The sequence below is a fragment of the Sitophilus oryzae genome, unplaced genomic scaffold (assembly GCF_002938485.1).
Source record: "Sitophilus oryzae breed Bouriz unplaced genomic scaffold, Soryzae_2.0 scaffold_1494_pilon_pilon, whole genome shotgun sequence".
Classification (NCBI taxonomy): Eukaryota; Metazoa; Arthropoda; class Insecta; order Coleoptera; family Curculionidae; genus Sitophilus; species Sitophilus oryzae.
In genome coordinates, this window is record NW_022146163.1 from 2,987,581 (window position 1) to 3,437,961 (window position 450,381).

Sequence of the window (450,381 nt, forward strand, 5' to 3'; positions counted from 1 at the left end):
CACTTCAAATAACCACGCTAACCAACCTGATTGGTCAAGCTTAAAAGTTGACTGCTAGGGCTAGACACTTCTAAATTTGCGGCCGTTTGATCGTGGCGCGTGGCGTCTCGTTCGGCACGCGTTCGGCTAGAAACCTATGAAAACTAAATCGGCGTGTTCAGGTTTGGGTAAGTACGTTTAGGTTAAAGTGATATGATAACTCAGATTCCCCAAAAATGAAGTGATGGAAGAGTAAAAAGTAAAAATTGGTATATTTTATATTTTGTTTTTATTAAAAATAATTGTATTACTTTTATCTGAATTATTTTAGAGGAAGCAATGCTTCCTTTGCTTCCGCTGACGAGCCGCCACTGAAATATACAGTTAAACAGTTTACACGCGCTCTTTGTTGGCGATTCTACAGTTGACAGAGAAGTCCCTGCATATTGACGTCATCGTTCTCAATTTTTACAAAGTCAGCCGCAAAATATGCACAGCCACATTGTTTTCAATGAGAAACATTTATTAAATTTGTTATTATTACAAATTGTACCGTAGTAAATAATACCATTTGCACGTTCTTATGTACTTACATTGTATAAAATTGTTTATTAAACCAGAATCGGACCTATGTTGATAGAAAAAATAAATCTAATTTTTACACAAGGAATTTCCTCACGAGAGATGGCACATGTTTTCGGTAACATCCTGTATAGGTGTTCTCCTTTTTTGTCACTCAATAAACAGGGCGAGTCTTAAATAAGTGCAAATATTTTTAGGGCTAGTATACCGTGTGGTGCGTCGGGAGTAGAGAATGCAATCCCGCAAATGCTGGATCCCGCAAATGCCCCTCTGAGATTCCGCAGGATCAAAGTTGCAGGATTTAATGCGCGGGATCCGCGGGATCGACACATTACCACTGGGTTCTATATCGATCTCGATCAAGGTCAAACCGCTTCGTTCTGGCACAAATTAACTACAACAGATGCGAAAGAACACCGAATTACGCGTTCAGGTTTCTGTGACCTTCAGAAAGAGTTCATAGACAATCCGCATCAATGTATAGTTTGGGTTATTATTTCTTTGGGTGAAAATAATCTGCACCAATATGTTATCGAGGCATACAAAAAGGTCCACAGACTTCGAGACATACGAAAAATCAAGTCCATTTAGCGTGTGTCGCAATTTTCACACCTTAAAAAATTAGTTTTTTATAGCTATAGCAACTGCAGCGACTATGAAAAAAGCTGTGTGATTTTCATTCAAAATAAGGGCACCTGTAATTCATTTGAGAATGTTATAAATCGCTAAAAGAGGTTTCAAATCCCTTGGATTTCTATTAATATTAAATAAATTTTATTAAAAATTGAACTAAAATTGTTAATATCATTAAAAACAATTCAAATTCAAAAATTGTATCAGTCAAATTCCCTCATTTAAGGTGAATATTAAAGTAAATATAAATACAGCCCATTCTAAGCTCTACTTATCTTTAAGAAAAATTTAAATCATTGTTGCAATTGGGCCTTAATGCCATTTCGAATGAACAATAGTATTAATAATGTACATTATAATAATAATAAATTTTATATCATAGTGTGTATTAAAACTACTAAAACACTTTTAAATTGGTATTGTATTAACAACTTTTGTTTTTTAATCCAAAAAAAGTTACCAATTTTCTCAATCAAAATATTTGTGGTCCTGAAAAGGACCTTCGTTTTCCCATGTTCGTCAAGGTAGGTAATGGGTAAACGGTAAAAAACAGGATAATGAAATTTAAAAAATTACAAAAATTGTTCATTAGTGCCTCCCTCTTGCATTAAACAATAACCCAAACGATCATAAAATCCCCTCCTCACATTGGATAACATATCAGGGGTGACAGTGTCAAAGGCATTAAATATTTTCTGCCTTAACTGCTCCAAGTTTTGAATTTCTTCATGGCCGTAAATTTTAGATTTTATGTACCCCCATAAAAAGAAATCATTCACCGAGAAGTCAGGTGAAATTAAACGTCAGTCTAAACAAAACTGTCATTTTTGAAAACTTGTCAAAATTTGGACACACGCTAAATGGACTTGATTTTCCTATGTCTCGAAGTCTGTGGACTTTTCTGTATAATCTCACAGTAATTTAATAGATTGCTCGTTATATTATATCAGCTCGTAGGAGATTAGGAAAAAAAAGATATTTATAGTATAAAAAATTAATTTATTTAACAAAATTTAATTAAAGATGTGACAAAATAGTTACATTTCTATTGGTTCTATCGGACTTTTTTCGACTATATAAATCTTTATTTTTTGTAAACTTTAATGCATAAAATATTTTCAATCTAATAAATAATTTGATGATGTAAATAAGAGGAAATTTCTCACATGGGTGGTCAAATTCTATAGTTTTCATTATATCAAACAGCCTCTGAATGTTTTCTTCAGTGCAAAACTCATCAAAATTTAATATAAGTAATTTTTCCTTTCATGATCAAAGGCTTTTAAATGGGTAAATAATTTCGAGTTATCCAGAGATTCGGATTCTTTTGCAAATTTTAGACAAATATCACATTAATGTATTTGAAGACCCTTTTTAATGATGTAGTCAAACATAATTAAAGGCATTTTGAGTTGAAAACATTTCTCAGAGGCTGTTTGATATAATGAAAACTATAAAATTTGACCACCCATATGAGAAATTTCCTCTTATTTACATCATTAAATTATTTATTAGATTGAAAATATTTTATTAAAAGTATTAAAGTATTAAAGTTTACAAATAAAGATTTATATAGTCGAAAAAAGTCCGATAGAACCAATAGAAAGGTAACTATTTTGTCACATTTTTAATTAAATTTTGTTAAATAAATTAATTTTTTATACTATAAATATATTTTTTTCCTTATAAATAAACACATTTGCATCCCATTTTAAATAAGATATACAAATTACCAAAACTTAGAAATAACAGTTCAAAAGTTCAACAAAAATCCTACACGCGTTTTAAAAAAAAATATAACCACGCACTATGTCATTCCAGCAAGCGAATACGACACAGCATAGGTTTCCGGACTAAACGACTGGTGTATTTACACCACTCAATAGGCGTGTCGGGTTTGCCGAGCGGTTTCCGATGCAGTCGCTTTCTTTCGCATCTGTTATAGGTAATTTGTGGTTCTGGGCCGATGCGTCGACTCTCGGTACCCGGGGGATTCCCCTTACGGCTTGGCCATTAAAAATAAGTGAAACAAACATTGTTAGATTTCTTTCTGGCGTATGTGCGTAAGTGAAGAAAAGCGTTTAACTAGTACTTGTGGACAATTTCGTCAAAAAACTGCCGGACATGATTATTGGGACAAGCAAAATTTTAGGGTAAATTTAAAGTTGAATATCTGTTGAACGAAAAAAGATTTTGGAATGCGGTTTAGACCAGGTTTTATATGTATATATTGTGATTAACATGCTATGTGGTTTTCGAAAATATATTTAGCGAATTCTCGTATACAGGGTGTCTTATAAGAGTGTGAAAATTTGGTCAAGAATCTTTTTTACCGGAAATTTACAATTTTTAAAAAATCGAAATTTTTACCAAGTACGACTAATCTGTATTGAAATTAGAAAAAACAATTTGATCATTTTTTTTTGTTTTAAGGAAAATATGACGTTTTTTCGAAAAATATGCATTTTTTAGTCATACGTCATACGTATGGTCCTAAATGGTACAAAATGGTTTGTACATTCTGCATATGCCAACAAATTATTGATATAGAGTGTATCTAAAAGCAGATAACTAATACAAGTTAAAAAAAAAACTTCAACATCAGTATAATATTTAATATTTTTATTTATAAAATAAGTAGATAAATTAGAATAAAATTTAAGTTTATTTCATATTAAATATATTTTTTGAACACCCTGTATACATCGGTCCAAATTTCTGTACAATTAGTTTAAGATACACGCTATATCAATATATTGTGGGCCTATGCAAAATGTACAATGCCTTTTGTACCATTTAGGACCAAATGTATGACTATTGTTTACAGTCCCGCAATTTTGCGGATCCGGGGGATTGATTGCTTTAATCCCGCAGGTTTGCGGGATTGAGATTTTGGTGCGGGATTGCATTCTCTAGTCGGGAGTGCCTATGTTAATTTTGAAAATGTTAAATACTTCCAGATAATTTTATGCAAAAGTTGTATTAGACTTTCTGAAGAGGCGTTAAAGTTATACTTTTGTGTAGATTTTTGTTTCATTTGGAATAGTAATTTAAAAGTTATTTGCAAAAATTTACTTTCAAATTTTTGTAAAATTTACAATACGGTTCAGAGAAAGTTACAATTTACAATTAAATTACCAGCAAAAATATGTATGCATTTTGTTTATAAAAATTTGAAGGTACCTACTAGACAGTAGTTTTGTATAAAATAATTATGAATTTTGCAACATCTGAAAAAGTTACGATGGTAACGACATTTTGCTGGAAATAGTATTCCCGCTGTGTTAGATAGCTCAGTCTCCGAAAAGCTTATACCGAATAAGTGCGAATAAGTCAACAGTATAAATAGATAAATCGTTAGTTTGAAAGTAAAGGCACTAAGGTGTTAAGCACATAGAAGTGTGAAGACAAAAATAATTGAACAGAAAAAAAATAACCAAGACTTGAACATTCTTCACGTTGAAGAAAATAAACACATTGACTCCCGTTTATTGGGGATACAGTAGGAAAATACCGTAGGATCTTTCGTCGAATGACTTCTTCTTGTGGATAGGGTTTCCATAAAGGTTTTTTGAAATTCTGGACAAGTGAACTCAGAAATCCGGACAAAGTTCGGACAAATGAACTTTGAAATTCGGACCAAATCCGGACGTCGCAAAAAATAAACTATGAATTTATTTATAAATTTTTATAGGACGCAAATAATAGCACTGGGATCAACAAAATAAAAACCAAAAAACATTCACTTTCCAGGAGGGCACCAAAAGCTAAAAATTTGAGCGCCAAAGTATAGAAATGGGTACTTTCGAACATGCGTCGGTTACGTAGAGCTGTAGCATCGTAGAGACTAAAATATTCAACAAAGTAACTGAGAAATTAATTCAACCTGTAACTGTAAAATATTTTACTAAGTTAAATTGGATGATGTTAAACGAAAAGGAACCAAGCGCCAAATTACGAAAACTGAGTAAAAGGCATCATCCAACAGAGTTGTTCAATATATATGTGGAAAAAGATCCACGTTACAATTAGGTGTTTTAATGACATCTATTGAACAGGGTCCTAAACACCACCACTGTGTAGGAATCTTTTGAATTTGTCTAAAAGGATCCAAGCGACAATTCCTTTTATATGTATGTCCGTTTTCTGTTGATTCTCTTTAAATGTTTGCTTAGCCGCATGCTTTTCATATTAAAACTACAAAATTATTATAAAAAAGAAAGATATTAGCCTAAAACAAGGGTAAACATAGGAATTAGTGAAAGATCTAGTAGTATTGTGTTGGCTGCTTGGGAAAATATAATTTTCGAAACAATGGATAAAGGAGACTTCTATTCTACAGAACAAACAGAGAAACAAATCTGCAATAGAAAACACCGTAAACCACGTTGTAGATTTTCTTTTTGGTTACAAGTAAGCAAGAACTTGGTTCTTTTTTAAAATTAATAACAGTACTCCGGTATTTCTTAAAAAAAGAATTATGCGCCAATGTTTATTAAAATGTGTAAAGTTTGAAGCTATGTTTTGTCAATTTGTTCTTCTACTCATCTTAAATCAATTTTGTCATAAATTGTGGATACATTTTTCTTGATAGCTCAACAAAGAGAGATAGAGCTCGCTCATACGTTAGAAGGCAATATCTCAAAATCACAGTTTGGCGCTTGGGTCCTTTTCGATAAGCATTATCCAATTGTTTTTGAGGTCAGGTTTCCCGGACGCTTTTCCAAATCCGGGCCGGATCACCCAGAACACTCCAAAAATCCGGACATGCCCGGGTAAATCCGGACGTATGGAAACCCTACCTGTGTATCACACTCAAAACACACACTCCGTCTTTATGGGCGTATTAAATACCCAAAATTTAGATGCACTGAAAACGACACCTCTGTGGAATGCTAAAGATTCTCCCCTTAACAGTTTTGTATTGTAAGGCATGAATTTCACAATCATTTGGGCTGTGATTTGGGGTATTGTTTGACTGTGAATGGAGAATTATGTAAACATTTTACTGAATAGTATAGTTTAATAAAGTTCCTTGTGTTACAAATATTTTGATTATCCCTTGAATTACACAAGTATACACGGTTTTGGACCTGAGCAACTAAAAGCAATTTCTAAGATAATTTTTGGTGCTGAATTCAAATCAGCAGTCCATTTATTAAGATTGGTTCTAGATTTCGAGATATTCAATAAATTCATTATTTTATTATTTTTCACCGTTACCGGTCATTTATCGAATTAAACAATATAAATCAGAAATGAACAGAGGTTGAACTGAGTCTTTTATGCTGCTTGGGATCTGTTTCACGGATTTGGGTCCAACAGTAATCGCTCATCATACCTTAGTGCCAAAATCCTTGGTATCGCCTTTCGATTTTTGCTATATCTTGGTGTCGCCGCTCTCCTTGCTCGTTGCTCGTGTCGCCCAAGTTTTGTGAAAAAAAAATCAAGATGTGAATGCAGAAAATGTATCTTGAGAGACATTCGAGATCCAATATTGTGGTAATTTTGCAACAAATTGTCGATTACTTGCTTGTAATCCGGTGATTTATGATTACCGAGAAAGTTGTGAACAACACTTTGAAACATTGCCCATGCTGCTGCCTCATCATGCGTTAACCATTTTGTAAATGTTGCATCAGCAATTCGTTTTCGAATATCAGGTCCGAAAAATATTCCTTCTTTGATTTTTGCGTTTGAGTTTTGGAAACAACTTGGTTAAGTACTGGAAAGCCGGTCCTTCGCGATTAAGCGCTTTGACAAAGTTGTTAATAAGGCCAAGTTTAATGTGAAGGCAGTAAAACGTCCTGTGGGTTTACAAGTGGTACAGAGGACACATTTTGTTGTCAGTGCTACTGCCATGCGCGAACTCGAAAACTAGAGCCAATCTTGACAAACGGATTGAAAATCTGAGTTCAGGGCATCAAATAACGTTAAGAATCGTTCTCATCTGCTCGGGTCCAAAAGTTGACCCGAATTTGTAAACTTGTGTTATTGTGGATGTACTGTTTGACCAGCGGATCTGAAGCTACGGAAGGAATGCGAGAAAAAAAAATCGACATTGCCACGTTTATCTATAAAATTGCAAAATTGCCAGACATGAACTGTAAATTTAATATATGTTAACATATGATAAAAATGACATCATGACACCAGGGTGGCCGAGCGAGATCAGCATGCGCAACGACACTCTAGATGGCTCTGGCTTACCACCGACGGGAGAGGCCTGGGCAAGGCCGAGCGAACGCGCCTGCTCTGCGACAGTACGAGCGCACCAGAGTACCAGTCAATATTAAAAATAGCACAAGCTGTACTGACGTAATAATAAAAGTGGTTTATCTGGTTGATTGTTTCATTTAAGGGTTAAAATAATCTAAAGTTATTATCAGAAATGGGATGTGTCCAGATATTAAGCCAGTGTGCCCCAAAATTAGTGAAAAGTGAAGTTTTTGAACGTTAAGACATTATTGCGCAACATGGCGAAATGTGATAAATGTGCCAATTTCTGACGATATCGATTTTGAACTATCAGAAGAATAATTTCTCCTGTGTATTAGTGATCGTTAAATGTCAAATAAACAATAAAACAATTTGTGAGTGCCTTCAATATGAAAACATTGCAATGAAGAGAAGACATTTTTCCGTCGGAGTGTGTAGGAGATTCAAATGAAAATGTTGTCAACAAATGCCTAGTCAAATTCTGAATATTCTAAAGGTACAGTACAGTCACAGTACAGTGAAAAGAAATTTTAATAACTTATTATCCAACCGACGACAAATTGCTGACATAGCGAAACAAACAAAGATGGCGATGATGTCATCGTCGTATTTGCAGCCAACGCCTCACCTATCCGTAACAGTAGCAGATGTATCTAGTGCGCAAGCTTCATTTTCTTTACGCAACCTGTAGACGAGCAATCTACGAAACTACGACCAAGACAACAGCATATACGCAATTCACGAATGGCTGAAAAACTACGAAGCGTGACGAAGTTCTACGAAATACAACGTAGTCAAAGACCGAGTCCAAAGTCAACGATAAGATGACGATTATTAAACAAGCAAGACTTTAAACACCTAGAGTAATCAATACTGTCACCGAACGCCGGACGTTTTATGATGACCTCATCACCGCTTTTTCCGAGAGAGATACGAGCAACTGTTATTGCTGAACAAAGAAAACCAACTTGGGCCAATTGCAATAGAAGATAAACATAATCCATTCGACATACCAAATGTGTTACGTCATGGAGTAGGTTCCAGATTATTGGTCTCTCAGCATTTTCTGGCTGACGGCGCACCGCCAACCGATGTCGTCGATCCGGACAAGGCCATACAGAAGCTGAAGGACGATTGGAAAATAGCCCGAGAAAGCGAGCTCAGCACTTTTATGTCTAGCACAGTCAAACTGATTTGTTTACCTCTGAACAAAAAAGTTGAGTATTAAAAAGTTTTAATAATGAGCATATTATTAATCAAGCTATTTTTATTTTTTATTTGTTTATGGTTGGAGACCTGGACATGACCATGGAAGATTCTCAGCTGACAGGCATGGAATGCAGTTGCAGTTCATTCCTCAACGCCAGATATGCGCTGCGTCAGCAAGATCGGCGGCGGCGGACAAATGTGACCGCACATAAACAACTCCAACCATGGCCTTCCACAGTATAAAAAAAAAATTAAGTATTAGACCATTTGACTTACAGTCTTACAAACGATTTAATTTAGTTCTTACTGGTAATGTAAGAATTGGTAATTTAATACGACTACCCGAATAAGTTACCCGACAAAACTTATTTGAATTAACTTACAGTCTTTTGAACGATTGAATTTAATTATTTGTTCTCATTTAATAAGCTGTCATTTAAAAACTTAAATCAATACGAGAATAATAATGCCATACTTAATTAGTTTTATATTTCAACGAAAATAGTGGCAGTCAGTTTCTTTCCTAGTTGTTGATACGCCAATATATTGCCAGAGTTTATTTCGACAATTTATACAGATTGTCCAATAGTACAATACCATAAGTTATGAAGTATATTGAAATCACTAAAATAATTTAAAGATACAATTGCAATAGTTTATTTCGGACAGTTAGAACCGAATACTAAAAATATTCTCACACTAAAACTCACTTTCTCTTTGTATAAAAAAAAGGAAGTAATATGTCTTCTGTTGACAGAAAACTTTATTCAAAACAAAAATCATTGACAACTTTACGCTTATTGACAAAATTATACAATTGTTACAGAAATTACATAATTTCAATCAAAAATAGCAAGAACTGCATTGAACTTACAAATACACTAAGGAATATCACCCCTTTAATCAGGGTTCAATTCTGGTTTCCTTCGACGTAACTAAGACTTGTTGTCTAATATGCCAAATAAAGATTATTATCAATAATTCAATCAATTTAAATATGATATTTAACATTAAGCAAAAATGTAAGATTAACATTATCGTTTGACATAAGTTTTTGGATCTTTCTGACGCTACGCATGAACTAGAATTGTTTTGTGTTAAAGACATTTTAATTGATAAACAAAAAAAAAAAATTATTTAGCTTTGGGTTCTCCCCTAAGTCCGTTACTTGCAGAAAGCTTTCTGTCTGAATTTACAGAAACACTTTTCAAAATTAGAACATTTTGATATTTTATTCTCTTGTATAAAAATGTAGATCCTCATAATTTTAAACATTCAATACAACATAAATTAGCAGCGTATAAATCAAAGGTTCATTGAACATTTGCTCTCGCACTAAGTCAAGCTATTAGAACTAAAGAAGAAGAAACAATACAATAGATTTAATATAAACAATAAATAACATAATAATAAGAAATTAAATAATATAATAGTAAACCGTCTCAAACCATATTTTAAAAAGTAAAACAAAAAACCCTAAACACTATCAGGCAATTTATAAGTTAAACTGTTCAGAATGCAATATCAGCTATATAGGCCAGACCCGTAGAAATGTTGAAAGTAGATTCAAAGTTCAAAAAAAAAAAAGAACATCTTTTATATAAAAAAAATGTCTAAGATTTCGTCTATAAGATAACACACTAACATAACACTAAGAGCACACAAATATTGTTTTAGAGCACAAAGTGTTTTTTCTTATTTTGTGGTAAATCTTTCTTTATTTTAAGCTAAAGTTTTTCGACAAAATGCAACTCAACAGTCTTGTGTTAATATTCGGTGACGCAGAGCTCGGAGCTTATCAGTTCGAGATGCATTTTATAAGACAAAGCATTTTTTGTTGTTGTTTATTTTAGAGAGGCGCAAGCTACGCGAGTTATTATAACTTTGATAATAAGTTGTGGTTCCACATATAACATGGCTAATATATTGTAGAATGTAAAGAATGGATAAAATGTTAAATGATATAGAACTAGTTTTCCAAAGTATAAGAGGCATTAACTGTTAGGAATGGGCTTGACTGACAAATTCATGATAAATTAAAACTAATCAGATCAGAAAAAAGAGTGCTTTTACTCTTAAAAAAAAAAAGAAATAGTGGCACTCCTGCCATAAATTAAAATAAATAATGGATTGTACTTTAATATTCAAAATTTATTTGAGTAGATACACCTATTCAAGGAGAATAATAATACTATAATAAAGTCTTATATAGTGAAAATAGTAGTAGTCTTACGATAAGATAAATTAAAAAAAATAAGAAAAAAAGGTCTTTACCACCGCATGAACTTGATACCAGCTCCACAAAGGACAACAAAGATCCTGAAAGTAGCTGCTCACACGATCAGTTGAGCCATGGTCATGGGAATAATTTAAAAAAAGGTGAGTGCTTAATCCCACTATATTATCTTTTAAAATTGTATTTTAGTTTGGCTTTGCCTTATCTTTAGGGTGGTGATTAATAAGGGGTGGCATCCCACCAACAATACACACAATTAAAATATAAAAGGGTGGCAATCCCACCAATAATACTAATTAAAAGTAAAGAGTGGCTTACTCCACCAAGCAGTAATAATAATTAGAATACTAGTGAAATATCCAGTGGCGGTGTCATTTTTGATCATTATTACTTTATTTCATTATTTACTGTACCGGTTATCCAAAACTTTGATCCTATATTTTTCGTATATTTGATAGTTAAGTTGGCGTTTATTGTTTTTATTATCTTGTTATAATGTTTTTCGTTCCTCAGATTTTTAGATTATTAATATCAAGCTTGATCGATAGTAGCGCCAATTTTAAAATGAATAAATTTGTTAAAGGTAAATTAGACGCTACATGTAGTCCAGACAAGAGAAATAATAGCTAATTTATATAGGTAAGTTAATAATAACGTGGATGAAATCTCATTTGGTTTATTTCCTTGTGTTCATAATAAGGTTTGCGATGAAGAAGCTACAGAGAGTTCGCTTAAGTTGCCGCTTAAACGTAAACTTGAGCGGATGTATTGGCTATAAAAAAATTCACACAGAAGATAAAAAAAGGCTGAAAACTAACCCCGATAAAATGATATCCAGCTCTGGAAAGAAACGACCACGTGAGACTGCTGTCGAAAAGCTCGACGACTTTTTCGAAGTGGTCAGGAATTTGATAAATAGATTTTATCTCGAATTCAAACTCGTCCCTGGAATTAGAAAGCTTTTGCAAAAATTGCAGGAAGAATCGAATTTTCGTTTTGAGAGAGATATAAATATATACGCGAAATTCGAAAATATAGCCAAGTATTATCTATTTGGATGAAACATATGGGTAGACAATGACCTAACCTTTAAAAACTGCTGGTGGAGCGATACCATATCTGGTGTAATAGGCAATATTGGATCTACTGGTGAGTAAAATTATGTTTTGTTTGCGTTTCCAAAGTTAACTATTTTCAAAGATTTTTTTTTTGCTGGAAATAGTTATATCTAATCTAATATGTATTATAGAAAAAAATATTGTTAGTACAGATATATAAATAAATATACCAAGACTCAGTCTTGATCATCTGCTGATGGCAGACATGGTTTTTGCGAAACGTGCGTCAGTGTAAAATTAAAAGTGTTTTGGTGTATTGTACTGATTTAGTGTTTTATTTTGCTGTGTAACACCAAAGGTTCCAACCCCCAGCTGTAATTATTTCTTCTATCCTATATTAACAACACAATAATAAGATGATTCAAAATATTTAAAGGGAGCTTTAATAAAAGCTTTTAGTGTTTATCTGCTAACTCAACAGTAACGATTCAAACAGCATAAAGTTTTTTGAAAAAAAATATTAATCTGAGTATTATATTTATGATACACATTATTTTCATATAACACCGTACGCCCATGCCTATTTTATGAATGAAATTGGGCGTGTTTTGTTTACAACTGCGTTCCCCTGCCGATACCCCGTAGCTACAGATCCGTTGGTTACACTATACATATGTGGTATGAGCGAGGCCTGCGAGTGATCGTAGTAATGAGCAGCAAACAAGTCATACACCGCGAATACTATTCTCAGTTCAACTAATTCTTTTGTAGACGATCATTCCAATTCAGAAGAAAATTAACTACCTTTTCAAACCACGGAAATTCTTGCAAACAATAAAAAAATTGACAATGTGAAAATCATATTTTTGCTGGTATTTTAATTGTAGCTTTCTCTGGGCCGTATTATAATTTTTTAATAATTTGAAGGTACATTTTTGCCTCGGTTTTTGCAAATAACTTTAAATCTTCATTCAGAACCTCGCAATTAATGGAATAAATTAGTGGTTCCAATTACACTTTATACTTTTTAGTTTACGATCATTCAAAATTTAAAAAAAAACAATTAAAATTAACAGAATATTCTAGCAACAGCTTGCGTTAGTCAGTTGTATCCATAGATAAAGCCTAATATTTAGCTTATAAAACAATCAACTTTTGATTTCTAACCACAATTTCTCTTGACGGAAGATAATCAAAGGCCAAAATGACATTTCTTTCAAATTTTGAAGTATAATTAGTGGAAAAATTAAAAGTTTGATAACTTTTTCTACTAATTGAAAATGTCTACCACTAATTTTGACGTTCTGAATGCATACATTAAAAAAAGGAACAAACTTTGACGGTAATTGAAACCACTAATTTATTCCACTAATTGCGAGGTTCTGAATGAAGCTTTAGATGCCTATTCCAAATAAAACGAAATTCTAGACGACATGCGACAGTACAACTTTAACGCGTCTTCAAAAAAGTCTAATACAATTTTTGCATAAAATTACCTGGGGAGATAATATTTAACCTTTTCAAAATTTACATGGAATTTCCTACTTCGACCCTAGAAACACGATTATGAAGTTTTTTTAGTAAAAAAAAAATTTGACATACCGTAATTTCTGAAGAAAATGTTTTTTGGAATTTTATTTTTAGTTTTTAGTAAAAAACATAATTTTTTGATAATATGGCAACATAGGTAGTAGCACAGATAACACATAATGAGATTATGTGTTATCTGTGGTAATAGATTAAATTTACAAGCAAGAAAACCCAGAAAAGATCCAGTGGTTCTCAAAATTTTAGGAATTTTTGGGAATTTTCAAAGTAAAATAATTCGGTTATTTTGAACTTATTTAAAAAACGGCAGATAGAAAATCTGTTTCTTTCATCGAGATCTACCGAGAATAGTGCGTCGGGCATCTGTAGTTCCTAGAATAAAAAACTTGAGAATTTTGTTTAAGTGCAAACCTAAAGTATGTATGAGGATGTATTTCCGGAAAATATTTTAACTTCTATAAGGTGGCTCAAAAAAGTGTGAGTGGATCGGGATGATTTTTTTTTAAATGGAACACCCTGTATATTATTGCATTTTTGGCTTCCTTTCGGATCACTTTACATAATCCTAAGATATGAGCAAATCTTTTTGGATAGTTTCAGAGATATTAAAAAATAAATAAAAAATATATGTTTTTCAACACTTCTTAAAAAAAAATATTAAAAATACAAGAACTCTTCTGAAATCAAAACTATATTAGATATTTACTTTAGAGGGTCTGTTCTTACTTTGCTATAAATATCTTCTTCTTCTTTATGTGCCCTGCCCGGTTCTCCGAACGTTGGCGATCACTGCAGAGAGCGCAACTCTATCTTCTGCCAGTCTGAAAAGCTCACCAGCCCCAGACACTCCCGTCCACTGTCTGATATTCCTCAGCCATGACATCTGCCTTCTGCCGACTCCTCGTTTGCCCTCTATTTTTCCTTTTAGAATAAGTTGTAAGAGATGTACTTTTCTCCCCGCAACACATGTCCTAGGTAGGAAATCTTGCGACATTTTATCGTTGTTAGCAGCTGTCGTTCTGTTCTTGCTCGCCGAAGGACTTCTTCGTTGGTCAGCATATCGGTCCAGGAGACTCGCAGCATTCTTCGATGAATCCACATCTCCAATGCCTCCAGTCTATTAAGCATGACAGCTTTCAAAGTCCAGCTCTCAACTCCATAGAGAAGGACGGACCAAACGTAACACCTGACCATACGTTGTCGCAGTTTGAGATTTAGGTCTTTGTTGCAGAATAGGGATCTCATCCTTTTAAACGTTGTTCTTGCTATTTCAATACGGGATTTGATTTCAATGTCGGGTTCCAGGCTCTCCGTGATTATGCTGCCCAGATACTTAAACTGATTTACTCGTTCAATCGCGGAACCGTTGAGGCTGAGTTGTGCATTTACATGTCGTTCTCTGCTGAACACCATAAATTTCGTCTTGCTGGTGTTTATGTTTAGTCCCAGATCTACTCCAGTTGAGCTTATTTTATCAATCAGATGTTGGAGCCCCTCCATACTATCGCAGATAATCAGAGTGTCATCTGCATATCTAATTGTATTCAAGAGAACACCGTTAACTTTTATTCCATGTTCGGTGCCCTCCAAGGCCTCTTTAAATATTTTATCCGAATATAGGTTGAATAAGAGGGGCGAGAGGACACAACCCTGGCGAACTCCTCTCTGGATTTCTAAGCTAGAAGTTTTTATTGATCCAGTACGAACCTCAGCTGTTTGACCCCAATAGAGGTTTTCAATCAATCTGATATCTTTGCTGTCTAGTTGGATTTGTCGCAGTATTTCCATTAGCTTTGAGTGGCGCACCCTGTCGAAGGCTTTTTCATAATCAATAAAGCATGCGAAGACATCTTTCCGTTGGTCGCGACATTTTTGAAGTAGGACATTGGCTCCAAAAAGGGCCTCTCGTGTTCCAAACGCATTTCTGAATCCCATCTGGGCGTCGTCCATATCGAATTCGCACTTCCGTCGTATCCTGGCATGAATAATACGTAGAAAGGTCTTCAGTAGGTGGCTCATGAGGCTAATTAGTCGATAGTCGCCGCATTTTTTAGGACGAGTTTTTTTAGGGATTGTCACAAATGTTGAGTTTAGCCAGTCTTTTGGTATCACTCCGGTGTTATATATTGTGTTAAATAAGTTTGTGATTAGTCCTATGTTGTTCCCCTCAATAAGCTTTAAGACCTCTATTGGAATCCCGTCGGGACCAGGAGCCCTTCTGGTCTGCGCCGTTGAAATAGCATGGATCACCTCCGCCTGGAGTATTTCTGGTCCGTCAACAATATCCTGGGCGTCGGGCAGGGGTGGTCTCTCGTCCCTGAAAAGATCATCTATATATTGCTCCCAGGTGGCTTTTACTTCATCTTCCTTAATGATAGGCTGATCTAATCCATCAAAAAGTGACAAGGAATGTTGTTTCCTGTTGATTCCAGCTATCTCTTTAATTTTTTTGTGCATTTGGTGGGTGTTGTGTCTGCTTTCAAGATCTTCCATTTCTCTGCATTTATCCCTCATCCAGCGTTCTTTTGCCTTCTTAATTTCTGCTTTTATGGTCCTGTTCATTTGGTTATATTCCTCCTTGTTATTCTTAACCAATCTTCGTCTCTCCATCAGGTTCAATATGTCATCAGTCATCCACCTGCTCTTCTTGAGTCTTTTGGCTGGTTGTAAGTTTTTGGAACATACCCCGGTAAGAATACACTTTAGCTCCTCCCAAAGGGGTTGCACTTGTGGGCAATTTTTGTGTGCCACTTTGGCCAATTCGCTGTTGAGTTCTTGTCGCAAGTGCTCTCTTACTCGTGGATCCTCTAATTTTGACATATCTAACAGGTTGTCTTTTGGATTACTTTTAGTAACCTTTAACTTTAACTTGAGGTTCGCCACCAACGGGACATGATCGGATTCCGCGTCAGATCCTGGGTAGGTTGTGACACTTTTTATACAGTTTCTAAAGCGTTTATTGATGAGAATATAATATATGGTAATCGTAAATCATACAAGGTGTTCAATATTTTACGCCAAACTTTCAAAAATATTAAATAATTTTTGTTCGTTTTTTTTTAATGGAACACCCTGTATGTTATTTTTTTATTTGATAGAGAATTAAAAAATGAAAATTTATGTATTTAAAGTATTTCAAAATTTTTAATAGTTTTCCGGATACACGCAGTATTATTTCATATGGCGCTTTCAATGGTAAAATACGAGAGAAAAATCATTGGGTGGCTTTGATAAAAATTTACTGTGGAAAATGCCATATGAAATACAAAACCGGGAATATCTGCAAAACTGTCAAAAATTTTGAAATACTCTAAATGCAAAAAATGTTCATTTTTTAATTCTCCATCTACTGAAAAAATAATATACAGGGTGTTCCATTTAAAAAAACAAAGAAAATTTTTTTTATATTGTAGAAAGTTTGGCGTAGAATTTTGAACATTCTGTATGATTTACGATTTGCATATTTTTATAGCAAAGTAAGTACAGACCATCTAAAGTAAATGGCTAATATAGTTTTGATTTCAGGACAGTTCTTGTATTATTAATAATTTTTTTAAGTCTTAGGATTATGTAGGATTATATAAGTTAATGTCTTAGGATTATGTAAAGTGATCTAAAAGGAAGCCAAAAATGCAATAATATACAGGGTGTTCCATTTAAAAAAAATCATCCCGATCCACTCACACTTTTTTGAGCCACCCTATAGAAGTTAAAATATTTTCCTGAAATACATCCTAGTACATATTTTAAGTTTGCACTTAAACAAAATTCCTAAGTTTTTTATTTTAGGAGCTACAGATGCCCGACGCACTATTGCCGGACCCTGTATATTTGCACTTATTTAAGACTCACCCTGTGTATGTTTTTAGTTATATGATTTATAAATATTATCGTTTTATGGTTACCCAAGGATTTAGTCTTGGTGAACGCCCATTCAATTTATAAATTTCCCTAATTTTGTGAGAAGGAAAAGAAATTAACTATAACGTTAACTAATCTATTCTAATCTCGGCGGCATATTGTTAGTAAAATTAATATATCCAGCTTGACACATGAATGGCAAGCAAAAACGACCTAGATTAAAATTTCTAAAGCTGTCTCCCCACTCGCTCATTCATCGTATGTAAATAGAACAAGATATTCACTGTCTGTCACTCATAAAATAAATGACGTGTACTGGACGATTCAACCCCCGTTTAAAAAGAAATAAGCGCGGTTTCATAACCCCATTCTCATTTATATCGAATATAAATTTTGACGAGTTGAATAAATGAATAAAATTTATTTAGAGTAATCAACCCCAATCGATATAAAAATCTAGACAAACAAATTTAAAATTAATGATATTCGTATATTTATTTTTCGATTTGGCTTTTTCCTTTCAAAAGTTGTTAAAGAGGGTGCACTAAAATTTTAATAAATAATGTCCATATCTTTGTGAAACAATAAATATGATCTCTCCAAAAAATCCTATATGGGTATTTCACCACTGCAAGAAAATTTGTCAGAAGTTAGGTTTACAGATATACAAATTTGCCTAACGAACAAAAAAATGCTTAACGTTTCGGAAAGTTTATCTCTTTCCGTTATCGGAAGCAAAAAAACATACAAAGAATTAGTTATTAATTTATTATACCCAAATTAGGATTTATTAACAATTTAAAATATATTTAACCAACATCAACACATTTAAACTATATCTAATAACAATAAAAATAAATAGCAAACCAAGACATGAGATTTTGTCTTCTGTTATGGACATACGGAGCAGTTTTTGAAATTTTCTCGCGGAATTCATTAACTCAGTAGGGGTGAAAGAATGAGTGAAGTGGGGGTGAATACCCCCTCATAACTGCGAAGTATTTCTAATTCTTGTCTAGATTATAAGGAAGAATAAGGAACCTTTTTGTAAATATATCCATAGGATTAGATCCATGGGCCCTAAGTCAGGCGGCCTCGACGGCCAACGGCTGGGATCTTGGTTAGCTATTCAATTATTTTTGAAATTGGCTGCAAAAATTTGCTGATAACTTCAGCGTTCAGAGGCGGTGCGTCGTCTTGCTGGAAAAATATGTTTTTCAGTTCCATTAAGGGCATATCAGGGCAATTCCATGATTACTCACGGGACATTTAGAATAACAACAAAATTTTAAGAAAGTGTATTTTGTCCCTCATATGGGCTAAGTAAAGTTTTAGGTTATTATTTTCACAGACAATGATTCGAATTACTGTTGTGATACAGAACAAGATATTGAAATGTATAGTAATTAAAACATTAATAAAAATCTATGATTACTCACGGGACATCAAAAAATTTGGATTTTTATATAGGATTTTTTGTAGATATTAATCCGCCACATAGGCATAGATATATATTTTTTAATAAATATGATATACAAAATACCATCTGAATGTGAAAGATTTCATATTGGTGAAATATCTAGATCTTTTAATATTTATTTGAATTACAGAATTTAAATATTTTATGAAAGCAGGATTTTTGCAAATCTAAGGTTTGCCTACTACTACTACTGCCATTACTCGCTGGCGAGTATTTGACACGTATCAGAAGATGGTCACGCAAGGCGTTTTCTTTCATGAGCTTTTCTGTGACTGAAAAGCCCGATACGTGATGTTATCTGTCTACCGCACTTCGGACATTCAAAAATCTCATTGCTTTGTTGCCTCTTTACTTTTTGATTGTCGCTGTTAACTGAGTTTACAATTCTTCTCCATTCCGTTCTATTGTGAGCTGCTTCTTCCCACTCATTCTGCTTGTTAATCCCCTTTAAGTTTTCGTGGAAAATATCCTTGTACCTTTTGAGTTGTCCACCCGGCCTCCTCTTACCGTAAGCAGAGACTTTGGTATGCGGTTTTCTTACATTCTGCATACGTGACCAGCCCATCTTAAGCGGGACTTTGTAATCATGACTTCAATACTCTCGCAGTTAGATTTTTCAAAGACCGATACGTTTGAGACATGATGGAACCATTTGATTCTTAAGAGTTGTCTAAGATGTCTCCGTTGCAACTTGTTTATTGCGTTCATGTCTCGGCGGTACGGTACCCAGGTACACTGCAAGTTTCGTTTTTGTGCTCAAGTCATGATTGTGCTGTGATGATTTTGTGTTCAAGTCTGTGCTGTGCTGAATTTCAGAGTCGATAATGGCCTTTTCCGAAATCAAACTGCCGAGGTAATTGAATTCCGCTACATATTCTAATAGTTCTTCTCCGATTTTTATAGCATTGTTGTGATCTTCCGGGGGAGTGCACATGATTTTAGTTTTGTCGATCTAAGGTTTGCCAACATTCATGGGACACAGGCCATTAAGTTGTCTTGCAATAAGATGGGTAGTCCATTTCAACTTCTACTACTTATTTATAGAGTAGAAAATATATTGATCGTGTGTTTTTAATGTTGTCGATTTTCGTTCTTAAGATAAAAAATAAAAACTTTATCCCGCCATTTTTGTACTGCAATTAGGGATGCGCAAATGCAAGATCAAGTCTAAGACTCCGTTTGTTTGGGTTGCAGTCCAATAAGTAGTATTGGTCATGCTCTTGCAGGGTCTAGTTTTGGTCTTGGTCTTACTACAAAGACTCTTGCAAGTCTTGCATTTTTTTAATAGATTTTTTACAAAAGGCACTTTCTACATAGGAAATCTTGAAATAAATAGTATTTTAAGTAATTTAATGCAAATAAAATAACAAACAAATGATATTTGTCTGATAAATTTTTTATTTTTAATATACAGGGTAGTTGAAAATCGACCATCACCAATGGAATCAAAATCTGCATTAATGTGCTTAATAATATATCGTTTAGAAACATTTCAAATTCCGAGTAGTTCCGGAGACATTCGAGAAAAATCTAAAATTGAAGATTTCGATTCTTTTTTTTTCGTTTTTGACAAGGTATCCCAAAACTAATTTGCCACTTTTTTCCAGCTACACAACAGTGTTTTCAGATTTGCTATCCGACGTTTCGTTTTTTGCGAGGGGTAAACCGCTGGTGTATTTTGGTCTACAAGATGTTGGTATTATTTGGTGTTAGTGGTATTAATCGTGGTATTAGTTGGCATTTTTGGCATTATACGTGGTATTAATGTACAGAAATTTGTCAGTGGCTTACCCCTCGGTATTTTGATCACCATCATCAACTTTATTTTTTCTTATAGGCGGCTTTGGTTGTTTGAAATAAAAAAAAAACATGAAAAAAATACAATATTGCAAGAGCTGGGTCCAAAACTATAATGCTGTAATTCTAACACTAATCTTGGTCTAATTTGCCTGTCTCCCTAATTTTTTGCACACATAAACAGAGATACACTTTGGGCAATTATGCAAAAGTTCGGAGTACCTAAATAGTTTCTTACAGTGCGCAATGACAACAAGTCGAGAGTGTCATATAATGGATCACTGAGCGATCCCTTCCTGATAAATACAGGAGTTAGGGATGTGTCTTAGCTCCTCTCCTATTCAACATATTCATGGCAGCGCTCTCTATTATAGTGGACACAAACTGCAGGAAAGAGAAACGGGTGTTAGTGTTAGATACAAGTATGACGGGGGTCTGTTCATAAAAAGACTCAGGACAAAAATATATATAAAATTTCAATAAGCTGATGACTGCGCTCTAGCTGCAAAAACGTTACAGCAATTACAAGAAATGCTGAACACATATACCTAAGCATACGAGGCTTTGGGCCTTAAGCTGAACATCGATAAAACTAAAATCATGTGCAGTGTCCCGGAAAATCATATCAGTGCTATAAAAATCGAAGAACTATTGGAATATGTAGCGGAATTCAATTACCTCGGCAGTTTGATTTCGGAAGAGACTAATATCGACTCTGAAATTCAGAACAGAATTAGCAGCGCCTCAGGAGCATAATGGAAATTAAAAGGCAGAGTTTTCTACAATCATGAGTTGAGTACAAAAATGAAACTTGCAAAATGTCGAGCAATAATAATTACCGAGCAATAATAATTCCCACCATGTTATATGGAAGTGAAACTTGGGTGCAGTACCGCCGCTACATGAACGCATTGTTAAGAATCAAATGGTACCACCATGTCTCAAACGTATCAGTCCTTGAAAAAGCAAGCTGCGAGAGCGCTGAAGTCATGATTACTAAATCCCGCTTCAGATGGACTGGCCACGTATGCAGGATGCAGGGAAAAACCGCCTACCAAAATCTCTTCTTTACGGTGAGCTTGTAGACGGTAAGAGGAAACCGGGTGGACAACTCAAAAGATACAAGGATATTTTACATGAAAACTTAAAGGGGATAATCATGCAGAATTAGTGGGAGGAAGCATTGCACAATAGAACGCAATGGAGAAGAATTATAAGCTCAGTTAACAACGACAACCAAAAAGTAAAAAGGCAACAAAGTAATGAGATTTTTGAATGTCCGGAGTGCGGAAGAGTGATAACATCAGGTATCGGGCTTTTCAGTCACAGAAAATCTCCTGAAAGAAAATCCCTTGCTTAACCATCTTCTGATGCGTGTCAAATAATCGTCAGCGGTTAATGGCAGTAAGTAAGTTGGGGAAACACATATGGGGAAATTAAAATAACTTTGGTTGCACATCATAATACGACCACCAGCAAACTCCATAAGACGACGCATGGTGTCATTGATGGCGTGCAACCAAAGTTAGGTATTTTAATTTCCCTTTATTTTTTATTATCAAAAGAAATCATAATTTAAAGTTTGTCTCATTTGTTTTGAAACACCCTGTATAGAATTTTTTGATAAATTTTTAAAAATTTTGTTTTTTGTTCATTTTACAATATGATTTTTACAATATGTTTTTGTTCATTTTACAATAATTGTTCAGTTTACAATATGGTGGCATTGTTTTCTTCGAATTTTCTAGTTTCCGTCTGCAATACATTAACCTCCTCATACATTAACCTCACGTCACCTTATGCACCGCAATTGTTTTTCAATTTGTCTCTCTTTCCATCTCTATTACCGGTCATTACCACACGCGATAAATAACATTAGAGACGCGCGTGGGCGCTGCCGACTTATTTTGACTTGTTTAAATTTTTCAGTATGATCTGCACGAAGCGCCCCTGCCCACGGTTTCGGCCGAAATTGTTGATGGGAAAATTCTTTGAATTAAACCGACGTTAGTCGCGTCGAGTCGCTCTAGAAAAACAACTTTTATTTCTCGTAATTTGAATAAATAGGGACGAAGACAGTCGTAATTCCAGTTGGGAAATTAATGAACCATATACAATTTCATCTTGCGTGTGTTTTTTTAAGAGAAAAGGATTTAATTATGTATGTGTTAACATAGTCTGTCCAGCGACAAGATCCTTGACAGTGACAGATGTGTCTGTCATTTTATTTTACAAAGAAAGAAGTTGGTACAACTGGAACGCATAGCAGGAAATTAATATATTTAAAATTTGACTGATAAGTGATTACTTCAAAATATTGTGAAAAAAACTGTATAAAAGTGAAAAAATATAATCGAGTTATTTTATTTAAAAAAAACCGTATGTATTGATACAAAACAAACAAGAACAAAACGCCACTTACCAAAAAAATATAATAGAGAACAGTGGCGTGTCGTATAGGGGGCCAGGGGGGGCGAACGCCTCTTCCGCCCCTAGGCGCTTAGCGCCTCTGGCGCCCTTTGAAAAGAAAATAGAAAAACTAAATTTAACGCAAAAAGAATGGCCGAGGACCGCGGTTCGGATTCCACGTAAACAAAGTAGGTCCCGTCCAGTTTAGCCATTGCAGAGACGTTAACTTGAACCTCACACAACTGTTTTGTATACTAACTTTTTTAATAAACAAATTTATAATTAAAAAAAATAAAAGCTTTCGTGTAGTCTTATTATTTAAAAAAAACTTTGTAATTTATTTGATCCTTTATTGATCATTACGCCCCTTAAGGTCTTCGCCCCCTCCGCCCTTTTATCCACGACACGCTACTGATAAAGAACTATTTCTTACTTTCAAGCTTCAAGAAACTTCCCGCATTTATTATTATATTGATCAATATAACTTATGTACAAATACAAATTTGTAATATTCCACAGGAATAAATAAAACAACATAAATAAAACAAACTATTTTATTAATAATAACACCAAATTTTATACCTTAAAGATTGATTAATTAACTTTAATCTTAATTTTTTTAAACCAGTGCCTTTTGATATTATTTTTCTGCAGTACTAAAATCCATTATTTACCTATCGTGTGATGTCGATATTTTACAGCTACTCCAGTAGCATATGTTTAGTACGATCCATGTAGCATATACGAGATGCACTTATCTACGACGAGATGGTATACAAACTTTATTGATGGTAACTTTATTGGTGTATAAGACTTTCTGCCTAGGGCACCGAGTATTAACTATAAACTGTGCTCTGGGTCTACAATTAATTTTCCCTCGATTTTTCCTACACTTGACTTTAAAAGACACAAAACACCACGTAATAACACCAATCAAATCATCATCTTCCAAAACGCCGATATTTGACATAGGTTGACACAAAATTATAACCTATAATTTGGCAAGACTTTGACAAGTCTCAAAAATCTAAAGGCGAGTTCATACGTATCGGCGTCCGGTTGTCGTTCATCGTTCCGTCAAACCAATAAAATTGAAATATGATCTGTCAGTTTTGAAATAAACCAATAAAACTGGTTAAAAACAACAAGAGACGACGCGTGACGGATTTATATTTAAACCCATCCATAGTTAACTTAAAAAATATTAGAAACTCTTTTTAGTAAAATAAATAGATTGGTATGGACCAAGGGTATGGACGTCATCTGCTTTTCTTCTGTCATCGTCTGTCGAAATCTTACCTGAGAAAAAAAAAACAGTATATGTTATATCTAGTATCAGTATGTGCACTTAATGACACATAGCACATTTACACCACTTATTCTTTATTTTTTATGTTTACATAAAACACCTTCGCAGACTAGGTGCTATTTGACTTTTGTTATTTAGTTCGGCCTTTGTAACATTAAAGCAATTAACTCTCATTGTTGAGGTAAAGTTCGTAAACAAAAAAAGGTCCCGAAAGGTCAAAACGTTAATACCTATTTCGCGACTGCAGACTAAAGACGCAGCTAAAAGGGTGAGTATGTTAATAAAATGTGAATAATTTTTAGTTGATCTCCAATTGCTCTGCAATTCATTGGTCAAACCTTTTGCTCTGGCACACTTTGTTCCCCGCAACACTGAAGCCATACGATGTATAAAAGAGGACACGCACTGGATCGACTTCGACCGGTCCACTTGACTAAGAGCTGCTGTTGGTTTCTGCTGCTTTCTCTAGTCCCTCCAAAAAATCGTGCCTTAAAGTTTTAAAGCGTCGGTATTCCAGTGCCGGACAGTGACACAGCAGATGCTCTATGCTATTTGGTTCCTCTCCACATTCTCTGCAGTAGTCGTCGTTGGAAATCTTCCATCTCAAGAAGTTTACCCTTGTGGTGCAGTTTCCGATGATGACACCTACAATTATGCGTACTAAGTTCTTTTTGTGCTCACTGAAAAAACAAATCTTTCGGCCCAAGGGCGAACACTCTTGAACCAATTTCGCCATGCTCTTGATATATGCCAAATGCGTGGTTCAATTGGGGTAATTTCAAGATGCATTTGGGATAAACACTTTAGAATCGCTGGTTGCAAAGACTACAGCCTTATCTTGAAAGCATTGCGATTTGCATGACTTTATACCAAAGTCTTCAAAGATCATTATCAAAACTCTGCGAATTTACGGCAGAACCACTTCAACTTTGTTATGAAGTACTGCGAATTTGCGATAAAAGCACTTCGAATTTGTTATAAAACACTGCGAATTTGTAACAACATAGTGGAAATTTGCAACAAAATCATTGCGAATTTGTAACAAAGGCGCTGTGGTTTTTGTAACTAAAGCACTGGGAATTTGTTACAAAAATTCACCTTAACCCGAATCATACACAGTCAATTTTTCTTTCAAATATATTTGCATATAAGTGTCATTTGAGTGTATGTGGCGTTAATTATACCTAATTAAGTAGACAACAATATCAATTATTTGCAGCAAATATATTTGAATTAAAAATTGACTTTGTATGGTTCGGGTTAGGGTAAATTTAAAAATAATACAAAATTTTGAAAATATTTTTATTGTTTATTTGGATGTATCTTTGTTTAACAAAAATAAACCTTTTTTTAAAGATAACTTATACTAAAAATAAAAGAACATTTTAAGTTTGATATTTGAAATAAAGAAAACTAATATATATCATTTATATCACTGTTTTCATCAAGTTGATGATGGCTGATGGATACTTCATTTATTACTTTCAGACTTTCAATAGCTTTGATTAATTTGATTTTGTCCCCCCAGAACATTATTTACTAGAATGCTCACTTTTTCTTGTGAAAGGCACTTTATTACATCGATTCCGTCGATATTTTGCTCTGCAAGAAAACAAAGCATATTTTACCAACAAGACATTCACAATACAAAATATAAACAAGAGCTGATAAAAAAAAATTGGCTCAATTGTAATGAAATATTTAGCATTTGCTACAAATGCTCGCGCATTTAACCTAAGGACACGAAGGATTTCAGGTGAAAAAAGATGGACGTCCATCACCAACTTATTTTTTGTAGTTCTTTCTGATGAAATCAGGAATTTTCCAAGATACTTTTATTATTTCGCTAAATAAATAAACTATAAACAACACAGTGCTATAATAATATTATTATACTGTGCTACCAAGGTGAATTTATGTAAAAGTAATCTATAACCCAATCGTAGGTCGCGGCTCTATATTGCATCATATTTTTTTAACATTCATGCCGTGATTGAATAGTCAAAAGTACAACAAACAATGGGTGAAATATGAAAAAAAAACAAAGTAAATAGTAAATGCTTCTTTGTACTCTCTTTGTTTGTTGTTTATAAACTGTGTATAAGTTTATTTCCAGAAATTAAAGCAAAACCTTTTACCACGTTATCTTTGATCATTCCACCTATTGTTTATTTGTTTTTATATAAATCCTCTTAGGAAATCATGCATAAACAAAATCAAACAACGCCTTATTGTTTCTACGTACCTTGAAATGTTGATAGCAAATGTTCTAGGCGCCACTTGGCCAAAAATTCTTCCACGCTGCTCATATTCGTCGACAAAACACGCACCACTTGCTGGTTGTTCAAAGGGACCGATGATACTAATACTAATACTAACACGCACGCAAAAGGTTGATCGCGTCACGATGTAAATATAGGCAACAATGACTACTTATGCCAAGAGCGCTGACTTGCTACCAAAAGCATGGCTTTCAGCTGAAAAGTTTGACATTGGAGATAAAAGCATATAATTCCAATGAAAGGAGTAAGTTGAATCCACGCAAAATTTGGCCCAAATGCAATAATTTTCTGCTAAAATCCAATTTGCCAAAAAAGCAGGGATTTTAATTTGAAACTCTTAAATTTGACGTGAAAGTAATTCATTTGCCTGAAAGGCACAAAAAGGCAAATGCATGGTGAATTTACCCCAATTGCAGTGGTTTTGTTTGGCACAAAAGCAGTGCTATTGAATTTAAGGAGTCTCCCTTGGCAAAAAAGCGAAAACGGCAAATGCGCGGAATCATTTGCCATTAAAGCAATAGTTCTCAAGCAACAGTGCTCTAGTAGTTGTTTGGTCTTTTTGCTACCTACCACTGGCCACAGTCTTTGAGCTGTAGTGCAGTCTTCACTGTATTGTCACGTCTCTTGCTGCTTGGCCTTGATGTTAGTTTCTATAGCTTCCTTCAGTGTGTTGATCGTCACAAGCGGTGTGTCATCTGCCATGGTATCTCCCCTGCCCTCCCCTTTGGCTGTCCGCTTCTTGGTTGCCCACCACATTGCTGTGTTGTGGCCTGGCACCCAGCACAGAGTGGCCCCGCCTTGATGCAGTCAGGACAGTGCTTCTCGGCAGTCCATCACAGTTTTCGATCCCACTGATTGCATAGTGATGCGTTCTTAAAGCGCCCAAGCTATCATAGTATATCATAGGGATGCACGATTCGAATCGATTTTATCGAAGATCGATCTTTTTGCCCAAAATATCGATTAAAATCGATCGATTTTTATCAAACGATCATTTGGTAGAATCGATCTTTTTTCAAAATCGAAGATCGATTTTATTTATACATTTTTACAGGTTTATTTATTTGTTAGAATAAAAAAAAAACACTTTAGTTTTGCTTGAATATTTGTTTACAGTGCATCTCTAATAAAACGCCAGCAACCAAACCTAGCAATGAATTGAAAAATTAAGTGTAAGTGCTCGCTACCGCATGCGCCCATGTCTGTTTATCACTTTGATATTAGGTGTCAGATTTTTGTCGGTGATTCCCATACTTTTATATTTTAGATAACAGAATATTTTTTGATTTTAGCTTCTTTCCAACCGACTGATATATCAAAATTACAGAATTTACCGGTACATATTCTGTGTCAAAATCACCAAAAGCATGCAAAAAGTCGAATAATTCTATTTTAACATTGTCATAGGTCGCGTTCATCAGGACAAGTTGATCAGTGAGCGATGTACCATCGATTAGTTGTCCTGCTGAACGTGCTTTTTAGATCAAAATCATAAGTAATGCATATTAAATTGTTTTCACCCATTTTTGGCACTAATCGAGGGGATTAGTCAACCGAGAACAATAAACAAAATGCTTTGTTTTCGTTTTCCAAAACATTTTGTGACATTTGGCGTATGTGACGTTTAATCCATCATGCATCGGTAGCGTAGCATATATCTGATGGAAAAAATGGCGACTGATCCCAGAGCGCTCACAACTAATCGGCGCGTTCAGCAGAAAATTAGTGATCGCTGCGGTAGCGCTACATCCTGATGAACGCGACAATAGTATTTTTAATTTTTACAAGTATGTCTCGGTTTGTGGGTGTTTCTGATTAAGTTTAGGATGACTCTTATTCAGTTTCAATTTTAAATGTGTTAACAAACGGTTTTACGATATTTTTATGTATCTAATTTTTTTTTATGATTATATCGTATTTTTATTATACCAGTACACAGTACACCAATACATTCAGAATCGAATATCGATATTTAATAAAATCGATCTTTTGATACCGATTTTTTTCTGGATCGATCTTGTTATGTCCGATCTTGAATCGATTCAAAATATCGATTTTTTTTATAGTATATCACGATATTTCCTATTCAGCGATTTTCTCTCGTATAAAACTGGCCGCTTCCTTTATAGGGTAAACGTCTGTTTGTAGAACATTACAGCCATACAATAGCCTTAAAGATCGTCGGATGTCTAGTTCCTCTGAGAAGACGCCTATACATGTGCCTCCTGAAGTTACGGAAGCATCTGTGCAGACTAGAGATGGGGACATTCCGGGAATCTTATTTTGAGGGAATATTCCTGGGAACGTTCCCAGGAATATTCCCTCAAAATAAGGAACCAACCAGGAACGTTCCCAAATCGGAATAGTGATGGGATTGAAAAAAAAATTAATGTTATGAAAAATTGGAAACTTTCCGGGAAGGTTCCCGGAAATATTCCCCAAAGCAGAAAAGTGATAAAGTTAAGAAAATATAACTTTCAAAATATATTTAATAACAACAAAATAATATATAAATAACAACAGAAGCAACACAAGTCGATAAAAGAAACAAATTTAGGTTATGTTTATAACCTAGTTTCTCTTCTTCTTTTTATTTGTGGCGTGGCCTGTTTACAACTTTTCCAATGTTTTGATTACTTTCTCTAAATTTAAGAAAAGTTCCCGAAAAGTTGGGAATGTTCCGAGGAATATTCCAACTCGCATCAAAATACAACTTTCCCGAATTTCAGGAACGAATTTCACTTTCCCGACCTTAGAGGAACGTTCTCGGAACATTCCCGGAACATGGGCACGTTCCCTGAGGCACGTTCCGACCTGCACATCACTAGTACAGACTGCTATCCCTTGAGTGTTCATTACTCGGTTGCTTTCCCATTCTTCTCTTGTCGGGATGCGAATCCTTATCTTTTCTCCAAAATCATGTTTGGTGAGGATATAGTCCGTTTTCTGGTCTAGCAGATGTGGACTCGTGTTCGCCATGATTTTCTCTGTCATTGGCACTATCCACGAGTGACCGTAGTTGGTCTTCTGGTTCAACAGATTTGATTTCCTTAATCTTAGGGCACCTTTAGCGGCCAGATCCTTCACGAGCCAGTCGATTGATTGCAAGTCCAGGATTACTTCTAGCGCAGCTTGCACTGCGTTGTTCCTTGCTCTACTTGTACCTATAATAGAGCTGTTAATCGCTGCTTTTTTGTGAGGCTTAATTAATAATTAGTATATTATATATAATAGTATATTACATACCGAGGAGGGAAGTGTTTCATTACTGTCGAGAGATTAACTAAATCTCGATACAATAATGAAAACTTATTCCCTCCGAGGTTTGTATACTATTTTATTTACAACCACATCATTAATTAAAAAATAGAGACAGTATTTTATTTTGAAAAAAAAATATATATGCGAAAATGTGTCGTTTTCTGTTTTGGCATTTCCATATCTATAGCAAATCTATAGTTACCGGTACCAGTGGTTGTTATGGCGCAAACCTTCAACAACAAAATAAACAACTAAGTGACAGTTTTGAATTTCTCGTTCGGTTTTTCGAATTTCTATAATATAGAAAGCCAGAATATTGTCGGAAAGTTGATAATCAAGACTACTTTAATATTCGTACTCCACCAGAACTTACAGAAGCATGCTAAAAGAGCAGAAGCCAGATTACTTCCAGAGAAAAGTAGGGGGCGATATGAAATAGCATTGAAAGTATACGAAAAATGGTGTGCCGAAAGAAATGCTAAGAATATTTCTTCGGAGACAGTCTTGATGGCATATTTTAGTAACATGGCAAGGCAGAAAGCCATTTACTCTTTGGGCTACGTACAGCATGATACGGAAAATGCTAGAATTAAGGGAAAAGACTGATATATCAAAATATCACAAACTCGTCGCTTTTTAAAAAGGCCAGAATGTAGGTTTTAAGCCAAAAAAGTCTTTTTACCTTCAAAAAATAAATGTATTAAGATCTTCAATTATTATTGTTAATCTGCTGCTTGTTTATTTCTGTTGATGTTAGTAAGACTTCGGTGAACAGGGTGAACTATCCTGACACACACTTTTTCTTAGAAAATGAAGTTTATGCTACCTTAAAATGAACTTCTTGGATTCTTTGACTAAAATCTGATGCGGAAGAACACGTTTCGCATAAAAAATATTCTTTAAAACCTTGTTATTTGAATTTTATAGCAAATTCCAGGGCAAATTCCATAACCGGATAATTTTATGGAGGGCTTTATTAATATTAGCGGAGGCTAAAAACTCGACCTTCACTATTGTCAGCGTAAACATAGAAACGGATTATGGAGATAATCCGTTTCTATGTTTACGCTGACAATAGCGAAGGTCGATTTTTGACATAAGAAAAACCGTTATATACATAAGAAAAACCGAGTGAGGGAAATGGATGAGGGAAATGGGGATGAGGGAAGAAATGTAGATAATTTGACACTTTCAAAATTTTCAAAAGTCAGTAATGTCAGTATCACATATTGTGGTTGTGAATAAAAAAATATACTTTACGTACTTTACAGAGCTAATAAAATACAAATGAGACCCTACTCTAAATTTTAGCATTTTCACCTGAAGCACTCTGTATAACATTTATCTGCAACTTGCTACCGTTTAAAAATAAAAATAAACAAAAAACATATTTATTGTTTATCAGAGTCGTAGATCGCCTCTGTTGTTTTGGCCAATAGCCCACTTAATTTTTTTGTTTATCTATAATGAATACTAAATGGAAGGTAAATGGATCACCTATGAAGATAGGTTTTATTAAAGGTCAGCGTTTAAATGGCGCGCCGAAACAAAAAATAAATCGATTAGAAAATTTGTGACCTTTTGCCAAACGAAATTTATTTGTCGGATGACCCCAAAAAGAAACAGAGCCGAGTCGAGTGTGAGAATTGTCGTGTGAATTAGAGATGGGCTTGTTTCTTTTACAACAATGAATGCGTTGTAATGACGGTTATAAGAAGACCAAGGGCATATTGCACGAGGAATTGCACCTTTCTATTACTTCAGATCGTAGTTAATCTTGAGATTTTCTATGGAAGTTGGTTTTATAGGTTGCGATAAACTGCAATATTTTAAGTGTAAAGTCATACTGATCTGGCATGGCATCAAAACTGCTTGAACTATCAAATGAAGTTAGAATTGCAGGTCTTAAGATCAATGTTAGAAAAATTAATGCGATAAGAGTCTGTACCATCATTGGGACAACACTTATAGAGGAGGTAAATAATTTTACTAACGTAGTGTAATCTCAACCAACTGAGGCACAGAGCCAGATATCATAAATACAATAAACAAGGCCATAATAACATTTGGAATGCAAAATAATTTTGTAGATCTACATAGACAATACTCTCAACTTGCCAAACTTACATATATTATATATGTTAATTTACAAACTCAAAACACAAATATTCATAAATCATAAACCGCTGCTGTTTGCAAAAAACTGTTGAAATATTCTGGCCAAACAGTATTAGAAAATTATAAAGAAGGAATTAAACGCAACAATGATTTTGAACGGGTAGATCTTGCCCTGATGCGGTCTTTGTTATAAGACAGATTGCAGAGAAATCGATTGAGTACAACAGACCAGCTTACATGTGTTTCATAGACCTGCAGAAAGCATTTGATCGGGTTTAATTAGATGTTGTACATTTACCTTATGATAGACAAATACCCCATAACTTAATTAAAGTCATAGAAAATATATACAGCGCTGACAAAATCCAGACTAATATCCACGGGGATCTTACTGAACCAATATCTGTAGAGAAAGGCATACGACAAGGCGATTCATTAAGCCTACTTCTTTTTCTTTTTAATATAATCATGGACGAAATAATCAAACAAGTGCGCCATTTAAATTGATACAAAATGGGAGACCGCAGTATGACAATTCCATGTTATGCCGACGACGCTGTGCTATTCGCAGAAAATAAAGACGACCTCCAAAGACTAGTATATCGTTTCAATCTAGTAGCAAAATCTTATAACATGATAATCTCTGCATCCAAAACAAAGAGCCTGACAACATCAAAAATACCTATCAGATGCAAGATTGTCGTGGATAGCACAATAATACAGCAAGAAATGAAATGTAAATATCTCGGTATAGAGTTATCCGGTTATGGCAATATCGAAACAGGTGTTAGACAACAAACAATAAAAGCAATGAGAGTGGCTGGATGTCTGAACGACACCATATGGAAAAATAAATACATAGATGTCGAGATCAAGTCAAGAATATACAAGGCTGTCGTCAGTCCCATAATGACCTACACAGCAGAAACCAGACCGGATACAGCAAAAACAAAAAAGACTTTTGGAAACAGGCGAGATGAAAATCCTCCGCAAAATCACAGGTAAAACGCTGCTAGATAGCATTAATGAATATGTATTGAGCCAGTGCCTTCTATTAAAAGATCAGCCTACGGGCGGACTTTTGTTTACTTCATCAGCTGTACATACTTAGATATTGGGTTAGATTCCGTTTCATATTTTGTCGGTTGATTTTTGGTTTTAACTCTTTGATTTTTGGTATTATTTATTATTGTAGTGCAAAAAACTAATTATTTTGGTGTTGAAGTGACATAAACTACTACCAGATATATAGTCACTCTCGGTTTCGCATAAAAAAATAGAAATTTTAAAAATTACACGTTGTGTAAGTGATTTAACCTAAAAGTGCCCATACATTTTTTACTTATCGTGATTTTTGTGTGTTTTTTAAGACTCTAACAATTCATCAATAAAGCTTAAGTGGAGTGTGTTTTTGGTGCTATGCCTCATCTTTGTTGTGTTCCTGGTGGAAAGGATAGTTACTAAGGATAGTTATTATACTAGGCAGCCTAAAGTGTCCGGAAGAGCAAGAAAAGTGGGTACGAGTTATAAATCAAGAGAATTTTATTGAAAATATCTTTAATAAATTTAAAAATAATATTCTCCCATGATGGTATTAATGAAAACTGGACAATTATGTTTATTTTATTCATATTGTGGAATCTCCACTCCAAGTTTTGCTGGTTCAGCTTCGATAGATTCAAACACGTAAGTAGGTATTATGATCTAGGGAAAAATAAAGAATATGTGTATTAGAGATCATGAAAAAGATTATTATTTTGAGTTCAAATTTTAAAAAAGATTTTTGTAAAGACAAGACTGATACAGTTTAAAAGAAGAATGTGTTTTTGTTTGATAATATATAATGTATGTTAAGCATAACATATATTTGTTCAGTAATTTTTAATGAATAGTATTGATTATTTATAATACCAAATTAATATTAAATATTTAAGTGATGAAAATAACAATAAAATTGGTATATTTGCATAATACAAAATTAAGTTTTAAGAATAAAGGTGTTACTAAAAATACTAAGAAATTCATATTTCTTTGTTTTAATTGGTCTAATGTTATTTACATTTTACGTAAGAATTATACCATATCATCGAAAAAAATCGGCGTCTAGTTGGCTTGGAAATGAACATCGATGACATTCCCTAAATAACTGTACACATAAAATAATTAACTAGAATTTTACAATCTTGGAAAATTTGATATTCTTGAACCTTGATTCTAAATATTCTAAATTTTTTGATTCCATCAGTGTTGTGTCATATGAAAAAAATAGTGTCGAATATAATCCAAAAAATTGCATATAAAATATTCACACCACGCACATAATGTTTACTGCGTACTCCATAGTCAATGTAGATAATTTTAGTGTTAAGAATAATAATTTTAAAAAATATGTGGTCATCTTTTGATAAGTTTATATTAGTTTATTAATTGCAGTAAACATTATGAGGTGTGAATTATATTGTATATGTAATTTTTTGGATTATATTCGACACTATTTTTCTCATATGACACAACACTGTGAAGGCTATAGTTAGCCGAAACGTTTTTTTAAACCAAATAAAAATAATGAAAACCCAAATGAAAACTTAATCAGCGTTTTTCCCGAACCTAAAAATCCCAAGAAAATCAAAAATTTTAGAATAATTTAACATATAAAATGCCAGCGATCTTCATTTCATAGCCATCGCTGACGCCTTTTTAGATAATATTGTATTATTTGTAAATATAATTTTTCGAACATTGATACTTGCAAAATATACATATAAATTTTGTGAATGCAAATAATAATACATCACTATTAGTAGATATTAAATGTTTTTGTTAAATTAGATCGATTTTCAAACCCCAAAATTTAAAATATATTTACATTTTACCCATTATCTTATGTACCTATACATTATTTTTACATTGTAAAACATTTGCTGCATTTGTATGGTTCATAGTTTATTTGCCAAAGTATTTATTACTATAAATAGGTATATATGTTGTAGTTATTAACTGTATATTATGTATATTTCATTTAAACTATATCATTTTTAAAATACAAACCAAAAATCTGAGGAATAATTATGTTTTCCATGTATTCTACAACATATTTATTAATCCGTTATATCTAACTAGCGTGACGTCATAAATCTCGCCCGTAGGCTGATCTTTTAATAGAAGGCACTGATTGAGCATTGTTCAAATGTCATATAATAATGGCGGTAGCTGTCATGGAATTGAGCGATAAAAAAATTATAATAAATAATTTTATGAGATAAAGTGAGATATATATGATATATTTATGAGATAAAGTGTTGTGTGTAATATCAAAATTCATAAAATTTTACAGAGAATTTAAATATGTAATAAAAAATGAGGGTACCCATTTAAAATAAGAAAGTTGCTGTGAACTTCCGGTATTTCCGTGGGTGAAAATATTTTTAATCGATAGATCTCGTTGTGAAACTATGATGTGCAAAAAATCTCCGATCTAGACGTTGTTGTTCTCTAAAAACTTCTAATGCACTCTTAGCCTGGGACACCCTGTATATGTGATCCCTAATTCGTTTTGTTTAGTTTATTTAAAAAATAAAGTATAATATCTCGAAATGTCCTTAACATCAGATTTGTATTTAAATGAAACCCGAAACAACGTTAAATAAAAAATCTTGTATATCTACTAATATCTCGCAAATTTTAACAGTTTTGTATTTTGTAAGTCTGTCTATTTAGATGTTTGGTAATGTCTGGGTTTCGATTTACGCGACACCACTTATTACCAATGTAAATACATTGTCGAAGCTGGTACTAAATCAAACGGATCGGCCTTCGTGTCAAATAACAAATATAAAACTATTTATTGGACAAGACGGTGGTTAATTTAAATCCCGAATTGGAGCGTATCATTGTTGGGCTCGATTTATTTTTCGGTCATATTTATATTTAGCCTGGCGAGACTAGGCCGGGCCGCACAAATGGCTAAATAAGGTAATAATTAAGCATAGTTCACAGAAACGACTGTATGATATGTAATACAAACCAGTGGCATATACAGGGTGGCACCTTTCATACGACGGCGACGCGGAGGCTCCAAGGAGAAGGACAGTGTGTACTGATTTGAAATTATGTGGGCGTGTCTAGGTTAATTGCGAGGCTAATTTAGAGCACTTTTTAAAAATATAGAAAGTTCTACAGGGTGCCCCAAAAAATGTTACACATCAAAGTTATTTTTTTCTGTATTGGAACAGCTTATATAATAATTGATTTTCAGATTTTAGGAGAAAAATGAAGGTGGAGTTTTATTACAGAAGTAGGTATATGACTAAAATGTATGGTTTTTGACATATTAAGGCATATGCTTCCTTAATAAAACTCACCTTTATTTTTTATCTAAAATCCGAAAATCAATTAATACATAGGGTTCAATTAAAAGAAAACATAACTTTGATGCGTAATTTTTTTGGGGGATATCCTGTAGAACTCTATATATTTTTATAAAATGTTTTCAATTAATCTACATATGCTCCCAAAATTCGAACAATTTAATGTTTGAAGTAGATTGCCACATGTCTTCTCTTTATGTCACAGTGGCTGTGGCAATTACTAAATTTGGTGTTTAGGCTACACAATTTTTTTCGACAGGCAGTTTTTTCCCCCAAAAATTTTAAATATTTTTTTTTCTCAAAACCGGTTACAGCACTTTCAGATGGAGCGGTCTCTCCGCGCGGACCGTCTGCGACTTCGAGCAAGTGCCATGAGTTAATATGAACAATTTCACATGGGTCGCGTATGCTCCGTTCGGATGTTGTTCATATAAACTCATGGTATTTGCTAAGTCGCGGACGATCCGCTCCATCTGAAAGCGCTGTTAATATTGGGTATAGAGTGTTTAATATCAAAATTCATAAAATTTTACAGAGAATTTAAGTATGTAATAAAAAAGGGGGCACCCATTTAAAATAAGAAAGTTGCTGGCAACTTCCGGTATTACCGGAAGTGCCGCCATATTAAAAATATTTTTAATCGATAGATCTTGTTGTGAGACAATGATGTGCAAAAAATCTCCCATCTAGATTTTGTAGTTGGTTTAAACTTCTAATGCACGCTCAGCCTGGAACGCCCTGTCTACAGGCTGGGAATGGAAGCTGGGATTGGAATTCAACTTTCATTTTTAATCACAACACATGGATGTTTCTGCTTTAACTGTCGAAAATAGAGGTATTGCTTCGAAGGTATTCTGTTTCTATTTTGCTTTATATTGACTTAATAACATCGTTGAAATCAACTCAAATTTTAAATTAGGCGACACATTGATGCGTATAAAGGATGCTTCACGCTACACCGTAACGGGTCCGAGCCGTGCGTCGGTGAAGACACGGCCAAACATTGTCAAGTGTTCTTTACACATATACATTCATGCCAGGCCGAGCACGATCCGAGCTTCGCCGGAACTCGTCCGTGCCCCGTCCCAGAAATGTCGGCGTACATTTTTTTCTCGGATCCGCTCCGTTCCCGCCACGTTGCGGAAAGCATGAATGTACTTTTTTTGGTGCCCCGATTGAAATCTGCAGTTATGGTATAAACAAAGTACACTTTTTATCATGTCTGTAGTAGGTAGTGAATCTTACAGCAGTATTTAATGACAGGGAATGCATAAAACTGGACAATGAAAGGATGTAATGAAAAAGATAGGTCCTTCATCTTGCCCTTTGAGCAGGTGTTGTTCTTTCTCCATCAACTGTAATTGGTACCAATTCCACTTGCGAGAACTTTGGCATTGTTCGTATTAAATCTTCGTGTGGCTATGGGGCTGTGTTTTATAATATACTCAGAACTAATACGAGCCCCGTTATCAACTCGGTGTAGCATAAACAGAAGGCCCGGACGTGGCTCGGTGTCTACTTCACGAAACGCGAAACGTGCCCGGCTTGGGTACGGTCCGGTGTACCGTGAATCATCCTTTATAAGTATACCCAACCCGTATACTAAGGGCTGGCAAAGATTAGTCTTGGGTCGAGATTTCCGTATGTAAGAAGAGTACAATGCGTTTATAATGTACTGAACAAAGAGAGGACAGTAAACACGTTGCCAAACGTATGAAATAAACCGAGAAACTGTGCACATCGCTAAGAGACGTGGAAGGGGATATAGCAGATTTGTCGCAGTTGACCGATCGACCCAATCAATACCTCTGTCAGTACTTAAAGTTCTAGGGAAAGGTGTACGTCATGCGTTCAGCTTCACGATTTAATTAAGTCTCGTGATACTTAATTTGTTTATTTATTAACGAGTCGTTGTAATTTTCCCTATAGCTTGAATTTTTCTAAGTGCAAGCTAGAAACACTTGCATTTTTGGTAAAAATAAATGGAACTGAGTGGGTATTCGATAGTGGTCGCGCTATTAGAACTCTGAACTCAAAAATCGATATCCCGAAATCTATTAGAAATAATAGATTGTAGTTTTTTCAAGAAGTTTGTTAATATTTCTGCTGTATCTTCTTTGTAGACAGTATGTTAAAATCTTTATCAATAAAAGAATTACACCATTGCTAAAAATTGCTATGCTCTAAAAGTAAATGGATGGATTGTTTACAATTTTTGAATGGAAAAAACAACCTTATCGAATTTTTCTTATGTAAACATATTGTAAAATATCCGATCTTGAAAATAAAAAAAAAGTTTCAATATCTAAAGTGGTTCTGGAGTTATGGCCTGTTATGTGTTAAAAAGTTGAGTTTTTAAATTATCGCGATTACTGACGTTTTCTAGTTATAAAAAAAATGACACCTTAACGATATCCTTATAATTCCATTTCAGATGCTCAGAAAGATGGTCTAATGATTTTATCTAGTTATCTCTTGAAAAAAAGTAATTTTAAAAATAAGCGGTTTACGATCGCGATTTTACTTTACTTGATAGGGAAAGGCGTATCGGCAACGCCGCAACAGCACACCGTCGCGTCGGTCGGTCGCATTTCTCTCACTCCGACTTAATAAGATCCCTATGCGATTTACTTCCACACATGTAAATGCCGACCCAAAAGTAACAGTTGCCAGCACGGTATAGTATATACTACGAGTATACGTATTTCCATATACTCGTGCTGTATTTGAGCATGACGAATTAGAAATTCTTCACCGACAATATACGTCTTCCGTTAATTGAAACTGAATGCACTTACTTATCGGTACTGAATGTATTATTTGCAACATTGTATTTCGCGTACCGTATTGTTCGAAGCTGTTTAACTGTTACATGATGCTTTTTTAATAGTGTCCTGCAATTTCTCTTTTGTTTCTTCAGTTGCTGCTTCATGATTTCTAGCTCTTGGTGGTCGTTAAACCCAATAACGTTGTTTACTATTGACGGACAATAGGTAGTAAAATCTTATATTCTTTTCCGTTTAGATTTTTTTCAAATGAAGGTAAAGATGGCGAGGAATATGTATGTATATGTTAATATAATTATTGTATTTACTGGAAGAGTTTCAAAATAAAAAAATCTTTCCATCTGAATGGAAATACCTAATACGTATAATATACTCAGATCAGTAGCGTGGCAAATTCTCGCGGCCCCCCCCCCTCCCCGCAGACCCTGTAAGGAGGCCTCCCTAAGTATACTCAAAAATTCCTTCAAATTCATCATTATTGTGATATATGCTTGAAACATATTTTTTAACAAGAGCCACAATGTGATATTTTTTTTATATTTTGATAATCGTTTCAACATTTATTTATTTATTATTATAGTACTCTTAAAATACTTAAACTAGAAAGCAAATATTTATGCTTCTAATTAATCAAAGCTTTATAAGAAAAAAAACTTAACATTTAACTACTAATAACTAGAACACAAATGTGAACAAGAAATTTTAAATATTTATGAAGTACCCTATGGCATATTAGAAAGTCTATTCCTTTTTCCTCGACCTTAACAAAAGGAACTTCTTTACGAGGCTGTCCAAATCTACCTCTTTTGCTCGATTATTCTCAACTGATATGGCCAGTGAGCTTAGGTGATTTTTTTTCAGCTTAGAAAAAGTTCTTTCTGATTCAGCGGATGTTACAGGGAAAACCAGAAACATCTGGAATACAGTGCAAAACTCAGGTATACTGCTAATCAGCAATTGGTTTTTTTCAAAAATAAAATCAGAAAACTCTCTTATACTGTGAAAGTTTTTGCTTTTTTCATAAAGTAATTTTTTTGCTTGAATTAGCTCCGATGCTAGATTTTGTGTTAGGTCGTTATATTATATTTGTCTACTAATACTTTGGCATTAACTACGATATCAGATTTCTGGGATTTTAACAATGTTTGTGGGTTTAAAATTTCAAATTTTAAACTGAGTTAAAAAGTTTAAACTGATTATTATATCCAAACAAGCATAAAAAATTGTGACTTTTAAACGACTTTTAGGATTTTCAATGGGCTCATCAGCTGCTATTTCATCAAAAAAAGGTTTAACTCTACGAACTCTTTGTTGTTTTTTATCAGCCTAATTATTGCTAAAAAAGGATTGTGTGCCTAAATGTAATTTCAGTTTTCGGTTTGTTTAATAATTGTTTTTGAAGGATGAGGTGCGGGGGCCCTCAATTTAGCCGGGGCTCCCCCGCTTCGCAGGGTGCGCGGGGGCGTTTGCCACGCGCCTGACTCAGATGCAAAAAACGCAACGGAGAAATTAATGGTCAAATTTAAAGTGTTATATTTTTGTTATTCTTAGCCGTATTTTTATGATTTTTTAGCAAGCTGTATATAATTATATCAACTTTAATATGTAAACTAAGTTTTTTATAAACTTTAGTATTTGGCATATTATACAGGGTTACCTCAGGGTTAAAACAACCCCTCGACGTTGTTTTTTTATCTTAACTTTAAAACACCCTGTGCAATAATTTCTTGTGTAAATTTTTCTAAAATATAATTTTACGGTCACAACCATGACTTCTGAGCATTTTGTTTTATGATTCATGTCAATATATGCTTTGGTTAATTTTTAAGAGCGAAATGAACTGATCAGGATCAATTTGCAATTTTTTCGATTATCATTACGTTTTGATGTAATTTTTAATATGACAAGATGGGTTTGGTGACTATTGTCGTAACGTCATATTACGCTGCATTGGATACTCTATATACTAAATAAAAAAATCGTTAAAGTCTAACGATACAGTCCTGGTTTTAATAAACATTAACAACAGATTGAACAGATTAAAACGGTAGTAGACCTAACTTAAGAACGGGGTTCGTTCGTTAAGAATCGTTACCCATCGTTAAGATCGTTAAGAACAGAGTCGTTATCAGTAAGCAGTTGAGTGATTTTATTAATTTTTTTATTGATTTTCTTAATTTTTATAAATATCAATTACATGGAAAAATATTGAAAAAAATAAAACTGATTTGCTATTTTTCAAATTTTTGCATAAGTATGGTTATTGAAAATATTTATAGGACGCCCATGAAATGTTGTTTCCCCCGTTACGGATACCCCGTAGCTTTGTCGTAGCTACAACACAGATCGACGTACTTTACTTACACTATCGGACAAAAGTAGAGAAACATTTTAAAGTTGTGACTTTTTTGTTAACGCAGGGACTGAGGCCATTTTATGCACTGTTAAAATTAAAGATATTTAAATATTTCTTATTTAAATGAAATAATCACATGTCTCACGAGACAGGCCTCTTTCAAAATTCTTATCAAAACTTTGTTATTGCTAATGTGATGTCTTCTTACCCCTTACCCGGCGATCTAGTTCCTCCCTACAGGTTTTCAATTAGTGTTGCACAAGAGTCTTGAAAAAGTCTTGCAAGACCAAGACTCTTGCAAGAAATTCAAGACAAGACTTTCAAAGACAAGACTTTAATATGCAAGAAATTTCAAGAGTCTTGCAAGATTTCTTGAAAATTAGAAATGATACATTTTTTTAAGTGATAATTAGGTATTTGCGCAAGTTATGCCGGGTTGATGCAATATTTACATAGCCGTAGTCACAATCATAGTCATAATCATAAAAGTTATACTATCCACTTCTTATAAACCTGTTGACATCTACCATGAACTTAGCCTTTAATTATGTTACCCAACTTCACTGATATAAAAATTATGATTATGAAAATGTTCTATAAACGCACATTAAAATTGCGTTGTGATTATGACGATGATTAAGACTGTGATTATGATTACGACTTATGCAAATGTTGTATAAACCCGGGATTAATATCATCACACATTAGGTATCCTATAAGTATACAGATAAAAATCTTGTCCCTAATTCGTGGTACGAAAATTGTTTTTTTATGACGAGTTTTTTTCCTGTGCGCATAAATAAACTCCCGTTTAAACAGCGTAATGACTGGGCCGGTCAGGCGCTGTGAACAATTTTAGAGGCCATAAGTGGGCGTGCTATGTGCGCAAACTAGTAACCTAACAAGTGCGCGACTCCGAAAATTGGAACCACGTAAAAGAATGCTTTTGACGATAAGTTTATAATCTGTATAATTTGTGTTAATATTGACCAGTGTTCATTGATTATTTTTTCGCGAAGATCTTCAGACAAATATTTTCCGTATGGCATATTTAGTAAAAATGTAAATCAGAATATCAACAGTTTTTACCTTAAGCAAATAACTACTAAGTATGGTCAATTTTCATCTTGGTTTCTTTATTTATGTCCCTTCAAAAATATTTGTGTCCATATTATAAATAAACACCTGATAAGATAAATTTGGATTGTGGCGGAAAATGATGGTACTGCCAAAAGGAAATATGTTTAAATCAAACATTATTTTAAATAGTAGAGGTTTTTGAAAGTTTCTCTACTTTTGTCTGATACACTGTAAAAAATCAGCCTGAGTGAACACATATTTCTCAGGGAGTGAATTTTTTGAGTGAAATAATTGAGTACATTTTTATCTAAAATAGAGTAAATTCATCATTTTACTCAAATATGATCTCTATTTAATCAATAGCTATTGAATAAGCTCATGTTCGAGTTATAACCCCTATCTTTGAGTAATGGAATAGAAAAATTCACTTAAAACTCATGTTATAGTTTTACACAATAAAATTTGAGTGAAATCACCCAGTTTAGAGTATTTTCGCTCATTACTAATCATACGTCATACGCGCTTCTTCGATACCGAATAAGCTATTTCCCTGTTCCTCAGTTTTTAATTATCTGTTCGAGTCGTAGGTTGTCTTGTTCCTTCGAAGGTGCCCAGGTTACAAGTCCATAGTGTATGTGTGTGTGATGTAAAGTGTGACAGTGGCCGCGTGGCGTGGTGAAGCGAATACGAACTCATAACTCCTAAATATGTTTTATGTTAAGAACATTTTTTTTCACATCGCAGAAATCCGCCTAACATATATTCAAATTCGACTGCGTCTACTGATTGCCGCAATGCTCGGATGTTTCCTGGACTAATTAGCGTAGCGAAAATCTAGGTACTTTCCCTCAATCTGGAACTGGGAACTGGAACATTTGGCAGAATAACATTTTTTTTTAATTTTCAGGAGGAAAAGTATCTGGATTTTCCGGAGGATTTTCGTTATTAAAAGTTAGTTTAGAAATTAGAAATATTCGAGAATGTTGGTAGCCGAGCTGACGAATGCTCTTAATAAAGCGGATTTTTGCGATGTGATGCAACTTTTCTAGACATCTAGCTTAAAAAGTTCCTGTATTTTTTCCAAAAAGAGTTGAAAACTTTTTAAAATGTTTTTGATATTATAATAATAGTGTTATATTTGGTTTTATTTGTTTTTTTGTCAAATAAAAATGACAAATAAAAATATTTTTGAAGGTTCTACAGTTTTTTATTTGGTTTGTTAAAAAAAACGAAATATTCTAAATGATTTTTTTAAAAGCTATGTAAGCTAACTTGTTATTTTATTACAAGTGACCAGATGCCTCCCAAAAGTGAATTTTAGGAAATGGACATGTTCGAGACCATGTCCTAAACTGAAACTTACCTTTGAAAGGCACCTGCCCACCTGTTATAAAATAACAAGTTAGCTTACATATAGCTTTTAAAAAAATAATTTAGAATATATTTCTCAATACTGAGTGAAATTAATACTCAGATATGAGTACTAATCGAGTTAAGTGTAACACAAATTTGAGTAAAAGTCACTCAATAAAAGGTGTCTTGAACTCAACACTTAGTGAGTTCACTCATTTTAAAGTGAATAAATTATCAAAATCGATCAAAATCCTACTCAAGGTAAACAATAATGAGTAAAAAAGGAGTCTTTCGTCTAATCTCGATTGAGTGAAAACACTCAGTGCTTTTCACTCTGAGAATTGAAGATTCACTCGGTTCTGTAGAGTGGAAATTTCACTCAATCGGGTGTGGACAGAAATTGAGAAAGTATTGAGTGAAATCTGAGTGAAATTTCACTCATTTTTTTTTTACAGTGTAGTGTATATTACCTTGGTTTCCAGAATTTCGCTAACTTCGATCTGGATAAATATTCTAGCTGTAGGACGTAGTACGTCGCGAAAATGTCTGGTATTTTACTATTGGAATACCACTATCAATTGGAAATAAATACGACAGTGCATTCCGACGGAATTTATCAATGAATATTTATCTAGCATAGTTTACGTTGTATTTCGGCAAAAAAACACGAATGAGTTGGCACGTTTCGAGCTGTTTGCGAAACAAACACAGATAAAGCGTCATCCATTTCCGCGTCCACTGTATTCACTTGTTTTTCTATCGAGTCGTTTTGTGGCTATTTTAGTCAATGAAACGAGTATATTGAAAACCTTATTGAAACAGATAAATTTAAAAAGTAAATTGACCAAGCAGCGCTGAATAAAAGATACCTAGAGACGGTCCAAATATCTCATACAGGGTGGCCCATCGAAAACGTTCCGCAAGGCATAACGGCCATGATATTTTTTTTTCTTCAAAAAATCCAAAAACACGTCAATTTTGTTTGTGAGGGGGACAACTTTTGCCCCAAAAATGATTGCAAAATCTTCAACCCTCTAAACGGGGGTGTCATACCCCAACTTTTTCAAATGGGAAGGGGGGTCAAGTGGTGCCGCAATGAAAAGAGCTTTCTATTCTCTATATTTCCCCGCTTCGTTTTTGAAAATCGGTCGATCATTGAGAAAATATGAAGGATTGAAATTTGAAAAGTTTATTTAAACATATTATCAGAGTAAATGATAAGAATAAATTCCTTCGACCAATTTGCTGTTTTTTCTTATTATTTCTAGATGTTTACGCATTTTTTACTTGCCACAAGGTTGAACGATCATGTGCGGTCTCAATATCGTTAAACTGACCTACAATAGAATTTCCAAAAATACCAGCCCCCGACAATCAAAATCGTCTTCGTTGAGTTCTTGTACCAACTGAATTTTGTACGGGTGGAACTTGTGTTTCATTTAATATCCTTTGGATACTTGTACGATTCACGCCGGTCTTATTGGTTAATTTTCTTGTTCAGCGTACTATCCATGGCAACTTGGCCCAATACGAATACCTCCATAGCTTCATTTACTACAGGATTTTCCCTCTGCCTCTTTTTATTCATAACGAAACCAGTTTTGCGAAATTTTGCTAGTAAGCAGTGCCGTAAATAGGGCAGTGCCACCGGTGCCCAGGCACAGGGTGTAGACTCTGGGGGGCGCAAGAATGGCAGAGCTAGATTTAAAAGAGATGTTTCCCAATATAGTAGTCGCTATAAAGATTTTTTTAACAATGCCAGTGACTGTAGCTTCCTGCAAAAGATCATTCAGTAAGCTCAAATTAATAAAATCTTACTTGCGCTCGATGATTGGCCAAGCAAGGTTACCGGCCTAGCGATTTTCTCAATTGAACGCGATATCGGACGGTGCCTGTCGTATGAAAAGGTTTTCAAAGATTTCGCAATGAAGAAAGCGCGAAAAGTAAATCTTTAAAAAAGTTTATGGCTTGCTTTAATAAATCTTTACTATCTGAACTCATTCATTTGTAGTCTTATTCATTTGTGTATTGTGTAGTTGTGAATAATCTTGCAAATATTTTCCAATAAAAGTTTTTTTACCAATTCATTCTTAAACGCAAGATTATGCTACGCAAGATTACGCTTATATTATGCTACCTTCCTTCCTTATTCAAAAATTCTACCATACCAAGTACTTAAAATTACATTAATTTACAGTTTACTGAAACTTCGCAGGGTGTTATTTTATTATAGAAGTATGAAGACCATAGTGGCCCAAAACTTAAATCTTAAACAGCATCTTTTAGTGAGTGTGACACAGTCGGTGGTATGATAGAATAGGCGAAGGGTCAACTTAAAATCAAATGGCTCGCGTTTGTCAAATGACATTGTTTGCCCCAAAGACATCTAAATAAAAGGAGACGAAACAATTTACATTTTACCGCGATCACGAACCGTGTTGCACAAAAATCGATGATGCCAATTTTAAGCGACCGGTGGTAGATTTCGGCTGATTACGGTTTGAGTTCTAAATGCTATTGTCATTACAAGGTCATTAGACTAAATATTTGTGTAGATATATAATTTTAATTATAATACATTAATTATGCTAGGATTATACCTTTGAAGTTATTATTAGTTTTCTAATTAAATTATATTAAAATTACGATTAAAATATATTAGGGAAATTACTAAGACAATCCGGCATCGCTACGGATTAATTTTTACTACGAATTGTCGGAATCTGTAGAAATTACGCTGACATTTGACGTATTCATTCAACTTTTGTCCAACGGAGCATTGTTGCGAGTTTTCTGCGACCGTTGGAAGTGTTTGTGGATTTCGGACAACTTTCGAATAATTATTAGTGTTTATTGCAAAGAAAACTATTTAAAGTAGTTTTTTAACTATCTACAATGGTTCACCAGTGCATAGTTTGTTAAAGGTGGACTATTCTAACTCCTGATTGATATTTGGACGGTAAGTGTTATTACATTTTTTTACCTTTAGCAATGCCTTTACAGTAGCGTATCTAAGTACTTTTAGTTATAAGTAGATTATTACAAAAATACGTATATTTTCTTATTTGCTGTCGTTTTTGATTGTGAAATTAGACTTATCCTCAGTTAGACCTCAGGCAAAACCTTGGCAAAACCGATCTACGTTTTAAGTCAATTATTTTAAGTATTTGTCCATTTCGCTGTTACAGTTGGTGGTAAAAAATGCTCAGAGGTAATACTGGCTGTTCTCAACTTAACATTTAAAAACCTTTTTTATATTATATCTAAGTACCAACTAACATTCGAAACCGCTATAAATATCTTAAAAATTGTGTATGTTATGGCTAATATCTGCTGAATAAAACAGCTGTTGCTGTTATAGGTAGTTAATACCTGAAATTTGAACACGATTTGAACATCAGAATTATTCAGTTATATTCTATATTAACTATGTACCTATATGTATGCTAAATTAGTATGACAAAGTTAGCTAATGTTCAATTAAAGACATTTAATTTTATAATTACTTCAGACTTTGGCTAGATAATTTCCACATTTCTCCCCCAATGTTGAAAGAAAACTGTTTTTGCAATCTAAATATTAATATTATTGAACTCTAGTTAACATTAGCAGGTTTTAGATATTAACCGTAACACATGATTGATCTATTATTTATTTATTATAAAAAATTCTATAAGTAATTATATAATAGGAAAGGTTTAGATATAGGTATTCAAAATTCAAATTAAAAAAGTTAATAAAATAAATAAAATTATAATGATGCTTCAGTACTTAAAAAATATGCACTGTTTTGAATAATAATGATAAGCCTTACTTATGATAATTCTTTACTCTTTCATTTATGATATTTTTTTTTTTAGTTTTGGAACCCTTTACACTTTTACCCACACTTACCTATACACCCATACACACGCACACAATTCACAGACGAGTACATAGCTGGTGTTTTAAATAGAGGAAAATAAACCTTGGAAAATTTTTCCTTTAGGTTAATTTTTCCTTTTTTTTACCGCATATTTTTATTATTTTACATATATTATTAAATAGATTTATAATACTTAATATGTATGTGTTGCATATGTAACCAATAGTACTTTTGTAGCGTTCCTATAATTACTGAGCTTAGACAATGATCGATTTCACTCTTGAATTTGAAAAATCAAACTAATGTGTGTCCAAATTTGTTCTGATGATTTTGATAAGAGCAATATTATGATCGCCGAATTAACTGATCGAAGGCAAATAAGACCAAATTCTGAGCCTCAAATAGATAGTACCATTTTTGCTGGGGCTTTATCATACAGGTAAAAAGCAGTCAAATACATTTTAACAGTTAATAAATAAGTATTATACTAATATTAGTATTTACTCTAGGTTTTCTTCTAGTTTGTACCGCCACCCAAGAAATGTTTTAGGTAAATGAACCTCCAGACCAGCTGAGGGACTAGAGAAGGTCCCTACCTAGTCCCGCGATTGGCAGTTTGGCTGGCCCCTCAAATTTGTAAGAACATTGATACATTTTATACATGTACTTTAATATTGATAATTAATTAAAATTTACAGGATTTTGCCTAAAGTCATACAAGATAAACTAGCCCTTCTCAAGAAGCCCTTCCCTCAAAACAACAGAAACGGCATTGGAAAAAGAAGTTGGAATTAACCAGTATGTGCTCTTTGTAAGTGTATTCTGGATGTTTGACTGACAAGGCTTAAAAGCTCTTGTATTTTTAACAGAATGGGAATATAGCTGTATGCATAACAAAGTAATATATATAATAATATAAAATGCTAATACTGAAGTAACGACTTGCTCTAGAAAGTTGCTTTTTTTACTAAAAGATAGCTAATTGGCTCTTCTAAAAACTGTCATCGCCGGATTTTTTGTTTTTCATTTAATTAAAAAAAAATAAAAAGTATTTTTTTTTCCTGATGTCGTGGCGGATGCGCCAGGCTTCAACTAGTATGTAATATATTTTAAATGAAATACTCTCATTATAACTATTATTGTCAAGTAGTGTACTGTGCCTTATTGAATACAGGTGTACACCCTCTTGCGAAGTATTTACTTTTTAACATACAGGGTGTCACAATAGTAAGTTTAATTTTGACAGGTATTTCTTTAAAAAAATAGAGACGCGAAATTTCGTAGACACAATTTTTGCGGTAAAAAATCTAAATACATTCTTAATCATACTTTTGACGTAACTATAGTAGACGGGATACTTTGACACATTGAGCTTTTTCAAAATAACATTTCTTCTGCTTCTGTTTGCCGTCTTAATTATTTAAAAATTGACATCTCTCTTTCTTGCAGAAAAGGGGACACTTTGTTTATGTCATTAGCAGTAATAGATTTCAAGGAAGCTGTTATAATATCTAACAGAACAATATAACGTAATATAACATTACTAATATCACTTTGTATCTTATTAATTAAGCACTTTATGGGTTTACTTCCCTATCTTAATTTTTATAAAAATACGAGACTTGTTGCTTCTCATTGTCAAGCTTTATCGGTCGAATATCCAGAAACCCTGTATAATTAGAATAGCTATCTTTTATTTTATATGTTTTGTCAAGGATATGTTATTTGGAATTATCTTCCACAGTATAAGATCATAAACTACATAATTTTTGCCATAGTGTTGGTTTTTGTTTACATATATTTTCTATGAGTGAGCTTTTATTTTGCACTAGAAAACATTCTCGCTTAATGATAAATTTAATACTATAGAAGGAAATTATTAGTATTTAGGAAAAAATTAAAAACGAAAATAGGTTTTATTGAAAAATTAATTATTAATGTTTTTTTGTTTGTTTACAGCATAGTAAGACAATCCTCATCTTCTGATCTCTCAATAGTTGGATATTTATTATCTCAAGAAAGTCGTCAAAGTATCAGAAAAAGGTAAAAATTACCTCTACATTATATACAAGGTGGTGCCTCTCCTACGACGCGGAGGCTCCAAAGAGAACGGTGGTTTTTATCGTTAATGTAATTTTGGGAGCATATGTAGGATAATGGAAAGCATTTTATAGAAATATCAAGAGTTCTGCGCGGTGTCCCCAAAGTTATGCATCAAAGTTTTTTTTTGTAATGGAACACCTATATATTAATTGATTTTCGGATTCTAGGAAAGAAATAAAAGTGAGTTTCGTTAAAGAAGCATATGTCTAAAATGTAAGGCTTGTCATATTTCACATTTGGTGAAAATAATGAATAAACTTTAAATTTCAATAACAGCTACCTAGATGGAAATTTACTCATTGTATATTTAACCAAATTAAAATTTGACCTTAAGCATTCTATTAATTGATGAATGCACACTGCAATTAAAAGATCGGAATAGTATTCTGGGTGTTCAAATAAAAGGGAACTTGCTGTGTTCATTTCAAATAAAAGGGAATAAAATTACATTTTAGTCCAATAATGAAATTCACCTTTATTTTTCTCATAGAATCCGAAAATCAAATAATATATAAGGTGTCCCATTCCAAAAAACAAAACTTTGTTGTGTAACTTTTTTGGCGACACCCTGTAGAACTCCATATTTTAAAAAAACACATATTTTATCACATTTATATGTTTAAATGCTCTAAATTAACCTACATATACTCCCAAAATTTAATTTCAATACAAACTCTTTCTCCTTGGTAGCATTTAAGAGGCGCCACCCTGTATCTTAAGTAAAATTGTGCATAAGTTATTTTAATTTCAGAAAGAAGTATGTTAATGAGGCATTATAATGATATTATGTAGAAATTTAAGTCTTGTAAAAATTTGGAAACAAAGAAAATGAAAAATACATACTTTACAAATAGGTCTTAGAAGATTGAAAAATAAAATAATATCAATGCATCAGTTAATTGATTACTTAAAAGAAAAATCTTTGATAAGTGAATGAACTGAATTGACCATTCAGGTATGAATATAGGTACGCAGGGTGACATTTTAAAAACATAATGGTTATAAGTCAAAGGTTATATGTGAGGATCCAAAAAAATATAAAAATCAAGTAAAAGTCGCTAAAAGCAATTTCTAATAATTGAAGCTCTATCTCTTACTGTTTCTGAGATCCCAGTGCTTGTAATTATTATCTTGGACACACTATTTTATGTATATATTTGAGTGGCGGGCGGAGGGGAACTATAATAATGTAAAGTTATCAGCCATTTAATAATTTAGTCCTACAGCCATTATGTCAAAATCTGTCCCCAAGATTCATTAACAAGTTTTAAATTTAGTTCTGGTCTAATTAATAATATATTCAATCAATGTAAAAATGAGAAGAGCATTGTGGGATTAAAAAACATGATGGTGATAGATTGTCTAAAACTAATAGGAGTACTGGTATTGTAAGTACTAACCTTTCATTGTGTTTTTGAATTTTTTATTACTTTTAAGAGAATTCAATATATTTAGATATTTTTTCAGTCTCAAAACAAAACTGATAGTTACAAAGAAACAGAAGAAAAGGGAAGATATTAATTTACTAGACAAAAGGCTGTTCTTTTGAAATATGGAGATGGGCAAAATTCAAAGTAGTAGTATTCAAAACAGAGAAGAACATAAGCTAAAGAAAAAAAGGGTTGTTAGACATTGAAATAAAAAAAGAACAGTAAAGTTCTCAAAGAGAACTTATTTAATAATTTTAATTAGTGTTTATATTGTAATGTAAAAAATGTAATGTATGTTATTTCTGAATAAAAGACATTTAATAATGATATTTTATAGAAATTAATACTCAAGAGATTTAATAACAACATAAAAACATGTTTAGAATAAGTTAAAAAAAATATTGCCCTAATCTTTCAAAATAATTTATTATTTCTCTTCTTATTAATTTGGTCCATATTTATTTCATCTAACGGCGGCAGCTCTTGTTCAGGCATCATTCTGGCTGTATTGTGTAGCACATTGAAACAACAAAATCTAAAAATTTAAGTACATACATTAAGTTTTTTAAATTTTGTTCTATAATTGAACAGATAATATTTTTCTTAACAAACTGTTGTGCAACAATAACTGACATTGCATTTTGTAATTTTGGTTTTATACCATAAAACACATATTGGAAAGTGGCGTTTCCATATAACGATAATTCTGAAACATTTCTTCAGCTGTATTTCTGCATATATCCCCTCAATGCATATGCAATCTCACCTTATAACAGATAATAAAATAATTTAATAGAGTATATGAACCCTTTGAATATTATCACATTAATTTTAAAAAATTTCTTTCAATTCATCTTATTCGTAATATATTTCTAAATTGAATACCTACTCAAATATTTAAGGAATATATTTTATATAAATGATCTAACAGTAAGTAAATATACGGACCACTAACCAAGCAGGATTTAATTTGAAAAGTCACCAGTCTCCATGCGGGTCCTTAATGTCCAAAAATGGTGGCTTTATGCACAGACCCATGCCAACAAGCAATCAAGTCTATAGTTTTAAGACTAGCATTTCCAGTAATTTAAATGTTGGGGAAAATAATGCTTTTCTATTTCTAATTACCTCTCCATCAATACCCCCTGTAAAGTATAAGAAACCTTGTACTGATAAATATTGAAGAAAATATATAGGTACTTACCAGGTGAATGTTTTCTTACATTGTGTTTCATCAACTATCCCTATAATCCCAGGAAACCTAAATATACTATAAAACTTGTTGTTGATTTAAGGCAGTTATGCTGTTGTTTCTGGAAATAGTAAAGAACAATGGTTCAAAGTATAAATATAATTAATTTATCTTACATTAGATTTACTAGCATTCCAACTTACCTCTCATTTTGATATTCTAGATTTTGTTCAATTAAACAAGGATTAAACCGAGGATATATATTACAGTGTCGTTTAAAAGTCTCTGTCCTAAAAACTTAAGGAGGTTCATTTCTTGGCAATATGATTTTTCCTTACATCCACTCTTGAGGAAATCCATTTTCAATGAATATACCTACTGATCGACGTCTAGGATATCAAAAGTAATCATCGAACTTACGTAGAGGTATCATAATACATTTTTTAGCTTTCTCAAAGGAATAACAATAATTCTTCCTCGTAAAACAATATTTTTGTGTCTAAGATAGGTTAAGTGACCACTAGCCTGGAAATTTGACCGCTTAATTTAAATATAAATTCAAGTTAGATTAAAGCATAGTGCAAGAAAATAAGCTAAACATAGTGTTAAGTTTTGCTTAAAAAACTTGGTGCAAACGCCCCTACATTGTATATTATCGATATTACTACGTATATTACAAATTAAAATTTAAATTAAAATACACAAAATAACTATTTTAAAATTTTTGATAAAAAAACACCACACCACCGTCACGCCACTGATGGAGTGAAATGACAGAAAGACAGACGAAACTCAACCGTGTTGTCATATTTATGTACCCATCTCTTTTTAACTCTCATAAAAGTGCCAAACCATGTATGATTCTAAAAAATTGAGTTTTATGAATGGAGTGTTCTGTCTACCTATATTTAGATGTCTTTGGTTTGCCCACATCATTTCTTTAAAAAAGTAGATATTTTTTTTTCCAAAATATTAGATAATTGGTCCACCAACCTCAAGTTCTTTGTGCTTTATTTTATCACCCTGAATGAAATAAAGTAGGCCTATACATAGCATTGCTCTAGGGTACCTATAATATCTAACAAAAACATGGGCGCAGTTATAGAAGCTCGCACAGGGCGCAGAAAAGTCAGTGTTTGTCAGGATGGCGTTCGTTGAATATCTGCGCAACCCTATTGCCACATTCATTATTTTTAAAATAAAGTTCGATTATTTCCACTTTTTCTGCAAGTGAGTACACCATAATTGTTAAAAAGTTTAACGATATTGAGAAGAACTTCGACGCACAAGTCACAGAACAGCTATCTAGCAACTACTGCACCTGATCGTTCAACCTTGTGGCATGTGAAAAAATGCGTAAACATCTAGAAATAATAAGAAAAAACAGCAAATTGGTCGAAGGAATTTATCCTTATCATTTACTCTGATAAATGTTTAAATAAAATTTTCAATTTCAATCCTTCATATTTTCTCAATGACTCGACCGATTTTCAAAAACGAAGCGGGAAAATATAGAGAATAGAAAGCTCTTTTTATTGCGGTGCCACTTGACCCCCCTTCCCATTTGAAAAAAGTTGGGGGATGACACCCCCGCTTAAAGGGTTGAAGATTTTGCAATCATTTTTGGGGCAAAAGTTGTCCCCCTCACAAACAAAATTGACGTGTTTTTGGATTTTCTGAAAAAAAAATACCCTGGCCGTTGTGCCTTTCGGAACGTTTTCGATGGGCCAACCTGTATATCTAGTATTAAGCGTCCACTAGTTCACTAGCCCGAAAAAGTAGAAAAATAAGCGTTCAGCATTTAACGTTTCATGTAAAACTGGCTAGGTATTTTTACACAAATGAAGAAGGTAATTAAAAATAAAGGATTATACAGTTCGTCTGTTGGATCTGTGTCTATGAAAGGAATGCGGACAAAAAACATTTAAATAAACAGCAATATATTTTATACGTCGACTTGACGAGTACGTAACCGCAAATCGCTCCGCCCACTCATTTTATTGGCTACTTGCAAATTTCTCGAATTTTTATTGATGGGACGCGTCGTCTATTTTTTACGAAAAACATCGAGAGAATATCGTTTCCCCTCTCACGGATACCCCGTAGCCTAAGAACGGACAGACGTACTGTACTACATCCGTATTGTAGCACATTTTTAGACAGCTTCTTTCAAATATCCCTTATGTTTGGACTAAATTTTTTCGAAAATAAAGACATAATTTAAAATTCCGTTACTATACGGAAATAGTTTCAAGTTTTGTGATTACAGTGATATATAATTTATATGGTTTTGTAATAAATTGCTCGCTATTTCATGGCAAATGCTGAAGCTCTGGATATCTTATGCAAGCCTTAATCAAAGCACGTGTGTTTGGAATTTTGGATGTGGCTTAACACCACAGAATCGGGCTAAGCCTTAGACAGATTTCTGAAATATAATATATATTTCTTTCGCCCACATACCCGCTTTACCCGACCCTGAGAGCGACCCGAAAATACAGCATAATAAACTATTGACTATTAAGCTTCATTGAGAACCTTTAAATTTAGTTGGTTCCATAGAGAACGCCTAATAATTATTAGCTTATAAAACAATAAACTTTTTATTTCTAACCACAGTTTCCCTTCACTTATATACTTTATTGTATTGTTTCGACTAAGAGTGTGTCCCGGGTGGGACCGTCCACTGCGGTCGCGAGGGCCTATTTCTACCAGTTTCTACAGCTAGAGCTACAGTTTCTACAAGCTACTTTAATATAAAAAGATCATTAAAGTTCACCCTCAAGACCCAGCCTTTTAACATAGGCCGTTATGTCCGAGGGTGATATGTCTCCTAGGTCTGATAGGTCTAGCGTGGGTTTGCCAAACACCTCAAACCTGGTCTTGCCCCTAACGGGGCAGGTACACATAAGGTGCTTCATTGTTTCGCCATCTTCCATACAGAGTCGGCATTCGGTATCTTCCACCAGTCCCATCCTTTGTAGGTGTGATCTCAGCTGGCAATGGCCCGTGTACACTGCAGTGAGCGTACGCGCTCCATTCCTATATACCAACCAGCCTTTAGGAGTTCACCTGTTCTACGTTTGGATGGCCTTGCTAGGATTGTCTTGGCATGTTCCATTCCGGGACTGTCATTCCAGTCCCGAAACGTCACGCCCCTAACCCATTCACAGAGCCTGTCGGTTCACAGAGAAGTGTCGGTTCTGGGCCCACGAATGGCGAGCCTGCACCAATTGTGGCGACGGAATCAGCACGTTAATTTGTCCCGGTATCCATATTAGCGACACTTTGTTCCTATCTCCTAAGTAGTTTCTTACAATGAAGAATCGTCATAGACGTGCTTTTCGTTGCCTCAAGTGCTTTCAACGCGGCTCGACTATCCGAAAATATGCTTATTGTTTTCCCGGTGTATTGCTGTTCTGTCAGCAGTTGCACACAGGTTTCAATAGCATATAGCTCAGCTTGGAAAATTGTGGTGTGTTTTCCAAGTTATTTTTTCCATGTACTCGTATATGTTATGCTAAAAAAACAATTAAATTCATTTAATCAGAGAATAGCTACATATTATGTCCTTCTATGATGTACCAAACAATATTTTATCTAGTTATAACCAGTAAAGCTCTAATATTCTAGTTTGTTGAGAGGAAATGCGTGTTTACACTAATTTTTAATAAGATAACAAGTTGAATAATTTTTTCACCAAACTGTGTGGTGCTTTTTGAAAGAACTCTCTAATAACATTAATAAATATTTTTCGGATAATCATATTTAGATAATCACTTTCAATTAGATCATAAGCGCGCTTCAAGAAAATTTTGCGTTTACTAAAAATTACAAATACTTTAGTGTACTTACTAAATTTACTTACTTTTAGTTAGTTTTCAGTTTTCCTTTAGTATATTTCCCTATTTTATAAATTATGAATTTAATTTTTGTTTGAATTTCAATACCTCAATAGTTTAAATTAAAAAGTCTTCGATGAAATTTTGAATTATTTAAAGTGTTAATAAAAATACAAATAAATCCAACATTTTATTTGTAGCACGCTTATGACTTAATCGAAAAGTTTTTGTCTAAATACGATTGTCTGAAAAATATTGATAAATGTTATTAGACCTGTATTTGAAAAAATTGACAACTAATTTGTTAATAAAAGTACCTATCACCTGAAAATGGATTGACCAATAAGATAATGTAAAATTTTAAGCTAAAAAGATATCACCAAATATTATTTCCTTCTTAATCCTATCAAAAACATAAAATGTAAAAAATGCATGTGACGACATTGTAGTCACTTACAGGATCCAGGATTCCATTCCATATTAGAGCACAGAATAAGTGTAGCACTTGACCACATAACTGGAATAATAAATTTAATATAAGTTAGACCTTTTGAAGATATCAATAATTAAATAATACATTTTTCGTATACTCGCTATTTAAACCCGTGTATTTGTATATGCTAGTTGTTTACGATATTCTCCGATGGTGGCAGCACTGGCGGAGAATGAACCAAGCCTATACTTTAGTCGGGCACTTCTAATTTCTGTCGTATCGAGCGCTGCTGTCGGAATTTTTAAAATCATCTGAAATGCACCAAACCTATAACACAAACAAGCTGTTCTCTTATCGTCTTAAAATATGTTGTTTATGTTGAAAAACAAGATTACTAACATGCTCACTAATATTTCACCGGATATATCAATATGTAATACATTTTAATAGTTCATTATTTTACCATTTATCGGCTTATACCCTTTTAAAAGTTTTATTCTACCATAAAAACCAGCACGTGTATGACGCTAACATTTTTATATGTTATTATGCTATTACATTACGCAATTTTTTTTTATAAAAACGCCCACGTGTCTTTCTATTTTTAATTTTCAAAACGACAAATTAAAAATAATTGGCCTTTATTTAAGTTCTAAAATAATTATCGATATTTAGCACTTTCCAAAAATCTGTTGTTTAAAATTGTTGTGTTTTCATGTTGTTATTGATAAACAAATTAAAAATCTCATGTTAGAAATGTCTAATGGAGTTTAATGATGATTAATTCATTTATAATAAAAATAATCAATTTTAATTAGTAGCATTCATATTTTTAAATTTTATTATTTGACACAATTAGTGTATAATAAATTAAATTGAGCAATAAATATTTTGTAATACACATCACGTAATTGCTAATTTATACATGTTAAAAATATTTTTTTTTATATTTTATAGTAAAATTAATGTTATTTTTTTCAAACATCAGAATAGTATTAATTTTTGCGACGTTATTGACAATACAAAAACGTGATTTTAATGCCTAGACATAAAGGTGAAGCACTTTTACGCCTAAGCATAAACTACGAAGATATACTAAAAGCTGGCAAAGGTTAGTCTTGGGTCGAGATTTGTGTATGTAAGAAAAGTACAATGCGTTTATAATGTACTGAACAAAGAGAGAACAGTAAACACGTTGCCAAACGTATGAAATAAACCGAGAAACTGAGCTTATTGCTAAGCGACGTGGAAGGGGATATAGGAGATATATCGCAGTCGACCGGTCGACCCTGCAACCCAATCAGTACCTCTGTCAGTACTTAAAGTTCTGACGGGAAAGGTGCACATCATGCGTTCAGCTTCACGATTTAATTACGTCTCACGATACTTTATTTGTTTATTTATTAACCAGTCGTTGTAATTTTCCCTATAGCTTCAATAATTTTAAGTGCAAGTTAGAAAAACTTGCATTTTTGGTAAAAATAAGTGGAATTGAGTTGGTGTTCGACAGTGGTCGCGCTATTAGAACTCTGAATTCAAAAATCGATATCTCGAAATCTTTCTTAACATTTCTGCTATATTTTCTTCGCAGACAGTATGTGAAAATCTTTATAAATAAATAGTTACATGGGTTGTTTAAAATTTTTGAATGGAAAAAAACAACCTTATCGATGTTTTCTTATTTAACATATTGTAAAAGATCCGATCTTCAAAATGAAAAAAAAGTTTCAATGTCTAAAGTGGTTCTTAAGTGATGGCGTGTTATGTGTTAAAAAGTTGAGTTTTTAAATTATCGCGCTTACTGACGTTTTATCGTTATAAAAATGGACCCCTATCAATATCCTTATAATTCCATTTCAGATGCTCAGAAACATATCTAATTGTTTTATATAGTTATCTTTTCGAAAAAATGAGTTTTAAAAATAAGCGGTTTGCTATCGTGATTTTACTTTACTTGTTAGGGAAAGGCAATAAGGCATACCGGCAACGCCGCAACAGCACACCGTCGCATTTCTCTCACTCCGACTTAGTAAAGTCCCTATGCGATTTTCTTCCACACAGGTAAATACCGACCCAAAAGTTACAGTTGCCAGCACGGTATTATTAAACTGCCATAAAGTGTCAAACTTAACGAGCGTAACCATAGTTTCTCTTTCTCTTCTTCTTTTTTTATTTGGAACGTTTGTTATAGCATGTCTATTCGGAGTAAAAATGACAGACTCGCCTCAATAAGTGTCATTTTTACTCCTGATAAAACAATATGCTATTATTTCATCGGAAATACAAATATTTAAAATATTTTTTCGTTAAACGCAAAACATATTTTGTGTGTGTTTTTCGTGACCGGAAAAAAAGGGAACGCTCTAAAATAATCCTTTGAGCGTTTTCACTCAAAAGGGAATTTGTTCCCCGCGCAAAAATATTTACGTTCGTATTAACCTCGTTTGCATTTTACTGGAAATTATTCACTTCAAAATTGCTTTTCCAGCTCGTCAAATGGCTTTTCAATCCATACTGATTCACTAGATTATATATTTATGAACGTTCCCTTAATTTTTTTAGACTTATTTTTTAACAAACATGGTTTGCAATAGAAGTTTATCATCTGCGTCATCCTGGTTTGTAAATTTAATTGAGACATCTTTCTTAGGTGATTTTTGAAGTCAAACTTTTTAAGCGCGATGGGAGTAAAAATTGAAGGCTATGACATACGTGAAGCGAGAGGAAAAGTGGTAACGATCTTAACTAAGCGTCTTAACTCGGGTCCAATGTCAGTTAGGAGGCTGAAACTCGGAATGTAGATGGTGTAGCCTCCATTTTCATGATATTTTGACGACGTTTCGTGCAAATCCCATCATCAATGAATCAAATCAAAAAAACGTCCAACTTCGTCAGGGTGGGACTAAGGATTTGATATTGAAGAAAAATGTGAGTCGATTTTGGCATAATTGGGGACGGGCTACAGGATGACGCCCTCGACGTTTCGAACCGATGCGATGCATCTAAATGGACGAAATCATCAGGATTTTCTTAATTTTGGGTCGATTGGAACCAAACTCGGCAAGTGGATAGAGGTACCCGAATGGAGTTCTTCAGACAGAGGGGCAGACGGATAGACAGACAGAAGGAAGTAAGAAGAAGTTTCACTTCAAAAATGCGCACATAGTAGACACACTATTTTTTTTTCTTGAATGTGGAGAAGCACAATAATGGATTGCCGTTATGTCCTGAAAAATTGTGACATCCTATCACCAGCTGTTCAATCATTCACTATCAAGACCTCATTGGAGACTGTGGAACTTGAGAGCATACTTTTGGTTTTCAATAAAATAAATAGTTATCTAATAATCATATCATCAGCGTGAAAAAAAAATGTCTATAACTTTGTATCGGGTTCATTCGTTGAATAAAGCCTGTGTTTTTTACTATTTGTAATGGAAGAGAAATATAGATACAAAATAAAATTCTCTTTATTAACAATTACTACCGGATCACAATCAATATTACCGTTGATTGAAGATAAAGAAGATGCGCAACCTTATGTGCGATTTAGTGGCACAACATCTGTCCGAGATATAGCTGGCGTTACCGTCAGCCTGTCCGAGAATTCCGAGATTTAGTTTAGCTCAGTGCCGCTGCGCGCTGATAGTCGTTTTCAGCGCAGCGGATAAAGAATACTGTAACGTAGTTCTGCTTTCAGTCGACAGAGTGAGTGGTTGCCGGAGACAGTGTTGTCAGAACTACTGATTAAACCGTAATTTTGGGTAAAGTACGTTAATAATACGGAAAACAATTTAATACAATTAAATATGATGAAGAACGGCGTCAGAGTTGGCTTGGAAATGAAGATCACTATTATTTCATATGTAAATATTATGGTAAATATCAATAATCGTCATTTCCATGCCAACTTAACGACTTTTTTCGATTATACGACATATTCAGTATTCAGTACCTATGAAAGAATTTTTATTTTTGTTCTATGTTTAACACGAATACATTTTCAATACATAAATGCGGATTTTTCATCCAAAGATATTTTCGTCAAGCATATTACATATTATGTATAATACACATTTTCATATGGCAACACTGTCGCTTTCATATCCACATCGTCTTCGATATAACTTCGCTGGCCGAATTAGAAAAAATAAGTGTTTTAGACGCTGACCGCATAACGATTGGTGTCTCCACCGTACATCACTTGAGACGTAAGGGGATATCAAATCAACCTTGCCATGAATTCGCCCATTAGGTTGCGTATCTTCCCAATTCTTTCAATCAACGTTATTACCTAATAAGGTAAAACCAAAAGGTTAAACTTACTGTATATGATTTTTTGTTTGTGTTTAATTTTTACTTATATGTGATGTTCTAGAAAAAATATCAGAATAATTAAATAAGCGATAGCCATATATTACTGACTTCTACAGATGCCTGAGCAATACATTTATGTATTTATTAGATTGGATTAGAAAAACGTCCTTTATTTTTCTTGAGTGGCTATCGGTTCTTTCATTATAATTTTTACATTGTTAAAAGCTACTCTGTGCCCTGCGTTCATGAATGCTGATCATGTTTCACCAATATAAAATTTCTCATGTTCACATGATAACAATGCCTGTAGTGTTTCCTAAAAATAACTTTTTTATTTTGAAGATTTTCCTTCGTGTAGCGAAAAGACAAGATTATTTTCAAGAAAAAATAAATAAAAACGCAAATAGCCGCAAAAGCGACACTGTCAAATCACATATAACTTCTAATTTAGTTAAAAAAAGCAATTCACAAAACTATATCTGTAAAATTATCAAACTTAATATATATACCGGGTGCGTCTCAAAAGTGGCTCAGCCCTATAACTTTTTAATTTTTTAATTTTTCAGGAAAAACAACGAGATTCGGTATGTTAGTTTATGACATATATAAATTAGGATTGATTGACTTATTCAATTGTTTTCGGTTTTCGGTCACTTCCGGTTTCACCGGAAATGACTACAACTTGTGATTTTTAAATGACACCCTCGGTATTTTTTTACTTTATGCGATAGAAAATAACACTCTGAATAGAATGATAGATCATATGTCAACTTTTGACATTTTCTTATTTGTAACATGCGGTCCATAACAACAATTTGACTCGAAATACCAAGTGTGTGGTATCAAATTATTCGTAAAAAAATGATTTTTCCAAATATGCTAATGAGCCACCCTCGTTCCATTTGAGAAAATTGAGATATGATTAAAAATACGATTTGGGCATCTTTTAATCGGCCAGGACAAGACACTAAAAACATTAGACGATCAAATCTATTTTTCCAAGGCTCCTAGATTTAAAATTAGTGTTTTTAACACAGCTATGGCACTCTAGATTGAAATTTAAAAAACAATTTGTTTTTGAGCCAATATGTCAAAAATTGACATATGATATGTCATTCGATTCAGAGTGTCATCTTCTATCGAATAAAGTAAAAAATACCGAGGGTGCCATTTAAAAATCAAAAGTTGTAGTCCTTTCCTGTGAAACAGGAAGTGACCGAAAATAACTGAATACGTCAATCAATCCTAATTTATGTCATATACTAATATACTAAATGTCGTTTTTTTATCTGAAAAAATAAAAAAGTTATAGGGGTGAGCCCCTTTTGAGACGCACCCGGTATAATCTTGTTGTCGGGATTTAATAGGATACCCCGTATAATATTAAATTTGTTTACCATAAATGCGCCCTAGGATATAGGTTAAGTTTGATACAGATCAAAATGTCAATCCAATTAGTTACGAATGCTAGAGAAGACAGAAGCAGCTGAGAAGCCGGACCTTATGTACCTGAATATCGTATAATTTATTACTTGATAAACGTATGTACTTAAAGTGCTAGTATGATAAAGTTATTTAACATTCGTCGTACCATAAATAGCGATAAATGTTAATTACCATAACCTAATAAACTAAATACTCATTAATGCTATAGTAATACGAATATAAACAGTATTTATAGTTTCCTGAAATAATTACAGAAACTGCGAAACAACATATATTGTTTTTATCTGGTTCTAATGTCATGTAAGGAAATTAAAAATGCATTTACTCGCGCCCGAACTACGGTCAGGACATTATGTTTATCGTTAAGGTACACTTTAATGCTATTAATTGTTTAGAAATGATAAAATTTACCATTAATCTTAATTAAACAGAAAAAAATTGTGCATTGTTGAATGCGATTTACGTTAATGAATATATTGTTGCGAAATCCGTGAGACTTTTTAATTATTAATAACCTGATAAAACTTTTTTTTGTGTCCTCTCGATGGCCCATCAAGCAGATGTTGATGTCCATTTTTAGCCGATTAAGATCGGCAAAAAAAAGTTTTTTTAATTTCACTCAAAATGAGTTATTTGGGTCATAAATGACCTAAATACAAAATATTTTCATGGTGTCTGTCTGTCTGTCTGTCCGTCTGTAACATGATAACTCAAAAACCGCTAAACCGATTCTAACCAAATTTTGCGGCTACACATGCCTCCCGGCACCAATTTTTCTATACCGGGTGCATCTCAAAAGTGGCTAACCCTTATGACATTTTTATTTTTTCAGATAAAAAAAGAGATTTTGTATGCTAGTATATGACATAAATTAGGATTGACGTATTCAATTGTTTTTGGTCACTTCTTGTTTCACCGGAAATGACTGCAACTTTTGATTTTTAAATGGCACCTTAGGTATTTTTCTACTTTATTCAATAGAAAATGACACTCTGAATAGAATGACATATCACATGTCACCTTTTCACATTTTCACATATGGTTTTTTTGAAATTGTAACATGCGGTTCATAACGACAATTTGACTCGAAATACCATGTGTGTGCTACAAAATTATTCATAAAAAGTGCTTTTTCAAATATGCTAATGAGCCACCCGCGTAAGCGTGTTTTGATTGCTTTGGTTTCATTCTCAGTTTTTCTCTGTTTGTGACAGAACAAATGTGCGTTAAACATTTGTTTTTTTTACAGTAATCATTCAGTTTCATGTTCAAATATATGCATTTTACAAATATGAATTTTTAAAATTAATATTCAAATTTGGCGCGTGGACGATAGTTCCTTAGCAAGGATAGATATAGTCTATAAAATGAATAACTTTGAATTTTGACCGTTATTTTTTACCAACATGGCAAATATAAAATCCCTCTGTCCAAAAAGTTACTGATATTCTTTAAAATGAGTGCCTGAACGAATCAGATAGGTAACTCTTTTTACTTTCGTGAAATAGAAAAGGAAAATAATAAAACAAGTGACAGTTCTTCCTCTTCTTGCAAAAATCAACGCGAAATGTCATAACTGGCAAAAGTAAAATGTCATCAGCCTTTGGCATTTCTAAATATCAGACCAATGCCGTCTCTAATAGAACAGCCTTGGAGCGAGATTTATGACGTCACGCTAGTTAGATACCACGGATTAATAAAAATATGTTGTAGAATACATGGAAAACATAATTATTCCTCGTATTTTTGGTTTGTACTTTAAAAATGATATAGTTTACATGAAATATACATAGTATACAGTTAATAAATACAATATACCTATTTATAGTAATAAATACTTTGGCTAATAAACTATGGACCATAAAAATCCAGCAAATGTTTTACAATATACAAATAATAAATAGGTACATAAGATAATGGGTAAATTAATATATTTTAAATTTTGGTGTTTGAAAATCGATCTATTTTTCATTATTTTTTTTTGGTTTAAAAAAACGTTATAACTAACGTTTAACTATTAATTTATAACTAACCTTCTATTAACTATTAATTTATAACTAACCTTCATCAGTGTTGTGTCATATGAAAAAAATAGTGTCGAATATAATCCAAAAAATTACATATACGAGGAATAATTATGTTTTCCATGTATTCTACAACATAATTAATCCGTATTATCTAACTAGCGTGACGTCATAAATTTTGCTCCGAGGCTGTTCTAGTAGAGACGGCATTGCATCAGCATGGCCGCAAGTTGCTAACCTAATAAAATTTACACTAGAAAAGCCCGCGGGAACTGTCAAAATCATAGTTATTCGTTTCACAGGCTATAGAGTAGAAGCACCACGTGCACCAAAGATAGAAGATAAATGTAAGTCGTTGATATGTTTGCGACAGTTTTCATAGTTATTTACGTATCCACTCAAGTATATATATGATCTAGAGGGTTGCTACACCACCGATTTTATTAATAATATAAATAAATTTCTCCAAAAAATCCTATATGGGTATTTCGCCACTGCAAGAAAATCTATATAGAAAATCTATATATAGTTATTTTTTGTAAACACTTCTGCGTTAATCCAAACGGAAACTGCTTGTCAGAAGTTACCTAGGTTTACAGATATACAAATTTGCCTAACGAACTAAAAAATGCTTAACGTTTCGGAAAGTTAATCTCTTTCCGTCGTCGGAAGCAAAAAAAAATACAAAGAATAAAGAAAAAAACTATTTAAATATTTAAATTCAACTATTCGAGAACACTTTAGTTTTTTTAAACAGATACGTCTACAAAAACCGTTGACGTTCGTCCGGTAAAGGTTTTAAAGTCACCTTTTCTGCAAATTAAACTAAGTAGATAGGCGCAAATTTGAGATGTGGCAATGTCGCCTTCTCTATCTCAGTTGGTTTTTACAGTACGTAGTCAACCTCCGAATGTTTGATCGGGTTAAAATGTCTAATGTGATATCTGTTCTTACTAAATCTATGGTAAAGACATTTTTTATAAATAAATTTAATTTTACCCAATGTTTCTTGAAATACACTGATTTTTTTTATTTAACCAATCAATCTGTCAGTTGCATTGTTAATTGTTATTTATTTTGTAATTACCTATTGAGACATATTGTTGGTCACGTATATTTTTTTAAGTCAGCAATTTATTATAATTATGATTCTATACTTATTCTCGATTCTCGGATAAACTCGTTAAATCTTTGAAGCTTCAGAATATCAAACAAAAGAAGCAAATTTCTAATTATTCGCTATTTCGAAATTGTTTACGTACAAAAACGCGAATAACATTTCGGGGAACTTGTTACCCAAACAAATTAAATACATGCAGGTTTACGACTTCATTGGCGTACTAACTTATTTTTTTTAATATTACCTACTAAAAAAATAATGTCATCTTTACCATAATTGAAAAATCAGAGTACGGTATTTTTCAATTAATTTTATCATAATTTTTGAAAAAAGTGAAAGTGTAATAATAAATAATAACAATTCATAATTCTACTAGGGAGCGATCAAAATGATTCAAATAGTTGCAGGCTATTTCATTTTGGTCGTTTGAGTGGCAATCAATTTAAGAAATTTGTCTTTGTCGGCTGTTGTCACTAGCGCCAAAACAAACCAAAAATTAAATAATATGAATTAAATAACATAATAATATTTTAATTGGTTTTCTATAAGAATATGAGGCTAATCAAAACGAGATGAGAAATAAATAGATTTAATGTGAAGGTTTTCTAATATAGTTATTGAAGAATTGAATGGAGATATGCATAAACAACACATGTTCATTTTTGCCTAATACATCTACACCATATCTATACGTTGGCCGAATTAGTGCAAAAAGTTAATGAGAGCGGGTGGATATTCCACCAGTGAACCAGAACACCAGAACCTCAAAATCAGTGGAATAAATTAGTAGTTTCAATTAGCGTAGAAGTTTGTTCACATAATTTTAATGTAAGCATTCAGAACGTCATAATTAGTGGTAGTAATTCTCAATTAGTGGAAAAAGTTAACAAACTTTTGACTTTTCCACTAATTATACTTCAAAATTTGCGAGGAATATCATTTTGGTCTTTGATTATCACCCATCAAGAAAAATTTTGGTTAGAAATCAAAAGTTTATTGTTGAATAAGCTAAATATTATGCTTTCTCTATGGATACAACAGATTACTGCAAGCTGTTGCTAAGTTGCTAAGTTGCTAGGAGGAATGATCGTAAACTAAAAAGTATAAAGTGTAATTGAAACCACTAATTTTTCCACTAATTGGGAGGTTCTGAATGAAGCTTAAGTTTGTTGTGTATCATATAGGTAATAATTGCCGTCTAAGCATTTTCTATGCAAATTTTGTGCGATAAATATAAAAATATAGGAACAAATGTATCTGTGACATTTATTTCTTTTCATTTAGTGCACTAAATTTACGGCTCGGATGATATTTTCTAAAATCGTAACTAACCTAACCTAACCCACTCCCTATTATTTGTTAACTTTTTGAAACATATTATTAAGAAGATATGCTTCCCTTGTGCTAGTTTATATATTTTTGAAGTCAGTTTGATCAAACTTGAAAATAATTAGTATATACTGCCCTATAAAGGGTTAATTTTATCATGCTACATAAGTATTAAACCCATCCATTGTACTATGCAAGAACCATGCACGTCCGATGGTCCAATGTTCAGTTTGTAGTTTGTTGTTTACAACCAAACCAATATATTTCAGAGATTACTTTGAATGATTCAGTATTGAAACTAAAAGAATTTCGGACTTCCATTGTCTATTTTGCTTACACATTGTTTCTGTCAAAAGTATCACTGACCGTTATCAAGTGTGATACTTCTGACCGAAACGTTGTGTAAGCACTTAAGCAGTAAGCAAAATAAATAAAGACAGTCCTGGATCCTTGTGGTTGTTGCTTGTGGCCTATTTATGCAACAATACTCCTATAGCCTACTACTACCAATAATTAGAGCATACGCATAATGATTTGTAAACTTTCTATAATAACTTTTTAGTAAATTTAGGGCAATACCTTAGAACAAGTCTACAAGTTCAAACATTTGGGTTCCTAGTTAACGCATGATACTCTAGATTGAAATTTAAAATACAATTTTTTTAAAGCAGAGAATGTCAAAAGTTATAGTTCAGATAAAACGAAATTTTGGTCAGATGACTTAAAGAGATTTAGGGGAAACTGGATCCAAGTGGCACAGGACCGAGAAGAATGGAAATATTTGAGGGAGGCCTACGTCCAGCAGTGGACACTTCAGGCTGGTTGATGATGATGATAGTTAACGCCTTGAACACCGACGTGGAAATAAAAAGCAGAATAGAACAAGAGAAATGCATTTTAAAAAATGAAGAACGCTTTCCAGAACCCCAGATTGGACCTTGAGTTGAGAACTATAGGCTCGTCGGGTGTTATGTTTGGTCAATCCTATTATACGGAGCTGAAACATGGACACTGAAAGTTCAGGAAATGACTTGCCTCGAATCGTTCGAAACATGGATATATTGAAGAATGCTTAAAATTCCATGGACAGCCAACATCACGAATACCGAAGTTTACAACAGAATAGGCAGAGAAAGAGAATTGCTCAATATAATAAAAATAAGAAAAACATACTTAGGGCATATATTGAGAAATGAAAAATACCACGTCTTACAATTAATAGTTAAGGATAAAATTGAAGGAAAAATAGGTCTCGGCAGGAAGAAACTATCTTGGTTGACATCAGAAATTGGACTCACCTAACTTTTGAAGAACTCATAAGGAAAGTCAAGAATCGTGAAGATTTTGCCAATGTGATCGCCAACCTACACGAAAGAGACGGCACGTAAAGAAGAACTTCAGTTTTCAAAAAAAAAATTGAAGAAAAATTACACATATCCTGTTGTAAGCTATTTCATTAATTATTGTTGATCGTTTCGTACTGTTACTTTCGTTTTAGAAAGAGAAAATGTTCGACGTTTTATTGATCTTTCACTTTGTAATAAACGAAAACAATTGGCTAATATATTAATTGGCAAATCACACGAATTACAAATTACATCACGGGCTATTAGAAAGGTGACGGTGAACTATTATAATTGAAGTTAAATTTAAATTAAATGACATTTCTGACGCGGCAATTACCAGGTGTATTTTTATCTGAGCGTGTACGAAAATAGAAACACTATTATGGGACTTACCAAATAATTCATTAAAATTTAGTATCCACCAGTGTATGCCATCTTCCGCAATTGACAGCTCACAAAATTGTGTTTACACACAATAAACACAATTTTCTCATTAAATATCGATTTTAGGTATAGCAAGTGCTTAATAAAACAAAAAAATTAAACAAAACCTTGTTCGATTATCATACAAAATACAGGGTGTTCCATTTAAAATAGTGGAGAAAAATACAACATTTAGTTTTGACTCGCCCTGTATACATATTAAATAAGATTGCAGATGTTGGTAAACCGAATTTTAAAGAGGACACTATTGTACAGTACTTCCTGTTAAAATAATTTAAAACCCTTCAAATTTAGGATTTTAAGAGAGCTTTAAATAACCAGTTAATTCGCCAGTTAATTTAGTTTAAAAAAGGTTAAATTTTGAAAAATCACTCGGTATAGTAAGTATATGCCATTATGGTATTTTTGTAATGGAAATTTAGTGGCAAATCCACTGAGCTAAAATATATAATATAATAGTTCTCTATTAGAAAAGTTTTTTCAAAAATCGTTGATAGGTAATATTTGGTAGGCTTAGTTGGCTGGAAACATCATTTCCTTGAATAAAAGCAGTTCAATTAATACAAATATTTATTATAATTTTTTAACTGTAAAAAAGTAAAAAAAGTACTTTTTTGTTGATACACAGTTTATTATTGATATACCGGGTGCGTCTCAAAAGTGGCTCACCCCGTTAGTATATGACATAAGTTAGGATTGACTGACGTATTCAGTTGTTTTTGTTCACCGCCTATTTCAACGGAAATGAGTGCACCACGGCTTTGGCACTCTAGTTTGAAATTTAACTACGATTTTTTTAAACGAAAATGTCAAAAGTTGACATATGATATGTCATTCTATTCAGAGTGTTATTTGCTATCGAGTAAAGTAGAAATATACCGAGGATGGCATTTAAAATTCAAAAGTTGTAGTGAACAGTTATAGTGAACCGGTGAAACAGGAAGTGACCAAAAACAATTTGAATCTATACTATATATAATCTATATAAAATCCTTAAGTGACTGACATACTGATTAATCACGATCCTGCTCAAACCACTCAACGTAAGAAGCTCAGTTTTGGCATACAGGTTGATTCTAGGGTGTAGAGGTTCGATAAGAAGGGATTTTTCGAAATTCCTGTTCCAAGAGGGTGAAACCACCCCTCAAATATTACAATATTTTTTTATTTAAAAAACGGTCAAGTTTCCGAAAAAACGCTTAAACACGTATATTTTATTTTGTTCTTTTACATATTTTGAGATTTTTTAAAAATGTATACAGGGTGTTTCGAAAAACCTGGTCAGTGATTAATCACGATCCTGCCTAAAGCGCTTGACGTAAAAAGCTGATTTTTGGAAAACAGATTGACTTTAGGGTGTAGAGGTTCGATAAGAAGGGATTTTTCGAATTCTAAGGGGGTGAAACTATCCCTCAAATATTAAAATATTTTTTATTTAAAAACCGGTGAGTTTTTCGGAAAATCTCTTAAGGTTGTCGCCCACTAGAACGCGGCGCGGCGCGGCGCTGGGAAGAGATTTTTTTCCGGCTGCGAAGGGACTGCGCCCACTATAGCGCGCTTTTGAAACGCGGAAACGCTATTTAGTTAGTCGAAGTGTTTTTTACTTACTGTAGTTTAGTTTTTAAAGCAATGAGTTCAAGTACGAACGAAAGCGTATTTTTTGTGCTCTTCTAACAGAGGAAGAGGAAGAGCAGGTGAAGAAGAAAAGGAAAGTTTGGACTCATAAGATTAACAAAAAAAGAAAGAAGTTTGGAGAATTTTACCATCTTTTTCCTGATTTAATAAAAGACAAGAGCATTTTTTTCAGTATTACAAAATGTAAAGGAAACATTTTACGAACTCCTCAATTAAGGGTTTTAGAAGCATAACACCGGGTATCTCTACTCATCATATTTTTTCAGAAGAGACAAATTACTAATGATGCAATAATGAATCGCTTATAGCTGACGACTTTTGATAATTCTGATTTATTCTGATGTGTATATTAGCCTTGTTTATATATTCTTATATTAGTTATGTGATGAAAAAACCCTAATCTTTTTTATATATTTAGGTAATTAGAATTTAAAAATTGGAGATTGTCACTTCTACACACCTCAATTATATTAAATCTTTGATAGAAAACATTTCGTCCATCTGTCTCTAGTGAGGGAAAACTAAAAAAAATATCATATTCCTTTTTAAAAATCTGTTTGCCTAATTTACCTTTCAAAATGCAATTCTACCATTAATACGTACCATTAGTTCCTAGTCAAAAAGCCAGTGAAGAGACTCGAGATGCAAAATTATTTCCGTTGTAAGTACGCACACTGCAGCGCGCCGAAACGCGGGAGACGGAAAAAAGTTGCTAGAGAAGTCTTCCGACTTCTTGACGGAAATTCCGCGGCGCGCTTCGACGCTGCGCCTTAATGTGCGTTGCTCCATTTAAATACATGGCAAGCAGACAAAAGAATTTCCCACATGGCGCCGCGCCGCGTCGCGCCGCGGTCTAGTGGGCGACAACCTTTAAACGCGTATATTTTATTTTGTTGTTTTACATATTTTAAGATTTTTTATAAATTTATACAGGGTGTTTCATAAAATATGACCATTGAGTAATCACGATTCTGCTTAAACTGCTTGACGTTTAAAGCTGATTTTTGGCAAACGGATTGACTGTGGGGTGTAGAGGTTCGATAAGGAGAGGTTTCTCGAATCTCAAATTCCAAGAGGGTGAAAACGCCCCTCAAATATTACAATATTTGTTATTTAAAAAACGGTTAGTCTTTCGGGAAAACGCTTGGACACGCATAATTTATTTTGTTTTTTTACATATTTTGAAATTTTTTAAAAAATCATACAGGGTGTTCCAAAAAGTTAGGTAATTGATTAACCACGATTCTGCTTAAACTGCTTGACGTAAAAAGCTTAGTTTTGGAAAACGGATTTTTCGAAAGTCAAATTCTAACGAGATGAAACTACCCCTCAAATATTACCAAGTTATTTAATAATATCGCCATATTGTTTTTTCTCATGCTGACATAAATGTGAGAAAATTTTATCCAGTTTGTATTTTAATGGAAATTGTTGCTTTGCTTTCTCATTACAAATGATTAATTCGACGCGAACGAAGTCGCTGGTACACGCTAGTACGTCTATAAATCCTAATTTATGTCGTATACTAACATACCAAATCTAGTTTCTTTTTATCTAAAAAAAAATAAAACATTTATTGGGGGTGAGCCACTTTCGAGACGCACCCGGTATAAATAAGAAAGTTAAAGTAATTATTATTTCAATTGAATTAATAACATAGTGTTACTTTGTTATTATTGCTTGACACGAAGGCGGTTATAGGTAACTTTCAATAGGCATCATTAATTGAAATATTACATTATTTGATTTGGTTAACTTGTTTATTCCCTTCCAGTCATGTAATACATCTAACCAAAACAAGTTTAAAGGTAAACTTTCCAATTATATACTTTATTGAGCATTTAACTATGTATCAAATTGTAGTTAGAATTGTGTAGTTAATTATGTAATATTACTCTAATTTGAATTATTACGGAATCCTTAATTTCGTTAAATAAATAGTTCACAACATTATAGCAAATAAATTAATTAAATTACAATAAAATAATAAATTTGTCTGTTTTATACATATACCGGGTCGTCTACACTACTACACTACTGCGTTATAGTACATCTACGGTTAGTGTCCCTGAAATGTATTTTTATAATTTAAAACTGTTTCGAATGAGTCAAAAGCCTAACGTTTGGAAAATACAATTAGACATTGACAAAATTATAGAATGAAAACTTAAGGTATGTTTGCATACCTTACAGTACAGTTTTAATTTAAAAATAGATGCATTTTTTTTTAATTAGTTATAATCGGTTTGTTCAAAATCGTTCACATGGCATGTATATTAAACATTCATAAAAAAACGGCGTCAGCGATGGCTGTAAAATTAAGATCGCTGTGTCATTTTACATGTAAAGTTAGGTATATGAGGTATATGGGGAATGTCATCGATCGGCATTTCCAAGCCAACTGGACGCCGTTTTTTTATCATGCAATCTTCTTACATAGTATAGCAAATAATACGTATCAAGTATCAAGGTGTTTTCATTTATAGATAAACCGTTTATCTTTTATCACCTGGTGAGTTTATAAACATTTAAACATAAATAAAAGGCGTCGTTTCATGTACCCATGTTGTGATATGATTAAATAAAAACATTTGCATTTAACACTTTGTTTATTTATTTATGATGTTTACACTGTTGGTACAGTGTATTTGGCTAGATATAAATAATAGCATCTGTTCTATATATTTTATTTCTGTATAGTTGTGTGTGTCAGAATCTATGTGGTTGAATTACATAAAAAATTAATTTTTACATTTATAATTATTTATTTTATTCAATAGTTAGTCAATATTTAATTTACAACGAACAGTTTTTAAATTGTAAAAAATAAACTTCAAATATTATTCTGATATCAATAGAAAGTGGAAAGGTCTAGATTATATTAATAATGGCTTATGATCTTTAAATTTTAATTTAAAAAAAAATGTGTTTGGCACTATGTATACTTCCGTTTGTCTGTCCGTCTGCCCGTCTGTCAGTTTGTTCGTCTGTTCGTCTGACAACTTCATTCGGGTACCTCTATCCACGTGACGAATTTGGTTCCAATCGACCAATAATTAAGAAAAATCCTGAAGATTTCGTCCATTTTGAGGCATCGGTTCAAAACGGGGACGTCATCCTGTAGCCCTTCCCCAATTATGCCGAAATTGACCCAAATTTTTCTTCAATATCAAATCTTTAGTCCCACCCTGATGAAGATATAAACGAAACGTCGTATCCAACTTTGCAGGATGAGACCGTGTGCACCGTCGCTCACATAGCCTACCTACTAAATTTGGTCGCGATCGGACGACTAGGGGTCGTCATTTTCTTGACAACTTCTTGATCTTGTCTTGATTTCAAGACGAGATCAAGACAAGAAATGATTTTTGGTTTTCAAGACAAGACAAGAAATCACTTTCCCAGATCAAGATTTCTTGACAAGAAATCACGAAAATCTTGAAATTTCTTGAAAATATAAAATACAAAAGGAATAGTAATTTACTTAGGTATTTGTATATTATATCCATTAATTGATGGATAAAAAAATTATTAAGCAAAAAATATTTGTACGAAGCGGCACTTTGTTTGATGTCCAATGTCCAAAGTTGATATAATATGTACGGTACTGTGGGCCAAATTAAATTGGAACCTTTTTTAATGCCTAATAATTTTTTATTCTTTAAATGTTTTTTTTTATAATTTTTTGGATATTTTGTGGCCTACGATATTAGAATAAAAAAAACTCTGCAAAGCGGGTCTACTTCAGTGGCATGCACACTTTTTGAATTAACGTAAAACTTTTAAAATAAAAAAAAAATAATACATTTTAATGTACGCCACTGAAGTAGAGTAACTTTTATCATTGTTGTTTTGATTTGGTTTGTCACCGTCACCAATTTTGTCACCGTCACTATACCGTCAAAGTGTCAAAGTCACTAATTAAACTTCTACGTCCAGGTGTCTGAGGTGGTAGGTATTCTGAACCACATTCAATTACGAATGGCTCAGATTTGCTGCTCAACCAACCATCACAAGCACCCATTTTATTAATAATAATAATTAACAAAATTATGTAAATCTGATGATTTTGGTTACTGTAGTATAATGAGCCCAAAGTTTTTGAATTTTTTGAAAATTAGATGCCTGACCCTCGATTTTACGAATAAAGCATAAACATCACATTAACCAATCTCACCGCGACTTTTAAACAGGGGGATCCCTTTAATAAAAAAAAATTTAAACGGGGGTTCCCCTTTTGTCAAGATATCAAGAAATTTCAAGATTTCTTGAATCAAGACAAGAAATCAACTTTCAAGAACTGGTCATGACAAGATTTTTTTTTAATTCTTGAAAATATTTCATGACAAGACAAGAAATTGCTTGTCAAGACAAGATTTCTTGTCTTGCCGATCCCTACGGACCAAGAACAGTTAACCTAATAGGACTGCTCATTCAGCCAAAAGTGTCCGCCAGGTGCATGCGAAAACTACTCGCTTTGTGACGTCATTGTAGCCCTTGTCATGGTTATTAGTCCTTATCCGGCAACCAATGATACACACACGTGCATTATTGGTTACCGAATGCAAAAGGTTCATTATTTAGTTTATTTATTTAAACACCTTATATGGATGCAGTATAGAAAATTAACTGTATAAATCGTATTAAATACTCGAATAATGCATTTTTAAGAACAGCAGTTCCCAGCATCACCTTTTGCAAGCATTCTTTTTAGAGTACTTCCATATTTTGCCTTAAAATAATTAATAAACAAAATCGTGGGCACTTAGTATGCACTTTGTCACAATCCACAACGCAAAATGAACGTATTTATACACTCTATAGCTCTAAAAATTTTAAAGACACCTTTTTCACATTTAAAATTGACAAAATAATTAACTCAAAATTTCTCAGCTGTTATTTTTATAAGTTTACCATAGGCAACTAATAATACACACTATCATGACAAGGCCACGAAGGCTTTGACAAGGGCTACAATGACGTCACAACTGTCAGCTGAAGCGCGGGAAGAGGCGAACGTACGTCTTATGAGGATGAGCAATCCTATTAGTTTACCGTTCTTGCCTACGGACGACATCAACTTTTGACGTTTCTTACGTCAAAACTAACTGTCAAAGTGATACGTGTCGTACACGGTCAAGTTGGCCTTGGTCCAATCTATTAACATACCAAATTTCATTTAAATGGGACGATTCACTGATGATGGGGTTTCGTAGTACACGAAACGTCAAAATATTATGAAAAGATGGGTCTCTTCAGCCACATCTACACCGAGTTGCAGCCTCCTAGCTCATGCATAGGGCATGAGTTACGACGCTCCAAAAAGCCATTTTAACTTCTTCATTGGCTTACCTACCACTTTTCCTGACACTAACTCGTGTGTCCCGGCTTTGAAATTTTACTCCCAGCGCGCGCAAAGAAGTTTCACAAAAATTGTTTCCTAATATAAAGAACATTATATTTCTAATGGTTAAAAAATAAGATTGACAAGCCCACATTTGAACTTTTGTATAAAATGTAGAATGTAGAATGAGCGGCTACCTTCAACTCTCTTTTATTTTATTTATTGGCTACTGGCTACCTCCGCAGCTGCTCTGGATAAAGCCTACAATTTTGGGCGACTCTGGTTCTGGGCCTGAATTCTGGAACTTCGACATAAAAACGTTACGCTTTCAAAGCGGTTTCTGGATACGCGTTAAGCACTTATTGGCAGCATCGTAATTTCTCAGGTATTTAATAGTCAAATGTGGATAAAACAATGAAAAATGCCAATGTTACGTGAATTTCGTAACCAATTCATAACCTACTGTTGAGTTATGTCAACCTATTTTTCTATGGATATGTCATTATCCTTATTATACGAGGGAAATGTTGAAGACACTTCTCAGCATTTTCGATGTTTTGAATAATATTTATAGCTGCCAAGTCGTAAATTATCAATTACTTATTGAGGAATTTATATAAGAAGTAGTTTTCACTAAAAAGCAAGAGAACGCACAAAATCACATTTTTTTAATTTTTACTGACAGTTCGACAAGCAAAACGATTCTTTAAGGGAGCCGTTTTCAAATCGCTAGCGCAATCAGAAATGCGGTTCACACACAAGCTACTTTTGTGGCTTTTTGGCAGCTAGCGAGTCGTCCGGGGACGCTCGTCGCCGAGATCAAAGCCGAGATCCAACTTGTTTGATTTTTGCGTCGAGTCAGCGGCCGGAAAGCCAACAAAACGCTTGTGTGTGTTCCGTAATGAGTAGTTTATTATTCAGTTCCTATTACTATTATTATTATGTAAGAATAGTATTTTTTATGTAGCTCAGAGAATGTATTATCCTTGTATATATATTTTTAAAGTAGATCAACCTAATACGTTTATGGGCTAAGACTACTAGATGGCAGGACCGGTTTCCCTGCAGAAAAATATTTTTTGTTACTCTGATTTTGAAACTACCAATAAAAACAGAGAAAATAAAAATCGATAATTTTCGGACTGTGCCAATTGGTTACTAATCGACCAGGTACTTTTTGTCTATTAGATATACTCTTAGATTAAGAATAAAAATAGATAGAGCAAGTCATTCATAAATTCACAAAATCGAGGTGCCTACATCGTTTTATCGGTGAGTGCCCCCACTACCATAGTTTATGGACAGCGGGGTAAAGAGGAAAGTGGTAGGGGAGTTTACAGCGGAAGAGCATCACAACAGAATTTAACCTTGAGATTCATTGATGATAGTAGAGTAAAAGCCAGAGATATAGAAGTAGGTGGTTAGAGGCAAAGATAAAATATTTTTTAATAATAAATTTTAAAAATATGTTCATGCAATAAAACTAATAAATTATTATAAATACATAATAGTATATGCTATAAAATATTTAACAAACACTATAAATAATTTGTTTATTAAATATTCAATAATTAAAAGTTAGATATAATTAAAAGATATTATACCTATTGTATATCGTATACTGATTGATAATTGATAAACTAAAATGTTAATGGATCTATTATATAAGATGTCTTGTTATTTAGATAGTATTAATTACAAAAGAAAAATAGATGCATGTGAATAACTATTTTTTATATTAAATATCAGTAGATATTATTTACAATAATAATATAATTAATATAATGTATAATTAAAAAGCACAAAATTCATCTTTTCCTACCTATACCATAAATATATTCGGTAATTTTAAGTGGAAATATTAGCACAAAAACTAAAAAAAAACAATGTTCTGTAGTTTTCAAATTCATATTAGTAAGAGAGTAATATTTTGACCAAACGAATTCTCAGTGTAAGGATATTTACATACCATATAATTTTACATTAATTAGGTATTAATCATAACACGATATTAATAAAAAACACAAGTGTTGTATTTTAATAATATATTTAGGGACTGAGTAAAAAATATAATATATGTATAATATTCTTACATTTACAGGTTCATATTAAATAAAATATTGTAACCTGAAAAAATATATATTTTGTTAAATGCCACTGTAAGGATCCAAGCAGAAACTAATTTCTCATTGGCTTTTTACTTGTTGACATATGTATTTGCATAACAGATAACATAGTTATAGCAAATAGTCTAAAAAAAACGGCGTCAAAGGCGGCTGAGGAATGACGATTGATAATTTAGCGAGGTCAATCTTAAACTACACCATTTAAAAATCATATTTACTTAATGTAAAAATAAATTACAACCTTAGAGCGCCTTTAAAAAATAGTACGAGCCAAGAAAATGACTTCTAGGGCTTGACCTCACTGAAATTATCATATTTTCATTCCCCAGTCGCCTTTGAAGCCGTTTTTTTCTCGATCGTATGGTTTCCTAACTTATTCAATCAATCAATCATTTATTTATTTCCATAAAACAATGTACAATTGTATAGGAATAGTCAATAAATTCTTAAAGCTAACACAAATATATAATACAAAATATAAAAAAACAAACACAACAGATCATAATAAAATTATCATATACGTAGGCCTCATATTATAATTTGCAGGTATTCCTCCACACTATAAAAGTTCATTCCGAACAAATCATTTTTTAAGTAAAAGTCTAGAATATGCGATTCTAATCACTATCATAATTTGTCTCTCAACAAAAGTAATTCTGTAGCTCTGCCTAGGGTTCACATCTCTCACTATTTTGCATAGTAGCATTACGTCAATTTTAAACATGATGTAAAGGACCAATTTCATATGCACTATGTAATTAAAGTAACGACTTCCACACCATGAATATCTTCACTTCCTAAAACAAAATATAAACATGAAGTTGGTGAATATAAATATCTACATTGAGTATACATTGTGAGCAAAATAAAATTGACGATCAATGACATTCACCACATAAATTTACATTTTATAAAATTACATAAATCTTGCTTTCAAAGCCAACCCTAACGCTGTTTTTTTTTCGATGGTGAGATCTTATACAACTATAGTATAATTTTAGTAAAATAATATTAATATAATATATATTATATATATATATATATATATATATATATATATATATATACAAATCTATATACATATAGGGTAACACCTCTCATAGGACGCGAAGGCTCCAAGGAAAATGAAGGTGAATTTGTATGACTTGATTGATTTCTAAACCCTCCATTTGTTCTTTCAATACAAACTTCCATCAACAAAAATCCTTGAAACCTTCATATCGTATGAAAGGCACCACCCTGTACACTTTGAATCTTTGTATACATATTAGTATATAGTAATATTTTATATTAAAAAATTAAACTGTAAATATATATGTACTTACATATTGTGACGGAATAGGTATCCTAACAAGATCATAGTTCTTATCTCGTTATATGCAGGATCCTGATATCTTAATGTTAATTTCCTAGGTGATGTTGACACAACTGAAAGACCACAAATCGCGACATAAATGGCTGTGAAAATCATCAGATTTTAAATATTTTCTTCAATTCCTTATAAAAAAAATCAGCTGTTCTTGAGTTCTCTTTTGCTCGACTAATTAATATTATGCTATGAATAAATCCTAACAGAGAAAACCATTTAATTTTTTCGCACTATCTTTTAGAAATCTGAAATAAAATATTTATCTTAGTAATAGAAAATTATAAATGTCGAAATTTTGAAAAGTAGTAAGCTAATTATATTATTATTTTCTTAAGATTTCCCCAAAGTATACGTATACAAAATTAAAAATAAACAAAAGCGGAGAAATACTGGGCAACATACCAAACAATAACAATAGGATGTTGGCATTCGCATAAAATGTAAACAGTTCCCCTGTGGATATACTATAAAAGCTGGCAATTATACAATTCGACCATTGTAAATACCAGACAAATTCTTCAAGGCCGATGTTTCTCACATGGTTCTCACTGATAAAAAATAAAAATGTTTGTTTAGATAATTTTCGAGGTATTTTTTCTTTCTGAATGCACATTTTAAAGTATTTCATATTCTTGACCTATTAACCTGGTCGCACGTATGGAAGTTGTGTTTCTTCTAGTTTTAGAAAATGTTCTTATTTCTTTTTTCTTTGTAGTTGTAGTGTAAAATTAGATTAATTTATTAAGTTTAATTATAGTGTTTAGTGTAGCATGTTAGTGTAGTCTACCAGAAATAGTTTAGTAGTGTTTTTATAGTTTATTTTGTAGTTAAGTAGTAGGCGAAGGGATAATTTTGTTATTTTTTCTTTTTGTTTGATAAATTAGTAAGTTTGATAATTTGTTCAGTGTAGAATACAAGAATAAGTAGTTGTGTAGTGTTTTTAAGAGATTATATTCGTTTTTTTGTAGTTGAGTAGTAGGTGAAGGGATATTTGGGTATTTCTTCTTTTTGTTTTTCTTGTAATAATTGTAGTAGTTTAATAGAAACCAAATCTTCCTTCAACTTCGTTGAAAGGTGCGTTATCATATAATCTTGGTTTTCTGGTAGCAGAATATACGAAAAAATATCTGATCAAATTTATTTGAAATTAAATTAATCTAGCCTTATTAATCAAATTAAACTAGTCAAATAATAATAGTTAGTTTCAAAATACTATACAGGGTGAGTTTCCTACGATGTTCTCTATGGGCATCTCGGAAACTACTGGAGATAGAGAGTCGGTTAATGGGGAAAGTTTATCGCTTACTAGATATTTCGAAAAAAAAAACAAATTTTGGCTATTTTAAAACTTGTCCCTAATTCCATTATAAACTATTTTAGACAAAAAGTTGTAGATAATCACATACCTAATGAGTTTGTGTTTTCTGATTTTTTCTAAAGCCTATAATTTTTGACCATAGTTGGCCATGACTTCATAAAAATCGCCATTTTTAAGCTTTTCGTCGATATTACAGTTAGATACAGAGTTATAGTTATAGCCAATTCTTTTCTGTCTCGGCTAATTTCACTTAGTTAGCATGGTATTCTTACTCTGTTATGATTTATAACATAAAAACATTGAATATATTATTAAACGGTTCTTTATGATTTACATTACGCAAACTAGAACTTAACCCCATAAACTTAAGTTATTTTAGAAAATGTTCTCCCGTAGGTACCGCCTCTACGAGGGGGCCCATGCAATTGGTCCACCTCTTCTGATCCCTGAGTTTGCATAATTCTGATATAAATAATTTCTTTCATTATGGGGGGGGGGTCATATTGAAAGTCATGTTGGAACCACCCTATTAATGCGCCACTATCTAAATTTAACTTTTCTAACATGTCTTGAAATCCGTTCTCTAAAAAACGAAAATAACGTTCACCAGTCAACGTATCCTGGAACATGTATGGCCAAGAAAAGTTGAACCAATAATCCTACACGCTTTTCTTCATTTAAAAAAATCATATAAAGCGAAAATTAACGTCATATACAGTGCCGTAAATAGCCTTTTCTGCGCCCTGTGCTTCTATAACTGCGCCCTTGTTTTTATTAGATATTATAGGTACCCTAGAACAATGCTATGTATAGGCCTACTTTATTTCATTCAGGGTCATAAAATAAAGCACAAAGAACTTGAGGTTGGTGGACCAATTATCTAATATTTTGGAAAAAAAATATCTACTTTTTTAAAGAAATGATGTGGGCAAACAATGTCATTTGACAAACGCGAGGCATTTGATTTTAAGTGGCCCTTTGCCTATTCTATCATACCACAATAAAATAACACCCTGCGAAGTTTCAGTAAACTGTAAATTAATTTAATTTTAGGTACTTGGTATGGTAGAATTTTTGAATAAGGAAGGAAGGTAGCATAATATAAATTGCGTTTAAGAATGAATTAGTGAAAAAACTTTTATTGGAAAATATTTACAAGATTATTCACTACAACTACACAATACACAAATGAATAAGACTACAAATGAATGAGTTCAGATAGTAAAGATTTATTAAAGCAAGCCATAAACTTTTTTAAAGATTTACTTTTCGCACTTTTTTCATTGCGAAATCTTTGAAAACCTTTTCATACCACGCAGCACAGAATATCTAGTTGCGTAGCTAGATATTCTGTGCACGCAGGCACCGTCCTATGTCGCGTTCAATGAGGAAAATGCATGTTTTTAAATAATGGTTTTAAAAAATAGTTCATATAATTACGAATTGAACAAAAAAAAAACGTTGATATCGGTTAAGAAATGCCTCTAATATAAAATAATTAAATATTGTTAATTTAAATGGCCGGGCAAACGCTATCTACCGCGCCTTGCCGCTGTGACGTCACCCGCCGTTCTTCTGGTTGAGTGGAGCCAGACTCGTGTTTATTTTACACAGTTTGCTTTTAAACGCTGTTGAATCCGAGTCAAAATTTTAGTTATTTGTGTTAATTAATACATAATTAGGGGCTTTAGGCTCGTTGTATTGTTCATTTTTTTCCATCTCCAAGGTTGCAAACGGTGCCTCGATTCTTTACTGTACGATGTGTGTGCACACTAGTGTAGTAGTTTACACTAGTATACACTGGTGCATACGGTTACGAGTTGTTGAGGGCTGCGCCGATTATTTTTTTCTTTTATTTATTTTCTTCTTTATTTTTATTTAAATTATGTATATTAAAAATATATTTCTTTACAGTTTAACGAATAAAATTACATTAAATTTCCCATGAAAAAGACCACATTTCAGTTAAAAGTATCGCTGCTGACAGAGTCGCCAATAAAAACCGTAATATCAGTTGTTTTAATGGAAGTAAGCGTTAACTCGAATATCCGTTTACACTTAATGGGAAGTTGGTGTAACTTCTTTAAGTAGATAAAACGGTAGGTTACGAAGACTGTTCTATAATTAAGATAATTAAACAAGAAGAAATTAGCAAGTCCTCGGCGGAAATCGCGGTTAGGTTTAAGCTAGGGTTGCCAACTTTCAATATAAAAAATAGAGGACGAGAAATTAAAAAAGAGGCACAGGCAAAACATGTTTTGAAACCTCGTCCAAATGTCTAGAATTTACGAAAAAGTTATGTCAATTATGTATGCGATTGGTGGTCTTTACTTTCTTAAATGTTTATACTCAAAACTTGTTAAAATAAAACAAACCATTTTCAACAAAACTTATTTTCAAAACATAAAGGCGGGTTCTCACTTGTCAGTTTCGCTGACGCAGTCTGACTGATTCAGTGATACTGAACAAACAATGAACGTCAGAACACATTTTCATGTTAAATGATCAGTACATTCGTACTTTCAGTTAAAGTGAAAACCAGTTCTACTTTTTTTCATTTTGACTGATCATTATCGAATAATGAATAGAAACTGAAGCGTGAGAACTACATTTTCGTGATTTGTGCAGTTTACAAGTTAAGTTAATTAATTCTTTTAATATAGTTTCACTAGCACCCCGTTTATTTCTTCGCAATATCCAGGACCTGACCACCTACGACGTTTTTTTTTTCTTTTCTGATTCACCAGAATATTCTGTAATTCATTTGCTAATTGTAAACAAACTTCGCGAACATCTGGTTTCAATTTTGTTTTAACCATTTTCATGTCTATACGAAATCACCACATTAGAATGTTTGGACCAACTGAATACTGAATGTAGCAAAACATGAAACGTGTGAACACAATCGTTGTTTTTTATTTTTCATTGATAATGAATCAGTCAGACTGCGTCAGCGAAACTGACAAGTGAGAACCCGCCTTAAGCTAACAGTAAGTAAACACAAAATAGTTAAACATGTTTATCGCTTCCACAAATATGTCTTGTACATAAATATTTCTTCATTTTCTTTCCTGTACAATCGAGTGGGAGTAGCGAAAGACACAGATTATAACAATTTTTTAAAGCATTGTGGGGATAGACGAATATTTTTTAGATTTTGAGTTTGGTATGTAATAAAGAGGATTTTTCCAATACGTGAGAGAAAAGAGGATAGTGAGATCAAAAAGAGTCCTCTGGAATAGAGAACTGTTGGCAATCCTAGTTTAAGCTCGAAGAAGGAAGTAAACCTAGAGGGTTTACATACTTTTTAATCTTTTGTCGCCATCGACTTTTTTCTAATACTTGAAAGGACTAATATTATCTTTATATGGTAGCGACCCTCTTTGGTTATTTGACTCTTTGAGGATTAAACTATAATGTAATTAAGGAGCGTTTACAGAAGTCCGGTCAATCGATCAAGTCATTTGAATTCATTTCATTCATGGATGTATGACAGTATAAACTCGACAAATCATATCAATTGATCAAACGAGTTGATTTATCTCCCAAATAAAACTTCTTTACGCGCGCTGAGAGTAAAATTTCAAAGCCGTAACACACGAGCAAACCAGATGACACGTGAGAAAAAAGTGGTAAAGATGAGTGCCGGACTTAGGTCTAGGCCAACTAGGCCCGGCCCTGGGGCGGCAGATTTTTAGGGGCGGCAAATTTTGAGCATACCAAAATATTTATCTTTTTTTTTAACTTTTATTTGTTCATAAAATATTTTCAATATAGCCTTAGCCGATTACATATTTATTTACTTAACTATTATTATTGTTTAAATATATAATTCGCTTGGGTTATTTTTTACTGCATTGTGCCATGCATCCAGTTAATAAATACATAAATACCTCGAATATAAAAAAATAAATTCAAAAACATTAAAAAAATGTATCAAAAACACGTTGGTCTGCGCGAAATGAAGCTTGCCAATCACTATCTTTGTCTTCTAATGAAATCAAATCCACGTTGGAGTCAATTTCTGAAGACGATACCGAAAAGCCTAAAATCCGATTAGATGCTTCTAGTCTGCTTAAACAATTCACAAAAGCCTAGAAATGGGTTTTATGGCGGTATTTTGGACAGACGTTTTAAATAGATTAGATGCGGTCAATAAAAAGCTTCAAATGGTGGATATTGATCTACAACTTGCTGCAGATTTGTATAGCTCATTGGAAATATATTTTTCTGAAATTAGAAATCTAGATAATACTAAACCATTTGAGGAATATGAAAGAAGGGCCATAGAATTGTTCGGTGAGAAAGAGTATGCGGCAGATAAGAAGAGAAAAGTGAAACGGAAACGACAATTTGATGAAACCAGTGATAATGAAACTCTATTTAACGCTAGGGACGATTTTAGGATAAATGATGAATGTTTAATGTTATTATTGATAAATTAATCCTTGAAATTTCCTATAGGAAAAGTGTCTACAACGACTTTTCAACCTAATTTGGTGTCTCTCTTTAGTGATTTATCTACTTTAAGTATTGACGACATTACCGATAAGTCCAGACATTTAATAACCTGTTATCCAAATGATATAGATGAGTCAATGCCTAATGAATTAATACATTTTCATGAATTTATAAAATGCATTAAGTCAGCAAAACCACCTGCTAGAGAGCTTCTTAAATTAATTTATCAAAAAAACGCTCAAGACCTGTTTCCAAATACTTTCATAGCATTAAGAATCTTCACATGTACTTTTATTACTAACTATTCTGCTGAACGCTCGATTTCTGCATTGAAACGTATTAAAACTTATTTACGGTCCACTATGGAAACAGAACGTCTAGATCATTTGGCAGTTTTACATATTGAGTCCGACCTTTTAAAAACTATCAATTACGATGAAGTAATTGATAATTTTGCGAACAAAAAAGTACGTAGGAAACCTTTATAGGCATATAAGCAAACCTTATAGTTTTGTTGTTCGTTTGTTGTCATTTTATATGAATATTTTAATATTTATTTTATGTTCTGTGTTGATTTGTTCTGTCGGTCTATTCTGTTGTTGGTCCTGTATTTAAATAAATGTTTTTTATATCCGTAATTTTTTAAATTAAAAAAAAATGTTAAGGGGCGGCAATTTTTTTTTGGCCTGGGGCAACGGCCTCGGCAACTTCGTTAAGTCCGGCCCTGGTAACGATCGAAAAAGTGCGTAAGGCAATGAGGAAGTTGAGATAGGTCTTCGGAGCGTAGTAACTCGGGCCCTATGTGAGCTAGAGGGCTGAAACTCGGAATGTAGATGGAGCTCGAAGAGCCTCATCGTTTCATGATATTTTGACGTTTCGTACACTATGAAACTACAGCATCAATGGCGAAAAAGTCGTCCAATTTAAATGGAATTCGGTATGTCGATAGATTGGACTATGGCCAACTTGACCGTGTACCAGGCGTGTCACTGTGACAGTTAGTTTTGACGTAAGAAATGTCAAAAGTTGATGTCGTCCGATCGCGACCAATTATGGTGGGTTGGCAAATTAGGATACAACTTTTCGTTTACATCTTTATCAGGGTGGGACTAAGGATTTGATATTGAAGAAAAATGTGGGTCGATTTCGGCATAATTGGGGACGGGCTACAGGATGACGAGCTCGACGTTTCGAACCGATGCCTCTATATGAACGAAATCATCAGGATTTTTCTTAATTATGAGTCGATTGGAATCAAACTCGGCACGTGGATATAGGTACCCGAGTAGAGTCCTCAGACGGACAGACGGCCATTTTAATACAAATTTTGGAATAGCTTTTAGTAAGAACATAGGACACACACAAATTTTTTTTCAAAAAATCTCATGGACGTGTTTCTGAAATTTAAATTTACTACCATACCAATACTTTGCAGTTATTTTAAAAATACTTTGTATATTTATTGTATAATTGGCACGGCTCGTCAACCAGCTCTATATGTATCTCCTTCATTTTTCTTGCTCTTTATAATTAGCCCATTTTTGTATAAAAATAAAAACAGCGTTATCATGTATTTTTATTTTTTTTTGTGGATAAAGGTATTTACTTAAGTTTTTTGGTTAATTTCTCTTGCGGCAGTGTTCCTTTTGTATTTAAAGGAGAAAAGAAAAATGACATTAAGCTTTTTTAATGAGACCAACGGTTTTATAAAAGGGAAAAAAATACCGCAACTAATCGCCTTTATTATTCTATGATAATTAAAAATTAGTAGAATTACCAGTGGCTAAATATCTTAAAATATAAAGATACTAGCGTGTACCAGCGACTTCGTTCGCGTCGAATTAATCATTTGTAATGGCGATGATAACGCAAAACTGGATAAAATTTTCTCACATTTATGTCAGCATGAGAAATGGCGATATTATTATATAACTTAGTAATATTTGAGGGGTAGTTTCATCTCGTTGGAATTTGACTTTCGAAAAATTCGTTTGCCAAAAATAAGCTTTTTACGTCAAGCAGTTTAAGCAGAATCGTGGTTAAGAAATTACCCAACTTTTTGGAACACCCTGTATGATTTTTTAAAAAATTTCAAAATATGTAAAAAAACCAAATAAATTATGCTTGTCCAAGCGGTTTCCCTAAAGACTAACAGTTTTTTAAATAAAAAATATTGCAATATTTGAGGGGCGTTTTCATCCTCTTGGAATTTGAGATTCGAGAAACCCCTCCTTATCGAACCTCTACACTCCACAGTCAATCCGTTTGCCAAAAAACAGCTTTAAACGTCAAGCAGTTTAAGCAGAATCGTGATTACTCAATGGTCATATTTTATGAAACACCCTATATAAATTTATAAAAAATCTTAAAATATGTAAACAACAAAATAAAATATACGTGTTTAAGAGTTTTTCCGAAATAAAAAATATAATAAATTTAAGTTTTTAAATAAAAAATATTTTAATATTTGAGGGGTGGTTTCACCCTCTTAGAACTGGAATTTCGAAAAATCCATTCTTATCGAACCTCTACACCCTAGAATCAACCTGTATGCCAAAATTGAGCTTCTTACGTTGAGTGGTTTGAGCAGGATCGTGATTAATCGGTATGTCACTCACTTAAGGATTTTATATATTGGTATAGATTTCTACTTAAAACAAGGCTTGATATACTTAAAGCAAATACACAGATCATTAGGTATTATTATCCAACAAAGTTGTAATAAAATTTGATAACTGTCATTACATTACTTTTAACAAAGTTAGCTACTGTGACATAAACTTTGCCATTAACTTCAACCTTCAACGTTTCAAATTTAGCTTTTAGTACATTTTTAGTTCTAATAACGATCTCATATAAGTATAATAACGTTAGTACTTAATTGCCTATAAAACAAAAATGTCTTTATGTTGAGAACATAAAAGGCCTTTCAGACCTGCTAAATTAAATGCTTGAAGTTTTACTGTTGTAAAGGAAAATGTCACTGCGGCAACTTGTCATTCCCTCGTCACAGTAATCAGACTTAGATTACCTAAATTTGTAGCCAAAATAAACTGTTAACGAGTAACGAATAACTAAGTCCGTATAATTACCCTCTAGGAATTCATTATTCATTAGTTATTATTATTTTCTCTTATTGTACTTATTGTACTTGTTCGCCATAACTCGAAAGAATAAATATATTTATTTCTTAACAACCCATGAACATAGATAAAGAAAATAAATTTAGATTGGAAAGCCAGTCGAAATAGATAATTGTTTTTGGTCGCGACCGTTGTACGCGATCTGGCGCTGCTATAGCGGTTGCTAAGAACAACCGCAAACAATAACAGAAATAATTTTCTCTTGTCAAAGTCAGAATCTTCAAAAATTATAAAATCTTTCGAAATTTAAACCCCCTCCATTGAAAAAATACCGAAAAGTTAAACACTTTCCAGCGTCCATTCTCAAAGTATATAATTATTGCTGTCTTTTGACTTTAATTTAAATTTTACTTACTCAGACACGTGATAGTTGTGAAAAAGTGGCATTAAAAACTGAAAAACTGTGTTGTGAACTGTGAACTGCAAAAATGATCGTGGATCGTGGCATAACGTCGGTTTGCAGTGTTTCATAAGTATTTCACATACCTACATGTCCTTATCCTTATATAAAATAAAGTTTCTGTATGCAACACACTGTATTTTATTTATAAAATTAAAAGAATATAAAAATAAATTTGAATAAATAATATTTGGCGACATAATTCCGGAAAAAGCCGAACCGATCCAAAATTATCAAAAGCTTTGGGTTGCGACCGTTGCAAGAATAGCGCCAAATAGTTTTTGCATTGTCCTTATGGGCACTTTCCAATCTAAACTTTTTTCATTTTCTATGCCCAGGAATAGCATCATTAAAATGACACCCCACACATTAGTTCATAGATTACTTAGTTTTCCACTTTCCAACGAAAGATATGAAATAGAAAGAGATTACATTAGGAATGTAGCTGAGTGTAATGGATATTCTCCTTCACTAGTTGATAAATTAATTAGAAAACGTAGGTATAGGTTAATGATTTCTGAAAATTCGACTTTTCAAGTGGAGAAAGATACGTCTAAATATTTTTCGATACCGTTTGATAGAGAGTTATCCCGTGGTCTAAAAGGAATTTTTAAGAATGCCAATTATAAACTTGTGTATAGTGCTAATAATAAATTACAACAATTATTAGGTAATCCAAAGGATAAAACACCTCCACTGGAAAGGTCGGGTATTTATGAAATTTCTTGTAAAGATTGTAATCAGAAATATGTTGGGCAAACTAGAAGATCAATATTAACTAGATTTAAAGAACATTTAGCTCAGATAAGATATGGTAGACCGGATAAATCTTGCGTTGCCGAACATATTGTTGATAAAGAACATTGTATAGATCTTAATAATTTAAAATTAATTAAACAAGTCTCAAATTACAGGCAGTTAGATGCATATGAAAGCATCAGAATTAATAAATGTAAAGATAGTATGAACAGAGACAACGGTCCAATTCCTTCAAGTTCTTTGTTCCTACTACTCTAGTGGCGGAAATCTAACTGTTACGCTCAGTGGGCTCTGACTCGGTTGGCTAGATTTTGCCACGCCCACTCGGTGCCCACTGAGCGAGTATATAAACGTTTAACTTGTAGATTGTACTTTAGTTTATAATCATCTGCTGATGATGCTAACATGGTTAGTGAAACGCGCGTCCAGTGTAAAATTAAAAGTGTTTTGGTATATTGTGGTGATTTACTGTTTTTATAATGAGAGTTTGCTTGCCAATGACCAGCTATAGTTTATATTAAATAAACTTTTAACCACGTGATTAAGCTTGACCAGCACAGCGTTGTCCACTTTTACATATTTTCTTTTAATCAAAATATTATAGGAAACAAAGATAAATTAATTTAAACAGTTATTATTTACATCAACAAAACTCACATCCTTAACAGCACTTATATAAAGGGCCATTACTAGCACTTTCCCGTTTAAGATATTCTAATAAAGTTGCGATGAGTTTTTTGCATTCGCTATTAAGCTATTTTGTACACTTCGCACTAAAAGAGGTTCCAAAAAGAACAATGTTCGACTGCAAGGGCTGCTAGTAAATATTTTTAAGCTTAAAGTATTACTACACAACACGTTTAAATCAAAAACTCGTAATACAAAACTTAAGTGTTAAAACAAATGATAATGTCAAGAGATAAATAAATAAATGCGGCAACTTGACATATTTTACAGCTGAACTATCACCTGAATCCCCAGCGAGAAATTTAAATTCCAGTTAGTGAGCCCGGCGCCCAATGTCCATGGCTGGCAACAATTAATTTAAAAATCGCGCCCTCGATTACGTAACTAAAAGTTTAATTGGTATCGAATATAAATGCATATTTGAGGTGAATTTGCATTGTTTGACCTGATGCTTGAATATACGAAAGCGTAGAGCTGCCATCGCAACAATGAAATATAATTTTAGCAAAATTTACACTTTTTCTGTAAATTTACAGATTTTCTGTTATATGTACGATGTAAATTTACACTTTTTCTGTATGTGTTAAATTTACACTTTTTCTGTAAATTTACACTTTTTCTGTAAATTTACAGATTTTCTGTAAATTTACACTTTTTCTGTAAATTGCATGCGAAATTTACTACCCAGCAGAATGACGTCTCGGCATCGACCTGCTCGTTACTCACGTTACAAGTGAGCATTGTTCTCCGCTGATTAAGTTGCTATTGTGCCTAAGTAGTACAGATATTCATCAGAGATTATGGACGAATACATTAAAACCTACTTTCATATCGGATTAAGTCATAAAGAAATTTTGACATGTCTGCTAGAGGATGGTTATGTTAAGTTTACATCATTTGCAGACGACAGTTTACGTCATCCCAGAGGTGGAGGCCATCAGATCCTCTTGCAAACAGTAATGCATCGGAAAGGGTGAAAATACTTTCCGGGTCGATTAAAAGCATATTAGAAAACATATTAAACAAAAAAATGCCATACTATTATATCACACACATTCGAAATTTAATACATAATCCCTAAAATAAGAGATCACCCGATTTTCTGTACTATGTTAGACCCAGGTTCAGTATAGACGATGAGGAATAATTCTTTAAGTATTTTTGAAGAGAGTGTGGTTTCAGAACAAAATATATCTTTGAATATACTGGGATATTGCTTAATCTTTTCATATAGTCCGCATGTCTTCAATCCTTCAATTAATTGCCGCAGTGGTTCCCTAATTCTGTCTTTACTAGTAAAGACTTTTGTGAATAAACTGGCGTAGAACAGAATTCGATGGGAACTACTCGTAGAATAACGCACCACTGTTGCCACTAACGCATAAATTAAAGAAAAAGTGTAAATTTACAGAACATCTGTAAATTTACAGGAAAAGTGTAAATTTACAGAAAATCTGTAAATTTACAGAAAATCTGTAAATTTACAGAAAAAGTGTAAATTTTGCTAAAAATATTTTTCAATGTTGCGATGGCAGCTCTACGCTTTCGTATGAATAAGATCCAGAAATATTCACTTTTACATAATGTTATTATAGCTCATCTTATTATATCTATTTTTCACTTATTCTGATTTACTGTGTTTTTTCGACACTTCCTTAAAACAATGACCTTACAACATTATAATAATCCGGTCCCAAAATGCCCACCGTCCAAAACAAATGAGTAACGTTCTTCTACGCCGCAGACTCACCTAGTTCGTGTCAACGACACCGGTCGTCGGCGTTCGATCCGCCGGCCGTCGCGATGCCGAGCGTCAGCCTTCGTCGCTTTACGTTCTTTTTTATTTATTTATTTACCTTCAGAGGCTTTGATTAAGTCACATGAATTCAATTCGCATGAATGCAATATGACCGTCTAAACTCGACAAATCATGTTAATTGATCAATTGAGTTGATTCAGGTTTCATTTGACTATTGTTTAACTTATGACGTTAGGCTAGGTTAGGTTGCTGGGGTTTAAGATCCTGTTTGATCCCTCATTCGGAGGCCTTGGGCCCATTGCGATACCCCTGTTATAGTTGTACCAAACCTTCCTCTCATTCTTTCTTTGCGTCGAAGCACTTGCAGCTCTTTGCAAAGTTCGATGTCGCTGACGTTTGCTTCTGCTGCTTCCTCTAGTCCCTCCAAAAAACCTGGCCCTAAAGCTTTAAAGTGTCGGTATTTCAGTGCCGGACAGTGGCACACTGTCCGGCACTGCTTCTTCGTGAGATGCTCCATGCTTCTCCTCTCCGCATGCTCTGCAATAGTCGGCGTTGGAAATCTTCCATCTCACGAGGTTTACCCCCGTGGGGCAGTTTCCAGTGATGACACCTACAATTTTGCGTACTAGGTTCTTTTTGTGCTTTAGTAGTTGTTTTGTCTTTTTGCTATCTACCACTGGCCACAGTCTTCGAGCTGTAGCGCAGTACTCACGGTGTTGCCACGTCTCTTCCTGCTTGGCTTTGTTGGTAGTTTCTATAGCTTCCTTCAGTGTGTTGATTGTCACAAGTGGTGGGTCATCTGCCACGGCCTTTCCCATGGCCCCCTCTTTGACAAGTCTGTCCGCTTCTTGGTTGCCCACCACATTGCTGATTGCTGTGGCCTGGCACCCAGCACATAGTGGGCCCCTCTTTGGACAGTGCTTCTCGGCAGTCCATCAGTTTTCGATCTCACTGATTGCATGGTGATGCTTCTTAAAGCGCCCAAGCTGTCAGAGTATATCACGATATCTCCTTTATTGGTCTATCAGCGATTTTTTCTCTTGTATACAACTGGCCGCTTCCTAACTTTTGACGTTCAATTGGTGGTTTTAAAACGGTTTAAAAGTACGTGGTCAAAAGAAATTTCTGTGAAGTTTATTAATATTTATGAAAAATATAAAACGTATATGGAACACACAGAAAGAATAGTTCTTTCCAGCTTAAACCGAGGAGATATAGCGCTATGCATTAATGTGTCTTGTTTTTTTAATTATGGGTGTAACCAAAGACATTATAAAGATAGACCGAACATCTCATTCATAAATACTCGTTAGTAGTGTATCAAACATTCCAATGTGTCAAACAAGGACAAAAGAGACAGAGAAGTCTAAAATTTCCGACCCCGGCAACTAGGCGCATTTGGGATTGTTCTAATGACCAGTGGCGTATCGTTTTTTGGAACGAATTTAATTATTAAAGTAAAAGTAAAGTAATTAGTAAAATTTTTACTCCATATTAATATACTACATTAACACTTTTTCGTCAGATGAGTTTTGTTATAAGGTCGAATATAATAATACAATTAATATCCCACATATACTTATGTTGAAACGTTAGTAGTTTTCGAAAATCACTCCAACGTCGATTTTCAATTTAAACTTTCAGTTACTTCTAGCACACATATCATACACTATTTTTTCTACAAACAAGTTTATGCTCGTATATATCAAGGCATTATTACTTTTTACGTTAATGACAAAGAATATACCTAGCTAGACAAAGAATGGACTCTGCCATACTGAAAAAAGGTCCTACAGAAGTGGCGCCATCTATTGAGTAGGGCTTGTTTTAAATGGATCGAAGCGCGGGCTTTTTAAATGAGCGTATTTATTGAATTTTACTCTAAAATAATTAAATTTGATTAATAAATAATATTTTTTACACAAATTCAACAATACTAATAACAAGTATCGTTGTGATGTGTAAAAAATAAGATTTAACAGTATAATTATACAATTATTAAATAAAATTAAAGCCAAACATGTGAAATATTATTTATTATTTAAAGTTCTTATTTATAAGTCAAATAATAAAACATCGTTTATTATAATAAAACAAGACCAACGTAATACGCTCAAAGTTTTGTAAATGGAGTAAATATAAATAGGTACTTTAAATGATGGCAAAAATAAAAGACTTACATTATATTTTTAGGGCCAGAAACACAAGGAATTGTCTAATTAAAACACATATAACAAATTATAGTTTGAAAAACGTTTTGAAAATCATTTATTTGATAATATTATGATTGGCGCTATGACAACGACAATATTTTTTGAGAATTTGACAATAATATGACAATGGCCGTTGGAAACTATGGAAACTACAAAAAAAATCTGATTTACCGCCATCTGGCAATAACTAGTAGCAACTTCTTAACCTAAAAATTAATTGCACTACCACCTAGTGGCTAGGGCTGGAACTAATTTATTTGAGATTTCCGTGGAAACGGTGGAACCGCTTTTGCTATTTCACTTTCCCGCCCCTGGTTAATGAATAATTCATAATATGTCATTCTGAAATCAAATAATTATGAAGTTTATGGTTGCTATGGTAATATTATCGCTTCAGTGTTACAAGTAAATCACGTGACTTACTTTTAGCACTAGTGCTATGCTAGTGCTAAAAGTAAAGGGCTTTTACCATCAGTGACATACTGTTACATTTTAGGCACTGACAGCATGTGTTAAAAATTACACTTTTAGTGATGTTTGTAGAAAAAAAAAATGTTCTCAATAAAAAAAAATAAATTAAAACCTTCTTAAGGCCAACTAACAGTAGGCGCCATTAAAAATAAAAAAGAGTACGGCCCAAGTAAATGACGTCTGGAGCTTGCGGCTTAACCTCGCTCAAATTATCATCAACTATCATTCTTCAGCCGTCTTTGACGCCGTTTTTTTTTTCGACCGTAAGATACTTGTGTTACATTTTAGTTACAGAACGGGAATGATTTTTGCTTGATCTTATTCGTAATGGTTTATTAAAATAATGTGCCATGCTGCAACCTGAGAAGTATACCTACTTCCTACTGCAATGTATATCTCTGCCCTCTGCCTTCAACACTCTATTTGGCGCGTAAAGTCTAGCCGCTCTAAAGAAATCTATAGTATACACTTGACAACGTCGCATTAATTCGGGTCTTTGAGCGCGGGCTTTAAGCGCCAGCTTTAAGGGGACGCGACGTTGTCATATTGATAATGCTTGGAAATAGAGTATTATTTTTTATATGTATGTTGAAATTAATCATTACTAAATTTTTGACGAAAAATTAGTTATGAGAACAAACATGCATCCAGAATTATTAAAAATATTATGAAAAAAGGTAGTAACAATAATAATTATAGTTTCTTGACATAATTTACTTACTGGAATTTATTCACTTAAAAAAGAAATTCCCAAACATTTTTTTAATTTATTCACTTAAAGTAGAAATTTCCAAACATTTTTTAGGGTTCCGTACCCAAAGTGTAAAAACGGGAACCCTATTACTAAGAATTCGCTGTCCGTCCGTCCGGTCCGTCCGTCACAAAGGTCTATCTTATGAACCGTTATAGCTAAACAGTTGAAATTTTGACAGATACTGTATTTATGTTGCCGCTATAAGAACAAATACTAATACAAATACAGAATTAAATAAATGTTTATAAATAAAAAGTACTTTCACTAAACATATCTTTTAAGTAAGAATTTTACATAGAATCTTTCAAGTCTTCGGTGGCCACGTGGTTTAAAGCGTTAGTACTTTACGCTGCTATGACGTTGGAGTCGTACTAAGGCAGGTTCGAATCCTAGCCAAGGCGACTATTTTTTAATGTTTTTTTTTTAATTTTTACATATTTTTACATATTTATTTTTACTTTTTACATATTTATTATTGATTAATACAATTTTTAGTGTGTTTCTTCATTTTTTTTTAAATTACTTATACGCGCATTCAAAATTTCAGCTAAATCACAAAAAAGTCTATAATAATATAGTGTCTAATGTTGTATAGATAATGAATGGTACGGAACCCTTCGTGCGCGTGTCCGACTCGCACTTGACCAATTTTTTTTTCTACTAGACCAATTTTACTAGTTTCGGTGGGCCCCCTGCTGCACCATTTCTACCATATTCCCAAAATTCATTGAAAAATTTTGAAGATTAGATTTAACGATGGAAATTTGCGTCGTACCGTGGTCCCTTGGTGGTCCACTTCGGGAATCACTGAGTTAAAGGACATTTACTTCAAATATTTTAGCCGCAAACATTTATTTTGTGATTACCTATAAAGACTATAATGTACCAATATCAAAACTATACACTTTTTTATAAATAGTTATAATCTACAGGGTTGTTCACCACATACGACACGGAGTATTGTAGCTAAACTATTAGATTTCTACAAGTAGTAAGTTTTGGGTTCGTTGAAGGACTATTAGAGCTACAATTTAAAAATATTTTTACAAGATACAGAGTGTCCCAAATAAGTAAAAGTTATAGTTGTATTTTTTTAAATGGAACACCATGTATATTATTCTATTTTTGGACTCTACGATTGAAATAAAGGTAAGTTTGATTAAGATTTATCATACTTAAACTTTACCGTTTTTGAAATATTTTCAATTTTATGAAATAGCAGTAAAAATTTTAAAGCTTCATTTCTCCAAGGGTACCTATCAAAGTTTTTAAAACTGAATATTTACTGAAGATTACTTATTGATCAGATATTGTGTTGCAATAATAAAAATTTTACTACCTTATACAGAGTGTCCAATAATTTATATTAAATAATTACTAGCTTTAAATGGCAATAACTTGTTTAATTTAAATGGAACACCCTGTATATTTTACGTGAATCATATGCACAATTTAATTGTCTATCAAATATTATTATACCATTTTTTACCTATCTCTTCAAGTTTTCGTAGAAAATTCATTTTCTTATAATTTAGACCCGATTTATCAGTATACCCATGGAATATTGACATTTCAGATTTTTTTAAAGCAACATATATGTACAAAATGTACAGCTAGTAAATATTGCAAGCCCATTGGTATACAAAAACAACTATTTAAATCTTTATAAAAGAGTATACCAATTAAATATACCACCATTATTTCCGACCAAAAATTAGTTAATTACATACTTTTAAATTGTTTTAATTAATAAAGTATTCTAAATAAATGTGGATTTGGCTCAGAAATCAATATAATAATAAGTTATGAAAATTAACGTCTCTGTTTTTATAAATAAGCATTCGGCAAAAAATGAAATAAAATTTATAAGGTGTTACTTTTTACCACACTGTTTAATACACACACAAAATTCAGTTTTTTAGTATTTGGAGCAATTATTATTAATCAACGTAAACAGTCAATTAATGTAGTTTGAATACTTAATATATTAATTGGTCCTCTTTAACAAAAAAATTAAACAGTTTGATTTATTTTTCATTGAAATAAGGTAACTATATCGACAATATTAGTATTTGTACTTTTTGAAAATTTGTTACATCTTTAGAAATAATCTAAAATGTCAATATTCCATGGGTATAGTGATAAATGAGGTCTAAATTATAATAAAATGCATTTTCTACGAAAATTTGAAGAGATGGGTAAAAAATGGTATAATACAATTTGATAGACAATTACATTGTGCATCTGATTCACGTAAAATATATAGGGTATTCCATTTAAATTAAACAAGTTATTGCCGTTTAAACCTAGGAATTATTTAATATAAATTTTTGGACACTCTGTATAAGGTAGTAAAATTTTTATTATTGCAACACAATATCTGATCAATAAATATTCTTCAGTAAATATTCAGTTTTAAAAACTTTGATACCCTTGGAGAAATGAAGCCTTAAAATTTGTAATGCGGTTTCATAAAATTGAAAATATTTCAAAAACGGTAAGGTTTAAGTATGATAAACCTTTAACAAATTTGCCTTTATTTATTTGCAAATTATTGAAGACCAGCAGCGGCGTGCATATAATGTAAGTAAAAAAGCGTAAAGGTAAGAAGAATTATCTTCGTGTATTGAAAAGCAGCGATGTGCAGATATAAAGCCGGCGACGGACGATGAGCGATAATATAATATATATTATAGCTCACATATTTTAAAAATATCGCTTTGCATTAAAAAGTGCAGGTCGCAGCGCATTGATGCTATAATATATATCTATATCCCGGCGATATCGGGCGATATATTTCATAAATGAACGAATATGCTTTCCGAGCGATTTTTAGGATATATATTTCCCCCCTCTTGCGTTGCGGTGCCCGCGAAGAAAGCAAATAGGTGCGTGGCGTGCGTTTAACGTGATTTGAAAAATAAATTTTGTAACTGCCAGTCGCTCTAACGAACTAATGCTTCCTCGCATACTGGTGTTTTGCTTTTCTATATCATTTTTTATTAGATCATGAAGTTCATAAAATTTAGTTCTGTCCATTCGAAAATAATTTGTAAATTTTTCGTCACTTAATTCGTTAAAAAGTGAAAATTCTCCTCGTTCTTTTCGGTATTTGATATGATTAGATAACCAGAATCTTGGTGCTTGTTTTTGGTTACTAACCATAATTGCTAATAAATTGTCGCTTTCAGCATCTGATTCATCTTCTGATGAGCTATCAATGGTATCAAGTAATAAAAAGTCTTTCGCCCTCGCCATTTTCTACACCATATAGTTCACTAAATCAGCCTACTATATTGAAAAATAAAAATATATATATTCTAGTGCACTGCAGTAATAATATAATATAATATTATAGCTTACTGCCGAGCTATAATATATATTATATTATCGCTCATCGTCCGTCGCCGGCTTAAGATACAAAATACATATTTTCATCTTATATTTGAAATATTTTTATATACATATAAAGCTTACCACTATTTGTAAATCTTGGAAGCTATCTTACAGGAACTTTTACAGGATATTCCTTTAGCTAATTTACGTGAAATATACCTTCAGCAAGATGGGGCTCCAGATTGCAAAATTTGCAAAAAGACCGTATGTAGCTCAGAAACGACTCGTTTCATAGCCCTCAAACAAATTTCTGTTTAAAGCATATTCCGTTTGAAAAAAAAACTGGGACAGGTCTGTGCAAACCATATCCTCCTATCTTCATTAATAACGTAGATACCGTCTGATTTCAACCAAAATGGGGGACACTCTGTACAATTCTGCCTTAATTTAACTTTTTTTCCGTTTTTTCAAAAAAAATTTTGTTATGCACTTGGCAACATGGGTGTTGTTCAAATAAAACATTCCCATGACATATAGGGTCAAAATTTAATTAGGTTATGCTTACCACCTAAATTTATCAATATCCACCACTTAAATTTATCAATATCCGAAACCGAAAGACACAGCTATAAAAATAAGCTATCGACTGGCGGACGTGTCGTTAAAAGAAGGTAATATTAGTCGAGTTCTTTGAAGCCGCTACGGTTCATAACCGAATGGGGGTATTAAATAACCATGAAATTCTCGAAAGAGAGAAACGAAGTTACGCGCCTCGAGTCACGCACACTGTCTCGCCAGTTTTACAACCCCTACGAATCGTAGACGATACGTTTTAGAAGTTTCAGGGGTTGTTTAGATTTTCAATATCTGTATATACTGTACCTTAGAACTCTTTGTTTTATTATAATTATTGTTAGTTCCCAGTAGTTAGTACGCAGAAAAAAAAAATCGTGGGTGTTTGGGAAGGCTCGAAAAGAAACAATGTTTTTGCGACGTTTCGCGACTTTATTGTCTTCAGGCACCAAAACATAATATATTAATCCATATGCTTACAAACATTCATGGCGATTCCAACGGCCAACACTAAGACACATACAGAAGAACGAACAGAAACTTAACGGGTATTTTTGCCCGATGTACACCGATGCTCGGTTTGAGTACGACACAAACCGAGCATCGGTGTACAAGTGTTTAGTGTTGGCGGTTGGAATCGCCATGCATGTTTGTAGGCATATGGATTAATACATGTTTTGGTGCCTGAAGAAGCGACAATAAAGTTGCGAAATGTCGCAAAAACATTGTTTCCTTTGGAACATTACATACACTTAGTCAGTGGCAAAAAATATTTCAGTGCCGGACACCAGCACCAAATTTGGCACACGCTTTCTAGAGATAATAAGGCTTCAAAAATTGCCCGGAGACAATCTCTCGCATCTCCGGTTCATCCTTTGATGACGTCTAGGGTTGCCAGATGGACAGTGTATAAAAGTAGGACAATTGTACAAAAAAGCCTGATTTTTGATAAAAAAGCCGGACATTTCTTTACTTATTAAGCATTTACACAAGCTTATAAAAGCTTTGTTCGGGTTCTTGTTGTTACAGATTCTGAACAGTCCTAGAACTGTGATGCATATGCGCAGAAGGAAATATGAAGACATTATTTCATTTGCGCATGCGCTGCAGAGTTCTAGGACGGTTCAGAATCGGTAATAACAAGAACCCGAACAAAGCTAAAATTTCAATAAAATTATTTTCTTTTTTATCTTATACACTAATGAACCGGTCTTGGTTTGATTTTTATGGTTGACCGGTTGCTGGTTTGCTGTTGCCACTTTGCACTTTTTAGTATTATAAAAATCGAAATTAATTAACAATTTTTCGTAAAATGGAAAAAAGCCGGACATAAAGAAAAGCCGGCCGGACATTAACAAATTGCCAAAAAAGGAGGACATGTCCGGCTTTAGCCGGACGTCTGGCAACCCTAGATGACGTCATCAAAATGGCGGACCAAATTTTTAGCATGAAATTGGATTATCACTTGTAACTTTGTTAATATTTAACCGATTTTAAGTTTTAATAGCTCATTTTAAAGCTAGAATCATTTGCTAAAAAAACCTTTATTCAGGTTTTTTGTAGAAGGGGTATTTTTCACGCATCCCTTAAAATTGGAATAAATAAAAGAAAAATGACGGTTTTATTCTAAAGAAATTGAAACGTTAAAACAACAATTACGTTTTAATATTTAACTAATTAAGTTATTACGTATACTACTCTTAATTTTAACTATTTTTGCCCCCCTCCTCCCCCATCGACACATCCCCCCCCTTGCCTTGTCTCTGAAATGTTATAAATTTGTTTTCATAAGCAAAATAATAAAACTTTTTTTTGAAGAAACAAAATGTACATAAAATAAATATTTTTTAAATATTTATTTTTTTTACTCTCCCCACTTAAGTCTTTTTTTTTTGTTCCTGTTCACCCCTCAAACCTATATACACCTAAAAATTTATCAATATGTATAATGTATACCCATATAAAGTATTTTCCTAAAAATGACTTCGGAAGATACATTTCTCAAGCTAAAAATAACTTTTGCAAAAACATATTTCTTAATCAATAAAAATAAATCTAAGATAAATATTAAAGTAATACCTTAACACTAATTTTATTACTAAAAAATAGTAACTCTATGTACAATATTCCCAAACAAAAAAAACTTCCCGGGTACATGACATTTACAGAGCATTGTCCACCCCTCAAAGTTCCTCTGAATCCTCCTAAAAAACGAATAAATATGTTCCTAAAAATAAATTGAGAGGATACATTTTTAAACTAACAACATCACAACATTAACTTAACTTCATATTAAATATAATTAAAAATAGTAACTAATAATAATATGTACAATATTCCCGGCTTAGGCCCATTTAGGCTTATTTATTAGGTTTAGGTATTTTTGAGATCCCGTGAGGTGAGGTGAGCGTGAAAGTGACTTTTGTCTTTGTCGTAATATTCAATAATAAACAAAGACAAAAGTCACTTTCACGCTCACCTGACGAGATCCCAATAACACGGGCCTAGGTGAGGTCAGGTCAGGTCTGATATTTTTTCAAATTTTTGACAAAATACTGTTAAATCATTTGTTATCAATTTTTGGGAGAAGTCAATGGAATTTTCGGGGCTCGAGGGGATAAAAAGGGTCAGCGCGGGCTGAGAAAATTTATTAGAGGGAAGGAGTGGGAACAGTGGAAAAAGGGTAGGACTATTTTTTAGTTTTCTAAAATTATTAACAAACATTTAATAAATCCCAAAAAATGTTTTTTATTTTGCATGCAATACAAGAAAATTATTAGAGTTCAGTCGAACGTGGGTGCAGGGGGTGTGTTAGTGAAGGGAGGGACAAACAATAATTAAAATTACAGAACTATTTTATACTTAATATTTAATATCATTTGTTTTTGTTTTCTTTTTTGTACATAATTTGTTGACAATAAAGCTGTTAGTTTTTACTAATTACCACAATTTTAAGGGATGCGTTAAAACAACCCCCCCGACAAAAAAATTAATTTAAGTTTTTTTTTAGCAAATTATTCATCAAGCTTTAAAATGAGCTATTAAAATTTAAAATCGGTTAAAAAATAACTAAATTACTGGTTATAATCTAATTAATCGATAAATTTTTAGGTGTATATAGGTTTGAGGGGTGGACAGAATCAAAAAAAGAAAAGACTTAAATGGGGAGGGTAGAAAAAATAAATATTTATTTTATGTATATTTTGTTTCTTCACAAAAAAGTTTTATTATTTTGCTTATGAAAACAAATTTGTAACATTCCAGAGACAAGGCAAGGGCGGGGGGGATGCGTCGATGGGGGAGGGGGGGGGCGCAAAAAATAGTTAAAATTAAGAGTAGTATACGTAATAACTTAGCGTCCAGTGTAAAAGTAAAAGTGTTTTGGTGTATTGTGGTGATTTAGTGTTTTTATTTTGACGTAATAACTTAATTAGTTAAATACCTAGTGAAACCTAATTGTTGTTTTAACGTTTCAATTTGTTTAGAATAAAACCGTCATTTTTCATTTATTTATTCCAATCTTAAGGGATGCGTGAAAACTACCCCTCCTACAAAAAAACTGAATATAGTTTTTTTTAGCAAATTATTCAAGCTTTAAAATGAGCTATTAAAACTTAAAATCGGTTAAATATTAACAAAGTTACAAGTGATAATCCAATTTCATGCTAAAAATTTTGTCCGCCATTTTGTTGACGTTATCAAAGGATGATCCGGACATGCCAGAGATTGTTTCCCGGCAATTTTTGAAGCCCTATTATGTGTAGAAGCTGTGTACCAAATTTGGTGCTGGTGTCCAGCACTGAAATATTTTGGTGCTTTTTAAGGTCAACGCCACTGACTACACACCGGGAATACTATTTCCAGGAAAATGCCGTTTAACCATCGTAACTTTTTCAGAAATTGCGAAAATCATAATTATTTTATACCAGATTACTCTATTTGGTATCTTCAAATTCATTTAAAGAAAATGTGACATCGAATTTGACAATGACACAATTACATTTTTGCTAGTATTTAAATTGTAGCTTCCTCTGGGCCGTATTATAAATTTTACTAATTTGCAGATAGATTTTTGCAAACAACTTTTAAATAGTAATTACTTATTTCAAATGAAAGGAAATTTTCTCAAAAGTACAACTTGAACGCCTCATCAAAAAAGTCTAATACAACTTTGGCATAAAATCATCTGGGCAGATAATATCTGACCATTTCAAAATTAACATGGAACTTCCCGGGTTTCGATGCACTACACGGTATATCTACCAGGACTGAAAATATTTGCACTTATTTAAGACTCACCTTGTATAAGGAAACAAATAAATTTCCGAGAAAATTTAAATATATATTTGTTAACAAATGAGCAAAGCAATATTTATTTAGATCATTCTGTTTAAATCACGCGAAAATATAATTTTTCAGTACAGGCATTACGGGAAAAATATTTTTCGTCATACTATATTGTTATATTATTATAACATAAGCAAAATCAGAATGGAAAAGATGCATATAACGTCCGCCGGACGTTATCATAACGGCCGGCGGCCGTTAAGTTTCTAAGGTAATCGTAACGTCTGTCACCTGCAACAATGACTATTTATTGTCAGTTGGACTTTTCAAAAATTGGGAAAATAGACCATAGCGAGATGTCGCGAGAAATTCCGTTGGAAATACAGGAGGAAGCGGCTGCGGCTACTCAAAATTTACTTCCGACTATAACCAGAGAGAGATATCAGCAGGAATATGACAATTTTTTGAAGTGGCGGCAGGATAGAAGTATAAACAGCGTAAATGAAGCGGTATTGCTGGCTTATGCTAAAAGAATGTCTGAAATGTATTCTCCTACATCACTGTGGACAAAGATATCCATGCTGAAGCTTGCGTTGAGAGTATATGAAAACATCGACATATCAAGGTAAAAAGCCATTATATTCTTCGATATTTAATCATACTCATCTAAATTATATTTGTTCATAGATTTGGTAAACTGTTCATGTTTCTGAGGCGCAAAACGAAGGTTATTCACCAAAAAGCCAAAGTTCTGTCGGAGAATGACATAAATAATTTTCTACTGGATGCCGATGATTACACCTGGTTACTCGAAAAATTGTATTGGTGCTTGGTATTCTTGGAGCTTGTAGGCGCAGCGAGCTTTGGTCACTCACAGTTGATGATTTCGAAGATTCGAAGAAAAATATTCTTGTCTCATTAAGAAATACTAAAAATAAGAAAGATAGGAAATTTCTTATTCCAAAACGGGCCTTCCGTTTGATGCCTATGGTTTATACAAAAATACATCAACCTGCGTCCTCGTAACTTTGACAATCCAAAATTTTTCATTGGTTACAAGAAAGGCAAGTGTGTTAAGCAAATCGTCGGTATACATACCATCGGGAGCGTACCGCAGAAAATTGCAAAATTTTTGAACTTGGAGAATCCAGAACGTTATACAGGGCATTCATTTCGTAGATCATCAGCAACCATGCTCGCCGAAAATGGTGGTGATTTACTATCGCTAAAGGAGCTAGGAGGATGGGAGTCTTCAACAGTGGCAGAAACTTACATAGAAAATCAGTTTCCAAAAGAATGAAAATAACAAATCAACTTTTTCATGATAGCTCCAAAATAATGTGTCTTTAGTGGATACAAATATTTGCCATTCTTCAGTAGCATCATCTTCTTCTATAAAATCTGTAAATCCCTGGGAAGGATTACAGATTTCTAAGAACAACAAGTGCACTTTTAATTTCCATGTTCATTATCATGAAAAATGAATTTTAGTATAAGACATTATGTATTTTTTATCCTTACTTGTGTTATTGTTCAATAAAATTTGTTATTAAATAGTAGTGTTTATTGCTCTAAAAAATCTGCAGTATGACGAAAAATCTAGAACGCAACACGGCCGATAACAAATAACGGCCTTGGCTGCTTATGATCCTCGGCTATCGCCTCGGATCACAAACTTCAGCCCGGCCGTTATTTGTTGTTTATCGGCCTTATTACGTTAATAACTATAACAATATTAATTTAAATTCTTCAATTCCTCTACAAATCGCCCAAGCGGGCAACGTCGCTCTTCAGCGATGTGCTCTTTTCGGTCGCGCCGGCACACGTAAACACGAACGACCCCACCGTCGAATCAGCGTCGGCGGCGTCGAGCGTCGATCAGTTTCGTTTTTGCTCGCTTGTGAATGGTGTGTTTGGGTGTCATTTACGCACGGATTCGAATATTACGTCGGCTCTTGTTTGTTTTTTTCCAATCGCTCCCAACCCGGATACGAGGACCGGTGTTGTTTTTGTATATTTGAATTTGACTGACGAGGACCGATAGAAAACGAGGAAATATCGATAGTTTGGTGCGTGAAAGATGAACGTTTTTTCGTGTCTTGTCGCCCTTCTTCTCACTACAAACCAGTGGCATCGTTGGGCCCTTAAAAACCCGGAATTCGACTAGTGCCGATCTTGTTTATACCTGTGCTTTTTTGTTTATATTTTTTAGTTTTTGTGACTTGTGGAATATAGTTACTGTGTGAGATATTATATTTTTACAATTATTGGATTAAAATTTCTCTTTTGCCTATGCCGGTAAGTAGATTTTGTTGTAAACCTTTGGGCATTGATTTTTTGAAGCAGATTGTTAGATTAAGAGCAACATAAAACACTAATACACCACGGACGCGCGTTTCGTTATGTTAGCATCATCAGCAGATCATTAAAACCGCTTGTACAATGATTAAACCAGTTTTAATGATAGCCAAACATAAGTAAAGTGTTTTGGTGTATTATGTTGAATTAGTGTTTTATTTTGCTGTTGTACCGCCCAACTGTAATATTGTTAGATTAGATCTGCTAGAGGGTTTTAAGGGTTCTACGAGAGGTTTCACTCACACAATATGGCAAGCAGGGGCGCAACTAGACACATCCTTTTAGGGGGGTATAGGTCATATTAATAATTTGAGGTTGAAACCAATTTTATACGACCGACCCCCTAGTTGCGCCATAGATGGCCAGTAAACCTCTCACACGAAATGGCAAGTACGAGTATATGCCAATAACAAAATGTTTTTCAAGTACACGAGTCGTGTGAGTCTGGTTTTATATATTAAGATGGATTCTGACGACTCGTGTACTTGGCAAACATAACAAACATTTATTGTGCCTGACATACAGGGTCCGGCGATAGTGCGCCTAGCTTCTAAAACCACAGTTTAAAGAATATATACATAATTATATATTATATTTATATTCTTTAAACTGTGCTAAAACTTTGAAACTAAAGGCGCATTCTCACGACTCGTGTACCTGGCAAGTATTTTTTATTGGCCTACAGGGTCTGGCGGGAGTGCGGCGTAACTCCTATAATAAATAACTTAGAAATTCTGCATAGATGCCCGACACACCGTAGGGCACCGTGTATACCAATTACAAATGTTTGTCAAGTACACGAGTCGTGAGAATGCGCAAGAAATAGAAAAGCTTAAAAAACTAGAAATTTTGTATACCTAGATGCCCGACGCACTGTGTGATTGGCAACCTGTATGCCAATCGCAATTATTGTTTGCCAAGTACACGTGTCGTCTGAGCATACCATTTTAAAGGTATGATTCCGAAGACGGCGACAACGACAAGCGACCGCGACAGACGACAACGACAACGACAGGCGACAGTGTCGCTTATCGCTGTCGTCATATAATTGTCGATGTCGGCAACAATATGAGCGAGATCTACGATGTAGCTGTCAGTGTTTAAATGACGTTCGCGAAGTAGTTATAATAATTAATAAATATGTCTGATTACGTAATTGATAAATCTGTGTTACTTGAATTACTGATGGAGGATGATGAAGAGGACGAAATATTATTGGTACTCGTTGAAAAGAAGAGAAGAAAACCCATTTTACCTCTGTTTAAAAACAGATCTAGGGAAGGAAGTTATCCCTTAAGGTATGATTCCGAAGACGGCGACAGCGAGAGGCGACCGCTACAGACGACAACGACAGGCGACAGTGTCGCTTATCGCTGTCGTCATATCATTGTCGATGTCGGCGACAATATGAGCAAGATCTACAATGAAGAGGACGAAATATTATTGTTACTTGTTGCAAAGAAAAGAAGAAAACCCATTTTACCTCTGTTTAAAAACAGACCTAGGGAAGGAAGTTATTCCTTACTCATAAAAAACATTTATTCAGCGATAAAACGACTTTTAGAAGCTATTGTCGGTTAAATAAAAAGCAATTCAACTTTGTACTTAGTTTAATTGGTAACGAACTCTTCAACCTAAAACTAGTATCATAGAGAGTAGAATATTTACATACTAAATTAATTAATTTGTCTTCTTCCTCCCCGGTAAAATCCATTTTTTTTTCGTCTTCGGAATCATACCTTAAGCTGGACTCTGACGACTTGTGTACTTGGCAAGTACGCCAATATTTGCGTACTTGGCAAGTATACCATCTTTGGAAACAACATTTTTTTCATTTGTAATCAACAACAATCTGAGTGACAAATAATTATTGTAACCCACTCCCACAACATGGTAAGTATATGCCAATAACAAATGTTTGTCAAGTACAGGAGTCATGAGAGTCCGGCTTTATATGTATATTATGGCGCGCTCAGACGACTCGTGTATACTTGACAAACATTTGTCATTGGTATACAGGGTGCGTCGGGCATCTATACAGAATTTATGAGTTATGTATTATAGGAGCTACGCCGCACTGTCGTCAGACCCTGTATGCCAATAAAAAATACTTGCCAAGTGTCAAATACTTGCCAAATCTTTCTAAACAAACTTTTTTTTTTCATTTGTAAACAACAAGCTTGGCGTTCACGCGGCGCGACGGGTGACAAATAATTGCACAAGTAAACCACTCACACAACATGGCAAGTATATGCAAAATGCCAATAACAAATGTTTGTCAAGTACACGAGTCGGCTTTAGAGTTAAGCCTAGGGTTGCCAAGTTTCAAAATAAAAAATAGAGGATGAGAGGGTAGAAAATAGGCACAGGTTAAACATTTTTTGAAACCTCGCCCAAATGTCTAGAATTTGCCAAAAAGTTATGTCAGCGGTATGCGATTGATGGTCTTTCTTACTTTCTTAAAAATATTTATTACTCAAAACTTATTAAAATAAAATAAACCATTTTTCAACAAAACCGTTTTTCAAAACATAAGGCAACAGTAAGTAAACATAAAATAGTTAAAAATATTTATTCTTGTAGGTACATAAATAGTTCTTTATTTTCTTTTCTGTGCAAACGAGTGGGAGTAGCCAAAGACAACAATTTTTTAAAGCATTGTGGCCATAGACGAATATTTTTTAGATTTTGAGTTTGGTATGTAAAAAAGAGGACTTTTTAAATACATAACAGAAAAGAGGACAAAGAGAAGTGTCCTCTGGGATAGAGGACGGTTGGCAACCCTAGTTAAGTCCCCGGTTAGCTCTATACTCACTATTCGCTGGTTTACGAACGAATCAATGAATCACATCGACGACCCAAATCAGGGGATAGTGAGTATTATAGAGCCTTTGAGGGCTTTATACTCGGAGTTTTATAAACAATTTAGAGATTATCTATATTATTTATATTATCGTATATTTATTATCATCTAGCGTCATAAATTCTAATATGTTAATTATAAAATATCTTCGAAAATACCCCCAAAACGAGGTTATTTAATGTATAATTTATACCAAAATATTAATAATCTTTACGGAATTTTAAGTAGAGAACACGGAAAATATTTTAAGGGAATTTTCCAGGAATTTTGAAAGAAACAAAAAGGATATCCAACTAAACCGTTTTGAATAATTTATTACTTGCTTTGTGAAAAAATTGAGTGCTTTTGTTTTTATACTTTATTGAAAATATATAAATAAAGCCTGAGATAATAATTCTATAATCTAAATATTGGAATTTAAAAAACGTCAACATTTGACCGTATTCGTTTTGGTATTCGTCTGGGTATTCGTATCCGATTTTTTTAGGAATCGATCCATACCGTGCTTTACCAAGCTAGTTAATCTGTTTTTTTTACTTCCATCATAACAATAATTAGAGAATATACTCGAATATACGAAAATATCGTATGATCGAATAAAAACGGCGTTAGCGATGGCTATGATATAAAGATCGCTGTCATTTTACATGCAAACTAGCGTGTACCCGCGACTTCGTTCGCGTCGAATTAATTATTTGTAATGGTGATGATAAAGCACAACAAGAATTTCCATTAACATACAAACTGGATAAAATTTTCTCACATTTATGTCAGCATGAGAAAAAACAATATGGCGATATTATTTGTATAATTTGGTAATATTTGAGGGGTAGTTTCATCTCGTTGGAATTTGACTTTCGAAAAATCCGTTTCCCAAAAATAAGCTTTTTACGTCAAGCAGTTTAAGCAGAATCGTGGTTAATCAATAACCCAACTTTTTGGAACACCCTGTATGATTTTAAAAAAATTTTAAAATATGTAAAAAATCAAAATAAATTATGCGTGTCCAAGCGTTTTCCCGAAAGACTAACCGTTTTTTAAATAACAAATATTGTAATATTTGAGGGGCGTTTTCACCCCTTTGGAATTTGAGATTCGAGAAACCCCTCCTTATCGAACTTCTACACCCCACAGTCAGTCCGTTTGCCAAAAATCAGCTTTAAACGTCAAGCAGTTTAAGCAAAATCGTGATTACTCATTATTTATGAAACCTGTACAAATTTTTAAAAAATCCCAAAATATGTAAAACAACAAAATAAAATATACGTGTTTAAGAGTTTTTCCGAAAAATTCACTGGTTGTTAAATAAAAGTATTCTAATATTTGAGGGGTGGTTTCACCTCCTTAGAATTCGAGTTTCGAAAAATCCCTTCTTATCGAACATCTACACCCTAAAGGCAATCTGTTTTCCAAAAATCAACTTTTTACGTCAAGCGCTTTAAGCAGGATCGTGATTAATCAATGACCAGATTTTTCGAAACACCCTGTATACATTTTAAAAAAATCTTAAAATATGTAAAAAAACAAAATAAAATATAGTTGTTTAAGCGTTTTTCGGAGACTTGACCGTTTTTTAAATAAAAAATATTGTAATATTTGAGGGGTGGTTTCACCCCCTTGGAACTGGAATTTCGAAAAATCCCTTTTTATCGAACCTCTATTCTACACCCTAGAATCAACCTGTATGCCAAAATTGAGCTTCTTACGTTGAGTGGTTTGAGCAGGATCGTGAATAATCAGTGAGTCAGTCACTAAGGATTTTATATACATATATTATAGTACGTCTGCCCGTTCTGTAGCTACGGGGTATACGTGAGAGGGGAAACGATATTCTCTCTATGTTTTTCGTAAAAAATTAGACGACGCGTCCCGTCAATAAAAATTCGACAAATTTGCAAGTAGCCAATAAAATGAGTGGGCGGAGCGATTTGCGGTGACGTACTCGTCAAGTCGACGTATAAAATATATTGCTGTTTATTTAAATGTTTTTGTCCGCATTCCTTTCATAGACACAGATCCAGCAGACGTATTGTAGTATAGATTTATATGGGAAATGTCATCGATTGTCATCGGATTCATAGCCATCGCTGACGCCGTTTTTATTCGATCATACGGTATAAAAAATTAATACAACTTATAGTTTACAGATTAGTAAGTAAACTTTGTCTATATGAGACGAGACGTTTTTTTTTCTGTCCTTGTAGCAATATTGCTTTTTAATAGGTAAGTACGTAAGGAATTTTAAAATAAATTCAATACTTTTTGTGTTACACGTGGATAAATATTATACTATATTGATAAATAGATAAGTTTTTATTTGTTGCCAAATATAATGATCCCTAGAAGCGTGCAAAAATGTCACAAGAAAAAGCAATAGAAATACATACCTCGAGAAATACTACTTAAAACGAGAGTTACTAATAAAAATTGGACTTGAATTGGATAATTTCTTGTCATAATTGCTTTACATTGTATTTTTCCTCGATTTTTGCACAATTCGTATTGAAACGTTTGAAATAAGGAATGTCGTCGACAACAGAAAAAATGTTCCATTCTCCATCGTTCGCTATTATTTGTTCTAGAGAAGGAAGCTATTCAGGGCCGACCCAGGCGGACGCTCGCAACGGCACGTTTTTCGAAGAAATGTGAAGAAAGTACCTGAGGTCTTAAATCAAAACACCTGCCTGGGCGGGAGAGAGGCCATAACTCTCTTTCTAACTGCATACTTAGCTAATTTTAGGTTTGAAAATGTGTGTTGTTTCTGTTGGAATTGTATTTGTTACAGTAAAAGTTGGAAATCAGTGATTGTTAAAAATTACTAGTAAAAAAGCTCACATTCACTGATTTACTAAGACTACGCCAGTAAAAATTCAACTGCAGTTTTTGAAACCAACTTTTACTAGTGAATGCTAACATTCCCTGGACGATGGCAGTGAGTTTGAAAGATTCAGTTAGCGCGGTTGCCATATGTTGTAAAATATAAGAATAAATAAGGATAAGTTGAATAATAGGGCAATATAAGGATAACATTAATTTGGGCTAAACGTTGGCAACGTTGACGGACATCTGGCGTAAATCCGCATTGTTTTTTGTGTGGTTATGTATAATAGTTTTGTTATCGTTGTAAAAAGTGCTGTGCGGTATTTTCCCTATGGAAGAAATTTTCTGTGAAAAAATAAGCCAAACTAAGCATTCGCAAAAATGTAATAATGCTTGTTTTTCATTTTTGCAATATAATGAAATCATAGTAAAAGTTAAGTGTGCAAGAGAAAAATATATTAAGGAACCTATTAAACGTTTTGATATGCTTAAAGTAGCGGGTTTGAAAAAACGAATAACTCCCGTTGAAGAAAATTCGAGCATACTGTATTTTGTCCACGGTGAAGAACTTTATTAAAAAAACACCTTGTACCAATAAGTAATCTTATGTTTATAAATGTTTTTATTTAATTGTTTTGTACACTTCAAAATATTTACTATGTTTTCTCTTTTGATATTTTTAGAAGGGTATCGTTATTTTCTATAATTTTTAATAAATATACTAAAGAAGTAAATTGTAATTTTGAGATATGTGGATCAGCTTGAATATCGAGTTGATCCAATATTCTTAAAAGTTTTATTTGTTCTAACTTCCAACAACAATCTTCCTCACGACAGTCGCCCTGTACAACAGAATAACTTTTACTGGCAACCTTTAGTAAATGTTACTTTCACTATATATAGTGAATGTTAGAAATTACTAGGAAAAGTCGACAAATCTCTTTAAAATACCACATTTACTGGTCCAATGCGTAATTGTTAGCATTTCCTAGTGAATGTTAACAATCACTGAATTTCCGACTTTCACTGTAACATATTCAACGAATAACAATAATGATAAATAATATTAATGCTCGATTTTTTCCTACCCGGCTTTGATTTGCACTGACCCCACTGAAATGTCACTACTGTACCAGAGATCATACAGATTATAAACTTTATTTTTTCTTTATAGTTTTTCGTGGTTCCAATTTTCGGAATCGGGTACTAGTTAGGTTACTAGTTTGCGCACATAGCACTCCCACTTATGGCCTCTAAAATTGTGCATAGCGCCTGACCGGCACAGTTATTAGAGAGATATCGGAAAACCGAATAGCGTCATGCAGTATTTACGCGTACCTTATCATGGTTACGATATGCGCGAGTCAATTTTTAACGGAACACCCGCTAATAACGTTACCGCCTGACGTAATTTGCGGATCAATTACACCAAGCGCTATTTCAAAATAACGTTTAAAAATTGCTTAAATGGGTATGTGCGGGTACATTTGACAACCGGGGCCGGCCGGCGAGCGGCGAGATCTTTTATTTTAGGTTATGTTTGAATTGCTTTGAATTATTACTTTAGTTTTATTAGGTAATTTGATATTTAAGTAGCTGGGATTAGTTTTAATTAAATAAATATGGTCCAAAATATGGATTCTACCTCTTCCAATATTAAAGAACCTATAAAGAGGCTTAGGTTTACAGCAGATGACGACTTAGCCCTTCTAAGAGAATTAGTTGCTTGTTGCCCTAAACCCACTGGTAGACGTTGAACAATGAAGCACTGGAAATAAGCACTTTAGCACTTTAGTTTTAAAATACCTAGTATACAAAACAATTTCAAAGTTTTAAATTCAAAGTTAGGTTAAGTTAAATAGCGGACGCGACGCGAACAGAATTCTTTCCGATCCGATAACTATAAATGAAGAGAGTTAATACCACCTCACGTAAAGGAAATAACATCTGGCCTTATTAACGTCCATGCACGCTATGCGGTTTAGCAATATCTCTCTATTACGCTGTTTATTGTTATTTTACGCGAGTTTATTTTTGCGCACAGGAAATTTTACTCGTTTGCACATCGTCATAAAAACAATTTTCGTACCACGAATTAGGGATAAGATTTTTATCTGTATACATAGAGTATACCTAATCTGTGGTTGTACCAACAAGTATTTAAAACTTTTCTAGGTTTAATTATTTCTCTGAAGTTAATATTGAAAGTTTATCGCGACATGTAATTATCCTGTTTCTTCGGCTTGTGATATTTGCAGACTTGCTCTGGTAAAGATGAAAATTTTAATTAAGTAGAATTGAATAATTCATCCTTTCCAGTTCTGAAATGTACACATAATTCTGTCAGGTTTGCCTTGTAAGGCTGTAATTATATTTCATACAGTCAAACAATTATCGAATTGTTATGGATCTCCGAGTGGATCTCCCTACAGATTAAGATGCATAATATTAATTCATTTTTCTCTGTAAATTACGTATTATAAAACTAGTCTTGGGCCACCTGAAATTTCTTAAATGAAGGATCCAGGGAAATAACTTGATAAACGCCAATTTCTTAATTTTAGGATATTACAATATTATAGTAGATCCGAGAGTAGATCTAACTGGTCCCTACAAAATGTATACCTATACTCTGCAGGGCAATAAGTTGTTTAATCCTGTGATATATGCCTAGTAAATATAAATATACAGAAAGAACCTGATAACCATCAGCTGTGCGGTGCTCTCCTGTAAAATTAGTAAAATGGCGCTTATCATGTTTTTCCGATGGACCCTTAAACTATTTTAAGGGTGGTAGATCTCGATAAAATAAATATAATTTTATTTTTTATTTTTCATTTTCCAAATAAATCAAAAGGAGTTAAGAGTAAGTTTAAGAGTTACTTCTCGAGTTACTTTTGAGTTTAAAAGTTAAAAAAAGATGTTCACCTCTCCGTTTGACTTTTGAAAGGAGGCTGTACACATGGTGTACACCAAGAACGGTAAATTAATAGGATTGCTCATCCTCATAAGACGTACGTTCGCCTCTTCCCGCGCTTCAGCTGACAGTTGTGACGTCATTGTAGTCCTTGTCATGATAGTGTGTATTATTAGTTGCCTATGGTAAACTTATAAAAATAACAGCTGAGAAATTTTGAGTTAATTATTTTGTCAATTTTAATTATGAAAAAGGTGTTTTTAAAGTTTTTAGAGCTATAGAGTGTATAAATACGTTCATTTTGTGTTGTGGATTGTCACAAAGTGCTTACTAAGTGCCTACGATATTGTTTATTAATTATTTTAAAGCAAAATATGGAAGTACTCTAAAAAGAATGCCTGCAAAAGATGATGCTGGGAACTGCTGTTCTTAAAAATGCATTATCCGAGTATTTAATACGATTTATACATTTAATTTTCTATACTGCATACATATAAGGTGTTTAAATAAATAAACAAAATAATGAACGTTTTGCATCCGGCAACCAATAATGCACGTGTGTGTATTATTGGTTGCCGAATAAGGACTAATAACAATGACAAGGACTACAATGACGTCACAAAGCGAGGAGTTTTCGCATGCACCTGGCAGACACTTTTGGCTGAATGAGCAGTCCTATGGTGTACGCTACAGGGTGAATCAAACTCACAATACTATCGACTTTCTCAAAAATAGTTTTTTGAGAAAGGAGTTTTTTTCGAGATTTGTGTGATGTCAAGCTGTTTCGGAGCGAAAAAGAACCCGAACTGGGCGTCGCTTTGTGTTGTGACAATTTCAAATGTTAATCAAATTGTCGAAAAAATGTTAACACGTAAAGGAGAGCGTAATTAGGGCGTTGTTGGGTGCAATAACATTCAATAACTCAACGTTCCCTGATATTCAAATCTCCCCAAACAACTTTTTATAGCTTCACAGCTTCTCACCGATTTGATCAAAAGCAAAAATGAATTCAAGCAGTTCGACAAAACAAGTCAGTAAACAAAGTGCCCATTACATAATCAAAAAATTAAATATAGGCATATACTATGAGAGGATAAATTATAATTTGCAATATTAACGGTATACTTGTTTTAATCAACTAGTGCTCAAATTTTTTATGAACATCTTCAGAAATTGTAATTATGTACCTTTAAAAAAATTCCGAAAAATTCTTTATAACCGAAATCGCCCCAGTTATGTCTCCGCTAGCAAAATCGGTGCTTAAAACTATGCTAACTACCGTAGTTGAACTCTTCTAAAAAGTTTTATTAGCTTGAATAATAAATTATAATACAAGTGAGACCTTCTGAACATATCAAAATATTTACTTCTTTATTTTTATTTTTAGAAATTTTCACAAATTATACTTTGTATTTAAACTCGTATACAGAGTGGTCCAAACTGTATTCCGGAAACTTCGGCAGCATATTCTGCAGATAAAAATAAGTAAAAAAGTTCGTATAAATGTCTGTCCTAAAATGCTTAGTTTCGGAGACACAAGGTGTAGAAGTTTCATTTTTATTTCGATTTTTTCCAAATAATTTCTGAAGTAACGTCAATATTTCAATGAAAATTGTTGTCTGGGAGTTTTGTGACACGAGAAATTTGATTTTGATGGCAAAATGACTCCTATTTGTAGGGGGCGCCACCTACATGTGTTTTAACTGTTTTGAAGAGTAATAACTTTTCGTCCGTACCGGTATAAAACTACCGACTGAAAAAATATACATTTCCATGAGTTTTTACGTAAAAATGTCTCTTGGTAAAAATCGATTCGAGTAACCGTTCTCAAGATATTTAGAATGGAAATAGTCAATACATGCCATTATTAACGAAAAATAAACACATTGAATAGATAGTTATTTCACTGAAATAATAAACTTGGGAAATTTTTATTTTTTTAAATTAATCATATTTTTTCTGCAAAAAAATGATGATAAAACAATTTTTGTTGAACTTTTGGTACAAAAACATTTCAAATTTATGAGCTCAGTCTAATAACTATTTAGTCAACATGTTTAATTTATGTCAATGATGACAGGTATAGATAATTTCGATTCCAAATATATCGAGAACCATTACTCTGAGCGATTTTTACCAAGATATTTTTACCCTTTTTATGTAATAAAAGTCGTAAATGAATTTTTTTTTACTCAGTAGTTTTATACAGGTAGGGACGAAAAGTTATTACTCTTCGAACCAGTTAAAAAATATGTAGGTGGCGCCCTCTACATAGTAGGAGTCATATTGACATGAAAATCCCCAAATTTCTTATGTCAAAAAACTCCCAGACACCAATTTTCATCCAAATATTGAAGTTACTTCATAAATTATTTGGAAAAAATCGAAATAAAAATGAAACTTCTACATCCTGTATCTCCGAAACTAAGCATTTTAGAACGTACATTTATACGAACTTTTTAACTTATTTTTATCTGCAGAATATGCTGCCGAAGTTTCCGGAATACAGTTCGAACCACCCTGTATATGCCGGTTGTTTACGATATTCTCCGATGGTGGCAGCACCGGCGGAGAATGCACGTGGAATGCACCAAGCTTATAGCACAGTCTATAGACAATTTATTTTCACTAATACCTACTTATTTTCACCTGCCGACTTTTTGTGGTCTATAGAAGCCCTACAAAATATGTTAAGTATAGTAATTTAATATCTACCTGACGCATTTAAATAAATCCTTACACGCAAAAACGTCATATTATATACTTACTCCATTTATTATTACTCTTTCGAAGCTTATTTATGTTACTTGAAAATTTTCCGTAAGTTCAATTAACAAAACAATACCCTCGGCACGTGTAAATTCTGTTCAAACAAAACACGTCAACTCTATAGATAAGCTCCTACACAATGTGATGTAACAATACACAACAATTTAGCTATTTTTTTTTGTTTATTATGGACAATATTTTGGTAATTATTTGATACAACAAACGATTTAAAACGAACGAAAATATACTGATGTGATTTGTGAAATAATAAAATCATAGTCTAGTAATTTGTATTCAAAAAAACCTCTTGGGGGAAAGTTTTGGGGTTTGGGGTAGTTCTAATTTTCCCTATTTGCTATATTTTTTTGGGGTACTGAATTCGAATCTGTGGCTTGCTAACAAAATTTCTTGACGGAGCTTGAAAAAAAACGTGAAAAATTTTCGTAAATAATCTTTCTTAAACGAAGTACATAGATAGTTCGGTAAGAATCGCTTGCAAACTTGACTTCTTATTTCTAAGCCAACAAACGCCGTTTTTATCGTATTTACTGTATATATTTATTATTATTAAAAGTACCCTCGTATAACAGTCGTACCCAATAATTCTATTATCTGTAACACGTAAATAATATGTGGTAATAACGCCGCATTTTTCTGAAATAGTAAGTAGGTTACCCGAATGAACCAAATGACTAATCACAACAGGCCAACAGAAAAATAATTATTGTTAATTATTGGAAAGTTAAGACAAATAACTAACTATTTCTTTGTTCGGTTAACCAGAAAGGTACATATCCTTAGTTTTATTGATTGTGTATAATAAAAAAGGGTAAAGCTAGTGGACTCTAAAATGAGTACATATTTAAGAATTGGAAAGAATTAATGACTAAAAACAGTTGGTTTCAGCTAGAGGTGGGAATTTTAGTTCCTTGAGAGGAACTAGTTTCTTAGTTCTAGTTCCTCTAGAGGAATAGTTCCTTTAACTAGGTCTTTAGTTCACAATAGTTCCCGACTAACATTGACATCCCCGTTGCTTTCTAATGGGTTTCGTTGTCAGCCAGAATTATTCACAGTATGATCTGTGTAATTTTTATAATGTACGGGGAAATATAACGAGACGTGTAGTTGCGGATAAAAAAAATAACTCAAATCAAAGTTTAAAAAACTATATCACAAATCAATTGGAGCAAATAATATGAAGTTTACGAAAAATTGCATTTTTCCTCACTTCAAGCTTTTTGTTTTTGTCTAAAAATTCAGAATATCTACTTCGTTTTATTAGATATTTCTTAATTTTAGGGACCTAAAGTGAAACATTCCCATAAAATATTTAAAGAACAAACTAAACATCAAACGCCGGCTGTAGCAATATACAAGGTCAAATCCATCGTAGTCGCCTTGTTTTATATCTCGGATCTGCTAACTGAATACATTCTCGTGAACTAGTCTTTTAATTAGTTCTCTTAGTTCCTTTCAGTTCTTTCAGCCCGGGACAGGTAACATACGGTTGACACTCTCCAGTCCCGCCTAGCATCGGGCTACGATCGCGCTGGCCGATCTGTGTGTAAACTAGTCTTTTATTTAGTTCCTATAGGTCTGGATCCGATAGCATACGGCTGGCATTCCCTACTCCTGCCTAGTATCTGGCTACTATCGCGCTGGCCGATCCGTCGCCGTCGCATATTATTATATATACACTCGATCCCGGAATAGGTCTTGAGGAACCAGTTCTTTGAGAAACCGGGAATTAGTTCCTTTCATTCCCGGGTCGGGAGTATAGTTCATTGAAACTAGTTCGTTCACGAACTACACACCTCTAGTTTGGGCTCAGTTAATTAATAAGCCACACGTAAATAAAAAAAAAATCGACAAAAAACGCAAATCTTTCATTCTGGGTCTTGATCTTGCGTAAGTCTTGCATTGGTCTTGGTCTTGGCCTTGGTCTTGCAGATCTAACGTTAGAAAAACTAAAGGTGTCCATTCACGTATAGTTCGCCGGCAATTCTAGGACTGTACGATCTGAACTGAAGATCTAAAGTTTGTCAGGCCACACACAATGCAGTTAGGTACGTCCAAAGACATTATAAAGATAGACCGAACATCTCATTCATAAATACTCGTTGGTAGTGTATCAAACATTCCAATGTATCAAACAAGGACAGAAGAGACAGAGAAGTCTAAAATTTCCGACCCCGGCAACTAGGAGCATTTCGATTGTTCTAATGGTCAGTGGCGTATCGTTTTTTGGAAAGCATTTAATTAGTAAAGTAAAAGTAAATTAATTAGTAAAATTTATACTCCATATTGATATACTACATTAACACTTTTTCGTCAGATGTGTTTGTTATAAGGTCTAATATAATAATATAATTAATATCCCACATATACCTATGTTGAAACGTTAGTAGGTGGTTTTCGAAAATCGCTCTAACGTCGATTTTCAATTTAAACTTTCAGTTACTTCTATATAAACTTTCAGTTACTTTTGAATATTCACAGGGTGACTCAGGCTTCCGAAACAGTTCTATATTAGGTTTGTGGTTGGTGACATTTCTTTCAATTTTTTTTCAGAATATGGAGGGAATGGTAAAGCACATTTTAGACATTTTTGTAAACATAGGTGGCCGGAACATATTTTCAAACTAAAGTTGTAGACTTTTTTTGACTTAAAAAGTCATTTTTATTTTCGTATTTTCCCTGAGAAAATTACCTACAGCAAACAGAAATATTCTTTGCTTCCAAATTTAATTAGAGATGTTATAAAACTTATAAATAAATTTTTCTTGTTTAGAATAGGCAACATTATTTAGAAATTCCCGTTTAATCTGAAATGATAGTTTAGGTTTTAGTTTTACCATTTTTGATCTTAAAAAGAAGTTCAAAATTAGTGATTAGTAACGATTTAGTTCGCAATCGATAGCTTCCTGCCAAGTACTGTGTAATAGTTGTTTAATCTTGTATTATTAATAACTTCCTATACCTAAAATCAATATTTAATGAGAAAATTGAAAATTGATTCATTAAAAGTATCACACATGTGTGCTACAGTATGGGATTTCTGTCGCATAATAATGAATTACGTTTGCTTCATCTACATTACCGTAGATGGAGCTCAAGGCTTGGTAGGGTATGTATAAATAAACAAAATACAAGAAGCAAAAAATTATTAAGGCCTAACCCCTACATATATGCTTATTCTCTGCATTAAGTTCAACAGACTTGTCTAAACAAGGCCGAAGGGGCAGATATAATAAAAATTTAGAATATCGTATATAATGACCAGAAATGACGCAATTTTAAGAAAAAAATGTCACTTTCTGGCTTATCATAAAATTTCAAATGCAACGTTTATATTCAAATTTGTTATGATCTACAACAGTTAGGTAGTCATTGGGACGAATTATAATTCAATTACTGGCTACTACGTTCTTGTTTAATAGATTAATTATTACAAATATAATTAGAAATTATTTTGATTGTGAGAGGCTCCCTTGTGGGACGCCTATGTACAATGACGAAAACAATACCCACCTGTGAAAAGACAAATTCGGGTAATTTGAGCTTATTTTTCCACACACTTGACACTGTCGTACCATACTGAATTCGCAGATTCAAAAGTACGTTAAACAAAAACAAAAACCACCGAAAAACACTAAAAGTTCACTTTCGTCTTGATTCCGACTTCAAACACACTGCAAGCTAAACGTAGTACGCTATAACGGACCAAGGGCCGTCGCGAGGGGTGGTGGGACGGACGGCTCATTTCATTCTGGAAGACTAGCAGCGACGTTGCCAATAGTTCTAGACGTTTCAGCACATTAAACAGTAAACATGTCCTTTAATAGTAACGCATATATCTTCTGGTTAATAACATATTATTACGCATGCTTCTTTAAAAATAAACTATTAATTTAATTAAGAAATTGAGATTTATTGATATCCGGTGAAGGTTTTAAAGTCACCTTTTCTGCAAATCAAACTGAGGAGAGCGCAAATTTGAGATGCGGCAATGTCGCCTTCTCTATCTCAGTTGATTTTTACAGTACGTAGTCAACCTCCGATTGTTTGATCGGGTTAAAATGTCTAATGTAATATCTGTTCTTACTAAATCTATGGGTACGTCGAACGATGCAATCTTTAGTTTTGGGACTGTCAGTTTTTGAACTGCAGGAAAACTGTGCTTTCGCCTCACACACAAACATATCGTCAGTTTTAATCCAATGATCTTTCTTCTCTGAAGTGAATTTTTTTTTAAATAATAACGCTAGGAAAAAAAGCTAGCGGTACAAATTTATCGTGCTTTTGTTATTACAAGAGCCAATTACAAAGACAAAAAAGCGTTTCTGGGTGAAAGATTGGATGTTACAACGTGATACATTATCTCGTATCAAGATCAAGTTAGTGCGAAAATTAAGAACTAGTGCGACAGATGACCTTAAAAACTACTTCAGAATGGATGACACATGTTTTAATGAACCTTTAAGCACTAAATATCTTAAGTACTATATAGCTTTGATTTTCGCACTTTTTTTAATTTTCGGAAAGCACTTCGGCAAATTGTTTATTTGTTTCTTCGATTTAATCGATTGTCAAACCTTAGCCGTCTTTGACACCGTTTTTTTTTCGATCATACGGTACCTATTACATTGTTCATTTATTTATCAATGTATTTAATGTATTGTCAACTTTGCAGTTTTGGTATTCTGCAATTTAATATGTTGTATTGTACTATAAATATGTTGTTGCATATCAAATATAAATAAATTACTTTTTAAATCTTTAATTTTATTAAATAAATTTAATTACACGTAAGATATTTTCTTAATTAAATTGCTTCTTCAATAATTGCTTTAATTATATTTATTTAAAAAAAAATCTGAGAAAGAGTTAAGAAATAGTTATTTTTAATTTCGTACTGATAAGTTTAAAACAAAATATTTTTCAATGTCGTACATCAAGCTCTTCATATCAAACTGAAATATTTATTTATTCCTGTCTCTCTTTACTACATTTATTAATATGCGACAAAATATGAACAACTTAAAATGTGTTCTAAAAGGAACATACTGATTACATTTCAGACTGATGATAAAACTGTTGTCTTATCTTTGTTTTTCACTTTTTTTCCTAAAAACAATTATACTTTACGAGCCTTTACAGTTGTATTAATTATTGTTTTTGCTTGTAATTGAGATTAATATTCTATTGAGGTAGCCGGGCGGTGGGTAGTCATCGTTAACATTAATCACAAAATCATTAATACTGTAGTTAATTTGACAAGCGATAAATATTTAAACAATTATGTTTTATATATTGGATATTCCCGAGGATATTCCGAATGCTTGGATCTCTGTGAACCTCTGTTATATTGTATAGTTGAAAACATTATTTTGTTATGTACAGGGTGAATCAATATAATAAATATTGGTAACGTTCATTTAGCTTATTTTTAGGGTTCCGTACCCAAAGGGTAAAAACGGGAACCCTATTACTAAGACTTCGCTGTCCGTCCGTCCATCTGTCACAAAGGTCTATCTTATGAACCGTTCTAGACAGTTGAAATGTTGACAGATAATGTGTCTGTTGCCGCTATAAAAACAAATACTAAAAACAGAATTAAATAAATGTTTATAAATAAAAAAGTACTTTCACTAAACATTATCTTTTAAGTAAGAATTTTACATAGAATCTTTCAAGTCCTCGGTGGCCGCGTGGTTTAAAGCGTAGGACTTTACGCTGCTATGACGTTGGAGCCGTAGTAAGGCAGGTTCGAATCCTAGTCAAGGCGACTTTTTTTTTAATCGTATTTTTTAATTTTTACATATTTATTTTTACATTTTACATATTTCTTATTGATTAATACAATTTTTAGTAATGTTTCTTCATTTTTCTTTAAATTACTTATACGCCCATTCAAAATTTCAGCTAAATCGGAAAAAAAGTTTATAATAATTTGACACTATAGTCTAATGTTGTATACAGGGGCGGATACAGGAATTCTAAATATGGTGTAGCCTCCCTCGCATATTTAGATAATTTCTTTATAACTGGACCATTGCTGTCTATTGTTGGCTCTTCTGGTCCAAGTTATCCCTGCTAATTTCCTAATATCATTCAGATTTGGTCTTCCTCTAGGTCTCTCAATTTCCTCGTGGATACCATCCTGTAATTTTTGTGGTCCATTTGTTGTCCGTCCTTGCCAGGTACCCTGTCCATTACCTTAAGGGTTTTAATTCTGTAGATGACATGTATAACCCGGATTTTTTGTCGTATCCACAATACTTTTACGGCCTTTCTTGGTTATTCCCAGTTCCCAGTATATTTCGTTTCATCGAGCGTTGTGCTACATGCAGATTTCTTATAATATCCGTTTTAAGTGTCCTGCCGTGGAATTCTGTAAGCTCCGTAGCAAGAAATTTCCTGTCTAGCCTGTACTATTTGTATACGATTGATGAGTCACTAGACAGGAAATATATTTACAGAATCGGGCCTCTGGTTTCGCATTCATATAGGTCATGACTGGTATAGTACCTACACATTGGGCGAATGTTTTCTTCTTCCGAAAAAGTTGCGTTCCAGATTTGGATATTACGATATAATATTGTTACGGATTCCGTGGGTACACTAATTTATGCTCTGCCAACAGATGTCGTCACACACCTTGACAATATTTAACATACACACAACCAAACTTATATGGAATCACTCTTTATTTGTGAGTAAATTTCTTGCAAGGATAAAAATTGGTATACAACTTTAAGATAAGGCTTTTTGTTGTAAATAAACATGATAATAAAGAATAAACGACTGCCGCGATTTATTTTCTTTTGAATTTTGTGTTCAGTAGTAAAAGCATGATTGTCCGGTAATTTTCATTCGATCCAAAATAATTAAAAAAATGCCTTATGTTGGATTAACAGATTATGTATAAAGGGGAAGAATTATTGCTCTCACCGAAGAATGAATGCTCCAAAGAGACGTAGCAGAGATAGTAGGCGTTACTCAGGGTGTTGTATCGAAAACATATGCAAGGTACTTGGAATTAGCAACACACAAGGATAGGCCCAGACAAAGCCGTCAGTGAGTCACAACTGAACAACAAGACGGCCGTGTGTCAAATTGCTAGAATAAATCCCAATGTTTCTCATCCAGAGCGACAAAGACAACTTCTGGCAGCTACAGGTGTGAACGTTTCAGTTGAAACCATAAGAAAAAGGCTTCGTGCTCGAGGGTTTTACAGTAGGAGAGAATTACGGATCTCACAGTTAACTCGGCAAAATAAAATTGACCGGCTAAATTGATCCCTTCAACATCAAAACTGGACAACTGAGAATTGGCAAAATGTTCTTTTTTCGGATGAGACCAGAATTGGCCTAAGATCAGATAACCATCGAATTCGGATTTTCAGAGTTCCAGGAAGACGAGCGAGACTTCAGGCTGCCGAGTCTACGTTTATTTTAACGCCAAGATATAGAGGAGGAACTGTAATGTTCTGGGGAGGTATTATACTGGGAGCAAAAACTCCATTGTTACCACTTCAACAAACTTTAACGGGTCGGAGATATGTTGATTTGGTGATAGAACCTATCGTTAGCTTTTGGAGAGCTGCAATTGGGAATAATTTTAACTGTTTGTACGATTGTGCACTTCCCCATACCAGCAAAGTGACTAGAGAATGTCTTGAAACGGAAGGTGTCATAGTTTTAGAGTGGCCTGCATGTTCACCAGATCTAAACCCTATCGAACACTTGTGGGACTAGCTCAAAAGAAGGGTTAGAGCTCGTCGAAACAATCCAGGAAATCTTGCACAGCTTATTGATGTAGCATTAGTAGAATGGGAAAACATACCCCAAGACAATATTGAAAATTTAATAAGAAACATGCCAGCGCGGATAGAAGCTTGCATAAGGGCTAGAGGAGGCAACAAAGAGTATTAAAATTATCAATTTTCTTTTTGTTTTTGCTTTTTGGCCATTAAAAATTTAAATCTTTATTTCGTTTTAGGAAACAAAAAAATACCATTTTGCTTATTTTGGGAACTGATTAATTTTTTTTATTGCTATATGGATTATTTTTCATTAAAAGTCATTGGTAAGGACTGAGTTTTATTCATAAACACAAGATTTTCATACGTCTCAATAATTATGAAAAATAATAGATGATTCCATATAAGTTTGGTTGTGTGTATATTTCTATATTAGTAATCGCAAAACTTTTTCCGATGCACGTCATCAATCAATATCGACATTGACACTAAAGTCTATAAACCTGACTAAATAAAATTTTGGCAAAAATGTTTAAATTTGTTGTATAATTTAAGATACCGAGCAGCTTTTCATTTTACTTTATAGAGCAAATGATTGGAACAGATATTTTATTTAGATTAAAGCTGCAAAAATTAGTTTAACCCGAACTTTATTATCGTTATGTTGGTTGCATTGCGCCTTTTTCAGCAAGGTTGTCGTTTATTATTTGACATTTATCCTAATGTCAGTCATTATTTTGTATAATATCGTGTTGTTGAATCTTTGTGAGCAATTCTCGTTTTTTTGCCTATTTTCGTAATTTTTTTTAAAAAATTGTACTTTTAAGCACAAACAGTTCTTTTAAGAACCAAATTTTCGAGTTTTTGTATTGCATTTCTTGAAATTGTGTGTTGAAAATATGCCGAAGCATTAAAACAGTCGAAGCAACGAGCTTGTAGCTTCACTGATAAAGTATTTTGAACGAGAACGTGACAATAAAGGTCCTTTATTACCTTTGACTGCAGTTAGAGAAGTAAGTTTGATTGATAAGCACATTATACCACTTTCAAAGTTATTTCTACGTTAGTTTTTATTTTTTATTAAATTGTGTTGATTATTAGTTTGTGCATTAATAGCACTCTCTTACTTGTTATTACTACTTATGGCGTTGTAAAATGTACATCAATAAATAAATAAATAACCCCATAATAACGCTTAGAATAATATTGATAATCGACTAGTTTTTGCCAATATTATGTCATATGTAAAATAAGCTATAAAAAAATAAATCAATAAACGTAAAAATCTTTAAAAAATTATATAAATAAATAATAAATAAATAACGTCTTTATTTTTTACTTGGCGAAATTCAGCAGAACTGTTAAGTTAACCGAGCATATAAAAAAAGTAAATAATATAGTACATTCTTAAAAAATAACATTCAAAGAAAAAAGAATTAGTAAGAAAAATGAAAATTAACAATATACTTTAGATAAAGAAAAATCAACAATTTAATAAGTTAAAGCAAAAACAGTAAAAAATGAAAATTGTTCCGTAAAGGATACAAAAATTAATAAATCAAATTATTGTGTAATTCTATATCCGCTCAACATATAAGTTTTTAATTTTGTTTTGAAAGTGAACGTCTTTAAATCAAGGGAGTGTAGATTCAAGTTGGAATTGTACATCTTGGTTGCCAGGTAGGAGAAAGAACGCTGATATAGCGCCGTGCGATGTTTGGGAATTTCCATATTATTACACTGCCTTATAGCATAGTTAGAGTATCGAAATTTAAGTTTATTAGTTAAATACTCAGGAAAACCATTCCGCAAAATTCTGTGTAAAAAACATGCAAAATGTAACTTTTGTCTGTTTTCAATATTTAGCCAATTCAACATATCTAGTTTATATGTAACATGGTCTCTCGATCTTAATCCGTATATTAATCGAATACATGAATTCTGTACTTTCTGTAACTGTCTCTTAGATTTTTGATCGAGACAAGGCCCGTAAACAAAATTACAATAATTGGACTGTGATAATACAAGAGCCTCACATAATTGCTTTTTTAATTTATAGTTTAGAAAATCTTTGTTTTTGTATAGGTTTCTTAAGGAGATGAATGATGCCCTGACCACTTTACTCACTTGAGATCTAAACCTCAACTGCGAGTCAAATATAAGTCCTAAATATTTTGATTCCCTTTCTACGGAGATAATCGAATCAGATATTTTTATTTTCATATTCTATAATAAATATATTGTTTGTCACTTTTAAATAAGATTCATCTTATAAATCCATCACAATCTGGCAGCGCTGTCGCCATCGCTTGTCGCTCAAAGTTGATCACGTGCAGCGGAAATTGTTTTGCGATTACCATATGTTGTTTTGTATTTTGTGGGTTCTGGGTGAGTCACTAATAGATCTAAGTGTATTTTAATTTAGGCCACTAAAAATAAAAACGGTTCTCCTATATGTTAACATTTTCCCACACATTTTCTAAATATTTGTACCACTGAAAATAACTTAACTTTTAAAGAGAACATATAACACAAAGTCCTAAATTTAACATTTTGTATTTATTTTTATTTTTAGTCATAGGATATTTTACTTAAATTTGATGGATAAAATTCTGGATATTCGATATAAATACACGCAAAAAACAGTTTTATTTTCGGATTTGTTTATTAGCCTAAAGCAAATATTTGATTTCGTAACTATTATTGTTTATATGATGCGCCTAGATGTTAAAACAGATATTTATATCCGTCACAACCGAAACTGAGAATATTGCAAAAAACGATATTATACAGTGTGGTGCATTGGCATTGGAAACATAGGAAATTCCATGCAAATTGTGAACTGGGGTTACAAAAATATTGGCTCCCCTATTGATTTTACAGCGAAGTCGTAAAGAGGTTTTTAATATACAGGGTGGCCTGAACTGTATTCCGGAAACTTCAGCAGCATATTCTGCAGATAAAAATAAGTAAAAAAGTTCGTATAAATATATGTCCTAAAATGCTTAGTTTCTGAGATACAGGGTGTAGAAGTTTCATTTCTATTTCGATTTTTTCCAAATAATTTCTGCAATAACGTTAATATTTGGATGAAAATTGGTGTCTGGGACTTTTTTGACATGAGAAATTTGATTTTGATGTCAATATGACTCCTACTAGTAGAGGGCGCCACCTACATATTTTTTAACTGGTTTGAAGAGTAATAACTTTTCGTCCGTACCTGTATAAAACTACTGAGTAAAAAAATATACATTTACGACAGTTTTTACGCAAAAAATGTCTCTTGGTAAAAGTCGATACGGGTATTGGTTTTCGAGATATTTGAAATCGAAATTATCAATACCTGTCATTATTGACATAAATTAAACATGATGACTAAATAGTTATTAGACTGAGATCACAAATTTGAAAGTTTTTGTGCCAAAAGTTCAACAGAAACTGTTTTATTAAAACTGTTATTTGTTTGTTAAACTGTTAAGAAAAAATTATGATTAATTTAAAAAAATAAAAATTTCCCAAATTTATTATTTCTGTGAAATAACTATCTACTCAAGGTGTTTATTTTTCGTCAATAATGACATGTATTGATTATTTCCATTCTAAATATCTTGAGAACGGTTGCTCGTAGCGATTTTTACAAAGAGATATTTTTTACGTAAAAAGTCATAGAGATGTATATTTTTTCCCTCGGTAGTTTTATACAGGTACGGACAAAAAGTTATTACGCTTCAAAACAGTTAAACACATGTAGGTGACGCCCTCTATCAGTAGGAGTCATATTGACATCAAAATTAAATTTCTCATGTCAAAAAACTCCTAAACACCAATTTTCATCCAAATATTGACGTTACTTCAGAAATTATTTGGAAAAAATCGAAATAAAAATGAAACTTCTACACCCTGTATCTCTGAAACTAAGCATTTTAGGACGTACATTTATACGAACTTTTTTACTTATTTTTATCTGCAGAATATGCTGCCGAAGTTTCCGGAATACAATTCTATAGGCTGAAAACACATGTCTAATTTGAACAATTTTGCGCCAGTCGTTTTTAACTAATAATCAAAATATAAAAATATCCATACATTTAGCGCAAAAATTTGAAAATTGGAGATATCTGGTTTGGCCATCTATAATAACTAAGAACCTGTGATGAATAGAATAAAGATTTGCTGCAAATAACTAAACGCGAAATGAAATTCGATGCCTTCAAATACAGTTGCGCAATATTTCAATTTATCTAATAAATGACGATCCCGTATCTGTTGTTACACAAGTTCGTGATTAATATTATATTGATACGATGTTTTTCTTTATTGGTATTAAGTGTTTGAAGGTTTCTTAAATAATGAAATTTGTTTTATGGGTCACTTTTATATCAATAAGGTGTCATCATCATGTTCGGCTTTATTCGGTACTACCATGGATTTTCGAAGAGGACAGTTAAATAGTACGGTCATAAAGACAGAAGTCATACCATTTCCAAGTTTTTGTGATAATCAGCTTTCTAAGGTGTCTAAAATTCCTAATATAAATTAAAATATATAATAAAATTATATAAGGATTCTTGTCACTTAACTGCTAATATAGAAATTTAATTCTACGCTGTGTTTGTCATAATGTGGATCAACCTGCTTTCACTACCGGTTTCGGAGCCCTACTCCATCATCAGGTGGGCTTGGACAGATCCACAAAATGACAACCACAGCGCAGAGTAGTTAATTCCGACTTGTCGGAAAGTATCGGTTAGAGATTAAGTCACGAACGGGAGATAGCGGCCTGCGTGCAATGGTAGTACTTTCGTACCACCGAGACGCAACTAACGATAGTAAAAGGATGGTAAAAGGCTTTTTTTCAGGCAAGCCTAAGTATAAAATAGAAAACAAATTTCTTGCAGTATAGGTATATAATAAAATTATATAAGGATTCTTGCCACTTAACTGCTGATATAGAAATTTAATTCTACGCTGTGTTTGTCATAATGTGGATCAACCTGCTCTCACTACCGGTTTCGGAGCGCTACTCCATCATCAGGTGAGCTTGGGCAGATCCACAAAATGACAACCACAGCGCAGAGTAGTTAATTCCGACTTGTCGGAAAGCTAACCGATACTAATCTAGCCGATCATAAAAATTAATGTCATCTTTTTGGTTGCACTATTAATTTTGATTTTTTTGTGGCTTGATTCATTACTGATTTTTCGTACATAATTAGCAGCAGTATTTACCAGTGTATTTACGTGTTTTTTATTGTTTAATTCCAACGTGATGGTTTGGCCTGACGCCAAACCTCATTCATAAATCGGCCTTACGCAAATAAAACGTAGGTATTCTGATAATTAGGATTTTACGTGTACGTGGACACGGTTGACTCGGTAATAAATTAATTAGTAGTTAGAAAATTTTGGAAACTCTAATTAATGCCGAACCGTATTCGTTGGATGAGTTCTGCAAATGTAATATTTAGTAATGTAAAACCTCTTACGAGGGGCAGGGGACTCAAAAAACTCACAATCTTTGATAATGTTAATATTTTCTTTGAGTTCCCTGCCCCTCGTCAGAGGTTTTACATTAATATTTACTCAAACTGGGTTGCAGAACGTTTAGTTAATATTTAGTAGTTTTTTTTTGTGAAAATTTTATATCTCTAACCGAGAGTACAAGGATATTTTCCATGAAAATTTAAAGGGGATAAGCATGCAGAATCAGTGGGAGGAAGCAGCGCACAATAGTGGAAAACTTTGTAGTTCATTGATATTGTAGTTCAACCCAGTGGAGAAGAATTTTATTGTAAACTCAGTTAACAACGACTACCAAAAAGTAAAGAGGCAACAAAGTAAGAGATTTTGAATGTCCGGAGTGCGGAAGAGAGATAACATCACGTATCGGGCTTCTTAGTCACAGAAAAGCTCATGAAAAAACATGCCTTGCGTAACCATCTGCTGATGCGTGCCAAATACTCGTCAGCGAGTAATGGCAGTAAATAAGTAAACGCCGAGGGGTAAACCCTTGACGAATTTCTGTACACTAATGCCAAAATACTAATACTGATAATACCACGAATAATGCCAAAAATGCCAACATCTTGTACATCAAAATACACCAGTGGTTTACCCCTCGGTAAACGCTATCTGAAATTTAGAATTTGATATTTGGAACTTGCCTTAGAATTCTGATGATCGGGGAGTGAGTTACTGTTGAAATTAACGAACTTTGACTAGCGATAATTCATAAACTGTAAGGTATATTTATTATAAAGGGTGAGTCTTAAATCAGTGCAAATATTTTCAGGGCTGGTAGAACTCGATAAGAGAAACATCTTTTTTCTTAACCGTTTTTCAAATAAATCCAAAATAACTACGTTACGAGTTATTTTACTTCGAAAATTTCATAATAAATGATTTTTTGTTTAAATTTTGAGAACCTTGTACGACTACAAACTAAAAAAAAACAAATTTTCAATTTCTTTTGCGAAAGAAACCTCATAATCGTGTTTTCTAGAGTCGAAATACTCCTAAAAATGTTTGCACTTATTTAAGACTCACCCTGTATATATTGGCAAGATAGTCTATTATAGTCCGTCTTCTTGATCATTAAAAATTATGATTCTTGCTTTATCCACAACGAAGTTACAGAGTGGTTAAAAGCCTTGGACTTGCCGGCAGATCATCATCTTAAATGATTTAATGAAATTATTTTTTAATTTTCAGGATTTAGGCGTTTGTTAGATAAATATTTTTCATTCTTGTATTATCCACCAAAATTTTTAAAGTTTAAAGATTTTTTTTAGTGGAGGAGTAAATTCCGAGGTAAAATCATGATTAGTTAGCTAAGTTGGCTGACAATGAACGTTGGGCGTCAACTACATCTTTCTAACTTTGTTTACGAGATTATTGTGGACCTGACGCTTTCTCATCCTGTTCAAAAACTATTTATAAGTCGTTCCAAATATCATTCTGTAAATAATACCTACACACATAAATCAGTTTACCTTGCCACGTCATAATACCGCGGTTTTAGAATGTCGTTTCGACACAACAGTAAAATGAATAATTAAAATTCCGAATAAATTTAGAATTTTGAATGCTTATTATTTTTTTTAATATCATGTAACTAAAAATATATACGATATTGTTACATTTAGGCGCAACAAAAACTGTTGATGACACATGCAAATTGATGTGATATTAGATTTTCAATCTGACATTTTGTTTGTTAGCAACCATTATAAACTTTATTTTTTTTAAATACAAACATGGGCCCGAATTCTCTCACTTAGAAAACGCTAAGCGCTTTTAGACGCTCAGCCTATATGACGTTAATTTTCGCTTAGCTCGCACTTGCCTACCGATTTGGGTATTCGCATTTGATGTGCTTAGCGTTTTTACCCATTGCGCTAAGCGATTCGAAAACGGCTACCTTAAATGATCGTTGAGCTGCTTCGAACTGTCTGTAATAATAGAAAAAATTGTGATAAGTCCAAGAAATCACAATCGGTTCAGCCGTTCTTGAGCTATAAATGGTGAAACTAACCCGACTTTGTCTTGTTTATTTAGATTGAAAAGATTTACAGTCTTGTTTTTCTTTCGTAATTATTAAAAAAAAACAATTTTTTATATATGGAGATGATCCAAGCAAGGTCACGGTTACCTAGGGACAATGACCGCCATTCCATACGCATGAGTGTGTGTATGTTTACACCTTTATTTTTTCTAGATAAACGCGATCGCTCGTGTGATGAGACGGCTCGACCAACTACTAACTATTCGGTATTGATATTTGAATAAATAATGTTAAGAAAACTGGTAGACGCACGACCACAAGGCAACTCTAAAAACTTGTTTGATTTTGATACTAAATACGTAGAAAAGAAACAAATTTATGTATAGGTATGTGATGAAATTGAGTAATTTATCAATCGCTTAGAGAGAGAAAAAGATCATGCATTCTTCATAACAATTTTTGCTTGTTCTAAAATGGTTATTCCCGTTTATCTTTTTCCAAATCTCCATACCGTTTTAGAGAAAATTGAAAAAAAACTGAAAATATGATTGCATTTTTTAGTCCTAAAATTCAAAAGGCGTTTCTATGGTAATAATATAATTTCGATTTCATTCTTTGATACATAGTTCTTATTAATTTTGATTAACGTCATATTTTTTTTATTTTTTGCTGATGTTAAACTGACCTCTTCCGTAGCCGTAGCATTGAACTAAATAAATTTTGTGCTGTTTTAATAATTTAAAATAGTAAAAAATATGACATTAATTAAAATTCTAACAATAACATTCTACCAAAGAATGAATTCGGAATGCTATTACTATAGAAACGCCTTTTAATTTATAGGTTTATGTTTAGCTCTATTTTCATGTTTTTTTCAATTTTCTCTAAAACGGTATGGAAATTTGGAAAAGTATAAACCAGATTAACCATTTTAGAACAAGCAAAAAATTTTATGTAAAAGTATGCATTTCTCGCGAAATGTCAATAGTAAAAAGTTTTTCTTCTTGTAAAAACAATCCGGAGACATACTGTATACTACCAGTAACATACAAGATATTTACTAAAATAATAAACAACAGGATACAAAATACGTTAGATGCTGCACAACCACGAGAAAAAGCAGTTTTTATTGGAAGCGGCTTCAGCACATGGCATTGATCACATACATACATTAAGAAAAACTAATCTAACTATCAGCCGAACGAAAGAATACGAACTTCCACTGGCCATAACCTTTATAGACTTTAAGATGGCTTTCGACTCAATATATCCTAAGGCAATAATAGAAGCCATAAATAATAATACATGGAACTCTCGCCAATATACCATACTATAGTGAAGTATAGTACAACGAAACCAAAGCAAGAGTAATATACAAAGCAACCCCAGAGTTCCCAACTGGCAAAAGAGTACGACAGGGAGACGCGATATTCCCAAAGCTAGAAGAAATCTTCCGTCGACTGGACTGGACCAACAAAGGATTAAAAATTGATAAGATTCGCTGATGACACAGTCCTAATTGCCAATAGTCCTGAAGAACTACAAGCCAAAATGAACGAATTCTCAATACAGTCAGCAATAAACTCTCTCAATACAGCCAGCAATAAAGTGGATCTCAAAATGAATTTAGAAAAAACTAAAGTAAAGTACAACGAACTAGTAGACAGAAAAGACCAAGGCTTCTTTAAATTAACGCTTTTTTCACTGAAATTTCTTGTTAGACAACCCATGCTTCCGACCACTTTATGTTGTGCTGCTTGGACCACATGGTCTGCAATACCTATAATAATTTTTTGATGCTCCTTAAGTCGTGCATTGAGGGAACACATAATCAGAGTTCATAATAACTCCATAATTGTCTTGTTAAAAGAAAATAAAACATTTTATCGTGTGCGACCAATAATATATATTGATATAGATACATAGTTTATAAATACAATCCCACTTCTTATCGTAATGGTTCTTGTTTCTGCTGACAGCGACAATTTTTTTATAACATAAATAAATAAGCTTGTAGTATGCATATGGCAATTACCTACATGTAGTTATCTATTATACATACATAAATATATGTAATAGTATTTTTAAACAGAAATTCTACTCTTCGATAGTTTATATTATAATTATACAGTTGCAAATCTAGTCTGGCTCATGTGGAACATCCCGAAAGCCTTGCCAGACTCGTCCAACGCTCGTCAAGCGCGCTAAATTCGGCATGTTCAATTATACAGATGATTATTTTCATCTCTACATGTTTTTACTTTTTATAATTTATGGTAAGAAAAGTATTGGTTTAGGGCGAAATTTGACTATGGCCATAAACACTTTTCTCGACGTTTTGACACCAGGAATGTGCCAGGAATACAAAAAACAAGGTTTTAGTGCGTTCGTCATCAAAAAAACCTCATTCGCCAATAACTTCGTAATTATCAGAGATATACGAAAGTTGTATTAATAAATGTAAAATATTTGTGGTAGGAAATTTAAGTCTCTACAAATCGATCTCCCTTAGTTTTTGAGTTATAGCAAATTATAGCAATAAAAAATCTTGTCAAGGTGACTTGTAAAAGATGATGATGACACAAACTTCTCATCATATGAATTGTATTTGGATTTAGAGCCATTTTTGAAATTAAGAGTATGTTTCTTGATTTTGCTATATTGAAAATGTCGAAATTGCAGAATGTCATATTTGTGAGTCTGGCGCGGTTTTCGTGATTGTAAATGACAGCCAGAGGTGTATTTTCTACGAAATTATAGTATTATTTATCGTGTGACAAATTTTCTATTCCGGGAAAATAAGAGCAAAAATTTTGTAATTTTTGAAACTTTCAAGAGGCCGCCAGACTCATTTGCCAATTTCGTCATCAGCCAGACTTGTTTTTGATTATAGTTTATGATAATATCAAATGATACGTTAAATTTCAAGCATGGGAAAATAAGGGCTATGGATTTAAAAAATCTGTCAAATTTTTGCATCCGCAAATTTTCAGCCAGACTGATTTTCCACCACTTGGGATGTGCCAGACTGTTATTTTCATTAATAAAATGATTCATTATTAATTGGGGAATGCACACTGCATTTAGTAACTAATAGAATCATATCAATTCTCTCTGATGCAGGATAAATTTGCATTTTCGGCAAATTTCTGAGAATTTTTTTTGTTTTAATTGACACAAAATGATAACTAGTTGTTAAAGTTGGACTCATTAGACAGCTATGTTGAAATAACGTCAAGCATATCAAAGCCACCTAGATTTTATCAAATAATAAAGATCTACACAGATCAAATCATGTAAATCAAAATATCTAGAAAAATCTTTGTTTGAGGGGTAGGCAACCTTAATAGTATTTTGAAGACATGAATTCTCCATTGAATATCGGAATAATATACTGGGCGTTCCATTTAAAATAAGAGAGTAACATGCTTTTAAAGGTGAGCAATGGTCAATATTAATTTTGTCTCACCCTGTATAACTTTTTGGATCAAGATTTAATTTGATTTAAATTACAATAGCTAATTTAACTACATATTAGGCTATACCGGGTAAATTCCAACTTAGGTAGCTTTTATTGTAATTTAAAAATTATTGTTCTTTATTTCTAGAAAATGTTAAATATGTTAAAAACCTTACATTTTAGTCATATACTTCTCTTATAAAACTCACCTTTATTTTTCTTCCAGAATTCGAAAAACAATTAATATATAGGGTGTTCCATTACAAAAAACACAACTTTGATATGTAACTTTTTTTGGGGACACCCTGTAGATTTTTTTTTAAAAAGTGCTCTGAATTAATCTACATATGCTCACAAAATTTCATTTCAATACAAACTATCGTTCCTCTTGGAGCCTCCGCGGCGTATGAGAGGCGCCACCCTGTATAGTCACCCTGGGAAAATAAGTACAAAAAATTTTACTACCTCCTGGACTGGTAGTATAAAAGCTCACTAGTTTTAGGAATTATATTAGTTTACACTTGATAACGTGATCCTTCTGACCGAAACGTTGTGTTAATCAAAATAAATAAAGACAATGGAAGTCCGAAATTCTTTGTTTTAATACTGAATCATTGTCTACCACATTCAAATGAACGTATTTTATATTACATTCAACCGTTTTTATTAAGAAAGATGTATCATAATCGTTATTTCAAATAATAAGTTATAAAGGGATTTTGTAGAAACTTTCACAGTACAAAGTCTGAAAACGTATGAAGAAGTAATGATAAATAATGTCTCATTCCCTTATTTTTACCCGATAAATTAAACTCGATTCGAGTAATTTTGTTTTGTAGGACTTTTTCAGACGTTTCACAATCAAGATATTGCTTATCTAATAGCGTTATATGGGGGGAATATGTTGTCTATACTCCTAAGTTTCTTACTAAATTGGCCTAGTTTTCTGCCCGATCTGATACTGGTAAAATACGGCTTGTTTACTTTTTGTTTGTCTCTTTGGAAGATTTATTTGCGGGAAAAGAAAACTTTCCCTAGACTTTTTCTGTTTCATCTGTAATTATTTCTGGCTTATCCTTAATATCCTGTTCAGATTAAAAGGGTTTTCTAATATAAATATAGAATACATTGTTTTAATGTAGAAATTGTTGATATACAGGGTGACTCAGTATTCGGAAAAAGCTTCATATCAGGTTTTATTATCATCATCATCATTCTCAGCTTATTCAACCATTTCCAATTATGGTGTAGCCTCCCTCACATGTTTAGATACTCTCTTTGTAGTTGGGCCTATTGTTGTTTATTGTTGGCTATGCGGCCATCTCAGGTTTGGTCTTCTTCTAGGTCTCTTAATTCCTCGTGGGTATCATGTTGTAATTTTTTTTGTATCCACGTCTTTCTTGGTTATTCCCAGCATATTTCGTTCCATTGAGCGTTGTGTTCCGTTGCGACCTGCAATTTTCTTATAATATCCGTTTTAAGAGTCCAGGTTTCGCATGCATAATTCGTGACTGCATGGTAGTACACATTGGTCGAATGTTTTCTTCTTTAAGCTACGTCCGCACCAAAGAAACACAGAGGAACATTTTGTTGCAGATTACCGTAACCTGTTTATGGAAACTGAAACAACAGCAAAAGTTCCGTAAACATTCTTTCCACACCAAGGTAACTCATTCGTGTGAATGTTTCGTTGTGTTGCTGCAACAAGAAACATGTGTCCACACCAGTGCAGTGTGTGTTTCTGTCTCTAATTTACAATGTGGTCCGACGAAGATTCGCAGCAGCTGCAATTGTAATTATTTTACAAAAAAGAAAAATACGAGTACGTAAATGTTGGACGAGACCAAGTCTTTTATAAGGAAAGTCACATGGTGTCATACGTCTTCTGAGTTCATTAAAAAAGATGATATAGTTTTAGATACAAGTTTCGGATTTTGGAAACAAGCAACAACCTGTCCACACTATAAAAATACCATCGAGGAACATAAAATGTTTACCAATGTTTCTATATTTCCTTTGATCTTTGCCGCTAAATATGGAAACAAGCAACTTAGAAAAACTTTTGTTGCTGCAACCGTAAACAATTAGGAACTTAAATATACTTTTGGCAACATTCATAAACAAGTTCCAGGAACAAGCAACATAAACATAATGTTCCTAGGTGTTGCTTTCGGTGTGGATATAGCTTTAGATAGAGTGGCATTCTAGGTTTGAATATGATTGAGTTTCTTCTATAAGTACAGGGTGTCCTATTAAGAATAGCTCTCGGCTGTATCTCGGAAAGTATTAGCCATAGGGCCTACGGAAAAAAATATTTGTAACTAAAGGGGCTATGAGATATTGATGGAAATTAATTTCAAGTTTGTAAAACGACCGCTAGAGGGCGCAACTGCTATGGAAAATAAGAAAATAGAATTTTTACAGAATTTTGCCTAGATAATGGGTACTATAAATAATAGCTTCATAATCTTCAGTAAATTTTGGATTTTTTTTGTAAGAACTATTTTCCCCTATCTGCTAAAATAAAGTGGTGGGGAAGGTTAGATCTGTTTTTATTTAAATGTTAATAACTCCGGACTGGATTATCAGAATCCAACCACCGAGGGCTCGTTTAAAAGAGCGTTCCTTACTCTATATTATACCATAAAAATAATAATAATAAGCTTTTGAACGTAGACGCTAGGGGGCGCTGTTTTACAATTTAACAAACATTGCGCGTTTTTTCAAAAAAAATGCGACAGTATCTGTAATTTTAGCTGATAATAAAGAGTAATAAAAGCTTAAAAATCAGCGAAAACCGCATCTTGATATCTTCTTTCAAACCGAAGATATTGGCAAAATTATAATAAATACCAAAAAATAAGCCCTTAATTACCTTATTTTTATAACACCGTATCAGTAGCCCTCTTGATTATGCTCATTCTAATAAAAAATAAGATAGGAACAATTAGTTTATTTTAAAATCGACGATATACCAGAATATCATAATACCAGATGTATTAATATCTAATAATTAAGATATTAATAACAGTGAACAAGAAACGATGCCTCAGTGAAGTCGTGGTAGGCTTTGGAAAAAAGTTGCTTTTGGCGTAATAGTATCAACGTCAAATTGTTATTAGATCCACATTTTGATAGTCTCAGCAACGTTTCTTTATCAAAAATAATTTCCAGCGATTTCTGATAGCCTCTTGAGTTATAAATATTTTTTCCCGCAGGCCCTACGGCTAATACTTCCCGAGATACAGCCGAGAGCTATTCTTAGTGGGACACCCTGTACTCCATGCTAACTCAATTCTTCGGTTAATTTCTGGTAGTAGAGATCCCGAGCTGGTGTATTAGTTATCCCAAATATATGCATTATTCTACTATTTCCAGTTTTGTGTTAATTACTAGAATGTTTTTTCTGTCTACTATTTTGTTGGACATTACTTTAGTTTTTATTAAATTCATTTTGGGATTTCTACTGTATTACTGGCTGCATTTAGTTCGTTAATTTGTGCTTGAAGTTCTTCAGTACTATCGGCAATTAGGACCATGTCATCAGCGAATCTTAGATGGTTGAGACATTCTCCATCTATTTTTATTTCTTTGTTGGTCCAGTTCAGTTGACGGAAGATTTCTTCTAGTGTTGCTGTAAACAGCTTTGGGGATATCGCGTCTATGTAAGGCCTGTCAATACCCTGTTTCGTTAGGGCTTCTATTATTGCCATAGGATTTATCGAGTCGAAAGCCTTCTCAAAGTCTATTTATCCTTTTTATTACAGCAAAAACGACTGAGAAAATATCTATCATTCCCATGAGAGAGACAAGGAGAACAAGGACGTGAACGTTAAAATAAAGGAAATAATTTCAGTCGCTGATGAAAGTTTACAAAGGGTCGTTGCCTACATATATCAAGAAAATTTAATGTCACGTCGTTAAAATGAAATAGCAACAGGGACGTTTATGATCGAATCGTAAACGGCATCGGAGACAGTTAAAGGTTTAAGTTGGCTCCGGTGGTGTGAGTCAAATGCGTTCCATTCAGATGTTAAAAAGTTATATTGACCTCACTCAGGCCATTAAAAATTATAAATATGACAAACGTATAAATGTGTCTCTTGGTACAGGCGAAATCTAGATTAGTTACATCTATTAATGTAGGTTTTAATATGGCTGGCATTATACTAAGGGCTGGCAAAGGTTAGTCTTGGGTCGAGATTTCCGTATGTAAGAAGAGTACAATGCGTTTATAATGTACTGAACAAAGAGAGAACAGTAAACACGATGCCAAACGTACGAAATGAATCGAGAAACTGTGCACATTGAGAGACGTGGAAAGGGATATAGCAGATTTGTCGCAGTTGACCGGTCGACCCAATCAGTACCTCTGTCAGGGCTTAAAGTTCTAGGGAGATGTGTACATCATGCGTTCAGCTTCACGATTTAATTACGTCTCGTGATACTTTATTTGTCTATTTATTAACGAGTCGTTGTAATTTTCTCTATAGCTTGAAAATTTTTAAGTGCGAGCTAGAAACACTTGCATTTTTGGTAAAAATAAGTGGAATTGAGTTGGTTTTGCGACAGTGGTCGGGCTATTAGAACTCTGAATTCAAAAATCGATATCTAGAAATTGATTAAAAATTGTTGATTGTAGTTTTTTCAATGACATTTTCTTCGTAGACAGTATGTGAAAATCTTTATGAATAAAAAAATTACACGACTGCTGAAAAATTGCTGTGCTCTAAAAGTAAATAGATGGGTTGTTTACAATTTTTGAATGGAAAAAACAACCTTATCGATTTTTTCTTATGTAAACATATTGTAAAAGATCCTATCTTCAAAATAAAAAAAAAGTTTCAATATCTAAAGTGTTTCTTGAGTTATGGCGTGTTATGTGTTAAAAAGTTGAATTTTTAAATTATCGCGATTACTGTCGTTTTCTCCTTATAAAAAAATGACACCCTAAAGATATCCTTATAATTCCATATCAGATGCTCAGAAACATTTCTAATGATTTTATCTAGTTATCTTTTCGAAAAAAAGTCTTTTAGAAATAAGCGGTTTGCGATCGTGATTTTACTTTACTTGATAGGGAAAAGCGTACTGGCAACGCCGCAACAGCACTCAAAACACTTAAAACACTCTGACTTAGTAAGATCCCTATGCGATTTACTTTCACACATGTAAATACCGACCCAAGAGAAACAGTTGCCAGCACGGTATGATTTTTGAAGTGGAAATCTTTACGCGTTCTGGGGGTAAAAATTTAAGGCCGTGATACATGAGCTAGCGAGACGACACGCGAGACGAAAAGTGGTAACGACGCGCGCAGGGATTAAAAATTCAGGGCCGTGTCTCACGAGCTAGCGAGACAGCCTACGGCTTAGAAATACGTAGTGACACGATGTGTATTTGTAAGCTGTCAACGTGTTTATCAAAAATATTGATATTTTAATACAAATTTTGTGATAGTTATTAGACTGAAATAATAAATATGGATTTTTTTGGCGCCAAGGGTGCAACAGAAACTGTTTTATCATAATTTTTTCTAGAAAAATTTATAATTCATTAAAAAAAAAGTTCCCAAATTTATCATTTCAGTCAAATAACTATCTAGTCTCAACATTTATTTTTTGACAGTGATGACATGTATTGATTGCATTACAAGTATCTTGTAAATGTTTGTTTTAGCGACTTTTACGAAGAGACGTTTTTTACGTAAAAAACGACGAAAATGTAAATTTCTTAGTTAATACACGTAGAGGTGAAAAGTTATTACTCTCAAAACAGTGTATAGGAGTCGTATTGACATCAAAATCAATTTTGTCATGTCAAAAAACACTCAAACCCCAATTATTATCCAAATATCGACCATAGTGCAGAAATAATTGGGAAAAAATCGAAATAAAAATGAAACTTCAAGACCCTATATCTCAGAAACTAAGCATTTAACGACATTAATTTATATGAACTTTTTTTTATTAATTTTTACCTGCAGAATATGTTGCCGGTAAAATGTAACTCGATATATCCTGAGTATCAAGTGTGGCATATCATTGCCACACTTGATACTTTTATTTTGTTTTGGGTACCTTAACAATAACAAAACTATTTAATTAATATTTAAAATAATTTCAAGTCCCACTCTGGTTTATTAATTTATTTAATTTTGGAGATACAGGATGTAGAAGTTTCATTTTTATTTCGATTTTTTCCTAATAATTTCTGAAGTAATGCTAATATTTGGATGAAAATTGGTGCCGGGGAGTTTTTTGACATGAGAAATTTGATTTCGATGTCAACATGGCTCCTACTTTTAGAGGGCGCCACCTACGTATTTTTTAACTGGCTTGAAAAGTAATAATTTTTTGTCCGTACCTGTATAAAACTAGCCAGTTACGAAATATACATTTACGACGTTTTTTACGTAAAAAGGTCTCTTGGTAAAAATCGCTACGAGTAATGGCTCTCGAGATATTTGGAATCGAAATTACCAATACCTGTCATCATTGACATAAATTAAACATGCTGACTAAATAGTTATTAGACTAAAATCATAAATTTGAAATGTTTTTGTGTCAAAAGTTCAACAGAAACTGTTTTATTATCATTTTTTCGAAGAAAAATTTATGATTAGTTTAAAAAAATAAAAAGTTCCCAAATTTCTCATTTCAATCAAATAACTATCTACTCAACATGTTTATTTTTAGTCAATAATGACATGTATTGACTATTTCTATTGTAAATATCGTGAGAACGGTTGCTCGTAGCGACCGTTCGTTTTAGATAGTTTTTAGATATCGTTTTTACCAAGAGACATTTTTTACGTAGAAAATCACGGATATGTATATTTCTTCACTCAGTAGTTTTATACAGGTACGGACAAAAAGTTATTACTCTTCAAAAGAATTAAAACACATGTAGGTGGCGCCCCCTACAAATAGGAGCTATATTGACACCAAAATCAAATTTCTCATGTCAAAGAACTCCCAGACACCAATTTTCATCCAAATATTGACGTTACTTCAGAAATTATTTGGGAAAAATCGAAATAAAAATGAAATTTCTACACCTTGTATCTCCGAAACTAAGCATTTTTAGGATATACATTTATATGAACTTTTTTACTTATTTTTATCAGTAAAATATGGTGCCGAAGTTTCCGGAATACAGTTCGGACCACCCTGTAGATTAAATATTTAAAAAAACAGCCGGACTTGAAATTAGTTTAAATAAATTGTGTTTAAATGTCCGAAACAAAAAAAATATTAAGTGTATGTATCATTGTACGCAGGAGACCGAGTTCTTTCAAAATTTGAAATAAAAAATGCAGCTCCGTATTTAAAAAAATTAAGTTGACAGAGGCCAACTTAATTTTTTTCTCTTAGTAGTAAAAATCTCACAAATTATCAGCTAATTTGAAAATCTAAATATACTATCAGATAGCCCTAATAAAGTGGCTATGAGAATGTGCAATTAGTTTTTTGATTTTCTAAAAAGTAACGACAGGAAAAAATAAAATTGATTTTCCAAAAAAACTCAGCAATCCTTAAAATTTTTAAAACTTTTTTGATGGCATATTGGTGACTGATGTGAACTTAGCAGCCAAAAGATAGCGGCCGATTTGCCGAACATAGCCGAAGGGCCAGTGGCGTCGGGCGACTTAACTTAATATGAAATAATCATACAATTTCTTGCAGGAGAATTTTATTAATATTTAAATAGTACTAAAACGAAGTATACTTCATTATGTTAATAAATTATTACCGATATTTTTATATCGGATTAATTATTATAATTTTAAATTGACACGCCTAGTGTAATTTTATAAAATATGTATACATTATACTAATGTAACCAAAATTAAAAAAAAAATAAAAAACTAATTCATTTATGATAGTACTAGTACTACTACCTTTATCAACAATTGGTTACTATCATATCGACAGAAACAACAAAAAAAAGGTCATGATTTATATCACTACTACTACAGTGGCGTGTTCTTGATCGATTTAGTTTTCGGTATTTTCGTCAGCAGCTAATTTGTTTATAACGTTTTTCCGATTTCCTCGAAAACTACGTATACTAACAAGATCAAAATTTCAGGGATTATAGGGGTCCACTAGACTAATAATAATCCCCCAGTGGCGTGTTCTTGATCGATTTAGTTTTCGGTATTTTTATCAGCAGCCAATTTGTTTATAACGTTTTTCCGATTTTCTCGAAAACTGCGTATACTAACAAGATCAAAATTTCAGGGATTATAGAGGCCCATCAGACTAATAATAATCTCCCAGTGGCGTGTTCTTGATCGATTTAGTTTTCTGTATTTTCGTCAGCAGCCAATTTGTTTATAACGTTTTTCCGATTTTCTCGAAAACTACGTATACTAACAAGATCAAAATTTCAGGGATTATAGAGGCCCACTAGACTAATAATAATCCCCCAGTGGCGTGTTCTTGATCGATTTAGTTTTCGGTATTTTCGTCAGCAGCTAATTTGTTTATACCGTTTTTCCGATTTTCTCGAAAACTGCGTATACTAACAAGATCAAAATTTCAGGGATTATAGGGGTCCACTAGACTAATAATAATCACCCAGTGGCGTGTTCTTGATCGATTTAGTTTTCGGTATTTTCGTTAGCAGCTAATTTGTTTATACCGTTTTTCCGATTTTCTCGAAAACTGCGTATACTAACAAGATCAAAATTTCAGGGATTATAGGGGTCCAGTAGACTAATAATAATCACCCAGTGGCGTGTTCTTGATCGATTTAGTTTTCGGTATTTTCGTTAGCAGCTAATTTGTTTATAACGTTTTTCCGATTTTCTCGAAAACTGCGTATACTAACAAGATCAAAATTTCAGGGATTATAGGGGTCCACTAGACTAATAATAATCACCCAGTGGCGTGTTCTTGATCGATTTAGTTTACGGTATTTTCATCAGCAGCTAATTCGTTTATACCGTTTTTCCGATTTTCTCGAAAACTACGTATACTAACAAGATCAAAATTTCAGGGATTATAGGGGTCCACTAGACTAATAATAATCACTCAGTGGCGTGTTCTTGATCGATTTAGTTTTCTGTATTTTCGTCAGCAGCTAATTTGTTTATACCGTTTTTCCGATTTTCTCGAAAACTACGTATACTAACAAGATCAAAATTTCAGGGAAAATAGGGGTCCACTAGACTAATAATAATCCCCCAGTGGCGTGTTCTTGATCGATTTAGTTTTCGGTATTTTCGTCAGCAGCCAATTTGTTTATAACGTTTTTCCGATTTTCTCGAAAACTACGTAAACTAACAAGATCAAAATTTCAAGGATTATAGGGGTCCACTAGACTAATAATAATCACCCAGTGGCGTGTTCTTGATCGATTTAGTTTTCGGTATTTTCGTCAGCAGCTAATTTGTTTATACCGTTTTTCCGATTTTCTCGAAAACTGCGTATACTAACAAGATCAAAATTTCAGGGATTATAGAGGCCCACTAGACTAATAATAATCCCCCAGTGGCGTGTTCTTGATAGATTTAGTTTTCGGTATTTTCGTCAGCAGCTAATTTGTTTATACCGTTTTGCCAATTTTCTCGAAAACTGCCTATACTAACAAGATCAAAATTTCAGGGATTATAGAGGCCCACTAGACTAATAATAACCCCCCAGTGGCGTGTTCTTGATCGACTTAGTTTTTGGTATTTTCGTCAGCAGCTAATTTGTTTATACCGTTTTTCCGATTTTCTCGAAAACTGCGTATACTAACAAGATCAAAATTTCAGGGATTATAGGGGTCCAGTAGACTAATAATAATCACCCAGTGGCGTGTTCTTGATCGATTTAGTTTTCGGTATTTTCGCTAGCAGCTAATTTGTTTATAACGTTTTTCCGATTTTCTCGAAAACTACGTATACTAACAAGATCAAAATTTCAGGGATTATAGGGGTCCACTAGACGAATAATAATCACCCAGTGGCGTGTTCTTGATCGATTTAGTTTTCGGTATTTTCGTTAGCAGCTAATTTGTTTATACCGTTTTTCCGATTTTCTCGAAAACTGCGTATACTAACAGGGTCAAAATTTCAGAGATTATAGGGGTCCAGTAGACTAATAATAATCACCCAGTGGCGTGTTCTTGATCGATTTAGTTTTCGGTATTTTCGTTAGCAGCTAATTTGTTTATAACGTTTTTCCGATTTTCTCGAAAACTACGTATACTAACAAGATCAAAATTTCAGGGATTATAGGGGTCCACTAGACTAATAATAATCACCCAGTGGCGTGTTCTTGATCGATTTAGTTTTCGGTATTTTCGTTAGCAGCTAATTTGTTTATACCGTTTTTCCGATTTTCTCGAAAACGGCGTATACTAACAAGATCAAAATTTCAGGGATTATAGAGGCCCACTAGACTAATAATAATCCCCCAGTGGCGTGTTCTTGGTCGATTTACTTTTCGGTATTTTCGTCAGCAGCCATTTTGTTTATAACGTTTTTCCGATTTTCTCAAATACTACGTATACTAACAAGATCAAAATTTCAGGAATTATAGGGGTCCACTAGACTAATAATAATCACCCAGTGGCGTGTTCTTGATCGATTTAGTTTTCGGTATTTTCGTCAGCAGCCAATTTGTTTATAACGTTTTTCCGATTTTCTCAAAAACTACGTATACTAACAAGATCAAAATTTCAGGGAAAATAGGGGTCCACTAGACTAATAATAATCCCCCAGTGGCGTGTTCTTGATCGATTTAGTTTTCGGTATTTTCGTCAGCAGCCAATTTGTTTATAACGTTTTTCCGATTTTCTCGAAACCTACGTATACTAACAAGATCAAAATTTCAGGGATTATAGGGGGCCACTAGACTAATAATAATCACCCAGTGGCGTGTTCTTGATCGATTTAGTTTTCGGTATTTTTGTTAGCAGCTAATTTGTTTATACCGTTTTTCCGATTTTCTCGAAAACGGCGTATACTAACAAGATCAAAATTTCAGGGATTATGGGGGTCCACTAGACTAATAATAATCACCCAGTGGTGTGTTCTTGATCGATTCAGTTTATGGTATTTTCGTCAGCAGCCAATTTGTTTATAACGTTTTTCCGATTTTCTCGAAAACTACGTATACTATCAAGATCAAAACTTCAGGGATTATAGAGGCCCACTAGGCTAATAATAACCGTTTTTCCGATTTTCGAGAAAACTACGTATACTAACAAGATCAAAATTTCAGGGATTATAGGGGTCCACTAGACTAATAATAATCACTCAGTGGCGTGTTCTTGATCGATTTAGTTTTCTGTATTTTCGTCAGCAGCTAATTTGTTTATACCGTTTTTCCGATTTTCTCGAAAACTACGTATACTAACAAGATCAAAATTTCAGGGAAAATAGGGGTTCACTAGACTAATAATAATCACCCGGTGGCGTGTTCTTGATCGATTTAGTTTTCTGTATTTTCGTCAGCAGCTAATTTGTTTATACCGTTTTTCCGATTTTCTCGAAAACACCGTATACTAACAAGATCAAAATTTCAGGGATAATAGGGGTCCACTAGACTAATAATAATCCCCCAGTGGCGTGTTCTTGATTGATTTGGTTTTCGGTATTTTCGTCAGCAGCCAATTTGTTTATAACGTTTTTCCTATTTTCTCGAAAACTACGTATACTAACAAGATAAAAATTTCAGGGATTATAGGGGTCCAGTAGACTAATAATAATCACCCAGTGGCGTGTTCTTTATCGATTTAGTTTTCGGTATTTTCGTCAGCAGCTAATTTGTTTATACCGTTTTTCCAATTTTCTCGAAAACTGCGTATACTAACAAGATCAAAATTTCAGGGATTATAGAGGCCCACTAGACTAATAATAATCCCCCAGTGGCGTGTTCTTGATCGATTTAGTTTTCGGTATTTTCGTCAGCAGCTAATTTGTTTATACCGTTTTTCCAATTTTATCGAAAACTGCGTATACTAACAAGATCAAAATTTCAGGGATTATAGAGGCCCACTAGACTAATAATAATCCCCCAGTGGCGTGTTCTTGATCGACTTAGTTTTCGGTATTTTCGTCAGCAGCTAATTTGTTTATACCGTTTTTCCGATTTTCTCGAAAACTGCGTATACTAACAAGATCAAAATTTCAGGGATTATAGAGGCCCATCAGACTAATAATAATCTCCCAGTGGCGTGTTCTTGAGTTTTCTGTATTTTCGTCAGCAGCCAATTTGTTTATAACGTTTTCCGATTTTCTCGAAAACGGCGTATACTAACAAGATCAAAATTTCAGGGATTATGGGGTCCACTAGACTAATAATAATCACCCAGTGGTGTGTTCTTGATCGATTCAGTTTATGGTATTTTCGTCAGCAGCCAATTTGTTTATAACGTTTTTCCGATTTTCTCGAAAACTACGTATACTATCAAGATCAAAACTTCAGGGATTATAGAGGCCCACTAGGCTAATAATAACCGTTTTTCCGATTTTCTCGAAAACTGCGTATACTAACAAGATCAAAATTTCAGGGATTATAGAGGCCCATCAGACTAATAATAATCTCCCAGTGGCGTGTTCTTGATCGATTTAGTTTTCTGTATTTTCGTCAGCAGCCAATTTGTTTATAACGTTTTTCCGATTTTCTCGAAAACTACGTATACTAACAAGATCAAAATTTCAGGGATTATAGAGGCCCACTAGACTAATAATAATCCCCAGTGGCGTGTTCTTGATCGATTTAGTTTTCGGTATTTTCGTCAGCAGCTAATTTGTTTATACCGTTTTCCGATTTTCTCGAAAACTGCGTATACTAACAAGATCAAAATTTCAGGGATTATAGGGGTCCACTAGACTAATAATAATCACCCAGTGGCGTGTTCTTGATCGATTTAGTTTTCGGTATTTTCGTCAGCAGCTAATTTGTTTATACCGTTTTTCCGATTTTCTCGAAAACTGCGTATACTAACAAGATCAAAATTTCAGGGATTATAGGGGTCCACTAGACTAATAATAATCAGCCAGTGGCGTGTTCTTGATCGATTTAGTTTTCGGTATTTTCGCCAGCAGCTAATTTGTTTATAACGTATTTCCGATTTTCTCGAAAACTGCGTATACTAACAAGATCAAAATTTCAGGGATTATAGGGGTCCACTAGACTAATAATAATTCCCCAGTGGCGTGTTCTTGATCGATTTAGTTTTCGGTATTTTCGTCAGCAGCTAATTTGTTTATACCGTTTTTCCGATTTTCTCGAAAACTGCGTATACTAACAAGATCAAAATTTCAGGGATTATAGAGGTCCACTAGACTAATAATAATCACCCAGTGGCGTGTTCTTGATCGATTTAGTTTTCGGTATTTTCGTTAGCAGCTAATTTGTTTATAACGTTTTTCCGATTTTCTCGAAAACTGCGTATACTAACAAGATCAAAATTTCAGGGATTATAGGGGTCCACTAGACTAATAATAATCCCCCAGTGGCGTGTTCTTGATCGATTTAGTTTTCGGTATTTTCGTCAGCAGCCAATTTGTTTATAACGTTTTTCCGATTTTCTCGAAAACTACGTATACTAACAAGATAAAAATTTCAGGGATTATAGGGGTCCACTAAACTAATAATAATCACCCAGTGGCGTGTTCTTGATCGATTTAGTTTTCGGTATTTTCGTCAGCAGCTAATTTGTTTATACCGTTTTTCCAATTTTCTCGAAAACTGCGTATACTAACAAGATCAAAATTTCAGGGATTATAGAGGCCCACTAGACTAATAATAATCCCCCAGTGGCGTGTTCTTGATCGATTTAGTTTTCGGTATTTTCGTCAGCAGCTAATTTGTTTATACCGTTTTTCCAATTTTTTCGAAAGCTGCGTATACTAACAAGATCAAAATTTCAGGGATTATAGAGGCCCACTAGACTAATAATAACCCCCCAGTGGCGTGTTCTTGATCGACTTAGTTTTCGGTATTTTCGTCAGCAGCTAATTTGTTTATACCGTTTTTCCGATTTTCTCGAAAACGGCGTATACTAACAAGATCAAAATTTCAGGGATTATGGGGGTCCACTAGACTAATAATAATCACCCAGTGGTGTGTTCTTGATCGATTCAGTTTATGGTATTTTCGTCAGCAGCCAATTTGTTTATAACGTTTTTCCGATTTTCTCGAAAACTACGTATACTATCAAGATCAAAACTTCAGCGGAAAAACGTTATAAACAAATTGGCTGCTGACGTAAATACCGAAAACTAAATCGATCAAGAACACGCCACTGGGGGATTATTATTAGTCTAGTGGGCCTCTATAATCCCTGAAATTTTGATCTTATTAGTATACGCCGTTTTCGAGAAAATCGGGAAAACGGTATAAACAAATTGGCTGCTGACGAAAATACCAAAAACTAAATCGATCAAGAACACGCCACTGGATGATTAGTATTAGTCTGATGGGCCTCTATAATCCCTGAAATTTTGATCTTGTTAGTATACGCCGTTTTCGAGAAAATCGGAAAAACGGTATAAACAAATTGGCTGCTGACGAAAATACCGAAAACTAAATCGATCAAGAACACGCCACTGGGTGATTATTATTAGTCTAGTGGACCCCTATAATCCCTGAAATTTTGATCTTGTTAGTTTACGTAGTTTTCGAGAAAATCGGAAAAACGTTATAAACAAATTGGCTGCTGACGAAAATACCGAAAACTAAATCGATCAAGAACACGCCACTGGGAGATTATTATTAGTCTGATGGGCCTCTATAATCCCTGAAATTTTGATCTTGTTAGTATACGCCGTTTTCGAGAAAATCGGAAAAACGGTATAAACAAATTAGCTGCTAACGAAAATACCGAAAACTCAATCGATCAAGAACACGCCACTGGGTGATTATTATTAGTCTAGTGGACCCCTATAATCCCTGAAATTTTGATCTTGTTAGTATACGTAGTTTTCGAGAAAATCGGAAAAACGTTATAAACAAATTGGCTGCTGACGAAAATACCGAAAACTAAATCGATCAAGAACACGCCACTGGGTGATTATTATTAGTCTAGTGGACCCCTATAATCCCTGAAATTTTGATCTTGTTAGTATACGTAGTTTTCGAGAAAATCGGAAAAACGTTATAAACAAATTGGCTGCTGACGAAAATACCGAAAACTAAATCGATCAAGAACACGCCACTGGGAGATTATTATTAGTCTGATGGGCCTCTATAATCCCTGAAATTTTGATCTTGTTAGTATACGCCGTTTTCGAGAAAATCGGAAAAACGGTATAAACAAATTGGCTGCTGACGAAAATACCGAAAACTAAATCGATCAAGAACACGCCACTGGGTGATTATTATTAGTCTAGTGGACCCCTATAATCCCTGAAATTTTGATCTTGTTAGTTTACGTAGTTTTCGAGAAAATCGGAAAAACGTTATAAACAAATTGGCTGCTGACGAAAATACCGAAACTAAATCGATCAAGAACACGCCACTGGGAGATTATTATTAGTCTGATGGGCCTCTATAATCCCTGAAATTTTGATCTTGTTAGTATACGCCGTTTTCGAGAAAATCGGAAAAACGGTATAAACAAATTAGCTGCTAACGAAAATACCGAAAACTCAATCGATCAAGAACACGCCACTGGGTGATTATTATTAGTCTAGTGGACCCCTATAATCCCTGAAATTTTGAAGAAAATCGGAAAACGTTATAAACAAATTGGCTGCTGACGAAAATACCGAAAACTAAATCGATCAAGAACACGCCACTGGGAGATTATTATTAGTCTGATGGGCCTCTATAATCCCTGAAATTTTGATCTTGTTAGTATACGCCGTTTTCGAGAAAATCGGAAAAACGTTATAAACAAATTGGCAGCTGACGTAAATACCGAAAACTAAATCGATCAAGAACACGCCACTGGGGGATTATTATTAGTCTAGTGGGCCTCTATAATCCCTGAAATTTTGATCTTATTAGTATACGCCGTTTTCGAGAAAATCGGAAAAACGGTATAAACAAATTGGCTGCTGACGAAAATACCGAAAACTAAATCGATCAAGAACACGCCACTGGATGATTAGTATTAGTCTGATGGGCCTCTATAATCCCTGAAATTTTGATCTTGTTAGTATACGCCGTTTTCGAGAAAATCGGAAAAACGGTATAAACAAATTGGCTGCTGACGAAAATACCGAAAACTAAATCGATCAAGAACACGCCACTGGGTGATTATTATTAGTCTAGTGGACCCCTATAATCCCTGAAATTTTGATCTTGTTAGTTTACGTAGTTTTCGAGAAAATCGAAAAAACGTTATAAACAAATTGGCTGCTGACGAAAATACCGAAAACTAAATCGATCAAGAACACGCCACTGGGTGATTATTATTAGTCTAGTGGACCCCTATAATCCCTGAAATTTTGATCTTGTTAGTTTACGTAGTTTTCGAGAAAATCGGAAAAACGTTATAAACAAATTGGCTGCTGACGAAAATATCGAAAACTAAATCGATCAAGAACACGCTACTGGGAGATTATTATTAGTCTGATGGGCCTCTATAATCCCTGAAATTTTGATCTTGTTAGTATACGCCGTTTTCGAGAAAATCGGAAAAACGGTATAAACAAATTAGCTGCTAACGAAAATACCGAAAACTAAATCGATCAAGAACACGCCACTGGGTGATTATTATTAGTCTAGTGGACCCCTATAATCCCTGAAATTTTGATCTTGTTAGTATACGTAGTTTTCGAGAAAATCGGAAAAACGTTATAAACAAATTGGCTGCTGACGAAAATATCGAAAACTAAATCGATCAAGAACACGCCACTGGGAGATTATTATTAGTCTGATGGGCCTCTATAATTCCTGAAATTTTGATCTTGTTAGTATACGCCGTTTTCGAGAAAATCGGAAAAACGGTATAAACAAATTAGCTGCTAACGAAAATACCGAAAACTAAATCGATCAAGAACACGCCACTGGGTGATTATTATTAGTCTAGTGGACCCCTATAATCCCTGAAATTTTGATCTTGTTAATATACGTAGTTTTCGAGAAAATCGGAAAAACGTTATAAACAAATTGGCTGCTGACGAAAATATCGAAAACTAAATCGATCAAGAACACGCCACTGGGAGATTATTATTAGTCTGATGGGCCTCTATAATCCCTGAAATTTTGATCTTGTTAGTATACGCCGTTTTCGAGAAAATCGGAAAAACGGTATAAACAAATTAGCTGCTAACGAAAATACCGAAAACTAAATCGATCTATAACACGAAACTGTGTGATTGTAGTTAGTAGTGATATAAATCATGACCTTTTTTTTGTTGTTTCTGTCGATATGATAGTAACCAATTGTGTGTTGATAAAGGTAGTAGTACTAGTACTATCATAAATGAATTAGTTTTTTTATTTTTTTTTTAATTTTGGTTACATTAGTATAATGTATACATATTTTATAAAATTACACTAGGCGGGTCAATTTGAAATTATAATAATTAATCCGATATAAAAATATCGGTAATAATATATTAACATAATGAAGCATACTTCGTTTTAGTACTATTTAAATATTAATAAAATTCTCCTGCAAGAAATTGTATGATTATTTCATATTAAGTTAAGTCGCCCGACGCCACTGGCCCTTCGGCTATGTTCGGCAAATCGGCCGCTATCTTTTGGCTGCTAAGTTCACATCAGTATATTGGTGAACATCCTAAAGCGCAACTTTGCCCCAATTTAACCATGTTCGTATATACAGGGTGGCCCATCGAAAACGTTCCGCAAGGCATAACGGCTAGGGTATTCTTTTTTTCAAAAAATCCAAAAACACGTCAATTTTGTTTCTGAAGGGGACAACTTTTGCCCCAAAAATGATTGCAAAATCTTCAACCCTCTGAGCGGGGGTGTCATCCCCCAGCTTTTTTCAAAATGGGAAGGGGGGTCAAGTGGCGGCGCAATGAAAAGAGCTTTCTATTCTCTATATTTCCCCGCCTCGTTTTTGAAAATCGGTCGAGTCATTGAGAAAATATGAAGGATTGAAATTTGAAAAGAGTTTATTTAAACATTTATTAGAGTAAATGATAAGGATAAATTCCTTCGACCAATTTGAGTTTTTTTTTATTATTTCTAGATGTTTACGCATTTTTTCACTTGCCACTAGGTTGAACGATCAGGTGCGGTAGTTGCTAGATAGCTGTTCTGTGACTTGTGCGTTGAAGTTCTCAATATCGTTAAACTGACCCACAATAGAATTTCCAAAAATACCAGCCTACATGTTCAATTTCTGAGGGTTTTGTGTGCGCCTCGTGAAAAACCCTGGGGTTGTCATCAGCCCAGTATCGACAGTTGTGCCGATTAACTACATCGTTCAAAAAGAAAGTACACTCATCCGAAAAACACACATTAAATAGGAAATTATTATCATTCGCCACTCGTTTACTCATAGTTTCACAAAATTGCAAGCGACGTTCTTGTACCAACTGAATTTTGTACGGGTGGAACTTTTAATATCCTTTGGACATTTGTACGATTCACGCAGGTCTCATTGGCTAATTTTCTTGTACTCAGGGGACTATTCATGACAACTTGGCCCAATACAAATACCTCCATAGCTTCATTTACTACAGGATTTTCCCTCTGCCTCTTTTCATTCATAACGGAACCAGTTTCGCGAAATTTTGCTACTAACTCGGGAACAATTTTGCCATAAAGGTGTTTGTCAGGATGGCGTTCATTGAATATCTGCGCAACCCGATTGCCACATTCATTATTTTTAAAATAAAGTTCGATTATTTCCACTTTTTCTGCAAGTGATGCTTATATAAGTCTATATTGCTTTTTCTGCACTAATTGTTAAAATTGTTAAAAAGGAATTTACCCTCATCATTTACTCTGATAAATGTTTAAATAAACTTTTCAAATTTCAATCCTTCATATTTTCTCAATGACTCGACCGATTTTCGAAAACGAAGCCGGAAAGTACAGAGAATAGAAAGCCCTTTTCATTGCGATACCACTTGACCCCCCTTTCCATTTGAAAAAAATTGGGGGATGACACCCCCGCTTAGAGGGTTGAAAATTTTGCAATCATTTTTGGGGCAAAAGTTGTCCCCCTCACAAACAAAATTGACGTGTTTTTGAATTTTGTGAAAAAAAAATACCCTGACCGTTATGCCTTATGCGGAACGTTTTCGATGGGCCACCCTGTATTACGGTTGCCGAGATACCAATACTCGTACCCCGAATTTGTAGCATCCTGTATAACCATCTTGATTAATTCAACTCAACCTATTTCGTTTTTCATCAAATTTGGAGTATAGAAATGCGAACTAAAAATAGCTTCTAGAATTAGAACTAAGGCGTAATTAATTATGCTGCAATTTCCCATCAACTTAAACCCCTCAATTAAGCTAGAACAAGTTCCTTTACTAATTACCCCATTCAGGCGAGTCTCAAGGCTAACATTAATGAAAACGCTCATCCCTTATAGCGCCTCTAACGACTATTCAATGGGATTTTTCTAAAAAACTTCGTTGCCAGGGAAGAACGACAAAAGAAACGGGAAATATTTAATTATATACTATTTTCTGATGAGTTTCTTTAACGATATACTGCATTATTCGTAAAACAATATTAATTAGTTTCGTTAGGAGTGGGTTATAGTTATAAAAAAGTTTTATCTTCTTGTTTTAATTATTTTTCCACGTACTGAAAGTAATAAAGTTTCTTCTAACTTCAGACGCATTTTGACTATATATTGGCTCATTATTTTTTTCTTTCTTCGGATTATGGCAGAAGTGATGCGTGAGAAGCAACACCAAAATATTTTTTTGAGATTTTTTTCAGTATTACTCCCTACAGTGTGTTTAGATTAGAGATGAGCAAAACTGGGATGCTCCAATCGCAATTGAAACGGCGATTGCGATTTTAATATTTAAAAAAGGACTAATAATAAAAAAAAGGATCTCTCAGTCGAAATGAATATGACTTTGACCCAAAAGATTGGCGCTTTTCAATAGGGCCAAGAACGACGTTTCTTTGCCCAAAGCATTAACTCTCTCTTCTTAAGCTTTAAAAAATTACTTTAGAGAATAGAAGAATCGATCTGTACAAAGTATTTCACTCTTGACCCAAAATTAATATGCAAAGAAGTTCTTCCTACACGAACAATAGTCTCTTTGATTTATGCAAAAATTCTTGATTGAAAAGGGACATTTCTTGATTAAAGAGACACTTTTCTTAAACCAATAGCGAATACCATTGACTCAACTAAAATTTATTTTGATCTAAGAGAAGTCTATACATCACACACAGGCATACAGGCATATTACGAGGTATATATATATTATTTTCTGATAAATTTAGGTTTTCCTAGTCTGTAGTAAGTAAAGTGATATTATTTTCCTCGATAGTAGGTAGTTATTTGTTATTTCTGCTTCTTCACTCCTTGGTATTTTTTGGGGTGGTTCACCACTCTACAAATTACAAAAAATGTTACATCACGATTAATCAAAGTAAAGCAAACAAATTATTAAAATTATAAGCTTTGGTCACATTTTGAATTTTTTAATACGACGACTTGAAATTCTGAAATTTTTGTAATTGTTTGCATAAAAAAATCGATACCTGTACACGCTAGTTATAATTATATTATTATAATATAATAAGTACCTAATTGCTGAGTTTCGAAAAACCAACCGTCAACGACAAATGATCCTCCACCAAGACAGTGCAAATCGCTACATAGCTCGATAAACAATTATTGAGTTTTTAAAGCAAGAAAACATCGAATTGTTGGACCATCCTCCATAAAGTCAAGTTCTAAACACCCGACCTAAATCTTACCGTCTTTTTTACTTTTTACCGAGCTTTTACCAAAAAATATGAATGAACTGCTTGGTTAAAGGTTCCAGTCCCCAAAAGATGCAGTCAGCGTCTTCAAAAACGCAATTTTACAGGTACCAATAAGTGAGTGGAACAACTACTTTCAGAATTTCAGAAAAACAATAGTGTTTAAAAGTTATCTTTATGCAAAATATAAAAAGACAACCCTCGTACCATATTTATATTTAATTTTCTTAACAGGAATCCCAAAAAGCCAGTTTCATATAATTTTTGTAATATTTTAAATATGTTTGTTACGATACAAGTTTTTTCCTGTAAACATGTTTTTTCTTTTATTCTGCCAATGTATTACTTTAACTTTTTGATTAGGACAAATTGGATCAATATATTTTTCCGCCTGGAAAATAATATTTGGTTTTCCTCCTCTTTCCGTACGCCTACGTAAATCTTTTATGTATTTTTCCAGTTCTAATTTTGGAAAAATATCCGGATTATTTCCCGAGCGGCATGAGATAAGTAGTTCCCTATTGACCTGGAATTAAATTCGATATGTTCGATTCGATATTCATAGTTTCATTTTTTTTCGTGTAGATATACAGGGTGTTCCAAGATGAGCGTGCATTAAAAGTTTCTAGAGAACTACAATATCTAGATCGGAGATAACTTTTTCACTAGTCTCTAACTAGTGAAATATTACTACTACTACTGCCATTACTCGCTGACGAGTATTTGACACGCATCAAAAGATGGTTATGCAAGACAGTGAAATATAAAAAGTGAGTGTTCATATGAAAAAAATGATTTATGATAATTTTAAAATCGCTCAATTCGATGAGAGCTACGACCAGTATTATAATATGACATTCGAACAATTTAATTTTTGAAATAGATAGCCACATATTTTCTCTTTATGTTACAGTGACTGTGGTAATCACTAAATTTGACGGTTAGGCTATGCACACTTTTTTGACAGGCAGTTTATTTCCACCAAAAATTTAAATATTTTTTTTTTCTCAAAAATGGTTAATGTTAGGTAGTAGAGTGTTTGATAGCAAAATTCATAAAATTTGACAGAGAATTCTAGTCTGTAATAACAACTGGGGCTACCCATTTAAAATAAGAAAGTTGGTGTCAAATGCCGCCATATTGAAAATATTTTTAATTGATAGATCTCATTGTGAAACAATGATGCGCAAAAAATCTCCGATGTAGATCTTGTAGTTCTTTAGAAACTTCTAATGCACGCTTAGCCTGGGATACCCTGTAGAGTAGTTTCTACAGTTAAAATATTTAACTTGACGTTAAATATTAGTAAGGCGTGATTTATATTAGTAAGGACATGTTTTAAATTATTTCAGTTAAATAAATGCTCTGATCTCGTTTCAGTATTTTAAAAATGCACATGTATTTATTAGTATTTATTACCACGGTATAGGGCAGACCTGATTTTGGACATTTCATAATCAGTCACCAGTGTTAACTAATGCTTTATAATATGTTTTCGACCAGTAATATATTTTCCACTTTAAAAATAATATATGGAAAATCACTGTGCTAATAACAGTACTGTATTTTTTCATCCACATGTCTGATATTTTAATCATTTACACTAATTGGTAAGTAAATAATGCCAAACAAAATTGGCTACTGTTATTCAGATTTTAACCGTCTTGACTTAGTCGAATATTTTTGAATTTAAATTATTGTAGTCAATAGAAATTTTCCAAAAAGACCACAGAAGAGTGCGAAAAAACAACTTAATAACAACACGCTTCAACTTCAATAGTTTTTTTCCTATTTCCTATAGTGATTTTTACGTTAAACAAATGTCATGGTAAAAATCGCTACAAACAACCGCTCTCAAGATATTTAGAATGGAAATAGTCAAAACATGTCATTATTGACAAAAATAAACATGTTGAGTAGATAGTTATTAGACTGAAATGATAAATTTGAAAACTTTTTATTTTTTTTAGATTAATCATAAATTTTTCTTCGAAAAAATAATGATAAAAAAGTTTCTGTGGAACTTTTGGCACAAAAACATTTCAAATTTATGATCAGTCTAATAATTATTTAGTCAACATGTTTATGTCAATGATGACAGGTATTGATAATTTAGGCTGTATTCCGTTGCAAAACCAGGCGAACCAGACCGATAAACTACGGTAAAGAGCGGTTCCTGAAAAACATCGGTTTGATAGGGTTTGATACGGAATGGTTTGGTAAAATACTGGAAATTCCAAATGTTGACGTTTTCTACATTTCAATACCTTTATTATAAAATTTATCTTTTATGCATATTTAGTGTACCTATTCTCTGCTTTTACGTTTGCTTCTTCTTTTCAATGGAGTTTAATATTGAAAAGTACTTTATTAATAAACTGTTAAACTCGTTAGATAGCTCAAGTGAAAATTTGCAGGTCCTATATTAAAACAGACCAATAATAAATAAACAAATCTATTCAATATTTATATTGTTATAGCTTACAAAACATTCACGATTACTTGTTGTCTTGTTTTTCATGTTTTCTTTAAATGTTCCTGACTTTAAGAGACAATGGCTGCATGATAAGTTTCTTCTTCTTCAAATGCCTTCTTCGTTGCGAAGGTTGGCAATCATCAGTGCTATACGTATTCGTGACACAGCCGACCGAAATAGTTGGTTTGTGGTGCACCCGAACCAGTCACGTAAGTTTCTCATCCATGAGTGGCGCCTTCTTCCTACACTTCTCTTTCCTTGAAATTTTCCTTGTAATATCAGTTGGAGTAGGTGGTACTTTTCTCCTCTCATGACGTGTCCAAGGTACTGAAGTTTACGCTTTTTTACCGTTATGATAATTTCTTTTTCCTTTTTTATTCTTTTCAGGATTTCCATGTTGGTCACTTTATCGGTCCATTTTACCCTAAGTATTCTACGGTACAACCATATTTCGAATGCCTCTAGTTTCATGTCAAGTTTCTTCAGAGTCCAAGCCTCTACACCATAATACAGCACCGACAAAACATAGCATCGCACCATTCTGATTTTTAAATCCAAGCTGAAATCGCTGCCACAGAGCACCCTTTTCATTTTCACAAATGTTGTTCTCGCCTGTCCTATTCTAGTTTTAATTTCTTCAGAACAGTCGTTATTTTTATTTACAATTATACCTAAGTATTTATAACTGTCAACTTTTTCTATGGTGTGGTTATTTATATGAATTTGTGAATTTTTTTTGTGTTGTTTTGGATATTATCATAAATTTTGTCTTTTTTACATTTAGTGACAGTCCGAGCTCTTCACTCGATGTATTAACTTTATCTACTAATATCTGTAAATCGTTTAGGTTGGCAGCCATCAGGATCGTATCATCCGCATATCTTATATTGTTGATAGGCACTCCGTTAATTTTTAGTCCTTTCGTCCATGATAAGTTTAAATGGTCCTAAAAAATCAGCTTATTTACCTTTGTTGCCTACCTCCATTGCTTTTGGATGTAAATATAAAATATTATAACAAATTTTAGAAATCAAATGAGAATTTCACTCGAACTTCCAATATTTGCTTGATTTCTGTCACATAAATGACATTGACAAACAAAACCAGAAAAACCAGCCTTCTCGCGCTGGTTAGTTTGGTGACAGTTATAACCGAATTTTTCAAGAACCGTGTTCCGTAATAAGAAAACTTTCAGGAAACCGATAGAAACGGAACATAAAACCATAACCAAGGTAAGCAACGGAATACACCCTAAGACACCTTTTTTACGTAAAAAAACGTCTTAATGTATATTTTTTACTCAGTAGTTTTATACAGGTACAGACGAAAAGTTATTACTCTTTAAACCAGTTAAAAAATATGTGGTTTGCGCCCCCTACAAGTAGGAGTCATATTGACATTAAAATCAAATTTCTTATGTCAAAAAACTCCAAGACACCTATTTTCATCCAAATTTTGACGTTACTTCAGAAATTATTTGGAAAAAATCGAAATAAAAACGAAACTTCTACATCCTGTCCCTCCGAAACTAAGCATTTTAGGACATACATTTTTTTATCCGCAGAATATGCTGCCGAAGTTTCCGGAATAAATTTGGACCACCCTGTATAATAGATTAACGGTAGAACAAAGCTGACTCTGATGATGATTGACTCCTGACTTGATTGATGAAATTGAAAAATTAATTGGATCTGACGAAATTTTAACAGAAAACTTCTTAAACTTCCTTTTGAATCAACTCTTTTATTTGAAACGACCTATGTCAAACTTTTTTTCCTATTCGTGCTTGTTATTCTTGTTTTCCTCCACGTCGAAAATGCGTAGAAGACACTCGATCTAATATGGAATAAATCAAACAACAGGTGTAAGTGACACGGGCGGCGAAACCAGTTTTACACAGTTCGCGTCGGTTCGTCGTTCGATATGTTTGGAAATATACGCAGCTTACGAGCGATAGGATTGATCGCTTTTGAAAAATAACATTATCTTAATTGGCCGTATTGAGTGTCTTTCGTTGTATATTGGCGGAGCTTTTTTTATGAAGAATCGGTAATCGGGGCCTTGTTCAGTTGATTAATTAATGTTTTTTTTTCTCAGCTAGCTTTGATAAATTGTTTTATGAAGAGAGTACTTAATCGATTGAATCTTCTTCCGTTTAATTGGTTAACTCGACAGATGGTCTGTCCAAGTTTATACAAATATGTTTGTGATTGTTGATTGTTTTGTGGACTCTTGTAAAGGGCCGTTTAGACTAGGGTTGCCAACCGTCCTCTATTCCAGAGGACAGTTCTCTTTTTGATCTCACTCCTCTTTTCTCTCACGTATTGAAAAAGTCCTCTTTTTCACATACCAAACTCGACATTTAAAAATTATTCGTCTATTGATACAATTCTTTAAAAAATTGTTAATCTTTGTCTTTCGCTACTCCCACTTAGTGATGTAAAATTTCCAAAAATATATTTTCGGAAATATTTCCTGAAACATTGGAAATATATGGAAATATTGGGAATATATTAAATATTTTAAAAAATAAGAAAAACTGAAATATTTATTTATAAAAATCATAACAAAACATCGCAAAACACAAAATGAGTTATTCTTCAAATTAAAAAATAAATTAAGGTTAAATTTGTACAAAAAAAAATATTTTTGACACACTAGTCGAGCAAGAGGCATATCTTCATCGCTGTCATCAGCATCACACTCAATAACATCTTCTTGCCAGTCTACTTCCTCAAAATCTTCAATAGTATCGGAAATAAATAATCGATATAATTGATCTATTGCCGTTTCCTATTTTCTTCAGCAAGTTTTCATTGTGGGATACATAGAGTAGCTTAGCGGTTCTATCATTAGTAAGCCTGTTTCTCTTTTTTGAATGAATATGACTATAAACGCTTAAACTGCGTTCCGTGGCAGCCGAATATGTTGGCATCATCAAAATTCGTGAAGCTATACTTGTGATAATGAAGATGAAGAACACAGTCCTTTCCAACAGGAGACTGGATTATCCAAACTACTTTTCCATATGAAGTTATTTCCAAACAACTTGCCACTTCTACAACGGCAATCTGCTATATCATCTATTATTTCTTGCTCCTTTATATTGAGTTTATTTTTTGATATATTAAGTATGCATTCTATGACAGAAAGAATTTGGGTTTCATCAAGTTCAGAACCTTTTGATTTTGGATTTAGTAATTCTGCAGCATAATGAATGGGTTTAATAGCAAATTTTTCTCTTTTGTCAACAAACTCCTACAATTCGGATTTTTCTTTGGCGTCAAGTGAGGATAATGCAAGATTATTCTGAATTACCCTTCTAATATCACAAAATGCTTTTCCAGCAAAATGAATGTCGATCAGGGACTCCCCTACGCTACGACCTACGAGCTCGGGACTTCCCTGTAGAAATGCGAGATTGCATATAGGTAGGTGAATCATTAAACTCGATATATTCACCATATTATATGTTTGTAAAACTGTTTTATAATAAGTTTAATGTTTATAGGGTTACAAAATATGAAAGATATATTAATAAACATCGGGTTTGAATCGTTAATGACAAGATTTAAGTATTTTTAAAAATATTTCCAATATTTCCAATATTCCCAATATTTCCAATATTTCCGAGACACGTTTGGAAATTTCCAATATTTCCATTTACAACACTACTCCCACTCGTTTTTACAGAAAAGAAAATGAAGAATTATTTATGTATAAGAAATATCTGGTGGAAGCGATAAACATGTTTAACTGTTTTATGTTTATTTACTACAAACTTATGTTTTGAAAAAAAAGTTTTGTTGAAAATTGTTTGTTTTATTTTAACAAGTTTTGAGTATAAAATTTTTAAGAAACTAAGAAAGACCATCAATCGCAAACCGTTATTGACATATCTTTTTGGTAAATTCTAGACATTTGGGCGAAATTTCAAAAAAGATTTCGCCTGTGCCTCTTTTTACCCTTTCGTCCTCTATTTTTTATTTTGAAAGTTGGCTACCCTAGTTTAGACTCTCGCAAATTGGTTTGGTTTCAAGATCACTTTACATAATCCTAAGAAATTAATAAATATATTTCGATAGGTTCAGAGATATTAATAAATAATTTATATATTTTATATACCGGGTGCGTCTCGAAAGTGGCTCACCCCTATAAATAAATAAATAGATAAATAAACAACGTTTTATTGTACAAAAAGCCAAAATAGCTTCATCGACAAAGCATTTACAAAACAAACAAAAGCACAAAAACAAATATACAAATAATAAAAAATGTCATACAATACAAATCAATTAAAAAAAAATTACGTCATTAAAATTACAAATAAAACATACATGGACATTGTAGAACACAGGCGCATCAAGAAAATTTTACAAAAGGAAAATTGTAAATGGATAAAATCATGTAATAGTTATAAAAAAAAGATGATCAAAATTTTAAAATTCAAAATTGTTCATGATTAAACATCAACAAAAAAGTCGTTTACCGCATATAGGGCTCTCTCCAGTAAGTATGATTTCAGAGCAGTGGCGGATACAGAGGGGGGGCCCATGGGGCCCGGGCCCCCCCTAAAAGCTGTAAATTGTGTTAAATATTAGGCTTTTGGGTTAAAAATGGCGCCCTAAAAGGCATATTCTACATTACTTTTTATTTTGAGCCCCCCCCCCCTAAAATAAACTCCTGTATCCGCCCCTGTTTCAGAGCTTTGTGAAATGCGGGAAAGAATGAAAGTGACTTGATATTCAAAGGCAAATGATTGTACATTAGTATTGAGCCCTTAAAGTACAAAAATACCGAGGGTGCCATTTAAACATCAAAGGTGTAGTCATTTCCGGTGAAACAGAAAGTGACGGAAAACAATTGAATACGTCAATGAATCCTAATTTATGTCACACACTAAAATGCCAAATCGAGCCACTTTTGAGACCCCCGTATATATTTTTCAGCCTTTCTTAAAAAATATTAAAAATACAAGAACTTTCCTGAAATCAAAACTATTTCAAGAATATTTTCCTGAAATACATTCTAGTACATACTTTAGGTTTGCACATAAACAAAATTCTCAAGTTATTTATCCTAGGAGCTACAGATACCCGACGCACTATTGTCGGACCCTGTATATTCGTAATATTTTATTAATATTTATTTGTTTCTGTATTAATTAGTTTATAATAAAATAACTAGGCATGCCAGTTTCAACTTCCAATAATTTGACAATCACAATTTTTTATTTACAAATTAGCGCTTTGGAGTTTTTGATTTTTTTTACAATTTCAACTGTTATTTTAAATTTATTTTGTTTTTTTTTATTTTGTGTTTCAAACATATTTTTAAAATATCTGCAAACTAAAAGTTGATTAGAAAAAGCCTTTTGTATGTAACTCGACAAACAAACAAACCAACAAACAACGCTTTATTGTACAAAAAGCCAAAACGGCTTCACCGACAAAGCACTCACAAAACAAACAAAAGCACAAAAAAAATTCAAACAACATAAAATACACAATACAAATAATACAATTCAAAAAAATTTAAGTCATTAAAATAGCAAAAAGAATATACATGGACAATTGCAGAACAGTACGCAGTAAATAGATATAATTTTAGAGTTAAAAATATTAAATTCTTGACCTTTGACCAGTGTGTGAGATGATCAAAATTTTAAAATTCAAAATTGTTCATAATTAAACATTAACAAAAAAGTCGTTTACCGTATATAGGGCTCTCTCCAGTAAGTATGATTTTAGAGCTTTGCGAAATGCGGGAAAGAATGAAAGCGACTTGATATTCAAAGGCAGATGATTGTACATTTTTTTGGCATTGTACAGTATTGAACCTTTAACTAGTTCTGAGCTCGGGGTTGGCAGATAAAGATCATGCTCCGCATTCCTAAGTGGAAAGTTATGAGATGGCCTTTCGGGAATAGCAGATATGTGCTTGCGGATTAAGCAAACGGATTCAAAAATGAATAAAGAAGGAAGAGTCAGTATTTTGAAATTGTTAAAGAAATTCTGGCAGTGAGTTCTACTGTTCAGTCCCAATAAATATCACATGATCACAAGCCATGATACAAAGTTTTTTGTATGTAACTCGAAGCGAGTTCCTCTTATTTTGAAACACGGTGTAGTGTGAACTTGTGGAACTTGACCTGTCGCGTAATGAAATTCATTCTGAAAGCAGCCATGCTACTATACTACTTTACGTTACCGATATTGTTTGTAGTAGTACTATTTCCGAGTAATTAAAGTGAAAATATGCGATAAGGGCAATCTCCGGGTCGACAACTTTTGCGCTTTCATTGTTGTTGCTGTTTTAAAAATAGAATTTTATATAAAAAAATATATGTTATTTATACGTCACACTTTTTTAGTTTAAGGTATTTATAAATTATTGTATTCTATTAAAAACGTTAAACCATTAATGTTTAATTTGAAAAAGGAACAAAAGTGTCTATGTCTATAATATACTTTGGTATACCGTATTATACAGGGTGTCCTAATACTCCGTCATTGTAGCACTACTGAGTATTTTTGGAATCAAAGTAAGTTCATTGCGGCTATAATTTGAAGGGCCCCGGGGAAACACATGATATGCGCCTTTTTACAAATTTTACAGGAGAGCACTGAACGGCTGGTGGTTTTCAGGTTCCTTCCCTGCATGTATATTTTTACTAGGTATACCGGGTGCGTCTCAAAAGTGGCTCACCCCTATAACTTTTTTATTTTTTCCGATAAAAAACGAGATTTGCTATGTTAGTATATGACATGAATTAGGATTGATTGAGGTATTCATTTGTTTTTGGTCACTTCCTCTTTCACCGGAAATGACTACAACTTTTCATTTTTAAATGGCACCCTTGGTATATTTTTACTTTATTCGATAGAAAATGACACACCATATATCATTTTTTGACATTTTCGCATATAGTTTATTTGAAATTGTAACAAATAAAAATGCTTTTTCCAAATATGCTAATGAGCCACCCTTGTTCCATTTGAAAAAAATGAGGTATAATTAAAAATACGATTTGGGCATCTTTTAACCGGCCAGGACAAGACACGAAAAACATTTGACGATCAAAACTATTTTCTCGGGGCTCCTTGATTAAAAATTAATATTTTTAACACAGATAATTTTTTTTTCAAAAGTTGACATAGTGTGATATGTCATTTTTTTCAGAGTGTCATTTTCTATTGAATAAAGTAAAAAAAAATACCGAAGGTGCCACTTAAAAATCAAAAGTTGTAATCATTGCCGGTGAAACAGGAAGTGGCCGAAAAGAATTGAATACGTCATTCAATCCTAATTTATGTCATATACTAACATACCAAATCTCGTTTTTTATCTGAAAAATAAAAAAGTTATAGGGGTGAGCCACTTTTGAGACGCACCCGGTATATCATAGGGCTTAATAGCTTATTGCCCTGCAGAGTTTATACATTTTGTATAGACCAGGTTAGACGTTATTGTAAAACCCTAAAATTAAGAATTGGCGCTTATCATGTTTTTTTCCATGGACCCTTCATTTACCTTTACATAAAAGTGCTTCGTTTGTCTGTTAGAGGGCATCAAACTTTAAAATAATTAACACATTTTTTCAGATACTTTAACAACCGCTAAAAAAACTTCATTATGCAATTCATAATACCTTAGAGCTAATAATTATGATTTATGTTGGTTGTGAGATTTTTAGATAATTAAAGAAATGAGATTGTCTCTATTGAAAAAAATCGTCTTCGGGTTGTTCAAAAAAAAATCTTAACAAAAACTGTGTTATCTTTAGTTTATTGTTGTTTATTTTAAAAACTGATGGCGCTGTAGTCATAAAAAGTCGTCTCCAGGTGTGCGTCGAACGTAATAAATCGTCAATTTACAGCTGGAATTTTATCCAGTCTATTCTAAAAATAAATTCACTGTTATGTCACCTGTTGCTCGCAGGATATCTTTAACCGATTAACAAATATTTTAATGTACCTGCATGCCCGAATAAAATACAATTACGTATGTAGATATATTTAAAAAATTAAAAAGAGTGACGTCGGCCAATTTAAATCTATTAGATGTTTTTATTTGATTGGCAATGTTATACAATAACACTATAATCATATCAACCATCCACAACACTTTTTCTACCCTCCCCTATTGCTGTCAGGTACGTTGTCCAATAGTCCAAACCACGTTCCTCACAAATCGACTCTTAGTGCTGATTTACACGCATCCAGTACGTGGCGCCAGCTTCACTGGCATGGTGTAGAACCGTTTAAGTACTTTTTAGTGCCAGTGATTGACAGAAAAATTTATTTACACGGTGACTCTATAATGCCAGTGCTAGCGTACCAGTGAAACTGAGGCCAGCTACTGGATACTTGTAAATCAGCATTTACTCAGACTTTTAGTAGACATTTACTACTACCTTGTAAAGCCTCTAACCGGCGCCGGCGCGGCGTCAATAAGCCGTCTCACTATATTTTTAAAGCCACTCTTGTCTCGGAACAACGATACCAGGGTACTACGGAGATTTCCATATATTTACAAAAATTGTAATTTAGATATTTTTGAAGTTATAAATGTCATACGTTTATCTACCAGGATTATACCATAGTCTGTTTTCTTTATTAATCGGATAGCGCATCACTTTAAACATACAGTTCATACCAAATAAACTTTTAAGTCACGTGGTTAAGCTTGACCGGCACAGCGTTGCCCACTTTTATATATTTTCTTTTAATCAAATTATTTTAGGAAACAAAAATAAATTAATAATAAATATATAAACAGTTATTATTTACATCAACAAAATTCACCTTCTTAACGGCACTAAGGGACATAAAGGGCCATTATAGTGTCACCAACGGATCTGTAGCTACGGGGTATCGGCAGGGGAACGCAGTTGTAAACAAAACACGCCCAATTTCATTCATAAAATAGGCATGGGCGTACGGTGTTATATGAAAATAATGTGTATCATAAATATAATACTCAGATTAATATTTTTTTTCAAAAAACTTTATGCTGTTTGAATCGTTACTGTTGAGTTAGCAGATAAACACTAAAAGCTTTTATTAAAGCTCCCTTTAAATATTTTGAATAATTTTATTATTGTGTTGTTAATATAATAGAAGAAATAATTACAGCTGGGGGTTGGAACCTTTGGTGTTACACAGCAAAATAAAACACTAAATCAGTACAATACACCAAAACACTTTTAATTTTACACTGGACGCACGTTTCGCTAACCATGTCTGCCATCAGCAGATGATCAAGACTGAGTCTTGAGGTATATTTATTTATATATCTATACTAACTATATTTTTTTCTATAATACATAATTTTAGATATAACTATTTCCAGCAAAAAAAAAATCTTGAAAATTGTTAACTTTGGAAGCGCAAACAAAACATAATTTTACTCACCAGTAGATCCAATATTGCCTATTACACCAGATATGGTATCGCTCCGCCAGCAGTTTTTAAAGCTTAGGTCATTGTCTACCCATATGTTTCATCCAAATAGATAATACTTGACTATATTTTCGAATTTCGCGTATATATTTATATCTCTCTCTGCAATATAATGGGCCGCTCCATTAATATTTATCCGTTATTTTGACATTTACGCCAAAAAAAAAAGCATTTGATTTTAATAACCCCCTAAGCGTTTCCCTGCAAAAGGAAAATTCGATTCTTCCTGCAATTTTTGCAAAAGCTTTCTAATTACGGGGACGAGTTTGAATTCGAGATAAAATCTATTTATCAAATTCCTGACCACTTCGAAAAAGTCGTCGAGCTTTTCGACAGCATTCTCACGTGGTCTTTTCTTTCCAGAGCTGGATATCATTTTATCGGGGTTAGTTTTCAGCCTTTTTTTATCTTCTGTGTGAATTTTTTTATAGCCGATACATCCGCTCAAGTTTACGTTTAAGCGGCAACTTAAGCGAACTCTCTGTAGCTTCTTCATCGCAAACCCTATTATGAACACAAGGAAATAAACCAAATGAGATTTCATCCACGTTATTATTAACTTACTTATATAAATTAGCTATTATTTCTCTTGTCTGACTATGTAGCGTCTTACCCTTAACAAATTTATTCATTTTAAAACACAAATAAACGATCAAACTTGATATTAATAATTAAAAACTATGAACGAAAAACATTATAACAAGATAACAAAACAATAAAACACAACTTAACTATCAAATATACGAAAAATATTGGAATAAAGTTTAGGATAACCGGTATAAAATAATGAAATAAAGTAATAATGATCAAAAAAATGACACCGCCACTGGATATTTCAATAGTATTCAATATTCCTACTCTTTTCAGAAGAGGCCGTGAAGTTGGGGATAAAGCAAGCGAATAGGGAAGGCGTAAAAGCCATGGCAACCGCGTGGTAACAAATCATGTGACGTACTCTCGCCAATCATGTTCGATGAATATGATGCCGGTTCGATGAAATGGGCGATGCCGGTTTGCCAATGATATCGCTGAAAAATCTTCAACTTTCATAATAAGCAGATTATACAGAATGAAAGAAATAAGTTATTAAATAAAACATATCGAACAATATGAACTACGTTAAAATTCCTTAGTAATATACGTCAGAATATATGCTAAACACATTATATATAATAAAAATATATTAAATTTATAGTTCATGTCTGGCAATTTTGCAATTTTATAGATAAACGTGGCAATATCGATTTGTTTTTCTCGCATTCCTTCCGTAGCTTCAGATCCACTGGTCAAACAGTACTATCGCTTTCACGTTCAAAATATTCTAATAAAGCTACAATGAGTTTTTTACAGTTATTAGTCTAATCTTGTACACTTCGCACTAAAAGAGGTTCTAAAAAGAACAATGTCAACTGCAAGGTCTGCTACTAAACATTTTTAAGCTTAAAGTATCACAACACTTTATTTAAACCAAAAACTTATAATAAAAAACTAAAGTGTCAAAACGAATGACAATGTCAGGAAATAAATAAATAAATGCGGCAACTTGACATTTTTTACAGCAGAGCTGCCGCCTGAATCCCCAGCGGGAAATTTAAATTCCACTTAGTCAGCACGGCGCCGAATATGTCCATGGTTGGCAACAATTAATTTTAAAATCGCACCCTCGACGACGTAACTAAAAGTTTATTGGATATGAACCGTATTATATTATTGTACAAGAACTTTAAATTTTACAAAATTAATGTAAACTTACTACTAATGAATTTATTTTGTTCCAGATGCCTTGGATATCATCAATGGATCGGCTGGCTCATATTTAATCTAGTTATTGCCTAGGTAAGTTATTCAAATTCAATTTCTTTTAATATTTTGCTCATAGTTTGTTTGCCTTTTTTCGGTTAATTCTTTTAGAAAATCCATACGGTAGGGTATTATTTTGATTTAGCTATCAGCAACATTTATATCAAATTACAGAATGTTTGTAATTACGTTAAAACAGACTCTGTCCTATATATTTTGTTTTCCCGTTTGTTTCCGTGAACTTGGCACCGTTACAGTCGCAAACAATCATTATTTCGTTTGCGCTTCAACGTTTACTTTTCAGGTAATACGTTACTAAGTTAATTTAATTGACTTGGTGTTAAATTTAGATACGGCCGTATCACCTGTTGCTTTTGGCAAGCTCCGTGTGACACTAGGTCCAAGACACTTAACAATTGAATTAAAAATATATTAAGGGATATCTAATAGAGTGAGATCTCGTCATTAAAGAGTTAGTAGTATTCATTCTTCATATTCGGATATAACGATATAACTTTAATAAATGAGATATATGTTTTAATAAATGCCAAATTTTGTATTTTATTGGATTTATTTACGGATTATTGTATTTATTTATTTTTTAATTAATACAAAATCACCTTTGACTAGGGTTCAAAACCGGGAAATCCCGGTACCGAATGTACCGGGAATTCCCGGTTCTTTTGAAATATCAAAGACCAGAACTAGAAATTATTAATTCCCGGTTCTTTCAGTACTTTCGGGACTCGGTAATAACACTTAAACATATATTTTTTGTTACGTGCGAAAGACTTTTCTTACTTTCTAGCGGTCGAAATCAAACTCTTCTAAATAAATAGTGATGCTATCTCTTACTGTTCTTACTTCTGAAGTTATTTTAAAGTTTCAAGTAAAATATTTATTAGCAATTATTGAAGTTTAAATATGTTATATTTTATTACTCAGTATAATATTGCTAAATGTATTACTTATATATTTTGTGTTATGCGTTTTTAATTGAAAATGTTACTTAAGTTTTTTTTTCAAATTTAGTTAATTTGGTTTCGAGTTTCGAGGTTGGTTTATGTTTGATGTAATTTTTAAGCTACCTATCTATAAATTTTCTTTTTTAGCCGACCATACCAATAGGTATGGTAGGCTATTAAGTTCGGCAAAAAAAAGTTTTTTTAATTTCACTCAAAATGAGTTATTTGGGTCATAAATGACCTAAATACAAAATATTTTCATGGTGTCTATCTGTCTGTCTGTCCGTCCGTCTGTAACACGATAACCCAAAAACCGCTGAACCGATTTTACCCAAATTTGGCACAAAAATACTGTGGCACCCGAGAATCTGGCCATTAGTTTTTGGTGGGGGTGGGAGGTTGGTGAGGGGGTATGGGAGGGGGTTAAAAATTTTAAATAATCGTAACTCCAAAATTACAGTAGCTAGTAAAACGCGGTTTTCTAATTAAGATTAGGAATAATATTTGCAATAACATCAAAATCAGTCAATGTCGCAGTTTTTGAGATATGTATTAACACATTTTTGTATGGGCGGCTATACGTGCCTCCCGGCGCCCGTTTTTCTTTTTTTTTTTCGCTTTGTGTTTATGTTTACTTTCTCATTACTTAATAATTTAATATTGTTTTCATTTGAAACTCAATTTTTTATGGGTTTTACTTTAAAGAACCATCTCTTGCTTGCTAATTGACGAACTCGACAATAATTGAACGAAAATATTTAATTACGGTTACGGAAACTCTTATTAATACTACCAATTAGGGTTCAGATCTTTTTGGCCATCACAGGAACCGGGCCTCGGTAACAGTAATTAAAAAAATATTTTTTTGTTACGTGCCAAAGACTTTTAATACTTTCTAGCGGTCGAAATCAAACTCTTCTAAATAAGTAATGATTATTTTATACTTATTGTTTTTCTCTTTTAAAGTTCCTATAATATTTATTATGTTAGGTTTTAATAGATATTTGCACTTTTAATTCAATATTTTAAGGCTTTTGCCTCAAATTCGGTTAAGTTGGTTTATGTTGCTTGATGTGAAATTTAAGTTACTTATACTTTTTTCATGACTCATTACTTAATAATTTGATATTATTTTCATTAATGATCTTAATTTTTTATCCATTTTACTTCGAAAAACCATCCCTTGCTTTCTGATTTATGAACTGCACCACCACTGAACAAAAATTAGTCAGTACCGAAAGTATCGAAAAAAACGGGAAATCCCGGTTCCTAAGAGGCGCGGTTCCGAAATTCCCGGTTCCGAAAAACAACTCCGGTTCCGGAAACCCTATAATAAGGACAGACATTTTACTTACACCTTCATCAGGGTGGGACGAATGATTTAATATTGAAGAAAAATGTGGGTAAATTTCGATATAATTGATGGGGACGGGCTACAGAATGACGTTTTTTACCTTTTCAATATTTCAAACTAAACTTGTCTTTCAAATCCTTCAATTTAATAGCTGTTATTAAGAAGTTTCACTTCAAATATGCGCTCATAGTGCACGCACTGTTTTTTTTTACTTGGACGTGTTTTTTTCTACGGTTGTGTACCCCGAAAATATTTAACCATGTTAACCTGTTCGCCGCTACTGGTTTCATCCCCAATTCCAAGAATTATCATAGTTAACTAAATCCTAGAATTCTAATATCAAGCCGCCGCGCCGCTGTCGCTGCATACATAATGACTCGTAAACCAAACTAAACTAAGCAAATAATATCAAAATCCACAACTATATCAGGCTGAAATGTAAATATTTAGTTGCGAGCTATCGATTGACACTTCCGGTGCCAGCTAATGACTCGAATATGTCTGTCTGTTGTTGGATCGTCAACCTCGATTTCAAAAATACTTTTGGAAATATTTTTAAGTCCATTTCCTTAGTTTAAAACTGGGTTAGTTAAAATATACCTACAGGGTAATTTAGAAAGAAAACAAATACCCTTTTATTTTTTATTAAAGAACAAATCAAAATTAACTTTTTTTAATAAAACTTAAACAATTAAAAAAGTTGTGTGTGCACTATGTGAAGCATATTTCGAGTAAAACTTCTTACTAACAGCTATTAAATTGAAGGATTTGAAGGATGTGCTTGAAAAAGTGTAGTTTGAAATGTTGAAAGAGTATTACATTAAAAATTAATAAATAATTTGATTCATTTTCACAAAATTTGTATTAAAATGACCGTCTGTCCGTCTAAGGACTCTATTCGGGTACCTCTATCCAAGTGCCGAGTTTGGTTCCAATCGACCCATAACTAAGAAAAATCCTGATGATTTCGTCCATTAGAGGCATCGCGGTTCGAAATTTTGAGGGTGTCGTTCTGTAGCCCGTCTCTAATTATGCCGAAATCGACCTACATTTTTCTTCAATACTAAATCCTTAGTCCCACCCTGGTGAAGATGTAAACGAAACGTCGTATCCAACTTTGCAGGGTGGGACTGTGTGCACCGTCGCTCACCTAGCCTACCCACCAAATTTGGTCGCGATCGGACGACATCAACTTTTGACGTTTCTTACGTCAAAACTAACTGTTACAGTGACACGTGTCGTACACGGTGAAGTTGGCCTTGTTTCGATCCTTAGTAGGCCTTGGTATCGACCCCGAGCAATATAGAGAAATTGAAGAATTCTTACAATACAATTTGTATCAAAAACTCGTCGGCGAATCTTTGAAAGTAAGGTTTCCGAAAGAGACTCTTGGAGTAGAGGTTAACGTTCAACAAACCACCCCTTCAACGTATAATTACTATTCCACTGAAAATATATATCCCCAAAATACTTTTGTACGTCCACAACAATCGAATATCTTTAACGAGAAATAATTTCTCGTTAAAGATATTCGATTGTTGTGGTATTTGTAACACAAATTATTGTGTAGAAATTAACCCAGGATTAGGAAACGACAATCAGCCTTTAGGTTACTCTTCAACTCAACTACTTTCCTTACAAGACAGATCAGTTTCAAACATTCCTTCTTTTTCATAAACATCAAATAGAGAAAGACAACCTTCTAATTCTCAACTAGCACAAGCTGAAGCTGAAACAGATCAGCTTATAAATTTTCTAAAAATCAGTCAGAATAAACAACCAGTTACACAGAGAACCAGCACCACTATAGCACAAACTCTTTACGAAAAAATTCCATACTTAGCTCCTAGTTCCCAAGATGTTTCAGCTCGAATACCTGACATAAGCTACCCAGAATATAAAAATGTAGTACAATTAGATGAAGAATTGCATGAATATATAGATACATTTATCAATAAACAAGTTCAGATTGCTAGGGATAATCGATTAACAGTTGAAGAAGCTTACCAAACAGTTCTTTTAACTTTGGGGGAAGAAATTCAAAGAAGTCTAGTAAGAGATACTTGGGTAGGAAGCAAGCCAGAGTCAACAGCTCCTAGAGTACTTGATAGTTCGCTTAAATGAATCTGTTCTCAACCCGGCTGTTTGGAAGAATGGTAACAGTTTGGTCTCGGGTGTTATTTGTCCTTGTATTCTTTAGTCATTGGGTTTTATAGTGCACGAAATGTCTTCAAAATATCATGAAAATACATTCCTACATTCCGAGTTTCAGCTCTCTAGCTCACGTAGGGCTCGAGTTACAACGCTATAAAGACCCATCTCAGCTTCTTCATTAGCTTATCACTTTTTCCATTGTTACCACTTTTTGTTCCGCGTGTCATCTCGCTAGCTCGTGTGTCACGGCCTTGAATTTTTACTCCCAGCGCGCGTAAAGATGTTTTCACTTCAAAAAAAACTGTTAAATTATTCGAAATAAATGAAATAAGTTTGATGTCGAAGTTGATCGTTGACACAACCTGTATATAGGGTGTTTCAAAAAGTGCCATCTCTTGTGGGGAGGTTCCTCGCGTACAAATAAGATTTATTTTTCATATCAACATAGGTCCAATTCTGCTGTGTTTCCTAGCTACAGGGTGTTAAAGTCTTAATGTTTTTTCTATTTATTATACTTTTCTTCCAAGTACTTTTAGCGTTTCGAATAAAATTTTGAGGATAAAAATTACTATAAATGCGACATATTTTAAGGCTAAAAAAGTGTCTCCATATTCATCAGGGACGTGCGATATGGGTTATCACTAGAATATTTTTCTAAAAAAAACATGTACGCCACTGACTTTTTTTCTTTTGTTAGCGAAATAGTTTAAGCAGTTTAACTCTGATTAAAAGTTTTCTCTTGATATTTTGTTGATTTCGGTCTCCTTTATGAGATAAACGAAATTTTATTAATTAGCCTTGATCCAAGTCTAATAGCAACCATTAAAAAAAATTAATATCATTAACTTGAGGAAGTTTTAAATAAGTACTCATTGATTCCTCATCACAAAATATAAAAAAAGTTCCTATAAACATGGATATGGAAATGCATACTTTTAGAGTTACAGGATGTTAATACTTTTTAAAATTCGGTTTTTTGTAATTATCTTAAATACCATAATTTTATTATTTCAAATTGGTGTATGTTGGACTAATAGTAATAATAACTAATAGTAATAATATTTAATAATAAATTAGGTAAAATATATAATTTATTAATTTCATTTTTATTTTAATTTTATTAATTGTGATTAATAAAATTGCCTTTATTTCATCAAGGCGGCCGAATTCGACAAAATATCAAGAGATAACTTTTAATTGGCATTAAACGGCCTACACAATTTTGATATCAAAAGAAAAGTCAGTGGCCCACATGTTTTTTTTTTGAAAAATATTCCAGTGATAACCCATATGCACGTCCCTGGTGAATATATCCACACTTTTTTAGCATTAAAGTATGTAGCACTTATAGTAACTTTTACCCTCAAAATTTCATTCGAATTACTAAAAGTACTTGGAAGAAAATTATAATAAGTCGAAAGAATATTAAGGTTTTAACACCCTGTAGCTACGAAACAAAGCAGAATCGAACCTACGTTGATATGAAAAATAAATCTTATTTTTACGTGATCTCCCCACAAGAGATGGCACATGTTTTTTGGAAAACCCTGTATTTCCTTTTTAGTTTATGTTAATATTTTATGTGACATTTCTCGTAATGCAAAAATTGCCGAACAATATTCATAATAATTACTGTCTTAATGATGACCTCTCATACTAAGAAATGCCAATTTTAATTTTTATATAAATATAGAATTACAAGTAAACCGACAATATAAATAAAACGTTTGTTTTGAATAATATGTTTTGATGCACACCTGCACAATCATTACTTTATAAAGTTGATAAATTATAAGTACCTTGCTATTTGTTTTTCATACTTTTAAATTAACTGACCTTCGTAATGTTTGTTTTTATTATAAACGCAGTAATTGTAAATTGTGTAGTTCCCGAATACCGGATAGTCTCACTTAATGGATCATTCTCGTATGTTTTTTAAATGTTTTAATTAATTTCCTTTGTACTTTAATTGCTTTACATCCATTATGTTGAATATATTTTACATAATCTCGTCAATGTCAATATTATTTATTAATATTTCCCCATATCACAAATAAATTAAAAGTTATACAAGGTGTTCCGAACTGTATTCCGGAAACTTCAGCAGCATATTTTGAAGATATAAAAGTTCGTATAAATGTATGTCTTAAAATGCTTAGTTTTTGTGATACAGGGTGTATAGAAGTTTCATTTTCATTTCAATTTTTTTCAAATAATTTCTAAATTAACGTCAATATTTGGATGAAAATTGTAGTCTAGGAGTTTTTTGATACATGAGAAATTTGATTTTGATGTCAATATGACTCCTCTTTGCAGGGGCGCCACCTACATCTGTTTTAACTGTTTTGAAGAGTAATAACTTTTTGTCGGTATTTGTATAAAACTACTGAGTGTAGAAATATACATTTCCGTGATTTTTTACGTTAATTTTTTAATTGTCTCTTGGTAAAAATCGCTACGAGCAACCATTCTCGAGATATTTAGAATAGAAACATTCAATACTTGTCATTATTGACAAAAAACTCGACAAAAAATAAACAAATTGAGTAGATAGTTATTTGACTGAAATGATAAATTTGGGAACTTTTTATTTTCTTAAAATAATGAAGTTTTCTTCGAAAAAATGATGATAAAACACTTTTTGTTGAACTTTTGGCACAAAAACATTTCATATTCATGATTTCAGTCTAATAACTATTTACAATGATGACAGTTATTGATAATTTCGATTCCAAAAACCTCGAGATGAACTAACGTCGAAACGTCGTATAAATGTATATTTTTTTAATTAGTATTTTTTTACAGGTATGGACGAAAAGTTATTACACTTAAAACCAGTTAAAAATACGTAGATGGCGTCCTCTACAAGTAGGAGTCATATTGATATCAAAATGAAATTTCCCATATCAAAAAACTCCTAGACACCAATATTCATCCAAATATTGACGTTGCTTCAGAAATTATTTAGAAAAAATCGAAATAAAAATGAAACTACACCCTGTATCTCCGAAACTAAGCATTTTAGGAGATATATGTATTTATACTAACTTTTTTACTTATTTTTATCAGAATATGCTGTCGAATTTTCCGGAATACAGTTCGGACCATCCTGTATATCACAAATAAATTAAAAATCCCACAATTGAAAAAGGAAATTGATGATCTATTTAATTTTTCTTAAAGATCACTATCGTGGAGAAATTAACAATAAATGGAAAGCAACGTTCTATTGTATTCTCTAATTTATTAATTAAATTTAATTCAATTAAAATGCTCATTCCTCTTATATCATTTTTCATTTTCTCTGCTTTTAATCTATTTAAAAGGAAAATTACTCGAAAATAATACAACATGAATACAATCGCTTTGAGATAAATATCAATATTACAGAAAATTAGTTAAAATACTGCAAAGAGGAGTTAATTAATATAAATCATTATTTGTATTTGTATTTTCTCTTCAAAAGAATCCTTTTAACCATTCACAGATCTTTTTATTTAAATTTATTCTGTATTTATTAATAATAATTTATATATTAACAATAGTTACGGCTCAGCTATGTTGAAACCCCAGTTCCCCGATCGGTTGCCAAAGTTAAGCGACGTTAGACGATGTGGTATATAGACTGGTGAAATCATACGGTTAATTGTAGCATTGTGTTTAGTGAAGTTGCAAGACCGTACCATAACATGTTCTACTCATGCTTCCAATGGGAAAAAGGAACAGGGATAGGAGTATTTGGGTTGAAAACTAAATACTCCGAATCAATATAAATAGGCAGAAATTGCCTTAGAGAGGAATTATCGGAAACAAGAAATAGCCATCTTACCTCATAGTCAAGCAGCCTTAAAAACGATCAACTCAATTGTCGAACGATCAATTCAAAGTTGGTCAAAGAATGCCTACAGAAGCTGAACAAATTAGTTTTAAAAATGTATATTCTCTTAAATAATTTTAAACAAGTCAACAATGAAAACGTTTTTACTATTGGATATTGGTTTAGTTTGTTGCTACAAATAAAATATTTGACAAAGGTAAATTTCTAATAGACAAATAGCAACTATAGTTACAGTAATGTCAAACAGTAAAACATAATTTCTTTGTTTATATTTATTAAAGATCACATGATATTTTCCTTGTGGAACACACAAAAAAATGTAGACCTTAATCTGCGAAGTCCTACATTAAAAAAAATCTGAAGCAATAGATTTGTTCCAGCATAGCGGAGAACCGTTCTTAGAGATCGGGGAGTTAGCAACTCATTGAAAGCAGGAATTATAAAATACGATCCTGCTTAGTCTGCTACTATCCTGCTTTATCCTGCTTCAAATCCCAACCCAGCCACACCTGCCAATTTTGAGCTATAGTTACTTTTATTTTGGTTGCTGACTTCCCAGTTGGCAACACATGAGAAGCAGGATCGCCAAAACTGGTTCCTGCTTGTGCTGCTATACCCCTGTTGCATCCTGCTCTAAATTTCATCCCAGCAACACTTGCTGTTTTTAAGATACAGCAAGTTTAAGTCTGATTGATGACGTCACACATACACTGATAAAAAAGATAGACTTGAACTAAAGTCGTCATCGTTCTTGAAAAAAAAATAGTGGCAAGAGAATTTATTTTAGGGTAAAAGAAAATATTTTAGCTGAAGAAAAACTCTCTTAACTCAAGAAAACTGGTTCTCTTGAAAAATTCGAAAATTTCTCTTGAATCTATTTTCATTCAACCAAGTGCGAGTTACTTTGTTTTAAGATAATAAGAAAAATACGCTAGGAAGTACTTCATTCAAGAAACATGGTCATTTTTCCAATAGCTAAATACCCTTTTGATGAAAAATAATAACAACACGCCAAAGACGATAACGATGGACGGTATATACAATCAGTCGGCAGTCCGATCAGTCGTACATCATAGTACGCACGGGTTTTGTTGCTTGGAATTTTGCATAATTTGCTTTTTAAACGCATATCGTATAACAAATTAGTGATCGTTAACATGCATTTGTCATTTTTTATGGACAACTTTTAGGATATATGGATTCTTTAAAGGAGTTTCTGAAAAAATGGAAATTAGAGCATTTATTTGCTATATTTGAAGGTGAGAGACATTTACCTAATGCACCTGTTTAGATAATGCATGTGTGACTATAGATAGAATAAGAATATAGGTATCGATTTTTTTATGCAAATAATTACAAAAATTTTAGAATTTCAAGTCGTCGCGCGTCGTATTAAAAAATTCAAAATGTGACCAAAGCTTATAATTTTAATAATTTATTTGCTTTACTTTGATTAGTCGTGATGTAACATTTCTTTGTAATTGGTAGAGTGATGAACCACCCCAAAAAATACCAAGGAGTGAAGAAGCAGAAATAACTACTATCGAGGAAAATAATATCACTTTACTTACTACAGACCAGGAAAACCTAAATTTATCAGAAAATAATATACCTCGTAATATGCCTGTATATTTTGTATAGACCTCTCTTAAATCAAAATAAATTTTAGTCGAGTCAATAGTATTCGCTATTGGTTTAAGAAAAGTGTCTTTTTAATCAAGAAATGTCCCTTTTCAATCAAGAATTTTTGCATGAAACAAAGAGACTATTGTTCTTGTAGCAGGAACTTCTTTGCATATTCATTTTGGGTCAAGAGTGAAATACTTTGGACTGATAGATTCTTCTATTCTCTAAAGTAATTTTTTAAAGCTTATGAAAAGATAGTTAATGCTTTGGGCAAAGAAACGTCGTTCTTGGCCCTATTGAAAAGCGCCAATCTTTTGGGTCAAAGTCATATTCATTTCAACTGAAAGATCCTTTTTTTCAGTGAAGTTAAAAGAAATCATTCCTAATCTTAATGTCTGACTGATTACCAGGAATCGCTTCGTTCTGTTTTAAAAACGGCAAGAGTGGCTGGTATGGGATTTGAAGCAGGATATGGCAGGATTATAGCAGCCCAAGCAGGAACTTGTTTCAGCCATCCTGCTTTTATTGTGTCGCTATATGTGCCTGAAAAAAAGGATCTCTCGGTCGAAATGACTATGACTTTGACCCAAAAGATTGGCGATTTTCAATAGGGCCAAGAACGACGTTTCTTTGCCCAAAGCATTAACTATCTTTTCATAAACTTTAAAAAATTACTTTAGTGAATAGAAGAATCTATCTGTCCAAAGTATTTCACTCTTGACCCAAAATTAATATGCAAAGAAGTTCTTGCTACAAGAACAATAGTCTCTTGGATTCATGCAGAAATTCTTGATTGAAAAGGGACATTTCTTGATTAAATAGACACTTTTCTTAAACCAATAGCGAATACCATTGACTGAACTAAAATTTATTTTGATTTAAGAGAAGTCTATACATATACAGACATATACAGGCATATTACGAGGTATATTATTTTCTGATAAATTTAGGTTTTCCTAGTCTGTAGTAAGTAAAGATATATTATTTTCCTCGATAGTAGGTAGTTATTTCTGCTTCTTCACTCCTTGGTATTTTTTGTGATAGTTCATCACTCTACAAATTACAAAAAAAATGTTACATCACGATTAATCAAAGTAAAGCAAACCAATTATTAAAATTATAAGCTTTGGTCACATTTTGGATTTTTTAATACGACCACTTGAAATTCTAAAATTTTTGTAATTATTTGCATAAAAAAATCGATACCTATATTCTTATTCTATCTATAGTCACGCATGCATTATCTAAACAGGTGCATTAGGTAAATGTATCTTACCTTCAAATATAGCAAATAAATGCTCCTATTTCCATCGTTTTCAGAAACTCCTTTAAAGAATCCATATATCCTAAAATTTGTCCATAAAAAATGACAAATGCATGTTAATAACGATCACTAATTTAATATACGATATACGTTTAAAAAGCAAATTATGCAAAATTCCAAGTGGAAAATTCCAAGCAACAAAACCCGTGCGTACTATGATGTGCGACCTATGAAATGCGACATGAAACTGATCGGACTGCCGACTGATTGTATATAGGTACCGTCCTTCGTCATCGTCTTTGCATGTCGTTATTATTTTTCATCAAAAGAGTATTTAGCTATTGGAAAAATGGCCATGTTTCTTGAATGAAGTACTTCCTAGCGTATTTTTGTTATTACCTTAAAACAAATTAACTTGCACTTGGTTGAATGAAAATAGATTCAAGAGAAATTTTCGAATTTTTCAAGAGAAGAAGTTTTCTTGAGTTAAGAGAGTTTTTCTTCAGGCAAAATATTTTCTTTTACGCTAAAATAAATTCTCTTGCCACTAAATTTTTCTTTTCAAGAACGATGACGACTTTGGTTCAAGTCTATCTTTTTTATCAGTGTGACGTCACCAATCAGACTTAAACTTGCTGTATCTTAAAAACAGCAAGTATTGTTGGGACGAAATTCGCAGCAGGATGCAACAGGGGTATAGCAACGCAAGCAGGAACCAGTTTTGGCGTTCCTGCTTCCCATATGTTGCCAACTGGGAAGTCAGCAACCAAAATAGAAGTAACTATAGCTCAAAATAGGTAGGTGTTGCTGGGTTGGGATTTGAAGCAGGATAAAGCAGGATTGTAGCAGCTCAAGCAGGATCGTATTTTATAATTCCTGCTTTCAATGAGTTGCTAACTTCCCTCACCTCGTTCTTGGTACGGTTACGCTTATGCGCAGTAGAGAAAATGCGTTCCATCAACGAGGGAGTCGTTTAGCGAACGATATTACGTTCCAACCAGAATTGTAATCGTCGGAACCGTATTCGGAAAGGTGATTTCGATACCAGCCTAAAAGCAAGAACAAACTACAAATCCGATGTCGTCGATCCCAATTACCGTTCTAGAACCGTACAAATTTCTGTGTTGGAACAAACCTATTACAAGTAAAATATAATTAAATGTCCATTAAACCTAATGCGTTTCTGATCGCAGGTTCGTCGAACCAAGTCGTGATTTACCTAATTGTTTCCGTAGAATCAACGACAAACAACAATAACATCTGTTCGACGAACAGCTGCCAACACAAGCCATCTTTTTTGCGCCTTAAGTAGTGCCCCTATGCAGCTGTAAGTGCATTTCTTCAAATGGGTCGATGCTAGCTAGATCGAGATTGTTTCAGATTTGTCAGGAAAAAAATAACACGAAAATGGGTCTCCTCTGTCCAGCCTAATCCCAAGATTCAATAAAGACGAGGGGTTTCTTTTGATTGTCAGAGTCACAGAGAAAGAACCTTTTTTAGCCTTTTATTGTTAACAGCCGGGCAGGTTTTATTGTATTGTCAACAGAGAAGATTTGGAGTAAGAGGATGAATAGTAGTGATGTGTCAGTTTTTGAGTAACGCGATTTTGGAGTGGTATTTTTTATACCGTCGCCGTCGTGTTGCGCTCCAAAACGAATCAGGAACCTGTTACTGAAGAACGACAATTATAATAACGACGAAATTACAAATTATTTATAATTTGCAAATAAAATATTTATAATCGCTCTTGGAGTTGGCGTGAACCGCAGTAACTGCATTAACGACATGTTGAGATAAGCGCTCATTAATGCCGGGATCCCATTACCCAACACGCCACGCCATGAAGATCTGTGCATATGCTTTTCCATTTAATTATATGTATTGCGTATACATTAGTAATCGAGATGGTAGATTATTTATAATTATGTTGCTGCGCAATTGCCAAGTCATTATAATTATTATAGAAATAAAGATGACTAATATTGATACTAACAATTTATAACAAAATTGTTGAATAGGTGCTTAAAGAGAGACTAAATAAAATAAACTGACTTGGTTTTAAATGAGATCTCACAACTTTTTATAGTGGAAGAATTGTGTTGCGAGACTTGCCATTTCTTACATTCTATGTTTTTGATGGGATTAAAATATCTGAAGTTCTAAGACAAGTTGTAAAAAGTAGATGAAAAAATTTATCAAATTAATTTGTTTCAATTAAGACAGATGATCTTGATATTTTACAATGGAGATAAAACAGATAATATAACAATTTACTTCCTTGTTTGGGTTTTGCAAATTTAGAAAGGAATGTCGCTTATTCCAAAACAGTTAAGTCATTCGCTGTTTTAGAATAGTTCGTCAACTATGCTTATTTAAATATTTATTCTACATTTACTAAATGATGTTTGAATAAACAGTGATATGTATCTAAATAAAGCTTCGAGATATTTTAGGCGATTTGAGATGTTTCGCAATATGAAGAAATAAATTGTTTTTACTATTCAGTATTTCCTAATTTATAAATTTGATTTAATAATTAGGGTTGTTATGTAAAGGTTTATTGTTTTTGTGATCGTTATTTGGCAGACTCCTATTAATTTCGAAGGCATATCTTGCCTTGTTGCCTTGTGCTACGGGTTGTACAGGGTGGGTCAAATTGGACGCTTTGAAAGGGAAACATCCTTTTCTTTAGGAGATAGACGAAAACTAATATCGGTGTCTGAAGCCCAATTTTTATCAAAAACATGATGGTGAAAAGCGCACATCGATATCAGTTACCGTTTCAGAGTTATTCGTTGTTCAAAAATCTGCATTTTTAACAAATCGCTGTAACTTTTTGCTATGGAAAATTTTGAATTTTTGTGAAAACATTTCCAAAGCATCTTTTTACGTAGAATTTAATGGTTTAAGTATAATGTTTTTAAAATTAATAATTTAAAATTTATCAACAGAAAACTTGATTTTTATATGGGACACCGTGTATATTTTTAATCCATTGAAAAGAATTTAAAATTACATTTCCAAAAATATAGCATACATGATATTTTGCTTGATTCTTCTTTGAAATATAGAGCTTTTAAAAATTCGCCCGCTTTGAATAAGTATAGGCTTTGAACGGCGCGGCGCCGGCTGTAGTGCAAAAAAATCTAGGTGCTCACAGCAATTAAAACGAAAATAATATATGCAGTGAGAGATGCGGAATTTTATAACAATTTAAACTATATTTAGCAACACATCAACACATTTAAACTATATCTAATAAGAATAAAAATTAATAGCAAACCAAGACATGAGATTTTGCTACAGGTGTTCGTCTTCTGTTATGGACAGACGGGGCCGTTTTTGAACATTTCTCGTGGAATTCATTACTCAGTGGGGATGAAAGATACACTAAGTACTTCTAATTCTTGTCTAGATTATATGGGCAATTATTTGTATAAGAACCTTTATTCATCCGCAAAGATAAAAATCCACTAAGGAAACAGGCATTAACTCTGGCGGCCAACGGCAGTTATTCTCGAAATTGGCTGCAAAAATTTGCTGATAACTTCAGCGTTCTGAGATAGTGCCTCGTCTTGCTGGAAAAATATGTTTTCGAGTTTCATTAGGGGCAGATCATCAATAAGGGGGCCAAAGCCTACTAGTTACAAGTGGCGAACTTATAAAAATTCTGCATTTCGAAGGAGACTATAACAAGATATCAAGTGTGCTATATTTTTGGAAAGGTAATTTTAAGATCTTTTCACTTAATTAAAAATATACAGGGTGTCCCGAATAAAAATCAATTTTTCTGTTGATAACTCTAAAAAAATATACTTAAACCATTAAATTCTAAGTAAAAAGTTGCTTTGGAAATGTTTTCACAAAAATACAAAATTTTCTATAGCAAAAAAGTTACAGCAATTTATTAAAAATGCCCATTTTTGAAAAACACCTCGTAACTCCGAAACGGTAACATATCGATGTGCGGTTTTCACCATCATATTTTTGATAAAAATTGAGCTCCAGACACCGATATTAGTTTTCGTCTATCTCCTATAGAAAAGGGTGTTTCCATTTAAAAGCGTCGAATTTGACCCACCCTGTACAGAGCACATCAATATCTGTTACCGTTTCGGAGTTACGGGTTTTCAAAAATGTGCATTTTTAACAAATCGCTGTAACTTTTTTGCTATGGAAAATTTTGTATTTCTATGAAAACATTTCCAAAGCACCTTTTTACGTAGAATTTAATGGTTTAAGTATAATTTTTCTAAAATTAATAATTTAAGAGTTATCAACAGAATAATTGATTTTTTATTTGGAACACCCTCTATATTTTTAATTAACTGAAAAGAATTTAAAATTACCTTTCCAAAAATATAGCACACTTGATATTTTGTTATAATCCCCTTCGAAATACAGAATTTTTAAAAGTTCGCCACATTTAACTAGTAGGCTTTGGACCCCTTATTGATGATATGCCCTTAATGGAACTCGAAAACATATTTTTCCAGCAAGACCGTCTCTGAACGCTGAATTTTTGCAGCCAATTTCAAGAATAATTGAATAGCTAACCAAGATCCCAGCCGTTACTTAGTGCCCATGGATCTAGTCCTATGAATATATTTGCGAAAGAATAAAGGTTCCTTATTCTTCCGTATAATCCAGACAAGAATTAGAAATACTTAGGAGTTATAAGAGGGTATCTTTCACCCCTACTGAGTTAATGAATTCCGCGAGAAATGTTCAAAAACTGCCTCGTCTGTCCATAAACAGAAGACGGTCGATATGTCGAACACCTGTAGCAAAATCGCATGTTTTGGTTAGCTATTTATTTTTATTGTTATCAACAGAATAATTGATTTTTTATTTGGAACACCCTCTATATCTTTAATTAACTGAAAAGAATTTAAAATTACCGTTCCAAAAATATAGCACACTTGATATTTTGTTATAATTCCCTTCGAAATACAGAATTTTTAAAAGTTCGCCACTTTTAGCTAGTAGGCTTTGGACCCCTTATTGATGATATGCCCTTAATGGAACTCGAAAACATATTTTTCCAGCAAGACCGTCTCTGAACGCTGAATTTTTGCAGCCAATTTCAAGAATAATTGAATAGCTAACCAAGATCCCAGCCGTTACTTAGTGCCCATGGATCTAATCCTATGAATATATTTGCGGAAGAATAAAGGTTCCTTATTCTTCCGTATAATCTAGACAAGAATTAGAAATACTTAGGAGTTATAAGAGGGTATCTTTCACCCCTACTGAGTTAATGAATTCCGCGAGAAATGTTCAAAAACTGCCTCGTCTGTCCATAAACAGAAGACGGTCGATATGTCGAACACCTGTAGCAAAATCGCATGTCAAGGTTAGCTATTTATTTTTATTGTTATTAGATATAGTTTAAATGTGTTGATGTTGGTTAAATATATTTTAAATTGTTATAAAATTCTGCATCTCCCATAGCAAATATTATTTTCGTTTTAATTGATGCTCACAGCTAGAATTTTTTTGCATTACAGCCGGTGCCGTTCAAAGCCTACTTATTTAAAGCAGACGAATTTTTATATACTCTATATATCTCGAAGAGGAATCGAGCAAAACATCAAGTGTGTTATATTTTTGGAAAGGTAATTTTAAATTATTTTCAATAAATTAAAAATATACAGGGCGTCCCATATAAAAAATCAAATTTTGTGTTGATAATTCTTAAATTATTAATTTTAAAAAATATATACTTAAACCATTAAATTCTACGTCAAAAGGTGCTTTGGAAATGTTTTCATAAAAATACAAAATTTTCCATAGCAAAAAGTTACAGCGATTTGTTAAAAATGCATATTTTTGAAAAACACCCCGTAACTCCGAAACGATAACAGATATAGATATGCGGTTTTCACCATCATGTTTTCGACAAAAATTGAGCTCCAGACACCGATATTAGTTTTTGTCTATCTCCTATAGAAAAGGGTGTTTCCATTTAAAAGCGTCGAATTTGACCCACCCTGTACAGCCAACCCATTACGTTGAGCTGAAAACCTTTTATTGGTACACCTGTGAATTGTAGTACAAGTGGCACCCTGTGGCACCGAAGAAATTTCTCAGGACTAACCGAGAAAAATTGAAGATTTTTCTTAATTTAAGTAAGAATAAACTTCGGATTGTCACGGGGTTTTTAACAGGACACTGTCTCCTCAATGAACACCTTAGTAGGTTGAAGCTGAGAAACAACGGCGAATGCAGATTCTGTGGGGAAAATGGGGAAACACCAGAACACCTTTTCACTGAGTGCACCGAGACTCCAACTATTCGTGCCATACATACTGCCATTACTCGTTGACGAGTATTTGAACCGCATCAGAAGATGGTCACGCAAGGCGTTTTCTTTCATGAGCTTTTCTGTGACTGAAAAGCCCGATACGTGATGTTTTATCTGTCTATCGCACTCCAGACATTCAAAAATCTCATTGCTTTGTTGCCTCTTTACTTTTTGGTTGTCGCTGTTAACTGAATTTACCATTCTTCTCCATTCCGTTCTATTGTGAGCTGCTTCTTCCCACTTATTCTGCTTGTTAATTCCCTTCAAGTTTTCGTGGAAAATATCCTTGTACTTTTTGAGTTGTCCACCCAGGCTCCTCTTACCTTCTACAAGCTCATCGTAAAGCAGAGATTTTGATATGCGGTTTTCTTGCATTCTGCATACGTGACCAGCCTACCTTCAGCGGGACTTTGTAATCATAACTTCAATACTCTCGCGGTTAGCTTTTTGAAGCCATTTTATTTTCGATACCTTTGAGACATGATGGAACTATTTTATTCTTAAGAGTTGTCTAAGCAAGTAAGCAAAGTTGTCTCTGTTGCAACTTGTTTAATGCGTTCATGTGTGGGCGGTACAGCACCCAGGTTTCGCTTCCATATAACAGTGTGGGGATTATAATAGCTCGGTATACTGCAAGTTTCGTTTTTGTACTCAAGTCAAGATTGTAGAAAGCCCTGTCTTTTAATTTCCAGAATGCTGTTGAGGCGCTGCTAATCCTGTGCTGAATTGGCCTGAGTCGATATTGGCCTTTTCCGAAATCAAACTGCCAAATATGACCATTTCGTGCCATAAACTTTGGTACGAAGGCCTAACCTCTGGAATCTGGAAAACCGTTTCAGATACTGGCTTTTGTCAAAGCCGTGAAACCATATGAGGGACACAATAGATTCCTCTTGCATACAATCTATACAATCTACAACTATGATCTTTGGGCTGTTTCTTTTTGGCACCAAATTAAACTTAACATCTTGGTGTTCTTTAAACAATCCTTTCATATTTAAATAGCTATTTTTCTAAATTTTTTTTCAATGGTTTGTATTATTTTTGATAACGCGTGAACAGTAAATGCGTGAAATATTGTGAAAACGTAATAATCGTGTATATTTTTAACTATTAACATAAACTTTTCTGCGTTAAATTTACGCTAATCAGTTTTGACGTCAATTCGGTTGTTATTGTTAATGTTTAAAATAATTTCTCTATCGAATTTAACTGTACTTTGTTTTTCGAAGTGTGAACTGAAACGAAAAGATAAATTGTTCCTTATCTGTCGTGTAATTTACGAGGTGTCATCGTTGATATATTAAGATAAATAAATGTGACAATAAATTTATAATTTTTAGTAAATGTAGTAAAGAACTTTTGAATTATGTCTAGAGAAATATAAATTTGTGGTAATAATTCTAGACCAAATTATTTATTTTTATTTTTAAAAAACAGTATAGTTGTATCTTTTTCAAAATCAGCCTACTAAAATTTAAAATATTATTTGATTGGGAATGGTCCTCCGGAAATTTCGGCAGCATATTCTGCAGATAAAAAAAAGTTTGGTATAAATGTGTGTTCTAAAATGCTTAGTTTCGGAGATACAGGGTGTAGAAGTTTCATTTTTATTTCGATTTTTTACAAATAATTTATGAAGTAACGTCAATGGATGAAAATAAATCTGGGAGTTTTTTACATGAGAAATTTGATTTTGACGTCAATATGACTCCTTGTAGATCCTACTTATTTTTTAACTTATATTCACCTACATATTTTTTAACTGGTTTGATGAGCAATAACTTTTCGTCCGTACCTGTATAAAACTACTGAGTAAAAAATATACATTTACGACACTTTTTACGTAAAAAATGTATCTTGGTAAAAATCGCTACGACTAATGGTTCTCGAGATATTTGAAATCGAAATTATCAATACATGCTACCATTGACATAAATTAAACATGTCATTTTTTCGCAGAAAAATTGATGTAATGATGAATAATTTGAAAAAATAAAAATTTCCCAAATTTATTATTTCAGTCAAATAACTATCTACTCGACTATTTCCATTCTAAATATCTTGAGCTTGAGATCGGTTGCTCGTGGCGATTTTTACCAAGAGACATTTTTTACGTAAAAAGTCACGTTAATGTATATTTTTTCACTCAATAGTTTTATACAGGTACGGACGAAAAATTATTACTCTTCTAGAGAGTTAAAACACATGTATGTGACGCTCCCTACAAACAGGAGTCAATTATTGACATCAAAATCAAATTTCTCACATTAAAAAACTTCCAGACACCAATTTTTATCCAAATATTGATCTTAGTCACAAACTAAATAGGTTGTCTATATCTTAGTTTAGCATTTTCAACTGTTACCTGAACAAGTTCAAGCTGTATCAAGGAAGTCTTCGCTGCAGACTCTGCGATAAAGATCCTGAAACAGCGGAGCACATAGCACATAATATGTCACTGCGAAGCTCTGGATCGCAAACGACACTTTTTATTTGGGAAAGCTAGGCTAGAATCGGAGGAACTATGCTCCCATCCTATCAAAGACCTGCATAAATTAGTGCAGGGCACAGGGATAGGAGAATGGGTGCAGATTAGTGATGGGAATACCGGTTTCACATGAGTCGCGTTACAATAGCGACCGTTCCAGAAAAATACCGCGATTTTGTAACCGAAGTTCCGACTTCCAAAGTGTTGCGGTCCTCGCTAAAATATATCTAACTTATCTATATTTGTAGATTAATGTAACTTTTATCCGCCACTCATTTTCCAAATATCGAGTTTATAATTGTGTATAGCCAATCTGTCTCATTTTTAGAAAAACGATGACATTCCTTGTTATTTTTTTTCTTTATCAATTTTCGTTTAAATAAAATGAGCGACTCATATTTATGTGCATTGCAATATAATATATTTAATGTTAAAATCAAGAACAAAGTCCAAACCACTGTCAAAAAAAATTATTTATTGGTCTAACCTAACCTTAAAAATAGATATAAACAATAAAACCTATAGAAAGGAATAAATGCAAATAAAATCTTTTTATTTTATTTTATTTGCTGTTGCGTTTCATCTTTCAAACAACACTATTTTATACCATGCCTAGTATATACCAAAAATCGCTATTTCGAAAGTAACGTAGCAACGGGAGCACCAATATAATATACTTAATGTTAAAATCAAGAACAAAGTCACTGTCAAAAAAAATTATTTATTGGTCTAACCTAACCTTAAAAATAGATATAAACAATAAAACCTATAGAAAGGAATAAATGCAAATAAAATCTTTTTATTTTATTTTATTTGCTGTTGCGTTTCATCTTTCAAACAACACTATTTTATACCATGCCTAGTATATACCAAAAATCGCTATTTCGAAAGTAACGTAGCAACGGGAGCACCAATATAATATATTTAATGTTAAAATCAAGAACAAAGTCCAAACCACTGTCAAAAAAAATTATTTATTGGTCTAACCTAACCTTAAAAATAGATATAAACAATAAAACCTATAGAAAGGAATAAATGCAAATAAAATCTTTTTATTTTATTTTATTTGCTGTTGCGTTTCATCTTTCAAACAACACTATTTTATACCATGCCTAGTATATACCAAAAATCGCTATTTCGAAAGTAACGTAGCAACGGGAGCACCAACGCCAATAGTAACCGACCAAATCGCGACAGGCAAAACCGAAACCCTAGAAGCGCTCCAGCGACTGCTGGAACGAAGTACGTGGTCGCCGAGGCCGAGCGTCGATAATCAGTTACAGCAGTTACTTTTGTTCGCGACAGGGAACTAAAACTCTAGGAGCGCGACGGCTGGAGCGAAGTAGATCTCCGCCAAGGTCGAGCGTCGGTGCCCAGTTACAGCAGTTACTTCTGTTCGCGACAGGGAACTAACTCTAGGAGCGCGACCGCGACGGCTGGAGCGAACACGTCCCGATAGAGATCGCGCAGCGCTACAGACATATCAGTTCCAGATACTACTGTTGGCGACCGACGAAATCGCGACGGCTGGAGCTAAACACGTCGCTATGCGGTTACTACGGTTCGAGCTAACTTCAAGTGCGATTATAAATAATTTATTTGCAAATTATAAATAATTTATAATTTTGTCGTCATTATGATCGTTGTTCTTCAGTAACAGGTTCCTGATTCGTTGTGGAGCGCGACACGACGTTACAAAAAATTCCGCTCCAAAATCGTGTTACTCAAATACCGACACATCACTAGTGCAGATATACATAGAAAGGGGACAAACACAATAGGCCTCACAGGTCGCAGTGTATCCGGCAGAGGATGGCCCCTTGTTATTGATAAAAAAAACTGAAATCTACGCAAAACTCCTGTATAGAATAGGGGCAGTTTCCTTAGTTTCCTTTTTAAGTTTTCTTTTCGCTTGGCCATTTCATCTGGGTTTTTTCTTACCGTAGTTGAACTCATCTAAAAAGTATTTTTAGCTGGAATAATAATTGAAATAATACAAGTTAGACCTTCTGAAGATATCAAAATATTTACTTTTTTATTACTAACACTTTTAGAACAATTATATAAACTTTTTTTTTGTATACTCGCTATTCAAACCCGCGTATTTGTATATACTAGTTGTTTACGATATTCTCCGATGGTGGCAGCACCGGCCGAGAATGCACCAAGCCTATAGCTAATCGTGATAGCCAGTGTATTATGTAAAAACTAGATATGTGCAATTTAAAATGAAAAAAAACGTTATTATAGGTATACGTATTTATTTATTTCTTCAATCTTCCTTGATTTTAATTATTTTCTATATTCGATTTTCTATTTCATATTAACTATCGAACCGCCATTATATTGCTTTTTATGCCGTTTAACATTTACCTTGTAATTAACTGAGGCCAATTAATTAATTAAAGCTCGATGTTTCCAATAAGAAAGTATCGAAGAAAAAAACGCAACGAAGTCGTAAATAGCGGCACAATTTGCGTTGAATAAAGAAATTAACATCATACTCTGGGCAATTTCGTTTGATTTATTGGTTACGCAACATGAATCGACATTTATCAACAAAACCGCGACAGCGTTAAACAGCTGTGTTTTCACTTTTTAATATTTACTATTACGGTTTAATAATTTCTTGGTTATAGTTTCTAATTAATAATAAAAATAATTTTGTATGAAAAATATACAGGGTGGTCCGAACTGTATTCTGGAAACTTCGGCAGCATATTCTGCAGATAAAAACAAGTAAAAATGTTCGTATAGATGTATGCCCAAAAATGCTTAGTTTCGGAGATACAGGGTGTAGAAGATTCATTTTTATTTCGATTTTTTCCAAATAATTTCTGCAGTAACGTCAATATTTGGATTAAAATTGGTGTCTGGGAGTTTTTTGACATGAGAAATTTGATTTTGATCTCAATATGACTCTTACTAGTAGAGGGCGCCACCTACATGTTTTTTAACTGGTTTGAAGAGTAACAACTTTTCGTCCGTATCTGTATAAAACTAAGGGGTAAAAAAATATACATTTACGACGCTTTTTACGTAAAATAGGTCTTTTGGTAAAAATCGCTACGAGTAATGGTTTTCGAGATATTTGGAATCGAAATTATCAATCAATACCTGTCATCACTGACATAAATTAAACATGTTGACTAAATAGTTATTGGACTGATCATAAATTTGAAGTGTTTTTGTACCAAAAGTTCAACAAAAACTGTTTTATCATCATTTTTTTGGCAGAAGAAATATGATTAATTTAAAAAAATAAAAATTTCCCAAATTTATTATTTCAGTGAAATAACTATGTACTCAACGTGTTTATTTTTCGTTAATAATGTCATGTATTGACTATTTCCATTCTAAATATCTTGAGAACGATTGCTCGTAGGGATTTTTACAAAGAGATATTTTTTACGTAAAAAGTCATAGAGATGTATATTTTTTCCCTCGGTAGTTTTATACAGATACGGACAAAAAGTTATTACGCTTCAAAACAGTTAAAACACATGTAGGTGGCGCCCTCTACCAGTAGGAGTCATATTGACATCAAAATTAAATTTCTCATGTCAAAAAACTCCCAGACACGAATTTTCATCTAAATATTGACGTTACTTCAGAAATTATTTGGAAAAAATCGAAATAAAAATGAAATTTCTACACCCTGTATCTCCGAAACTAAGCATTTTAGGACACACATTTATACGAACTTTTTTACCTATTTTTATCTGCATAATATGCTGCCGAAGTTTCCGGAATACAATTCGGATCACCCTGTATATGTGGTAGCATAACTTTTTTTGATTTAAGTAAAATAAAAGAAAGTAAATAAAAAATAAGTTAAAAAATAAAAGTTAAATAAGTTTGATAAATGGAATAAACGAAAATAAGAATAAAAAAAATAAGTTCGTATAATAGTTATTTATAGTCACACGAGTGTTGTAATCATGTTTAAACGCACGTGTCATGTACAACGTTTTATCTACAACCGAAAAATAAGAAAATGCTGTTTTAATTTTCGTTTATTAGTCGCCCACCTTTAATACCTTTAACTATGACATTTGTCACATTTATGCTGAAAAGTCAGTTTACCCTGTCAAGTAAACGCGAGCACTTTTTGCCCAGAAAAATCATTTTAAAAATTACGGTGAGCGATTCCGAAAGTCTCCCTTCAGATGTAGAACTTGCCGCAGTACGTGCCACGGAATCATTATTGCCGGAAAAGTTAATATATTTAGATGTTCGTATAGTTGTTTTTCATTATTATAGAAACTAGTTGTGTTATAGATTCATAACACCAATAGTTGTGTTATGAATCTCATAACGTAACTGAAATACTAAAAAAATAGTGATGTAAAAACGTTATAACAAACGGTTGTAGATAAATGTGTATTTATGTGTAGACATTCTGCTTTTCCCTGATTCACAGTTTTTTTTCAGTTAACACAGTTCCACATAAATCTTTGTGTAGATTTCAATTAATTGCACATTTGTTACACTCTGTACATTTAGTTATAAATAAAGCTTACTCGTACTGACTAGACATCAGCAAATATTTCCTAGAATTTAATAGTAAGTATCTCATGATTTTCAAAATTCTCTATTCAGAAATATAATAATTAAGAAAACACCAGTCTTGTTATCAGGAAGTATTTTTCTGAATATGAATGATTTGACCTAAAGTGATCCCCAACAAGCAAAACAAAATATTTTCGCGTTCTGCGATAACCAATTCAAGTTTAAGTGGACCTGATTGAAACTATTTTATTTTAATTCTTGATATACGAGCTGTTATAATGATGAACATTTTTCACATTTTATTATCTGCCGGTAAATTATATTGGACAATTTAAATTAAATTTATAGTTTTTGCGGTTGGTCTTCAAATAAATAACACGTAATCTACGTGTTCGGAATATTAATTTTATTGGCAATTTTAAAAATACGTATTTCCTGTTTTTACTTTTTTTATACAGGGTAAATCGATTTAGACCAAAAACATTTTGGTTTCGGTTTTCAGTAAGTTACAATTTACAATCACACTTCAAAGCCCTATGCTCACTATTCATTGATACGATTCATTGATGCGATTTGTCATTTCGTAGATTTGTTGTTACCCATGGAAGTACACATGGCCAAAATGATTGCATATATCGTTTAAAAATATACGGAAAGGAATTTAAAGAATATTTTTTTATACATAGCTTTGATAATCTGTAATAATTTTTTTTGTTAAAATGGATATGATTGTTGAAACAATGTTTATCGTTCAGACTCAATATTATTTCAAATTCTTGCATATTTCGATTTGTGGTCTCTTGGGTTTCAGAAGAAATTTGACCATTGTTTTGGCCTTAAAATGCCTAAAAGGAGTTAACCGAAGCGATGTTTCGCGAATATTAAAAAATTCGGGGAGACAAACGAGGTTACAGACCGGCTTGGAAGAGGTGGAAAGAGAGTTACTACTGCTGTGCAAGACCGTCAAATATCCCTAATTGCACGACGCAATCCCCTGCTTTCTAGAACTGCTATTAAAAATGAGTTAGCTCGCCTTGAAGGAGTAAATGTTTCAAGAAAGACCATAGCAAGAAGACTGCATGACAGAGGATTACATTTAAGGAGGCCTCTACGTGTTCCGAAGCTTAATTTACAGCACAAAATTACGCGACTACAATGGGCTGAAGAGATGAGAGCAAATGGACCTAATTGGAATTTCGTCATGTTTAGTGATGAAACAAGAATAGGCCTAGTGTCAGACTCGCGATGAACTTTGGTCTGGAGAGCATCTAGAAGACGAGCACGCTTGAATGCAGCTCAAATTCGTGGCCCGTTTCAAGGGGGAAGCATTATGGTATAGGCAGGTATAATGCACGGAGCTCGAACTCCTCTTCTTTTTGTTGATGACACAATGACAGGTTCCTCATATCTTAGAGACGTTTTACAGCCTATTGTGCGTCCATTTCGAGGAGCAGTGGAGGATGAATTTGTCTACATGGACGATAATGCTCCTCCCCATCGCACTTTAGTGGTTCGCGAATTTTGTGAGGAAGAGGGTATAAGAAAACTGTGGTGGCCACCGATGTCTCCAGATATGAATGTGATTGAGAATGCTTGGGACATGCTAAAACGCCATATTACCAAAAGGAATGATCCCCGTACCTTAAATGAATTAAAAATTGCTGCGCGCGAAACATGGGAAGCCATTCCTCGACATCTTCTGGACAACTTAATTGGGAGCATGCCACGTCGTCTCACAGCTTGCATTGAGGCTCGAGGAGGCAATACAGACTATTAGTTGTGAGAAATAATTAAAATTATTTTTAATATTTTTTCTGTTTAAAATGAAATTTGTCTTTGTTGATTTTCACTAATTATGAAATAAAATTATAATAACAGCCTAGTTGCACTTAGATTTTTATTTTTAATTTTATATTAGTTAGTCATGTAGTAAGGCAATATGTCCAAAAATATAAAAAGAATCATATTAGGTCCAAAATAAAATAAAAATATCGTTATATCCAATAATTTTGAGCATGTGGTATGGTATAGTTTGTCTGAAGTCAGTTGGAATAGATAGGGGCTCTTAATTTCGGCAAAAGCTTAAGAGCCTCACTTCTTCCAATTGACTTTGGAAATACTACACAATTTTTTTACACCTTGTATATTCTGTCGTAACACTGATCGTTTGTGTCGTGTTTAAAATACATCGAACAGTGCTAAAATAATAGTTTTGGGTGTTGGCCTTTGCATGAGTAACACTTGTAACCCATATGGTGTTGAATAATAATTTAAATGCGAATTTTAACAGTCTTCTACGTTTGGCAAATTTTAGTTCGCCGTAACGGAAACGGAGTGTCATCAATAAATTATCCAATTCAATAACAAATAGGAATAATTACACCTAGATTTCAAATATTGATTAGTAGAAGAAAGTTCTTATTAATGTTCGTAAAATAACCTACAAGAGAAAGTAAAACAGTTTAAAAGAATTAACATGCAATCGCATTAATTTTAGATGCTTATTAAGCTTATAATGCTCTGTTAGTAGACCTGCTACAACTTTGACAGTCATTCTATCTTTGCTTATCAGGTCTGCCCTAATTTTTGCCGAATGAAATTTACTATGAACTTTTTCATCTCTCTCTGCCCTGAAGAATTTCTCCACCATTCTAGGGACTTATTGAACTGTTTTGTGGCCATTTTTATGACTGCTTTTGCAGAGCCATAGATTAGTTCTGGGCCTATGAATCGTATTATTGAGGCCTATGAATCGTATTATTCATTGCTTTCAGGTGCTCTTCCATTACCCTTGTAACTCTCATGCATCGGTTTCTAGTGATTTGCTTGTCACCCACTGTTTTATGACCATTCTTGTTCTGGAGCTATGAATAGCATTGATGAACCTTGTTTGGCCATTTCATCTGCTTTTTCGTTGCCCTTGTAAAACTCGTGCCTTGGCATCCAGGTTAACTTAACATTGCTACGTTTACCCAATGCATATAGAGCATGCACACAATTCCACACTAGTCTTGATCGTAGAGCCGAGAGTTTTTAGCGCTGCTTAACTGTCAGTGAAGAAGGCAACTGAATGGTGTGTTCTTTCCAACCTTATTTTTTCTTCTACACAATAATGGATTGCCGTTATTTCCGCCTGAAAAATAGTGACATTCTTGGATAGGCTTCCAGAGAAAGCTATTCTTTGTTTCTGCCCTAGTATACAAGCTTGTTCTAGCGTTCTTGTTCTTAGGCCATCCGTATACCACGATGCCTCAGCCTGAATGCGTACACTATTTATCCAATCTTTCCTGCCTGGTATTATCATTTTCAGTTTATTTAACCATTTAAATTATTATGGTGCAGCCTGCCTCACATATTTAGATACTCTCTTTGTAGCAGGGCCCATTGTTGTCTATTGCTGGCTATGCCAAGTTAACCATGCTAATTTCCTAATACCTTTCTGCCATCTCAGGTTCGGTCTTTTTCTGGGGTTTTGTCATATCCACTCTACTCTTTTACGGCCTCTCTTGGTTATACCCAGAATATTTCGTTCCATTGAGCGTTGTGCGACCTGCAGTTTCCTTATGATGTCCATTTTAAGTATCTAGGTTTCGCATGTATAGGTCATGGCTGATAGTATTGAATATGATTTAGTTTCTTCCATAAGTACTCTATGCTAGTAGCTAGTCCTTCTGGTAGTAGAGATCCCGAGCTGTGTATTAGTTATCCTAAATATGTATATTCTTCTATTATTTCCATTGTTGGGTTATTTGTTAGAATGTCTGAAATGAATTTGTACATTACATTAGTTCTTGCTAAATTAATTTTGAGACCCACTTTATTGCTGGCTGTATTTAGTTCATTAATTTGTGCTTGCAGTTCTTCAGGACTATTGGCAATCAGCAAATCTTAGATGGTTAAGATATTCTCCATCTATTTTTAATCCTTTGTTGGTCCAGTTTCGTTGATGAAATATTTCTTCTAGTGTTTCTGTCAATAATTTTGGGAATATCGCGTCTCCCTGTCGTACTCCTTTGCCAGTTGGGAGCACTGGGGTTGTTTTATATATCATCACTCTTGCTTTGGCTTCTTTCTATATATTGGCTTTGTATGTAGTTTCTATGTAATGCCTGTCAATACATTGTTTTGCTAGGGCTTCTATAATTACCTGCCTGGTATGATTATATTAAATTTGCTGCTAAAGCTATATTTTGTAGCTGTTGCATCTAATAGCTGTATTCACCTTGTCAGCTTTTACCTCTTCGACTAGCTTCTGATTTTCAGTTCTATTCGTCAGTAATATGTGCTGCTGACAATGAATTAAATTGTGCCACTGGTAGATGTGGCTTCGTCTTGTATGAAAATGTGTAGGGAACGATTTGCAATCATAAGTGGAATAGGCCAATATAGCCATCTTATATATCTCTATCACTTTTACATTGTTGGCGGTTTTAAAAAATAATACTTATGGTATGTTACCTAAAAGAGAATTTTAAGCTCTATGCAAACATTCTTCACTAAGTGACATTTAATTATTTTATAATGGAAAATGCTCGGGAAAATGTAGGTTTTTCTTGTTAACCACCTAGTTTATATGTTTAATAAAAGTGTCGGGATGCCTAAAAAATCGAAATTGCCTAACAGTTAATTTTAATTTTTCCATCTGAATTTTACTACTACCAAACCAATTTTTAAGAGTAAGTAGATATTTGTAATGTAATATAATATCTATAGTTATATTACCTTGAATCTTTTTCATACTTGACACATTTGACAACAAAACCCAATAGGATACTATTCACATTATAACATACATACATATGTATACATGTATGAAAGCTATTTTAATTAAATCGTTTTTAATTAAATTTCTGTTCATAATGTTTGATTAGTTCAATATTCATTCTTTTTTCAGTTATAATTGGTTTAATCAACAGCACAATGCTAAACGAATTATTAAGTCATGCCAATTTCAAGCGAACTCCCTCAAGTACGAATCAACAATTATTATTATCGACTTTGATATTCTCGGCGGGGTCAAATGTCAGAATTACTGCTGAGTATGTTTGTGTGTAGGTACATTGAGTCGCCACACAGGACGAAGAAAATATAATTTAATTAAATAATATAGTAACGTAATCCTTACTCCTTTACCTTATTTATTTCGTAAAAAAAAACATAATATTTAATGTCGTTATATGAAGCCATAGATTTTTTAAGTAACTTGTGAGTGTTTCACAACTATTATGAGTTTTACAAGGTGTCCCAGAAATAAGTGCAAGTATTTTAAGGGGTGGTAAATTTGGTCAAAAGAAACATTTTTTCTCTTTACCATTTTTAAAACAAATTGAAAATAACCGAGTTATTTAACTTTGAAGTTTTAAAAAAATAAAGGCAACGTTTTGAGAACCGCTGGCGATATCCGGCTATTAAGGGATTTTCAGCTGATTCGACGATCTGTGTTGCCAGATGGTTAAAAGAAGTACATGCAGAAACAAATCGCAAAACTCCACAGTATTTGAAGGGTTTTGCAAAGATACGTTGAGTTGTGTTATCACACAAAAAGGAAATAAAAAAATTGCCTACTGAAGCCCTATGTTGAAATTTTTAAATAAATTTTGTGCTGTTTTTTAACATTTTAAAACAGCGAAAAATATGACGTTAATTAAAATTCTGTCAATAACAATCTATCAAAGAATGAAAACGAAATTATATTACCATAAAACCTTTTTGACTTTTAAGACTTCTTTGAAAAAATTAACCATATTTTCATGTTTTTTTTTTAATTTTCTCTAAAACGGTATAGAAATTTAGAAAAGTATAAACGGGATTAATCGTTGTAGAACAAATAAATGTTTTTATGAAGAATGCATTTTTCTCAAAATGGCAATAATCAAAAAAATTGGCGCCGAGAGGCACGTATAGCCGCCTATAATAAAATATGTTAATACAAAGTTGGTAGACAGTTCTTTTAGTTTCAAAGTAAAGGAATTTTTCCAATTTTGGTCCGCGGTTATTTATCCTATTCGCCACCTGGGGTCGCGTCCGATGGGAGTTTGGAGTTCTCCACACGGATTTTCTCAAAAACGGACTACGGAAACACGGAATATCTCAAAAACTACGACTTTGACTGATTTTAATGTTATAACAAAACTTTGACTGATTTTGATGTCATTACAAATTTTGTTGCAAATATTATTCCTAATCTTAAATTGAAAACCCGCTTTTCGCTAGCTACTGTAATTTTGGAGTTACGATTTTTCAAAAATTTTTAACCGCCTCCCATACCCCCTTACTAACCCCCCACCCCACCAAAAACTGATGGCCAGATTTTCGGGTGCCACAGTATTTTTGTGCCAAATTTGGTTAAAATCGGTTTCGCGGTTTTTGAGTTATCGTGTTACAGACACACACAGACAGACACCATGAAAATATTTTGTATTTCGGTCATTTATGACCCAAATAACTCATTTTGAGTGATATTAAAAAAAACTTTTTTTGCCGATCTTAATAGCCTACCATCCCTGTATGGTCGGCTAAAAAGTTTTTCCTCTTGTAAAGACAATCCGGGGACATACTGTATATACAGGGTGTCCAAGAAATAAGTGCAAATATTTTAAGGGATTTGGTATGGTTCTCTTTATCGTTTTTCAAATAAGTCCAAAATAACGGAGTTATTTTACTTCCAAAAAAAATGATTAAAAAAATGATTTTTTGCTAAAATTTTGAGAACCACTGGATCTTTTCTGAATTTTCTTGTAATTTTGATCTAATATCTACATACATATGTTGCCATACCTCATAGGCGTGTTTCTGGGGTTGAACTATACTACCAGTTAAAATACTTGCATTTATTTTTGTGACACCCTGTATATAGAATATTCTAATGTAAGCTCAATCCCCTACTCTCTGTATAATAGAACACTCTGTATACAGTGGCGTGGTGCCGTATAGGAGGCACGGGGTGGGGGGGGGGCGATTGCCCCATTTGCTCTTAGCTCTGACTGAGTGACGCGCCCTTGTGAAATCGCAACCACAACATAGCGCACCCCCCCCCTTTACTCACGGCACGCTACTGTCTGTATAATTAAAATTTTATAAACCGCATTTTTTTATAGTCATTTAGTGACACACCGAAAAACACAAAATCACTGTTTCTAAAGAATCTAAAGTTTTATTACTATATACCTACTAATAACCACAAATATTTATGCGTTTTACAAAGAACTATAAAATTACCGAGCTCGTAAACGAAAAAAACACGAGTGTATCATATAAGGCAATCGTGATCTTGTGTAACAGTCAAAGGAAAACATGTTTTAATTATAATTAGTATAATTTGTACCGATTGCATATTAGGACTTTATGATTGTTATTACGGAATCTGAGGTATATTTACACCATAGATAAACAGTAATTACTGACAAAGATTTAGTTGGAAGTAGGTAAATTTATTTTTCGAGCCCTGTATACGAGGTGGTACACCAATTACTGTGATTTTTTTATACAATTATGGAACTTTATACAATTATGGTACTTTTCTTAGTATAGTCTGTCCAACGAGAAGATTCTTGACAGTGATAGATGTGTCTGTCATTTTAATTTCAAAGTTGTTTATTTTATTTTACAAAGAAATAAGTTGGTACAACTGGAACGCATAGCAGGAAATATTTAAAATTTGATTGACAAGATGACAAGTGATTACTTCAAAATATTGTGAAAAAAACTGTATAAAACTGAAAAAATGTAATCGAGTTATTTTATTTAATAAAAACGGTATGTGTTAATACAAAACAAACAAGAACAAGACACTACATACCAAAAAATATAAAAAGAACTATTATTTACTTTCAAGCTTTATGAAACTACCCGCATTTATGATTATATTTATCAATATAACTTATGTACAAATACAAATTTGTAATATTCCACAGAAATAAATAAAACAACATAGGTAAATAAAACAAACTATTTTATTAATAACACCTACCAAATTTTATACCTTAAAGGTTGATTAATTAACTTTAATCTTAATTTTTTTAAACCAGTACCTTTTGACATTATTTTTCTGCAGTACTAAAATCCATTATTTACCTATCGTGTGATGTCGATATTTTACAGCTACTCCAGTTTTTAGTATGTGTTTAGTTTGATCCTTCTACCATATACGAGATGCACTTATCTACGACGAAATGGTATACAAACTTTATCGATGGCAACTTCATTGGTGTATAAGACTTTCTGCCTGGCGAGTATTAACCATAAACTGTGCTCTGGGTCTACAGTTAATTTTCAATCGATTTTTCCTCCACTTGACTTCAAAAGACACAAAACACGCGTAATAATACGAATCAAAATGCATCATCTTCCAAAACGCAGGGTATTTAACAAAAGTTGACACAAAATTATAACCTATAATTTGGCAAGACTTTGACAAACGTCAAAAATGACAAAAATCTAAAGGCGAGTTCATACGCATCGGCGTCCGTTTGTCGTTCATCGTTCCGTCAAACCGATAAAATTGAAATACGATCTGTCATTTTTTAAATAAACCAATAAAACTGGTTAAAAACAACAAGACACGACGCATGACGGATTTATATTTAAACCCATCCATAGATAACTTAAAAATTATTAGAAACTTTTTTTAGTAAAATAAATAGATTGGTATTGGACGTCATCTGCTTTTCTTCTGTCATCGTCTGTCGAAATCTTACCTGAGAAAAAAACAGAGTATACTTCACGTTTTTCATTTAATACACCTCTGTGTGTAAATTTAGTACTTCTAGAACCGTTACAATTTTTTGTACGAATATTCAAAAGTTCACTTGTACAAAATTCCACCCCTAATTTTATCCTCTAAAGCTTCATACAGAACCTCGCAATTTTTGGAATAAATTAGTGGTTTCAATTAGCGTGGAAGGTGGTAGCGCAGAAGGAAGTTTTTTCTTTTAATTTCAATGTAAGCATTCAGAAAGTCAAAATTAGTGGTAGCCATTTTCAGTTATGTGGTAGAAAGAGTTAACAAACTCTTAACTTTTCCACTAATTATACTTCAAAATTTGCGATCAATGTCATTTTGGCCTTTGATTATAATCCGTCACGAGAAATCGTGGTAATAAATCAAAAGTTGATTGTTTTATAAGCTAAATATTAAGCTCTCTCTATGGATACAACTCATGGATACAAGTGATTACCGCAAGCTGTTGCTAGGATATTCTTATTAATTCTTAATTGTTTTTTAAGACATTGTGAACGATCATAAACTAAAAAGTATAAAATGTAATTGAAACCACTAATTTATTCCACTAATTGCAAGGTTCTGAATGAAGTTTTAGGAGATGAATTTAAAAAATTGTTTCTGAGTACTTACTTTCATCACTTCAAGGTACAATATTCTGTGCAAATTTTCATACTCTTAAAAATATTTTTTCTGAACATTCACCCCTCATTTCACACCCTTAAAAGGCAAATTTCTAAAAATCACCGCTTAGTGCTCAATTACGTTATCTAAGGATCTTCTACGCAAAATTTCATACTTCTAAAACCGATTTTAACAATTATTTTAAACAACTTTCACCCTCTTATGAAGTGAATTTCGCTAGTTGACGGCGGCGGCGCCTACTATTTTTCTATATATATGCAAAATATAAAAGGTCAACCTTTGGATCATTCAAGTAAATTCCAATAGACAGCCTGTATAAGCATTGTTTGTTATGATTTAACATGAAATGTAATTCCAAACGCTTTAATTTCATGAAATCTATATTTATGGAAACTATGTACTGATATCTAATAACTGTTATTATTTATATTTATGCAATATGTTCAAGGTGATTTATTTACTTTGTCGTGCCTGTTTTATTTGCGGTTACTTTTATAAAATATATTATTTACTCGACAATTATGTTGTGCCGTTCATACCAGGAACCTTTTATCGTTGAAATTGTTTAAATAAAAACACTCGAAAGCAAAGGAAAACATCATTATATCGGTATGTTTTTTTTACTTATTTGATGTTATCTAGTTATGTCAAGCGGTCGTCGTAATAGTTTGGGAAAATCCAAAATATTCACATATACGAGGTTGTTTATAAAATAGTTAAGTCTCAAGGAGATCTATTGGTGCGTTTAGACTTGAGCACGCACGCACTGATCCTCCGCGAATGCTCAAGTGTAAACGGCTGTGCGCGCACGCTCACTCTGAATCTGTCTGTGCGCGAGCAGCCGCGAACGTGAGCCGTCTGGTGTCGGTTTTTGGTCCGTGCTCAAAGGGATTTTATGTGTGTTAGAATTTGTTTTGTCTGCGTTCGTGCGTGCGTGTGTATTTTTTTCGTTTTCTTTATTAGAATTATGGAGTGGATCAATGAATCTTCGTTATTATTAATTGAAAAATATGAAAAGTTGCCTATATTATGGGATGTTAAACATTCTTTGCATTATTAAAAAATCAAAAAAATATAACGCATGGCAAAACCTTGTAAATAAAATTAATATTGAATATGTCGATACTAATGAAATTGCTATTCTAAAATTTGTATCTTTTGTTCGTAATTTTTGGTGTTATTAAATTTTGTAAATACAAAGTCGGGCCTGGTCCTTCTTGACCAAAGTTTTTGATCTGATCATAGCCCTCCTCAGACACTAAGTTGTTGCAGTAAATTATATCGATTTCTAAAAATTTGGGTTTGCCACCAGCGACGATGTTTTCGATTTTTGTTCTTTTTAATAATTAAGCTGTGCATAACAATGACTGCAGCCTCGACTATTTCTTGGTCGTCCATTATTTTCGCCAACACAACTCTGCTGTGCTCGCACAAATGGATCACTTCATTCGTCGAAAGATAAATTTTTAATTTGAACGGAGCCGAGAGCGCGAACGAATGCCGTGCGCGCACGCTCAGCTCGTTAAGTCTAAACGCACCATATAAGATACAAATTATTTATTGTCCGCTTTAATTTTCTTCGCATATTTATCTAGAGTATTACCTCCATTGTAATTCTATTTAGAGGCGCGAAATTTTATAAAATAAAGTAATATTGATTTCTAAAGAACAGAAAAAAAAAACGTATTTTAAGCAAGCAATGCTAATAATTTGCAATTTTCGGATTATCACGGATTTTTTAACATGATAATAGTATATTTTTTCACCCAGTAGTTTTATACAGGTACGGATGAAAAGTTATTACTCTTCAAACCAGTTAAAAAATATGGAGGTGGCGCCCTAAAAAAATTGAATTGTTTAAATGTTACCTCGTATTATGTAGAAAAATTAATAATATATTCAAATCTAAACAAATCAGCTACTATGTGTTGAAAAAAACAAGAGTTGCAGGGGCAGTGATTAGAATTAAACACGAGAAAATAGAGTAAAACTTAAATTTATTTTAAACTAGTGAAAAGATACAGTTCCTCTTATAAATGCTAGACAACAACTAACTACTTTCTAACACACGCATCTGGCGAAACCCTTAAAGCCATTGCCAAGAGGCCATAAAACTTTTTCCCAGAAGAAATTAAGATAAGGTCCGCCGACCGAGTGCAAAAGGATCATTTATTGGTTCCTTTTTAAAATGTAAAATATGCATCTTTAAATATTGAATTTCTAACACTATGGTTTTTAAATAAAAAAAAACTATCTATATTTAGTAACACGATAATTATTTTTGATGATATAAACGATCGCCAGTTTACAAACAATTTTATATAGATTGAGGATCGTTTGTTTTAATATAAGTTGTTTGTTACATGTCTCTAAAATAATTGACGTTTGATAATAACAGTATAGTTTTATTAAGCACAGCCTATTCAGTACCAGCTGGTCAACTTATATTCTTTTAAGCCCTGTCTACATATATCTAACGTTTTGCCTGTCAGTCTTGTCTGTTCAGTCAAAACGTATCAAGGAAAACTTTGTGTGTAACCAAAATTGAATTCTCCAAAGCAGGCGAAAATGACCGGCTGGTACTAAATAGGCTATCATACAGAAACTCAAAAAAATGCCATAAATATTTAAAAAATGTATATTATAGGCAATTTTCTAAAGACAAATTTGTATTCCTATTCTAAAAGACCACAAAAAATACAAACAATGCAAAATTATTAAAACCTGTTTTATTTGTTAATAACGTTTAGGCAACGTTATTAAAATTGATAAAAAAATTATTGAAATAATGCATTCCACTAGCGTCATGCATTTATTATATTTCCGCGAAATGACAATTATTGAGTTAATTTGTTTTGACAAATAATAAACTATCGTAGCTGTTGTTATTCTCTTGATGCATTTATTTTTGTGACGGACCTTGATAATTAAATGCAGTTTTGATGTTTTTTTTTCTCTACACACAATTAGGATGGAATTTTCCTCGAACGTCATTTATTGATTGGATTAATATGGTGGCGGTTCTTGTAGAATATGTCTTGTAAAGAACTATTAATAGACTACTAATAAATTAATAGAATACTAAGACTATATTTAAGAACAAAGGAAGTGCATCAGTCTACGGCAACTACCGGGGAATTTCACTACTGGCTATCGGAGGAAAAATTCTTACAAAAATTATGTCAAAGCGCCTGCACCCACACATAAAAAAATCCTCCCAGAATCGCAAAAGGGTTTTCCCACCAACCGCGGTACCATTGATTCCATATTCTCCGTCCGCCAACTACAGGAAAAAGTAAAAGAGCAGCAGTGTAAACTTTATGTTGCATTCATCGACCTAACAAAAGCCTTCGACTCTCTGAACAGAGATGCACTCTGGACAATTATGAAAAAGTCCGGAGTACCCAACAAATTTCTTACAGTGTGTAAAAGCCTCCATAATAACAAGTCAAGAGTGTCACCCTCATGGATCACTGAGCGATCCCTTCCTAACAAATACAGGAGTTAGGCTGGGATGTGTCTTTAGCACCTCTCCTATTCAACATATTCATGGCAGCGCTCTCCATTATAGTGGACAGCAAACTGCAGGAAAGAGGATTGGGCATTAGATACAGATACGACGGCGGCGTCGATGTTCTGTTCAACACACACAGGGCAACACAGACTCAGGGCAAAAACAAGTACAAAATTCATCACAGAACTTCAATACGCTGATTACTGCGCTCTAGTTGCAAAAACGTTTCAAGCAATTTCAACAAATGTTGAACACATATACCTGGGCATACGAGGCTTTGGGCTTTAAGCTGAACATCGATAAAACTACAATCATGTACACTCCCCCGGAAGATCACAACAATGCTATAAAAATCGGAGAAGAACTATTGGAATATGTAACGGAATTCAATTACCTCGGCAGTTTGATTTCGGAAAAGGCCAATATCGACTCTGAAATTCAGCACAGGATTAGCAGCGCCTCAAGAGCATTCTGGAAATTAAAAGATAGAGCTTTCTACAATCATGACTTGAGCACGAAACGAAACTTGCAGTGTACCGAGCAATAATAATATCCACCATGTTATATAGAAGCGAAACCTGGGTGCCGTACCATCGACGCGTACCATGGCTGCGAGAGTGTTGAAGTCATGATTACAAAATCCCGCTTAAGATGGGTTGGTCACGTATGCAGAATGCAAGAAAACCGCCTCCAAAATCTCTGCTTTACGGTGAGTTTGTATAGACGGTAAGAGCAAACCGGGTGGACAACTCGAAAGGTACAAGGATATTCTCCACGAAGACCTAAAGGGGATAAACATGCAGAATGAGTAGGAAGAAGAAGCGCACAATAGAACGCAATGGAGAAGAATTGTAAACTCAGTAAAAAGAGGCAACAAAGCAATGAGATTTTTGAATGTCCGGAGTGTGGAAGAGAGATCTATCGTATCGGGCTTTTCAGTCACAGAAAAGCTCACGAAAGAAAACGCCTTGCGTAACCATCTTCTGATGCGTGTTAAATACTCGCGAGTAATGGTAGTATGTATGTATATGTAGTAATAGAATACCCATCTAACTTAATATTTGAATAAAAAAAATGTCAGAAATAACGCCAATATATGAAAGTCATGTGATCTTATGTGAAGAGTATACTCTTGATTCAAGAAAGTAAGTATTTTTATCAGTGTATATTCATTCCTACGAATGCAACAGATTTTACACCAATCGTCCGTCGGTTACGTAATTTGTTTATCGTTTCCAATTGGTGGACCTTGTAAGTCGAATGATCGGTCTCGAAAGTTCTTCGATCGAGTGGGCGAGTTGCGAACCGGCTGAGTCATCGAAGAACGCTCTCGGAATGGCGTGAATAACTATCGACATTCTTCGTGCAGAAATGCGTGTACGTCGATGACTTTGTAGATCGGCAAAGATAAGTATTCGGAGCGCAACCATGCCCGGCGGTTGTTTTTCTTTTCAATGTGGTAAGAAAAAACAAACCATTATCTTTCAGCATTATCAGTAACCCTTTAATCGGATAATAATAGGAACTGACTTCAAATCCAAGGAGGCAATAGAGAAAGAGAGAGATATCCTCTATTATAGATTCGGGACTTATGGAAGAAACTCAATCATATTCAAATCTATAATGCCTATCTATCTAAAGAAGAAAACATTCGACCAATGTATACTACCAGTCATGATCTATGCATGCGAAGCCTTGACACTTAAAACGGACATCATAAGGAAACTGCAGGTCGCACAACGCTCATTGGAACGAAATATGCTGGGAATAATCAAGTGAGACCGTAAAAGAATAGAGTGGATAGACAAAAGACCCAGGTAATAGATGTCATCTACAGAGTGAAATCCCCCAAACGGCAATGGGCAGGAGACCTGGCAGGAACAACGGACAACAGATGGATCACAAACATTACTGCATGGTGCCCACGAGGAAGTAAGGACCTAGAGGAAGACCGAACCTGAGATGGGACCATGATATTAGGAAATGAGCAGGGATAACTTGGGCCCGCATAGCCAACAATGGGCCCAACTATAAAGAGAGTATCTAAACATGTGAGGGAGGCTACACCATAATTGGAAATGGTTGAATAAGCTGAGATTGGGAACAATACCGGTATCAGATCTAAGGAGAGACTACAACAGGATGTATCAACCTCATGTATGATGAGTAGTATATTGTCTGTAATATATAGTAAAAAAATAAAGACTCTATGATGAGGTGTAATTCAAGAACGGGCAACACAATAGATCTTCAACGTCGTGGTGATTAATCCCCCTCTCATTCATTCTACATTCTACAAACCATTTAATTGAATATCTATCCAAAAACTCTATAGTCTAGAAGATTCTATAGTTTCGAGATTTGCAATTTTTTAAAGTATTCTAGCCCTTTCAATTCGGTGATGAGGAGAAGTCTGACTAAAGGTCTATTGACATATGTCAGTCACGTCCATAGATAAAAGAAAATAATCTTCTATTAAGGTCACGTCTCAGTTCCATTGCCCTATCGTACTCCCAGTGACATACGACACGTTTGCTCAGTAGTTAAAAGTCCATACCATAACTTGGTATACATTGGTATACTGATGCTTCCAAAACCAAAGCAGGGACAAGGATAGGAGTATTTAGGCCGAAAAAGATAGGCACCTACTCCGAACCAATAGGCACCTACCCCAGTATCGTTCATGCAGAAATCTACGCTATCCAAAGATGCGTACAAGTAAGAAAAAAACTTTAGATTGTCACGGGGTTTTTAATATGACACTGTCTCCTTAATGAACATCTCAGTGTCTTGAAGCTAAGAGACAACGGCGAAAGCAGATTCTGGGGGGAAATGGGGAAAAACCAGAACACTGCAGTACTGAGTGCTGCGAGAGGACAACCATTCGTACCATAATCTTTGGTACGACTGATATCGGAAATGGAGAACTAACCTCTGTAAAGCCGTATCAGATACTTGCTTTTGTCAAAGCCCTGAGACTGTATGATAAGTTATAACTCAAGAAAGGGGGACACAATAGATCTATAAGGCCGCGGTCATTAACTTCCTCCTCGACTTCCTCCCTCTCACAATCTACATCTACAAAGTCGGTGAGGGTGTGAATAAAAAAATTGAAATGTTTTTCTTCTCTGTTTGATTTCCTTTTCATTTTAAGTGTCTATTACGCTGTACTGTTGGTCGGGTAAAGCGGGTGTGTGGCCGAAGGAAATATATATTATATTTCAGAAATTTTCCTAAGGCTTAGCCCGATCCTATCGTATTAAACCACCACCCAAAATTCCAAACACACGTGCTTTGATTAAGATTTGCAGAGCTTCAGCATTTGCCATAAAATAGCGAACAATTTGTTGCAAAACCATATAAATTATATATCACTGTAATCACAAAACTTCAATCTATTTCCGTATTGTAACGGAATTTTAAATTATGTCTTTATTTTTGAGAAAATTTAGTCCAAACATAAGGAATATTTTCTTGATGTTTGACTATCAAAATATTAAAAATAAAGAAGTTGTTTAAAAATGTGCTACAATACGGATGTAGTATAATCCTTTATCTTTAATTTCCTTCTTTATTTGTGTAAAAATACCTAGCCAGTTTTACATAAAACGTTAAATGCCGAATGCTTATTTTGATAGTTTTTCGGACTAGTGAAATGGGCCCTTAACAATAGAATAAGAACTTGTTTAGAAAAAAAATCCATGTTCAGTTAATTTTTTGGCAAAATCCACATCCTTAATGTATTTTTAATAGTGTTGGTAAACTGAATGGAAATGAAATTAAAAATAATGAGCGGAATTTCCGCGAAAATATAAAGAAAATTCTCTTTTCAGCATTAAATAAATGCGTTCTATTGTGAAAACCGGCGAACAATGAATGCATAATGCATTTTTTCCGGACCTAGTTAACAGTTCCGTTAAAAATGGGAATCCCGATGTATGCGCCAAACACCGTTTGTTGAAGCACTAATAATGAATTGCAACATAGGTACGTCCTTTACACAATTAGAAATTTCAATTTTATTGTTATGCTGCACTTTTGTTGTAAAATACATAAAAAAGCAAATAAAGGGCTAAACAGGGTGAAAAGACTTAAATCAACGGATTTTTTTTTTATTTTAATCATGGATTTAAATAAAAAGATTAACTTTCTTGTAGAAAATGTTTTTATAACTACTACTAGATAGAAGATATTATTTATCAGAAGTTTTTTTCTTTCAAAAACGACAATAAAGAATAAGTTGTAAATAAAATCAAAACGGCAAACTACTGATAAAGTGATTTAAAAAATGTTAATGAATTTTTTAAATCATATTTATGAGCGCGCTAATTGCTGTCCAACAAAAAAAATATCTGTACACGTAATTATGTTGATTTTCTTGAATTATTTTAAAATATAATTTCTTATTAACCTTTCTTAACCTTTTTGGCGTGCAAATATAGTCAAAAATGTCGAGTAAATATATATACATAATTATCGTCACGAAATTGTAATATATTGTATATTATGTAGGTTAAATAGGTTTATGCTGGGTACATTACTTATCTATACTTCTATACTAATATATAAAATCCTTAATTGACTGACATACTGATTAATCACGATCCTGCTCAAACCACTCAACGTAAGAAGCTCAATTTTGGCATACAGGTTGATTCTAGGGTGTAGAGGTTCAATAAGAAGGGATTTTTCGAAATTCCAGTTCCAAGAGGGTGAAACCACCCCTCAAATATTACAATATTTTTTATTTAAAAAACGGTCAAGTTTCCGAAAAAACGCTTAAACACGTATATTTTATTTTTGTTTTTTTTACATATTTTAAGATTTTTTAAAAATGTATACAGGGTGTTTCGAAAAATCTGGTCATTGATTAATCACGATCCTGCTTAAAGCGCTTGACGTAAAAAGCTGATTTTTGGAAAACAGATTGACTTTAGGGTGTAGAGGTTCGATAAGAAGGGATTTTTCGAAACTCGAATTATAAGGAGGTGAAACTATCCCTCAAATTTAAAAACCGGTGCGTTTTTCGGAAAAACTCTTAAACACGTATATTTTATTTTGTTGTTTTACATATTTTAAGATTTTTTATAAATTTATACAGGGTGTTTCATAAAATATGACCATTGAGTAATCACGATTCTGCTTAAACGGCTTGACGTTTAAAGCTGATTTTTGGTTTGGATTGACTGTGGGGTGTAGAGGTTCGATAAGGAGGGGTTTCTCGAATCTCAAATTCCAAGAGGATGAAAACGCCCCTCAAATATTACAATATTTGTTATTTAAAAAACGGTTAGTCTTTCAAGAAAACGCTTGGATAAGCATAATTTATTTGTTTTTTTTACATATTTTACAATTTTTTTAAAAAATCATACCGGGGGTTCCAAAAAGTTGGGTAATTGATTAACCACGATTCTTCTTAAACTGCTTGACGTAAAAAGCTTATTTTTGGCAAACGGATTTTTCGAAAGTCAAATTCCAACGGGATAAAACTACCCCTCAAATATTACCAAGTTATATAATAATATCGCCATATTGTTCTTTCTCATGCTGACATAAATGTGAAAAAAAAATTTTCGAGTTTTTATATGTTAATGGAAATTCTTGCTTTGCTGTATCATCACCATTACAAATGATTAATTTGACGCGAACGAAGTCGCTGGTACACGCTAGTACCACTAGTAGTTAATATTTCTAATAAGATTAATGTAAGTTAAAAGTTAGGAAGACGTACTAAACAATTTTTAATCAATGTAAGTGTACTTTTGAATAATTTATAATAAAAATAATTAAACTTGTCTTTAATATCAATATTGCATAAATTTAATTGTTAATGTTAGGTGTACCACGCCTCTGAAGAACTAGTAGGCCATAAATTTCTATTGGAAAGTACCCTTCCTATCCTAGGAGTAGGACCCTATGAAACATCATGAAAATTAGAACCTGCGTCTGAAAATTTTCTATAAACACACCTCGAAATATTTCTAGGGTCTCCATGATAAATGCATCTTCCTTTTCTCTATCAGACATTCTGATGTTGAAAAAAAAACGCAAGGAAATGTGCGTCAACAGCGTGCCAAATATCTTAGGTTAAGTGCCTGACTTTATCCTAAAAATTTACATTGAGAATAATGAAAGTACAAAAGACGATATAACATCTTTACTTGTTTCGTGCAAATCCAACGGATTTAATAGATTTTTACAGGAAGATGGCCAAACTACAACCCAGCCTTGTAATGGCAAGGATGTAGAAAAAATCAGCAACCATAGACAACAGGGACACGATACCAGTGTTGCCAACTAGACAAAACTAGGCAAAGTAGTCGAAACTACCAGGGTTGGGTCAGAAATACGGCAATAATATGCCAAATACTTTAGATCATATATACAGGGTGGTTCGAACAGCATATTCTGCAGATAAAAATAAGTTAAAAAGTTCGTATAAAATATGTCCTAAAATGCTTAGTTACGGAGATACAGGGTGTAGAAGTTTTCATTAGTATTTCGATTTTTTGTACATAATTTCTGAAGTAACGTCAATATTTGGATGAAAATTGGTCTCTGGGAGTTTTTTGACATGAGAAATTTGATTTTGATGTCAATATGGCTCCTACTTGTAGAGGGCGCCATCTACATGTTTTTAACTGATTTGAAGAGTAATTACTTTTCGTTTGTACCTGGATAAAACTACTGAGTAAGAAAATGTACATTTACAAAGGTCTCTTGGTAGAAATCGCTACGAGTAATTGTTCGCCAGATATTTGGAATCGAAATTATCAATACCTGTCATCATTGACATAAATTAAACATGTTATCTAAATAGTTATTAGACTGAAATCATAAATTTGAAATGTTTTTGTACCAAAAGTTCAACAGAAACTGTTTTATCATCATTTATTCGAGGAAAAATTTATGATTTAAAAAAAATAAAAAGTTCCCGAATTTATCATTGCAGTCAAATAAGTATCTATATATACCTTTGAATAAGAAGACTAAGGAAGGAGCATATCAAAAATCTTAGGTGCACCGCGATGGGCCTCAAATATGGCCGACTTAAATTCCGGTTTATCAGTGCCGTTCTAATTTTATTTAAAAAATGTAAAACTATGATGTAGGGTAGACGTGGGGTAGAATCAATAATTTGTTATTTTATTTTACGTTGTGAATAAATGTTGGTAGTTATTAAAATTGTTATAAAAATATATAATTCTAATAAAAATAGATAAGTTATAATAAGTATTTATTAACACAAACATCTGATACGCTACTGAAGCAGGTAAGTCAAATTAACGTATCAAAATTCTTTGACATCTGATCTTTGACAAGTAGTAAATAAAAGCTAAAATGCAAAAAATATATAATTTAGTTAATTTAAGTGAATTTCATAAATGATCGGTTTACTACACATATGTAAATTATATAGTCACTTACTAGCAAAAAGTTGTTCCACTCAATTTTTGCCGAGATCTACTGCACGCTACACAACCAACTCTTTTAGAGTCTTTTTCGATAAATTGCGATAATGTCACTGTTAATTTAAGTTCTGCCACAATTTCCATCTAGATTTACTACCTTTATACAACTATCAGTAGTAGAATAAATAATAAATAACATAAAATAAGCTCCGTCAAGAGTGACAAATCCACAAAATTTCAAATCAAATTCAAATGTGTCAAATGAATCGTCAAACAGAACTGTCAAGGATCCCCACCCTAGAGAGCTTTTTCCGCCCACCATGCATGAATACATGGATAAGATTATGCTCCTTCCTTAGTCTTCTTATTCAAAGATATATACTCATGTTTATTTTATTGTCAATAATGACATGTATTGAATATTTCCATTTTAAATATTTTGAGAACGGTTGCTCGTCGCGATTTTTACCAAGAGACAATTTTTACGTAGAAAATTACGAAAATGTACATTTTTTCATTCAGTAGTTTTGTACAGGTACGGACGAAAAGTTATTACTCTTCATAACAGTTAAAACACATGTAGGTGGCGACACTACAAATAGGAGTCATATTGACATCAAAATCAAATTTATCATGTCAAAAAACTCCTAACCGTCAATTTTCATCCAAACGTTACCTCAGAAATAATTTGGAAGAAATCAAAATAAAAATAAAACCTCTACACCCTGTATCTCCGAAACTAAGCATTTTAGGACATACATTTATACGAACTTTTCTACTTATTTTTATCTGCAGAATATGCTGCCGAAGTTTCCGGAATACAGTTCGGACCACCCTGTATAAAAAAAAAAACATGTAACGAATTAAAAACGTTACATGGTGATGTGCAATTTGTTTCTACAAAGGGTAGTTTGCAGTTGCACTGTATCTATACCTATATGTAAGTCGATCTTCGATGATAATCCGTATTAAAGGCCCCATCAAAAGTTTTTAGGATTTTTTAAAACACCCCAATGTGTTTAAGATACTCGAAATAAAAGAAAAACAATGAGTCCACTGAACAGAAATAAGGGGAGAGGAATTAACAGCGATATAAAAGCTTTTGTGTTATCTGTTCTTTTTTTCTTAGTGTATTTAAGAACGGTTGAAGACACATAATGGAAGGAAAAACATGCTATAATGTTTACTTGCAATAAAAGCTTCGGGGATTACAAGGAACAAAAGTATTTAATTTTTGCGGAGGAAGACAAGAAAAATAAGGGAATTTAAAATCGTAAATAAAGATAAGTTAAATCAATTATGGAAAATCTGAAAACAATATTTTATTTATAATCGGCTTACTAAGTCGTTTTACCATTCTTTGTTTAAAAATTTATCAGAATTTAACAGATCTAAACGACAAAGACTCTTTTGTTTCACAGGGTGTTAAACTCTACATATATTATATCAAGTCCTATTATTTGATCTTTTTGAATAATGGTCCACCCTGAGGTGAGTTTGGTTTGGTTTGGTTTGGTTTGGTTTGGCCAAAGACTCTTTTGTTTCACAGGGTGTTAAACTCTACATATATTATATCAAGTCCTATTATTTGATCTTTTTGAATAATGGTCCACCCTGATGTGAGTTTTAAATAAGTACAAATATTTTTAGAGGTAGTATACAGGGTGGTCCGAACTGTATTCAGGAAACTTCGGCAGCATATTTTGTGTATAAAAATAAGTAAAAAAGTTCGTATGTCCTAAAATGGCTTAGTTTCGGAGAGACAGGGCGTAGAAGTTTCATTTTCATTTCGATTTTTTCCAAATAGTTTCTGAAGTAACATCAATATAGATGAAAATTGGCATCTGGGAGTTTTTTGACATGAGAAATTTGATTTTGATGTCAATATGACTCTTACTTGTAGAGGGCGCCACCTACATATTTTTTAACCGGTATGAAGAGTAATAACCTTTCGTCTATACCTGTATAAAATTACTGAGTAAAAAATATACATTTACGATGTTTTTTACTTAAAAAAAAATCTCTTGGTAAAAGTCGCTACGAGTAATGGTTCTCGAGATATTTGGAATGGAAATTATCGATACCTGGCATCTTTGACATAAATTAATTATGTTGACTAAATAGTTATTAGACTGAAATAATAAATTTGAAAGGTTTTTGTGTCAAAAGTTCAACAAAAACTGTTTTATCATCATTTTTTCGCACAAAAATTTATGATTAATATAAAAAAATAAAAATTTCCCAAATTTAATATTTCACTCAAATATCTACTCAACGAATTTATTTTTTGTCAATAATGGCATAATGCCATGTATTTGTCGACTATTTCCGTTCTAAATAACTTGAGAACGGTTGCTCATAGCGATTTTTACCAACATACGTTTTTTACGTAAAAAGTCACTGAAATGTATATTTTTCCACTCGGTAGTTTTATACAGGTACGGACGAAAAGTTATTACTCTTTAAAACAGTTAAAACATATGTGGGTGTCGCCCCCTACAAATAGGAGTCATATTGACATTAAAATCAAATTTCTCATGTCAAAAAACTCCCAGATACCAATTTTCATCCAAATATTGACGTTGCTTCAGAAATTATTTGGAAAAAATCCTAATAAACACGAAAATTTTAGACCCTCCATCTCCGAAACTAAGCATTTTGGGACATACATTTTTATACGAACTTTTTTACTTATTTTTATCTGCAAAATATGCTGCCGAAGTTTCCTGAATACAGTTCGGACCACCCTGTATTTCGACCCCAGAAACACGTACATGAGATTCTTTTCTCGAAAAAAAAAAAATTGAAAATTTGGAATTTTTTGAAAAAAATTTGGACATTTTTTAAATTATGTGTTAAAAAACATAACATCTTCATAATATGGCAACATAGGTAGTAAATTAAATTTACAAGAAAGAAACCCCAGAAAAGATCCAGCGGTTCTAAACATTTAAGCGAAATTTTTCTTTAAATTTCAAAGTGAAATATCTGTGTTATTTTGGACTTATTTGAAAAACTGTAAAGAGAAAATATGTTTTTTATCGAAATCTACAAGCCCTGTATATATTTGCACTTATTTAAGACTCGCCCTGTATAATACCGTTAAGCTATCTTTCACTTCAATTTTGTACAAATTTGCACCTAAAAGGTACAGCACCATTCGTCATCACATGTTTATTTATTTACTTACATATTTATCTAGTTTATTTACTTAGATAATAAATAAAATTTGATTGATTAGATATTGATCATTGTAGTTTCCCCTTGGCTTAAGGAAACAAATAAACCATCGACGAAATAAAATGTTCAGTGGACTGTATACTTTCGGTTTATTGTCACTTGAAATTACAAACTTTGAGACAACTAACTAAACAAAAATTATTGTCTCCTTATAAAACATCGAGTCGAAATTAAAAAAAACAAAGACGACGCGTTTGGTCTAACGTCTTGTGCTCGACTCCTGCCTGGGGGCCTCGCTCTTCTTCGGCTACCGCCGCAATGCGACGATGTATGGAGACGGCGCAGTTGCCACGTATAGCACAAATAATTAGAGACTGCGCAGTTGCCACGTATAGCACAAATAATTATTCACATTGCCCCCCGCCTTGAAAGTCTAGAGCATCTTTCAACACTTAACTATTACTAGAGCCAATACACTTAGGTAAGGGACAAATTTTAGCAAATGAACGCCTGATAGTGCCTTGCTTTGTTCTGATGGTGGCGACACGAGCTACTCCGTCCTTTCCTGGATGGGTCTCCACTATTCGTCCAAGCAACCATTGGAGGGAGGCAGGTGGTCCTCCTTGACTAACACCAAATCGTTGGCCTCAAGTAGGCCTTGTTGCGTTGTCCACTTCTGCCTTTTCTGCAATTCGGATATGTATTCCAACGACCATCTGGTCCAAAAATGTCCTTTCATTTGCTGAATTCGTTGAAAGTGGGATAAGCGATTGGTTGGTACTGCCGTGTAATCTCTATCTGGTACGGATTCCATAGGTCGGCCAATCAAAAAGTGGGAGGGAGTTAAAGGTGTCAAATCAGAGGGATCACAAGATAAAGGACTCATGGGACGCGAGTTGAGGACAGCCTCAATTTCTATCAATAGCGTACTCAGATCCTCGAAAGTTAATAATGCGTTTCCCGCAACACGTTTCAAATGATATTTGACCGTTCGCACGCCCGATTCCCACAACCCACCAAAGTGTGGAGAACTAGCCGGAATGAATGACCATGAGATGCCTTTATTCTCGATAGCTTCGACAATTGAATTTGCATTATTCTGTAAAAAATTCGCTAATTTAGATAACTCATTATAAGCTCCTTGGAAATTTGTACCGTTGTCTGAGTACATTTGTGCAGGTTTTCCCCGCCGACCTACAAAGCGTTTCAAAGTAGCTAGAAAGGCTTCTGTGGTTAAAGCGCTTACCAACTCTAAATGCAGAGCCCTTGTGGCAAAGCATACAAACACCGCAATATAAGCCTTTGAAGTGCGACAGCCGCGTCCCTGTCTATCCTTGATTAGGAAGGGACCAGCGTAGTCTACGCCAGTTACGTAAAATGGAGGAGATGGTGTGACCCGCCGCTTTGGTAAATCACCCATCACCGGGCTAATTTCTTTGGGACAATTTCGAAAACAAATTACGCATTGATGGAAAACTTTACGAGCTAAACTACGTCCTGCTATGGGCCAATAATTTTCCCGAATAACAGCTAATAAGAGCTGTGGGCCAGCATGCAGTAGCCGTTTGTGTTCACGAGCGAATAAAAGCCTAGTAAAAACATGTTTTGAACACAACACAATAGGATGTTTTTTCTCATATACGTAATCTGAGTTGTTTAAACGTCCGCCGACACGAATTAAACCGTTTTCATCTAAAAATGGATGAAGCTTTATTAATTTACTTTTATTACTAACTTGCCCTTGCTTGGACAATGTTACAAGATCTTCGGAAAATGATTGACGTTGTGACAACCTAGCTAATACTAAGGACGCATGACTTATTTCATCACAACTTAAAGAACTCGATAACCTTTCATCCTCTTTTCTACGACAATTATTTATAAAACGAATACAGTAGGCAATCACTCGTTCCAATCGAGTTAAATTGGAAAACCTAGACAAATCTATAAACTCAGAGTCTAACGTAGATGTATTTGCAACAACGACCCTTTTTAATTCAGGCAACTCGTTAGATCTGGACACTACAAGAGGCTCAGGCCAGCTTTCTATGGATTCTCGAAGCCAATCTGGTCCTGACCAATACATTTCGAACTCTAACAACTCCTGAGGCTTCATGCCACGTGACACACAATCAGCTGGATTGTCCTGGGTTCGCACATGCCTCCAATTTTCAATATTTGTGAGCTCTTGGATCGAATTAACTCTATTGGCGACGAAAACTTGCAACAAATGCGGAGAGGTGTTTATCCAGCCCAAAACTATCGTCGAGTCGGTCCAAAATGTGATGCTATTAAACTCAATTTCCATGGATTGCCGAACCTTTTCACAGAGACGTGCAGCTAACACAGCTGCCATAAGCTCGAGACGCGGGACTGTCTGTATTTTTAAGGGAGCAACCTTTGATTTAGCGCACAAAAGCTTGACAAAAATATTACCATGATTATCGATCGTTCGAATATAAACACAGCTTCCCAAAGCATAAGACGACGCGTCCGAAAATACATGCAGCTCTACAAGCTTTGCATTCTTACAAATGACTTTCCTATCAATTTTCAAATTGTTCAAAAATCTTAAATCATTACGAATCTGTAAGTATCTTGTATATAATTGCTGGGAAAGGGCATCGTCCCAATCTAACTTTTCCAACCAAAGATCACGAAGAAAAATCTTTACCAAGATTACGCAACAACTAAGGAGACCAAGAGGGTCGAAAATTTGAGAGATTTCTGACAATACGATTCTTTTGGTGACCTTGGAACTTGACTGATTTCCAATCGAAAAGAAAAAATGATCTCCTTCGCCGTTCCAACGCATACCTAATGTTTTGTTGTTCTCCATGCAACCAATATCAACTACTCCATTGTTATCTGCAGATTCGATTTCCTTGAGTATAGAGGGTTCGTTTGACACCCACTTGCGAAGAAGAAAACCACCACCTTTTAGAACTTTACAAAGTTCGTTAGCTAAACTCAGGGTATCTTCAATAGTATCCCCACCAGTTATCACATCATCGACATAAAAATGATTCTTTATTGTGTTGGCAACTAACGGAGAAACTTCTTCAAATTCGATTCCCAATTGGTACAAGCACCTAATGGCGAGAAAGCCGCCGATGAAGTCCCATATGTAACAGTGTTCAACTCGTACACCTCGATATCTTCGTCTGGACTGTCACGCCACAGGATTCGTAACAGGCACCGCTGACTAGGATCGATCCACACCATACGATACATTTTCTCAATATCAGCCGCCAAAACGTACTGAAATTTACGAAAGCGCAACAAAATAGAAATAAGTTCACACTGAATGGTTGGACCAACCATCAAAACATCATTTAGCGAGCAACCACTGGTGGTTTTGGCACTGGCATTAAAAACAGTTCGAAGTTTGGTAGTAGACGAGGACAACTTCAGAACACCATGGTGAGGAAGGTAAAACGAAAACTGAGATGCACTAGGATCGGACACTTTTGTCATATGTCCTAGGCGTCGATACTCATTGACAAAATCACGATACAAATCACGATACTCATGATCGCGCTCGAATTTTCGTTCCAAGGATAGAAATTGCTTTTTGGCTGCATTATACGATTCGCCGAGCTGGCTTAGGCTGCCCTTGAGAGGCATTGAAACAACGAAACTTCCATTGGCCGCTCGAGAAAACGTATCGACGAAATGTTTCTCACAGGCAATTTCCTCGACAGATTGTGGTTTTCTAACCACGCCTTCCTCTATTTCCCAAAACCGCGATAACTGCCTATCTATTTGCTCAGTTTTAACAAAATTGCAAACTGTTGTACCCTCCAAGTTATTTAGCCGAGCCACCTTTCCTGACACTATCCATCCGAGTTTGCTTTTCTGCAAAAATGGTCCATTGGGCCCTAGTTTGATCTGGCCTACACATAACAAATCCCAGAAGGAATCGGCTCCAATCAGCATGTCAACAGGACCACTTGTGCAGAATGTAGGATCTGCCAACGAAACATTTGCAGGAATATTCAAATTTTGACTGTCGACCTTGAAATTGGGCAACGACCCTGTAACGAGAGGGATAACAAAACAGGATAATTCCAACGAAAAGTCATTTATACGGATTGGACCTTAACATTCACCTTTCCAGAAACCGCAGACTCAGTTTCGTTCAAACCACAAATGTTGATATTTACTTTAGTTACAGGTATTGAAAGCTTGTCCACAAATGACCTTGACAAAAAACTACTCTGCGATCCAGGATCCAATAAAGCGCGTGCTGTAAACCATTTATTGTTTTTTCCCAAGACCCTAACTACCGCAGTTGACAAAAGAACACCATCATTTTTATGCGAAGCGAAGCTACAATTCGCAGTTTCCTCCTTTTCTGTAGTAGAGGAACTGGTAGCAGCGGCAGCAGCGGTCGTTTCCGCCGCCTTTTCTCGATTTATGTGCAACAACACGTTGTGCCGAAACTTACAAATTTTACAAACAATCGAACGACAATCTTTTAAAACATGCCCAGCTCTCAAACAATTCAAACACAAACGCAATTTTTTCGCTTCCTGAATTCTCTCATTCACACTTAAATTTACAAAATCTGGACAGTTTTGTATGAAATGCTCCTTTTTACAATAGCAACACGATTGCCCTGTCGCAACAAAAGACCTTGAACTACCTTGCTTATTATATTTGGATTCCATCCCTGCTCTAAATTTCGAATTTGACTTTTTGTCAGGCTTTGCCTGCTCTAACGATTCCAAAAAATTGGCTCGATCTCGAAGAAATTTAGTCAAATCTGGCAACAACGATTTTTTGGCCTCACCTTTGGCACTTTCCCACTTTTTAGTGACATGGAATCTAATTTAGACGAAACGAGATAAATTAACAAGGTGTCCCAATTAGTGGTGTCTTCCCCAAGAGCATTTAAAGATCTTATATGCTTATCCACATTATCTGCTAGGTCTCTTAGCACCGAAGGAGATTCTTCCTGAATCTTGTCTAACGTGAATAAACCGCGAAGATGATTTTGAATCAAAATTTTGTTATTATTATAACGAGCGTAAATTAAGTTCCACGCAGCCTCGTAATTTGTCCCTGTAAACCCTAAACTCGCGATAACTTCCAACACTTTAGGCGCCAAAAATGATCTTAAATAATGAAATTTTTGTATGTCCGATAAGGCATCATTTTCGTGAATTAACGATACATAGGTATCACGGAACTCTAACCACTTACCGTATTCACCTGTGAAAGTGCGAATCTCGATGGTCGGAAGTTTAACTCGTTTAAAATCCTGAACCAAAGTTTGCGAAATATTTGTATTTTGCGTGGCTACCGAACCCGCAACGGACCTACCACTACTTTTCACGTTATCTACGCTATCATCCGCAAGAAATGATTTAGCCTTAGCCATCAACCTAAAATAAGCATTATTAAAAATTTCGCGTTCCTCATACTGCGAATTTACCGAAGCAAGATCACAAGACTCTTCGATTTCGTTTTGCACTAACTCAAATTCATCAAAAACCTGTGAAAACCGTTCATAACGCGTTTCCAAGTCTAAAAATGCAACGCGATCCGACACGATTTTGTCTGGATACGTGTTTTCCAAATTTGCGACGTATTTTTCAAAATGAGTGACCTTTGCCTTAAATGATCCACGTTTTCGAATAAGGACATCCATGTTTTCGACTATTACACTCATAATGTTTACGAAAATCAAAAATCAGGCTTACGAAACGATCAAAATTATCAATAGGCGAAATAATATCAACAAATATTTACCCCGAAATGAGTAAAACGGCGAAAAACAACTAATTACACTATTGATAGTAACGAAAATTGCCAACAACTACAAGGAAGCAGAAAAAGGAAATAATTTGGAATGGACCCACCTTATTTACCGACCGAACGCCGGCACAACGATCCAAAATGGCGGCAGGCAGCTCTTGCAGCACAGCAAGTCGACGACGAAATTCCAATCCAATTATCCGGACGAAGTGACCAAAATGTAGTTTCCCCTTGGCTTAAGGAAACAAATAAACCATCGACGAAATAAAATGTTCAGTGGACTGTATACTTTCGGTTTATTGTCACTTGAAATTACAAACTTTGAGACAACTAACTAAACAAAAATTATTGTCTCCTTATAAAACATCGAGTCGAAATTAAAAAAAACAAAGACGACGCGTTTGGTCTAACGTCTTGTGCTCGACTCCTGCCTGGGGGCCTCGCTCTTCTTCGGCTACCGCCGCAATGCGACGATGTATGGAGACGGCGCAGTTGCCACGTATAGCACAAATAATTAGAGACTGCGCAGTTGCCACGTATAGCACAAATAATTATTCACAATCATATTGATCCATCATTTCGTCACTCATTTTTTTTATTCGTTAAAAAACTGAATTTCTAAAAAACAAAAACTTGAAATTTATTTGCAAACATTTCAATTAATAATTTAAAAAAAACAGCATTTAAAAAAAGAAGTAGAGGTTTCCGAATAATTCAAAAACTATGTTTCTTTTGCCTAAATTATAAAATTTAAATTATTAAGTAAAATATAGCAGAATTGATATTAATTAACCCATTAAAAAGCTTTCAGTCTGCGTCTACAGCTGTTTGCGGGATGTTTGATATTTATTAATTTATGTTAATATCAATTTGGATATTTTTACTATAAAATATGTTTCTTGGTTTCTTGTTTTCGCAGACATTTTGTTATTTGTCGGTTTTTACAACGGTGACATTTTTTCTATTATTTCTGGTTATTCTTAAAAAAATATTATTTTTTCGCTGACCATATACTGACCATACCAACAGGTACGGTAGGTTATTAAGATCGGCAAAAAAGTGTAAAACTTGGAAAATAAGTTCGTCATAATAATGCTTTTATTTATTCACTATTCTAATAAACAGTATGCATTCCTTCGGAAACTCTCTATTTATTTATTTGGTAATGCTAAAACACTCTATTTGAAAGTCGATTAGAGAAAACAGTATGATTCATTGGCAAGCGATGTAAATATTTGTGATCAGGTAAAATTGTGATGTAAGAGGAGGCTTAGCTCGGCAGGCGGCAAGTCAGTCAGTTGTTGATAGGCCGGCTGTGTAGTGTTGTGTTTTGTCACAGAGCTGATATTTGGAAGTAGCGAGTCTTTTGACTATGGAAGTAGAAAACCTCTTGTGACGTCGTTGCTTCGAGGATGGTCTTGAGAGTTTGAGGTCTCTCTTGCTTCTCAATTGACACCGCTGGGGCGTTGTGTTAGGACCCCAATTAGCCCCATCGATTGGGGTGCGAATCTGTTTAGCGGCAGATTTGCATCCGGGGGAAGCCCCTATACTATTTCAGGTGACACTAGCTAGTTGTTGAAGATTATTAACCAATAGATCCGAATAATATTTGAATTAGATGGAAGATATGGAATGGGATATATTGAATAGAATGTCAGTGATGTCAGTGGCTAGGGGGCGGAGTACCCCCGGGTGAGCCTTACTATTTAACTATCAATTTTATCCAGATCAGTAAATGTTTGTTTTGTTATTTTCATGTACAATGAGAGAGTGCTTGCCAATGACCAACTAAATGGATATTTGAGGTGAATTTGCATTGTGAGACCCAGTTGAGTAAGCCCCAAAAATTACGATTTTACAAAAGATTTTTTAATTTCACTCAAAATGAGTTATTTGGGTCATAAATGACCTAAATACAAAATATTTTCATGGTGTCTGTCTGTTTGTCCGTCTACACGATAACTCAAAAACCGCTAAACCGATTTTAACCAAATTTGGCACAAAAATACTGTGGCACCCCAGAATCTGGACATTAGTTTGTGGTGGGGGTGGGGAGTTGGTAAGGGGGTATGGGAGGGGGTTAAAATTTTTAAAAAATCGTAACTCCAAAATTACAGTAGCTAGCGAAACGCGGTTTTCAATTTAAGATTAGGAATAATATTTGCAACAAAATTTGTAATAACATCAAAATCAGCCAAAGTCGCAGTTTTTGAGATAAAAAAAATTGAAAAAATTCCTTTACTTTGAAACTAAAAGAACTGCCTACCAACTTTTTATTAACATATTTTAGTATGGACGGCTATACGTGCCTCCCGGCGCCAATTTTTTTTTAATTAATTGGATGTTATATTTTTTTCCAATAAAATTAATACTTATTTTTATTTTCAGATATAACCTTGATATTGGAAACCGAGCTGCTGTGTTGAGGTAAGTGAGAAAATTTAATTATGTTTTATTTTTATGTAATTGGTAAAGGTACTTAGCTTAATAATTTATTATAAAATTTTCCGCTATCAAATGATGAAGTGTTTACTATTACTTATAGTATTTTTTTTCTGTCGAGTAATGCAAAAAAGGACATTTTTTAAATTATTTTATAGTAAATTGTTGTGTTTATTAACTATCTATAGTATTTAATTAAAGTAAGATGAAAAGGTTAAAAATTAATGATTAGATTGTAGATTATAGATTGCATCGGAGGGGGGTAATTAATCACCGCGACCTTATAAATCTATTGTGTCCCCCCCTCTTGAGTCAAAACTCATTATACAATAGCAAGACTTTGACAAAAGCTAGTATCTGAGACGGTTTTATAGAGGTAGTTGGCCTATGTATTTGGGCCAAGTTTTAGAGGATATGGTAGATGAGTTCAGCACCGACATGGCTGCTTGGCTGTCAGTGATTATTGCCGTTTTCCGCCCATAAGGCCAAATGGCAAGTAACTCTGCCTGGAAAACACTTGAACTATCCGGAAGCCGGTACGATCTTGCGATGTCAAGACCCTTCGAGAACTACCCCGAACCTAAACCTGAATCCATAGGGAAGCAAAGTGTTCACTGTATTTTTCTTATTTATGACTGTTTTGATGAATGATGATCTTTTCTAACTCATAGTCTTTAAGAAAATGTCGTACGGACGTTCTTTACTTGGACTAAAGGGAGTGTTTAGAACGCACACTCTGTTATATAGCTCTCAAAGGTTCAATGAACCACTCCCAATCGTACCACAAAAATAGTTAAAATTGTAGTAGCGTCTGTTCCTCCGGTAGGTACACGCGTAGACTGCTTTAGAAAATTCAAAAAGCCCCATTACCCGTGCATTAGACCATTGAATAATGCATGTTTTCGACGAGGACTAATTAATAGTTGTCAAAACGATACGGTGTTTAAGCTTGTGTCGGCATGGGGTGTGTGAAAATCGCATTTATTATGTTCCAATTGAGAGAGTAACAGTTGTTCTGAGGATCTTTTTAATTTAGTGTATTTTTTCTCGATAGTAAGCAAGAAGTGAACCTCTATCTGTTAACAATTAATTACATTAATGGCAAAGTAAGCACAGTAAAGCCTAGGTATTAAAAAGGCATAGACAAATTGGCTGTTAGAAAGACGATATTCAAAACTTGTAAATTTAGATGAAGAAAATAAAAAGTAAAAAAAATAACTTGAATTTATTGATACATTTTGCTAGATCTTTTTAATAATTTGTTTTGGCATCAGTACCAATACTAATCACTAATCCAAAAATCCGCTAACACAGTATTGCCAACTATTTAAATCATTAGATAGAAGAAATTTCGTTGTGCTCACTAGAATTCGTTTAGGACACACGAAACTTACCCATGAACACTTTCTTAGGACAGTCCCTTTGTGAAACATGTAATCTGCTAATATCTGTCAAACACATTATTAAGTGACGCTAAAAGACTCTACAGTCGATGCGTCTTTAACACATACCTCTCTCTCTCTCTCTCAGTTCGATATAAATTTCATAAGACATAGCATTTTTTATTTATTTAACACACACCAAAGCTGCACGTGTTATTATGTTTATGTTTACTTTTCAATAATAATCATTCTGGATACGTATATATGCAATAATCAGTATCAACCATATTATTAATCGGAAATAATTCGGTCGGCCATAGGTTTGTTCCAACATATTCCAGCAGAGAACCGTTCTTGGTACGGCTACGCTTATTGCCAGTGAAGAAAATGCGTTCCAACAACGAGAAAATCGTTTAGGGAATGATACATTTATTTTGATACTGGTGATTTCGATACCACCCGACCAACCTAATGCCTAAAAGAAGAATTAAAAGATCTGACCTGCTTATTAAGACAGTGTGTCAGCTGATTAATATTTTTCTCTTTTTCTTTGGCTATTTTTTGTTATGTGTTATGTAATTTGCTGATTCCTCAAGTTTTATTTGTTTCCTTTTTTTATAAAATATATTGAGATGACCCGCCTATTTAAAAATAGTATCTTATACATATAGGTACGTATTTCTATTATACAGACATATTTCTTTATATTTAAGACATTCAGTTTTTAAGACACTTTGTATACATAAAAAATTATTGATTTTTAAAATATTGTTCACAAAACCAGAGAGAGGAAAATCAGACAACGAACAGAGATAATAGATGTTAGGTAATAGCTTTTAGACTACCATTTACTCATCTAAGAATTATATGATATAACGTGTATGTATTTAATGGAGTCGATTTAGGCTGTGAATAATTTCAGTTTAAAAGTAATCTAAATACAATCGTTTACTGTCCATTCGTGCCGATGCTTGGGGTTCGGTGTGAGAATAAGGGCCTTGTTGAATGTACTAACATTTTTCGACCGTGCATGGGCGAATATCTTAGCTCGCAAAAGGGCAACCAAAAAGCAATAAATAGAATAACTTATAAACTAAAGATATTGGTACCAAACCTTCAACTTTAGCTTCTAGTTCCGCAACCAGGGCATTAGTACCTACGGGTGGGGACCTGTTAAACTACCAAAACCTCTTTCGTTTTGAATGTAATAAATGTGGCATGTTTTGATTGTATGAAAATACTAAGCTTAGTATGAGTACAGTTTTTGTATTATTATTATTTCTCTTTGGAATAGCGATCAAGGTTTTCTCTGGCGTGCTCTTTTACTTGTGAATTCAAGGCAGAGTACGGCACTCCTTTCATTTCATTTAATAAAATAAGTAGGGCTATTTACAAATTTGGTGTTAGATTTACAAAACCTATTCTCTTCAAATTTTCCAAAGTATTGCTTGTGTCGGGCGCATCCGAGGTAATCACAATAAAAATATTTTTAACACAACGCAGGTTCCTTTATTTAATTTAAATTGTTTGTTATACAGTTGGCCAAAATATTACCTCTTCAACTTTGTTGAAAGACCGTGGGTTGTTATACTACAATATGTATAAAAACAACAAATACCGCTTGTATGCATATTTTAAAACATTATTTTTTATATTTTTTTACTAAATATTATGGTGAGTGACGAAGAGGGCAGTGATATCGAGTATGTTTATACCACTGAAGATGTTCTGAAACTTTTGTTAAATAAAGCAGATTTCGTAATTAAAAAAATAAATAAATTGAATTATGCTTAAATAAATCCAATAAAATACAAAATTTTAAATTTATACCGAAAATATATATCTAACCTATATTAATAATTAAAAATTAGGTTCTGATTTTGATTCTGAAATCAGTTCAAACCCTGTTCCAACAAGCATTTAATTTTAGTATAGTAACAGAACTGTCCCAATTACCGTTCTAGAACGTTACGAGTTTCTTTATTGGAACAAACCTCGTATGACAACATTGCCGAACAACGTGGTTCCAATTCATTCAATTCGCAAACTTAATTTAATCGAACGAACGGGGTTCCCACCGCGTCGCCGAGCCCCTCAGTCTAGACGTCTCGTCAGCTTCCACTGTGTTTAGAAATTGGACACCGACCGGTATTTGTCGAATTTCTAGTTTTGATTCGATTGTCGTGCAAAACTTGAACGTATACAAGCTGAGACAGACGGAGATTGAATTGCCAAAACCGATTTAAAAGACATTAAATTAAGTTGTTCACATAATTTGACATTTACGATTCGTTTGTTGGGTTAATGGGATTGTCGATAAACTAAAACATGAATAAAATTATTTTGTATAGGTTTTCTTCTTTCTTTAGTAACTGTATGGGTACAATTTTCCTGTGTTTTACAGGGTTCCTCGTTTTAATGCCGTTCTCGTTAAGATGCCATACACAGATTTTCCCTAGCCTTTGAGATGACCTGCCTTTTCAAAAATAGATATATTTCTTTAAATTCAAAACATTCAGTTTTAAGACACTCTGTATACATAAATAAAATTATTGACTTTTAAAATATTATTTACAAAACCAGGGAGAGGGAAATCGGACGATGAACAGACCAGAGATAATAGGTGTTAAGAAGGTAAAGTAAATGTTTTCTAATTATTTAACTAATGTTAACTAGAGCATATATTTCATTTTCCTGTTGTAATATACTGTATTAGAGTTTTTCCTTATTTATTATAACATGTGTATGCATTTAATGGAATGGATTTATTTTGTAAATAATTTCAGTTTAAAAGTAATCTAAATACAATTGTTTACTGTCCATTCGTGCCGATGTTTTTGGTTCAATGTGACAATAAGGACCTTGTTGAGTGTACTAATATTTATCCACCGTGCATGGGCGAATAGGGAGCTCGCAAAAGGAAAACTAAAAACAATAAATATAATCTAACGATATTTACACCAATTACCCAACTTTAGCTTCTAGCCTCGAAACCAGAGCATTAGTATCTGCGGTAGGCTACCTGCTAAATAACAACCCTTCAGTTTTGAATGATATAAATGTGGCATGTTTTGAATGTATGATACTACAAACCTTGGTATGAGGACAGTTTCTATATTATTAATTCTCTTTTATTAAAGTTCAGAACAGCATAGTTGGATTCTCTGGAATAGTGATCAGAGTTTTTTGTCTGCCGATGCCGGGCTCTTTTACTTGTGAATTCCAGGCAGAGTACGGCACTCCTTTCATTTCATTTAATAAATAAGTATAGGGCTATTTACAAATTTAGCGTTTGATTTGCATAACCTATTCTCCTCAAATTTCCCAAAATATTGCTTCTATCGGGCGCATCCGACGTAATCACAATAAAAAATGTTTTTAACACAAAGTAGGTTCCCTTATTTCATTTAAATTGTTTGCTATACAGTTGGCCAAAATATTACCTCTTCAACTTTATTGAACGAACTTGGTTTGTTATACTACACCTTCTTACTTACTTAAATACAGGGCGAATTTGCATTATTATTTCAGTTCAGTTTAAGTAAAACGGACCGTTTACCACACACCAGTTTTACTTGATTCGTTTTTGAATGAACAGGTAAGATTGGCAAATAAAACGGTATGTGTAGACGGGCCTTTATACTGCTGTTTTTTAATATTTATTATATTTTTTCTCGTATTATTATTATTTATTGTATATACATTAATGTTTAGTCTAGTGTTAAATTACTGCCATACTTTGTTTAGTCTGACTTATTTACAGTCTGCAAAATTATTGTTATGCTTATTAAAAAAATAGACAGCAGATTATTTGAAGTATCATTTGATCATATATAACTAACGAGGTCATGAAATTGTATATTTTATATATTTAATTGTTCTATTTCTTGCTTGTTTGGTCTATGGTGGTTTATTTTTCTGGAATATTAAATTTCTTGAGAAATATTTTAATTATTAAGATAAAAGAGTAAGTAGGGGTAACTCAAGACAAACAATATAATAAGATACTGGGTGTTATGCGGTAACACTGATAACATTTTAGATAGATGGAGCAGGTGCCTCGAGGTGCCTTTATATAAAAATCCAAATTTTGGATTGAGAGCAGCTATATAGACCGCTAACTTTCGATCCATAAGGATATTTCGAAATTTTTTATTTTTTCCGTCCATTATAAGCTTAAAGTTATAGTCTAAGAGCTAGCAACGTTTTCGAGAAAGTATTTTAAGACGTCTGGCTCTTTGATTATCTTTTATTATGCCCTCTGGAACAGCATGCGGCCCGTCTGGCTGCCGATACCCGTTGCGTTCACTACTGCGCATCAGAAGAAGATCCTATATTTTTTATTAATTTAGTCCTATAAATTCTAGTATTGAATATAAACCGGACATCTCCATAGCGCAGTGCGTAGAGTTTCCGACCGCGAACCGATGATTCAGAGTTCAAATTCTGGTCAGGGCAAAAACTTTTTTATTTTATTTTTGTTTATATTCTGATAGTAATTAAATAATTCTGGTGATTCAAAAAAACAAATAATTTAATAATTTACTATCAGAATATAAACGAAAATAAAATAAAAAAGTCTTTGTCCTGACCCGGATTCGTGGTCGGAAACTCTACGCACTGCGCTATGGAGACATGTTCGATTTATATTCAATACTAGAATTTAAAGGACTAATAAAAATATAGGATCTTCTTTCAATGCGCAGTAGGGAACGCAACGTTTACCGGCAGCCAGACGGGCCGCACGCTGTTCTAGAGAGCATAGTTAAAGATATTGTCAAGGTGTATTACTGGTTGCATAACTGCGTACTGCTGGATAGTCGCGGCTTGCATTGAGGAACCTGGCGCATTCGCCAGAAAGTAAAGAAAATTATAGAATTCTTTAGAAAAATCTAGAAACAACCGCCAGGGGGTATATAAGGCCCGCGCTTTGACAGTTGGACAAGTTTAAAAGTGTGAAGTTTGCAGTCTGAAGATAGTCTGAAGTTTGATAATACCGCGAAATACCGTTAGAGTAATAGTAGTTGCATAAGTTGTGTTGTAAATAGTATAAGTTGTGTGTACAGAGTGAAACAAATAAATTCGTTAAGTATTTTATCGTGAGTTTAAATAGTGGACCCACGGAATCCGTAACAATTGGTGTCGGAAGTGCGATTCAAGAGGATTTTAAGCAGAAATTAAGTGGATTGGAAGATTTTTAGACCGAATTAGAGTATTTTTATGGTTGGTACAAGGGAACAAGCGAAGAAAATGGAGGAAGTAAGCAAATTATTGGGCGATTTTATGGAGAATATGAGAAGAGAGAAGGCAGAAGAACAAGAAAGCCTCCGTAAAGAACGAGAAGAAGAGCGAGCCCGACTAGAAAGAGAGAAGGCAGAAGAACAAGAAAGACTCCGTAAAGAACGAGAAGAAGAGCGAGCCCGACTAGAAAAAGAGAAAGCAGAAGAACAAGAAAGACTCCGTAAAGAACGAGAAGAAGAGCGAGCCCGATTAGAAAGAGAAAAGGAAGAGGAAAAACTACGACGTCAACAAGAACAGGACCGGCTTGAGAACATTTTCGAAGATTTGAAAGTTCAACGACAACAAGAGAAACAAGAAGAACAGGACCGGCTTGAGAAAATACTGGGTAATTTGGAAATTCGTTTGGAGGAGCGACGTCAAAAGAAAGACAAGAAGAACAGGACCGTATTCAGAAAATTTTAGAAAATCAAGGAATTAGACAAGAACGGTTGGAGAAAATTGTTGAAGATTTAGAAGTGCGTCGCCAGAAAGAAAAATTTGAAGATCAGGACCGTCTTAAGAAAACTTTGGAAAATCAGGAATTTCGACTACAGAAGAATTTTGAAGACCTGGAAAAACAGCAGGAAAATCAACTTCAAGAAACCGTAGAAGATCTTGAGGAACGCCTTCAGCAGAAGATAGAAAGATTGGAGAGGGACCTACAGAAGACCAAGGTACAAGTAAAGACACCTGGCGTTCAAGGAACAGCGAACCTTAAGGCCCCGACCTACGATGGACAAACGACATGGACAATGTACCACCGTCAGTTTGAAGCAGCCGCCGCTGCCAACGGATGGACTGACCAGGAGAAAGCAGCGGCACTTGTCATCGCGCTGCGTGGCCCTGCCCTGGAACTGTTGCAAACTATTCCTGTAGCCCAACAGCAGGAATACCAAACTTTGGTCGCTGCACTGGACAGAAGATATGGCGACCAACATCGACGCCAACTTTACCAGGCCCAGATCAAGACACGCCTGCAGAGGTCCGGAGAGAGTCTGCAGGAATTCGAAGCAGACTTACGTCGGCTGGTACACCTGGCATATCCAGAAGCACCGGAAGGATTTAGGGAGGAACTCGCTGCTCAGTGCTTTATCAGCGGACTGAGGGACAACGAATTGCAGAGGGCGCTGCAAATATCCCAATTTTCTACCAGCAGCGAAGTACTCGTCAGGGCGCTGGAAATAGAAGCTGCATTTAGCGCCATTCCTAAACCGAAGATAGGCTCGGTATCGGTTGAGGAACAGCCAAAGAGTTCTCACATACGTTTTGAGGAGATGTTTAATAAACTATGCGAATTACTAGTGAACAAGAGAGTCAACAACACCCAGACAGAGAACCAGAGAAGATCCCAGGATATTAGGTGCTATAGATGTGGCAGGAATGGTCATATCCAACGGGATTGTCGCATCCAAATGCCATTCCGTTCATCATTAAGAGAACATCGGCACATCGGAAGATCCCAGGACATAAGTTGCTATAGATGTGGCAGGAATGGCCACATCAAACGGGATTGCCGCGTCCAAATGCGATTCCGTTTACCATCGAGAGAACATAGGCACCAGAAAATCAACACTAATGAGCGAGTATTGGCTGAAGAAAACAGAGCCCCTAGGATGTTTTCCGTTAGGAGTCTAGGAAAAACCGCTGACAGTTTGGTGATCAACGCGAAGGTCAATGGTAGAAGAATTCGAATGACTGTGGACACAGGCGCTATGGTATCGTTGGTGCGGACTAACTCAGTGCAAGGATTGAAGATGATGCCTCTTAGAAGAAGAGTGTATTTACGTACAGTTACGGGGGAAATGGCCGTTGTACGGGAGAGGCTTTCATGGAATTGGAGTTAGGGAATTTGAAGTTTCGGCATAGCGTTTTAGTGGCAGACATTGAAGATGATTTTATCATGGGTATGGATGTGATCAGTCAACATGGTTTTCGTTTGATCACCATAGAAACATCCTGAAAATCGGAAATGAGGAATTTTCTGTATCTAAAGAGAAGAGACCAGGAAATATGGAAGAAAGATCATCGAAAATTGTGATGATACCTGGTGATACCAAGAAGACTGTGTTCGGGAAACTAGAGAAAACCGTTGGGTGCCGTGTAGGACGGGTACAAATTATCGACAACGAACCGGATCGACGGCGAGCTACCTTGGGCAAGAAAATGCAACATCGCGAAAGCACTATCAGAGTAAAGAATTTTAAACTGAGAACTGACGAACAATGGACGACGATACAATTGAGGAAAGATCAAATGGAAGATCCAGACATCGGAGCAATACTACGGCTCAAGGAAGGTAACGGCGAGAGACCACCGTGGCAGGATATTGCGGACAGAGGGCTCGTTTTCAAAGCTCTCTGGGCTCAGTGGAATTCACTGGTGATTGAGAATGGATTGTTAAAGCGCACGTGGGAAAGTGCGGATGGCAGGACAGTAACAACTCAGTTACTGGTACCAAGGAAGAAAGTTACCCAGGTATTGGAAGAAATTCATGGTGGTAAAACTGGAGCCCATCTTGGGGTAAACAAGACCCTGAGCAAGCTGAGAGACCGTTTTTACTGGGTGGATTATTGTGAAGATGTTAAGAAATGGTGTCAACGTTGTAAGATTTGCGCAGCTAGACAAGGACCGAGTACTCGATCTGGAGGAAAAATGGAACAAGATAACGTTGGACTGTCGTTCGAAAGAATCGTTAGGAAGGAAAGATTATTGGGAATTCATAAGGCCGTGAGAAGTAAGATTACGCTAGCCAGTGACCGGATGAAAGCTCGTTACGACCTCAGAGCTAATTCTACGGGATTTCCACAGGACGATAGGGTATGGTTGTATAACCCTCAGCGCAAGAAAGGAAGGTCCCCAAAGTTAACTCCAGCATGGGAAGGTCCTTATACAGTCATCAAGAGGATAAATGATGTTGTGTACCGGATTCAACGCAGCCCTAGAAGTAAGATGAAAGTAGTTCATCTGGATCGATTGAAGAGATACCAGACAGGAAACCTTGATCGGGACGATCAAATTTGAGAAGGGGGCAATGTCAAGGTGTATTACTGGTTGCATAACTGCGTACTGCTGGATAGTCGCGGCTTGCATTGAGGAACCTGGCGCATTCGCCAGAAAGTAAAGAAAATTATAGAATTCTTTAGAAAAATCTAGAAACAACCGCCAGGGGGTATATAAGGCCCGCGCTTTGACAGTTGGACAAGTTTAAAAGTGTGAAGTTTGCAGTCTGAAGATAGTCTGAAGTTTGATAATACCGCGAAATACCGTTAGAGTAATAGTAGTTGCATAAGTTGTGTTGTAAATAGTATAAGTTGTGTGTACAGAGTGAGACAAATAAATTCGTTAAGTATTTTATCGTGAGTTTAAATAGTGGACCCACGGAATCCGTAACAATATATCAAAGAGCCGGACGTCTTAAAATACTTGTTTTTCCGACGTTGCTAGCTCTCGTACTATTACCTAAAATTTGAAATTTGAATTTAGTGTCATCTAGAAGTACCTTTTCTGAATTTTGATGGCAGCGAGTGAGTCACTGTCGAAGTTAAAGAATTTGACTAGAAAAAAATCATAATCCTTGAATTATTTATTGTTGGTTAATAAATATAGAAATAATACCAGAAGCGACCGCTTCGATTAGTTCAGTCTTCTATCTTTTTCCCGACTGGAAAGTCAGTTAACGGTAGAAGCTAGACAGCTAACTTTTAATCCGTAAAGTTATTTAGAGATTTTTCATTTGTTCCTTCCATTATAAGCTTAAAGCTACCTAAAATTCGAAATTTGAAGTTTGTGACACATTAGAATTTTGATGATCTGTCAGTGAGTCATTAACAAAATTAAAGAAATTTGACAAGCGATAATTCATAAACTATGAGGTATAATTACTAGATATTTTGGTAACCTAGCCAGCTATAGTATGTCTTCACGTGTTTTGAAAATTAATATTTTTGCTTTATCCACAACGAAGTTACAGGGTGGTCAAATGTGACGCTAATACCTTCCAGAAAAGGATGGTACGGCTGTGCTCAATATGGCAGACTTCTTCGAAACATATTTATCCTGAAAAGAAGCATGGGAAAAAGAAGAAACCCATTTTTTATATGGAATAAAAATCTAAGGGGTTTAAATTGAGTAATGAAAGCCTGAAAAAAAGTAGTCCAGTCATCTTAGTCGAAATAGGGTAGGAATCTCGGAATTCAAGATAATATATAAATATTGTAGAGGATAAAATTCTCTACAACTTTTGTTTCAAAACTTTTTTTGTACCTCAAACCGTTTTTGAGATAGAGGGCGGTGAGCGCGTAGTCTTTCATTATGTACGGTATCATTCAAGTTCAACCTGTAGTCTCGGTCAAAAACACGCCGTATAAAGTCCGTTAATTATTGAAAAATATATAATAATTATAAATAATTTACATTTTTTCATAAAAGATCATATTGAATATAATATTTTTTTTTATAAATTAAGTATCGATCTTCATTTAATAACACTTACCTCTTTGTACAATTAGAAAATTATTAACAGAAATACTTCAATTACATTTTAATTATTGTTAGTATGGTTAGGTTAGGTTAGTGAACTGAATAAACCTGTGCAATTATCAAATCTTCCACCAACAAGTGCAGCAGCTCACCAACATTTCAATCGTGTTTACTACCAAGTTCAGACTTGGTTAGGGCATGATTTAGAACCCCAGGACTGGGGTTGGATAATGCGTAATGGATTCCTGGAACCTACCATTACTATTCTACCTCCAGCTCCAGAAAATTTGCTGAACACAATATTCTGCAACTGCAAGAATGGTTGTGGTTCGCGATGTGGATGCAGGAAATCAGGGTTACCGTGCTCTTTAGCTTGTGGCCAGTGTAATGGGCAAGCTTGTCTCAATGCTTCACCCTATCTGAGTGATGTCATTGAAGATGGTACATTTGACCCCGAAATCCTAGAACACTTGGAGACAAATGTCTTTGAAGATGAAAATGAAAAAGAATTTGAAATTCCACATCGACCAGACGACGATGATGAAGAAGAAGAAAACTAAAAATAAGAACATGGGAGTTCTTTTTATTTTTATTCAATTTTTTTAATTTCAACAATGAGAAATGTATGAAATCGTATTTTTTAATAGACATATACTTAAATTAAAAATGTATTTCTTGTCTCTTTATTTACTTAAAATGTAATTAGTATAAATCTAACTATAATTAAAATGTAATTAAAGTATTTCTGTTAATAATTTTCTAATTGTACAAAGAGGTAAGTGTTATTAAATGAAGACATACTTAATTTATGAAAAAAAATATTATATTCAATATTGTCAAGACTTAAATAGATGCCAACTTGGGTTTAGACCAAATTGGGAAAAAACTTTGATCTTTTATGAAAAAATGTAAATTATTTATAATAATATATTTTTTATTTTGACCGAGACTACAGGTTGAACTTGAATGATATACCGTACATAATGAAAGACTGCGCGCTCACCGCTCTTTATCTCAAAAACGGTTTGAGGTACAAAAAAATTGTTGAAACAAAAGTTGTAGAGAATTTTATCCTCTACAATATTTATCATAAATACAAATACCGTAAATGTGAAAGGGAACGAGATATTTGCAAAAAATGCGCAAAAAATCGATTTTTTGACCTTTGACCTCAGTTATCTACAAGTCGCGCACACGCTATCATATGTAGGTTTTGAGACATGTTTTAGAATGTTAAAATAAAGGTTTATACGAGTTTATAGCCAGTTATCTCGAATTCCGAGGTGAAACACCTAAGATGACTGGACTATAAAGTTAACACACAAACAAGTAAAATTTAATAATATTTTTTGAATAGCTTATTGTAGTAGATATTATATCGTAATGTATTAATAATTATTAGCATTAAATTTTAAGCATTGTTATTGTGTATACATGCAAATTAGTGTGCAAAAATATCTACATACTATGTTATATTAATTGTGAAAAATTACCATACTTGTAGTACAAATGATGTCAAGTAATTTAATTGATGAATATTGAAAAAAAAAGCTGGAATATGCATTTAATGCATTTCATTTTTATACTTCACGAAAAACTTTAATGCATTTTGTTAAGTTAATAAAAATATTTTTAATCTTTTAACTAAAAATAAAGACAAATCTGTTACGTTACTGAATGCTAAAAATACCGCGAATTTTTAACGATCTCGGCATTTTCAATTATGCGAGGATTATTGTTTGGACTATAAATTCTCACAGCGGCACGTGTATGACGATAAAAACGTATTGTGTAGCGTATGACGATAAACGTAACGTGTAACGTCATCAAAATATTTTTCAATGCAGCGGTTTATCTGGTGATTTTTAGTAGGTTATTTATTACTTACATTTTCTATTAATATTTTTTCTTTCATTAAAAAATTGTGAAGTTACGTTATATAGCATAAAGCTTCATTCAGAACCTCGCAATTAGTGGAATAAATTAGTGGTTTTAATTACACTTTGTACTTTTTAGTTTACGATCATTCACAATATTTAAAAAAACACAATTACAATTAATAGAATATCCTAGCAACAGCTTGCATTAGCCAGTTGTATTCATAGAGATATTTAGTTCAACTTTTGATTTCTAACCACAAATTTTCTTGACGGAAGATAGTCAAAGGCCAAAATTACATTTCTCACAAATTTTGAAGTATAATTAGTGGAAAAGTTAAAAGTTTGGTAACTTTTTCTACTAATTGAAAATGTCTACTACTAATTTTGACGTTCTGAATGCTTATATTGAAATTAAAGGAACAAACTTCCACGCTAATTGAAACCGCTAATTTATTCCAATAATTGCGAGTTTATGAATGAAGCTTTAGCCATAGATAAAAGAAAATAATCTTCTATTAAGATAGATATGAAACCTAATAGTAAAATTTTGGGTCAAAGCGCCCCTCCGTGTTCTTAGTAGAGACTACGTTTAACCCAGCGCCTTAGCCATTTCTGCTGTAAATATTTTTTATATTTATATTTGATTTCAAAGGATTTAGTTTTAAAATTACACTGATATATTAGTATATCAGAGTAACTTTTATAAAACATAAGAATATATATATTTTACAGTTCATTAAATATAAATTTTGACTACAAGGTAGAAAGTAAATCACAATATTTGATAAAACTTATAAGTATACCATTTTCACAGTTAATAAATGATAAAACTATTTCTGACTATGATATTTAAAATTTAGATAGATAGATTATTAAAAAACATACCGGTATTTGCAGACGCAGGCCCAAATTCAATAAAAACCAAAATTTTTCCTGCGAAAATCGGGACAATTTCAGTTAAACCTTTAGGGCCGTTTTTAACCGTTTTTTCTGGGACTTGAAAAAAACTGTCAGGACCGTAGTATAATTCCAAGAAAAAAAATTATACGTTGCATATTTTGGCACATATTTGCGAAAACTGGTCTTTCGGCCATTTGGTTGCATTTGGCCATTGAGGAAGATGCATATATTTTATTTTTCGCCAGAAACTGTTCAATTTATTAGAATAAATATGTGTAAATGCAAAAATTACTTTTTTCTTGAAAGCAGTACCACAATTTTATAAAATGGGCCATTAAAATACTATGGATAACGCAAACGACGCTTCGCGGATTGAAACGATATTCTATTGGTCTTCTCGTCGACGCGCGATGGCCAGCAGCAGCCAGACGTGTTCCGTTTATGTACGTATTTAGGTGGCGTACTAACAACTACAACTACATTTTTGTTGCTTTTAGCGTTGATTGAAGGAGCTTTTTATGCTTTTTTGTGCAGTTATTATTTGTATGTGTTGTGTGTTCTGAGAATTTTTAAGTAATGGCAGAATCCGGGTTTGTAAAAGCACAATCAGATAACTTGCCAAAAGTCGATGCTTTTATGTTGGCTGCTTTTATAAATACAAATTCCCAATTTATTGGTGCTGAATTACGAGGAAAAAAACAGAGGTATGTAACATTTATTCTTTGTAGTACTGAGGCATATTTAAGTATAAGTAGGTACCTACTGTTACGAACTTTTATATAGTTATAAATATTAATGTTATAAACTTATTTTTCAGATCAGGTAGGGAGACGTATGGAGATAATGCTGTAGGTTATGTAGAAGTGAAAAGAGACAAAAATATTTGTTTAGTACGTGGAAAAATAACTCCAGAGCATAGCGTGAAAAAGAAAGTTTTTTTATATATTGACACCCCCTTACCCTTGTTATTTTTAAAGATTGTTTTTTTTACGAAATTATAGGAAATAAATTGTTTATCAGTAATGAAAATATTATACAAGGTGTCCCATAAGCAAATGCCAAAATTAAGTTACTGTCAAGAAAAATGGCCTATCCGCCAGAAATTAAAAATGTATTACTGGTTGCCTGCACAACCGCAACGTATCCGCCAGAAATTAAAAGACTTTTTCAGGCGCCATCTTTTAGTCAAGTCGAGAAGTAAGGGAATCAGACAATAGAATTGTCTGGTATGAAGAAGTACGCTTTCCGAGAATTGGGGAAATTTCGAGAAGCAGTCAATAGAGTATATAAGCCGGAGCCATCGACAACTGAGACAGTTTTTGAAATTTGAATATACCGCGTGGAAATTGAAAATCGGACAATTTGGTGAAGGAATCTTATAAATAGTTAGTTTGTTGTGTGTTATAAGTTAGTAATTGTGTATAAAGTGAGAAAATAAATTCGTTAAGTATCGTGAGTTTAAATTAGTGGACCCACGGAATCCGTAACAATTGGTGTCAGAAGTGGGATTCAAGAGGATTTTAAGAAGAAATTAAGTGGATTGGACGATTTTTACACCGAATTTGGGAATTTTTATGGTTGGTACGAGACAGCAAGCGAAGAAAATGGAGGAAGTAAGCAAATTATTGGGCGATTTTATGGAGAATATGAGAAGAGAAAAGGCAGAAGAACAAGAGAGGCTGAGAAAAGAAAAAGCAGAAGAGCAAGAAAGACTCCGTAAAGAACGAGAAGAAGAGCGAGCCCGACTAGAAAAAGAGAAAGCAGAAGAACAAGACCGCTTACTGAAAATTCTAGAAAATCAAGAAATTAAACAGGACCGGCTTGAGAACATTTTCGAAGATGATTTTATCATGGGTATGGATGTGATCAGTCAACATGGTTTTTCGTTCGATCACCATAGAAACATCCTGAAAATCGGAAATGAGGAATTTTCTGTATCTAAAGAGAAGAGACCAGGAAATATGGAAGAAAGATCATCGAAAATTGTGATGATACCTGGTGATACCAAGAAGACTGTGTTCGGGAAACTAGAGAAAACCGCTGGGTGCCGTGTAGGACGGGTACAAATTATCGACAACGACCTAGATCGACGACGAGCTACCTTGGACAAGAAAATGAAATATCGCGAAAGCACTATCAGAATAAGGAATTTTAAGCTTAGAACTGACGAACCATGGACGACGATACAATTGAGGAAAGATCAAATGGAAGATCCAGACATCGGAGCAATACTACGGCTTCAGGAAGGTAACGGCGAGAGACCACCGTGGCAGGATATTGCGGACAGAGGGCTCGTTTTCAAAGCTCTCTGGGCTCAGTGGAATTCACTGGTGATTGAGAATGGATTGTTAAAGCGCACGTGGGAAAGTGCGGATGGCAGGACAGTAACAACTCAGTTACTGGTACCAAGGAAGAAAGTTACCCAGGTATTGGAAGAAATTCACAGTGGTAGAACTGGAGCCCATCTTGGAGTAAACAAGACCTTGAGCAAGCTGAGAGATCGTTTTTACTGGGTGGATTATTGTGAAGATGTTAAGAAATGGTGTCAACGTTGTAAGATTTGCGCAGCTAGACAAGGACCAAGTACTCGATCTGGAGGAAAAATGGAACAAGATAACGTTGGACTGTCGTTCGAAAGAATCGTTAGGAAGGAAAGATTATTGGGAATTCATAAGGCCGTGAGAAGTAAGATTACGCTAGCCAGTGACCGGATGAAAGCTCGTTACGACCTCAGAGCTAATTCTACGGGATTTCGACAGGACGATAGGGTATGGTTGTATAACCCACAGCGCAGGAAAGGGAGGTCCCCAAAGTTAACTCCAGCATGGGAAGGTCCTTATACAGTCATCAAGAGGATAAATGATGTTGTGTACCGGATTCAACGCAGCCCTAGAAGTAAGATGAAAGTAGTTCATCTGGATCGATTGAAGAGATATCAGACAGGAAACCTTGATCGGGACGATCAAATTTGAGAAGGGGGCAATGTCAAGAGAAAAATGGCCTATCCGCCAGAAATTAAAAATGTATTACTGGTTGCCTGCACAACCGCAACGTATCCGCCAGAAATTAAAAGACTTTTTCAGGCGCCATCTTTTAGTCAAGTCGAGAAGTAAGGGAATCAGACAATAGAATTGTCTGGTATGAAGAAGTACGCTTTCCGAGAATTGGGGAAATTTCGAGAAGCAGTCAATAGAGTATATAAGCCGGAGCCATCGACAACTGAGACAGTTTTTGAAATTTGAATATACCGCGTGGAAATTGAAAATCGGACAATTTGGTGAAGGAATCTTATAAATAGTTAGTTTGTTGTGTGTTATAAGTTAGTAATTGTGTATAAAGTGAGAAAATAAATTCGTTAAGTATTTTATCGTGAGTTTAAATTAGTGGACCCACGGAATCCGTAACATTACTTTTTTAAGTGAAACACCCTATATATTTTTGGATTCTTCGGAAATTTCTAGATATTCTAGATATATTTTATGTATAATATCCTATACCCTATCTTCAAATGTTTATGAAATATTGACAGTTGAAAAGCGAAAAATACCTACAATTTTTGTGGACCACCTTTTTTGAGACACCCTGTATAACTAGAATTATAATAATTCTCATGGCCTTGGACCACTTTTTTCTGTTTTCTCTCATCCATTACTATTTATAAATATCACTAATTACTAATTATGTATTAATTAACACAAATAACTAAAATTTTGACTCGGATTCAACAGCGTTTAAAAGCAACCTGTGTAAAATAAACACGCGTCTGGCTCCACTCAACCAGAAGAACGGCGGGTGACGTCACAGCGGCAAGGCGCGGTAGGGAGCGTTTGCCAGGCCACTTAAATTAACAATATTTAATTATTTTATATTAGAGGCATTTCTTAACCGATATGAACGATTTTTTTTTGTTCAGTTTGTAATTATATGAACTATTTTTTAAAACATGCATTTTCCTCTTTGGGGTCATTTTTTGGCCAAAGGTGGCCAAATTTACAACTAAAGGTGTAATTTCCTAGAGACGCGACGCGACGTCTGGCATCCGCGTCTCGCCGCACACTGGTTCGTTTTTTGAACGTACGTGACTAAAACTGTATATCAATGAAAAGCAATGTATGGCCTATATGTTGTATATTTTTAAGTTTTTAAAGTCTTGTATCGCCTTTATGTATGGCAGAAACAGCCCCTCGGATATATAAAAAGCCCGCATTCGGCAGTTGAGCCAGTTAAGTTTGAAAAATACGGTTGGCTTAAATTGTGAATCGTGACAGTTCGGCGAAGGATTTGTTTTAAATAGTTAATTGTGTGTTGTAATCAGTATAAATTGCGTGTATACAGGGTGTTTCAAAAAACATGGGGAGATTCCTCACGTAAAAATAAGAATTATTTTTCATATCAACATAGGTCCAATTGTGCTTTGTTTCCTAGATACAGGGTGTTAAAGTCTTAATATTTGTTCGATTTATTATATTTTTCTTCCAAGTACTTTTATCGTTTTGAATGAAATTTTGAGGGTAAAAGTTACTATAAATGCGACATATTTTAAGGCTAAAAAATGTCAACATATTTACCAGGGACGTGCATATGGGTTATCACTGGAATATTTTTCTAAAAAAAAGCATGTACGCCACTGACTTTTTTTCTTTTGTTAGCGAAATAGTGTAAGCAGTTTAATGTCGATTAAAAGTTGTCTTTTGATATTTTCTCAATTTCTGCCCCCTTGATGAGATAAACGTATTTTTATTAATTTGCCTTGATCCAAGTCTAATAGCAACCTTTAAAAAAATTAATATCATTACCTTGAGAAAGTTTTAAGTAAGTACTCATTGATTCCTCATCAAAAAATATGACAAAAAGTTCCTATAAACATGGGTATGGAAAATTATCTTAAATACCATAATTTTATTATTTGGAATTGCTGTATGTTGGACTAATACTAATAATAACTAATAGTAATAATATTTAATAATAAATTAGGTGAAAAATATAATTTATTAATTTTATTTGATTTTAATTTTATTAATTGTGATTAATAAAATTGCGTTTATCTCATCAAGTAGGCCGAATTCGACAAAATATCAAGAGATAACTTTTAATTGGCATTAAACAGCCTACATAATTTACATATCAAAAGAAAAAAGTCAGTGGCTCACATGTTTTTTTTGAAAAATATTCTAGTGATAACGCATATGCACGTCCCTGATGAATTTATCGACACTTTTTTAGCATTAAAATATGTACCACTTATAGTAATTTTTACCCCCAAAATTTCATTCAAATCACTAAAAGTACATGGAAGAAAATTATAACAAATCGAAAAATAATTAAGAATTTAACACTCTGTAGCTACGAACTAAAGCAGAATCGGACTTATGTTGATATGAAAAATATATCTTATTTTTACGTAAGGAATCTCCCCACGAGAGATGGCACATGTTTTTTGAAACACCCTGTATAGTAAAAAAATCAATCTGTAAAGTATTTTATCGTAAGTTTAAATTAATGGACCCGCGGAATCCGTATAACATAACAATATAAAAAGTGTAATATTATTTTATTGTAAACATGCAATTTTTTATTCAAAAATACCTGTATGTAATAAACAATAAAATTCCCAAGGCAAAATAAAAAGAATATTAAAATTTTCCTTTATAATTATTATTTGTTGACTTTCTAATTTTGCACTTGCAGCCAACTGAACGTATCATTAACGCATGTATATTGATTTACACTGGTGGCATTTTGTAAATATTGGTTTTGCATTATCAATTAAGGTAATGCATCGCAGCCGTCCTGTTTTTTTATAAGAGATCTCAACACTTTTAATGTACTAATTACCTTGTTGTTACTGCTGCGAATACAACTAGCGTGTTTATTTTTTTACCATCAATTAAGTAATTGTGATTTTTTAAGCTAAGTTTCGATTGTTTTGTTTTTTATTATTTACGGGATTTCTTATAATAAAATATAAAAAATGAATATTCATTTGTTTGATTTCTATATACCGGGTGGAGCTGTGGAGCATCATCGTTGGAAACATAGGCAATCCCATGCAAATGAACTTAAACTGTTCAAACATTTCCTCCCCCTATTGATTTTACAGCGAAATCGTAAATCGATTTTTTAGCGTTTATGTACGGTAAATACACATGCCAAATTGAGTAATTTTGGACCAGCCGATTTTGAGTAATTTAAGAAAGATTGCGTCTATTTTTATATTAAAACCTAACAGGTAACAATCAAACACCAGTCAAAACCGAAATACCTTAGGTTTTTGGCGGTTAGGTTGTGAATGTCAGGCAATTTTACATAATTTTCTTCCCTTTGAAGTTAATTAAATACAGCTATGTCATTTTGGTGTAGGCAAGGTTCTCAGTTGGTTTCCGTTTGAGACCTGAAACAATAAAAACAAATTAAATCAGTTTCAATCATTTGGTGATCGTGCTAATATAACGCAACGCGCGTCCTTAATTCCTTACATACCGTAAAAAAATTAAATATCTACTAGCACGGAGCATTTATTCGCAGTACTACCATTGTATCCTTCGGAAACCCGGTGTACAATTATTGAACTCCATGATAAAAAAATAACTAAGAGTCTATACAGAACACAAATTGTCCCACCATTTTTACAAAACATTGTCTAAACAGAATACTGCCAAAAAATCTGAAGTTAGCAATTTAATTGTACAATAATTCGAAAAATCAAAACGAAATCAAACCGTAAAAATCACAACAAAAACGTCTCGTGTCAGTTAAAAATCAAATTATTGAGATTTTCATTGGTGATATTGACAGTTTTGGAATTTTGGCCATTCTGGTGGTTGGAGGATTTTTTTTACTGAACTGTCGATGTCGTTTCCGTTTAAGTTTCGCAGCCATGGTTACGTTTGAAAATGACGTTGACAACTTAAAGTATGTCTACAGCTTTGTTCAGTTTGTTTGTTTGTTGCTTGCTTGTCTGTTCAGTTTTAATTTAAAAACAGATGCAGTTTTTCCCAAATTACGGCTTGTCCAATATTGTTCAAATTTGGCATGTGTGTTTACCAAACGTAGACCTTTAAAAAATATATTTACGACTTCGCTATAAAATCAATAGGGGAGCCAATATTTGAACAGTTCAAAATTCGCATGGAATTTCTTATTGTTTCCAACAACGATGCACCAACCGGTAGTGTAATTTCTAAAAAACTAGAAACTTGTAGTTTTTCAGAACCTTCACATAGAATTTAATCAATACTACTTCTACTACTTCATATAGAAATTAAGGAAGGAGGATATCAACTAACTTGGTAGAGCGTGATGGGAGATTAATATAGTTGGTTGTAGCAACAAAACTCCAGAGCCTGATGATATGTATTCGGAAACGTTCCACTTAATTAATGAACAAAACTTAAAAATTATATTACAGCTTTTCAATAACATCTATGACACCGGTCACATCCCTGAAGACTGGCTTCGTTCTACGTTTATTACGCTGCCCAAGTCAAGTAACGCAACTTCGTGTAAAGAGTATCGTCTTATTAGTCTAATGAACCACTTCCTTAAGCTCTTTCTCCGGGTACTGCATACAAGACTCTACAAAAAATGTGAGAAAGTAAGTAGAGATAGTCAATTTGGATTTAAGAACGGCTTTGGTACTAGAGAAGCCACATTCAGTCTTCAAACATTTGTGCGGAATTGTTAAGATCAGAGAAAAGACGTCTTCATGTGGTTTATAGACTATGAAAAGGCGTTCGATAATGTTAAACATATCCTCCTTATATCATACCTCAGCGACTTGGGACTTGATGCGAAAGATATAAGATGATCAGTATTTGTATTGGAACCAAAAAGCTGAAATTCGTATACATAACGTGGGAGTAACAGAAAATTTTGAAATAAAATAGGGGGTAAGGCAGGGGTGTATTCTGTCTCCAATGTTGTTTAACTTGTATGTGGAAAGAATATTTACTGAGTCAGTCTCCGACAGTCCCATTGGTTTGAAAATAAATGGTATTCCAATTAATAATATCCGATATGCGGATGACACAGTGATATTGGCAGACAATGCAAGTGATCTCCAAATCCTTCTAAATAAGGTTAACAATGAAAGCCGAAAACTGGGTTTAAACATTAATACTAGAAAAACTAAATTTATGGCTGTCAGCAGAAACAACATTCCGAACACCAGAATTTACTTAAATGGAGAGGTCATCAAGCAGGTCACACAATTTAAATACTTGGGATGCATGGTTAACCAAACGTGGGATCCAGATCGGGAGATCAAATTCAAGATCGAGCAAGCAAGAACAACTTTTCTAAAACTTCGAAGGTTTCTCACCGATAGGAACTTGACCTTCGGCCTTAGATACAGAATGGTGAAGTGCTATATCTGGTTCATTTTGTTATATGGTGTGGAAGCATGGACACTGAAGGTAGCAACAATAAACAGAATTGAAGCCTTCGAAATGTGGACCCTACGACGAATGCTAAGAGTGTCCTGGGTCGACCGTGTGAGAAATAAAGACTCAGAAGAGCTGGTCTAGAAGAACGTGAACTCTTCGAAATCATCAAGATGAGGAAACTAGCCTATTTGGGTTATATACTACGAGGAGAACGGTGTGTCTTTTCAGTGTTTAATTCTCCACGGCAAAATCGAGGGGGGGGGCAAAAGGGGAATAGGCCGAAGGAAGCTAGGCTGGCTGAGAAATATTCGTCGTTGGACAGACATACCCACACCGATGGAAACGCCCTTATTCACCAAGCTCTGAACAGAGAGTCATATGCCATATTAATTGCCAACCTCAACAGAGAAGGCATCTAGGAGGAGGAGGAGGACAGGCATACAGGACTTGCAAACACTCCAAGTCGCTGCAATAATTAGAACCACCTGGTGAGGAAGAAATAGACGAACACCTACGCAGGAATCTGCACGGTACCTTAAGAAGAAGATATCAATCAAACGTTATTGGTTATAAAAACACCGTGACAATCCCAAAATCTCATCACATCTTTGATTTTTCTCGGTCGTAAGTTCTGACAAATTTCTTATGGAGTGGCTTTGACTGTTGGAGGATTCTCATTCCAGGTTACGGATCGAGTCTTCGAGGTTCTTGAGTTCCGCTTTAAGTTGGCTTCCACTAGGGAAGCAGAACGGTTCTGATCTCTGATCCAGTTAGTGGAGTATTGGTACCTTTTCTAGCTAGAGCGTTTGCAGTTTCATTGCCTCCTATCTCTTGGTGGGCTGGCAGCCATATGAGAGTATGAGGGCTTTATTTTATTTGTCTAATTTGTTCAGCTTCTCAAGGCATTCTTTAATTAACTTCGAATTGATGGTTACTGAGTTGATCGCTCTTAACGTTGCCTGACTATCGGATAAAATGGATATTTCTTGTTTCCGATAATTTCTATGTATTGTATGCATCTTTCGATAGCGTAGATTTCTGCCTGAAGGATGCTGGGATTTGTTTTGAACAAATGAATCCTCTACAAAGGTGTAGACATTATTTGAGACTGAAACTATTCCTTCTTCTTTCACACTAGATTGTAATACTTTCTAATATTTCCCTTCTAACTACTCGTACCATTATATTAATTGATTAATATAAATGCCGTTTTATACATATTGGCTTCGTAAAATCCATTAAGGTTAATGCCGTCGTCAGGTATTCAATTTTTTTCATCGCCTCTCATATATGGTTTATTATTACTATATACACGCTACTACACGTACTACCAGCATGGTACCTTTTTTCACAGTCAATTAGATGATAGGTCCGATCATTTTGCACGTCAAGAAGTAATTTGAATAATAAAAGTCATTAATGTTGTTGTTGATGTTTTAACAAAATAATAGTGCGGTTAGGTCATGAGAGCCCAAGGTTAGGCTATTACGCCTTTTTTATTAGCGCGAAAAGTTGTTTTTCTTGTTGTTGTGGTAGGAAAAGGATCTATTTTTTTTATTTGTTACGCACGCATAGTTGTCGTATGTTATACAGGATGTCTTTTGGGGACAGTCGATTAGGTAAGAGAGAGAGAGAGATTCAATCTTCAGTACCTACTGACATCTACAGATGTCTTAGCAATACGTTTATATAACGTATTTACTATTATACCTGCTTGCATTTTTTTTTATTTTGTATCTAATGGCAGTTTTGTTCCTATTTTGGTTAGGCTCAGAATTCCAGTAAGGTTCTTCTAGACAAGTTCTAGACATACATAAGTTCTGTTTTGTGACTTTTTATTAACCATTATAATAAATATTATAATTAGAAACACGTGTTTTATTATAGTTATTAATGATACAAGTTCGATACGAACATCACAAAAAGTTTCATTAAAAAGTTCGTATCGAACGTGTATCATTCAAAATTTAATCTACGACGCGACACGAGGGACGATCCAAAGAGATTTGATTTTATTTAAAATATCAGAGATATCCTCATAAAAATTAAAATTCAAAATTATCAGGTACCCATATTAGTCGACGCTGTGGTAACCGTGCTTGTTGATTGTTTGTTGATTTTCCATTGTGACTTTGACAACTCAATTATTGATGTTCAATTTTGTGTTACACGTTCAGTTTTCACAAAAAGCAAAAAATAATATTAATATGGGTGATTCTGATTCTGAAAGTGTCATAGTGAATAGTAGTAACGAAAAGGTTCTCCTGGCATATTTTGAACATCTTTCAAAACATAGGAAGGCTTCATCACTTTGGATATATTATTCCATGCTACGTTCAGTTATATCAGTGAAGAAAAATACAGATATTAGTAAGTACGTCCATTTAATTGCATTTCTAAAAAGAAAATCGTAAGGATTTCGGTCAAAAAAATCGAGAATTTTAAAAAAAAAGAAGACATAAATCGTTTTGTGTTGGAAGCCGATGATAAAACTTATTTCCTGACAAAAGTTTCATTGATAGTGGGACTTGCGGGAGCCTGCAGGCGTATCGAGTTGACAAATCTGCAGCTGCAAAATGTTAAAGATGAAGGACAATGCATTCATGTCATTATTCCGTTTACGAAAACAAAGATATCACGAGATTTTTTATAACGAAAGGGAATGTTGAAGGAAAAATATGGTGGAAATGGTTCGAAGATATAGCAATGCAATGCCCAAGGAACACAGAGCATACTCGATTTTTTGTGGGGTACAGAAATGGAAAATGTATTAAGCAACCCGTTGGCATTATGTCATTCTTCCAAATCCACAACAATACACTGGACATTGTTTCCGTAGATCGTCTGCGTCGTTGCTTGCAGATTCAGGAGTGGATTTATTAACTGTTGACGAAAGACATGGTGGTTGGCGCTCTAACACAGTGGCAGAGAAAAAAAAAAAAAGTGTCATGTAATATTTTGGGTAACATTTCTGGCAATGATGGGTCTTCAACAAGTTCAAGCACTCAGGAAATAAATTTACTTTCTAAAAATTCAACTCACCTGTCATCGTCTGGAATTAATTTAACCAATTGTACTGATATTATAATTAATGTTTACAATAAATAAACGTATTTAGGTATCTTTTTTGCTTGTTTCTTATTTTAAAATTTACGTGTTATTATGAATTCATAATAGCCCTAGTGCTATTAATAGTTTAAGTATATTGTGAATCAATAATGACATCAATATGTGAATATTATTTTGAACTAGTTTTTGTCTATTAATACATTTCCATTTCAATGCACAAAGTTCTCTAAAGTATTGCATGTTGTTTAGCGGTCATTTTCGACGAAAAACTTTTATTTTTACTTCTTGGACAAAACATATTTATCACGATCTGACGAAATATGAACGATATGCATCGCATCATCTTTTCTAAAGCCCAAAGTTGTGAAATATGTTTTTGTTTTGGATGAAACTCCTACGTGCGGAATGAAATGCAGGACAGTTTATGTGTTGGATTTAACTAAACTATTAATCATTTCATAGAAAATACGAGGATAATCCTAAAAATGTATATAATAAATACATTATTTCTTAAAAGCGAGAGCTATGTATAATATTTAATTAATCGCTAGAAAAATTTAAGTAGAATTTTTTAAATTTTTTACGTAATTTAAAACTTCGGTATATTTGGTTCTCACGGGTCAATTTTGATGATTTTTAAAGCAATTTCTAGCTAAATTATTTAACGTTTTAGCTTATTCTCAAGTTTAAAACTTAAGTTTAAATTTTCCTTAAAAAGTAATAAAAGTATGCGTGGTGGCGTTTTTAGACAAGACACAAAACATGTAGTAAATACTAGAAGGACCATTTTACGAAAAAAATCGGTCGTTGTAACAACCGTATACTATTCAGGCTTTATAATTTTATGTTTTTTTAATTTTTATTAAAAAACGATAATTCTCTACATGTATATATCTCTGACTCTAACTAACTGCTACTAATCAACAATTTGTATTGTGGGGTCTGTAGTCTGTTTTAGTTCAAATGTTTTGTTCATTATTCATGTTGGTGACTTATTTTTAAATTAATGTTAATCGTTAGGCAACCAGTAAACTAAGTAATATGTATTTCTTTTGCATAATCTAAATTGTCACTCTAAATTTTACATAACCAAATTGTCACTTTAAATCGCTGTCTTTTTTAGACAGATGTCACTTGTCGTGTCATTATTCAATTCATTATTCTAATTCTCAGAATGTTGTTAACAAAATTTTCATCTTAAAATAAAATTTTAATCAATCACTATTGTTTACCTCCATCATTTGCCGGATTAATACAGAAATTACAGCTCAGTTACAAATAATTCATTATTTATAGTGATTTACAGTAATTTTATTAAATTATACGAATATTCTCGTTGATTATTCGTTTGGCATATTTTAAACATCTTTCAAAACATAGGAAGGCTTCATCACTTTGGATATATTATTCCATGCTACGTTCAGTTATATCAGTGAAGAAAAATACAGATATTAGTAAGTACGTCCATTTAATTGCATTTCTAAAAAGAAAATCGGAAGGATTTCGGTCAAAAAAATCGAGAATTTTAAAAAAAGAAGACATAAATCGTTTTTTGTTGGAAGCCGATGATAAAACTTATTTCCTGACAAAAGTTTCATTGATAGTGGGACTTGCGGGAGCCTGCAGGCGTATCGAGTTGACAAATCTGCAGCTGCAAAATGTTAAAGATGAAGGACAATGCATTCATGTCATTATTCCGTTTACGAAAACAAAGATATCACGAGATTTTTTATAACGAAAGGGAATGTTGAAGGAAAAATATGGTGGAAATGGTTCGAAGATACATAGCAATGCGGCCAAGCAACACAGAGCATACTCGATTTTTTGTGGGGTACAGAAATGGAAAATGTATTAAGCAACCCGTTGGCATTATGTCATTCTTCCAAATCCACAACAATACACTGGACATTGTTTCCGTAGATCGTCTGCGTCGTTGCTTGCAGATTCAGGAGTGGATTTATTAACTGTTAAAAGACATGGTGATTGGCGCTCTAACACAGTGGCAGAGAGCTATATAGAAAATTCCAGAGAAAATAAGAAAAAAGTGTCATGTAATATTTTGGGTAACATTTCAGAATATTGTTAACAAAATTTTCATCTTAAAATAAAATTTTAATCAATCACAATTGTTTACCTCCATCATTTGCCGGATTAATACAGAAATTACAGCTCAGTTACAAATAATTCATTATTTATAGTGATTTACAGTAATTTTATTAAATTATACGAATATTCTCGTTGATTATTCGTTTGAAATAGATATGACAGTGTCCTCCAATGAAAATGCGAGTTACTAAGACTAAATTCTAATGCTAGACCGTTATTCAGAAGCTAAAAACTTATCGTTCGATGCCTCTAACGGGCAAACAAAGGACTTTTGTATAGAGGTAAATTGTGTCCATTAACTTATTTTGATTACAAAAATACGCAGTAGTTCTATGTCCAAGGCATATTGAGACACTCTGTATATTTGTAGGTTTTGAGTACTGCTATTTTAATACTGAGGTCGGAAACATTTCAAACTAACCTCGTATTAAGGACAAAAGTGGGATTTACCAATTACTCATATTATTCAATGATTTCTAGTAAACAGAACTTATTACTTACTATGACAAATATTCCAAAAAAACAAAACCAAGAAAATATAATTATAAACACTGACAAAAGAAAAAAACTGCGATGATTTGCAAAATTAATAAAGAAAACAATTATTAAGGTTAATGGAATACGTTTATTTATAGCTTGATTTCGAATTTACGTTCCTCCTACCTATGCCGCTCTATTTTTAAAATAGATATACTTACTTATTTTTTGTTTACATCCGTTCGTTGAGGTGGACTAATGATCTGGCACTTTGAATTATGATTCAAATCGCTTTTTTCATCTACGACATTTTCCAGATAATATACGTTTGTTTTCGTTGTTATTGGGGCACTACATGAATTCAGGTAAAAATATTTAATTTTCTGGTACATTATTTAATTTTATTTATCTACAACCGCTTAGTTATAACGTTTTTACATCACTATTTTTTTAGTATTTCAGTTACGTTATGAGATTCATAACACAACTAGTGGTGTTATGAATCTATAACACAACTAGTTTTTATAATAATGAAAAACAACTACGAACATCTAAATATCATAGTTTAAGGAAAAGAGTAGTTGCACTCTTGCAAATATTTTCTGCCAGTTTTTGCAAGCTGGCAGGTTGCAAAGAGTTTCAGTTAAATTCGGTCCGTCGAGCTGTGAGGTTCGAGCGTTGCGTCCGAGCACAGGGACGGATTGACAAAAAAATGAGTGCCTTACTGTGCGCTGCTATTAATTGTGGAAATAATTCCAAAAATTGTTCTTTGAGTCTTTTTAGATCTCCATCGGATGTAAATCGGCAAGCCGATAGTAATTATCAATTAACATTTAATTATATTTGTTTATTTTAGAAGCTGAGATATTATGTAATTAATTAAATGTTATTATTTTTTTTAGCATGTGTGCAGATTTTAAAAATAGTTTTTTAGATATACAGGTTGTCTCAAATATGCGCATGAAAATATTTTTTGGTCAGGGGATTTTCCATAAAATTTTCATTCCAATAATAATTTACGAGATAATTTATAAAAATTGGTTTTTGAAACAATTTTAGAGTGAATATTTTGTGCATCTAAAGTCTCCGCAAATTATTCATATTTTTTAATTGAAAGAATTTTATAATAGCATAATCTCTTATAAATTTTACTTTTTTAAATGCGACATTCTGTATATTATTTTTCTGTCGCGTTATTTATTTATTATTTTATTAATTTGTTTCCTTTTTTCACTTCTAAAGTGGCTCACCCCTATAACTTTTTTTAACTAACTTTTTTGGTAATAAACCGAGATTTGGTATGTTAGTATATGACATAAATTAAGATTGATTGACTTATCCAGTTGTTTTTGGTCACTTCCGGTTTCACCGGAAATGACTACAACTTTTGATTTTTAAATTGCACCCACGGTTTTTTTTACCTTGTTCGATTGAAAATGAAACTCTGAATAGAAAGACATATTATATGTCGACTTTTGACATTTTCGCATATCATCAGCAACCAGCCAGTAAAGTCCACTGCTGTACGTAGGCCTCCCTCCATAACTCTCTATCTTCAGCTATTTGTATCCAGTTACTGTGGATGCGGCTTGCCATCGTCATGCCATCTGGTTGGAGCACGGCCTCTGCTCCTGAATGCATCATATTTTGGTTTTCATTGTATTATTTTCTTCGTCCATCGGTCATCGTTTAGCCTTACAATGTGCCCTGCCCAATTCCATTTCAAAGTAGTTATTTTCTCTATGCTCCGATCTTTCCATTGCTCTTTGCGTTATTCTGATTTTGCTTACTGTTTTTTTGGTTAATGTTAGGGTCTCCGCACCGTACCTTGGAACAGGTAGTACGCATTGATTGAATACCTTTCTTTTCAAGCATCTAGGAAGTGCCTAGAATTCTAGAAATCTAGAATGGATTTCAATCGTCCATAGGCGGCCCAAGTCAACCCTATTCGTCTGTAGAGCTAGCAAATTTGGTCATCACGGCTAAAGCTTGATTTCATACATCCGTTGTCCGACGATACGATGATACGATATTAATTTTATTGGTTGAATTTAAAGGCTTCGATTGGTTAACTGTTCCTAACCAATCGAAGTCTTTAAATTCAACCAATAAAATTGATATCGTATCGTCGTATTGTCGGATACCGGATGCATAAAAATCAAGCTTTATACTTAATTCGCGTCCCAAATACTTATAAGCAGTTGTTTCTTCTATTTGATATTGGTTAATATATCGCATATGGTTTATTTGAAATTGTAACATAATACCAAAGTAACTCTGATTTCAAATATGCTAATGAGCCACCCTCATTCCATTTGAAAAAAATTGAGATGTGATTAAAAATACGATTTGAGTATTTTTTAACCTGCTAAGACACTTAAAACACTAGACAATGAATCTATTTTTCCAAGGCTCCTTGATTAAAAATTAGTGTTTTTAACACAGCCATGGCACTCTAGATTGAAATTTAAAATACAATGTTTTTTAAATCGAATATATCAAAAATTGACATATTATATACCATTTTATTCTAAGAGTGTCATTTTCTATTGACTAAAGTAAACAAATACCGAGAGTGCCATTTAAAAATTCAAAAGTTGTAGTCATTTCCGGTGAAACAGGAAGTGACCGAAAAGAATTGAATACGTCAATCAATCCTAATTTATTTTATTATTATATGAAAATATCTAATTATTCTACTTTAAAGTTAAATCTACTTTTTTAACTTTCTAAAACTCCCATAAACTTATTTCCCACTAACCCATTGCCTTGAAGAACAAAAAATCGAACCGTTCAAGTTCATCGATCACGATGAATAAAGAAAACTTTATTAAGCCCTAGGGATTTTTTCTTTCGAATAATTAAACTCTTCAAAGGCGTAGCGATGGAATAAAAAAGGTCGGAATGAAAAGCTATCGACCGACTGATGCACTCTGATGTAGCTTGGCGTGTTTATTGAACGGGAACGATGATTACCCTGTGAAAAGTCTTGATTCGGAGTGTAGGGAGACCAAAGTTAAAAAGATGTCTTTTATATAACATGAATTTGTTTAACCAACTACACATTTAATAATAACTTTAAATAAATATTACATAACAATATATTGGTTATGGAACTTACGACATTTTGCAAATAAAACATGACCAACCGATTTTTTGGCACTTAAAACATTATTTTCTTCTTCTTCTTCGTGTGCCATGTGCTATGCCGCACGTTGTCGATCATTCGTATGTTTTATGGCTATAAGATGACTAGGGTGCCCTCTTCGGCTTATCGAAATATAGTTGCGGCGTCAGGTATGCCATTCCAGTTTCTGTTGCGAAGTCAAGAATGCTGTTTTCTACCCGGTCCCCGTCGGCCTTCGATTTTCCCTGCAGTATCAACCTGGGTATAGAGTATTGACGTCCCATTAATATATGTCCTAGATATGACACTTTGCGTTGTTTTACGGTATCCATTAGTTGTCTGTCTACTCTGGCTCTTCTTAGGACTTCATCATTTGTTGCATGCTCCGTCCAGGGTATACGCAGCAATCGGCGAAGGGTCCACATTTCGAAAGCCTCAATTCTGTTTATTGATTTTACCTTAAGTGACCAAGTCTCAGCGCCATACAACATCACAGGCCACACATAAGATTGAATTACCCGTATCCTGGTATGTAGCGGCATATTTCTATGCAGGAGTAAATTCTTAAGTTTAAAGAATGTTGTTTTTGCACAGCCGATTCTTCTCTTAACTTCCTCATCGCAATCCCACCCTTCATTCAGGAAGGCGCCAAGATAGGTGAAATTTGTGACCCGTTCGATGTTAAAATTGATGATTGATGATAAACTCCATTGATGTTAAAATGAGTGTTGTACTGGTGTCTGCTGAGCACCATCATTTTAGTTTTTGCAACGTTAATATGGAGCTCAAACTGTTCACCGCATTCGTTTAGTTTATTTAGCAGAGTCTGGAGGTCCTCAAGGTTGTTAGCCAGAATTGCGGTGTCATCTGCATAGCGGATATTATTTATTGGGATGCCATTGACTTTAATACCGCGCGTCTCACTCTCCAAGACCATCTGAAAAATTTTCTCAACGTAGATGTTAAACAGAATGGGCGATAGTACACATCCCTGCCGAACTCTCTTCAATACGCTGAAGGTTTCCGTTGTTCGATCACCATCAATACGGATTTCTGCCGACTGCTGCCAATTATTTTCTACAAGTCTTCAAATATTAAAAGCAAATGATCTAGCTAGAAAAGGAGCGAACACTCCACTCACTGAACCAGGAACGTTCTGCTTCCCAAGTGGAAACCAACTTAAAGCGGAACTCAAGAACCTGTAAGACTCCATTCGTAACCTGGAATGGGAATCCTCCAACATTAGAGAAAAGTCAAAGATTTTCCTTGATTTAAGTAAGAACAATTTTCGTATTGTCACGGGGTTTTAGCAGGACACTGTCTTCTTCTCAACGAACACCTTGCAGTAGATTGAAGCTAAGAAAACAACAGCGAATGCACATTCTATGAGAAAACACCAGAAGACCTCATCACTGAGTGTGCCGTGACGACAACCATTCGTACCATGAACATTGGTACGGCTAATATCGGAGATGGGGAACTAACCTCTGCCAAACTGTCCTAACCTCTCAGATACTGGCTTTTGTCAAAGCCCTGAAACTGTATGGTGTGTTATAACTCAAGAAATGGGGACTCAATAGATATCTAAGGTCACGGTGATCCATCCCATTTATTCTACATTCAAGTAAAATTATTAGTAAGCTATTAAACTATTTTACAGTATTTTTTGGTAATTTGCAATAATGTCATTCTTAATTTAAATTCTGACACAATATTCTTCTAGATTCACTCCCTCTGAACAAAACGACTTATTATTAGCAATGATTTTGTTCTTCTAAATCTTTAAGTTCAGAGGAAAAAACATTTCCTTGGACTGTTACATCAGAATCCCACCGCAGGTTGCCTCAGCTTGAATGGGTACACCTTTTATCCAGTCTTCCCTTCCTGGATAGTTATCATAGTTATTTGAAGGGGTGGCTGTAATAACCAGGCAGCTCCATTTAGCGCTTTATATATGTTGCGGTTTATGAAACTTGGACATTTTACAAATAAAACATGACAACCTGGTTTTTTGACACTAAAAAGGTCCCATTAAATTTATATCTCCGAAACTAAAGTTCCAAAAAAATTCGTAATATATCTAGAAATTCATTTACCCACTAGTAGTTATAAAAAGCATTTTTGGTAAACTCTGTCTCTAATACTTTCTGAAAAATAAAATATTTTTTTTAAAAAGGTCCGATTAAATTTATATCTCCGAAACTAAAGTTCCAAAAAAATTCGTAATATATCTACAAATTCATTTACCCACTAGTAGTTATAAAAAGCATTTTTGGTAAACTCTGTCTCTAATAGTTTCTGAAAAATAAAATTATTTTTTTTTAAAATGTCCGATTAAATGTATATCTCCGAAACTAAAGTTCCAAAAAAATTCGTAATATATCTAGAAATTCATTTACCCACTAGTAGTTATAAAAAGCATTTTTGGTAAACTCTGTCTCTAATAGTTTCTGAAAAATAAAATTTTTTTTTAAAAATGTCCGATTAAATGAATATCTCGAAACTAAAGTTCCAAAAAATCGTAATATATCTAGAAATTCATTTACCCACTAGTAGTTATAAAAAGCATTTTTGGTAAACTCTGTCTCTAATAGTTTCTGAAAAATAAAATTATTTTTTTTAAAAATGTCCGATTAAATGAATATCTCCGAAACTAAAGTTCCAAAAAAAATCGTAATATATCTAGAAATTCATTTACCCACTAGTAGTTATAAAAAGCATTTTTGGTAAACTCTGTCTCTAATAGTTTCTGAAAAATAAAATTAATTTTTTTAAAAATGTCCGATTAAATGAATATCTCCGAAACTAAAGTTCCAAAAAAATCGTAATATATCTAGAAATTCATTTACCCACTAGTAGTTATAAAAAGCATTTTTGGTAAACTCTGTCTCTAATAGTTTCTGAAAAATAAAATTAATTTTCTTAAAAATGTCCGATTAAATTAATATCTCCGAAACTAAGATTCCAAAAAAATTCGTAATATATCTAGAAATTCATTTACTTCATTTACCCGTCTTCAATTATTAAAATGCGATTTCCTAGTAGTCCTAAGTAGTTGTTTCCTCGCCTGGGGGGGAACTAGCCATATCCCTGTTGTATTATAATTCACTCATACATATTAGGTATCTGTAATTGGTTTAACGGCACTTCATGATATCTCCTTTGCGGGACAACGAATCGCAGATTTCTCACACAAGCTCTTGTTAAAATTCTGTTACATTCTGCATAAATGGTAAATACATTTAAATAATCTTTGTATAAGTGATTCCGTTTCCTGCTTTGGTTGTTTACAATTGTTAACCTTTGTGTAGCGCATAAATCTTTTGAACGTCGGCGATCATGGCTATTTTTTGATTTGTAAAATACCACTACTTTTAAATACAAATGTTTTGTATTTAAACAAAAATACCACTACTTTAAATACATTTTGTTTTAAATACAAATATTTACACCTTTTTTAAGTGTGTAAGTATGTTGCCTATTAGCCATTTATCATCGAAATAACGTAAATGTCATAATAAGTAAATGTATAACGTCATAAGGTCTGTTCGTTTTCCTGTTATTATCGATTCTGAATCGTCCTAGAACTTTCTAGCGCATGCGCAAATGAAATAATGTCTTCATATTTCCTTCTGCGCATACGCATCACAATTCTAGGATGGTTCAGAACCGGTAATAACAGGAAAACGAAAAAAGCTATTATAAGTAAATGTCAAATTTGACTGACACCTAATCGAAATTTTCTAGTTGAATGAATTGAAATTCATAAGGCAACGGCCCAGCTACGTCGAAACACCGGTTTCCATTAGAACACCGAAGTTAAGCGACGTAAGGCGATACTAGATAATGGACGGGTGACCGGTTCGAAATTCTGTATCGTGCTGTTGTCCAAGGCAAAAGTGTAAAATCTATTAACACACACTGCTCATTCACACCGGTTCGAGGCCGGATGAGATCGGATACCTCGTGAGTAAGAGTCGATTTAAGGATGATTCACAGTACACCGGACCGCGCCCGAGCCGGGCACGTTCCGTGAAGTAGACACCGAGCCACGTCCGATCCTTCCATATATGCAACACCGAGTTGATAACGGGCTTCGTATTAGTTCCGAGTATATTAGATAACACACCCCCATAGACACACGAAGATTTAATACGAACAATGCCAAAGTTCTCGCAATTAGAATTGGTACCAATTGTAATTGATGAATAAAGAACACCTGCAGGGGAAACACCTGCTCAAAGGAAAAGATAAAGGATCTTGTTTATTACATTCTTTCATTGTCCAGTTTTACGGATACCCTGTCGTCAAATACTGCTGTAAGATTCACTAATACTTACTACAGACATGATAAAAAGTGTACTTTGTTTATATCATGACTGCAGATTGCAGTCGGGGCACCAGGAAAAGTACATTCATGCTTTCCGCAATGTGGCGAGAACGGAGCGGATCCGAGAAAAAAATGTACGCCGACATTTCTGGAACGGGGCACGGACGAGTTCCGGCGAAGCTCGGATCGTGCTCGGCCTGGCATGAATGTCTATGTGTAAAGAACACTTGACATTGTTTGGCCGTATCTTCACCGACGCACGGCTCGGACCCGTTACGGTATAGCGTGAAGCATCCTTTAGACACTTGCCAAGTCGGTAGGCCATTGACCATGATATGGCCCAGGACCGCGGTTCGGATTCCGCGTAAACAAAGTAGGCCCCGTCCAGATTAGCCCTGGCAGCAAAAAGGAGACGTTAACTTTATGAAATCTTTACTTTACTTTGAAATTCATTTTTATGACTATGTCTACGATTCTCGAAATATCAAATAAAAGTTGCAATATAAAGGCGAACTAGAAAATATAAAACGGTTAAATAAGAAACGTAGCTAATGGGTTTCTGAAAATAAGAGATCTGAATACTGAATTTTCAAAAAAACTTTTATCCCCGAGTTTTATCTCTAGATAAAGTTTTTATTTGCTAGAAAGTTTCAGCCTGGCTTAAAATAGAAAATACCTATGCAAAAAGTTTTTCTTTACTGATGTTTTTACAACTAGTTTTAAGATTCTTAAAATTCTCGGCTATTAGAATATTTCATGTAATTTTCTTAAATTTTAGCAAAAAATCTTTATTTTTGGAAATTTTGAAAGTGAAATAACTCCGTTATTTTGGACTTATTTGAAATACGATAAAGAGAAAATATGTTTCTTTTATCGAGATCTACCACCCCATAAAATAGTTGCACTTATTTCTAGGGTACCCTGTATAGATATATATTTTTTTTTCCATTTTCCATACATATTTAACATACCTGACGTGAAGTAATATTACGCATACGTAATTTTAATATTTAGAAAATAACATGCTTACCTTTATTACATTTTTATAAAAACAAAATGTGAAACATTTCGAGGGGTTCTATATTCAAATAAGAAAGGGGAACAAGGAAATGAGGAAAACGTGATACGGTTTTCATTTTCCCGGAATTACATATCCGATTGTTTCTTTTATTGTTTATGTTTTCAATATCAGCTTTCGAATATAGAAAGTATCTTTTTCATGAATATAGGGTGTTCGCAACAGCAGGTGCTTTTGCAATGTTTTTTACTGAAAATATTATTTATATGTAATTTATACAGGCTGAATCTTGAATAAGTGCAAATATTTTAGGGGTAGTCGTAGTATATTTCGACTCCAGAAACACGTCTATGAGGTTTCTCTCGCGAAAATTTATTTTTTGAAAATTTGGTATTTTTCTAAAAATATATTTTTTTTATTCCTATACTTCTTATGTGTTATCATTTCAGATGTTTTCTTTAATATCGTTAGTTCTTTATCGCTTTTATTAAAATTAGGACTGTATTGTTCCTCGTTTTTTTTAAATTTATATACCAGGTGCGTCTCAAAAGTGGCTCACCCCTGTAACATTTTTATTTTTTCAGATAAAAAAACGAGATTTGGTATGTTACTACATGACATAAATTAGGATTGAATCACGTGAAGTATTCAATTCTTTTCGGCCACTTCCTGTTTTACCGGAAATGACTGCAACTTTTAATTTTTACATGGCACCGTTCAAGGTTATTAAAAGGTAAGGTTGTCTCGTAACTTTTGGACCAATAGAAGCGAAGTGGAATAGCATCCCTCTGACGTAGATAGAACGTATAAAATCATAGATAAAATGAATAGAAAATAAAATGCAACCGACAAAGAGAGATAAATCGACAATACAATAAAGAAAACACACATCAAACAACTGAAAACTATTGACGCCATACACTATAAACAATAAAGTACACAATGAATATCGATTCGGAAATGCACTTTCGCACTGTGGGCAGTTTTTATCCCTTTATCTATCAGCGATATCATTCCTATGACGTAGTAGATGACGTTTTCGATAATGGCGGATCGAGTTACGAGACAACCTTACCTTTTAATAACCTTGGGCACCGTCGGTATTTTTTTATTCTACTTCATATATAATGACATAGCATATGTCCACTTTTGACATTTTTACTTAAAACAAAATTATATTTTAAATTTCAATCTAGAGTGCTATGGCTGTGTTAAAAACACTAATTTTTAATCAAGGTGTCTTGGAAAAAATAGATTTGACCGTCTAATGTTTTTAGTGTCTTGTCCTGGCCGGTTAAAAAATGCCCATGTCGTATTTTTAATCATATATCAACTTTTTCATATGGAACGAGGGTGGCTTATTAGCATATTTGAAGAAGTTTTTTTACGAATAATTTGGTACCACACCCTTGGTATTTTGAGTCAAATTGTGGTTATGAATCGCACGTTGCAATTTCAAATAAAATATATTCGGAAATGCCAAAAGGTGACATAAGTATGATAAGTCATTCTATTCAGATTGTCATTTTCTATCGAATAAAGTAACAAAATGCTGAGGCTGCCATTTAAAAATCAAAAGTTGTCATTTCCAGTGAAATAGGAAGTGACCGAAAACGTCAGTCAATTATAATTTATGTCATGTAGTAACATACCAAATCTCGAGTTTTTATCTGAAAAAAATTAAAAAGTTATAGGAGTTAGGTATTTTTGAGACGTACCCGGTATTTATATGCAGTTTGCCAAAAAATCATGAAAATCAGGCTAAAAATAAAAAATATATTACTTCAAATTTGACGCAAATATTTTCCGTTGCGTTTTTTTGCATCTGAGTGTACTTATATGTATACCTACGAATATTTCAAATTAAATAAAATCTTGTAAAACATTATCATTAATCATTGAGAAACAAAAATATACCATAAACAGCATAAACTATATACCATATACGCCTGCCGTCCGCGAAACAACCCATTCAAAAATCAATTTTAAACTCGCCTCAGTCCGTATATTAACTTTTTACTGATTTATTGATATAACGCCGGCAACGTCGCCCATTACGTTTCTACGACCGAGAGAGATGAATGAACGCTGGAACAAAGGCGCGGCGCGCCAGCATCGGACGTTCGACCTTATTCGCGAGCGTTGCTGTGTTTGTTTTGCCCATTTTTCCGCGAAAATATCGCGGTCGCCGCGCTTTTTTTTCGCGTTCGCCTCTTCGCGCCCCAGCCGCCTCTTTATTCCGTCACACTAATCGTGACGAGGCGCCCATAAAAATCGGTAATCGCAATCGGCGAGTGCGTCAGCCTTGAGGCCGTTTAAACAAATAAAAAGTTTAATCGGTTTTCGACAGGATTGTGTATAAAAATCCATTGACGCGTACCGTACAGGTAATCAAATTGAATAGAGATGACGTTAAAGGTTTATAAGTGATCGTTAATTTGAATTTCTTAAATAAAAAATAATAAATTACTTAACTTAAAGAATATAACCAAGGGATAGAAGGAAATGAAAAAACAAATGATCTAGCTAGGAAAGGAGCGAATACTCCCCACTAACTGGACCAGAACCGTTCTGTTTTCCAAACGGGAACCAACTGAAAGCGGAACTGAAGAATCTGGGAGACTCCATCCGTAACTTGGAATGGGTGTCCTCCAACGGTCTAAAACACTCGAAAAAGTTCGTCAGAACTTACGACCGAGAAAAATCAAATGTTTTCCTTGATTTAAGTAAAAACAATCTTCGGATTGTCACGGGGTTTCTAACAGGACACTATCTCCTCAACGAACACCTCAGTAGGCTGAAGCTGAGAAACAACGGCGAATGCAGATTCTGTGGGGAAAATGGGGAAACACCAGGACACCATATCACTGAGTGCGCCGAGACGACGACCATTCGTGCCATGAACTTTGGTACGGCTGATGTCGAGGATGGAGAGCTGGCCTCTGTGGAGCCGTCTCAGATACTGACTTTTGTTAAAGCCCTGAGATTGTATGATGAGTTATCACTCGTTATAACTCAAGAAAGGGGAACACACAATAGATCTATAAGGTCGCGGTGATTAGCTCTTCTCGTAAACATTCTACATTCTAATTTAAAGTATAAAGATTCCCACGACAAGGTTGGGTTCAGTATAGTAATGAGCGAGACTGATCTTGGTCTCGTGGTCTCGGTCTTGCACGAAAAGCAAGTCCAAGACTAGCGTTTTGTAAGACAGACCAAGACCGACCAGTGTAAGATTTCCGCAAGACCAAGACCAAGGCGCTTCAGAGGAGGGCCACGAGAGTTGCCAGTGTCCAGGGATGTAGAATGAGTAAGAGGGGAGGGGGTTAATCATCGCAACCTTAAAGATATATTGTTTCTCGAGTTATAGCTCATCATAAAGTCTATAACTCATCATACATGGGGATCCTGTTGTAAGAGGAACAGAGTATTTCCCATCCTCCGCTGAAACAGATGTTCATTTTCCGATGAGTGGGCATATACCTCGTACAAGGGTATACCAACCCTCCATGGTTGGGTATTAGCTTGCCCTTCATAGTCGAGGCCCTTCGTGCCCTTCATAGTTGAGGAGCTTCTCTCTGGCTTAGATACCCGTGAGGTGGAGGCTGGAGGATGTGGTATCGCCGGGGTAGAATTTATACATCAGTTTTAGTGAATTGGGTGGAATTACATAATTTTAGTGATGCAAGACCTATAGGTATATAGACAAGACCTATAGGTGTGTATAGGTATACAGCCTAACAAGTAGTCTCGGTATTGATTTTACAGGGTCAAGTTTTGTATTCTTGGTGTTTCTGCAAGGTTTGTACCTATTAAATAGATTTTTACTAGATGCAATTTCTACATAATTTTTTTTTAAATAGTATTTTAAGTAAATTAATGCAAATGAAATTTTGATGTGAAAGTTAAAAATTTCTTCTGTTTTGATTCCATTTTGCACAGAACGGCACAGGTATAGGCATCTTCTCAGAGGAAAGGCTATCGGGTGGCTGTAATGTTCTACAAGCAGAGGTTTACACCATAAAGGAAGCGGCCAGTTGTATACGAGAGAAAATCGCTGATAGACCAATATACTCAATATAACAAATATACTCTGATAGCTTGGGCACTTTAAGAAGCATCACCATGCAATCAGTGGGATCGAAAACTGTGTTGGACTGCCGAGAAGCACTGTCCTGGCTGCGCCAAGGCAGGGCTACTCTGTGCTGGGTGCCAGGCCACAGCAATCAAGAAGCAGGCAGACTCGCCAAACAAGGGGCCAGGGGAGAGGCCGTGGAAGATGGCCCACCACTTATGACGATCAACACACTGAAGGAAACTATAGGAACTGCCATCAAAAGGCCAAGCAGCAAGAGACGTGGCAACACCGTGAGGACTGCGTTACAACTCGGAAGAGCAAGTGGCCAAGTGGCCAGTGGTAGATATTAAAAAGAAAAAACAACAACTAGACCACAAAAAGAACTTAGTACGCATAATTGTAGGTGTCATCACTGGAAACTGTCCCACAGGGGTAAACCTCGTGAGATGGAAGATTTCCAACGACGACTACTGCAGAGAATGCGGAGAGAAAGAAGAAACCATAGATCACCTGCTGTGTCACTGTCCGTCACTGGAATACCGACGCTTTAAAACTTTAGGGCAAGGTTTTTTTGTAGAGACTAGTGGAAGCAGCTGAAGCCAACATCAGCGACATCGGGAACTTTGCAAAGAGCTGGAAGTGCTTTAATGCGAAGAAAGAATGGGAGGAAGGTTTGGTACAACAATAACAGGGGTATCGCAATGGCCTCTGAGTGAGGGATCAAGCATGATCCTAAACCCCAGCAACCAACCTAACCTAACCTGATTTCGTTTTATTCAATCCCGTACTCCACCGAAAAATAAGTTGTAAATATTTTTTTATTTATATTTAAAGTACAATACATACATTTAAAATATAAAATAGGATATTCTACTCGTCAATAATGTTTTAAACAAATAACAAAGCGACAATATTTGAAATAAATATGTTTTTCGAATATCCAAAAAGGGACATGCCAATGCGAACAGCGCTTCAGTTAACAGGCCATACTTTTACATATTAAGCGTACTGTGTCATGTCTATGTCGACGCTGATAAATATTTAAACGCAATTTTCGTTAAAATAAAAACATATAGAGCATATATTGAAATCCACTTAGTTAAAATAATAATTGGACAAAGTGATTCCCTCGTTTAAATTTTCCCTACTTATTTTGTAAAATGATCAAAAAGTATTTATTTACAGAATACTATCAATACTTTTTTAGAATTCCGTACCCAAAGGGTAAAAACAGGAACCCTATTACTAGACTTCGTGTCCGTCCGTCTGTCACAAACGTCTATCTTATGAACCGTTACAGCTAGACAGTTGAAATATTTACAGATAATGTATCTGTGTTGCCGCTATAAGAGCAAATACTAAAAACAGAATTAAATAAATGTTTATAAATAAAAAAGTACTTTCACTAAACATCTTTTAAGTAAGAATTTTACATAGAATGTTTCAAGTCCTCGGTGGCCGCGTAGTTAAAGTGTTAGGACTTTACGCTGCTATGACGGTTGGAGCTGTAGTAAGGCAGGTTCGAATCCTAGTTAAGGCGACTTTTTTTTAATCGTTTTTTTTTATTTTTACATATTTTTACATATTTATTTTTACTTTTTACATATTTATTATTGATTAATACAATTTTTAGTAACGTGTTTCTTCATTTTTTTTATATTACTTATACGCGCATTCAAAATTTCAGCTAAATAGGAAAAAAGTTTATAATAATATAGTGTCTAATGTTGTATAGATAATGAATGATATTACATTACATTACATATTATTATTATTATACAGATTATAATCTTTGTTTTTTCTTTATTGTTTTTCGTGGTTCCAATTATCGGAATCGGGCACTAGTTAGGTGACTAGTTTGCGCACATAGCACGCCCACTTATGGCCTCTAAAATTGTGCACAACGCCTGACCGGCACAATCTTCTGTCGGAAAACCGAATAGCGTCATCCAGTATTTACGCGTACCTTATCATGGTTACGATATGCGCGAGTCAACGCAACACCCGCTAATAACGTTACCGCCTGATGTGATTTGCGGATCAATTACACCAAGCGCTCTTTCTAAATAACCTCTGATAACGTTTAAAAATTGCTTAAATGGGCATGTGCGGGTATTTGACAACCGGAGCCGGCCGGCGAGATCCTTTAAGGTACCCATTCACGTTCAGTTGGCCGGCCGATTATCGTCGAAATGGCCGATGCCGCCGGCCGGGGCCGGCAGATTTTCATTACACACGTGCGGGTAGATCACAGGCAGTAAACTGTCGTTTTCCGTTTGTTGATAAAAACCCAGCGTGTGTAGTGGTTCGCCGGACGATAGTGGACTGCCGGCACAATTTTAGTTTAGCTAAAAAAATTTATTCTCCGTTCAGTTCAGATAATCAAAAATATGGCCAATCAACCATCTTTCAGAAAAGACTTCATTGAAATTTACCGTAAACATAAATGTTTATGGCAAGTAAAGCCCTGCATATGCCAATAGGTCTCTTATGCCTTTGCCACACTATGCCCCTCGCGCTGCTCATCGCCGTACTCCTCGTACTACCGCAATGTTGTCCTCTACCAGAAAACTCACCAGCCACTCGTGCTTATATTGCCGCTCCTTTGACTCGCGTCCAAAAAACCGACAAAACAGGGAATGGTTTGCAGGACGAGGAGCATGATATGCAGCATGATGAGTAATATTGCCACACTACGGTTCTGCCTTCTTCCCTCGCTACTTCCTATGCCACTCGACGAGTGTGTGGCAGTGCCATTAGAAATAAAGCATATGAGGAGTTATTACTGCTATTTAAAAGAGTAGGTAGCGAGGCCACTATTGATGCCGCCAAGAACAAAATAAACAACATAAGAAGTGCGTTCCGAAAATAATTTAAAAAAGTTAAGGAGTCAAAAAGAAGTGGCACGTCATCCCACAATGTGACTGAATACTGCGACCAGTGGCCAGATATCTTAATGTTATTAAAAGTCTTTCTTCTGGGCTAATTGATTGTCGCATTACCGTATCCTTTTTTGTGATATGCGGTTTAATTAAATTTAGTAAAAACTGAAAACACTCGTCGTTCATTCTTAAATAATTTTTTAAGTCATTTGCACTTGAATTTCGAAGTTCTTTTATAAGTTCCATGTGCGACAAAGTACTACGTTTTTGCAACCATTCTTTCACCCAAATTTTCTTTTTTTCCTTTTCTTGTTCTCGGGTGTTATTACCATAAGGGCACCAGCACACTCTTCTTGCGACATAGTCGATCGTAAACTAAATGTGTAATGTGTGTACTGAAATGGGTATAAACGTCCGGAAAATATCGTATCCGGCCACGAACTGAAGGTCAACCACCAAGTATTTAACTATATGAGTGTATCGAGTTATGTCTATTGCCGGCCGGCAAGGACGGACAGTCCTGGAACTGCCGAACAACTGAACGTGAATGGGTACCTTTATTTTAGGTTATGTTTGAATTGTTTTGAATTATTGCTTTAGTTTTATTAGGTAATTTGATATTTAAGTAGCTGGGGTTAGTTTTAATTAAATAAATATGGCCCAAAATATGGATTCCACCTCTTCTAATACTAAAGAACCAATAAAGAGTCTTAGGTTTACAGCAGATGACGACTTAGCCCTTCTAAGAGAATTTGTTGCTTGTTGCCCTAAACCCATTGGCAGACGTTGAACAATAAAGCACTGGAGATAAGCACTTTAGCCCTTTAGTTTTAAAATACCTAGTAAACAAATCAATTTCAAAGTTTTAAATTCAAAGTTAGGTTAAGTTTAAATAGCGGACTCGACGCGATCAGAATTCTTTCCGATCCGATAACTATAAATGAAGAGAGTTAATACCACCTCACGCAAAGAAAATAACACCTGGCCTTATTAACGGCCATGTACGCTATTCGGTTTAGCGATATCTCTCTATTACGCTGTTTATTGTTATTTTACACGAGTTTATTTTTGCACACAGGAAATTTGACACGTTTGCACATCGTCATAAAAAACAATTTTCGTACCACGAATTAGGGACAAGATTTTTATCGGTATACTTATAGGATACCTAATCTGTGGTATGACTATGTTAAAGATTGATTTATTAAACTAGCTACACACGTTCTAGTATACAAAGTATAGGTACATGCTCAGTCAATTAGAGAAGAGGAAAAAATAGATAAATGTGATTTTATAGCTTCTTTAAATATTGTTTTTGAACAGTCTTGTTGAAGTCAATGTAGTTAAGTTTTAATACGAAAAATACTTTAGAATACCTTAAGTTCCCAGACAGAAATTTTGGCAAATCCCTGACATTTATAATTCCAACGAATTAAATACAAACGATGTAGACTATGTAGGGGCAAACCGGTCCATTGTCATTTTATTGATTTAATTTCTGGCCATTATTCGGCGTATTTTATCTGAAAAGGGAGCTACTTTACTTAATTGGTGTTATAACATTTTATATCCTTTTTTAATGACAAAAAGGGTTGATGTTCTTCAGAAATTGTTTCGATTTTTTTTTCGAAACATTTATTGCCCAATTTCGACCTATTACAGAAATGTATTAAGTGTATTAAGATTCTTCTATGCATTCAAGTTTCAGTTTGTTGTGTATTTTAAGTTGCGATTCTTTTTTGCTAAACTTGTTGGACTAATCTAGATGGGGCTTATTTTGTTTACGCGAAATCCTCGAACAGCGGTACTCTGCCATATCATGGTCAAAGGCCCACCGACTGGGCGAATGTCTAAATCGACTCTTACTCACGAGATTTCGAGCTCATCAAGAGTTTTATTTAATTTGTAGAATATACATATACATATAGCTTGACAATAGGTATAACTAAATGTAGGGTTACAACAATATTGTACTTTTATTTTACTTAAACTAATACTTATATTACTAATACATATTTTCTTCTTTCTTTTCAGGTGAGTTATTAAGATGAAACATTAAGGCAACTAATAAATAGACAAAAGCGTAAGTATGCATATAACATTTTTAAAAATTCAAATTAATATTTAAGATCTGTAAAATCAGCTGTTATTAAATACTGAATTTTTTGTTTGAAATTATACGTTTTCCGTAATAGCAAAGTTTACAGAATAAAATATAAGTTCCGTCACTTGTGTCGGCGGCAGGTATCAAAAGCCGCTTCACGCACGTGTTTCCCAGTGTATTACTGGTGTGTGGACTTTGGACCCAGCATACACGGCGGATCACGTTCGGCGTATTACTCTGATTTTGGCGTTATTACAGAGTGGTCTCGCATGCATATGGAATTATTTTTCAAGTGATTATTTAATTTTCATTGCAAAATGTTACTGATCACATTAGCCTTAGTTAATTATTTATTAGTGTATTATAAAAAAGCATAATTATTTTTATTATTTCTTAAAAATAATATTGAGTTTTTCGCCACTGGAAAAAAATTATTTAAAATATCTAATTAGAATTATTCAAGAACACTTTATTTTTTACACAAAAATCATATACTGGGTGTGTCTCAAAAGTGGCTTACCCTATAACTTTTTTATTTTTCAGATAAAAAACGAGATTTGGTGTGTTAGTATATGACCTAAATTAGGATTGATTAACGTTTTCAATTTTTTTCGGTCACTTCCGGTTTCACCGAAAATGACGACAACTTTTGATTTTTAAACGGCAACCTCGGCATTTTTCTACTTTATTCGATAAAAAATGACACTCTGAATAGAATGACATATCATATGTCACCTTTTGGCATTTTAGCTTAAAAAAATCTTTTAAAATTTCAATATTGAGTGTCAAAGCTCTTTTAAAAACAAAACTTTAATCAAGGAGTCCTGGGAAAAATAGATTTGATCGTCTAATGTTTTCCATGCCTTGTCTTGGCCGGTTAAAAGATGCCCAAATGGTATTTTTAACCATATCTTAATTTTTTTCAAATGGAAAGAGGGTGGCTCATTAGTATACATATTTGGAAAAAGTATTTCTTTACGAATAATTTCATGCCACACATTTGGTATTTCGAGTTAAATTGTCGTTATAAACCGCGTGTTACACTTTCAAATAAATCATATGTGAAACTGTTAAAAGCTGACATATGATATGTCTTTCTACTCAGAGTATCATTTTCTATCGAATAACGTAAAAAAATACCGAGTATACCATTTAAACATCAAAAGTTGTTGACATTTAATAGTTTCAGCTTTGAATTTTATAGTGTACGTAATTCGTGTTGGAAAACCATATTACGCACTCATTGAATACTGCACTCGTGCGTAATATTATTTTTTCCAAAACACTCGTTACGTAATATACTTTTACATTATTTACTGTTGATATTGTGTAGCTTTATTTTTTGTGTTTGTTTTTAAAATTTATTTTATTTTTGCTATATCTTTTTTTATCTTGCCATGTCTAAATATTTATATGTAATACACCAATAAACTGATAGTATATTTTTTCTTTTGTAGATTTACTATTAGGTATTTTTGAAATACCCCACGTTCCCCTGCAACTTGTCGCACATTGCGATCGGTAAAAATGCGGCTTCTATTTACCCCGGCTTCCACTCCTGTTTTCATCGAAGTCCGGCGTATCGGACGAGGCGGCTTCTGGCTTTTGATACGCGATTTTCAAAGTGCCGATGCTAAGTGACCGAACTTATATTTTATTCTGTAAACTTTGGTAATAGCAACTCAAATAGAGTTGTTGTGCGTGACAAACCACAGAGGTCGTAAGTCTGATTAGGACAGAAAAACCGCCAAAATTTAAACTGCAAGTAATTGTTCCAAAAGTTTGAATGTCGGCGAATTTAAATCTTGACCTACTACAGCAGCCTTGTATTGTGTTTTTACAGCTACATTATTGCCAAAAGAATTAAACAATATTAGTATTATAGCTGTACAAATTTGAATTTCGTAATCGGCTTTAAATTGGAGATATTGGTTTTACTATCAAAAACAATATGTTATCTATATGTATATGTTTAGAACAGAACTAATTTAAGTCCTGTCTGCTTATTAACTACGTACGAGCTACCCCGACATTCGATAGTCAAGCAGCACTAAACGCGATCAACTCAGTAACCATCAATTCGAAGTTGGTCAAAGAATGCCTAGAGAAGCTCAACAAATTAGGCAAAGAAAATAAAGTCCTCCTACTCTGGGTGCCTGCTCACCAAGGGACAAAAGGCAATGAAAAAGCAAATAATCTAGCTAGGTAAGGAGCGAACACTCCACTAACTGGACCAGAACCGTTCTGTTTTCCAAACGGGAACCAACTGAAAGCGGAACTGAAGAATCGGGAAGACTCCATCCGTAACCTGGAATGGGTATCCTCCAACGGTCTAAGACACTCGAAAAAGTTCCTCAGAACTTACGACCGAGAAAAATCAAGGTTTTCCTTGATTTAAGTAAAAACAATCTTCGGATTGTCACGGGGTTTCTAATAGGACACTGTCTCCTCAACGAACACCTCAGTAGGCTGAAGCTGAGAAACAACGGCGAATGCAGATTCTGTGGGGAAAATGGGGAAACACAAGAACACCTTATCACCGAGTGCACCGAGACGACGACCATTCGTGCCATGAACTTTGGTACAGCTGATGTCGAGGATGGAGAGCTGGCCTCTGTGGAGCCGTCTCAGATACTGGCCTTTGTTAAAGTCTTGAGACTGTTGAAGAAAGATTGTTGATTTGTTGAAGAAAGGGGAACACACAATAGATCTGTAAGACCGCGGTGATTAACTCCCCTAAGACCGTCAACTTGTTTCATCGTTCAATTTTAGTGTACACTTTGGATGAAACAGCGATGAAAGGCAATTTATACTTATCACTTTGGATGTATATTTATACTTATGTACAATGATGTACAATTAACAGTGATAAGTATAAAATGATGTACAATTTATACTTATCACTTATCCAAGTTGTACATCTAAAGTGACAAATCTAAATGAGGCTTTAGTCATGGAAACAAGTTTAATCGTTGACAAGTTCGTCGTTGCTCTGCAGAAATTTGAAACTGTCTCATCCAAATTTTGTAAATTAAAATAAACAAAAATTGGAAATATGAATTTTTCAAATGAAGAAAAGCGTGAAGGATTATTGGTTTGGTTTGGGGATATGTTGACCGGTAAACTTTACGTTTTAGGTTTTCAAGACACGTTAGAAAAGTTAAATTTAGATACACGCGCATCAATAGAGTGGTTCCAAAATGACAACATGACTTTCATTATACACCCCCAAATGAAAACCAACCCCCCCCCCCATAATGAAAGAATTGTTAAAAAATTATTTATATCATAATTATGCAAACTCAATGATAGGAAGAGGTGGACCAATTGCATGGGCCCCCTCGATCACCTAACCTATGAATTTTAGATTTTTTATGCGGTATGGTTTAACAAGGTTTACAAAAGAACTTATGAATTAAGAGAGGCACTCAAAGAGGCGGTACGGGAAAAATTTAATTAAGTCGACCGATTGTTCTGTGAGAATAGCTAGTAATTCAGTTTTAAAAAGATGCATTTATGTACTCAAAACAATGGCGGATTTTTTTAATATTTTCTAAAATAACTTAAAGTGTATGTAGTGCTATTATTTTTTTAAGCTTTAGTTTGTGTAATGTAAATTGTAAAGAACCGTTTAATAATATATTCTTTCATTTTATAAGTTATAAATCATAATAACAGAATAAGAATACCATACCAACTAAGTGAAATTAGCCAAGAAAGATAATACATAATTGGCTATAACTCAGTAATTTTTCGAAGAAAAAAACATATTATAGCTTATATCGCTGAAAAGCTTAAAAATGTCTTTTATGAAGTCATGGCCAACTATGGTTTACATTTAAAAAAACATATATTTGTGTCATATGTAAAAAATGACAGACTTTAGAAAAAATCGGAGAACACAAACTCATTAGGGATGTTATTATCTACAACTTTTATCTGAAAACTTTTTGTCTAAAATAGATTATAATGAAATTAGAGACACACACAATCACAACCAAGCCATGAACTTTTTCAAAAATCTGAAAGACGCATATTTATGACCCTACGAAACTGCAATTCTTTCCCATTTAAACGACTCTCTATCTCTAGTAGTTTCCGAGATATTCATAGAGGACATCGTAGAACACTCACTCCGTATTTAGATATGTTTATTGATATTTGTTCGGTTTGATAGTAATTTTAAGACTATTATTGCTCAACAAAAAATATACTTTTTTTTTTCATTTTAACATTTGCATTTCAGATATTGGGTTCAGTGTATTCATTAATTAATTAATTAATTTGTTTGTATCTCGATAATTTAAAAGCAAATGAGAAAACATTTAAAATTACCATAATTATCGATATCTAAATTTATTTGTTTTTAAAAAGGCAAATTGATTATACCGTGACCTATCGATTCAACCTTGTGTTATGGTATTTAACTTTATTTGAATATTCATTTACACAAAAAAACATGTATGAAGTTGTTTGTTTATTTAAATTGTTGCACTTAAACGCGCAATGGCAATGTAAATATGGCATTACAACATGCTGTTTAGATACGAATTGATGTGAGCTATTTTATTATATCTCGCGTAAATAATAAATAAATTGACTATTTTCTATAATTCAACCCCAATTTTCTCCTTTACCCCAAGGGATTCAGCATAAAGAAAGGTCTTATACTACCTCCTTAAACAGGGCTGTTGTCTGTCCCCTTTACTGTTTAAAATCCTTTGGAACAAGCCCTGAAAACTTGGAAAAGGAAATGCGAATAGATGGGGATACTGAAACAACTTGACACTCTTTGTTTTGCTGATGGTCAATGGGCATATTAAAATTTTCATGTGTTTTAAAGTTTTATATATTGTGTTCTAGTAGGAATAGATATGTCGTACTATACCATGATCCAGAGAAAGATCTGAAAAGTCAGATAAACAGAGCAACGGCCATGTCAGGATATCTGAGGCAAATAGTGTGGTTAGCAAAACGAGCTTCATGCGAACAGACAGCAAAATTAAAATTTATAAGACCTGCATCAGACCAATAATGACATATGGCATAGAAATCCGAGAAGAAACAAATAATACCAAAATCATGTTAAGAATCGTTGAAATGAAGAACCTAAGAACCATAATGGGGAAGCCTAGAAGAGACAGAATTAGAAACACAAACATCACACAACAATGTGGAATACAGGACGTAGTGACATAGGGTAGGCAAAGAAAAAGACTATGGTTCCCACTCGTAAAACGCATGGAAGAAAACAAGCTACCACACAGAGCTCTTGAAGGGCGACAGCATGAGTAAGAGACATGAGTAAGAGACAGTAAGAGACAGTAAGAGACATGAGTAAGAGACAGCCGGAAAGACCTCCAAAAAGATGGAAAGACAGTTGGCAGTCCATCTCACAAGAACTCCTACAGAGGCAACCTTAAAACTGACAGATCGACTAGATCTCAAATAAGTAAAAAAAAGAAGATATATTGTGTTCTAGTAGGATGATTTTGATGATTTTTAAACTATTTGTAGCTAATTAAAAACGAAGTTGCTATCTGTCAATTATACGAGGGAAAACAAAATCTTAATATGTGTGTGTGACCGTTTGAAACACCCTGTATGTGGGTATGTTATTAAAGCAAGGAATTTAAAAATTATTTTATCATCTAGGTGTATCTTCTCTCGATAGTTTGTTATTTAGTTCATCCCAATAGCTTTATTTTTTTGGAGATATTCGCAACATTTTTTCGTATTTTTTACATTAAAACCATACCTTTGCTTTTGGTCCTAGTTAACAGACATAATATACCGGGTGTTGCATCGTCGAGCGGGACATAGGAAATCCCATGTAAATTTTAATGGGGTCAATTATTGGCTTCCATAATTATTTTAGAGAATAATTCTATTTAGGTTTATTGAAGAGCACTAAAACCCACATTCAAAAGAATAACTTTAGATATTTTTGATTAGCCCGTTTACGAGTTATCGCCGATTTCTTTTTAAATATGTCTCCTTTCTTATGGCCCTGTATTTACTTATGAGTCAAGGTAAAAGATAACTGTCAAATGAAGTTGTCATTTCAGACATTTATCTATTTAGTGCTTTATTATTATTGAAAACTCATACCTACCATGAATTACACTACCGAAGAAAAAGTATTGATGATTAAATGGTATTATCAGGGAAATAGTTATCAAAAGGTGTCGGACATGTTTGCTGCTCTGTATCCGATTAGAACGATACCTGGAAAATCTACAATCGCAAGGAATATTCAGAGATTTGACACCAAAGGTACCCTAATAAATAACTGCAGATGTGAAGCAAGGCAGGAACAAAGATAAGATGCAAGAAATGATACCGACTTGGAAGTTTTATTGTGCGTGGAAGTGAACGATGGAAAGATCAGCACAAGGACTTGTGAAACTTGAGGATGAAAGTGTGATCTATTCCTAGATCACACTACAGCGTTTCGAATTTTGAAACGACATAAATACTATTCCTTCAAATGTGAAAAGCACCAAGAGCTACGAGATGGGGACGAAATACGGCGGCAGGCGTTTTGTTTTAATATGATGGAAAGAGCAAACACGGTTAGGGAATTTTTAAAAAACATATTGTTGTGAACATACATTTAATATGGTTATATGTATATGTATATTCGACAAATTGTATAAAATATTATTTTTACCCTTATTCTACGGCTATGCCTAAAGAATTTAAGGTACGAAAAATACCATCAACATTATTATTCTTCTCAGAAAGATGGGTGATGCAAATAAACAGAACCATTACCTTAAGATGAAATTTGAAATGCAGAATATTATTTGGAACTACTCGAAAATCATATTTTACCTGCTTTACATGATGCCGCTAGGGAAAATCAGGAAGTTTGGTACCAAATGGATGGCTGCCCGGCACATAGTACCCTGGCTATTCGGGAATATTTAGACAATAGTTTTAACGGAAACGTTATTGGCCTAAATCATACAGTAAATTGGTCAGCAAGGTCTCCTGATATTTCGCTAAATGATTTCTTTCTCTGGGGCCATTTAAAAACACGATATAAGGGATAAAAAATACCCAAATCTAGACGAGTTAAATAATGCTATTTCTGCCGAATGCAATAGAATTTCAGTTTACCAACTAGCGAATGTAAGAAGAGAATTTTATGATCGCCTGGGTTATTGTCTAGCAGTCGATGGAGGAATATTTGAACATCTTCTTAAATCCTAAAGTTCTAACAATTTAATAGTACCTACCTAAATTAATAAATTATTGAATATTGTAATAATACTATAATTAACCTTGTAATTGATTACTTTATTTTACTTTAATTCATATTAATAATATATCAACACATCTTTAAGATTTCCGATGTAGGAATGAGTTTTCAATAATAATAAAACACTAAATAGGTAAATTTCTGAAATGACAACTTCATTTTTGACAGTTATCTTTTACCTTGACTGGTGCTCATAAGTAAATACAGGGCCATAAGAAAGGAGAAATATTTAAAAAGAAATTGGCGATAAATCGTAAACGAGCTAATCAAAAATATCTTAAAGTTATTCTTTTGAATGTGGGTTTTAGTATGCTCTTCAATAAACCTAAATAGAATTATTCTCTAAAATAATTAGGGAAGCCAATAATTGACCCCATTAAAATTTACATGCTATTTCCTATGTCCCGTCCGACGATGCAACACCCGGTATACAGTAGTAGTTATGATTTATGTAATGTCACTGTCTTTAAACAATCATATGATTATTGTATGTTGGACAGTTATTCCAGCAGAGATGATTTTAAGTCCAAAAGTTGATCTCTACCGTGATGAATTAAAGCAGCAATAGCCGATACTTCAGAACTTAAAACCATCTCTACTAGAGTAAATGTCAATAAACAATAATAATATGACTTTTCAATGACAGTGATAAACAATAAAGATGAGGACCCAAAACCAAAGGCATGTGCTTTCAATGCTAAAATTCCGCCATATTGGAAACAACTATGCATGTTACTTAGTATCTCTGTCACTGTTACATCTATAAAGAATCTCGATAACTTAAAACCAAATTGCTTCCAAACTTTTTTGTATATTTTAAGCTACCGATTCTTTTCAGAAAACATCTAATCTATCTTCCCCGAACGATTTGCATAATCCGAATTTTCAGTTGCAGATGTTTTTCAACCTTGTACCCGACAGAAGTGCGTTTATTTTTCTATTTTATCGGAAAAGTAAATTTTCCAACGATAAACTAAGAGAATATTTTGCGTCACACGTGTTCGGTGTGTGGGAAAAGCTCTGCCGATGCTAGATATAAAATGATGATCGAACACTCGTAATGGTCTATATGCGTACAATTTTTCTACCGAAATAGAACTACTACGCATATAAGAATATATTAATTGTAGAGGTATTTAAAAAGTACATTACAATTAGTGATGTAAAGATTACCGGTAATTTTGGTAATATTACGTAATATTACCGCAAGATCGGTAACATTGGAAGTATTGATTTTTTTCCACTCTTATCTTTTCCTTTTTAGCCGACCATACCAATAGGTATGGTAGGCTATTAGGATCGACAAAAAAGAAGTATTTTTAATTTCACTCAAAATGAGTTACTTGGGCCATAAATGACCTAAATACAAAATATTTTTATGGTGTCTGTCTGTCTGTCCGTCTGTAACACGATAACTCAAAAACCGCTGAACCGATTTTAACCAAATTTGGCACAAAAATACTGTGGCACCCGAGAATCTGGCCATTAGTTTTTGGTGGGGGTGTGGGGTTGGTAAGGGGGTATGGGAGGGGGTTAAAAATTTTAGAAAATCGTAACTTCAAAATTACAGTAGGTAGCGAAACGCGGTTTTCAAATTAAGATTAGGAATAATATTTGCAACAAAATTTGTAATAACATCAAAATCAGTCAGAGTCGCAGTTTTCGAGATATTAACATATTTTAGTTTGGGCGGCTGTACGTGCCCCCCGGCGCCATTTTTTTTTGGTGAAAATAAGATGGATCTGCTTTGTTTCTTGTCAAAAAAGCTTTTTGGACACTAAACACTCATTAAAAAGCTTAGCAGTTGATTATGATGAGCCTAGATATTTCTGATGTTCTTTCACCACACACAGTAAGCCCTCTACTTTAAAACGAATTTCTAAGTGGATAACAATTTTTCAAGCTAACGGGCCAACAATCTCAAAAATTTTTACCTGCTTTTTTGAAATAAGGTCTATATTGTGTAAAACTTGGAAAATAAGTTCGTCATAATAATGCTTTTATTTATTCACTATTCTAATAAACAATATGCATTCCTTCGGAAACTCTCTATTTATTTATTTGGTAATGCTAAAACACTCTATTTGAAAGTCGATTAGAGAAAACAGTATGATTCATTGGCAAGCGATGTAAATATTTGACACAACCCTGTTATCGCTCTGTGGAGGCGCTTCAACATCGCTTCTGTCAACTCTCTGTGCTGTGGACTCACTTTTGCTTTTAGCGCTCTGTAGCCTAACCTAACCATCCCGGCTTTTAGAAATGGTGGTTATTTAAATCTTGCTGTATAATCTGAATCAGCTGCCATTTTAAAGCAACAGGTAAAGATGAAATATTATCCTTTTAGATTCGATATTATTACTGCATATTTTTAGGGTAGAGTTTTGATGTCCCAACTTAACTTGCATTTGTATTTTGCTGGCTTGTTGGCGTCTTTTTTTTTTGTCCTCCAGAATGTTACATGGAAGAAAGGACAGTTTCTTTGTTTTTTATTGAGCCCTCGCAAGTAATTCGAGGTAGGTTTATTTTGTTTATTAGACCTTGTTTGGTTTTAAACAAGAGTTTCATATTTTTAGGGTCCAAGTTACGGACTATTTACAAGGTACGGGCATTATCCAAGGTCCTAGTAGTATCCAAGGTACGGGTAGTGTTCCCCTGTACCGTTGTCTTATGGACGGACTGTGTCCAAGGTTATGGTCCAAGTTACAGACATTATCCAAGGTCCTAGTAGTGTTCCAAGGTACGGGTAGTATCCCCATATTGTCACAGTATGGATACAGCGTAAGCCCCATGCTGCTTCGCTCCCATTTCTAAGCCTAGTCAGTAGCTACGGCTGTATTGATTCATGGTGTCCTCATTCTGGACCCTTTTGTTGTTTTGGCCAACAGGATCGCCGACAGACAGTACAGAGATATGAGCCTACCTCACGCTGCTACTCTTCGAAACAGGATTGCCTCAAGAACAGCTAAGTGTAGATTTAGGTTCTGGTTTTCAGTCGATTTTCAGTCTTAACTTAATAACGTACATTTTAAATAATATCGTACAGACTATATTTAGTGGTTAGATTATTAAGAACATTTATGTCGATTTAGTAGTTACAATATGATTTAGATTTTAGGTTTCATTACATTACGCCTTGTAATAGTATTACTTTTTTATAGATATTATTATTGCACTAACATCATATAAAATATATCAAATTAATTAAAGTAATGCTATATTTCATATATTCTCTTAAACTTTACATGTCTTGTATTTTATCATAGTTGTTTTCATAGATATTTAGTACAATTCTTAACACCACTTTTGTTGACATATAATCACTATAATAATTATTAAAATTGTACAATGCTATTTACCATCACAGTCCATCTTGAATAAATATAGTCATTAGTTTTAAGTAATATCTTTGGTAATATACAACTGTGTTTTCTTTCTCTGTACATGCCTGGCGCCCAATATTTATTTCTTTTGTTTATTGTTATTAATTAGTTTTCTTTCCAGTGAAATACCTTATCCACGACTGCTCTCCGATGAAAAGCTGCCGTTCGCAGTGGTAGTTGTTATAAAAAACGCTACATTATGTAGCAAAGTATCAGATTCATGCGTTGGTAGGTCGGAAAACAATTAAATGTGAGCAATTTTGGAAAAACCGTAAAAGTGTTTTTTTCTACGCGACAAAAGCTGAAAATCTAATTGCAACGGAGTTCATCTAGGAAACTGCAAGGCATCATCCACAGTATTTTTCACAAGTAGATCTCATTATGGAAGCACTGAGAGGCACAATACAAAATTAGAAGTAATATTTTTGCTAAAGAATTCGTCCTTTCCAGCGACAAATCTATGTCTGGACCTGTCTGGTGGGCAGGAATTTGCTCCAGCTCTAAATAAGTAAGTAACTTACAAAATAAGTATGTTGGCTATAGACAATTTAAATTTACCATCGTAAACAGCCGCAACAAAAAAAAACTTTAGTACTTATGGATGTGTCCATCGGCAAAGAAGAAACAAACAAACTTACCGTGGAATGGTAGAGGATGCTGAGAAAGAAATGGAAGTAGAAGATATCGATTTCGAAGTAATAAATTTGACTGAATTAACGAAAGAGAAAGATATGACAAGATTTAGGATGATTTACTATTATCCACTCTATTACTTACTATAACATAGGCCACTCTGACTCTGACTAGCTTAAAAAACGTTCTTGTCTTTTTTTGTAATGTTTTCATAGTTTTGAAATAAAAAATAGTATCTCTATATTGTTTTATTAGGAGTAAAAATGACACTGTCCGGTGTGGTCCGGCCGCAATTTGAAAAAATGTCCGGGAAATCTAACAGTAAGAACGACTTAAGCCTCATTACGCCACACGCCATGCCGCGCCATGCCACCCCACGTCATGAAGATATGTGCGTATGTTTTTCCATTTAATTACATGTATTGCGTACACACTAGGCAACAAGCCACCCCACACCATCCCACGCTATCACACGTGTATCGTCTGTCCCAGATCTCATGTGTACACTCTTTCCCACGTCGCAACACGTGGAATAGCGTGATGTCGCATGGCGTGTCTAATGGGGTCCGGGCATTAGTCTTGTTGATTATTTCAATTAAAAAGTTAAATTGATGTTTAACAACTCTTTTTTGCTGCTAAGGCTAATCTGGAAAAGACCTACTTTGTTGTTTACGCGGAATCCGAACCGCGGTCATCGGCCATTATTTTGCTGTTTTAACACTAAAGATATAAGAGTTCTATTGCCAATTATATTTTTCCTTTTCATGTTCAGTCAACTTCTTTTATTTTTCAATAAAGAAATAACTCCGAAGAATGAAAAATGTAACAATTTTATTTAAAACCTATCTTTTCATCGTAATTCATAAAAAGCTCTCTTTAATATATTTTTTGTCTGTTCATTGAAACATTGTGGAAAACAATTACTTTTTATCAAAGGAAAAAAGTAATAGTATTCTTCATTGAAGCGAATGAGGTAGAACGGAGACCCGTGATCTTATTTAGAGATGTTCTAAAATGTATCGAATTTTAAAATACCTAACTAAAAGAAAACGGATTTCTGACTTCACGAACTTTAAGAATGACACGGCTTTCAATATTTGGAGACAATAAGTTTTCGAAGATGTGTTAGTTATACCATTTATAATTCAAGGAACACATGTCTGGTGAATAGGTCAATTATAAGCAACATGGGTGGATGCGTAGAGGAATTTTAAAGAAGAATAGCCTTGGCCAAGAGTGCGATGCAGAGACAGTAACCAAAACAACTAAATAAAATAATAAGCTCATACATAACCAATAACACTAAAATGAATCTGGTCCGAACGTTGGTCTTTCCAATCTTCTCATACGGCTCAGAATCGTGGACACTTAGCCCGCGGTTACATTGGACGCGCGTCCTTGCGTTTTTTTAAACGTGCGAGCTCTGACGGAATTTACTCGCACGACTATTTTATTTTAGTGGTTACATTAGATGCGCGTTCATGGTGTCCTGTGTGTCGAGTTTGTCAAAACGGACGCCACTACTTTGATGCTGTCTGAGGATTTAATGTTAAAATAACTACTTATGAACAGAAGAAAATGTTAGGTAAATGATTTATATGAAAGAAAAGACGAAGAAAATGAATACGTAAAATATTTGGTGAATTCAAACAGCAACCGGTCAAATTTTTTGAATATTTTACAATTTTTCCAGCAACAATCAATATATCTAAAATAAAAATAAACCTGGTATTCAAAAATATTCAAATTTTTCGGGAATGTATTGGGCTCAGAGATATAAAAAATCGAACTCTCGGACGTGCACGTATTAAAAAAACAAACCAGTTTGTTTTCATCCGACCAACGGAAATTGACGTCCATGCACGGACGCGCAAACTCCGATGCAATGTAAGCGCCTGCGTAGATACCATTTGTTTGTTTTTTGCTGCGTGCACGTCCGAGTACGTACGACCAAAAAAACGCACGGACACGCATCCAATGTAACCACGGGCTTAGAGTTACAGAACGCAAATATATTGATCCTTATATATCCTATATGATATCCTTTGAAACGTGGTGCTACAGGAGATTGCTTAAAATTCTCTGGACCGCGAGAGTTCTCAGTCAATACTGGAAAAGTTAAGTGTAACCACCAGACTATCATCATTATACATGAAGAGGGTGTTGCACTAATTTGAATACGTGGCTAGAAGACGAGATGGCATATAGGCAGGCAGTCATGGGAGAAGTACAGGGAAAGAGAAGTAGAGGCCGATCGCCTATGAAATGGTCTGTTACGGACAGTATACGCACAGAATATGGCTTAACAAGAGAACTCAAAGTCTTATCTGGTATTAGACAATAGATCTGAGACGGCTCTACAGAGGCCAGCTCTCTCCATCCTCGACATCCGCCGTACCAAAGTTCATGGCACGAACAGTCGTCGTCTCGGCGTACTCAGTGTTAAGGTGTTCTCGCGTTTCCCCATTTTCCCCACATAATTTTCATTGGTCGTTGTTTCTTAGCTTCAGCCTACTGAGGTGTTCGTTGAGGAGAGTGTCCTGTCAGAAACCCAGTGACAATCCGAGGATTGTTTTTACTTGAATCAAGGAAAATCTTTAATTTTTCTCTGTCGTAAGTTTTGAGAAACATTTTTGAGTGTTTTAGACCGTTGGAGGACTCCCATTGTTACGGATGGAGTCTTCCAGGTTCTTCAGTTCCGCTTTTAGTTGTTTTCCGCTTGGAAAACAGAACGGTTCTGGTCCATTTAGTGGAGTGTCGCTCCTTTTCTAGCTAGATCATTTGCTTTTTCATTGCGTTCTATCCCTTAGTGAGCAAGCACCCAGAGTAGGAGGACTTTATTTTCTTTGTCTAATTTGTTCAGCTTCTCTAAGCATTCTTTGACCAACTTCGAATTGACGGTTACTGAGTTGATCGCGTTTAGTGCTGCTTGACTATCGGATAAGATGGCTATTTCCTGTTTTCGATAGTTCCACTCTAAGATAAATTGTACGCATCTTTCGATAGCGTAGATTTCTACCTGAAGGATGCTGGGGTAGGTGCCCATTGATTCGGAGTATTTAGTTTTCATCCTAAATACTCCTATCCCTGTCCCTGCTAAGACTCATACTATCTTACACTGCTGAGGCAAGTGCAGAAACATCAGAAACAAGAAGAAAAATAAGAACAACGAAGATGAAAATATTACGAACAATAAAAGAGACCACATTGCACGAGAAAATACGCAACGCAGAAAATTGTTAGTATAGGATGTTGTCAGATGGGTTCAAGCCCCGTTGTTGTACAAAGGATCAGTCCAATTGGCAAGTGGACCAAAACATAAAAAAAAACAAGTAACAAGACATGCAGTTCGTCAGCCCCCAAAACGCTGGTATGACAGCTAGACATCAAGGTCACAAGGAGACAGTTGACAGAAATGACAGGACCAATTTCTATTACAAGAAGAAGAAAATATCGATTTTTAAACATTTCCACGTTCTCGATGTATAGTTACATCCCTAATCGTGTTTATGTTTTTTATTTGACTTGCTTTTACCGTCGGCGTCGTACCATTAGTCACGGCAAAATAGACATAGGAACAATTAAAAACGGAAAGAATTAGGAGACCGCTAATTAAAAGACCGGTTAAGGAAAGGCGACAGAGGTTAAACGCGGTCCTTAAACGTAAGCGCCGTGTTATTTTTAGATTGTCGACAATGAAACCTCTTTTCAAAGCGCTCCGTTTGCTTTTCCATTTCTTTTATAACCAGGTGTCACGTTAGGAGCAAACCTTACTGAGATTATTTTCCACTCCAGAAGGTTTAGCCTATTACAGGGATATACCTATTAGATTTCGATAACATATCGGAGTATTTGAGGAAGATCGAAAATAAGGTATTCACACTCTCACACTACCTCAACTTTGAGAGTGTAGTAATTCCAAATTTTATTTTAATACGTACCTTCCTTAGATTATATTTTTGAGCTATTGTAATCCTCATCTGACCTATGTTAAATGGTCGAATGGTTTAAGTCGTATCTGAGCAACAGAAGTCAACTTATAAGGGTGGATACCACGTTGTCTTCTAGCAAGCCAATTGAATGTGCAGTACCACAAGGCTCAGTACTAGGCCCTATTTTGTTTCTTCTTTGTATTAACGACGTTGCTAACATAAACAACAGTGGTAAAATATGCCTTTTTGCGGACGACACTAGCTTCACTTGGAGTAACGAGGACGTCACGGCACTTCATAGAATTATATCAAATGATTTAATCACCATTAAATCTTGGTGCGATTCGAACCTCCTGAGTCTCAACATTTCTAAAACTAAAGCTTTGTCGTATAAAAACTCGCTGCAGCCTTTTGTACTTAACAACACCACCATTGACGTCGTAAAATCTGTAAAATTCTTAGGGCTTGTTGTTGACAATTCTCTGAAATGGGATATGCATATCGACGCTTTGTCGAAAAAATTAAGCTCTGCATGTTTTGCATTAAGATCTGTTTCTAAGGAGCTTAACTTGTCAGTGGCTAGAACTGTTTATTATGCACTTTTGAAGTCGCACCTCAGGTATGCCCTTCCATTCTGGGATACGTGTTGTGCGATTCAATTTAGCCGCATTCATTTTTTTGTTTATAATCAGCAGATGATTATAAACTAACTGAGTTAGTTTATAATTATCTGCTGATGATGCTAACATGGTTAGCGAAACGCGCGTCCAGTTTAAAAGTAAAAGTGTTTTGGTGTATTGTGGTGATTTAGTGTTTTATTTTGCTGTGTAACACCAAAGGTTCCAACCCTCAACTGTAATTAGCCCTACTATTCCAGTTCCTACACGACGTATAACAAGTTGCTGAACCTATCTTGTATGAAAATTCAAGTGTAACGTATTGTAAAAGAAATGTTTGAAAATTACCTAGAAACATTTTGAATTATCACATTTTTGATTTTCAATGGATGCCAATTAATGGCAAGTTAATCAATGCTAATTATCGTCAGCAGCATAGTAAAAACAAATGCAAAAACTTAGCCACGCTCTTAATGGATGTGCTCTATAATTAGTTCAGACGAGACTTATTTTTTTTGTAAAAATAGTTCAGAGAAGAAAATTCTCGTAAAAAATAACAGATTCTTAAAACATACCCGAACCGTGCCTCACAGATGTTTTGGATATACTCACTGCTCAATTTGTTCAATTTATAATTTTATCGGGCGTTAAAATTCTTACGCAGTCTACATGGAATTTTGTATATATAGAGATCAGCTGTTTGAATAGAACATAAGAAGAAGGTATTTTTTGTCATTGTGTTTTTAAAAATAATTTTTAATTAGAGTTATTAGCGTTTTTTGCGACTAAAACAAAATAACAGGATTATATAAGAGTGGTCCCAACAAAAGCTTTTAGCCGTTTAGCGATTCTTAATATATCTAAAAGATGAAAAAAAGCTTCATGTGGATATGGACATTTTCCACGAAAACCTAAAGGATATGCAGAATGAGTGGGATGAAGCAGCTCACAATAGAACTCAATTGTAAACTCAGTTAACAGCGACAACCGAAAAGTAAAGAGACAACAAAGCAATGAGATTTTTGAATGTCCGGAGTGCGGTAGGCACTAGGCAGATAACATCACGTCTCGGGCTTTTCAGTCACAGTAAAGCTCATCAAAGGAAACGCCTTGCGTGACCATCTTCTGATGGATCAAATACTCGTCAGCGAGTAATGGCAGTATGTATGTATGTATGTAGGGGCTTACTCACAAGATGACGGCAATTGCACGATATGATATTCTCAGCTAATTGAAAAACTTTAATCACTAAAGAGCACTGTTTAGATTTACTTAGTAATAGAAATGGTAGATTATTCTTTTTTAATTATGGTGCCGTGCAATGACCAAGTCATGATAATTGTTACAGAAATAAAGATGTCTAATATTGATACTTACAATTTGTAACGAAATTGTTGAATTGGCGCTTAAAGAGAAACTAAATAAAATAAACTGACTTTGTTTTACATGAGATTTCACAACTTTTTATAGTGTTTATTGTATTGCGAGGCTTGGCATTTTTTCCAAAAAAAAAAAAAAGCTGTCCAACACCGGGAGGCAAGCAGGGACGTATCACCAGCTTTGCCGCTATTGCTGGACAAGTGAAAATGGCGGTGCTAGAAGAGGCTAGACTGGACGAAGTAGTGGCGATCGGATCGCAACACCACGATCTACAAAATGTGGGTCAGCTGCGTTTTGCGGGGATACACTTTCGGATGGGCATGATCCTCATAGATTGTGTATCTCAAAAATTGGCGAATTGGTTGGTGGAAATCGCACCTAAGCTTAAAAATTGGCAAGGGCCGGAACTGGTTGCAGTGAAGGGAGAAAACATCCCCAAGAGGGGCGGTCATCACGGTCTTTCTGCCGAGGAGCAAGCGGAAAGACACCACCCACCTGCTGAGTCTTATCCAGGGTCAGAACTTCAATGTAAGGACATCGAGTTGGCGAATCATCAACTCGAGGGAGGAGGGTCATGGTCAGGTCCTCACAATAGGAATTGACCTCAAATCCAAGGAGGCAATAGAGAAAGAGGGACATATCCTCTATTATAGATACGGGACAACACCGGTATCAGGTCTAAGGAGAGACCAAGTTAAAGAAGCGGATAAAATGGAGACGTACAAAATCCTCCAGCCTACACCTCACGGGTACCTCAGTCGGAGAGCACGGAGGGCCAAACTCCAACCGTGAAGGGGTGTGTACCCTCGGAGGAAGAACATCAGTTGTCAGAGGAGGATGGGAAATACCCTGTCCCCTCTACAACAGGGGTATAATGGGTTATGGACTGTGTGATGAGTTATAACTCAAGGAAGGGGGGCACAATAGATCTATAAGGTCGCAGTGATTAACCCCCCTCTCATTCATTCTACATTCTAAGCATTTATTGTTGGGTAGGATTTTTTTTTGAGAAAAAAGGCCTATTGGCAAGCATGCTTCCGTATGGATTCTATGCACTGGTATTTTGCAAATTAACTTTTTATTTTTGAGATACCCGTTTTTTTAAGATATTAATGAATAATATACCGAAGAATCGACATTTTTTTTTGTTTCGTTTCTTTGACCTGTATACTATATATTTTTTGTTTTTACTCTTGGCTTTAGGTCGTTGGGGTTGCAAAGATGTTTCTAGATTTTGTTCATTATTTTTTTATTTTATGACGACGTTTCGACAGTATATGTCTTTTTCAAGTCTCTTGAACGTAGATTCTTACAGAGTTAAAATTTGTTAAAACTGGACAACACAATAACATATATTAACTATTGTTTTAATTGTTTTTGGACATCACACTTTACTATAGAGCACGTACGTATTTCCTAGCAGATCGCTCTGTATAAAAAAAAAAAGAATCGACATTTTGATAATTGACTAGCAACGTTGTATTTGTTGAAGTTTTGTCCAATCAAACAAATTAATTCCATCTGCTTTGTAACAGATCTTTAATATAAACAAGTATTTCTCATTAAAGAGAATCTTTCAAAGCGGGTTTTTCCTTTGAATTTAAATGATTGTGAAGTTTTAATATACCTTTTAAATATACAGAAACATTTAAAACAAATTGCTTAATTTAAGTTGACATATAAACAGGGAACATAGAAACCAGCAGGCATGATGATTTAAATTTAGTTAGGGGACTTTATAATTATTCTAAGTTCTAAGCTTTCTTTGATCTCAATCTTTTTCAAGTATTTAATAATTAGTGAGTTAGTTTTACAAATAAGTGTTCAGCTCGGAATTCAGTGTTGTTTGGATATTCACTCGACCTCAAAAAAAATGTTATTGTTTCCAGTAGTTGAGAATATTTGGATAAGGAAAACAAATACCTATATGTATAGGTACTTAACTTACTGTATCAATGAATTGTTATTTGTTTTCAGGATTTATTGTTTATATTTTGGAGTCAAGTGTATTTAATACAATATTAATTTACTTTTGTTTGTAGAATGTAGACATTCCCAAGTAGCATTTTTAGACAAAATCGAAACAAAATCCCTGTTGAGAATCATTGCGAAACAGTTTCGTCACATTTTTGATACATATGTTTCGTAACATAAATCGCTTTTTGTTTCCAAATATTTTACCAAAATATGGTTTTGCTACATAAGCTATAACAATAAAGACAAATTTTTGGAAACTTTTAACAAACAGATGTGACTCACATTTACAAAGATTTCGTTTTGGGCTTGAAAAGTTACAGTAATTTATTTAATATTCTGTCAAATATGAGAACATAACCTCCTTACTTTATTGTTTGGATTTTGTTCTGCAGCTTTTGCATTTAAGCATTCTTCAAGTTTTTATAGTCCTATAATTAAAAAAGCAGAAGGAAAGACGTATAGTGAGTACAAATACATAATATATTTTCTTTATGCGATTTTATGATATTATTATACGCATTACAGAGATGATCTGTTTTAGAAATAAATGTAATAACAGCCACTGCCCATACCCAACAGGAGACCGAATAAAAATGTTACCAGCAAACGTTTTTTCTCTTTTTTCCACAATGGAATACATTTTTTATGTTTTAATTGTGTTATAATAAGTAAATAAAAATGATTATTATATTAATGTAAAAGTGTGTAAAAGTTAAAATTATTTTGACCAGAAGTTTTGAATGGCGTTGTTGACAGGTGACTAGTTCAAAATTTCTACACAGATAGCGCTAAATCGAAACATTTTGGAAACAAGGGCATTTACTGTCGATTCAAAAATCTTTGAAAAATCGGAAATTTTAAACTTTTAAGGATGGTGTTGTTTATTATAGTAAGGTTTGTTTGTTAATATTATTTATATCTGACTATTTAATATTATTTTTTTTGCATTTTTTTATTAAAAAATAATAAAAACGTTATAATTATTATATGAATAATTATTATTGCGTAACCGGAACAATATAATTTATTTTTTTATAATATAATAATTACAAGATAACGTAAGCGAGTCGTGTGTAACGTGCGTTACAGCTCCGCCAAGGTTTGTCGCCATCTTGGAAACAGGTCATTACCCTTATATTTAGGGGTTGCTGTCCTATGGGATACTTTTTAATGTAATTACTACAACCTTTTTCCAGTAATGTTAGTAAGATATTAGAGAACATACCATGACTAGGTAATGATCTGAGAATTACACATATTATGTCTTTATTCTATAAGAATTAACTTTTAATTGAAAACATAGTACAATTATTAACTGATTAAAATTAATTAATTTAGAAAAAAATCTAAACATTAAAGAAAGGTGGTTTGCTTGCAATATAAATTTTACTTTACGTTAATAATTATAAAGTTCTAAAACTTCTTGATGACATGACACGAATTAATGGAGTTTTGTAACGGATAATACGGGTGGATTAGGTAATGAACGACATTATCCCAAATCCTAAACCCTAAGCAGCACGAATAATATTCAATATAATACTTAACCCAGGTTTGTTGTTACAAAAAAGATTAATGAATTCTGGAGCTGTAGGATGAAAATGTAATTAAACATAATAATATATGGAATAAGCTTAATTCTGGTTTGAAATCCTGTTTCCTTTGTACTATAAATCAATGTAGTTCACGTAAAATTAAGTTCTATTTTTTTTTTAATTATTAAATGTCTTATCTGAATAAGCCAATTTACAGATTTGGTCTTTGTATCGTACCATACCGTCATTCTTATGGTATAGATGAATGATTAACCAAATGATCTGGAATTGTTGAGAATTCCCCAATCGCGATTGAACCTGCGATTGCGATTTTAATATTTATTAAACCAAATTATTCGTAAAACAATTATTTTTCTAAATATTCCAATGAGACGTCCTCGTTCCATTTGAAAAAATTGAGATTTGATTAAAAATACGAATTGGAGCATCTTTTAACCTGCCAGGACAAGACAATAAAAACAATAGACGATCAAATCTTTTTTTTCAATACGTTTTGATTAAAAAAGTGTTTTAAACACAGCCATGACATTCTACATTGAAATTTAAAATACGATTTTTTAAGCGAAAATGTCAAAAGTTGCCATGCGATTGCCATTCTATTCAGAGTGTCATTTTCTATCGAATAAAGTAAAAAATGCCGAGGGTGTCATTTTAAAATCAAAAGTTTTAGTCATTTCCAGTGAAACAGGAAGTGACTGAAAAAAATTGAATACGTCAATCAATCCTAATTTATGTCATATACTAACATACCAAATCTCGTTTTTTTATCAGAAAAAAAAATAAAAAAAGTTCTAGGGGTGAACCACTCTTGAGAAACACCCGGTATATTATTGATCGTGGTCCTAGAAAATTATACCTTCTCTATAAATAAATAATATCAGAGGGAAAATTCAACCGCAGTTTACTATAAAATGCTTCAATAGACCACAAAATTACATTCGCACCAATATCGCAAATCGCAACTCCTAAACATTCAAACTCGCAGATAGAAATAACGGGCCCAGTTAACAAAATCACAATCGCAGCAAAATCGCAACAAAGTCGCAAATCGCAGCTATAGTAATACTGGTTGCCTAAATTGAAACTCGTAAATAGAAGAAATGGCAATCGAAGTTTCCTATGAGAGCCAATCGCAGGTTGTTATCGCGATTTAAAATCGCTGCGATTGAATTGCAGTTTGCGATTTTTTGCTCATCTCTAGTTGAGACCAATCGATTTGACAGTTGTCATTTGTTCTTTATATATGTCTATATCTATATCTTTTTACTATTACAAATATACTATACTACTATTAATTATTACCAATAAGCTATATTTATTGTCGTTTTAGATACACAATATTTTCTCTTTTTCATAATACATATATTTGACCGTTACTGTACTAAAATGAGTTGATGTAAAGATAAGGTAACTAAAGGGTAAGTTCAGCCGCATATGCAACTATAGGAACGTTGGTTAAATTATATGTTATTACCACATACCTGCTGCTGAACAACGGCGAGAGTATAAATATTAAAGAGTAGATTCCAGTAGAATATCTGGGGGAATCGTGGTTCAAGAAAAGAGGGTACAATCGAGGTTCAATCGGGTTCAATCCGCGATAAAGCAATAAATACCGAGTGCACGACTTAATTACAATTATGTAGTATAATATGATTTATGTGTAAGTGTTTTCTCTATTTGAACGTCAGGTTTCAAAAAGAAACTTCTTGACGTTCATTGTAAAAATTTAAATTTATTTTTTTAAAAAATGACATATACGCAGCCATAAACAGACAATTAATCAAGTGAGTTCTAAAGACCAGAGACGATTAGATATATTCGAATGTCTCTGAGCCGCTCATGTGCGTTCAACAAGAATGAATTTACTTATCCACTTATTGTATTTTTTATTGTATACGATGTAAGTAGTAAAATAATGTATAATAATATTGTCAAGAAAAATGGCGCATCCGCCAGAAATTAAAAATGTATTACTGGTTGCCTGCACAACCGCAACGTATCCGCCAGAAATTAAAAGACTTTTTCAGGCGCCATCTTTTAGTCAAGTCGAGAAGTAAGGGAATCAGACAATAGAATTGTCTGGTATGAAGAAGTACGCTTTCCGAGAATTGGAGAAGTTTCGAGAAGCAGTCAATAGAGTATATAAGCCGGAGCCATCGACAACTGAGACAGTTTTTGAAATTTGAATATACCGCGTGGAAATTGAAAATCGGACAATTTGGTGAAGGAATCTTATAAATAGTTAGTCTGTTGTGTGTTATAAGTTAGTAATTGTGTATAAAGTGAAAAAATAAATTCGTTAAGTATTTTATCGTGAGTTTAAATAGTGGACCCACGGAATCCGTAACAATTGGTGTCGGAAGTGCGATTCAAGAGGATTTTAAGAAGAAATTAAGTGGATTGGACGATTTTTACACCGAATTTGGGAATTTTTATGGTTGGTACGAGACAGCAAGCGAGGAAAATGGAGGAAGTAAGCAAACTATTGGGCGATTTTATGGAGAATATGAGAAGAGAAAGCTGAAGAACAAGAAAGACTACGTAGAGAAAAGGAAGAGGAAAATTACGACGTCAACAAGAACAGGACCGGCTTGAGAACATTTTCGAAGACTTAAAAATTCAACGACAACAAGATAAACAAGAAGAACAGGACCGGCTTGAGAAAATGTTGGATAATTTGGAAATTCGTTTGGAGGAGCGACGTCAGAGAGAAAAGCAAGAAGAACAGGACCGGCTTCAGAAAATTTTAGAAAATCAGGAAATTCGACTTCACAAAAACTTCGAGGATATGAAAAATGAGCAACAAGCAATGTTGTAAGTACGTTGCCAGGAACAGCAGAACCACTTCCAAGAAGCCGTAGAAGATCTTGAGGAACGCCTTCAGCAGAAGATAGAAAGATTGGAGATGGACCTACAGAAAACCAAGGTACAAGTAAGGACACCTGGCGTTCATGGAACTGCGAACCTGAAGGCACCGACCTACGATGGACAAACCACCTGGACGATGTACCACCGCCAGTTTGAAGCAGCGGCTGCTGCCAATGGATGGACTGACCAGGAGAAAGCAGCGGCACTCATCATCGCGCTGCGTGGCCCTGCCCTGGAATTGCTACAAACTATTCCTGCAGCCCAACAGCAGGAGTACGAAACCTTGGTTACTGCATTGGACCGAGATATGGCGACCAACATCGACGTCAACTTTACCAGGCCCAGATCAAGACACGCATGCAGAGGTCCGGAGAGAGTCTGCAGGAATTTGAAGCAGACTTACGTCGGCTGGTACACCTGGCATATCCAGAAGCACCGGAAGGATTTAGGGAGGAACTCGCTGCTCAGTGCTTTATCAGCGGACTGAGGGACAACGAATTAGAGAGGGCGCTGCAAATATCCCGATTTTCTACCAGCAGCGAAGCACTGGTCAGGGCGCTGGAAATCGAAGCTGCTTTTAGCGCCATCCCTAGACCGAAGATAAGATCGGTAGCGGTCGAGGAACAGCCCGAAAACACTCACAGAGGTTTGGAGGAGATGTGTAAGAAAGTCGACAAACTATGTGAGCTACTAATAAACAAGGGAGTCAGCAACACCCAGACAGAAAACCAGAGAAGATTCCAGGACATAAGGTGCTTTAGAGGTGGCAGGAATGGCCACATTAAACGGTATTGCCGCGTTCAAATGCGATCCCGTTCACCATCCAGAGAACGTAGGCACCAGGAAAACTAAAATCAGTCAATACTAAGGGGCGAGTATTGACTGGGGAGAACAGAGCCCCAAGGATTTTTTCCATTAGAAATCTAGGAAGAACCGCTGACAGTTTGGTGATCGACGGGAAAGTCAATGGAAAGGGAATCCGAATGACAGTGGACACTGGCGCTATGGTTTCGTTGGTGCGGGCTAACTCAGTGCAAGGATTGAAGCTGGTGCCTCTGAGAAGAAGAGTGTGTTTACGTACAGTTACGGGGGAAATGGCCGTTGTACGGAGAGGCTATCGTCGAACTGAAGTTAGGAAATTTGAAGTTCCAGCATAGCGTTTTAGTGGCAGATATTGAAGATGACTTCATCTTGGGCATGGATGTGATTCGTCAACATGGATTTTCGTTCGATCACCAGAGAAATATCTTAAATATTGGAAATGAAGAGTTCATGTTATCTCCAGACGAGGACCAGGAAGAATGGATGTAAGATCAGCGGAAACTGTGGTGATACCTGGTAATACCGAGAAGATCGTATTCGGTAAAGTGGAGAAAATCGCTGGGTGCTGTGTTGGATGGTACAAAGTAGCGACAAGAAACAAGATAGGTACTTAGTAGGAAAATCATTGGTGAACACCGACAAGAATATACCGATCAGAATTGCGAATGTTTTCCCGAATTGTGTCAAGATCCGAAAAGGTGACAAGATAGCCATCTGCGAACCTGTAAGAAGTGTCACCCGATGTGATGAAGTGTCGTCAGCTGTTACACAAAAGGCATCCCAAGAAACACTAAAACATCTAGAACAGCCATGGGATCACCTAACACCTGAGGAGAAACAGAAGGCCAAGCAGTTCATGCTAAAGCATGGCAGTATTTTTGAGAAGAACAACAGTGGAAGAACGGATTTTGTGAAGCACCGGATTAATACTGGTCATGCTCAGCCGATTCGACAACGTCCTAGAAGGGTGCCCCTTTCCAAACAACAAGAAATGGAGACAATGGTAGATAAGATGTTAGAAGATGGAGTAATCGAAGAATCATCAAGTCCATGGTCATCTCCTGTTGTTTTGGTAACGAAGAAAGATGGTAGTACACGATTCTGCGTGGATTATAGGAAGCTCAATGACGTCACTAAGAAAGATAGCTACCCACTGCCACGTATAGATGACACATTAACAACTCTGGCAGGTTCGTGCTGGTTCTCCACTCTCGACTTAAAGAGTGGATACTGGCAAGTTTGTCTAGACGAGGAAGACAAAGAAAAGACGGCTTTTTCTACAGGAAACGGACTATACCAATTCAAGGTCATGCCGTTTGGATTATGCAATGCTCCAGCCACTTTCGAACGTCTCATGGAGGTGGTGTTAAGAGGATTAACTTGGAAAACGTGCTTGGTTTACCTCGACGATGTATTGGTTATGGGAAGAACTTTTGAGGAGCATTTGCGAAATTTAGAAGAAGTCTTCGGCCGCATACGGAATGCTCACCTGTACTTGAACCCGAAGAAGTGTAGCTTATTCCAGCGACAAGTGGAATTTTTGGGCCATGTAGTCTCAGCAGACGGAATTTACACCGACCAGAAGAAAATCGCGGCAATCAAGGATTGGCCTAAACCTCGCGACAAACATGAACTTAGAAGTTTTCTGGGTTTATGCACCTATTACAGAAGATTTGTCAAGGGATTTGCCAATATAGCTGCACCCTTACATAGACTTACAGGTGATGAAGTCGGCTACGAATGGAACACCGATTGTGATGTAGCCTTTGGAAGACTTAAGGCGGCTTTATGTTCAAGTCCTATTCTAGCCTACCCGCAACAACAAGGGAGGTATATCCTGGATACCGACGCCAGCAATATCGGCATAGGTGCAGTGCTATCACAAGTGCAAGATGGCGAAGAACGAGTGATAGAATATTACAGTCGAGTTCTATCCAAACCAGAAAGGAATTACTGCGTTACCCGGAAGGAGCTGCTAGCAATTGTGAAGGCAGTTGATCATTTTCATAAATATCTGTACGGCCAAGAATTTTTAATTAGGACAGATCATGCGGCTCTCAAGTGGCTTATGGAGATGAAACAACCTGAAGGTCAAATAGCACGATGGCTCGAGAAGCTCCAACAGTATCACTTTACCATCCAACATCGTGCTGGAAAAATGCATGGTAACGCAGACGGTTTATCCAGAAGACCCTGTCAAACCGATTGTAAGCACTGCTGTAAAACGGAACAACGTGAAGGCACTGTCATGATAAGGAGTTTTAAACTTGGAACCGATGAACAGTGGACGACGACACAATTGAGGAAAGATCAAATGGAAGATCCAGACATCGGAGCAATACTACGGCTCAAGGAAGGTAACGGCGAGAGACCACCGTGGCAGGATATTGCGGACAGAGGGCTCGTTTTCAAAGCTCTCTGGGCTCAGTGGAATTCACTGGTTATTGAGAATGGATTGTTAAAGCGCACATGGGAAAGTGCGGATGGCAGCACAGTAACAACTCAGTTACTGGTACCAAGGAAGAAAGTTACCCAGGTATTGGAAGAAATTCACGGTGGTAAAACTGGAGCCCATCTTGGGGTAAACAAGACCTTGAGCAAGCTGAGAGATCGCTTTTACTGGGTGGATTATTGCGAAGATGTCAAGAAATGGTGTCGACAATGTAAAATTTGTGCAGCCAGCCAAGGACCAAGCACTCGATCTAGGGGAAAAATGAAACAATATAACGTTGGACTGCCATTCGAAAGAATCGCTGTTGACATTGCAGGCCCATTCCCTGAAACGCACAAGGGCAACAAGTACGTTTTAGTGGCGATGGATTATTTCAGTAAATGGCCAGAAGTTTTTGCCATTCCAAACCAAGAAGCATCGACTGTAGCTGAAGTATTAGTCATAATGTCTTCAGTAGATTTGGAATTCCTTTAGAGCTTCACACTGACCAAGGAAGGAACTTCGAGTCAAGACTGTTCCAGAAGATGTGTGATCTGCTTGGTATTCACAAGACTAGGACAACAGCTTTACATCCGCAGTCTGATGGGATGGTCGAGAGATTCAATAAGACCATTGAAGAACATCTCTCGAAAATGGTGGATGAACATCAAAGAGATTGGGATCAGCATATACCACTATTCCTAATGGCATATAGAAGTGCAGTTCACAACACCACCGGACTTTCACCATCGAAGATTTTATTTGGTCGAGAATTACGGTTGCCTTGTGACTTGGTGTTCGGATCACCAGACGACAGCACCACGAACGTAGAGGACTACGCGGATGAACTGAAGGAAAGGTTATTGGGAATTCATAAGGCCGTGAGAAGTAAGATTACGCTAGCCAGTGACCGGATGAAAGCTCGTTACGACCTCAGAGCTAATTCTACGGGATTTCAACAGGACGATATGGTATGGTTATATAACCCACAGCGCAAGAAAGGGAGGTCCCCAAAGTTAACTCCAGCATGGGAAGGTCCTTATACAGTCATCAAGAGGATAAATGATGTTGTGTACCGGATTCAACGCAGCCCTAGAAGTAAGATGAAAGTAGTTCATCTGGATCGATTGAGAGATACCAGACAGGAAACCTTGATCGGGACGATCAAATTTGAGAAAGGGGCAATGTCAAGGTCAAGGGCTAAATGTATTACTGGTTGCCTGCACAACCGCAACGTATCCGCCAGAAATTAAAAGACTTTTTCAGGCGCCATCTTTTAGTCAAGTCGAGAAGTAAGGAATCAGACAATGGAATTGTCTGGTATGAAGAAGTACGCTTTCCGAGAATTGGGGAAATTTCGAGAAGCAGTCAATAGAGTATATAAGCCGGAGCCATCGACAACTGAGACAGTTTTTGAAATTTGAATATACCGCGTGGAAATTGAAAATCGGACAATTTGGTGAAGGAATCTTATAAATAGTTAGTCTGTTGTGTGTTATAAGTTAGTAATTGTGTATAAAGTGAGAAAATAAATTCGTTAAGTATTTTATCGTGAGTTTAAATAGTGGACCCACGGAATCCGTAACAATATAGTAAATATATGTATTCTTCTACTGTTTTCAATTTTGTGTTATATTTATTAGAATGTAGTTTCTATCTACTGTTTGTTGTACATTACTTTAGTTTTTGTTAAATTCATTTCGAGACATATTTCGTTGCTGTATTTAGTTCGTTAATTTCTGTTTGTAGTTTCAGGACTATTGGCTATTAGATGTCATCAGCGAATCTTAGATATTCTCCATCTAGTTTTAATCTTTTGTTGATCCAGTCTGGCTAATGGAAGATATCTTCTAGTGTTGCTGTAAACAGCTTTGGGGATATTGCGTCTCCCTGTCGTACTCCTTTGCCAGTTGGAAACTGTGGGGTTGTTTTTATTATATTTATCTGTATTGTTATATCATTACTTTTGCTTTGTCTTCATTGTATATGTTAGCGAGAGTTTCTATATATAATACCTTGATTCGCTAGTGCTTCTATTATGGCAGTATATCCAGTTATATACCGTATGATCGAAAAAAAAAATGGCGTCCAGTTGGCTTGGAAATTACGATCGATGACATTTCCCATATAATTTTACATATAAAATGACAGCGATCTTCATTTCATAGCCATCGCTGACGCCGTTTTTATTCGATCATACGGTACTTATATACGTAGGTATACAGGGTGGCCAATCGAAAACGTTACGCAAGGCATAACGGCCAGGGTATTTTTTTCATAAAATCCAAAAACACGTCAATTTTGTTTGTGAGGGGGACAACTTTTGCCCCAAAAATGATTGCAAAATCTTCAACCCTCTAAGCGGGGGTGTCATCCCCCAACTTTTTTCAAATGGGAAGGGGGGTCAAGTGGCGCCGCAATGAAAAGAGTCTATATTTCCCCGCCTCGTTTTTGAAAATCGCTGGAGTCATTGAGAAAATATGAAGGATTGAAATTTGAAAAGTTTATTTAAACAATTATCAGAGTAAATGATAAGAATAAATTCCTTCGACCAATTTGAGGTTTTTTCTTATTATTTCTAGATGTTTACGCATTTTTTCACTTGCCACAAGGTTGAACGATCAGGTGCAGTAGTTGCTAGATAGCTGTTCTGTGACTTGTGCGTTGAAGTTCTTCTCAATATCGTTAAACTGACCTACAATAGAATTTCCAAAAATACCAGCCCACACGTTCAATTTCTGAGGGTTTTGAGTGTGCACCTCGTGAAAAACCCTGGGGTTTTCCTCAGTCCAGTACCGACAGTTGTGCTGATTAACTACACCGTTCAAAAAGAAAGTACACTCATCCGAAAAACACACATTAAATAGGAAATTATTATCATTCGCCACTCGTTCACTCATAGTTTCACAAAATTGCAAGCAACGATCAAAATCGCCTTCGTTGAGTTCTTGTACCAACTGAATTTTGTACGGGTGGGACTTTTTTAATATCCTTTGGACACTTGTACGATTCACGCCGGTCTCATTGGCTAATTTTCTTGTACTCGGCCTACTATTCATGGCAACTTGGCCCAATATAAATACCATAGCTCCATTTACTACAGAATTTTCCCTCTGCCTCTTTTTATTCATAACGGAACCAGTTTCGCGAAATTTTGCTACTAACTCGCGAACAAGTTTGCCATAAAGGTGTTTTTCAGGATGGCGTTTATTGAATATCTGCGCAAACCGATTGCCACATTCATTATTTTTAAAATAAAGTTCGATTATTTCCACTTTTTCTGCAAGTGAGTACACCATAATTGTTAAAAACGATATTGAGAAGAACTTCAACGCATAAGTCACAGAACAGCTATCTAGCAACCACCGCACCTGATCGTTCAACCGTGTGGCAAGTGAAAAAATGCGTAAACATCTAGAAATAATAAGAAAAAACAGCAAATTGGTCGAAGGAGTTTGTCCTTATCATTTACTCTGATAAATGTTTAAATAAACTTTTCAATCCAAATTTCAATCCTTCATATTTTCTCAATGACTCGACCGATTTTCAACAACGAAGCTGGAAAGTATAGAGAATAGAAAGCCCTTTTTATTGCGGTACCAGTTGACCCCCCTTCCCATTTGAAAAAAATTGGGGGATGACACCCCCGCTTAGAGGGTTGAAGATTTTGCAATCATTTTTGGGGCAAAAGTTGTCTGGACCCTGTATCTTCTTAGTCACTAAAAATTAATATTCTTGCTTTATCCACGTAAATTACTTCAAGAAAAAAATGGTATGACTGTGATTGCCTTGGAAGATTTTAAATAATACTTCAGGACATTTATTATTAGGGACATTTTTCTTAATACGTTTTTCTCCTCATAATTCAGTGTTATTATTGGATTAACTAACACACACATATTTCGAATATAAAAATAAATTGATGGTTATCAAAGTAATTTATTTGGGCAACGTAATTATGATTAAAACGGTTACCTTAATACACCGAAATTGCTTTCGGTGGTTATTAGGGTTTTATATAGGTAGATGGTGTGGAATATGGCTAATAAAATTTAACGGTTATTCGACAAAAACGGATTCTGCGGTTGGCGTTTTTGAGGTACCTATCGATTTAGTTTAGGATACTAGAGTAAGAGTATTTTCCCACAAATCCATATAAAAAGTAATTTTTGTGATTCGATAATCTTACCAAATTCCACTGTGAAGTCTTCAGTATAAATAAATAAATGCCTTTATTGTCAAAATTTTTTTACAATTTGTAGACAAAGGTAAAGTAAACAAACAAAAGAGAATACAAAACAAGTATACAAAATTACATTGTCAGTCTTATTGTTTAAAATAAACATTTATAAATGTTTACAATGTCAAAGAATAAAAAAAATAAAAATAATATTCAAAAATATTTAGGAAGTTTATAGTAAATATAGTAATAGCAAATATTAGACCAGTGTTTACAAGATCAAATTCGAAATCAAAATATAAGTCATTTACGGCGTAGAAAGCCTTGTCTAGTAAATAAGATTTCAATGCTTTGCGAAATTAAGAAAATGATCTTATGGATTTGATTTCAAATGGCAGGTGATTGTGCATTTTTTTCGAGTTGTATAATGAACTTTTAATTAACTCTGAGCTTGGGGCAGGTAGATAAAGATCTTGATTCGCGTGCCTGAGTGGAAAAGTGTGAGATGGCCTTTCTTGAGAAGCTGATACATGCTTACGTATTAGGCAAACGGATTCAAATGTAGATAAGGAAGGAAGAGTTAATATTTTAATTTTTTTTTAAAAAGTCCTGGCAATGAGTTCTGCTGTTTAGTCCCAGTGAATAGTGAATATCGAACAGCTCTCTTCTGGAGCTTGAAAATGCAGTCAAATTGAGTCGCACAACATGTACCCCAGAATGGAAGGGCATATCTGAGGTGCAACTCAAAAAGTGCATAATAAACAGTTCTAGCCACTGACAAGTCCGGCTCCTTAGAAACAGACCTTAATGCAAAACAGGCAGAGCTTAATTTTTTCGACAAAGCGTCGATATGCATGTCCCATTTTAGAGGATTGTCTACAACAATCCCTAAGAATTTTACAGATTTTACGACGTCAATGGTGGTGTTGTTACGTACAAAAGGCTGCAGCGAGTTTTTATACAACAAAGCTTTAGTTTTAGAAATGTCGAGACTGAGGAGGTTCGAATCGCACCAAGATTTAATGGTGATTAAGTCATTTGATATAATCCTGTGAAGTGCCGTGACGTCCTTGTTGCTCCAAGTGAAGCCAGTGTCGTCCGCAAAAACACATTTTACCACTGATGTTTATGTTAGCAGTGTCGTTAATAAAAAGAACAAACAAAATAGGGCCTAGTACTGAGCCTTGTGGTACTCCACATTCTATTGGCTTGCTAAAAGACAACGTGGTATCCACACTCACAAGTTGACTTCTGTTGCTCAGATACGACTTAAACCATTCGAGAGATGTTCCCTTGAACCCATAGTGCTGCAGTTTATTAATTAGGATCTTATGATTTACACAGTTGAACGCCGTATCACCTGTTGGAATATTATCTAGGGATTTTGCAGAGTAACCATTCTGAAGTAAATCGGTTTTAATATTACTTAGTTCAGAGTTCAGAGATTCTTGGTCGCTGCACATAGTGATTGCTCTATGACATAATGTTTTAACTGTATCTCTGTTGGCCCGTATATACTGCAGTGAGCACATGCGCATTATTTCTGTCGGTATTTTAAGAGTTCTCCTGTTGTGTTTTGGACAGCCTTGTCAAGATTTTCTGGGCATGTTCCATTCCGGGACTGAATTCCAGTCTTGAAGCGTCATACCCCTAACCTGGGTCTCTTGTGAGATTTTTTGGAACGCTAAGGGTTGGTTCTGGACCCACGAATGACCTGCCTGCAACTGTTTTGCATTGATATGGGGGCATATATTTTGTTTTAAAATTATTTTTATGAAGATACTTATTTTGTAATAACTGTAACCTATGCAATCATTTAGCAATATATCAGTAATAATGATCTACAATATTGTTACGTTTTAGAAAATGTAAAATGTTGTTATGGATTCCGTGGTTTCTTATTCTCAAACAAATGATTAATTTAGAACCGTCCTCTATTCCAGAGGATAGTCCTCTTTTTAAACTCACTGTCCTCTTTTCTCTCACGTATAAGAAAAGTCTTCTTTTTTACATACCAAACTCAAAATCTAAAAAATATTCGTCTATCGCCACAATGCTTTAAAAAATTATTCATCTGGGTCTTTCGCTACTCCCACTCGTTTGTACAGAAAAGAAAGTAAAGAAATATTTATGTGCAAGAAATATTTGTGGAAAAGATAAACATGTTTAACTATTTTATGTTTACTTAATGTTAGCTTATGTTTTGAAAAAAAAATTCTGTTGAAAATGCTTTGTTTTATTTTGAAAGTTGGCAACTCCAGATTAATTTATAATTTTTTGTTGCAGGTAAGATTTGAATCAAACATCTATAGACGTTTCATGTGCCATGAAAAATCTGTAAGTAAATACCCAAAGTTTTTTTTGATCTATAAATCTATCATATTATTTATATTACGTATTTTAACCAAAGTTCGTTAAAAAAGTGTTAACGTACTAATTTTCGAAATCCAAGAATTTTATCACAAATTATTTGAATTGATTTAAAATGATTTAAAAATAGAATACAATGAATATTAAGTAGTGTGTAAACACGTTGATTGAAAGCATTGTGTTTATTATTCAGTGTAGCTATAAATTGTTTTATCTAAATTTATTATTGATAAAATGCAGGACAAATTAATTTATGCTTCCCATAACTGGTTTGACTGCAATTGATTTCAATCACAGGTTTATTTATAATTAACAAATGTAAATGTAGCGATCCATAATCTGGGTGACTATAACTAATAAATTTATAATAATAATTTTACTAATGAAACAAAGAAATATATAAGTATGTGGCAGGCGTATTGAATAATCCGGCTTTGGGCAAAAAGAAGGAATTTTAAAAGTTCGCTACTTTTAACTTGTAGGCTTTGGACCCCTAATGGGACTAGAAAACTTATTTTTCCAGCAAGACGAGGACCGCCTCAAAACGCTGAAGTTATCAGCAAATTTTTACAGCCAATTTCGAGAATAATTAAATAGCTAACCAAAACCCCAGCCGTTGGCCGTCGAGGCCGCCAGACTTGGTGCCTGTGGATTTTTATCTTTGCGGAAGAATAAAAGTTCTTATTTTTAAATTGCCCATATAGTCTACACAAGAATTAGAAGTACTGAGCGGTTATGCGAGGGTATCTTTTACTCTCAACTGAGTTAATGAATTCCGCGAGAAATGTTCAAAAACGGTCTGTCCATAACAGAAGACGGTCGACTTCTCGAACACCTGTAGCAAAATCTCCAGTCTTGATTTGCTATTTATTTTTATTGTTATTAGTTTAAATGTGTTGATGTTGTTAAATATAGTTTAAATTGTTATAAGATTCTGCATCTCTCGTTGGAAATATTATTTTCGTTTTAATTGCTGCTCACAGCTAGAATTTTTTGCATTACAACCAGTGCTGTTCAAAGCCTACTTATTCAAAGTGGGCGCATTTTTAAAAACTCTATATCTCGAAAAGGAATTGAGCAAAATATCAAGTATGCTACATGCTACATCCTTTGGAAAGGTAATTTTAAATTCTTTTCAATTGTATTAAAAATATACAGCTGTCCCATATAATAAATCAAATTTTCTCTTGATAATTATTGTTAAATTCTTAATTAAAAAAAAATTACACTTAAACTATTAAATTCTACGTAAAAAGGTACTTTGGAAAGTTTACATAAAAATACAACATTTTCCATAGCAAAAAAGTTACAGCGATTTGTATAAAATGCACATTTTTGAAAAACACCCCGTAACTCCGAAACGGTAACAGATATCGATGTGCGGTTTTCACCGTCATGTTTTTAATAAATATTGAGCTACAGACCCCGATATTAGTTTTCGTCTATCTCCTATAGAAAAGGATGTTTTCCTTTAAAAGCGTCCAATTTGGCCCACCCTGTACACTAAAAAATAATGTTATTTTTTTTATTAAAAAATGTTTCCTGGCTACTTTTATAGCAAATTTGAATAAACTTTTGCATATGACCTCGTAATTTTTGACATATTTATGGTAGATATTATTATTTGTAATACATAAACTATTTCAAACCAAGCCTTATTCAAGACCGGTATAAGGCCGAAACTGAACAAAGCGGAACCGACCGACAAAGACGTCAAATGTATCGCCAATTTTCATTGCATATTTAGCGCGACGCGGCTGTTGTTTTGCGACCGGCAGACCGCTTAATTTATGCAAATGAAAGCGAGATGGATAAATGCGAAAACGAGTTTCGTTTCCTCGACATCGCAGAATGCCGTGTAACAGTTATCTGTTTCGATAAGACTTAATGACAGTAGTTGTTTGTTAAAAGGTATCGGAAATAATAATTTGGGTTTTTCAAATATACAGGGTGGCGCCTCTCAGACGCCGCGGAAGCTCGAAGGAGAACGGTAGTTTATATCGAAATGAAATTTTGGCAGCATGTGTAGATTAACTGAAAGCATTTTATAAAAATATACAGAATTATACAGGGTGTTCCCCAAAAAAAGTTACACATCAAAGTTGTGTTTTTTCTAATGAAACACCCTATATATTAATTGATTTTCGGATTCTAGGTAAAAAATAAAGGTGAGTTTTATTAAAGAAGCATATACCTAAAATCTAAGGATTATGACATATTTCACATTTTGTGAAAATGACGAATAAATTTTAAATTTCGATAACAGCTGTCTAAATTTTAATTGATCTTGTATAGCCTGATATTTAATTACAGTAACCATTAAACCAAATTGAAATTTGGCCCGAAAAGTTATACAGGGTGAGACAAAATCTATATAGAACATTAGTCATTTTTAAAAGCAAATTACTCCTTTATTTTAAATAGAACATCAAGTATATTATTCCGGTGTTCAATGGGGAATTTATATATCTTCAAAATATTATTATGGTTGCCTACCCCTCAGACAAAGATTTTCCCAGATATTTTAATTTTTATGATTTTGCGTCAGTAGATCTTTATTATTTGAAAAAATCTAGGGTGGCTGTGATATACCTTTTGTTAACATAAAAATTAAATTTTAGAGCAAAATACTCAACGGTAATAAAAAGATATACGTTTAAAACATATTTTAATTATTACACAATTAAAACTAGATATAAACCTATGACAAAAATTAGCTGGATGAAATCAAAATGCTTCCTTTCCTGTTAACTGCATAAAATGATTGTCTTTTCGAAAGAATCTTTTCATTTTAAAAAGTATTATGTGGAGTTCTACCTCGAAAAGCAGCTACAATAATTTCTCTCATGTTGTCGACAATAGTTGGTCGAGTTTTGTAAACACTGTCTTTATCTCTGTCAATCCCCTTGTCACTCTGTCATCCCCTTAAAAACCCAGACTAGATAAAATCAGGAGTATTCTATTAATTGGTAAATGCACCCTGAATTTACTAACTAATAGAATCATATCAATTCTCTCTGATGTAGAATAAGTTTGCATTTTCGACAAATTTCTGAGAATTGTTTTTGTTTTAACTGATACAAAATGATATAACTAGTTATTAAAGTTGGACTAACTAGTGTGGCTGCAACGACCTCAGACATATCACAGCCACCTAGATTTTATGAAATAATAAAGATCTACTCAGATCAAATCATGTAAATGAAAATATCTAGGTAAAGCTTTGTTTGAGGGGTAGGCAACCTTAATAGTATTTTGAAGAGATATCAATTCTCCATTGAATATCGGAATAATATACTGGGTGTTCCATTTAAAATAAAAGAGTAACATATACTTTTGTCTTCTATGAAAAATGAAAATGCAACATAGTATACGTAAATTTCATAACATTGCAAGATAAATAAGATAAAAGTGAGAAATGCGTAATCAAAAATAAAAATACAGTATGATTAAATTTTTAAAAATAGGCCTCTTATTTACTGTTCGATATTTAAATAAGCTCGGGTTTAGCACACAAATATACACGAGGCAAAATCAAGGCTGTTGATGATTAATTATAATTATTGCGTGTGACAATATTATCAATTCGTTTTAATACTTTGATTTCCGAGTATCAATATTGTTTTTGATAGCGACCACACACCGCGATCTGTCAATATTAATGTTTGGTTTGGATTTAGAGAGCTTATTGCGTTAGATGCAACATATTGCATTGGAGATATTTTTCTGGGCAAAAGTTGTATTGGTTATTAATTTGATATTTTAAATGGGAAAACGTACATATATTAAGCTAATTAGATATTGTAGAATATGTAGAATGTAGAATGAGTGAGAGGGGGTTAATCACTGCGACTTTAAAGATCTATTGTGTTCTCCTTTCTTGAGTTATAACTCATCATACAGTGTATAACTCATTATATATGGGGAATTTCTTGTATTTCCTGTTGTAGGGGGGATAGGATATTTTCCATCCTCGACTGAGGATCTGTCTTCATTTACTCTGTCCTCCTTAACTTGGTCTCTGCTTAAACCCGACACCGTTACCGTTGTTGTCCCGAATCTAATAAATCTAAAATCTATCTTAATAAAAAATCGTATTTTAAAATTCAATCTAGAGTGCCATGGCTATATTAAAACCCTAATTCTTAATCAAGGAGCCTTGGAAAAATAGATTTGATTGTCTAATGTTATTAGTGTCTTGTCCTGACCAGTTAGAAAATGCTCAAATCGTATTTTTAATAATTTCTCAATTTTTTCAAATGGAACGAGAGTGGCTCATTAGCATATTTGGAAAAAGCATTTTTTTCGAATAATTTGATACCACACACTTGGTATTTCCAGTCAAATTTTCGTTACGAACCGCAAGTTACAATTTCAAATAAACCATATGCGAAAATGTCAAAAGTTGACATATGATATGTCTATTCTATTCAGAGTGTTATTTTCTATCGAATAAAGTAAAAAAATACCGAGGATGCCGTTTAAAAATCAAAAGTGGTAGTCATTTTCGGTGAAACAGGAAGTGACCAAAACAATTGAATACGTCATTCGATCCGAATATATGTCATATACTAACATACCAAATCTCGTTTTATTAACTGAAAAAATAAAAAAAGTTATAGGGGTGAGTCACTTTTGAGACGCACCCGGTATATATGTAAAATCAGTTTGTATAAATTCCATCTGGAAAGTACTTAAATTAATGATTGAAATTTGCTTGGCGCGAAAACGAGGTGTGACGTCATAAATGGTAAAATTAACGGCTCACAGCGGACGCATTCCATTCAAATAAGGTGTTTCACTTTGTTAGAATTATGACAGAACCGGTGTTGCCAGAATTGCAGAATTTCCTTCAATATGAACAATACACTCAAATTTCGTCGATTAACTTAGACAATATGGAGGTTTCTGGCAGCTTTGCACAATTTTTTGTTTTTCCTACATCTATTTTTTCACTTTAACGGTGTTTAATCAAGGATGAAGTTAAAAGCAATTCAAAAAGTCCACAATTCGAAATATTTTAACATTTAACAAAAAATTAATAGATACATTTTTATCTTTCAACACACATACCATAACTAAACCAGAGTTTTCTTGACGTTGAAAAGAAATAAATAGGTAAACGGACAACATAAATATCTAATAAGTTAGCTGATCATGGCGTCTTGTACGATTAATTATTTTCGATTGAAGCAGCCATTGTAAGAAATGAATTTTTTGAGACATACTTTATAATACTGCTGAATTTTATACCTTAAAAGTTGGTTAATTAACTTTAATCTTAATTTTTTTAAAGACTTAAAACTTCAAAATGCAAAATATTTATCATTTCTATTTGACAAAATTTGACACAAAATTATAACCTATAATTTGGTAAGAGTTTGACAACTCACAAAAATCTTAAGTCGAGTTCATACGCATCGGCGTCCGTTTGTTGCTCTTCGTTCTGTCAAACCAATAATATTGAAATATGTTCTGTGATTTTTGAAATAAACCAATAAAACTGGTTAAGAACAACAAGGGACGACGCATAACGGATTTATAATTAAACCCATCCATAGTTAACTTAAAAAATATTAGAAACTTTTCTCAGTGAAATAAATGGATTGGTATGGACGTCATCTACTTTTTTTCTGCCATCGTCTGTCGAAGTCTTTCCTGAGAAAAAAATTGGTCAAGTGCGAGTCGGACTCGCGCACGAAGAGTTCCGTGTTCCGTACCATTCATTATCTATACAATATCTAAAAAAATCCTTATGGGTTTTTCGCCACTGCACTGCAAGAAAAATCTACAAAATAAAATAGTTATTTTTTGTAAACACTTCTGGCGTTAAACCTAAACGGACGCTGCTTGTCAGAAGTTGTGTTTACAGTAATAAAATTTTTTGTAGTGGCGAAAAACCCATAAGGATTTTTTTTTGGATAGATGAATCCGCCACATAGGTATAGACATTTTTTATCTATACAATATTAGACACTATATTATTATAAACTTTTTTTCCGATTTAGCTGAAATTTTGAATGCGCGTATAAGTAATTTAAAAAAAATGAAGAAACACACTACTAAATATTGTATTAATCAATAATAAATATGTAAAAGGTAAAAATAAATATGTAAAAATATGTAAAAATTAAAAAAAAACGATTAAAAAAAAGTCGCCTAACTAGGATTCGAACCTGCCTTACTACGGCTCCAACGTCATAGCAGCGTAAAGTCCTAACGCTTTAACCACGCCGCCATCGAGGACTTGAAAGATTCTATGTAAAATTCTTACTTAAAAGATAATGTTTAGTGAAAGTACTTTTTTATTTATAAACATTTATTTAATTCTGTTTTTAATATTTATTCTTATAGCGGCAACATAGATACATTATCTGTAAAAATATCAACTGTCTAGCTAGAACGGTTCATAAGATAGACCTTTGTGATAGACGGACGGACGGACGGATGGACAGCGAAGTCTTAGTAATAGGGTTCCCGTTTTTACCCTTTGGGTACGGAACCCTAAAAACAGAGTACAGTCTCGGTCTTGCATTTGCTTATCACTATTAACAACGTTTTTCTTTTGTCATCAAAGTTTCAGCGTTAGGAAATTGATTTTCCTGAAAAAATAATCCTGCAAAGACTGTTTTATTGAATCTCCTTGTCATTTTCCCACTGCCACAGACTGACAGTATATCCCATAATAAACGAGAGAGAATTAGCTTTTTGAATTAATTACAATAAATTTTCTAAAATTCTTCTCCGATTTGTAACATAACCGAGACACTGTCATCGTCATTTACGCGTAATCACATTCAGAGGTAAAGTGAAAGACGGCCAGCCACGCATAAATTTTCTGTTTATATTCCATTAATTTTTGATTAAATTTTATCAAGGGAGGTGGCAACAGAGGGAAAACAAAAACAGTACACCCGGATCCTTGTTGGAATATAAAAGAGAGAGGGCATTTCTCATTTTCTTGTTTGTGAGCGCTCCGTTTCTCTGTTTTCCGTGTTTTCGTACTTACAGATAAATAGGGATTGGGAAGGTCATTGGAATATACGAGGGTTGTCCAATAAGCAGAATGGGTGTAACATTGCCCATTACATTAAAATAACTAAAAGAAAGACGGGTTAGTTTAGGTCAGGTTAGGTTACTGCATTTATAACTCAAGAACGGCCAGACCTATTTTAGTGATCTATTCCGGAACCTTCGTATTAATGTATGTCCTAAAATGCTTAGTTTCGGAGATACAGGGTGTAGAAGTTTCATTTTTATTTCGTTTTTTTCCAAATAATTTATGAAGTAACGTCAATATTTGCAAGAAAATTGTGTCTGGGAGTTTTTTGACATGACAAATTTGATTTTGATGTCAATATGAGTCCTATTTGTAGGGGGCGCCACCTACATGTCTTTTAATTGTTTTGAAGAGTAATAATTTTTCGTCCGTACCTGTATAAATCTACTGAGCAAAAAATATACATTTACAATATTTTTTACGTAAAAAAGGTCTCTTGGTAAACATCGCTACGAGTAATGTTTCTCGAGATATTTAGAATCGAAATTATCAATACCTGTCATCACTGACATAAATTAAACATGTTGACTAAGCAGTAATTAGACTGCAATCATAAATTTGAAATGTTTTTGTGCCAAAAGTTCAACAGAAACTGTTTTATCATCATTTTTTCACAGAAAAATTGATGATTAATTTAAAAAAATACAAATTTATTATCTCAGTCAATATTCAACGTGTGTATTTTTTGTCAGTTATGACATGTATTGACTATTTCTATTCTAAATATCTTGAGAAGAATAGAAAGGACAGAGCCATTGTGCTTAAAAGCACAGTAAAATACCTGGGAGTAACGTTTCAGGCTGGAGGTAACTTTACTCAGCACATACGCACGGTTGCAGCGAAGGCAATGTATACTGCTATTAAAGCTTATGCCGAACTGGTCCATTATGGGCGAAACCAAGCGCAGAATGTTGGCCGCCGTTCAGATGTCTACCATTCTGTATGCTTCCGAGGTGTGGGGAGAGGCCGTTGAAGTGAAGAAGAATAGGGAAAGGTTAAGGACTATATCAGCAGATGCGGCAGAAGTAATTAGTTGCATGATACCGATAGATCTTCTAATACAAGAGAGGATGCAGAGAAAGGCGTGTCCGGATAGATCTCGAGAGTATAACCGAGAAAAAATACTGAATACCTGGAGCGACAGATGGAAACACAATATAGACGGGAAAGCGCAATAGACAAGACAACTTATACCACATATAAGAAACTGGATAGATCGGAGCCATGGAGAAGTTACCTATGCTATGACACAATGTTTATCAGGACACGGATGCTTCAAGAATTATTTATATAAAATGAAACTTACCGATAGTCCAAAATGCATCTATACGGTGACCACGAGAACGACACAACAGAGCACACAATCCTGGAGTGCAAAAGGTGGACCTATGAAAGAAATAAATTAATGGAGAGTCTAAATACAGAGGAACTAACTTGCACTAACTTGGTTCCAACGATGCTTAAGTTAAATGAGAACTGGAAAGCAGTCCGGGAATATACAGAGGCGCTGATATCGGCAAAGGAAAACGAAGCCAAAAGGTTTGGAAAGTAAATAAAAAAAAGAAGAATAATTTGAATGTACTTACCATACTGCTCTAGTACTGCTTTGTACTTACCACACTCGCTAGTGTTCAACTTTCACTGAAATGCTCAATTACCTGCAACATCACACTAAAACTGCGTCCCCCAGAAGTAATGCCGAAAGGTAGTTCCTTGGGGAGATACTCAAAGCGGTTTGTGGAGGTTTTTTTAGTCGGTAAGGTACCTCAACCACCCCGACAGTACCATTTACGGTCTCTGGTTTGCAGATTTTTCCCCCACGAAAAAAAATCTTGAGAACGGTTATTCGTAGCGAGTTTTACCAAGAGACATGTTTTACGTAGAAATACGGACATGTATATTTTTTCACTCAATAGTTTTATACAGGTACGGACGAAAAGTTATTACTCTTCAAAACGTAAGTGGCGCCCCATACAAATGGGACTCATATTAACATCAAAATCATCATGTTAAAAAACTCCCAGACACCAATTTTCATCCAAATACTGACGTTACTTCAGAAATTATTTGGAAAAAATTGAAATAAAAATGAAGCTTCTACACTCTGTATCTCCGAAACTAAGCATTTTAGAACATAATATATTTATACGAACTTTTTTACTTATTTTTATCTGCAGAATATGGACCACCCTGTATAGAAACTTGAATCGAAATGTAAACAAAAATATAGAGATCTGTTCTCTGATAACTGTCAAATTGAGAATGGTCTGAACCAAGTCTGAATCAGTTCAGATCATTCGGTCAGTCAGTCTTCCACAAGACTGTCAAAAAATGGACACTTCACTTCCCTGTGCCGATATAATTAATACTTCTTCATCTTCATCTTCAAAAAAAAAAGATACTGCAGATATATTGCCTCCAATGACGGTACTATTAGTTTTTAAAATCTCCTTTAAATATACAATTATCAAAAGAGTTCTCTGTGAGCTGCCCTGTATTGTATAGATTTTTTTCAATCTCTTGACATGTGGGAACTAAAAAGGGTTCTTCTTGCTATAAGTGCGAAAAAATACAGACAAACGACAAACCACGTATACGCTATTTAGATTCCTTATACGGCTTTAACAAACTTATTAACGTTACTATTGTTTTAATTTTTAAAATCTCCTTTAAATATACAATTATTAAAAGAGTTCTCTGTGAGCTGCCCTGTATTGTATAGATTTTTTTCAATCCCTTGACATGGAAACTAAAAAGGGTTCTTCGTGCTATAATTGCGAAAATGACAGACAAACGACAAACCACGTATACGCTATTTAGATTCCTTATACGACTTTATCAAACTTATGAGCGCTACGTGACGATTGAAGTAATAAATCTGAAGACTGGTGTCTTCCGGAACATTTATCATAGAAAATAGAGCGTATTACGCAGTTCCTGTGTATACCTTTTTTTATTTTAAATGGTATTTTTATCAGAGAGAAATAAAATAAATAGCTTTAAATTTTACAAAGTTTTTAAATTTCTAATTATTTGTTTTGAACTATTTTGGTTTAGTCAATAGTTATTAAATCTACCGTACAAAATAATAGCGTTGCCTTGGAGACCAATAGAAATAATACTCTCTATATATGTTAAGGTGCGTCCAGACCTGAGGAGTCGAGTGCGAGACGAGCGCGAGACATTCCAAATTCGCTAAGTGTGGACGGGACGATCAAAGAAAGCTCGCGGCCAAGTCTGGACGTGTTTTTGGCAGGCTCGCTAGACTGCGAGATATTAGCTCTGATATTAGTGCATATTGAAATGGAGACTCGGACGGAAGAAGATCAGCTGAAATTCATCAATTTATATAAAGCAAAACCAGTATTATGGAATCCAAAAGATAAAAAGAATATTAAAAAAAAAAACAATAAACACGATGCGTGGGTAGATATTTCACAATCGATGAATAAAAGTTGAGAAGAATATTAAAATTTTTTTTCTCTACTGGCAACATACAGGAGGGAGATTATTATAGGAAGTTTAATTATTATTGAATCTTGTTACCTAGTAAATTAAATACACGGGGTGAGCAAACGATAAAGTTCATTATTTCATTTGTTTTGAGAATTAATTATTAAAAAGTGTTTTAGAATTTTTTAAAAAATAGAAAAACTGTTTGGTTAATGGTTAAGACACACATTTTAAAATTATTATAGAGTATACAGGGTGGTTCAAAATAGTGTTACGGATATAACATGGTTTTTTAAATGTAATACCCTATTTTTTATTTTATTTTTAGATTCTGCGTAAAATTTTATAACTTTTTTTAAGTATAATGCGAGGTAGGCATAATGTTATACACCTAAAACGGTATACCCCTAAAACTAATAGTTTTTGTAATATTTCAATTTGATTAAACAAAAAATGTTAGATTTCAGTGTCGTAAGAAATTGTCAATCATGCTATTGTTTCTGAAGTTGAAGTGCTAAAATTTGTTAGGATAGTTTTATAGGGACGAAGAAAAAGATATAGGTAAAGATATTTGAATTACATGCTACAGTGTGTTCAACATATATTTATGAATTTCGACTATTTAAAATTAATTAATTTCAAATTTTTTAAATGGAACACCGTATGTATTATCATTTTTTTTTTAATAGAATTTACAAATTTTGCATCACTGGCACTTTTTACCGTACCGAAATCTAACATTTCTTTAAACAAATAGAATTATTACAAAATCTATTATTTTAGATATACAGGGTGGCCCATCGAAAACGTTCCGCAAGGCATAACGGCCAGGGTAATTTTTTTTTCAGAAAATCCAAAAACACGTCAATTTTGTTTGTGAGGGGGACAACTTTTGCCCCAAAAATGATTGCAAAATCTTCAACCCTCTAAGCGGGGGTGTCATCCCCAAACTTTTTTCAAATGGGAAGGGAGGTCAAGTGGCACCGCTATGAAAAGAGCTTTCAATTCTCTATATTTCCCCGTTTCGTTTTTGAAAATCGGTCGAGTCATTGAGAAAATATGAAGGATTGAAATTTGAAAAGTTTATTTAAACATTTATCAGAGTAGGGTCAACTGGGGTAAATGTAAAAAGGGGTAAATGTAAACGCCTATTATTTTCTGGTTTAAAGAAAATTTGAACCTAACTTGGCAACATTGTCCGCATTGCGCACATTTGGTTTAGTCAAGGTCAGTTTTTAAATCATAAAACGGCAGTTGGTTTCGAAATATGGCGCGGTCAACATAATAGTGCAGTTTCAAGTGAAAAACGGTTGTACCAAAGTGTTTTAAGAAGTGGATTACTGGCCAAAAAACGGTATGTTTGATAAGAATTTTGGTTTGAATAATTGTTAATGTTATGATTGTTCAGTATTAAATCAAAAATTAGATGTATTTTGCAATTAATAACCTACAAAATATTATTTACATTTGCCCCTGAAGAAATTAGTGTTGGGGTAAATGTAAATGACCAAATGGGGTAAATGTAAATACGAAAATTAATGTGATTAGGTAGTGAGTTTTTAAAATTTATTTTCAGAAATGCCACGAAATTACATAAAAAAGAGGCCACCGCCGTCATACACCCCTGAAGACATGGCTAGGGCTGTAGAAGATATTTTGAACAGAAATAGAAGTTACCAACAAGTCGAGGACCACTATAGTATTCCAAAAGCGGTAGTTTTTAATAGAATTAAAGGGCGAAAAACTGCAGTTAACAAATTAGGGTCTGGACGGTCACAAGCGCTTAGCTTTGACATCGAACGTGATTTAGAAAACTGTATTAGGGCGCGAGCACGAATGGGCATTCCATGTGACAAAGAAGATGTAAAACAAGTTGTGGCTGAATATGTGCGTGTAACTAATTTAAAAACCCAATTTGTCAAAGGAACCCCTGGAGATGATTGGTACTATTCATTTATGAAAAGACATCCAGGATTGTCAGTTAAGAAACCAGAGTTGCTACAAAAGTGCAGAAAAGATTCCAGGGATCCCTTCGTCGTTTATGATTTTTACACCGACCTGGTCCAAGTTTTTGAAGAAAACACATTGGAGAATAAACCAGCTTTTGTATTCAACTGTGATGAGACTGGGTTTTGTCACGATCCGACTAAATTCAAGGCGATTGGGGAAAAGGGAAAGGCGCTGTCTAGAATATCGGGGGGTTCAGGCAGAGAGTCCACCACGGTACTTGCGTGTATTGCCGCAGATGGATCCTACCTTCCACCTTTAATAGTATTTAAAGGAGTAGGTGTTCAGGCTAGATGGACATCGGATCGAGCTTTTCCAGGAACTCGGTAACACAATATTAATTAAATATTAACTCATACCTATTAAAAAAAATTTTGGACTTTTTTTGTCTTCCAGGTATACTTGTTCCGGTCACGGTTGGATGGAGGAGCCACAATTTTTTGAATGGTTGTCCACAGTTTTTGTTCCTCATGTACAGTCTACACGAGCTTCTCATAACCTACCTAATCAAACCGCTGTGTTGTTTTTTGATGGACATTCTAGCCACATAAGTGCGAGAATAATCAAAGCTGCTATAGAAAATAATTTGCACCTGGTAAAGTTTCCCAGCCACTTAACAGACAAAATACAGCCTCTTGATAAATGTGTTTTTGGCCCTATAAAAAAATGTGGGAAAAGAAGCTTATCAACTTTGTAAAAGGACAACTTGAAAACAGACAATCGGGCCGTTTGTCGAAGAGCGTGTTTGTCGAATTATTAGAAGTGTGGTCACAAGGAATGAAGCCTAGTAATATTGTAAGGGGCTTTGAAACAACCGGCCTTTTTCCCGTCAATGCCAAACGATTTCCCGAATCAGAGTTTAATCCAGCTACACTAAAAAGGTACAAAGAAAGTCTTAGCGAAAATAATTCACCAAGCATAATAGAAACAACAAATACTAATAACTGTTGCAATGAAGAACCTCTTGTGTCAACTATATCAGCAAACATACCAATTGCTGGTCCATCTGGTAAAAATCCAGAAACTTGTACACCGCAAAATTGTCAAAATATGGTAAGTCCTAATCCGAATGCTAAAGATCCTGATCAATCACCTGAGGCATTTCTCCCGCATTCTACACCTGTTAAAAGTATACACACATCCACCTCCACCGTGACTCCCAACACAATAATTAACATATTTGCTGAGCATAGTAATAGTCGTTACATTAATCAATCAGATGTTAAAAAAGTCCAGAGGCAGATTACTCCGAGATTGAAGCCACAGAAGTATGGCGAAATTTTGACTACCCCACAAGTTCTAGAGAAAATGGAACTTGCTCAAAAGTTAAGAAATCAAAAGAAAGGGACCAATAAAAAGCAAAAAGATGACAATGAAAACAAAATTAAAATGGCACATAGTAAGAAAAAAAGGGCTGTTCATGAAGAAGAAATTCAAGAAGAATCAATAGACGAATCTGCTTTGTGTCAAGATGACTCTTCTGATGATGATCTCTTAGAATCAGTCATTGCTGAATCAACAGACGAAGTTGAATATCATGAACCAGTTTGGAGTGAACTAAAACCAGGGTTATTTGTATTAGTAGAGTTTAAGGGAGGGCAGAGAAATACAATCCAATACAAGTATGTGTGTTGTATACAAAGCATCGATCAAGAAGATGAAGATATTGTGGTTCAAGGGTTCGAGAGGTTAAATTCTGTATCAACAGAGTTTATTCAGAAGCCAAACGATGTAAGTAACATAACATTCAAGATGATTAAAGCAATGTTACCAGATCCAAACCTCGAATATCGTGATAGAAAAATTATTTATATTTTTCCTGGGGCAGTTGCGGTGTATGAAAAATAAAACTATAGATTTGTATCTGTAGCGATGTTAAAATAATAGGCTCGCATAGGTTAAGTCTACTGTTTAGTGAGCTAATAGCTGTTTTTGAACCTTAAGTTTTTGTGGTTATTTTGTTCTTCTTTTGCAATTAAAAATTTGTATATATTTTTTGTATTTCGGGGTAAATGTAAACACCCCTCCTTTTAAAATAAAAATGTATAAAAACATACAGAGTAAGATTTGTTTTCATTTGCCTCTTATGATTCTACTGTCATACTAATACTTCATGAAATATTCATTTACATTTACCCCTATTAGCTGGGTAAATGTAAACACGTAGGGGTAAATGTAAATTAAAAATAAATAAAAACTAACGTGTCAAATGTCGTTTTGTCTTTGTAAATTAACAGGTAATAGACTAAGGGACACTGTGCTCAAATTTCAAAAGTTTAAAAAGTAAGAAACCTTAGATAATCATTAGCAAAGTTGAAGTTGATAAAATCGTTTACAATTACCCCAGTTGACCCTAAATGATAAGGATAAATTCCTTCGACCAATTTGCTGTTGAACAGTTAAGTGTTGAATTGCTCAACTGTCAATTATTTTTAAACATGGAAACTTATCGTGAAAATAAAATTAAATGGTTTCAACGCGAATTACTTAAACCGAAATTGGCAACAGCTGAAACAGCGTGGAGTAATATTGAATTGTCGCTTCTCGCGTCAGCCGCTGATCGATGGTGGATGTTTTCGCCTAATTGCCGAAACTTTCTAGTTTATACTAGACATTTTCGGCGTATGTATATCGATACTGATTCATTAGCAACTTCTGTACCATTTTATTAATGAAATAGGCAGCTGAAAGACTGTTCAAGCGTCATTGATTCTGTTAAAGCTTTTATTTAATCTTTAACCGCTAACGTGCAACGTGCGGTCTAATGCTAATGAGTCGTTTGCTCAGTATTTTATACTGCCATGATGGCAGTATAAATACAATAGACTCTGAGGTCCTTATCGAAATAGGATATAAATATAACTTTTGCCAAAAATTGAACTTAGGAGGTTTTCAAAGTAAGGTATCGTTTCATACATCGTTATAAAAGGTTCAGTTTACTCAGTTGCATATACAATAACTATTTTTCTACAAATAATACATGAAATTGATGTTTTAGGCTGACATTTCCCGTTTCTCTCTTGATCTCGAAATTTCCCACGAATCCGGAAATTTCCCACGAGTTGGCATCACTGAGGGACTGAGGGACTTTAAATGAGCAATTTGAATTGATTTTTTTTTCAAGCGTTAATTTTATCACTTTACATTGTAATTAGCGACGATAAACAAAACGATTAAGTTGTTTTTTAACATTTTTTGTTGTAACAGATTTTTTGTCGTTTTAAAAATACATTTGCATGTCACAGGGTGATTTGCGGTGATAGTAGGTTAGATATTTGTGAAGAATTGGTGATAGATTCTTTATAGGCACCTGCTTCATTTACAGTTTTACAAACGGATCTTAAAGAACGAGGCATCGGTTTGGAAAACGCAGTTCTCAACATGGCTGATTTTATTCATAAATAATTCAGTGGCGTGCGGTGTTTTATAAAAATTTATCAGGAATTTCTATAATTATTTCTATCCAGTAAACTACATTTATTTCTCATAATTTTTCTATTATACTTTTTTATATGGAGTGTCCCAATATTCCGTGGATATATAACTACTCCGTATTTATGGAATCAAAATAAATTCATTTGAATCAATTTACCTCTATACAAAAGTGCTTCGTTTGTTCGCTAGAGGGCATCAAACTTTAAAAAAATAAACACATTTTTTCAGATATTTTTAGAACGGTTATTCCGATTTGAATTTGATGCCCTCTAGCGAACAAACCAAGCACTTTTGTATGAGGTAAATTATGTCCAATGAACTTATTTTGATTCCAAAAATACGTAGTAGCTCTATGTCCACGGAATATTGGGACATCCTGTATATTTATCTAATAATACGATTTCGAGATAAAAAAAATATACATTATATTGAAAGCTAGCTGTTTCTGAAAAGAATTTATAAAAATCATTTTTTTTTACTTCGAAAAATATTTTAAACAGCCTTCGTATGTCTATCGAATTCTTTCAATCGAACTGAAAAGCATTTATTTTTAAGGATCTGCCCTTTGTCCTTTGACTTCTTGACGGGGGATATCATGTATACGAAGTGTTTGATGTAATATTTCAGCCTGAGCATAAGAAGCCCTCAAATATGAGACGATATTTCTTTTTTATCTGAGCTTTTAGATTTATGATCTGCTCTCGTTACATTGCTATGGTTAGGTACAGGAATGCAGGATTTATTTTTGTTCTGATTTTTTAGTATGGAGTGTTTTTTTTCGGCATTTGGGTTATATTGTATAACCGAATATTGTTTGTTTAGAGTTCTCGAGCTGTTGAAAAATAACGGTTTATCGAAAAATAATTTTAGAATTTCGTTTTTTGAAAGATTACAAATTGTATAGAATATAGTAATAATAATAATAATAAATAAAAAAAACTCCTATATAGTTTCTCACCTCTTTTTTTATATAGAATCGGTGACGGTGCATAGGTCAGTGAGTCAGTGCTTTGGGGCGCAAAAACAAAAAAAAATGTTACGCGACCACGTTAGAGATGGGTAAACCTGGTATTTTAACAGCACAGCAGCGATTTTTTAGCGTAAATAGAGATATTTATTTACTACCCTTTTCTTGTTTTTATGAAGATCCCGAAAATACGCCAGTAACATTGTGAAATCCTGAAAAAAGAATTTTGTTAAGTTTCTAGTTATATCAAAGCGCTGAAGTCATGATTACTAAATCCTGATTAAGATGGGCTGGCCACGTATGCAGGATGCAAGAAAACCATCTACCGAAATCTCTTCTTTACGGTGAGCTTGTAGAGGGTAAAAGGAAACCGGATGGACAACTCAAAAGATACAAAGATATTTTCCATGAAAACTTAAAGGGGATAAACATGCAGAATCAGTGGCAGGAAGCAGCGCACAATAGAACGCAATGGCACAAATTAACCATAACAGATGCGAAAGAACACCGAATTACGCGTTCAGGTTTCTGTGACCTTCAGAAAGAGTTCATAGACAATCCGCATCAATGTATAGTTTGGGTTATTATTTGTTTGGGTGAAAATAATCTGCACCAATATGTTATCGAGGCATCCAAAAAGGTCCACAGACTTTGAGACATACGAAAAATCAAGTCCATTTAGCGTGTGTCGCAATTTTCACACCTTAAAAAATTAGTTTTTTATAGCTATAGCAACTGCAGCGGCTATGAAAAAAGCTGTGTGATTTTCATAGAAAATAAGGGCACCTGTAATTCATTTGAGAATGTTATAAATCGCTAAAAGAGGTTTCAAATCTCTTGGATTTCTATTAATATTAAATAAATTTTATTAAAAATTGAACTAAAATTGTTAGTATCATTAAAAACAATTCAAATTCAAAAATTGTATCAGTCAAATTCCCTCATTTAAGGTGAATATTAAAGTAAATATAAATACAGCTCATTCTAAGGTCTACTTATCTTTAAGAAAAATTTAAATCATTGTTGCAATTGGGCCTTAATGCCATTTCGAATGAACAATAGTATTAATAATATACATTATAATAATAATAAATTTTATATCATAGTGTGTATTAAAACAACTAAAACATTTTTAAATTGGTATTATATTAACAACTTTTTGTTTTTACCAAAAAAGTTACCAATTTTCTCAATCAAAATATTTGTGGTCCTGAGAAGGACCTTCGTTTTCCCATGTTCGTCAAGGTAGGTAATGGGTAAACGGTAAAAAAAAACAGGATAATGAAATTTAAAAATTACAAAAACCGTTCAAAAGTGCCTCCCTCTTGCATTGAACAATAACCCAAACGATCATAAAATCCCTCCTCACATTGGATAACATATCAGGGGTGACAGTGTCAAAGGCATTAAATATTTTCTGCCTTAACTGCTCCAAGTTTTGAATTTCTTCATGGCCGTAAATTTTAGATTTTATGTACCCCCATAAAAAGAAATCATTCACCGAGAAGTCAAGTGATATTAAACGTCAGTCTAAACAAAACTGTCATTTTTGAAAACTTGTCAAAATTTGGACACACACTAAATGGACTTGATTTTCCTATGTCTCGAAGTCTGTGGACTTTTCTGTATAATCTCATAGTAATTTAATAGATTGCTCGTCATATTGTATCAGCTCGTAGGAGATTAAGAAAAAAAAGATATTTATAGTATAAAAAATTAATTTATTTAACAAAATTTAATTAAAGAAAATAGTTACATTTCTATTGGTTCTATCGGACTCTTTTCGACTATATAAATCTTTATTTTTTTAAACTAATATTTTATGCATTAATAAAATATTTTGAATCTAATAAATAATTTAATGATGTAAATAAGAGGAAATTTCTCACATGGGTGGTCAAATTCTATAGTTTTCATTATATCAAACAGCCTCTGAATGTTTTCTTCAGTGCAAAACTCATCAAAATTTAATATAAATACTTTTTCCAGTCTGTAAATAAAATGAACAAATTTTTCCACTTTCATGATCAAAGGCTTTTAATGGGTAAATAATTTCGAGTTATCCAGAGATTCGGATTCTTTTGCAAATTTTAGACAAATATCACATTGATGTATTTGAAGACCCTTTTTAATGATGTAGTCAAACATAATTAAAGGCATTTTGAGTTGAAAACATTTCTCAGAGGCTGTTTGATATAATGAAAACTATAAAATTTGACCACCCATGGGAGAAATTTCCTCTTATTTACATCATTAAATGATTTATTAGATCGAAAATATTTGATTATTAAAGTTTACAAATAAAGATTTATATAGTCGAAAAAAGTCCGATAGAACCAATAGAAAGGTATTTTGTCACATTTTTAATTAAATTTTGTTAAATAAATTAATTTTTTATACTATAAATATCTTTTTTTTCCTTATAAATAAACACATTTGCATCCCATTTTAAATAAGATATACAAATTACCGAAACTTAGAAATAACAGTTCAAAAGTTCAACAAAAATCTTACACGCGTTTTTAAAAAGAAACATATAACCACGCACTATGTAATTCCAGCAAGCGAATACGACACAGCATAGGTTTCCGGACTAAACGACTGGTGTATTTACACCACTCAATAGGCGTGTCGGGTTTGCCGAGCGGTTTCCGATGCAATCGCTTTCTTTCGCATCTGTTATAGGTAATTTGTGGCAATGGAGAGTAATTATAAACTCAGTCAACAACGACAACCAAAATGTAAAGAGGCAACAAAGTAATGAGATTTTTGAATGTCCGGAGTGCGGTAGGAAAATAACATCACGTATCGGGCTTTTCAGTCACAGAAAAGCTCATGAAAAAAAAAACGCCTTGCGTAACCATCTTCTGATGCGTGGCAAATGCTCGTCAGCGAGTAATGGCAGTAACTAAGTAAGTTATATCAAACTGTAAATAAACAAAGTTTGTTTACATTTTGCTTGTACTTATATGTTGGGTCAACAAGTCAATGTATTACTCTATCTTTTATACATGTTCTTTAAGTTATCATCAGTTCATTTCGCACTCAGATTACATTGACATTCGAATTCGCGTTATTTAAAATTGACTTTTAAATCTATTTAAATAAGACAAAACATCTTGGATTTAAGGTTACATTACAATGTATTTAAGTGTTTTCTATTTGATATGTAAAATATTTTTTTGGATCAAACAGTTATGTATGAGATCATCATTTCGAATATTTATGTGGTGTTTAATGTCTCTTCTTTTTGCTGCTGTTTGGATGGGGCCTACTTTATTTATGTGGAATTCGAACCGCTGTCCTCAGCCACCAACTTAGTAAGCGTCTAAATCGATTTAACTCACGAGATATCCGATCTCTTCATACCTTTAATCTTTGTTAAAGAGTGGTGCGTCTATGGGGCCTTGTCTAAGTAAATAGCGGCATATGGTAAGATTATTAGTGTAACATTTATTTATTTTAAAGTGCCAAAGTAGTCAAAATAACGCTAAATTCCTTAATACCTTTGCCATATCCCTTGAATAAAAAGTTCTCCGATAGCTTATCTATTTTTTGATAATATTGCATATGCATATGAAATTTTCAGTTATTATCTTAAGCCTTTAATTACCAGTCTGTGACAATTCTATATTTAGGATCCTAATGTTAAATGTACCATATATTTGCTTGTTTTGTTCCTTCATGACGAAAATAATCGGCCAGGATTTTGCAGGAGTTTTTTTGTTATCAAGCAGTTACACAGATAATCATCACCAAATCTCTATAACAACGTGCAGTGCTCCAATAACAAGCATATTTTATATTATGTTTATAATTAAACTGGACAGGATATTGATTGGTCCGTGTTAAACTGGTTGATCTAAAATAATATACTTTTAGCAGGAAAAACAAAACGTAATTTCGCGAAATAAGACACACTCTTGCGTGAAATTAACCTGTGCTGTCAAAATTGGACCACGAAAAGTTGTCGGTGCGTTAGTCACCAAAAGTTACCCGAGTGTGATTGTTTATTCATATCAGGGTTGTGTTTGTAGATAAATTATATTAATTTACTACTTGTTTTTTATGACAATAATTTACACTGTATGTCATATAATTTATAATCAGGGTTCTCACTTGCTGAAAGACGGAAAACTTATGTTAGCTTGTTTCATTTCTGAAGCATCAAAAACTATATTGAAAGAATTAGTTTTGGAAGCTAATTCGTTTTTTCCAAAAAGCTTGGAAAACTGAATGAAAAAATACGTTGTCATACTTCAGTTTGTCTTCATTTTTCAGCCAAAAAGAACAAAAGTAGAACTAGCCTTTAGTGATGAGTAGCACTGGTCTTTGTCTTGGTTTTAGTCTTGGGTAAAAATCTAAACCAAGACCAAGACTAGCACTTGGTCTGTTGTTTATACGGTATAAGAAATTACATGTTTGCTCAAAATTATTGGTCTAATTTATTACTTGGGGGCTGGAGCGACTAAAAAGACTTACAAAAACACGTATAAAATTCATGACAGAACTTCAATACGCTGATGATTGCGCTCTAGTTGCAAAAACGGTACAGCAATTACAAGAAATGCTGAACACATACATATACCTGGGCACACGAGGCTTTGGCCTTAAGCTGAATAATACGATAAAACTAAAATCATGTGCACTCCCCCGGAAAATCATAACAGTGCTATAAAAATTGAGGAAGAACTACTGGCTATGTAGCGGAATTCAATTATCTCGTCAGTTTGATTTCGGAAAAGGCAATATAGACTCTAAAATTCAGCACAGAATTAGCAGCGCTTCAAGAGCATTCTGGAAATTAAAGACAGAGTTTTCTACAATCATGACTTGAGCACAAAAATAAAACTTGCAGTGTACCGAGCAAAGGACTTGGAAGAGTCTTGCAGGAAGACTAAGACCAAGACTACTTATTAACTACAAAACCAAGGGAGTATCAGGCATCAGTACTATTGATGGCTGATACTCTCTGATTGATTGGCTATATAATATTGACTAACAAGGAGGGATAAAAGTTTCTTTACAGTCTGTATTCGTATACGAAATGACAAAAATATTCAACAAAACAGTGGAATATAAAATTCCTTAATTTATTTAATACCTCGTGCTATGTAATTTGTTATTAAATATAATAAAATAAAGAAAAAATGTAGCATTTACCCATCCTTGAAGTATCGTCGTGTCTTTTTTTACGAATATAGCCATGATAATGATCAGGATACGCATGACACCGGTCTTGGAGTAATTCAAAACATTGAGATTTTAATCTTATAGCCCGTTTGTGTCTTCATAATATCACATCAAGATTTATACATTATATGGCTTGTTCTCTCGACAACTCGCCTTGGAAAAATAAAGTTTAAATAAGATTGACTTATAAAGGTTTTAAGAAAAAAAGTTTAACAGAGCGAATTTAAGAAAAAATGTTTGGAAGCAACTGCAACGAAGCTCTTTCTGAGTTGCGTTGCTGACGCTTAAGTTTCTTGTATTGTTGCTTTTAGAAGATTTCGGGCGCCACCTCTAGTTAATAAGTGGTTAGAGGCCCACTAGTGCCGGTTCGGGTAGCTTTTAAACAGTGGAGAAGTATGGCAGTGTTGCAGTTCTTTTAGCTCAGAGGTGGGGAAAAATAAATTAAACAATAGTCTGTAGTTATAAAATAAAGAGCAGGTCGTGTTTTCCCAAAACTATTTACAAGTCAAAAGTTTATTTTAGATTCAAAGAAAAATGTCTTTCTTCTTAATCAGGGCGGAAGGCAAGGCGATGTGTAGGTGGCTAGTTGAGACACCTAGCGCTTAAATTGGCTCCGATGCGGAGAGTCTCGTCACCGGGTTGGAGCAAATCTTGCGGGCGGTTTCGGAGCGACGGTGAATTCAATAAAAACGGAGGACGGGCAGGCTTCCCAACTGCTAGGCGGCGGCGGTGTCTCGGTGCTGGCTTCTGCGGGGCGGGCTGCGGCGACTGTGACTGCTGGCGCTGGTGCTGGAGCTGGTGCTAGTACTGTCGGTGGTGGTGGTGTAGGAACTCCCTTCCTCTGGCTAGCGCGTAGAGGTGGGTTGTGAAATCGCAGTCCGCTACTTTGTCACAGCTCCACCAACGTCGCAGTATGTGACTGCTCCAGTTCCAAGAAAATCGCAGTGACATTTCGGAGCAGTTTACAAGTTTAGGACATCTGCGCTCGTGAGTAGCAATAGGAGCAATAGCAGGCAATAGTGTAAATTCTGAAAATGCTCCTAGCCCCGTCGCCCGGTCAGACTGTTCCAGTCACAGTCGTCGCAGGTCGCAGTCGACTGGAGCATAGTATATTGAGTATATTCTGTGTACTGGAGCTGTTGGGAGTTTGGGAACGGGAAACGTAGCAGCGTTCGCTTTTTCTTTCATGAATCTAAATAAGATATTTATGTATTATATATTAATCACAAACAGATGTTTTTGACAAAGGTAATTTTTAACTTGTTAGTATGTTTATTTGTTAGTTAATTTTGTATCTGTGTTTTGTTGTATATCCTAAATCTTTTATTTGATCTTATACATTCATATAAGTTTTATTATTTATATCTATTTTTAAGGTCTGATGATGGCTAAATAGCCGAAACCGGTCACTAATAAAGATTTTTTTGACAGTTTCGACTTTGAATTGAATATAACATTAAGTTTTTACCATGGGCCACCACTCTGTGAAAATGAACAGACTCTTTAAGATATTTATAGCAAAGTGCTTGGTACTTAGAAACACTCAAATTCTTCTGAATAGACTAAAAAAATATAGCAACATCTATCAAACTAAGACATCAGTATAGTACCGTACAGCCGCGATTTTAAGAGCTCTAGGGGCCCGTAGTTCGGAAAAGTTCGAATCTTGTTCGCAAGGGCCCGGGAGGCTTGGGGCCCGTCGGTGACTTACCCCGATTGCACAGACGTTAAAATCGCCACTACTGATCGAAATAAAAAACGGCGTCCAGTTGGCTTGGAAATGACAATCGATAACATTCCCCATAAATTTTACATATAAAATGCCAGCAATCTTCATTTCATAGCTATCGCTGACGCCGTTTTTTCGATCATACGATATAAATAAATAAAAACTAGACGATGATGTTGCCTATCATAATCACACCTATAGTCCTGTACTTTTTAGTAAATGCAACGAACGGTGCCGAACACCGAGTGTGATTTTTTCGGAGCAATTAACCTATAAAACTACATTTTTAATTTATAGGTTAATTGCTCCGAAAAATCGCTGCTACTTGTCACAGTGCTTTTATTGGAGCAGTCGCAGAGCGTAGCAGCTCCACAAAAATCGCAGACTGGCCCACCTCTACTAGCGCGTCGCTTCTTATTTTCCCCAGTCTTTCCCTCCAGTTGAAAACCGTCGTGGTGGCGGCGTGCGCCGAGCCGGGTGCGCGTCTCGATACGCCAATCTAGTACTAGCGGTACCAAGCGGGCTGCATCGAGCGCATGGAATGCGTTCAATTATTAATTAGCGCGTTTTAAGCTAATTAATGAGTTCGGTTCGTATGTTAATTCAACAAATAAAATTTTATATAAAAAGTACTATTTTCTCGAAAAAGAATCAAAATTTTCTAATGTATGGAAGAGTAGAAAGATAAATTAACTAAATAAAATTCGTAATCGGCGGAAAAATTGAAAAAGTTAATTAAACATATAAAAAAAATAGTAACTTCGTTACACAACACACACAATAATTTGATAATAACCTCAGACAAATAATATAAATAGTTATGCCTTATTTATTAAAAAAATTTAATATGTCAAGAACAAAGAATGATTATTACCGAGGGAATTGCACTAAGACGTACACCGATGCCGGTAGTAAACATATTAGTATTTAGTAGTAGGTATTAAAAAGAGTGATAAGTGTCTTATATATTTGTGTATTAGTTCAAACATGCATTGACATAATTCCGAATTTTTGTTAAAATGCGTTGTCACCATGCTTCACTTACCACGTATACTGAGCACATACAAGTAACAGTTTCGAAACATGTGTGTGCAATTGGTTGCATGAATAAAACGGCAGATACGTAACTGTTCCTTAAATGTGACAAAATATTGCTCACTGGATAGTAGCCTGTTGAGTCTAGAACAGGCTACACAAGTAGATCGAAGTTGGTTCGTACCTTAATTTCCTCTAACCGGCCTGGATCAACCAGGCGGGCTTACGGTCACCTCAGCCGAAGACAAGCTCTTCGACTGCGAATGGCACGGAGGGCCAAACTAACCGTGAAAGGGTGTATACCTTCGGAGGAGAGGTAGATATCCCCTTCTCGGAGGAATAACATCTTTGTCAGAGGAGGATGAGAAGTACTTTGTCCCCCTACAACAGGATATCCCCATGTATGACGAGTTATAACTCAAGAAAGGAGGGCACAATAGATCTTTAAGGTCTCGGTGATTAGCCCCCCCCCTCTCACTCATTTTACATTCTACAAATGTATTTTTTGTAATACCAGTCGAAATTGGTGTTTTTGTTTGTTGTCTCTCTTGTTTTACCGATGTTCTAATCAGAAAATCGACCTACTTGCAGGAAACATCCAATTTTCGACCTACTTCTTTTTCTTATTTTGTTTTTTTCGCGTCATCCACGTATTTCCTCGGTCGAATACGCACTTCCAGTAAATGCGCGACGCGTGGGTAAACAAGCAAAGGCGTTGTTCGCCTTTTAATAAAATTAAAAACCGTTTATTTTTAACGCTTTGTTCCAACTGCGACACGGTAGCTTATCAGGTGATTCCTTTTAATACGCAGAGGTGATATGAATTACGTATATGGGTGTAGTAGAGATGTTCATATACATCGATGCATTTTATTGATGTAAGATGCATTGAATTAATATATCAATGGTAGTAATAATAGTAATATAGGATAGTAATAGTAGAAATCCCATGCCACGCCCTTTTTTATTCGAAGTTCAATAAAACACAAGTTTACTTAATGCAGAATGAGTTACATAGAGGCCACTAGCTTTTTAATTTTTAACAGCCGGGTGGTCGGGGCTCAAAGATATTAATAAAAGGGCGCCACGAGATTATACTCTATGAACTCGGCAATAAAGAAGTAACTATTAAGTAGACTTCAACACTAACCTCGAACTGTTGAGTGCAACTATCATGAACTTCAAATATTCTATAACTATTTGTACTTAAGTGACTCTAACTTAACTGTGAGACTAGACTGTAAATAAGACTACTAAAAATATTTAATCAATTTATTAAACTATGAAAAAGTTAATATATATAAAGTAATGAATGAAATGTAAGAGAAATGAAATGTGTTAAGAAAAGCAAAATTGAAATGTACGAAAAGAAGATAGAATTTAAATCAAATGAGAAATAACTAAACCTATGACGTCAAACCCCCTTATCTAACTTAATACTAGATACAATCAGGGTGGTTTATACCCATAAATCAAATCTAAAATTATACAAATATCTAAACAGTCTTACTCTACTCGATGTGGATATACTTGAAAACTTCCTCCGGCTGAACTACGGCGTATAGCTACAGGGTTGCTAAGGCGGTGTACAGCAGCTCGGTGTACTGTCACTGGAGCCCACGGATGTCAGCAGACGTACAGATGAACGGCAAGTTGTTGAGGTTTCAAATGGTGAACATAAAAAAAACCCTAAATAACATTGGTTGTCTTAGAAAAGTGCCTCAATTATAGAACAAGGACTAGCACAACGTGTAGGAGTTAATAAAGGTAATAAAGAAGGAATAATCAAATCTGAACTTTACCTCAACGAGGGTTTATGATGTCCAACGGGTACCTCTACACGGACAACAGGAACGGATGGAATTCTGGACTGTTCTGTGCTATACGGTCTGGATCGGTCTTCTTGCTCTACAATTACGAACAACCAAATAAGATTTAAGAAAGATAACACTCAATCAATCTTTTTACACCACGTGGGCGTGGAAAAGTCGAAAACCAATCAACAATACGAATAAAAATCAGTTGAGCATTGACTTAGAATAGGCAGAAGAATTATAGCATACCTTGGAACTATTCGGGGACTTCTTGGGCACGTGGAATCGGAATATCAGTCGGAAAATTAGGCTATTTTAATCCCATTGCGGAAATTGGTCGGCGGTCCATAAAGTCATCAAAATCCAACCATGTCTCTGACCAAAGGTGTTTCGGAAGCCTTAATCCTTCTTTACGAAGACCTGCTATTCGCCAACAGGGAATGCTTCACGAAACGGCAGCCAGTTCTTCACGACGATATTCTCGGTCGGGGAGTACACAAGAAGTGATGCAAGGATTCGATTTCCTTCACAAAATCAGATTTCAACCGGAAATCTCCCTCCATAGATAGAGAACTATATCTCTCGACTAGTCCAACTCACAAAAATGTATAAATAAAAAACGATGTTCTAGATTATTTTTCAACAGCCATATTTCATATCCGGTCAATGAACGAACTAAACTCAGAAATTCCACAATTAAAATGAACGAATTGCACACTGCGATCCACATCAAAAATAAACGATTTAACTACGAAATTTTATCTGATAATTATAAAATTTTAATAACCAAAACAAAGGATAAATAAAACCAAAAACATCCGATTTGATCTGACAGTGATAAGTGACAAGTGATGACCAAAGATAAAAAGAGGTCGACAAAAATTCTAATGCTGGGCCAGTGACAATAATGTGAAGCTTGCATATCGCGGTGTATATCGGGTTGCATAATCGTAAAATTTAAATAAAATAATATTTAACAATAAAATTATAGTAAACATGATGCAAAAATAATAGTTATTTGCGATAATTTATGAGCTAGCACACAGAGGTCGTTGCGAGGAAATTTGACTGTTACACCCAACTGGCAAAGGAGTACGACAGGGAGACGCGATATCCCCCAAGATGTTTACAGCAACACTAGAAGAAATCTTCCGTCAACTGGATTGGACCAACAAAGGATTAAAAATAGATAGAGAATATCTTAACCATCTAAGATTCCCTAATGGCATTGCCAATAGCCCTGAAGGACTACAAGCACAAATTATTGAACTAAATACAGCCAGCAATAAAATGGGTCTCGAAATAAATTTAGCAAAAACTAAAGTAATGTACAACGCACTAGTGGAAGGAAAAAGCATTCTAATAAATAACACAACGCTGGAAATATTAGAAGAATATATATTTGGGACAACTAATGCACAGCTCGGGATCTCTACTACCAGAAATCAACAAGAGAATTAAGTTCGCATGGACTACTTAATCATATTCAAATTTAGAAAGCCACTCTGTCTAAAGAAGAAAACCTTCGACCTATGTGTACTATACCAGTCATGATCTATGCATGTGAAACGTGGACACTTAAAACGGACATCTAAGGAAACTGCAGGCCGCATAATGTTCAATGAAACGAAATATGCTGGGCATAACCGAGACAGACCTTAAAAGAATAGAGTGGATATGACAAAAGATCCAGGTAGTAGATGTCATCCACAGAGTCAAGTTCCTCTAATGGCAGTGGGCGGGACACCTGGCGAGAAGAACGGACAACAGATGGAACACAAAAATTACAGCATGGTACCCACGAGGAATTAAGAGACCTAGAAGAAGACCGAACCTGAGATGAGGCCATGATATTAGGAAATTAGCAGGGATAACTTGGGCCCGCATAGCTAACAATAGACAATAATGGGCTCAACTTCAAAGAGAATATGTAAGGGAGGCTACACCATAATTGGAAATGGTTGAATAAGCTGAAAATGATGATGATGAATAGTAGAAACAGAGTAAGTGAATCGACGAGTAGCGACAGAAACCGTCGTCGGCTCTTTTGGTGTGGTGGGACCAAATTTTCTTTCTCTCTCTTTTGACGTGTTTATCAGATAGGCTACCTATATAACTGGTCAATTTATGAAGTGGTCCTATAAACATGGTATACACTGCTCATAATTTGAAGTGGAATTTAATATTGATATTTTTTGGTATATATATATATATATATATATATATATATATATATATATATATATATATATATATATATATATATATATATATATATATATATATATATATATATATATATATATATATATATATATATATATATATATATATTTATATATAATGATATAATTAATAAGAATCTCATAAAATATCTTACAGCTAATAAATAATTAAAAAAATGATTTAGGAAAATTCTTTGCCTGAAGCGTAGGTACTTGAAATAGAGTATATAGAGATACTTGATAAATGGCAACTGGCAACTTCGCTTCTTCATATGACAGATCGACACCCTATTTCGCGCAGCCGCAATGAAAATTGAAAACCGAAGTGTCGCTGCTCGTCGGTTTGGGGTGCAACTTTGTTCAAGTTAGCAACCGATCGTTTAGAAGCAATGTCGAAGCATGATCGGTACTATCAGAGTACGTAGATCGCCGAGTAGCGACAGAAACCGTCGGCTCTTTTGATGTGGTGGGACCAAATTTTCTTTCTCTCTCTTTTGACGTGTTTGACAGATAGACTACGTATTTAACTGCTCAACTTATGAAGTGGTCCTATAAACATGGTATACACTGCTCACAATTTGAAGTGGAATTAATTATAAAGTTTTATACATATCTTTTTTGTTTTGTTTTATCCTTATTTCTAAATTTGAGTGTATAAAATATCTTACTGCTAATAAATAATTAAAAAAACGATTCGTTGCCTGAGGTATACTTGAAATAAAGTATATAGAGATATTTGATAAATGGCAACAGTGGCAACTTCGCTTCTTCGTATGACAGATAACCTACTTATTTCGCGCAGCCGCAAAGAAAATTGAAAACGGGACTGTCGCTACTCGGCGGTTTAGGTACTCTGGTACTATGTTCATTGCAAAACTATTGTCGCTTTATCAAATCGGGTATTCTCGGCAAATGCTGCGAAATATGGTATCACTATCACACTCTTGCACACGTGTCCGACACGGCGTAGGCTCTCGCTTGAGCGAGAAATCAGAATATCGCTACGAATCGATGTTGCTATTGAACATAGTGCCTCAAGCTACAAAATTACTTTGCTATCGCTTTGAAACATGAACAAAGTTGCACTCCAGGTACGCTGGTAGAAATAACAGTTCCTCTTTGATGTACCTCCACAGAGCCGAACAGTCAAAACAGCCTTTTTATGTGATCGCATAAAGACTCAGTTTATTCCTGGTTGTATTTAGATCATTAATTTGTGCTTGTAGTTCTTCAGGACTATTGGCAATTAGGACTATGTCATCATCGAATCTTCTATGGTTAAGATATTCTTCATCTATTTTTATCCTTTGTTGGTATATTAATGTGATGTTTGGCGGATAATACTATTTTTATACTTTTGCAGCTGGCATTTTCTATAAGAAAATCTATAAACAACAACGAAGTTTTGCAATCTAGTGACTTTAAGAGTCTATTACGCCGTACTTTCGGGTCGCTCTCAGGGATCGGATAAAGCGGGTGTGTGGGCGAAGGAAATATATATTATATTTCAGAAATCTAAGGCTTAGCCCGATCCTGTGGTGTTAAGCCACACCTAAAATTGCAAACACACGTGCTTTAATTAAAGCTTGATTAAGGTTTGCAGAGCTTCAGCATTTGCCATAAAATAGCGAGCAATTTGTTACAAAACCATATAAATTATATATCACTGTAATCACAAAACTTCAATCTATTTCCGTATGGTAACGGAATTTTATATTATGTCTTTATTGTCGAAAAAATTTAGTCTAAACATATACGAATATTTTGTTGATGTTTGACCATCAAAATCTTAAAAATAAAAAAGTTGTCTAAAAATGTGCTACAATACGGATATAGTATAATCCTTTATCTTTAATATCCTACTTCATTTGTGTAAAAATACCTAGCCAATTTTATATAAAACGTTAAATCCCGAACGCTTTTTTTCTACTTTTTCGGACTAGTGAAATGAACTCTTAACACTCTTAACAGTAAATAAGTTAAGACTTAATTCTTTCTAAAAATACGTCCAGGTATATTTATTAGCATTTTTTTTAAAGAAACCACGACCGTGACTACTTGTATTCTAAAAATAACGTTGTTTTTTTTCGTTACAGGAATAACCGAAGGCACGATGACTTGGCTGCGTGTTTTGCTGTTGGGCGCAACGCTGTTGCACGCGGTGACAAGTGACGCAGTGAAGGAAGAACGATGTTTGACAAATTTTTCGGGTAAGAATAGTTTTAACAACGTGAAAATCCTCGTACAATGTAACCGAGATTGATGGTTCGCGCTGTGGGAGCATAGTCCGATGTCATTTCTCACAAGCCACACTTCATAACGTATAATATCTACGATTTTGAAATTAATTGGTTTATACAGTTTTACTTCTTGAAAATGGAAAATAAATAGCGTTTTTTTTTACATACATAAAGGGCCATTACTACCGCTTTTCCGTTGAAAATCTATACTAATATATAAAATCCTTAAGTGACTGACATACTGATTAATCACGATCTTGCTCAAACCACTCAACGTAAGAAGCTCAATTTTGGCATACAGGTTGATTCTAGGGTGTAGAGGTTCGATAAGAAGGGATTTTTCGAAATTCCAGTTCCAAGAGGGTGAACAACCCTCAAATATTAGAATATTTTTTATTTAAAAAACGGTCAAGTTTCCGAAAAAATGCTTAAACATGTATATTTTATTTTGGTTTTTTACATATTTTAAGATTTTTTAAAAATGTATACAGGGTGTTTCGAAAAATCTGGTCATTGATTAATCACGATCCTGTTAAAGCGCTTGACGTAAAAGCTGATTTTTGGAAAACAGATTGACTTTAGGGTGAAGAGATAAGAAGAGATTTTCGAAGCTTGAATTCTAAGGGGGTGAAACTATCCCTCAAATAATAAAATATTTTTTATTTAAAAACCGGTGAGTTTTTCGGAAAAACTCTTAAACACGTATATTTTATTTTGTTGTTTTACATATTTTAAGATTTTTTATAAATTCTTTTTTTAGTACGTTTACATATTTTAAATAATAGAGTAGACGCCGCCATTAAATATCGGCCTGAGTTTAAGATTTACTTGAGTTAAAGCTTTACTTGAATTTTAGATGTACTAAAAAAAGAAAACTAGATTACTAGACCAAACTAGACAAGCGCATGCCTTAAACATACATAAAAATAAATTACATTATATGTTCCTGACCGCATTATACCAAATGATCGAAAAAAAGCCTCCAGTTGGCTTGGAATTGAAATCGGTCTTCCGTACTAAAAAAAGAAAACTTCCGTACTAAAAAAAAACTTCCGTACTAAAAAAAGAAAACTAGATTACTAGACCAAACTAGACTAGCGCATGCCTTAAACATGCATAAAAATAAATTACATTATATGTTCCTGACCGCATTATACCAAATGATCGAAAAAAAGCCTCCAGTTGGCTTGGAATTGAAATCGGTCTTCCGGTATCGATTGAAACCGGGCTTTTGGGATTGATTTAAACCGGTCTTCCGGTACCGGTATCAAAATCAGTCTTCCGGTACCGGTACCAAATCCAGTCTTCCGGTACCGGTACTTAAACCGGTATACCGGTGTTGAATTAGTCGATACCGGTACTGGAATATTTCAAAAGTACTGGTCCTGGTACCTGTATACCGGAAGACCGAGCATGCCTACCTGTAGCTACGAAACACAGCTGAAGAGCTGAATCAGACCTATCTATATGTTGATATAAAAAAAAAATATTTTTACGTGAGAAATCTTCCCACGAGAAATGGCACATGTTCTTTGAAACACACTGTATACGGTAAAATTTAAAGAAAAATACATTTTTAGCATATCATTTTCGCGAAATAAAGTCTCATGGCGTGTTTCCGCACACCTCTATATTGATTGTGTAGAGGTGTGTAAACCAAAGATGGGATGGGACACTCTGTACAGAGTCTCTCAAATACGAAAAAAAGTATTATGACAAGTAGCGATGGGAACTATCGAATGAATTAGACTATCGAATGGTTAATGAATGAATGATTTCAACTATCGAATGGTTTTATTCGAATAAAATCATTCATTCATTTGTAAACTAAAGCATATGTGACAACCTCGCCGTGCGACTAAATGGTTATCGTTGAGCCACGACTCGAATGCTTTTGATAAATGAAATTTAGTATTCGTTTGGATTTTGTATGCGTTAGTGCATTATTGGTTCTTCCAAATTTTTATAACTTCGCCGTATAAATACTGTGCTATTTTTGCGTTTATTAAAATAGTTAAAATACTAAAATAGTAGTTATTTTTTAATTTTATTTATTGACGATTGTGTGCATGTGCAGGTGGTCAAAATTTTTCCGATAATTTGTGTGGTTTTCCGTAGTCCGATCTTTCAATTATTTCATTTTATATGGTATATGGTCTATTTTTTAATAGGAAATTTTGAGAAGTAGCAATTTTAAGAGAGATGAGATGAACTTATTAATTAATTTTAAAAATACATATTTGTATTTTAGATGTTTTAATAATACCTATGAATTAGTTGGAACTTAATAATTATATTTAAGTAATGTGGTTAAATAAATGGTTATCGAACTCAAACTATGGGGTGAGAAAATTAAAATGAAAATTTTACACGTGCCAATTTAAAAAAAAAAGTTAACGATGTTTGTATTTTGTTTATGCTAATTCTCTTACATGTAGTTTTTTGCGAAGAAATATTTCATTTATTTTTTAAAGTAAATGCCAGTAAAAGTAAATATAATTTTTAAATAGTAATATAAAGCACCTAATATAAATAATTTTGATTTCTAATTTTTTATTTATATTTTCCTTCCATTACACCGCTTGCTTAGAAAATTAATAAATGTTTATATTTCATGATTTTAAAATTTGTTGTTAATATAACAAATTAGTTCTGTAATTATTATTATTTAATAAACCAACGTTGCCAAAAAAAATTAGAGACTATATTATTTTTAAATAGGATCTAATATAAATAATTTTGACATCTAATTTGTTGTTTATATTTTGCTACTACTTAAAAAAAATATTTATATTAAATGATTTTAAATTTTGTTGTTAATAGGTATAACAAATTATTACTGTTATTATTATTTATTAAACCAGTCTTTGCTTAAAAACATTAAAATATAATTTTCCTACATCCAAAATAACAAGTATTATTGCAGTGTAACAACAGAATATTAATAAAAAATGCAGAATATATAGACATACTATCCCTAACTAACTAAAGCCAAACAATAATATTCTTTGCTAATATCAACTAATACAAAAATATGGCAACAGCGCCCTTCATAATGTATTTTCATTTTCTGTGTAAATACTAGCACCTCAATAAAAAAAAATAATGTGTCCTTATCTATATATGACTCCGCAAAAATCAAAGATGCCGGCTTCTTTCATAGCATTGCCACCGACCGCTTTCTCGGAAACCTACGTCGCCGGGCGACAACTAAAATTCAGTTAATATTTTATTATAATCGATCCTGACGAATAAATGAATTTCATAAATGAATGAATTTTATACATGAATGAATTTTATAAATGAATGAATTTTATAAATGAATGAATTTTATAAATGAATGAATTTTATAAATGAATGGTTTTTGCTGCCGAATTACTAGAATACAATATTTCAAGGCAGATGACGGATCTATTCGATAATTTTTATTCGAATAGTTTTCAACGAATGTTTTCTTACTAACTATCGAATTATTCGAATGAATTGCAACTATCGAATGTTTCGATAGTATTCATTCGATAGTTCCCACTACTAATGACAAGTAATTAATTAGAAATAAAGTAATAAAATTAATAGCGGGGAAATAAATAAATATACTACTTTAATCAGTTCGTATAAATCAAATTAAACTGCTTTCTTTTTATGTCTCATAACAAAAATATTTTAATTACTAAACTTTTTATCATATCAAGTATTCTGCAACATTGTTTGTCCTGAATTACGGCTACACCCGTCAAATAAAGTATTTCAATTTTATCTGTTCATAAATTTCGTACTTCATGTTCACACCGAACCAATAATACATGACGAGTAGGTGTGCGTATGATACCGATATAAAGTACAAGTGTATTATTTATAGACTCCAACAACGAATAACATGATAATCCTTTATTTTTCAATGGTCCCGAGTACAGATAGATATCGTAGACTACGTATATTATGGGGCAATAGATAATCACGTTGGCGTTTCTGTATTTCTCAGTTGGAAGCCACGTTATTTATACTCACGATAAATAATTAAATAAAGGCGGTTTCCTTAACAGTAATTAATTTTTTATTGTTTATTTATTTTATTGCTAGTTGCGGTGTTAATTAGTATTAACATTATTAGAAAATTTACTTTGAAAGTGGTAGGCAATGTTAAAATACGAAATATAAATCTTCCTGCACTGAAATTTTACACAACGTTTTGGTCAATAATAATGAATGAAATATTCTGTACCATTATTCATCATCATCATTCTCAGCTTATTTAACCATTCCCGATTATGGTGTAGCCTCCCTCACATATTTAGATGCTCTCTTTGTAGTTGGGCCCATTGTTGGCCAAGCGGGCCCAAGTTATCCCTGCTAATTTTCTAATATCATGGTCGCATCTCAGGTTCGGTTTTCCTCTAGGTGTCCGAATTCGTGGTGGGTACTATAATGAAATTTTTGTGGTCAATCTGTTGTCCGTCCTTCTTGCCAGGATGTGCTGCCCATTGCCACTTGAAGAATTTGATTCTGTGGATGACATCTATTACCTGGGTATTTTGTCGTAACAACTCTATTCTTTTAAGATTTCTCTTGGTTATTCTCAGCATATTTCGTTCCATTGAGCGTTGTGCGACCTGCAGTTTCCTTACAATGTCCGTTTTAAGTATCCAGGTTTCGCAAGCATAGGTCATGACTGGTAGTATACATTGGTCGAATGTTTTCTTCTTTAGAGAATGTGGCATTCTAAATTTGAATATGATTAAGTTTCTTCTATAAGTACTCCATGCTAACTTAATTCTTCTATTGATTTCTGGTAGTAGAGATCCCGAGCTGTGTATTAGTTGTCCCAAATATACAAGATGGTCCGAACTGTATTCCGGAAACTTCGATCGGCAGCATATTCTGCAGAAAAAAATAAGTAAAAGAGTTCGTATAATCACAGATTAGGTATCCTATAAGTATACAGATAAAAATCTTGTCCCTAATTCGTGGTACGAAAATTGTTTTTTATGACGATGTGCAAACGAGTCAAATTTCCTGTGCGCAAAAATAAACTCGCGTAAAATAACAATAAACAGCGTAATAGAGACATATCGCTAAACCGAATAGCGTGCATGGACGTTAATAAGGCCAGGTATTATTTCCTTTACGTGAGGTGGTACTAACTCTCTTCATTTATAGTTATCGGATCGGAAAGAATTCTGATCGCGACGCGTCCGCTATTTAAACTTAACCTAACTTTGAATTTAAAACTTTGAAATTGTTTTGTTTACTAGGTATTTTAAAACTAAAGGGCTAAAGTGCTTATTTCCAGTGCTTTATTGTTCAACGTCTGCCAGTGGGTTTAGGGCAACAAGCAACAAATTCTCTTAGAAGGGCTAAGTCGTCATCTGCTGTAAACCTAAGACTCTTTATAGGTTCTTTAGTATTGGAAGAGGTGGAATCCATATTTTGGGCCATATTTATTTAATTAAAACTAATCCCAGCTACTTAAATATCAAATTACCTAATAAAACTAAAGCAATAATTCAAAACAATTCAAACATAACCTAAAATAAAAGATCTCGCCGGCCGGCTCCGGTTGTCAAATACCCGCACATGCCCATTTAAGCAATTTTTAAACGTTATCAGAGGTTATTTAGAAAGAGCGCTTGGTGTAATTGATCCGCAAATTACGTCAGGCGGTAACGTTATTAGCGGGTGTTGCGTTAAAAATTGACTCTGGGAGAGTGAAAATTGGTGTCTGGGAGTTTTTTGACATGAGAAATTTGATTTTGATGTCAATATGACTCCTACTTGTAGAGGGTGCCACCTACATGTTTTTTAACTGGTTTAAAAAGAAATAACTATTGTCCGTACCTGTATAAAACTACTGAGTAAAAAATATACATTCACGATGTTTTTTACGTAAAAAAGGTCTCTTGGGAAAAATCGCTACGAGTAATGGTTCTCGAGATATTTGGAATCGAAATTATCAATACATCTCCTGATTGACATAAATTACACATGTTGTCTAAATAGTTATTAGACTGAAATCATAAATTTGAAATGTATTTATGCCAAAAGTTCAACAGAAATTGTTTTATGAGAAGAAAAATTTATGATTAATTAATAAGAATAAAAAGTTCCCAAATTTATCATTTCAGTCAAATAACTATCTACTCAGCATGTTTATTTTTTGTCATTAATGACATGTTTGGACTATTTCCATTCTAAATATCTTAAGAACGGTTGCTCGTAGCGATGTTTACCAAGAGACATTTTTTACGTAAAAAATCACGGAAATGTATATTATTTCACTAAATAGTTTTATACAGGTACGGACGAAAAGTTATTAGTCTTCAAAACAGTTAAAAGACATGTAGGTGGCGCCCCCTACAAACAGGAGTCATATTGACATCAAAATCAAATTTCTCATGTCAAAAAACTCCCAGACACCAAGTTTCATCCAAATATTGACGTTACTTCAGAAATTATTTGGACAAAATCGAAATAAAAATGAAACTTCTACACCCTATATCTCCGAAACTAAGCATTTTCAGACATGCATTTATACAAACTTTTTTACTTATTTTTATCTGCAGAATATGTTGCCGAAGTTTCCGGAATACACTTAGGACCACCCTGTATATTTAATTTTCGAAATATTTCTGATCTGGAACAAATTTCTCGAGTTAATTTAATCATTAAAAGTGAAAATTTTGTAAATAACTTCCAGTATAAACTAGCTTATTATTACAATGTTACAATAACAAGCTCATAAATCATTAATCTAATACACAAATAACACCGTGTCCGTGTACATACTATATTTACAGTTGTCAAAATCACTAAAAATTAATCATGCACTATAATTTTAAAGCCACTTTGTACTTAATGTCATCATTATTTTTAACAACTAAACCGAGAAACAAATAAATAGTAAAAGTTCTCAACTCATTCACAAAATTATGTGACCTAGTAATCTCGAATTTATATGTATGTCTGTTTCTAAATTTAAATTCTAATAAGTTTATGAATGAACTAGCCGTGGAGAAATATTTTATTTACATCCGGTACGGTGAAGTGTCGCTTGGCTAATTAGACGCTAGAGATAATTTTACAAGGTGTACCAAACAAACAGAAATCTGTCAAGATGTACAGATTAAATATAATCTTAACAGTTAACCGTTTTTTTTTCACTATATACGCTAAAGTTAATATTTGTACGTATAGTTGAGCGATCGTAGAGTTTAACTATGGTCATGTATTAAGCCTCATATACACAGATACTTACATACTATTACTCGCTGACGAGTATTTGACACGCATCAGAAGATGGTTACGCAAAGCGTTTTCTTTCATGAGCTTTTCTGTAACTGAAAAGCCCTATACGTGATGTTCTCTCTCTTCCGCACTCCGGATATTCAAAAATATCATTGCTTTGTTGCCTCTTTACTTTTTGGTTGTCGCTGTTAACTGAGTTTACAATTCTTCTCCATTGCGTTCTTTTGTGCGCTGCTTCTTCCCACTTATTCTGCATGTTTATCCCCTTTAAGTTTTCGTGGAAAATATAAAGAATTTATTTAAAAGTCATTTTATCATCTAGGTACGTCTTTTCTCGATAGTTTGTTTTTTTATTCATCTCAATAGCTTTATTTTTATTGGAGATATTCGCTTTTAAATAAGACAGTAACGATTTACAGCAATTTTAGCATTGATTTTGGGTTCTCATCAACACACTTATAAAATAGTGTTTATCCAACAGCCACTACTTATACAGACGAATTCTAGCCCTTAACTGGTCCGGCGTCGTCTGACAGACTACGCCAAATAATTAACTCATTCTTATTAATTACTGGGACCGCCCACACGATTGGCGTTGCAGCTAATCCTTCCCCTCTCGATCAATGACTGATAGCCATATCTATGCGCAAACTGGATTAATTTTTTAGAAGTTCTGGCAGAAGTTACTTAAGACGTAGTCTCCCAAACGACGCCGGACCGTTTGTGTAAGATTTTGTGTGTGACAAACTTTTGTAAAATATGGCCGGGCCTACGAAGAAAGTCTTTTAAAATGATATGATGAGGACTGTGACAGTGACAATATGACAATCTGCCAGACAAATACGTTTGACAATGTCAAATATTCCACGAGAAATACGCTTTACAATTGGTAGAATATTTGCAATTCCTGTACAACCAGAACACGCCCACGGAGATATTCTTATCCTAGAGTTCTTATACTAGTTAAAGACAATGTTTTGTCTTAGTTAATTATTTTTAATGTCTATAATGTACGAATCCATTGTGTTCAGGATAACAATGAACTTTGTCACATGCTGTAACTAAAAACTTTTTCTTTAACTCCAGTTTTATAACTTATTTTCTTTTAAATATAGTATTAAAAACTTATTTCTATACTGTAATGAGTGTTAGGAATTTGGTTTTATTTTTTAAAGCTTAGTAAAAACCTATACGGTTTTTTTCAAATTTATATGTACGTTATTTTATTTTGTATACTATATTTTCTTAAAGTTTATATTAATTGAACCCATTTTTGTCTAGATTAGTTTAATAATACATAATATAATATATAATGGAATAAAAATTTGTTATTTTTTAGTTTTTGTGTGTTTTTTTAACTTTTTAGAAGGCGTAGTCCTATACACTACGCCGGACGTTTATGATACATATCTATTACCGGACCAGTTAAGGGCTAGAGTAGAAAATGAGGGAATTTTAACATTGTTTCTTCGTAATGGTGTTTAATAATTTGTTTACATGTCGTGTAAAATCGCTTATTTCTGGGGCTTACTCAACCGGGTCTCACAATGCAAATTCACCTCAAATATCCATTTAGTTGGTCATTGGCAAGCACTCTCTCATTGTACATGAAAATAACAAAACAAACATTTACTGATCTGGATAAAATTGATAGTTAAATAGTAAGACTCACCCGGGGGTACTCCGCCCCCTAGCCACTGATATATTCTATTCAATATATATATCCCATTCCATATTTTCCATCTAATTCAAATATCATTCGGATCTATTGGTTAATAATCTTCAACAACTAGCTAGTGTCACCTCAAATAGTATAGGGGCTTCCCCCGGACGCAACTCTGCCGCTAAACAGATTCGCATCCCAATCGAATAAGCTAATCAGGGTACCTCACTAGTCTCTCAACCCCAACGCCGCATCGTGTCAATCGAGAAGACAAGGGAGATCTCAAACTCTCAAGACCAACCTCGAAGGAAAGACGTCACCAGAGGTTTTCTTCCGGTCAAACGACCCGTTGCCTTACAGTACTTGCAACGTTTATAGTCAAAAGACTCTCAACCCCCAAATATCAGCTCTATTACAAAACACAACACAACAGCCGGCTGGCCAGTCTACTACTGAACCGCCGTAGACAAGCTAAGCCTCCTCTTACGTCGTAAATATTTACATTACTTGCCAATGAAGCATACTATTTTCTCTAATCGACTTTAAAATAGAATGTTTTAGCATTACTAGATAAATAAATAGAGAGTTTCCGAATTATAAAACCATTATTATAACCAACTTATTTTCCAAGTTTTACAGTCGAGATTATAATATGAGAGTCTTGTTAAAAAGGAAAAAATATTTTAAAAATCTTATGACAAGAAAAATAACTTTTGGAACACCCCAGAGATGAATGCAAAAAGTGACATTAAAAACTTCTATAATAGCTCTTGTTTGGAGTTTGGATCGAGATATCCGTGGAAGCTGGGAATAATGAATATTATTATTATTTCATAAACTCATGTATAATAATCAAATTATAGACGAGTCAGGGATAAAGTGTTTTATTTTCCTTTCATTGGCTGACTTATTTGTATGGTTTATACACAAAACAGTATTTACCTGAGATATTTGGGTCACCAATATTTAGCCCCATAAATCTTGATGTTACCAAAACAAACACAAACAGCTTTCTTCTAAAAGTGCCGCTTTTTCTATTGAACAAAGCTAGAATATTTAGCACAGGAAATATTATTTTTGTGTCCCTTATTTTAACCCAGGGATAATAAAATTCAAAATCAAATATTGAAATTCCTTATTGGGCCAAGTCAATTTACTTTTTAAAGTTTAATATTTTCTTTCTTATTTTTACAGGATAAGGAATTAGGATTTAAGTAGGGCAGTTTTTGGATAAATCATATTTTTACTCTAAAGTTTTCCATACAATGTGTTCAAAAATATTATAAAAACGTTTATGTTGCTGAAAATTGTTTCTTTATTTTTTACCAAATATATTCTTATTCTTCTTGGTCTTGCACAAAAAGCAAGACCAAGACCAACTAGTGCAAGACTTCCGCAAGAATGAAACTAAGACCAAGCATGCAATATTTTTGCGGCCTTACATTTTTTCACGTGTGTGATATATGAAATTATTTACTTAATTGTTCAAAATTCACGCCTCTAGCAAAAATCTATTAAAAAAATGCAAGACTTGCAAAAGCAAGAAGTTGCGACACTAGTCTTTACGAAAAAGTCTCCCTCACTATAGTAGGGGGAGCCAAAAAAACTAACCTATGGAATTTATGGGTTAAAATGAAACTAATAACCGACAAAAAAATATCCCCGGAAAGTAGGATTTTTAGCTCAATTTTACGGTGAACCCATTCAAAGTTTTTCATTGAAATAACACGTAAAAAATCATAAGTACCATAACTTTGAAACGGTTTACGATAAAACACTTTACATCGCGGATTCTTGTAGAGCATAAAATTTCCTAAAAATCTATCTGAGAGTAATTTTTTTCAATTCAATAATTCGTATATTTGAAAGCTTTGAAAAGTGAAAAAAAAATAAAATATGCAGTTTAGTGTTTATTGATTAAAAATTTTCAATTTTCTATCAAATTTGAATAATTTTTTCGAACAAAAATTTATGATTAATTTAAAAAAATTCCAAAATTTATCATTTCAGTCAAATATGCTCAACATATTGTTTTTTGTCAATAATGACATGCTCGAGACCACTGAGCGAGTATATAAACGCTCATATTGTAGATTGTAGTTTAGTTTTTAATCATCTGCTGATGATGCTAACATGGTTAGCAAACGCGCGTCCAGTGTAGAAGTGTTTTGGTGTATTGTGGTGATTTAGTGTTTTATTTTGCTGTGTAAAACCAAATGTTCCAACCCCCAACTGTAATGACATGTATTGACTATTTCCATTCTAAATACACTTGAGAACATTTGCTCGTAGTGATTATTAACAAGAGACATTTTTATGTAAAAAATCACGGAAATGTATATATTTTCACTCAGTAGTTTAATACAGGTACAGACGAAAAGTTATTGCTCTTCAAAACAGTTAAAACACATGTAGGTGGCGCCCCCTACAAATAGGCGTCATATTGACATCAAAATCAAATTTCTCTTATCAAAAAACTACCAGACGCGAATTTTCATCCAAATATTGACGTTACTTCATAAATTATTTGGAAAAATCTAAGTACGTTGAAACACCGGTTCCCATTAGAACACCGAAGTTAAGCGACGTAAGGCGATACTGTTGGATGGACGGGTGACCGGTTCGAAACTCTGTATCGTGCTGTTGTCCAAGGGAAAAGTGTAAAATCTATTGATACACAATGCTCATTCACGCCAGTTCGAGGCCGGATGAGATCGGATATCTCGTCAGTAAGAGTTAATTTTGACACTGCCTAAGTCGGTAGGCCACTGATCTTGATATGGCCGGGGACCGCGATTCGGATTCCGCGTAAACAAAGTAGGCCCCGTCCAGATTAGCCCTGGCAGCAAAAAGGAGACGTTAACTGAAATCTTTACTTTTACTTTACTTTTCTTCCAAATATTGACGTTACTTCACAAATTATTCGGAAAAAATTGAAATAAAAATAAAACTTCTACACCCTATATCTCCCAAACTAAGCATTTTAGGACATACATTTAAACGAACTTTTTTACTTATTTTTATCTGTAGTATATGCTACTGAAGTTTCCGGAATACCACTCTGTATATTAGGTACTATATTATTTTTTGAAGACACTGTATAGAATAGGGGCTCATCGATTATTAATATAATTTACGTCAATAACGCTACCACATCCCATAATTTATGTTATTTCTACTACTTAAATACCTATTTTTTTAATATAGAATGAATCGATATATTATTCAATCATCTGAATTATTTATAATTCAAATCAAGTCACGTTAACTGAATGTAGGCGTAACCACGAGAAACTGCTTGTTTTTCTAATTTATGAAATAACGAGATTCGAATTGCACTTTGCTTGTCATTTACAGTTCTACTAATTGTTGTAAAACATTGTTATTGCTATTTTATTGTTCAGGGAAGCGATTTCTTATTTAATTGATTAATTGACGCATTTTTTCGAATTTTATTAAAGTTTCTGGTAGTCAGTCTTCTTTGGTATAAACGGTGGTTTTTAATTTAGTTTTAAGTGAATTTAAAATCAATTTAAGCCATATGGCATAAATAAAGCATAAATAAATAAATGCCTTTATTGTAAAAAAAAAATTACAATTTGTAGACAAAGGTAAAGTAAACAAACAAAGTAACAAAAATAAGATTCAAAAATATTTAGTAAGTTTATACTAAATATCAATGACCTCTATATAAATTTACCTCGATGTCATTGGTAAATATAGTAATAGCAAACATTAGACCAGTGTTTACAAGATCAAATTCGATTATCAAAATATAAGTCATTTACGGCGTAGAAAGCCTTGTCTAGTAAATAAGATTTCAATGCTTTGCGAAAAGACATATTTTACCACTGATGTTTATGTTAGCAATGTCGTTAATAAAAAGAAGAAACAAAATAGGGCCTAGTACTGAGCCTTGTGGTACTCCACATTCTATTGGCTTGCTAGAAGACAACGTGGTAGTAAACACAGGCGTATTAACAGAACCTTGTAGTCGTCCTGAATGTTATTACGATAAGTCTTTTAATAAAAGTCTATGTTATCTTTATGCAATATTTAATAATTATTGAGTTGTAATAGGTCATTTAACGAGTACAGCATGGCATTGCAATTTAAAGTTTATGATAATTATTTAAAATAACAATTTTAACTATATTTCGTAATATATGGTACGATAATAATTAAATTTTAAGACTCAAGTGCTGTACATCTACCGGGTGCGTCTCAAAAGTGGCTCACCCTTATAACTTTTTATTTTTTCAGATAAAAAAAACGAGACTTGGTACGTTAGTTAGTATATGACACAAATCGAGATTGATTGACGTATTCAATTGTTTTTGATGATTTGCTGTTTCACCGGAAATGATGAAAACTTTTGATTTTTAAATGGCACCCTCGGTATATTTTTACTTTATTCGATAGAAAATGGTACTCTGAATAGAATTACATATGATATGTCAGCTTTTGACATTTTAGCTTAAAAAATTATATTTTAAATTTCAATCTAGAGTGCCATGGCTGTGTTAAAAACACTAATTTTTAATCAAGGAGCCTTGGAAAAATAGATTTGATCATCTAATGTTTCTTCGTGTCTTGCTCTGGCCGATTAAGAGATGCCTAAATCGTATTTTTAATCATATCTCAATTTTTTCAAATGGAACAAGGGTGGCTCATATGCATTGTTGGAAAAAGCATTTTTTTACGAATAATTTGGTACCACACACTTGCTATTTCATTGCATGTTGTAATTTCAAAGAAACTATATGCGAAAATTTCAAAAGTTGACATAATATGTCATTCTATACAGACGAGTATACAGATTGTCATTTTCTATCGAAAAAATTCCGGTGAAAAAGGGAGTCACCAAAAACAATCGAATACGTCAATCGATCCTAATTTATGTCATATACTAACACACCAGTCTCATTTTTTATCTGAAAAAATTAAAAAAAAAATAGAGGGGTGAGCCACTTTTAAGACGCATCCGGTATATTCTTTATGAAATGTGTAGAATTCTGTGATATAGCTACATCTCGAAAGCCTCTAATTTGTTAGTGGCGGTTGCTTTTAATGTTCAATCTTACATACTATAAAAGAGTCCCGATTTTGTTGTCACCCGGTATAATTGTCTCACTGAGAAAGACTGTCTATATTTTCGCGTATTTCATAGTTCTTCCTGGATTATTTCTTCGAATTTAAGGAAACCGCAGTTTCATAAATCGTTAAGAATTATTGGCAAACGCGTTTTTTTTTGTTGAAATCGTGAATCCACAACAGCGAGGTCGTTGGTCTCGTCTGTCTTTTCTAATTAGCCATTACATTTTTATGGGCCGTTAGATTTATTAAAAGCATTGCGAATATAAATAACCTCCACTTAACGACATCATCACTCTTCTTAATGTTTTGTCGCTTTGCATTTTCCGTTTTGAATCCTTAAACTATATTTAATTAGGTATATACCGGGTGAGAGAACTTGGAAAAATATAAAGGGTGGTCCGAACTGTATTCCGGAAACTCCGGCAGCATATTCTGCAGATAAAAATAAGTAAAAAAGTTCGTATAAATATATGTCCTAAATTCGGAGACACAGGGTGTAGAAGTTACAATTTATTTCGATTTTTTCCAAACAATTTCTGAAGTAACGTCAATATTTAGATGGTGTCTGGAAGTTTCTTGACATGAGAAATTTGATTTTGATGTCAATATGACTACTACTTGTAGAGGGCGCCACATACATATTTTTTTTTAACTGGTTTGAAGAGCAATAACTTTTTGTCCGTACCTGTATAAAACTACTGAGTAAAAAATATACATTCACGACGTTTTTTACGTAAACAGGTCTCTTGGTAAAAATCGCTACTAGAATGGTCCTCGAGATATTTGGAATCGAAATGATCAATACCTCTCATCATTGACATAAATTAAACATGTTGACTAAATAGTTATTAGACTGAAATCAGAAATTTGAAATGTTTTTGTGTCAAAAGTTTAACAGAAACCATTTTTTTTATTATTTTTTCGAAGAAAAATTTATAATTAATTTAAAAAAAATAAAAAGTTCCCAAATTAATAATTTCAGTCAAATAACTATCTAATCAACATGAATGTTTATTTTTTGTCTATAATGACATGTATTGACTATTTCCATTCTAAATATCTCGAGAACGGTTGCTCGTATGGATTTTTACTAAGAGACATTTTTTTACGTAAAAAATCATGGAAATGTATATTTTTTCACTCAGGTACGGACGAAAAATTATTACTCTTCAAAACAGTTAAAATACATGTAGGTGGCGCCACCTACAAGTAGGAGTCATATTGATATCAAAATCAAATTTCCAATATCAAAAAACTCCCAGACACCCATTTCCATCCAAATATTGACGTTACTTCAGAAATTATTTGGAAAAAATCGAAATAAATATGAAACTTCTACATCCTGTATCTCCGAAACTAAGTATTTTAAGACACATTTATACGAAGTTTTTTACTTATTTTTATATGCAGAATATGCCACCGAAGATTCCGGAAAACAGTTTGGACCACCCTGTATACATCAGCTGTCTAAGGAGGAAACATAATATACTGCAAAACTGAAATAGCACCAATATAATTCTTGTTTATAAGAAAGGCAGCAAAGAAGACATCAGAAACTATAGACCAATAAGCCAGTAACATACAAGATATTCTGAAAAAATAATAAACAAAGCTTTAGAAGCGGCTTCAGCAGGGTTGAATATATACATACACTAAGGGAAACTATTAGCCTAACAAAAGAATACGAACTTCCACTAGCCTTAGCTTTTATAGACTTTGAGAAGGTTTTCGAGTCGGTATATCCTAAGGCAATAATATAGAAGCCCTAGCGAAACAAGGTATTGACAGGCCTTATATAAAAACTCTCGCCAAAATATATAAAAAAGCCAAAGCAAGAGTAATGATATATAAAACAACCCCAGCGTTCCCATCTGGCAAAGGAGTACCACAGGGAGACGCGATATCCCCAAAGCTGTTTACAGCAACACTAGAAGAAATATTCCGTCAACTAAATAGAGAATATCTTAACCATCTAAGATTTGCTGATGACATATATAGATTTCCTGAAGAACTACAACCACAAATTAAAGAACTAAATACAGCCAGCAATAAAGAAGGTCTCAAAATGAACTTAGCATAAACTTAAGTAATATACAACGAACTAGTAGACAGAAACGACATTCTAATTATTAAGAACACAACACTGGAAATAGTAGAAGATTTACTATTTGAGACAACTAATACACACCTCGGGATCTCTACTACCAGAAAACAACATAAGAATTAAGTTAGCATGGAGTACTTATGGAATTAAAAAACTTATGGAGTATTTAAAGAAGAAAATATTCGACCAATGTGCATGTGTACTACTGATCATGACCTATGCATACGAAACCTGGACTCTTAAAGGTTGATTCTCACTATACTTTCCATATCAGCACCCTTCCGTTTCCCTTCCGTTTATATAAAATATTATATCATGTAAATGAATATGACAATGCACACTATATGTTCCGTTTCCCTTCCGTTCCATATCCTTTCCTTCCATACATTTTTTTGACGGACGGACTGAAGCGTATCCGAAACAGCGTTGTCAAGTTCTACATTTGTACCAGCTCTGTTAAAATTTTGCTGATATTTATTCATCCTTTCGCCTCTTCATTAAATCTATTACCTTTTTTAAAAGATACAAATTTCTAAAATAAAACTTCCGTAATGATATAAATTGTACAATAAAAAGTATGGAACTGATACGGATCGAAAACTTACGTATAGTGGCAATACAATAAAAATACGGAACGAATATGGAATGAATATGGAATGGAAACAGAAGGTATAGTGAGAATCAACCTTAAAACGGACATTATAAGGAAACTGCAGGTCGCACAACGCTCAATAGAACTGAAGGAGAACTGAATTATGCTGGGAATAACCAAAAAAGACCGTAAAAGAATAGAGTGGATACAACAAAAGACCCAGGCACTAGATGTCATCCACAGAATCAAATCCCTGAAGTGGCAATGGGCAGGACACTTGGCAAGAAGGACTTACAACAGCTGGACCACTAAAATGACAGCATGTTACCGAGGAGGAATTAACAGACCTAGAGGAAGACCAAACTTGAGATTAGACCATGATATTAGGAAGTTAGCAGGGATAACTTGGACCCGCATAGCCAACAATAGACAACAATGGGCCTAACTACAAAGAGAGTATCTAAATATGTGAGGGAGGCTAGACCATAGTTGGAAATGGTTGAATAAGCTGAAAATTATGATGATATTTTTCTTTTAGTAAATGGACGTGTATAATAACATAATTAAAATACCAATTTAAGCCTCGAAAGCGGCTGGACCAATTTCAATCAAGTCGGAAAAAAGAAATCAAAAAAGGACTCATTTTTAATGGGAACTAATATAAATATTTCTTATTCTTTTTTATTTTCTGTAGTTCCTTATAAAATTTTCCCTCTAATCTTTTTACCCCACGCAATTTAAGATATCTTATTTGAAATGTCATCCCACGCTTATATCTATCTATAGGAGAACCGTAATAAAACGACGTGTTTCGGTATCCCTTGGCTGAAAATTTCTTATTGGAAGTTAAAGTTCCGAATTAAAAAAGTTTTTCGCTTTTTCCGTTAATTCCCTTTAATATAAATAAGTCTTTAAGACCTTTTTTTGCTGATCAACCGAGAGCTGAAAGCCATTTTAAATTTTAATCTCGGTTTTAATAATAAAGATCGCAACTGTGGTTAGAGAGGGATAGAGGGATTAGAGGGGGAAGAAGTGAGATTCTTTGTTTCTACACATTTTCTTTTCTACTTTATAGGACTAAACAGGGGAATAAATATTAACTAGTAGCTCTGACCTGGCTAACTAGTTAATATTTATTAATCAACGAATACACAACAAATCAGAGATCATTAAAATCCGTCCAGGGCCGAATTCCTTAACTTAGAAAACGCTAAGCGCTTTTAGACGCTCAGCGTACATGACGTTAATTTTCGCTTAGCTCGCACTTGACTACCGATTTGGGTATTCTCATTTGATGCGCTTAGCGTCTTTACCCATTGCGCTAAGCGATTTGAAAACGGCTACCTACCTTAAAGGATGGTTTGGTTTGACTTGTCGAGCTGTCAGTAAAAATAGAACTAATTGTGATTTTGTGCGTTGCCTTGCTCTTTAGTGAAAAATACTTCTTCTTCTACAAATTCCTCAATAAGGTAACTGATAATTTACGATTTGGCAGCTATAAATATTGTTCAAAACATCGAAAATGCTGAGAAGCCTCTCCATCGTTTCCCTCGTATAATAAGAATAATGACATATCCGAAAAATAGGTTTACGTAACTCAACAATTTATGAAATTTACGTAACATTGATATTTTTCATTGTTTTATCCACATTTGACTGTTGTATGTGCGCAACGCGTATCCAGAACACGATTCGCACGGCAACGAGAATACCAAAATCGACTGCTTGGCGTTCCGCTATACATGGTGTTTCAAAACAAATGCGAAAAACTTCAGGGGGCGATTCCTTGTTCAAAATAAAGGGTAGTTTGCTTTATAAACGTTGGGTCAAAAGTCAACCATTAGGGAGATATCGCGGTACAAAGATGGCGGAAAAATAATGTTTTTATTTTTTATCTTGAAAACAATAAGAGATAGACTAATGAAATTTTATGGGAGCATTACTGTTATGAAAACACACTTTCAGGTAATTTTTTTACTTTTTTAAAATGAGTGGAAGGGGTTGAAATAAACTACCCCTATCATTTTGTTAACGAAATTTAAAGAAAAATCTTATCAAACACATGCAAATGCTTTAATTTGGATAGCTTAGTTTGTTTAGAAACTTTTTTATCTCTTGTGTTTTTTTTGACAAAAATCACCGATTTGAAATTAAAAAATAAAATGTAAAGCATTACATGTCAGGACAAAAAACATTTTTAGATTAAAAATCTAGTGATAATAACGATAATAATAATCATCTAGATAATAACGTCTTGCAGTAGAGTAATGTCAAATAAAATAATATTAGGAACATCCTAAAGTAACAGCGGCCGACTAGATTTTTTCCTAAAAAATTACAGCAGCCCACTAGATTCTTTATCAGAAAATGTTTTTTGTCCTGACATGTAATGCTTTACATTTTATTTTTTAATTTCAAATCGGTGAGTTTTATCAAAAAAATACAAGAGATAAAAAAGTTTCTAAACAAACTAAACTATCCAAATTAATTTGGATAAGCATGTGTTTGATAAGATTTTTCTTTAAATTTCGTTAACAAGAATGATAGGGGTAGTTTATTTCAACCCCTTCCAATCATTTTAAAAAAGTGAAAAAATTACCAGAAAGTGTGTTTTCATAACAGTAATGCTTCCATAAAATTTCATTAGTCTATCTCTTTTCGTTTTCAAGATAAAAAATAAGAACATTATTTTTTCGCCATCTTTGTACCGCGATATCTCCCTAATGGTTGACTTTTGACCCAACGTTTATGAAGCAAACTACCCTTTATTTTGAACAAGGAATCACCCCCTGAAGTCTTTCGCATTTGTTTTGAAACACCCTGTATAATTGAATCAGTGATGGGAATACCGGTTCCACATGAGTCGCGTTACAATAGCGACCGTTCCAGAAAAATACCGCGATTTTGTAATCGAGGTTCCAACTTCCTAAGTGTCGCGGTCCTCGCTTATGTAGTATTTCTGGCATTGGTACCTACTTTTATTTTATACTACCTACCTAGTCCCACAAACCACTGTCAAAAAAAATTCTTTATTGGTGACCGGTTTCGGCAATTCCAGCCATCATCAGACCTTAAAAATAGATATAAACAATAAAACTTATATAAATGTATAAAAGCAAATAAAATTTTCATTTTATTTTATTTGCTTTTACGTTGCATCTTTCAAACAATGCTATTTTATACCATGCTTAGTACATACCAAAAATCGCTATTTCAAAAGTAACGTAGCGACGGGAGCACCAACGCCAATAGTAACCGACCCAATCGCTACAGGCGAAAACGAAACACTAGAAGCGCTCCAGCGATGCTGGAACGAAGTAAGCCGCCTCCGAGGTCGAGCGTCAATAGCCAATTACAGCAGTTACTTCTGTTCGCGACAGGGAACTAAAACTCTAGGAGCGCTACGGCTGGAGCTAAGTAGGCCGCCGCGCCATCGAGGTCGAGCGTCGATGCCCAGTTACAGCAGTTACGCGACAGGGAACTACAACTCAAGGAGCGCGACGGTTGGAGCAAACACGTCGCGATCGCCCGACGCTACGTGTTCCAGTAACTATTGTAGGCGACCGACGAAATCGCGGCGGCTGGAGCTGAACACGTCGCTATACGATTACTACGGTTCAAGCTAACTTCAAGAGCGATTATAAATAATTTATTGGTAAATTATAAATAGTTTATAATTTTGTCGTCATTATGATCGTCGTTCTTCAGTAACAGGTTCCCCATTCGTTGGGGAGCGCGATACGGCGTTACAAAAAAATATCGCTCCAAAATCGCGTTACTCAAATACCGACACATCACTAAATTGAATACTTTCGCTTACCGCTTTGAAATCGTAACGTTTTTATGTCCAGTTCCAGAATTCGGGCTCAGTCGTACGCACTTATTCTTTTACACTCTGTATATTAGGAAGTAAAGATAAATATACTATTAAACTACATAAACGATTTCTGGTTTAAGGAAAACGAGACGCCAATATTGCATTGACGGCGGTTTATGTGTGATTTAATCTCAATAGGAAGTAAGGATACAACGTTGTACGGGTATAATTAATTGTGTCCTAAACATCGATACGGGGTGATAGAGTTAATAAGCTGTCATATTTGGAGCCGATTAATCGGTATACTACCGACCACAAATCGAGACAGGTTATTACTTTAGCACTATTATTAGCAAATTATATTTTTTACTTTGTTTATGCTCTAAATTCATTTTATATAGCATTTTATTGTTAAACTAATGATTATGTTGTGAGGAACCCTGTTCAGATCAATGTGATGAACCGTTGTCGCCAAATGTTGCGATTAACTGCTACATCTAATATTGTAATTACACCAGTTCTGTAATTATGCTGTCACCAATATTGCTGAGTTGTTAAGGATTAAGAAAAAACGCTTTTTGGTATTTGAGAATTTTTTTTTATTTGTGTTTAAAAGGGGATGGAAATTTGGAAAAGTATAAAAGGGATTAACCATTTTAGAACAAGCATAAACCTTTATGAAGAATGCATTTTTCTCAAAAAGTTAATATTAAAAAAGTTTTTCTTCTTGTAAAATCATTGAATCTAAAATCAATCCGGCGACAGCCAGTGATAGTATTTTCTATATGTGTCCAGTTACACTGAACACCCTATAAATATAATTACTTAAGTAGCTTGATTATTACTGTGCCATTTTTTTCAGTTTTAACATTTTAAATTACATGACAACCAAAACAACAATTTTTAAATAAAAGACAACTACTTATTAAAGCCTTGGTAATTGATTAACTTAGTCAAGACGTTACACTTTGTCTATTACATATAAAATCCTAAAATTGTCTGATATATGCGGTCATAATCCGCCATCTGTCTGGCGAAATAACTATAAAATCTGGATGAATCAGGGTTTAGACATCGTAAGTGCTTTTAAAGCCGGCTTTAAAACTTTTAAAAGTTCTTTCGTTTATATTTAGAATGTACTATCGAAGGCTTAAGTCCCTAATAGAAGATATTAATAATACTAAGCAATCTCTTAAACGAAATTATTTTGAATTAAGAATATACTTACATAAGTATTGGATTTTGTGATGTATTATAGCTTTGTTTGTTTTTCAACAGACACTTGCTTGTGCACTTGTATTGTATATTATGTTCCCAAATTTATTCTAGCAAGTTGTTCTCACAAGCTCGTTTGCATCAGTATAGTAAAACGTGAATTTGATTAATAATAATAGATCAATTCAAAATTTCAATGACAGAATAAAACATTGCTTAATCGTAACTGAGCAACAAACTTTGGCTAATTGAATATTGACATTTTTTATTAATGGCTAACTGTGAGTTTTGATACACCTTATTTTGATCTATCTTCTAAAATACTACATCTTTTAGATTATTGAGTGCAACAACTTTCCTTACTCTTTATTTTGTTGCAGAGGTCTATCCGAAGAAGTATTTCCACTGGCAGGGACAGTCTCTCGACGTGGTTATAGAGACTTCGGACAGAATCACACATCAGCTGACCTCGTGGATTTTCTACTATTTTACCAAAGAGGTGTTGGGTTACAGTAGGGTGAAGGTGGTGAACCAGTCGGACGATTTCGATATCGAGAGGGCCATAGAGAAATTGACTGATAAAATTGACCCGTAAGTACTGCATTTTTTATTATTTTACTTCTTACACTATACAGGGTGATAAACTATACAAATGTATAAAAACTTGGTCTTGGTCTTGCATTTGCTCATCAATATGGATCACTCAGTATATTTTAGTATGGTGATATAAGAAGTAATTAGTACACCAGTCACAAATAATATATTATTAATTTATAAAAGCTGGTTAAAGTACTTTTCAGCGCATTTATGAAACCATTTATTTCAATCGCTGTGTGAATTGGATTTGACACCGAATTTGTCGATTTCTTTCCATTCATAATTGATATTTGTTTTTGTTATTAATGTGCGCTTCGATAGTGATCACGAGCGCGTCACGTGACCTCACTTTAAACAATGTCGAATCGTTAAAAGTGCGTTTCAACAACTCATTAGCACACAATTTATATCGCAGGCGCCACTCGCATTAAAGCACTGTTATTTTTTAGGTCTAGGGAATATTTCGATTTTTTTTTCTGGTTGTTATGATTTTCACACAATTTGTTATAAGTGTACAGGGTGTCCAAGTGGTTTTCGTATTTTTTATGATTTTATTTTCGTATACGAATAGAGATACAAAGATATTGTTATTTCTGGGGTACTAGAGATATTAACAGACTATTACGCTGTACTTTCGGGTGGCTCTCAGGGGTCGGATAAAGCGGGTGTATAGGCGAAGAAATAAATATATTATATTTCAGAAATCTTCCTAAGACTTAGCCCGATCCTGTCGTGTTAAGCCACACCTAAAATTCCAAACACACGTGCTTTAATTATAAGGCTTGATTAAGTAGTGATGGGTTGTTATTTAACTATCTGTTATTTTATAACAATTATTTAGAAATAACATAACGCAACTGTTACTACTTCTAAAAAATAACAGATTTAAAATAACGACACGTAGAGATCGACCGCTCGTGAAACGAAGTCGGCGCTCTGCACCGCCACGCAATTCTATGCGGCTCGAAGCAATTCCAAAAAACAACTAGTATGGATGGAAAACATGTTATTTCGACAACCATCGATACAGGCGGCGAGATACAACGGACAACGGAGTAGGGAATGCGCTACGGCGAACGTAGCTGCATCGGTCGCTGGTCGTGTTGGGCTTGCAACAGCTTAAGAATAATAGGATATAAAAGAAACAGTTTTTTTGAAACAGTTGCGGGCATAACGCGTGGCGGTCGAGATAACAGGAGTGGAAAAGTAACGCTGTTGCATCGGTCGATTGTCGATGGAGGCTCGCAACGGGTTGGAGAACAACGTATAGAAAATAAGCAGTCATTTTAGATACGTTGTTTTTTAACCTGTTACGAGCATAACAGGCGGACGTTGAGATACTCGGAGAGGGAAAGTAACGCTGCTGCATCGGTGGATTGTCGATGGAGGTTCGAAACAGGTTGGAGAATAACGCATCAGTTGTTTTAGATACATTGTTTTTCAGCCTGTTACGATCATAACGGACGGAGGTCAAGATATTATGGCGCTGTATGTTTCAGTACTTAGTTATTAAGTTTCAGTTAGTTAGTTATTTTTATTAATATCTTTAAATATATACTTTCATTGTTTTTGCTACATTTTAAAACTCTTCAAAGACAATTTTACTAAGATATACTTTAAGAAATTGTGAATGGTACTTAGAAATTTAGTGATTTATTTATTATAATAATGAGAAGTACCTAATAAAAAATGGAAATAACAATTTAATTAATTATTTAGTAATATGTATCTTTTTCTAAAAAAATTCTTTAGAAAAAAAAGTTTTGAGTTTTTCTAAATTTTCCCAGTCTTAAATTATTACAAATTATATTATTATTGCAAAGTAATAGTCTTGTATTTTTCACCACTGTCTAAGACTATTACTGTTATAGATGGTGATAAGAATAAAAACACTATGTTAAGAAAAGACTGTTTAAAAGGTAGCAAACACATTGAGTATCATATTAATTTTAAATAATGTATATTCGTTGGTTTTGCTGCGATTTAAAGCTCTTCAAAAAACAAATTTACTATTCAGAGATAATGATACAACAAACGATAATACAGTAAAAACACACAGACGACTAAAAATATACTAAATAAAGATATTACTTTTCAACTACTAAAACAAGTAAAGGCTAAATTATACAGACTTTAAATTATTTGGAATCGCACTAAGAAAAATTAATCTCTTGAAATACTGTAATAATTAGATATTACCCTTGTTTATACAGTATGTCCCCGGATTGTCTTTATAAGAGGAAATAAAGAAACCTGTTATATTTTTAAGCTGTTATTTAAAGCTGCTTTTATAAATAACTATAACAGTTTCAACTGTTATCTAAAAATAACAGTTTTGCCCATCACTATGATTAAGGTTTGCAGAGCTTCAGCATTTGCCATATAAATTATATATCACTGTAATCACAAAACTTCAATCTATTTCCGTATTATAAAGGAATTATAAATTATGTTTTTATTTTCGAGAAAATTTAGTCCAAACATAAGGAATATTTTGTTGATGTTTAACCATCAAAATCTTAAAAATAAAGAAGTTGTCTAAAAATGTGCTACAATCCTTTACCTTTAATTTCCTTCTTCATTTGTGTAAAAATACCTAGCCAGTTTTACATAAAACGTTAAATGCCGAACGCTTATTGTGCTACTTTTTCGGATTAGTGAAATCGACTCTTAAATAATCTGAAAACATGAATTTTTGTGGGTAGTCCTGCTCAAATTGTAATAACACCAATAAACGGGATCGATTTTTCCGTTTTTTTACCAAACCAGCCGCTTTTGCATATTAAACAATGGTTGATTAAACAGCAATTATTTTTATTCTTATATTATGCCAGAGTCAAAAAAAAGATGGTGCATTAAACTAATACATTAATTAAAATGTTTTAAGAGATACTAGATATCACTTCAGATGCTTGATTGATAACATATACGTATATATTGCAACAAAAGCCAATATTTTAATTGTTGCTATTTTTGCCGTATTTTACCGTCTAGACGATAAGTTTTTGTGTACTAATTACGGACAAGATAATGCATAAATCATAAAAGCCGTGTTTGTTCAGTTGTTTAAATTACACTATTAAACCACAATAAGGAATTAATTATTTCTAATTAGAAAATGTTTTTAGCAGTAACGTAACAATTATATAAAGTAAATTTATAGGGAGAAAGTTTGACAAGGGAACCAATAACAAAATGCAGAACAGAACAATAATGTAATATTTCTAAGTAGGGGTATTTGTACTGACTGTGACATTCTCTGTTAGAGAATGTCACAGCGTCTTAGCGTTGATTGAAATAATTGGGAAGATACGCAATCTAATGGACGAGTTTGTGACAGACCTGATTTGATTTCCCCTTACGTCTCATGTGCTGTACGGTGGAGACACCAATTGTTCTGCGGTCAACGCATGAAACACTTGTTTTCTCTAATTTGGCCAGCGAAGGCATATCGAAGACGGTGTGGATCGGAAAGCAACAGTGTTATCATATTCTTCTTCTTTACGTGCCGTCTCTTTCGTGGAGGTTGGCGATCACATTGGCAAAAGCTTTACGATTCTCGGCTTTCCTTATAAGTTCTTCAAAAGTTAGGTGAGTCCAGTTTCTGATGTTTCTCAACCAAGATAGTTTCTTCCTGCCGAGACCTCTCTTTCCTTCAATCTTACCCTTAACTATCAATTGTAAGAGTGGTATTTTTCATTTCTCAATATATGCCCTAAGTATGATGTTTTTCTTATTTTTATTATATTGAGCAATTCTCTCTCTCTGCATATTCTGTTGTAGACTTCGGTATTTGTGATATGGGCTGTCCATGGAATTTTAAGCATTCTTCGATATATCCATGTTTCGAACGATTCGAGGCGATTCATCTCTTGAACTTTCAGTGTCCACGTTGCTGCTCCGTATAATAGGATTGACCAAACATAACACTTAACGAGCCTAGTTCTCAACTCTAGGTCCAATCTGGGGTTCTGGAAGACGTTCTTCATTTTTAAAAATGCATTTCTCGCTTGTTCTATTCTGGTTTTTATTTCCACGTCGTTGTTCAAGGTGTTAATTATCCAGGACCCCAAATATTTGAACTTGTAGACCTGTTCTAAGGTATTGCCCTCTATTTTAATAGGAATTGGTACATTTTGGTTGTCATATTAAAATGTGTAATATCTGTAATATTTTTTGACGAAAATATCTTTGGATGAAAAATCCGCGTTTATGTATTGAAAATTTATTCGTGTTAAACATAGAATAAACAACAAAAATAAAAACAAAATATATTATAGATACTGAATATGTCGTATGATCGAAAAAAGTCGTTTAAATGGCTTGGAAATGACGAATTATTGACATTTACCGTAATATTTTACATATGAAATAACAGCGATCTTCATTTCCAAACCAAACTTTGACGCCATTCTTTGTTTAATCATATAATATTATATTAAATTGTTTAATCATAGAAATTCCGTATTATTAACGTGCTGTAACCAAAATCTGTAAATCTACGGATTAATCCGTAGTTCTGGCAACACTCTCTCCGGCAACCACTCACTCTGTCGACTGAAAGCGGAACTACGGTACAGTATTTTTTATCCGCTGCTCTGTAAACGACTCTCAATCAGCGCGCAGCGACGCAGATCTAAACTAAATCTCGGAATTCTCGGATAGGCTGACGGTAACGCCAGCTACAACTCGGACAGGTTTTGTACCAGGAAATCGCCCATAACGTTGTGCATCTTCTTATTTCTTCTTAGCTTCAATCTATTGAGGTACTCATTGAGGAGACAGTGTCAAAGATTGTTCTCTGCGAAGACTGTTCTGAAGAAGATTCTCTTTCTTGACAATTCTTTTTATAAATGGAACGTCAGAAAAAATCAGACGAATAACCAAACAGTTAAAATTTAGGATGAGTGCGAGGAAGGTTAATCACTGCGACCTTACAGATCTATTGTGTCAAAGCCAGTATCTGCGACGGTTTTACAGAGGGTAGTTCTCCATCTCCAATATCCGTCGTACCAAAGTTCATGGCACGAATGGTTGTCGTCTCGGCGCACTCAGTGATGAGGTGTTCTGGTGTTTCCCCATTTTCCCCACAGAATCTGCATTCGCCGTTTCTTTTTAGTTTCAATCTACTGAGGTGTTCATTGAGAAGACAGTGTCCTGTTAAAAACCTCGTGACAATCCGAAGATTGTTCTTACTTAAATCCAGGATGATCTTTGATTTTTCTTGGTCGTAAGCGCTCAGAAACTTCTTCGAGTGTCTTAGACCGTTGCAAGATTCCCATTCCAGGTTGCGGATGGAGTCTTCCAAGTTCTTGAGTTCCGCCTTTAGTTGGTTACCACTTGTGAAGCAGAACGGTTCTGGTCCAGTTAGTGGAGTGTTCGCTCCTTTTCTAGCTAGATCATTAGCTTTTTCATTGCTTTCTATCTTGGTGAGCAGGCATCCAGAGTCCAGAGGACTTTGTTTCTTTTGCCTAATTTATTCAGCTTCTCTATGCATTCTTCGACCAATTTCGAATTGATATATTCTTTCTAAATTCTAAAAAACCAAACAGTTAAACACCAAATCACATAAAAACTGTCCGATTATAAAACTAAATTTGGCATATAGGTCAGTAACTTAAAAATAATTTAAATTGTTAAGTTATTTCTTATTTGCAAATAAAACAGTTAGATTTTATCTATCCAATTAAAATCCATTTTGCGAAATAGTGATATTAGAATACAATCAGTAGAAACGAATTACGAGTATAATAATTCAGTCATATAGTTTATTGACTTTAATTTGTTGTTAAATAATTGTTAAGTAATTAATTTATTTGGAATGTATTTAGCATATAAAGCCACTAACAACACGTTTGTATCAATGCTATTTAATTGTGTGTATATTAATTTACTCAATTTCGTTGAATTTTAAAATTTTATTCTACAATTTTTAATTTAAACGTATATATTACAATAGTTATAAATAAACTAATTAATGTATTCAAACTTTTTGAAAGTATGTCACAGAATATTTAATTTAATTTGCTTGGATATACATATTTAAATTATAAAATACAATAAGTATGATCATTAGTACATAACATACATATTAGCAGGTTATCCATACATTAATTGTTTTTGTTTCGTTGATTTTTTTGGATTATTTTTTTCTTATTTTGCATAAGTACATTTTTAATACATTCCAGATAATGTAATCCTCCAGATGTACCATTAAATATATCATCTTTATTCCCAGCTTATTCAACCATTTCTACTTATGGTGTAGCCTACCTGTAAGTTTTATATTTTTTATTATTACCCCTATTTTCATGATTTTTTTAGCAATCTGTATATAAATATACCAACTAGGGTTCAGAACCGGGATACCCCGGTACCGAAAGTACCGGGAATTCCCAGTTCTTTCGGTACTTTCGGGACTCGATAATATAATTAAAAACATATTTTTTGTTACGTGCGAAAGACTTTTGATACTTTCTAGCGGTCGAAATCAGACCCTTCTAAATAAGTAATGATGCTGTCTCTTACTATTCTTAGTTCTGAAGTTATTTTGAAGCCTCTGTAATGTTTATTAGCAATTACTGGAGTTTAAATATGTTATTTTATTATTTAGTATAATATTGCTGAATGTATTAGTTTTATGTTTATTATGTATATTTTTTGTGGTATGTTTTTATAGGTATTTGCATCTTTAATTGAAAATGTTAATTTTTTTCTAATTCAGTTAAGTTGGTTTTGAGGTTGATTGATGTTTGATGCAATTTTTAAGCTACCTATGTGTTTTCTTTTTTTTCTCTTGTGTTCATTATTTGTGTTCGTGTTTACTTTCTCATGACTTAATAATTTGATATTATTTTCATTTGAAACTCAATTTTTATCCATTTTACTTTTGAAAACGGAATTTTAAACTATCGCCATTCGCTTTGGCATTGAAATGTGTGTAAGAGTACCATATTTCAAGAAAAACGGTTTACCAATGTTCTTAAAAATAAACAAAATATATTATTTTAATTTGCCCTTTCAAGGGCTGTAACTTCCTCAGGAAGCATTTTAGGGCATATGTTTATAGGAACTTTTTGTATTATTTTTATCTGTAGAATCACTCACCGAAGTTAGATAAACTATTTTTTTGACACCCTGTATAGTATTAAGGTAATTAAAGATCCATCATGATCTTTTTATTTTTTTTTTAAAAACATTTTTTTTGTACCTGCTTACTTTTCACTTTTAACATTTTTAATTTTAAGTTTTTGAGCAAAACCATCCCTTGCTTTCTAATTCACGAACCTAAACGAACTCCACAATCGTTGACCGAAAATATTTTAGTACGGTCCTGGAAACTCTAATTAATACTACCATTTAGGGTTTCAGATCTTTGGCCATCACAGAACCGGGCCTCGGTAACAATAATTAAAAAAATATTTTTTTGTTACGTGAGAAAGTCCTTTGATACTTTGTAGCGGTGGAAATCAAACTCTTCTAAATACATATAATGATGCTATTTCTTCTTGTTCTTGCTTCTTTTTTTTTTGAAGCTCTTATAATATTTATTATGTTATGTTTTAATACATATTATTTGCATTTTTAATTCAATATTTTAGGGCTTTTGTCTCAAATTCAGTTAAGTTGGTTTATGTTGTTTGATGTGAAATTTAAGTTACGTATACTTTTTTCTTTACTTGTATTCATGTTTGTGTTCATGTTAATTTTTTCATGACTGATTACTTAACAATTTGATATTATTTTCATTTAAAATCTCAATTTTAATTTGAGTTAGTCAATTAAAGTAGATAGTAGATATATATAAAAATATGAAATGTAAAAAAATATGAAAATAGAAAAAATATATTGGTATTTATGATTTTTAATTTTAAGAAACTATAATATTAAGTATATGATTTTAAGTAAATTTTTACAATTTTTAACTAGTAGTAGCAAGTAGTTTTTACAGCCTATGTCGGGATTTTAATCTTATTACATTATTTATTGAATTAATTATTATATACAGGGTTCTGCAGATAAAAATACAATAAAAAGTTTCTATGAACATATGCCCTAAAATGCTTCCCGAAGAAGTTACATCCCTCAAAAGATTAAATAAAAATAATATATTTTGTTTATTCTTAAGAACATTGGTAAACCGTTTTTCCTGAGATTTGGTACTCTTACACACATTTTAATGCCAAAGCGAATGGGGAAGTGTAAAATTCCGTAACATCTCTGAAGATATTTTCCACTAGGGTAGATAGTACTACTGGTGGCGTGGTACTGCTTTTAGCTTTGTAGATACAGTAATTTCAACAAATGACACAAGAAACTCGAACATTTTTACGTAAAAAATGTGCTCTTCATTTATTTCAAAACGGTGAACGTTTTTAAAGATATTTGCGTTTAAAAATAATTAATCTCCCGATTTCGCTAATACTAAAATCGATGGATCGGAACCTTTAAACGCAAATATCTTGAAAACCGTTCACCGTTTCGAACTAAACGAAGAGTACATTTTTATATAAAAAAGACCTAGCTTTAATTCTCATTTGTTGAAATTATTGTATCTATAAGGATAAAAGAAGTACCACCTGTAGTACTATCTAACCTAATGGAAAGTACCCTTTCAAAAGTGTTTTTTTTTAAACGGAATTTTAAACTATCGCCATTCGCTTTGGCATTGAAATGTGTGTAAGAGTACCATATTTCAAGAAAAACGGTTTACCAATGTTCTTAAAAATAAACAAAATATATTATTTTAATTTGCCCTTTCAAGGGCTGTAACTTCCTCAGGAAGCATTTTAGGGCATATGTTTATAGGAACTTTTTGTATTATTTTTATCTGTAGAATCACTCACCGAAGTTAGATAAACTATTTTTTTGACACCCTGTATAGTATTAAGGTAATTAAAGATCCATCATGATCTTTTTATTTTTTTTTTTAAAACATTTTTTTTGTACCTGCTTACTTTTCACTTTTAACATTTTTAATTTAAAGTCCCATACTCACTATGCGCTGATGCGACGATATGATGCGTCCGCGCACGCATAGCGAGTATGATAGGTTCGTCGATGCGATTTGTTAGTTTGTTTGGAAATTCGTCCATTCCATGATATTTCTTGATGGTTTGCCCAAAAACTCTTGACATTCCGCCGAACAGCTGCACAACCAATCGCATCGACGCATTGGCGCATCAAATCGAAACATTGGCGAACGAAAGAACTAGGCCAAATAACTATTAACTATTATTAAAACAATATACTATTATTTATAATACTTACCTATTTATGTAGTAAAATGTAAAAATGTCCTATTCAACCGAGATCAGAATTACCCTCGTTATAAAACAGGTTTTCTGATTGTTAATATGGATAATTAATTGTTACATTTAAAACATAAATATTGAATATGTAAATGTAAAATAATTATGTTATTGTCACTACACTGCTCTTATTAGTGTAATTATATTTTTTTATCATGGGTGCAATATTTTTACAACTTTATGTTGGCTATAACTTTATAACTTTATGTTGGCTGGTTTTATTCATCAGATTTTAGTCTTGGTCCTTATATTTTTAGAGTAATTAATTAAATATTTAATAGAGATACTCTAAAAATATGATAAAAAAACGTATTCAAAAAGTCCGAGTCACAGACAGATAAAGTCCACGTTACATAGATTTTTTTTATTAATTACTAAATCGATAGATTTTAAAGTAAAAATAATGTTAGTTGAAAATATTTGACTTGGCCACGCAGGAATCTGCACGGCACTTTAAAAAGGACAAGAAGAAAACTGAATGTATTATTTGCCTATACAACATATCGTTCACTACACGATGTGAGGTTCTCTGCTGTGTTGGAACGAAGCTTTAGTTATAAATAAAGCTTCGTTCCAACACATCATCGACATTTCGATGTGCATTGTATTTAATATTTTGTATTATAATACAAAACAAATGCACATCGAAATAACGCCTCCGATTCCTTGATTACGTACATAGTTTTACGATATTTTGCAAAACTGCACTTATTTCTGACATCACGCATTTGACAAGCGCACGTGCATAAAAACATCTTTTATAGCCACTATACATCGCAGACATCCACAAAAGCCAAACGTAAATCACTTTTACGACCCCTTTTATGCTTTTATATTAAATTTAATATAAAATTCTATATGGGTGATTCTGTTCTAATTGTTACTTTTTTGATCATTTTTTTTAAGTTCTGTAACAACACTTTTTTCTAGAAAATTGTATTTTTTAAATGCTTTTAGAAACAACCTTTTATTTTAATACTCTAAACAGTCTAAAATGAAGAAAATAAACTTTTTTATTATATAAATTAAACGTTCTCCCAAAAAAAACAAAAAAAAAACAATCAAACAAAACTCCAAATTAAACGTTCGTTTCTTTCTTTTTGTTTGATCTTGTATAGCCTGATATTTAATTACAGTAACCATTGTATGTTAAACCAAATTGAAATTTGACCCGAAAAGTTATACAGGGTGAGACAAATGGACACTGCATTCACCAACTAATAGAATCATATCAATTCTCTCTGATGTAGGATAAGTGATAAGTTTGCATTTTCGGTAAATTTCTGAGAAATTTTTTAGTTTTAACTGACACAAAATGATAACTAGTTGTTAAAATTGGACTAATTAGACAGCTATGTTGAAGTGACGTCAGACCATATCACATCCACTTAGATTTTATCAAATAATAAAGATCTACTCAGATCAAATCATGTAAATGAAAATATCTAGGAAAATCTTTGTTTAAGGGGTAGGCAATCTTAATAGTATTTTGAAGAGACATGAATTCTCCAATGAATATCGGAATAATATATTGGGTGTTCCATTTAAAATAAAAGAGGAACATGCTTTTAAAGGTCACCAATGTTCAATATTAATTTTGTCTCACCCTGTATAACTTTTTGAATCAAGTTTTAATTTGATTTGAAGTACAATAGTTAATTTAACTACATATTAGGCTATACCGGGTAAATTCCAATTTAGGTAGCTTTTATTGTAATTTACAAAATTGTTCTTTATTTTTCGAAAATGTTAAATATATCAAAAACCGTACATTTTAGTCATATACTTCTCTTATTTTTCTCCCAGAATCCGAAAATCATACGTTGTTACCATTACAAAAAACACAACTTTGCTATGTAACTTTTTTTGGGAACATATTTTTATAAAGTGCTCTGAATTAATCTACATATGCTCATAAAATTTCATTTCAATACAAACTGTCGTTCTCCTTGGAACCTCCGCGGCGTATGATAGACGCCAACCTGGATTAATATAAAAATTTCAGGAACGTCCAGCTGTCAGCTGTAGTATAGGACATAAAAATGACACTTTGGATGGAATCACCCATATGCTCTTTATCGCAAAACATTCTGCTATGTCGGAATGCGGTAGCGTCCATTCATTATTGGACTCGGCTGAAAGGACTTTTAAAATTTGCAATAAAAAACTTGAAGCTGTATATAATAAGTAAATATCGATTGTGGAATAATAATAGAAAGAAATAAAAGGTGTAATATTGCCGCATAACACATGCATATTTTATTTTTATGTGCCTATAATTTAGCAGGAATATAAATATTTATCGGAGTATAAATTATAGTCGGTATTAAGTTTTATAGAAGTATTCATAGCTCTAATATGTTTTTGTAAACTTCTAATTTGGTGATTTGAATATACATAATTATATGCAGGTTCATTCATGATATGTCGAAATAACATCGGTTTGCAATAGATCACCGAAGTAAAGCGACGTTAGACGATACGAGTGGATGGACGGGTGACTGTCTGGGAACTCTGTCGTGCTGTTGTTCCATGGCAAGAGTGTAAAATCTATCGACACACACTGCTCATTCATCCGGTGGCTGGATGATATCGGATACCTCGCGACGAGTCGATGTAGACACTGCCAAGTCGGTAGGCCATTGACTATGATATCAAGGGTCTAATATCAAAATTGAACTCCACCATTTCTCCACTCAGACTCACCTCTAAAACCTGGACACTTAAAACAGACATCTGTCCAAACCAAACTGCAAGTCGCACAGCGCTCAATGATACAAAATATGCTGGGAATAACCAAGAGAGACCGTAAAAGAACAGAGGGGAATACGACAAAAGAGCCAGGTAATAGATGTCATCCACAGAGTCAAATACCTCAAATGGTAATGGGCAAGACACCTGGCAAGAGGAACGGACAACAGATGGACCCCAAAAATTCCAGCATGGTATTCACGAGGAATTAAGAGACCTAGAAGAAGACCAAACCAGTGATGGGACCATAGTATTAGAAAATTAGCTGGGATAACTTGGGGGCCCGCATAGTCAACAATAGACAATAATGGGCACTGAAGCAATGCGCAAGCGGATTCCAGTGTAAAGTGGTAGTTGGAGGAGGTTTTTTTAGCAGATAGGAATCCAGCACTGTGGGTGTTTTATGCAAGATTTTCCCTCCTCATCGAATAAAAAGTCAACAATGATTTGCATCGCCTGCAAAAAAATAAATATGTTTGGTATTTCAAAAAATGAATCATCGAAAAGATCAGCAGTCAATTTAGAAACGTTCATTGATCTTTCAAAAGCCTATGATAATATACCAACTAGCAAGTTATGGGAGATATTGCATGGCACTTCCATTAACCAAACCCTCATAAATGCTGTTAGAAACCTCTATAAGAATTCCACCTCGAAATTTAAAATAGGAAATAGATTGTCTAACGATTCTGCGTAACAGAGGGCCTTCGCCAAGGCTGATGTGTATCTCCAACGCTTTTTAATATTTATATGAAATAGGCTTTGCTAAAGTGGAAACAAAAATGTTCGGGGATGGGCATACCTTTAACAGACAGAACGGTATTTCACCTACAGTTTGCAGACGATCAGGCAGTACTAGCAGGGGATAAAGAAGACCTAGAATATATGGCCCGTAAACTAAAAGAAACCTATGTATATGCAGGGTTGTTCACCACATACGACACGGAGTATTGTAGCTAAACGATGAGATTTTTACAAATTGTAAGTTTGGGGTTCGTTGAAGGACTATTAGAGCTACAATTTAAAAATATTTTTACAAGATACAGAGTGTCCCAAATAAATAAAAAATATCAAAGTTGTATTTTTTAAATGGAACACCCTGTATATTATTACATTTTTAGTTTCTACGATTAAAATAAAGGTAAATTTGATTAAGGTTTATTATACTTAAACCTTACCGTTTTTGAAATATTTTCAATTTTGTGAAATTGCAGTTAAAAATTTTAAAGCTTCATTTCTCCAAGGGTATCAATGTTTTTAATACTAAATATTTAATGAAGTTTATTTATTGATCAGTTATTGTGTTGCAATAATAAAAATAATACTACCTGATACAGAGTGTCTAAAAATTTATTTTAAATAATTATTAGCTTCAAACGGCAATAACTTCTTTAATTTAAATGGAATACCCTGTATATTTTAGGAGAATCAGATGCACAATTAAATTGTCTATCAAATTGTATTATACCATTTTTTACCTATCCCTTCAAGTTTTCGTAGAAAATGCATTTTCTTATAATTTAGACCTCATTTATCAATATATCCATGGAATATTGACATTTTAGATTGTTTTTAAAAGCAACAAATGTACAAAATGTACAGACTAGTAATATCGTTTTTAGCAAAACGATAATATTACTAGCCCATTTGTATGCAAAAAGAAAACTATTTAAATCTTTATAAAAGTGTATACCATTAATTAAATATAACACCATTATTTCCGCCCATATACTAATTAATTACATACTTAATTGTGTTCGTTAATAAATTATTATAAATAAATGTGGATTTGAGTCAGAAATCAATATAATAATAAGTTATCAAATTAAAGTCTCTGTTGTTATAAATAAGCATATATTAAAAAATGAAATATCATTTTTAAGGTTTCATAATCTTTTTATCACACTGTCTAATGCCCATACAAAATTCAGTTTTTTAGTATTTGGAGCAATTATTATTAATCAACGCAAACAGTCAGTTAATGTAGTTTGAATACTGGAATCATATTAATTGATCCTCTTTAACAAATATTTAAACAGTTTTTTTATTTTTTAATGAAATAAACGAATTATATCGACAATATTAGTATCTGTACTCTTTAAAAATTTGGTACATCTTTAAAAATAATCTAAAATATCAATAGTCCATGGGTATATTGATAAATAAGTTCTAAATTACAAGAAAATGCATTTTCTACGGAAACTTAAAGAGATAGGTAAAAAATGGTATAATATAATTTGATAGGCAATTAAATTGTGCATCTGAATCTCGTAAAATATACAGGGTGTTTCATTTAAATTAAACAAGTTATTGCCGTTTGAAACTAATAATTATTTAAAATAAATTTTTAGACACTCTGTATAAGGTAGTATTATTTTTATTATTGCAACACAATAACTGATCAGTAAATAAACTTCAGTAAATATTTAGTATTAAAAACTTTGATACCCTTGGAGAAATGAAGCCTTAAAATTTTTACTGCAATTTCACAAAATTGAAAATATTTCAAAAACGGTAAGGTTTAAGTATAATAAACCTTAATCAAATTTACCTTTATTTTAATCGTAGAAACTAAAAATGCAATAATATACAGGGTGTTCCATTTAAAAAAATACAACTTTGATATTTTTTACTTATTTGGGACACTCTGTATCTTGTAAAATTATTTTTAAATTGTACCTCTAATAGTCCTTCATCGAACCCAAAACTTACAATTTGTAAAAATCTCATCCTTTAGCTACAATACTCCGTGTCGTATGTGGTGAACAACCCTGTAGACTGGGGACTAACAACTCACGGCCATGTACAACGTATGATGACAACAGATTACCCAAATAAACACTGAACTGGATACCACATCACCGGTAAAAGAGAGGTCGCCAAAAAGAACTTGGCACTAAGGAGTTCGTAAAGCCATGAGCATGAGAAACTTAAACGATGGACAATGGGAGGATAGAAAACAATGGAGTCTAGATATTGGACAACGTCGCCGCACGTTCTTAACCGATTGAATATAACCGATTGAATACAATCAAAATCTCGCAATTAGTGAAATAAATTACTGATTTCAATTACACCTTATACGTTTTAGTTTACGATCATTCACAATGTCTAAAAAACACAATTAAAATTAATAGAATATCCTAGCAACAGCTTGCGGCAATCCAGTTAACTAACGGTAATCCTAACCTAACCTAATATTTAGTTTATAAAATAATAAACTTATGATTTCTAACCTCATTTTCTCTTGACAGATGATAATCAAAGGCCAAAATGACATTTCTCGCAAATTTTGAAGTATAATTAGTTGAAAAGTCAAAGATTTGTTAACTTTTTCCACTAATTGAAAATACCTACCACTAATGTTGACGTTCTGAATGATTACATTCAAATTAGAGGCACAAACTTCTACGCTAATTGAAACCACTAATTTATTCCACTAATTGCGAGGTTCTGAATGAAGCTTTATTGCCCATTTTAATTATATGTTTATACGTGCAGAATCGATAAGACGATATCAGTTAATTTAATTTTTAGGGACAATTGATAAAAAATAACAAAATATCGCGTTGCGAATTTTATTTTTATAGCGAAAAGTTTAAGGTTATTACTGATAAGTAGCGCTAATCTCATAATTAGCTGTAAAAATGTGCCAAAACAGCGATAGCAGTGACCTTGGCATTGCCTTTATTGATAGTTTTATTGGATGAACGAATATTTTATAGCTCTACACCTACAGCTTTAATATAAACGTTGTCCATTGATATCTTTATGAGATTAACAGGTGAAATTTATCGTTCAAATATGTTTCACTTGTCGGCAAAGGTTTTCTAGCACATCAAAAACATAAAATATGTATTTATCTGTATGTTCGCAAACTAACATACACATATTTGTTATTACAGATTACATCGAATTAACTAGTAATGATGATTGGGCGATCTTGAAGGTCAAAAATTAATTCAGAAATATCGATTTGTAAAATTGTACTATAATGTTATTTTATTTAGGCTGGACCAGTGATGTCCACACGTGCCAAATTTCGAGATCCATAGGGAAAAGGGACTTGTGATTGCGATTTCTTCTATTTGCGAGTTATAAAAAATGCATTTTCTACGAAAACTTGAAAAGATAGATAAAAATGGTATAATACAATTTGATAGACAATTAAATTGTGCATCTGATTCACGTAAATTATACAGGGTGTTTCATTTAAATTTAACAAGTTATTGCCGTTTAAAGCTATAAATTATTTAAAATAAATATTTAGACACTCAGTATGAGGTAGTAATATTTTTGTTGTTGCAACACAATAACTGATCAATAAATAAACTTCAGTAAATATTTAGTATTAAAAACTTTGATACCCTTGGAGAAATGAAGCCTTGAAATTTTTACTGCAATTTTATAAAATTGAAAATATTTCAAAAACGGTAAGGTTTAAGTGCGATAAACCTTAATCAAATTTACCTTTATTTCAATCGTAGAATCTAAAAATAGAATAATATAGAGGGTGCCCCATTTAAAATAATACAACTATAACATTTTTTACTTATTTGGGACATTCTGTATCTTGTAAAAATATTTTTAAATTGTAGCTCTAATAGTCCTTCAACGAATCCAAAACTTACAATTTGTAAAAATCTAATCGTTTAGCTACAATACTCCGTGTCGTATGTGGTAAACAACCCTGTAAAATGTATTATGTAGAATTTATAACGTTCAATGCCTTTCATATACGCAATTAACTATATAATTGGGTTATTTAGATCAAACAAAGATCTATATATTTACCCGACTACCGCTGGTTAATTGAACCTCGCCGCTTCCATCGGAATTCCTTTTTCTTATCGAACGGCAAATATTTTCGAAGTATTGTTACGGTTATTCGATGTGATTTATCGTCTTCGTCTATCTATATTTAGTTCATCTCACCTGTTAACCTCAAAAGTTTATCTCTTTGGGCGGCGCACATAAAACAGAGCGACGCCTTGAAACCTAACCGCGATCCAGACAGGTGATTTATCACAAAATGCGTATTCGTATTAGTGCAAAGTGCGTGTACGTATCGTCAGTCAAGGACAGTGTCAGCTAATACCCGATTTAGACGCAATACGGTTCCATAAGCACAATTTATTCCAATAGATAATACTTTTTTAAATTTATTAATTCCAGAAATTTCACAAATTTTTATACAGGGTGAGTTTCCTACGATGTTCTCTATGGGTATCTCAGAAACTACTGAAGGTTAAATGGGGAAAGAATTGCAGTTTTGTGGGGTCAGAAATATGCGCCTTTCAGATTTTTGAAAAAGTTCATGGTTTACTAGATATTTCGAAAAAAAAACAAATTTTGGCTATTTTAAAAATTGTCCCTAATTCCATTATAAGCTATTTTAGACAAAAAGTTTTCAGATGAAAGTTGTAGATAATCACATCCTTAATGAGATTATATCCTCCGTTTTTTTCTAAAGTCTGTAATTTTTGAGATATGACACAAACATATGTTTTTTTAATTGGAAACCATAGTTGGCCATGACTTCATAAAAAAGCGCCATTTTTCAAGCTTTTCAGCGATATAAACTGTAATACTTTTTTTTCGAAAAATTACTGAGTTATAGCCAATTCTTATAATTTTTAAACAATTTCAATTGAAACAAGTTCAATCATCTTTGCTCTCAGAAATGTAAAGCTGTCACATCCAAACTTTGTAAATTAAAATAAACAAAAATTGTAAATATGAATTTTTCAAGTGAAGAAAAGCGTGTAGGATTATTGGTTCAGCTTTTTTTGGCCATACATTTTCGAGGATACGTTGAACGGTGAATGTTACGTTCTTTAGAAAACGGTTTTTAAGAAATATGTTAGAAAAGCTAAATTTATTTATAGCCAATTCTTAGTTTTAATTTGAATCTTTTAAAAGTGAATTACTACCTAGGCTCACAGAAGGACCGGTCGACTTAATTAAACTTCTCTCGTACAGCCACAACGAGTGTCTCTCTTAATTCATAAGTTTTTTTGTAAACCTTATTGTTAAAATACCGCATAAAAAAATCTAAAATAGATAGGTCAGGTGATCGAGGAGGCACATGCAATTGGTCCACCTCTTCCTATCCCTGCATTATTATGATATAAATAATTTTTAACATTTCTTTCATTGTGGGGGGGGGGGAGGTATAATGAAAGTCATGTTGGAACCACTCTATTGATGCACGAGTATCTTACATGCTCTTCTTAACTTGAAAAATTTATATTTTCAATTTTTGTTTATTTTAATTTACAAAGTTTGGATGTGACAGCTTCAGATTTCTGAGAGCAACGGCGATTGAACTTGTTTCCATGGCTAACTAAGTGAAATTCTTTAAAAATTATAAGAATTGGCTATAACTCAGTAATTTTTCGAAAAAAACATATTATAGCTTATATCGCTAAAAAGCTTGAAAAATGGCGCTTTTTATGAAGTCATGGCCAACTATGGTTTCCATTTAAAAAAACATATGTTTGTGTCATATATCAAAAATAACAGGCGTTAGAAAAAAACGGAGGACGCGGTCTCATTAAGAATGTGATTATCTACAAATTCTATCTGAAAACTTTTTGTCTAAAATAGATTATAATGGAATTAGGGACAATTTTTAAAAAGCCGAAATTTGCTTTTTTCGAAATATCTAGTAAACCATGAACTTTTTCAAAAATCTGAAAGGCGCATATTTCTGACCCCACAAAACTGCAATTCTTTCCCCATTTAATCGACTCTCTATCTCCATTAGTTTCCGAGATACCCATAGAGAACATAGTAGGAAACTCACCCTGTACAAGGTTGTAGAGGTTATACAGGTGTTCTTAAAAAAGCCCCGTATCTGGTTTTCTTTTTCAGTCAGTTTTAGTCAAAAACGTTTTTGACTCATTTTGTTTGCTCTTTCTGTGTGCGTCCAGCCCAGTGTTGCCAATAGTCCAAACAATGTTGTTGCCATTAGTTCCAAACCAAACAAGACATTCCGAAAGAGAGTTGACCAACCTTGAAAATAGACACCGTATCTCAGTCTTGCATCGACGTTCGCAAGATAAACTTGTTTTAATTGATCTGATGTTATGCCGGATCCAGACCAAGGCGACAAAAAGTAAAGACGATTTTGAGACAAAAACAAGACAAACTTGCGACAAAAAATGGGGAATTCTGACAAGACAAACTTAAGATAAATGGTCCACACCGCAAGGACAAAAGTACAACAAAGTCAAAAGTTTAGTTGTTGCGAATGAGTTTTATTAACCATGTGTGATTTCACTGGTCTCCTACTGTTGGCAGCACACGCCATCCACACTGCGCCGACAACTTGTCGTAAAATATACGAACAAAACATAGACGCTTCGATCTTTACCGACTGGAGAGGGGATATTGAAAAGTCTCCGAATTTTGAAACAAAACAAAAATGAGACAAAAATGTCGCAGAAATGTATTAGATTTGTCACAACTTTCTCGTAAAACATGAATGTTTCTGTCTTGTCGTTGTTTGGTCTGCTTGCTCTGGACCCGGCATTAGAACTGATTTTAATTGTTTTAAGACATAAATTTGGGAGGCTATTTTAGGTATGAGTTGAGCATAATGTGCTTTCCAGTTAAGGCTGGAATAAAGTCCAAGGAATTTAGTAGTCTCACTAAAAGAAATATTTTTATTATCCAATTTGACCTCCTTCTCATTAACAGACCTCTGTGCATAATGAAAACGTATAAGCTCTGTTTTGGTGGGGTTTAAATAAAGTGAATAGTCAGAAAACCAAGAGTGTCAATTACTTTAATTAAATTATTACAATTTTGCTCTAAAGATCATTCTAGATCATAAAACCACATTGTCATTAGTAAATATACCAATGCGAAAATGATTAGAATGTCAGCTCAGAAGATTAATTATCAGCTCAGAAGCTTGGAACACCTTTCAAAAGGAACATTCCGGTCCTCCCAACTCCCAATGGATGACATACCAAAAATGCACAACTTTGAGAAACACATCACTGTAATATTGTGCAACAAAAAGATTGGAAGAGAGAAACGTTTGCTCAGCAGTTAAAGGACCATACCATCGCAGATTAGGTATACTATTATAAGTATACAGATAAAAATCTTGTCCCTATTTCGTTGTACGAAAATTGTTTTTTATGACGATGAGCAAAGAAATAAAATTTAACTAGCGCAAAAATAAACTCGGGTTTAAATAGCATAATAACTGGGCCGGTCAGGCGCTGTGCATAATTTTAGAGGCCATAAGTGGGCGTGCTATGTGCCCAAACTAGAAACCTAACTAGTGCGCGACTCCGAAAATTGGAACCACGAAAAACAATGTATTTACTGTCATTGCTGTAACGTATTTGCAACTAGAGCGCAGTCATCAGCGTATTGGAGTTCTGTGATGAATCTTATACGTGTTTTTGCCCTGAGTCTTTTTATGATGAACAGACCGCCGTCACACCTGTATCTAACACCCATTCCTCTTTCCTGCAGTTTTCTGTCCACTATAATAGAGAGCGCTGCAATGAATATAATGAATAGGAGAGGAGCTAGGACACATCCCTGCCTAACTCCTGTATTTGTCAGAAAGGGATCGCTCAGTGATCCATGATGTAACACTCTCGACTTGTTGTTATGGAGATTTTTACACACAGTAAGAAATTTGTTGGGCCCTCCGAACTTTTGCATAATTGCCCAAAGTGCATCTCTGTTTACACAGTCGAAGGCTTTTGTTAGGTCGATGAATGCAACATAAAGTTTACTCTGATGTTCCCTTACTTTTTCCTGTAGTTGGTGGACAAGTTTATAATCTGTATGATACCATAACGTGGTATACTAATGCTTCCAAAACCAAAGCAGGAACAGGGATAGGTCTATTTGGACCGACAATAAATCCGAACCATTAGGCACCTACTGCAGCATCCTGCAGGTTGGAATCTACGCTATCGAAAAATGTGTACAATTTATCTTAGATAAGGAACTATCGGAAATAAATAGCCATCTTATCCGATCGTCAGTAGCTATCAACTCGAAGTTGAAAAAAAAATCAAAGAATTGCCTAGAGAAGCTAAACAAATTAGGCAAAGAAAATAAAGTCCTCGTACTCTGAAGGAGCGAACACTTCGCTAACTGGACCAGAACCGTTCTGCTTCCCAAGTGGAAACCAACTTAAAAAGGAACTCAAGAACTCCATCCTCAAGAGAAGACTGCATCCGTAACCTGGAAAATACCATTTCTAAAGATCAGATCCAACTAAACTAGTCCAAAGCAACTTTTTTTGAGTAACATCATAAGCAACATTAAACGCACAAATTATTGTGAGAGAAATTACTCAATATACTCGAATATATTCGATACCAATTAAACTTTTAGTTACGTAATCGAGGGCGCGATTTTTAAATTCAATGTTGCCAACCATCTACATATTCAACGTCGGGCTGACTAACTGGAATTTAAATTTCCCGCTGGTGATTCACGTGGTAGCTCTGCTGTAAAAAATGTTAAGTTGTCACATTTATTTATTTATTTTAAGATATTGCCATTCGTTTTGACATTTTAGTTTTGTATTACGAGTTTTTTTGTTTTTAATGAATTGTGTTGTGATACTTTTTACTAGCAGACATAAACATTCTTCTTTTTAGAACCTTTTTTAGTGCGAAGTGGTACAAGCTTAATAACCGTAAAAAAATCATCGCAACTTTATTAGAATATTTTGAACGGGAAAGCGGTAGTAATGGCCCTTTATGACCCTTAAGTGCTGTTAAGAAGATGAGTTTTATTACTGTAAATAATAACTATTTATATATTATAATTAACTGATTTTTGTTTCCTAAAATATTTTGATTAAAAGTAAATATGTAAAAGTGGGCAACGCTGTGCCGGTCAAGCTTAATCACTTGACTAAAAGTTTATTTGATATGAACTATATACAGGGTGAGACTTAAATAAGTGCAAATATTTTCAGAGGTGGTATATTTCGACCCCAGGAACACGTCTTTGAGGTTTTTTCGCTAAAAACAGATGTTGAAAATCGTGCATTTTCTTTTAAATTTCCTTGTATATTTTTCGAAAACTTTTTAGAACTGCCTGTTCACCGCAAATTTCCCACAGTATAATTCCTTAATCTCAGATATTACCATAGTTATGGCTTTATTCTATGGTTACGACCAGAGCCTTTATTAAAAGATCAGCCTGGGGGCGGACTTTTGTTTACTTCATCAGCTGTACATACTTAGATATTGGGTTAGATTCCGTTTCATATTTTGTCGGTTGATTTTTGGTTTTAACTATTTGATTTTTGGTATTATTTATTATTGTAGTGCAAAAAACTAATTATTTTGGTGTTTAAGTGACATAAACTACTACCAGATATATGGTCACTCTCGGTTTCGCATAAAAAAATAGAAAAATTGAAAAATTACACGTTGTGTAAGCGATTTAACCTAAAAGTGCCCATACATTTTTTACTTATCGTGATTTTTGTGTGTGTTTTTTAAGACTCTAACAATTCATCAATAAAGCTTAAGTGGAGTGTGTTTTTGGTGCTATGCCTCATCTTTGTTGTGTTCCTGGTGGAAAGGATAGTTATACTAGGCAGCCTAAAGTGTCCGGAAGAGCAAGAAAAGTGGGCACGAGTTATAAATCAAGAGAATTCTATTGAAAATATCTTTAATAAATTTAAAAATAATATTCTGCCATGATGGTATTAATGAAAACTGGACAATTATGTTTATTTTATTCATATTGTGGAATCTCCACTCCAAGTGTTGTTGGTTCAGTTTCGATAGATTCAAATACCTAAGTAGGTATTATGATCTAGGGAAAAATAAAGAATATGTGTATTAAAGATCATGAAAAAGATTATTATTTTGAGTTCAAATTTTAAAAAAGATTTTTGTAAAGACAAGACTGATAGAGTTTAAAAGAAGAATGGGTTTTTGTTTGATAATATATAATGTATGTCAAGCATAACATATATTTGTTCAGTAATTTTTAATGAATAGTGTTGATTATTTATAATACCAAATTAATATCAAATATTTAAGTGATGGCTGAATACAATATGAATAAAATAACAATAAAATTGGTATATTTGCATAATACAAAATTAAGTTTTAAAAATAAAGGTGTTACTAAAAATACTAAGAAATTCATATTTCTTTGTTTTAATTGGTCTAATATTATTTACATTTTACGTAAGAATTATACCGTATCATCGAAAAAAATCGGCATCTAGTTGGCTTGGAAATGAACATCGATGACATTCCCTAAATAACTGTACACATAAAATAATTAACTAGAATTTTACAATCTTGGAAAATTTGATATTCTTGAACCTTGTTTCTAAATATTCTAAATTTTTTAATTTTCTTGGGATTTAGGTTCGGGAAAAACGCTGATTAAGTTTTCATTTGGTTTTTCATTATTTTTATTTGGTTTAAAAAAAATGTTTTGGCTAACATTATAGCCTTCATCAGTGTTGTGTCATATGAAAAAAATAGTGTCGAATATAATCCAAAAAATTACATATAAAATATTCACACCACGCACATAATGTTTACTGCGTACTCCATAGTCAATGTAGATAATTTTAGTGTTAAGAATAATAATTTTAAAAAATATGTGGTCATCTTTTGATAAGTTTATATTAGTTTATTAATTGGAGTAAACATTATGAGGTGTGAATTATATTGTATATGTAAATTTTTGGATTATATTCGACACTATTTTTCTCATATGACACAACACTGATGAAGGCTATAGTTAGCCAAAACGTTTTTTTAAACCAAATAAAAATTATGAAAATCCAAATGAAAACTTAAATCAGCGTTTTTCCCGAACCTAAAAATCCCAAGAAAATCAAAAATTTTAGAATAATTTTACATATAAAATGCCAGCGATCTTCATTTCATATCCATCACTGACGCCTTTTTTTAGATAATATTGTATTATTTGTAAATATAATTTTTCGAACATTGATACTTGCAAAATATACATATAAATTTTGTGAATGCAAATAATAATACATCACTATTAGTAGATATTGAGTGTTTTTTGTTAAATTAGATCGATTTTCAAACCCCAAAATTTAAAATATATTTACATTTTACCCATTATCTTATGTACCTATACATAATTTGTACATTGTAAAACATTTGCTGCATTTGTATGGTTCATAGTTTATTTGCCAAAGTATTTATTACTATAAATAGGTATATATGTTGTAGTTATTAACTGTATATTATGTATATTTCATGTAAACTATATCATTTATAAAATACAAACCAAGAATCTGAGGAATAATTATGTTTTCCATGTATTCTACAACATATTTATTAATCCGTTATATCTAACTAGCGTGACGTCATAAATCTCTCCCGTAGGCTGATCTTTTAATAGAAGGCACTGTTACGACAATAAAAGGGATGCATATACAGAAAAAATCCGGTGGCTCTCAACATTTTTTCAAAAAAAATATATTTTTTTTAAATTCTCAAACTTAAATAACTCGGTTATTTTGGACTTCTCTGAAAAATGGTAAAGAGAAAATATGTTTCTTTTATCGAGATCTCCCAGCCCTGAAAATATTTGCACTTATTTAAGACTCGCCCTATATAAGTTGCATTGCATAATTATCTCTTTCTTAACTATATCGCGAGATCATACAAATGAATCGATACATATATGTACCTAAATATGTAAGTGCGTATAAAAAAATTCATGGTATTAAAATTTATGTGGCAACCAAGGACGAAGAGCTTACACCTGAGAAGTGAGACGCAGTTGACAAAATTAACATCTGGTCGTGTCAATACATTAAAAATGATGTTTGCGAAATATTGACACAAAACTATAACAAACTGTAATTCAGTCAATTTCATATGCAGTAATAAAACTATATGGAGTTGAACGGAATTTGATTTATTATTTTACATTAATAACACATGATACACAATAACAATGTGCGTATAGATTTTAAAGATAGGCTTTACACGTGTTTGAACTTTGGCAGCAGAAAACAGGGTCAAACTGATATGTACAGGGTCTTAAGAAAAGTTTTAGTTGTTTAGTTAGTCCAAAATTATTTTTGGTGTTGAATTGTTTTTCAAAAAAAAATTTGAATGTGGTATGCAATGATTTGTTTGAAAACTATATATTAAGTCTTCTAGGGATAAGCAAGACTGGGCTCGGTCTTGGTCTTGGTCTTGCACAAAAAACAAAACCAAGACTGACCAGTGCAAGACTCTTGCGGTCTTGCATTTTTTCGCGTTTTTATTTACATCTCATATTTCATAGGTAATATAATAATTATATATTATTTTTAATTATTAAAAATTGTGCCCGGTGGCGTAGAGGTACAGGCTCTCGTCTACCAATCTGAAGGTAGTGGGTTCGAATCCTACACCCGGCATTTCATCAGTCGACTATTTTTATTAAAATAAAAATAGTTTGGGTACCTAGGTCGACTCAGCCTTAAATGAGTACTTGGGATTCACAATCCTGAGGTAATAATAGGCGGTTGAAGCGTAGTGCTAGCCACATTACCTTTCTTGTATACCGAACGGCTCTAGTATGGCAAGCTGTACCTTGCTACTCCCAAAGCGTTAAACGCTATATACGGGAGCTATTATTATTATTAAAAACGTATTTTTTGTAGTTCTTTTATAAAATAAACGTCTTCACATGATTTCATAATAACAATAAGTAATTATTTTAATAACGCAAATTTTTTACAAAAGTTCGAAATTCTATTTAAGGTCATATTCTTGGAATTCATGAGAGAACCCGTTAAGTAGATAATGTATTCAGCAAAATTTAAAATTATCCAAAGGAGTGTCTGTACGTGCCTGTATACAATTATGGCAATATGAATAATACTTTTAAACATGAAAAATTAACTAACATTTGGGTAAAAAACGTCAGAAACTTCAATATTGATTAAATTAACCACTATTTCAATCATTGTTAACTACAACTTTATAAATCCAAATTTCAGAATTACTTTTAAACCTTGAAGATCAACCAATCATCATTACTAATTAATTCAATATAATATGTAACAAATATGTGTATGTATATACCGGGTGCGTCTCGAAAGTGGCTCATCCCTATAACTTTTTTATTTTTTTAGATAAATAAACGAGATTTAGTATATTAGTATATGACATAAACTAGGATTGATGACGTATTCAATTGTTTTTGGTTACTTCCTGTTTTACCAAATACGGAAAATCAAATGCAATAAAATAATAAAAAGGAGGGGGGGGGGCATTTGATGTCATTTGTAAAAGTAAAATCAGTACATCTCAACATTTACAATAAAGAGTACAAAATGCATTTGGAAGTATAAGAAGATCTGTTCAAAGAGTTATAAATAAAATTGAACGAAAAATAAATCTGTGCAATAAGGAGAATGGTAGTAACCATAGACTTAAAATAAAATATAGACTACACTATTTACATCTCAACGCGGACAAACAACCTTTTTTGTACACATGTTTACTTCTGGGTACAGTCGACCGAGCCTTCCTCATTCAGCCTATGTTGTCACGTCTTTAATATTATCAATATTTTTTTTCATGTTATACACATATATTGAGATATTAATACTACAGTTTAATAAAGTAGGTTTTAATATTCCCTAGATGTATTAAATAGTCCTTATACTACTAAATTATAAGTCGGATACTGTTTAATAAGGATAAGTTCTTTACAATATGACAACACCGATTAGAGGCGAGGGAGCCTATTCATTCATTTATTACCTTGTAGTACGTGTCGCACGTGTGCGATAAAGCTTTGTTGCCGCTATCTCCCCGGCTGTATTAACGCATTTTCTTAGCTTGTAGTCCTTAAGTGTTTATTTTACTGACTTTTTCTGTTCAAAAACTATAAAATATGGTTCGCCAGTGCCAAATTTGCAAGAAATTTGACTTAAATAATCCATTTAAGTCTTGAAACGACTTTTGACCGGTAGGCAACTCTCAATTTACCCATTGGGAGTCAGTGGCGTTGTTGTAGAAAGGCGCTTATTTAGATAATATAGTAAAAAGTAAAATCTGAATTTTTTCTCTTACATTACATTATTTACTTACTTACATTGTAACAAAATCATAATTATAACCCTGTTAATAATTGTTAATAATTAATAATGTTTTTATTAAAAATATATTCCGGTTTATTCTAAAATTATCTTCAGAATCTAAAATAACATACAAGAATTTTAAAATGATATTACATTATGAAACAATATTTTTTAATATACCGGGTCGTCTCAAAAGTGGCTCACTCCTATAACTTTTTTATTTTTTCAGATAAAAAAAACAGATTTGTATGTTAGTAGGTATATGACATAAATTAGGATTTATTGACGTATTCAATTGTTTTTGGTCTCTTCCTGTTTCACCGAAATGATTACATCTTTTGATTTTTAAAGGCACCCCCGGTATATTGCTACTTTATTCGATAAAAAATGACACTCTGAATAGAATGACATATCATATGTCAACTTTTGACATTGTCGCTTAAAAACATATCCTATTTTAAATTTCAATCCAGGGTGCCATGGTGTTTTTAAAAACACTAAGTTTTAATCAAGGAGCCTTGGAAAAATAGTTTTGATCGTCTAATAGGTTTCGTGTCTTGTCTAGGCCGGTTAAAAGATGTACAAATCGTATTTTTAATCATACATATGTCAATTTTTTCAAATGGAACAAGGGTGACTCATTAGCATATTTGGAAAAAGCATTTTTTTATGAATATATTGATACTACACACTTGGTATTTCGAGTCAAATTGTCGTTATGAACCGCGTGTTACAATTACAATAAACCATATGCGAAAATGTCAAAAGTTAACATATTATATGTCATTCTATTCAGAGTGTCATTTTCTATCGAATAAAGTAGAAATATACCGAGGGTGCCGTTTAAAAATTAAAAGTTATAGTCATTTCCGGTGAAACAGGAAGTGACCAAAAACAATTGAATGCGTCAATCAATCCTAATTTATGTCATATACTAACATGCTAAATCTTGTTTTTATTTGAAAATATAAAAAATTATGGGGATGAGCCACTTTTGGGACGCACCCGGTATAATAAAGACAGTACCGAGTTAAATAAATGTAGTTTTCATTTTATCCACTTCCTATCATCTTCCTTGCTTTAATGGAACAGATTTATGTTTTCTCTAATTTACATTATACATAAAGACATCACTTAATCAGAGAAAAAATTACAACAATCATATTTTTTTCTCTCCCTGTCGCCGATTCTATTATATCTGTGGAATAGATCCTGTTTTGATTAATATTAGGGGTTGTAAATGTTTGACTAAAATTAATAATTTATTATTAATTTCAAAAATTACGTAATTTCGATTATAAAATTTCTTCTATAACGTGTATTTTATTATTTTTATCCTTTTTGGACTCTAAGAGGTTTTTTCTAAACTTTTATTTAAAAAACCTGTCCTAAATCTTAATAAAATATAAAAAAGTTTAAATACGATATATTTTTAATTTAATTATAGCTTCATTAAAATAAAAAATTTACCCGGCTATGAGACGGAGAGTTCAGATGTATTTGAGAAACCAAAGACAGTGTTGTGTTTCTCGGCAGAGTCGTCAGGGAACGACTGTTACGACAGAGACAACCTATCTATCGCTCGTGTCGCACTCGTTATAACCTAAAACAATAACACAACAATAACAAGATATTGTCTGACCGCATGTTCCAGCTATTTATGAATGAGATGCTCAGTCTATATTTTATTTTAAGTCTATGGTAGTAACCCTTTCGAACATGTAGAGTATTAGAAACTAGTTTGTAGAAATTGATTTATTTATAATAACTACGATTAATATTATGCATATTATTGAATCGTACACTGAGATTTCAAATTCACAATAAAAAAAGTTAAAAATAATATCTTTAAATTGCTGACCTGGATATTCTTATCTTCCAATTGGTTATAAATAATATCCAGTATTTATTTGAATCTTTCAATTGGCTCGCTTTTCCATATTCAGTGTTAATTAGCGCTGATCAATATTGTTGCGATGAATATAATTTGATTAAATAATTTAAAAAATCAGAGTGGGACTGAAGTTATTTTAAATAATAAATAGTTTTGTTGTCGTTAAGGTCCCCAAAACAAAAAAAGTATAAAGTGTGGCATATCATTGTACTCAGGAGACTGAGTTCTTTCAAAACCTGAAATAAAAAGCAGGTCCGTGTTTAAAAAAATTAAGTTGGCCTCTGTATCTCACAAATTATCAGCTAATTTGAAAATCTAAAAATACTATCAGATAGTCCTAATAAAGTGACTGTGAGAATGTGCAATTAGTTTTTTGATTTTCTAAAAAGTAACGTCACGAAAAAATAAAATTGATTTTCAAAAAATCCGTTTTTTCCAAAAAACTCAGCAGTCGTTCAAATTTTTAAAACTTTTTTGATAGCATCTTGGTGAACATCCCAAGGAGGCAACTTTGTCCCAATTTAACCTTTTTCGTATCTATTACGGTTTCCGAGATACCTTTTTTTTAATTTCCCGTACCTAGAATTTGTAGCACCATGTATGATCATTATATTGATTTTTAACATCGTTTTTTCTACTTGTTCCAGCATAGCCAAGAGCACCATCAATCTGGAGGTCTGGATCCCGCCCGACTACGACACCTATGTCGTGGACTTCGTGAAGGAGTGCGGCAGCGTATCGCCCCCGGGCCGTTTCAGCTGGTTCATCCCCGTCAATTTGACGGCGCCCATCCGCAACTACTACAACCCCTACCAGTCCGACTCCATCTGGTCGATCCATTGGCGGTTCTTCCGCGAGGAAAAGTTCGTCAACTTTTTCGATATGGACCAGGAGCTGATGCAGATCGTTCAGGGGAAAGTCATAAATGAGTAAGTAATAGCACAGTACATTGTTTGAAGGGATGATCTATATGATTTAATTTAGTGTCTTTGTTTATTTTTGTGAAAACATTTCCAAAGCACCGTTTTTACGTAGAATTTAATGGTTTAAGTTTGTTTTTTTTAAATGAATAATTTAAGAGTTATCAACAGAAAAAAAGATTTTTTATTTGGGATGTATATTTTTAATTAATTATATTGTAATAATATGTTAATTATATACCCTGTATATTTTTAATTAAGTAAAAGAAATAAAATTACCTTTCCAAAAATATAGCACACTTGATATTTTGTTATAGTCCCCTTCAAAATACAGAATTTTTAAAAGTTCGCCACTTTTAAATAGAAAGGTTTGGTCCCCTTATTGATGATCTGCCCCTAATGGAACTCAAAAACATATTTTTCCAGCAAGACGAGGCACCGCTTCAGAATGCTGAAGTTATCAGCCAATTTCGAGAATAATTGAATAGCTAAGTAAGATCCCAGCCGTTGTCCGTCGAGGCCGCCGGACTTAGTGCCTGCTGTCCTTAGTGGATTTTTATCTTTGCGGAAGAATAAAGGTTCTTATTTTTAAATTGCCCGTATAATCTAGACAAGAATTAGAAGTACTTAGCGGTTATGCGAGGGTATTCACCCCCCTCCCCGGAGTTAATGAATTTTGCAAGAAATGTTCAGAAACGGTCCCGTCTGTTCATAAGGGTACGAACATAGTGGAGGCAGGTTTCTGCTTTCCGGCAACCAGCGCCGTCTCTGGGGACCTATTCTTGACCACTCGCATCTTCAAATATCGCTCGCATCTCGCATCTCCTAAAAAGCCATATAACAATACACAGATGCGTAACTTTGCGTATATGCATCACGTGTATTGTATATGGCTATTTCGGAGATGCGAGAAGGATTCGGAAGTAGATAATTAAGAGGAAATTTACCTGATTAACTAACCTAACCTAACCAAACCATATTCAAACGCCGCGCCCGCCTCGCCGGGGCCGCACATAGATGTATTTGGTTTATAAACCTGGCCAAAAGTGATATTTTTTTATTTTCATTTTTTATCTTAACTGAATACAAATCTATAAATACTAAATGTAAGCATTTAATTAAGCAAGTTTATTAGTTATTAGCTTTTTTAAGTCGTAAGTTGACTATCAAATAAATAATATATTTCAGTTAAAAGTATGAATTATCTTGAATGTATTCTGAATATTTCAAAGATTATAAAAATAGTGGAATTGTTTGTAGTGCTTTTTTTGCAAATTGTTCATAATAACTGTCATGATGGATACAGAGCCAGCTTTGTTGGCTCTGTTCTGTTTTATGTCATATTTTTATTTTGAAACGTTTCCTTCTATTCTATTTTTTTATAATGTTTTATATTTAAAAAATCAGTGGCATTTTTATAAGGTGTAAGACTATTCGGCAATATTCCGCATGGAAATTAGTATCCGTTCAATGCTTAAAGTCTCCAGCATTGGAATATGCACAAAAATCTTGCCAATATTTGCCACTGCCAAAAAAAACATTGATTTAAATAGATTCTTAAAGGAAATAGTCTTTACCCTATTAACACCCATCCTCGCTCAAATATCGTCTATAATATACAAATTACTTTCTTGTTCTAGCATCCTCATCCAATTGCTTGGTTTTGCACAGAATGGCCCTATTTGATCGGTGGAAAGGGTTTCAGAGTAGAGGAAAAAATATTGTGTAGGAAAAACAAAATGGGGTTCCATATTAGCAACCTCTCCTCTAATTAATAATTAATATTACTAGCAAAAAAGCAAAAAAATCATAAAACATAATTTTGGCCAACTTTTAGTTCTTAATACCCCCTGTGCGCCGTCGGCGCGTGCAAAAGCAGAAATAAATAAATTTTCGTTCCGGTAAAAGCGAGAACGCCGATGAACGCTGGTTGACGGTGCCTGCCTGCTTTCACTGTGAACTAGCCGATTTGATAACACGCTTTAATTTTTCAAGGTTATAAGCGCGAGGCGGCGCGGCGCGGCGCTACTATGTAACCATATACAGGGTGTCCCAGAAATAAGTGCAAGTATTTTAACTTAACTGGTAGTATAGTTCACCCCAGAAACACGCCTATTAGGTTTTTTCTAAATAGTTTTTTTTAAAATTCGGAGTTTTTGAAAATATTTTTGTAATTTTTGCAATTTTTTAGTTTTTTATTAAAAAAATAATTTCTTGATAATATGGCAACATAGGTAGTAGATTAAATTTACAAGAAAGAAAATCCAGAAAAGATCCAGTGGTTCTCAAACAAATCTCGAAGTATTGGAAAGAATGTGTAAGGACCAAGAACTATTGACTACAATAAAACGACAGAAAGCAGCATATTTTGGTCATATTTTTCGAAATAACAAATATAGTTTCCTACAGCTGATCGTTGAGGGAAAGATTGAAGGACGACGAGGCATCGGGCGTAAACGGTTTTCCTGGTTGCGGAATTTGCGCCAGTGGTTTAATATAGGAGAGGCCAGTGCAATTATCCGTTTGGCTCAAGACAGGGAGGAATTCCAATTGATGGTCGCCAACCTCCGATGAGGAGAAGGCACATGAAGAAGAAGGTTTTCAAAATTTTAGCAAAAAAAATTTTTTTTTTTGGAAATTTTCAAAGTAAAATAACTCCATTATTTTGGACTTATTTGAAAAACGATAAAGAGAAAATATGTTTCTTTTATCGAGATCTACCACCCTTTAAAATACTTGCACTTATTTCTGGGATACCCTGTTTATAACAATACACGTGATGCGTATACGCAAAGTTGCGAACGATGTCAAGAATAGGTGCCCAGATTGGCGCTGACTACCAGTAAGCGGCAAACCTGCTTGCACTGTGTTCGCACACTAACAAATGTCGAACACCTGTAGCATAACAGCATAATCTCATGTCTTGGTTTGCTATTAATTTTTATTGTTATTAGATATAGTTTAAATGTGTTGATGTTGTTAAATATATAGTTTAAATTGTTGTAAAATTTTGCATTTCTCATTGCAAATATTATTTTTGTTTTAATTGCTGCTCACAGCTAGAATTTTTTTGCATTACAACCGGCGCCGTTCAAAGCCTGTTGGCATTATTTGGACATTGTGGGCGAATTTTTAAAAATTCTATATCTCGAGGAGGGAATCGAGCAAAATAAAAAGTATGCTATATTTTTGGAAAGGTAATTTTAAATTATTTTCAATGAATTAAAAATATACAAAAAATATACTTAAACCATTAAATTCTACGTAAAAAGGTGCTTTGGAAATGTTTTCATAGAAATACATTTTCCATAGCAAAAAAGTTACAGCGATTTGTTAAAAATGCACATTTTTGAAAAACACTCCGTATTTTTGAGAAGGTAACAGATATCGATGTGCGGTTTTCACCATCACCTTGTTTTTGATAAAAATTGAGCTCCAGACACCGCAATATTAGTTTTCGTCTATCTGCTATAGAAAAGGGTGTTTCCCTTTAAAAGCGTCCAATTTGACCCACCCTGTACATTTAAATAATTATTATTTTTATTCTTTTTTTGCTTTGACATCGCGGGAAGATGTGTACACCCTGAAAAGTTGAGCATTTTTTGTCGATTATTCAAATTCGTTTTATGAGTTAAAAGCAGAGTTGGCATGATTTGAATCAAGTGATTTTTTTAAATTTTAATCATGTGATTTAAATCAAAAAATTAATTTTATTGAAACTTGATAATAAATAAAAAAATAACTATAAAAGTTAGAAAAATCTGTCTTAGAAAACTATAAAAAATATTTCTATAACAGATATAACAGATAGTAAATCGAAAAATAATTGTAAATTTTATTATAAAACCGTATAAAAATACCTATTCATCAATTTAAATGTTGAACCGATTTTTGAAGTAATTTTGTGTGAATTTTAAGACCGCTAAACGCAGGGATTTATTTTTTTTCGCTGTTCGAATACATATCATTCGCAGACTGGTGCAGAACTAGGTTCTTCTGATATAGAGACGACTATATCTTCATTCCCGAAAATCTATAATCGTTGTCAGAAAATGTATGTTGTTTTATATTTTTTTTTTGAAACGTTGGTATGTTTCCAAATTCTTACCGACATTTTGATTTGCAGTAAGTACTTTACACTTTGACATTAGGTAATACATAATCAAGGATATATAATCCTCTCTCTCTAAAACTCAGTTTATAATCATCTGCTGATGATGCTAACATGGTTAACGAAACGCGCGTCCAGTGTAAAAGTAAAAGTGTTTTGGTGTATTGTGGTGATTTAGTGTTTTTATTTTGCTGTGTAACACCAAAGGTTCCAACCCTCAACTGTAATAATCAAGGATAATACTAATTTCATTCTCGATTTAAGACTATTCCCGAACAATAGTGTATTGTTTTATTAAGAGTAGAAATTATACTTTTTTGACAATGCTGTACATTTTGAGGACCATCGTAAAACTATTCCGACGTTACAAGGAGGCACAAAAAGTATATTTTTACTTCGAATAAAACACCATTTTTTTAAAACATTACAAATAATTTTTTAATCAATTTCAAACATTGCAACTAATACAAACAGCACAGAATATCTAGCTACGCAACAGAAGCCTCGTTACATGTATAAAATTGTAGGTAGCAAAAGGAGACAGGCTTTAAAAGTCTGTCTCCAAATCAGATATTTTGATGTGGTAGTTTCGCTACTACATAATAGAGGGCAATAAATTTAAAAGAAAACAGTTTTCTACAAACAAAATTTAAAACAATTTTGTGCAGTGTTGCCATTGTGTAATTCATATCGTAATACTTCCTGATAAAGCCTACCTTCAAATTTGCTACATCATTTAAACATATTAAAATAGATCACAGCTGTTTTTTCAGTTTGCCATGTTAGTTGGAATGAAATCTTATGAGCTAAATTACAATCACTTCCTGACGTTTGATTGTATAATTGAATCCTGAATTTTCATTGTAATTCGGCGACAATATAATAAGTATTGTTCTACTATTATGATATTACTTCCTGACGTTCGATTGTGTTCATACCAAGTTCATATTGTATAATTGGGAAAAAACGGCGTTAGCGATAGCTATGAAATGAATATCACTGTCATTTTATATTTAAATTTATATGGGAAATGTCATCGATCGTCCTTTTCCAGCCAACTGGACACCGTTTTTTTTCAAAAGCATATCAAGTGATACCATAATATAGTACTATATTACAATACATGGCGTTCGATTGGGCTTAAACTTGGTATACTATATCTTCAGTGACATTGTAATATCATGGTACCATGGAGCATATAAAGCGGTACCTTCTATAGTACCATATTTGATAACATAGCAATATTAGGTACATGGCGGCAATAGGGCTTAAACTTGTTATACTACGTATTTTCGGTGACATTGTAATATGATGGTACTATGATGCATATCATCTGGTACCATAATATAGTACCATATTATGTACATGGCGTTCGATTGGGCTTAAATTTGGGATACTACGTATCTTCGGTGATATTGTAATATTATGGTACCCTGGAGCATAATAAGAGGACCATAATATAGTACCATATTACGATACCATTTCCTGGCGTTCGATTGGACTTAAACTTGTTATACTACGTATCTTCAGTTACATTGTAATATGATGGTACTATAATGCATATAAAGCCAGGAAACGATATCATTACGATACCATTTCCTGGTACCTTAATATAGTACCATATTTTAATACCATTTTAGTACCATATTTTAATACCATTTCCTGGCGTTCGATTGAGCTCATATTTGATATATACTTGCGTATTTTTGATGACATTGCATTATTATGGTACCATGAAGCATATCAACTGGTACCATAATATAGTACTATATTACGTACATGGCGTTCGATTGGGCTTAAACTTGGGATACTACGTATTTTCGGTGACATTGTAGTATCATGGTACTATGATGCATATAAAGTGGTACCTTAATATAGTACCATATTACGATACCATTTCCTGGCGTTCGATTGGGCTCAAACTTGGTATACTACGTATCTTCGGTTACATTGTAATATGATTGAACTATGATGTATATAAAGCGGTACCTTAATATAGTACCATATTACGATACCATTTCATGGCGTTCGATTGTTCTTAAATTTGGTATACTACGGATCTTCGGTGACATTGTAATATTATGGTACCTTAAAGTATATCGAGTGGTACCATAATATAGTACACTATTATGATATCATTTCCTGGAGTTCGATTGGGCCCAAATTTGGTATACTTGCGTTTCTTTATAAAGATTTGTTTAATTAATAATTTTAATTTATTTTATGAATTTTAATTTATTGTTCGATGTCGTGACAGCAACTTTTATGCCGAACTAATATATTATTAATTGTACCTGTGTCACTTTTTAAAATCTACCGAGGTCTATAATATATAAATAACGTGGCAAACGGAAGAAATTTGTTATTATAGTATTTTTTAGTCAGTTAACATTTTTTGTACTGCATTTTAATAAATTATTTCCATATTTCATTACTAACGTTCCAGCATTAATAAATATCACTATCAATCGCCCTGTATATTATTAATTTTAAAGGTAATTAAAGGTATTTTCTTAGTTAACATTATAAGGTATAGTGTATATTAAAAATGTATATGTTTTGTAATAATATACTTAAAACTATTTTAATAGCCAAAGGAATAATTAATATAAGTGTATCTGACAAGAAAAGAAGAATAGAAAGAAACACATACTCCATTATACAATAAAAGAATGGGATGCCAATTCAAGTCTTTTTGAATCTGGCAACTGTGCATATTTAGCCGAGCTATAAGGCCGTCGACGAGCCGTCGATCCAAAAACGAAAGTTCAAAATTTCTAATTATATTCTGATTATGATATTGTCGCGCCATCTAGTATTCTATTTATGCAATTTTAGCTCTTTCATTTCGAGTATTTTTCTGTTGCGTAGCTAGATATTCTGTGACAAACAGTAATCGAGAAACGATTTGTACACTCGTTGAATTTGACACCCAATATCAGTTTAATAATATATTTTTGCACTTTTGTGCTTAGGCGTAACAGTGCTTTACTTTTATGCCTAACCGTTAAAATGACAAAAATTAATACTTTTGAGACGTTTGAAAAAAAATCCTTTTGATCTGAAGGGAGCGATTTTTTTTTGCAGAATATATTGGTGACTGATGTGGAAAAATTACACGCGCCGTAGAATTGTTAATGTTATCGGTATCGCTCAGAGTTATAAAGATTAAGCCATTTAGGATAAGACTTTAATTGGAAATAAGTCCTAGTCATTTGGAAATCCGATTTAAATATTGTTTTGAATTAAAATCAAAAAAATCTGATTTAAATAAAAAAAATCCGATTTAAATCAAAAAAATCTGATTTTTTTGATTTTTTTAAAAAAATCATGATTTTTTCCAACCCTGGTTAAAAGTAGTGATGGGAAAATCCTATTAATTTCAATAATCGAGTACCTACTGGAGTTCCAAGCGATTTCAATAATCGAGCGATCGCTCGAGCAAAATATCGCTCGTATTTAAAAATGCAGTTTTTCGCCCGTCGCTTGTTGTACTCGTAACGCCAAGCAGTAAGTTGCGTGCGCAGATCACATATTCATTCGGTGATGAATGGCAAGTAGCAAGAGACGAGCGATTCGCTTGATTAAGTTTATTTCAAGGCATTGTTGATGTTGGTTGTAAAATTTTGTCACTCAGATACGCAACAGATAACGTAGTATAAATTTGCTATCTGCAATGTATGTAGAAAATTCGCTCGGTTTTTTATCGAGTATGTCACATTAAAATTGGATTTCAATTTATTTCATTCTAGGATCGCTTGCGTTTGTCGCTCGTAACTCGTCACTTCCATCGCTCGTTCATAATCGAGCGATGTCGGTTATTTCAATAATCGAATTTTCGCTCGAGTTATCCCATCACTAGTAAAAACCCACTGTGACAAGCTGTTTCCGCTGGGATTCTACTCAATGGTATTTTACAAACCTGTAACTTTTTTTAGATTGCTTTTCAGTTTTCAGTGGCGAAAATTTCGGGCTTTTTTCAATAAAATTAAGTAGATTTCCTAGATTAAGGAGATGTATAGAAATAATTAATTTTAACAAATTTAATATTGGAAAATATTAAATTAATGACGTAGCTCGATGTATTCAAAACCACATTAACTTCTCTGACCTACTTCTTTATCAGATTGTATCGTACCGTGAGGTATAGGGGCGTTTCTTCGCAAGCGATCAATACATTATATGTAATAATAAAAAAATGTGAGTGAGCGACGTATCATCATCAATCTTCTTTTTATGGGTAATTTGAAATTTCTACGACCTCTGTGGTAAATGCGTGCTCGCAATAAACAGCTTCATAACTTTTGCCGAACGTCTGTCTCTCTGGGTCTTTGGACTTTTTGATTTTGAAGTTTGGACGAATGCTAAAAATCGCCTTCGTTATTTGGATTATTTGAATTAGTAATGTGAAATTTATTTACAATGCACGTGATCAACTTTGAGTGACAACCGATGGCGACAGCGCTGCCAGATTGTGATGAATTTATCTTATTTATCATAATTTAAAATTGACAAACAATATATTTATTATATCATTTTTACGTTTTATTTTTAATTTAATAACTAACATTTTAGTAATTAATTGATTTATTTGTCTTATAGCTTATTTTACTTATTACATATTGGCAAAAACTAGTCAGTTATGAAGATTATACAAACCAAACGCTATAAGTGGTAATAACAAGTAAGAAGGTGTTATTAATACACAAACTAATAATCACAGAATTTAATAAAAACTAACTTTGAAAGTGGTATATGTGCTTATCAATCAAACTGAGGCTAATAAAGGGCCTTTATTGTCACGTTGTCGTTCAAAATAGTTTATCAGGGACAGTAGCGGCCGTGACCATTAGAACTGATGAGGCGATGCAAACGCGGACGAAAACAAAAAGACGGGGGGGGGGTCTAAGCTGCAACAAGTTTAATTTTTTTTTGTTCCTCAGATATAATATGTTTGAAGTTTGAAGACCTACCAAAAATGTCATAAGAACTTTTTTTTGTTTTTATGTGTTTATTTTCTTAAAAATAGTTAAAAATGTAATTGTATAAGAATTATTCCTTGTAGGTTAAGTTTATCGTCTGTCTTTAAGAATAGCAAATTTATCAATTATGTAAATATAAACTATAAAACTTCCCTTCGTTCTCACTGAGGGTAACCAACAGCTCTTTTTCAATTGAAAATAAAGACAAAGCAGAAAGTCTATCTTGTAACATTGTATTTCTTAAGTAAGATTTTATCCGTTTTAGACAAGAAAAATCCCGCTCGACTTGAACACTTGTAATCGGGATTGTTAATTTGTCTTTTTATCATTTGTTATAACACTTATCTGGGGAGTAGGTCTGTTTTCCTGTAAGACCTCTCGCTTTTCATCCTCCTGTCTTCTGGAAAACGGGGTTTCTAGAAGGGACATCACAATGTCATGTACATGATTCATTTTAAAGTCTGATTATTACAAAATAAATCACTAAACTCTGAATTACGGCTAGATCACACTACTTGCTACTCACAAAAGCATAAAACAAACCGACCGAACAAACGTGACGTTTAGTAATTCCCCGAAATATCTAAAGTTAATTATTTTGACCAGTATTGCGTGGATGCCAAGAGTTCATATTATTCAAATTTATTCTATACTCTCTTCGATATACGATATTATTTTCATAATTATTGATGGGGTATTTCGTGAAGATCAATTAATAGATTAATTTTAATTACAAAGAGCATTATAATATAGCATTCTCCAGCCATATCAAGCACGAACTATTTTTGAACTTAACAATCAAGTTTGTAAAGAATGGATTTTTTTTTCATGAATCTGGCAACAGCGTTGCACTTAAGCGATTTAGCTGTCGCCTCTGCAGCAGCTAATTTCACGCTTTCCGCCGCTTCCCCGACCCACTGATTTCAATGTGTGACGTTTTAGTTCATTGATAAAAAAAGGTCGGCAGAGGCGGCAAAAATTACGCCTCAGGAACGCAGAACGAAAAGATGCATTGTAGTCCAGTTAAAACAGAAATGATATGGCGCGATCGGTTGGTTTAGACCGGTCGAAAAGTAAAAAGCTTGGTATATTTTAATAAAATTATTCAATATTAATATTGCTATAATATAAATATACGATTAGCTGGAAATAAATTTGTCTACTATTAAAAGATAGAATTTCGAGGTGAGGCGGCGCCTCAGTTGCCTCACCTGACGGGCCGCCACTGATCAGGGAAAGAAACTACAAGCTCTTTGCTTCGACTGTTTAAATGCTTCGGCATATTTTCAACACACAAATTCAAGAAATGCAATACAAAAACTCGCATATTGAGTTCTTAAAAGAACTGTTTGTGCTTAAAAGTACAATTTTTAAAAAAAATACTATGAAAATAGGCAAAAAAACGAGAATTACTCACAAATAATGACTGACATTAGGATAATAATTGTCAAATAATAAACGACAACGTTGCTGAACACGGCGCATTGTGACCAACATAGCGATAATAAAATTCGGTTTAAACTAATTTTTGCAGCTTTAATCTAAATAAAATATCTGTTACAATTATTTGCTCTATAAAATAAAATGAAGAGCTGCTCGGTATCTGAAATTATACAACAAATTAGCCAAAATTTAATTTAGTCAGATTTATGGACTTTAGTGTTAATGTCGATATGATTGATGACGTGCATCGGAAAATGTTTTGCGATTACCATAGTTGAAAAGTATTTGTGAGAAAAAAGGTCAGCCACATTTATGCGGATTAGGCAGCCTCTAAAAGTATAATATTGCACTCTCTCATTCAATACTATAGGTACTTTTAAATATTTCACCTATTCATAAATATGTTATTTGATCTTTTATTAATTAATATTCTCTTCTGTTCTATTTACTGGTTTGATAAACTAAAATATAGGTTTTGATGTATTTTCGATGCAACCTGCGTTTGGCTCTCATAGGAAACTGCGACTACGATCTCTTCTATTTGCGAGTTTCAATTTAGGCAACCAATATTACTATAGTTGCATGTTGCCATTTTGCTGCGATTGTGAATTTGTAAACTAGGACCGTGATAACCTTCTATCTGCGAGTTTGAATTTTTAGGAGTTGCGATTTGCGATTTTGTTGCGAATGTAATTTTGTGGTCCATTGAAAAGATGGTTCTGGGCGATTAAAAGATGCCCAAATCGTATTTTTAATCGTATCATATCTCAATGTTTTCAAATGGAACGAGGGTGGCTCATTAGCATATTTAGAATAAGCATTTTTTACGAATAGTTTAGTACCACAGATTTGGTATTTTGAGCCAAATTGTCGTTATGAAGCGCATGTTACAATTTCCGGTTAAACCATATGCGAAAATGTCAAAAGTTGATATATGATATCATAGGTTACTATTCAGAGTGTAATTTTCTATCAAATTCAAATTCAAATTCAAATTTCTTTATTAGACCCCATTAAGTTTTACAGAATAATATAAGTATTAATAAATGTGTGTCTAAAGGGATCGCACCGCGATTAAAAAACCGATACAATGGTACAAAGTGCCAGAGTGGTGCGACCCCTATCAAATAAACTCAATCAAATAAAAATCAGAAGAGGTAGTTATTTACGGTGAAACAGGATTGAAAACAAATCAATTGAATAAGTCTATCCATTCTGATTTAAGCCATATACTAACGTACCAAAACTCGTTTCTTTATCTGAAAAAATAAAAATGTTATAGAGCACCTCTATAACTTTTTTATTTTTTCAGATAAAGTATTTTTTCAAATTACACCTTAAACCTTAAAAAATAGTTCTTTGAGTTGAGATATTTTAAGCGTCATTAAAAAATAAAGAGGACAAGTAATGACGTCTAGCGCTTGACCTCGCCAAAAATTATCATCGATTGCCATTCTCCAGCCGTCTTTGACGCCGTTTTTTTCGATTATATGGTAAATTACATAAATATATGTCTGTACAACGGAGGAATAAGAGAGGGAAGGTGTTACAACTGTTGAAAATTGTGAAAGTGACACGGTATCAGCCAGCCGCCAGCCATATTGACCAAAATTTAATGTTTTTCATCGATAATTTGAGTGTTTTCTATTACAAAAACATTAAAAACCATGGAGTCGTGTGCTGTACGCAGTTGTAGAAGCAAGAAAGGTATCGACTCGAAAAAAATCACCAGAGTAACATTTCACAGGTAACCTAAACAGTGGACAGGTCCGTAATGACCGAATTAACGAATGAACATTAATTAGTATTTTCTGCCTATTGCAAGTTTGGTGTAGTAATGCCAAGAAATTTGTTCATTACGATAAACACGATTAATATTACACAATGATATTACATTAGCTCAAGGCAAATTTTAATCATTGTTTGCTTTTATTATTTGAAGTTTTACGGTTCTGTCCAAGCGGTTTCCTTTGCTCCGCCCAAATAATGAAACTGATACCGTTTTTATCCTACAGAAATACGTGTAGCAGCATCTCCCCCCTCTTATTCCTCCGTGGTTATGTAAACCCCAAGTTTTTTGCAAATTTTCAGAGAACCACCGGCAATATTGATTTTATGACGGGAATGGCTATTAAATGCATTCAATTTATTTTATCTTGAAACCTTTCGCGGTTTAAGGGAATTTGTTTGATTAAATAACTGTGGATTTTGAGTTTCTGATTTATTAAATTTGTGAAATTAATTTCCGTTAAACGTCATACCTTTGATAAGCCGCAGAAAATAAATATTTTCATAAGGAAATATTTGTTTAAGTCATAAGTTCGGTTTTAATTAAATTACAAATGGAATGGAGGTGGTATTATTTAGGTTTTAAAAAAAACGCTTCTTGATCAAACTTTTTTATTCCATAAAACTGTTCTGAGACTACTCTATAAAAAGCGTCTGAACAAAATCAGACAATATTAAATCGATTAATTCTAGTTTTCTAACTTTTGTCGACTGGACTTTACAGCTAGCGGCTAGACACCCAACTGTTAGTTCATATGGATATTTCGAGATAGCTTATAGCTATCCAGAATTCAAAATTCGAAGTTTGTGAAACTTCTAGAACTACCTTAGAATTTTGATGATCTGTCCGTTAGGCAAATTTGTTTATTAGTAAACCACTGCTGACAATTAGTCTCCTTTAGATTTACGCAGCAGTGTTTACAAAAAAATAAAAAAGTTATGGAGGTGCTCTATAACTTTTGTATTTTTTCAAATTACACCTTAAACCTTAAAAAATAGTTCTTTGAGTTGAGATCTTTTAAGAATTGGATAAAGAAATAGATAACTGAGAACCGTAGAAAGAGTAGGTACTGGTATGTGTAAAAAATAACTTAAAAACTTAACAACTGATTTTTATTAACTTTTTTTAACTGTTAAGCTATAGGTACATACACACACAATTATATACCTAGTACAAGGTTTACAATACCTAGTTTTCAATAATGAATGAAGCTTTAAATAGTAATAATAAATAAAATCTATTTAATGGAAATTTATCTAATTATTATGGAATGTTACTGACTAAATCTAACAATTTTGAGAATACTACATTTTTTTTTCAATGTTTCAATGTCAATGAAAATTTTAAATGCAACGCTTGAAAAGTGCATTTAAGCCAAACAAAGAACGACAACAAAAAGAACCATAAAAGCTGCACCAACCCACTTAATCTTATTCATTTTTTAATATTTTTCACTGACCTACCACACCTCGTTTAATTTTACGCAGTATCATTTTATATAATGTTTATTTTTACAAGTAAACATTTCCAGGTAATTGTGATTAATAATGGTAATAATAACATAATTTAACTGCAGTCGCATTTTATTCCAATTATCGGATATTGTTTTTTAAATTGAAATTATTTCCGCATTAAGTGGATCGTAATATCCCGTACTCTCTATGTTATTAAAATTGTTTATGAAATAAATTCTTATGGGATTGTTAATGTGGAAATATATGTTCGATATACAGATGTTTCTCAGAATAAGTTCAATTTTGGAATTTGGAAATTAATAAAAGTATATCTAAATAAGACCAATGAGTATTTCGCAATGACATCTAAATGTACACAGAGCACTCCATTCATGTAGACAGAACACTCCATTCATAAAACTCAATTTTTGAGAATCATACATGGTTTGACACTTTTATGAGAGTTAAAAAGAGATGGGTATATAAATATGACAACACGGTTGAGTTTCGTCTATCTTTCTGTTATTTGGCTCTATCAGTGGCGTGACGGTGACGTGGTTTTTTTTTATCAAAAATTGATTGGGATTGCCTCAGACCAATTTTCCATTATAAATAATGCCTGAGGTCTAACTGAGGGTAACTCTAATTTCACAATCGAAAGCGCCAACAAATAAGAAAATATACGTATTTTTGTAATAATCTACTTCACTAAAAGTAACTAGATACGCTACTGTAAGCATGGCGAAAGGCAAAAAAAAAAGTAATGACACTTACCGTCGAAATATCAATTCCGTGTTAGAATAGTCCACCTTTTTACAAACTATGCACTGGCGAACCATCGTAGATAGTTATAAACGACTTTAAATAGTTTTCTTTTCAATAAACACTAATAATTATTAGAAAGTTGTTCAAAAGCTACAAAAACTTTCAACTACCGCAGAAAACACACAACCGCGCGCTGTCAAATATAAGTTGAATGAAAACAAATGAAAACGTTAAATGTCAGCGTAATTCCTACAGATTTCGACAATTTTGTAGTAAAGATGAATCCGCAGCGATGCCGCTAGTTGTCATTGTACTTTCCCTAATATAATTTAATTAGAAAACTAAAAATAATTTCAAAGGTATAATCCTGGCACAATCTATGTATATTAATTAAAGTTATATACCTATACAAATATTTAGTTTACCGTTTCTATAGGTACCCAAAAAACATTAATAACAATAATAACATTTGGAACTCGAACCGTATTCTATCACATACCGCGTAAATCTGTCATCATCGATTTTTGCGGAACACGGTTCGTGATCGCGGTAAAATGTAAATTGTTTTGTCTCCCTTTATCTAGATGTCTTTGGTGTTTAGATGGCTTTCGCCACTGTGAAGGTGCGTTCACCTGGCTGCGCCACTCCGCACCGCGCTAAACATTTTTTTAACATGTACTTTTGAGGTTTATTTTTTTAGCGCGCACAAAAATACCTATATGTTAAAAAATGATTTGTTGCGGCGCAGCCTGTGTGAGCGCACCTTTAGAAAATCTACGAAATAAAATAGTTATTTTTTGTAAACACTGCTGCGTTAATCTAAGTGAGACTAATTGTCAGCAGTGGTTTATTAATAAACAAATTTGCCTAATGGACAAAAAAATGTCCAGTCTGTCAGTGACAGATCATCAAAATTCTAAGGTAGTTCTAAAAGTTTCACAAACTTCAAATTTTAAATTCTACATAGCTATAAGCGTATGACGGAATGAAAACATGAAAAATCTCGAAATATCCATATGGATTAACAGTTGGGTGTCTAGCCGCTAACTGTAACTTGACAACGTCCAGTCGACAAAAGTTAGAAAACTAGAATTAGTCGATTTAATATTGTCTGATTTTGTTCAGAAGCTTTTTATAGAGTAGTCCCAGAACAGTTTTATGGAATAAAAAAGTTTGATCAAGAAGGGTTTCACAAATTCTTTTAAAGCCTAAATAATACCACCTCCACTACATTTGTAATTTAATTAAAACCGAACTTACGACTTTAAGAAATATTTCCTCATGAAAATATTTATTTTCTACGGCATTTATCGAAAGGTATGAAGTTTAACGGAAATTAATTTCACAAATTTAATAAATCAGAAACTCAAAATCCACAGTTATTTAATCAAACAAATTCCCTTGAACCGCGAAAGGTTTCATGATAAAATAAATTGAATGCATTTAATAGCATTCCCGTAATAAAATCAATATTGCGGGTGGTTCTCTGAAAATTTGCAAAAAACTTGGGGCTTTACAGGGTGAGTTTTCTACTGTTAATGTTCTCTATGGGTATCTCGGAAACTACTAGAGAGTCGATTAAATGGGGAAAGATTTGCAATTTTGTGGGGTCATAAATATGCGCCTTTCGGATTTTTGAAAAAGTTTATGGCTTACTAGATATTTCGAAAAAAACAAATTTCGATTATTTTAAAAATGCTCCCTAATTCCGTTATAGTCTATTTTAGACAAAAAGTTTTCAGGTAAAAGTTGTAGATAATCACATCTTTAATGATATTGTGTTCTCCATTTGTTTCTAAAGCCTGTCATTCTTGACATATGATACAAACATACATATGTTGTTTTAAACCATAGTTGGCCGTTTTGAAACAACTGTATGTTGATTAAGATAACTTCTGCCCTCTCCAATTTAATTACTAATTCTTTCCAAATTTCTACCGACATTTCGATCTGCAACAAGCACTTTACACTGGACATTACTGTATGATCGAAAAAAAACGGCGTCCAATTGGCCTGGAAATGAATAATTACAGACCACCGACCGAAAAGCTAGTCGGACGTTACAGGGAGACACGAAAAGTACCTACTATTTTTTCAAACGTTACAAATCATTTTTTAGTCAATTTCAAATGCAAATAATATAAAAAGTAATACCTACCTTGCAATTAATTGTATATCGAACAATTTGTACACTAGTTGAATTTAATATGAGTATAATAATATTTGACAAAAAATTAACACTTTTGTGACGTTTGAAAAAAAATCCTTTTGATCTAAGAGAGCGACTTTTTTGTGGAATATATTAGTGACCGATGTGTATCGGTATCGGACAGAGTTAGGAAGATTTAGCAATTTAGGATAGGACTTTAATTGGAAATAAGTCCTAATTATTTGGAAATCCGATTTAAATAATGTTTTCTATTTAAATACCATGAATTTTGCCAACCCTGGTATCAACACTGTTACAATCACAAAAGAAGTAATAGTAAGTTATTACTTCTTCTGCACAAAAGAAGTAATAATAAGTTATTACTTCTTCTGTGGTTACAAGGATGAGTTCATACCGCGAGTGAAAATATTTTATAAAATATTGAATATTTTTATTTTTGTTTTTTATGTATCTTTTCTTTATTGTTTGTTTTTCTGTTAAAGCAAACCTCTACTTCAAAAGAATTTAAACGGTTCATTTTAAAAAAGTTAAGCTTCAAAAAAACAAAGCTATTATTTTTACCGATTTTTCCCGGAATGTATTTTTTCGAATTTCGAATATGGAGGGAATATTTTATTAGCTCCAAATAACGATGATTCCCCGAATATCTGCTGCGGTTATAAAAATACCCGAGGAATTTGAAAAACATCGGAGCGATGCGGATCAAAACAACTGCTATGAAAATATCCTTTGGGATGTTTTGATGGCCAATGACGCTAATGACTCACGCGGATTACGCGCTCAGTATACATGGTGATCGAATAAAAATAAAACGTTCAGTTCGGGTTTTTTTATTTTTTTTCTTACACTGCAAATAAAACGAAAAAAATGAAACGAAGAAATTGAATATGAAGTACTTTAATTACTAATATGCTAAAATATAACTCCGAAAATATACTACAGAGAGTATAAATAAATAGACAAGCAAAAAATTCAGGTATACAGGGTTCTACAAATTCGAGGTACGAGGTACGAGCATTGGGAGCATTGGTATCTCGGTAACCGTATCATGGTTAAATTGGGGCAAAGTTGCGCTTTGGGATGTTCACCAAGATGCTGTCAAAAATGATTGCTGAGTTTTTTGGAAAAACGGATTTTTTTGAAAATAATTTTTATTTTTTCCTGGCGTTACTTTTTAAGAAATCAAAAAACTAATTTCAGATTCTCCTTGCCACTTTATTAGGGCTATCTGATGAGTATTTTTAAATTTTCAAATCACTTAATATTTTTTTTTTGTTTCGGACATTTGAACATAATTTATTTAAACTAATTTCAAGACTCGCTCTGTTTTTTTAAAGATTTAATCCATTCATCGTTACAATATTGATAGGATTTCAAACTTAACAATGACGTGAGGTAAAACATTGAATACTTGGCGTCATTTGTAAAAGTGAAATCAATACATTTCAACATTTACAATAAAGAGTACAAATGCATTCGGAACTATAACAAGAAGTTTATAGAGCTATAAATAAGATTGAACAAAAAATAAATTTGTATATTAGGAAGGGTGGTAACCTTTTCGAATATGTAGAGCATATGTAGAACTAGTTTATAGAAGTTGATTTATTTGTAACAACTACGATTAATATTATGAATATTATTAGATATAATATATCTTGGACGGTTGGCAACCCTATGCTACCCTAATACAATAATTTAATCGAAAGTAAGCCAGAGCTTTACGAGCGAATAATTTATGTATATATCTGCGTTGAGTTAACATATGACAATTTATGAAGTAACCAGGTATCATCCAATTAATATTTTGATATTTAAATCAATATACTTGAACGATTTTATAATTCTTCATCTCCGATCTCGAAAAGCCTAATTTATTTTCGAGTCTTTAATAGAGCCATAAATTTGCATTCTGTTTATTCATATCTCCTTCTGATCTTTTTCAATTTGACATTTTTAACGGTATCCATACAAACTACTGACGATTAATAACAGGTATATCTTGATCGAAGACGAATTGTTTGCGAACACAGCAACAATGTAACTACATATTTATCTCCATGTCTTTTTTCATGCTATAATGGGTTGATAAAATTATTCATACCACCAAGTAAGATCAATTGTGACAAATTAAGATCGACTCTGGCGATAAACGAGTTACATTACGTCGACCTTTATGTGTATCCGGGTACAATTAACGTGTCAATTGGTTTCTGGGAATAGTTCTGGTATTGCCGAGTTACAATCCTAATTTAGAATTTAGTTTCAATCTTTCAATATTATCGCTACTACAATAAACACTAATGACCCAATTTTAACAATGAAAATATTTCTGTTATTCTTCATGTAAAATTTTTGAATTGAGGTTTTTGAAATGCCCAATGATACTTCAATTTCACGATATGTGACATGTCGAACTTTTTGGATCAGCTTCGACGTGTTCCTCGGGGACTGCCGTTGTTGGAGGACCTGTTCTTGGATCTTTCCAAGACTAATCCGTCCACGTTTAAATTCTTCATGCCAATGAGAAATTGTCGATGCTTTATTGCCGAAAACAGAAACCACCTTTAGCCCAGTCAAATTAGAAAAATCGGTGGAAAACAAATCCCACAGTAAAATATGATTTTCGAGTAGTTCCAAATAATATTCTGCATTTAAATTTCGCGTAAGAAGTAATGGTCCGATAATATTGTGTCCGAATATCCCTGCCTAAACATTTACTTTCTGTGGATACTGCGTTCTTGTTTTGACAAACCTGTGTTGGTTTTCTTTGTTCCTATATCGATAATTTTGAACATTGGGTTCATTATTTAAGGTAAACGTGCATTCGTCAGTGAAACATATGTTTTTTTAAAAATTTCCTATTCGTGTTTGCTCTTTCCATCATATCAAAACAAAACGCCTGCTGCCCTATTTCGTCCCAATCTCATAGCTCTTGGTGCTTTTCATATTTGAATGGATAGTATTATGTCGTTTCAAAATTCGAAACGCTGTAGTGTGATCTGTTCCTATTTCATCCTCAAGTTTCCTTGTGCTGATCTTTCCATCGTTCTCTTCTACGCACAATAAAACTTCCAAGCCGGTATCATTTCTTGCATCTTCTCTTTGTTCCTGCCTTGCTTCACATCTGCAGTTATTTATTAGGGTACCTTTGGTCTCAAATCTCTGGATATTCCTTGCGATTGTAGATTTTCCAGGTATCGGTCTATTGGGATACAGAGCAGCAAACATGCCCGACACCTTTTGATAACTATTTCCTTTATAATATAATTTAATCATCAATACTTTTTCTTCGGTAGTGTAATTCATGGCTAATATTTTCGATGTAGGTACACTGTAAAAAATCAGCCTGAGTGAACACATATTTCTCAGGGAGTGCATTTTTTGAGTGAAATAATTGAGTACATTTTCATCTAAAATAGAGTAAATTCATCATTTTACTCAAATATGATCTCTATTTAATCAATAGCGATTGAATAAGCTCATGTTCGAGTTATAACCCCTATCTGTGAGTAATGGAATAGAAAAATTCACTTAAAAACTCATGTTATAGCTTAACACAATAAAAATTTGAGTGAAATCATCCAGTTTAGAGTATTTTCGCTCATTACTACTCATACGTCATACGCGCTTCTTCGGTGTCGAATAAGCTGTTCCCCTGTTCCTCAGTTTTTAATTATCTGTTTGAGTCGTAGGTTGTCTTGTCCCTTCGAAGGGGTGCCAAGGTTACAAGCCCATAGTGTGTGTGTAAAGTGTGATGTAAAGTGTGACAGTGGCCGCGTGGCGTAATGAAGCAAGTACCAACTCATAACTCCTAAATATGTTTTATGTTAAGAACATTTTTTTTTCACATCGCAGAAATCTGCCCAACATAGCATATATTCAAATTCGACTGCGTCTACTCATTGCCGCAATGCTCGGATGTTTCCTTGACTAATTAGCGTAGCGAAAATCTAGGTACTTTCCCTCAAGCTGGAACTGGGAACTGGAACATTTGGCAGAATAACATTTTTTTTTAATTTTCAGGAGGAAAAGTATCTGGATTTTCCGGGGGATTTTCGTTATTAAAAGTTAGTTTAGAAATTAGAAATATTCGAGAATGTTGGTAGCCGAGCTGACGAATGCTCTTAATAAAGCGGATTTTTGCGATGTGATGCAACTTTTCTAGACATATAGCTTAAAGTTCCTGTATTTTTTCCAAAAAGAGTTGAAAACTTTTTAAAATGTTTTTGATTTGATTTTTGATTGTAATAATAGTGTTATATTTGGTTTAATTTGTTTTTGTCACATAAAAATGACAAATAAAAATATTTTGAAGGTTCTACAGTTTTTCATTTGGTTTGTTAAAAAAACGAAATATTCTAAATGATTTTTTTAAAAGCTATATGTAAGCTAACTTGTTATTTTATTACAAGTGAACAGATGCCTCTCAAAAGTGAATTTTAGGAAATGGACATGTTCGATACCATGTCCTAAACTGAAACTAACCTTTGAAAGGCACCTGCCCACCTATTATAAAATAACAAATTAGCTTACATATATAGCTTTTAAAAAAATAATTTGAAATATATTTCTCAATACTGAGTGAAATTAATACTCAGATATGAGTACTAATCGAGTTAAGTGTAACACAAATTTGAGTAAAAGTCACTCAATAAAAGGTGTACTTGAACTCGATTTGAAGGTTTTTAGACCTTTGTTAAAACAATATTTTTTCTCTTTATTACATTGCGCACAATTGTTTACTATTTCTGGCTAATTATTAGTACTACAAAAAAATTGAATTTACTACAATCAATTGCATCGTTGGTAGTTTGGGTACAACTAAAGACATTATGTCAAACTATGTTAATTTTGATAGTTTACTATAATTCACTAATTCCAAGGATCTTTTATTGAATTTTTTTGCTACTACATAAAACTACAAACGATTTTGAAGGTTTTTAGACCTTTGTGAAAACAATATTTTTTCTCTTTATTACATTGCGCACAATTGCTTACTTTTTCTGGCTAATTATTAGTACTACAAAAAAATTAATTTACTACAATCAATTGCATCGTTTGTAGTTAATAATAAGCCAAAAATCGAAAACTTTACTTGAAAGCGGGTTCCAACGTGACCGAGGGGTGTCTAACTTGGGTAAAAAATGTACATGTACTGCCAACATATCGTTTTAATACCAAGCGACTGCCAATGACTGCGAAGAAGACTGCCTATGACTGCCATGTAATTATTATAGGCGACTGCCGTAAGACTGCCAATGACTGCCAGCGACTGCCAAGAAAATGTACAGGTAATTCCAATAGTGAGACCAGGTGGATGACACTTCTTATGGGAGAACTGGAAATGGTTGAAAACTTGACTACAAGCGATTTTCTAGGAATCTTCCTTACCGATAAATTACAAAACTAAAGTCATCAAAACCTTTGAATAAGAAGACTAGTGTCGAAGGAGCATATCAAAAATCTTAGGTACACCGCGATGGGCCTCAAATATGGCCGACTTAAATTCCGGTTTATCAGTGTCGTTCTAATTTTATTTAAAAAATGTAAAACTATGATGTAGGGTAGACGTGGGGTAGACTCAATAATTCGTTGTTTTATTTTACGTTGTGAATAAATGTTGGTAGTTATTAAAATTGTTATAAAAATATATAATTGTAATAAAAATAGATAAGTTATAATAAGTATTTATTAACACAAACATCCGATACGCTACTGAAGCAGGTAAGTCAAATTAACATATCTAAATTCTTTGACATTAAATCTTTGACAAGTAATAAATAAAAGCTAAAATGCAAGAAAAATATATAATTTAGTTAATTTAAGTGAATTTCATAAATGATCGGTTTACTACACGTATGTATATTATACCTATAGTCACTTACTAGCGAAAAGTTGTTCCATTATTTCACTCAATTTTTGCCGAGATCTACCGCACGCTACACAACCAACTATTTTAGAGTCTTTTTCGATAAATCCCGATAGTGTCACTGTTAATTTAAGTTCTGCCACAATTTCCATCTAGATTTACTACCTTTATACAACTATCAGTGAATTAATATTAAAATAACATAAAATAAGCTCCGTAAAGACTGACAAATCCACAAAATTTCAAATCAAATTCAAATGTGTCAAATGCATCGTCAAACAGAACTGTCAAGGATCCCCACCCTAGAGTGCTTTTATGGCGCTTTTTCCGCCCACCATGCATGAATACATGGATAGCATTATGCTCCTTCCTTAGTCTTCTTATTCAAAGGTCAAAACAAATGACAATGTCAGGAAATAAATAAATAAACGGAGCAACTTGACATTTTTTACAGCAGAGCTACCATCTGAAGCCCCAGCGCGAAATTTAAATTCCAGTTAGTCAGTCCGGCCCCGAATATGTCCATGGTTGGCAACAATGAATTTAAAAATCGCGCCCTCGATTACGTAACTAAAAGTTTAATTGATATTAAATTTAATATATGTAGGTACGCATTTTCATGTTCTCCAGTTTTCTGCTCTGATACTTCCAAAAAAAAGGAATTGGAAGCTACCTTTAAGAGTGCAGAATATTTCAAAAATCACACAGTATAAGTTATGATTTTTTTGGAATAGAAATTTGTAAACTTTAATGAAAAAAAATATTTTGAAAAAAAATGGAATAAAAATCTTAAACAGGAAGCTTGGTATAAAGATTTTTCTGCACACTTGGTCAAGTGTGCAAAATAATGCAGTACCTATAGGGTGACCACTGACCACCCTGTATAACTCAGTAAAAACATTACTAAACAAAAAAAAATGATTATGTTAAAAGTGTTTATTCGAATCCCTTTCTGTAGATGAGACGCAATAGTAGATTTAATATAGGCCGAGATATAAATCAATCGATAGAAGGCAAACGGATGGTAAAAGTTTTCTGCGGCAAACAACACAGAATGATAAATGTTTCGATAAGTTTAGGCAGATACCAACTTTGCCGGAATTCGTAATAAGTATAATGCGTTCGGGAAGGACAGCTTAATCGCGTTTATTTTATTTTTTTCTCTATCCTTTATCCAATGTCAGCTATATCTGTCTATACATCTACAGAACTAGTATAATTATGAAACTTGGGTAAATATATACAAGGCGACCCAGCGTTTCGAAAAGGCAGACTGTTTGTTTAAAAAAATCTAGGAAATTATCTTTATATTTTATTATCTAGGAAAATCTTTGTCTCTGGGTGGTAGGCAACCAATAGGTATTTTGAAGAGACCTGAACTCTCCCTTGACTATTTTGTCTTACCCTGTATATCTGTAACATGTAAGTTTTAATTTAGTTGACGTACAATGGTTATTTCAACATGATTTCAACTACATATCAGGCTGTACAGGGAAAATTACCGTTTAGGTATTTATTGAAATTTAAAATATATTCTTCATTTTTAGAAAATGTTAAAAACTTTATATTTTAGTTATGATTCTCTATTTTCTAGAATCCGAAAATAAATTAATATATAGGGTGTCAAACCAAACAAAACCGTTACAAAAAAAAAGATATAAACTAGCTAAAAGACAATTTTACTAATTTTCTCTTTTGTTACAGGAAAGGTTGTCCAGAAAAGATTTGCAACAAAACGAGGAACATGTATATTCCGAAGATTTGCGAAAACAAAAAGTGTGGAATTCTCTTAACGTCCTACTGGAATTCAACGAAATTTGTAAAAAACCACATCGAAGAAAATAAGTTACTGATGAAGATCTGGTTTCTTGGAGACCGCTTAGCAGAGATTATCGATTTGGTGAAGGAAAGATATCAGAAAACACCCAGGATAAATAAAAGTTTGGTAAGTAATCAGTAATTCAAAATAGGAGTTGGATTACCAAATGATTCTTAGAATTGTTACAACTGTTACACTTTAAGTTGATTTCCACTTCGGAAGCAAGCGTTCGGGTCCAGTTAGTAGAGTTTTCGCTCATTTTCTAGCTAGATCGTCTGCTTTTTCATTACCTTGGTGGGCTGGCACCCAGAGTAGAAAGACTCTTTTCTTTGCCTTTTTTGTTCAGCTTCTCTAGGCGTTCTTTAACCAACTTCGAATTGAGTTGATCGCTCTTAAGGCTTGCCTATCAGATAAGATGGCTATTTCTTGTTTCCGATAGTTCCTATCTAAGATAAGTTGATAGTTGCATCTTTCAATAGGGTAGATTTCTGCCTGAAGGATACTGGGGTAGGTGCCCATTGGTTCAGAGTATTTAGTTTTATACCCAAATAGTCCCCCTTTCAGTAATTGGGGATCAAAAAAGGGGCCTGCTTGGAAAAATGTTCGGAAGTTTTGAAACTTTGCAGGTTTATAAGTTTTGGGGTCCTAACTAAAATCCATAAAATGCACATTTTCAGACTTGCCGCCGGCGCCGCCATCTTACCAAAATGGCGCCCAAAATCGCTATTTTGTGAATATCTCGAAAACTATGCGTTTTTCGCGAAAATTTGAGGAGAACAAAATTAAAGAGAATAAAATTTCCTATAAAAAAGATTTTATAAAAATTTTCCCTTAAATCAACCGTTTAGGCACAAAATCCCTTGAAATTTTACAATTTTGCGTAAAATATGATATATTATGTATAGTCGATTTTCCGAAATCAAATGTCAATTACGGTTCACTAAAACTAGTGTCTTCAATTTTGTCATGAAACAGTGGCGTATCATTAATCCGCTCATTAATTTATGAATAATTAATTGTCGTGCTGGACAGCATTCATTGCGAACTTACCACCAGGTTCAGCATTGGTCTGGTTACGTTGTACCGAAGATGCCGAAGAATGGGGTTGGAAGAAAACAAAAACAGGCATTAGTCCAGTCACAACGTTGAAAGATCCAGCTCCAGAATCCCTGTTGGCATTTTTATCCTGTAAATGCAAAACCAACAACTATGGTAAAGCCTGCGGATGCAGAAAAGCAGGATTAAAATGTTCAATGATTTGTGCATACTGCAATGGGAAATCCTGTGACAACGTCACTGAAGTGTCACTCAACGAATCCGATGACGAGGAGTTGGACTTGCCTGTATATATTCCTCTGGCGGCTGAATATGAAGAGTTGGACGTATTGAGAGACCACCCTGATGAGCCCAGCACAGCAGAGACGATCGACTTTGACATCAAAGAGTCAGATCCGTCGGGCTTGTGCAGATAAGTAAAAGTTCTTAATTTATCTAGTGGAGTAGGCCTCCGGGGAGACCACGTTAAAATAAACGCGCCATATACTTTACCTCTTGGGTGGTGTGGAAACAAGTACACATTTTCAATAATTAAAATTAATTATTCATAAATTAATGAGCGAATTAATGATACGCCACTGTTTTATGATAAAATTTATGAAACTAAATTAAAACTAGTTTTAGTGAACCCTAATCGACATTTGATTTCGGAAAATCGACTATACATAATATATCATATTTTACGCAAAATTGTAAAATTTCCAGGGTATTTGTGCCTAAACAGTTGACTTTAGCGAAAATTTTCGTAAAACCTTTTTTATAGGAAATTTTATTCTCTTTAATTTTGCTCTCCTCAAATTTTCGCGAAAAACGCATAGTTTTCGAGATATTCACAAAATACCGATTTTGGGCGCCATCATGGCAAGATCGCGGCGCCGGCGACAAGTCTGGAAATGTGCATTTTATGGATTTTAGTTAGGGACCCCAAAACCTATAAACTTGCAAAGTTGCAAAACTTTCGGACTTTTTTCCAAGGAAAAATCCCCAATGACTGAACTACTATCCCTGTTCTTGCTTTGGTTTTGGAAGCATCGGTATACCACGTTATGGTATGGTCTTTAACTGATGTGCAAACGTTTCTCTCTTCCAATTCTTTTTGTTGCTCAATACTACAGAGAGGTGTTTCTTAAAGATGTACATTCTTGGAATGTCATCCACTGGGAGTTGTAGGACTTGACTTTTCATTTTGAATGTGTTCCAAACTCCAGAGCTGACAGATGATGTTTTAAAAATATTTTAGTAAAAATATAATCATATTTTTTTCTTCTTACAGGTTATTTTGAGTTGGGTACCCAGCGACGTCATCCTTTACGAGAAAGACTTCATCACCGTCTCATTCGAACACTCAGAAAGACTGAACTTCACCCATTCGATCGGATACAAGTACGAGATGCATCGCTTGGTCAAAGTGGCCTGGAGCAAAGTGGAGGTGATCGCCAAACCCCTCTACAACGCATTGCGCAGTTTCAAGTTTGAAGAGGACGAATACGATCAGTTGTTGGCACTGTACGACCACTATCGCACTAGCCATAAAAGAAATAATGCTGGGAAACTGTCCTTTAAAGAGATTGCCTGTTATTGGATGCGTAACCATTTTGAGACCTGGAATCAGTGGAGAAAGCAGCCAGAAAGCACTATTTATATAGGTACGTATATCATTTATATACTTTGGGGGTTAACAACCATTAAAGTATCTTTAGCGATTCTAATGACATTTTGGGGGTAAAAGTTACTATAAGTTCTAAATATTTTAATGCTAAAATAGTCTCCACAGATTCACCAGGAACGTGTATATGTGTTTTCACTGGAATTTTTTTCGAAAAAAAGCATGCCCCACTGACTTGTTCTCTTTTTAGCACAGTTACACTTTTTAGCACACAGTATAGGCTGTTTAATGCCGATTAAAAGTTGTCTCTTGATATTTTGTGGATTTCGATAACCTTGATGATATAAACGTAATTTTATTTTAATATGGTTTAATCCAAGTCTAATAGTAACAACCTTTATTTTTTTAATGTCATTAACTAAGTGTTAATTAAGTATTCATTGATTCACCGTCAAAAAATATGAAAAAAATTACAGGATGTAAAAATTAAGAAATATGTTTTTTGTAATTACCTTAAATACCATTATTTTATTTTGAATTTGCTTTAGGTAGCCTTAAGCCTTGTGTCAACACTGGGTAACAATCTGTGCCATACGCGGCTAAGAAAATCACTATAATAAACTTGAAACTGTACCAACTTTGATTTCATGCATATTTTCATCGATATATTTGTAGCTTCTAAATAACGGTCTAGGTAAAGCATCTAACTCAGAATTAGAATTTAGAGTTAGTAACTCGCATTTTCATTGGAAGACACTGTCATATATATTTCAAACCAATAATCAACGAGAATCTTCGTTTAATTTAATAAAATTCCTGTAAGTCACTATAAATAATGAATTATTTGTAATTGAGTTGTAATATCTGTATATATCTGTATACTATATTAATCCGGTAAATGATGGAGATAAACAATTGTGATTGATTAAAATGTTATTTTAATATGAAACTTTTGTTAACAATATTCTGAGAATTCGAATAATGAATTGAATAATGACAAGACAAGTGACATCTGTCTAAGAAAGACAGCGATTTAGAGTGACAATTTGGTTATGTAAAATTTAGAGTGACAATTTTGATTATGCAAAAGAAATACTGGTTGCTTAACGATTAACATTAATTTAAAAATAAATCCCCAACATGAATGACAAACATTTAAACAAAAACCACAGACTACACAAAATAACTTGTTCGTTAGTAGCAGTTAGTAGTAGTCAGAGATATAGATGTAATAGTATATTGGTTTAATGGATTGGAAGGAAATTATAATAAAATGAAAATAAAAGAAGACTTAATCCCCTGTAGCTACAAAATAAAGCAGAATCGGACATATGTCGAAATAAAAAATAAATCTTATTTTTACGTATCTCGCCACGATAGATGGCACATCTTTTTTGAAACTCCCTGTATATAAATCCATCCATAATTATTATATTAAAAAATATAGAAGAATAATTTTTTTAGCGAAAAAGATGGATTTGTATGGTAGTTATTTGCCTTTTTTTCTGTCATAGGGTCTTTATATAGACCATACACAAATTTTGTGTATAATGTTCTATATTATCTAAGTTTCTTATTATTTCAGGTGGTATATTTCCAATGTCACCCATGTCAGGCTCTTCCTATCAAGGCGAAGGTATCGTCCACGGTGCCTTAATGGCAGTGTCGGCCATCAACAGAGACAAGACTATATTGGCCGACTACAAGATGGAGCTGCTCATCACGAACGGCATGTGCAGGGCGGACAACGTCATGAAAAACTTCATCGACTTCATTATCGATACAAACTACTACACCAACTTAGTCGGCGTGCTTGGCCCTGCCTGTTCCGATACGGTGGAGCCCCTGGCCGGAGTGTCCAAGTATTACCACATTATGGCCATTTCGTACAGTGCCGAGGGTTCGAGTTTTTCTAATCGGGAAAAGTATCCATACTTTTTCAGGACAATTGGTGAGTACTTTAGGTCTGGATAGATAGACAATAGTGTTAAATATCAGTATAATCATACTATAGGTTTAATACAGGGTGTTTTACAGTCATGGCACGTTAGACGTTTGATTTGAAAGTAGTTTCCAAAAAAATGTAATAATATACTGGACGTTTCATTTAAAATAAGAAAGATGCTACCACTATTAGTATGAAGCGGCAACACTCTAACACTGTAAATATTTTAGATAGATGGAGCAGGTGCCTTTATGTAAAAATCCAAATTTTCCAAAAAATTCTATATCCATAAATGTCTAACGTGCCATCTCCGTGAATCACACTATATACCTATGAGATTTTTTAATTGTATTGCACTTAGATATATGTAGCACTAAAAATAATAATAAAATGAGGTATTAATAGGTATTATTTTTCTACAGGTGAAAATAAACATTACAAACATGTTTATTTGGAATTGTTTAAGAGATTTAAATGGAACAGAGTTGCTGCTTTGACCGAGGACGGTCAAAAATACACCGAGTACATCTCGCAAATGCAAGACGAACTTGAGCAGAATGGGATTACCTTTATAGCTAATAAGAAGTTTCCAAGAGAAAGAGAGACTGAACCTATGACTAGGGTAAGCAAAAGATAATTTCGATACCAGTCTAAAAGCAAGAATAAAAAAACTGACCTGCGTATTAAGATTGTGTGTCAGCTGATTCTGAATCTGTTAATTACCGTCAAAATAAAGTCTTATTAAAAAAATTCTAAGTTCATTATTTCCAATTTAAAACGAACCATCAAGTACTAAAAACATAACTGGCGCAGTTGGTACGATTTCCCATGAAAAGAAAAACTACAGTTTCATAATTCTTTGCTATACGATTACCTTTTAATCCTTGAATTCTTAATAAATCATAATTTTTTTGGTTATGTTATGCCGTTGTTTTAGACATTCTGTAAACTAGAAATTTATGTAACCTTTTAGAATTATATCATTTTTTTATTTTCAAAACGGTATTTTATTGATGTGAGAGTATAAGGTGAAGGGTCAGGGGGAAAAGTTACCTGCTTTTTTCTCCAATTCTGTCAATTTCTCTCCAAACTGAGAAAATCACGATTAGATTGATGCTCGCTATACCTTCCGTATCAGCTACCTTCTGTTACCCCTTTCGTTTACATAAAATATTATATCACGTAAATGAATAGGACAATGCAATCTATCTGTATATTCCATACATTTTTTTGATGGAAGGACTGAAGCGTATCGAAAAAGAACGTTGTCAAGTTCTTATATTTGTGCCAGCTTTTTTAACATTTTGCTGATATTTATTTATTCTTTTACCTCTTAATTAAATCTATTACCCTTTTCTAAAGATACAAATTTTTAAATTAAAACTTTCGTAATGATATAAATTCTACAGTAAAAAGTATGGAACTGATACGGATCGGAAACTTACGTATAGCGTGAATACAGCCAAAAATACGGACCAGATATGGAATGGAAACTGAAGGTATAGTGAGAATACATAAGCTTCCGTTCCATATCAATTTTTTTCCCTGGCCCTTCAAGTATGAAATTGGGAATGAATAATACACCATAATAAGTCTCAGGTTACTCTGCTGGGTGGAGACAATAATCAGACACGTCTGTGTTAAAAACTCTATGAGTTTATGGTTATTTTTAAACAAATCACCTTTTTTGCAGTACTTAGAAGACCTCAGGGAAAAACGAGCTCGCATTATCATAGCGGACGTGGTCGACGAGATCGCGCGCCAAGTGATGTGCGAGGCTTACAAGCTCAACATGACGGGAGCCCACGGCTACGTCTGGTTCCTGCCCATGTGGCTCAACAAGACCTGGTACAATACGGACTTCTTTAACAAGGAGAAGAACGAGAGCGTTAATTGTACCACCATCGAAATGATTTTGGTAAATACATAGAGATCTTTTTAAATTAAATTGAAAAGTCACTATTTTCCTTTTACATTAAATTCTGAATTAAATAGGCTTACCTACTTTTTTAAGTTCATACCAAATAAACTTTTTGTCACGTCAGTCACGTGATTAAGCTTGACCGGCACAGCGTTGCCCTTTTAAATATTTTCTTTTAATCAAAATATTTTAGGAAACAAAAGTAAATTAATTATAAATATACAGGGTGCCCCGGCTGAGCGTGCATTCGAATTTTCTAGAGAATCACAATATCTAGATCAGAAATTTTTTGTACATCGATTAAAAATATTTTCAATATGGCGGCACTTCCGGGAATACCGGAAGTTGACAGCAACTTTCTTATTTTAAATGGGTGGCCCCATTTTTTATTACATACATAAATTCTCCGTAAAATTCTATGAATATTGATGTTAAACACTCTATACCTAAAGCCGCGTCCAAGCTACTCGAACAAAATGTTCGCGAACATATATAATTAAACAGATAATAAGTGAAAATTGTGAGATAGGTAGATTTATGAATGATAAAGCCAACAAGTACAGCTAGCCTAGGCCTATTAAGGAACGCGGAGCGCCGAACGTTTAGTTTGTACGCCAGAGCGTGCGTCTGCCTATGCTAGAGCGCGCGCGTTCTTTTTCCGACGGGTGTCGGTAAATCAAAAGGAGCGAACGGCGTGCATTTCGGCGGACATTGTACCGGACACTTGGAAGGGGTCTCATTTAATTTCGGGCGTCCATCTGTGATTTTTATTTTTTACCGAGTATTCGACAATGGGAGACGCAGTTATTGACTGGGATCGTGAAAAATATTTACAACTAATTTGTTTACACAAAGAAAAGATTTTATAATTTTAATTTTATTGTGGGTTGAGTGTGAATGTAGCTAGACTTCGTCCATATAATTTCATTTTTGTTAATAAAGACCTTTATGATTATTTTTATTAAAAACTGGAATTATTATGGGATTCTGAAATTAAAAATTACTACTTAATAGGAAGTTTGACACCGGAAATAAAATTTTACTTCTATAACTTTTTTTAATTTTTTAGATAAAAAACGAGATTTGGTGTGTTAGTATAGGACATAAATCAGGATTGATCGACATTTTCATTTATGTTCGGTCACTACCTATTTCACCGGAAATGACAACAACTTTTGATTTAAATGGTACCCTCGGTATTTTTTTACCGTATATGATAGAAAATGACATTCTAAATAGAAAGATATATTATATGTCAACTTTTGACATTTTCAATTTAAAAATGGCCATAAACGTAACGACAATTTTACTCCAAATGCCAAGTATGTGGTACCAAATTATTCGTAAAAAATGCTTTTTCCAGATATGCTGAGCCAGCCTCGTACCATTTGAAAAATTTGAGTTATCATTAAAAGTACCATTTGGGCATCTTTTAAGCGGCCATAAAGGGATACGAAAAAAAATTACACGATCAAATATATGTTTCCAAAGTTCTTTGATTACAAATTAATAGTTTTAACTCAGTCTTGGCACTCTAGATTGAAATTTAAAATGCTTTTTTTATTTAATTGGAATTGTCTAAAATTGACTGTATGTATGGTATGTCATTCTATTCAGAATGTCATTTTCTATCAAATAAAGTAAAAAAGTACTTAGAATACAATCTAAAAATACAAAGTTGTAGTCATTTCCGGTGAAACAGGAAGCGACCGAAGGAAATTGAATACGTCAATCAATCCCGATTTATGTCATATACTAACAAACCAAATTTCGTTATATTATCTGAAAAAATAAAAAAGTAAAAAAGTGAGCCCCTTTTGAGAAACACCTGGTAGAATCGGCTGTGAATGAATAGAGGTCTTAAAAATACACTATAACGAATAATCTACCAAAAGACCCCTGTGACCCTCCGCCTGCTAAATATTGATTCTTCAACGCAAAAGTTCTTAAACTGTTTACCGGTTAATTTATTTCATAAAATGCTTGCACTCGAAATCCGGGCACTCGAAAAAACAGCGACTACCTAAACGCATCCTAGATCTATAGAGCAAATTGGTTGTCGCATTCTTCCCCGCACCTCAGTCCTCGGGACCGATGCGATGGGCTGTGCCGTCGTTTACGACCTGCTGCTACGAGTATATAGTGTGAATTATATATGTTCGCGAACGTTTTGTCGAGTAGCTTGGACGCGGCTTAACATTAACCGTTTTTGAGAAAAAAAAATTTAATTTTAAAATTTGTATAGCCTAAAAGTCAAATTTAGTGATAACCAAAGCCACTGTGACATAAGGAAAAGACATGTGGCTATCTATTTCAAAAAAATAATTGTTCAAATGTCATATAATAATGGCGGTAGCTGTCATGGAATTGAGCGATTAAAAAATTATCATAAATCATTTTTTTTTCAAATGGAAACCCACTTTTTTTATTTCCTACCGCTTTTCCGTTCAAAATATTCTAATAAAGTAGTGATATAAATAGTGGTACAAAGTCACGAGGAGTTTTTTACTGCTATTAAGCTATCTTATACATTTCGCACTAAAAGAGGTTCTAAAAAGAACAATGTTCGACTGCAGGGTCTGCTAGTAAACATTTTAAGCTTAAAGTATCACAACACTATTTATTACTTATTTTTACTTTTATTATACCAAACCAAACCTCAATTACGTAACTAAAAGTTTAATTGATATGAAATATACATTACAAAATATTCAAATATCCCTCTTATAATATCTCTAAAAATGTACTTTTGGAGCACTGAAAATTATTTTTTTTCTTTGAAATACCTATAATATATTCATATAATTTTAAAAAAATGCCTCCACTATTGACTTATTACTATATTATATTCTAGGGAATAAAAGGCTATTTTTCCATGACTCACGCTTACTACGCTCCCGAAAATCAAACCATGCAGGAAAATATCACGGTGGGCGCCTGGCTGAAAACCTATAAGTCCAGAGTCGCCGGGAATTTTTCTGACTACGCCGGATTTGCCTATGACGCGGTCTGGACGTACGCCTTTGCCTTAGACAGACTTTCAAAGACTGATGCCGAAGCTTTATCTGACCTGCATACTGAAAACACCACCAAGTGAGTATTTTATATGTAAACATATCTATTTACTGTCTTGTGGCAGTACATATACAAGGTGTCCCACTAAGAATAGCTCTCGGCTGTATCTCGGAAAGTATTAGTCGTAGAGTTTGCGGAAAACAATATTTATAACTAAAGAGAGCATGAGAAATTGCTGGAAATTATTTTCAAGTTTGTAGAGCCGCCGCTAGAGGGCGCAACTGCTATTAAAAATAAGAAAAAGGAGTTTTAATACAAATTTGCCTAGATAACGGATACTATAAATAATAGATTCATAATCTTCACTACATTTTGCATCTTTTTGTTAGCACCATTTTCCTCTATATGCCAAAATAAAGTGGTGGGGGAAGGTTAGATCTGTTTTTATTTAAACATTAATAACTCCGGACTGGTTGAACGGAATCTAACAAACGGGGGCTCGTTTAAAAGAGCGTTTCTTACTCTATATTATAGCGTATAAACAATAATAATAAGCTGTTAAATGTAGACGCTAGGGGGCGCTCTCTTACAATTTAACAAACATTGCGCGTTTTTTCAAAAAAATTAAATGCGATAGTATATATAATTTTAGCTGATAGTAAAGAGTAATAAAAGTTTAAAAAGTCAGCGAAAACCGCATCTTGATATCCTCTTTCAAATCGAAGATATTAGCAAAATTATAATAAATACGAAAAAACAAGCCCTTAATTACCTTATTTTTTTAACACGGTTACAGTAGCCCTCTTGATTATGACCATTCTAATAAAAAATAAGATAGAAACGATTAGTTCGTTCTAGAATCGACAATATACCAGAATACCATAATATTAACAATATTAGATGTAAATTAAGATATCAATGACAGTGAATAAGAAACGACGCCTCAGTGAACGGTAGGCTTTGGAAAAAAGATGCTTTTGACGTAATAGTATAAACGTCAAAGAGTTATTAAATCAACATTTTGATAGTCTTAGCAGCGTTTTTTCTCTTTTGAAGAAATGCATTTTTAGAAAAGCAATCAAAAGAAAAAAAAACGCTGCTGAGACTATCAAATTATTGATATAATAATATTTTGAGTTTAAACTGTCCCTTAAAAATCAACTTTTTTCCAAAGCCTACCATGAATTCACTGAGGCGTCGTTTCTTAGTTACTCTCATTGATATTAATTAAGTAATTATTAGATATTAATACACCTAGTATTATGATATTCTGGTACATTGTCCCATTTATTAGAATGCCCCCATTTATTAGAATGGGCACCGTGTTAGAAAGAAAAGGTAGTTAAGGGCTTATTTTTTCGTATTTATTATAATTTTGGTAATAACGTTAGTTTAAAAAAAGATATCAAGATGTGGTTTTCGCTGAATTTTTAAACTTTTATTACTCTTTAGTATCAGCTAAAATTACATATACTATTGCATTTAACTTTTTCGAAAAAACGCGTAATGTTTGTTAAATTATAAGACAGCGCCCCCTAGCGTCTACGCTCAAAAGCTTATTTTTATTGTTTATATGGTATAATATAGAGTCAGAAACGCTCTTTTAAACGAGCCCCAACTTATTGGATTCCGATCAACCAGTCCGGAGTTATTAACATTTAAATATAAACAGATCTAACCTTCCCCCGCCACTTTATTTTGGCAGATAGGGAAAAATGGTACTAACAAAAAATATGCAAAATTTACTGAAGATTATGAATCTATTATTTATAGTATCTGTTATCTAATCAAGATTGTGTAAAAACTCCTTTTTCTTATTTTTAATAGCAGTTGCACCCTCTAGCGGCCGCTCTACAAACTTGAAAATAATTTCCAGCAATTTCTCATGCTCTCTTTAGTAATAAATATTTTTTTCGTCAAGCTCTACGACTAATACTTTCCGAGATACAGCCGAGAGCTATTCTTAGTTGGACACCCGGTACATTTCTACCAGTTCTTAAATATCGTGTTAAAATTGTCCCTTCTCTACAGACTTTAGTGACCTTACTATCAATTTAATCATAATAATTTTCTTTTTCAGTAAACTAGTTAAATTAGTAGAGCAAACAGACTTTTTTGGCGTCTCAGGAAGAATCAAGTTCCGAGGTGGACCGTCCAGATTTTCAGTTATCCAAATAAAAGAATGGTACAACAACGATCTTCACCTCATCGGTCATTTTTATCCGAATTTAACCGACCATACGCCGGAAATCCTTGGAGGCGATCTTATTCTAAACGATACAGCAATTAAATGGTTTACACCTGACGGTAAGTAATTCTGGACTTATTAAATTTCAAAAAATATTCATATATAAAAAATGTCACAGATTGTCACTCTCTCTTCTCCATGTTTATCAAATGAAACTGAAATTTTTCGTCGTAAACTTAACTCTATTTAGTTTTAGAGATCGTACGATTGTTTTGCCTTTTTATATACAGGGTTGTTCACCACATACGACACGGAGTGTTGTAGCTAAACGACTAGATTTTTACAAATTGTAAATTTTTGGTTTGTTGAAGGACTATTAGAGCTACAATTTAAAAATATCTTCACAAGATACAGAGTGTCCAAAATAAATAAAAATATCAAAGTTGTATTTTTTTTAAATGGAACACCCTGTATATTACTACATTTTTAATTTCTTCGATTAAAATAAAGGTAAATTGGATTAAGGTTTATCACACTTTAATACTAAGTATTTACTGAAGATTATTTATTGATCAGATATTGTGTTGCAATAATAAAAATTTTACTACCTTATACAGACTGTCCAAAAATTTATATTAAATAATTACTAGCTTTAAACGGCAATAACTTGTTTAATTTAAATGGAACATCCTGTATATTTTACGTCAATCATATGCACAATTTAATTGTCTATCAAATTTTACTTATTTCTTCAAGTTTTCGTAGAAAATGCATTTTCTTATAATTTAGACCTCATTTATCCCCATGGACCCATGGAATACTGACATTTCACATTTTTTTAAAGCAACATATATGTACAGGGTGTCCCATTTTGGTTGAAATCATAGGGTATCTCCGTTATTAGTGAAGTTAGAAGGGTGCGGTTTACACAAACCTGCCCCACTTTTTTGTCAAACGGAAGATGCCGTAAACAAAATTTTCATAGCGCTCTTCGTTTCTGCGCTACAGGGTCTTTTTGAAAATTTTGCAATTTGGGACAGCACCCGTATCTCCATTATTATGGATGATATCGAGAAGGTGAAAACTGATTCTTGTAGAACTTTTTACGTAGAATACAGTGGCGTAGTCTGTTTCTCTACGGAAAAAAATATTTTTGAAAATATGATCTAAAGTTACGTTTATTTTAAATGAAACACCCTGTATATTTATAAATCATATGATCCGTCTTGCCATGAGCTTCTTAATATATATCACTTTATATTTATTTTCACTTTTTACTTCAATATTTAAAATATATCATTTTTTTATTAGTGGGCCATGATAAATAACATAAAAATCAAAATGGTATTTACTAAAAATAGTCATACACACATTAAAATTTTATTTGGGATTGACATATTTTACTTTGAACTGTTATCACTGAATCTCTGAATATATATTTTTCTTTCTTTATAACGGAATTTATTATAACGGAATGGGTTTACAAATATCTAAAAGCTTGCATTATTAAAGAATTTTCCTGGTGTTCGACGTTGTTGTAGTTGCCATAATAATTTCATATTTTAAAAATCCCCAAAGTCAGAAATCGAGAACCGGGAATCATCAGGGAAGCCATCATATGGGTCCATTGGTTCCAATTCATTGATTTGAGAAATAATAATTTAACAAAATTCTAATATTTTCAAAGTTGTTAGGGCAACCCCATCTTGCTGGAAGTATATTTCACGTAAATTAGCTAAAGGAATATCTAAAAGCTCCGGTACGATAACTTCTAAGATTTACAAATAGCGGTAGAGAGTTAAGTTTTCCTAATGTATAAAAAATTATTACTGGTCCTTAAAATAAAACAAAAGACAGATAGCAGTATACTTTTAATAATTCTTTATTTTCTTTCATTATCAATCATGGCCTACTAATAAATATGACCTTTTAATAAAAACTTTTAAATATTGCAGTAAATAGTGAAAACAAATATAGAGTGATATATATTTTTGAGAAGCTTATGGCAAGCCAAATCATATCATTTATAAATATACAGGGTGTTCCATTTAAAAAAAACATAACTTTAGTTCATATCTTCGAAAATATTATTTTCGGAGAATAACAGACTACGCCACTTTATTCTCCGTAAAAAGTTCTACAATAAACAGTTTTCACCTTCTCGATACCTTTCGCAATAACAGAGATACGGGGGGTGTCCCAAATTGCAAAATTTTCAAAAAGACCCTGTAGCTCAGAAACAAAGAGGGCTATGAAAATTTTGTTTACAGCATCTTTCGTTTGACAAAAAAGTGGGACAGGTTTGTACAAACCGCATCCTTCTATCTTCATTAATAACGGAGATACCGTATGATTTCAACCAAAATGGGACACCCTGTACAAAATCTACAGGTGGTATATATTGCAAGCCCATTGGTATACAAAAAAAACTATTTATTTAAATCTTTGTAAAAGAGTATACCAATTAAATATACTACCATTATTTCCGACCAAAAATTAGTTAATTACAGACTTTTAAATTGTTTTAATTAATAAAGTATTCTAAATAAATGTGGATTTGGCTCAGAAATCAATATAATAATAATAATAATTAATCGTATTTATTGTACTATAAAAAAAGATAGTTACAATTTGTGGGCGAAGTTTAGCTGTAAGCTATTCTACCACTTAACCCAAACATAAATTACATTTTCCTATACATATATATTCAATATACTTACAATATACACTATTAAAAAAAACATAAGTAAATTATCCAAAATAGAAAAAATAAAATATAACAGATAACAATATGCATAATAGATTATACTATAAATTTATTATGTATCGGAGGTTAAGAAATATCGTTTTATACTTAGGAAGGAGCATATCAAAAATCCTAGGTACACCGGGATGGGCCTCAAATATGGCCGACTTAAATTCCGGTTTATCAGTGTCGTTCTAATTTTATTTAAAAAATGTAAAACTATGATGTAGGGTAGACGTGGGGTAGACTCAATAATTTGTTGTTTTATTTTACGGTGTGAATAAATGTTGGTAGTTATTAAAATTGTTATAAAAATATGTAATTCTAATAAAAATAGATAAGTTAAAATAAGTATTTATTAACACAAACATCCGATACGCTACTGAAGCAGGTAAGTCAAATTAACGTATCTAAATTCTTTGACATCTAATCTTTGACAAGTAATAATTAAAAGCTAAAATGCAAGAAAAATATATAATTTAGTTAATTTAAGTGAATTTCATAAATGATCGGTTTACTACACGTATGTATTTTATATAGTCACATACTAGCGAAAAGTTGTTCCATTATTTCACTCAATTTTTGCCGAGATCTACCGCACGCTACACAACCAACTATTTTAGAGTATTTTTCGATAAATCGCGATAGTGTCACTGTTAATTTAAGTTCTGCCACAATTTCCATCTAGATTTACTACCTTTATACACTATCAGTAGTAGAATAAATAATAAATAACATAAAATAAGCTCCGTAAAGACTGACAAATCCACAAAATTCCAAATCAAATTCAAATGTGTCAAATGAATCGTCAAACAGAACTGTCAAGGATCCCCACCCTAGAGTGCTTTTATGGTGCTTTTTCCGCCCACCATGCATGAATACATGGATAGCATTATGCTCCTTCCTTAAGAAGGTTTGATATTATATCTGAAGGATGTCAGTGACAGATTTTTAAATTTTTCAGGTAATGCGTTATATAGTTTTACAGCATTGTATGTAAACGAACGACTAAAAAGCGATGTTTTATGCTTTGGCATTGTAAATTTGTTTAAAAATCTTATAGGCCTTTGTACTGTTAAACTTCGCGATATTAACTTCATTATCAAATACTGTGGCTGCTGCTGAGCAAATAGACGGTGAATAGAAGTAGAGAAAAGAAACTGAAAATTTTTGTTAATTTTTAACCATTTTAATTGTTTGATATATGGCGAAATGTAGCTATATCCAGGCTATATCTATTTACCTGTCAGACAAAACGACAACAAGAGTTTTGAATTTTCTGTAATTTATTTGCACTTAGTTTATCAAGGCAAGGATAATAAAAAATATTACAGTACGATAACTGGGACAGTACAAGAGATTCTACGAGTTTTTTCCTTATTTATATGTTAATAATATGATAATAAGTTTTGAAAATGAACGTCTCTGTTTTTATAAATAAGCATTCGTCAAAAAATGAAATAAAATTTATAGTTTTACTTTTTACCACACTCTCTAATACACACACACAAAATTCAGTTTTTTAGTATTTGGAGCAATTATTATTAATCAACGTAAACAGTCAATTAATGTAGTTTGAATACTGTTGTACTATGTTAATTAAAAAAATGTTTTTTTCAACCTAAAATGTTTTCTAATCAATTTATTGTTTCCAGGGATAGTACCAGATGATGGTACTCCACCACCCGCCGTCTGTGCCATTGACAGTATCGCCAAAGTGTTCAACGTCGAATGCCAAACGGCTATAATTATTCTGAACGTTATGGTTGCCGTTTTCTTAGGCTTTACGGTTATGGGCGTATGCTTATATTTGAAGCACAAGTACGACTTGAAAGTGCAGAAACAGAAAGCCTACATGGAAAAATTGGGTCTGACATACGAGAGAGAATATCCTACCGATTTGGAGGAATTCGAAGTGGTTCGGGAACATATCGAAGTTAATCGTAAACTAGGTATGGTATTTGTTGCATACCTCCAATCTGTGGAAGGTAGAGAAAAGGAGAATCATATCCAGGGGCGAAGCTTCTGGCGCCTTCTGGCGCCGTCTTAATTGATCCCTCTTTGATGACCATTTTTCAATACACAAATATAATTCTCCTTACCTCTACCCTCTATAATCCAATCACTGGTCATCTGTTTTGTACAAACTTTAACAAAAAATAAAGTAAGATAAGAACTGCCTAGATAATCTGATAGGTAGCATGCCAAACCATCTGAGAGGAAATATACAGACTATTAATTTCAATACTTTTCTTCATTCTTTGTTTTTACACTTTGAATTTAACTTTAACTTTTAAATTTTATAATCAATTTTTTATTTATTAAATTGAGTTGTAATAAAAGTGTATAATACAGAAATAGTTTTTTCATGTTGTCTAAACTAAGTCATGGCAAACTTTATAAATTAATATTTCCCTGAACGTCTTTTGATTTTACCAAACATTCATATCAGTGATGGGCATTACCATTCTTTTTAGTGAATCGAATCACACGATTCAATTTCTCATATTGAATCGACTCCTAATTTGTTTCATTTTGAACGAACCACATGCACAATTTACCTTTCATAAAAACAAGAATCGTAACTGGCACTACCGGCGATAATTTGGCCGGGCAATTTCCTAAGGGACCAGAAAATGAAATATACAGTTCTTTCATTTGTTTTTCAACACTTTATGACACTAGCGTAATTGGATTGATTATTTTACAAATAATATTGTTACGGATTCCGTAGGTCCACTAATTTAAACTCACGATACAAATTCTTAACGAATTTATTTTCTCACTACATATATACACACAATTTATACCGATTGTAACACACAATTAACTCTTTATTAAATCCTTCGCCAAATTATCACGATTCACAATTTAAAACGGTGTATTTTCAAAATTCAAACTCAAACTTCAAAACATGTTCAAAACTGGATCAACTGCCGATCACGCGCCTTTATATTGTTCTAGTGACTGCCATCTATCAGTAAATTCTGCCGCCTGATTCTTGCCGGAAACTTCGGCAGCATATTCTGCAGATAAAAATAAGTAATTAACTAGTGATGGGCAAAACTGTTATTTTTAGATAACAGTTGAAACTGTTATAGTTATTTATAAAAAACAGCTTAAAATAACAGCTTAAAAATAACAGGTTTCTTTATTTTATTGCTAAATATCTTAAAGAATATGAGGCGGTCACCGCCAGGCGTATTAACGCAGTTGCAACAATGACATGCTCGGTGGTAGTATTTCCAGGGTGTCATAACATTTCTAAATATCGATTGTTATCTAAAATACCTCTCTAAAAACGGGGGTTGTTTACAAATAAGCGCTGTTTACAAATTGCGATATAAAAAAGCAAAAATACCGCCGCTCGTCTATATCTATAAATTCCGATCTACCTACGCCTCCTCTTCTAACATACAAACTGGATAAAATTTTCTCACATTTGCCAAAAATATGCTTTAAACGTCGAAGTTTAAGCAAAATCATGGATAATCAATTACTCAACTTTTTGGAACACCCTGTATTATTTTTTAAAAAATTTCAAAATATGTAAAAAAACAAAATAAATTATGTCCAATCGTTTCCCGAAAGACTAACCGTTTTTTAAATAATAAATATTGTAATATTTGAGGGCGTTTTTCACCCTCTTGGAATTTGAGATTCAGCCCCTCATATCACCGCCTCTACACCCCACAGTCAATCCGTTTACCAAAAAATCAGCTTTAAACGTCAAGCAGTTTAAGCAGAATAGTGATTACTCCTGGTGGTCATATTTCATGAAACACGCTGTATATATTTTGTAAAAACCTCAAAATATGTGAAACAACAAAATAAAATATACGTGTTTAGGATTTTTTCAGAAAAACTCACCAGTTTTTAAATAAAAAATATTCTAATATTTGAGGGTGGTTTCACCCCCCCTTAGAATTTGAGTTTCGAAAAAAATCCTTCTTATCGCCTCTACACCTAAGAATCAATCCGTTTCCAAAATCAGCTTTTTTACGTCAGGGCTTTAAGCAGGATCGTGATTAATCAATGACCAGATTTTCAAAACACCCTGTATACATTTTAAAAATCTTAAATATTATTCTGAAAATTTTTAGAATAAATAAATATAAATATTGAAACTTAATAACAAAGTATTGAAACATACAGCGCCATAATATCTCGACCTCCGCCCGTTATGCTCGTAACAGGTTGAAAGCAATATGTATCTAAAACAACTGACGCGTTATTCTCAGCCTGTTTCAAACCTCCGATTATCTCGAACGCCGTTCTGTTATGCTCGTAACAGGTAAAAAACAACATAAGCTAAAACAACTGATGCGTTGTTCTCCAACCCGTTGCGAGCCTCCATCGTGAATCAGTACGCAGCGCTCCTTTCCCCTCCTGTTATCTCGACAGCCGGGCGTTATACTTGCAACTGTTTTCAAAAAAGCTGCTTCTTTTATATCCTATTATTTTTAAGCTGTTGTCAGCCCAACGACGCGCCGCGCCGTAGCGCACCATACCCTCCGTTGTCCGTTGTATCTCGCCGCCTGTATCGATGGTTGTCGAAATAATGGTTTCCATCCATACTAGTTGTTTTTTGGAATTGTTTCGAGCAGCATCGAATTTCGTGGCGGTGCAGAGCGCCGACTTCGTTTCACGAACACTCGATCTCTGCGTGTCGTTATTTTATATCTGTTATTTTTTAAAAGCAGTAACGGTTGCGTTATGTTATTTCTAAATAATTGTTATAAAATAACAGATAGTTAAATAACAACCCATCACTATAATTAACAATGTTCTCAGATAGTCCTTAACCAGCAATACACGTTGCGATTTTTAGATTCTCGCTTCTCCGACAGATGGCGCTACATACACCTTTATAACAATATTAAATTATAAATCCAATTCATATATATTTTTAGAGCCATATTTTAATTCCGATTTAGTATCATATAAAAAATAATATATAATACCGCATGATCGACAAAAAATGGCATCCAGTTGGCTTTTTTTTATCATATTAAGCAGAGGCCAACAATATTTATTTGAAGTTGCATAAAAAGACTATTTCGTCTTTGAGTCCGACATTTAATGGTTTATAGTCGGTAATATTATTTTAACAAAAATATATAAAAATTAAATACCTTACAGATACTCCAGTACTAACCACAGTATAAATAATTTTCTTTCTTGTTAATGACATTGTTATCGTTTGCATTTTATGTCCATGATGTTTGTTTAGGGCTTTTGTTCAAGTCTATTTCAAGTTTCATCGTTCAAATCTTATTGATCCGTGCTGGCCACGATTCAATTGAACGAACCGTATTGTAAGCAATGAATCAATTCTCACGACTCTTATGGATCCGTGCTGACTATGATTCAGTTGAATGAACCGTATTCTAAGCAGTGCATCAAATCACACGATTAATTTTTAATATTCGTTCAAATGAATGACTCGTTCAATCTTTGCCCACCTCTATAATAATTCATATCGTCAGTGAAATGTGATAAACTGCTAACTCCATTATTCCTAATTTTACAGGAGAGCAAAAAAACGGTACAAAGAAATATGTACACATGTGGGAAGTATTTTCATGCGTTAATATGATAAAAAGATAAGAATTTTATTTGCTAGGAAACAATATTACTCAATATTTCGTGTTTTTCATAATTTTTTTCAGACACAATAGGGAAATAGCAGATATTCGTCTTGCAGAAATATGAAATAAAAATATACTTCTGGAGATAGCAACCTTAATTGTTTGAAATTTTAAAAATGGAATTGAATATTACCCAATCAGATTTAGAAATAATCAATTAAATTTAAAAAATATATGATATTCATAACCATATATTTATAATATCTTCGGTCTAGAAGCGCAAAACATACAAGTCCAAAAACATAAATTTTTAATGCATTTTTAAAGATCTAAAGTAGCAGCATTTTGGACTTAATGAATATGAAAATAATTTAAAAATTAAACTTGTAATTCTTAGAAGATATGGTAGAATCCTTCCATGCTTATCCTAATTTTTATATAACGGTACTAGACCGAGCTTGGAAAACCAGTGCGTGATTTCATTAAATTTTTATTACATTTCTCCTTATTTTTTATGTATTAATTAATTACTATTTATGTATCATTTACATACGTGGAAAAACGAGGAAAAAAATAAAACTGATTAGGTATTATGGAAATTCTTGTACAAGTAAGTAATGGTTATTTAAACTATTTATAGCACGCCGATGAATTGCTCGTATATAGAGAATTTCATTTTTCCCCTTACCCTTTACGGATACCCCGTATTTACAGAACGGATCGACGTAGGGTCGGACTTGCCATATTATATATATAACTATTAGGGGGGCCCCAGCCTTCGCGGGCCCCCTTTATAGTTCATTATTTATTCTTAACAATATTTGCTTTTGCATTGCATTATGCCATTTGCATTGCATTGGTTTACCTTGCATTAGGGTAGTTCCCTGATTTCTATAGAGGGGGAGTCTTAAATAAGTGCAAATATTTTTATGGCTGGTAAATCTCGATAAAAGAAACATAATATTTTCTCTTTACCATTTTTTCAAATAAATCCAAAACAACCGAGTTATTTCACTTTTAAAGTTTCCAATTTTTTGCTATAGTTTTGAGAATCATTGGATTTTCTTTCCTGTAAATTTAATCTACTACCTATGTTGCCATATTACAAACAAAGTATGTTTTTAAACTAAAAATTAAAAAAATTTCCAAATTTCTTTTTAGAAAAATTCCAAGTTTTCAAGAAGAAAAATTTCGCCCAAAAAACCTCATAATCGTGTTTCTTGGGTCGAAATATACTACCCCTAAAAATATTGGCATTTATTTAAGAATCACCCTGTATATAATAGGGAAAAATTGACCAAAACGTAAGACGAAAAAATACGCAAAAAAATCCACACGGACCCCTTCTTACGCCACCCGTGCCCCTTTGGCCTAGTGCGGCCCTGGATCGAAGTACTGTCCTAAAGCAACATACGAGTAAGAATCCGTGTGTTTGCTTTAGCGTGATCGTAACGGAAATTATGGAATTAGCAGAATTTCGGTAGCTATTTCAGATCACTGGGAGTTAGCAGATATTATTGAGTTAAAATTGCAAATTTTCTTTAATGGGAAAAAATGTATTTGCTTTTCCTACTTATAGAGTATTTTTTTCTCTTTCTAATGGTATAAAAAACTTATTAACGTGAAAAATGGAGTTAGCAGGTTATCACGTTTCACTGACGATATGCAATAATTTTGGACATAATATATGTATTTCATATTTCGTATCAGACATATTGTCATGTGTGTGTGTATGACATGTGTGTATGATCCTCCATTATTAAGATATTCCTCTACTCATGGGCTGGCAACATTCATTTTCGAATCATTGTTGTATTGTAAAATGACGCATTACTTACCTTCATTTGAATTTCAGGAGAGGGAGCTTTCGGGGCCGTTTATGGTGGCGAAGCAGAAACACCAGTCTGCGGTTGGTCTCCGGTGGCCGTCAAAACCTTAAAAAACGGTTCCTCGGTTGAAGACAAGATCGATTTCCTAACCGAAGCCGACAATATGAAGCGTTTCGACCACAAAAACATCGTCAAACTTCTCGGCGTAGTGACGAAAACCCAACCTTTACACACGCTGATGGAGTACTGCTTGTACGGCGACCTAAAAACCTACTTACTCTCCCGTAGACATTTTCTTACCAATCCAAACATCGGACCCGAGTCTTTGGAAGAAATCTCTCCCAAAAGACTGACCAGCTTCGCATTAGACATCGCCAGAGGACTCAGTTACTTGTCCGAGATGAGATACGTGCACAGAGACCTGGCTTCGAGGAATGTTTTAATAAACGCGCAACGAATGGCAAAGATCGGCGATTTCGGTATGACTCGTCCCATGAACGATTACGAAAGTTATCGATTTACGCGCAAAGGGATGCTGCCGGTACGATGGATGGCTCCCGAAAGTCTAATATCGGGAGTTTTCACTGCGGCGTCAGATATGTGGAGCTATGGGGTGGTTTTGTACGAGATCGTTACGTTCGGAGTCAATCCCTGGTATGGCAGGGCTAACATGGAAGTTGTGGAAGAAGTAAAGAACGGGGGCTGTTTAGAAGTCCCTGCGGGAACAAAACCTCAGCTGTAAGTAGCATTTTTTGTAAAATATTGTTACCTTTGAATAAGAAGACTAAGGAAGGAGCATAATGCTATCCATGTATTCATGCATGGTGGGCGGAAAAAGGACTCTAGGGTGGGGATCCTTGACAGTTCTGTTTGACGATTCATTTTACACATTTGAATTTGATTTGAAATTTTGTGGATTTGTCAGTCTTTACGGAGCTTATTTTATGTTATTTATTATTTATTCTACTACTGATAGTTATATAAAGGTAGTAAATCTAGATGGAAATTGTGGCAGAACTTAAATTAACAGTGATACTATCGCGATTTATCGAAAAAAACTCTAAAATAGTTGGTCGTGTAGCGTGCGGTAGATCTCGGCAAAAATCAAGTGAAATATACATACATGTAGTAAACTGATCATTTATGAAATTCACTTAAAATTAATAATTATATATTTTTTCTTGCATTTTTGCTTTTATTTACTACTTGTCAAAGATTAGATGTCAAAGAATTTAAGTACGTCAATTTGACTTACCTGCTTCAGTAGCGTATCGGATGTTTATGGTTATAAATAATTATTATAACTTATCTATTTTTATTAGAATTTTATATTTTTATAACAATTTTAATAACTACCAACATTTATTCACAAAGTAAGATAAACTAACAAATTATTGAGTCTACCCGACGTCACATTTTTTAAATAAAATTAGAACGGCACTGACAAACCGGAATTTAAGTCGGCCATATTTGAGGCCCATCGCGGTGGACCTAAGATTTTTGATATGCTCCTTCCTTAGTCTTCTTATTCAAAGATTGTTACGGATTTCGTGGGTTCTTGTGTTCAAACCAGAGATATACAGTATGTCACCCGGATTGTCTTTACAACAGGAAAAACTTTTTTTTATTGACGTTTTGAGAAAAATGCATTCTTCATAAAAAATTTTGCTTGGTCTAAAAGGGCTAATCCCGTTTATACTTTTCCCAATTTCCATACCGTTTTAAAGAAAATTAAAAAAAACATGAAAAGATAGTTGAAATTTTATCATAGAAACGCATCATAGTTTATTTTTTAGGAGTAAAATTCAAATATCTATATTTTCATGATTTTTTTAAATTTTCTCTAAAACGGTATGGAAATTTGTAAAAGTATAAACGGGATTAACCATTTTAGAACAACCAATTAAGAATGTGTTTTTCTCAAAATTTCAATAATAAAAAAGTAGTTTTTTCCTTTGTAAAAACCTTAGGTAAAAACAATGCGGGGACATACTGTTGGGAGCGGGGGTGTCAGAAAGTAATAGTGTAATCTGTCTCTTAATATTTTGTCGATTTCGGCTTCCTTGATGAGATAAACGCAATTTTATTAATTTGCCTTGATCCAAGTCTAATAGCAACTTCTAAAAAAATAATATCATTAACGTGAAAGTTTTAAATAAGTACTCTTTGATTCCTCATCAAAATATATAAAAAAAAAAGTTCCTTTAAGATGGGTATGGAAATGGATAGTTTTAGAATTACATGATGTTAAAACTTAAACTAAAATTATGTTTTTTGTAATTATCTTAAATACCATTATTTTTTTATTTGAAATTGCTGTAGGTTGGACTAATAGTAATAATAACTAAGTGTATTTAAATATTTAAATATTTTTAATAATAAATTAGGTAAAATATATAATTTATTAATTTTATTTTTATTTTATTAATCGTGATTAATAAAATTGCGTTTATCTCATCAATGAAGCCGAAACCGACAAAATATCAAGAGACAACTTTTAATCGGCATTAAACTGCTTGCACTATTTCGCTAACATGAGAAAAAAAAGTCAGTGGCGTACATACTTTATATAGAAAAATATTCCAGTGATAACCCATATGCACGTCGCCGATGAATTTATCGACACTTTTGTAGCATTAAAATATGTAGCACTTTTAGTAACTTTTACCTTCAAAATTTCATTCTAATCACTAAAAGTACTTGAAAGAATATTATAATAAATCGAAAAATAATTAAGAATTTAACACCCTGTAGCTACGAAACAAAGCAGAATCGGACCTATGTTGATATGAAAAATAAATCTTACTTTTACACGAGGAATCTCCCCACGAGAGATGGCACATGTTTTTTGAAACACCCTGTATAGGGTACATATGGTACGGGGTACCCTGTATACGTATATACATATAATATCAGAAAATAATTTTCGAATTCAATAAAAAAAAACGCTAAAAAGGTGGAGTGAACGGTTTATTTACCTACGAAACTCCAGGGGTGCAACTTTGTTCATGTTTCAAAGCGATAGTAAAGTAATTTGTAGCTTGATGCACTATGTTCAGTAGCAACATCGATTCGTAGCGATATTCTGATTTCTCGCTTTGTGGCGAGGCGACTGCCTAGACATAGCCTAGACCGTGTCGCACACGTGTGCAAGAGTGTGATAGTGATATTATATTTCGCAGCATTTAAGCGACAAAAGTTTTGCAATGAACATAGTATTGATCTGGTTTTGACATCGCTTCTAAACGATCGGTTGCTAACTTGAACAAAGTTGCACCCCTGGGCTCTTATCGCTGTGGCTTTTACACTTGAAAGCTGAACAACTAATCACCATTGTAATAAAGTTTATACAAAGTTCATTACACACAAACTATTAATAAAAATTGATCAAGTGCGAGTCGGACTCGCGCACGAAGGGTTCCGTACCATTCATTATCTATACAACATTAGACACTATATTATTATAAACTTTTTTCCGATTTAGCTGAAATTTTGAATGCGTGTATAAGTAATTAAAAAAAAAATGAAGAAACACATTACAAAAAATTGTATTAATCAATAATAAATATGTAAAAAGTAAAAATAAATATGTAAAAATATGTAAAAATTAAAAAAAAAAAATTAAAAAAAGTCGCCTTGACTAGGATTCAAACCTGCCTTACTACGGCTCCAACGTCATAGCAGCGTAAAGTACTAACGCTTTAACCACGCGGCCACCGAGAACTTGAAAGAGTCTATGTAAAATTCTTACTTAAAAGATAATGTTTAGTGAAAGTACTTTTTATTTATAAACATTTATTTAATTCTGTTTTTAGTATTTGTTCTTATAGCGGCAACATAGATACATTATCTGTAAAAATTTCAACTGTCTAGCTATAATGATTCATAAAATAGACCTTTGTGACAGACGGACGGACGGACGGACAGCGAAGTCTTAGTAATAGGGTTCCCGTTTTTACCCTTTGGGTACGGAACCCTAAAAATCGTTAAAATTATTGTCGCTGTCATCATTCGTTACATCCAAAAAAATGGCGTCTAACATCACAAATTCTGCTCTAACTCGTATACGCGTGTTACGTATCCTTGTATTCTATAGTCATTGATCGGTTGAAATGCACCAAGCCTATAAGTAATCCACCATTTTTTTTCTTAAACAGGGAAGCCCTAATGAAATCGTGTTGGTCCCGAGACGCGAAAGAACGTCCCATCGCTTCGTCGATCGTCGAGTTCCTCGCCAACAATCCCAAACTGATGACGCATTGCACGGACGTACCGCCCGAATCCATCACGATCGACGAATGGGAACAGCCGTCCGAGTTCAGGAGCGTGCGTCTCAACGAAATCGACTTCCAGAATATCAATTCGCACAACTTCTTGAGATCGCCCAAGGTGATGATGCAGCCGCCGCAAACGAGCGACAATTCTACCGAAGAGTCGTCCGTAAGTATACCCTTAGAAAACTATTGTCCGAAGGCGCCCCTATTGGGCCCCGGCAAATCCACAAATAGTCTAATGAATTTTGGGAAGTTCCAAATGCAAAGCAACAGGAGGCAGTCGGATTGTCAGGACGAGGACGAGGGATTCATCGGCAATAGTCCCTCGAACGGCTATATCAATAGCAAGGTATAAGTCGTTTGTGCATTTTGTTGTGATCCTATTTGTTTGATAAGGTCGTTCGGAACGAAATCTCGCAGTTATATACTTGGATAGTTAGCATGAAACATTTGCATGTAAAAGATAATTCTGTACCTTTTTAAGTGATATTGTAGAAATCTGAAAATTTGAAACTTGTTCGTGTATAAAGGATATAATAGCGACCTTTACCTATTTAGATTTTGTATTTGTTTTGGTTTGGATATTCTTGGATTTGGGATAGCCTCAAACTCCCATACCGTGTGATTTTCAAAAGTGACTCACCCTTCTGTTTTTTATTTTTTTTTCAGACGAAAAAAAAACGGAATTCAGCATGTTAGTATATGACATAAATCAGGGATTGATTGACGTATTCAATTATTTTCACTATTAGTCACTTACTGTTTCACGGGAAATTACTACCACTTTTGATTTTTAAATTGTATCCTGGTATTTTTTTTTATTTTATTTGATAGAAAATAACATTCTGCAAACATATCATATATGTCAACTTTTGACATTTTCACTTAAAAAAATTGAATTTTAAATCTCAATCTAGAGTGCAATGAAAATGTTCATAACGACAATTTGACTTGAAACACCAAGTGTTAGGTACCAAATTATTCGTAAATAAATGCTTTACTCAAGTATGCTAATGAGCTACCCTTGTTCCGTTAAAAAAATTATTTATGGTTAAAAATTCGACTTGGGCATCTTTTAAATATACAGGAAAAGTCACGAAAAAATTAGACGATCTAGATCTATTTTTCTAAGGCTCCTTGATTAAAAATTAGTAGTTTTAACACAGCCATGGCACTCTAGATTGAACTTTATGTCGTTATGAACCGCATGTTTACAATAGACCATATGCGAAAATGTCAAAAATTGACAAATGTCATTCTATTCAGAATGTCATTTTCTATCACATAAGGTAACAATTCTAAAGGTTCAATTTAAAAATCAAAAGTTGTAGTCATTTCCGGTGAAATAGGAAGTGACCGAAACTAATTGAATAAGTCAATCAATCCTGATTTATGTCATATACTAACATACCAAATCTCGTTTTTTATATGAAAAAATAAAAAAGTTAGGGGTTTGTTACTTTTGATCAACACCCGGTATACTTTAATACCATGTATCTTCCCTAAACCGAAAGGACGATTTTGACAGACGACCAAAAATTGACAGAAAATTGGTTTCCCGTTCCATAACACGGTTCCTGAAAAATTTCTGTCATTATTGTCACCATATTAATCAGTGCAAAAGTCTGATTTTTCTGGTTTTTCAATCATGTCAATCTCTTTTTTGTTTTGTCGTTTCTTTTTTCATTAGATAATCTTTAGTTGTCTTGTACTCCAATTAAGAACAAAATAAAACTAACCAAAAAATTGATTGAATGACAATTATCCTACTAAAGATATGTATGTCGCTAAATTCTACACTTTTTACTTGAAAGATACAGATATTCTTTAAAAGACTGGCTTGTTTCAATCGATGATTATACGTATCCTTGTATTTTTATATTATAATTTTATATTAATTTATTCCTTAATTTAGTGTATACTTCGATACGTATATGTAAATTAACTGCGAGAGGATCCATTTGTGACTAGATCCCCAAGATTTACTTTAAACTAACTTAACCTCCAAAAATAGTTTTATAATTAAGCCAGACAGGAGACTGATAAATGATAAAAATATACATACATAACTAGGTCTATTTTTATTATACTGTAGTGATTTTTTTAAGTAAGTAGTGGTACTCGTCATAGTTGAATTTTAGGTAAACGTTTCATATCATATCGAATATCATCATCAATCATTCTAATCATCATTCCCATAAATATATACTTACGTTACGGCGTCTACTTTTTTACCGATAAAATAACACTTCCGCAATATTTCGCGCACAACGTTTCAATACATAAAGACGACAAATGTCCTCAGGAATTTCGACTTAATAGTTGTTCTTGGAATGTGTGTGTGATCAATCAATGTTTTATTGTGTTTGTTGTAGCTTAGTTTTTTAAACGAATCTGCGACTACTTATTAAGTCTACCCCTTATGAGTGAAAATGTCTAAAAATGTATTAAAAACCATGCAATTAAATAATTGTGTATTCAGCATCCTCAGATTTAATAGTTACTCTTTAATATAAATAATACTGTATACGATTGTATACATTTTTGGAGCCAGGTTTACATCTAGCTTCATGTACAGGGTAAGTCAACGATAAAGTCCATTATCTTCTTTGTTTCGAAATTTACAAAAAAATTGAAATGTTATAGGGAAGGTTAAGATGCACATTTAAAAATTTCAGAATAAGTCGCTATTAATTTTTTTTAAAATTTATTATTATAGGTATATGGACATACTTTATAAAGGTCGAAGAGTTTTGTAAAATCTATCAGAAAAAAATAATATATAGTGTACCATTTAAATAATAATATATTTTTTAATTTTAAGTAGTCTACATTCATAAATATATTTTGAACACCCAGTAGCATGTAACTCAAATATTTTATTTTTCTAAATCTCAGTAAAACTCTCCTACCAAGTTTTAGTACCCCATCTTCAGAAATAATAGGTTTGTTCCAACCAGCATCTCGGGATCGTTTCGAAATCGTACTCGAATCGGTTTTCTTGCACTTTGTTAGCATGCGCGAACTTCGAATAGTTTCGTGACGGTGCAAAAACTATCAACGTTGGAACGCTTTGTGGATTGTTTTCGGAACTGTCTAAAGTGTCAAGCGTGCGTGTATTGATCGTTTTTTTTGTTTTTGTTCGAGGAAACAAGAAAATACGATTAAATCTTACCTATTTTGTTCATTTTTCACCCTTTCACTAGGCAGCAACTCCAAATTGTCACTATCTGAAGTGGAGGTAGAGAAATCAGTCATACCATCGTCACTCATACTTAATTATTATCTATAGATAATTATGCAAGTATACAATTTAAAATTTCCGAACGATTTACTCCACACAAACTCATAAGCAAAAGTATAACGCACACGTATTCCAATTCGTAAAAAATAACCAAGACAGAAGCATCAGCCGGACGCCGGACCAGAATCAGCTGTTAAAAATCGATAATCCCTGCCAATATGCTTTAATGCGCAAGTCAACCCAAACAGTTCTCAATTTGTACCATGTACCGAAATTACCGTTCTGAAATCGTAACTAAACGATCCCAAGGTAGGTTGGTACGAAAATAGGATCGTCCGATAACCGTCAAATCTCAGTTGGAACACATTTGAATTACTGCGCACGAGCGTGATCGTTCGTTCGGTGACGGTTCTGCGGCGGGTTGGAACAAACCTAATATCTTCATCAACAATTTTTTATGACACTGAAATCTCAAAAAACAGCCTCTACACTATCCCCGAAATGTTTTACGAAATATTTCCTAAAACATTTCGCAAAACCATTTCTGGAAAAATAATAGCAGAAGTAAACTCAAATATAAGCCCGTGTTATAAAAATTAGTTCCCACCGTTTCCTGTAATAGATCGAGACGCGCCGTGATTGGTTGTTTGTTTTTTATTGTTAATCCAGATTAACAATAAAAAAACAACCTAACCTAACCTAACAATCACGGCGTCTAATCGTCTAATTATTTAACTCAAACAACGTTGCTGACCCTAGTATATTCAATGATCCAAGAGTACTTATAAGATAGCAAATAGATTTTCAAAAGGTAGCAAATAGATTTTCTATGCAATTCCACATCTACTCTTAATTCTGGTTCCTTAAATGTTCCAGAATAATAATAATAAATTTAGACTGAAAGAACATCAAACTATACTGCCATATTACTGTACTGGTTTAAAAATAGAAGTCATATTTTTTTACTTTCAAATTTTAAGTGACAATCGAGAATAAAGACACAACTTCCTCAATTGTAATCAATTAAATATCTCTGTATACAGGCTGTAAATAAATAAATGCAAACAAAGCAGGGGTTGATTTTTTTTTTGTATAAAAAGGGTGGTATTTCATAAATTTTTGGCGCCTACTGATTTTTAATTAATTTAATCTTCAACATCAAATCGAAAAAAAGAATATATGAAAACCACCATTAGTTTTTAAAAAGATATTGCTTCCTAATTTTTCGGTACTTATTCAGTTACACCCTGTATGTTCTCTAGAACCTCTTACTCTTCGCTACCTGTATTAGACAGAGATATAACAAAATATATACATACATATTATATATATAATAATAATACACGACTTGCAAGGATCGGCTTTGGGTCCTTGATTCAATATTTTCATCATATTATTACACTATATGGCTACTCAGGAATAGAAACTGAAGCCAAATTTTTGGGATGGAGCTATATAAAATCCACATAAGTCGGTCCTTTTCGTTCAGCAGCTTTGAACTACGCAAGCGTGAGAGGTGCTTCTCGATTAGTTGATTTATTTCATACTAACCAATAGAAGTAGATTTCTAAGTTTCTATCTACCACGTAAATCAATTTAGCGTCTGACTATTCACGCCATTACTTATAAATTTAAATTTAATCTCTGACATATTTAAACAAAAACAAGAAACGGATAGATATGATGAATATCTAAAATAACAGGTTGAAATGATGCTATTACCAATAAAAAAATATATTATACATTATTAATATTAAAATTATATAAGAGTTTCTTGCCTTGAACTGCTAATATAGAAATTAATTCCACGCTGTGTTCGACATAATGTGGATCAACCTGCTCTCACTACCGGTTTCGGGGCCCTACCCCATCATCAGGTGGGTATTTCCACAACATGTCGAGCACAGCGCAGAGTATATAAACAACGCTGTGCTCGACATATTGTGGAAATACCCAAGCTCACCTGATGATGGGGTAGGGCCCCGAAACCGGTAGTGAGAGCAGGTTGATCCACATTATGTCGAACACAGCGTGGAATTAATTTCTATATTAGCAGTTCAAGGCAAGAAACTCTTATATAATTTTATTATATACCTAAAAACTGCAAGAAATTTATTTTCCATTATATTATTAATATTTAGAGTTTAAAATAGTGCGTGGGCAGGTGACAGCGTTCAGCGATGAAGTAGACGAATTAGATCGTTTTATTTGGTGCGTGCGCACGAAAATCCTATTGAACAGAAAGGATAGACTTATGCAAGATTGATATTCCTATTTCTTTTCTTTGGCTTCACTTTCCACTCATTGTGTAAATGCGGTACTAGCATTTTCATATACTACTGGTCGCAGATTCGTTTTAGAAACATAGCCGATAAGTATATGCTCTGTTGTGATAAAACATAAATGTAAAAATGCTTTTTTTTTTTGTGAGACATTGAATGCACAAGTATAGTTAAGTAGCCTTTAATGTATGACCTTCCTTTGTATTTCATTTAAAATTTTGAAAAATGTATACCTGAATTTGTATTGAAATACTTTCAAGGTCACATGCCAAAGGCTCTAACCCGACTATAGATGATTAATTTCACCCTCATCGATTTAAAAGTGTTAGAATGTCAACAGATATGTCTAGTCATATATGTTTAGCCTTGTAAATATTTTAAAACAATAGTATTACTTCTTATTATCAATTATACATCACGTAGCGTTAATTAAGACATCGATATATTTTTAATTAATCACATTTAAACACATTTACCAATTCTGTGGTTGGTTAAGAAAATGATACTCATTAAGAAAAAATATGTAAGTAGTTATTATATAAAAATCAGGTATTAAGATTTACAATTAAGATACAGTAATTTTCCAAATAGGATGTTATTGTGAAGATTTTAATAAATTCAGCTATGCGGTAGCTGAATAGTTTTTATTCAATATAGGCAAAATTATAAAAAATATGTAGCAAATACTGAATATAGTTTTGTTTTGAAGATTTTAATTAGTGAAAAAATATGTTTTTAAAATGTTTAATTTATCCAATTGTTATTAGCTCAATTAAAACTTTCAGAAATTTTAAAAGTTGCGATCTTTTAAAATTTTTTAAAACCAGGCTGAAATCGCTATAAAACGTCGAAAGATCTAATCGGCAGACCAAGTTCGCAGGCCGGATGCGTAGACCGGGCCTTGACCTGGTGTATAGGGGGCTATACAGGGTGTCCCAGAAATAAGTGCAAGTATTTTAAGGGGTGGTAGATCTCGATAAAAGAAACATATTTTCTCTTTATCGTTTTTAGTAATAGTCCAAAGTAACGGAGTTATTTTACTTTGAAAATTCCCCCCAAAAAAAATGATTTTTTGCTAAAATTTTGAGAACTTGGATCTTTTCTGGATTTTATTTCTTGTAAATTTAATCTACTACCTATGTTGCCATATTATCAAGAAATAATTTTTTTTAAATAAAAATTAAAAAAAATTCAAAAAAAATTTTCTGAGGGGTTGAACTATACTACCAGTTAAAATACTTGCACTTATATCTGGGACACCCTGTATATACAAAGTACTTTTGTATCATGCTTAGTAACTTTAAAAAAATAATATTACTTCTTGTGTAACTATTTCTTTCGATATTTGATATAGTGAACGAAAATCTATTAAGGTACCTCAGACATAAAGAATATTTAAATATATTAAAATTTTATTCTTTATTCTATTTTAAATCTAATTTAACGTCTCTTATTCCGCTGTGTTTTTTAGTAAATACATTTTAACATTATTTAAAAAAACAATTCAATTATAAATAGTTTAATTCAAGTTATCAAATTTTCAACTACAATTGACAATTATTATTCTACTAATTTTAATAGCTCTTAATTCGCTTCAAAACAAAACGAATATGACTGAGGTATTCTGCCAGCATATAAAAATTATTTTGTTAATTATTGTTTAATGTAAATAAAGACTTAAATATATATTTAGGATTTTGTAAATACATTGTTAACTATTTATTGGCATAGTCCGATCATTAATCTCAAGTAAAACCATGACTGTTATGTTCCTGATTAATATCATATTCTAAAATGGTGTTATACTTTTCGTCAACCTACTTATTGAAAATATTAATTGTAAGTCTTATTGTTTCCGCGGTGTGAAATAATAAAAGGCATTTAATTGTATAGCTTAAGGGCATATAGTATGTTTTATACATATTTTTGTAGAATAATATTTCAAAATATAGCTAAATTTTAAACTATTTTAAAACGGATATCCTACTGTTCTTTCTGTATATAGTAAATAAACATTTATATGTAAGTGAATGACAAGTGTATTTATGTAAGCTAGATGGACACAATTTTCATCTTCGTTTAAATATTTACTTTATATTATAAAACTTAATCAAACGCGTGAAATTTTTATAAAAGCATTTTTTGTACCTGATGATTTACAATTAAGTAATATTTTATTTATAACCCCAAACCTGTACACTAAAGATTTAAGTTATTTTGTCAACTGTGAATAAATACGTCATTTCTATATGTTTTTATTTATCCATGAGCACACACACCACGTTTAAAATACACAGGTAAGTTATTCGTTTTATTTCTGTAGTAGCGTTGATTTAAGAAATAAGAATATGAACAATATTATGGGCGATTTCGTGGCACAAAACCTGTCCCGAGATTTAGTTCAGCTCTACCCCGCTGCGCGCTGATAGTCGTTTACAGTGCTGCGGATAAAGAATACTGTACCGTAGTTCTGCTTTCAGTCGACAGAGTGAGTTGTTTCCGAAGACAGTGTTGCCAAAACTACTGATAAATACGTATTTTCTATCATTAAACAATTTAATTGATTTATTAAATCATTAAATAATTTAATTTTGTTCCGAAATTAGTGATTGAGTGCGTTCCGATTTTATTAATTTTAAGTAGGTATGTTTGGCTTCTATTCATTTTGGCCGTATTTCAACTTATAATTACCAGAATGTTTCTTATTCAGTTAAAATTGGTATGTGCGCCTATTATAAATATAGTTTTAATAAGAAACATTCCAGTAACATACGGATTTGAGTTTTGTTTTACAGCGCTGTCGATTTATATTTTGACATGATGTTAATACTACTACCGTTGATTGAAAGAATTGGGGAAGATATGCAACCTAATGGACGAATTCGTGACCAGGCTGATTTGATTTCCCCTTAGCGCTCGAATGCACTGACGGCCAGGTCGCAACGACCAGCTAACGGCCAGGACGCGTTTTATCATTTGATTTAATAGTTGCAGCGACCATACGTATGGCAGCGACCAAGCTGCGACCGTTTGGGCGTGGACGTTAGTGTGCGTTGTATCATTTGATTGGGGGTCGTTGGCTAGCCGCTGCGACCTGACCGTCAGTGCGTTGGAGCTCTTATGTCTCAACTGGATGGATTGGTGGAGACATCAATCCTTCTGCAGCCAACCCACGAAACACTTATTTTCTCTAATTCGGCCAGCGAAGGCATATAAGGCAGCTAAAGGTGCGATTCCTTGCGATGCACTGGTTTGATTCCCTATAAAGAAATACATTACTTTTCATTGCTATACAGGTTTAGCCTGAAAAGTTCAAAAATGAACCAGTGTGCGGCGAGACGTTCAGCTGCCTTATTTGCCTTCGCTGGCCGAATTATAGAAAATAAGTGTTTTATAGGTTAGCTGCAGAAGAACTTGAGGTATAAGGGGAAATCAAATCAGCCTTGTCACGAATTCGTCCATTAGGTTGCACCACGGGGGTGTCACTTGTATGGGAAAACAGGCAACAGTCAAATTTAAACGTGCCAGGACCAACGACAAAGAAAGCAACATCTGCCAGGCATTGGCTTTCTTTGTCACTCACATTGCTTAAATCATGATACCGCGGCCATTTTGCCAACAAAGAAGCTGACCGGGCTGTTCTGGCAAGTGATTTAAAACAATTTTGCTTTTTTACAATATTAAATTACCATTTGGATGTATTTAATGCGATTATTCAGTTAACTGGTAAGTCAGAAATTACACACAAATACTTTATTCGTAAATACAACTAAGATGTAAACGTATTTTTGTATTTTTAGATTTCAACTTTGCAAAGACCGCCGATAGAACTTGCCTGGCAGCGTACCTGTTTAATTAAACGTATTATTTCCTGATAATAATATCAAAACACGTAAGTACCTCTATAATTTATGATGAAAAATGATTTTGATTATGTTTTATATTATTTAAATACTTTATAACCTCAAATAATAGTAAGATCCTTGTTTATATCGCACAGCCCGTTCAAAACTGTATTGTCTTCAAAAAATGTTTACAGAACAAACAATTATTACAAAAACAATGTCCTTTTAATCTGATTTATACCTCAGAAGGATGCCAGTTAAATTTTTATTAAATCAACATTACATTATTTGGCCATTAATATGCAAAAAGGAGCATATTGCGTTAACTTAAATTTTCTTTTACTTCTCCTGACAATGTTCTCTATATTCTCTATTTTGAGTTAGTAAACTTTTGAACGGGATGTGCGATATATAAAATACATAATATATCCAAGGGCATGATCTGATAAAAGTATTTTTTGATGCATTTTTTGGTTGTTTATGCACATTGGCTTGGTTTATGTTTTATTCAGCTTATATTTATTTGGTATAACAGTTTTTTTTGCCTTTGGAATGGCATGCATTGAGGCTAGATAGTGTTTCATTAGACCATTAAAGAAATTTAAATTAGCATATATTTTTTGTGATGTTAGTGTGTTATCATGATACAGGTAGTTGTATCATAGTGCCTTATGCATGTTATTTACCTATTATATACTTATGTATTATCAGTAAATAGATGATAATATACTACTAAAATGTCTTTTTAATAGTATGTTTATCTGTCCAATTCACTAGTTATTTGCAAAATGTATTTTGAACTAATTTAAGTCATTAATTGATCATCTTTCTTTTTCAGGTTCCGGGATATTCTTTTTCATTGTTAAAAAATATATATATTTCAATATTATTGTAATATAAATCGCAGCTCTAAAAAATAAATGATATTGTTTACTAATGTGTAATTTATTTACTATGAATTTTCTCTGAAAATAATAAGTCTTTAATAATATCATTGATTTGCTGTGTAAAGTTATTAGACATATTTTTAATACATTAAATTATATTAAAGTAATAAAAATATGTTTATTAACTTTAAACAGTAAGTCAGTGAGCCTTATAAAAATATTTTTTAAAAATTTCCCTCTTTTAAGCCCCGCCCTCCAATTCCCTCAATTTAGCTAGTACTGCCAGGCGACACCAGGTGGCGTCTGTTTCCATTTTTTTGGAGCTCTTATGTCTCAACTGGATGGATTGGTGGAGACATCAATCCTTCTGCAGCCAACCCACGAAACACTTATTTTCTCTAATTCGGCCAGCGAATCGACAATAAGGCAGCTAAAGGTGCGATTCAAATCCATATAGCTTCATTCAGAACTTTGCAACTAGTGGAATAAATTAGTGGTTTCAATTACACTTTATA

General features: G+C 33.6%; 2 protein-coding genes and 2 long non-coding RNA genes across 6 annotated transcripts; 1 reads left to right on the forward strand and 3 right to left on the reverse strand.

Moving 5' to 3' along the window:
* Positions 1 to 51,561: 51,561 nt before the first annotated feature.
* Positions 51,562 to 53,423, reverse strand: LOC115877508. The gene is made up of 5 exons (XR_004049358.1): positions 52,717 to 53,423; positions 52,526 to 52,634; positions 52,277 to 52,466; positions 51,934 to 52,087; positions 51,562 to 51,856 (listed from the first exon to the last, which is right to left on the reverse strand). It is a non-coding gene; the product is annotated as an uncharacterized LOC115877508 (long non-coding RNA).
* A 51,891-nt stretch (positions 53,424 to 105,314) lies between these two features.
* Positions 105,315 to 440,452, forward strand: LOC115877509 (atrial natriuretic peptide receptor 2-like). Of its 3 annotated transcripts, none has more exons than XM_030893711.1 (17): positions 105,315 to 105,747; positions 111,253 to 111,420; positions 170,461 to 170,518; positions 226,615 to 226,653; positions 336,598 to 336,711; positions 358,852 to 359,062; positions 388,760 to 389,041; positions 413,323 to 413,563; positions 415,767 to 416,139; positions 417,685 to 418,050; positions 418,467 to 418,666; positions 419,738 to 419,962; positions 422,820 to 423,058; positions 425,061 to 425,287; positions 429,570 to 429,866; positions 435,361 to 436,072; positions 439,492 to 440,452. In XM_030893711.1, exons 5-17 carry the CDS (start codon positions 336,615 to 336,617, stop codon positions 439,961 to 439,963), a joined length of 3,942 nt encoding a protein of 1,313 aa, XP_030749571.1. In that variant the 5' UTR covers positions 105,315 to 105,747; positions 111,253 to 111,420; positions 170,461 to 170,518; positions 226,615 to 226,653; positions 336,598 to 336,614; the 3' UTR covers positions 439,964 to 440,452. The 3 variants fall into 3 exon arrangements, with proteins under 3 accessions (XP_030749571.1, XP_030749572.1, XP_030749570.1); XM_030893712.1 differs by lacking the exon at positions 111,253 to 111,420 and having other exon boundaries at positions 439,492 to 439,774; positions 439,862 to 440,452; XM_030893710.1 differs by lacking the exon at positions 111,253 to 111,420.
* Positions 219,044 to 224,119, reverse strand: LOC115877609. The gene is made up of 5 exons (XM_030893855.1): positions 223,259 to 224,119; positions 222,683 to 222,908; positions 221,785 to 222,500; positions 221,556 to 221,724; positions 219,044 to 221,508 (listed from the first exon to the last, which is right to left on the reverse strand). The coding sequence occupies exons 1-5, from the start codon at positions 224,117 to 224,119 to the stop codon at positions 219,044 to 219,046; spliced, it is 4,437 nt and encodes a 1,478-aa protein (XP_030749715.1).
* Positions 328,549 to 329,635, reverse strand: LOC115877510. The gene is made up of 2 exons (XR_004049359.1): positions 329,410 to 329,635; positions 328,549 to 328,890 (listed from the first exon to the last, which is right to left on the reverse strand). It is a non-coding gene; the product is annotated as an uncharacterized LOC115877510 (long non-coding RNA).
* Positions 440,453 to 450,381: the final 9,929 nt, after the last annotated feature.

Bases quoted from the DNA above. Each gene is read 5' to 3' on its own strand.
- LOC115877509 (XM_030893711.1), top strand. From the start codon at position 336,615: ATGACTTGGCTGCGTGTTTTGCTGTTGGGCGCAACGCTGTTGCACGCG. The intron at 418,051-418,466 runs GTGAGTACTTTA...ATTTTTCTACAG, and splicing joins ATACTTTTTCAGGACAATTG to GTGAAAATAAACATTACAAA. The intron at 425,288-429,569 runs GTAAGTAATTCT...TATTGTTTCCAG, and splicing joins TAAATGGTTTACACCTGACG to GGATAGTACCAGATGATGGT.
- LOC115877609 (XM_030893855.1), bottom strand. From the start codon at position 224,119: ATGGATGTCCTTATTCGAAAACGTGGATCATTTAAGGCAAAGGTCACT. The intron at 222,501-222,682 runs GTAGTTTTTTGT...CTCTCGTTACAG, and splicing joins ATTGGATCCTGGATCGCAGA to GGTCGTTGCCCAATTTCAAG. The intron at 221,725-221,784 runs GTTGGTCCAACC...CGTAAATTTCAG, and splicing joins CGCTAAATGATGTTTTGATG to TACGTTTTGGCGGCTGATAT.